At 33.2% G+C, this 496464-nt stretch overlaps 50 protein-coding genes, 2 long non-coding RNA genes and 1 pseudogene across 129 annotated transcripts; 27 read left to right on the top strand and 26 right to left on the bottom strand.

The window, feature by feature from the left end:
• The first annotated feature begins 19458 nt into the window (after positions 1 to 19458).
• LOC145933501 (testis-expressed protein 10 homolog) lies at positions 19459 to 22017 on the top strand. Its single transcript, XM_083033237.1, has 5 exons — positions 19459 to 19735; positions 19886 to 21059; positions 21126 to 21357; positions 21486 to 21640; positions 21721 to 22017. The coding sequence occupies exons 1-5, from the start codon at positions 19532 to 19534 to the stop codon at positions 21822 to 21824; spliced, it is 1869 nt and encodes a 622-aa protein (XP_082889363.1). The 5' UTR covers positions 19459 to 19531; the 3' UTR covers positions 21825 to 22017.
• Positions 21687 to 33640, bottom strand: LOC145933500 (polyamine-transporting ATPase 13A3). Of its 3 annotated transcripts, none has more exons than XM_083033234.1 (18): positions 33013 to 33640; positions 30005 to 30124; positions 28841 to 28917; positions 28606 to 28773; positions 28275 to 28345; positions 26988 to 27248; positions 26614 to 26851; positions 26310 to 26514; positions 26094 to 26205; positions 25824 to 26013; positions 25466 to 25666; positions 25025 to 25210; positions 24550 to 24933; positions 24290 to 24431; positions 24014 to 24174; positions 23703 to 23928; positions 23505 to 23586; positions 21687 to 23419 (listed from the first exon to the last, which is right to left on the bottom strand). In XM_083033234.1, exons 2-18 carry the CDS (start codon positions 30018 to 30020, stop codon positions 22381 to 22383), a joined length of 3759 nt encoding a protein of 1252 aa, XP_082889360.1. In that variant the 5' UTR covers positions 30021 to 30124; positions 33013 to 33640; the 3' UTR covers positions 21687 to 22380. The 3 variants fall into 3 exon arrangements, with proteins under 3 accessions (XP_082889360.1, XP_082889361.1, XP_082889362.1); XM_083033235.1 differs by having other exon boundaries at positions 26614 to 26818; XM_083033236.1 differs by lacking the exons at positions 28841 to 28917; positions 33013 to 33640.
• A 2283-nt stretch (positions 33641 to 35923) lies between these two features.
• Positions 35924 to 38966, bottom strand: LOC145934361 (uncharacterized). Of its 2 annotated transcripts, XM_083034721.1 has the most exons (3): positions 38699 to 38966; positions 38337 to 38495; positions 35924 to 38246 (listed from the first exon to the last, which is right to left on the bottom strand). In XM_083034721.1, exons 1-3 carry the CDS (start codon positions 38726 to 38728, stop codon positions 36747 to 36749), a joined length of 1689 nt encoding a protein of 562 aa, XP_082890847.1. In that variant the 5' UTR covers positions 38729 to 38966; the 3' UTR covers positions 35924 to 36746. The 2 variants fall into 2 exon arrangements, with proteins under 2 accessions (XP_082890847.1, XP_082890846.1); XM_083034720.1 differs by having other exon boundaries at positions 36180 to 38495; positions 38699 to 38962.
• A 2980-nt stretch (positions 38967 to 41946) lies between these two features.
• On the top strand, positions 41947 to 49670 carry Gdh (glutamate dehydrogenase, mitochondrial). The gene is made up of 8 exons (XM_083034722.1): positions 41947 to 42671; positions 45283 to 45483; positions 46738 to 46971; positions 47743 to 47900; positions 48009 to 48164; positions 48597 to 48807; positions 48907 to 49061; positions 49157 to 49670. Exons 1-8 carry the CDS (start codon positions 42224 to 42226, stop codon positions 49271 to 49273), a joined length of 1680 nt encoding a protein of 559 aa, XP_082890848.1. The 5' UTR covers positions 41947 to 42223; the 3' UTR covers positions 49274 to 49670.
• An 809-nt stretch (positions 49671 to 50479) lies between these two features.
• On the top strand, positions 50480 to 64557 carry LOC145934364 (band 7 protein AGAP004871). Of its 2 annotated transcripts, XM_083034724.1 has the most exons (10): positions 50480 to 51134; positions 51822 to 51954; positions 57983 to 58101; positions 59054 to 59126; positions 59438 to 59520; positions 60122 to 60325; positions 60759 to 60814; positions 61455 to 61533; positions 61614 to 61715; positions 61877 to 64557. In XM_083034724.1, exons 2-10 carry the CDS (start codon positions 51861 to 51863, stop codon positions 61976 to 61978), a joined length of 912 nt encoding a protein of 303 aa, XP_082890850.1. In that variant the 5' UTR covers positions 50480 to 51134; positions 51822 to 51860; the 3' UTR covers positions 61979 to 64557. The 2 variants fall into 2 exon arrangements, with proteins under 2 accessions (XP_082890850.1, XP_082890851.1); XM_083034725.1 differs by lacking the exons at positions 50480 to 51134; positions 51822 to 51954 and adding an exon at positions 53083 to 54985.
• Positions 64558 to 65773: 1216 nt separating this feature from the next.
• LOC145934363 (uncharacterized) lies at positions 65774 to 68676 on the bottom strand. Its single transcript, XM_083034723.1, has 7 exons — positions 68448 to 68676; positions 68201 to 68353; positions 67944 to 68079; positions 67624 to 67751; positions 67232 to 67522; positions 66298 to 66555; positions 65774 to 65954 (listed from the first exon to the last, which is right to left on the bottom strand). The coding sequence occupies exons 1-7, from the start codon at positions 68674 to 68676 to the stop codon at positions 65833 to 65835; spliced, it is 1317 nt and encodes a 438-aa protein (XP_082890849.1). The 3' UTR covers positions 65774 to 65832.
• Positions 68677 to 71674: 2998 nt separating this feature from the next.
• Deaf1 (deformed epidermal autoregulatory factor 1) lies at positions 71675 to 76034 on the top strand. The gene is made up of 4 exons (XM_083034719.1): positions 71675 to 72144; positions 72748 to 73239; positions 73324 to 73785; positions 74866 to 76034. Exons 1-4 carry the CDS (start codon positions 71878 to 71880, stop codon positions 75064 to 75066), a joined length of 1422 nt encoding a protein of 473 aa, XP_082890845.1. The 5' UTR covers positions 71675 to 71877; the 3' UTR covers positions 75067 to 76034.
• Positions 76035 to 76864: 830 nt separating this feature from the next.
• Positions 76865 to 79439, bottom strand: Wcd (U3 small nucleolar RNA-associated protein 18 homolog wicked). Its single transcript, XM_083034718.1, has 7 exons — positions 78978 to 79439; positions 78677 to 78904; positions 78313 to 78481; positions 78061 to 78246; positions 77769 to 77960; positions 77517 to 77685; positions 76865 to 77410 (listed from the first exon to the last, which is right to left on the bottom strand). Exons 1-7 carry the CDS (start codon positions 79247 to 79249, stop codon positions 76947 to 76949), a joined length of 1680 nt encoding a protein of 559 aa, XP_082890844.1. The 5' UTR covers positions 79250 to 79439; the 3' UTR covers positions 76865 to 76946.
• A 666-nt stretch (positions 79440 to 80105) lies between these two features.
• LOC145933478 (uncharacterized) lies at positions 80106 to 87977 on the top strand. Of its 2 annotated transcripts, none has more exons than XM_083033198.1 (3): positions 80106 to 81024; positions 83788 to 84900; positions 86348 to 87977. In XM_083033198.1, exons 2-3 carry the CDS (start codon positions 84688 to 84690, stop codon positions 86426 to 86428), a joined length of 294 nt encoding a protein of 97 aa, XP_082889324.1. In that variant the 5' UTR covers positions 80106 to 81024; positions 83788 to 84687; the 3' UTR covers positions 86429 to 87977. The 2 variants fall into 2 exon arrangements, with proteins under 2 accessions (XP_082889324.1, XP_082889325.1); XM_083033199.1 differs by having other exon boundaries at positions 80113 to 81024; positions 83788 to 84870.
• On the bottom strand, positions 80252 to 90871 carry LOC145933476 (sperm-associated antigen 6). Its single transcript, XM_083033196.1, has 10 exons — positions 90240 to 90871; positions 89703 to 89965; positions 89286 to 89496; positions 89028 to 89206; positions 88780 to 88953; positions 88568 to 88720; positions 88332 to 88481; positions 88083 to 88241; positions 81903 to 82048; positions 80252 to 80396 (listed from the first exon to the last, which is right to left on the bottom strand). The coding sequence occupies exons 1-10, from the start codon at positions 90262 to 90264 to the stop codon at positions 80252 to 80254; spliced, it is 1605 nt and encodes a 534-aa protein (XP_082889322.1). The 5' UTR covers positions 90265 to 90871.
• Positions 90872 to 91014: 143 nt separating this feature from the next.
• Pldn (biogenesis of lysosomal organelles complex 1 subunit pallidin) lies at positions 91015 to 92707 on the bottom strand. The gene is made up of 5 exons (XM_083033197.1): positions 92435 to 92707; positions 91727 to 91834; positions 91563 to 91650; positions 91376 to 91462; positions 91015 to 91278 (listed from the first exon to the last, which is right to left on the bottom strand). The coding sequence occupies exons 1-5, from the start codon at positions 92497 to 92499 to the stop codon at positions 91162 to 91164; spliced, it is 465 nt and encodes a 154-aa protein (XP_082889323.1). The 5' UTR covers positions 92500 to 92707; the 3' UTR covers positions 91015 to 91161.
• A 1332-nt stretch (positions 92708 to 94039) lies between these two features.
• LOC145933958 (insulin-degrading enzyme-like) lies at positions 94040 to 106285 on the bottom strand. Of its 3 annotated transcripts, XM_083034044.1 has the most exons (13): positions 105923 to 106285; positions 103829 to 104311; positions 102726 to 102943; positions 102233 to 102493; positions 101033 to 101446; positions 100206 to 100318; positions 99979 to 100123; positions 99284 to 99394; positions 99083 to 99215; positions 98380 to 98604; positions 96904 to 97199; positions 95363 to 95572; positions 94041 to 94394 (listed from the first exon to the last, which is right to left on the bottom strand). In XM_083034044.1, exons 1-13 carry the CDS (start codon positions 106086 to 106088, stop codon positions 94344 to 94346), a joined length of 2826 nt encoding a protein of 941 aa, XP_082890170.1. In that variant the 5' UTR covers positions 106089 to 106285; the 3' UTR covers positions 94041 to 94343. The 3 variants fall into 3 exon arrangements, with proteins under 3 accessions (XP_082890172.1, XP_082890170.1, XP_082890171.1); XM_083034046.1 differs by lacking the exon at positions 102726 to 102943 and having other exon boundaries at positions 94040 to 94394; positions 102233 to 102264; XM_083034045.1 differs by lacking the exon at positions 101033 to 101446.
• A 5116-nt stretch (positions 106286 to 111401) lies between these two features.
• Liprin-alpha (PTPRF interacting protein alpha) lies at positions 111402 to 147059 on the bottom strand. 19 transcript variants are annotated; one of them, XM_083035095.1, is made up of 23 exons: positions 146422 to 147059; positions 144467 to 144802; positions 130703 to 130804; positions 130353 to 130517; positions 129632 to 129706; positions 129249 to 129344; positions 128252 to 128449; positions 126310 to 126597; positions 126066 to 126209; positions 124839 to 124998; positions 124135 to 124493; positions 123804 to 124046; positions 123090 to 123284; positions 122906 to 122998; positions 122274 to 122434; positions 121793 to 121840; positions 120042 to 120297; positions 119587 to 119732; positions 118853 to 119083; positions 118462 to 118725; positions 118100 to 118256; positions 117893 to 118009; positions 111402 to 117783 (listed from the first exon to the last, which is right to left on the bottom strand). In XM_083035095.1, the coding sequence occupies exons 2-23, from the start codon at positions 144713 to 144715 to the stop codon at positions 117694 to 117696; spliced, it is 3837 nt and encodes a 1278-aa protein (XP_082891221.1). In that variant the 5' UTR covers positions 144716 to 144802; positions 146422 to 147059; the 3' UTR covers positions 111402 to 117693. The 19 variants fall into 19 exon arrangements, with proteins under 19 accessions (XP_082891221.1, XP_082891223.1, XP_082891222.1 ...); XM_083035097.1 differs by having other exon boundaries at positions 146514 to 147059; XM_083035096.1 differs by having other exon boundaries at positions 144467 to 146255; positions 146825 to 147059.
• Positions 120306 to 121786, bottom strand: LOC145934565 (uncharacterized). Its single transcript, XR_014425059.1, has 3 exons — positions 121668 to 121786; positions 121268 to 121484; positions 120306 to 120967 (listed from the first exon to the last, which is right to left on the bottom strand). It is a non-coding gene; the product is annotated as an uncharacterized LOC145934565 (long non-coding RNA).
• Positions 147060 to 147881: 822 nt separating the features above from the next.
• On the bottom strand, positions 147882 to 152537 carry Arp1 (Actin-related protein 1). 2 transcript variants are annotated; one of them, XM_083033911.1, is made up of 8 exons: positions 152440 to 152537; positions 152020 to 152285; positions 151606 to 151670; positions 150852 to 151178; positions 150247 to 150556; positions 149969 to 150142; positions 149810 to 149872; positions 147882 to 149691 (listed from the first exon to the last, which is right to left on the bottom strand). In XM_083033911.1, exons 2-8 carry the CDS (start codon positions 152065 to 152067, stop codon positions 149548 to 149550), a joined length of 1131 nt encoding a protein of 376 aa, XP_082890037.1. In that variant the 5' UTR covers positions 152068 to 152285; positions 152440 to 152537; the 3' UTR covers positions 147882 to 149547. The 2 variants fall into 2 exon arrangements, with proteins under 2 accessions (XP_082890037.1, XP_082890038.1); XM_083033912.1 differs by lacking the exon at positions 152440 to 152537 and having other exon boundaries at positions 152020 to 152286.
• A 1017-nt stretch (positions 152538 to 153554) lies between these two features.
• Gcs1 (mannosyl-oligosaccharide glucosidase) lies at positions 153555 to 158494 on the bottom strand. The gene is made up of 5 exons (XM_083033916.1): positions 158221 to 158494; positions 157840 to 157940; positions 157065 to 157275; positions 156266 to 156456; positions 153555 to 156188 (listed from the first exon to the last, which is right to left on the bottom strand). Exons 3-5 carry the CDS (start codon positions 157263 to 157265, stop codon positions 154133 to 154135), a joined length of 2448 nt encoding a protein of 815 aa, XP_082890042.1. The 5' UTR covers positions 157266 to 157275; positions 157840 to 157940; positions 158221 to 158494; the 3' UTR covers positions 153555 to 154132.
• Positions 158495 to 162503: 4009 nt separating this feature from the next.
• Secs (Sec synthetase) lies at positions 162504 to 167537 on the bottom strand. 4 transcript variants are annotated; one of them, XM_083033909.1, is made up of 6 exons: positions 167404 to 167537; positions 166043 to 166228; positions 165668 to 165941; positions 164961 to 165336; positions 164227 to 164723; positions 162504 to 163983 (listed from the first exon to the last, which is right to left on the bottom strand). In XM_083033909.1, the coding sequence occupies exons 2-6, from the start codon at positions 166154 to 166156 to the stop codon at positions 163718 to 163720; spliced, it is 1527 nt and encodes a 508-aa protein (XP_082890035.1). In that variant the 5' UTR covers positions 166157 to 166228; positions 167404 to 167537; the 3' UTR covers positions 162504 to 163717. The 4 variants fall into 4 exon arrangements, with proteins under 4 accessions (XP_082890035.1, XP_082890034.1, XP_082890032.1 ...); XM_083033908.1 differs by having other exon boundaries at positions 166043 to 166356; positions 167404 to 167521; XM_083033906.1 differs by lacking the exon at positions 167404 to 167537 and adding an exon at positions 166773 to 167109 and having other exon boundaries at positions 166043 to 166356.
• Positions 167538 to 168179: 642 nt separating this feature from the next.
• Nt5b (5' nucleotidase B) lies at positions 168180 to 185465 on the top strand. Of its 9 annotated transcripts, none has more exons than XM_083033897.1 (10): positions 168180 to 168398; positions 170873 to 170988; positions 181743 to 181816; positions 181897 to 182110; positions 182201 to 182624; positions 183189 to 183345; positions 183449 to 183689; positions 183791 to 184028; positions 184117 to 184236; positions 184362 to 185465. In XM_083033897.1, the coding sequence occupies exons 1-10, from the start codon at positions 168180 to 168182 to the stop codon at positions 184524 to 184526; spliced, it is 1968 nt and encodes a 655-aa protein (XP_082890023.1). In that variant the 3' UTR covers positions 184527 to 185465. The 9 variants fall into 9 exon arrangements, with proteins under 9 accessions (XP_082890023.1, XP_082890022.1, XP_082890028.1 ...); XM_083033896.1 differs by having other exon boundaries at positions 184359 to 185465; XM_083033902.1 differs by having other exon boundaries at positions 168214 to 168354; positions 184359 to 185465.
• Positions 185466 to 185476: 11 nt separating this feature from the next.
• LOC145933890 (protein FRA10AC1 homolog) lies at positions 185477 to 188390 on the bottom strand. Its single transcript, XM_083033915.1, has 4 exons — positions 188092 to 188390; positions 186328 to 186496; positions 186047 to 186206; positions 185477 to 185963 (listed from the first exon to the last, which is right to left on the bottom strand). Exons 1-4 carry the CDS (start codon positions 188196 to 188198, stop codon positions 185659 to 185661), a joined length of 741 nt encoding a protein of 246 aa, XP_082890041.1. The 5' UTR covers positions 188199 to 188390; the 3' UTR covers positions 185477 to 185658.
• A 57-nt stretch (positions 188391 to 188447) lies between these two features.
• LOC145933889 (bridging integrator 3 homolog) lies at positions 188448 to 190042 on the top strand. Of its 2 annotated transcripts, XM_083033913.1 has the most exons (4): positions 188448 to 188687; positions 188829 to 188936; positions 189156 to 189330; positions 189401 to 190042. In XM_083033913.1, exons 1-4 carry the CDS (start codon positions 188680 to 188682, stop codon positions 189908 to 189910), a joined length of 801 nt encoding a protein of 266 aa, XP_082890039.1. In that variant the 5' UTR covers positions 188448 to 188679; the 3' UTR covers positions 189911 to 190042. The 2 variants fall into 2 exon arrangements, with proteins under 2 accessions (XP_082890039.1, XP_082890040.1); XM_083033914.1 differs by lacking the exon at positions 188448 to 188687 and having other exon boundaries at positions 188908 to 189025; positions 189401 to 189912.
• On the bottom strand, positions 189995 to 194720 carry LOC145933884 (activating signal cointegrator 1 complex subunit 2). Its single transcript, XM_083033895.1, has 14 exons — positions 194475 to 194720; positions 194258 to 194335; positions 193931 to 194091; positions 193468 to 193852; positions 192987 to 193204; positions 192588 to 192773; positions 192351 to 192506; positions 192109 to 192202; positions 191866 to 192039; positions 191636 to 191758; positions 191425 to 191546; positions 190894 to 191092; positions 190635 to 190806; positions 189995 to 190338 (listed from the first exon to the last, which is right to left on the bottom strand). Exons 1-14 carry the CDS (start codon positions 194487 to 194489, stop codon positions 190199 to 190201), a joined length of 2223 nt encoding a protein of 740 aa, XP_082890021.1. The 5' UTR covers positions 194490 to 194720; the 3' UTR covers positions 189995 to 190198.
• Positions 194721 to 194993: 273 nt separating this feature from the next.
• O-fut2 (O-fucosyltransferase 2) lies at positions 194994 to 196506 on the top strand. Of its 2 annotated transcripts, XM_083032905.1 has the most exons (6): positions 194994 to 195182; positions 195289 to 195425; positions 195504 to 195629; positions 195717 to 195984; positions 196060 to 196252; positions 196337 to 196506. In XM_083032905.1, the coding sequence occupies exons 1-6, from the start codon at positions 195037 to 195039 to the stop codon at positions 196379 to 196381; spliced, it is 915 nt and encodes a 304-aa protein (XP_082889031.1). In that variant the 5' UTR covers positions 194994 to 195036; the 3' UTR covers positions 196382 to 196506. The 2 variants fall into 2 exon arrangements, with proteins under 2 accessions (XP_082889031.1, XP_082889032.1); XM_083032906.1 differs by lacking the exon at positions 196337 to 196506 and having other exon boundaries at positions 194995 to 195182; positions 195717 to 195817; positions 196060 to 196224.
• Positions 196507 to 197096: 590 nt separating this feature from the next.
• LOC145933317 (uncharacterized) lies at positions 197097 to 223297 on the top strand. 2 transcript variants are annotated; one of them, XM_083032902.1, is made up of 12 exons: positions 197097 to 197792; positions 198656 to 198841; positions 199114 to 199234; positions 201105 to 201403; positions 202783 to 203560; positions 216534 to 218155; positions 218433 to 218941; positions 220933 to 221048; positions 221364 to 221501; positions 221934 to 222135; positions 222301 to 222519; positions 222701 to 223297. In XM_083032902.1, the coding sequence occupies exons 5-12, from the start codon at positions 203444 to 203446 to the stop codon at positions 222787 to 222789; spliced, it is 3012 nt and encodes a 1003-aa protein (XP_082889028.1). In that variant the 5' UTR covers positions 197097 to 197792; positions 198656 to 198841; positions 199114 to 199234; positions 201105 to 201403; positions 202783 to 203443; the 3' UTR covers positions 222790 to 223297. The 2 variants fall into 2 exon arrangements, with proteins under 2 accessions (XP_082889028.1, XP_082889029.1); XM_083032903.1 differs by having other exon boundaries at positions 197097 to 198841; positions 221364 to 221495.
• Positions 223099 to 226555, bottom strand: Vps52 (vacuolar protein sorting 52). Its single transcript, XM_083032904.1, has 9 exons — positions 226140 to 226555; positions 225743 to 225918; positions 225274 to 225658; positions 225015 to 225197; positions 224801 to 224926; positions 224531 to 224715; positions 224359 to 224443; positions 224051 to 224254; positions 223099 to 223972 (listed from the first exon to the last, which is right to left on the bottom strand). Exons 1-9 carry the CDS (start codon positions 226368 to 226370, stop codon positions 223547 to 223549), a joined length of 2001 nt encoding a protein of 666 aa, XP_082889030.1. The 5' UTR covers positions 226371 to 226555; the 3' UTR covers positions 223099 to 223546.
• A 903-nt stretch (positions 226556 to 227458) lies between these two features.
• Positions 227459 to 231708, top strand: LOC145933814 (DIS3-like exonuclease 2). The gene is made up of 8 exons (XM_083033811.1): positions 227459 to 228241; positions 228444 to 229120; positions 229282 to 229540; positions 229651 to 230186; positions 230325 to 230616; positions 230737 to 230930; positions 231006 to 231285; positions 231356 to 231708. The coding sequence occupies exons 1-8, from the start codon at positions 227762 to 227764 to the stop codon at positions 231446 to 231448; spliced, it is 2811 nt and encodes a 936-aa protein (XP_082889937.1). The 5' UTR covers positions 227459 to 227761; the 3' UTR covers positions 231449 to 231708.
• Positions 231709 to 233079: 1371 nt separating this feature from the next.
• On the bottom strand, positions 233080 to 237740 carry March6 (membrane-associated ring finger (C3HC4) 6). 3 transcript variants are annotated; one of them, XM_083032855.1, is made up of 8 exons: positions 237607 to 237721; positions 237316 to 237523; positions 236503 to 236951; positions 236081 to 236405; positions 235592 to 235965; positions 234859 to 235515; positions 234288 to 234741; positions 233080 to 234117 (listed from the first exon to the last, which is right to left on the bottom strand). In XM_083032855.1, the coding sequence occupies exons 3-8, from the start codon at positions 236887 to 236889 to the stop codon at positions 233375 to 233377; spliced, it is 2940 nt and encodes a 979-aa protein (XP_082888981.1). In that variant the 5' UTR covers positions 236890 to 236951; positions 237316 to 237523; positions 237607 to 237721; the 3' UTR covers positions 233080 to 233374. The 3 variants fall into 3 exon arrangements, with proteins under 3 accessions (XP_082888981.1, XP_082888978.1, XP_082888979.1); XM_083032852.1 differs by having other exon boundaries at positions 237421 to 237523; XM_083032853.1 differs by lacking the exon at positions 237316 to 237523 and having other exon boundaries at positions 237607 to 237740.
• Positions 237741 to 237862: 122 nt separating this feature from the next.
• On the top strand, positions 237863 to 242464 carry Top3alpha (topoisomerase 3-alpha). Of its 2 annotated transcripts, XM_083032850.1 has the most exons (11): positions 237863 to 238265; positions 238401 to 238747; positions 238812 to 238930; positions 239024 to 239370; positions 239437 to 239725; positions 239818 to 240313; positions 240422 to 240764; positions 240847 to 241423; positions 241511 to 241748; positions 241926 to 242182; positions 242326 to 242464. In XM_083032850.1, the coding sequence occupies exons 1-11, from the start codon at positions 238047 to 238049 to the stop codon at positions 242355 to 242357; spliced, it is 3264 nt and encodes a 1087-aa protein (XP_082888976.1). In that variant the 5' UTR covers positions 237863 to 238046; the 3' UTR covers positions 242358 to 242464. The 2 variants fall into 2 exon arrangements, with proteins under 2 accessions (XP_082888976.1, XP_082888977.1); XM_083032851.1 differs by lacking the exon at positions 242326 to 242464 and having other exon boundaries at positions 241901 to 242025.
• Positions 242465 to 242593: 129 nt separating this feature from the next.
• Positions 242594 to 244050, bottom strand: Cby (beta catenin antagonist chibby). Its single transcript, XM_083032857.1, has 3 exons — positions 243118 to 244050; positions 242886 to 243001; positions 242594 to 242715 (listed from the first exon to the last, which is right to left on the bottom strand). The coding sequence occupies exons 1-3, from the start codon at positions 243317 to 243319 to the stop codon at positions 242623 to 242625; spliced, it is 411 nt and encodes a 136-aa protein (XP_082888983.1). The 5' UTR covers positions 243320 to 244050; the 3' UTR covers positions 242594 to 242622.
• A 158-nt stretch (positions 244051 to 244208) lies between these two features.
• T48 (FU domain-containing protein T48) lies at positions 244209 to 272140 on the top strand. The gene is made up of 5 exons (XM_083032856.1): positions 244209 to 245015; positions 268868 to 269195; positions 269280 to 269432; positions 269750 to 269894; positions 270199 to 272140. Exons 1-5 carry the CDS (start codon positions 244922 to 244924, stop codon positions 270865 to 270867), a joined length of 1389 nt encoding a protein of 462 aa, XP_082888982.1. The 5' UTR covers positions 244209 to 244921; the 3' UTR covers positions 270868 to 272140.
• A 1430-nt stretch (positions 272141 to 273570) lies between these two features.
• LOC145934057 (uncharacterized) lies at positions 273571 to 288875 on the top strand. Of its 9 annotated transcripts, none has more exons than XM_083034269.1 (11): positions 273571 to 273789; positions 275374 to 275481; positions 276347 to 276757; positions 277301 to 277794; positions 277864 to 278005; positions 278094 to 278426; positions 278517 to 278761; positions 278999 to 279264; positions 283380 to 283601; positions 285432 to 285817; positions 286283 to 288875. In XM_083034269.1, exons 2-11 carry the CDS (start codon positions 275431 to 275433, stop codon positions 286757 to 286759), a joined length of 3027 nt encoding a protein of 1008 aa, XP_082890395.1. In that variant the 5' UTR covers positions 273571 to 273789; positions 275374 to 275430; the 3' UTR covers positions 286760 to 288875. The 9 variants fall into 9 exon arrangements, with proteins under 9 accessions (XP_082890395.1, XP_082890398.1, XP_082890399.1 ...); XM_083034272.1 differs by having other exon boundaries at positions 273571 to 274057; positions 283380 to 283517; XM_083034273.1 differs by having other exon boundaries at positions 273571 to 274057; positions 285600 to 285817.
• An 802-nt stretch (positions 288876 to 289677) lies between these two features.
• Positions 289678 to 305512, bottom strand: LOC145934060 (chitobiosyldiphosphodolichol beta-mannosyltransferase). Of its 3 annotated transcripts, none has more exons than XM_083034277.1 (15): positions 305172 to 305512; positions 304268 to 304567; positions 303786 to 304128; positions 303390 to 303586; positions 303130 to 303303; positions 302899 to 303013; positions 302634 to 302815; positions 294085 to 294126; positions 293134 to 293257; positions 292267 to 292317; positions 292116 to 292190; positions 291872 to 292026; positions 291341 to 291447; positions 290964 to 291192; positions 289678 to 290703 (listed from the first exon to the last, which is right to left on the bottom strand). In XM_083034277.1, exons 1-15 carry the CDS (start codon positions 305233 to 305235, stop codon positions 290549 to 290551), a joined length of 2313 nt encoding a protein of 770 aa, XP_082890403.1. In that variant the 5' UTR covers positions 305236 to 305512; the 3' UTR covers positions 289678 to 290548. The 3 variants fall into 3 exon arrangements, with proteins under 3 accessions (XP_082890403.1, XP_082890406.1, XP_082890404.1); XM_083034280.1 differs by lacking the exon at positions 305172 to 305512 and adding an exon at positions 304983 to 305128; XM_083034278.1 differs by lacking the exon at positions 294085 to 294126 and having other exon boundaries at positions 305172 to 305365.
• Positions 300553 to 301409, top strand: Hoip (NHP2-like protein 1 hoip). The gene is made up of 2 exons (XM_083034283.1): positions 300553 to 300778; positions 300872 to 301409. Exon 2 carries the CDS (start codon positions 300937 to 300939, stop codon positions 301315 to 301317), a length of 381 nt encoding a protein of 126 aa, XP_082890409.1. The 5' UTR covers positions 300553 to 300778; positions 300872 to 300936; the 3' UTR covers positions 301318 to 301409.
• Positions 305513 to 307211: 1699 nt separating the features above from the next.
• LOC145934063 (protein claret segregational-like) lies at positions 307212 to 310684 on the bottom strand (annotated as a pseudogene). The gene is made up of 4 exons (XR_014424983.1): positions 309244 to 310684; positions 308805 to 309138; positions 308026 to 308301; positions 307212 to 307888 (listed from the first exon to the last, which is right to left on the bottom strand). The product of XR_014424983.1 is annotated as a protein claret segregational-like (transcript).
• A 185-nt stretch (positions 310685 to 310869) lies between these two features.
• Positions 310870 to 312039, top strand: LOC145934061 (COA8 family protein CG14806, mitochondrial-like). 2 transcript variants are annotated; one of them, XM_083034281.1, is made up of 3 exons: positions 310870 to 311102; positions 311493 to 311690; positions 311768 to 312039. In XM_083034281.1, exons 1-3 carry the CDS (start codon positions 311022 to 311024, stop codon positions 311966 to 311968), a joined length of 480 nt encoding a protein of 159 aa, XP_082890407.1. In that variant the 5' UTR covers positions 310870 to 311021; the 3' UTR covers positions 311969 to 312039. The 2 variants fall into 2 exon arrangements, with proteins under 2 accessions (XP_082890407.1, XP_082890408.1); XM_083034282.1 differs by having other exon boundaries at positions 310870 to 311090; positions 311768 to 312033.
• A 1136-nt stretch (positions 312040 to 313175) lies between these two features.
• Positions 313176 to 316976, bottom strand: LOC145933895 (protein claret segregational-like). Of its 2 annotated transcripts, none has more exons than XM_083033922.1 (5): positions 316555 to 316976; positions 315068 to 316098; positions 314666 to 314963; positions 313877 to 314151; positions 313176 to 313741 (listed from the first exon to the last, which is right to left on the bottom strand). In XM_083033922.1, the coding sequence occupies exons 2-5, from the start codon at positions 316096 to 316098 to the stop codon at positions 313321 to 313323; spliced, it is 2025 nt and encodes a 674-aa protein (XP_082890048.1). In that variant the 5' UTR covers positions 316555 to 316976; the 3' UTR covers positions 313176 to 313320. The 2 variants fall into 2 exon arrangements, with proteins under 2 accessions (XP_082890048.1, XP_082890049.1); XM_083033923.1 differs by having other exon boundaries at positions 316641 to 316975.
• A 586-nt stretch (positions 316977 to 317562) lies between these two features.
• Positions 317563 to 322590, top strand: Elg1 (enhanced level of genomic instability 1). Of its 2 annotated transcripts, XM_083034141.1 has the most exons (8): positions 317564 to 317832; positions 317913 to 318313; positions 318398 to 318674; positions 318756 to 318939; positions 319139 to 319452; positions 319676 to 320852; positions 321106 to 321520; positions 321859 to 322590. In XM_083034141.1, the coding sequence occupies exons 2-8, from the start codon at positions 317990 to 317992 to the stop codon at positions 322588 to 322590; spliced, it is 3423 nt and encodes a 1140-aa protein (XP_082890267.1). In that variant the 5' UTR covers positions 317564 to 317832; positions 317913 to 317989. The 2 variants fall into 2 exon arrangements, with proteins under 2 accessions (XP_082890265.1, XP_082890267.1); XM_083034139.1 differs by having other exon boundaries at positions 317563 to 317832; positions 318398 to 318939.
• A 657-nt stretch (positions 322591 to 323247) lies between these two features.
• Eif3l (eukaryotic translation initiation factor 3 subunit L) lies at positions 323248 to 325408 on the bottom strand. Its single transcript, XM_083034144.1, has 3 exons — positions 325285 to 325408; positions 323736 to 325187; positions 323248 to 323414 (listed from the first exon to the last, which is right to left on the bottom strand). The coding sequence occupies exons 1-3, from the start codon at positions 325303 to 325305 to the stop codon at positions 323280 to 323282; spliced, it is 1608 nt and encodes a 535-aa protein (XP_082890270.1). The 5' UTR covers positions 325306 to 325408; the 3' UTR covers positions 323248 to 323279.
• Positions 325409 to 325591: 183 nt separating this feature from the next.
• Positions 325592 to 327579, top strand: LOC145934009 (developmentally-regulated GTP-binding protein 2). The gene is made up of 5 exons (XM_083034145.1): positions 325592 to 325761; positions 325940 to 326247; positions 326330 to 326760; positions 326867 to 327068; positions 327210 to 327579. The coding sequence occupies exons 1-5, from the start codon at positions 325698 to 325700 to the stop codon at positions 327294 to 327296; spliced, it is 1092 nt and encodes a 363-aa protein (XP_082890271.1). The 5' UTR covers positions 325592 to 325697; the 3' UTR covers positions 327297 to 327579.
• A 5485-nt stretch (positions 327580 to 333064) lies between these two features.
• Positions 333065 to 346991, top strand: LOC145934006 (uncharacterized). The gene is made up of 7 exons (XM_083034142.1): positions 333065 to 333217; positions 335905 to 336224; positions 337384 to 337881; positions 343605 to 343891; positions 344148 to 344372; positions 344489 to 344782; positions 345476 to 346991. The coding sequence occupies exons 2-7, from the start codon at positions 335909 to 335911 to the stop codon at positions 345620 to 345622; spliced, it is 1767 nt and encodes a 588-aa protein (XP_082890268.1). The 5' UTR covers positions 333065 to 333217; positions 335905 to 335908; the 3' UTR covers positions 345623 to 346991.
• A 2302-nt stretch (positions 346992 to 349293) lies between these two features.
• LOC145934010 (methylglutaconyl-CoA hydratase, mitochondrial) lies at positions 349294 to 352311 on the top strand. The gene is made up of 3 exons (XM_083034146.1): positions 349294 to 349771; positions 350014 to 350798; positions 351308 to 352311. Exons 2-3 carry the CDS (start codon positions 350047 to 350049, stop codon positions 351465 to 351467), a joined length of 912 nt encoding a protein of 303 aa, XP_082890272.1. The 5' UTR covers positions 349294 to 349771; positions 350014 to 350046; the 3' UTR covers positions 351468 to 352311.
• Positions 351600 to 357069, bottom strand: Pmm2 (phosphomannomutase). Of its 5 annotated transcripts, XM_083034152.1 has the most exons (6): positions 354335 to 354363; positions 354167 to 354234; positions 353622 to 353713; positions 353250 to 353444; positions 352856 to 353123; positions 351600 to 352605 (listed from the first exon to the last, which is right to left on the bottom strand). In XM_083034152.1, exons 3-6 carry the CDS (start codon positions 353679 to 353681, stop codon positions 352340 to 352342), a joined length of 789 nt encoding a protein of 262 aa, XP_082890278.1. In that variant the 5' UTR covers positions 353682 to 353713; positions 354167 to 354234; positions 354335 to 354363; the 3' UTR covers positions 351600 to 352339. The 5 variants fall into 5 exon arrangements, with proteins under 5 accessions (XP_082890278.1, XP_082890273.1, XP_082890277.1 ...); XM_083034147.1 differs by lacking the exons at positions 354167 to 354234; positions 354335 to 354363 and adding an exon at positions 356950 to 357069; XM_083034151.1 differs by lacking the exon at positions 354167 to 354234 and having other exon boundaries at positions 354335 to 354468.
• On the top strand, positions 354598 to 357921 carry Sgsh (N-sulfoglucosamine sulfohydrolase). Its single transcript, XM_083034143.1, has 10 exons — positions 354598 to 354763; positions 355252 to 355381; positions 355452 to 355588; positions 355664 to 355817; positions 356053 to 356291; positions 356439 to 356558; positions 356825 to 357028; positions 357123 to 357292; positions 357398 to 357544; positions 357619 to 357921. Exons 1-10 carry the CDS (start codon positions 354598 to 354600, stop codon positions 357766 to 357768), a joined length of 1617 nt encoding a protein of 538 aa, XP_082890269.1. The 3' UTR covers positions 357769 to 357921.
• A 1586-nt stretch (positions 357922 to 359507) lies between these two features.
• On the top strand, positions 359508 to 367941 carry Wdr81 (WD repeat domain 81). The gene is made up of 22 exons (XM_083033201.1): positions 359508 to 360248; positions 360320 to 360479; positions 360586 to 360841; positions 360933 to 361095; positions 361220 to 361618; positions 361706 to 361906; positions 361986 to 362131; positions 362210 to 362397; positions 362475 to 363070; positions 363167 to 363591; positions 363684 to 363980; positions 364077 to 364234; positions 364319 to 365035; positions 365110 to 365285; positions 365399 to 365685; positions 365783 to 365909; positions 365995 to 366169; positions 366241 to 366659; positions 366746 to 367039; positions 367134 to 367283; positions 367359 to 367465; positions 367557 to 367941. The coding sequence occupies exons 1-22, from the start codon at positions 360033 to 360035 to the stop codon at positions 367786 to 367788; spliced, it is 5889 nt and encodes a 1962-aa protein (XP_082889327.1). The 5' UTR covers positions 359508 to 360032; the 3' UTR covers positions 367789 to 367941.
• Positions 362375 to 371156, bottom strand: Rint1 (RAD50 interactor 1). The gene is made up of 15 exons (XM_083033202.1): positions 370907 to 371156; positions 370598 to 370836; positions 370338 to 370511; positions 370113 to 370247; positions 369777 to 370038; positions 369463 to 369688; positions 369214 to 369379; positions 368985 to 369150; positions 368687 to 368907; positions 368436 to 368601; positions 368221 to 368354; positions 367911 to 368142; positions 367532 to 367826; positions 366817 to 366964; positions 362375 to 362892 (listed from the first exon to the last, which is right to left on the bottom strand). The coding sequence occupies exons 1-12, from the start codon at positions 371030 to 371032 to the stop codon at positions 367959 to 367961; spliced, it is 2199 nt and encodes a 732-aa protein (XP_082889328.1). The 5' UTR covers positions 371033 to 371156; the 3' UTR covers positions 362375 to 362892; positions 366817 to 366964; positions 367532 to 367826; positions 367911 to 367958.
• Positions 371157 to 371948: 792 nt separating this feature from the next.
• LOC145933720 (uncharacterized) lies at positions 371949 to 374373 on the top strand. Its single transcript, XR_014424919.1, has 3 exons — positions 371949 to 372087; positions 372617 to 372715; positions 374239 to 374373. It is a non-coding gene; the product is annotated as an uncharacterized LOC145933720 (long non-coding RNA).
• A 6-nt stretch (positions 374374 to 374379) lies between these two features.
• LOC145933718 (forkhead box protein J1-A) lies at positions 374380 to 380057 on the bottom strand. Of its 3 annotated transcripts, none has more exons than XM_083033695.1 (4): positions 379558 to 380057; positions 375365 to 375690; positions 375016 to 375194; positions 374380 to 374871 (listed from the first exon to the last, which is right to left on the bottom strand). In XM_083033695.1, exons 2-4 carry the CDS (start codon positions 375630 to 375632, stop codon positions 374392 to 374394), a joined length of 927 nt encoding a protein of 308 aa, XP_082889821.1. In that variant the 5' UTR covers positions 375633 to 375690; positions 379558 to 380057; the 3' UTR covers positions 374380 to 374391. The 3 variants fall into 3 exon arrangements, with proteins under 3 accessions (XP_082889821.1, XP_082889824.1, XP_082889823.1); XM_083033698.1 differs by having other exon boundaries at positions 375365 to 375681; XM_083033697.1 differs by lacking the exon at positions 379558 to 380057 and adding an exon at positions 376435 to 376765.
• Positions 375751 to 379404, top strand: LOC145933719 (uncharacterized). Of its 2 annotated transcripts, none has more exons than XM_083033700.1 (6): positions 375751 to 375891; positions 375984 to 376089; positions 376176 to 376282; positions 377154 to 377374; positions 377899 to 377987; positions 378146 to 379404. In XM_083033700.1, exons 1-4 carry the CDS (start codon positions 375846 to 375848, stop codon positions 377210 to 377212), a joined length of 318 nt encoding a protein of 105 aa, XP_082889826.1. In that variant the 5' UTR covers positions 375751 to 375845; the 3' UTR covers positions 377213 to 377374; positions 377899 to 377987; positions 378146 to 379404. The 2 variants fall into 2 exon arrangements, with proteins under 2 accessions (XP_082889826.1, XP_082889825.1); XM_083033699.1 differs by having other exon boundaries at positions 376164 to 376282; positions 378146 to 379401.
• A 534-nt stretch (positions 380058 to 380591) lies between the features above and the next one.
• Positions 380592 to 383805, bottom strand: LOC145933709 (dual specificity mitogen-activated protein kinase kinase 4). Of its 2 annotated transcripts, none has more exons than XM_083033686.1 (9): positions 383445 to 383805; positions 383197 to 383295; positions 382960 to 383089; positions 382780 to 382875; positions 382519 to 382696; positions 382314 to 382433; positions 381936 to 382235; positions 381606 to 381832; positions 380592 to 381519 (listed from the first exon to the last, which is right to left on the bottom strand). In XM_083033686.1, exons 1-9 carry the CDS (start codon positions 383485 to 383487, stop codon positions 381354 to 381356), a joined length of 1359 nt encoding a protein of 452 aa, XP_082889812.1. In that variant the 5' UTR covers positions 383488 to 383805; the 3' UTR covers positions 380592 to 381353. The 2 variants fall into 2 exon arrangements, with proteins under 2 accessions (XP_082889812.1, XP_082889813.1); XM_083033687.1 differs by having other exon boundaries at positions 383221 to 383295.
• Positions 383806 to 384645: 840 nt separating this feature from the next.
• Mrps7 (mitochondrial ribosomal protein S7) lies at positions 384646 to 385915 on the top strand. The gene is made up of 5 exons (XM_083035092.1): positions 384646 to 384848; positions 384928 to 385113; positions 385194 to 385428; positions 385504 to 385641; positions 385729 to 385915. Exons 1-5 carry the CDS (start codon positions 384787 to 384789, stop codon positions 385807 to 385809), a joined length of 702 nt encoding a protein of 233 aa, XP_082891218.1. The 5' UTR covers positions 384646 to 384786; the 3' UTR covers positions 385810 to 385915.
• Positions 385860 to 387175, bottom strand: LOC145934562 (transmembrane protein 186-like). The gene is made up of 2 exons (XM_083035093.1): positions 386296 to 387175; positions 385860 to 386220 (listed from the first exon to the last, which is right to left on the bottom strand). The coding sequence occupies exons 1-2, from the start codon at positions 386606 to 386608 to the stop codon at positions 385916 to 385918; spliced, it is 618 nt and encodes a 205-aa protein (XP_082891219.1). The 5' UTR covers positions 386609 to 387175; the 3' UTR covers positions 385860 to 385915.
• Positions 387176 to 387371: 196 nt separating this feature from the next.
• On the top strand, positions 387372 to 412051 carry Fra (neogenin protein frazzled). Of its 8 annotated transcripts, none has more exons than XM_083035089.1 (27): positions 387372 to 387801; positions 400449 to 400614; positions 400709 to 400848; positions 400999 to 401166; positions 401268 to 401390; positions 401486 to 401651; positions 401735 to 401862; positions 401965 to 402124; positions 402253 to 402368; positions 402867 to 403041; positions 403128 to 403275; positions 403347 to 403475; positions 403560 to 403766; positions 403894 to 404203; positions 404298 to 404456; positions 404547 to 404752; positions 404876 to 405031; positions 405120 to 405282; positions 405362 to 405556; positions 405817 to 405855; positions 406072 to 406201; positions 406305 to 406537; positions 406854 to 406958; positions 407173 to 407384; positions 407477 to 407684; positions 407764 to 407903; positions 408027 to 412051. In XM_083035089.1, exons 1-27 carry the CDS (start codon positions 387735 to 387737, stop codon positions 408123 to 408125), a joined length of 4248 nt encoding a protein of 1415 aa, XP_082891215.1. In that variant the 5' UTR covers positions 387372 to 387734; the 3' UTR covers positions 408126 to 412051. The 8 variants fall into 8 exon arrangements, with proteins under 8 accessions (XP_082891215.1, XP_082891211.1, XP_082891209.1 ...); XM_083035085.1 differs by having other exon boundaries at positions 402627 to 403041; positions 407179 to 407384; XM_083035083.1 differs by having other exon boundaries at positions 402627 to 403041.
• A 727-nt stretch (positions 412052 to 412778) lies between these two features.
• Raptor (regulatory associated protein of MTOR complex 1) lies at positions 412779 to 421544 on the top strand. Of its 4 annotated transcripts, none has more exons than XM_083033238.1 (23): positions 412779 to 413285; positions 413399 to 413501; positions 414161 to 414402; positions 414480 to 414635; positions 414706 to 414881; positions 414966 to 415025; positions 415106 to 415206; positions 415287 to 415420; positions 415595 to 415978; positions 416073 to 416147; positions 416244 to 416501; positions 416766 to 416909; positions 416988 to 417246; positions 417361 to 417402; positions 417629 to 417774; positions 417856 to 417953; positions 418043 to 418154; positions 418580 to 418734; positions 418843 to 419013; positions 419114 to 419358; positions 419449 to 419613; positions 419759 to 420041; positions 420185 to 421544. In XM_083033238.1, the coding sequence occupies exons 1-23, from the start codon at positions 413070 to 413072 to the stop codon at positions 420372 to 420374; spliced, it is 3915 nt and encodes a 1304-aa protein (XP_082889364.1). In that variant the 5' UTR covers positions 412779 to 413069; the 3' UTR covers positions 420375 to 421544. The 4 variants fall into 4 exon arrangements, with proteins under 4 accessions (XP_082889364.1, XP_082889366.1, XP_082889365.1 ...); XM_083033239.1 differs by having other exon boundaries at positions 412780 to 413285; positions 414480 to 414626; XM_083033240.1 differs by lacking the exon at positions 417361 to 417402.
• Positions 421545 to 426278: 4734 nt separating this feature from the next.
• Wun (wunen) lies at positions 426279 to 456903 on the top strand. Of its 3 annotated transcripts, none has more exons than XM_083032964.1 (8): positions 426279 to 426785; positions 439131 to 439282; positions 444996 to 445097; positions 445394 to 445596; positions 450468 to 450525; positions 451191 to 451367; positions 452049 to 452159; positions 456720 to 456903. In XM_083032964.1, the coding sequence occupies exons 2-8, from the start codon at positions 439148 to 439150 to the stop codon at positions 456813 to 456815; spliced, it is 882 nt and encodes a 293-aa protein (XP_082889090.1). In that variant the 5' UTR covers positions 426279 to 426785; positions 439131 to 439147; the 3' UTR covers positions 456816 to 456903. The 3 variants fall into 3 exon arrangements, with proteins under 3 accessions (XP_082889090.1, XP_082889088.1, XP_082889089.1); XM_083032962.1 differs by having other exon boundaries at positions 426280 to 426781; positions 456720 to 456883; XM_083032963.1 differs by lacking the exon at positions 456720 to 456903 and adding an exon at positions 452249 to 455415 and having other exon boundaries at positions 426282 to 426781.
• The last annotated feature ends 39561 nt before the right edge of the window (positions 456904 to 496464 follow it).

Below are 496464 nucleotides of genomic sequence, written 5' to 3'. Positions count from 1 at the left end.
AACCTAACCTAACCTAACCTAACCTAACCTAACCTAACCTAACCTAACCTAACCTAACCTAACCTAACCTAACCTAACCTAACCTAACCTAACCTAACCTAACCTAACCTAACCTAACCTAACCTAACCTAACCTAACCTAACCTAACCTAACCTAACCTAACCTAACCTAACCTAACCTAACCTAACCTAACCTAACCTAACCTAACCTAACCTAACCTAACCTAACCTAACCTAACCTAACCTAACCTAACCTAACCTAACCTAACCTAACCTAACCTAACCTAACCTAACCTAACCTAACCTAACCTAACCTAACCTAACCTAACCTAACCTAACCTAACCTAACCTAACCTAACCTAACCTAACCTAACCTAACCTAACCTAACCTAACCTAACCTAACCTAACCTAACCTAACCTAACCTAACCTAACCTAACCTAACCTAACCTAACCTAACCTAACCTAACCTAACCTAACCTAACCTAACCTAACCTAACCTAACCTAACCTAACCTAACCTAACCTAACCTAACCTAACCTAACCTAACCTAACCTAACCTAACCTAACCTAACCTAACCTAACCTAACCTAACCTAACCTAACCTAACCTAACCTAACCTAACCTAACCTAACCTAACCTAACCTAACCTAACCTAACCTAACCTAACCTAACCTAACCTAACCTAACCTAACCTAACCTAACCTAACCTAACCTAACCTAACCTAACCTAACCTAACCTAACCTAACCTAACCTAACCTAACCTAACCTAACCTAACCTAACCTAACCTAACCTAACCTAACCTAACCTAACCTAACCTAACCTAACCTAACCTAACCTAACCTAACCTAACCTAACCTAACCTAACCTAACCTAACCTAACCTAACCTAACCTAACCTAACCTAACCTAACCTAACCTAACCTAACCTAACCTAACCTAACCTAACCTAACCTAACCTAACCTAACCTAACCTAACCTAACCTAACCTAACCTAACCTAACCTAACCTAACCTAACCTAACCTAACCTAACCTAACCTAACCTAACCTAACCTAACCTAACCTAACCTAACCTAACCTAACCTAACCTAACCTAACCTAACCTAACCTAACCTAACCTAACCTAACCTAACCTAACCTAACCTAACCTAACCTAACCTAACCTAACCTAACCTAACCTAACCTAACCTAACCTAACCTAACCTAACCTAACCTAACCTAACCTAACCTAACCTAACCTAACCTAACCTAACCTAACCTAACCTAACCTAACCTAACCTAACCTAACCTAACCTAACCTAACCTAACCTAACCTAACCTAACCTAACCTAACCTAACCTAACCTAACCTAACCTAACCTAACCTAACCTAACCTAACCTAACCTAACCTAACCTAACCTAACCTAACCTAACCTAACCTAACCTAACCTAACCTAACCTAACCTAACCTAACCTAACCTAACCTAACCTAACCTAACCTAACCTAACCTAACCTAACCTAACCTAACCTAACCTAACCTAACCTAACCTAACCTAACCTAACCTAACCTAACCTAACCTAACCTAACCTAACCTAACCTAACCTAACCTAACCTAACCTAACCTAACCTAACCTAACCTAACCTAACCTAACCTAACCTAACCTAACCTAACCTAACCTAACCTAACCTAACCTAACCTAACCTAACCTAACCTAACCTAACCTAACCTAACCTAACCTAACCTAACCTAACCTAACCTAACCTAACCTAACCTAACCTAACCTAACCTAACCTAACCTAACCTAACCTAACCTAACCTAACCTAACCTAACCTAACCTAACCTAACCTAACCTAACCTAACCTAACCTAACCTAACCTAACCTAACCTAACCTAACCTAACCTAACCTAACCTAACCTAACCTAACCTAACCTAACCTAACCTAACCTAACCTAACCTAACCTAACCTAACCTAACCTAACCTAACCTAACCTAACCTAACCTAACCTAACCTAACCTAACCTAACCTAACCTAACCTAACCTAACCTAACCTAACCTAACCTAACCTAACCTAACCTAACCTAACCTAACCTAACCTAACCTAACCTAACCTAACCTAACCTAACCTAACCTAACCTAACCTAACCTAACCTAACCTAACCTAACCTAACCTAACCTAACCTAACCTAACCTAACCTAACCTAACCTAACCTAACCTAACCTAACCTAACCTAACCTAACCTAACCTAACCTAACCTAACCTAACCTAACCTAACCTAACCTAACCTAACCTAACCTAACCTAACCTAACCTAACCTAACCTAACCTAACCTAACCTAACCTAACCTAACCTAACCTAACCTAACCTAACCTAACCTAACCTAACCTAACCTAACCTAACCTAACCTAACCTAACCTAACCTAACCTAACCTAACCTAACCTAACCTAACCTAACCTAACCTAACCTAACCTAACCTAACCTAACCTAACCTAACCTAACCTAACCTAACCTAACCTAACCTAACCTAACCTAACCTAACCTAACCTAACCTAACCTAACCTAACCTAACCTAACCTAACCTAACCTAACCTAACCTAACCTAACCTAACCTAACCTAACCTAACCTAACCTAACCTAACCTGAACCTAACCTAACCTAACCTAACCTAACCTAACCTAACCTAACCTAACCTAACCTAACCTAACCTAACCTAACCTAACCTAACCTAACCTAACCTAACCTAACCTAACCTAACCTAACCTAACCTAACCTAACCTAACCTAACCTAACCTAACCTAACCTAACCTAACCTAACCTAACCTAACCTAACCTAACCTAACCTAACCTAACCTAACCTAACCTAACCTAACCTAACCTAACCTAACCTAACCTAACCTAACCTAACCTAACCTAACCTAACCTAACCTAACCTAACCTAACCTAACCTAACCTAACCTAACCTAACCTAACCTAACCTAACCTAACCTAACCTAACCTAACCTAACCTAACCTAACCTAACCTAACCTAACCTAACCTAACCTAACCTAACCTAACCTAACCTAACCTAACCTAACCTAACCTAACCTAACCTAACCTAACCTAACCTAACCTAACCTAACCTAACCTAACCTAACCTAACCTAACCTAACCTAACCTAACCTAACCTAACCTAACCTAACCTAACCTAACCTAACCTAACCTAACCTAACCTAACCTAACCTAACCTAACCTAACCTAACCTAACCTAACCTAACCTAACCTAACCTAACCTAACCTAACCTAACCTAACCTAACCTAACCTAACCTAACCTAACCTAACCTAACCTAACCTAACCTAACCTAACCTAACCTAACCTAACCTAACCTAACCTAACCTAACCTAACCTAACCTAACCTAACCTAACCTAACCTAACCTAACCTAACCTAACCTAACCTAACCTAACCTAACCTAACCTAACCTAACCTAACCTAACCTAACCTAACCTAACCTAACCTAACCTAACCTAACCTAACCTAACCTAACCTAACCTAACCTAACCTAACCTAACCTAACCTAACCTAACCTAACCTAACCTAACCTAACCTAACCTAACCTAACCTAACCTAACCTAACCTAACCTAACCTAACCTAACCTAACCTAACCTAACCTAACCTAACCTAACCTAACCTAACCTAACCTAACCTAACCTAACCTAACCTAACCTAACCTAACCTAACCTAACCTAACCTAACCTAACCTAACCTAACCTAACCTAACCTAACCTAACCTAACCTAACCTAACCTAACCTAACCTAACCTAACCTAACCTAACCTAACCTAACCTAACCTAACCTAACCTAACCTAACCTAACCTAACCTAACCTAACCTAACCTAACCTAACCTAACCTAACCTAACCTAACCTAACCTAACCTAACCTAACCTAACCTAACCTAACCTAACCTAACCTAACCTAACCTAACCTAACCTAACCTAACCTAACCTAACCTAACCTAACCTAACCTAACCTAACCTAACCTAACCTAACCTAACCTAACCTAACCTAACCTAACCTAACCTAACCTAACCTAACCTAACCTAACCTAACCTAACCTAACCTAACCTAACCTAACCTAACCTAACCTAACCTAACCTAACCTAACCTAACCTAACCTAACCTAACCTAACCTAACCTAACCTAACCTAACCTAACCTAACCTAACCTAACCTAACCTAACCTAACCTAACCTAACCTAACCTAACCTAACCTAACCTAACCTAACCTAACCTAACCTAACCTAACCTAACCTAACCTAACCTAACCTAACCTAACCTAACCTAACCTAACCTAACCTAACCTAACCTAACCTAACCTAACCTAACCTAACCTAACCTAACCTAACCTAACCTAACCTAACCTAACCTAACCTAACCTAACCTAACCTAACCTAACCTAACCTAACCTAACCTAACCTAACCTAACCTAACCTAACCTAACCTAACCTAACCTAACCTAACCTAACCTAACCTAACCTAACCTAACCTAACCTAACCTAACCTAACCTAACCTAACCTAACCTAACCTAACCTAACCTAACCTAACCTAACCTAACCTAACCTAACCTAACCTAACCTAACCTAACCTAACCTAACCTAACCTAACCTAACCTAACCTAACCTAACCTAACCTAACCTAACCTAACCTAACCTAACCTAACCTAACCTAACCTAACCTAACCTAACCTAACCTAACCTAACCTAACCTAACCTAACCTAACCTAACCTAACCTAACCTAACCTAACCTAACCTAACCTAACCTAACCTAACCTAACCTAACCTAACCTAACCTAACCTAACCTAACCTAACCTAACCTAACCTAACCTAACCTAACCTAACCTAACCTAACCTAACCTAACCTAACCTAACCTAACCTAACCTAACCTAACCTAACCTAACCTAACCTAACCTAACCTAACCTAACCTAACCTAACCTAACCTAACCTAACCTAACCTAACCTAACCTAACCTAACCTAACCTAACCTAACCTAACCTAACCTAACCTAACCTAACCTAACCTAACCTAACCTAACCTAACCTAACCTAACCTAACCTAACCTAACCTAACCTAACCTAACCTAACCTAACCTAACCTAACCTAACCTAACCTAACCTAACCTAACCTAACCTAACCTAACCTAACCTAACCTAACCTAACCTAACCTAACCTAACCTAACCTAACCTAACCTAACCTAACCTAACCTAACCTAACCTAACCTAACCTAACCTAACCTAACCTAACCTAACCTAACCTAACCTAACCTAACCTAACCTAACCTAACCTAACCTAACCTAACCTAACCTAACCTAACCTAACCTAACCTAACCTAACCTAACCTAACCTAACCTAACCTAACCTAACCTAACCTAACCTAACCTAACCTAACCTAACCTAACCTAACCTAACCTAACCTAACCTAACCTAACCTAACCTAACCTAACCTAACCTAACCTAACCTAACCTAACCTAACCTAACCTAACCTAACCTAACCTAACCTAACCTAACCTAACCTAACCTAACCTAACCTAACCTAACCTAACCTAACCTAACCTAACCTAACCTAACCTAACCTAACCTAACCTAACCTAACCTAACCTAACCTAACCTAACCTAACCTAACCTAACCTAACCTAACCTAACCTAACCTAACCTAACCTAACCTAACCTAACCTAACCTAACCTAACCTAACCTAACCTAACCTAACCTAACCTAACCTAACCTAACCTAACCTAACCTAACCTAACCTAACCTAACCTAACCTAACCTAACCTAACCTAACCTAACCTAACCTAACCTAACCTAACCTAACCTAACCTAACCTAACCTAACCTAACCTAACCTAACCTAACCTAACCTAACCTAACCTAACCTAACCTAACCTAACCTAACCTAACCTAACCTAACCTAACCTAACCTAACCTAACCTAACCTAACCTAACCTAACCTAACCTAACCTAACCTAACCTAACCTAACCTAACCTAACCTAACCTAACCTAACCTAACCTAACCTAACCTAACCTAACCTAACCTAACCTAACCTAACCTAACCTAACCTAACCTAACCTAACCTAACCTAACCTAACCTAACCTAACCTAACCTAACCTAACCTAACCTAACCTAACCTAACCTAACCTAACCTAACCTAACCTAACCTAACCTAACCTAACCTAACCTAACCTAACCTAACCTAACCTAACCTAACCTAACCTAACCTAACCTAACCTAACCTAACCTAACCTAACCTAACCTAACCTAACCTAACCTAACCTAACCTAACCTAACCTAACCTAACCTAACCTAACCTAACCTAACCTAACCTAACCTAACCTAACCTAACCTAACCTAACCTAACCTAACCTAACCTAACCTAACCTAACCTAACCTAACCTAACCTAACCTAACCTAACCTAACCTAACCTAACCTAACCTAACCTAACCTAACCTAACCTAACCTAACCTAACCTAACCTAACCTAACCTAACCTAACCTAACCTAACCTAACCTAACCTAACCTAACCTAACCTAACCTAACCTAACCTAACCTAACCTAACCTAACCTAACCTAACCTAACCTAACCTAACCTAACCTAACCTAACCTAACCTAACCTAACCTAACCTAACCTAACCTAACCTAACCTAACCTAACCTAACCTAACCTAACCTAACCTAACCTAACCTAACCTAACCTAACCTAACCTAACCTAACCTAACCTAACCTAACCTAACCTAACCTAACCTAACCTAACCTAACCTAACCTAACCTAACCTAACCTAACCTAACCTAACCTAACCTAACCTAACCTAACCTAACCTAACCTAACCTAACCTAACCTAACCTAACCTAACCTAACCTAACCTAACCTAACCTAACCTAACCTAACCTAACCTAACCTAACCTAACCTAACCTAACCTAACCTAACCTAACCTAACCTAACCTAACCTAACCTAACCTAACCTAACCTAACCTAACCTAACCTAACCTAACCTAACCTAACCTAACCTAACCTAACCTAACCTAACCTAACCTAACCTAACCTAACCTAACCTAACCTAACCTAACCTAACCTAACCTAACCTAACCTAACCTAACCTAACCTAACCTAACCTAACCTAACCTAACCTAACCTAACCTAACCTAACCTAACCTAACCTAACCTAACCTAACCTAACCTAACCTAACCTAACCTAACCTAACCTAACCTAACCTAACCTAACCTAACCTAACCTAACCTAACCTAACCTAACCTAACCTAACCTAACCTAACCTAACCTAACCTAACCTAACCTAACCTAACCTAACCTAACCTAACCTAACCTAACCTAACCTAACCTAACCTAACCTAACCTAACCTAACCTAACCTAACCTAACCTAACCTAACCTAACCTAACCTAACCTAACCTAACCTAACCTAACCTAACCTAACCTAACCTAACCTAACCTAACCTAACCTAACCTAACCTAACCTAACCTAACCTAACCTAACCTAACCTAACCTAACCTAACCTAACCTAACCTAACCTAACCTAACCTAACCTAACCTAACCTAACCTAACCTAACCTAACCTAACCTAACCTAACCTAACCTAACCTAACCTAACCTAACCTAACCTAACCTAACCTAACCTAACCTAACCTAACCTAACCTAACCTAACCTAACCTAACCTAACCTAACCTAACCTAACCTAACCTAACCTAACCTAACCTAACCTAACCTAACCTAACCTAACCTAACCTAACCTAACCTAACCTAACCTAACCTAACCTAACCTAACCTAACCTAACCTAACCTAACCTAACCTAACCTAACCTAACCTAACCTAACCTAACCTAACCTAACCTAACCTAACCTAACCTAACCTAACCTAACCTAACCTAACCTAACCTAACCTAACCTAACCTAACCTAACCTAACCTAACCTAACCTAACCTAACCTAACCTAACCTAACCTAACCTAACCTAACCTAACCTAACCTAACCTAACCTAACCTAACCTAACCTAACCTAACCTAACCTAACCTAACCTAACCTAACCTAACCTAACCTAACCTAACCTAACCTAACCTAACCTAACCTAACCTAACCTAACCTAACCTAACCTAACCTAACCTAACCTAACCTAACCTAACCTAACCTAACCTAACCTAACCTAACCTAACCTAACCTAACCTAACCTAACCTAACCTAACCTAACCTAACCTAACCTAACCTAACCTAACCTAACCTAACCTAACCTAACCTAACCTAACCTAACCTAACCTAACCTAACCTAACCTAACCTAACCTAACCTAACCTAACCTAACCTAACCTAACCTAACCTAACCTAACCTAACCTAACCTAACCTAACCTAACCTAACCTAACCTAACCTAACCTAACCTAACCTAACCTAACCTAACCTAACCTAACCTAACCTAACCTAACCTAACCTAACCTAACCTAACCTAACCTAACCTAACCTAACCTAACCTAACCTAACCTAACCTAACCTAACCTAACCTAACCTAACCTAACCTAACCTAACCTAACCTAACCTAACCTAACCTAACCTAACCTAACCTAACCTAACCTAACCTAACCTAACCTAACCTAACCTAACCTAACCTAACCTAACCTAACCTAACCTAACCTAACCTAACCTAACCTAACCTAACCTAACCTAACCTAACCTAACCTAACCTAACCTAACCTAACCTAACCTAACCTAACCTAACCTAACCTAACCTAACCTAACCTAACCTAACCTAACCTAACCTAACCTAACCTAACCTAACCTAACCTAACCTAACCTAACCTAACCTAACCTAACCTAACCTAACCTAACCTAACCTAACCTAACCTAACCTAACCTAACCTAACCTAACCTAACCTAACCTAACCTAACCTAACCTAACCTAACCTAACCTAACCTAACCTAACCTAACCTAACCTAACCTAACCTAACCTAACCTAACCTAACCTAACCTAACCTAACCTAACCTAACCTAACCTAACCTAACCTAACCTAACCTAACCTAACCTAACCTAACCTAACCTAACCTAACCTAACCTAACCTAACCTAACCTAACCTAACCTAACCTAACCTAACCTAACCTAACCTAACCTAACCTAACCTAACCTAACCTAACCTAACCTAACCTAACCTAACCTAACCTAACCTAACCTAACCTAACCTAACCTAACCTAACCTAACCTAACCTAACCTAACCTAACCTAACCTAACCTAACCTAACCTAACCTAACCTAACCTAACCTAACCTAACCTAACCTAACCTAACCTAACCTAACCTAACCTAACCTAACCTAACCTAACCTAACCTAACCTAACCTAACCTAACCTAACCTAACCTAACCTAACCTAACCTAACCTAACCTAACCTAACCTAACCTAACCTAACCTAACCTAACCTAACCTAACCTAACCTAACCTAACCTAACCTAACCTAACCTAACCTAACCTAACCTAACCTAACCTAACCTAACCTAACCTAACCTAACCTAACCTAACCTAACCTAACCTAACCTAACCTAACCTAACCTAACCTAACCTAACCTAACCTAACCTAACCTAACCTAACCTAACCTAACCTAACCTAACCTAACCTAACCTAACCTAACCTAACCTAACCTAACCTAACCTAACCTAACCTAACCTAACCTAACCTAACCTAACCTAACCTAACCTAACCTAACCTAACCTAACCTAACCTAACCTAACCTAACCTAACCTAACCTAACCTAACCTAACCTAACCTAACCTAACCTAACCTAACCTAACCTAACCTAACCTAACCTAACCTAACCTAACCTAACCTAACCTAACCTAACCTAACCTAACCTAACCTAACCTAACCTAACCTAACCTAACCTAACCTAACCTAACCTAACCTAACCTAACCTAACCTAACCTAACCTAACCTAACCTAACCTAACCTAACCTAACCTAACCTAACCTAACCTAACCTAACCTAACCTAACCTAACCTAACCTAACCTAACCTAACCTAACCTAACCTAACCTAACCTAACCTAACCTAACCTAACCTAACCTAACCTAACCTAACCTAACCTAACCTAACCTAACCTAACCTAACCTAACCTAACCTAACCTAACCTAACCTAACCTAACCTAACCTAACCTAACCTAACCTAACCTAACCTAACCTAACCTAACCTAACCTAACCTAACCTAACCTAACCTAACCTAACCTAACCTAACCTAACCTAACCTAACCTAACCTAACCTAACCTAACCTAACCTAACCTAACCTAACCTAACCTAACCTAACCTAACCTAACCTAACCTAACCTAACCTAACCTAACCTAACCTAACCTAACCTAACCTAACCTAACCTAACCTAACCTAACCTAACCTAACCTAACCTAACCTAACCTAACCTAACCTAACCTAACCTAACCTAACCTAACCTAACCTAACCTAACCTAACCTAACCTAACCTAACCTAACCTAACCTAACCTAACCTAACCTAACCTAACCTAACCTAACCTAACCTAACCTAACCTAACCTAACCTAACCTAACCTAACCTAACCTAACCTAACCTAACCTAACCTAACCTAACCTAACCTAACCTAACCTAACCTAACCTAACCTAACCTAACCTAACCTAACCTAACCTAACCTAACCTAACCTAACCTAACCTAACCTAACCTAACCTAACCTAACCTAACCTAACCTAACCTAACCTAACCTAACCTAACCTAACCTAACCTAACCTAACCTAACCTAACCTAACCTAACCTAACCTAACCTAACCTAACCTAACCTAACCTAACCTAACCTAACCTAACCTAACCTAACCTAACCTAACCTGACACATTACCGACGGCCGATAAGTGACCGCCCGTAAGGTCGACACAAAACCTTACCGACTTACCGACCGAGCACAGTCGGTAAGGTTACCGATACTCAGGGTTACCATCAATGGTACTTACCATTGATTAGGATAAGAAGAATAGATTTAGTTTATTATTTAATCTTCATTTTTATTATTAATATTAATTGCGATAGAATAAGCGTTTGTTAAACTGTTAGCGGTAAGCGCGAACAATATAATATAATATTTAGGTTTAAGACGCTTATGCGCAATTATAGGAGGCGCTGGCGTAAGGAGCTCGCCATCTTGCAGAGTTGGGGCTCGCGCCTATAAAAGGAGAGCCGTGAGATGGACCGGGGCTCATTGCTCTCGCGACCACCGCCGTGTACTTATGAGTCAGTCGTGCAATTTTGACAAGAAATAATTTTATTTTTATTTGTACGCAATTTTTATTTTGTTTTGGAAGTGACCGGAGTGTTATATATTTTATATTCTTTTAAATAAATATTTTATATTTATAATATTAAAAAAAAAAAAAAAAAAAAAAAACGAGTGCCCGTTCATTTATCCATCAACGAAATCCTGTGCGTGGAGACGTCTTTGTTGAATCCTGGACAGATCCTGATGCATAGACGGGAAGCTGCCATATCCTGGTTATTCCTGAAATAATAATTAATCCGATTAATTATTAACAACGCGTGTGACGCGAGTGTTGCGTCATTTCGTATGACGAACAAAGGTGACGGTTGGATGACGTCATCTTGTGCCTTTGTCTCTCACAAAGGAAGCTATGCAGTACAGCGAGCAGTGAAGCGGTAAAGGTGCTCATCTGCAGAAGGGGTTCTCATCCTGGGGATCCATAAATCTTGTCGGGAGACAAGGTAAACCAATTAGCAGTGGTGACCATCTGGAACAGGGGTTCTCATCCTGGGGATCCAGTGGTCCTGTCTGTGGACCAGATAGACAACGCAGCAGCGGTACTCATCTGGTGAAGGGGTTCTCATTCTGGGGATCCAGAGATCTTGTCCGTAGTATAGAGAAACGGACTGGCGACCGTGTTAAAGGTAGGAAAACTGCCTAGATCACATAACTCCCGAACTCTCAAGACCCATCGTCCGGTCACAACCTGACCTGACCTGACCTGATCAAAAAAAAAAAAAAAAAAAAAAAAATTGGATCTCATATTAGGGAGGGGTCTTTTGACGTCCTGTTAGTCCCTTAGGCAGACGCCCCCGGGGAGCAATCTTGTCGAAAGCCTCAGTGACTAAGTAGGCGGTGTGATCGTGGTAGAAGTTGCTTTGGTCGTTGTCGTTCCGGTCTTCGTCGGTCGTCGTTGCTGCCGCCGCCGCTGCCGAGGAACGACTGAAGCTGCCGCGCGATCTTTGCTTGTATTCATAGGCCCCCCCATCGGCTAAATTATCGGTGGGGACTGTGACGTAGCGACCCGTCGTCTCCTCAGGTTTCGGATAATAAGTAGTGAGGTGGGTTTGGAGTCGTTTTGTCGTCGCCGCTGCTGCTGCCGAAGAATGATTGTGGCTGCCGCGCGACCTTGCCTCGTATATATAACCTTCATCTATTAGCTGAAGTATCGGCCGCCGGAGAGGAAAAGTGGTGGTGGAGAGGGCTGTGACGTAGCGACCCATCTCATGTTACGGAGACCACCGAGTGTCTAGGGAGAGTGGTGGGGTTGTGGTGGTTGTTGTCGTCGTTGTCATTCTGGTTGTCGTTGTCGCCGTTGCCGCCGCAACCGAGGAACGACTGAGACTACCGCACGACCTTGCCTCGTATGTATATATAACTCCTACCTATCGGCTAACGTATCAGGCTGCTGGAGAGGGAAAGTGGTGGGGGCTGTTACATAGCGATCCGTCGTCTCCTCGAGTCTCTGAGACCACCGAGTGTCGGGGGTTAGTGGGGTAGTAGTAGAGGTTGTCGTCGTCTTAGTTCTGGTTGTTCTTGTCGCCGCTGCCGAGGTACGACTGCAACTGCCGCGCGACCTTCGCTTGTGTATATAACCCCCATCCTCACTTCGCGGATGCGTTAGCGCACTATCTCTTCTCTCTCTTTTTCTCTCTTTCTTTCTCTCTGTATTTTGCTCGGGATCGGTGAGTAGTCATAGACGTGTATTTTGACATCTTTGCTTTGTTTGTCGATTTTCTGCCGCTTTCTGGCCCTGTGGGGCCATTATTTCTTTTCCAGTATTACGGTGTCAAGTGCTATTTTTTCTTGACGATTTATTTAAGGAGGTTTCTTCTGCCTCTGTGGTCAGCGAGTGTTTCTTGCTGGACATTTTGGCTATTTTTTCGATGTTGGATTTTGAATGTTTATCCGACTTAATCCGTATTCGACCCAATTTGTTTTCAACTGAGAGATGGATGCCGGCGTAGGAGCCGGTGGGTCTGAGGACAACTGCGAAGGATCGAGGGGGCTCACGAGGCAGTCGAACAGCGCGGCTAATTTGAATGCAGGTATGCTAGAGAGATCCTTTGAGGTGTTAAATGCGTCTAGGATGAATGCGCTTAGGGCTACTGTAGACAGACACAGTGACACGATATCCAGACTACTTTTGTCCAGTAAGGAAACACTGGAAAAGAGAACGACGATCGAGGCCGCTTTCGAACATCCAGGGACACTTTCATGGAAGCGTCAACGGTCTTGATAAACGTGTTAGATGAAATATCGACATCTGTAAATTTCTCGGCGGCGGATGTGAGGAACGTTGTTGCTGAGGTGCTGGGTGACCTTGATAGAAGGCATGGAGCAGAGGTAGAAAAAGTTGCCTGTTGCAAGGATGCTGTAGGCGGGAATTCGCATAAAGCTTGCGAATCTTATGCATCTGTCGCCAGCTCTTCCCTGAGAGAGGAAGTGCGTGTGTCGCGGGGCCCTACGGTGGAGCTGCCCGGGACTACAAGCTTTTTGGAGGTGCCTGAGGAAAGAGTGAAGGATAAATACGCCTCATCTCAGGTTACCAGGGAGACTCTGTGTAGGGTTTTTAGAACGGCAGACTGTAGTTTGCGAATCAAAAAATTGACCAATGCCCGGGATAGCGGTGTCAGGATTGAGGCTTCTCTCCTAACATTGAGAAATTCAAAGCGCACCCTGGGCTCGATGGGGCTGGTCTCAAAGTATGTGAGAACGCAAAATTGAATCCCAGACTTATTGTGCATGGCATTCCGGCTGAAATGTCAGCTGATGAGATAAGTAATGAGTTAGTGGCCCAAAATCTTAACACTGCTTATGCGAAGGATTTGAAGGTCGTGTATATATTTATGCTTAAGCAGAACAAGCAAACTACCAGCTGCGTTATTGAGATTACTCTCGCTGTGCGCAAGACCTTATTCTAGTGTGGAAGAATCTACCTACGTTATGCTGAATGTTCTTTTGCAGATCATATAAGAATAGTTCAATGCTATAAATGCCTATCATTCGGACATTTCGCTGGAACTTGTAACGCGGAGCCTTCGTGCGCGCACTGCGATGAGAAACATGAGACGAGGGATTGTAAGAATAGAGGTCAACCATCTAAATGTCACAACTGTGAACGTTATCATGGGTCTCAAGGTGATAGTCGACATTCTGCTATGAACGCTGTGAAGTGCCCTATACTGCGCAGAAGGATCGAAGATAGGATAACGTACATCAACTATGACTGTTAAGATTAATAATTTGGAGGACATCAAGATCTGTTATGTTAATTGCCAGTCTCTCTACGCGCATTTTGATGAATTTCGGCACCGTTTTGCTTATTCTGACTTTCATATTATTTGTATGTCTGAGAGGTGGTTTCGGCCTGGCATCTCCGATGCTATGATTAGGCTTCCTGGATATTCTCTTCATAGGTGCGATAGGGAGGGCAAGAATGGTGGTGGAGTGGGATTTTATCTTTCTGATCGTCTTTGTGCCTCTACTCTTCGCAGTTGTGCAGGGTCGCTTGTTGTTAGACCGGAATATATTATTTCTGAAATATATTTTAATAACACAGTTAAGTTACTGTTGGCTGTAGTCTATCGACCTCCTAACGCTGGTTATATAAACGAATTTTTCCAATCATTCCTGGAGTTGCAGGTTGGCTATGGGCATTCAATAATATTTGGAGATTTTAATGCGGATATTAATATAACTACATTTGATAGTCAGCAGCTGAATACTTTTGTCACCGCATCGGACTTGCATCTCGTACCTTTAGATCTACTCATCACCTAAAGGGCTCTAGTACGCTTTTGGATCTGTGTATCGTTGACGACATGGCCAAGCTTAAAGACTATGGACAATACGAAGCAGCATTTTTATCAGCACATGATCTTATATTTATAAGATATGGAATTAAGATACAACACCGATGTGTGAGACATGTTCTCTGCAGAGACTGGAGTGCATTTAATACTGCCTCATTTCAGTCGGATGTCGAGAGAATTGATTGGACAGACCTTTTGAACTCAAGTAACATCGACGTGAAGATTGATGTATTCAATGCCAAACTTCTAGAGGTTTTCGACGTGCATATACCGTTAAAAATACGACATTTTAAGAACTTGCCGGCACCATGGCTAACGGAGGACATAAGGATGGCTATGCGAAATAGAGACCTGGCTAGAAGAGCTTGGCTAAAAAATAAATGTGATACTCATAACAATCGATATAAGGCCCTGCGTAATAATGCTCAGAATCTTGTTCGCTCTGCAGAGTGTTTATTACACTAATATTTTTAATCGGACGAGCAATGCTAAAGACGTTTGGAGCGGGTTACGACAGCTCGGACTCATTAAGACCAATGACAGTCGAGTGCGACTTACGCACTCAATCGAAGAGTTGAATGAGTTTTTTGTGCTTGAAACGTCCTTCTGGAAGCTGTAATCCTCCGGATACCCTTGAGGATGTGCTATCGGGACCTTTCAGTGATGAAGACTCACTGGAAATACGTTACGCCTTTTACAATCGCAAAAGCAGTAGCCAGGATCAAGTCTAATGCGGTTGGCATGGACGCGATGTCTCTGAGGATGTTGAAGATGTCAATACAATCTTTGATGCCTATTATTGAACACCTTTTTAATTTCTCTCTGATGAATGGAGCCTTTCCGAGGCAGTGGAAATCGGCGCTTATTTGTCCGATTCCCAAGGTTAAAAATCCAACATCTCTGCAACACTATAGACCTATTTCCATCCTTCCCACATTATCGAAGGCAATGGAGAGAGTGGCTAGTGAACAGATTCGCATGTACATGGAGGATGCAGACCTTTACGATCCTTACCAGTCTGCTTATAGAAACTATTACTCTACGTAAACAAGTCTTATAAGAATGATGGATGAAGTGAGACAGGCTGCTGATTGCAGGATGGTAACCGTTTCGGTTTTCTTCGACTTTTCTAAGGCGTTTGACAGAGTGGATCATCTCTTACTGATCAAGAAACTGAGAAAACTAAACTTCACAGACAGCACAGTGCGGTGGGTATACTCATATTTAATAGAACGGACGCAAGCTGTCAAGGATGGAGTTGAGAACACGCTTTCATCGTTATTACCAGTCAGCACTGGAGTACCACAAGGTTCAGTTTTTGGACCCCTACTGTTTATGCTGTACCTATCTGATTTCGGTCTTGTGCTTTAGCATTGTAAATACAACTTTTATGCCGATGATCTCCTTGTCTACATACATGGTAAACCCAGAGACTTGAATGTAATCATCTGGATTTTATTCCATCAGCGTTATTAATTACCGGCTGCGCAAACATTTTCGTGCTCTATTGCCGTATATATTATATAATATGTAAAATCAGGTTATAAGTTGAATAAAAATTATATCCAGTTTCCTGAGTAAATTAAAAAAATTTTTTTTTTAATAATTAATTTTTTAAATTAATTTTCTCATTTCTCATATAAATTTTGCTGACATCTCCACTGAATTTATTAATTTCAGTTTTAAGAAAAACATCTTCAACAAAATTGTGCATAATAATATACCATAAAAATTATTTAAAATTAATGTTGAGACCATATTATTATTAAAATAAATTTTTAACGATTTATCAACTCTTTTTTAATTACATTACGCGCATAAATGTGCGTTTACGCAATCGAATTTATCGCACATTTAAACGCATCCTACACGGCAATCTAGTTTATGGAGTGATATCCAAGCCAGTAGTTAGCCGATGCATTAGGCAGGATAAGTGTCATAATGCAGCGCGGATAACTGAAACCCGACGTGGCGGCCCGGTCCGTTCTCTCTCCTGATGAAAAAAGTCGTTACATCACATACGTGCGTACGTACCTGCGTACCTGTCCGACCTGACTGCCTGCCTGCCTGTATGACACACGCAGCGCGCGCGTTTGCGCTCTCCGCGTGCGTCGTGATAAATTATACCGTTTATTACAGAGCGATATCAGCCTATCCACTATTCCCGCTTGGTAAACCTGTGTATGTACACGCTGAACGCTATCGATGTATCGTGCGAATTTATGGTAGCGCCGATACCACGGTTACGGTAACCTACTTGCGGAAGCGTAACATCTACTAGCGGTTTCCTCCTCGTTTTTCGCGTATGATTTTACCGTGCTCGATGATATCCGAATAATAATCTCTCCAAAAAAGTCTCTAAAAATAGATTTGTTGAAGAAATTCGAAAAGATCTCCTTTCTGCACATTTTATTTTATAATGCATCTTTTTCACGAGATAAAATTAAATTGTCATCGCGAAAGATGTCAATGATAATATTATACAATGTCGGTAGAAATGATTTAATATCCCCTTGTCGAGCAGCCTCTACCGTTTTTAGCTGCAAGGATTAGAAGATAATACAAGAGTTAGAACACACACACACACATACACATACAACCTTCGTAACAATAATGTGGAAATAAGGGCATGGGATCGCCGCTTGCTCACTTGCACTTACGAGCATGACGGAATCGCGTAAGGCACAGTGGCAATGTGCTAGTACAACGCGACTGGAATGTCACGTACGTGAGGCTGCGCGGAGCTTTCTTACCGGGATTCGCGTTGCCTGCTTATTCCCACGGGAAAACCACTTTCGTGCGAGATCTGTGAGAAAAAGCGAGAAAGAGAAAGAGAAAAAGAGACGAGAGTCGGCTCGCGTGCATGTATCGCAAATGGCTTTCGCGCCAGGTTATTCCCGCTTATCGTGCACAAATATCGCGGGCTCCCAATGATAAATTTATTCTTATCCGGGAAGCGTGCTCGGCCGCTCGAACAATGTTATTGGCCGATTTGCCGCCCGACTCGCGGGATAAATTGTTGTTTCCGATATAGGATGCTTGTGGCCCTGACCCCGGCGCGGCGGTGCGATATGCATTATTTTCAGACCGTGGGACATTATTTCACGTTGTTAATGTTTCATTCGCTTTGTCCTGTGTACGTTTGTCGCGTAAACGCAGATATTTAAACATTTTATATATAATTGCTCTGAAATCGAACCCGACTCACAATCAGTAACGTGATAACCACGGACTTAAGTGTACGTACTACGAGTCGGGTTCAATTCCCGTCACTCGCACTTTTTTTTTATTATTTATGCAAATTAGAATATTTATTCATCTAAAACAAAATTAATTCAACAATTTTTTTTAATATACACTTTCAAAAAACAATTTTTTTAATGTACTCAAAAAACTGGATATAATTTTTATTCAACTTATAATCTGATTCTACACATTATATTTAATACAAAATGAAACAAATAATAAAACGCTTTATTGAAAGTGCAAATTAAAAAATTGTTGAATTAAATTTGTTTTACATGAATAAATATTCTAATTTGCATAAATAATAAAAAAAAATGCGAGTGACGGGAATCGAACCCGACTCACAATCAGTAACGTGATAACCACGGACTTAAGTGTACGTACTACGAGTGGGGTTCAATTCCCGTCACTCGCACTTTTTTTTTATTATTTATGCAAATTAGAATATTTATTCATCTAAAACAAAATTAATTCAATAATTTTTTTTAATATACACTTTCAAAAAACAATTTTTTTAATGTACTCAACAAACTGGATATAATTTTTATTCAACTTATAATCTGATCTTACACCTTATATTTAATATATTTAATTTTTTATATATTGCCCAAAGTTTAACGTCATAAAATTTTGTCCTCGAATTACGTGGAACGCTACGGCGAGAGGCGAAATCTCGTGCCTGCCGCCGCACGAGTCCACGAGACGCTCATCGTTGGTGAGACAAAGCTAGAGCGATGGATTGTTGGTCCTTGTCTGACTCATCTGGTTCTCAACTCGGTTCTTATCCGAATAGTTTGGATATGAACCATATCACGGATTCGAACCATATTCTATATTTTTTACCGAGCGTTACGACGTAGTTCACGTCTACTTTCTCAGGGGGCGCATCAGTACACGCGTCCATTGAATCGCGGTGGCCGCTCTCAGGTTTCTCTCTGTATATAATAAGAAAAGTCACCGGGACGTGACACACCCTAACATTTTCATTGGTCTGCCAGCCAATAGGGGCTATTTAGGGGATTTCTAGGGGGAAATGAAATAAGCCTAGGGAGAGGTCACACAGACCACCTGGCAACACTGTATCGCTATCGCCTAGCATTGTGCAAGGGCCTTTAACCTCAGTAGTTCGTAATGTGTTTATAATACGATACATATTCATCGCGTGTCAGATCATCATGGCTAAAAATCATAAGCGTTCGAAACGTTTGAAATCGGAAAAGGCGAAAATAAAATTAAAGATTAAGAAATCTATCAATCAGTTACCAAAAGGCTTAAATGTTACAGATACGTCATTTAAAATAAAGAAAATTTTAATACGCGAACAATTACAACATCGAGATGAAACAGAAGTTCTCAGCACTCGCAAGCTCAATATTAAAGTACGTATCGAATATAATATCTACCTCTAGTATTATAGTATTATGAATTAGACATATGTGACATTATATTAATCTAATCTGTTTAACTAGCCAAGTTTGTCACTTGTATCGGATCGATAAACTAGATTATTTAATTTAATTTGTTTTCAGGATCTTTTAACGCGTCTTCGACATCACAATTCGACAATGAGAGAAGAAACTTTGAAACAACTGAAAGACATCTTGATACGATACCCTCTAAAGACTCTACACTCGCAATTAAGTTCTTTATTACGCGGTGTTGCAGCTTTGTCTCTTGATAAAGAAAAAGATATACGAAGAGATTCGTTACACGCGTTGAATTTAATTCTTGGTCCTATCTCAAACGAGCAGTTGACACCCTATCGTGAAACTTTGATCTCTTACTTGAGCTGTGCTATGACGCATATTGATTTGCGTATAAAAGAGGACTCTTTACTTTTCTTGGATGTACTCGTGGAAAATTGTGGCGGTATATTAGCAAAGGACAGTCGTAAGATTTTACCCAATTTTTTGGGCATGATATGTAAATTACACAGTGAAATTAAACCCGGCAGACGATTAACGACGAATTTAAATTCTAAAAGTACTAGTATTAAATGGAGATCCAAGGTTTTGAAACGTATAGCTAATGTGTTTACCTCTATAGTAAGCTATGAAAAGCTTTGTACAAGTATGCACTCGAGATCCCATTTGACAATGATTATAGAAACAAAGAGATATACCAAATACGTTCCCATTTACAGCGGTAACTCGACTCTGATTTGCAAAATTAATCTCGACAAAGACCTAAGCTCGGAAAAGAGTTACGCGGAAGAAAACTTGACCGTAGAAGAATTCATGAAATATGTAGATCTATTGATGCCGTTGATATTTGACATATGGCTCGAAGTATATCCGGAGGAAAAAAATGAAAATTTTATAGAGACTGTAATTTCCAGCGAAGCGGCCGCATTATTAAAAAATATCGTTGAAATTCTAGACTCTATAATCGAGTACATGGATATGTTGGATCGCGATGACTACGACGCCGAATATATCAAGTATCGGTTCAAAGATAGGTTTCATAATGTGTATATGAAGAATTTTCTATCGAGATTCCCATACGGTATAACGAAACAACTCGCTAATGAATCCAGGAGACGTCAAGAAGATTTTTCTAAAATGGCATTTATGGAAAAATGTTTAGAGCATAACTTGGCGCTTTCTCGGATTCATATATGGTTTACATCTTTAAATAGCTACGATAAGCAGCTTTCCAAGTCTACTAAAGACTATTGTATATCCATTATAAAGTATTTAAATGGTAAATGAATCATGTGCGTAACTATCATCTTCCCTGTACGAAATTTTTAATATTCTTCTTTCGCAGATGTCATTGAAAATTGGTGCGACTCATCCGCGTTACTGCAATTGACCAAGCTTTTAAGGACTTTATTTTTGAAAGCGAGCTCAGTTTGGTACGCAAACTCTATTAATTTAAGCCATACCTTGCGATTGATCGTAGAAACGTCTTCTCGCCTACCTAAACAAGAACTGCAATCGCAATTATCTCTGATTATTGGTGATATTATATTGGAATGCGATTTAAATGAACTGCACAGGTAATCGATTTAAATGGAAAATATAATTCAGTCTCTGTAAAACACCTTTTCCGTTATTATTTTTTTAACGTTGCATATAATTAACTTGGTTCCACACATTGTCATGTTTTATTTATTTTCTTTAATAGAGAGGAGATATTCAAAAATTTTGTTACAACCTTGCCCGATTTACTCCTGCGACCGAGCATAGACGATGTAACGATTCGAATGATCGGTCGGATAGTTTTACGTTTTAAGGAATGGATACGGAAAGAATTAATAGCGAGACACGAGGCTATTATCGGTGAGAAATTATACAAAAGTGAACAAGAATAAATTATGTCGTCGCATTATAATTAATGTATTTACAATTTATTCTTTCAGAAAATGCCAAGAAAATTGACATTATTGGTTCGCACAATGATAAGGAGTCCAGACTTATAATCTATAATCTATTTTACTTTATGGATTCGCAAATTTACTATTAAATAATATAATACTATTAAAACACTCGATTAATCTGTTAAAGTACGAGAGAAATATTTTTTTTAAACAAATTTTAATAAATCTAACAATAAATAAGAATGTATTGTATGTGGATGTAACATTGTCCTGTGTATCATCTATGCGTGTACTTACTTTGTACTTTGTATAATAAAATAATCACATGTGTAAACATTATGTACAAACGGCTTAAATCTATCATGGTGAATAAAATGAGTGAAACATGAATGAAGACATGAATGAAAAGAAGAATATAATGTTTTTTTCGACATTGGCGACTTTTCGAAAATATAAAGATATGTAAAAATGTATTAAATTTTTTTTTTCCAAAAGCATCAGATTATTATTAACGAGTCTTCTCGCGTTAATACTACACGCGATACATGTTATACAATACATGTATATTTTTATGCGCAAACACCCTTTCGTAAAGTATGCGACGTATATTCCAATATCCGTACATGTACATGTACATTATTACGCTATAATACTGAGTTTTAATGATAGATTTAGAAAAGTTTTTTCTCGAAAATAGACACGTCATGTATATGATATTTGATCATTTACGAAGCCAAGATTTTCGAAACCATTTTTCTTACTGATATTTCTGCGTGGTAACTTGATCGAGTTCGAATCATCATTTGCCATTCGATTAATAGTCGGACAATGACTATTATTATGTGTAATATTCGTAATGTTCCGTACGTCATCTTCCTTATGTAGGGTAGTTAATATTGAAAGTTGTTTACCGAATTTAGGCCAATTTTCGCAATTTTTTAATTCATATTCTATTTTTAGATATCGTTTTTTCGATTTATTTGGTTTGTACATTCTTCTTTTCAAAGTATTCTCGATTATGCGTTCTATTATAATGCTTTCGACGAAGAAACAGATGAGAAAATTGATTATAGCGAGCGCTAGGATAATGAGTCTCCAGTCGTAAACAGGCGGTAAAATTAATTGTAACGCATTCACTATCCAATCTGCCGGATAAACCGTAATGTACGCACATGTGAGCGTTAATAAAAGGATGGAAAACATGAATGCGCTATTGGTATATATCGGGCGTCTATATGGTTTTCCGCGTGAAAATATAATCGCCATCGTAATGTATTGAAATATAGAAATACAGTAAACTGAATAGTTTTCGTAACACGTGTATCTAGTGTTGCTAGTAGGTACAAACGGCGTAAACCACGAAAACTGTCGAACAACGTGATACGCTATCATTTGGAAAACTATCATCACGGACATGTGTACTGTTAGAGATAAAAGAGGAGTTAAACCTATCAAACTCGTTATCGGCCTTGTCTTGGATAATTTCTTTTTATACGCGTGAGTCATGCCAAAGAAGAAGGCAAAGTTAACGATTAAACAAATATCGATAAATAAAAATTGTAAATCCGTCAAGTTTGAGTCTATCGAGTATAGTATTATGACGGATAGAAATTCCGTAAGAGAATATGCGACCATAAATTTAAAAATTCCAAACGACGTGATCAAGGCGGCGCGCCCTTCTCGTATTATCATTGGGACGCAGCTTATATCGAATACTCTGGAGGTGAAGGGACTAGCCACGCTGCAAGTGCGAATAACAAGAATAAAAGATGAAACGTTTATTAAAGATGAATATCGCGTAACGAGCGCGCATATATATGACTCACCTGGATTCTGCTTCGGAAAGCGATATACCGACATGCGCGGTCCTTAATGCTCCACAATCATTGGCACCATCTCCGCACATGGCTATATAAACATATATGTATATAATATACACTAGTGTTTGAGGCTTTATATCGCGTCCAAGTTATCGTTATAAAAAATATCCGTTTTTTTCAATATTCTCTTGATCGCTTACATACCTACGTAGTAACCGAGTCGCATAAGCTCCATAATTAATTGTTGCTTCTGATCGCTGTTCATTCTAGCGAATATCGTACCGCGTACGCAAATGCGATCTACGAGATCGGGATAATGTTCCCTCAATACTTGCCACGTTTGGCCCGTTAAGGCGAATCTGTAATTACAATTATTGGTTGTACCGCGTTCTACGTCTTGGTTCGTTGGTGTCGCCGACACTTGCGAGTTCTGCGAAAAATGATTGACATTCTCATTAATCGTTGACATTTCGTGGCAGGATCGCGATCTAATTCAACAAGTTCGACAAATTTACCAATGTCGAAGATCGAGACTGAACATTGAAGAATATCTCTGGACGATCCTTATTCTCTCCCTGCTCTGTCGATGAAGCTACAACTACATCTACAACGTGTTCTTCGATCGAAAGTATTCCACACTCTTTTGCGACACTTGACGCGGTCTGGATATTATCTCCTAGAAATCAAAAATGAATACTGTCGAGTCGAATTTGCGAATACATGATATTACACGCATATATTTAGTAACGCGTGAAAGGAAAATTTATGAAATATATATTATTTGATCAAACCCGTAATCATCACTACGCGTATATTGGCTTCTCTTAATTCCTTAATCACCGATGCCGTCGGTTGCTTCGGTCGGTTTTCTAGAACGATCAGTCCCAAGAACTCCAAGTCTCGCTCGACCACTTGTCGAGATAATTTCAATACCTGGAACATTCGTATATGCGCGTAATCTTCGAGAGATATCCCATGCGATGAGAGAGAGAGATGAATTATGCTCGCGCGAATGTACGTTGATATATACGGGGATATATATATAGTTTACCTCTGCACTATTTTCAGAGATTGTTCGACAACCCATAGCTATTACGCGATAACCCTGTCTCGTGTATCGTTCCAAAACGAAGGAAATGTCGTTCGGTATAGTTTCCGTTTTGCTTAAATTGATTATCATTTCGGGAGAGCCTTTCGTGTAAGCTCTAAAATTATCCGATCCTAATACACGTACGATCACGGACATTCGTTGTAAAGAACTCGAGAATTGATATTCTTGTATTATACCGATTTCTGAGATTTCTTCGTTTATATCATGTGTAAAATTATTCTCCGCGGGCAGCATTACGACCACCGAAGGTGCTATCGCATCGTACTTGTTGTTCATGTCCATGCAATTCGATTCTTTTAATATCCATCTAGTACTTTCAAACATCTGTAACGCGTAACAATATATCATTTTACATTAAGATATCAAATAATTACGGAACAATTATATATATATAGTAATGCAACGGATATTTTACCTTTACATCCAAAGGATCTCCGCAAAGTTTTCCATCGATAAGTGATAAACTATGACAAACCAGCATTCCTTTGAAAAGAGAATGATCTCTAAGCTTGGATATATCCGTCTCGGCCTCACCCAAGACGCCGTTTGTACATGGTACAACGCCCCACATATCCAATCCATCTTCGGTCAATGTTCCCGTCTTAATTAAAATAAAAGAACAGAAAAAAAACAGAGAAAATAAATGTTATTATTAATATATATATACGATGATAGACTTGCAGATTTGCACAGCTGATTTTTATCGTATCGATTAATTTTATTTTTTTTAATTAAATATCATCGGTATAAGATTAAACATTTTTTAATAATAGCCTGCATGTCCATGTATTTACATGTTTTTTGTTTGTGTGTGTGTGTGTGTGCGCGTACACACATATCTATCTTTCTCTCTCACCTTATCAAAACATACGCAGTTTATGCTGCCGGAAACATTTATGACTTTATTATTGATACAATAGATTTGCGCACGTTTCAATCTAGCTTGAGCATAAAGCTTTCCTACGGTCATCGCGGCTGGTAATGCTGGTGGTATCACTATCGTGATAATATCTAGCGCCTTCATTGTTACATCGCTAGCTGTAATTCCTCGCGAAACCTAGATTATTTATCATACATGTAATATATTAGCATTATCGAAACTTGTTAGCCTCAAGTTAATTACTTTAGATGAAAATGTGTATATAACTATATAAAAAAAAATAATAAAATTGTGGCTTAAACATGCGATTCAAAATAATATAAGAACACATTACTTTTGTCACTACGGTATATATAACAGCCAAAGTTGCGATGAATGCCAAAATACCAATAAATTTATATGAATCTTTATCAAATTTGAAATCTGCCGGAGGTGGATATAATATAGCGGCTATTAAACCACCTCTGTTAGTTAGAAAACCAGTTCTGATCACTCTTGCGAGAACCGGTTGGTTTCCGTGATATCTGCGGATCATTTATTAATTATCATACATTCAATATTTATTATTAATTATATTTATTATTAAGAATAAAAAAAAGTATACTTGGTTTGTATTATAGTGGTACCACTATATAATGTATGATGCGTAAACTCGCTAGCATCGTACAATACGTGACGTGATGGTAATGATGTTTTTCTTACTGGTATAGACTCGCCTATAAAGTTGTTAAAAATGAATAAATTTCTATATACACGAAAAAGAAAGAATTCATTAAAAGAAGCTTTGAAAAAAAAGATATATATTTGATCGCGATCATACCCGTTAGCATGGATTCGTTTAGTATGCACTGCCCCGTTAATAAGACCGCGTCGCATACGAGAGTCGCTTCGTGCTTCGGTAATTCTATAACATCACCGGGCACTAGATCCTTGCTAGAAATATTCTCAAAAATACCAGTATTTCGAAGTACGCGTACGTGTACACTCTCCGAAGATGCAACGGTACCCCGTAAATTCAGTTGATTCTAAAAAAGTTAACAATAATCGTATAATTTTGTTATACATGATTATGATGTAATGTTATACATGATTTTTTTTTATTTTCTCACATGATATATACATACCTTTCGCGTTTGAATTATAGTGCTTGTTATGCCAAATAGTGACATTAATATTATAGCGATAGTATAATATAGATAATCTTCCGCGAGCCATAATGCCACGGTAAATACTTGAAAAATGTAAAATGGATTTAAAACTTCCAACAGTAATAATACACCGATACTCTGGAGTTGTACAACAATGTTGTTATTTCCGTATACAATACGTCTGTAATAATATAAGAGACGGAACATTCTTGAACTGGAAAAAAAGCTCCCTTTTCAATTATTAAATAAATGTACATTAATATAAATACTAGATAAATGTAAATTTAGCGTTATATACATACGCATATATCTAGAGAGAACATTTAGGATTGATTTGAAAAAAAAATTACCCAAGCGATTGCTCTTCCTTGGACAGGGCATTACTACACGAGAGATGAAATTCGGAACACAATGCACCATTATCGAGTCCTACGAGTCTCGAAAATGCATGTTTTGTAACGTCCCAGATATAACATTTTTTTTTGCACCAGAAAGCCTTGTATTCATAAACCTCGCAACGCGTACCGTTTTCTAAATTAATTTTCAATTTCTTGTCCTTGATTTTCTCTACGAGATCTTGATCGATAATAGTAGCCGCAAAACTTTGCGCACTGAAAATATAACAATAGAATTAGCGAATCTTAAAATTTTATTCTGAATTAAAATAAAGAAATGGTTGATTTAATAAAAAAATCGGAAAACATGTCTGATTAACCGCGCAAAGAACGCGAAAATGCATAAAATAAAACTCGTATATTTTTATCTTTATATATAAAGAAATTTATCAAATTTTAATCAATTGTATTATCTCTATAGATGATATACATGTATATATATATGTGTATATATTGTGTGTGTGTGTGTATTTTGCGTTTAAAATTTTGGTAATCATATTTATACATCATACAGAGTGCGCGATTCATTGATGCGCGCACGGCGATACTTGGAAGGGCGAATGTGAAACACACATTAAAATATATATATGAGTACAAAATATTATTTCAATGTTGATCGTAACATCAGAGTTATATGGAAGATTAAAGAAATGTTTACACAAAGTATCATCCGTCTTACATGTTTCAATATACGCTAATGCACTGCGCTTAATGTTGAGTTTCTCACTCTCTGAAAAATACTTTACAGACACATATTAGACATTATATTATTCGAGTAATTTATTTCGAATCTCCATTTCGTATCTTCTTGTATCATTTCGTAATTTTTCTTGCAAGTCGAAAACATTATTAATTTGTGTAGCAAATACGATAAATTTTAAATAACCCCAAAAATCCTCCCAAACGAACTTGAAGAAATCATCGCGGTGGTTATGAATCAAACTATCAATCTAGGAAAAATGGTTTAAAGATGTCCGAATTGCGACCAAGGATTATAATTGGCCATTTTCTTTAATCTTTTAATTCATAAAGTCTAGTATATATATATATATATATATATATATATATATATATTCAAATAACTTTATATTTTTACTTGTTTTGCATGTGTGTGTATGTACATTTTCCTTCTTGATGAAGCAAGCCGCGCGCGCGTGTATCAACGACCCCGTGTACTATAATATTATATACGCATACATTATATACTATTCCTTTTCAATACATATCACACATTGATCTTACCTTAGATCTCTAGTGGAAATTTTCTGGACATCTCGTACCAAGTATGACTTGTATTCTCCTTGATAATCATCCTACACATTCATTATTGTTATTATTCTTATCCCCCCCCCCCCCTATCTCGCTCTCTCTCTCTCTTTCTCTACTACTACTACTACTAGTACTACACGACTAGTGTGTGTTACTAGTACTCTACTCTCTATTACACCTACTATTATTATTATTAATAAAATTTTATTTTTTATTTGTTTAATGATAATGATAATTAGAATGATAATTTTCTAGTTACCGTGTATTGTAACATATGACAACAAATAACAAACAAAAAACTTACTATTGCGAGTATTTTCGTTGCGCGATTTAAAGTACATCTTCGATGAGTCGCGTACAAATGCAGGCGAGGATACCAGTGAAATAATAATCTGATCCATCCGATAGACAATACATACAAAACGTATGTTACAATGGTTCTCGGCAAACTCTTCTCGAATCCGTAAATATGCTAAAATATGCCATATAATAAAATTAACACGAGAATAAAAATGCATATAAAAGTTTATCGTATATACCATATGTTCATTTTGATTAGCGTGAATCATCTGCCATAAGACATCCGATTTTGTCTTGTCTCGTGTTGCGTTTACTTCTAAAAAAGAAATAAAATAATAATAATATCCATGAAATATATACCGACGACTTTTGAAATAGAAATAGAAAATCTCTATATCGCACAATATGATATATGCGCGGTACGCGACTTATCATTGTTTCATTTATTGTAAATATAATAGATCGATAAATTTTAATACTATAGATTAGCAATGCGCTATATTTCAAAGTATCTAGTACTTTGAGAGTATTATAAATGCGTTATAACACGGTAATAAAATAGAATAAAGTATAATCAAATGGAGGGAGAGAGACTGACATATATGTACATACAATATATGAAACGAAACTAGAAAAATAGAATCTAATATAAAAAGTAGAGACCCTCTAATAAAAAAGAGTCTGGCCACGACGAGGATTAACGGTCATTAACGCATCAAATCCGCCATTTATGCATAAAATCACACGAGAGAGAAAGCAATATAAGCTTACTGTCTCACTCGATTAACGCATGCGCACAATTCCTTGTTTTTTCAGCGAAGTTATTTCAGCGAAATAGATTTAGTAGAGTTGTTGCAAATAGCTGAGCTGAGCAAATGCAATCATGAAATAATAATAAATTTATACAATTAAACATTAATTAACACTAGAAAAAGGCTTTGATGATTTTCGCGATCCCAAGACCAGCTGTGTCGAGTAGACGAAAACACACGAATGCCCTCCGAAAGTTGCCGAAGAATGCATAAATGGCGGACCAATCACAAAGCGCGGGACCGGATGGCCAGACTCTTGTTAGAGGGTCTCTAATAAAAAGTAAAGAATGTACTTTACGCCGTTAAAAATTTTGCCGATAAAAATATTTGCCATTGCAGAAATACACACATGTCGTAAATAAAAATATATGTGTAACTGCGCGTCATATTCATAAGCGGTAATATATAAAAATATCATTGCCTGTCAATGTGCTTCATGTATATTGCTCATAAATTTATCGTCTTTTATTATCTCGAAGGAATTTTTCCCGCACATGTTAACAAAAGACACTTCAAAACCGCAAATACGTCACTCTCAAAATTAGACGAAAGAGAAAAACACTAAAAATATTAAGCAAAATTACTACTTACCATTAGCATCGATCATAACTTGGAGCTTGTTTAATTCAATTATGCCCTAGTGGTTTTGACAGTTTCTTTTAATACAATCCGCTGATTTATTCAACTCAGGATTTGTGCCAATAATTGTACCTGCGAAATGTCGCTTATTATTTACGCACTATATAACGTTATTTACACCCCAGCTTTTATATATACATTTTGTTAAATCTTATGCGCAAGTTTTTCATCAAATCTGTTGCGTAACAAATTCTGTGTGACACAATATCTATATTATATCTATTTTATACATGCACACACGCGCGCGCGCACACACACACCAACGCGCACGCACACGCGCACACACACACACACACACACACACATATATATATATATATATAAAATCTAGAGCATATAAATGCGTCAATTTATCACTTCTAATCTATCCTTTCGTAAAGCCAATCATACGCAATTACGTTCTACCTCAATTTTCGCAACAGTTCGCACAAGCCATGTATTATTATGCTAAGTTCAATCGTATTAAAGACTGGAATTAGTGGTACTTTGTGTGCAGACTGGTAAAGAAAATTGATACATGTATAATATATACAAAATGTCCCTACTTTCCTATATACGTTTCCTTTCACTTGTGCATTCTTTTAATGCAATTCTCGACTTGAAATTGAGAATGTTATCGATATAATAATAAATTTAATAAAGTATTAAATTTGTTGTTATCAAGTTGCTAAAGTCGTAAATAATTTATATTACTATTCGAATAAAGTTTTTTTTGTTAAAAAAAATTAACTCGAGTGAACAGAAAAGCGGACAAAAGAGAGTGCAATTGACGCATACATAGAATACAATCTAGTGCATTATAATAATGATGTCCGATTTATATTTAACGACTAAATTTTTTTATATACTACTTGACGAGCATACTTTTTCATAATTAATAAAAGAGCATGCCTTTATACACAATCAATTGTATAATTCAAATATTTGCTCATACTTGCTACAAAAAACTGATAAATCGCGTATCATCCAATTTTCATTAATACAATTAATGCCTCTTCTTGTAAATTCAATTAATGCTCCCCCTCCCCCCCCCCACTATAAACAAGATTAATGAAATTTTTCTACCATACACACATACTGTATACATACATGTAAAAAAAATATATATATATATACGTGTATACATGTATACACTCGGTCAAAAAAAAGCGTTACACTTGCAAAGTAGTAAAAAATTGTTCAAGTTTAAGAATTTATAACTCTGCTAATAATTATGATATCGAGGTGTTTAGAAAATTTCAGTGCCGATTACATGTGGAATGATATCAGTTTTGCAATGACAAATGACAGTGAGTGAGAACCTGCAAAATTGATAAATAGAGAAGGTCCACTTGACTGAATCGCACAGCGTAAATCGGTTGACGTAGCTCAATGGGATAAAAAACACGTGAAAATTCAAACTTTTCTCTTTAAAATGCGCTTTAGCGGAACTCGGTACGATAATTTTTTGCCGAGTTATCTCAATTTGAAAAAAATCGGTTTTTGAAAGACAAAATATGTGTGTGTGATTTAAAATGTGTGTATCTGCTATTTTTATCAATTCAAACCGTTGCAATTCAAGAATGTTGCATTGAATGCGGCATGTTCGGAAGCGATGTAAATCGGCTGCCACGGGCATCTTGCGCCGCAAACCAAGTCCGAATAGGATATTCGCGGGGTTTTCGCGCCGCGGTATGAGTTCGGTACTGCTTCCTCGCGGAAATCGCGGAGGGTATCCATGAGGATTTCCCCGCGTAAAAAAAAAAAAAAAGAAAAACACACAGATGTGATTTTAAACAATGTGACTTTTTTCCTTGTTTTTTGTTCTTTTCTTATCTTGTCTTTTTTTCTTCTATTCGGACTTTGTTTGCGCGAGATGCGCGCGCGCGCGTTGTGTGTGTGTGTGTTCATAAATAGCATTATTTATGTTAATGTTATTACACACACACACACACACGTATTATTAAACTTGTAGTATCGCGAAAGAATAACTTACACGCATATTGCAATCAGTTTTCGTGATAATGCATCGTATTATTAGATATATTAAACATATATATGTCAAATGCGCGGGTAATTTTACATATTTTTATAATATTTAATATTTTAATAATATAATATTTTTAATAAATATACATTCAAGAAAATATCTAAATAAGACAAGATAAATAAAAATTAATTAAATTAAATTTAGACAAATATATAGCGAATACAATGAATCAACAATTCATTTAAATAAATTGTCATATATTCGTATGCGTCGCGATATACGTGTGTGCATCTTGACAAACCCATTATACAAATACATCTATTTAAGTAGAGGTTTTATCGGATTATCCGAATACTTCTGTCATGTGAAAGAGAGACTGTGAAAAACCGAAGGAATTCTTAATGGCTTGAGTAACCTGTTGTTAGAAAAATGCACGCGGTTGTTACAAGAACGCGATACGCGACGGCTATTGTCGAGAATAACGCGCGCGCGAGACAGTTTTACAGTCGTGGCATATATATTTAGTCATATATAGTATCGAGTCTTGTTAAATATTTTCTTGAATATGTAAACGTTTTGCTGATAAAGTATGTTAAATATTTTCTTGAATATGTAAATGTTTTGCCGATAAAGTATAAAATATTAATATATATGTTTAATTAACTTGATAATAATATATTGACGCATAAATTTCACTCTTTTGTTTACTAGATAATAATATATCATCTATCTACAAACATTTGTTTCGAATATCGTGATGCAAAAACAACATGCTCGGAACACACTTTTCGTAATATGAAATAATTTTCCGTGTTCTTTTGTCCTTTTATCATCTAACTGTCTTACTCACAATAATATAATAAAATTTTACATTACTATAATTATATATTATTACCAAAGCAACAATAATAATAACTATATATATATATATATATATATATATATATATATATATATAATAACAATAACAAGAATATGGAGAGATACGTACAAATGTGATGCTTCAAGTATCATATATAGATGAGTCTCTTTGATGCTTTTTCCTTTCCTGCTTGCGGTGACGACAAAAAGTATTAGATGATTCACGCACGGATAAAGAGTCGGCAATTTCGGGAAACGCGCACGCGCACTTTTATTTGCGAAATATATATGTTGATGACTAATTCAAATCGATTCGCCAAATGTTCACGATGCAAAAAATTTTTTTAATTCCATATGATATCCGTTTATATATGTGTTGTTAATAAGGAATTAAAAACATTAGCTAAACCGCTATATACATATATATTTATTAAGTACTCGCGCGCGCGCGTTCTTTGTCAAATGTGCAGGCAAGGCCGATAGTACGCGCGTACAGCACAGATTTACAGAACGATTTATCTGTCGTTGAAATTGCTTGAAATTTGAGCAATCAATGAATGGAATTGCAAGGCGGAAGCAACGAGAGCGCTTCGTTATCGCGTTTGCAGCACAAGGTCAACGATGATGAGTGAACTTTGGCTGTGTCGGTCGATGGCTGCGCGATGACATTCGTTTAGTGTTTGTAAACTTTACAACGAGTGACGTATCGTATATTCTAGTATTCTAGTAAGTAAGCAACTTTACAAGTGACCCGTTAATAATTTTTTAATAGATAATTTTTTCTTCGCTGGTATATCACACTTGTCTCTCTCGTATGAAGCGCACACCAAACTGCACTGTCACATTTTACGTCGACCGACAAAGTGGAGCTATGCGCGCACGGCATGTTTTGCTGACGTTGTTAGCTCGAATCTCCCGCCCCGCTCTCTCATCTGTGTCTCATTGATAAAATGTAACCACTCACCCCTTTTTTCTTCCTCTTTTAACTTTCGCCAAACTTTCGCAACAAATGTTTAATAATGAAATATTCTGACGATCCCGCGCGATAATGGAATTACAATAGGATAATCGCGAAATCCGCAGTAATAGCAAATGAGCTGCTAAACGAGATAGCTATATATAGTCTAATAACCCGCTGTTAATTTTAAACTTTTTTTTTATCGAGGCATGACAACGCGATGGCATTATCGTTTAAATAGTACAATATAGTTTAAAAGTTGATCTAGTTTAATATTTCCATGATATTTTCTACATCAATTGCTCAATATATTTTCAGAATCAATTTCTTTGAAATATATATAACAATGTAACGATAAATGTAATTTGTGTGTGTGTGTGTGTTAAAAAAGTCAATATCCGATAAATCTTTCCCACTCTTTGAATATCATTTTGAGAATATCCAAAAATGACAAAATATATACATGCGTATATAACACTGTGACGTTGATGTATATGCACATATTGCGAAAGAAAAATGGAAATAAATAATATATATGAGATCAGAAGATAATCCGCCTCTTCGATGCGCGTGAGCGAAAACAAGTTATTGTTTCACTGATCTTATAATCTCGTAAAGTATGATCTCTTATCCTACATATTTTGCCATTATTGACAATCTTAATCCATTCATTCGTACATTTTCTCGATACAACAAACTCGTGTATTTTGGTGTTTCATTTAATATTTTTCTCTTTCTATTGAAATAAATACTCTGTTTATATAATGATATGCGCGATGTTATATACTCTGTCATTGAAAATGTAGCGATATAATATAATGCGTGACAATCCTCATTGATTCGTGTACTTGTAATAAAGTTACGAGTTTCTTGGATTAAAAACTTATATCTTTTTTTCTAGTTACTTTTTATGTGCAACTTTTAATAATTTCCTTGTGTCTGATGAGTTCGCAGTATTATATAAAAAGAAAAATAGCTCTGCGCACATAAAGACGCGAGATCGCGATTAACATGTGCATCAATGTGTATCCATATTAGATCGACCTTGTGATGATCAAGTAATTAATAACTCTAGACACATATAAATTATTATATGTATCCGAGTTATAAAATAGTAAAATAGAAATAATTAAAAAACATAAACTCGCGCGACGAGAGAAGTCATACAGTTTTCCAAATGGAAGAAAAAAATACAAACGCTCGTCTCATTTTTTATTTAATTCACTTTTGCTTAATCACAGACAAAATAATTAGTCTAGTTGCAAGCATTTTTTAAAAAATTTACGATACCATTGTTGGAATTTTATAATGGGTGCAACAACATATTCTATAAAAGTGTCCACATCATTAATCATTACACAGTTACAAAAACAAAATTGCGCGCGCGTTTTATACTTGAGCAAAAAATTTATGCACCAACTATATAAAGTAAATATATATATTAATATAATAGATATTTGTATATTTCTTAATTTATATAAAGTTATTGCAAAAGTCAAAGTTCATTGTATGAAAGATAAGAATAAAATCGTATTTTTACGATCTTATCTTTCATGTGTGTGAGTTCGTAAAATGCGTTATTCCATTAGTCGCAAATCCAGCGATAACGTTCTGTACAATTCAATTGCTATCGCAACACGTGATAAAAGAAATATAAATGATGCATGTATTAATATTATTTAACACAATAATTGCATGAAACAATTACAATATCGTTACGAGACAAATGTACATGTATAGAGTATATACATATATATAAATATATAAAAGTATAAAGTAATCTCCTTGTACAATACATGTATATATATCTTGTCTATATACACAAGTGCATTATATATATATATACATATACACGTGTTTTATTTATTGTCTTACTGCGTACATTATTTTAATTGAATCGCATATTCCAGAACAAACTTGATTATTGCTAATTTTTGCTATACAACATATTGTTAATTAAATAATGTTTTATAAATCTCCAAGTAATAAGAGATATCAGATAAATATATACAATATATATATGACTTTAAAAAAAAATAATTTTACCCGCTATAAATTCTAAAATTTTTTAAAGTATATATATAAAAATGTCTACATATATATTCACAAAATGTACAATATCGTGTGTGTCTCTTGTATATATATAACAGTGTCAAATATTATATATTAGGGATAATTTACGTTCTTTTACCATGTGTTTAACTATATATAATAATCAAATCATACGGAGCGTATTTTGTCGTCCTTATCCACTTTTTGTGACACAACTAATAATATATAATATAATGTTTTATGTGACAGTTAAAGAAGAGAAAGATAAGATTATAAATGATTATTCACACATTTTTGTTTTTTCTGCGATAACTTGAAGTATATAATCGTATATTATACAGTGCACAATGTCTCTTGTATGTACAATGTTATAAAATTATACTACATGGCGTTAATATCCTTTTTATTACCATGTGTAACCGCGCGATTAAATTGTATGGAACATTATCGTAAATTATATGACACGATGACAAGTGAAATAATATGTGATATGAATGTCAAGTGCGAGAGCAGATGAGATTATAAATATGATTTTACAAATCTAGCTTTTTACCTATACAATAATTTTAATTTAGGAATAAAAAAAATATATCGTATATATTTTCTTATTACCCAGAGTATATATTCTATTTTACTAACAATAATGGAGTCAAATAAATTATTTTGCATTATATATCTATAGTAACGCATCGCGCGTAAATTTATTTTTCATACAATCTAGTTACATTAATGTTGCATCTATCTAAATCTAATCGCACTCTACTTATTTATTGTATCTATATATCTAATCGCAATTATAATGATGTGATGTCGATCGATTATAGTGATGTCGATGTATTTACATGGAAATACTTTTAGCATTTTTTCTTCAACATTGCCGTATTAAAAACATTATCCGCATCCAATTGTGACATGATCTCGTCGTCTGAATCGTATTCGTTAACATCGGTAAAGTAACTTATCAGAGTATTCGAATTATCAAAGTTACGCTTTATCACTGGCAATGTAGATTTTACATTTACATTCGAATCATTATGCGCTTCGTGCGATAACTCATCGTAAAATGAAAGACAATTTTCACGCGAGTCTTGTGCATTAGAAATTTTTACATCCGCGACGCATTTCTGTAAAGTTTGCGACGAGTATTCCTCTCCCATCTTATTTTGAGAATTTATCGTCGATTCTTTTCTCGTACCATCCAAATAATTCACATTCCGTGATGATAATTCGCATTGTTGGATCATGTTATTGCGCAAAGTACTCTCGGAACTAGGACAGTTCTGTTCTTCCGAAATTAAAAATTCGCAGTCGCTAGTCGAAAACATATTATTCGTATCTAAATTATTCATACTTATCGAATAGTTGGGACTTGAAAATATCATATCTTTACGATTTTCATGATCCTGTTTAAAAATTTGTTTACAACTTTGATACATTCCGCTCGATTGATGATGTAATATCGGATCGTTTATCGATACAGGTTCGCGATCCTTGATTGATTTATCATTGATAGAAAAATTTATTCGCAATGTTACCTTATCACAATTTTCATACGTCCCTGGCATAGAATGATAATCTCTATCGAATTCGATATCGGGTAAAATATCATCCATATGAGACGTACTTACGATCCGACCTTTATCAGAATATACGGCTAGTATGTTTACTGGAGATATTAGAATATGATATTGATTCGCTAGTACACATGTTGTAGTTTTTAACAATCCTACATGTTGTAAAAAAATAACCACATTTGGCTCCAACACGCCGGGATATTTTTTTACAATGTCGCGATGAACGGTACCCTCTATACTACCCGTTGAATCTTTCAATATAATATATGGATCGTCTCGACTATGATCTATACGATCCAATACGCCTGCTATAAATTTTACTTTCATACTAGGGCAATAACTAGTATTTGCCTTCTTTTTAATCATAGAAATTCTATATTCCTCTAAAAATTTATCCGATACATCGTCGAGTAAAAATTTCCAAGCTTTTTCTCCAAACAAGTTTTTTTCGTCCTGTGACTTAATCTCAATACGTTTGATCGCTGTTTTATCATTCAACTCTCTTACTCTATCTAAATATGATACGACAGAAATATTATCGTTTTTAACATGTGGTATTAAGCCAGCTGGCCCAGGGAATATTCTAACCAACCTTACTTCTTTATCATCATCAAGTTTTACTTTATTTCCAGTCTTAATATGGTTCTTTTCTTTAGACTTCTTATAATGTAATGTATCAGTTTTACATGATTGAAAACATTGCGCTTCTCCTTGTATATCGTTTAATGGTTTGCTTATCTCTTTGGCAAGATTAAATCTTGGTTGACGACAAGTATCATCCTGAAAGATTCCTAATAAAAGATCTCCTCGTGATACATTGCTCTCATTGTTACGAGACAAATTGCTGTCCTTCTCCGTTGCAACATTTACATTTGAATGAAGAGTATTATCCTTGGACAAGAATAGAACCTTGGAGTTGTTGTTCACTTTACGTCGTTTCACAGATGATGCTGCTTCTTCTTCTTCTTGTTCGCCTAGACATCGAGAATGGGATTGTATTGTTTTCTCATCGATATCGTCAAAAGCATCCTAGAATTGTATATAAATTATATCCACATGTATATCTCTAGTATATATATTGTGTAACTTCAGAATCAATCGTGTACAAATAATATCGAGATACTCTATTAAATGTCTATTAAATGTCTGTTGATAAAATTACAATGTACAAAAAAAATTAGATAAATTATTCGAATAAATTCTAATAAATATAATGTAAATAAATGACTCACTTCAAAAGTCCAATCGTCACTTTCAAACATAATTACAAAGAAATTCCACTAGCTAGCATCTAGCGCAATAAACATATTCCACGTGATAAACGGTTGCCTTTTAGCTTTTATTTTCTTCTTTTCACTTGTTTAATGGCCTCTACCCTGATCAAAGATCTTCTTATCTTGCCGGTCGTAGCAGGCCATAGTTGCCTTTATAATATATCTATTCCCTGCTCTTAAGCCCCTCGCACAATGCCAGGCAACAGGCACAGGCAATAGGAACAGGAAATAGAAAATATCCACCAATAAAAGCAGGGAATAATATCTATTCCCTGCTCTTATTGGTGGATATTTTTTATTTCCTGGGGCCCTATTCTTGAAATAGTTGCGTATACGTAAGTTGCACATTGCGAATAATCGCACCTGAAAATCCCTAGAACGTTATTCTTGACGGTCGCAACTGAAACGTATACGCAATTTTTCATTCGCAATGCAACGAATGGGTCATACCATACTTTTCAAGAGAAACGTATACGTTTTTAGAGTTCGTTGTCGCTCATGGCGTGATATATGGTTTATAAAAAAAATATATATAGTATATAAATAAACATAAGAAATAAAAGAAATATAAGAAATTTAACGAATTTATAAGATAAAGATATAATAAAAGGCTCTGCCCACAATAAAGAAAATATTAAGAATAAAAATAAATATTAAATATACTAAAGAATAAAAATTAGGAATAGATATTAAATATATGTAACGCACAATGAAAAATATCAAAACATAATAAAGTATAAATATTAGAAATTGTGTCATTCAGTCATAACATAACAACCAAAAATATTTATATTTTTATAAATTTGCAAATTTAAACAATATATAGATTTAGAAATTATTAACCAAATATAATCTTAACCAAGTAAAAAAATCTGTAATCCCAGAGCAACATTTTTATTATTATGTTTAGTTGTTTAATTAATGGGAATTATATTTATATTAAAGATAAAAATATATAAACTTTTGGAGAAATAGATGCTAGTGGATCTCATTAATTTACAAAGAGATAGTTCTAGATAATTTTTAAATATTTTTGTGAAAGAGCTTAGAAATGATGCAGATTTCTTTTTTCGCTATACTAAAATGACATCAGAAATATATTATAATAATCTTTCTAATTCTTGGTTCTGTTGTACATACCATAGGAGGAATAAAGCTGCGTCAGTTTGATTGAAATATCTTTGATACCTTTATTTGACAAAACTTTTATTCAAAATAATTTCAATGGTTTTTTCTTTGGTATTTTTTTTAAATTTGGAATATAGAATTAAATTTATATAAATTAGATAAAGCTAACTTAGAATAATAATAAGATTAGCTATTTGAATATTCACGCGCATATCTGTTAATTTGCAATACTATTTATCTGTAATGAAATAATATTTGTACAAATAAGTAATAAATTTGAAAGTAATTAATCTATATAAATAATTTTAAAAAACAGTAAAAACGTTTGATTCAATTTTTTAATTAAATTAAGTTATTTAGTTATTTAGTTAATTTATAAAAAGTGTTCATTATATTTAATTACAATTTCATTAATTTTTTTATTTTTATGTGCAGTCATATTATTAAACAATCAATTTTTAGTTACAAATTTTTTACATCAAGGTTTCCATTAATTTTGCAGATTAGAAAATTATAAAAAGATATTATTATGTATATGTGTTGTTATTCTAAATAATAAATTTTTTATATTTATAGAAATATATTTTCTAAAAATAAATAAAACATTGATATAAAATTTCATTGATACACTGAGAGAATTTTCTCTCGGAATTTACCCTGAAAATCGTGGTAGGTAATCGTGAGACAATATTGTATGGAAAGAATTTTGAGAATTTCGTTGATTAATATTGATCACAATAAAAATAATATCTATATCACGATAAAATATCAAACATGTTTGATTAATTTTACTAAACTGCATAGTAAAATTAATCAAACATATTTTATATATTTTGTTGTATAATAGATATTATTATTTTCATTGTGATAAATATTAATCAAAGAAATTCTCATAAATCTTGTCATACTATATTGTTCCACGATTACCATGATTTTCAGGGTAAATTCTAAGAGAAAATTTTCTGTGTATATAATTTCATAGTAAAACTTGAAATGCAAATCTTTCTGCAATTTATTTGTATAAGATTTTATCTTCTTAAGATATTATATATGTATATATAAATAATATATACATTAAATACATCAATACATACACTGATATACACGCGATATGTAACACATGTTGATATTTGCCCAATGTTTTTCGAAAATACAGTGCAATACAAAACGTATACGTTTCCAATTTATTACAAAAAATATTACAAAAAAGTGTTCAAGAATCTACAAAAAAGTTTTCAAGAATCTACTTTGTTCAAGAATTACAAAAAAGTGTTCAAGAATCTACTTTCAGAAGCGTATACGTATTTTGATCGTACGAGACATGCGCATACGCAATATTGCGAACGAAGTCAAGAATAGGGCCCCTGTTCCTATTGCCTGTTGCCTGGCATTATGCGAGGGGCTTTATTGGTGGATATTTTTTATTTCCTGTATTGCTTACGGCCTTACGATTACGACTAAAATTTTTGTACGTCAATGGCCTTACGGATTCAACCAATCGCGTTGCTTGATTCGGCAACGTGATTGGTTGAATCCTTAAATTTACGGTTACGGAAAAAGTTTACGGCCTCTATAATCCAGTCTTTAGGCCGGGTCTACAATAGATGTAGTAAGCCCTAAGCCTTAAGAAATTGATCAATCGCAGTCAAGTATGAGGAGAAAACTCGACTGTGATTGGTCAATTTCTTAACGCTGGGTCCACAATAGGTGATTTAAGCCCTAAGCCTTAAGAAATTGATCAATCGCAGTCAAGTATGAGGAGAAAACTCGACTGTGATTGGTCAATTTCTTAAGGCTTACGACTTAAATCACCTATTGTGGACCCAGCGTAAGGCTTAGGGCTTAAATCACCTATTGTGGACCCAGCGTTAAGCCTAGTCTACAATAGAGTCGTAAGGTCGTAAACGTAAGAAATTGACCAATCACAGTCGATTATTCTCCTCGAATTCAACTGTGATTGGTCAATTTCTTACGTTTACGACCTTACGACTCTATTGTAGACTAGCCCTTAGGGCTTAAATCACCTATTGTGGACCCAGCGTAAGCGAGCTGGCCAGATCCCAGCTCTTAAAGCTTACGACTTAAAACTTTCGACCGATATAATTCCTTTTTTAGGGCTTAGAGCTGGAAGGCGAAAAGCTTACTACACATATTGTAGACCCGGCCTTAACGGTCGCTAGGAAGATCACGTCCAGGCATCACGCTCAGTCGGTCGACGCAGGTCGACGGGTCGTGATTGGCGGTGAAGGGAGAGGAAGATCGCGATCGGGTTTTTAACGTCACGTCAAATCAAATCAGGTCGGTTGATTCTTGTTTGTAGCTATCGCGTCGTGCTCGTAATCGTATCGCGCAAAAATGTTTCACGTACGTAGTCTTACGCGATCATCGATTATCGCTCTGAAGCAAGCGTCGGGCAATGCAGACGTCGTGCAAAACATGTTGGCGCGCGCCGCACTGGCTGTCGTTCAAACAGCAGCCCGTCGCGGATATGCCGATCACCAAGTACCAGACCGTCTCAAGGACGTACCTGAAGCACCAAACCCTAGGTTCTTCGATATGGTGGAATACTTTTTTCATCGCGCCTGCCAAATCATCGAAGACAAATTGGTGGAAGACATTGGCAAACGATCACGTGTAACCATCGAGGAGCGCAAGAAGAAAGTCAAGGGTATCTTGATGCTCATGGAGCCGTGTGATCATATCCTCGAAACCACGTTTCCGCTCAGACGTGACTCCGGTGACTACGAGATGATTACCGGCTATCGTGCCCAGCATTCGACCCATCGAATACCCTGCAAAGGAGGTATGCGCAGAAAGAGACGCGAATATTTCTCACTCTCTTTCTCTGTTTCCCCCCCCCCTCTCTCTCTCTCCCCCCCCTTTTATCAATTTTCGAATCGTGATTTTTTTCCATTTTTCTCCGTTTTGAGGCAAAAATATGCCGAACTCGTATTTCGCGATTTGAATTTTTTCCTAGGTGACCTTTTACTACATAATGTTTGTCCGCCTTTAAAATAGAATACAAAATTTCTTCTTTAAAAAGAGGTATAAAAAGGTATTTAAAAAATAATATACACACACACACACATTTTTTTTTACATTTCTATTTTTTTCTATCCTTTTTGAGTATGAGATTTATCGTAGATAATTAATAAATTAATAAGCACACACACAATATTTGTAAATTTATATAATATAATATAATATAGGGGCATAATATTTCTCACTTGTCCAAAATATATACATGTATATTTGAAATATTTGAAATAATAATGATGTGGAACAGAGTGGAAATCGTGGAAAGAAATAGCTCTCGCACGCGGATCGACTTGCGCTTTTTTCTCGTGCATGTTTTGTATATACGCATACTGTAACTCGAATCCACTCTAAGCAAACAAATAATGATCATAAACCGCGAATATAATATTATTAAATATCAATCGAGAAAAATATTTAAATAATAATAACATTTAAAACTTGTTACCGTTTATATTATTTGTATATATCAGTGCTCATTTTTGCTTGATCTGAATTCTCTTCAGCTACATATAAATTACGAAATGCCTTCAGCCAATATATGTGTGTGATGATAAATTCGCACATTTCTACACGAGACGATGCATATTTTGTGAAATATGTTGAATATTTATGCGATTCATCAAAAAGCTACCGCTATCGCGTACAAAAGTGTAATATTCAAGATTTATTAAGAGACTTATTGATGAAAAAAAATAACTATTTTCATTAACTTTTATCCACTTATTCCTCCCATTGTTTATTTTTAATACTTATTGTTTTTCAAATAACAATGTGAAAATAATTACATTGACGTTTATTTACGTATTTATATATAGTTATTGTCTCAAGTGATTTATTTATTGGTGCGCGTAACTCTTATGACAATTTTATGGTTTCGCTGCTAACGACTTCAACCTTGCGAGATCCAACAAAGCTTGAATATTCTGTACATGTGATAAAAATTTTTGCAAATATTTACGGGCGCGTCTACAACTTATTATTATGTCATAACGGTCTCCGCAGTAGTAACAAAGCATATATTTTTTGCATCTCACTTGTATAGATTTTTTACAATAATTACAATAAAAATCATACATTTTTTTCTGCTACTTTTATATTTTATACTTTGCATTTTTATAAAATGTAATATCATTCGTGTCATTTTTCATTCCAAACAAATATAGTTTTTGAGGTAAAAATATTTAAAACTGGCCAATTATAGATTACGATTAAACGGAAGCGCCTGATGTGTGGTCGCTATATACTAACATACTATCGACGCGCGACTCACATCAGACACATCAGGCGTCCGCGTATAATCGTAATCTATATAATTGGCCACTTTTAAACATGTTTACCTCAAAAACTACTGTTTGGAATGAAAAAAATGGCAAATACTTTTTTAATTTATTTTTTCAAAAATTTTTTTGCTATGGTATTTTGATTCGCGAATTTCGGGACATCCGCGTATTGTCAGCTAATTTTTTCCCAAGTATTCGAGTACTATAGATATCTTAATTGTTTAAGCGCGAGATGATATGTAGGCGCGCTTTTAATTTATCAGCAACGTAACATGAGACCCGTGGGCTATTTTTCTTTTTCCATTTTTTTCTTCGTAAGACAAAGAGCTATATAATATACGCAATTGTCAGCTAATTTTTTCCCAAGTATTCGAGTACTTACAGAACAAATATTATGCGATCGCGAAAATGTTTGCGAGGCATGAACTATATATAATGTTTACTTGATTTTTTATAGCTTTTTAATTATACATGTATACATGTACACACGCAAAATATTCAGTGGAATAGATGAAGAAATACATACATGTATGTTACACACACACACACGCGCGCTTTCTCTTATACTTTCTTATATTTTTCCATCCTTGTATTAGCCAAATCTCACTATTGACGCAATATGATGAGTCTGTGTAAATATGCTAATATATTTTAATAATATATAGATACAATTATACATGTAGAAATTAAGAAACTTATTTCAAAAAACATATAATTATCGATTACAGCAGTCATAAAGAGGATATAATTAAAAAAAATAAATAAATAAATAAAACTCGACAGTGATATTGAATTAAAAAGAAAATAATTATTTTCTGATATTGTGTGTCATTTGAATATCTGATTTCTATAATGATTGATTTCGTTATGTATATAATAAATTTTACATATTCAAAAACATTCCACAAAGTTTTAAAGTTCCAAATATTGATAATTAGTTTCTTTCTATTTATTTATCTATTTATTTATTCTTCTATTTCTTATTATTTATACATACATGTAAATGTACATACATGTATACTTTCTTTTCTTATTTGCTCTACATATCTATTTTTTGTATACAAAGAGAGATTAATAATTTAAATACATTTCTAGGTATTCGCTTCTCGATGGACGTTTCGCGGGATGAAGTGAAGGCTCTGTCAGCTCTAATGACATTCAAGTGTGCATGCGTTGACGTACCTTTTGGCGGTGCTAAAGCCGGCATTAAGATAAATCCTAAAATTTATTCGGAACACGAATTGGAGAAAATAACCAGGAGATTTACATTGGAATTAGCAAAGAAGGGATTTATCGGTAAGCTCGTATTACGCTAAAAAAAATAATGGAGAAACATCTTTTCCGCGAGTATAGATATGACTAGAGACAAGGACGAATCTCCGACGTTACATCATCGTAAACTTGTTGTGTGATGAAGCGATGTGAACGGAGAGGCGTGACGTTTGCGCGATAATTTTAGATGCCATTGCGAGTAGACGCGAAAATCTGTTAGATTCTTCTTTGTCTCTCGTAATATATTTATTGCCGCACAAAATTCACTATCATGTTACGTCATAGCAGAAACACATTGCAAAAACAGAGGACTGTTATGCAGCCCGATTAATTGTCACAAAGATTTATTAGCTTATAACAAGCTGATATAATAAGCACAAATTTTTAAACGCCTTTTACTTTCTCTAGAGTTTTTTTACTTACACAAAATGAAAATAAGATCTTGTATAGAAAAAACTGTAGTAAGTAAAACGTGTTTAAAAATTTGTGCTTATTATATCGGCTTGTTATAAGCTAATAAATCTTTGTGACAATTAATCGGGCTGCACAACAGTCCTCTGTTTTTGCAATGTGTTTCTGCTATGACGTAACATAATAGTGAATTTTGTGCGGCAATAAATATATTACGAGAGACAGAGAAATCTTTTACTTACACAAAATGAAAATAGGATCCTATAGAAAAAAAACATGTACAAATAATTATAAAAGAATAAGACATGTTAAGAATTTACAACATAAATAGACTAGCTTCGAATATATATGTACGAGACAGAGAGAGGGGGGGGTGTATAATTAATATTATATAAATTAATTTTATCTTACTTTTCAATGAAAAAACTCACACGCTCGCTTCACTCGCGTTCTCGCTGTTGTATTGTAATATTGAAATATCTACATTAATTAATGAAATATGTGAGACATTTTGATACAAAAATTGATACAAATTAACAATGATGAAATTTTAACATTTGATACATTACATAATACATTACAAAAAATATTAGATTAAAATAAAAATAAAATTTAATTATTTTTTTATTAAAGTAATAAAAGTTAAAATTTTATGTGATATTTCACTAAAGTTTTATTATTTAAATATATTTTATTATTAAATTTAAATATTAAAAACAAAATAGCGATGTACATATTAATAACGTCATATCGATGAACCATTTTATCAATTTCTCTCTCTCTCTCTCTCTCTCTCTCTCTCTCTCTCTCTCTCTCTCTCTCTCTCTCTCTCTCTCTCTTGTCTTAAATAATATTATATTTTTGAAGGACCTGGTGTTGACGTACCCGCACCTGACATGGGAACTGGCGAGCGGGAAATGTCGTGGATAGCAGATACTTATGCAAAAACTATCGGTCATCTCGACATCAACGCTCACGCTTGCGTCACTGGCAAACCTATTAACCAGGGTGGCATTCACGGCCGCATTTCCGCGACAGGTCGTGGAGTGTTTCATGGATTGGAGAATTTTATCAACGAGGCTAATTATATGAGCATGATTGGTACGTTTGCGCGCGAATTGTTACTTTTATTTATAATTTAATTCATGTATTTAATCACGTACAATACGTAATCGATTATTATCGGATACGATTTCAATAAATTATTGGGAGCGATTAAAAAGATTAATTGCAAAGTTTTTAATTTAGAGAGAATACAATGAAAATTTACACTAGTTTACAAAAAAATTTGTTCATTATTTTACCAGATAAGGTATTTCTTATAGATTTTTGGATGCTGAAAACGATGCCGCGCGAGCCAATTTTCATCAGCACGCCATGTTATAAAAAATCAAGTTGTAATTACTATTCATAAGGGGACGCGGGTGTCCTATATAAGAAGTAGTTCCTAGCTTTAATTTTTCATAACATGACTAAAAAGTAAGATATCGAAATAAAAAGAAATGTATTTTATAGAGGATGAACAATATATTCGTGACATTCTGATCAGAATTTCTAGATAACGTTAATCTTTTTCACAAAAAAAAATCTCAAATATCGCAAAAAAAGCTATTTTTGCATATTAAACTTTGAATTATTTCGGAAATTTGACGTGCTGGTGAAAATTGGCCTGGCGGCATCGTTTTCAGCATCCAAAAATCTATAAAAAAACACATCTTGTCTGGTTTAAAATATATTTTGGCTGTAAAGTATAGTTATCTTTCTGCTACGCAGTAAGCTCTCTGTGTAATATCATCTTATGGCATTTCAATATCCAACAGCTTTATTAGAGAGAATATGTATATAAATAAAGAAATATAATAATTTTCGCAGGTACTACACCTGGCTGGGGAGGCAAAACGTTTATTCTCCAAGGTTTTGGTAACGTAGGTTTGCATTCGATGCGTTACTTACACCGCGCGGGTGCGACTTGCATAGGCGTGATTGAACACGATGGATCCATTTATAATCCTGAAGGTATAAATCCAAAGGTAAATGGCAAGACGCACTTATCTGTGATTATCTGAATTTTTACCATGAATTATACGTCGGAAAGATTTGTCTAGTTTATGGATAGTTACGCTTTCTATACGTTTCAGGAATTAGAAGAGTATCGCATAGAAAACGGTACCATCGTTGGCTTTGTCGGAGCCAAGCCATACGAAGGCGAAAATCTTATGTACGAACCGTGTGACATATTTATACCCGCTGCCATAGAGAAAGTTATTACCAAAGAGAACGCCGGACGTATCCAGGTAAAGCAATTTAACATTGCACGAAATACGTTTTACGTTTTATATTAGATATACATATTTGAAAGAAATTACATTTTGTGCGTATATATGTGTGTGTGTGTGTGTGTGTACACACGCGCGCGCGCGCGCGCACACACGCACACACACACACACACACATATACACATGCATGTACTTATATCGAATTAAAGTTTAGTCAATCAAATTACAATTCATTAAAATTGTATGCTCGACTTTATTTTTAAAATTCTTTTCTTTAAAATGTATACCTTTTTTCTACAAACTCAGAAATTTTTTGATGAGAAATAGTCATGTACCACATTTCCCATTAATTTTGATAAATTAAGACAGAAATACAATTTTAGAGCTTAAAACAGTCAAATTTTTAAGCACACTTGAGACGCTAATTAAATCTAAATTGCACTTTTTTAGGCAAAGATAATCGCAGAAGCTGCCAATGGACCGACCACTCCTGCCGCAGATAAGATTCTAATCGATAGAAATATTCTTGTAATCCCGGATTTATATATTAATGCCGGTGGTGTCACAGTCTCATTCTTCGAGTGGTTAAAGAACTTGAACCACGTATCGTACGGCCGTCTTACCTTCAAATATGAGAGGGAGTCCAATTATCATCTCTTAGGTACAGTCGACAAATTAATACTATTAAATTTAACAAAAAATTTGAGCGAGAATTGAAAGTGCAAGCGCGATATCTCTAAAAATTTATTCTTGTCCGTAGAATCGGTACAGGAGTCTCTGGAACGTAGGTTTGGTCGTGTCGGCGGCCGTATTCCCGTCACGCCATCCGAAGCTTTCCAGAAACGTATATCGGGTGCTTCCGAAAAAGACATTGTCCATTCTGGTCTGGATTATACAATGGAAAGATCCGCTAGGGTAATTAATTAGACTAATCAATGTAGCAAGTTTACATTTTGCGTAACGTGAGCCAAGTCTCATTGTTGTTTTATGAATATACATTTTTTGTATAGGCCATTATGAAGACTGCCATGAAATTCAATCTTGGACTCGATTTGAGGACAGCCGCATATGCCAATTCGATTGAAAAGATATTTACTACTTACTCAGAGGCCGGTATCGCTTTCTAAATATTGTTAGTCGCAACATTGCACACAGTGAATATTGTAATAATGATAAAAACAAAGTCAGTTTTTACCGTATGGCTTACCACATGTCTATAGACGCATCTGTGACCGTATATGCGGTCACTAGTGACTCGATATATCGTCCAAGAAATATTCGTAGATATATAATGGTTGAACGATTATGTCGAATCGCGAGTAGTATCCAAACTCGCAATGGAAACGTATCTCGCGTATAGCAGTGTTATTTATCACGTTTCGCATTGTAATAACTTGCCTCCATTATACATATATATATGTATATATAAATATATACATAGAGAGAGAGAGAGAGAGAGAGAGAGAGAGAGAGAGAGAGAGAGAGAGAGAGAGAGAGAGAGAGAGAGAGAGAGAGAGAGAGAGATTCACTTCAACCGACTAACCGGCGATTAAAAAATCGTTAAAATACCACCATGTAAAGCATTCGAGAAGAAATTGACATTGATTATTCTTTTTGCAAAATAGATCACAAATAAATAAAATCAGTGCATTTCTATATTTCACTTTTTATGCATATAAACTTGATAAATACGAGATATAGTGTGTTTTAAAGCTGTCTTATATATTGAGTCAGATATATAAGTATCTATAATTCACTTTTTTTTTTTCTCGAACATGCGAATTTTAACGATATTACTGCGCTCTGTTATCAGCGTGTTATCGCACACGCACTGACAAGAAGGAAAATATTTATAATTTTATCATTTACAAGACAAAGACTTTGATGACTTTCATCGAAGCTTAGAAAGCGATATGACACACACACACACACGTGTATCTATAACCAGATATATGATGCAAACGTGCGCGATATACTTGTTATACACACGCAAGATTTTATTAATAAAAGCACTCAATTTTGAAATTGAGCTTTTAATCATGCAGAATATGTCGTTTGTGATGTTATCTGATATGTCGAGTACGTTTAATAAAAGTGCCATCGCAACAATACACACTGCAATTGTCATCGCGCGATAATACTGAAATCGCAAAAATAAATTTATAGATTATAATTAATCTAGTCTTATATTGATTTGAATTCCATTGGCTATTAACCTTTTTCACGTGTATCCTTGACTCGCCTTTTTTTAATAGCAGATATAAGAAAAGTGAGTGTTCCTGTACTACCCTTTGCGCGCGCGCAAGTGTTTCTCTTCTCACATATATTATTCACGCGATAAAGAATCGCGCATAAAATACACGTAACGTATGTATATTTTATCTTGTAGTACAATTTGCTTTCATAAAGGCAATGAAATGTGTAAAATAAACTTTAATTTCGAAAAATTGAGAGGTTTTGTATATACACATGAGCACACACATGTATCTGCGCGCGCGCGGATGTGTGTGTGTACAATATATTATAAGAGAGAGATTGAAAAAATCATGTCCCAAGTTTCAAATTTGTATTTCAATAAAACAAAATGCGTTCGCACAATGATCGAATAATTGTAAAAAACAAAAAGGGGGATTGTGCGCAATCGAATGAAATTTATCATCGTTCCAATTTTCAATCTATATTGGGAAAATTTCATGAAATGCGGAGGAATGCAAGATATAACTCGCGAGCGCGAATATAAGGTGTGCGCGCCGTATACTTATATATGACAATGAGAACTGTATGTTCGCGGCCGCGGCTCGTGGGGCGGTCCAATAAGTTGCCTCGGCCCCTCGTGCCGCGTGCACTAGTACACTCGCCAGGGGCGGCGCCCGCGGTCCGTTCTCTATATAAAGCGTCGCGACGCCGCGACGACGATTTCACTCCCGTCCTGTCTACTCTGCTCATCCTCTGTCAGCACGCGTTACGCGTCGTCGGCAGCGAAACAAGGTGACGAAAATAAAACTCGCACTCTTTTTCACACCCCGCAAAGTTACACCTACGATTTCGAATTTTTTGCCAATTTGTTATCGATCGTTATCTGATGATCTAAAAAAGTCTAATTATTCCGGTTGCCGGTACAGTTATCAAAATTATTTTCGTGGTGATGGTGAATCTGTAACAACATTGCATTGCGTGTGCGAGTGCGTATGCCGACGACAAATCGAAGCAATCCAAAATATCAAATCCAATTAACGCGTTTAATTGATATGTGACTGACTTGAGAAGCGTGATGATTAAATCGTGTATCTGAATTTGCGGTAGAATAGAGTGCAATCGCACGTTCAATCATTATTGATGCGTTCTATATTGTTCAAATGTTGCTTTGTTTGTGCGTAGTGCGGTGCGCGCATTGAGCGCATTGCAATAATCGAACGGTTGACATAAACAGAGATGAAAGTTTCACAGCCCATTAAGACAGAATTTTTTAACCGCGCATTGCAGTAACTATGATGCAAATCTTTGCAAATGCTGTACATGTTATATAATATTATTAAATTCCAATGATATTACAGTAACGAATAAAGTTTAATACAAATATATTACAATACAAAAATTATTCATTATATATATATGCGTATATGTATATGCGTTGTCTTTTACAAAAAAAGAGTACTTGGACTGTTTATTTATTAGGTGGCGAGGTTCGAATCCCGCGTTACTCCCACCGATGATATGTCCATACCTATGGCAACCATGAGCAATGGCAATGAATCAACAATGCAGATTAATAGTCGACCTGATGACATCCGAAAACGAATCATTGGATGTGAGTTCTTCATGCGATGACGATAAGCAAAACTTTGAAACATATAATGAGAGAATTTGTATATGATGGAGAAACTTGTCTCATGTTTTAATGTTTCCATTGGATTTCTACTTTATATTTTCTATAATCATTGATTAAATAAGAAAAGAAAAACGTGAAAAATAAATAATGTGCGCGTCTAATTTTTTGCTTTTGTTTCATCTCTTGTTTTGATTTTGTTTGTATAGCAGCACAAATCATATACTTTTCAATTCAATTTATTTCATCTTATTGCTCTCTATCTTTATTTTTTTATATTTACTTTATTTCATTTTATCTTAATGTTATTTTAAGAAATATAATTAATAAACGTGTTCTCATCATCGTAACCGTCACAAACGGAAGTTTTATATACGCGTATATCTCCTTGTTCTCGAACCTCAAGTTCGAGAAATAAATTATTTCAAGAGTGTAAAGAAGGTCAAATACTTGCGCATACGTAGCCAAACTTCATCATCATGAATCGTGCAATAGTTTGTCAGTATAATTATATATATCGTACGGCTTATTAAAAAGACACTTGTGAAAAGAATCAGAGCTGATTATCTTAAAAGTGTATCATGTATAAATCTAACTTTAAAATATGTAAGAATTTTAACAACGAAATGCCGATCTTCTGACGAGCTTAAATCTTTCTTTGCTCTGCGCGTTGATGTTCGACGAATAAATGCAATATTGCGCGTTCGCATATTCGCCCGATAGATCTAATCTGACGATAAAAATTATATATTTTCGCGCAAAATGCATACTATCAAAAATAGGTTATTAAAATATCATAAGATAAGATATTTATTAATTCCGTTCATGTCTTTCTATATACTTTATCCACGTTTTAGTACGAGACGTTTTACATTATATAATTTCTCTGATTTAGCAATATTGATTACGCAATAAGTCGCACCTCATATCTTGTCGCGCGTATCTTCGCTATATAGTATATCAATAGTAAAACTTTGGTCAATATATCAATAGTAAAACATTGTAAATGAAATAATCAATTACGCGGACGATTTAAGCCCGCGTATATCTATATAAACTGTGCATTGAAAATTGAAATTAAAGATTGAAGATATCAAAATTTGAATTGGAAGAAAAAAATTGTATCTCCTTTTTTGTTTCAATTAATCAATCCAATTAATAATCAAATATTTCAATCTAATTAATAAAATTTAATCTTCAATCTTTATTGCGTAGTCTGATACTAAAGCTTTACGCAGCTCCAAGTAGAAAAAATCTAGAAAAGAATATCGTATTATATAGACAGTCGATTTTGACGAGCCACACGTCCCCGTCGTGTTCTTTGTGACCTGATCATATAATCATATATGTCATATGATATACGATATACGATATACGTTCATATTCAATATGCGTGCACAAAGTGCCTATACAAACTCTCGTCTTAATAATATAATATTTTTCACTACAAATCTTTTCTTAGTCGATTTGAAATACATTTTTTCTTTATAAAAATACCGAAAATACGTGTAAATACAATTTACAGTCAACTCTATCGAAAATATAATAAAAGATTACTAATGAGCCAAGTTTTAGAAAAGAAGAAGCAAAATTACACTCTCTCCAATTGATTTTAAACAGCTTTTACTCGAATGTATATATTCGTATAATTTAAAGTTTATTTGCAGAGATACTTGCGATATAGTATATTTGTAAATTGATGAAAATTTCCATATGTATGATATGACTTTTCCCAATATTTTTACTTAGAAAAAGTGAAGCTTAAAATAAAGCAAAGGAAATGACTCGCTAGGTCTGGGACACCCTATACACATTATACGCAGAGACACACGTGAACTTGGAACACATTAGCATTCACCTTGTACGCTTTCTATAGACTCATCGCTATAAACGCTATAAACACATCGTCAAATGAAATATCCAAGAACAGAGAGACCGAAATCGCCTAGAGACTATAATATTCGATTAGTCTCGATTCTAACAATAACGAACAACGTCGCACATTTACCTAGTTTTTTTTAAAACAATGTACGACGCCATCACCGTCGAATAGTTCCTCTGATAGCTGTTCTGATAAAGCCTTTTGTTGTTTTTACTTTCACGCAATTGATCGGACGGTGATAAGCATCACGAAAGCGACGTAAATATCCATTCTGACGACAACGAAGTGTAGCATATGCACGATAGTTTTATATAATAATATATATATAGGCGTGCTTTATGGTAAAATTGGATATGCATTTAGTACAGATTATAAATTTTTCAAGAAATTTGAAAATATTACAAAAAATTTTCTTTTTTACAACACGTTACTCGATATGTTACTGAAATAAAATGCTATCTATATTTTTAATATAGAATGAGAAAATGCTATATTTTGCAAAAAATTCTGTACACACACATTATTCTCTTCTTGTGTGTGTGCTGGCGGAAGGAACACGCGGATTGGTTATGACCTGAACGATTCTCAAATATGTCGTCTCATCCTTTTGCGAGTAAATAAGGTGAACGAAGGGATAAATACACAGAGATATATAGGAGGAAAAACGGTAATTAAAGCGACGAAAGAAGGGTTACATATGGGAGTACGGATAAGGAGAATGAGGGATGAAAGAGCGGCGGAGGGTGAAAAAAGGGCAACAGCCAACAACCAAGGGCGGCGCAACGCGCACCTCGCGCATGCTGCTTCGACGAGGGCAAAAGACAGGGATGAACGAAAGAGAGGTTACTGGGCTGAGAGGGACAGAGAAGAGAGAGAGAGAGAGAGAGAGAGAGGTGGCAACTTGTGTGTGGCAACATTTAGTCGCGATAAATCGTGTGAAAGGCGAATAACGTGCTCCGACCATTTATTTTATCCCATTTTGATTCTTGAACGCAAAACAACTATTATCTTTGTGAAAAAGAGAAAGAGAAAGAGAGAAAGAGAGAGAAAGCCATTTCGGTGGTTCTGCAAAGTGACAGAACGCGAGAATCGAGATTAAGATCTGGGATTATTTCGAGATGACGGATGCTGGTAAGCAATTACATCGAGATGATTGACGGATGATTAGGATGGAAAAAGCTATTGATTTAATGGAACGGCTTATACGCAAAAGCTCAGACATCTTATTTGCCGATTGCATGCTCATCTATCCATTGTCTACATCTGTAAAATGTTGGATATAATGTATAAATTCTTTTTTTTTCCATAAAATATAAAGCTATTATTCCAAGTTGTATTAGGTGTAATTTCTTTGAGAAATTAGAAAATACAATTTAAACTTTGCATCTCTCTCAAAGAATTAAAATGAATCTTATTTTCGCATGTATCTATGATATTGAAATATAAACTCACAGAGAGATTGTATCGATTTTATTTCCTGATATAAATATTTCTTGTTTAAGCTGGAAACTATGGAAGATTAATTAAGATTAATTTATAAATTTCGTTTATAAATGTTTATTTAAAATTAATATATATATTGCGACTAGACTAAAATATCTTCGACTAAAGCTCCGTCTCTGTAAGATTAACATTTTTTCGAATGTAGGTTGTGTGCATGTATGACGTATATGTATATTGATCGGCGCGTAAAGCAGCCGAAGGCATTGCGGAATCAATGGCGATTGTACGTACACGCTTACCCCCAATATATACACACATACACACACGCACACATATATTTATTGTTAGTTATTAAAAAAGGCAATTATCTTCATTATTTACTAATATTAGGAAAAATCTCTTCTATATTTCTTTAAACTTTACAGAGATATTCACACATATCTTTGTTTCAAAAGTTATTATTCATTCAAAATTAAAATCAATTTCTGTTTTTTTTTACGTGCAACATGTCATACAAAAATGTCCTATGCAATTTGAAAATTATACTCGTGTATTCTAGATTTATTTATTATAGTGTCAAAGAGAAAATATATAAGTAATAAAAAAAAACCACTCTTTACCGCTATAGATATACCTCGACACTTTTAATACGATTTACAATAAGAAAGTGCATACACTTTTTTTATGTATGTGCACGCTCTTATAAATTTATATATTCCGATACAGCATTCAGATTTATATATTTAAAAATTAATGCTAAATGGTATTATGTTGTATAACATTTATCCTATGATAATATCGATTTTATTATTAACTCGCACACACGCACACATACACACACACACACACACACACACAGCAGAGAGGGTTTGGAGTCATTAAATGGAAAAAATGTATGGGTAACTTCCATATGTAATAACTCCGCGAAAAAAAATCATACGAACTTTGCTTTTTTTTTAAATTTGTAGTAAAAAGTCCACATTTTACGATAGTTATGATAAGATTTGCGAAAAAAATTTATTTTACCCCGTGGAGTGCGTCAAAGTACGCAATTTTTTAGAGACAAAACACGTCCTTACTTTTGAAGCAGTAGCGTACGGGGGAGGAGGATAAATTAAAAATCTGACGAATGGTTTTTAAAGTAGAGACTTCAAGCTTGACAGTGAAAAAAAAATTTTTCAAACCCGATCATTTTTAGCGGAGTTATGCTTATTTGAAATTATGCGAAATTTTGACTTAAAATACATATGCGTTAATTTTGTTGACGAGTGTATATATGTTACACAAATATCAGATAAACAAAATTGTATACACACACATATACACACACACACATATTCTATATATATTGTATATATGTGTGTATATATATATATATATATATATATATATATAGAATATGCGCGCGCGCGCGTGTGTATACAATATTTGTTCATCTGATATTCGTGTAACATATACATATAATAAAATCGATATTATCATAGCATAAATGTTGTGTGTGTGTGTGTAGAAGGCTAATCTCTATTGAATAGCTAAATAAACGTTAATGTTAAATGATGTATTTCTCTTGTCTCTATAGCGACACAAGTATAATATGACAATATCATTATACATACTTGTATTCACTTGCACAAAGTAATTTCGCGTATGCTGCGTAATTATAGACGTTATCCAAGAGTACTATATATGCAAATAAATCATATAATTCTTTTTCTGGTAGTAATATTTTTCGAGAATTGCATTTTTTAATTTTCTAAAAAGACATTACGAAATATGCAATCATATAAAATATATATATATTATATTGTTAAAATATTATACATCTTTTTTGTTGTTTTTACTTCCGGAACGGAACTGCATATTTAAAAACTCTAAGTAAATATTTTATATAATTAAAATTGGATTTTATAATTTCCTAATTCTTCACTAAGAATATATTCCTAATTCTTCACTAAAGAATATATTCCTAATTCTTATTAATATAAATTTTAATTACTATATATTAAATATTAATCAAATTATTTTGATTGCTTCTCATTTTGCAATAATGCCACTCTCTCTCTGCTAGATTTTTATCATTAATCATAAAGAGAAAGCATGCATGAAATAGTATAAAGAGTCAAACTCTGATAGCACGCAAATACTCAAATTATATAAAAGTAAAAGTTGTGTCAGAGGCTGAAGGATGTATTCACTATATATGCGCTATATAGTGTATATGTATATACTTCAAAAACTAGAGATTATTATAATGTCGTCGGTCACACAAACAATTACGACAGTTAATAGCAACGTAAAAGCAACGGTATGTGTAATTGTGTCGACGCATTGCTAATTATCTGATCACAACTTTTTAGAACACATGTTTGATACTATTCGCCGTTCAATACTATTAAACTCTTGTTCAATTATATTAACAAACTGCTATAAACTATAGGAAAACTAGGCCATTAAAGTCATTGATTTTAATACGAGACTTTAATTTGCCAAACTCTTTTTTCCCTAATTAATCTTTATATTTTAATTTTCTCTTCTATTATAAATCTATTTCACACAAATATATCGATTCAACACATGATCTGTAAAAGAAACAAATTTAAAATCTTCAAAATCATTTATTTTATTTGCGTATTAATTAAACTTTTTGAACATTAATGAATCATGTGTTATTATTATACGTTGCAGCGGATGATAGTGCACATCAGGGAGCAAACGACGCAACGACATGCGGTAACATTATCATTATATTATCATGGATTGTCGTAATTTTGACGATGCCGTTCTCCCTCTTTGTCTGCTTTAAGGTAAGATATTCTTAGGGAAATATTTATCTGTTTACTAAAATAAAAAATATTATTCTGATGTAACTATATAATCAGTGCCGTAACTAAGTCGCGCACCGCGCGGCGGGTGCAAGCTTCAGGAGGACGAAGTCAAGGTGATAAAATAAGTTTGAAAAAAAATTAAAAAATTTTTTAAAAATTTTGGGAAAAGTTTGTGAAAAAAATATATTTATTTACAGCAAAATAAACGTCGTTTTTACTTTCAAGAAGTTCAATTTCTTTATAGGTATTTGCGGGAGGGGGAGAGAGGGCGCAAAATGTTGAGCTTGCATTGGGCACAACGCGCAGGCTAGTTACAGCACTGACTATAATTATACATGTATATATAACAATATCCATGATATACATGCACATATTTATTCTCTCCCTGCGATCTTATTATTAGATTACGCAAAAGCCATTGAGTGCGATATGCATCAGTGTGTATTATTAGCTATCGCATACATGCGCTTTCATTAACAGGTTATATATACTATATTGATCATCCTTTTATATCATCTATGGCTTTTATTACTAATTTTGCAATAAAATCAAGCAAAAAATTAATTTATTACGACTCGCAGTATCCGAATCAAAATTTTTTTCCTACTTTTAATCTCAATTTTTAATCCAACATCTATTTGAGGTACAATATGTAAAAGTTCAATTCCTATATATAAATTAAATTTTTATCGAAATCTTTTAAAATCTTTAAAATAAACAAAGAAAAAAGTAAGATTGAATATAGAAGCAAAATTTCACCTCGGATAGCCATCTCGAAATGATTAATCTCTCGTCATAATTTTTATCAAGTTTTTATCAATATTATCAATTTATATTTGATAATATCTATTTTATATTTTATTTATTTATTTAAAAAATCCTCATTTTAATGTCTCGGAAAAAATGTATCCGCCCTTTGGGTGATTTGCAGGTCGTGCAAGAATACGAGAGAGCTGTTATATTTCGATTGGGGCGTCTTTTATCGGGCGGTGCCAAAGGCCCCGGTAAGATATTAAAAGAAAAACTATAAACATATTAATCCATTTAGTTTCACAAAACGGATATAATCTGTTTAATTAATTGCTACAACATGTGTGATTGCGCGGTTGTATGTATAAGAAACTTATATAATTGTATAATTTTTTAACACAATGTTTGATTGTAAAATTTATTAACTTATATATAAGGTTAAATAATTTGATTACACACAAATATATTATACAAAATGCAATTTTTTTTTTCTTCTTATATTCCACACAATACTTAAACTGTCAATTATTAAACAAAGCCTCATATTGTGCGCTTATGTTTCTAGGAATCTTCTTTATTCTGCCATGCGTGGACAATTACGCGCGCGTTGACTTACGAACGCGAACGTACGATGTACCTCCACAAGAGGTAAAATCGAATTTACATATTGAACATACGTATTAAATATACATATATAATAGTGATAGCAGAGAGAGGAGCTGACAAATTATTTTTGAATTTTCAAATCTCTGTTGCAAATTATATACACAGTGTATTATGCATGATAAAATTGCTAATTGTGTCGAAAATCATAATTTTCTTACTTTGATTCTTTCATCATAATTTAATATTATTATTATCTAATATTATTATCTACTAAATGGCCTCCTTTAATCGCACAACTCTAAGCATATCATTATTGTTAAGCCCTCTAATTGTGATTATTACTTCAATCATTGAGATCATTTAAACTTAAAAATGCATAAATATGTTATTAATTTTTCAATATTCGAAGTTAATTTTCTCATAAATTCGTGTAGAAAAATTGTATTCTACATTTTCTTTTTTGCATAAAAATTATCTTCTTTTCAGTTGTTTTCCGACCTATTTTTCCTCATCTGTATTATATCCTTATGGATATAATGTAAAGAAATTCTGAATATATTACATATAATTAGCATATATCAATAACTTCATTTTTTCATCTATCTATATTATATTCACACCCCATATACTCTATATATTATAGGTCTTGACGAAAGACAGTGTTACGGTCTCCGTCGACGCAGTGGTTTACTATCGCGTTAATAACGCGACCATTTCGATTGCGAACGTGGAGAACGCGCATCACAGCACGAGACTATTGGCCCAAACGACCTTGAGGAATACTATGGGGACACGACCGCTTCATGAAATATTGAGCGAACGTGAAACAATCTCCGGAAATATGCAGGTATATACAAGAGTAGAGAACCTTACCCAGTATTATTAGACCAATCAAAATATCCAAAAGAATTAATATATTTAAAAAATAGTACATGTACATACATGGTTGAATTTTTTTATTTATTCTTTAAATAAAGATATTTAATACACAAAGTTTTTCAAATTAAATGATAAATTAACGATAAATTTTTTTTTATTATTGCGCCTATAAAATTTTTAATCATTCACCGCGATGCTCATTCTATTATAGATACACAATTAAAGCACGACTCACGATCATAGTTCTGTGTGCGTGGCTCGAAACCTATATTAAAATAAATCAAGCTCTTTAAACCTATATTAAAATAAATTAAGCTCAATATAATACGTCGATAGAATTTGTCAAGTACTTTAAGAAAAAAATGTTAATGACATTATTTTAACAATTATAAATATATTAGATTTCCTTAGACGAAGCTACTGACACATGGGGAATAAAGGTCGAACGAGTCGAAATGTAAGTAATGTAAAACACAAATCACTCTTATACTGCGTAATGTCACGCAATCACTTTTACTGTATATAATGATAACTGAAAATAATAATAATTAATTGCATATTTTAAAAAAGATTTATTATCCTATATAATGATGATGATAATAATAATAATAATTATCGTAAATTTTATAAAAGATTCTACAATAAACAAGAAAATATATATATACTATATATATGTATTTCCTCAGTGAGAAAATGTCGAGGTACCAATAATTTTCAAGCTTAAAAAATTGAAAATAAAGGGTTTCTCGCAAACTAAACTTTGTAGAGTTAAAATATTAACAAAATTTATTAACAAAATTACATTTAATTTAGGTAGAGTTTACTTGAATAAAATTTTAATTTAAGACTTTGTTACAAAGATACATGATGGGAAAAATTGGGAACATGTAAGAAATATGATGACCTCCCTCGACATTTTTCTTGAAGAAAAATCGTCTCTATATAAATTGGCCAGAGAATGCGGTGTGCTCCATATATGCTTTTTTCAGTTACATCCTGTGTATGTGTGTGTGTGTGTGTGTGTGTGTGTGTATCTATATATAGATGTACATACATGTGTAGATAAATTGAAATTTTTGCATTATATTTATATGTAGCAAAGACGTGCGTCTACCTGTTCAACTACAGCGAGCCATGGCGGCGGAAGCCGAAGCTGCACGTGAAGCACGCGCTAAAGTAAGCCATACGTTAACAACAAACTTTTATCATTTTGTTTGTATCGTTAAATATTTATAATTTCATAATTATATTTTTAGGTAATTGCCGCGGAAGGTGAACAAAAGGCTAGCAGGGCTTTGAGAGAGGCGTCGGAAGTCATCGGCGATTCTCCGGCTGCTTTGCAGCTCCGTTATTTGCAGGTGAGAAGAATAATATTATTATCATTAATTTGATATCATTATTAATTTATTATTATCGATTAGATAACGCGTGTGTTATCGCAATAATCTATTATCGCATTGCCCCGTCAACTGCGTCCTTGTATTTTTTCAAATTCTTTGCACTTTTCTTTTAATTTTAGACATTAAACACGATATCGGCGGAGAAGAATTCTACCATTGTGTTCCCGCTACCGATTGATATGCTGACTTATTTCATGAAAAAAGCTTCGCCGAAGGAATAATCGCGCATGAAAATGTTGCGTTTGTGGGACATATAATAACAGAAAAAAAAGAATGACAATTTTCTTCAAACTCTTTGAAAAGTAAGGAGTTTTGTTTGACGATGTATCCGCGTATAGTATTTGACAAGCTTGATGCATATCATATCTCAACGATGATGAAGAGTTGCCAATATTTGACCAATCTGACAATTTTAAATTAAACGGGCTGTAATCGTTAAATGATATATTATATGCACACGGATAATTGTGTAAGTGTTGTATAATTTTGTCGCGCAAGATTCTTCAATTCGAAGAATCATATACATATACAGATACAGTACAGACTGTTTAAAACATATTTTTGGAAAATCTTATATTTTACACACATTTACATGCTGAAAGTATGTAAACGTATGTTTATAACACATAGAATTTAATTGAATCGACATCGACATCGATATTTATGCGTATCTCCCAATTATTTGACACAACAATAATTTCACTTGCGTCAAATATATATATTTGTAATCAACACTCAACACTGAAAAAATATACAATGATTAGACATATACAATTAATAATCCGTTCACAGATTTTGCACTGCCACTAACATCAAATTGTACAAATTTTAATATATTTTTACAAACTGCAATCAATTTTACGGTATAATAAATTTTGATCGATCGATTTTACTATAAACAAAATTTATTTCGCACAATAATTAGTCGATAAATATAAGAAGCGATTATTTCTATCTTATTATCTAAAATCTAAAAGACAGATAAATACCCTCTACGACAACATTCAACTCTGCTTATCGAAACTGATTAACAATCAATAATTCGTTAAATTTTACCTATATTGCACTAAACCATGTTTTGTCAAGTGACAGATTCAATTCATATTTCATGATAATTTAGAGATAATAAATTTTACAATCACTAGGAATATCTATACTTTAAAGTTTAAAGGCCTGTGCGATATTTATTTGGTCCAACATCGGCAACTCTTGCTAGCTAGATATTTATACGTACATTTATATTGTTTATTCGATTATACATATTCATTAATATTTATCCTTTGATGACTTATCTTATTTTAAAAAATTGAATTATATATAAATAATCAAATTACATATGATCTCGGAGAGAATACAGTATTATTGATAAAATATGAAATATTAAAAGTGGATAAGAGCGAGTGCGGGCGCATATGAGCCGTTCGCTCGAAGAACGACTTAAGTCGACTTAAGTCGTTTTTTAAAATTCGCTTGCCACTGTGTTACTATTCATCTAAACAATAAATCTGTTCAGTTTCGCTAATTTCCTAACTATTTTAAGGTCTTAAAATAATATTTTGTATTGCGCGGTTTCAACGGCGCACCGCGCCACCGCAACGCGCCAATAGTGCGCTGTCGATGTCATTGCGCGTTAAATTCACAGTTAATCGCTCAGATTTCTGTATATAATGTATATGAGCCGTTTGCTCGAAAAACGACTCAAGTTGACTTAAGATTTTGCACAAAAAATTGAATTAAAGATTCAACTGTGTGATTCGAATTATTAAACATTATGTTTTTCAGCTTTTATATTTTTTTAATATATAGAGGTATACTATTTAATAATAATTTATTACCATAAAAACAAATTTTAAAGTAATATAATTGTTTTCACCATTGATTACATTAAAATCATATATAAAATTTTAAGTTGTTTTTCTGATGATCGACTACAACAACATGTAAAACATCTTTGATGTCCGAAATAAAAATATTATTAATATACAAAAGCTGGTTTTTAGCATCAATTTCAATTTCACATAAAATAAAACATTAATTAATTTAAAAGAAAACTTAGTATCTCGGTGGACGAAAATTTATTTTATTCTATATTACATTAATCTACAACTGTAGTTTTCTTTTAAATTAATTATAATGTTTTATTTTATGTGTAATTGAAATTGATGCCAAAAAGCAACTTTTATATATTAATAATAGTTTTTTCGGACGTCAAAGATGTTTTACATGTTGTTGTAGTCGATCGTCAGAAAAACGACTTAAGTCATATTTTATGTAATCCATGGTAGAAACAATTATATTGCCTTAAAATTTGTTTTTATGGTAATAAATCATTACTATATAGTATACTTCTATGTTCAAAAATATAAAAGTTAAGGTACATAATATTTAATAACTCGAACCACACAGTTGAATCTTTAATTCAATTTTTTGTGCAAAAACTTAAGTCGACTTAAGTCGTTCTTAGAGCGAACGACTCATATATATATTTGTTAAAAGCGTACATGATAATGTCGCATCATCATCGGGTCAAGCATACATATATACATATATGCATCAATGTTACTAGCATTTTTGTATATTTGGCTGCGACTGTTTTATAAAATCACTTATAAAATATTTCATTTATTTATTTATTTATTCTATGTTGTAAATATTTTTCCATGTTTGCGTGGCCAATGTAAGAGGGATCAAATTTTTCACATTTTATGGTAGCTGTTTAAAGCTTTAAAAGCAAAATTATTGAATGTATTGAATTATATTGAATGAAACAATATATGAAAATTATCGTGATGTTTCAAAAGACTTATAACGAAAATTTATTGTAACTGTGATGGCCGTTAGATAATATGTATAATATAAGGTCAGTTTATTTATTTACTTGACTGACGTTTTTAACTAAAGTGAGTTGAGGTAGTCGTCTCACTTCCGTATTTTAATTTAAATGCAAAAAAATCACATCTGTCTAATTAGAATAGAAAACAATTTGACCAATATAATATGTAAAATAATAATAAATAACTGATTGAATATAATGAATACCGATGCACAATGAAGTGATATAATTCATGAATTTAACGTTGTCTCTACTAAAACTTACAACTATATGTAGTCATTTACGATATATTGAGAGAGCACAAATATTAGAAAATTTCGAAAAATTATTCAAAGAATTAATTGCAAAATTTTATTTTGTTTTAAGAATATATGTATAATATTTATATATACATATATCTTCTTCTCCTCTCAATAATATATATAAATTATTAAAAAATTTTTTAGATATATACACACACACACACACACAAATGCATGTATACCAGCCATATATAATATACGCGCACACGCACGGATATTTATGTGTGTATTTTCATTTTATCATTTTTAAGTATTATTAGAGTTTGATATTTTATAAGAAAGGGATGGAAAAAGCTACCTCTGCTTTTGTTAAATGTATGTTAAATATACATCTATAATTTAAGCGTTGGCTCAAGTTCCTCTATAATGAGTCTACCAACTTGCAGACGTTAATAATTCAAAGTTTGTGAATATTATAAATGTTGTAATCATAGTATTTTACTCGCTATTACTCTCTGTACACACTAAACCAAAAAGTTACATGATAACGGAATATAATATTAACAATAATTTTTACGGCGATAATCATTACCGTTCCGTTTGTATTGTTCTTAACATTCTCATCTCAATCATTGTATTTTTTTATTATATGAATTTTATAAATACAATATAGATATAGATATATGTTAAAAATTTAAAAAGATATATATTTCTCTTCTAGAGGATATTATATATTTAATCTAAAAGAATGTGCACAATATGATAAATTTAACACAACGTTTATGCGTTGAAAAAAGATATGTTTGTATTGAAAAATATATTTCTTTTAATTTCTATACGACGACAACCCTTATTTATTAGCTATCAAATACATTTTTTCGAGCTAATTCTTCACATGTTGAAAAATACATACATGGTTAAAAAAAAATGTGTGTCAAAAATTTCAAAATAATAAAAATCGATATTCCGCAAACTTATGTATTTAATTTTACTGACAACCTTATTTTAATTTTGTTGTGCAAGGTTGTTGCACATAATTAAGACAGAAACCTTTATTTCCAACATCGCTTGGTGCCTCGGTACTATCCGTGTGAAAAATTAATCGGAACGGCTTCACGGTACCTAAAGGAGTAATTGAAAAATCTGTATAAAAAATTGCGTGTATGTGTGATAAAAAGATAAATTTATATTGATTTAAATATTAAAAATAATTCGCAAAATATTGGAAGAATAACTTAAAAAATTCTTATTATCTTTAATCTATCTTGAAAGTATATAAGTATATATATAGTTTATATTATACGAAATATGAAAGTCACACGATTTGTGTTTTAAGTTTTAAGAAAAATGTATAATATTCAACACACGCACGCGCGTACATTCACATATAGCAGGACTCTATATATACTCATATATATACATATGCTAGAACAATAATACATCAGGAATTTGATCAGAAACTCACTGATAACAGATGATGCGTTCAAATTCTGAGTTTCCGAATTAAAGGTACCGCCACATAATCGATCAACGCATATCAGTGGCGTCGTGGGCATCCGGCTCAAATTGATGGCGCACGGTATCGATAACCAATCGGTCAAACAAGATGCTCCTGTCATTGATGCTATTTGCGTGTTCTGCGTGTTTCCCGTAAGCGTAAATGCGTTGTTACGCATTATTTGACCCGCTACTCCTGCCGTGATAGCAGGCATCATCCCTTGAGCTGTAAACAATAAATCACATATATATAGACATTATCGCAATGTTGAAGAGATATATAAATTATAAATAAAATTATTAAAAATTTTTTTAGTTTAAATTATATGTTATATATTATAGTTTAATTATTATTATTATATAATATATAAAATATATATATAATTATTATATATTATATATTATTGCATATATTGTATTTTTCTTTCTTTACATGTATATAGGATGTCCGATTACTGATGATGAGTGACCACCGCCGCTTAAGGATAGATTCCTGGGATCATTTGGAGACGATTTTTCCTTAGCGAAAATGTCGAGGGAGGCCATCATTTTTTGCATGTTCCCAATTTTTGCAATCATGCGTATCTTTGTAACTAAGCCTTAAATAAAAATTCTATTAAAGTAAACTCTACTTGAAATTAAATGAGGAATGTGATTTTTGTTAATATTTTATTTCCACAAGCCTTTTAGTTTGCGAAAAACCCTTTATTTTCAATCGCTTATAACTCGAAAAATATTATTGGTGTCTCGACATTTTCGCTGAGGAAAAATCGTCTCCATATATGATCCCAGGAATCTACCCGTAAGTGTTATTGGTCATTCATCAGTAATCGGACACCCTGTATGTATTATATTATATGTATATTATTAAATATGTACATATGTGCGTTTCTCTTTCATACCATCGTCAATACACGCCATATATTGAATTCCGCAAAAGTTTCTCTCCATTCTTATGCATATACTGTAATCTTGATTTGATAACTGCAATCCGGTCGTCGGATCGTAATTAAAAGATTTTATTTGACCGGAAACCCCAGTGAAATATTGGAGACAGCCTTCCTCGGCTCGATATATCGTACTGCATCGTATCTGCGAGATACGAACCTTCCACGATCGTGAAAATGAGCTGCCACTCGTGACAAAAATCAAAGTTACCGGATTAGTTTGTCCAACGCCTGTATCTACGTACACTATAAAGAGTAATCAGCTTGTATGGAGAATTAAATCGAAAATTGGATAACAATATTGATGAAAGAAAAAGAGTAAATGATACTCTTTTTTTTCAACTTACTGTGGTTTCCGTTATTGTTACCGCATATCGTTGGTACCGGATTACCACCAGAAACGATAAATTGATCATAAGTGCAGACATTATTCGTCGTTTCCGGACCCCTGATATTAAATTGTTCAAAATCTAATCTACATAATGAAAAATAAGATCGAGTAAGAGGCCAACCTTCCTCTAAAAAAACTTTTATACCAAAAGTATATATATATGTGTTTGTGTATTTCATTTTATTAAGTAATTATAAATTCTTTAAAAAAACTTTTTGATAAAAAATCATCATTAATATACATATGTACATATTCTTATATATAAAAAGACCATACCGATATTGACATACATCTGGATGTGATTTTACTAGCGTCACTTGACAGGATTCCATACTGTCAAAAGTGGACGGATAATTTGGATTGACAAAGTATGTATTGTTGTCGGAAGTCATGCCGCCGCAAGACACCGTGACTGTCAAAAGTACAGAATGTTAGAAATAAATTGAGACATGTTTCTCTTTTTTTATATTATAACGTAAAAGAGAGAGAGAGAGAGAGAGAGAGAGGGCGAATTTATTAGACAGATTTATTACCTATGCAACACACCCCATAACCATTGGCACAGACACCGCTGGAGATACCACCGCGCTGTACGCATTCTGCCGCTGCGACGCACGTGCCGTTCTCCCCATCTAATCCACCGCAGATGCTATTGTCGAACTTCACCAATGTGAACAGCGAAAACACTATACACGTGCGCAATATAATCGCATAATATATTTTTCCTTTATTTTATATAGTCGAGAGTATATTTATACTCGCAATATTTATATCACTTACGTCTTTTCTCTCTGGCGATATGAGTCCGATTATTGTTTTGAAATTTCGGCGATTCCCACTTGCGTTTCGCCGTTTCTTGAATCGAAATGGCAGCACCATTATCATTTTTCTGCCATAATCGTCTTCTATTCGCAATCCTATGTCTGCTGCGATTATTCCAAGCATTGACGCAAATGTTAAATATAATGCAACATATCAAAAGCGCAATGAACGATCGGTTTCTGATCATCTTAAGAATCATAACGCGTCGCGTTGAATATTGAAAATTATATATTGAAATGAAAGAGTGTTAAAAAATTTAAACACACCGCTATATATCGTTATAAATATAGACTCTATCGCTTTTTTGTTAAACTTTTCTTGTATAGACTTCTTTTTTGTAATATAATGTATAAAAATAATACAACAATTTTCAAAGGCAGACGTTTATAGTTTCTTGGACAGACCGTGTCAACTATCTCCTGCGTAGATTCAAGGTGTCAAGTCTAATATACCCAGAAACACTGTTTACACGGTCTGCATACCATGCAGCAAATTATAGCGACTGATAATGAGTTAAACTTAGATGTCCATGCGTACATATAAGAGTTTCAAATAGAAAGTCGAGAAATTTAATTGATGCCCCGAATAACGAGCATTGTATTTGTCTTCTGAATCGAGATAAGTGCTTTACTTTCTCGTCGCCTCAAATCACGTAATTACAATCACCATTGTTGAATAAGAGATGCGTTAAAGTGTGAGCGTATGAGAAAGTTGTTTATATATTATTTCGTCACTATATATACAAATAATTAATTATGAGATAAGATAATTGTTTGTATATAATATATATATATATATATATATATATATATATATATATGTACATATACATATAAGTTTAATGGAAATAATTTAAATTTAATAAGTTGTTTTCGTTGACAATTATATATATATAAAGAAGAGAAACAAGATAGCAAAAGATTTTCGGAAAGTCCAACATAAAAATCTTCAAACCAAATTTTTTATCGCAATTTTCTGTGAACGATAAAGAAATATAATAATAATTAATTGATTAAAAAATTAAAACTAAAGACGTATAATAATTTATTAAATTCATTTTATATACATACCTACATATACATACATATACATGTGTGTATACATACATTCACTAGCGGATCCTGACTTCGATAATGGGGGGAGGGGGGTTTGCAAAATTATTTTATTTAATATTTTTGGTTTCATGATTAGATTTATTTATTCCAGGATCGCAACGACGTCGATAGCTCTTTAATGTTTGTTTTTCTTTACTTATATTTTTTAAACAAATTCGGCAAAACTGTTTCTTTTAATTTCCAAGGGAGGGGTTTTAACCCCTCCCCCCCCTGGATCCGCTAGTGCATACATTTGTATAGTAATTTTAGAATCACGTTTAGTTGACTCGTAAATTAGTGATTAAATAAACTTCTTCTAAGAAAATTTGACAAGACATTTAATTAAATTTTAAATAAATATTTTATTTTACAAGAAAATTTTTTTAATTAGTTATTGGTATATTTCGAGATTGTGTTTTTGCGAAATAGAGAGATAAATAGCTCCAAAGGCTTGTCTCGATGCTTCTGTAAGACTGATTTCTTGAATTTGAGCATATAGGTTTATAATAGATGACAATTTTTCATTTACAAGAAATCTATGATATTGGATCGACACAAAGTCAAAATATCATATCGTATCAAAAGTATATGTCTCTTGAAGAGGGAATATCTTGCATTAAAATTGTGTTGTATTGAGTTTTATAGAAATCGTTTCAATTATATAAATTGAACAATTTAAATCACGAAATTTTCTTGGCATTTGCAGAATCAAAATTTAAAAAAGTCTTATATGTTAAAAAATATTTATCATTGTTTACCTGTATACGCATGTATACAAAAATGAATACAAAAACAAAATACACTCACTCAAAAAAAAGCGGTACACTTAAAATTTGGGAAAAAATTATCAAATTTTAAATGACAATAACTTTGTAAATAATAAAGATAGAAAGGTTTATAAAAAACGAAAATGAAGCTTGGAATCTCTACTTTAAGAATCTATTCATTTTAATGTTGCAAGATAAATTTATTGAAAATGGCGGATGACAAAACAAGAGCATGCAAAATTGAAAAATAATGGTCCGAGTTCGCCACGGCACATGGCGTGAGTCAAATGTCGTAACTTATTAATGGGATAAAAAGCATATGATAGTATATACAGAGTCTCCTCTTTAAAATGCTTTTTTAATCATCTCGATACGATGATTTTTCGCTGAGATATTCACATTTGAATAAAAAGGCAACTTTTTACTTTAAATGCGAATAATGCGAAAAATCATCGTATCGAGATGATTAAAAAAGCATTTTAAAGAGGATGAGGCTCTCACACGACACTCACGCACGCGCGCGCGCGCGCACACATATACACTCACTAACATACATACGCACACAACCACGAGGACGATTTGGAGTCTTAAAATACCGCGGTGCTGGCGATGAACCACGGAATTCTTATTCTTGCAATTCGGCGTTGTTAAAAATTCAAAATTGAATATCCTAGCACAACTAGCAGGATTTTACAAAAAGCATTTTAAAGGTTCGGATTTCCACTTTTCGAAATTTTATATCGCAATTATGTGCAACAATTTTTTTCAAAATAGCAGATGACAAAACGAGAGCATGCAAAATTGGAAAATAATGGTCCGAGTTTGCCACGGCACATGGCGTGAGTCAAATAGTACGAGATGATTAAAAAAGCATTTTAAAGAGGATGAGACTCTGTATACTATCATATGCTTTTTATCCCATTAAGTTACGACGATTTGACTCACACGCCATGTGCCGTGGCGAACTCGGATTATTATTTTTCAATTTTGCATGCTCTCGTTTTGTCATCCGCCACATTTTCAATAAATTTATCTCGCAACATTAAAATAAATAGATTCTTAAAGTAGAGATTCCAAGCTTCATTTTTGTTTTTTATAAACCTTTCTATCTTTATTATTTACGAAGTTATTGTCATTTGAAATATATATATATATATATATATATACAATGTACAAATATCACATACATACATACAATGTATATGTATATTAAGTAGGAAGGAAAATTCGTTACAGAGAATTTGATCATCTTTTTTCATCTAGATTGGATAAATTAGACACCGTGAGGCGCTGCGACGAGCGTGCGCCGACGCTATTGCGCGAACGATTGCCAACGAATTTGCGAGCTGCGGCTTGCGAGCGGTAGACAAATATCATCGGTGGGCTGTGGTGGGCTCCGTCGGAACTATCGGAACTCGGAACGATCATAGGGAACGACGGACGACGGCGGCGAAGAGGCGAAGAGGAGGCGAGGAGACGAAGGCGCGGCGCGGCGCGACGAGGCGAGACGAGGCGAGAACAGCCGAAATGGAGGAGAGCCAAACATCGGAAAGTGTCGCCGTGCTACCGGACATGTCCGAACCATTGACGAGCGAGACCGAGGAGGCGACCACGCTGACGAGTGAACACGAGGCACATCCCGTCGCGGTCACGGCGAGTGTTACTTCGGTGCCAGGCGTACCGGGCGTTCCCGGAGTTGGTGTACCGGTTTCTCTACCCGTAGGCTCCATCATTGGCGTAGCGAACTCGGCCCATGGCGCGACCTTCAACGTCATCACCTCGGATCAGCTACAGGTAATGCCTGTAAAATCCGGATAAACGTGTCATAATAGGAACGCATGGAGGCAGTTTTACGAATTACGATTTTATGCGAACGGAAGGAACGCGATCGAGATGATGATATTATTTCTTCCATGTATTATTTTATTTACGATGACGGCGGTAATGTGACGCGTACAAGTGCGCCTGTCCAACGCGCGGTGACAATCCGCGAGGACACGTGCGCTGTGTTTCGTCAACGACGCTCACATTTCAGCTTTCGTTCAATTTATTGCGAATTTTATCTTGTTTTTCTTCTGTTTGTTCCATTAAGGATTAAACCGCGAGGCACGGCTCTAAGATATGTAATTCCCAGTCCACATAAATCTCATATATTGTTATAAACATAAAATCGGTTTGCGCGCAAATAATACTCTTATTGTTAATTCCTTATGTTTATTTATAAATGTGTAGTATGCCTTTGATAATCATACAGCATATACATTTATTAATTTTATTCTATTGTTAACATTAATCGAGTTTCTCTACAAAAAGAAAAGAAAATATATATATATGATTTGTATCTAGATACAATAATATAAATAAATATAATATATGAATTACATTTATTATTTGCAGCTGCCAGGTTCAGGACAATTCAAACCGATGCTATGTGTCGATAATGGATTCATTTGTGACTCGCGTACCGATAAAGACTCGGATCCTCTACGTTGGAATGGTGAGCTGAAGGCAACCCACATAGTAATTCAAAATAGTACGGATGAAACAGAATCGGAACAAATACATGTTTCCGCGCCTAATTCTCAGCCAATATACAGTTGGTCTGAATCCGCAAATTTAGCAGTTTTACCTGTCAGATGTAAGAATACAAATGCAGAATTGCATAAGAGTAGATTCGGGTCTGGTGGCAGGGGTCGTTGTATCAAGGTCGGTTCAGAGTGGTATACGCCTAGCGAATTCGAGGCTCTCTGCGGAAGAGCATCTAGCAAAGATTGGAAACGAAGTATTCGATTTGGTGGAAGAAGTTTGCAGACGCTCATCGACGAGCAGATCTTAAAACCACATGCCACTTCTTGTACTTGCGCAGCGTGTTGCGATGACGACAGTGCAGTAAGTAAATCGTTTGTGTTCTAAGAGATATTCTGTTTGAAATAAATTCAAGTTTTAATTACATAACAATGTCAATCTATTTAGACGGGACCAGTGCGACTGTTTACTCCATACAAGCGCCGAAGGAGAGCCAGGGATCCATCTGACGGAGACGCTCCCTCGCGTAAACACAAAATTGAAAATTCGCGAGATGGCAGCAATAACGACGAAAGTGGCGACGAGATCGTCGTGCCTGACAAAGAGGTCTGGCCGCAGTTTGTTTCCACGGATGGGTTGGTCGTACAACAATCCCAGGAACAAGACTCTGTCGTGCAAAATGTACATCAAACGGAGAATGGTCAAGGCGATGACATGTTTAAGAAATTGGATGAATTGTCAAACAAAATGATTAAATTAGCTTACGAATTTAGACGTACTTTGGAAGAAGCAAAAGAGCTAAACAGGCAACAGAGAAGAGAGCAGGCGCTAGTTGCACAACTCGGAGGACGGACGGACGTTATCGAAACTGTTGGCCTACAACCAGCGTCCGACACACATAATAAAAAGGTAAAAAGAATACCAATGCGTGTAGGAAAAGATTTGTTGTTTATTTTATATTTTATAAGAGAAATTCCACTATAAGTGTACTTAAATGTTATTAAAAATTCCACTCTTTCTCTCTCTCTGTAATATTAAATCCTTTTAACTTTCAACTTTTGAATATAGCGATTACAGACCTTTACTTCACATATTCTCAACACTCATAATTATAGTTAGCAAATCCTCTCATTTGATATCTCTTTGTATAATGCTATCTGTCTCACATTGGCTGAATTATCTATATTTTGTATCACTATTTTTATATAATTGATATTATTCAAATATCATACAAATAAACAGAAAGGAGTAACAATTTAGTTAGTGTTTTGAAAATTACTAATACTGCAGCTACAGAAGAATATATACTATATTACTTATATTAAAATTTGAAATAAACTTTTTTTATTTTTTTTACTAAAGGTTAGATAATTTACGATTCGCGACAAGACAGAATTTTATTTATAATGTTATATATGTGTATGCTGATATACAGGCGTATGATTTTTTGAAATTGGCCTTTTTCGAACTTTGATTCTAAATAACTTCTGAACGGGTCAACGTATCAACCTCCGGTTTGCGCCAAAAATTTTCTTTTTTTATGCCCTTTTAAACGATATACTACAATATGGGTGGTTCCATTTAAAATTGTTAAGTTGGGATTTTTCTGGGACATTCTCTTGGGGGGACAACCATCGAAACCCCCTTAAAAGACTAGTCTCTCGAAATAATCAAACATGTATTACGTCGTTTTTCATAATTTTGAATCGTTTCCAAAATAAAAGGGATGGACGGCGGGTGGTCTGATACACCCTGTATATTTTGATATGTATATACTTTATATGTTTAAATGTTTCCTGTATTACACGATGCATAAAATTTATTAATGAAATTCTGTCTTGAATTTTGTTACAAAGTATAAATTATCTAAAGAGATCTTTTTAAAAAGAAAAAATACATTCTACAGAGCATAATAAAATAAACACATTAGACTATATCATTAATAATAATAATAATAATAATAATAACAATAATAATAATGAATTTTAGTGTGCCAATTGCAATCGAGAAGCATTCGCAGAATGTTCCCTATGCAGGCGCACGCCTTACTGTTCTACATTTTGTCAACGTAAGGATTGGGCAAGTCATCAAATGGAATGTGTGAGAGGTGCAGCCGAAACAGTGATGCTCATAGTAGAGAGTAGCAGCGGCGATACGAGCACTCTTCCAACGGCCACTACGGACCAATAGCTAGTGTTCCTTACACCGATTCACCAAAGGAATATAGAAAATGAAGAATCTGATGTGGAAACGTTCCAGCTCAAAGAAGGAAAGACTTGAAGCGTGCAAGTTGCGCAAAAACACAAAAAGAATGTACATAAATGTGCGCATGGTAGAAAATATTATGTGTATATTTATATTGCATAAATATTATATATATAAGTGTGTGCGCGCGCGCGCGTGTGTGTGTGTAAATTGTTCTGTTAGCTCTTAAACACTTAATAACACATTCCTCAAGTTGAAATCGATTTTTCTATAAGAATAAAAAAAAGTCATCATTTTTGCAATTTATATATCTTCAATATTATGTATCCTTATAACTAAATCTTAAATTCAAAGTCTGTAAAAAGTAAATTGAAAATTAGTTAAAGAGAATATGATTTTATTTTATTTTTGATCTCTGAAACATTACTCGTATAAAAAGTTCTTTATTTTTAATAATTGTTATTTACTAAAAAAATTATTGAAATGCTTTCACATTTTCAAAAAAGAAATATTTTATTCGAAATTGATTAAAGAATGTGCTGTTAAAATCTAATACAATAGTGACAAAATATCCTTTGTGCGTGTGTATATTTTTATGTATTTCTAGATTACTAAGTTCGCGACAATTCAATGTTCTTAAAAAAAGTTACATGAAAATAGTATAGTGTAATAATAAAATAGAGCATATCTTAGCAGCGCTAAATCACACTGTGGCATAAAGAAATGCGCATCATGTGTATATTTTACTTTATATAAATAATATTCGTTTTTAGATTAATTATCTCTGTATACAATCTTACAATTAGATGAATTCTCATTGAACGTACACAGGCGATAAACGACCAAAGGCGACAACTATATAAAGCAAATATATAATGTAAAAATTACATTTTTCAAATACGTTCTTGAATATATTATTCATTGTATATATATATATATATATATATATATATATATATATATGTATATATATACATATATATATATATATGTATATGTATATATATACATATATATACATATAATATACTTGAACTTATTTTATTTATATATACAATTTCTACATAATCCTTTATTAATATTTAGTACACAAATATTAGATATTTTTCAAGAATTTCAAGAATATCAACTATTTATACATATTATATATACATATACACAGTATAATACGTATAATATTATGATTCGGATAAGATCTATCGTACAAAAATGGATTCATCATTCATACCTTATTCGATTATGCGCATACATATACACATATTGTATGAGATTTATTTTTATTAAATGAAAAAAAGGAAATTTAATTTAATGTAATTATTATATTTCATATATTAGAAAATTTTCGTAATACTATATCTAGTTCTTAAGGGGGCAGGTGATATTTTAGAATTGAAAAATCTCTTTTTTTTATGTAACCAAAATTATGATTTTTGTGGGATATATTATGTAATAATTTCTTAAAATAGCAAGTTTTATACAACTTGAAGAAAATATATAATCACACTTTACTTTTAGTAAAGGTAAAATTTAAAAAAATTCAATTTTTCTTTATTATAAATGTGTATAAATGTAAAATAACAGACTAAACTAATATGATAACTGTCTAAATATAAACATAATTGTGCTTTTTTTTCATGTAGAAATTAAAATATTTATGTGGTTGAGCACACATAAATTGTAATATAGTATTCTAATATTATCTGTCACTCTCTCTCTATCTGTCATGTAATAATAAACTAATCAATGAGGGTTAAACATGCAGTTAAAATATATCTATGGAAAATAATTATAATAGACTATATATTTTTCGCTATATATATTTTACAAAACGTTAAAAATTTGATTACACATGTAGATTTGTAAAATCAATAATTTCCGTAATGTCTTAATCTATACAGCAAAGCAGAACCTGTTCTATTAGAAATACTGAGATAACCACTTCCAGGGGAAAAATTAATCATTTGCGGCATACCTATGTTAGTTTGAAACGTCGGAAAGTTCGAAAATACGGTAAAAGAGGGTATATGCAACATTTTAAATGCATTATACTTTTCGACCGATGCCGCGCTCAATATTTCAGATGTGGGATTAAATTTCAAACTTGTTACACTAGTTACAAGATTCATTACTATTTTTAAAGGCATGGGATTTCGGTGCTGTAGTACAGTTTTTGTGTCGTAAAGATTAACCACACCTTGAGCGCTACCTGTAGCTATAAACTGACCATTTGGGGATACGGCGAGCGACGCGCAAGATATGCATCCGTCGTCTGTGGCACGATTAATACATGTACGTGTATTTAAATCCCACATATACATTTCGCTACCATCTGCATTTCAATTAGATTAAGAATTATTAAAAACAGAATTTAAAAAATTTTTTTAAATCCTATTAGAAGGTAAAAATTAAAATAAAAATCGTAAAACTTTACTTACTGCCGTGCGTGATGAGTGTTTTATTATCTGGAGTAAACGTTAGTGCCCTACATTTCGAGTTCATCTTGAGCGTACTGATAAGTTCTTTAGTAGAATTATGTAATAAATATATTTCATCCGATCTTCCACACAATGCTATTAAATTGCCATCGGGAGATACTTCGTAAAGCTAGAAATATCACAAAGTTTATAATTTCATTCAAGTTGTAGAAACTTATTTCTAATATATGTAAAGCTATTAATTCAACAAACCTTCATATTCGTAATTCCATGTGGTAAAGGTAATTTATATGTTTTACCACTCATTAAATCATAAGTATAACAATATGGATAATGTTGGGAACCAAGCAAGATTTCCATTCCATTTTTCATGAATGTTGCTTTGCTAATCGGGTATTTTTTAAATTGCATGCTATGCAATTTACCATTTGTATGACCATCTACCTATAGAGTACAAACGATTTATGCAGCAATAAAAATTGATAATAAATGTTGTTTTAATTTAATTAAATAAATCAAGTAATATTTATTTAAACACACATACCTGAAATAGTGACAAGATACCTGATGTACCCGCAACCAAAGCTACAGTGGACAATGGGTGAAAATCTACACTCGTAATAATAGGACCTTCTGTATGAGTACTCTTATTCAAAGTCTTGAGTGCTTTGATGTCAATAATATTTTTTGGCAGATTCTTTATCTTTGGCATCTCCAAATGGCAACTATGCTAAAAATAAAAAAAAATAAAATTCGATCTATAGGACTAAAAAAGAAAATTCTAAAATGTTAATACCTTCAAGATATCATTATCCAAGTCAACAGCTTTATTTTTTTTCTCAAATTCGGCCCATTTTGGAGTGCCCACAAACAGTTTGTATCTATTCTCCAAGTATGTTGTATACAATTTTTCTGATCTTTTGACTGGCAATTTGCGATTCTGTACATTTAAGGCTTCATTCACACTGTTATAGAATATATAAAATATCAGTGTATATGTGCGTGTGTATACTGATTTAAATATTATATATATAGCATATAAAGCATAGGTACACAAACAAAATAAACGCGCGCGCGCACGGACACACACATACATTTTATATATAAATTAAAACCAAATAAATAAGATTAAACAAAAATATATCTTTTTTTACACATACGTATAATTGTAATCATCATCGTCTATCCATACTGCTGTCTTTTCTTTCAGCTTCGCATTTTCCCCTTTATTTAAAACTAAGATATCTTCATCTGAATTATTTTCATCATCTTTTATTACTTTTTGATTTTCAGTATCAACGGGTTCATTAATTATTTTTATAACAGATTGATCATCCAATAAATTATTTATGACATCACTTGGCTCACCAAAAACTATTTTTTCTAATCTGCAAATTAAATGTTCATTTTACATTTAAGAAAAAATCTGTTGCCTTATTTTCATTATATATTATGCCTCACCTAGCTTCTTCATTAGCGTCGTATTCATTTTTCCGTTTCTTTCTCAAAGGAACCGAGAATTTTTTATTATATAATACTTTCGGCCGTACATGTTTTCTAAATTTGTATTCGTTGCTGTTTACCTTACGCTTCCTTTTTTCCGCAAAATCCTTTTTCCGCATAATCTTTTCATTGCTAATTGCCTTACGCTTAAAATCTATTTCTTGCGTATTTTTTTCGTTGCTGTTTGCCTTATGCTTAAAATCTTTTTTTTGCATAGTCTTTTTATTCATTAGAAAATTTATTCGATATATAGGATAAAGTATAATGAATACTATAATATAATAAACACGATTTTATTCAATATATCGTGGATATATCTTCGATACACATAATCTGACACGATTCTTCCTCACGCGGTCTTCTGGCTGCTGGAGTCTGGAGTGCCTACACGGTACACGGTGCCATTTCTCTCTCAGTGACATAGAAAGAGAGGGAATGCACTCGGGTGACGCGTTTCCGAACGCAGCCCAGGATGAAAATGAAGGGCTCCGATTGGTTGAATCTCTTAAGCCTAGTGTCCACGATATTAAAACTTGGTCCGAGTTCTCGAACTGAGGGCGCAGGGTTGCGTTCGGAAACGTCACCGAGTGGATTCCCTCTCTTTCTATATCACTGAGAGAGAAATGATATAGAAAGAGAGGGAATCCACTCGGTGACGTTTCCGAACGCAACCCAGGGTGAAAGCCCATGGATTGAGGATGAAAAGCCATGTAGCGGAATAGCAGAACGCGTAAGGGCTAGTCTACAATAGAGTCGTAAGGTCGTAAACGTAAGAAATTGACCAATCACAGTTGAATTCGAGGAGAATAATCGACTGTGATTGGTCAATTTCTTACGTTTACGACCTTACGACTCTATTGTAGACTAGGCTTAACAGTGGGTCCACAATAGGTGATTTAAGCCCTAAGCCTTAAGAAATTGATCAATCGCAGTCAAGTATGAGGAGAAAACTCGACTGTGATTGGTCAATTTCTTAAGGCTTAGGGCTTAAATCACCTATTGTGGACCCAGCGTAACGAGAGCGGAACCAACTTGTGTCTAATAGCACGGTGTGCAATTGCAACGTGTGCAATTGTACTGTGCGCAAATGAAGGCTTCTCTTTAAAATTTATTACAATTATATGTATATATATATATGAGAAAAGTGACAAAAATTTTTAGATTGTGTATATTAACGAATACATTTCGTTATACAAACAGAACATATTGATAAAAACATTAATAATTTAGAATCATCCCTCATCGTTGTAAAGTGACGCAGGCAAACTCGAATCCGTGTGTTCAGACGATGATCTATGATCAAATACGAAAAGACATTTTGGTTGGTACTGCTCCACAGCTTCCAAAAGGCTATCTGGATAACCCGGCGAATAATATCTAAAATAATTTTCCATGAATTTAATAAAGGACAGCAACTAGATATAAGAGGAAATATATTTATAATGCTATATATTTAGTGCTTGGGGCCAGTTTCACCATCTCCGGTTAATTAATCAGCCGATTAAGTTAACGGCAAGATGGTGAAGACGCACCCGTTGTTAACTGCGCGTAGCTTGGCGCGAGATACGAATGTATTTCTTGATAAATGAATATCCCTCTCTCTGCGCGCACAATGTGCGTGCGCGCGAGTGCCTGGTTTGTGTGTGTGCGTGTGTGTGGTGTGGAGCATACGCGCGCGCAATAAATATTTGTAAAAAAATTATTAATTAAATGCATCAGTGTACAAAAATAATGTATCCAGACTTAATATTATTGATCCACTAAAACGTTTCACGTTTATGTACTGTTACGTATTTCGAATGCGATCAGCTGTAACAACATGGCGGGCATGCCGTCTATTGCCTATTGCTCGAGCGATTTAAATTAAGATTACAAGGTTCCAGAAACGGAGTCACGCAGTTATATATATTCTCTAGCAGCATAAACAAGAGTAGCATAAATTGGCTGGATTTTTAATAGAGATGTAATAGAAAATCTGTCTCCTCAAGTATACATCTCATCATGTGTAAGTAACTTATTCGCGTCAAAAAGGGTTATGCGTATGAGCAACTAGTGTTTTGAGTGAATTAATCTGTTTTCTAACACTCATCTACACAATCTAATCTATATCTTTCTGCTTTTTCGAAGGAATTGTATTTGTGATTGTACATAAACAAAAATGATTTTATAGTTCTTATATATACTTCTGCAAATTATTGTATAGTGCATAAAAAAAAGTTTATTATAAAATAATTGATGATTTGGCTGTTAGGTTTTTGTGAGGAAAAGATTATTGAATATTGAAATTATTGAATGGAAATTGTGGAAAAAATATTTGTTAGTGTGATTTATAGATTTAATGAATGAGAATCGATGATAATTATGATATTGAGACGATTTTGAGATATAATAGATGATATAGAGAGAGTAATATGTATGTTTGATAGAATTGTTTAAGGTGAATAATTTTTTAAATTTTATATTACACACAGATAATATATACAGGGTGTCCCAGAATGATGGGGACTAAATTCGTGTGCAGATTCCTGGGATCATTTGGAGACGATTTTTCCTCAGCGAAAATGACGAGGGAGGTCATTATTTTTTGCATGTTTCCAATTTTTGCCATCATGTATCTTTGTAACTAAGCCTTAAATTAAAATTCTATTAAAGTAAACTCTACCTAAAATTAACTGAAGAATGTGAATTTATTATTATTTTATTTCCACAAGGCTTAGTTTGCGAAAAACCCTTTATTTTCAATCGCTTATAACTCGAAAATTATTGGTGTCTCGACATTTTTGCTGAGGAAAAATCGTCTCCAAATGATCCCAGGAATCTGCACACAAATTTAGTCCCCATCATTCTGGGACACCCTGTATATATAAATAAAAAGGAAATAACCTGACAATTTCTTCTGGAAAACAGCAATTGATAATTGTTATATATTCTGAAAGTGCGGTGCCAGGTTCAGCTTGAATCTCTTGTACTTTTTTCAAGCCACCAGATGTTACAAATAGTCTTCTTGCTTTCGCATCATTTGGTAAAATCTGTACAAAAAAAATATAACATTATGTATAACTAAACAAGCAATAATACATATACAAATGTGAATTATTTAGTAGAAATATAAAGGCATTATTTAATCTGTATAATAAAAAATTGATTTTAACAAAATAAATTAATATTTTCGAAATTATATTATGGGATGGAATGGCTTTATACTGCAAAAATATGCTTGAGGTGTCGAAAATATTATTGTAGCAATCACATAAGGCTAAAGTTTCTAAAATTAGACTAAATTTGCACAATTTTGTTTGTGAATGCATATACTTATATTCATAGAACCTATGTTGCCTTTTCTTATGTAGCAATCAGTGATGTGTATTTTTCAAATAAATCTTGGCAAGGGTAGAGAAATATGACATATCTATAGTTAAAAGGTACATTCGGAAGAAAAGAAAATTTATATATTTCTTATATCTTAATTTAACACTTTTATTTAGTTCTTTATTTCATTTATTTATCGCGCGCAACTATATACATTTATTTTTGCGTGTGTGTGTGTGTGTGTGTATAAACTTGTTATTCAATGTGCTTGCGACATTAATTTTGACTTATCATTTAAAGAATTGCTTGTTTCTATTGCTTTGTATTACTTTGTATACAATTTTTGTATTATACGCAACATTCGCATATCAGCCTCGTTCCCCCCCATTAATCATGAAAATGATAATTACAAAATAATAACAAACCTCCTTCCTACATACATATCATTGTACACGTATAATTACACATATTATTTTGTTGTATCACTGTATATACAACATTTCATATGCGCCATTTAATTTTTATTTATTTTTAATCGAGATATTGAAAGCCAATATTTGCGATGATGTAAAGTTATAGTGTTGAATTTGCTTGTTATTGCTCCAAATTTTTGAATTATACTATAACAACACATACAATAATTCACAGAATCATATTGTAAAACAAAAATAATTGAACCAAAAATACTCTGTACTATTAATTATAAATTAATATTATAAGATAAAAATGTAGATAGACCTCCTTTTTTGTTAGACCATTGATAGTATCGTTTCTAAAATCTAGCTCACCATATGCTTTAATTATGCGGAAATGTTGATGTTTTACAAAGTACTATAAAATAACATTAGATTCATTTTTATAAAAACTTATATAAAAACATTAATTAATAGTTTAATGAATTTTGAGTTTTATTTTATTAATTATTTTATGTTATTGTGTTTCAAGTTTCTTCCCTTCCTCGCATTCACAAAATATAACGAGTTTAATTTGCGTCTTTGAAAAGTAAAAAGGAAAATTAAGAAAGGGAGGGAAAATATATGATAAAAAAAACAAAAGATATACAATATTTCTGACATTAGTGTTTTTAATTTTGAATTAGTGCTATACGAAACTTTATTAATTTATTCTCTCTATTGCTGGCATGGGCATTTAGTAAACAACATTTACATATCGTTATTAATAGCACCAATTTTAACGTAATATTTATATCACAGAGAGCTCATTATATACATATATATACTGCACAGTTTTATATATAATGTATGAATAATTTATGTTCATACTAACAATAAATGTGTGCGTGCGTGTGTATATATGTATATATATACACTTATTGTTAGTGTTTCGCGCAATATCTTAAAAATGCCATATATTAAGTTTACGTGTAATCTGGATAATTTTATTTAAATTTACATTATCGTTCATCTATTTTAATTTCCTCATTTTCATCTGTTTACAGCGTCTTATTGCAGTTTTACTTTGTGAATCATCAGTAAAGCTACGTCATTGACATGTAGTGGAAGATACTGCAACGTGTATTTTCAACCATTGCATCATATTCGATGGCGAAAATATCAAAATCATTTACAATCAGTTTTACTCTCATCAACCTGCAGAGTAAGGACGACTATTGATCAAGCTTTGAAGTTCTGCAAGAAAACGAGCAATCAATTCGTGCTTTTTATTACGGCACATATTTGACGAAAATGCATTTGGACTGAAACATAAAAGCATTTGGAGCGAATGTGCGTTCAAAAAATTGAAAATTGTGCTTTTACGTTGTAAAAACATGAAGAAACAGATTCTTTTATGGAAAATTAATACGCTTTAAATTTAATCAACAATGATTCAATAGATGGAGATTAAAAAAAAGTTACAATTTTTTAGAAAGAATGTGGTGTAGTGTAATTTGTTATAATACCGTATAGTTGTAAGCATCGCATAATCGCAAGCGCTCGGTACATAGTCTTGATAAAGAAACAAGATAGCTGTCTTAAATAATTTTCGAGATATCGTGACAACTTGAATGACAAAACAAGGACATTTTACTATTATTCTCTCTTACGCGTATCGCGTGTATATGTGTATTCGTGCATACATTGGCATATCTATAAAATCTCTTCTGCGAAGTCTCCTAATCAGTTTTTTCATCATCACGCGACAGAGACTGGCTGCTTTAAAAGATGAGTTTATTAGAATTTGCTCCATTATAAATTTTGTTTAAAAAGTATCTGGAAAACTCAATTTACGTTTCAAACAAATTGTGAAGTTTGTTAATTGTATATTTGTGTGAATAGTATATTGAAAGAAGCAAGTGTAATAAAATAATAAAAGAAAGAAATAGGAAGTAGCCGTCGAAATGATAAATAATCAGCATTGTGTGATTCTCAATACTGGCGAGACCAATAGTTATCATCAACCGGTCTCGGCTAAGCCTTCTGTTGTTTCTGTATCAAGTATTGATTCTGACGTCAGCGATAGAAGGGATGTACGCGAGGAATTGTATGCCGGGATCTTTAGGAGGCATAGAAAAACTATACTGGTATTAGGCAGTTTTCTCAAGATGTTAAGAGTAAATAGAAACATGAACAATTATGCTAGTATTAAACCCAATGATGAAACAGATGAATAAGCTAATATATAATTGCATTATTTAACACAAATGCATTAATTGTTTTTTGAATTATTAATTTAAATAAAAAAAGAGTTTTTTTATCTCTATACATTTCTTTTTCTTTTACACACACACACATACACACACAAATGCAATTAGATATTTTTTTTTAATTCGCAGGAAACTCCTGCAACATGAAAAAAATTTTGTAAATAAGTAGATTTTTTTCAAATATTTACAATCGAATTTCTTAAGATATTAATTAAATAATTATCGATATTGAAATACCGTATTTTAGACCGTAAAAAATATAAATTTTATACATATATATATATATATATATATATATATATATTATTTTGCTGCAAATATTTATTATTTATTCTTCTCAATCATTTTATAAATAATTATCTAATAAATAAGATAAAATAAAATTCGTCTTCAATACATTTATTCAAGTATTTAATATTTTTCTATATTTAACGATTGACTAACTTCACAATTTTTTTCAATAAATTTTTTTTTAAAGTTTCACGACATTCAATTTAGCTATTTGTGTTTTTTTGTTTTTTTTTCCAATTTATATGTACAAATTTTTCTTACGAATTTTTAAGTAAGAAACGTTTTCCTTTTTTTATGTCACTGATAATAAATAATAAATGATAAATAACAAGATCAATTGAAGAAAACTGCCAGTGAAAAGATTTATATACAAATAGAGGAGAAATTCTTTTATACATTTATGAACATTCTGTCTGACTTTCTTGCATTTTACAAAAATGCAGAAGAAATTGAGAAAAGCGATTTATCTCTGCAGACAAATTTGCCTATCGAAAAATTAATTACTATTATAGATATACTTTTTTGTAAAAAGCGTCATTGGTTTTAATAATAATTTTATGTAACAACTAATATGTACATATTATAATACAGGGTCCAATAATTCACGAACCACCTCTCGTAAGCACATGTAGAGAATATTAAATTGAATAGAAAAATCCTCTACCATTTTGCGATTTTCGCAATAGTTAATGAGACATTCATTTTTAAAAATCGGCTAATTCACGTGCACGGTGAGAAAAGACAGCCCAATGTTTCGCGATTACTAGGTACGTGACAATTATGTAATGCGCTTAGCAACTGTAACACTGGTCTGTCTTTTCTCGGCGCGTGCTTGTAGGTGCGTGAATTGGTCTTTTTAAAATTAATTTCTCATTAACTCTGCTCTATATCCTCTACATGCGTACGAGAGGTGGTTCACGAATTATCGGACAACCTATGTATATGTATACTTTTATATATATAAAATTTTATATATATAATTTTTCGACATATTCTGTAACTTATGCTCACTTTTAGCAATTATCAATGAAACAATGTTAAACAATCTTTTTTTGTTTTGCAGAAATATTTGGACAGATTGTACGCTTCGAGCCGAGTATACGCTTTAATTGCTTTAAGATTTGAGACGCAAAAATATTGGTAAAATTGTTTTTCTTCTGAATTTTACTATGCATATTATATATTTGCATTTTGAAATTTACTTATTTCAATGTATGTCGTCTCATGTCTCAAAAATGTTAAAATGCAATGTTTAAATCTTTGTATGATATTTTAAAAAATGACACTAAACTTTTCACGCTTTTATAATATATCAAATCTTTTTATACAATTAAAAAAAAATTTTTATCAAGAACGATGTATCAAACTTTAATGCCGATATTATCTAAATTGACCCATCAAATCGGTCAATATCTTAATGTATACTGCAATTATCGTCTGTGTTATTATTAACGAGCTTAATATTACACACATACACACAAAGTATATAAGAGCATATATAACAGTATAAGATTTGTATAATAGTTATAGATTAATGCGAATATCAAATCAATGCCTTATTACTTGATACTTTGACATCTTTTATCGATTAATCAAGTAATTATATATATTAACATTAAATTATTACTAATTTAATCGCTCTTAGTCATCGTGTATACCTTTTTGTATGATTCGCATCTTTATACTATCACACATACAAATACTGCCATTAGAAAATAAAACTACGCGATATGGTAGACGCGAATTAGTGAGCAATTCGAAAAACAATGCGTTTAATAATTTCCTAAAGGATACGTAACCGACATTTTTAAAAAAATGAATATCAAATAAACTAAATATGTGTCTCTGTATTTAACCGAATCACTCGTCGTCGTAAGACTGAAAAATGTACTCTTTTGAAACATTAAATGTGTGCCATGCTATATAAGAGGAAAAGAAAGAGAGAAAAAAAAAAGAGAAAGAATTTTTTTGTATTTATCGATATCTGGATTACTGATCTAACATTGAGTGTATGCAATGATACAAAGTATATCAATGCACATTTTCTAACATATTGCAATTATATTCTATCTAGATAACACATACGGTCCGGGCAAAAAGATTTATCTTACCTTCAAAATAATTAGACGAGCAATATAAAGTGATTATTGATTGATTTACGATTCGATCAAAGGATTTGTAGAATATACAAGTTATATTTGCGTGATATTGTGCTATTATTAAGTATTGTTCGTATTGTTACGTATGTATTGCGAGATAACGTTTAGAGATTCATATGAAACTTTAATAAAGATACTTGGAAGCTGTATTTTATGCTATAATAGTTTCTACGAAATTTAAAAAAGAAACATTGACATGCATTTTAAACAGCGCACGAGGACGAAAATTTGTTTACAGTTTGTTCATCTGATTGCTTGCGCATATATTTAAGTAGTGTATATGGACATATGCAATTATGAAATAGGATTTTTATTGAGGAACGATGTAGAAGAAGAAGCGACAGATACTTTGTTTATTCGATTGTCAAGATTCTACATGATTTTTTAACAAGCAATTATATTCTAAATGCATTATTATGTTGGGTGAAAAAAGTTTGTATTTTCACTTTGTAATTGTATAACGTGTATTATTAGAACGTATATATTACACGAGAAATCACGTGTATGTGAAACACATAATAATAAAGTATTTATATTATGTTTAATAAATCTTTGATTTTTGTAATCATTCCTTTAATTATATTATCGTCATCAAATATATTTACCATTAGATTACTTTCAATTAAATTACAGTCTTACCTTGCTGAATTGTCCCAGGACATACTTCAAGATATTAAGAGGTACGTCATGTAATAAAGATTCGAGAGCTTCGATGTACATGCATTTTTGTAGAACTTGTTTTAATGCTGTATTACATTTTGCTCTGAGATCTTCGGAACTTTTCGGATTGCTATACAGCTGTTAAGATTTAAGTAAGAGAAGTTTAATACATCAGCCAATTTTAACAAAACTAATTCTGGCAGAGAGTAATTTGACATTCTCAAATACCTTCAATAAATTAGATAGTATATTCGCGGCTGCAACTGCTTTTGCATGTTCGGGTGCATGCTTGCCGATTTGTCCGATCGCCCATACGGTCACCGCAAGAATATGATCTTCTGTTTCTTCTTGCAAAACAATTGCCAATTGTACGATACCCTGCGATACAAAGTTATTATTCTAGAGTATATCATGTTAGAGAGATATGTGAGAACCGAATGTTATTATTTTTCATTAATCGATACTTTGGATCCTATTACAGCTAGAGCCAACTGATCAGAATGACCAGCAATGTATCCAAGTGCCATGATCGCTGGTAATCTAGTCATCGATTTTGAGGTGTTAATTAATTCGATAAGTGCAGCAATACCTCCAATGTTTGCTGCAAGTTGCGCCAACTGAAAGAGAGTAAAATAAAAAATAATTTTGCATTAAAAAGCTACCAACTGCTGCTTACTTCCAACGTGTGTTTGCAGATTTCTCTGGTTAAAATTGCCGCAACTCTACCGACATTTTCATCCGGATGTGCCATGTGCACTAAAACATCAGGAAAGATTTCTGCCTCGATCACAGCCTCTGCTAATTCTACAGAGTGTTTGGCTATACTGCTCAATGCCAACAACACTTGACGCTGCAGATAGATATTACAAATATTTAAATGTAATATTTTAGAGATTGTTTAATGTATATATGGTATCAAATCACCTTTGCTTTAGCATCGGGATTAGTCAAGGTTTTCGCGAGGAAGACGATTGCACCTGCATCCACAACCGCTTGTGCGAGTTCGGTACCGTGTTTACTTATGTCGCTAATAGCCGACGCGCTGATTTGTTTAATATACAATTCGGGTTCTTGCAAACATAATACAAGAAGCGACACCGCACCTGACAAAAAAATCGAATATAGCGAAATATTAATAATTTTCTTCATGTTTTTAGAAAACATTAGCCGAAATGATTTTACCAGCATCTACTGCTGTTTGAGCCAAACTCTTGTTGTGTCTCGCGATATATCCTAATGCCCAAGCAGCAGCTTCCTTCACTCCGGGATCAAAATCTTCCAAACATTCAATTATAGTCTCCAAACCATCATTTTGCACTATTATTAATGCCAACTCTGGTGAATGTTTTGCTATCGCTCGCAAGACAAAGAGTGCTGCTTTCTTGTAAAATTTCTGTGCAACACACATAATATATACTTTTTTCTCATGTTTATATTTTTTTATAATATATAAATAAAAAATTCTGAAATTACTGAAAAATTCTAATATACATGTATGTATATTTAGAATAAAAAATTATAACTATAAAATGTTAAAAGTTTATTTTTTTGTGCTCTCTATCACGATTAAAATGCTTACATTTAATAAGAAGCTCATACATTTTGTTTGTCTATGTTCTCCAGCAATTGTGATAATATATCTCTTCTAACAACAGCGTGTGCTAGTCTGGAATTATGATTCGCTAGCTTGCCAAGAGCGAATGCTGCCATATGTTGAATAGATGGTACAGCATCCAATAATAAAGGACGCAATAGATCTATCACACCCGCCGCTTCTAAGCAATCGATATTATTAGGTTTCGAGGATAAATCCGCTATAGATTGTACAAAGAGTAATCGCGCCTTTTGATATTGATCAAACACTACAAATGTAAAAAAATAAGAAATTACACATATTTTAATAATAATATATCTGAGCAAATCAATTTATATATATATTACTAGCATATACTATATATATATATATATATATATATATATATATATATATATACATAAATCGTGCAAGTACTGTATAAATTGTACATTAATGCAAATTTCTAATTTCTGTCACAAGATGAGAAACAGTTTTTCTCTCTGGCTGATGTATTTGCGTTTATATCATAATAACATAAAGATAAAATAAATATTATCTACCTTGTAAAATCGAGCGTGCCGTCATATTTTAATCATCGGAAAATCTCAGACATTGTATTAAACAATCATTATCGCTAGTTTATTTGTGACACTCTATGTCGCAACATAAGAAGAATTTTTGACAGATCTTGAAGTCGTCATCTGTTTGAAAATGAAAATCTCACACTTTTAAAGCCGATATCAGACTATGCATTAAAAATTGAAGAATCAAAAATTTAATTTTGACCAATCAGAATAAAGAAAAATATTTTATATGTCTACGGCTAAAGTACTAATAGACGATCACCACAGCCATCAGTAGTTCGACAAATGCCGTCGTGCACGCTTTTTTGATATGTCAAAATACCAAGTCGACGCAGCTATCGGTAGGCCGCATATACAAAATTACAAATCGACCGTTCTCAGTCACACGAGTTACGAAATATTATTAATTTTATTATAATCGTACAATATATTTGTAACAAATAAATATCGATTAAAATGTATGAAACATATATAATATATATATATATATATATATATATATATACACACACACACGCACAATATATAAAATAACAGACACAAATTTAATGCAATTTGCTCACATGACTCATTGTCAGTTTGTCAAGCTGCTCTTTTAAGAACAGATTTAAGAAAGAGGGGGGAAAAGAGATATTGAAAAAATTTTTTTTTTTTTTTCAAAAGACTACTTTCTAAGCTGGCAACTGCTTGACTTATTTTTAGTGATAGATTCGAAAGTATCTTTTATACTTGTGAGCAAAGACTCTGACAATTTTGACATGTGTTTTATTAAAAACAATAGCTATCTGCTTATCAATTAATAATTAATACATAGCATTTTTTATCTTTCTCTATATTTCTTTTATAAAAACGATTTATATAAATTATTAATTTACCCTGCCTTAACATCTACACACTCTTAATTGGTTTTAGATCTACCAATCAATTCCTGTTCTCTGCGCAATTCTTGCTCACGTTGTTGTTCCTTATTTAATGCTTCCTTTTGTTTGATTTGTTGTAAACGTAACGCGCGTTTCTATAATAAAATTTCTTTTTTTAGTACAAACATCTGCACGCATGCGTACGCATACACACATTTGATAAGCATTCTTCAGGAAGGAGTTTTAATTCACCTTTAATTTATAAGTTCTTTCGTGAATATTAATCATTTCCTTTCTTATCAATGCTAATTTTCCTTGATAAACTTTGATAGCTGCAAACTGTAAAATAAATATGTGTATGTATGTGTATATTACTTGGCTTATGCTATTGTGAAATAGAAATGTTAATATTCAAAGTATACATTGCTATAAGTCATACCATATCATTTAAATCTATATCTTCAAATATCTCATGTATCTTTTTGTTTTCAAGTTGCATTTGAGCGAGCAAAGCTTCTTGCTTACTTCTACAAGAAAAGACATAATCAAAGCAAAATCTTAACTTTCTTATTAATGATTTCATCATATTAATGACATGCTTACGTGAGTTCAAAAAGTTCTTTCCTAACTTGTTCCAATGGAGGCTGACAAATATTCAAGAGACCTTCGGCCAACTTTTCTACCGCTTTTGAAAAATCTATTGTATCCTCGCTATTAATAAATGAATAATACTATTAAATTAATGAACTATCATTAAAATTATTTGTAATATTTTTTTCTTATGCATTATACTGTCCAATATGGACACGTATTATATACACATATAATTAATATACGAATATAATGTATCAACAATAATGTTATTCTAATTGTGTCTTAAATATTCATAAAATAGAAAAGAAAATTACATAGATATTAATGTCATATTTTTATAACTCATTTACCTATATTTTACAAGTTATAAATCTTCTCTTGTGTCATAAATTAAAACCTGTTATAAACTCTAAGAAACTTTAAGAAAATCAAATTTGAATTGTAATATATATAAACAACTTATTTTATATTTAAACAAGGAATGGAATAGTTTTGCAGACAATTCATTATTGTTTCGTTTCAAATAAGAATCACTCAAGTTGTTAGACTCAACGCAAAAGTTTGAAAATAAATTCAATAAACATTTGCGCTCACACGCACGCACGCACGCACGCACGCACGCACACACGCACGCACACACACACACACACACAAGTATATTAAAATGTTTAAAATATTTCTAAACGATCTGATGTAAATAAGTTATCAAGAGGTTACCTCGCTTCTTTCTCGATTCTCAATTGAATTTCGGCCGATTCAGCTTCTCCCATGTCGCTCATCATTTTTGTTGTCGCTAATTTTCATTTCACTCGTTATTATATGCCTCAAACATGATTGTGCACACAAACATCAGTTCAGAAAGAAAAGAATGTAAAATTCTAACATCTATGGCCCCAGTATTCATATTCTTTCATTTCTATCCTCAGAATAGAAATTAGAAATGAAGGACTCTGTCTCTGATTGAATTCCTTAGGCCGTGTCCACAATAAGTGAATCGAGTATTCTCCTCATATTTGACTGTGACCATGAAGAATAGAGATAAGGAGGCCGAACTAGCATTGAGGAATTATCGAAATGTGCGACCAAATGTCGAGCCTAATTGTAGTTTATTAATGCTCCGCAAGGTTGCGCTTTTGCCTCACGGGACTCACACGTACACGGTGGACTTTTGTGTTAGTCATTCTCTATCCTTCTTGCTCTACATCCTGCAATCTCTCCTCTTTCTCAAACTAACGAGCATCTTGTGATTGCAATGCCATCTATAAATACCTATAGGTACTACTATCGGGCCTCGGTTTTGGTCGCACATCCCAAACACATAGAGTACGTTTACACGGCACCCTTACTCTGGGTCCACAATAGGTGATTTAAGCCCTAAGCCTTAAGAAATTGACCAATCACAGTCGAGTTTTCTCCTCATACTTGACTGCGATAGATTAATTTCTTAAGGCTGAAGCCTAGTCTACAATAGAGTCGTAAGGTCGTAAACGTAAGAAATTGACCAATCACAGTCGATTATTCTCCTCGAATTCAACTGTGATTGGTCAATTTCTTACGTTTACAACCTTACGACTCTATTGTAGACTAGCCCTTAGGGCTTAAATCACCTATTGTGGACCCAGCGTAAAGCTCTGCAAAAGTCTGTGCTCCGGCCCGTATACCTTCACCATCACATGACTATGCGCGTACGCTGCATACGTTAAGCTATCTAATTGTAAGTTGTAAATTTTATATAAATGCGATTATTATTTCTAATAATAAATTAATTGATTTCACATATTATTAATATAATAGTATATCCTATAATCAAAAGTAATTTGCAAACATATCCTCAATAATTATAAGTCATTTTTAAAAATATTTAAAAAGCTATATATTTTAATATTAAATTTTTATATTCGTCTTATATATAATATATGATATTGTTTAGTTAGCAAGATGAACACAATCAAAAAGTCGCGCATTAGTTAGAATATTATTCATTTTTAAAACATATATATATTTTTATTTAATTTTTATTTTTATTTTAAGAGATACACACACACAATTTTTTTGAGATTAACGCCTCAGAAAATATTTAAACACTATATAAAATGATAATATAAAATCTCTGGTAAAAAAATAGAGCAATTATGTTAAATTGTATAATTAATATAAGTTAATTTTAATTGATCAAATTTCGAGAAACGTATAATATATAATTTAACTCTTACGATATAAAAACATCTTTCAGTATATTATAATATAACTCGCATAATTATTTTATTTCGCATTATTAATAATTTATATACGTATATAATATTCAACAAGCTGATAAAAATAAATAAAAATTAAGATATGTATTAATTAAATTCAAGAAATTATAAAATAATATGTAAGTTTTTGTTATTCTTCCCCTTTTAATTTTCTTTCTCTTTCGATTTAATAATTGTTACATAAATATATATTAGAGCACCTTTTCTTCCATAGTCCTAATATCAAAAATATAATTTTCCTTTGAAATAATATCTCCTTTGAATTGACATAACATCATTGATTTTCTCTCTGATAATGTCCTTTTGTGATTTTCTCTTACGGATTTCTCTATGTAATTTTGGTGGAATATGTATTTTAGCCATTTAATTATTTATATGGATTCATCAAATATTATGTTATTGTTAGTTGAGTCTAAAAGTGTCTAAAAATTAAACATAAAATCATGTAAACATTATACTTGAAACAATTAAAACACATATTAACATGCAGTAAAATGTTCCAGTTAGGAGAAAAATATTATTACGAAAAAGGCGTTAAAATTTTTTAATAAGAAATAACAATCTTCATCCGTGCGTGTTGAATCTTTTTCATATTTGTTTTCTAGTTCTCATATATTAAAATTCTTAAAAATATAGTTATATATTTTTTGAAAATTATATTAGAGTAAATAAGAAAAGATAATAATTGCAATTTATAACTTAAAAGTGTGTATAGATTTATTATAATTATTTTTTAATGAATAAAAATAGATATTCTCTGCCATAACTTTAAACTAATAAAATTTTATATTAGATTACAGACATACCGATTTATAATCTGTGATACAATCGAAAAATGAATGATTCTCTCTCTCTCTCTCTCTCTCTCTCTCTCTCTCTCTCTCTCTCTCTCTCTCTCTCTCTCTTCGTATAAAAATGCTAAATTTTTTTATTCAAAGAATCTTTACTCTAACAATAAGTTTTTTAATATCAAATATATTTGTTATTTTTTCAGATAGAATGTGTTGTATTTTAAATTAGATGTGTTGTACTTTATATATTCATATTCTAACACTCAGTATCGATACATTTAGTATTATAATGTTGTGTTTAAAAAAGTTTCGTTTAAAGAATCAAAGTGAGTTAATAGAAGAGAAATATACAGATTAATATATTATATTATTTTTCAAAATCTTTCATTTTTTTAATGCTAAACTACTTAATGTAAAAAAATTAATATAAAACTAAACTATGCTAAACTTAATTTAAAAAAAAAAACTATATAAAAAAATGTTGATTGTATTTTTTTACTTACTTTCCCATAAAAAGAGCAAGATAGAAAGAGAAGAATCATTATTTTTTCGATAATATAACAGTTCGTAATACATAAGAAAAGTTATATAACAATTACCTCGAAAAATATACATAAATCATTCTTCGTAATTTGATGTAAATATTTTACTTGATCATTTCGATCGAAGTTATACTGTTGATTCGAAATCTCAGCCCAAAAAGCAGTAGATACATCATACAACGTTTTCGGTTTTTCTTCGCGATATGAATCAGCAAATAATTTTTTGCTCTCTTGAAACTTTTCTTCAGACATTTTATTTATGTATTCCTGAAATGTTATTTTAAAATATATAGATGTAATTTTATAATTTTATAAATTATACTTTTGTAAAAACATATAATTTGTTTTGTTATTTTTGTTAGTATTCTATATACATATCGTAAATTTTTTAGATCGTATTTCTTCACATTGAATAATTTTAAATAATACTATACTATAAAAAATAGGGAACACTTTCCATATCTTAAAAATTATGTTATTTTCAAACTACTGAAACTTGGCTAAAAATCAAGGTAGACTAAAAATTAAGTAAGCATTTTAAAGCTTGAATAAGTTTCAACTTCAACACGGAGTTGATGGTTTTAAAAGATTTTTTTATTTTTCGGTTCTCTGCTTTAAGAAATAACACATTATTGTTTTGTTTCTTAAAATTACGCATCTTTGATGACACTCTTTGCAACTCGATAAAAAAATTTCTCTCGCAAAATTCTACTCATGTTCCATAAATTACAACATTTTACCCACAAAGTGCTATTTTAAAATTTTTTTACAATTTTTTTTTTACCCAGTTACAGATTTTGAGAAACTGAAGTTAAAAAAGTTTTTTTAAACCACCGATAGCGGATTAAAGTTATAACTGCAAGCTTTAAAATACTTTCTTAATTTTTTGTCTTTGATAATTTTTCGCTGGAGTTTCAACAGTTTGAAAATAGCAGAATTTTTAGAGTATGAAAAGGGCTTCCTATTTTTTTCTGAATATATACGTGTGTGTGTGTTATTTTTTCAGATAGAATGTACTGTATTTTATATATATATATATATATATATATATATATAGGTCATTTCACGTAAAATCGGCCAAAATTGTATTGAAGTCCTTTATATATTGAATAAAATTATTTGTAAAATATAATTTCATTACTTTCCTAAATAAAATGTTGTATTTCTATTTATAATATATTTCAATAGTAGATATTGGAAAAAAATTGATCAAATCACGCATTTATCAAATATAGCATATTATTATCATTCAAAATGATTCAATATATATATGTAATAATATATATAATAATTCAATATATATATATATATATATATATACATATATATATAATTTCAGTTTTTTTATATTATATTATATAGATACACATTCGATAATTTAGTGTGTCGCAACATTAAATATTACCCAAAGTTAGAAATAACATAAAATTAATATTAAGTTCGAAATGCTCATGTTAAAACTTTATTGAAAACAAAATCTTGTGTGAAAGAAATCTGATATACATTTCCGATTTAATTCTTCAGACTGCCATTTTTATATCATAATATTAGATCATCACAATATAATGTAAAATTAATGATAATAATGCAATATTTACCTTCATATTATTATTCATGAAGTTAACAATTTTCTTAATCACTTGATTTTGATCCTGTTTTAAACTTTCAATTAGGATTTTCAAACCTTGTATTTTATTTTCTCTGTGTACACCAGTATATACTTTATCGCTCAATTCATTCTCAATTATTAAATCACTAAGAGGTTTATCAATTATTTGTTTTATGAGATTTAAGAGCACATACGATTGTGTCCTCGATCGCTCATTAATTTGATAAAAGAACTGTGCAAACCTCTTAGAAAATTTATTTTTTACAACACACCTAGGAAAATCACCTAAAATGAATATAAATTTAGACTGCATCAGATAAACAATATATTGATTCATTAATATCACACATTTTATTTCTGTGAACACAAAAGTTGCATTATATATAAACAAAATTATAATAACATGTAGGGAGGAACAGAGGAAGGAAAGAAAAGAGAAAGAGAGAGAAAAAATAAATATTTAAATAAAAATATAAAAATAAACATTAATATATACATATTTCAAAGTATAAATTTTGAAAAGTTAAGAGATAAATTATACATATACACACACACACACACTTTTATATATATTATATATATATATACATATGTGTGTGGGTGTATATATATATGTATATACATATAAGTAAATAAGTATCATAAGTAAGCATTTAACTCATAAGAATTGCTCAAAATAGCCGCCATTTGATTAAAGACAGCCTTTAACACGACGAAGTAAGGATTGTGGAACCATTTAAAAAAGGTTCCCGGACGATTTCGTAATGTCACAAGCATTAATTATGCATTGTTATCTTTTCGTTATCAGTAGATTACGAATAATACATACCAGATCTTTTATGTCCCCATAGATAAAAATCTGGCTGTCTTCAATCAAATGGCGGCCATTTTGGGCATTTCTTATTTATATGAGTTAACCCAGCGAGAAATGATTGGTCGAATCGACGTCAATTCAACATCAATTCGACCAAATTAACGTTGATTCGACGTCGAATCGACATCGATTCGACCACCATTTCTCACTGGGAAGTGCTTACTTATGATTATTTATTTTGATAATGACGTTAACATAAACTTTGTTTTAATTACTATAACTTTGCAACCACTCATTTTATTTATATTAATTCAATTCTATACATAAAACTTTTTTCCGGGGTTTCATCTACTATATGCAATGTTTGCTATAGTAAATAAAACAATGAGAAACAGAAAAAACAAAGTCATATATTCTGTAAAAAAATTTTCGCTCTATATGTATAAGCTCTGTCCTCTGTAGCTTTTTAGCTCTTTCTTTTTTTTGCTCTTCACTCTTCCTTTTTTGCTCTACAGTGCTACATAGTTTAGCATTAACATATAGAGATACAACGTTATAGAGCATTCTTTTACAGAATAGACCCATAAATATTTATCGGGAATTGACATTAATTTTTCAATTACAGTTATAAATTAATTGTATATTGCTTACCGTTGCTTTCATCACATTTTATATTATGTCGCGCACCACTTTCGAAATCATGGTACATTTCTAAGTGTGTTATCGTCAATGGGATGACATGTGACAACTTGTTCTCAATAAGATGAGCTACATCTAAAGCTTCTGCTCTAGTTATATTACCATATATTAAGCATTCCACATATATCGAATTGAATAAATCTGATATGAACTGTTGAACTCTTTTAAAAGTAATAGCTGTGTAACATTATCGTAGAGAAACTTTTAGTCACGCGTATATACACACACACGCGCACACGCGTGCGCACCCCCCCCCCCACATATACATATACACACACAGAGACGTGATTATGTATGCATATGTATATGTATGTATGTCTGCATGCGTATAAAATATATATAACACGTATACATATATATAGTATAAATGAGCCATCCAAAGCCGGGAGGCAAGGATTAAATTATAATAAATAAATAATATAGTATAAATGCACGTGCATTTTATAAACTTGAAAAAAAAGTATAATTATTCTTATTTTATTTTAATAGCTTTTATCATAATAATCTAGATATTTAATTATTTATACATAAACGATAATCGCACATGTTTAAAAAGAAACATTTTAAAAGAAAAGATTTCTTTTATGAGAAAACAGACACAGACATCTTTTACTAATAATATGTTAACATAATACTATTTTTTACACATGCTTACCTTTTATTGGTATCAATATTTCATCTCGAGACAATGAATAATTGTTTAGCAGCATTGAAAGATAGTAGTTTGCTTGTTTTAATGGCTCTTCGTGTTCGAGCTGTTTAAGCTGCATAGCACAAGACTGTACATGCTGCAAAAATTATTCTAAATAAGTAATATTGCAATTCAATGAAAAGCTTTATATCTCATTGTACATACATTTTGTCTATCAATTTCGAAATTCTCCGGACTTAATTGAAAGTTTATCATTCGGTCGAGAATTTTTTTCAACAATATATATTGCTTGTCGTCAAATCCTCGTATATCAAGCTAAGAAAACAATTAATCTTAACACATATCTTAAACACACACATACACACAAGTATATACGTATATATGTATATATATATTGTATATATATGTATTATACATATATGTACAATTAATTTTAAATAAATAATTTATTATTTATAAATTTATACAATATGTTGTTGAAAAAATTATATGTATTGTATATATATTTCAGATTAAAATATAAATATTATCTTATACAAAGACAGAATTGATCAAACTTGAAAATAACAAATGACGAACGAGGAAATTATTTTGCTCGCATATGAATTAACTTATGATGAGAATATATAAAATTAAAAAATCCGCATATCGAGTTAAATAAGATGCCATTTTTATTACAGCAGTAATATTTCAATAATGAACAGAATTACTAGCTTATTCTCTGTATTTATTCCATTTTACGTATGCACACGAATGCGCTCGTGTTCGCATAGATGTATGTGCGTTATTAATAATCGAAGCATCTGATTCGTTTGACCAACTTTGTCCTATATATCTTAAAACTTGAAATTATTATTGTATGTTATTATTATGGTTGTTTCTATTATTAATTTACTCACTTGTATTCCATAGAGAGTAGCGTTAAGTTTCCAATACAAGCCAACTGAAGCAGCAGGATATAAATACTCACTGAGAGAATTATTAATAAGCCGTATAAATAGATGCGTTAAATTAGCATTGAAAGAATTCGCATAAGCGAATGGACTGAAAATATAATTTTGACGTTAAACATTTACCGTACTAATTTCAAGAATAGAATTTATTCAAAATATTGTTGTCTGCATACGAGATAAAATGAAATTTTATGTTGGCCCTTGGTTCGTTGAACTCATCATCTTTCTTATGCCAAAGTCTTACGAATTGTGTGTTCCATATAACGGTAGGACCCCCTTTTTCTGCCTGTAAAATATAATATATATGGATAATATCTTGCATCTCTCAAAAATTTGAATAATTCTTAATGAAAATTATATGTGATATATCATGATACAATTTATTTATTTAAAACTAATGTCTATAGAAATAAGATTAAAAGATATGACATCCTATTCCTTTAATAGAAATAATTAAAAGTAATCTAAGTTATTGGAATATACGCACACACGCATTTCATTCTTCAGTAATTTATCGATTGAACCTTATTTGAAAATAACAAACAGAAATAATTATAATATTATTTTTGATTTTATTATTTTTCCAATTCTTGAAATTGATTTTTTTTTAAACTAAGACTCGTATAAAAAAAATTATTTTATATTTTGTATTTATTTTTGCACAAAAAACTACTTTTAAAGTCTCTTTCGAATTACAACATTGACAATATCCTGTACAGATTAACCCGTAAACACTATAAGCAATAAGCTATTATTATTCTAATCTATATCTTCTATACATATATCCAACTGTTATTGAATATTAAAAATTATATATATATAAAGAACAACATGTATTTTAATTTATTTTAATGTTTTTATATTTATATATGTATATGCCGACATACTCTCATAACAATATTGCGATAATCACAGATTTTGTTTAAATTTTATAATGAAAATTTCATATTATACTAATGCTTAATGGTTAATATTACGAAAATTTGGCATCTCTAATTACATTATCTTCATTATCTTCATTATCTTCGCATAGTTTTATGTTAAACTTTGTTGGTATAAATTCATTGTAAGCAGGTAAATTCAATATCGCACATGGATTATTCCACCAATTAGCACATGTTTTCACCGATACCATCTCTTTCTTGTATCTATAACGATACCAAGGTTCCAACTCCTCTGTAAAATTTTTATACTTTTCCGCAATTATACAAATCCTCATACGTAGCGGCGATAAGAAATTGTTTATTACGCTTTTAATAATCCGCCCGGAATTGACGATGGGAATATATTCTAGACACAGAATATCCTTCATATTCGTTGTATGTTGCAACTTTTGCGAAATAATGCTCACATCTTTAAAAGAGGGTTTCTTCTTGTCAAAACGAAATTTTAATTCCACGATTTCTTTATATTCCTAAAAATTAGATATCCTATATGTATATTATACGTGCACCGTATATACATTATATATAACATTAAAAATATCGCCATCGGATTATTACAACTGACAATCCTTATGATAAACAAAACGAATAGAAGGTGGAACGAGTTTTTTCTTGATTGCTAATAGTTTTGCTAATATTTATATTCACTAAAATAATTTTGAAACTTGATTGCGCCTGATGTTTGATTGCGTATTATTTGTTTACATATCTATATTAATAAATGAGACACACGCATATACACATACACATACACCCTCATTTGTCATATATTGTACAATTTCAATATTTCTTTACATGTGATCTATGTCGCGATATATATTTTTTTAATGCATAGCGAATGTACTAATAATGCAGTATATGTAATAATAATACTTATTGCGTTAGAAATCGCTCGAATTGCGACTTATTATATTATTATTAAAAAACCATATATTCTAAGCATGTCTTTATATATGTATATTCATATATCCTAAACATGTAAGTTTAAATATGTATAGTTGAACGCATATGCACACATACATACTTACTTATTTAATACTTTTTAAAACCTAAAAGTTTATTTTCTCACAAAAATATGCAAATTATGAAAAAATGTGCATCTACCTTTATTTTACGTTTACTCATTTTATTTCCAAGAAATCATCTCATTGACTATGTTAGTAAAAAGATGTGTATACACACACACACACACACACTATATATATCATAATGTTATAATAGATTTCAGCAATAAGATTACACATTTCATTACTTACATTATATATCCTCCTGAGCCCGCTGCCGTCGTCTTCCTTAAACATTTTGACATATTGAATAAACAATGTCATGATATCATCGATATGCTCAAGACCTTCGTCAGTTAAATCAACAGTAATGTTGAAAAAGCTGAAGCATTTGGAAGTGGGAAGGCTTTCAGCCTCGATGGAATAACCCCAACCTTTAGTCTTTAAAACTGACAGTAATGATCCTTTGCCGTCATATTTGAACAAATAGGCGAGAAAATGCTGTAGCGCAGTCTACATTAAAACAAGTCAGTATTATTAAGACAAAATGACAAAAATCTCGAACGAAATTATCGTGGTACAAAATTATATATACAATATCACAATAATTAAAATTAAATTAGATTCAATTAAATATTATATTTAATTGTCACGTATTGTGTACATTAATTTGTGCGTGCGTGCGTGTGTGTGTGTGTGTGTGTGATATTCGTATAAAAAAATATCAAAGCTAAAATTGTCTTACTGTATATCGATAATAATTAAATGTCTCTGTAGGAAATATAACATATAATCTTGTACACGGAGTATCTTTGTTATATGGAGCACACGATATTTTGTACACAGACGTAAATTGAGGTGCACGCCAACGTTGCATTTTCATACAAGGAATATCTGTAGCATTTTGTTCTTTTACTTCATAGAAGAATTTTCTTACCCAATTTTCAAGTTCATTTAAGCTTTCTAAATAAAAAATTCATTCGTTAACATTAACAAAATAAACATATTATATTAAACATATAGCCAACGCACCCAATACATAAAAAATACTTAAAATAAAATAAAATAGTATTTTTGTCTGAATGGGGAATTTTCTACACTATTGTGTTTTAAAAGAAGTTATAAACGGTAAACATAAAAGATTGATAGATAGACTTGAGTTTTAAAATAATGCAAACAGTGACAATAAATAGTGACAATAAAGTATTTAACGTATTTTAACAAATTTGTAACTTGAGCATTATTTAGAAAGCCATTTGGTTAAAAAAAATTAAAGATTTATGGTAAATAATAATCTTGGACATTTACACTAAGGAAAAACGTCGGTTTTAAATTCGCAGTGCTAGACAAAATACACCTATATATATATATATATATATATATATATATGAAAGATAACACAATTCGCACATGTAACAACATTAAACACAAATTAAAACAGAAAAGCCTCTTTACAAATTATTTAAAACCTTCTTCAACGAATTATTATTAGAGAGAGCTGATATTCTCTTTTCTGAAGTAAATGATATATGTATAATAAAATGATATACAATTGTAATAAAATCATCTCATTAATAAATACGAAATAAAATATGAAATAAAAAAATATAATTACAAATAGTCATATATATGTATATATATATATATATATATATATATATATATATATATATATATATATATATATTTCTCTTGTTTAAACACTTTTATACGAAAATTAATTTTATTCAAAACATTTTATTTCAAACAATTAATTCAGAAATCCATAGATGAAAAATTAGAAAGTATTTAAGAAATATACATACTATATTTATTAATTATAAGTAAATTATATTATATGGATCATACCTTTACTAAGGACGCACAGTGACATAGCATGAGCGTAATAATAATTGTTATAGAACTTTTCCAGATTATTGAATACTGTATCATGATTTTGTTGGGTTGTAAAATTGTGGCCGCGTTTCGAAATCGGATGATCGCAGTTTATGATCCATTTAAACAATTGATTCAATACCTCTATATCATTTTTTTCATTAGGTATATTTTCTTTGCACATGATCTCTATTTCTGATTTCATCACTGCTTCTTTAAAGTTATACGGTTTTGTGAAAAAGTCAGCAAACATCTTTAAAGTATCTTTGAACTTGGTCACAGATATATTAAAATAATAGTTGCTATAGTCTTCATTCGTTTCACACTCGATCGTGCCGCCATTCTGTTTTATGTAATCCTTAAAGTTTCTCTGTCGATCGTTTTGGTCCGTTATATATAAGACACGTTGCAATAATTGCGCCAATCCTGACATATTCTTCGGATCAGCAGTGGAGCCTGCAGTAACATACTACATTATTACTATACTTGAATAACTATATGTATAATTAATGCAAATAACTTGATTATAAAACATATTGTATTAATCAATCGAATATAACATTAGCAATTTTATAGCTACATATATAATAAATATTATTTAAATATATTAGAAAGAAAGAGAGAAATAAAATAGTCTCTTGATTTCACACACACACACACACACAGACATTGTACATATATACTTTCAGTAAACAAAAAGCGATAGACAATTTTTTTATATAGTCTAATTTTGAAATCATCCCCCCGATACATATTCCACATACATACATTATATTTATTCAAATATGATATTTGTACAATGAGCGCGCGCGAGTTTCTTATAGAAAAAGAAAGAGAGAGAGAGAGAGAGAGAGAGAGAGAGAGAGAGAGAGAGAGAGAGAGAGAGAGAATATAATAAAAAGACAAATATTTGCAATTATTTGCAAACAGTGAGAATTTTCCAACTAAACACTTTCTGCCTGCTGTTCTGTCTAATGTTCTTAATATCTTCATTTATGATGTAATTATTTCTGTATTATGTACCTATTTTTTCTGAATCGTTTTTCATAAAAAAAAAATAATTTTTTTACATACATACGCTAACTTTGCAAATAATTATTGTAGTCACTTTGTGCAAATTAGACATGGTATTTTAGATATACATAGATTTCCTATGTACAATAGTCTCAAAAGATCATTGCCAAAATATTTATAGAATGTGTAATTTAAAAAACATTCAATTTCTTTGGAACATCTTGTATATTTGTCCTTAGCAAAGCCTTTAGTAGCATATTTTATATTGGGAATGGAGCAAGGTCATATGTCATATGTGTCTACGAATGTACCCTTCTTAAGAAAGATGTAAACACTTTTTATCCACAAAACTTGTTAAGAATATCTAAGCAGAAATTTAATCGAGAAATGAATACTCTTTTTTAATTGCATAAATCTCTCTCTCTCTTTCTGCGTCTCTCCCCACCTCGCTAATTTGTATAAAAGTGTGTCAAAGTAAAAAGTAATAAAAATTTGTAAATATTAAATATATATATATATATATATATACAAAATATATATATATATATGTAATACATATATAATACATTGCATTTTGCTTTTATTAATGCAGGAATATTTTTGCTTATATTCCTGCATTTATTAATGCAGGATAATAAAAAAAGAGTTTTCGACATATTTTACCAATCCATATTATCGAACACTAATAATAATAGTGTGGCATATAAAATATTAACTAATTTATTTTTTTGTTTTCCAAAATGTATAATTTCTCGCTCTCTTTTTACAATTTTATGATTAAATTCAATATGACCGCAATGAAAAACATTGGCCGCGTTCAGCAGAAAAAGCAGCTTTGCAACTGTTGTAAAATTCGTGAATCTGATTGGTGTATTCTCTTAGGCTCTTCAGCTAAGATGAAAAGAATACACCAATCAGATTCACGAATTTTACAACAGTTGAAAGCTGCTTTTTCTGCTGAACGCGACCATTAAAAAGAGTCACCGCATCTTAGCCAAGTTTTCAAAATTGCCCTGCGCGATATAAAATAATAAAATATAAAAAAATAATTACCAATATCAACATTCAACGCAGCGGCGCCCTTCTTAGTCGTTGGATCGCTTATTAAAAGCACCTTTATTTGATTAGACAGTATTAATCCCCTGTATGAACTATCGTCATTTTCCGATTTTATTATATAATCGTATCGCTCTCTCACAGATATACTACTACTCCCCATGGTCGTTATACTCGTACTGTGCTGCGAATTCGCAAATTCAGAGATCTTACTTCAAAAACAAGTTATAAAGAACACAAGGGCTCTAAAGTCAAGGTCTCGTCAACCTATCATGTTTATTTACATATATACGATTGTAAGTGACTAATATGGTATACGTGCTAGACGCCAAATAAGTATCTCGAATTTAAGAAACTCTCAATAGTCCATTCTAGTCCGATAATTTATATATACCTAGAATTGTTTAGCGTATACATATATAAGCGAAAAAAATGTAATAAAATTAAATTTAAAGTGATTTTAAATAACATTTTATTGATTTAAACAACATATATTTAATAACAATATATGTGGGTGTGTATATGTTAAATGCGCATACAAAAGAACAGAAATATTATTCTATTATATTTCGCCATTGCACGATATAATTAATAAATAATTTGATAAATCAAAAATGAAGAAAGAAAAAGCTATATAAAGAAATATTATATATGTACACATAGAATGGAATGTTATAAGATAATGATTTAAAAATCTATTTATCTATCTAAACACTATTAATTATCATACATATTATTGTTGTTTAATAATATGTATGTACATATAATGATTTAATTAAGATTTTTTTATTAAATATACTAATTTCTTTCATGGACCGTTTTTTCTTCGCTATTAAATTTTGAAAAAGCGCACACTGTCTATTTCGTTGGTTTATCCTTGTCATAAATTCTACTTCTTCGCAAAGATAATTCTTACACAATCTCGAAATATAATTGAGTCTTCGTATTATATATTTTACTCTTAATCACACCTCTCCTCTTCTTCGCTGCTTTTCTATTATTCTGCATTCGCCGCGTAATCACTCATGCGTCATGTAAAAATGTCATTGCATATGCACAATTATTTTAAATTATATAATAATAATGCATACACACAAAATTATTTTTGCCCTATACGTATTCGTGATTACATGATAAATATGTAAAACTAGAGTTTGTGAAAATAAATGGGATGACAGAATGAAAAGCAACGGTAGAAAGAAAGTGGTTGTAAAAATAGATAATATGGAGAGAGAGAGAGAGAGAGAGAGAGAGAGAGAGAGACTTTATTTTTTAAAATATTTATTCATTCCAAATTTGTAGATTAAAATTGAAAATGTTCGCTGTTATACTTTACAATTTGTAATGTTATTGTTTTATTACAGATACATTACATATAAATATTGCTATGTGATGTGTTACGCTTCGATTTCCTCTCTCTCCTCCCCTCTCTCAAAAAAAAAAAAAAAAACATTTCAACATTGCTCCTATAACAAATGTTGAAGTATAATATTGTGCAAATTTATTATAATATTGAGATCTTGCAGCAAAATATATTTCTGCATGTCTCTGCAACTTTTCTGTGTAGATTAAGAGAAACATTTCTAAAAGATTCTCGTTTTGTTACTATACATATACATGAGCATGTTAAAGCAAACTTGTTTGTTGTGTTTGAAAATCGTTAGATCGAAAACTAATATTGAACGAGCAAATGAAAGGGCTCTTCGCGTCTATGATGTATTATAAATAAGGGTCTCACAATCAGTTATTGTCAGGACTGGATCTTTCAAGAGAAAAATGTGACCCAAAATATCAGAGTTATCTTTCTTCCCAATTAAAAGGAAGAAAATGACATCGAAACATTATTATAGACTGACCATCGCAGACACCAAGCGCAAATCTAATTGAAAATATCGGGGGATTAATGAAGATAAAACTGCGTAAAAAAAAAAGTGTACACGAGTAAAACAATTATCTCGATAGATTCTTTCGAAATAGCTATCTTTACCTCGAGAATATGCTTTAAATTTGGTGTAAAACCTCGAAAATATCAGGCAATAATTAATAATAACGGTAATTCGGCGAATTAACAACACAAAAGTGTCGTAGTACTGATTGAGTACTACACATATATAATTTTTTGGTTCATTTTTTATAATAAAATAGTTTAAAAGTTGTGCCAAACACACTCTTATTAGACAGACTGCTTAAAATGCACGAATAATAAATCAATCAAATTCCTCGATAACACATAATCTCTGTATATGCTTTTTTCCGCAACTATCCGTTCGCTCCGTGAAGAAATATTTGAAATATTTATTTAAGTAAAAACAAGATATATATAATCAGATGATATTTTTTGAATATTTTCCCTTTCCATCACACGTATTAGAAATCCAAAAAGGACCTCGTATATACAATATTTGTACAAACAATAAAAATTCTTTCCCTGCTTTAATATAGATTTGTATCGCTTATTTACATCACATCTCTCTCTCTCTCTAGCTTATGAAAATATAAGCAAACATATATAGATGAGTTGATAATTCACCTCTATTACACTATCAACAAGAAAACATCAATTTTATTGACACCAAACAGTTGTTCGAATTATATTTAACGAAAAGTATAGATTCCTCCATAAAATAACCATATAAAATATAATCAATTGACTTGTTGTAATCCAAAAAAAAAAAAACGAACAAAAACGACAAGAAACTTTTTTACCATATAGATATAAGAAGAGATATATAGTATATGCTTATAATTAATTATATGTATTTTGAGGTGGACATCACGACAAGAGAGAGAGAAAGAGAGAGGCGAGATTTCAAGTATTTTCTTGTCCACTTTCCTCTTTACGATAATACATATCTTATCTATAAAAAATTATCTAATTTATTAACTAATTAGATTAATTAGCTAAGAAGAAAAATAGATGATCCGATATATATTCTCTCTCTCTTAAGATATTTGGGATAAAGGTACATATTTAGGTACCGCTATATAGTCCATGCTGAGTTTTCCATCCATATTTATAGTTTGTTTTCATTCATCCCAGAGAATTATTTTTATGCGGTCAAGATAGCGAATATGTAACTTTAATCAAAATTTTCTTTGTTTCTATCTCTAGGGGATCCCTAATTGTTTCCCAGTATTTTGATGCTCATAAACGATGTTTTTATCCATTCGTTTAAAATATAGGCTGACGAAATGCAAGTAGAAGAATGCGAAAAAGTTAAGATATAAATGGATTGAAATGTAAATAAAAAAATAATAAAAAGTGGTAGTATAAAAACAAAAAAAGAATGTGGAGATACAACATGACTGATTTGGATTTCTATAGGAGAAAATTTTTTAGGAATTATTTTTGACATATGTGGAAATCTCTATACATGATATTGATTTGATATAATATATACATTTATAGATCACTGTGTTTATGACAATAAATAAATATATATATATATATATATATATATATAAAATTAATGACAAAATTTGTATTATACGATAATCAACTCAATATGATAAATAATCAACTCGTTCGCTCACGAAGCAGTTTGATGGATAAATTACAATTCACCGAATCATTCAATAATAGTTATTATTATTATTATTATTGTTGTTATTTTATAATTATTATTATTATTAATCCTCTTATACAATATATTTATAAGTCATAGCTCAATTAACATAATTTTTGCTCTTTCCTCTTAAAGGAGCGTTATATTACATTTTCTGCGGCTTTTGTCTCTCTCTTCATTTTCTTTGTTATTACCCTATTAAAGTATACACTTGGCATATAAAAATTACAAGGACAATTTATAGTGATAAGTAATAGTTTTTCATGTAATAATAATAAGATAACGGTAGTTTTTTTTTTTTTTTCTAGTAATAGTAGTAGTTTCATAGCAATAATCGTAAAGTTAGTAGCAACTATAGTGGTAGTGATAATATATAATGTTACTGATACTCATTAATCAGATAACTAGGAATTGTTTCGTTAACTACCATTCCGCACGTATACTTGCATAAAGCCCAATGTTAAATTCCCCTTGTTCTTCCTCTTTTCTTGCCCCGTCTTCCCACTCCCCCTCCCTCCACCCTCTTTCTCAATCACTCTACAATCGCGCAATTTTCTTTTGTATAGATATCGTCGCGTATATCATCATTTTCGCCTTTTTTGTATTTTTGATGAATATGTGTCACTTTTTTCGTAGAAATGACATTAATTGCTAGTAGAATCCTCGATCGTTGTCGCGCATATATTAATACGCATTTAGTAATACTGCTTTGTTTTCGCAATAAATAATATATGATAATAAATCTGATTCACTTTTCCACTTTCGCTTCGTACACAAATTCTCTATTGTTAACATCACAACTAGGAAGTGCCCCGTTTCCCACACATAATGTTATCTTACATTTATATCGTAGGAAACATTTGGTAAATATATGAAATTAATGATGTGTTTTGAGAATAATGACATCTTAACTAAAATGAATAGAGAACTATTCATGCAATGCTGCACAGTGCACTTGTACATTCTTTAGAAATACTCTATTACAAGTTTCATTTATATACATATACATACACGCACACATACACGTATACGCACACACACATACACGACATATATATATATATATATATATATATATATAATATACATATGTGTGTGTATATACACAATCTTTATGTATATATATATTAAACAGATATACATTTAGGATTATTAACATATAATGTTTTAGATTACTTATTTAATTATTCATCAAAATAAATTTTATTTGTGTAAATTATTTTTTAAAAATAAATTAGTATAGTAAACTATTTAAAAAAACGAGATACTAAATTATTATTATTATAAAATTTAGAATAGCTCCATTTCTTTCATAGTATTAAATATCTTTCATATCTATTTGTAAAATTCGTATAAAATTCTTATTGTTGATCAAGTGTTCCTCAACCTATAGCATTTGTGTGACTTTATTTATCAATACACTTGTAGAGGAAGATATAACAAATTTATTAATTATGCACAATGTGTTATTCTGTTCATTTAATACTTCATGAGAAGTATTATATAGTATATGCTCTCCCCCCTCTTCTGTAATATATATATGTATATATATGTATATTACGGCTAATTATACATTACTTCTATATTTAGGAGATGTTACTTCTTGTGTTTGCAGCGTCCAATTAAAGTTTTGTCTGCTGGTACTATTACCTGTGATACACAAGTAATATATATTATTACATGACAAATGAACGTCTTTTAGTACTGACGGTTTAGGCATTTATTGAGGAACATTAATTATGAAATAAAAATTTATACACCACGTCCGCATTGCCGTTCCTTACCCAAAATAATGAAAATGCAATAGAAGAAGTATAATATATGTAGAATTATACATAGTTTCATAATCAATGTCCCTCGTACTTAAATTCTTCCTCATTTCTATCTGCATTAAAATGAGCCTAACGGTGTATCTATACAATTTTTATTTCTTAATTAGAATTTCAATTATAAGTCCACTTGAGACTAACAAATTCATTATCTTCTTAGTTGATTTAGGGCAAAACGCTTGTGTCGAAATTAGTACGATCGCTGAGCGACTTGTATTTAATGCCCGATGATTCAATGAAAAATTATATTACACATTTTTTCACTTACATATTAGAAGAGTGTCAATCGCACTGTAAATTGTGCAAAAAAGTCGATAAATCTATTTAATGTAATGTATGTATATGTACGTATTTTATATAACTCATACACATATATACATATACATACACCTACGCGCACACGCGCGCACGCACATATATATATGGTCATATTGTAACAAAAACGTGCATTTATGTATACATATTGGTTATTTGTCTTTTTTCAGATGTTTATAATCATATTGTTGTCATAAAAAAAGAGGATTTTATGAAATTTCCAAATTTGTGACTAATAAGCTAGCTCGATACAATAATAAATTTTTTTATTATCAAATAAAGTTATTTATTCGAAAACAAAGATGCGTATTGCAACATTTATAATAATTGATTTAATAAACTATTCTTTAAAATTAGTATACAGCGTAGCATTCACCGCAATGGACCTAGACTGTCTGAAATATTACAAGAAATTGTTAATAAATAATTCATATATATACACATACACGCGCGCGCGCGTGCGCGCACACACACACCTATGTATATGTGTGTGTGTGTGTGTGTATATATGTATATATATATATATATATATATATGTATATATGTACACACATCATATCCATATACACATATGCGCGTACATACGCATATTTATATATATATACATTTATTATATAATAGCATAGTAGTAACGCTCAAATATATATGTCGTACAAAAATTCAAATAACGTCAAAATCTTTTTTTCTCCAGCTCGGCCGAATTTTTCATCAAATAATCGATATCATGCTTGATTAATGTTATTTATGTTTTTACATTATCGTAAAAAGATAGTTTCACCAAACAATTGTTGGATTGAAAACTATAATAAAAGACTCGATAAAACTGCTTGTTTTGTGATTGTGTGCGCGCGTGTATGTGTGTGTGTGTGGGGGGGGGGTGTATGTGTAAAGAGAATAGGTTTTTTTTATAATATTATATTTTTAAGAGTGCACAAAGATGACGTGATTATGTTCGATATCGAACTCGAACTTTTCACGCGAACACATCTTCTACTATTGCTGAAGACAATATGTGAATCAATATGCAACTGTAACAAAAAAATCGACATGTGTGAATAATTGCAACGTATAAAATTGAAACCAAGTCGAGTGTAGTATAAAAATCAAAATCTATGCACATGACGAAACGTTACATCACTGTCTATTCATACTGTGTTTCCTATATATACGCACCATGACTAACGTTAACTGACAATCATCCATCGTCACCCATCGTTTTTGCTATTTCAGTTTAATCTAATTTTGAGTAAAATTTCTTTTAATATTACACATAAAATGTTAAATGCGAAATAAAATTTAAACAAATTGGCAATTATTGCAATGATCTTGATCAAAGAAGAAAGGAAGAAACGAAAGAGATTGCCGAAAATATCGTAAAGACAAAATAAATACTTGCAAGATTTAAAAAAGTCTCATTATTTAAAGGTCGCATGAATCGATTGAGCAATATAAACAAAATTAATTATTAAATATTTATATTAATTAATTATTAATATAAATTAATCCGTTGTAGAACGCCAACAAGAAATTAGGCTTTGAAGATGACGATGATGGGTGGCGCGATGCATATTATACGGAACGACAGCAAACGAAATGGACCGTCAAGATATTCTCTCGCCGAGAATATGTGACGTCGCGTATCTCGGCGACGATCCATTTCGATGTATATTATTTCATTTTAAAGTCCATATAAGAATATTTGATATTACGTTGATTGTAACTTTACATATAGTGTACATAGACCTTTTGATGAGAACAAGACGCAAAGTTGGATCAACATTTTCACGGGAAAAATATACATTCACAAGCGGGATCATTCGCAAATATTCTTATTTCTGTGCTTTTTACTTCAATTCTATCTGATACCGATCAATTGTCAAAAAAGCCGAACTTTGCGATACTTTTTTCATATCATTATGTATACATTTTACATTTAGATACATATAGAAGGCGTCGCGCGAAGCTAATACATATTATATAATCCATGACGTGCATATACGCGATTACTTTTTTTTTTTCTTTTGGAAGGTCCTTCTGGAATGTCTATAGACACTATTAGCTATCACACATTAAAAGTAATGCTCAATCACTTTATACACTTAAACTGCAGACTCTTCCGAAGGGGAGAGACGGCCATGTTCTGTAAAACGCAGACAAACATTTTCATACACGTCCATATTTATGTATACAAAATAATATATATATATATATATATATATATTTACACACACACAATAATTTTCCTATTAGTTTCCATTATTATAACAGAGAAAACAGAAATTAGAATTCTCGAAAGATAGAAATATACAATATATTTCGCGATATTTCGTACGACGTTATCGATACTACTTTGTGAAAAAATGAAAATTTATTACGTGCAAAAGTAATATCACATCCATGTTGAAAGTAATTATACTATTGTACAGTAAAGTAAACAAATAAATATATATATGTACTTTTTATTCTTGTTGTGTCAAAATTCCTGTTGTACTCGCGCGTAAATTAGTCGAGTCATTCGCATAATATATACATAAATTGCAATTTGTAGCGTATTAAGTACGGGACATGCAAAATCAACGCTTTATGCGTCTGTGAAAACAAAAAAAAACACATCATACTTCGATATCGAGGTAGCATTCAAATTGCTTTGGATTAACGCAACAGTACGTCTGATTATTGAAAAGTGTGCCTTGTGATTGATTGGTGATACAAGTATGCGAGAAAAAACCACATATATCGATAACGCAATATCTACATATTATTCGAAGCGCCGAAGAAGCGCGTGTAATCAATGACGAATCGATGCGCGCGCGCATGAATTATATACTTTATACTTGATAAAGTCTTTGGTAGAAATTATTTGGTACGTTTACGCCCGTTCGGAAGATCGTGCAGAGCCATGGAGCCTACGATGAATAGAACAGCTTGCAAGAAGAGTATATGTTCATGGAAAACAAACAATCAACAACAATGATTGCTCAAGTATCAACAACATTAACAACACCTGCATTTATAACTTATCGTCCTTATTATGATCGTCTTTTTTTTTCTCTCTTTTTATCTCTTCGATCAGTTCATTATTACAATAACCATCAATGTCTCAGTCTTTCGCCGCATCTTTAGCTTTATATGATATTTGTAAAAGTGGCAATAATAATGATTACCATCACGCGCGATCATTGTCTTCAGCAACATCATTTCTATATGTAGTATACTTAATTGTCGCTATGGTCAATTCCCCCTCCGTGCGATCGTACAGTTTCCTCACTGCACAATTATAGTACATTTTGCATTGTCCCGCTACCGACCGTGTCTCTATTAACAATGAGCTATATACTTATATCTAAAAGGAGATAATATATAAAAGTATTTGCACGCGCGTACTTCGTAAGTGAAGCAATTTTTTTTTCCGACGCAATGTAATGTAGCATTAATAATATCCATGATAATGTGGATGTGGATAATCGCCCGCTGAAAATATTATATCCGATGATTATTGTAAACATTATGCATAAAATTGGTCGGTAGCCCCATTTACGAAATGTAATTGAATCGTCTAATCTTATATAACACATTTACTAACACACATTGTACAACCATTTGCAAATATCTTATATAGTATAAAATGTCCATTCTTATAATCCTTTTGGTAAATAGCACATTAATCGCGCCTATCTCTCTTTCTCTCTTCTTGCATATAACTTTGCAATATATCACGCGCTAATATACATTGCCTAGAGGCATTTCATCAAATTCATCAAAATAATGGAGAAAACTGATTACTATGGAGCTCTGTTCGTGAAAAGTAATAATCTGTAATTTCTATGCGCACAGAGCTTACCTATCCTATAGATACGGAAACATAGGACGCAGTCTCCTCGATGTACGGGATATATACAAAATATTTCACATTTAGCACAAGCGTTCCCGTAATACAAGCGGGAAGGAAACGATCCGACATGAAAATTTAAGCGAAATTTAAGCGAAAATTTTTTTTTCACCTAATATAAAATTTTAAATAATCCTTTTTATATATATATATATATATATATATATATATATATAATATTGTTTTTCTATTGTATATAATAGATAGATTTAATTTTGGCAATTGCACAAATGCAATATAACAATTGTATTATTTTTTTTAATCAAGTGTGTTTTCTTTGTATTAATCGATTAATATCATTATTTTGTACATAAAAGTATTAAAGTCATTTGAAAAAAATCTTCTACATGATATCTCGTATATATGTCAAAATATATCGGAATATAAAAAATATAATATATCCCGTAAACTATTTGTGATTTTTCAATATATGATCTTATATCTTAATATTTTTATATGTAAATTGACTAGAAAAATCGATTTACATAAAATAAATTAAGAATGTGTAAAAAAATATTTCTTATTTTCAATGATAGAAAAATATTGTAATGTTGAAAAAAATTGTTGTGTAACCATAAAATGCGCGCTTTTGAAACAAATATCCTTTTCTTCTTCCCAAACATATTTTCCTACGATTAAAAACTAAAGAAATATTTAGACATTTTATCAAATAATGAGTAGGACGCATCCTTTCTCAATTAAAAATAATTTAAGTTACTGAAAAAATTATACATAAAACACATTAAGCTAGTCTTAATATATATTTCTATAAATAAAATCTTACATTTGTTGCTTTTATACTCGTAGACTTCTAGTGGGTTCTAATAGCCCATAACAAAATTCATTCGATCATATTTAAATTTAATCTTTTAAGGCTCCTGGGTGCTCACCGCGGCCATATTGGATTGTGACGTCAGAGGCGAGAAAGCACACGCTGAAAATTCTTAGATGCCATTTTTTAATGAAAAGATATTTCGATTAAACAGCACTTCAGATGGCTTTAGCACACTCTTAAAAACCCCCGAAAACTTTTCCCTTTATAATCAATCAACATCTGTAAAATGATCGAGATATCAGACTTTGACATGCGGAATGACTGCGCATGTGCAAAGACCAGACGGACTGGGCTTCATAATATTACATTTTACAGCTGTTGATTGATTATAAAGGGGAAAGGATAGTTTTCGGGGTTTTTTAAGAATGTGCTAAAGCCATCTGAAGTGCTGTTTCATCGAAATATTTTTTTATTTCGAAATGGCATCTAAGAAATTTTAGCGTGTGTTTTCTCGCCTCTGACGTCACGATTTCGACTCGGTCGGCAAGGAGCCAGGAGCCTTAATAAAAAAAAAATAATAAATAAAATAAAGTTTTATTTAAAAATAAAAAAAAATTACTTCGTGTTATAATTTTTTTAAAATCTCACCTTCCCGATCATATTACACGACATCTTGCAACGATTTCTTCAAAAGTAACGATATATCCTAGAACTTTCGATTTTCCACTATATCTTTGTGCGCGATATAAAGCTAACTTACACTGCTTCAAGTATTTATCGAATGTTACAAGTACACGCTGTCATACAAACACCCCCGCGATATAATAATCGTATAACAAATATATTCTATTACGCGACGTTGTAATACTGAGAGACTATGGATTACCAATTTTACAAACAAACCAAGCTAACTCAGGAAGAATTATTGTCATAATCGTTTGCAACTGATATTTCGAGTTTTCAAAGGAAGAGTGCTCTATTCTTACAATGTCTTTCTAATAATATATAATAACATCAATCCCCAATGACTGCCTGCTACATTTCGATATCTATATGAAAAATTGTTCGGAATAACTATCTTTTCTTCTTTTCAAGTATCAAGAGGTATGCGACATATATATAAATTGATGCATGTGCGACATAAAAATGAATAAAATGCATCCTAGTCTCGAATGTATCGTGTAAGCTTATCTCTTAACAGTTTTATGTCAAAACACACCTCGGTATTACCAAAAAATGTCACATTTGTCACATATGTGAAGATATTCCTAGCATGATACTTAAAGCTTTTACAATTTTTACAATACACCTGCGCATTAGATAATAACGATAGCTGGGGTTTTGGACTAGACGTGATGCGGTTGAATATGAGATAGTCGACTCGACGAACTGGATCAGGATTTCATGCTACTACTCTCGTCCAGTCGTCTCTCTGTCGCTACTGCCAATAGATTTGAAAATTCCATTTCTAGTAATTGTCTTGCCTGTAGAGATAAAATAGCGCGTTTGAGTTTTTACAAAACCTATTGCTTTAGTATAGGAGCAATAATATAGAGGATAAAATTTCGTAAGCATTACATATTGCGTATTTACCTGCGTATTTTGTGTGGGAATTTGTAAAGCTAACGCAAAACTATTTGCATCGAAACTTTCATCTAGAGCTACAAGTGCGCCATGCACGCCCGATTCCAAGAGATGATTCCCATATTCCTATAAAAATTAATTGAATATAAATTTTTCTTCGCAAAAATGTGTTGCATCATCGTGTGCAACAAAAGTATCAGAGGATGTCAAACCAACCTTCAAACCAATCGATTGTACCCATCTTATAACACGATCGTTACTCCATACGAGTACATCTATATTGGCACTTTCTGCCACTCGTCTTCTTTCTTCTAATTGCTGCCTATCGTAATTTAATCGTTTTAAACAGGAAATACCATACTGCAAACTTGTTCTGCAATGTATATTATAATAATATTATAATTGTGATGATAATAAATAAAAAGAGCAGTAGTAATAGCAATTATAAATAAACAACAACATTAATATTAATAGCATTAATATTAATATATATTAATAATATAAATTTGTCTCTTTAAGATGATTTGTGACTCTTGGATTTGTAATCGTTTTATTCAAACATTACTCTTTCTGCGTACCTGTGGAAGCTGTCAACCATTCTCAGTTGACCACGAAGATCTTTCTTTGTAAGATGATCGAGCATTCTAGCATCAACAAGGCACTCCATAAAAGTGGATCGGTATTGGGGCAATCCGAGACTCGGTAACCAAACATTACCTATCCACTCGTGATTCATATCACCAAATGCTAATGTTGTGCGAGAGGTTTTTGGCGCTGACGGACTCGTAAGCGACACCATCTCTTGAATGGCTAATCTCAGTTTTAATCGATGCAAGGGGTTGCTGTTACAAAAATATAGATATGTAATCATAATAGTTTTATCGCATTAAAGTAATCTCAAACTTGTTAAACGCGATCGTTTTTTTTTTCTTTTTTCTTTTTTTTATGCAAGCGTGAATTTCTTCATACCTTATTCCAATCTCTCGTTGAATCTCTGTATCGCTAAGAGCACTCATGATAGCACCGCTTTTGACGTTTGCTCGACAAGCAGCAACATACCATGTCGGCATGCCCACCCATAGCTCCAACCACGCGACTACCGTTGGTCCATTCCATAGGGCAAAAGGTGTTCCTGCTTTCATCGCTTCCGCCAAGAGCTCATGCCGCGAAGAATCCAACATACTACCAAACATACTCGGACTAAAATAAATATGCATACCAAAAATTGTAATACATATTATTATTTTCACGAGCCCGATATTGTTTTATACATATATAGTGCAACAAGATTAGATTTTAAAATATGCATACTGCGGTATTTGGATGACAATTGCCGGCTATATAACGCAAGAAAAATCATTTTAATAAAAAAGTTTTACTAGATACATATATTATACATGTATAACTCTCGGGCGCAGAAAATATTAATTTCTCCTTTGCACTTGCAATAATTTGAAACCCACTGACAAATTAGACAACTAAATCTGCTGAGAGCAGATATGAGTACAAAAGATAATATTTAACAAGTACTAATCTTTGCTGTAAAAGTAAAACAAAAGAACAAAGAGATACGTACATAAATTATTAATTAAATTAATTAAATAAATTACATTATAATTTCCTTCTTAAATCTCTAATTTAATAATTCGTATTTGTTTAAAGAATTAAAATAGCAGAGAGTGTTGTAATTTTGATGTAAATACCTCTTCTTTTTTCTACGATCAAAATCACTCTTGCTTCCAAGTGTACCGGCTACAGATACGCTGTCTCCATAGTCAGGATCGGCTGGCGTGCTCGCACCTCCCATACCTGGCACATCTCCAGGCATCGGTGTATCTTTTCCTTTAATCTAACAATAACAACGAATGGTTGTTTCAGTTAGATATAGGTTTTATCATTGACATTTAATACTCACGATGCATTTCATATAAGAAACACGTATTTCACATTTTAATTTATTTATAATTTTATGTGCTTGAATTGAAAAAAATAGCCATATAGTGTAAAATTAGCTACATATATACTAATGTGTTTACTATATATTGTTTCAAGATGCGTCTCAGAATTCTCGAGAAGAAGGTTCATATTTGCAGATTTTTCTATATTCAAAGTCATATTATTATTATTAGAAATATAAGTGGGAAAACAAATGTCTTACCTTCTCCTTTTTACTGAAAAATCTACCAAGACTGCTCTTAATGCCTTTCTTTTTTTGAGCAGCCGCGACCGCGGCCGCCGTAGCTGGACTCATGGTCGATTGCATGTGCAAATGCGACGTCGACAATTGTCCGATAGGCAGTCCGACGCTGGAGAAGTTGTTCTTGTGCAAACTGTCCTGGCTGCTGTGGCGTGAGGACAATGGGGAAGGGGGAGTTCCAGAATTCAGTGCGCCGTTGTTATGCTGTCCATGCCTGCTGCATGGAGCGCTAATCTAATTTCTATTTCTACTCTAATCGATGCTACTAATATACATTCTAGCCCACGCGAAAATATTATTTATTTATTTCTTTTTTTTCTATATATTTATATATTACTATTATATCATTATTGTTTTAGCGTTATAATCTCCTACAGAATATAACATTTTGTGTGTAAATGGTTTGCTTGTAAATGATGTTGTCATAAATAATTTCAAGATATATTTTGTAATGCTTCATGTTTCTCATCTTTACCATATTTATGCTTTACTGCTTTCGCGTTATAATGAATAAGAAAAAAAAGATTATGTAAATTTTTTTCTGGTTGTATACTACACTTTCTGCAGTGCTCGAAGGAAGAAACTTACAGATTCGAGTGAATTGTGATGCAATTATATGCAAAATAACGGTGACATATATATTAGCATATATTATATATAGTAAATACGAAAAAAAATGTATTAGCCAAATATTATCCAAATAATAAAATTAATATAAGCACATCTAATAAATTATGAAAAATATATAAAAGAGAAGAAAGGGAGAATACTCTACATAATATTTTTAATTTACAAAATAATAAATTCAATAATACTCGTGTGCAAACAATAATAAGAACAAGTATAATACCTACTCATTGTCAGTATTATACCTTAGACATAAAAATCTGGAAATATTGCCGATTACCTACTATATAAAATAGAAATAGAATTATCATGTAAATCGGTAAAGTGACTACAAAGATATTTATAGAAAGAAGTTAACAATATAATAAAATGTCATAATTGTTGCATATTGGAATCTAAAAATTTTATAAACAAGAACGCCATTTAAAAAATTAAATTATATCGCCGCGCGTGTTAATTAAATTGTATTAAATTTTACATCTCGCCTTGCACATTTTATGCAATATTCAATATATCTGTATCTTTGTAATCTCTGTTTTTGTTTTTATACATAAAACAACCTTGTATACGAAACTGACTGGCGCATTTCACGCATCAAATCCAATTCTCTCGATTCCGTAAGTAACTTGGTTTGTCTGAGATTGCGATGTTTATCATAAACTGGGCAGGCTTGAATGTACGATGAACGGAAGGAGAAGCTATCGATCCCTTTCGGGATTTCGTATTTTTCAGATCTATCGGGCGCTTTATCCGTACCACTGTGCTCGTGAATCGTTACTGCGGGCATGTAAATGACACACTATGCACACACTATATACAATAAATATAAATACATATATATATATATATATATATATATATATATATATATATATCTGAAATATATATATACATACATATATCTGAATAAACTATAAATTTTAAGTAGTAATGTAGTGGTTAAAATAATAAACATGTTACCATCAATATGACCCGATTTGATTTCAAAGTTGTTCATTTCATGCCCATCAGACCTATTGAAATCTGTCGTGCACAGTGGCGTATAATAATGTGGTTTGCATGCAATATTAATATCTTTAATTAACCTGAGCGTGGGGAAACCACTGCTTGGAAATCCGCTTTGTCCAGTACGTCTGATAGCATAAACAATGAAAAGTAGGAATAATTTAAGAGATCAAAATTGGTATAAAAATTCTGGCGTTTCATGCAAACAATGTATAAGTAAGATAAAGATAGAGATTAATAATTAAGGTTTCCCCACATTGAATCACTGTGCGATATCTTCTGTGTAATGTATTTTCGCACCTCTATTATTATAGAATATTTTAAATGCAACTTTTCAAAATGTCGAGAAAGAGAGAGAGAGAAAGAGAGAGAGAGAGAGAGAGAGAGAGAGAGAGAGAGAGAGAGAGAGAGAGAGAGAGAGAGAGAGAGAGAGAGAGAGAGAGAGAGAGAGCCAGATATATAATTTACACTATAAATATGTGTGAACATTGTACAAAAGCATATACAATTAACATAGTCATTGATTAGAAAATCGAAAACTTGGCAAAATAGGAAATATACCTTCTAAGTTCTTCCTGACTGTGAGCCAACGCTTGAACGACTCGTTCCAATCTCAGTGATCTGGCTGTTAGAGGAGAAGCTGCATCGCTACCACCACTTCCCGCACCGCCGGTGCTGTCTCTTTCACTAACCGAGTGTAATTCTTCTCCTGACAATTGCAACTGTCACAGACAAGAAATATTATTCGCTCTCTGTATGTATGTATAATATTATATATCTCATATTTGTGTATGTGTGTGTATGAAATATTTTTCGTATAAAAAATACTTCGCAGTATTTTGCTATCATTATTGATTGCGCACGCACATGCATACACATACATACAAAGCTTATTACCTCTAGGTCTATTATCTATTGTCATCATTTATAGGATGTGTGGTATAAAAAGTTTGTCATTTTTTTATGAAATTATGCGTTTTTTTTTTTAAGTTGGTTATTTTTCTAAATAACGTGGGAAAAATTTTTTTCAGATGGAGAAAATATTTCGAAACCAATTTTGACTACATGTCTCAATTATAATAAAAATTACTTTAAAATTATGTGTAAATGTTTCGTGCTTTTAACTTTATTCAATAAATGCGTTAAATATTTTGCTTCAGGTTAATAATAATAAGAGTGAATTATTGGCAAACCTGGCTAGCAGGAAGAGACTCTGACAATTGACCCGGACTAACTAAAGAAGCAGCATATTGATGTAAATGCGCTGGAGACATTGACGCGGGTGCCTGAAAGAGAAAGTATAGGGATCAGAATTTGCTTGCTGTAATTAAACTATTGTAATTAACATGTAATAATAATCATAATTAGCAATATTACGTGATTACTAACGGTGTGGTACTTGTGCAAATAATCTCTGTTTGGACTATGATGCGACTTTGGAGTGGATCGACCACTCAGTGGCGGCGAGGCTCGTTCGAGGCTTCGCCCTCTCGCTAACAGATTCATATGTTCGAGGCTGCCGACGCGAGATTCCAATTCTTCTGCACGTGCTTCCGTACTTTGTTTTTCTTCCTATAAAATTAAACTAAATTCGAAATGCGTACAAAATCACCGAATAAACGATAAAACATATAGTAAAGTAAATATATAACAGATCTAGATAATCAACTTCTCGTCTGGAATAAGAGTCAATTTTTCCACAATAAAAATAAGCAATTATTTTTCGCGAACGTACTTTTAAAAAATTAGATATATTTATAAAGCTTCATTAAATGTAACTAATTTTTAAATTACTAAACTGTTGACATAAATTTTTTGTTAAAATTAAATGTTAAAAAGTAACGTTTTACTATGCACTTACAGCTTTACAGTTCGGTTATAAAAAAAAAAAAAATTATTCAATTTTTAATTGCTTAAAACTTAAAACCTAACCTAACCATGTTATAGTGTCCTTTAATTTTTTTAATTGTTATTAATAAAAAGTTAGTACTATACTATATACGTATGTGACACACACATTCTATTCTAATCGTTTAATGTTCAGAATTTAGTTTGCGCAAAATATATTCGTGTATCAAGATATTCCTTTACCTGAATCAATCTGATTTCCTTGTTAATAGCATCCAATTGTTCTTGCAGCATCAATGCCAATGTTTGAGCATCTGTATGTCCAGTAGGGCTAATTACGTCAGCCGCGCAACTGAAAATACTTTCGTTATCTCCGTCACCTTCCGCGTCGCTCGAAACATCAAAGGCTTGTTGAACGTTGGCAAGCACATGCGCTTGTTGCAGTTTTTCCCATTCCTGTTCCGCCAAAGTCCGTGCCACATAATTCTAAAGATCATCAATTTATGTTATACACATTTATTTTTAGATATGTATACAATAAATAATTTTTTATATTTTAATGTAAGAGCAATACCTTTGATGAATCTTCTTCGATAGATCGTTTACCTCCTCTTCTAGGCAATGAATGCGTATCAAAACTGCTATGACTCGCGCTTCTTGAGAAAGAACCTGGATCTACAGCATTTGGAGATAAACTTCTCGTCAACGCGTCCGTTTGCTGAATATTAAATGCAATTTCCTGTTGGAGCATTTGTCTTTTAACATTGTCGATTTCTAAGCGCGCTTTTCCTAATTCCTTAATAATGTCAGTCTTTTCATTTTGCAGATCCTCCGCCAGTTTCCTTGTCTTTTCGAGTTCTTGAGTAAGCGCATTTTTCTCTTCCAACGCATGCATCCTTTCTTGCAAATGCACTTGCAATCTTTCATTAGATTCTAAACAGAAATTTAAAAAATTCTTAGAGCATTTTATATAAAATTCTTTACATATGTATGTATAATATAGTATAATATAATATATGTGTGATATTATATATTTTAATTTTTAAACATGTAATTAAATAGTTATTGAGCGTATTATAGAGGTAAATAAATAGGATGACATATTTTTAAATATATCTTTCTTGCTTTTAAACATAAGGGAATGTTATTTCCACAAAAAAAGTACGATTCAAAGAGATTACTACAAGTAATAGAGAAAAAATATAAAGCAGCATACACGCAAGTATAAATAATTGTAGGAAAGTCTGATGTATAAAAGAAATATCGTGGAAAAATTACCAGATAAAAGTTTATCGACAGTTGTGCTAAGACGCGTATTATGCTCCTCATTCATCTTAAGCCGTTGATTAACGCGCATTACTTCTGCATTTTTCTCTTCCAATTGTGCCTCCAGCCTTTGGATTCTATCCTCTGCACTACCATGCCTTTCCTGAGCCTGCTTAAATGTTTTACATAATTAAAATTATCAATTATATAAATCAATTGATTTGTAATGCTATATCGACTTTTCTCTGTTTATATTGATAATGAGATGTTTGATAATGATATATCTATCTTTATCACAAGCTGATATTAACAAAATTATTTCTTCATCTCTTTAATAAATTTGAACATAATGTTAATATATGTATATGTATATATTATATTAATGAGAATATGTGACGATGCATCAAAATGTAATTCAAGACAATTAATAATATAATATAATATATTAATTTATAAATTTCTCTATATAGTTTTATCCTGATATTCAATATTCCCATATGAGACATTCTATAATGAAAACACAGCAAGAAAATAAAGAGCGCGTTATATCCAGATGAGCAAGAAGAAAGAAAAGAGAATGAAGATACACACATACATACATACAAACGCGCACGCACTCACTCACGCATATATAAATATCATATAAACATTCAAGAATGACACACTATAAATTATGATGTTTGAAACATATCCGTCACTTGCAAAAGTAATAGATTTTGTACAGACCAAGTTGATTTCCACTATTCACACATGCTGCATTGTATCTCAGTTTGCAAATCATATAAAATAGAATGTGTAATTAATTTTCAAAAATAAAGGAATTATATAACTGAATTTTCTTTTTTAACGCAAATAAATTGAATTTGCTCTAACTTTAGCTTTTGTATTTATATATCCAACACAAATTGTGTATTTCAGTGTAAATTATTGCAAAAACACACTGCGATACATAAAAATATTCAACCTGTATTATGTATATATATTGAGAATGCTATTATTATATATATCATACATAGAGTATAATAATATAAAACACACATGGAGCAGCAAATTATTGTTTTTCGAGTATCTGAAATCAACTCAAATATAATCAGAGCACTTTGCAATAAGGATGCGTATTAAGAAAGCTCTCTAGACACAAATCGTATCTCAGAAACGTTAAAGTGCAGAGGAATAAAAAAAGGGGGGGGGGGGGAGGAAAGTTAACGAGATGTGACGTGATATGATTCCCCTGCGTACCTGGTTGGGCCTCCTCACCTGCGTCAGAGCCTCCATCCTCTGTTTTAATTGCTCTTCCATTTCTGGTAATTTAGCATATTGAGCTAATTTCTGTTCCGCGAGTTCTAGTTTTTCCTGTATAGCAGCGATTCTCTCTTCTTGGAGCTTGAATAATATATATTACATTCAATTAATCACAAGATTATATGATAGACATACAATTATAATAAAGATACACAACTAAAGTAAAGATTAATTAAACTACCTTTAGTTGAGCTTTCTTATGCTGCAACTCCTGTTCCAGCTTTTCATTAAGGTCATGAAGACTAGTAGACTCCCGTTGAGCATTGAGATATCGTTTTTCTAGAGTCGCTATTCGCTCCTCTTGATCCTCTTTTTGCGCTGCATTTTCCCGCAGATCTCTTTGCAATTTAAGACCTGCCTCCTGTGCCTTTAGGAGATCCTTCTGTGTTTTTGATAGCGTTTCCTCCAATTCGGTAACACGTCCACTTAGTTCCGCTACTCGTCGTTGCCAATTACTTAATTCCGAATTCTACAATGATATTTGCAATTTACTTTACATCGACCAATTGTTGAAACAACTGTTCAAGCAGCTCGTGTAAAGATCGAGAAGTATGTAATTCAAGAGGTATGTAAAACTCTTTGTCGTAATCAAATCTTACGACAATTATCCTACATGACGCTATAAGATTAATTCAGGAAGATTGTCATATGCGTATATTCATAGGTGTATATACGTGTATCCATCGTTTTTAATATTTGTTTTGCATTTCTCACATTAAAGAAACAACAAAGCTTTTTACACGAGAAATATTGACCCAAGTAAAATCCATATTTAATCACTAATCATGCAATTACAAAACAATATTTAACATGAATATTTATTACTCTCATTCCATAGCATGCTATAGGTACCATTAAAAGTATTATAATATAGTAACAGATATCACACGAAAGATTTTTCATACGTTATAATATCAACGACTGGGAGTTTAATGTTGAATTAAATTATACATTTAACTCTCGATCTGTTTTGGCACCGCTAAATGAGGTTTAATGTATAAAGGTGTCTGAAAAAACTGTTAGACATCTTTTTGATTCTTTTCTTTTCAGCGAAAAAACATTTTCAAATTATAAGCGATTGAAAAAGAAGAATTTTTCAAATAAATAATAAAATCATACACTTTTTGTTTCCAAAAGAGAAATTTACTTTATTATAATTACTTAATTATAATTTTAAATTTATCGTTAGTATTTTCTTAATGAGAAATTTTTTGACCAATTTGGAGCCAGTTTTTATATCGGTACAAATGTCGAAATTTTTATCAATTTCTGCAACTCTCACGATAAATTTAAAATTATAAATCTATAATTAAAGTAAATTTTTTTTCTCTTTAAAAGTAACAAAAAGGGTATAGTATTGTTATACATTTAAAAAATATTTCTTTTTCAATCACTTATAATTTGAAAATGTATTGATATCGATGTTTTTGAGACACATTTTCGCTGAAAAGAAAAAAATCTTTAAAGAAACTTTAAAGAAATTAGCTGAAAAAAATCTGTCATTTAAAACATATCCGTGATCCTTTTAAGACACTATATGTAAATAATGCGTATATATAATCGTGTTTAATTAATAATTTAACAAAAAATAATTTTATGCGCCACAAATAATTTCATTTCTTACAAATCTCGAAGACTAAAATCTACACCGTGTACTTTATTTAAAAAGAAATTTTCTCATGCATTCTATAACAAAGTAAACATGTAATGAGATGTGTATGTATAAGTGCTTTTTTAAATTGTTTTTAAAACGGAAAATATCTTACGAAATACAATATAATACAAGCTATCTAAAAATATCTATATAATACAAATATGCGCTTATTATATAATTATATTGAGATAGCCCACAATGAATATCGCCTAATACTTTTCTTATCCGACTTACACGTTTATACTTAATATTGTTCATAAAGTGAATAATTCATGCAAAATCGAAAAAAATTGAAAATAATATCCATTTTGTGTGTGTGTTTAAAAAAACTAGGAATGTGTTGCGGTGATAAGACTATGGAAATTAATCGTGATCCACTTGCATACAGAGATAGAGATTGACTACCTGATATTTTGTATTAACAATTGAATTTTTTAACCGTTTATTGCCGTATAGTACTAATTCGTACCTGCTTGTCGAGAGTAGCTTGTAAGTCTATTACTCGTACTGCTGCATCCTGCTCGGCAAGATCGAGACTTCCATTGCTCAGCCTACTGCCGACTTCGGCGGACTTCTCTGTACCTGGTTTTTGTACCGGTTGTTGTTGTTGTTGTTGCTGCGATTGGTGTTGCTGATGCTGCTGGCTCGTTGTCTGCTGAGTCTCATTCTGCCCGATCACAACACTACATTCAGAATGCCTCGCTCGCATTGCCTGTCCTGCATCGCCGCACACTTCCCAAAAAACTACGTATACACAACTACGCGATTGTACGACTAGCATGCACGACACTACGATAGACACAGTCTTATGAATGCAGCGAGTCGATGAGTGAAAAATAAAAAAAAAATGACTCACTATCATTTATCATCTGAGACAGAAGTGCACTTAAAAAAAAATGTTATTTTGAAGAATAAATATACGTAAACGTATGAATGATCATGGTCATTTTATGTGTAATTTTATGTGACCTTAATATGTATTTTTCCATGATATGAAACATGAAAGATGATGAAATGAAATGATGAGATGATATAATTTTAAAATTACGACGTAATAATAAAATTACGGCGACAAAAAGTCATCGATATTAAATATTAGTAATAAATAATATGAAAAGAGTTAATTGTTTACCAATAACCTGATTTTTTTCGACTCACATCTCTTATTCAAACTAGTAGCTTTCGATATAGACTTTGACAATAAGTAAAAACAAAATAAAATTCTAAATATCAACAAATAGGAAAAGGAATGAGAAAGAGAAAGGCATATGCTAAACGTGAGAAGCATGCAAAGTGAGAAAAAGTTCCACAAATGCATTTCACGACTCTCAAACCAATTTTAAACATTTCCATTTATCCATGATCGGTGCGAGATATGAAAGCGACGTGTGTTTATATGTGAATATTTGTGATTTCTTGTGCACACATGTTTGATTAAAATCGCATTGACAATTTGCTTTTGATACCTTATTCTGTTGCTGACCTTCGTCCGCCTGTCCGTTCTCTTTTGGTCTATCTTCTATAGCTTTTGATGGATGCCCGCTTACTTTATACTGCTGGAGCTGCAACCACACGATCACATTAGGTGCCGATAGCAGTCGCAGTGTCGTGGCATTTTATATTTTGCTTCTTTCTTTCTCTCTCTCTCTCTCTTTCTTTCTCTCTCATGCACACCCACACGCACACACATTTTCTTAGCGAAAGTTTCATTGAGATTTTAAAATCGTATAGGTGTGTATCAAAAAGAAACATTTTGATACACATCTATACGATTTTAAAATCTCAATAAAACTTTCGCTAAGAAAATGTACGTCTTCAATCTTTTAAATTAGTCAAATGCGAAACTCACTTCCTCTTTGGTATGGGCTAGCTCTTCCTCGAGACTCGTATTTCTTTCGAGGGCCACGCGCAAACGTTCACGTACCTGAAAGTTTAGCAGAAACATTAACCCTTCACCTACAGATGCCGTTTAGCAAGCACATATATATTTTCGCTAGAAATAACTGAAATTTTAAGCAAATAATGATAAGGCATTTCACTGTTGATTTAAAACATTGTTTGGCGTTATACCGAAGAGAAGAACTCGATGCATACGATGCAACGACAGAAGATATTTGACATGTGTGTTTAAACGGTACGATGATATGACGCAACATCATCGCACATGCGTGCATTGCTTCATTATCATCTCGGTATTGCTTAAACGCGTGGCAAGTTTATTTTTTTTGCCACTCTTTTATTTACCGATCACAAGATGAAAATAATAAAACAGATATAAATAGATATAGTATACATGTCATAATTGTGTGGTGCGTTTCTATTTTATTTGCCTGTGTAATTTTATCAAACTTTTTTGTGCATACTGCACGAGACCAACAGATTAATCTCAATCGTTATGTTCAATTATCTTAGTCTTTTGTTTAAAATCTATATCTAATATCTATTTTCCTTAAGACATAAAAAAGAAACAATTATAAATCAATTATTGTTGATTTGTAATAAATATCAGATAACACAAGTAGCAGATAAAACAAATAGCAATATACCAGAAATAGAATGGTATGTATTACCTTTTCATCCAAAGCCTTGTGATGCTCGAAAAGGCTTTTCAAAGCTTTGAGTACCTCTACCTCCGACGACACACCAGATTGTGCGGCGGCTTGACGTTTCACAACTGTCATCCTGAGCGACCGTTCGTGTCGTGATACTAAACACTCCAGATGTTCAAGCAAGAGCTGCAAGTTACGATAAATTACGTTACATTAATTGAGTCACGTCACGTAATGATGGTTTTATGATCCTAATTTATATTTATTGTTATATTTATTCATTATGCTTTAACTTATTGTGCTTTCAAAATTTTTCAACATTTATTCAGGTCATAAAGAATTAAAAAAATTAGCAAAATTTGGCTACACACGCGTGTGTTGTTTCGTTCTGCCTTTAATTCGGAAATCTCCTCTTCTTTTTCCAAGATATTCTCACGTGCCGCTGCCAATTCTTTTGTCAGCTGCGAGAATTCCTGTACAGAAATGAAACGTCACATATTAATATTATAACAAGTAAACGAAAAATAATAATAGCACAGGACTTTTTAATTGCGTGAAAATTTTTACCACTTTTATTTATCAACATTAATTCTTTCAATATTAAAGTCCATTCGATTCTTGATAAAGAACAAGTCAGTAAATATAAAAAAAAAAAAAAGATTTTGAGTTAATTTTTTCTTTGCAAAAATATGTCGAAGCATTCATTATAGTTTTCGAAAATAAATCTATTTAGCGTCTAAAATTAGACGCTTTAGATTAAACAAATGGATAATACAATTTCATATTTATCAATTTAAAGTAGATTTTACTTTAACGCACACAAAACTCTATAATTAGAATATAATAATTAACAAAATATGTATAAATAATGTTAATACATAATGTTGAGAGAATTGAAAAGTTGCGCTAAACAATAATTTCCTTCGATATTTTTTCGTTAAGAAAAAATTGACTCAAATATAAGTAAAAAAAAGCCACAGTTTAAAAGAAACAAAGTAGCATCCTGTAAACGCCCTGAAAAGAAAAAGTTTCGAAAAATCACTTGCAGTAATATACAATAAATGGTGTAATTTCTTCGGATCGATATTAATCGAGAATTAAACCGAGCCTATTCCACAAGATATTAAATATGTTTGTGTCTCGAAAAAATTCAGTCTATAACATTCTGGAGCAACGATAATAGAACGAATATTTATATTCAGATTAAGATTTCTTCCGTTTCACTTTCGTAGCTTTCGTAGTCGATATTGGAATGGTTTAAACAATTTGTACCAAACGATTAACCATATTGCAACTCAAATATTTGGCATTTTGATCCAGCTTCTCTCTCCGAGATGTCAAATATTTGATTCTCAAATCGATATTGTGTAATCTTTAAATATCTTAATTTTCTGCTCTTTGCATTTATATGTTTTTCTTTCTGTGCAATCACTAATTATTCAATAATACAGCAATATTCGCAAATGTACTGCGTTTACAATCTCTTTAAACATTCTTATCTTAGGTCATCGGTTAAAAAATATGTGTGTGCACTATATGTATATTGATACGTAATAAAATTGTTAATATATCGATTAGCAACTCATTAAAAACCTATAGTATACAATATATAAACACTATAGCAATTTATCAGCTAATATACCTACATGTGTATTATCTTATACTAATCGTTATGTAATGTATCATAGTATCAAAGAAGTAAAGATTGAGAGAAAAAGATGAAGATAACGATTGCAAATGTCGAGGAAAATGAGAATAATGCGCGTCAAATACAAACTTAATACGCGTGAAAGCCAAACTTATATTATTGCACATTATAAATAAATGCATCGAGCATAATTAGCCTTGCGAATATTGTCGATTCGAGAAAAAAGCCAATTCGAGATAAAATAAGCACGACTCGAATGAACTTTTAATGGTAATAAATACGTCGTAATCTGACATATACGAGAAGACACTATTTAGATTAATGGATTACGTGAGAAAAAACCATGAAAAATAATTTATTACATATTTTTTCATGATATAAACTTGATAAAATATTAAATATTGACTAGAAAATTTTCTGAATAAAGAAAAACGTAATAATACACAGAAAGAGAAAGTCTTTCTTTTTTTAAACACCGAATAAAATCAGGATCCATTTGCAAACAAGTTCTTCAACGTAAAGTTTTTCAAATGATAAATTTGCTTTAGTTGTAGAAAGCTAGCGATAAAGATATACTCTCAAACGGTCTTACAATTTATTAGAACCGCATGACAAATAAGTGTATGCGCAAGTAATATATATGTATATATAATTGTATATACATTATGCAGACAATCCATGGATAGTAACTGTGCGAACATGTTTTCAAACAGTAATATAATATTATATTATTAGTGTTATATTATATTATATAATATTATTATATACACACTAATAATATAATATTATATTAAAATTGACTTATACTATATCGACAATTGACTATAATAAAAACGGTTTTTATATATTATCCGTGTAATTAAATATTAATTATATCGCTCCTCATAATTAATATTATTGCAAGGAATATCTTAATGCGTTTATAAATATACATACATATATATATATATATATATATATATAATTAAAAAAGCATTAATTAATCGACCTATAGATATATAGACAGTTTGCGAGGCTATAAATATCTATGCGCTATTTAAGCAACAGGTTATCAGTGCCTTATATTCAAAAGTAAAATATAAAGATATTCTTATTCATACTAAATATTTACATATGGAAATAAGTTTCTGTTAACTTGGCTAAAATGTTGGAAATTGTCAAAATCTTTGATATACTTTGAGAGAAATATTTGCGAGAATTCGATATCTATGCAATATGAATAACTATTTCGTTACATAAAATCGTTTAATTTATCTCAATAATCCATCTCGACTATCAACAAATAAAAAGAGAGTAAATATTAAAGAGTAAATATTTAAGTATGATAGTAACAGATAATTAAAATTGCAAAAAGTAAGTTTTTTTTATAAAATATCAATGTATTATAATAATTATGTAATTTTTAAATTTTTTGTCTTTCCAAAAACAAAATTTCATGCTTTAAAAAGAACTTACTGTAATTACTTTTCATTTATTGTTGCACGTGCAAAATTTTCCCTTTCCTATATAATCTTTCTATCAAAATAATTTTGTATAAACTTTTTCTTGCATCTCGAAATGCGAGAATATATGTAATAGCAGAAAAAAGAAACATTCAATTATAGAGGGAATAAGTTTCGATTGTAAAAAATTATAGTACGTATAGGGCAAAAATTTTAAATAGAACGATAGAATGCAAGGAATCACATCGCATGACGATAAACCGATAGTAGGTATTCTATTTCGGTGCTAATCGTGTTCCAACACATGTTTGCCATAATTGGCAAACCTAACCATAGGAATTATAGTTGGACAGTGAACGTGTGTTTCCCACACAACCGCACACGCGTGTATTGCGGATTAGAAACTATGCAGCGGTCGTTATATGCATAATTCCACATTTCTGTTATTCGAGTGCGTGCAAAAACACTCAGAAAATGCACTCGTGATGCGATGTATAAAAAAAACAATGATAAAATTAAAATTTTCGAAGATATATACATAAAAAGGCAGATGCGAACTCTACATTGCCAATATATACGCCAATTGAATATGTATCGATCACATCGTGTATATAAATTTCATATGGCTATTTACAATTATACATCGCCAATGATGTCGTTCAACAACATTCGCTATAATGGCGGTTTTTTAAAAAAAACATCAAAAAAAATGACGAAATACTATCCAAACAATTGGGGGGATATGTAACGCAGCATTCGTCACTTCACTAGGAATTTCCCTGCATACATCTGTGAATATTTATTTATTTATATAAAAGAAATTAAAGAATATTTATTTATTTATATGTATATATCAGAAAATTAAAGAAGATTTGAAAAAAGATTCCAACCAAATGTGTGAAAATAATGCATTTTTGCGATTGAAGCGATAAACTGACTTTTTTAATTCTACTTTATTTTAGATCTGTGCTTCGATTTAAAGATACCATAATCCATCATTTTTCTCTTTGATCACTTTTTTCATGTTTATTATTTAATAAATACTGCGCACAAGGAATAATTACAGCAATATCTGCGATTGTTATCTTTTTTCTCGCTGTCCATTTTTACCAGCATTGATGCGTATTTGCTAAATATTGATCGATATTTATATCACTAACATTGAGCATATTGTGTGCGAATATTATTCGTCAACATCTGTTCACGTATATCGTTATATTAGTTCTATTATAAATGATTATTTAAATGAAAAGTGACGTAAAGACTCATAATCGAGAGAAGGAAAATGTACATTTCATATTTTATTAGCGATTGAATCGTTGCTACATGCCAGCTTCATTTATACTTGCGTGAATTTAAATTATACACGCGTATTTAAACAATAAAAAGTCAAAGTTCAAAGAAAAAGAAATATATAGATGATACAGTTTATACATTTAAATTTCCACTAAATTTATTTCAGAGAAGAATTCCTTATTGAATCCTTACGAGTGAAGATTGTAAAATATTTGTAAAGAATGAATTATTAAATATATGATCAAAGTCGCACCTTCTTTCAAAACATAAAATTATTAAATACGATAGATAATATTGTACAAACACTGCTGAGAAACGTTCTAAAATGTCAAAATTATTCAATTTTCATATATCCCTATATATATATATATATATATATATATATATATATATATATAAAAGAAATACATTTTAAAACAAAATTATTGCATTTTATATGACAATTACATAATCGTATGTATATGTCGCTGGTTAAACGATGCTCCGAATTAAAATGAGGAGAAAACAATATTGGCACGTAATTCAATTCCTCGATAACAAATATTAAATATTTATTATAGTTACTTATTTTATACAGACGCGCGAGAGAGAGATGTAGCAGCGCGACGAAAAAGATGCATAGATAGTATGTACGCATTACAGTATGCTTTTGGCAACATCATTACCGTTGATTGCCGTTGTATCGACACTATATGGTTCTTTAATCAAATGGCATTCAGCCAAGAGAAAGTGTCTGCCTACACGTTCCTTCGATCGTTTCGATGACAGATCACACGTTTCGTGTCGCGTTTTACATTACGCGATTATAAAAATAGAGTATAAATCAATTTTGCAATTCTTACCGCAGAATTAAATAATTTGCACAAAAAATCCTTAATAGAGTCATCAAGTAATAATGGGGTGTGTTTGATACATTTTAAATATTGTATTAATTTCTTATAACAAATATATGTGTCTCCCATCAAGAGACATTTGAATATAACTATATTTTTTATGATTTGGTTATTCTATTGCAAGCGTGCATCTATGTTGATGCTGGTCAAATAACTTTCATGTCTGATATATGAGTACATGAAACGTTTGTATAATTTTTCACACATTAATTCTATCGTATATGTAAACACTGTGACGAATGTAATACACAAAAATATGTACAAATGTGCATACATTATAACTGCACATTACGAGCGATCTTATCATCTTATATGGCAATTGCATTATAATACGATAATGAAAATCTTTATATTCCTTTTAACATAAGACTGGTTTCATCATATAAGACTTGACGCGAATTATCGCGTTGCAACCGAAGCGAGGCGTTATTGACTCGCAAGATGCGAGTGAAAGAACCAAAGCCACGTTTCTGCAAGTATAGTAATATACACCAGATGGAGAGTTAACAAGGTTTGGCATTGTGGCCACGTGTAAACACACTCGGTGATAGGGGGTATTTCCCCTTCGTCAAAGACTTAAATTCGATGCAAATTCAAATTTTGCATGGACATATTTGCAGATATGTTCCTTTTCGTGAATTTTATATTTGATTCTATTAACGCTTGTTATACCAGGTGTCCCATTTTAAAGGACCCACTCAAATATCTCATTGTCAGAAACACTGCGTTAAATCGAAAAATGTTTCCTACAAAAGTTGTAGGGTTTCGAGGGGGACATAACATAGTAATATTCATTTGACCTTGGGCGGCGTCTCCAAGGTTAGTGAAGGTTAACCTTAAGTGAATTTTGAAGAAAAAAATGCTTCAGATAAAAGTTGTTCAAATTAATTAGTAGAAAAAGATGTTATAATAAAAAATATGGGTTTCCATTTAAAAAATGTATTCTCACCTTCACTTGGAGACGCCGCCCAAGGTCATATGAATATTACTATGTTATGTCCCCCTCGAAACCCTACAACTTTTGTAGGAAACATTTTTTTATTTAACGCAGTGTTTCTGAGATATTTGAGTGGGTCCTTTAAAATGGGACACCCGGTATAGTTGACTAAAATAATTGTCGATATATAGTCAATTTTAAATTTTAATACCTAATATACATCTAACATCTAATGTTTCAGTCCAATGTTGATACATGTTCGCGATCGTTATACGCAAATTGTTTACAAATTGTACGTAATATTTTTCCCGTCCACACTTATTCATGCGTCTTCAATAAAACTTTGGACTGTTCGATTCGAGCAAACACATGTCTCTATATCACTGGCCTTCTATACAACTAAAGTAAACATGTCTCATTTGTTGAAAGAAAAGGAACAAATTTTATATGAGAGGATACGCCCTAGCTGATTTACAAACTTTTATCCAACCGTTTTCCATTTCAAAAATGCAAAAATTTTTTCACAATTAAAATTGGCGGACATGCAAAAAAAGCACTTTTCGCGTACATTAATTGGCAACGCGTACGTAAATGTATAAGAAATGTATACTATTCCCAACTCCCCGATCGCTAGTAGTGTGTAAAAGGCGAAGTTCATTCATGCGCTGGTGAACGAATAGGTGGGGTGGGTATTGATCGACTAAGCGCGTACACCCGGTACATTGCACTCGCACTCGCTTGTGCTCGTGTGCTCGGTGTTCGGTGCTCGTTGTGTCTCACAAATTTTTGTCCCTTCACCTACAACCAATATAAATTCTTCCATTTCGTGCCTCTCTCTCTCTCTCTCTCTCTCTCTCTCTCTCTCTCTCTCTCTCTCTCTCTCTCTCTCTCTCTCTCTCTTTTCTCTTCTGACATAACTCGATACATTTTACTTATATATACGTACGATGTGAAGATATTATGCGATCTGGCTATCGATTATTATTGTTATCATTATTAATTCAGCTTCTTACTAGCTAAAACACGTTTTAATATTTTTTTACATGTATATGAAAAACAAATTTTTCTCAATCCTCTTTTTAAAGAAGCCTAAACAATAATATATTTTATTTGAAACAAAACTCGATAGAAAATAAAAACTTTTGTACCACCTTGATTAACTGTTAAGCGAAATAGAGCAAAAACTAAAACTTGTTTATCAATTTTTGCGTTTGATATTCTGGCGTAAAGTCAAGTTTTTAATTTTTCTTTCATATAAAAAAATACCGTCAAAAGTATCATAATCAGCTGAATCATGAAGCACGGAGTCATACATTTTTCAAAATGAGAAAATCTAATTTATATACATATACTATTCCGCACTCAACAATTCAGAATTACGCCCTTTCTTGGAAAATTTCCACTCTACATTAAAAATTTCAATTATCCCATCGCACATATTTCTCAAACTTCTCTTATTTCTCTTATTTCTCACTTCTTTTATTATTTCTTCAGCATATAAATGTCGGTCAATTCTCTTAAAATGAAATTTATTCGCGACATTTCGATCAACAAACCGTCTTCTTATGAAAACAAGAGAATAAGAATATGTAAAATGTTTAAGAAGATATATAGCTTGCTTTTAAACATTTAAACAATTTAAATTGCAAAATGTTGTTTTGCATCTATTCAAAACTGATAGAAATCGTAGAAATTTAAAATCGATATTACATATGTACACACACCACACACGCACGTAGGCATGCACGAACATTTGTGCGCGCATATACTTAAAATATTTGAAGATAATTAATTTTCAACTATTTTTCGCGACTTTCAGCGACAGCAATAAGAAAGAATATCCAAGGATTGCACGTGATTATTGATCGTGTCCGAGAATGCTGCTCGCGTGCGAAAGCTTCCGCTCTTTCGTCACCGAAAGTATAAAAAGACAAAAATTGTGTTGTGAACACGGAAAGAGAGCAAAAAACGTGTCGGAAATTATGTGGCACAACGCACAATCTTCATGTATTATATAATATTATATTCAATAAATTATACTAATTACTAAAGTATTATACGCCTGAATATATACTTGAAAATAATGTTAATAAAATTGTTAAGTAAAGTGAGAGAGAGAGAGAGAGAGAGAGAGAGAGCTTATAAAACGCATATACAATATATTTTCAAATAAAAAATGTCTAAAAACATGATATATTATATTATATTAATAAACATGTATAATAAATCAATTGAAAAGTAAAAAAAATATATAAAAAAAACTTTTAATGCTGCTACATTCATTATAGCAGTTTAAACGTTGTCATAACAGCATATTATTTTCATCAAATTGACGCAATTTTCTAATATCATTTTTGGTAAAATAAAATTTAAGCAACAAGATATACAACATTAAAAACAACACTTCTTTATACAACTTTTTTACAACATAATGTATGGACTTGACATCTCTTTATCATTTTTTGAAACTTAACTTTTTAACAATTATATCGCTCTTTTGTAAATAAAATTTAATTACGTTTAATTACAATAAAATTGTATATATATACTATTTGAGTTATTGTTAGAAGATTGGTGATTCAAATTAAATAGTTAGTTTTAATCTATAAAGAAATTCTCTCTCTCTCTCTCAATGATTACAGAAATTTTATATTTAAAAACAATAATAAATGGTAGTTTCTTAAATAATTTGTCACGATTAGAGCAATAATATGTTGAATGATCCAAATGACGTTTAGCTTAACACAAATCCTATGGTTAAAATTGTGTGTCTTCTATTAAACAAAGATACTCGTTAAAGTGAAAAAATCATATATAAAAAAAATTTTTCACAAGTGTCACGGGATACATGAAACGTTCCGCTCTCGATTCGACATAGAAAGATATCAACTAACATACGAACACGTCTTACGCAAATTGTATGTTAGTACAAGCCGGTATAAGCGCAAACTTTGCAAACAATATGTATGTATGATTCGCGCATAACACCGATTAGAAAATATTTTCCACTTTTCCAGAGAAAAGTAATCTATATCCGTTAAGTATTCAAAACTTGATCCAACATATTTTTTACATATATGTATACACGTTTACTAATAAAAATAATTAAATGTCAAATTATGTTATCGATGAAAAACAAAACATAAATTTTACTTATTCCTTTACTTTACAATAAAAGCCTACAACATTAATTTTTCAGAATAATTTTGAAAAATAATGTTTTAAACCATTTAAAGTTTAAAGCATGTTTTTTTCAATCATTAGATTTATGGTGTATATTTTTTCTTAATGGAAAAAATCAAGGAAAATCATTATGTAATATTTTAAATTTTATTTATAAATAATAATACGTAATTAAAGCTTTAAATTAAAATTCTATTAAAATAATGTCAATTTATATAAAATTGTGATTCAAGAATCTAATTTTATTATCTATTTTCTTCCTTGAAGTTCGCTAAAAGCTTTATATATTCTTAATCATTAATAATCCCGAAAATTATAAGTATATCTCAAAAAGTTTTGTCGAAAAAAGCAGTTTCAAAGAATCTATGAATAAAAAAAAGTATCATCGAAAGTCTTGAGATATATGTATTTAATCTTATTTTCTTTCTATTATTCTTCTTTAACGAATATCAAAGTTTATATATATCGTGTATATATGTATATGCATCTAACGCTAATAACATATTAACGCAATAGATGGGCACGATAAGATTTTCATAAAAATCATTATAAATTATTAAGATACGCGTCTTTTTCTTTTTTTAATCTCATTCTTTCTTCAGTTAGTTTGTTTAGTCTTCCTTATTCTTTACCTAATTATCAGGTTCTAAACTCTTCAGTATCGATATGCTAAGTAAGTAGAGACGTGCTAACTGCTCGAATCCTTTAAACTCGTTTCTGTTTCAACGGATGAGCAACAGGTCTATGAAAAGATCAATACGATCTGCAGTATTATATATGTGTTATGTATGTATATGTCTTATATATACATATTTTGAACATATATCTTGTGTTGTTTATGACATTTACAGAAAACCGTATAATCGATGCTAATCAGTCTCATTCAAGTGTGATGTGACATACATATATGTATGTATATCTATTGACATGGTAGAATATCTTTATACAAAAACACATTCACGCTTTAATTACGTAATTTGTGTAATTATATAATGTTTTCCTAACTGACATCGATTTCCTCGTTGAAACTACATGCTTCAAGTATCTAACTAACAATAAGATATAAAAGTTAAGAATTGAAGATATCACCTTGATTCCTACAGTGCAAACCCGCTCGCTATCCCACGCTAAAGGTTCAATTTCATTTAATCATCCTAATTCATATTAAGGGCTTAAATTAATTTAATCTAATACAAAAATTATCAGCTCAAAAGACATGTATAAATAATATGAATCGTTTAAACTGATATTAAAAAATATTTTACGCTATCATAATATATCTATTTTATGTATGTTTGATATGCATATTAATAATTTCTTTTTAGATAAATTTTCAAAAATATTTTGCAATACCTATACTTATATACTCTATAATTACACACACACATTTATGTCACATTTTATATACTTACAATTTAATTTATATCATTGACACAAAATTTATATATATATATATTTATATAAATTAAATTATAAATATATTAATGTCATAATATATATTTTTGAAGGAAATCCATTCATATACATAGTTTTGTAATAATGGTTTCGAACAAAAACAAAATACGTTTCATTAAATGAAAATGTGATGCGTGTCACTTGAAATTAAAATCGAATTTCGTTCTGACCTTCCGCATTATTCAGACACCCGTTATGTATTATCCTGGTACGTAAAAGCTAATCGTTCACCGAATGGATCGATATAATTTGCTTTCTGTTCTTCTTCTGATGGGGATGTATCGATACCAGACACGCATGTGCACGCATAAATGATATAATCTACGCAAGGACGTTTAAAGATATTATTTATAGTTTCTCTTTTTTTTTTTTTAAATAAAATATTAGATATTTTAGAACCACGAAATTAATATCATACTCAAAGACATATTATATTGAATATTACAAAATATTATAAATTAATTAAAGTAAATAAATTATATTGATGCAAAATTATCTAATGTATGTAAAATCGTATCTTTAAATAACTTTGCCCTAAATTAAAATTCTATTAAAAGTCTATTTAAAAGTGTTGGAAAAATGTAATTTTATCAATTAGTTGTCACAAAGTTAAATTCGCAAATTTTGCTCTTTAATTTATTAAATTCGGTAACTATTAAGGCCTATATTTATCGTTAAAAAAAAATTGATTCAAAGTTTATCAAAGAATATATCGTTAAAATTAAAATTGCAATGGTATGACAAGTTGTATGCCTAAATATATGATACATTATACCTATACATTAGTTTGCTTTAAATTATTTGTATTTGTATCTCACATTTGACACTTAAATGTATATAAAAATTATTTTTTTCTCTTTTTTAGAATGTCATAGATTTTTAAGTATTTATACATAAAAATGCTTATATAGATAAAATATAAATACAGATACATATAAACGTATGTAGATTTTGCTTATATATAGTATAAAATCTATACAGGTAAAGTAAAATATATGTATATTATAGATTAATTGATCGATCTATGTATATATAAACGCGTACCCTAATTATGATGAGAGTTTGAGATATTTCAATAATTAAGTACCTAGGAACATATTAATCCTGCCAATGGAATTTTATTAGTCATCATTAATTAATAAAAATTTATGGGTACAATAAAATTTGAGCAATATTACCAAATAATAGATATAGCCCAAAATAATTTTTTAATGTCACCTCACTAACAAATTCGTTATCTCTGAAAACATCCGTGTTTTTCTCAATTATATACATATATGTAATGTTAAATTGAAAGAGGCTGCGATAAAATCTCCCGTTACTTCTATTCAATCATTTTCACATTTACTACATCAAAAACGTGTGTATAAAATACTAAGAAATAAAATGTCGTGGAAAAAAATGAGAGAAAAATGTTATATTCTCGGAAGAGCACTCTCTATATTCGGGATAATGCTATACGATGCGTCTATGAGATTTTGCAACTGCCGTTTCCTCTGGGCTACGAGGTATACATATATGTATATAAAAAACATGTCGCCATCGAGGAACTTCCTAGACGACAAAAGATTTGCATCATTGAGTGAAAAAAGACACGATAAAAAATTGGTGAATATACATATACGCATGTCGTATATATTTCTTTGCGTATAAATAGCTTCGCACAAACGTTTTCTTTGCAAAAAACATCTCGCTTTTTATCAATTATAAATATTTGTATAGTATACTTGCCGCTCTACTACAGTTATACACTTATTATATTTAAATGAATCTCTCTACTCGCGAAGAATTATTTTCGGATTAGAACCAATATATTAGAATAATTTTTTAAAAAATGTAAAAGTCTAGGAAAAATTTTCGTGAGTAATTAAATATAAAGTGATCAACATCCAATTTCGTTTAGACATTCAAAATTGGGAGTTAATTTCTCCTTGATATTAATTTTGTTGTATGCCCCCCACCGCGTGCATTATCCATTATATATCGATATCTATTGCAATGATATGTATTTCTTATACATACATATCCAATCCGCCAAAGATGAATGATTCCTTTTGTTTACGAACATGAAACAGTTGAATGAATCATGCGACGCAAAAGAAAAAATATATTTCTCAAGTATTACAGAAAAAAGAATCGTTGAATGCACGGATACAATTAAAAAAAAAATACATTTTAAAATATACGTACATATATACATATATATATATATACACATGCGTGCACGTATACGTATATTCTGTTAAATTAAAGTTAATAAAATTCAATGAAAAATAATGCGTGTTTTGTCACCAATTTATTTGCACCTCTCAAACTTGGTTGGAGAAAATTAATAAACTTTCGATCATATATCATCAAAAAAAGTGTAACTTTTTTTTTTATTACGATACTATTAGGCCTATCGGCGAAATGATTCGGTAAAAACAATCCGAGACATCTCGGCTGTTTCTTTGATGGGAGAGAGAGAAAAGAGGAGAGAGAGTGAATAATAATTCCTTCTCTCAAAAAAAGCTAAATTAAAATGGGAGTAATGGCAGATGTATGTATGTTTGTTGTATGAGGAGAGACAGGAGCACGAGCGAGCGTTTAAACGGTAAAGTAAAACGCACTAAACAAAGAGTTAATTACGGTGTTAGTAACGTGCATATCTCACGGAAAGTTGGACAACTGCAAAGATAACGCGCGAGCAAGTATATAGTTTGCGTTAAATCACTTGTACAACACGTTATAATCGTTACGTAAATGTTTACGGAACGGTTGCCAGTCCACGATCGCTCGCGTTTTAATAAACGCAATTAAAAGCAGTCTCCGGAAGATCTTACGAATATTGCACCGTCAAAGTGTCCGATTCGTCTGGAATTTCATTACGATCCGTCCAATTAATCTACGAGCAATTCACAAATGAAATTCCGCGACGATAATCGGAGTTATTGATAAATAGTTAACCGTGCTTGAGTAACATGCTATATCAATAAGTAAAACAAGTTATAGATCTTTATCCGCGGTATTCGATATGTTTGAAAAGACGCGCCAAGAATCGCTTCTTTTGTTTACGTTTAGATTTAGGGTACGTTCCGTTTCACGCATATGCGCGCATTTACCTATAGTACACGTTACGTTTACTATAGAAAATGCGCGCAAATGTGTGAAGCGGAACGCACCTATATAATCGTCACTATCTCGTATTTACGCGAGCGTTACGCCGAGTCATTACGCGGCCGTGTTCGATTTGATAAAGAGTAAAGAGTTAAAGAGATAAAAAATTGTAGGAATTTTTTTACCTGAGGAATATTCGCGTTAAGCTGTCGATTCAGGGCGTCCCGTTCCTTCTCAACCTCCGCCAGCCGCGCCTCCATCTCCTGCAGCCGTTCCTGATGCTCGCGCATCGACTCCATCATCTTATCACGCTCGTCCAGCATTTGCACCATCAACTGCTCAAAGTTTCCGTCCTCGCCGGAGAATTGCGAGCTCCGCTGGCTCATGCTGTCCTCCGCGATCGTTGGCATCACATCGCACATCATGTTCCACATTTTGCGCCGTTGTCACAGCGTGGCCGTTATTCTCGTCAAAATTATTATATTTTTTTTTCCTTGTTACTCACGCACCCGCATCCGGATCTACGAGAGAATCACCGGTGAATCGCACATATATACACGCACACGTGCGCGAGCGCGCGCGCACGTGCTGTCAAACGGCACACGAGACCGCGCGCACACAAATCGAATACACACACGCACGCGCGCGCAGGAGAGACAGATACAGAGGGTATAGGCGAGGAAGCGGAAACCGGCAGGGTGCACTCCTGCGCGCGCTTCTCTGGACCCGATATTCCCGATCGCGCTTATCTCGTCCTCTCGCGCTTTTCTCCCTCTTTCTCCTCGACCCTTTCCGCCCCTTCTTCGCACTCCTTTTCTCTCTTTCTCTCTCTCTTTCTCTCGCCTTCTCTAGCCGACCGATTCCTCACTTCACTCGGTCATTTTGCTCGTCTTGCGCTTCTCTCCGCGTGAACCATTTCCTCGACTTCGATGACAGCTACACGTCGCGACTCCCAAGTTGTTCGCGCATTTACTTTGCCGATTATGCGAGTGACGGAGACTCGCATACCTCCTCTTTACCGCATATACATTATTTGTATGTATATTTGCCTCGACTCGATCGCGTATACGACATTAGATCTCGCGACTTTAGTCACGCAGGAGAGAGAGAGAGAGAGAGAGAGAGGGAGAGAGAGAGAGAGAGAGAGAGAGAGAGAGAGAGAGAGAGAGAGAGAGAGAGAGAGAGAGAGAGAGAAATGAGCTCGCGCGCGCAATCAGTCAAATCCAAAGGCCGCCGTTTATCTTATCGGCCCCTTCCTTCCTTCCTTATTAGATGTCCAGCTATTTGGAAGAGTTGTACAGGTGCTCTTTCAGAAAATATCCTTCTCCTTCCTCCGGGGGGTTTCAGTGACACAATAATATCCTGTGATCGAGTATGTGGAAACTTGTATCTCTGTACCAGATTCAGCAAAATCGATCCATTTCTTCATTTGAATTTAGCAAGTCCTCAATTCGCATTTAGCAGCATGATAAATAGATTGACAGCGCAATTGACACATTTTGATCGCGAATCGCCGTCTTTTCTTATCTCTCAAAAAGATTCGGTCACCTGGGAATAACTTCTTCCTTTTTACGTCCGCATTCTTATCCTTGTTCTTACTCTCGTGAACGAATCTCGAAGGCGCAATCTTGCTCTCGCGATCGATTATTCGTTCTCGAAGAAATCTCTGTCGTTTCACAAAATACTCAACTATGAATCTCTGTCCAATCTTGTTTCGATTTCCAAATTTATTCTTTTAAAATGGATCTTATTTGTCTTTTGAAGCGCACAGAAGAGCATTCTTCAGTCTTCTTCTCTCTTTTACACAGTATTTCTGTCACTCTCTACCTCTTCTTCTGCTTGATTGATATTTTGCTATTTGATTTGCTCCGTTTTGACAAAGCACTTCGTTCTTCACTACGTGTAGATAAGTAATAGTGGTAGAGTAAGCTAATGAGACGATGATGGTAGTAGTATCACAGTAGTGGAATAATACTAAAAAGAGCAATAGTAATACTGAATGCACCCCGGGCAATTTCACGAAACACTCGCGACGAGAGAGAGAGAGAGAGAGAGAGAGAGAGAGAGAGAGAGGAGAAGGGGGAAGAGAGAGAAAGAAAGAGAACGACGGTCGTCTTCTATCTCAGCACATCTCGCTCACAATCAGTATCGCAATTTTCGATCGGGCTTTCGGGACTCCCACGAAGCGTGATTATCGCCCGGAAGAAAGCCGGCGCCACCTCGTCCTCGCACCTTCAGATCTTTCGGCAAACGTCGATCTCTATGCTCCGATTTTCACTCCTAGCTCTTTTTTCGTTTTTTAATCGCCGAGCTTCGCAAAGCTCGTCTCCGTCCTCTGTCTCCTTCGCGAAAATATACACGACAAGAGAGATTCGCGGAAGAGGGGACCGAGAATCTCTTCGCTGTGTACCCGGGAAGAGATCTCGTGACACATTTGATTATCTGTATTCCAAGCGGTAAGAGAGAGGAACGAGAGAATGAGAAAAGAGAGAATGAGAGAGAAAGAGACCGGACGCGAAATCGCGGCGCCTATTTGTACGTACGATTCGTACGAGGAGCACTGCGCTGGCGAGCGGCGCCGAAACTCCAAATTCAGCCCGCGGCGACGATGACGACGCGGCTGGGCATCATCCCGACGGCGTGTTATCTCGCACGCGACGCCGAAACACCGACACACCTATTCTCCGGGATTCGTTTCTACCGCCCAGCCTCGTCTACGCTACACCATTCCCGATACCCGCGGCCATCTTGCGCCATGACGTCAGTCGCCGTCACCGAAGGCGCGCCCGACTCCGCCCGAACGGCGCCGCCGCCGCCGCCGCCAAAGATCGCGTTTTCGCGACCAATAATCTAAAGGCTGGTTTATAAAGGCCGTAAACTTTTTCCGTAATCGTAAATTTAAGGATTCAACCAATCACGTTGCCGAATCAAGCAACGCGATTGGTTGAATCCTTAAATTTACAGTCACGGAAAAAGTTTACGGCCTCTATAAACCAGCCTTAATAGAACGCGCGTCAAGATCGACGAATCATCGAAAGTTGTCGCACCTTGTGGACTAACCATGACAAAAAAAAAACAATACTATTATTAAAACATTTTCTATAGAGGAATAAAAATAATGAAATAAGCGCTGTACAAATCTCGAACTTGATTGATCTATTCTTAAAATAATTCATTTGTTTTGAGTTTGTCAAACATATATCGATTGGCCATCAGATAGAGAATTTCTAAGTTTCCAAAAATTTCCTGCAATAGTAGCCAATCAATATGCTCGGATAACTCGCGTACAAATTGAACATAAAATGCTAAATTGCGTATTCCAAAATTCAATTTTGTATTTTTTTTATATTCTAATATCACTCTTTTATATAATATATTGTATAATATATTGTAATATATTATATAATGGTAGAATATATTAAATATTAATTTATAGTTTTAACAAAGATATAAAATCAGCACGATTACGATCGGCTCATTTAATGATTATTTTACGTGTATTTTGTAAACCGTACAATTATTTATTATTTAAATAAAAATACATTTGTTAAATAATTAAAAATGGTACAAATGCTTATTACATTAATTTTAATATAGATATATTGCACAAATCTTCTTTAATAAAATATTGAAACATTTTCTAAACATTGCATTTTTTTACACTGTAGCATTTCGTATTTTATTTTTTGTTATATACGATATATTATAATGTAATAATTGTCAACAAGTTTTTTGATGCTTGTGATATTCCTTTTCTGAGAATAGAGAATAGTACAGATACATACATTATACATCATACATAACAAATAATTATATGATTAAATCTGATTTAATTGCATATTGCTACTTATTATTTTCCAATATAATAATCTTGCTTTCTTGTGCAATAATGAAAATGTTAATAAATTTTCTGACAAGTTGTCTACTACCTATTCTTTTTTTCTTATCACAGCTAAAATACATTATATAAATAAAGAGTATCCTAAATGTTCCTTCAGCATTTAATACATTTCAAAAATCAATAGTTTATATGTGATACAAAATACGTTGGAAACAATTACTTAATGTAAAATGTAAAACTACAAATCTCAATGTGACAATACAGTTGTAAAAATCTATATTTTACCCATATGCACATTTATAAAGACTATATAGATTTATTTTAGGAAAAGCATACATATTTACAAATGCTTTGCATAAATGTTGCTGCACATGAAAATTACAGAATATTTTGTTTCTTTATATTAAATCGATGAAATGTAGCACTTTTTTTAAATAAGAATTGTACAAGACAACATACAATATGACAGTACTGAACACAGCTAAATATAAAAAATGTTAATTATTTTTAAATAAAAAATTTAAGATTTTACGTTTGACCTTAATTCATTTGATTCCAAAAGATATTATTTACATTTCTATAAATGATATTAATATGCTTGTTTTTATGTTTTTTTGCATTGTGTCTTGCAGTCTGCAGAAATATCCAATGTATATCTAATTATATATCAAAATCACCATGTATATATTTGCTATCAAAATAAAGTTATATTGACATTACAAACTGCTTTCATATTATAACTGGCCTTAAAAGTTCCCATTTTCTCATTGCAGCTATTAAATTATGTCAGAGTCAATAAATTCTACAAATTTTTATTCTTGCAAAATATGTAAAAGAAATTTTTTTTATACCACTACTCAAACTTGATATAAATTGGCAAAATATTTTTTATTATTCTGCATTAAAAATGCATAGAATTCATTTACATGCGTGTTATATTTCCAAGAAAAATAAACTTTATGACAATTAATCAAGTTTTATAGCTATTATTTGTACAAATGTACAAATAAAAAAATACTTTACTAATGTATATTAAACACAATGTATGTCACACACAAAGTGATATACCAAAAAAAACTAATTTAAAAAAAAATTATTTCTACGTATTTTGCAAGAGAAAAATTCATAATCTCTGACTTCATAATTCAATATGACATTGATTCATAAGGTATAACTCAAATAACAACAATAAAGACTCCATCAGAAGTCTTAAAAATATGTTTAGGAATGCAGAAATAATAATCTCTTGAAATATGGTAGAAAGTATATGAACGCGCGCGTGCGATTATCTAAATAAATAATTAAGAATATGTTTGCCGGCGATATATTTTGTTATTGTGCCGAGTGTGCCATTATTTCGTATTGTGATATAATAAACGTATTCGCGATATATAACACTCTCTCGAGAGGTTCTCTAAATTAAATTCAAAATGTCTTACGGTGAATAGCCCGTATACCATCTTCATCAAATTCTCTTTTACTCACCCACATTTTTTTGAAAGTGTCTAAAGAAGCCAAAATGGAACCACCAATCCAAGTACTATACAATCGTTCTTGAGGTGCAGATATCTGTTGTATCAGAAATATATATCACACATCTATATAATACTATAAATGTACTCTGAATTTTACATTTATTTGAAATTTATCTTATTTTCACTCTTTATTTTACTTTTTGTTTCCTTACCCTTATTTTAATATCCTTTGGTGACATCCTACGAATCTCTGACAATAATCTGTCACCAAAACCCTAAGATGTGAAAAAATTTTGTTATATTATTATAAGAAAGTCTCTTTGCAAAATATACATACAATAAAATTGAGAATATGAAATTTTTTTGCTTACACGAAATAATGTTGATCCTCCCGATAGTACAATATTTTGGAATAAAACTTTCCTCAAATCCAAATCGGACTTCTGAATGGAGTATGTTAATACTTCATGAAGGCCTTCACACTCTTCCCCTATCAGATCTGGTCTAAACAACACTTCAGGAGCTCTAAATCGTGCCGGACCAATCTATATTAAATATGATTTTACAGGTGAGAATACTTGCATTTAAAGTAATATCATATATTTTATTCCGTATAATTAAATGGTAGCTTTTTGACCGATATTATTACCTCCAAGTGACTGCCATCAGGTAATACATATTGAAACTTCTCTGTTTCTATTGTTTCTTCCTTTTGAGGATTGCTAGCAAGGTAGCACGCTCGCTCTTTAATTATTCTGACAATTTCAAATTCCGCTGTAGTCTTGAAATTAATACCTTCCTTGCGTAAAAGTAATCTAAGATGCCTTGTAACATCACGTCCTGCTATATCAACTCGCATTATACTATGAGGCATTGCGAAACCTTCATAAATAGGTACAGCGTGTGTAACACCATCGCCAGCATCTAAAACTACTCCCGTGGTTCTTCCTGTTGCATATCTGTATTGATAAATAATAAAAGATATGATATAAACTCTCTCTTGTTATATTTGCTAAAAATCTTAAAATTAACTTAAAAGAGAATCAATACTAATAAATTAATACCAGTAAATCAATACTAGTAAATAAGAGTAAAAATACTAGTAAAAAAAGATCATAACTATTGTATAATAAAAAAAAAAAAAAAAAAAATCTTTTGATTGTCAGAAATATAATTGTGTAATTACAAGATTATATAATTTAAAAGAAATTACTTATAAACTATTTGTTCTACTCATTGTAAAAGGTTACTTACAAACTAAGTACAGCTTGCATAGAAACAAATAAAGCTGGAACATTAAACGTTTCAAAAAATATTTCAGCTGCCTTCTCACGATTCTTCCTTGGATTTAAAGGTGCTTCCGTAAGTAAGACAGGATGCTCCTCGCTGAATGTAGCTAATTGATCTTTACTATAAACATAGGACCAAATACGTTCCATATCATTCCAATCTGTGACTATGCCATGTTCCATTGGATATCGAAGGGATAAAAGGCCACGATGCTCCTCCGCTATTGGACCCACAAACAGATCTCCCTCTAAAGCACCAGCCATAACACGTACGTGTTTTGGCCTTCCAATACTAAGGAAAGAAATTATGCGTTAAATTTACTCTAATCGATAATATTTATATGCCAATATTATTCAATGCATAAATTAAAAGTAATAAGATACAGTTTATTCTAAAATTCTTTTACAGATGACAAGTTATTTTAATAATGTTGAATATCAGAGTTAAAAGTTTTAATTTATTATTCAATGAAGCATATCATTTTCTACACAAACTGGAAATGTATTATGGCCATAGTCCTTAAATTGTGATTAATTAAAATGTTTAAACTATCGTTTTTTGCTACAAAAACATTGTGTTCTTATAATAGAAACATGTATTTAATAGATACATGTTATTAGAGAGAATAACTTATCTGGCTATCTCTCAGTCAATCGAAAATAAGAGGCACTGTCCTAAATGTTAATTAATATATTCTTGTGTTCTCTTTGATATTTACTAATTTGGAAATCTGCATTTTGGTATCTGGTCACCCGCAAACCCCGCCTTGATCACACCAGATCCCTGAACAGAATAAAAACAGGAGCGTATATAACAGTAACACTTTCAATTCTAAACTGGGAAAAGTTTGCGTGTATGACTCGTTGATGTCATTATCGATTCAACTGTTGATGATATCGATAATAATTTTCAACAGCAATTTCGTTTGCAAAACCAAAATGTAATATAAATGCAAACAATAATAGAAACAGCGAAAAATGTCGCATTCTTTTAAACGAAAATTACGATATTTTTATCAATGTGTCGAACAACGTTGCTCAATAAAATTTGACACATCGCTTTTTCTCTCTCTTTCTCTCTCACTGTCTTTCGCTGGCATGGATACGAGAAAAATTGAACGGCAGACACTTACGTTATCGATAACCACCGGCTGATTGACAATTACGTCGTATGGCTCCATGGTAATACGAAACGGAAACGTTCACGCGACTTTATTTCAATCGAAAAGTCACGATCGTAATCTTACGAGCATATACTTGTCCACTGATCGAGGCAAGGGCAAGCTGGGTTAGCTGGGCAATAGTGGGCAAGGCGTCTGCAGACGTCTGAAGGGAGTCATCAGCGATCCCGCGAAGTGAGTATCGTTCGAGAGAAGTTCGTCGCGAGCAGGAGTACCAACTACAAAATACAATTTCATAAGATTATGCATTTAGGTTAGAGTAGGTTAGGATTAGTTGTTCGGTATTACATTTAGATTAGATATATCGCGAAATTTCTATGTTGTACATATACAATGAATTCTATACGTAAAATCGGTTCGTTTTTTGCTTACTTTTGAAATTTTGTAGAAAGTGCACGCAAAATGTACTAAAATGAGCAGATCTAATATTGAAAGGGAACGAGTTTTATGTCGATGGCTATAATCATAAAAAATATTGTATAGCAAGAATAGATAGCTCGTATTACATCTCCGCTGTAAATGGAAAAAAAAAATATCCGCCAGATGAAAAGAATAATTTTAGCCGGTATTGCTATCCTTTTCTAATAGACGTACATTTGTCCCTTTACTTTCCTTTTAAAAATAAGAGAGATACATACATATATATATATATATATATATATATATATATATATATATATATATATAAAGAGAGAGAGAGAGAGAAAGACAGACGGACTTGACACACCAACACATAACCTGCTAAATATCGATATTTTTTTGGTTGTTATCAGATATAAAATACAGAGACAAAGTATATTAGTTGCCGATATTGGCAAGGGAAAGTTTAGAGATAGACACAAACGGAATGCAATTTTGTTCAAAGAAGATAATATATTGGCAGCTAATGCTCTGCCTATTTTATCCAAACATAACCTGTATCTATAGTCAATATAGGGCATGTTCCGATATACACTGCCAGTACTGAAAAGCTATAGTTTACGTTACGTATATTATATATTTTCAGTACTGGCACAGTAATATCGGAACATGGGGATAATTGACTATAAAATATAATTGACAGATTGACATCGGTTAATTAATTCCGTCATGCGACTATATTCAAAACGTATATAAGCCAATAAACTTTATAATGTAAAAAGAATCATCGTTTTTTATTATTTCAATCAAAGTGTATAAATAGCAATACTTTATTGTATTTATTATTGTGTTTACATAGAGACCATAATTTCATTTCAAAAATGATTTTAAAGAAATGATTGCTAAATTAGCGAGAGAATATGTGCGCAATCATAAAAATTATTATTTTTGTTTAATTGTTAGTATTTATTATTAATTCTAGCTATATTACAATGTTTTTATATTTTACCGATTGCAAATTTACACACATGTATTTATATAGTATATTATCAAAACAAAAACTGATTCAAATTGTGTGCGAAAGAGTTTCATCAAAAATACATTTCTTTTCAATGTCAATACATAATATTCTCTATTCAGCTACAATGTAGTACTAGAAGAAAACTAATATTATCCATTATTATTTTTAAGTTATCTACTCTATTTAGAGAAAAATACTTTGATTTCTTTTGGGATACAATATGTCAAGAGAGGAAAGAGTGAGGCTGCAAGACGAGGAAAAAGGGGGAAGAAGAAAAAAGGAAAAAAATATAATACATTAGATATACATTATTGTACATTATCTTTTCAAATTATATAAATGCTCTGTGTGCATCTCGCCATAGTTTTACATACTTTTCTTTCAAATAAAATAGTAATATTCTCAATATAACACAATATAAAAGATAACAATATTTTTAATTAAATAATGAAAAATAATATATATTTATAATTGTATAATTGTTATCCTTTTTTGTCTAGCATTATATATAGATATTTATATATAGTGCTCAATAGATTTTAGTATATATAATAATTTTAAGCAAACATTTCACAGCATATCTTTTGATTCCACTTTCGGTAAAAAAGTTTCTAATGATAAGATTAAAATATATACATATATGTATATACATTCATACACTTGCGCACGCGCGTTGAAAAATGACTAATATATTTCTGCCATAAGCAATATAACCAAAGAAGTCCAGCCAGTAAAAGGGTGACTTCCTTTGCCTTCCCCATTGACGCTATCATACTGTTCCCACAAGTATCCGGTTTTCTTATATTGCTTAATAATATTTTGTATCAAATTTTTCCTCAATTCTTCATATATCTTTCTCGCGTTTTCTTGATGTAGACCCTTGACGTTAGAATAATGATACGCGGCTCGTACTGTCAAATAATTGAGATTTATCCAGATAGGACCGCGCCAATAAGGCGCGTCATATTCCATATTATATTTCATATACAGCGGTGATGTTTTCGCGAGCGAGCGCAATCCGTATTTAGTCCACAATAAATCGGGATCCCGTAAATCTTGCAATATCTTCCCCAATTGTGGCGAATCGGGCTCGATGATCTGCAGAATGAAAGGGAATAGCGACACATATCCAAAGGTCGTATCGACGTATTTTAAAGACGGATCCTCCAATACGACGCGTATCATTTCCGCAGATTGGGTATGAGATCGCTGTTTGTGAGATGGTGTTACGGATTTCCGTAAGACTACTTTATCGGTATGCAAACCGTAATCGGAATACACTTGTGCATTCGGTGACCAATGCAATTGATTCAACAAGTTGTTATCGGATAGGTACTGGAATGTCTTTTGATATTTTTTGGCAGGATAATTTAACGTTTCGGCGATTCTAGCCATAACCCGAGCGGCGAACGCGATCCAGCAACGCAAATCGACGTGACGCTCGGCGATATTCGGATGAGAAGCCCTGGGATAATCGTCCAGACCGGATGTGAGCGTTTTGGGATTCAATTCCTTGTTAGTCGTTCCGTCTCTGCCTCGCCATCTGTATGTACCGGGTAGATCGCCGACTTGCGTGACATTGAACCACGAGAACCACGTCTGTAATCGTGGATATAATTTGTTAAGCAACTTAAAATTATATTTCAATAATTCCTCTTCTTTATGTTGAAGTATAAAGTCCAATGTTAAGAAGAATGTGGGCGGATTAGCGTTTGTATTGATCTGTGTAACAAATTCTTGGGGCACTTTAGCCAGAGCTTCCTGGCCCAAAATCATCTCTCTTGGGATCCAACCCTCGACATTCATCAGATCGAACCAATGGCTTATAATGTCCAACTCTATCTCTGTGTCCCAGATCGAGATGAGTAAACCGTGAAAACCTTCGTCCCATAGAAAACCACGAGGGAAAAAACTTCTACTGGGTACAGCGGTGTACAAAGGTGCTTTCCAATAAGGCACAGGTTCCTCGGTATATATACTTTGCACTTGTGAAGTTCCATAGAAATAACCTACCGAACCTAGGAGATTTGAGAATGCCATCTTTGCAAATGTTATTTCGTCGTTTGTGTATCCCTTGGACTTTAATCCGAAAACACTCTCAAATTTTTTCGAGAATAGTTGCCTCTGCTTCTCGAGAGCCTCGTCGTAATTCTTACCCGTTAGTTTGTCTATTTTATTACTGAAACTGCCAGATTCGTAACTAACTTCAATCTCGAAAGGAGCTCTTCCCGTCACTTGAGTGACTATGAAATTTGGATCCTCTTTCTTGCCGTCAGGCAACAAAAGCAGCTGTTCACCAGCTAAAACTACATGTTTCTCCATAGATCCCTTTTCAGTTGCAATGCGAAGATTTTGCAAAACAGTTTCTTTTAATACATTTAGACCAGATGCGACTGTTGCTAGAAAGGAATGTTCTTCTACAGTACCATTTATTAAATTCAGATTTATAACGAAGGATCCTAATCCTTGCGTGTTTCCCTCTATTCCTGTCAAGCGATTGTAATCTCCTAGATTAGCCTTTATCCAACCTTTCGTACTTTCCTCAATAGCGGTATAAAATAACAGCGATACTTCTTCCCCTTTATCGTGTTCCTTCTCTGGTGATACCGCAATTCTTGCAGTCCAGTCACCACCGTGATATCCGCCAGGTCTCTTGACGAATGTCGTTCTTATAACTACAGAATTATCTACTATTTCTTGAACACCAAACGTTCGTCCGTCATGCTCCAGCCACGCATATCTGACATTTAAATTTTGATTAGCCATATCGACAAAGTCTTTATCCGATTGAAATTAAGGAGATTCTGCTTACAGTACCTGTTTAATTTATCACCTTGCTCGCACCAATGTCTAAATCCATTTCCATCGTACCGTAAAAAACGTGGAAAATACCACATCAAACCAGTCACCAAAGAATGCGGATCTCTTGTTTTTAAACCGAAATATACACCCGGTCTGTAAGTACCCCAATATCTATCCGGAATATCCAAGCCAGATGCGGTAACTAGCTAATTTTCAAACAATATTCGAGTTGATATTATAAGTCTACGAACATTTGATCACATATATGCAGAATATATATGTATATATTTCAGCATGTTATAAATCAATATCTCTAAAACTAAAATAACAAATAGAAATTTAATCATTACATTTTTGGTGTAAAAAAACAATCTCCTTTTTTCATACTGTACATTGTCAAACTTTAATTAACGCACGAGCACTTGATAAATAATTCTTTAATCATCATCATTTTGCAGACAAATTTTGAAAAATTATTCCAGCAAAAATTATTTCGTTTATATGATAGTTGAGATTATGTGTGCAATCCATACTTGTTTTCATTTAAATTTCAAAAAAATAATTTTTACATGCATCTTTGCACTAGTTTAATTTCAACAAATTTCCATACATGTGATAAAAAGGCTTTTTATATATTAATAAAGAAATAAAATTAAATTAATAAAAAAATTAAAATGTAAGATGCAAAAATCAAAATGTAATGTAACAAACAAGTCTCTATCTCTTATATTTTTAAAGATATTAGCCTATAACATAATTAATTTTACATTATCATGCATAATTATAATTGTATTATTTGATACAAGTTACATGCCTTTTCTACATCATATGGAGTATTCACTCTTGTTTCAAGATATCCTTTGAATCCAAACCAAGCTGCAATGGCAATACATATAGCAGCGATTATAGAATTCATCGATAATGATAAACTTTTACTCGTTTTGTTAGCGGAGCTTGCATTCACAAGTTTAGCTTTTATCTTTGTGTGTTTTTCTTGCATTTTGCTTCTTGCCATTTTAATTGTACTGGAATAAAAAAATTATTGTTATATACTACATTTTATACACACATACATGCATCTTTATTACAAGTCACATGTAGAGAGCAATACATATATGTAAAGCAATAAAAAAAAAGATTAAAACATATTTAGAGACATATAGTACATTGAATAAAATATAAATACATATATACATATCAATACATATATAGAGAGTAAACTAAACTGTAGCACAATAAAATGACTTAAAATTTGAGCCAATTTTTTTTTTATTTATTTTTTGTGAGCGCTGTGTATATGCTTTCTCTAACTCCTTTTAAACTTCCTATTTTAATTGTCTTATATAGCTATATTAAAAAGTAATAAAGTTGCCATTAGAAAAAATAATTAATAATTTTTTTCTTTCATTGTAATTTTCAACAAAATATTCTTAACATATGCATAATATATTTTATTAAAATTAGAGAAAACAAATCTATATATTTCACAACGTATATCTCTGTACAGATACTCAAAATTATTCTCATTGAATGCTCTACATTCTACATAATTATATAGTCAAAAAAATGTGTTGTATTTTTTTACTTACATTTTTACATACACAACGAATTCTCATCGATTATATCACGATTTATTAGACATTAGACTGTAAGACTCTGTAAATCTCTATCCATCTCTCGTCTAATTCACCTAGTATTATCAAATAATTTTGTTAACTTCCATACATATATATGTATATTAATGTTTTAACGCTACATAATATGTTACTTTAATAATAAATTTTAAAAAATTAAATAACGACACAAAATTTACATCAAACTAACGCGAAGTAATCTAATGAATGATAACAAATTTCATCACAAATAATTTCACGATTATAATGAGTCGTAAAGAAATCTTGCGTTAGTAAAATAAAAAATACGAGACACGATTTTCTACGTCTAAAAAATTTATTGAAATTATACCGTACTTTTTCGGACATATAATACATATGTCACGTATGTGAATTTAGGTTATCCCTCGTCTTACTGCTTTTCACGTTACTCTTAAAAATTCTACTCTAAGTTAAAACAATAAATATAATTATTTAATAGTATATATATATCACAGCCGAGCGAATGTCACTGTAAAGTACAAAATAAAGTGAATATTTTTTAATTCTTTCATGTCTCTACCATCGTTATACCACCGATATATGTATATATGTACCACATGGCACATATACATATCGCGCCTCGAGACTCGAGATGTCGAGAAAGACTATTGTTGTATGTGCATCAGCGTTCCCAGGTCCCGAGAGGGCGCTTATCGTATGCGTGGCGCCAAATTATCGTATTTGAACGCAAAATTATCGTATATTTAAAAATATTAATAAAATAATCATTTATATATTATTTCTTATATTAGAGATAATCGCAAATAAGTTCGTTATCAATATTAGACGCTGGAAAAAAATCTTTATTCTTAAAAATTTTAATTTATTTATATTTTATTTATTCTTTAAATTCATACACATACATATATATGTGTGTGTGAATATGAAATGTTTGCTATTTCGGAAATAACTTCCGCCGCGCGAAAAAAGTTGAATTCAACTTTCGATTGGCCACCACGTCGCTTCTTGCCGCGCAGCAAGCTTTACCGCGTCCTGTGTACAGGAGCCATATGTCAATTTGTGTTGTCAGCTGAAAAATTCTATAATTTTCTCAAATTATCGTAAATTTACGTACGATACCAAAGTGCTATCGTACATCGTACAATGGCTAAAATTATTGTGCATATACGATAATTATCGTACGGATCCTAACACTGATGTGCATACATATTGTAAAGTAAAATATATATATACTTTAGATGGCTAGAATTTATTATATACACGTTAATATAAACGAAAAAAATAGCGAAAAAATTTGGTAGGAAACATATTAAAAATATTAAAAAGATAATGTTAATAATAAAATAAAGTTTTCAAATAATGATAAATGTAAACATATATATGTTATTATTAATAGAAAGCTTTTTAAATCCATAAAATATATGTTACTTAACAGTTTTTATATTTATTTATCCAATAGAATTGTATATATTATACAAATAAAGCGTTAACTATTACACGGTAATCACATATTTAGGGAAGAGTTCGTACGTTATGCTGCTTACATATTCTATTGTTTGATTAATATTCAGCGCGCGTATCACGTACCGTCTCTCATCTTTAAATTGTCAAATAAAAAATGTCAGAATGAAATTTCTAAAAGCATAAAAAATTCAAGAGATTTTACCTTTCAATCAATTTCGTTATTCATTTTGTTCATTTTTCCATAGCTAGTTCTGTACATCTTTTTTCTTTTTTTTCCGCTTATTACTTTCTACATAAATATTTGAATGCCAAACATTGTCTTATAAATAATAAACTATATATCTGTGATCTCTTTCTTTCTCTCTCTCTTTCTCTCAAAAAGATACTATTATTGTATATGATAGCATATATGCAATATATAGGTAGATAGGCAATATATACCAATGCCTATATATATGGTGTGCTTATATATATGTATAGCTTAATTATATTGTATTATATAGTATGTGTCTGTGAAACTTTTGACATATTTTAAATGAGTCATGAAAAATCTTGTTGTTAAAACAACCGCGTATATACAATGTCAGCAAAAAGTGTACTTTTTAAATGTATTATATTAAAAACCCAAATGTTTCTTTCTCAAAACACATAGCTGTGTGTGTTAATCTCTTGATTGCATATATGTGTGTATGTATGTGTATAATTATTTATTTATTTATTCTTTATTCAATAAGCCTTAGTTACGCTGCGCACACACAATACATACCAACGTGCTAATTGTAAATTAATTATATATATCATAAGAATCGGTGTTGGCATATATTTTTATATTATCCCTTACATAAATACATTATTCTTACGAAAACATGTATATATAGGTGCGCTTTGAATCAACACATTCGCTGTCTATTTGTTAGAATATATTATTTATCGTTATAAAAGACAACAATTATAGTGAAAATGTCCAAGTGTCAAACGCGAACATAGGAAGGAAAATTATATCCGCATGTCGTTGTTCGGGTTAAAGGCTTAATGATGTATATAAAAATAAGCTGTTCATTGTCATCACAAAACCAAACTGTGGAAAAATGGAAGTGAATCAAATATGATAGATTTCTTTATTTACATAGGAATATTACGAGTACGAGTTATAAGATCATATGTTTGTTTCTAGAGAATATCTACTATCATTACATATATGCATATGTATATATACATGTATAGATATGTACATGCATATAGGATGATTTGTTTATTGTTCTTCAAGAAAATCCAATATCTTGATATATAAAATAAGGAGTTTTTTTTAATGTAAATTATATTAATTAATTAATAATTTCTGTAACAGAGCGCTCGAATGCATCAAGATGTGATGCTCTTTATGATTTAAAGATTGCTCTATATTCATGTATATTATATATATGTTTATATACATATTCTTCTTTATTAAATAATATAACGTCAATGTACATATTTCCTATTATAGCATTATATATCCGATCATCTTATAACAGTAATCTTGCAATTTCTTTTACTACATCTTAGATTTCTTTTGTATATATAATATTCATTCTTGTGAGATAAAAACGATAATTGAAAAGAAATATTTAATTTAACTTAAAGCTGGAATATGCAACATATTGGATGATATTTCACATATAGATTCTTTGATGGATTTTGACGTATCAAAATGTTTTAAAAAATATCAAACACAATCCATGGATAAAGGAGATAGCTAGATAAGAATATAGAACACTCTGTAAATTGTAATATCAACAAATTAAAAAAAAGAAAAGTATACTTGCATATATGCTAAAAGTGTTTTTTTTTTTAAAGGGACATAGTAACTAATAATTTAGGAATATGAAATATAATAATCTATAATTATTAATAGGATAATGTATCGAATAATGATAATTATTACTAGGAGCTTGTCTCACAAAATCTCGATTAACATTTGTCATCCTAATAAGCTATCACAACTAAGCATTTAATTAAATGCTAATCTGTGTGTGTATCACTGCTTCTTCTTGCTCATTATAATATATTCCGAAAATTTTGACAATTTAGAATCGTGCACTATTATCGATATATCATAAATCAGAGATACTCTAATAATTTTATACAATTAAACATAAAATATAATCTACAAAAATTTTAATCATATAATACACAATCAATATATATCTCTAATCTAACAAAAGAAAGAAAGTGTGTGTTAGGCACATAAATTATATATGTTAGATAAAATTTTAACAATATTAATGTGATATTGATAGAGGGATTATGTGTATGCGTGTATATAAAATCCCACTATCAATTTCTTTTTTCTTTTTCTTCATCTCTTCATTAAATATTCATAAATACACACAACTTTGATATATAATTTTCTAAATTACATGAAACTTTAAATAAACTATCTTTTATATGCAATAAATTGTGCAAATATGAATTATCTGTTTTGTATAAATATGTGTGTGTAAATTAGTTGGGGTGTATTAATGTTCATCAATTTGTTTGCAAATTGTGCTAAATATTTCAAACAATATTTATATTCACATAACATACTACTAGCTCAGATATAATCTATTTATTATACAACAATACAATTAAAAATAACACTATCTGCATTGAAAACAAAACAGTAATACAATATTATGTCCCAACTTTTTATCTTTTTAGAGAATAAACCAACATACAATGTCTATATAGAAGATACAGTTTTTCTGTAAGTCCAATGCAACATTTTCGTATATCATGTTGCGTCATTGTGTGTACTATGCATCTCTAAATTTTGCCATTCTCTCTTCCCCCTCCCCCCCCCCCCATATAATAGTGTATTATTTCCATAAACATTTCACTACAGCTTTCCTTTTCACAGATAATGTTTTTTTTTACTAATGTCATAAACACAAATATACTCCAACGTTTAAATAAGAAGGAAAAGAAAGATTGATTTTATATGCAAAGTTTCTGCATTTAAACATAATAAATTATAAATGATACAAAAATTATAATACTTAATTAATAAAAAATCAATTCCATTAAGCATGTACCAGTAAAAAAATTGTTTTGAAAAATCAAAACGATCTAATATTACGACAAATATAAATGATTAGTGAATAATTAATCTTGCTAAATGTATCGATAAAATTGCAAGTTTTATAGTTGCTCCTTAAAAAAAAAAAAAAATATGAAGCAGGCAAGAATACAATTTATTTTAGTTAATACATGTTATTTCTCTCTCTCTCTCTCTCTCTCTCTCTCTCTCTCTCTCTCTCTCTCTCTCTCTCTCTCTCTCTCTCTCTCTCTCTCTCTCCCTCTCTCTCTCTCCCTCTCTCTCTCTCGCTCTCTCTCCCTCTCTCTCTCTCTCTCTCTCTCTTTATCTCATGTCTTTATATCGTCTTTATATTAAACTATATTAAAAAGTGTAAGAAGGTGAAAAGAAAATTAAATATAAGAATTTCAGCATTCCCTATATTCTCATTTGTGTCATCTTTTAATAAATAAATAGCATATATATCTCAACAAAGAACACATTTAACTTTATTAAATCGGCGGCCAGCGCTATCACTTAAATCTCTTGTGAAATAGAGCCATAAGAATCCTAATATGCTTCGTATGCTTTCTCTTTTTTTATTTTTTATTTTTCCCAAGTACCTTGATGATCTCTTTAATATTTGAAATGACTCACCCTTTTCTGGTATATGGTTTAAATTGACAATATCTCAACGCAAATGGTCAGGCAAATCAGCACATTTGTATCTAGCATGTGTCTGTGAAAATGGATATAAATCACTGTGTTTTCATCATATATAATCATTTAACTTGGTAATTAATTATTGTTTCATTACCATGTGGGAAAAGAATCTTCACATGTTTAAATCTCTTAAGAAATGTGTTTGTATTATAATTTGTAAATTTCAAAAATTCCTTCAGATTTTTAAGCCTAGTCTACAATGGCAGTAAGCAGTATAGAGTAAGCAGTAAGCAGTAAGCAGTATGAAATGGGAATTGCCCATTTCGTTACTCCCGGTCTTTACATCCACTAAAAACAGTATACTCTCTATTCCTACAGCCTTGTTATTGCCATTGTATACTGTTTTTAGTGGATGTAAAGACCGGGAGTAACGAAATGGGCAATTCCCATTTCATACTGCTTACTGCTTACTCTATACTGCTTACTGCCATTGTAGACTAGGCTTTAGTGTTGTTTCAGATTTTATATTTTTGTCAATATATGAACACACACACGTGATCGATATACAAACGAATGATTGTGCCAATTTCTCAGAAACATGCTATAGATACCAATTTGTAAGTGATAAACTACTTACAAATTGAGATTAATATGCTGATTAGACTGGCCAGTTGCGTTGATTACGGTTCATTTTCTCAAACTATCTTTACTACTTGCACGGCTGGTTGAGGCTGTGCTAGACTCTCCTGGTCCACCCGTGCCAGCCGCGTCTCCATTGATGCTGGAACCGGCGAGTGAGGCGGTGGGCGTTACTGGCGCTGAACGCCTCCTTACTTTTGTTAAAGCTTTATCCAATCTTTGTATAAATGCATCCACATCGGATCTCTTCATACCTAATGCTGCTGCAGCAGTTAGATATGGAACTCTGTAATTGCTGTTGTGTGCGCCCCAGCCTGTGTTAACAATTGAACGAGTACATATTATGAAATTGAAATTATCTTCGACGAATATAAAATGCACAAGGTAAATTTAAAATAGATATCATTATTTATGTGTGATATTTTTCCTTATTTATATGTATAAATATATAATATATAATATAATTGTATGTGTGTATCTGTATATGAAAAAATTATATATTATATATCTTAATAACTTTAAAATATTTAAAAAATATAATATCAAATTTTATATACCTTCAAATTTATGCGAAACAATATGCTTAGAATCTGTTGTCGTTATTGCTCTAGTACCACTAACATTACGCAGAAATAGCATTGATCCTAGCATAGTAACTTGCTTGTTGTCATGCTGATGACTTAGACATTGAAGAGTCATAGCCATGGATATCGGATTGCCCTTAGTATCCAACAGCCTTTCTCCATGCCTCGTTGCTAATTTTCCCAATTCCTCTTTCAGATAAGAATACATTTCCTTACGTTGAGCAATCAATTGTTTGTACCCTGCCATTCCAAGACTCAGCAGTGTTATCATTACGTCCATAACGGAACTCGCACTCGCGCGTCCCGGATACATTTTCGATATGCGATCCAAGAGATTCTTATCGAAGGAGCCTATGATAGCACCACCCACTGGAACTAGAAAGTTCTTGTCCGTACTTTGAACAAAGGCATCTACGCGACCCTTTCTTGATGCTTCTTGAATGAGATGCATGCATCTTGTACTCTGCAAGCTTTTAGGAGTATAGTGCAATATATTTGGTAAAATAATTTTTAATCGAAATATTCTGTTTAATATCTTGAAACTAAAATAATCAATGGCAGTCTGTCCGAATAAAAAATATGTTATAGTTTCGAGTAAAAATATTTCGAATTAAAAAATGAGAGACATTTGGTTGCTTTAGTAATAGTATCAAGATATCAATCTACAAGAATACAGATTTTAAAAAATCATACATCTTTTTACTTACCCGTATGCATTATTTACCAAATGCGGTATATTATATTGACTGCAGAGGGCTGCGATAGCATCCACAGAGTCGCACGCTCTCGGCGCAAAGCAACTGGTTGTTGTAAGTACACAAGCGACACTTTCGCCTAATGCCGACATTTGAGCCTCGAGTCTTTGCATGTCGGTTTTCAATTCGTCTCCTATTATTTGCATTTCAATAACGATAGGTTCTAAGCCAGCTGTGATTATAGATTTAAAGCTAGATTTTTGATCAATTCTAGGCCATAAAACATATTTCGCTCGTGGTCTGTCTTGTTTAAGCGTTAGCATACATAAAACTAGGCTCATTCCTGTAGCCATTGGGGATAGAAAGCAACCTGCTATGCTCTTCACTCCTGTAATCAAGACATATTTTTGTTATAGATATGTAAAATTTACTTAATATTAAATTAATAAAGAAATTTGTCTTTTCTTTTTCAAATATAGCTCTTAATGATAAAATTAATAAAACAGAACAAAAAAAGAGAGAAACAAAAATTATAAATAAATAGCTCCAAAAAAAAAAAGCAATTACAAGTCTATAATAAAAGCCAAACAAACTTTTTCATCCAAATTAAAGTTTATAACACTTTAAATTGTAGAAATATTATATATTCCTATAAAGTTATTAAACATTGTTTGAAATATCCTCTACGTTAAACATACATTTTTATATATTTTGCTTACCCATATATCGTATAACTTCAAGCACTAAAGAATTTGTTAATTTATACATTAAACTGCTACCAGCAGCTTTGGGTTGTACTTCTTCTAGATCACCGGATCTACCTATGCCATGTCCCATACGAAAGTGTCGTCTCGCGACAATGTTTGATACAATTCTTGCTTCGCGTTCACCAACGCTACAATTTGAGGGGAAATTATTGCTATCCATTTGCGATAGATCCGATAGAAACGCTTCTATCGTCGCATCATCCCATCCTTCTTCTGGCCATTTTCGCTGTTGGATAAAAAGTTAGATTATGTCATGAAAGAAAGTTGTGTTATTTTTGTTTTATATATATATGCACAAAAAAGAGATTTGTTGTTATTGTAACTTACATGTTCGATAAAATGCCGTATAAGGTTTTCGCGAGATTTTTTAGCGTTTAAACCTTGTTGTACATAAGTCGAAGGTATGAGCCTCTCCGCCAAACTAAATGCTTGATTATTCATTTTCTTGAAGAATTCTTTCAATTATTTAGTCCTCCACAAATTGATGTTTGGATGTTTTAGTACACCATCGCTCTTGGATTAGTAGATAATGATGGATTACAGTAGTGTTCTTTGTATTAGTTTTCTCTGATTCTCTATTGTTTACTTTACACTCTTTGTTTATCACTTCTCCTCTTGCGCATTACTTCACATTTACACGACTATAAGTAAAATGATAAGATGACGAGAAGCAAAAAGATTTACATTAGGTATATACCTACATGGTCACGCAATTGTGAAGAAGCACAAGAGGGGAAAGCAGTGCGAATAGAAAAGTGATAAGCGACAGAAAATCAGAGAATTATAGATACAAAAGATTTGACTATAGAATGTTTATATAAATAATAATAAAAAATTGATTCTTATTCGTTATATCTGATTAGATGTTTTCTAACAATTTTAAAACATTACAAAATTAAACATTTGATACGAGATACAAATTTTACACACATTGATAATAAGCAGTTTATTTCAGTTGTTTAATTCAGCAAAAATAACATATTTTTTGGAAAAATAAAATCTAGCGTGTCAACAAAGTGGATGATAGTGGGATTTTTTAAAAGAAATGTATACTTACGAATATATAACTGTGCAAAATTGATATGTAAGGAAAAATGGAGGGTGACACGCGTATGAGTGTAAAAGTTCACGAAATAAAAAGACAAATTTGTTGCGTGAAGAACAAAATTTATTAATACGTCTCAAGTGAACTCAAAGATACAAAACGGATTGTATTCTCGATATAACGTCTCGCGAAAACAAAAGTATACAGAACAGAATCAAACTGAACATTGTCAAGTACAATACAACAAACACGTAGTGCATGTATGTAATACTAACGAGAATAAAATAACAGCCAATATAATATATATAAAATGAATAATTCGCGATATCAGGATGAAAACGGGCGCGCAAGCCAGGTAGGTCGGTGGATAAAAGCCGTGACACTTTGACGTATCGTTCAACCGTATCGCAAGAGCGAAATTGATATCAGTCGTCGCGGTCGTCGAAGAATAAAAAGCCCGATGGAGGAACGATAAAACGTCTCTCGGACACGATCGCGACGAGTGTGTGCCGATGACCGAGAGCGAAACGCGCGAGAAAATCGGTAGGCGACTTGTAAGTGACAGTGTCGAACGGTCGTTGCGGCTTAAAGGTTATGTCGACGTGCCAAGTTCATTGGATTGTCGTCGCCGAAAATTCCATACCCGTCGTCGTCGCTCGAGAGACGCAGTGGACGAGGCGACACACGCGCGCGCGCGCGCGCGATACCCGGAACTGCTCACTGTTGACGCGAATGCACTCGCTGGAGAAACAGCCCCGAATATATCACCGCGGATACATGTTCACTTCAGCTCACCCGCGAGACCTCTCGGCAACCTATCGGTGACTCCGAGCCGAGCCGAGCCGAGCGGCGCGAATCAAAAAGTGGGTTGGGTCTCACCGCGACGCGACGCGACGCGACGCGACACGATGCGATGCGACACGACACGACACGATAGACGCGAACGTCGCATACCTCCGATTCCTCTCGGCAGCGCGACGACGCGCGTTGTCGCGCTCGCTTCTCGCTTCTCGCTCGCCAAAATCTACTCCGTCCGGTCCGTCGAGCCTGGATTAACATACGTACATAAATAAGGGGAGAGATTATGCACGCGTCGGAGTCTCTCCCCCCTCTCTCACACGCGGAAACGATCTATCGCGATGACGCTCAACTGGAAGCGGACGGCAGGCGATGGGGTCGTCGGAGCCAACGACAGGGGAAGAGGGAAGTACGCATATTCGCAATTCGCATACGTACATACATACTTTGCTTTGATTTGTAGGTTACGTCGCATCTCTCTCCCCGCAAGAGGTCACGACTAAATCGGATTAATTTTACGCAATAACCGATGACCGAGCGAGACGTAATTGTCGAACGGCGACAAACGGTGGCGCGGGTAAGTCCGCCGCCGAATGTCCCTCGACGAGTACGAGGACTACGATGAGGATGAGGAACGCGTTCGCGTGCTGGAGGCTCGCGAGAATCGCAAAGCACAGGCTTTTACCTCCTTCTCCTCCTACTCCTACCATTCCGTGGATTTCGTCGTCGTTCGGCCGACAACGGACCGACGGGTCAGCGCTACGGATGACCTCGTCCGCCGACGACGATCTTACAGGTCAGGGTGCCTCGCGTGTTATTCGTGCCTCGACTATCCGACAGGTGCATATTATTATTACATATATATATTATATTGTATATTACGACTGTATGATATGTATCGCGCTTTGTCAACTTTACATCTTTTATCCCATTTGTGTCGCACGCGTTCCTTCTTCGCTCGCCACAAGCTTCGAGTCTTCGAATTCGAGCTTCGATTCCAAGCGATTCGATCCCTTCTTTTCTCTCTAACCTCTTTTTTTTCTACCCGCTTTCATGTGGTCGCACAATTGCCAAATTTTCTAAATTATTTTTAGAAACGAATTTGCATTCGTATGTATGTGTATTTTTTTATTTTTTTGAAAAGAATACATATGTATATAAAAGAAGTAATTTTTTGATCGATTTTTTTTACAATATTAATTGAAATTCGTGACGGAGATATTCGATCGATGATACTATAATTATATATACGAGAATACGTGAGATAAATGATAAATACCGTCGATCAATTTTTATAAATAATTTTCTAGTTGATATATTTGCTTGTCGAGCCACCATATTTTCTTCATCCATATTTAATTATATTATTAAGCGGGGAGCACACACAGAAACTTGCATAAGCGTATGCATAAGAAATTTGATTGGTCCATAAACGTATGCATAAGAAAATAAACCAATCAAATTTCTTATGCATACGCTTATGCGCCTATGCAAGTTGTGTGCTCCCCGCTTTAAGCCCATTGCACGTACAAAAATTTGAGTCGTAATCGTAAAGCCGTAAGCAAATCGTCCAATCATAGAGAAGAATTATCATAACGTAATAAGAATGCTTGACTGTGATTGGACGATTTGCTTACAGCCTTACTATTACGACTAAAATTTTTGTACGTGCAATGGCCTTGTAAAGGACAGTCTACAATGGCAGTAAGCATTATGAAATGGGAATTGCCCATTTCGTTACTCCCGGTCTTTACATCCATTAAAAACAGTATACTCTCTATTCCTACAGCCTTGTTATTGCCATTGTATACTGTTTTTAGTGGATGTAAAGACCGGGAGTAACGAAATGGGAATACTGCTTACTGCCATTGTAGACTAGGCTTTACAGTTATGTTATGTATATATGTATACGTGTGGAATGTATCGATTGGCAACACTTTGATCGGTATTTCTGACTAGGAGTATGTTCCATTTGACGCTGGAAAAGTTTCGAATCGATAAACTAATCGAGACGAAAGATTTCTTTGCTCCGATTAGCCAATCAAACGTCTCGAAATTTTTCGCAGCACGCATTCCTGATGCGCATTTACGAACAGACTGTGATCGCGAAGTTAGCTATATACATACATAATATACTTCACAAATTATCAATTCTATTCTTATCTTCACGATATTATCACAATTAGTTTTATCCAATCGTAAAAATCACGTTTTTTTCCCATCCGAATTCGAGCTGTCGTAGATAGGGTTTTTCTTTGATCTACTATTTTGGATTGGCACACCTGCGGCCGAATATATCCTAGTTCGGTGAATTGATCGCAGTACGCAGTGAATCTGCATCGCGCGAGGCGAGGTAACTGTGAGCCGTGAGGGTGCAACGATCTGTCAAATTTTCAGATGATAGATCGCAGTGTCGGTCAAACGGTTTTCGGAGTCATCAATTTTTATGACGTTCATCTTAAAAGTGTGCGATAATATAGACACTTGGCGGAAAGGTAATATACTTGAGAATGGAAGTTGTTAGATTTCATTTCTATACTATACATCATGTTGACGATTATTACACCATATGAGCACAAACGAATTGTTACCTCTTCCTTTCACACGTAAAATAACAATAAGTTAACAATAAGACGATCGAAGAACGGTTTAATATTTGTGCTTGTACAATGCGATAACGCCACGAAAATGATAACGCCACACGGGCGGTAACGCGCTGTGTGTAATATCTGCATTAATTATGAATTACAAAAGATGTGTAGATATATATATATATATGTATTTTTATTCTCATTTTATTATTAATTGCGTGGATATGCGAGAATAATTTTTATATTTATTCCAAACCGGAAAAATACATTGACATTGTTGAATACATAAGTCTCGTTTTTTTTTGCTTTATCATTTTTACGAGAAAAATTTGTGCAAAAGCATTGTTTGTATATCAATGTCATAAAAATTTACATTCTACATATATGACAATGCAGTATTCAAAACAGACGCGTCAGGTTTATTGACAGAAATAGCGTATAATAAAATCATTATGCAGATAACGTGGCAGATTTCTCATTAATAATTTTAATACATAATCTGCATTCTGCATCTGTGAACCAATCAACTATAATGAACAAATTTTTTATGTTATCGTCATTTATTATTTGGAGAGTTTCGTTAATGTTAAATTATTTATGATAAATCTTTTATTAATTCCTTCTTTTTCCAAAAATAGTATTATAAGTATTATAAGTGTTATATAACAAAAAATTTATTGAATGATTATATATAAATTGGATGTAAACTCTTTTTTTTTACAGCTAATTATGGAGCTCGAAAATTGTAATGCGCACGGAGATCAAAACACGAGGCCTAATACACCACAACAGGAAAATGATAGTGGTAGCAAAAAATGGTACCGGCAAGCCAGTCAAAGGTTAGTGTATGTGCATGTGTGTTTTTTCACATTCTATATATGTGTAATATATTATAATCTTTACCTTATTTATGTCGAAAAGTGGACAATGTTGGGACAAAAGTATCGAGATATTCATTTTAAATATTTAAAATCTATATACATACATATTGAAGAAAATAAATATCTAGAGATATAATAATATACATATATACATATATTTATAATTTATATATATCATGACTCGCGCAGGGCCGAGTTGTGCCTGTCAATTTTTAATAACGTTTAATGTGCGTAAAAAACTTTTACATAAGATTAAAAATTAATTGATGACAGAAAGACAGTAAAGACGCAGTAATCGGTCAAGAGAATAGTTTTAAATTTTCTTACTATATTTAATTTATGAGATGCGTTCGATTAAGGAATGCTTTAGACGTGACAGCATATACATATATATATATATATATATGTATGTATATGTTGAATATATTTTTCATAGATTTTTTTATATGCGACCGTGTATTGTTGGACAGAATATATTTGCAACGCTTAAATCGATTACGAATTTATTTGAAGTAAGAACTTTGTTTCCGAATAATGAAATATTTTTCAAAAATATCCATATTCGTAAATTATAAATATAATTGTTTATGTTCACTCATACTTTATATGTATATACACCTTATATATTGTATACATATATCTTCTCCAAGCTCACACACAACACATATATAATCACAAATATACGTAGAATCTTTCATATACATTTATGAATGCTAATTATATATTTTAAAAAATTAAAATACATATTTTAAATACCGAGGTTAAAGCAGAGATTCAAAAGCTTTATATTTGCTCGATTAAAATTTATTATGAATTAATGCTTATTTAAACGTAATATCGTCAATACAATTTTAAATTATTTTCGGTCAAAGTTCGATTAATAGTCGAGAAGATGCCAGAGAAGAGTAGATTATATTAACTATGATAAGCAAACTTCTAAAATATACATATGCGCATTAATATTCATTCGTTCCAAGATTTGCGATAGCCTCAAAAAGCATACCAAGCCCACGCATTTTCAAAAGTGAAAATTTATATATGTATCGTACGAAAATAACTCGGTTAAACGATACACTTCGACCGCGATATATTTCGGGATTGTAAAAATATATTTGGCGCATCGCCTCTTACTCTCTACCCTAATATCTCCACGCAGTAAAATATAGATTTTATACACAAACATAATTGTAAGAAAGATGAAAATCTCAGCTGAAACTACACTCAAGTAAATATTTATTTGGAGGAAAAGCATAGAAAAAAATACACTTTTTAACTAATTAAAAAACTAGACATAAATAATTTCTTAAAGGCAACCTTTTTTATATCGAACCTTGAAACAAAATTTATTTCTGTACTGTGTAATTCAAATTCTCTGTTAAAAAATAATAAAATAATTATTTGATAAAAAAAAATGGTAAAAAATAATCAAATAATTGTTTGATAAAAAAATTGTAAAATTTATGGTAAAATTATGAAAATTAATAAAAGATTAATAAATTTCGAAATAACCCTTGTATAATTGAAAATAACGCAGAGGATACAAAGGCACAAGATTTTATACATTCTAGAATACACATTTGAACGCTTATGTCCATAGCCAATTTAGAAATATTTCTTTTTATTAGTTTTTCAAGGCCAAAGATAGCAAAACGCGTCTCTGTAAACGTTTATTACAGGAAACCTATTTTTGACTAGAGGAAACCTATTGTTGATTTCACTCTCGCTATAATCTCTCCTGATCTGAAAAAGACTGTCTCGACTTGGTGTTTCTGTATTAAAATCGTGGGGGTGTCACGTGAGTCGTTATTATCCTTCTTTCCTCATCGTTATTGTATACGCAAATGACCCCTGCGGCTGATCTGATGCGTTCTTATCGCTTTGCTGTGTCAGGCAGAGAAATAGATAGATAGAGAGAGAGAGAGAGAGAGAAAATAAGAGAAAGATTCGACGGCGCGGCTAAAGTTGTTGTTTCGTTCCGTCATTACAACATTGCCACTTGTACGGATCGGAGTATTTAAGAAAAGTACGGGATCAGCGATTGATTTTCGCGACACATTTCACTTGTTTGAAATTTCGGAAATCAGCGATTTGCACCGTCACTAATTCGCTATGAGTCGTCAAAACATTGGCGTGATCATCACGCCAGCGGACATCATCGCTCTAGGTAATTATCTTCTTTTTCGAATGCTGTTATATATGTAATATATGTAAGTCGCATTTTTTTTTTTTTTTTGCTAGGCATCTTTTGAGTTTTAGATTAAATGGCACGATGATTTAGAATGGCCACATTAATAATTTTAATTCGCTAATTACACTTGCTTTTTATACATTTTTGTTTAATACATCTTCGTAAATTTTTAATTAATATTAGAAAGTGATAAGCGAGATAAAATATTGCGGCAGAGAAAGAGTCGCGCATGATTCGGTGATAAATTTTTATTTTCTCTCGTGCGGTATAAAGAAATAAAAGACGAGATAGTCAAAAATATTTTTTACTTTTTTTAAAATTTATTAAATAGCAACTGTGTCTAATAACTGGTTAAAAAAATTCTGTTTCGATAAAATCCTATTTAAATGGCTAGCTACTGATCAAAGAGTATATGTAGATTATTTTATTGTAAGTTTACGTACGTAGTTTTATTTTTTATATACTAAAGTTGTTAAAAAAAGCATTTTCTGGTTAGAAAATAGCCAGAAACTAATCAGGCCAAACAGATTTCAATAAATGATAACTAGTTTATGCCTAGTCAAAACTCGGAATATTCTGCTTGTTATTTTCTAGCTAATAGACTTATATGTGTGTCTCGGCTATATATTTTAGCGTTAATTAAATTTTGAATCTACGATTGGTTATTTCTCTCTCGAGAGTCATAATTATATATCTTTATCTATAATATTAATTTTGCATAAAAGATTTGTCGCGCGCAAGTGAAATATAATTTAAACATTTAAAGCGATATATGGTACAACTACGAAGACGTTTGCGCATTAATCATTACACGACGATATTTTCCGATCGAGTTTGTGTTGGAATGCAACCTTACGTGTCCGATCGGAAAATACCAACGTATCCGATTGTAATGCACAATCGAGAGAATCTCAATCAGAAAACTGTTGTTGACGTCAACAGAAATTTTTCCATCTAAAGGCAGAGGTTTGTCAACTCTTAAAAAAAATTCCATATATCCGTAATGTCGTTAAAAATTATGACAAATCAATTGTCTAATTGTGTATAGATACGTAGATCTGACATATAGATATAGAAAGAAAAGAAGAATAAATTTAATGATGAAATATTATTGCTAATCTGTCTTTTACAATTAACTAAAGTCGCGATGCAATCGGACTTTGAGGTTGCGTTGGAAAACACAACACGCTATATATGCGATATAAAGAACGCTTAAAGAGATAAGCCGCGTGTAGAGAGATATCTTGCTAATTATCGATATACAAAATTATTATTTTTATTTCAATCGCGCTTCTTCGAAAGCGAATTGAAAAGTTCATTACAATGGGATAATAGTCCATAATCTGTAAAATTTATTTTGGATCCAAAAAAATAAGTATGAGATACACATAGTTTATTTATCTCTCTAACGCGAATCTTTCGCTTCATTGCAATTATAAAATTTAATTTTAAGTAATTGCATTCTAATAAGTAGACTTCAACTTCAAAGACTTACATTCTTTTTTCCATCAAAGATATAGTATTTTTATTATTACATCAGGATCTAGATTATAAAGAGGTATGCATTGACATTTTATGAATGGTGGGTTTACTTAATTATATTGCGAACTTTTTAATAAATAACGAAGACGACTCTCGAATTTTACGGTGTAGGAGCGAGAGTACGATTCCCGGATGACCCGAACGTATTTCCCGAGGAATCGATTCACCGTACCATGCTCGGCCTTAACGTAGGACTGACGAGGAACGATCGTAGCGATCAAGATCTGGATAGCTACAACGAGGGCATTTATGGCGCCCGCACTGATAAACGCGAATTGGGCCACAGGTAAATCTAGGATTCTCCATTAAGTGAGACAGAAGCGGATCAACTTCCGTGGTGTCTGTTTTATTAATATGTGACAAAGCAGCCTCGAGAGAATCGGGACATATTAGACGCGTAAGACCGGTGTTCACCTCGTGCAAACCTTTCGCCTTATTCCAATTATAGAATTTGGCCCCGGGTCAGTAATGTAGAGTTTTAAACCTAATTTTAACCCATTTTACTTCGCATTCCGCCCAAGATACCGTTACGTCTCATATTGTTGGACGTTACGCAGTACGATAGTGATACAATTTACCTTCTATATGCTATTGAAATCATTCAGCTTGAGCATAACTTACTCACAAAAATAATGACTTTTCGTTTTAATTATATCTCCATATATGCCGGTATGTTTCTCACGGAAGTTTTCTAAAATCTTGTCTCGCGAAGATATAAGATCTTAGTTTATATCGATGCATTTCTCGCAACCATATAGAATTAAAATTTCCTCGCACGAGGAAAGATAAGTTGCGACATTAATTTTTGCATAAAAAATATAGGTTTTTACATATTCCGAGAATACATCTCTCGGCAATGCACGCATATTTCAATAATCTTCAGTTCTTGTGTAATGTAGAAACTGACAATGAGATATATATATACATATATCTCGAGACTGATTATTGCTTCGAATTTGACATTCAAACTATTACTATAAAAATCAAACTTTACAAACTTTACTTTTATTATTGACATGTCCACGATTCAGCTATAGCAATGAAAGATTCTGTGATCTATAACTTAAAAAGGAATTTAATTTTAAAGTTAATTTTTAAAAAAAAGTTATTCGTTTTTACTCATACACACACACACACACACACATACATACATATATATTATATACTTTGTTTTGATAGTTTTTATGCAAGAAAGTTTTTTATATCTAATTCTTTATAAGATATATTCTTTATAAGTCCTTTGAAAATCGAACAAGTGAAAGATGTAAAATAAATGTTTTCAATTGACTATATACTTTTTAGAGATATAGTGATACCGGAAATGAGTCAAAATCACATTTAGAGAGAATAGATTAATCGCCATAAATTCGGGCATTCAATAGTATTATTAGATAATGAAGGGATGTCTTCTTACATGACGACAATACTTGACAATCTTTCGTATAATTTCATATTGCGTCACCGGCAGTTATTTCATTGCGTGTAATCATTTTCGACGTTGCTTTTATAATTCTCATGATTATCACCGTCATTTATTGGATGTTTAAAGAAATATATTTTTATAAACAAAAAAGTAATATATTAGTTCATCTCTCTCTCTCTCATGTCTCTGACAAAGTATTATATTAAAATTAAATTAGTAATAAAATTAATTTATTACTTAAAAAATTAAGAAAAGAAATAAACATTTACACACATGTACACTAAATACACTAATGTATACTTATTGTTAGAATTAACAAAATTAGCACTTTTTGATGAATTTATATATTTTAATTTGTATTTATGTATGATGTAACGAGGAAATTGACGACACTGTACGTAATGATTGGCTTTTAAAAAAATTATCTATAACGGTATTTCTCATTTTGTATTGCGTGTTTATCGTAATCCGCTGGGCCAAGAACTGTCAAGACGCGTTTATGAGAATTGCGCAAACAAATTTCTTTCGGTAAGTAGATAACGACAACTGACGTTGTAATGTAACCAAACAACCGTATTGCCTCATAAGAATGCGTCGCTATAATAAAGTAATATGTTTCTCTTATTGAAAGATTTTCTCTGCAGAACAATTAACATAGGTATATATATAAAACAATATTATATTAACAATCCCTGAGATTAAGAGATTGAGAATTCTATAATTGCGCAACTCTTATCAGACATATATTTTAAAAAAGGAAAAAATAATAGATATGTGCAGGCTGCTTCTAACAATTAGATCAGTTTATATTAATTCTCAGCAGATACATCTTTAAATTTAAATCATTTTCTTGTCTTTTTTTCAATTTTATAATCATTTTTTTATTTTATAATATATATATATATATATATAATCCTCTCCCTCCGTCTTCCTCTCTTTCTTTTTTTTATATGATATCATAAATTTGAGGAAGTTTAATCCCTCTTTTGCGGATTTTTGAAACATTATTACATATTAAACATTATTTTAAACATTATTACATTTTTTTTAAAGAAATTTGTTTTTCGAAAATTTTGATCATTATTGCTAAAGAAATATTTTTCTTAAAATATTAATGTACGTGCGGTCATTCGTTTGTCATAACTGTCTTTATCCATCACTAAATCGTCAACTTACCAACGCCTCGAGACTTATATGCAATGGGCACAACTTGTTTCGAGTTACTGACAGACATTTGTAGAGCAACATTGAAATCGCATATTAAATGCATGCATAATTCATTCATCCTTCCCATCGTACAACAAATTATTAATATTACTCTGTATACATTTTTATCACGTTTCAATTGATATTGTTTGAATAATGCTCAACTTAAATCTTTTCTTTTTTTTTTTTTTTTAAATTTGATTAAATGATATTCATTGAATATTTCGAGTTTAAAATTATATATTTGTGTTGATTATCAAATAAAGACATAAATTGCTCGAAAATTATTATCAAAATACGACGATACGGAGTAAACCGCGCTGTGTGACACTGAATAAATGATCAGTGAAAGTATACGATATACACTGTAACTTTCGTTTCAATATGAATGCAAAGTATCTGCTCTTGTGCAAAGTATCTGACCGATTTAACTAAAAATCTATATTATCGGAATGTGAGATAAAAGAAAGTCGTGCTAAGAACAATTAAATAAGTACTTCAATGAGAGATTACGCGAAATTGATCAACGGAATATACCTGTCTCTCGATATCTCTGCACATAGATATATAGATAGATGGATATGTGATACAAGATTGAATTGGCATCGATATCAGCTGCAATATACAAGAAATTGAAATGTAGTTCTGTGTTAAAAGAAATTTTAATGGCTTTATAAAAACATAACTTTAAGAAAAAAAATTAATTCTTCGTGTCCATTCTTCGAAATTATGTACATATATGAATTGCGTTATCGTTGCGTGTTTATATTTTTTTTATATCTTGAAAAATCCGAGAGATATTTTGTTATGTTGCATGATGACACTCATTTCTCATTACATGCTGTTGACATTTTATAATGTTACTTGTATATATTCTCGCCGTTAAGTACACAAGATATTCTATATATAATACTAAAGACTTTGTCGCCGTATTTAGCATTAAACACAACTATTTATTTCAAGTTTTTCCAAGATAACGCACTACGCGTATATATTATATATTCTTAATCTACATAATTACTTAACTATATACGATTAAATACATACGATAAGGAATATAAATAAACATAGATTTCTTGCGTGATATATATTTAGCCGCGTGCTGTCAATAAAATCAAATACGTATAATTTTTTATCGCGTACTCGCTTTATTCAAATTATTGTTGAACGAGTTAATCATTGGACTTTAAGTTTGTTCGATATATAAGTTGTACGTAAAATCGAAATCGACGATTTCAGCAAATCTAATATTAGACTGGGCCAACTTCTCACACGTGTACCAAGCACAAGGTGATATTGACTCACTTGGATAGATTTGCGTGAGTTGTTTTCGTATGTTATCGCTCCCTGCAAGATTCGCAAAATACCGTCTACATTGATAAAAGAACAAAGCCAAATCTCTTCTTTTATTATATACATATATCTCTCATTACTCATTATATACTCAGGTATCGGAGGAAAAAAAAGAAAGGGAAAACGCAGATAAAGAGACACGTGGCATCGATGCGCACCAAAACAATTATCGCTGCATATTATAATTAATATTTAATTTTAATTATTAGAATGTAATAAATCGATAAAAATTTTGAAGATTTGTAAAGATTACTTGATTTATTAATTAATTTATTTATTACTGATTGTTATTTACAAAGTAAAGAAGGAGAGGGAATTAAAATAATAAAAAATCTTTCAAAACTTTATGATAATAAAAGATTAAAAAATTAAATAAAATAAGGAGAGGACTTGTCTATATAATGAATATAAAATAATATTCAAAAAATAGGCTGTCGTCCTACTATTAATAAAATAAAAATATTTATAAAAATTCAAAATATTGTGATTTATAGGATAAAATATATATATAATAATAAGAATAAACTAAAATTAACGTTAATTAAGGGTAAAACATATAAGATAATAGTGGAGGATTTATTGTAACACATAGGCACACGATTCGTCGTAATTATGAGGTGAAGTACATTCCATGTACGTATACAGTCAAACACAGACACACACATACACATATTTCGTTCTAATCTAGCCCTCGGTAAAACTTGTACAACACTCGTGCACGCGATCGCACGTTAAATTTGGGGGAGGTTTGTGTCCGGAAGACGATGAATTAGCTCCCGTCGTTGCGTATTAATCGACTCCGACGACTCGCCACGAACCAGTTGACGTGTGGTCATTGAGCGGGCAACATCATCGTCGTTTTTCCGACAAAGCAGCGCCTTTCACACACGCACGCTGTCATTCTCTTCGATGTGTGCAACTTTTACCGTACTGTCATTGATATCGTGATAATTCGATCCGGATTGAAAGCATTCGTTAACCGAGTGTGAGTGTGTCATTTAAAAAGATTCGGAGAATGATCTACGTAACACATACCGAGAAAGTTTATCGTGAAAAAAAATTCCCTCGTGTGCATATACATCCTTCTTTTAACGTGCATACGCGTTTCTTTTACGTGCATAATGTAATTTTATCAGCTAGCTAGTGTCGTACGATGTTTTCTTTCCTTCGGTAGTTTTATCAACTTTTCGTTATATTATATTTCTCGTATATGTTGTTAAATTTTTATTTATTTATTTATTTTTTTTTTATTTTAAGTTTCTTTTGAATGTTTTAATTTCACATTGTACGATTGATTTCTTTAGTGATTTTTTTTATTGTATATGCATCACTGTGTTATGGCTGGATAACAAGAATGCAAAATCGATCATAAGGGTACCGATGATTAGTTGATATTTCGCGAAAAAATGTGGCTGAAGAATATGGGCGATGATGCCTCGCCAACTGTGAATTTTGTGAATCCGCGACATTGCGTGCAAAATGAGTAAGTTGTCCGTTTCATCATTTTTATTTATTAAAAATAGCAATTTCAAAGAAAAATAATTAACAAAAAAAAAAGATTCAACTATTATAAAATCAAGAAAAAAATTGACTAATATAAGTCGCTCCAGCGATTTCTCTCTCTCTCTCTCTCTCCGTTTCAATGCCTTTTGAAATAGATATATTTATATATATATATATATATTTGTGAATTAATAATTAATTAATTAATAATTTAAAACAAGAATCGAAACACAATTTTATTGTAATTATTGCATTATATAGGCTTTTTAACAATCACATTATATTCGCATAAATTGCACTTTCACTATTACGTCCGGCCTTGTGTTGACCTTATGATTTTCTATTATTAAAATTTTCAAGTATTCTACTCGTAAAGATTAAAGGTAAAAGAGAAATTCGAGGAATTGTAAACAATTATTTATAATCCGAATTATGAGACATGGAGAAATAAACTGTTCGTGTAGAATCGTATACACATTTGTGATCATAATGTTAATGTTATAAAAATATCGTCGCCAAGTTGATCTGTGCTTGAAGATTCTGATATATTTCAAAGTTGGATTGAGAAAGTGTGCATCGATAAAATGCATAACTTCCAAATTCCTCGAACAAGATAAGCAGCAAATTTTTGTCACACCTTACACGTTTCAAGATAATTAATTCAACAGGATTATACATTGAGAACACACGATTACTATATATAGTTTTACATGTGCATGAATTTTCAAAGCAGAATTCTTTGCGGAGGATAGATGACTGATTTCTTTAAGGGAAGTTTAGTTCAATACACACACTAGGCTAAACAAAAGTTATGCTGGACTTTCTCTCCTAATTACACGGACAATGAAATATTAGATAAAAAATTCAAAGATCATAAGATTAAATTAAAATTAACAAGTTTAAAATAAGTCCTTTGCGATCGTGATTTAAAGAGACTCATTTTATTACTTATTACTTATTATGTTACAAGGAAATTGAATTGAATTGTCAGAGTTGAATTGAATCGATAAAGAGAGAAAGAAGGAGAGAGAGAGAAAGAGAGAGTAAAAGAAAGATTAACCTTGGAGTATATGATGCTCTTTGGTACATAATAATTAATTTATTAAAGATTACAAATTTATTTTTGGAAGAAAAAAAGAGAAATTATTTATTACTCGATTATCAATATGTCGTTAATATATTTACACGACTTGTCAAATTTAATATATATAATCTTTCGTTTTAAATAGTATCGTAAGAAAATAAATGCTTCATACAAGCAGAGAAGCAATAGGCAAAGAACCGATTCCGATATTACCAAGGTTATCGTTTTTATATCAGCAGAAATATTTTGAGGAAATCGTGCTTCGCTCTGTCGCAACAATCGTCGCCAATGGATCCCGCCAAACTTTCTTCATTACATATTACATTAATCACGCACTCTTTAAATTATAATCAACGTAAATCGTAATTAATTTGTAACGTTTTTTTCAATCGGTAAATTTTGTTTGTTTGCAGAATCTTTGTCAACCGGAGTCTACACTTGGAGAACATTAAGTTTTATGGCTTTGACATGGATTACACATTAGCAGGTAATTATTTCTCGATAAATGTATCTTTTTTAAAAAATTAAAAAATTAAAATAAAAACTACGTTGTGCTGAACATTTTAGAGTATAAATCACCGCAGTACGAGCAATTGGGTTTTAATCTGCTTAAGGATCGTCTAGTGTCTTTGGGATATCCGCAGGAAATCAAGGCATTCGAATATGACCCTAGTTTTCCCGTTCGTGGATTATGGTTCGATACCTTATATGGGAATCTCTTGAAAGTAGATGCTTACGGAAACATCTTAGTTTGTGTTCATGGTTTCGAGTTCTTAAAACAGTAAGAGATAAAAATATTATATTTCTCTCTTTTTTTGTACAATTTGTGTTTTTTTATTCCTCACTTTCTGCTTGATTTGTTCTATTTTAGCTCTCAGGTCTATGAACTTTATCCAAACAAATTCCTACAATTAGATGAGTCTAGAGTTTATGTGCTCAATACGTTGTTCAATCTACCGGAAACCTATTTGCTAGCATGTCTAATAGACTTTTTCACAAACTCGCCGCAATTTACTCGAGAAAAAACTGGAGTGAAAGAAGGTGAGCTCACCATGAGCTTCAAAAGCATATTTCAGGATGTCAGAAGCGCGGTAGATTGGATCCACCTTCACGGTAATCTGAAAACGAAGACAATCGAGAATTTGGACGAGTATGCAAAGAAAGACGAGAGATTGCCCATGTTCCTTACGAGAATCCGAGAGAGCGGAGCGAAAGTATTTTTATTAACGAACAGTGATTATGTTTTCACGGACAAAATTATGACTTATTTGTTCGATTTTCCACACGGTGCAAGGGTATGTTTTCTCATTATATTTTATTACATTTTTTTAAATTGATTGTTTCATACGATTTAATGAAGTATGTATGGTTAAAAATTAATACTTTAAAGGATAATATAATAACGTTCCTAGAGCGACAAAGTTTATTTTATGACAGAAATGCGCGATACTACATGTGACTATACAAATATGCGAGTCAATCTTGACTTTTTAAAACTGTAATAAAAATGAATTTTTATCGCACCATTTATTTTTAAATTCTTATATCGTTGGTCCATTATATATATATCCATTGATACTTTATTTTTCTGTTATTAATAATATTTACAATGTCATTTTAGTGTTAAATAAATTTACATCCGCTAATAAAACTTTGAATCTTTATATCTTTATAGTTATATTGTATAACAACAACAAACTATTTTAAATAAGATCTCTGCATACGTTCATATAAAATCTCTTTTTATTATAAAAGAAATCTTTCCAACACAAACACTTTTTTTCATTCTTTTTCTTTTATGATGAAACATCCTATATATTACTCATAAAGTGCATTTTTGACATTTTCTCTCATTTTAGCCCGACGAACCGCATAGAAATTGGAACACATATTTTGATACAATTGTAGTAGATGCCAGAAAGCCATTGTTCTTCGGAGAAGGGACAATTTTGCGGCAAGTGAACACGAGGACGGGCGCTTTAAAACTTGGTACACATAAAGGACCACTTCACACAGGTAATGCATCGAACACTTCGATAAACGTAATTTAGAAAACTTTATTTGTGGCTATAAATAAAAATTTTATTATGTGATCACGTTTTGATTTTACTTAAAATAGGTGAAGTATATTCGGGAGGCTCTTGCGACGTGTTTACAGAATTAATTGGTGCAAAAGGAAAGGACGTGTTATATGTCGGTGATCATATATTTGGTGATATTTTAAAAAGTAAAAAAATAAGAGGCTGGAGAACATTTTTAATAGTCCCTGAATTGGTTCAAGAGTTACACGTTTGGACCGACAAATGTCAATTGTTTGCCGAATTACAAAATCTAGACGTTATGCTCGGAGAAATGTACAAGTGAGTGGCACGATTGATTATAAATCATTATCATTTATCAGAATAAGAAGAAATATAAACTTGTATGTGTTTTTATCGACGTCATATATTACTTTGTTCAGAAATTTAGACAGTAGTACAAAGGAAAAGCCAGATATCTCCAAGTTACGCGCATCTATAAGAGACGTCACGCACAAAATGGACTTGGCTTATGGCATGATGGGTTCCTTGTTTCGCAGTGGAAGTCGACAAACGTTTTTCAGCAGTCAAGTCGTAAGATATGCTGATTTGTACGCAGCGACTTTCTTGAATCTGATTTATTATCCCTTTTCGTATATGTTCAGAGCACCTGCTATGCTGGTAAGTTATAAACTTGGATGTACGATTTTTATCTCAAGATATACATATATGAAACAATTATAAATTTTATGTGTTATTATACTTTTAGATGCCGCATGAAAGTACAGTAGCACATGAACAGAGATTTGTCATGGAAACGCCAATGATCAGTCGTTCTAGAACGTTTAAATTGGCAGATGAAGAAGAAGAACATAATCGACCTTCTTCTGTAAGTAGGAGAATATCTCATTATCATGTGATAAATAGCCGATATTAATTGATCAGTGCAGGATTGTGTCTTAATAATGTATTTTCGAAATGTAATCTGTTGTATATTTTTGTGTGTTTAAGAAGAATTCGTATATGGATCATTTCAATAGTCAAATTCCACATGCAAGACCAGAAACGCCGCGTAATGTCACACATACGCACGATGAGGATTGCAGCGATGAAGATAGCGATTCACAGAAACAAGCCAATCAATTGAAAACATGTACAAGAAATGCAAATTGCAACTAAAGTAATGTTTTATTTCAGTTACGCAAGATGCTACTTTTCTCATCTCGAGTAACTGAAATCGACTGAAAAACGAATTGCATATAAAACGTAATATATAGCATATTAAGTAAGATATATCTTGTGTTTTAAAAATTATATAACATATGATGCTTTATGCTGTGTTAATAATATTTAGTTCTGAAAGTACATAAAAGTACACACGAAAATCTATATTTTTTAAACAACATGTTAACACAAAAATGAGATTTGATTGTATATATATATATATATATATATATATATATATATATATATATATATATACATAGAGAGATTATGTAAAAAAATAATTTCTTAATAAATTTAATACTTTTGTAGTTGTGAGGCGCACTCACATGACAGTTAGCGCACAAATGCTCATATTATGAAACATTCACATATTGAACTACACGATATATATTAGACTTTGTTAGTATTGTATATGCTGTATAATAACTTTACATTTTATTATAAAGACTAACGAGTATTATATTAAAAGAAATGTTAATATAGTAAGAAACATTGATGATATTAAATTGATTCTAAAATTAATTATACTAGCCCGTTCTTTTTATATGTAATATAAGCTTTTGAAGCTACACATGTGAGAAAGATGAAATGAAACGCGAGATGTAGCAAATCCCAAAGTAAACTGTGCAATTTAGGCTAGTATGTACAGAATGAAAATATACGATCATATTCTTTAAATTAATTAATTTTTAAATGATTAATTATATAATTATTCAAGAAATATTAGCTGTAATTAATTCTTCATAACAAATACCAATTATTAGACTATTGTATTACAAAATATTAGATAGGCCTTATGCTGAAAAAGGCTAAGAGAATATTCTATTTCTCTTTGTATACAATGTAAACTGTTATAGGATGTATAATAATGAAAAAAATGAAAAAATCAAATGTATGTGTATGTGTGTATCCTTCATATAAAATATTTTATTATAACAATTTTACAATTAATGATAATATATTTGCTATTATTACTGACAGCTATACGTACACCCAAAAAGTGGCGAATCTAATAAGATTATTTTCCTCGACGATATTTTTCATTTACAATAAAATCACATTATAATTAAAACATTGATTATATTCACATGAGTAAATCTTCCAAATACTCTTCAAATTCTTTTTCTCTCGTCTTTTCTATGTCTTGTGTTGGTTTTTCTTTCCAAATATTTGATTCGTCTGTATCAGTGTTTACGATATTACTTTGTGCCTCAGCTGGGCTAGAATCTGTCTCTGCTTTATTATGCTCCGATTCTCGATTACTAGATGTAACAGACATATTACTACTACTTTCCAGATTTGTACCCAAACGTTTCAAAGATTTTTTCCTTTTCACCTCACGCTTTTGCGATCGATAATTAAGTTTTATCGAACATTCTGGACAAAGCCCTTAATGTAAAAAAAAAAACAAAGCATTATGTTATACAAGTAATCCTTTATAACGTATAAATTTTTTAAAATTAATAACGTACTTAATTTTACTAAAGCGTTCTTTTTTTCACCATGTTCTATGTAACCAAAATTAAGCTCCCAAGAACGCAAATCTTCCTTGTTATTGCACGATTTACTACCGCATTCAAATTGTCCTTTCCCAGCTATTACTTCCTTCTCAGTTCTCCATCTCAGAGCAACCTAAATATTGCACAAATTGTATTGCCATATAATAATGGAAATAACTTTTAATCTAATCAAAATGCATACTTATATGCGCAAGATAATAAAGTAAAATATGAAGTAGGGATGTGTCTCATACCTTATTATCTTTATAATATATGAGATTGCATATGCAATATTCCTTGAATAATTTATCGTAATATTTTTTAGCTAATTTTGCACCCCATGTGTCTGGAATATCCTTTTCCTGGTCCCAGAGAAACTTGTGATTCTCTCTGATGACATCATAGTCAGTTTTGTCCCGGTACCTCAAAACAGGTCGAAACTTCAAGAGCTGCTTGTTACAAAGTTTGTGCAGTTACAACTTTTACTTAGTAATAAATCTGTCGCAAGGAAATGTCGTATATATTTATCAAAGCTGTGCAGTTAAGAAATTACAAGTTTGTGTAATGTATGTGTAGATGTATTACAATAATCCTTCTTGTCCAAAGTAATACATAGCAGATGATTATTTGGCAATAATATACTTTTATGCATTTACAACAAAAGGCGAGACTATTGCTAGCATGCTGATGTAATGGCTAACTTGAATACTAACAAGAATAATTTGTCAATGCGTATAGAAGTCAATGAAAATAGCCCAAGTACTTAGCTAATTAGCACTTAATTCAAATACAATGAATAAAGCAAGTAAAAACAGAATTAAGTGAAATTATGAACAACATAAAAAGCTGCAGCAGTTTGGAATGAAAAGATATAAAGAAAGATAGAAAAGGTAGGGGACTGGAATTTTTATAATAAAATATGAAAAGAAATTTTGATACAGTGTAACAAAATGGAAAAGTGAGCTGACAATTGGAAACAAGTAGAAGAATTGAAATAAAAGTCAACATTAATAGCAAGCAAAAAAATTTCAAAAGCTTAAAAAAATATCAGAATGAATGAACATTATAAACAATACAAAAAAGATAAGGTAGAATTCAAACAATTCAACATGATGCAAATAAAGGAATAACATTGATGGAATTTCCTGGCTTTATAGCAACAGCGGAAGCATAAATTCTCAATATGCTATTATTTATATGCTAATATCCTGTTAAATAAATATTGAGACAAAGAACATTTGTAAACAACATTTGTGTAATTGAACAAGGACAAGGATAAAAGATAGAACAAAGGATTGAACAAAAAGTTTTTGAGGAATAAGATATGATATTCAAATAATATTCTAAAACGATTACGAGCAAAAATTTAACTAAAAAAATTTAACATGGTTTGAAAGATCAGCAAAGATCAATATATATATCACGAATTTTAATAAATGACGAAAGTCAATCAATAAAGATGTAAAAGAAAATATTAAAGAATTCAAGTGATATAGAAAGGCCATTAATTAACAAGAATAATTATTTTAGGTACAAGCCATCGAAAGTAGACCAACGAAGTGTACAAAGAGTTATGTTTGATCAAATTGCATTAGTGCGCTCTAAACATACTTTATTAATCATACTAACAAAAAGATACAAGAGAAATAATGTAATACAAAAAGAAATAATGTCCAACATTTAAATAAACTCTATCAAGTATGCATAATAATATGAACGTTATCTAACATAATTGCATAGTGGAACATAATAAATGCTAAATAAACGTGGATTTATTTGTCATTCTCGCATTAGTATGAAATAAACTGGCAAAGATTGGCCAGACATTTTTAGGAATGTTCTTTTCAATATATTCAATCTTCGAATCGGAAAAGGATGAGAAACAAGCATAATTATATAAAAATACTTTTAAAAATCGAAATTAAGCAGAACAAAGATCTAATGTGTGTAAGTGGCAAAATATGTTTCTCTAATAATATAAAGCTTCTAAATTATATAAAATGAAAGATTTAACTTACGTGTCCCGCTTCAATAACGACGTAGATTTTCCGTAAAATGTCAAATAATCGTTAATGAGTTTCTTGTGTCTGTCATAAGCTGACAAATGTGCGTAAGCCGGAAACATCTTCGTAATTAAATTTTATATTTTCTACGCAATCTTTCAATTCTTTTCGAATTGTATACTAACTGTGGTGCGAAATTCTAATTTCGATGATGCCACTGCCACTGTGATCACCATCACCACTGATCCAAGGTGCGTTCCGTTTCACCGTTTCACACAATGCGCGCATTTTCTATAGTAAACGTAACGTGTACTATAGGTAAATGCGCGCATATGCGTGAAACGGAACGTACCCCTAATCAGCTGATCCAGCTGATGTTCCGAGAACGCTATCGCGCAGGCGCGAATAGGAGAGAGAAACTACGTACATACAAATATATTAAATGTCGTAAAATGACGTAAAATATGACAATTTAAATATACGGATGAAAATTAACGATAACAACAATAACGTTTTCTATAAATTTGTTTTTATTCAGCTTCACAATCATTATTATGTGACATGAGCAATTATTATGATAACATTTGTTAATTGGCGTTGAATATGACGTGGTGAGTAAACTAATAAATTTGTTAAATAATTTTAACGTTTTTTATACGTATATATATATATATATATATATATATATATATATATATATATATGTAAGGTTGCAAGCTTATACGAGACAATTTTATTATTTACGCCAACAGGAATCCTTTAAAGAAAAACTATCTAACCCAGAGACCAACTTTTGCACCACCACTTTTATCCCAAACGGAAGATCAAGAATTAGATCTCGTTGTTCAAAGACTCATCTAGTATGTATTTTTAATAAAAATTGGTATAATTGTATAGAACAATTATTTGCATTTGCACAGCACGAACTACTTTCTATGACAATTTGCAAGTACGATGCAATTAATTTCTCTTTTCATTAATGACTGTTTGTATATTGTATTTAGCATGTGTGTGTGTGGGAGTATTTAAAAAAAAAAAATTTTTTTAAGTAATATAATGTATTTGTGTTCTGTTTCAAGTATTGAAAGCACAATAAGAAAACTAACTAAGGAGATGAAAAAGTATATAGGAGCTTTGATAAATTTGGATAGAGCAGACCAACGATTAAGCATGAATCTCATCAGTTGTGGATTAGCGCAGAATAACGATGAATATAGAAAAATAGTGGAGGAATACTTTTCTGTTGCTGCACAAGTAAGTTAACATAAATTAATATTAATAATCTTGAGAGAATATAGCTCACACTATATTTTTCAATCATCAGGTGGGAAAAAACGTTCAAGAAATGACTAGTTTGTGCCATAAGACTTTCATAGAACCTCTGAAAAAGTTTAGAAATGAATTTGTTACTATTGCTGCGGCGTTAACAAAGCGCGAAGATCTAATAACTACATGGAAATACTTGTATAATCGTGTGAAGAAACTGCAAGAGAAGAAAGATAGAACTGCAAGTCATATTGCAAAATTGGAGAGAGAACGCAGAGCAGAAGAAGCAGCCTCTAAAGAATTGAAGACTGTACATGCTCAATTACTTACAGAATTACCAACGTTTCTCGAAAAAAGATTAGAATACATTAATCCGAGCATTCATGCTGTGATTATGATACAATTAAATTATTATGGGCATACAACGCAATTGTACACCCAATTGATGCCTGCTCGATATTCTTCCGAATTTGCATTGAGCTCAACAGTAACCGACGAGGAATATCAGCAAGTTGTAAACACCGAATTAAATAGGTTGAGGGCATTAGCTATAGTGAAGGACCATTAAATAAACGCAACACTTTTCTCCAGAAATATTTCTTATACCATACAACTTTAAATATATGTATATATTTAAGATATTAAGAGAAGATTATTTTAAAATAAAAATATATATTTATTTGTTAAAGTTCTTTGTTAAGAATAATAATACCAAATAGACAAATGAGGATGGTGAGCATTGTTGAAAGAATGTTTTTTTATTTTGTGGAATGATGTGTTAAATAATTGTATAAATATTGTGCTTGGCAGTATGTACATTGTAGACTTTTCACGTTTACGGAAAATATGCCGTTTTCTAAGATGGAATCATTCCTTGTCTTTTTTTTATTTGAGAACCCATGCGGCGATTGTGATTACTCTGTGTAGCTTTGTATACATTTTTCTTATGTCTATTAGTCAGAACATCTTTATTTTGCCCTTGGCCTTTGGATTTACCTTAAATAAAAAATTGGAGATGTAAGTGTACGCTCAATAATACTTTGTAAAACTAAATTAATACTACACTTTTGTGAAATACCATTTCAAAATGCTAAGTCAATATTTTATTTAATATATACAAATAACAAATTTTCTATAAGCAGCATGATTTTTTTATACTAATTAAGAATAAAGGTAGTTTTTTATTTTGTTTATTATAATATGTTTTAATAGCTTCTTTACGAAATTATAAATATATAAATAAAATAGATTTATTTAAAAAAAAAAGATATATAAATCAATTTGCAACATACCAACTACGTCACGCGTATTTTTGCCTTCTCTCGCCGATTGTCTTTGCTGTTCGACTTTAGCACGTGATTCCGCTGGATTCTGTACAAAATGATCATTCTGTACTGGCTTCTCATCTTCATCTTCGATTTCATCTTCGGAACTAACATTATTTTTATCGCGTGCACAAAGTACCTAAATATAAAATGACTTCTTGCATAAAAAGCAAAATATATCGATAAAATTGTAGATTGAAGGCAAAAATAAAGTATTCAAACAAACCCTTGGAATAGTAAATGGTCTGGCATCTATTTCTGTAGAATCATCCGGTACGTTACCACGAATGTTATGGCTGTCATATGTATCATCATATTCATCATCGTAATTATCGACAATGCTATACTTCTCATAAATTTCCCGGGATTTCTTAATTGCAGATTTATCATTTAACATTTCATTTGCATTTTTGTACTTTTCTTTCCTGGCAGAAAAAAGATGTACGATATAACTTGTCTATTTTCAAATTATCGAGATCAAGTTCGTCTATTCTGAAATCTTTCTCCTTGACCCTCATTTTATTCTTTCAATTATCTATTTTAGTCTAACGATATATATACAAAATGAAAACATTTGAAACAGTTCTCTTATTTGGTTTCTTTTACTCATTCTCATGATCATCATTATATAATTATTTCAGTTTACAGAACAGAACAACTGTTCCAGAATAGAAGGATTATACATATTTAATAGATGTCGCATAACAATAAAACTCTTCGATATAAGTTATTTTACAAAAAGAATTTAATAACTTACTTTTTTCCCATATAAATCCTCGATGTGTCTATAACATCTTGTGTCATAACATCGAATTCATCATTATCGAAAATATTTATCCTTTGAATACCAATCGCTGCATCTACAGCAGCTGATGCTTCCTAAAGATATATAATGTAAATTAATTTTCCCTGCTTTATATATACGAAATATATTATTAATATGGCATAAAAATTATTTTATTAGTTACCATTGGATCTGGTGGTATATATGGTAATGTCTTATCTATTTCTTTCAAATTAGGTGGTAAATTATTTTCCACAACAGCATTTACCACAGATGCAACATCATTATTGTAGTATTTTAAACATAGCTGTAAGTTTTAGGACACCACATAAATTTATACAAATACTACACATAATGTATTCTTCTATTTATTAATTAAATTAATCTAATACAAATTTTATACAAAATTTTTACCTGTATGAAACCTGGACCACAATCACATAAGATTTCTCTCACTTTTGAGATGAGGGATATCAATTTGTCAGGATCTTCTGAAGTAGATTCTATATCATTGTTTATGCAATTCACATTATTGCAATGTTCTTCTCGTTGATTGCTTTGAACAGTGCTAGAGCCAGCAACAGCTACCTACACACATAGTAACACAATAGGACTTTTACACATTTTAAAATATTATTTATATGTTTAAAGACTTACATTTGTATTATTATGAGATATATTAACCACTGTTTTAGTATCTCCAATCGATGCATACAGTGATTGTAAGATATATTGACATTTTATTGCATCACTGTCAGCAAAGAATACTATGTGATGTAAAGAACACTAGGATAACAACATACATACATATCTTTCTTATATTAATTATTATGGTATTATATTATGATATTGTATTATATTAATTATGTAATATGTAATAATTTCTTTAAAAAGGATACATTTCAGGGCAGAGCGTGGAAATAGTTTCAAGATCAACATTAATTGGATAAAACTCATGATAATCGATAATGAATTCTTTTTCGGAAATAGCATTCATCAGTAAATTCAAATATTCATCTATACAATTTCTTACTTCACTTTCCATCATTGTGTTCCTGAGAAAAGATAGAAATAACATTAGTAAGTGAATATTTAATTATTCACAAATTAAGAAAACAACATTTTCTCATGCTTACATTTTTTCCTGAATATTCAATATAGATTCATAGACAATAATTCGATAAAGATTTAACATTTCCACTCTAGTTACATCGAGACGGTGCTTTAATTCCATGTACTTTGGCATATTTTCGTCATTGTATGCTAACTTGTCTAATTTTTTATATATTTCAGGTATTGTATTACCATAAAATGAAATTATTCTATTCAAACAGAAATACATAATAGTGATAATATATAATATTTGAACAAAATGTATATGTATAAATGTAGTAGAGAACTTAGTAAAAATTCTTAATTATTAGAAAGATTGATTTAATAAAATGAAGCAAAAAGATACGAGTACATTTCTAAACAAATTGAAATAAAATCTATATTCTATTAATTAAATGTAATAAAGTAAAATTTATTTATACTTGTTTATGAAGTCATCTTTGTGAAATGTGGCAATTACTGGAGGGTAACTTTTTAATAATATAGTAAGAGTTGATGATACATCTAGGATGTACAATATCAAATCTTCTAAATTATATAATGTCATCTCGATAGAATCATTTGCTCTCCCTGAAAGTGCCACTGCTTCAGTTACAGGGTCTAGACGATCTTCAAATCTCCGTTCGACATTTTCAAAAGCCTACATTGATAAGAAAATTGACTAATGTAAAAATAAATCTGTAATTTTATAATTGACAAGCTTTTATATAACTTTTGGTCAAACAATAATTACTGATCAATTTCTTTAAAAAATTTTCTAAGAATTATATCTATTTATATTTATAAAAATTATAATTCTTACATAATTACACTCAGTAATCAAAATATGACACAAAACGTTAATAGAGATTGTTCAAAAATTACTATTACTTTTCTTAAATACTATTAAGAATCATACGTTACCTTTATGAGACATGCCACAGATTTTTCAAGATCATCATTGTACATAGGTTGTAGTGTAAATATGCTATATATGATTTTCTCTATTACTTTAGTATTTTCTCTACCATACAGCTGACATAAATCAAATATAATTGGTATTGTGAATATATAATTGTCATATAATAAATTTCCAAGAAACGGACGGCTCATGTACTCTGTCGAACTTTCTTTGTTTGTAGCAAGACGTGCAAAAACCATAAGTACATTGTAACGAAGCTTTTCTAATGCTTCAAACATTCCTGGTTCATTAGGAAAATTTTCTAAGGCATAAAAAGGTGGTGCCTCTTGTAAAAAAGATACTAATGAATCCATAATTGAAACATTGTACACAATATTGGACCAAAATCTAAATGAGAAAAAAAAATACATAGCAATTGTATATGTATTAACATTATAAAAATTATATAAGTGCTGTATATCATACCGATAAAATGGAAGATCAAGTAACCAATTTAAATCTTCAATGATATAAGTCATAACTTCTATCCAATAATCTCTAGCGCCCACAATTTCCAATCCATCATCATTGTATATTTCTGGCACTTTGTAACGTAAAAAATAACGTTCATCTGCCCATTTTGCATTCTAAAGTATTTAACGTTTAACAATATATAAGAATATTTAAATATACAATAATATTTACTACACACACACACACACACATATGTATATATGTACGTTATAAAACATTCATTATAAAGTATTTATAATACAATTTTTTTACATTGCCATAGTGTCAAAATTAACATACCAATGCATTTATCACAACAATCACACCATCATTTTTAATATTTAATTGCAGTTCCTCCAAAGGCACACAATCAGGATTCTGTTTAATAAACACATTATATTATATATATATATTTTTTACGTCTTTATAGATTACGTATCTATTTCGGTTTAATTATATGAATCACTGTGTTTCCCAAAATTACATCAATAAATATATAAATACGAAAATCAATTACCTCGTAGCACTTCATAATTTTACGCGACGCATAATTTGTTAAAAAAACTTTGCTTGCTGCTGATTGTCAGTTTGATAAATGAAATCCGTTTAACAAAAGACAGATATCTAATCAAATCGACGTGATTGTCAAACGAGAGACAAATTATGCAAAGTATGTATGTTAGGTCATCATGAACTAACCTACACAAAATCAAAGTCGCTTCAGTAGCTTCGGTATAAAAAGCCGGGCAATCCCAGCGTTTATATATTTCACGAGCAATTTATACAAGAGGGATAACTGCACGTGTCAAAAAGATTAGGGGTAGAAATATAAAGATAAGAGATAGGAATATCAATTTAGGGAGCTTTCTAGTAAAAAAACACAAATGGACATATGTTACGCAATTGGCTATCGAATAGAGAATTTTGAAGTCCCCAAAATTTTCCTAATTGTGGAATCCAATCAAACGTTACTTTTCTCCAAGGAGTATGTAAAAAGAACAGACTTATTTCAAAATGATCCAATCAAAGACGCTAAAATAAAACGGTAAAAAGAACAAATTCGTGTATATAATTGGAAAATGCTTATCTTTCAAGTCCTGCATATTGTTATTTTAATTTTTGCTTTTATCGTAAATGGCAACGAGCTTGAATTTTGTGAAGTATCCGATAGATATGCCGAAAATTCGAAAAAATGTTCTGTTCGAAACAACTTTACGCAAAAACGGTTAGAATCAATATTTCTATTTCTCTAAAGAAACTGTCATTTTTATGCATTCTCAATTTTTATTAATTTTTTTATACAGAAATTTACACGATCTATTTTTTTATAGTTATATCCTTTACGACATAAATCCCCCGGAAGGTTTTAATCTGAGAAGAGATGTGTATGTTCGTCTTGCCGTTTTTCTAAAAAAATTAATTGAAAGGGACAAGGAATATCAGTGGCAACTAGTTTTACCGCCATGGGGTAATATGAGAATTATAAATAACATATAAAATTTATAATAATTATTTATAATTATGTATTTCTTTAATTTTAATTTAGGTAATTTATATCATTGGCGACGTCAGAATATAGGATTTCAAGAGTATCTCTTCTGGGATATTTTTTTTGATATAACGAGCCTGCAACAATATATACCTGTCATTGAAATGTATAAATTTATGGAAGGTATATATTTGATATATAGTTTATATTATATTTTGTACATATACACATATATATAAAATTCACTTGAGTATAATAATTTGATTTTAGAGTATTCATCTGGAAGCAAAGAAATACAACTCGATTGTGTGTATATTTTACAGAATGATGAAGAAATGTTCAAGATGGGTAGATTCGAAGATAAGAATGAAGTGAGTGAATGTATTGATGATTCTTTAAAATATTACAAATTAAAGCAGCATACATATATTGGTCCATTTTGGGGCTATCATAATATTACAACTCAGAATGTCAAATGTCTCAAGTTTCATGGTACAACATCTTATCTTTCTCAAAATCTCAAACCGACACAATACAAGTAAATATATTTTTGCATCTATTTTCTTTTATAAAAAATAAAGCACACTTTATCAGTACTCTTCTCTGTTTATAGATCTATAATGTTTGATCACATGGAGATTGCCCTGCACGATGAATACGGCTCTAAAGAATACTGGAAGGCCAGACGCAGCATGCGCTATAATTTCGAACTGTATAATATCGCGAAAAATTATAGAAAAACTTATCTAAATTCCACAGATGAGAATGATAATACAGATCGACCCGCAGATTGGACTAAAGAAAAGGTTGTTATTATATTATTATTATATTAATTGTTATTTGTTCTTTTATTAGTGATGATAAATCACTAATTATTTTAATTTTTAGAGACAGCGGAATGCAAGGGGCGGTCCATATTTAGCAGTTCATCTTAGAAGACGCGATTTTATCATAGGTCACAAGGCGTCAATACCAACAATAAATGACGCTGCTTCTCAATTACGAGAAAAAATGGATGAGCTTGGACTAACTGTGTTGTTTGTTGCAACAGATGGGGAAACACATGGTACATTTATTTTATAAGTTAAACTATTCTACAAATTCTTCAAAATTGTCAAAAGATTTTTTTTTTACACCTATACAAATTGAATATTTATTATATGGTATTTTATATAATATTTATTATACATTTATTATATATTAATTATATTGATATATGGTATTTTCAGAATTTGAAGAACTCAAGTCGTATTTACCTCAATACAAAGTCTTGAAGTTTGTACCGTCTAATTATGTGATAAATAAATTCAAAGACGGTGGAATTGCCATTATTGATCAGATAATTTGTTCATATGCCAGGTAAGAGTATTTATACATATAATTGCAATAATGGACAACTATAAATATAATTCTAAGAATAAAGGCTATTTATTTATGAATCATCTTCTATAAACGCTTGTAAGATGCACAAATTTCAAACAATTTTTTTTTTTTTGTAATTAGATATTTCATAGGGACGCCTGAATCAACATTTACATTCAGAATACAAGAAGATAGAGAGATTATTGGTTTTTTACCTGAAACTACATTCAATCAATTATGTAAGACTAACAAAAAATGTGCAACAACTGGGCAATGGAGGATTGTCTGGTAAAATATTAGCACATAATTTGAATTTTTTTGTGCATACAATAAAATTCAACAGTTTTCTGTTTTATTATATATAAATACCGATGAGGTATTGTTAAAGACTCGTGCCAATCATGAGTAAATTTTCATCACGATATATGTGGTCAAATTGTACCTTGGTTTCAATCATTTCAATACTTCGAGAATCTCATTACCATTCGTCGATAAAAATCATTTAGTTGTGTAACGTACCGCTAGACATCGCAGAGTCGAATTCAAATCACTGTTTCTTTCGATTGTTGTTGCCTAAAAAAATGAATTATTGTCCGGGAAAAATTATCGCGATTATTTCGAGGAAAGTGTTAGATATTAAAATACTGCTTACACAATCTGTGCTGTTATATAACAATGTTATATAACAATATATAACGATAAATATTGCAATTTCGGCCGTCAAAAAATCGAAGCTGTCTCTGACAATTTTTGCGTTAGCAGGTACTTAAGCCCAATCTACAATGTGCTCTTTGCGTTTTGTTTCGTGTTCTTTGCCCTCTCACGATGATGTTTCTTCTCTTTCTGTTGCCTGAGATAAAAGTGGACGAACTCTAGATTGCCGGTTAAACAGAGCACGAAGAAGCAAGAAGACAAGAGCACATTGTAGATTAGGCTTTACAATGGAAAAATCAGAACGAATGATGACCAAAACGCAGATGAATGGTAACTTTGCTTTGAATTTGTTTAACTTTACGTTCGATTTAAGAATTATATATATATTTCTATATTATATACACATTCTTTTAAGTAGATCAAAAATCAATTTTTTCTACATGCAATTATATGCAATAATTTTCTGATGATATTGATATATTAACCAAGTTACAATGAGATCTGTGCATTAAATTCTGAAGTAACTTTAAAAGCTCTGAAGTAATTTTCCTTGTTTCTAGTGAATCAGTATGGTGAAGCATAATTTCTCTGTACTGATAGACATAAAACGTAAATAATTTTTATTGTCCTTTTATTGAATATATCATTTATTACGGAAAGCAAAAAAATGACTTGACTAAACTGTTATTTTATATATTTAGATTTTGATATAAGGAAATTAGAGATGAGAGAGCTATGATGTCAGTTGATTTTTTATCTCTTTTTTTGGAATCAGTATTTTGCTAATTAAAAAATTATATCCACAACTAATATACGTATATATGTATATATGTAAAAATATATAAACAAAAATATAATCATAAAAATTATATAACAGATTTTTAACATGTTCAATCTTCTATTCGAGAAAACTAACACACATATGTCTGTTTCTACCAATGCAATTTAAATGACACCGTAATCATTGATTATAACTTGTAGAATGGCCAATATTAACATTTCAAATTTTATATTATATAAAAATATTGCGTTGAAAGAAACAAGCATTAATCACTAAATAAGAATGAGAAGGAAATTAAACTTTATTTTAAAAACAGTAAAAAAATATTTCTAGCTCTCTTGCATCTTTTCTTCTCTACTCAATATTCTCCTTCCTTGTGTGTGTGTGTCACCATATTTGGTGACCTAATTAGATAGTTGGAAAGTACAGTGTACTGCAGTTTTACAACGCGATATTATTGCGGTGCAATGCGGCCACGATGTCGGCGAACGCGTTGGCGGCAAATTATCCGAGCAATTACCTTGGCGACCAGAAAAATGTCTGCAAAGGTGATGGTGATAGTCGCAAACTCGAAGATTGAGACGTACGAAGGAAAAAGGTTCGAGCGTTACTTCTTTTTTTTTACACGATGGAATTATTATTATTTAACATATTGCCTCACGCAGATTATCTCATTAACGATCAAGATAAACTGTTATTATTATTTTCAATTTTACATATTATGCATATGTACAATTGACTGCAAAAAAATATATCTATATTTCAGATTTGACAAAATGAAAAAATTTGTTTAATGCTTTATGACTCTTTTATTATATAATGGTATCATGAAAATTATATTTATTGAAAACTTTTAATAATTTGCTACAGGATATAATGAAGTTTCAAGAATTCGCACTTATGTCGAACGGAAAAAATGCAGATAGAAAAACTACTACTTACTCCCATGAAAAAGCAAAGAGTTTCTTGTCAAAGTGGTGAAACACGCAGAGTGAGTACAAAAAATTATATATAACTTTATATTAAACGTCTTTATATTAAACGAATAATTTTTAAACAAATAATGCAAAATCTATTTTTACAAAAAACATGTAATAGATTGGATGAAATTGATAGTATCAGATAAATAAATATTGTAATTATGTATATATTATAATTTTAAATAAATTGTATATATTTAGATATTAATTTAAGGAAATTTTAGAGAGAGAGAGAGAGAGAGAGAGCTGTATACAGTGTCAATTGTTTTTTTTATAGAAAAACAAAGAATAACAATCAAATTTTTTAAAAGGATTCTTGTCGATTAATCGACCGCTTCTACACAAAAAGCCACGTATCATCAGCTCCTTTCAAAATACCAATAATAGGATGTATATCATAAATCATAATCGCCTATGCGACTTGATTACACAAAACATCTTTCTAAAATACTTATAAGTTTCCACGATAAATTTCTCAATTAAGTTTTATTTTGGGAGATTATTTGATATTTGATTATTATTCTGCGATACTTTTATAAGTTTTATATGCTCCTAAAAAGGAAAAAATTTCTCGATATATGAAAAATCGCATGATTCTCGCCTCATTAAAATCGCTTCCGCTCCCTTTCATTCGAGTGAAACGCTTTTTAACGAGGATTCGTATACGGACAGGAAAACCTCTTTCTCAAACATGATATAGTCGTACATATATCCACACAAAACTCTTCACGTAGCAGACATGGCAGATGTCTCGTTCGTGATAAGTTTACGACAACGTTATGTTATCTTACGTAATGCAACTCTCTTAATATCTTAATTGGTATTCTACAATTGAAAGGCATTATAACATCGTAATTTTGTGATATCAAATTAATCGACAAATTGCGCGAAAGTTTTTTATATAATTATTTTATTTATTTATTTATTAAAATATTTTTGTATGCTTTTTTCTTTTTTATAGCGAATTTTTTTAGCTTATTTATAATATCTAAAAAAATTCTAAAGAAATAAGAGACAAGTTAAATGGATGTATACCATTGCCAATAACATATTGACAAAATCATGTTGCACGTAGAAGTAGGCTTATATACAAAATTGAAACATTTTTTGAAATATGAGAATATTTATATGAAATCTCAAGATCGAGTTTACCAATCTAGTCGCAATTTTGAGAAACGATAAATATAGGCCTAATTATAATATTGAGAAACGATATAATGTATATATATAGCGTTACACATTTAATAGTGACATTTAATAGTTTAATAAAATGCAGTGTGATCGAGAGTAATCAACCAGTTTAGAATAATAAATCATGCAAACTTTTATGCGAAAATTCTTGCTCTCGTTTAATTATTTATGTTTTCCAGATTTCGTAATGTGCTTTGAAAATTACATATGCGACTATACTTAGTACGCGATTTAGAATGCAAATGATATAGAGAATTAGCACGATATATGGATAGATAAATAGTTTTCTTTATAATAAAGTTTTGCGAAATGGATTACTATATGTATTGTATAAGATTAAGTATTTATAAGAATATATACGTGTATTTTTTATCTCAAGACTTTATTTAAATTATAGTATTACTATCAAACTGCATATTTTGAGAATAATATTGTTTATTGAGTAAAAATTGTTATTTAAGGATATTGCATTAAAATGATGAAGTTTTTTCTTTGCTAAGATATTGATTCAATTATAATTTAAAAATGAGACTTTTTATTCAAGCTATGTCGAGTCTTCTACAAAAATGCACGTTTTATGTATCAATTATGTATCAAAATTTTATCCATTTAAATATCCATAGATTTTCGTTTTTTCCAGGAATAATTTAATTAATTTAAAAGTTGTTAAAAAATATGGTTTTGTTCAAGTTTTCAGAGAGAAAGTCGACGCGCGCGCATTCAAGGAATTTGTCACCAAGATTAGTCAATCAGGTGGTGTATCTGAAGATACTTCGATGAAGATACTTAAATACAGACGAGCTTTCCCATGTCATGAATCCTTCTACGAAGTGGGCAATCGATTCAAGACGAAACTCGTACAATCGAGAGTGGAGAAAGGAAGATTTGTTGTAAACGGGCTCGCCCGGAGCGATTCCGAGAGGATTTTAGCTGCTTAATCAGAAAGTAACGTTTCGTGATGATGACCAATGGACGCCGATCACGAGCGAGTACGTATCGCATGATCTTGATTCTCTAATAACATCGTTGCATTCATTGCGTATATCATTAGTCATCATTTCGTTGCACGAACCGGCTTCTTCCCGTTGCTCTCGAGCACGCTTCGGTTGCTTCACGCGCGCGCTCCGTCCTCTAACTAAAATTCCAAGATTTTTTTTTTACTCATAATGATAGCGCTTTCGTAAGGCTTACGCTAACACTATATATTCGTGATGATATAAGATCCAATAAGAGACGTCTCGGTATTCATTTTATATTAGTTTATCACGGTGGCACACCTGCGTGAGAAAAGAATTTAAGAAGATTATAAAGATATTTCTTACAAAGAAATTCTCTCTTCACGTGAGTAAGATCATAAAAGCATCAAGTACAATTTGTAAGTTAATCGACGTAATAATTTCGTTAAAATTTATATAATGCAAAAGCGAATGTTCAAAGAATAATGCACATTAATAAAGCAGCACATTTCTGCGAGATTGTTTTGTCGAGTTACGAATAAAATTACGTTTTAACTATGCGCAGGAAGCGTTGTACGGGGGGGAAAAAAAAACATCTTTAAAACAGTACGTCGCGCAATTGCTTGCTCTTCGGAACACTGTTTTGGATGGAATTGTATAATGAGCCAATGTCCGTTTAAGTTTTCCGCTTGATCTCGATCGACGTTAAGTAATATCGTGCAGGCGGATAAATAAATCCAAGGATTATTTTATATAATGATCTTCTTTCGATCTCTCGTTTATTTGGTAATAAAGAAATATGAAATACGGAATACGAGAGATTTTTTTTGTCGCTTCAATTATCGCCACGATTAAACAACTGCTTCTTATTGCAAATGCCTATTCTTTGATCTTCCGAAAGTTTACTGCAAGTTATTAAACTGAAGCGTGTCACTTTCTCATTTTATATATAATTTTATCCGCGGATATATTTTATGTAATGGCAAAAAATGTGCGTAAAGTACAATTGAGATATTAATTAGGATATTAATAAACACTTTCTATAGTAGTTTAATTAAAATGCAAAAATAGAACAATGTTTTTATTGTGTGAAACGATGAAAAATTAAATTAAACAGTTATTAAAAGGCTTCAAGTTATTATATAGTAATTTTCACACACGTACGAATATAAACTACGCGCGATTACATGTTTTTTCTCTTTTTATATACATAGATTATAAATGTAATATATTGTGAAAATAATCTTGTGATCAAGCTGAGTAATTATTTGTTGAATTTTAATATATACTTTGAAGCATTTCGCTCAAAGCATATGTTTAATTTAAAGATTCGTTGATTCTCTCGATTTATGTTATTGTATACGCGCAAAGAAAGATTTCTCTGTTTTTATCTCATCTAATCGATATTACAGAGCATACTTGGCCGGAGGAAAATTGACCGAGAGAAGAAGTGGGTTCCTTGTTCGTAACGTTCACCGCGTTCTACCTGGTGGCTGTCTCCCACCTGGCGGACCGCGAGAACTCTTCCCAGATCGGAGAAGTAAAACTCTCGGACGTTTTCTGATCTTCAACAGTCCCGAACTCGTTCTCGTCGACGTGCGAACTCGTTAAATCCAGCTGGCAGCTCGGCCTCTTCCTGATCTCTCTCATCTCTTCTCAAATCGGGAAGAAAGGAAGGAAGGAAGGAAGGAAGCTGCGCTGAATTCAATGCTGGTGTGTCTTGGAAGACGCGCAGAGGCGAGAATTTCTTCCGCGCCATTAGACGAGAACACGATACTGATAAGATCGAAGAAATTGAAACAAACGTTAAGACAATAAGGGGAACGTCGTCATCTTCACATCCGATCTCAGCGAGATAGTTAAAAGAAAGGTGAATCTCATTTTCATTTACGAGGATCGTAAATAACTGAGACTACTGAGAGTATCCATAAATTAAAATACAAGAGAACTCGTTAAATCTTGCTGGAGAATTCTGAGACGAAATTGGTGAAATTCGAAGAAGAATACAACAGTGCTCTTCCGTCGTAGTGTGAACGTCGAGATTGAGAGGCAGAAGGAAAACTATTTTCCGCGATGAAGCAGCGATACTTGTGCTTTCTATGGACTGCGTTGATACTGAGGGTGGACATCTTCGTAGCTGCTGAAGTCGATCCTGCAATTTTGAATGCTGATTTGCCGCATTTTCAACAGGTGAGTAAGAAAGTAATATATATTAAGATTATATACATATGTGTATCTATTCTATATATATTGTTATTAAATGGAAATTAAAATGAGGAAAACTCATTTATAATATTTTCAACTAACTTAAACTTAACCGAAAAATTGAAGGATTTATAGAACGACGATTTTCGAGAATTACTTTCATTTTCTTTAATGAACTCTATCGCTTAGCTGTAACTTTCCCTTGTGTCAAAAAACTTTCTTTAAATGGCTGGTAAAAATTTGCATAACGGAAGTAATTGAATAAAAACGACGGTAATATTCATCTCTAATCTTTCGCACACTTAATCGTGATTCGAGTTCGTATTATAATTTAAGTAGACGGATTAATATTAATATACAATATCACAGACTCTTGTATCGATTTTTATCAAGAAAGTGCAGTTCTATATTTAAAAGAAAGACAGAAAATGTCTATAAATATGAAAATATAAGGCAGTATTCTTCGCACCTTAGTCGATCATGAGACCATGAGATAACACTTCCAAAGTGGAAATTATTCGTAGCTTCACAGTACATTAATTCATGTATCACGACCCCAAATCGCTCGGTGATAAAATAAAATCGATAGTTTTCATACTTACATTTTAAAAACGCCAATTTATAGTGATCAAATCGAATAAATGCGAAAAAAATTTAAATAACGTTTAATTTATATAGGGAAGACCACGCTATGTTGAACACATTGCTTATTCTTACATTTTATTACCGTGAACTTTGCATAAAAAAGGTCATAAAATTTACACAAAAAGTCTGTTATTACTCTTGTTACTAAAATGAAATTAGAAATACATGATAATTTCGAAATTAATGCAAGTAATATAGTAGATATAAATAAAAATACTCTAAAGGTAAAAAAATAATAAAAAATTAATGGCTTCCTAGAGATGGAATTATTTTCACGAGTTATAATCATTGATTATAACACTTGTTATTGTATTACATTGTACATGTATCTACTACTTGTGTGGGATTGGGAGAAAATATTAAATAATATCTTTCGATCAGATCGGTTCAGACGTCACGTTTGATGACATCAAAGATGACATCAATCATCATCATCATCATTCTCACGCGCATTTCCGCAATGCGCGCTTTAACGTTTGATTGGATTCGCGTTTCGAAATTTCTCCGTAGATTCGCTTTAATAATTCCGCGAGCACATAGATCACTCGAATATATGCAGATTTAATGAAATCGCCGCGCCTGACGTAACCGGATCGTTGCCAGCGCGCCTATTGCATCGCGAATCCTCGGGCTATCTTTCTCGACAATCTCAGTGAAATTTCACTGAGCAAGACGGTAATCGTATATGCAAAAAAAAAAAAAAAGAATCACGCTTTGCATTAATTACGCTTTTCATTCTTCGTCTTCTCTCATAAGGACGAACGAGCGATAAATAATCATCCTCGCGTCTCACACTCGAATACTGTTACATTAATTATAGCATAAAAAATCTTACTTAACTAAATTTACTTGTATTTTATTGTAACTAAAGTTACAGTACGTAATAAGTATTGTAGTGACTTTGTGAAACTTTGTTTGTATGCGGAATATACATATCTAATTTTACTCTATTTCCATCGTTTAACACGTGCTTTTACAACAAACTCGCCTTCGGAAAAAAATATTTATATCAATTGTTTTATTAATTTAGTTATTTCTTTATCTTCTCTTAGATCAAACTGATTAATTAATATATTATAGAAACTCGAAGAGCATGGACAGGAAAACAACAGATTGCACGCATTGAAAGTAGAAACGAGCGACTGCTCACCCACTAACAGAGTGACTTTTGACCCTCTATCTGGTTTCTCTCTCTCTCATATCTCTTCTATTGCATCTTCTACGCGTCTAGTTTAATACATTCCATTTCGCATATTTTCCTCTTTCAGTGGCTTCTCATTCTAATTACTAAATTTCTCTCTGAAATTGATTTCCATTCGGATTCCATAGGGAGCCCTATACATATGTGAAACTACATATTATAGGATTCTATTTCGAAAGAAAAACTCAAGCAATTTTTAATGAACATATACTTTGAGAAAATATTCTTTAGATGATAATTGTCGATTATCAAATATGATAAATGTGAAACTTGTGTGTGTGTGTGTGTTGTAGAAAAAAAGAATTTCTTAACGTTTCAATCGTTTTTAATATATAAATTTAAAAAGTCTATTTCTCTCTCTGTTCTCTATTGCAATTTTAACAACTTTTATATCGGTGAAATGAAACAATTTTGTATAAATATTTTCTCTATATTAAATTTATTCGATAAAGGGAAGCATTCTTTCTTTCTCGAAAGGTAATTGTCGTTAATTGAGAAGGTATATCGGAAGTGGATCCAAACGGTGTGGAACGATCGGAGAACCTTTCACTCAGGCTACTGAGAAAACGTTCAAGTTTCCATGTACGGTATATGCAAAGAGTATTCCGTGCGCGTATAAGAGGAAATATGTATATATATATATATATATTCAAGTTGAAGTAGCTTCCGGTTTGTCTCCTCTTCCGAGACGCTCTCGGACGATGTACTTCGTGTACCTCACACTGCGTATAAACAACAACTTTCTAATGCGTGAACAACGAGAGAACGTTTATCTTTGTCGAACAAGAGGAATATCTCTATCTGATTAGATATACAACCGATATTTGCAATAACGTAACGTGCGCTTTGCTTGAGTAACGAGATGATTATTCTCACATAATGTTTGTGTTAGAAATTGCATATTGTATTTGTCACTATATTTCTTTCTCATTTCATAAAATAATCTTATTTTTATGTAAATTATTTTAAAATGTTTATAAAATACATATACGATAAAGATATATATTTTCATAATTAATTAAAGAATATTTAAGAAATTTATGTTGTGAAATAATAATACTATAACAAAAAGTTTATTACGAAATGTTTATATAATATAATATAATATTTTGTGATCAAAGAATAATTAAAAGTCAAAACGCGCAAATATATTCTACGTGGTTTTTTTGTAATTTACATAAGAGGAATTATAATTTTTTTTTTTTTTATTCTTTTATTTTGACTTAAATCTTCTATGGCGATATGACTACGTACATGGCACTCGACATTACATTGAGTTGTCTTTTGTGATAGCAAAATTATTGATATAAAATTACGTACGCGCATAATTAAATAACTATATAATTATAAGTGCAAATAAGTATATATATTTATTATCGTTTTGTAACAATTTTCTGGCATGCGTTCATCTTTAAAGAGATCATCTTTAAATCATAAATCGAATATAGCCCGGTAGCAAGTATGCAAAAACAATTTTTCCTCATTGTTCCTTCATTCGTTGAAATGGTGCTCCAATTGCTGCGATCTTACTATTTTTATTCCATATTTCTTTTTCTTGTTGAGGAGAACATTCAGAGCATATCGAGAATAAATACGCGTGCAGAGGTACAGAATTGCACTTGTAAATATGATTCGTGCTATGTGCGTGTAAAAGGATATGCATTTGTTAAAATACATAAAAACATCGCGTAATAAAGTAGCAAATAAAATGTTTATTAAAAAAAAAAATATATATACATATATTCACATATACGATTCAAAAGAATTATGTGTATGAGTGTATATCCGTTTCTATTGTCTTTCTGAAATGATTTCCGTTCATACGAAATATTCTCTAAATCTCCCTTTCTCTCTCTTTTAAATTTTTAATTAATGTATTAAGAAATTGCATCACATCTGTCGGTCAATGATCGATGTGGTAGGGAAATGTATCGAATCTTTCCGCAATCTTTGCTTATTCGAGGACACAAAGTGAGATCGAGGCAAATATACGGGACAATGGGTGAAGGTGAAGGATGCTACACATGATCTTTCACTTTCTCCAGAAACCTGCCTCTGAGAATAACGGAGCGAATACGGCGTGAAGACGCGAACAGAAATTCGTTATTTTGTGGGAAATAGTCGTTGAACAGATGTAATTAATTTCTCGGGCGAGAGGAAATTACGCAATCTATTATTAGCTGGAAATCTTGCGAATGTTCTTCTGCGTACGGAGTAGAATAGAGTGCGAAGCGCGTGTGTGTCGGAAAGAAATCAGTATCAGCAGCTACCTTAAGTGAAAATCCATTATTCATTTTAATGAAATTAATTATATACGACGCATTGGTTTATCGCGGAATAATCGCCGATTATATCAAACTAATTACATTTGCGCACGCTTGTTGTCCAATTAAACTATTGTCCAGACCGCGCATATTTAAAATCGCGATAACGTATAAAGCGGGATAATGCGGAAGAAAGGCTGACTTTCATCTCGCAAATATATATACGTATACATATATATGTTGAGCATTTCGAATATAAGGATTGTTCTGTGAAATACACGCGGTAAATTATAAAATTTTTTAAATATTATTTCAAACGAGAACGAAATCTCCGATGTACCTTTTTTAATCGTATATTTTGATCGTATCTATAATAATGTTTCTTTATATATTTTAGTTTCTCACACACACACACAATCGTCAATTACGTGGTATACGATCGATTGTCGAATCTATCTATATAATTACAGATAATTAGCTGCAATCGTAGAACGTGTCTCTAATTTGCGCAGCCCAAGAATCTTTCGCCTACAGCAATTATACCTACCCTCGCGTAATGTTGTAGATTATAAACGAAACGGACAAATTATCAGTTGGCTATAATGAACGATCTGCTTCACTTTACGCAAACGTTGTTTAACGAAATATCCCGCCGCCAGAGAACAGTCCACTATGATGTTTCAACACATCACACCGGACGAATCTTTTACACGCGAACCGTCTTCGCAATCTTCACGTTATAATGTCCTCCACAGCTAAATTACAAAACGCAGCGAAACAATCATTTATATTATTTATCAAATCATTTATTATTATATATATTATCTAATATATATTTTACAACAATTAAATTTACCGTTTATCTTTCTTTTTGTGTAAAGTAAACACGCTCTCAGCTACTTTGACGTTTATTAAAAATTGATCTCGCATCTTATCACTATCTTTCTCGCAACATCTCATCTCAAGGTTTATGTAGAGAGAAAGCTGCGAGGATAAAAAACGTTTTTCTTTCGTTTAAGCCCAAAATTTTTGGGTAATTAATTTCTCTTCATTTTTGGTCTCTATAGGCTTCGTCGAATAAGTTCGCTCGTAGCTCGAAATTAGTACAAGTTTGGGTTGAAATGGAAAGGGGAAATATCTTGGACGTTATTACAGCATCGTTTCACTTTCTTTCAGAAAACTCGATCTAACGACGGCGACGTGCGCTTGATCGCTATAATTGGTATATACGTGCTAATAATCGGTGATCAAACGCTATATTATAGATAGATTATGAGCGATCGAAGAGAACGTTACGAGTAACGCGCCACGTAAGGATACAATACTTAAATCGGCAGGAAAGTTATGTTTACCGATCAATCTTGCAATGAGGCACGATGAACGAATGTTAGTAAAAAGAAGGTGTAATTGTGACGTTGCATCGACTTTCCTTCATGTTTTTCGCAACATTAATTTTACTATGCTCTCTCAATCTCCTACTATTCTGCTTGAGAATTTTCACAATTAAAAAAAAGTAGAACTAAATAGAAGATATATATTTGATTGAAAATAATTATTATATTTTATTTATCTCTGAATGAGCCTTCTTGAAATTCGAATGGAAAGCGAAATTATCATATGTTTCAGTTTTTATAACGAGGTGTGTTGCGTCGTCTTGTGATTGTCCAATTAATCAATTTCTCCTCGGTGGGATATAAAGCAAAGGTCAAACTTTTTTTCCTTTCTTTTTTATCGTCACTCACTTTTACTATTCGATTCGCAGGTGTCATCATGCAAATACATGTCATCGAAAGAAGTTCTATTTCGATGGCGGTAGATATTTTGATGCGTATTTTGATTTGATATCAATTTATTTCAAATCGAATTTATTATTTATCTCGTTGATTTTAAATGTTACATAGTGCACAATTTTTGTGCAAGTATTTTATACAAGCGATATCTTTTCAGCCTCTGATAAGAATGAAATTCTATGTGTTATTTTTGTATTGCAAGATGATATTTATACATTGCAGTCAACAAAATACATAATTTACACTTTAGAAATGCACACCAAAATAAAATTAAAAATTTATCTAAACCAAGAGAGTTGTTCTAATCGAAATATTATTTTTTAAAAATCACTAAATTGTCATGTGCCAATACATACTTTAGCGAACTAATTATGCGAAATTTGTTAATCGCATATAGGAAATGTATCATAAATATATTTGATGATATTTAATGATCCGGCAGTAAAAAGAGTCACATCGATAGAGTCCGCGAAGCTTAATTTCTTATAGCGTGCAAAATTTTCCGGATAAGTGTTTCTGGTTGATTGAATAATTTCCACGCGCACTTTTTTTTTCTTCTGGTTCGTGCGCGAAACCGCCTTGGAAATCGCTTCCGATTTTCGTTCTTTCTCGCGTGGAAATACATGGCACTGAAAATATACTAGGCGGTTTCGCGAGTAATGACAGTGAAACGGAAAGTGCGAATTCCGACTGACCCCGGGGTCAAGTTTCTCTCGTCGATCTTCCTCGGCAAGAGGACACGCCGCTAATTGTTTCTGAGAGAAATTTCCATCTATTAACATTAAAGCTATTAGAATCAAGAAGAAATTAGTTAATGTAGTATAATATATGTCTAATCTCATATTGTCGAAATTTGATTGCGCGAAATTTAATGTATAGAAACTCTTCTTTAAACGCAAATGTCGCTAAATGAATAAAATGAGCTTTTTGTTTTTTTTTGCTTGGGATTAGAACCTGTGAAAAACCTATTGTAGATTTTTTGATATCAATAATTTGATCTTTCAATTACAAAAATATAATTCATTAAACTACTATATATAAAATTTATGATCCATATTGTAATTGTTCCTATAAATTATACAATAACGAAAACTTGAAAATTTACAGCAAATGCATAAAAATTAAAATGCTATTTATTTTTTATAAATTCATCTTCTATTTGCCAGATGTCATTTATTCAATTGTTTTTTCTTCACATTTCTTCTTTCTCGATATAACAGAAAAAGAAATAAATTTTTAGTTCTAAAGAAGATTTCTGCACTTTAAAATTCAATTTAACATATAACATTTTAATTATACATATATTAGTAATCGTAGCTGTAGCAATAATTATTTATTATTTGTTGGTTTCATAATTTATTAATTAAAATAATAACAACAATTTAACATTTTTCTTTTATACAAGCAGAAAATAGAAAAAAGATTTTTCTATAAAAAGACATTTGCAACATTTTAGCTAACAATAAGTAAGCGAAATAAAATGAAATAATCTGATTAAATATATTGCTTTCGTTGATAGGAGATATTACGAAATATAGTCTGCTATTTAACGTAATAGATATAATCAAGAATTCTTCTTTACGAAGAAGCGATGAAACATTTCAAACTTGCTTTTCTTTCGGCCTTTCTTTTTGCAGAAAAGTGAAGGAACGCACATAAATTGCATAAGCGACTTCGGTACTTACGATACTTCATGTCAGTTAGTGAATGCACACCTTTAATCGTGCATGCCAACAAATTATGCAACCACGAGTATAAAATGTAGTGTAGCGATTGCCAACATTATCTATCTATAATATTCTAATTTTTAATCATTTTGTGTATATGGGCACAGAATTGAGCAATGATTACAAAGAAGATACAAAAAAGTCTGATATCGGAAGTAAAACTCAGGACTCGAATGTACATGTCTCATTCTCTTTAAATCTTTTCAAAAAATAGAAAATGCTTTTTCTCTTACAAACTTTTAAGCAATATATTTTATAGGTGAATTAAATTAAATTAACTACGAAATAGTAATCATAAAAAGAACTTGTATATACGTATCGCTTACAATGAGTTACAATAACATTAAGGAAGTCGAAAAAGTTGAAAGCAGACTAGTTTATAGAACTCTACATGAATAGATATAGAAAGATATAGTTTACTAATAAATAATAAAAGCAATAAAAGTTTAATATGAAATTTAAACGGATTAGAAAGTCAAAGTTTTTAGAACCAAATTAATTTAGATCTTGAAATTAGGAAGTGCGTTTTTATCCTATAAATACAAATTTAATCATATCAATCAATTTTTATAATTTGGCGAGTGAGGAAAGCAGAAATAAATTTGCATAACGTCAAAGTGAAAAGAGAGATACAGTACATATCTCTCAAATTATCAATCTGAAATAACGTAGTGGTTTCTTGCCACTCGTTCGACTATAAACCGTTCGTATCTGCTGAGGCGATTATTGTGCGATGCACGACCATCGTTAAAGCCAAGTGCAGTCCAGTGGCTGAGAGTTTCCCACAGGTGGAAAAAAAAAAGGAGAACGTTTATTCTAGTCGCGGTTTCTCAGCTCCTTTTCTCTACGAGTGTTATAAACACTCCCGAGCTGTTCCTTGATCTTTGAATTGCCGAGAAAACCGATAATCGCTTCAAGCAAGTAAGAGGAAGGTAATGACGTTATATGCTTGGAATGAATTATATATTCCATTTCCTCTGCTATCACATACATTTCTTCCGAATATCATTATATATATTATATAATTATGATATTATGCTATTATATTATATATTATTTTATTATTATATTATTATATAATTCACAATATATTTTGAAAAGTAAACAGATTTAATGGGTATATGTAAAAGCTAAACGAGTTATTTTATATTTGATATGCAAGGATTTTTTAATTACGAAACGAGTTAAAGCGAACGGTTGCAAATAAACACAACAAAATTTTTCGTTTAATGTTAAACGATTACTATTTTAAATTACAATAATTTTCAATTTAATAAATTTATAATATGTTGTGATGTGTGTGCTTAAAAGTTAAAGATTCAGACTGATGAGTTAAATCGCAATTATCATTCAAATTGTGTTTTCTACAAGATCTATATTGATAGATTTATTAACTGTCAAAGCCTTCTGTGTTTACAGTGGAGAGAATTTTCAAAACTGTAATAGCAATAATTGTTTGCAATTACAATCTTGAAAGCTCTCGAAAGTGAGAGGATTTCTCACGTCAATTCGCATTGTGGTCAACTCGCTCTCTTTCTGGGTACGGAAATTGTTATAAATGCGATGATATTAAGTGTGTACACATATGATAGTGTGTCTATCGTGTCGTGTACCGAAATTTTTTTATATACGATTCGTGATTTCTAATATTTATTCGCAAGTGAGTGCGAAATGTATCCGTTTGTTCAAGTATTTGATATTCTCAATATATTCCATTTTACATTGCATTGTTTTATTAAATATGTATACTAAAGCATGCGGCACACGATGCCATTTTATCTGCTGGATTACTTGCGTGCGCCTGTGCACTAAACTGTCGATTGCAAAATATTACATTTATTCGTTTTTCTGCTCTTAAGTATCTTTGAAATATAAGAATTAGAAAACATCGTTCTCCACACACTCGAAGATTTATAACATATAGAAAAATATTCTCCTAAAATTATCTTTGCGGCAAAAGTAAAATTTGTTCTTTTTTTTTATACTCTTAGATTTGTTTCCAATAAGGTGTTTTCATAAATGTCATTTAGAAAAGTAGCTGGAGACTTACTTTTTGGCACTCATACTCCCGCCCTTGTACATTAAAGTATTATAAATATTTATTGAATCGAAGAGGGAACTCGACGATTTTGGATTTCCGCAAAATCCAAATCTGCGTGATAAATCGTCAAATAGGGTGCCCCGTCATTCTCACTACCGTACTAAGTTTCTCTGTAAAGATGCCGTCACTTTCTAGGCCTCAATTATCTTCCGACAGAGGCAAACTATTTCTCGAGGCGATCGCACAAATTGTCAGGTGGCTCATTTGCAACTATGACAGAGAAAGAGAAAAAGAGAGAGAGAGAGAGATTCAATTCCAGAAAAGACATTAAAAATTCTTTTGCCGCTCGAAACGCGCACGTTTCTCGGCATCATTTACGTCCTTCTCCTTTCACAATGTTTTAATATTCCGACTGTTTTGCATGCTCCGAAATACGATTCGCTGCATGCCGGATTTCAATGTTTTTTAGATCGCGTGGAAAATGGCACAAATAATAGAAAGCAATGGGAATCTGCGATTTCTTGATCGATCGTTCGGAATCAGGTGAGCGAGTGAGCGATCGCTCTCGGAGATTGCTACTTTTTTTTTATCTTCTTACAGAACCGAGATTTATCGTTTTCAGTCAGTGAGATCGAAGTGCATACACCGCGAAATGCAAAAATGGAAAGTTCAAAATAGATTGTGCATAATCGTCACATCCTTGTAACATTTCACAAATATCGCGCTAAAATAATTTTTTTGTTTTACAATGAACTTCTAAATGACATTTTCGCGATTATCGACATGATATAAAAGATTTACTACGTTATTTATCACTAACGTTAATCAGTTTGAAAGATTGAAACTGTATAGCCAAAATGTGAAAAAGATTGCAACTTGCGAAATGCAATCGTAACTAACAAATGTAAAATTATTAATATTGATTTAAATAACACAGTTTTAATAATGTACTAGTTCAATTTTAAATATCGTGACGGGATAATTTTGCCTGAGGGTATTGTGAATAGATTTAAAAAAAAAAATTTATTTGACATGTGGATTTATCAAGAATTATGTATGTAAATATAATAGAATTATTTTAATGCAAGTACCAATAATAATTGTATAACAAAAGCTTAAATATTTTGTCACGAATTATCGAATTCATATTTGATTCAAACTTTTTGTACATATGTACAAAAAATGGAATACCTATTGTTGACATGCTTTAAAATTGAAATTCATGAGAAGATTTTGCTTATATTATATATATATTTCACTCTTTTCTCACGGTATTTAAACTATTATTTTAATCGTCAATTTATTCCAGATTCTCTCTACAAATAAAAATTGAAAACTTGTTAGAAATAACGCATTTTGCTTTCGACAATTAAAGTGACAATGTGGCAACTATATATTATAGTAATGATTATCATAAAATATAGTGAATATACAATATTCAGATATTTATATAAAAACTTGTAAAGAAAATTTAACATGATTCTTATTCTTTCTGAATAAAAAAAAGATGAAATATGAATAATTTATAAACATGACAGCTACAAATTGCACATAAAAAATGCGGAATGATGCAAAATGCGGATATCAACTATGAGACTGTTATATAAAGAACCAGTATATATGTATATATACACCGAATATCCATTCGAACATGATATATGTATAAGTTGTTATGTGTGCGAAAGGCGCGAAATGGAAACTGCAGTAGGTCGCACTTTCTCGAGAAGACGCAAAGACCTGTCCCGCAACAGGTCCACAACGGCAGAAGGCACCCAAGAGAAAGGGAGATCGAACAATGCTTCTCTTAATTATGGCCATCTTAATTATTCACGTCTTTCTCGCGCACACAATAAAAGAAACAATGACTTTGAGAACGCGCTATACATAGTCTTGTACAGCAATAATAGCAGCGATAATGGAATCAATAAACAGGAATTAGCGAGCTTGTGATATATGGATCGGAGAAGTGAAATCTTTAATAAATTTCTAAATTTATTACATAGTACACACATGTATACATATGTAGGTATATATAATACAAGAGCTACAACTGACTGTTGACTTAAAAACTGTTGATATAAAATGCCGTTTATTGTTAAAATTTGAAAATTTATTAAATTGTTAATTTTACAGTATAAAGAATTAGCTTTCTTATACTATGTTCTGTACGATATTTTATACTACGCGAATACACACAAGTCAGGGATTTAAGTAATTATTATAAAAATTATTTGAGATTATTTTGTTTCTTAAAAAAATTAAGATACATGTCGTAAGATTTAAATATCAAATATCTATTAATTTAAATTGTACACTACTAGTTAGGTCACAGAATGAGAGTGAATACATACGATGTGTCAACTTTTACTAAATTACAAAGTAATCTTCTCGTCGATTTTCCACTTAGGTTGTAGCGAATGCCTGGGAATATAAATCCACATGTGCAATAATTCACAAGCTTATACGTACATTGAATCGCCGCGAATCACTAACAATAAGTATAGATACGATTTGCTTTCGCTTTTAAAAGATTTTATTTTATTATCATACGTAGCATGTTGTCTAGTAGAATATTTCAGTAAACTAAAAATACAAAAAGTAATTAATCGTGGTCATTTGTAACAAAATTAACAAGTTTTTATATTTATACTTTTTCTATTCCTCACTTTTTCTATACATATGTATATTCTTATTGAATGTATTAACGCGTGCTCGTAATGCCGAGAATTTAATTACAAAAATTTTATATTGTACGAGATGAAGCAATAACCGTAATAATGTTCTAAGCGAAACATCTTGCAACTAAATTAATCGTATCTATTTTAATTTTCAAATTTTAAAATAAAAATACGAGTACGTGTTATTACCATTAGATCTATATGTATATCTTATATATTTGTCTCTTATAAATTAGAGATTTGTCATCTATTATTTACATTAATTTAACATTATTAGTCTTTAGAAAGCTCTGCTTCTGACGATGTGATTCGTCATGCTTTTGTCGAGAATTCACCAACTAATATTTACATATAGCAAACAATGAGAAAAATTTTATTTAAAAACCTGATCGTATAAACAAGAAATTTCATTTTTTTAAACTTTAATTATATTGTATATTTATATTTTATATTCAATAAATTTTTCAATGAATTTTTACAAAAACTTACTTATAAATGATTTACTTAAAGTATAGATTGTAATTATTTCCAAAAAATTACACTCTGATGATTTACTTTCTTCTTGAGAATTAATTTTCCTTGAAAAATATATGTGTAAATTTCTATTTTTAGGGCCGCATTGCGCACGATGCGCGACCTCGTCTCTCGGTTTCTCAGCAAGCCCAGATATTGAGCGACGTGCAGCAACATCAGCAACGATATCGGCGTCCCACGCAAGATTCCAAAAATCCACGAGTAACATCCTTTTCCCCATACGAACAAATACAATCTAGCACGCCGTACGCTTCCTTGGCCAAGTACAAGGTCGATCGAACAAAGCAGCAACAGTTGCAGCAATTGCTGCAGCAACAACAACAAGTGCAACAACTTTTACAACGACAACAACAAAAGATCGCTCAGCAGTTTAGTGCTTCGAATTTAGTGAACGGTGGCGGCTCAGTTCAGACACCCCAATTCCAACAGCAATACAATAATGGCCAGTACAATCAGAACGGCTTCCAGAATCAACATCAAGACCTGTCGCAACCACTGTTTAGCGATCAGCAGACGTTGCAGCTGCAAGATTATATCGAAAAACAACGCGAATTGGAACTATTGCAGAAGCAACGACAGCAATTGCTGTACGAGCAGCAAGAAGTACGCAGGCAGCAAGAACTGCTGCGACTTGAGCAACTACAGAGGCTCACTTCCACTACGGCACCAACCACAACATCGGCTCCGATTGTCGTCACCACTACTTCCGCGCCGTTGCTACTGTCCTCGCCAAAGGCGCGACGAATCACACCGTCGGAAGCAGAGCTTTTTCTTAAAGCAATTGCTAATCATCAAAAAAAATATACAACAACAGCAATAACGAGCACGACGATCACTACTACCACACCTTCGCCGTCCGAAAGACGTATAATAAACTCCAAGAATCGTCAAGAGATACCGGAGAATCTACTCAGTCTTATTCGGGATCAAGAAAATCGATTGTCGCAGCAGGACAAACTGAAGCCGCAGATCAAAGTGATCTATCAGACCGATAAACCTAGCACTACACGACAAAATTCCGGCGGTAGAAACAGAAACTCTCAACAATCCGCGGTTTCTGAAAGGGAATTGTTGCTGAAGCAGCTCAAACTCGCTCTAGCTCAGTCCGGCGACGATGATGATGTCGTCAGAAATGTCACTACCAGAGATCTGATATTGCCGAACGGCAAGAAGATTCAAGTTATTCATGCGCCGAACGGTTTGTCCTCCATCTCGCCGTCGACCGTCGACTCTACCGTTCAAACGACGACCACCATCAAGCCACCAAAGGCAATCTTTGAGGAGCTAACAAAGGGTGGTGTGCTGCCGCCAGGCGCGGATTTCGAGATAATCCGACAGAAGAGCGATGGAAAGCTCGAGGAGATTGGCAAAACGCCGATCATTCAAAATCCAGCGAAGAAGGTTACATTTGTCGTGTTAGAGGAGCAGTCGGATGGCAGTTACAAAGTGCAGGGTATCAAGGGCAACGCCAATGACAAGGAAAGCGGCACCGATGTCGAGTCTATCGTTGAGAGGATCAAGAAAGGCGAGCTGAAGCTACCATCTAGTTCGATTGGATCGAGTACCCAGCCTTCCACGCTCGAACATTTTGAATCCAGCTTCAATCCAAATTTAGTGTCCACATCCAAAGTATCTCTTCAATCTACGGCGGCGACCTTCAGACCCACCACTCTTAGATCCACCTCAAAACACAGCGAAAGGTATAAGCATATCACACGTTGATTCGCATAAATGTGTATGCTTTTATTCTTTATCTTTTATTCTTAATTTATTTCAAAATTACGATCACGATAAAATGATTGTAACATTTCTGTTTTACACCATGTGATTCTAGAAATATAATTCACTTAGCTTTCTTTCCGCTATATGTGCGTTTGATTCGAAATAGCTTTTCTTTCACATTTTCCATCTATGTATTTTTAATCGAGTAAACAATGCTTGCGGCAGGCTTTTTAAATAAGAAAATTAAATTTTCAGCAAGTCAACAACGACGAATTATTTTCCTTACGTTACCGTATCACCAAACTCGGTGTCCACGACCGACAAATACGTGACCTCGGCATCCAGTGTTACGGGCCACGTGTACAACGCGTTAAATCCCAGTCCGACCAAGACGAGCTTGTCAGACCACGTTCCTCGTGTGACCACCAAGTATTCATCATCCACTAGAACTCAATTTATCCCGACGATGGCGCCGGTGAACGAAGTCGTGACAACAGCAACGCCGGCAACCTCTTACATCCATTTTTCTTCTAAATATCCATCGACGGAGGCATCGTCGACGTTCAGAGTATCATCTCACAGCACCTCTAGTTCGCAGAACGGGAATATCGTTTCTCAAGGAAGTGACTATCAAGGGACCACCGTATCGCCTTCGACGGAAATTCCACAGGATAGCTTAGCCGCGCTGTTAAGAAGAGAGGGTCTCTTTGCTATGGCAAAGTATCTGAGGCAATCAGGATTGGATAATGTATTGAACGAAACTGGTGAGTCCGAGTGTCAAATATACTTGTGATAATTTAGCTATAAAAATATTGTGATTTTTTTCTTATAACATATATAAAACGCGCGTGCTGGGGCGTAGGTGGCTGTTTAGAAAAAGTTTTCCTTTTATTTATAAATGAAAGTAAAAATTTCGGAGACTTTCAAACTTTCCCCCTCACAATTTGCATCGATATTAAGCGAAAGTTGACACAGGCTTGGTCTTAAGATTCTATAAAAAATTTCCAATCCGATGATATAGTCGTTTCAGTATCAATGAATAATTTAGAGAGCAAGTTCCTTGACAGACAGTAATTTGTAAACGTTAACATAACATGATTTAATGCAGGTACGTGTAATTCCATTTCAATTCGCAAAGCTTACAGTTTCTAAAGCAAGTATAGAGAACAAAATATGATAGCATTATATTTAACGATAATGCTTAATATACATATCTCGAAACAAAAATACATTAGGTAGAACTTTGTATATAAAATATTACGAGAAAGTTATATAATTTTGCAAAATAAGTTTTCTGCGCAATATTGCAAGACCGCCTCAGTCTTATTCAATAATATTGCAAGGCGGAGGGTAACTTACATCTCATCAAAGTTCCTGTTTTCAGACTCAAACGATTGTACAAATAATCCCGTTGGTAGGCCGTGTCTCTTTGCACAATCTACCGTCATTTGTATCTCGTGTTTCGCTTTAGTCGTGCAACGTTCGTTAGAAAAAATCTTCTCACGACTCACTGCCAAGATTTCGACACAGTTGCCTCTCCATCTTACGAGGAGACAAAGACGAGGCGTTCCTCGTTACGCGAAATCTCGCAAAAAAGACACGCGAGATTTAACCACTCGTTATAATTATCGGCGTCATAATTAACTTGCTCAGTTCATTGTCTCTCTTAGATTTTTTATTTCTCTTTTTTTTTATGCTGACAATTAAAACGAGATTTATTTTATAAATTATAAATATAAAAGTACACGCACATAGAAAATTATGTGTGATATAATGTGACATAAGAATTACATAATTAGTATTCCATCTATTATGTGTTCTAAGTGTAAAATTCATTTCTAACGTATCACGAAGAATGCAGTTTAAGTTAAACTTCTTTGTAACATTAACATAGTATATGTAGTTGATTATATATGTATATATGTATAATATGTTCTTTTACGCGCTCTTTCCGCAATATTTTTTATAATAGCGATTCCTCGTTAATTGTATTTTTTTTAAACTGAATTTTTTCTTAAAGTAAAAAATTGAATATAATCTTATCACTCACACACATTTATTAGTCTAGTTTCTTGATGAATACACAGTTCCATTTTCATTGATTACGAATGCAAATGTCGATCAGAAGATTGTGCAACTTCATCACGTTCTCGAATGACATGCTTTCCTTCGATGACGATTATGAATGATAGATTCATGTATAATTGCGCTCGAATAAGAGAATGTCTGGAAAATAAAAAAGTATTGGCATGGATATATTAATACTAAAAGTACCGCGTGTATGTTTGTTAATTGAGATATAGTAACGAGATTGCATCCTTTCACATTTGATCAATGTTCACATAAGATAAGATAAGATTATTAAAATATAAAATATAACGCGCGCGAGATAATATTTATCGTAATATATAAAAAAAAAGAAAATACTTTTTTTTAAAGAACACTTTGTTTTTTAAACTGACTTTTAAATTGAAATTTTTTAAAAGTAAAATTTAATTGAATATATAATCTCTCTTGTCAACTATTAATCTATTTCCTTGATTAATTAAACCTTAATTACTAAAAGATCCGTATATTTGATAGTTATTTTTTTATTATTCAAAATTGTTTAAATATGCTTCTTTCGTTTGAAGAAAAATCTTTTATAGATTAGCAAAATTTTTAATAGACCAAAGAATCTAATTTTGCTTTGTAACATTGTTTACAATACAATTGTATAATTATAATACGCTGTATCGTTTTATATTACTTGCAGGTCCATACACTATATTCATCCCTACAGACAAGGCGTTCAGGACGTTATTAGTACAGCTGGGAGGACCAGAGAAAGCTGAAGAGAAGTTCCACGATAATCCGAGACTCTTAAGTGGGGTACGCATCATTATATTATGTATACATAAGCGCATCATTAATAATGTTTCTTCCTAATGATAGATTTCACTAACTGATCTTAGCTGATTGTATCGATTGAATTTGAATTCATTACATTTTTTCGTAGATATATACACTATGACTACAACGAAAATTAAAGACTCGACTAAATTGTAAAAAGTTTAATATTAATTTAATATTATTAATCTCTCTCTTTCTATATATATTATACCTATACATAAAATAAACTAAGTTAATATTAGGAATAATAATGTTTAAACAGACATTCATATTGACGAAATTTTTTTATGACAGCTCCTCCTTCATCACGTTATACCAGGAGCTTTCAAGATGGATTCTCTGCAGGACGAGATGACCGGCGTCAGTCTTGCTGGAACGCAATTGCGAGTAAATGAATATGCGATGCAGGATCACGAGTGGAACGATGTAAAAGTAATTTTATATTTTAAAAATTTTCAATTTTTTTAATAGAAGAAGCTTTATTCGTCTTCGAAATTTTTTATTTTCTTTGTTTAATTAAATCTTATTGAATCGTTAATTTTGCGTTATCGCGTCATGTCTTTTATATTTTTCTTTTTTTCTCTATTTAATAAGAAAATGTTTGTTTGACTACAAATAATTCATAAGTTAATTATTTTATTAAGCCTCTTGATGTATTAACTTTTGTGTATTTATGCGCGATCCAGTCTATTGACCTCTGCAAATATGCTAGAAATCGCTTGATGTTGCACTATAATGTCAATCCACTTCTCACAAGATGCATCCACTTAACATACAGAAGATAATCAGATCTGACAAAGACTAATTATATATCGCACGGCTCACGTTTCACTTCATTTGTAATTTTACATTGTTTGCAAATAGGTAACGACGATAAACGGAGCACGCGTCGCGCCCAACAAACGGGACATTGAAATTCCTCAAGGTATCGCTCACGCCGTCGACAGGGTCATGTTCCCGCTTCCGGTCGGAGATTTGGTGCAGACTCTGCAAGCCGATCGTGAGAGGAGATTCACCATGTTCCTCAGAATGCTTCACATGTCAGGCTTAGAGGACACGCTCGCGGGTAAGTTAAAAAACTGACGTCAAAAGCGCGAGTCTTCTGATCTACAAATCTCTAGTACAGAGAATATGTGTCCTTCCTATATTTTTTATCTGCAAATTCGACGAGTCGTTTTGAATTCTCGCAACTGTTTTTATTGTTTAATATTTAAACTTTCTTCAATTTTAGGACCGAAGACATTCACTATCTTTGCACCGATCGATTCCGCTTTCACCGATGCGAAGAACGGCGGACCAATTTGGACCGAAGAGGACGGTGCGGAAGCGGCAAAGGCTATAATTTCACGGCATGTGATTCCTACAACTCTTTACACAGCAGGCATGAGGTATTACATTCAAAAGGACACCCTTCGTCCGCAGTCGCCAATTCATATTCACAAAAACGGTGGTACGTAATATTTACGAATGTATCATTATTTCATTTCTCTTACACAATCAGCATTGTAACAATAAACTTTGCCTAATAGACTTTCGGTTGATTCTTCGTAAAAAGTGTTATACATTGCAATGTTTATAAAAAATTAATGACATTGAATAAATGAAATTTTTCACACAATGCATTGTTTCAGGGCGAGTGCGGGTAAACGAGGCACACGTTGTAACTCATAATGTGCCAGCAACGAATGGAGTGTTGCACGCTATTGACGGAGTTCTGTAAATCTGCGGTTTATTGAACGGTGGATATGAATTGACGAATTGCATATTGAATTGCAGCGTAGATTGCAATCACGCAGGTGATATCACTTGTAATGTAACATTTATGTACAATTTCTCGAAGAACGTAAACATAAATTTTTTACACAAGTGCGATGGAGAATGCACATAGCAATTAGATGTCAGAGTGATTAGATTATCATACTTGCATAAATACATGCTCGCCCCGCGTCGCAATTGGATTCACTCACCAATAAATTGAATTTATGCCATAGGTGTCGCGAAATTTAAGGAAAAAGTAACGAGACCCCACTTTTAACATTGTATACATACTAATTTATATACATATAAGATAGGCGTACACACATTACAGAGATTCCATGTACTCGTACCATATGCATAAGAGTACGGAGAATTCATTGCTATTGTATAGAATGTAACGCGATACCATGTGTGTACTTAGCATTTTATTTGTAGCTTGTATTATTTTATAAATAAATGTACAGAATTTATTTTTTTTGCGAAAGATTATATTTACAAAGATACTCCCGATTTTCCTCCCACGAAAGAATACTTTATAATAAAACAAAAAATATATCTTTCTTTAATAAATAATTATCACTTTGAAATAGAACTATGATAGTATATATGTATAATAATAGTTAAATACACTATATACAATATTAGGAGATTCTTTTACAACAAGTAGCTTATACTTTGATCCTTTAGATTTGAATCAACTTCATTAGGCCTCAAATCGCCTAATAATTTGTCTTGTATTTTTTAATTTCCACCATTATATGATGGATATTTGTAAGTTGCGTGCGCGCATTCGGCGGCAGGATCTTGTGAAGACGATGATAATATTGCACCAATTGCGTCATCGCGCGTTGCACTAGCGCACCGCCTAGCACTAAATTGGGAAACGAGTTTAATACCTCCCGATGTAGCTCTTCTAATGCTCGTTTCCAATTGTTCGTGAAAGATTGCACCAAAGCCAGTGCTTTCCCTTCCTGCCGTTTCAAATCGTCGGCTTGGCCCTTTTCGATCAGAGCCTCCGATTCCTTCACCAACTGGATTATACCACCAAAATGAGGGCTCAAAACTTCCTCAACAAACTCGGAGGAACGTGCGTTCAATTGCTCTCGGAAGCTCTCCGCTTCCTTGGAATTGTCTCGTGTTCTCTCCTTTAAATATAATATTCTTGTTATTTTTTATACTTGTGAAGCATAAGCTCTTTTATATAAAGTAGAATATACTTATACCATTAATACTCCAAGCACCAGATCGTAATTATTGATAAGAAATATTAATTGCTGCATTCGATTTTGAAAGATAGCTGCCATTCTAAACAAGAAGAATTGTACAGCTTCTCTCAATTCTGCTAGTAACTGAGTTGCTCCTTCGCAAGGGAATCCCTCGACTACACTTACCATTGCTGCACTAAATTCTGCATACCTTCTGGTGATCTAAAAATTCACGATTGTATTAAACACTACAATACGTTTATTGCGATGCTGTATGATAGTAATCAATAGCATTATAAAAATATCTTTTGCATTTAAATACTTACATAATGTGGACCAGTTTCTTTGTTCAATTTTAATGGATCACAATCTTTTATACTCTGTATGTTTAACTGAAACACCATTTCAAACCTGAAAAATAAATATAATTTTGCAAATTGTATTATAATAGCAGGACTACTATAATTAATATTTTCGTATGTAAGCAAGTTTAAGTACCTAGGCCAAATTATGTTTGTTAGAGCCTCCCAATATTTATCCAATGCTGGTACAGCTCTTTTGTGACACATTAATTGATAACGCATTAACAAATGTAAACAAAGGAATAAAGCAATTGTGTCATAACAATCATCAACAAATAACTGCAAATTTTTCATCATAAGGCTTAATGTTTTTCCCATGACCTACCGAAGAAAAGAAATAATTTAATACTTTCATTTTTATTTTATGCAATAAATCATTATATATGCGTGCGTAACTTAATCTTACTTGATTAAAAATATCTAATGCTTGAGCATTACGGGCCTTGAAAAACTCAATCAAGAATAGATATTCTCGGCAGGAATTATCAACCAAAGCGTATTGTTCGCTTCGGAATAGTGCTTCGTAATTATACTAGAATTATAATGTCGATTTATCAGGATATTTTAAAGGGTATAAATATATGTAATCATACATTTAATATAAGATCATTGATACTTACTCGTGTCTTAGAAGCAATGTGTGGTACAATTATAGGTGCTTCCAATTGAGAGGACAAAACTTCACCCCTTGTATCTATTGAAAAAACAGTACCTTTGTGTTTTAATGTTGTTTTATGAAATATACCTCTACTTGCTGTATCTTCGATTCCCATTAAATTATCCTTAGATGCTCTTTCTTCAAACTGGCAAAAATAATTATACGTTAATGTTGGACCTTTCTTACTTTTTTTAAAAACAATATCAATATTTTCATTTTACCTGTAATTTCATCAATCTCGATGAGTATGACTTGAAATATGAATAATATATCTTGCTCATGGTATCAATGTATTCTCCACAGATTTCCTCTGCCACATTTCTTTCATTCGCCAAAACAAACTCAAAGAAAAATTTATATTTTAGCATGTTGTTTTGCGGCACCTGATAATTTGTCATCGGTTTCCTAAATTTATAAATTTGCTCTAGTAAATACGTCCTAATCTTTGCCATTGCCTTTATCTTCAGTTTTTCCAAAATATCTGTCACATCTAGACAAGACTTTGCATCTTTGAAACTTTGCTCTTTTACAAAATTAATTTTATGATTTAGGGTTTGTAGCTGGATTAGAAATTCCTTCTCAGTCACAGGACAATCCATGATACCACTGCAAAGTATTTGATACATATTAATCAAGTTTATCTGGATATAATATTTTCTCTTATAAATTGTATTGATAAATATTCCTTACGCGATCAGAGCTTCAGACACTGTCATATCCTCGATAAATTGACTGAGCGGACCACGTATTACTTGTCTATTAGATAGTTGCTGGCTCATAGCAACAGATTTACGCTGTAAATAAAGTATTTCGGAGCTGATACTTCCTAAATCTGATTGAAAGTTCATCAACATTGACTCCATTTTCTGCAATTAAAAAATAATATATTATAATAATATCTCTACAAAAATTAATCTTGAGAAAGTTTTTCCTTGTCAGCAATATCACTCTACACAAAGATAAACTATTATGACCGAAAATATGTGAACCATATTTTCCTGTGATTAACTCTTTTTTTTTTTTTTACTAAAATTACACGTCGACGTATTAATAATATTCGATCCGTGAAATGTCAAAAGCGAATAACCTCCAAGATATTGTCGCAAGCAGCAATCTGATTATGCAGACTAGCTATGTTCTCGCTCTCCTTGATATAATCTTGGATCGACTTGTTCTCGACTTCTTTGAGTTCCTTTTCGATTTGTCTGGAATACTGGCGTAGGTCGGTGCCGGTCTTGAGAACTTCTTGAACGACATCATCGCCAAGATTCTGAGGCAACTGCTCTTCGTTGTTGTCGAAAATATCTATCTCGGCCATTTTCTTAATCCTTCGATATAACTCAGACGCGCCGTAATTAAACAATTACTTTATTTATATATAAAATGTCTCGATCGCTTTCATTATTTTGCATGTTTTGCATTAACGAATTCTTGCCTGCGAATAAAGATAACCTCAAATCGTTCAACTTGTAAATATTAAACAGTCCACAAGTTTGTTCCTTTTTATAACTGAAACAAAGCATCTATAATCAATCAGGATAAAGAAATCTTTACTCATTTTGCTTTAATCGACCAATCAAATGCTTGGAAGTATTTCTGCAGACCTATCGCTGGGTCCACAATAGGTGATTTAAGCCCTAAGCCTTAAGAAATTGATCAATCGCAGTCAAGTATGAGGAGAAAACTCGACTGTGATTGGTCAATTTCTTAAGGCTTAGGGCTTAAATCACCTATTGTGGACCCAGCGTTAGGGTCATTCCACAATAGGTTGCAACTGTCCTCGTGAGAAGCCTTCATTTGCGCACAGTACAATTGCACACGTTGCAATTGCACACCGTGCAATTGCAATTGGACACGAAAATGCGCGACACATGCTCTATTCACACACACACACACACGCGCGCGAACGGGGGGTGCAAGGGGGGCCTTCCCCCCCCCTCCCGCACCATTCCACCGGTAGGGGTGCCTACCAGCACGGTGCGCAAAAGAACAGTGGGCAAAAGAACTGTGCACAAAAGAACTGTGGGCAAAAGAACTGTGTGCAACTTTATGTGTCTAATAGCACGGTGTGCAATTGTACTGTGCGCAAATGAGCCTCTCCCGTCCTCGTTGCCAGTTGACAATTGTGAATTGACCAATCAGAGCAAAGCAACTTGTCAGCTAATTGGTCAATCCGCAACTGTCAACTGGCAACGGGGGTATTTGCAACCTATTATGGAATGACCCTTATAATTATAACGCATGATTTACTAGAAATCTTAGAATTTCATTGGTCCAAACTTAGTAAATCATGCGTTATAATTATAACGCAAGCGTTAAAAAGTTACAAGAATAGAACCCGAGTAGAAAAAATGCAAGCAAAACGAACAGACTTGTCGTCGCAATTGCGATAATTGTTTAACTTTACATGAGAATGGCCAAGATGGTATCTTATTTTGACCTAACCAAAATTTTCGCCAACTATTTTTTACATGTGCATTATATATATGAATTAATTTTTTTCTCAACGTAATTTAATAGGGGTAACAAGTGACAGGTACATATGTGTACCATTTGCTTTTTAGGGAAGATTTACGTTGGATTTCACAAGGGTTTCACTTATGTTAACCTTATCACGTACATCTGTGAATTTTGCTATTTCTTTTGATTTTAATTAAATACGTTTGTAATCTTTATATCGTTGCTATCAGTTGATCGCTCCACATCATCATGCCTAAATATCTAGTGTCAAAAGCTGGCAAAATAAAGAAATATCACAGTATTACATTGTGCAAAAATAAACGAAAAAATGATGCTCCGAAAATTGTGTTAGATTCCTTAACAGACGAAACATTCGTTACCCAAAATAACGAATTAGTAGAATTTACTGCACAGTTCGCGGATAAACTCAAGGTCTCTGCTAGACTTCAGTCGATGAGATGGAAAGATACAAGATGTAATAAGATTTCAACAGGTGAAAATGAGGTACAAGCTGCATCCAATTCCTCGGAAGCTGTACAAGATAATATGGGAGATGTTACACAAGATGGAAATATATCGCAGATCTCTTTGAGTCCTAAGTCAAAAAGAAAAATTAAAAATCATCCTAGTACTATACAGCGTAAAAATATATTTGTGGAAGAAAAAGACGACGATACTTTGACGTCTGCTAACAACGGATGTAAAACTAAGAGTTTAGTTACAAATCAGGTTGGATATGTTTACAGCAAATTTTTTAATATTTTTTCTCACTACTGACAGATGTTTTATTGTTCCTATACCAATATTTTATATAATACATAACAGTTTATTATTCCTCTTCTCTTTCTTTTGCATTCTATAATAACTTTAATTATAAGATTGTATAGACCTTGAAACTTTGAAATTATGAGAATGTATACTTTTCTGCTAGGTTGATATGCCTGATGTATTGACAAAGAAATGTCGGAGGAAAAACAAGACAGAAACACATGTAACAACAATAAATGAATCAAGTACGGATAATGTATTGGAAGAACATTATCATAAGAGCAAGGAAATTATAAAAAATGGTGCTATAAAAAAAGTAAAAAATGCACAAGAAACGCCGAAAACGAAGCGATTATTTTCAGATTATATATCTGTAACAAAGATGAAGAAAATTTTGAGAAAACAAACTTTACGCAATGTACAATATGTAAAAGGAAATCTTCGTGTGAATCCTACTTCTTATAAATATGCTTACTTACGTATGGAAAAAGAAGGAGAGCGCGATTTGTTAATTTTGGGTACACATAATAGAAATCGTGCTTTTGATGGAGATTTAGTTGTAGCACATGTAAATCCTGAAAAGTATTGGCATAAATTCCCTGATGGACAAATACAAAAAACTGGTAAAGTTGTTTGTATATTAGAGAAAGTACATCCAAGGAAAGCAATTGGATACTTAAGGAAACAAGATTCCCTTGTGCTGTTTTATCCAAAAGATAGAAGAATACCATTAGTAGTTCCTGAATCAATACCATGTTCATATCATAGCCAACCTGACCTTTATAAGAATATGATGTTTCTTATTAATATTGATTCCTGGGAACAGTTATATGCATCTGGGTAAGTCTGCATTAAGTATATAAATTATCTTGTAATATATCTTGCATTAAGTATATAAGTATCTTTATTTCATTGTATGCAAATGTTTATATTGACACTTGATTATTCTTATATATATGTATTTAGTCTTATATATATGTGTGTTTATATATTATATGCAGGCGAATTCTTTCGACAGTCGGTAAAAATGGCGAAATAGATGCAGAGTTACAGGCAATATTACTTGAAAATAATATAGATATATCACCATATCGAAAAGAGCTATTGGAAGAACTTCCAGATAGTGATATTTTAACAGATGCTGATACGAAAGATAGGGAGGATTGGAGGCATGAATGTATTTTCACGATAGATCCTGCAACAGCTGTTGATATAGATGATGCCATTTCTTGTAAAGTTTTGAATAATGGAAACTATGAAGTAATTGCAAGCATATTTGATTTACATAACATATAAAAGGCATTAATTGATAAGCTGTCACTTTCACGTGCATTGCGCCTGAAATATTTATATACATTTGTTCATTTCAGGTTGGAGTGCATATATCAGATGTTACACACTATCTAGAATTTTTCTCCCCGCTAGATGTGGAAGTTTCTAAACGAGCTACCACCATTTATTTGCCACATACTGCTTACCATATGCTACCTGAAAAGCTCTGTCAAATTTGTTCTTTATCAGCTGCTAAAGATAGATTAGCTTTTTCCATAATCTGGGAAATGACATCGGATGCAGAAATTGTGAAATATCGTTTTGCAAAAACTGTAATAAGGTCCTGTTGTCAAATGTCTTATGACATGGCTCAAGCCATGATCGAAAATCCAGGAAAGACTCAATTCGAAAATTTTCCTGACATAAAAGGGAATTACACAGTGTCATCATTATCCGATATAGTGAATAATTTATTTAAATTATCCAGTCATTTGCGAAATGAACGATTTATTAATGGTGCACTCAGATTAGATCAACCAAAGTTACGAATATGTCTAGATACTACGCTTAGTCAAGAACATGGAATTCCAATACCTATAAATTATCGTCTAGAGGAAAGAAAAGATAGTAACAGGTATGGTTTTTACTTACTTTTATATATATATTTCCACCAACTTTTTAAATTCTATTTATATTGCATCATAAATGTAGAAAGAAAATGTCTCAGTTCTTAATTATCAGTTTAATTATTCGAATATGTATACTGTTTCAGCCTTATAGAAGAGTTTATGCTGTTAGCAAACATGACAGTTGCTACAAAATTATATACTGCATTTCCTAAAATGGCTTTATTACGTATTCATAAAGATCCATCGAAATACTCTCTGAATACACTTTGTGATACATTACAAAAATTTGGAATTCATTTGAATGGCGAAACAGCTAAAAGTTTACAGGCCAGCATTCGTCAATATGAAAATCCAGAAAATAATGCTACCATAGTTAACAGTTTTATGAAATACATTATGATGGTTATCATAAATCTATGTTCCAAAACTATGATGGTGAGAGTTTTTATAATATTTTTTATATTATCTATGTATTTAGCTCATAAATTTTTCTTATGTAAACAGGAAGAAAGAATATATAATCTCTAATAATTCTAAAAATGTTGAAAATTTTAGCGGGCAGAATACATATGCACATCCACAATTTCTTCATTGCAAGATTTGAAACATTATGCATTAAATGTGCCGCTTTACACGCACTTTACCTCTCCTATTCGTAGATATTCCGATTGTATAGTTCATCGTTTACTTTATACAGCAATAGAAAATAAATCTTTATCAGAGAAATGGACAGCCAAGTTGTGTTCAAAGTATGTTAATAATACAATGCAATAGTAAGAAAGAATTGCACATAATTTACTTTAACAAGTTTTAATTTGCAACAGGCTTGCAGCTAATTGCAATGTGAAGAAGTATAGTGCGAAACTAGCACAAGAACAAAGCACAGAATTATTCTTTACATATATGGTAGGTCTTGCAGGCGGTTTTGAAGCTTCAGCTATTGTATTATATGTGAAAGAAGATGGAATAAAAGTTTTACTCTGTAATACTGGCATAAAATTAAAAGTAGATCTTAAAGAAATGGAATATATTGCTGCAGTGGAGTTTTTAGTGAATCATGTACCAACTATAATTATCAATTGGAAAAAACCTTCCGTTGCACAGGTACGACTATACAATATTTAGTTCAAAATATACAATTAATGTAATTATTAATATACTGTTTAATATTTAGGTGATCAATTTATTTAGTTTGGTACATGTACGTGTAGAAAAAATTGAAGAAGGATTGCGCTTAAAAGCAACCCTTTTACCACCACTACAGTAATAGACGAAAATTTATATTTTTATACAATTGATTTTATATTGCTTACATAATATTTATATCATGGCAGAATTATTATACTGTGACGATGAATTTTCTAATAATGTATACATAAAATGAAATATCTGTGTATGTATTAGAAATGAATAAATGAATTGACGAATTTGTAGGATCACAGATTATATGTACATATAATTACTCAAAATGTAGAAAGCACAGAGCATAAATACTATTACATATAGTTAATATAAATAACTATTAAACACAGAGTATAAATTTGTGATTACAAACATTAAAAATCGCAAAATAAAGATCATCTATTAAAAACAAGCACTCCTTGTATACTTCTATCAAATATGTTTTTATTATTACTATTATAATGTGAAATATTTTCATTAAAAAATGCATATTTTGTTATTATTATTAATTTTGTCAATAATATAATTTTATATATACATATATATGCATATACAATATATATATATATATATATATATATATATATATATATATATATATGTTATATCCTTTTAATAACAAATATTATTAAATTAATTATACATATAATACAATTAATTTATTAAATTTGATATGAAAAAATTATTATCATTGGAAAATATAGATTCAATGGTAGGTACTTGTAAAGATAAAAAATATTTATGCATTTACGATCATAAAATTTTAAATAAAATATTTTATGTGATCCTTCCAATGAAATCAAAATATTTTTATACTGTTTTATATATATTTGATGTTTGCATATTGTAATAAAATGTGATATGTTTTTAGGAAACTTTATGAATTTTTATTACAGAAAATATGCAAATGAAAAGCTTATGCAATTTATATAAAAATATACTAGTATTTTATTATTCTAATTCTTTTATAAATTAATAAGATATTAGATTGCACACTGTACATCAATTTGTTATAAAATATTAGTTTATTGTAAATATGACATATTGTACATACCATATTATAGAGTATTTACATGCGATTCACATATAAATACTTTAAATTAATCTTCACACATAACAAATATAAAAAGTATTGTAACTCATATATACAAAACTTTAATTTTCACATAAATATTTAAGCTTGTAAAGAAAATATTTTTGATTCCATAAAATGTATACAAAAAAATTTTCCTATTTTAGTCTCAAATATATATATATATGTTGTGTTTGTACACAAATATATAAATTTCACACACAAGATTAAAATATTATATCCTACATTACTATTTTACATAACAATGGCTACAATATACTTTCATACATTTCTTTTCTGTTAATCCAAGCTCCAAAGAGTTCTTAAGATATTTTATTATATTCTGTACATTTACATCTCTTTGTAGCATTGTTTTATATTGTATGCTTATTCTGTAATTTCCAAACTTTCTAATATCGTTATTGTTATATATACTTTATGCTGTTTGCACGTTATCTATGTAATAACACGTGTTAACGATAGTGATAGTTATATTGTTGCCGAGAAATTACAGAATAGACATGCTACTACTTCAGAATTTTGAAACTATTTAATAAAGAATAAATTAGTGTGTTGTTTTCTCAACACACATTTATTTTAATTCTAACCATAAGTTGTTCTTAAATTTGTCCATAATAATGCGATCAAAATTGCTCATTATTTATTAATCAAGATGACAGAAATTATCATGTAAGATAATTTAAATTTGCACAATTAAAACCGCAAAGCATCAAAATGAGGAGCGATACACTTTAACAGTCTTTTTGATTTATTCAGTATCGCTTTACATCAATAAATTATAATATTAAAAATAAAATCATAACTATAATATATAAATTATTAATCAATAAGTAATAGTTGTTAAAGAATGTACACGAAGCTAATCCTATAATTCGTCTTCCACCATAATTCGTTTTCCATAAAATATTACCAATATTGTTAACTCGATCTTTGTGACTGTTGTTGCTGTGATTTGTTACGATGTTCGTAGTTCACGAGCCTTTGTCCTACAAGATACTTGTCGTTCTTAATATGCTCGTACAGCTTCTTGAATTGGCGTATCTGAAAATAGATCACTACACAGACCAGATTCACTAAAAGAAGGAAAGGATATAAACGTCTGGCAATGAGGATCTGGGTTTGTAGATTGGTCACGAAAAGTGGAACTATTCCGTAGGCCACGGCATAAGGAATCGCGAGGGCAAGGCCGAAGCAACATATAACGGGAGCTGCCAGTTCCTTGACGATAAACTTCAGATCCATTTCCCTTATTCCGTCGTTGTACGCTCGCTCGATAGCGAGACGTATTCGCCAATCGGGTCCCATCATTGTCACAGCAGTAGCTATCTTCGTGTACAGGACGCCCAAGGCCCAATCTTGCCAGATGAACAAGATGGGATTTTGCTCCAACGGAACGCGTAACGGAACCACTACTACTAACTCGAGAAGAAGACCGAATAAAAGCGGTATAACACCGACAAGCAGTACAAATGCCACCGAAGCCTTCACGCCCAAAATCGCCCAATGTTTAACTCGGTCTATGATGGCTCTGCGACCGCGAGGCAACCAGGAGAATGCCAGCGCTAAACCTCGCGCCGCGGCCCAACACACGTACGTTCCACACGCTACCGTGTATACTTCGTGTACTCTTCCAGAAAGAGTGCTTACAGTCTCACCACCGTCTATAAAAATAAAACAGAGAAAGCAAAATAAAATGTAATTAAAAATCGTGGAAAATATGTACATTTTAGCAACATTGTTTTCATATATTTGTTATAAAAAATTACTGATTGTGATATAAGAAAGGACAATAATATAAGATCAGAAATGGAACAATTTGTAAATGACTTACCAGAGCCAGTTACCGTAGGCGGTAACACAGGCGGCGACGGAGCGGGTGCCCCTACCATCCACAATGCCATGACTCTACGTCCAAGCCATACGGGTAGCGTCATAGCGACTAGACTGGCGACCACGAGGGACACGCAAACGCAGAACAAAAGTCCGACCAACCGCGCGGGGAACCATCGTGGCCTGGTGTAAGGTTGAAATCCCGTAGGTCCCTCTCGCTGTAATAATGCTTGATGCGCGGCGCCCAAGTCTGGATGTTGCGGTTCTTCGATGACCGCCAATCCCGGATCATCTGCCTGATCACGCAACAAGTACGACTGCAGATCCAGCATCCACGCTACTACGCGACACCACGCTCTCACTAGAGCCTTTAGCCATGTGCGCGTATGCGATTGTTCCAATAATGCGGGAAGGATCACTTGTAATAGAAGCAGTTCCAAAGAAAGTTCGCTGACCTATAAATTTAAAGAACCACGCATATAAACACATTTAATTTACACATATGTTCTACATAAAAATGCAACCGTTATAACGAGGCTGAAGATAAAATAATGCGACTGTATTTTTCTTACCTGAGCTTCGCTTTGTACGGTCACAGTGTAGGGTAAAAATCCTGGCCAAGCCCATCGCAGAATTTTCACGGGTAGCCACAACATGAGTAAAATTGCCGTGCCGAATATAATTGCGGATGCCACTAGTCGTCGTACATGTCGCAGTATAGGAAGATGTATCATCTCTTGTATAGGAGAAAAATCAGGATCGTTCAGATTTCGCAAGAACCAGAGAACGCCGGGTCGCAAAACTTCGCGCAGGAGAAGAATGAAGGACGCAAAGTAATATATGTAGACCATTCCCACCAGCCAATGAATAAACATAGACGTGCCGGGAGCTAGTCTGAACGAGGATTCTCGATCTCGAAGTGTGGCATCGAACATGGCCAACGAACAAATGTCCAACCACCAGCCGCAAACTAATGGAAGTATGCCGATTTCCACGACGGAGAGCAAAGACACTTTGACGATAACGTAGCAAAGCCCTAAGATTCGCTGGGAACGCTGAAAGCCTAATAGAGCGGCAAGAGTATGGAGGACCACTAGACAAACTCCGATAACGCAGTAACCACACAACGTTGTCACCAAACCTTCGAAGTGTGACGCCGCCGCGTGTTCCTGCAATCCTAATTCCGCTATCGTAGAATGACCGATATGATAGGGACAGAAAGCAAATACCTGTTAAAAAAAATTATATTAATAAATAAATAAAAGTCTTATAAAATAAATAACTAGTCTTATGAAATAAACTTACCATGATAAATAAAGTATTTAGGGATACAACCCAGAAGACATGTTCGAGAAAGACGAGAGATCCATCCAATCCTAAGAGACGTTCCCATGTTAGTTCCTCAGCAGGTCTATCCCACTCCATAGGATTCCAATTGGCCTCTTCGGCTTCACCCTGTGCTTGTCCTACCATTTGTGCTTGTACCGCATGCCCTCTCGCCCAACGTTCACCACCTGCAGCATTCACCTGTGCGCCGTCCGCATCAAGTTCGTCTCTAATTGGAAGAGGTGGTGCAGGAGGAATTGGCGCTTGTACATCTCTCATTAGATCCTCAGGTTCGCCAATTTGTGGATTATTAGCCAAGTTTTCTGCTACTTCTTGATACGCAGGACGCTGATCTATAAGCGATTCAATTTAGATAAAAATTATCATTGAACAATGTTGTAGAGACAAATACAATCATGTTGCTGTATATCTTTGTTACTTTCAAAAATACGAAAAATCATTCAATACCTTCGTTATGTAACTCTCCCTCTTGTGGAATAGGTGGATCAACAAAAGGAGGGACATTATTGTTGTTCTGAACTTCTTGTGGCATAGCACGTTGTTCTTGAGGTTGCTGTGGCTGTTGTGCGTTTGCTTGAGGCGGATTGTCAACCGGGGGTAACTGCACATTGTCTCTCTCGAGCCAGTCAGGACCACCCGCGTGTAAAATCTGTTCGCGTAACCATACTAAACCGATAAACGCAAACAAGGTGCAAGTAACTACAAAACAACCGTGAAATACGTCCGATGATATATTTTCAGCGGAGAGCATATCCATTGGTAATGACATTATCTGCAAATACAAAGTCATTAATAGTTTATAAATTTTTTTTTATCAACTTTTCTGTATTAAAAATATCAAGATCAATTTATACATATTTGTTACTTACTCGAACCAAGTCAAGCGGACCGCTGAAAAGAGCTCTGTATGTGCGACACGCAGTTAAAGGAACGATTCCTAGCCATGCAATCGCCACTAATGTGTAATGTAACCAGTACTTCACAGCAGTGACAATACTTGAAAATAAACCACCAATGACGTCTTTTAGCGGTAAACGGCGCGGCATGTCTGGACTATATATAGGTGTAAACGAGAAACGGTAGCCACAGAGTTCACAGTACTCTTTACGCGAGTAACGCATCCATTGAACCAGACATTCTTGATGTATCCATTTAATACTACCAGTGCAAATGCAAGGATGAAATAGAGGTCTATCTGCAAGGCCTTCGGATCGACAGACCCTGCAAATATCTGCACCCAACATGTCCTCCGTCATGTTTGATATTGGGAGAAAAACACGTATCACACAAGTAGAAAGTCAGAAATGACTCTTTATCGCTGAAAAGAGAACATATAAGGCATGAGTTCATATACTCTGGTATGAATGATTGAATGAATGTAATATAAAAAATATACAATTGTATGTGTGTAATATTCTATTTTGAAAGAGATTTACATAACACGAAACATAATGTTAACCCTACTTATTTATAAAACAAGATTTATAGAAGCATATTTTTAATTGAAGTCACTTGAAAAAGAGTATTAAAAAACAGATGCATGTAGATATATTTGTACATGAAAAGAAAAATAAATCTCAAAAGTCGAATTAGAGAGGAATGGTTTAACATAATGGTGTAATATAAACTTTAAATCATATCCGTGTGTAAGAGTTAAGTAATGGCACAAATTGCGTATTTACGTCTGCGATTTTAAGACGAAAATAGACAATAAGCTTAAGCGATATGACATAACAGTTGTTCAATGACACGATGAAATTTTCACGCACACATGAAATAATACGTACAATCGCTGAGCGTAATTACGCCATTAGCAATTATAAATCACATCCGATATTACGAAGCTATCGTAAACTGTTGGGTCATGTTCCGTAGAAAAAAATATATGATCTACAAAATAGAAATCGCATTATCCGACACGCGCGAAAGATCTCTTCTAATAACGCAATGCGTGATATACTCTCTATACTTACGTGTACTTGAATAAAAACACATCAAATCCAAAAATTATTATGCAAAATATCGAAAAATGTCTACTGCTAGTTCCAGTTCTTTCTAGATCGTGTTTGACACGTCTCCAAACTTGCGAAATACAAAAGTCCCTAAGAAGCATCGGCGAATACTATATTATAGTGCTAAAATGAACCAATCGGCATGCGTTTTCCGATTCACGCATGACGCGCATGAAGCGATAGAAAATAGTAGTCTAATTTTGAAGCGGAATTTTATCTCTAACCTGTCATCGCGAAAAATGAGTATTTATTTTCCTCGGGTAACATATTTATTTCGATGACATAGTTTAAGAAAATTGCTCACTGACAAATTGTTCACACGTGCTTCGAATTATTGAATATATGTTAACTAATTTATAACTTTTCAACTGAAAATTATCGACAATGTCGAAAGTTATGTTATGGCCTTATTTAAATTGCACAGTATCGTATTAAATTGTACAATATTTTCTAATCTGAGACTTAAAAGCACAGTTGATTACCTGTACAAATTTCCAAATGCTTCTTATTCGATAAGCCGGTATTGTTCAAAGTATAACATGAAAGTTCTCAATGTTGCTGAAAAGCACGATGCTGCTAAAAATATCGCTGCTTATTTGTCACGCGGTACGAGCAGAAAGGTAAACATTTACATTACACAGTATCCTCAATTATAGAATTTCGAATTATATTGTACATCACTTTTCATTAATTGTTTAATTATATTTATTCACAAATGTATGAGATGAGAAGTTAACATTTCTGTTTTTTTATAGAGGGAAGGCTTATCTGTCTATAATAAAATCTTTGAATTTAATGTACAATTATGGGGCCAAAACTGTCAAATGGTGATGACATCTGTATCCGGCCACTTATTAGGCTACGAGTTTTCAGGAGCGTATCGTAAATGGCAGGGGTGTCATCCACTAAGCTTGTTTGATGCTCCAGTATCCAAACAGTGCTCGGAAGAAAATTATATAAAGATTAAGAGAACTCTGGAGCGAGAAATACGGTCGTGTAATGCATTGATTATTTGGACAGATTGCGATAGAGAAGGAGAAAATATAGGTTTTGAGATTATACAAGTCTGTCAAGCGATCAAGCCAAATATTCGTGTATACAGGTAATTAGGAACATATTTTTTTACATATTTGTGATAATGTTATGACAAGCTTATTACATTTCAGGGCAAAATTCTCTGAAATTACAAAACAGTCTGTTGAAAGAGCTCTGTCAACTTTGGGTGAACCAAATAAGGCGATAAACGATGCCGTAGACGTAAGAAGCGAATTAGATTTAAGAATTGGTACTGATTCTGTTAACCAAAATTATATTGTTAATTGGATTTATAATGTAAGTTGTAATGTCTATTCTTGTTTTTTAATATACATGTTGATAGGTGCTGCGTTCACGAGATTTCAAACCTTAAGGTTGCAAAAAGTGTTTCCCAATACTCTCGGCGATATGCTTATCAGTTATGGAAGTTGTCAGTTTCCGACGCTTGGATTTGTAGTCGAAAGGTTTCTAGCTATCGATCAATTCAGGTCTGAGCCATACTGGAAAATAAAAGTAATGGACGATCGCGATGGAATATCGGTTGAATTCAGATGGGCCAGAGTAAGATTGTTTGAAAAGATGCCTTGCCAGATTTTTTTTGACATGTGTTTGGAACGACCGGATGCGACAGTAGAAAAAGTAACATGCAAACCAAAAAGCAAATGGAGACCTCTACCCCTGGATACTATTGTAAGTAATTGAATTATTGGAAGAGAAGTTTATTATTTTAGTTCAAAAAAACGAATCGATTTACAGGAACTAGAGAAGCAAGGCTCCCGTAAATTGCGCTTAAACGCGAAGGAGACAATGAGAATAGCAGAAAAATTGTACACCCAAGGTCTCATTAGTTATCCACGCACTGAAACTAATATATTTCCAAAAGAATTGAACCTAGCACCATTAGTAGAACAACAAGTAAATCATCAAGCATGGGGTGACTTTGCACGAGGTTTATTGGAATCTGGGATAACTCCCAGGCAAGGAAAGAAGACTGATCAAGCGCATCCTCCTATCCATCCCATAAAATATACCGACAGTTTGCAAGGTTAATTTTGTACAAGACATTTTTTTTTTCTATTCAATATTAGATCAATTACATTATTAAATATTGTATTAATTTTAATAATTTATTAACAGGAAGCGAAGCGAAAGTCTACGAATTTGTAGTTCGACATTTTCTAGCTTGTCTGTCAAAGAATGCGGAAGGTCGTGAAACCACGGTGGAAATTGATATAGCAAAAGAGAAATTTATAGCTAATGGTCTCGAAATCATAGCAAGGAATTATCTTGATGTGTACATATACGATAAATGGAACAATAAGCAGATTCACTCTTATGAGCAAAGGCAAGTTTTTAGACCGACCAGCATAGACATGGTGGAAGAGAAAACTTCACCGCCGAGCTTACTGACTGAAGCCGAATTGATCGCGCTAATGGACAAACACGGCATCGGCACAGACGCTACTCACGCCGAACACATCGAGACTATCAAATCCAGGCAATATGTAGGCTTAGATAATCAACATTTCAGGCCGGGCAAGTTGGGAATTGGTTTGGTCATGGGATACGACAATATGGGATTCCAAATGTCTAAACCGCATTTGCGTGCGGATCTAGAAAAAGATTTAAAATTGTAAGGCGATTAACAATCTTATGTGTAACTTGACAATTTTATTTTTCTTTTCTCCCATGCTCCAAGATATATATACAAAATCTACTTGACATGCAATTATTATCTTAGGATATGCGAGCGTCAGAAAGATCCGGATGAAGTGTTACGAAATCAAATTGATACATATCGCGAAGTATTCAAAGTGGCAATGGAACGCGCTAATCTGATAGATGATGCTTTAGCACGATATCTTGAAGAGAGACCTACTCAAACCGAACAAGTACAGTTTCCTTCGGCCACAAACATTACTATTTTCAAATGTCCAAAATGTGGCTCTGATATGGTTTTGAAAGAAAGAAAGCAAAACAAAGGAAAATATATTAGTTGCATGGGATATCCAACGTGTGTCAATGTCATCTGGTTCCCAGAAACTATAAAAGATGTAGAGGTTTTGAATGAAACATGCAATCAGGTAAATAAATAATCAATCTTCAGTATCTCGCATGTATGTACAGCTTATGAATAAATTAATAATATACGATTCATATTTTCAGTGCACGGAAAATATTCACAAATTGAAATTCCAATTAATTAGGAATGTGATACCTTTGTATGGTACTTCGTATACAACTTGTATAGGCTGTGATACCGCATTTAATGAAATATTAAACATAAAGCAGGATTGTATTAGGCAAACTGAAAGGACAAATACTATTAACAATGATAGGAGAAATACATCGAGCTTTACATCTACTTCAAGTACATCTCAATCGCATACATCTCAACAACAATCGATTTCTAATAATATAAGATCTGGTCAAAGTAACAATATTGCAAGTTTTGACACATCTGGAAGACGTGCACAAAACCATAATCTTAATGCTTCTCGACCAAATATGTCGAATACCGTTCGTGAAAGTACAACAGTATCAAATAATAGAGAAAACACTACTTCGTGGATTAATACACATAACTTTAACAGTTTATCAGATCAACCTGCACCCAGAAAGCCTCGCAATGTAGATAATAAAACTAGTGTATGGGGTAATATTGATAATAACGCAGAGATTATGTGCAACTGTCACGAGATAGCGATTCAGTTAACAGTAAAAAAGGAGGGCCCAAATAAAGGTAAGTGATAGTCATTCTCTATAGCGCTATATGTAAATCTTTGTCGCGTAAATCGTTTTAAATAACAAATAATTCTTGTAATTCCAGGACGTTTGTTTTACAAATGCGCTAAACCGCAAGGTAGCGGCTGCAATTTTTTCTTGTGGGCATCTGACAGCGCCGAATCGCGAGATAACACAGAGAATGAACATTCGAGTCGAGTATCTAATCTAAATAGAAATGATGTTAATGCTGGTCATGTTTCTCGCATTACCTCGAACGATGATTGGGGAAGTTCATCGATGAACGATACGATTATGTGTCAGTGTAATGAACCTGCTCGAAAGTAAGTAAACTCCCCCCGACCGGAAAAATTCTATCAACTAGATTCAATTGATATCAATAATTAATAAAATGTGTTTAACAAGTTGAGATCTGGATTAATCTGGATCAATGATATTTTAATAATAATATTTTAGACTCTTTACTCTGCTAAAGATATTAATTTTCGCATGTTATTTAGACTAACCGTTCAAAAAGACGGCCCTAATAAGGGACGACAATTTTACGGATGTCCAAAAGGTATGAACTCCACTTGTAACTTTTTCAAATGGGCAGACGAGAATGACATCGATAATCGTGGAAATACAGATTGGAACAATTCCACCGTAAATAGGGAAGGGAATCGAACTCATAACAGAATCCCTCAAAAGGGTAGTGCTCCTAAAAGGCCTAGACTTGCCGGCACCAAGAGAAAGTGCAGCAATTGCGGAATGGAAGGTAGTGTATATATAGATAACTTATTATCTTTTTATCAACTCCATTAGCTTTTGAGGGTAATATTTTTATTATAATCTCAAATATATTTATTGTTATATCCTAATTATATTGTTTTTTTGCGTGATGAATTTATCTTTTTATAGGACATACAAAAACCAGATGTCCGGAAAAATGAGCGAATTTTTTTTCAATATAATATTGTAAATGTACAGTTGTACAGCGCATATAATGTACAGTTAATAATGAGACTAAAATTGTAAAAAGTTTAAAAGTATAACAAAGCAGTGTCAAACACAGCTTTCATCTCTAAGACTTGATTTGTGTTTTCTTAAACTTAAAGTTTTTATAAATATTTGACTTTTTAAGCGAGTACTTAAATTAAATTATGTATATTTATAGTCATTGTTTATTTCCTTCAGTGTTAGTAACAATACTTAAGACTAAGCGACAACTCTCTTATTATGAGGAAAATTATTTCTTAATCTCTCTAATTCTTCTCTTTGCGAGTGAGCCTCAGCGGTTGTTTGTGTTAGCTATAAAATAATATCCAGATTGTCATTACATATTAACAATTATAATTATTAACATTTATTGTTATATATTGTTATTAGTATTTTTTGCTATAATTCTTTTCTATAAAAATTATTTCTGTTTTAGACATGTCACAGCTGTTTAATTGTCTAAAATACGTAAAAAGAGTTACCATATCTAATAGGACATCAAACTTTAGTTTTAATAAGTTATTCTCTTCCTCCAATCGTTTCACTTCTTTTTTTAATTTTTCGTTCTCTTTAAAAGTACCTCCCACTCTGCCAGATTCTAAAACAAAGTTTATTTTAAAATTTTAAAACAGTATCCATTTTTATGCACGAAAAAAACAGAACAAAAGATGAAGTTATTGTGGGATAAAATATTAATGATAAACTATTATTCACCTGGAATCCATAAGCCAGCCTCAAAAACAGCTTCCTGATCTCCAAGACGAAGGCGTATAGGGCCTACTTCAGGGCCGAGCTCCTTCTCTATTCTTTTAGGGCTTAAGTTTTTGTTTGCTAAGAAAACTGATGCCTTCCTAGTCGGTGTTTTTTTCGGAGAAAATTTATTGGAGAATAAAGGCATGACGTATCGCACTTTCATAAGTTAAATAACATAAATAGAGACTATTTGTAAGACTAGCATTAAAGAAGCAGAAAGGTTATACCTAATTGTTAACAAAAGTATAAATTTACAGAAGCTTAATCGTGAACACGACTCATTTGTATTTTTTACATTAAAAATATTTTACATTTTATAAAATATTGATAAATGACTACATCACTATATTTTAATCTACGTCGATTTTATACAGTTAAATGAACACATGAAAAGTATCATGTTTACCGTGATGTTGCCTAGACAACGCTTTTAAATTTAGGAGCATATAAAAATAATAAAAATATTCGATCGATCGAAATAATCGATATTTTGAGATCGATATTTCTTTGATTTTCTCGAACTCGTCCTTGTGTCAATGTTTTCATTTTTTATCTAATGTTACTATATTTTATTCACTATATTTTATCGGTTGGTTATTTTTACGTTTGTGGAATTTCGCACTTTCGCCGCACGAGGTCGTCTAAAATCAATTCAAAATTGGCCCGTTTTTCTTCCCGCCGAACCATCTTCCGGTTTAGGTATTTCCGAGTCTAACGATCGTGGTGATATCTTGAGTATCTCGTTTCGTATTTCTTAGTATTTAGCAAGTATTTACCATTTAAAAGCGAATCTTGCGCGCGTATCGGAATATTATTATCGTGTCTCGCGAGTGTTTTTCGTATGAGAAGTGAAAGTATCAAATGTTTGTGCGTGTAACTTTTACCACCGACGAGATGTACGTACTTAACCATCACAAGTTTCAATCGACACATTTTCACAATCTCCTCGATAGACTGGTATGTGCTTTCGCAACGTAAATGTTTAAAAATTTTTATAACATAAATATAAAATATACATATGTATGTATATGCTTTGTTTAAAAAATATGTTTCTTTTGCCTCGCGGGCATTGCATATTTGTGTGCGTGATATCACATATCGTTTAATCTTCATATTTTTCAACTCATAAGTCTCAATTACAATTAAAAAATGGCAATACACACACACACACACACGCTACAAACTCTCCTATTTTATACTTTTTTTATATTCATATGTAAATTCATTATGTTATTCTTATATTCGTTTCTATACACATACACACACATCTATACATACATATATACACATTTGTAAGTACGAGCGGAATGAGTGTGCGCAATATGCGCACGCATCGCTCTTGTCCTTGTCGGCGACCGCGACGCGTCAGCGCCGCTCGAGCGAGAGAGAGGGAGGCCTCCCCACCACAGCCCCCCCACCACTCACTTCCTGCGCGGCGCGGTGCGCGAGAGAAGAGTGGGGGGTGAGAGCGAGAGCGCCGAGCGCCGGTGCCTGTTACTTCGTTCTTCGTTCGAATGTCGACCGTAAGATGACGCCGCGCATACCGATAACCTCTACGCTCTACGGTAACCTTCCGACGCGATGAGCGCGCGACGCGCGATTCTGATTCTGCCACAGTTTGCTGTCGAACGTCGCGTGAAGTGGATGTGTTTGTTGATTGTTGTGTCGCGAAAAGTGTAACGGTGCTCGATTATGAACTCGCGCGATCTTGCATCGTGATTTCTCTCTTGTCGTCGTAACGAGGGAATTATGCCGACCCGGAGAAATGGGTAACCCGGCGACGCTACTGATACAGTTTGGTGCCGCATTCCTCTTCGCATGTCTCGCGGATTACAGCCTGGCTCAGGACGAAATACCAGGTTAGAGAAAAAAATAAATAAAAACTCGCTCTTTGGCATTTTGACATCTCGCATCGACAATGTACGCGTACGCGCGGACACACGTGGGATCGTCACCCTGTATGTACACATAACCAAAAACCAAAAGTGTTCTTTAATTATACAGAATAATGATCGATTAATATAGCGATACAATCGAATGAGTGAGAGATAACTCTACGTCTAAATAGAAAAAAAGAATAAATCGAAAATGTGTAAAGTAAAATTTCTTTCAAAATAATCAATTTTAAACTTGATTAATTAATTTTTGTCACTTTTTGTCACATTTCCGTGGAAATATAACTTTAATTATTACTGTATTGTTTAGTATTTTATGTATTTTTTCAAAATAGCTCTATCGAAAAGTATAAATAATGAAATATATACCACATATCATTTTAGAATGATATAAAATAATTAAAGTTTAGTAAAATATCGAGATTCTTTTTATTTTCTTAAATTAAATATCGTATTTTAGTTATATTTTTCTATACACACGACGATAATTGTTGGCACGAATTCATCGATTTATGGTATAGTGACATTGAAAATTATGCAAACTAAAAGAAAATGAAAAGAGTATTATTAATTTTCCAATTTTTTAAATTTGATTTTGTTGAAAGCGAAATTTTATATAAAATAAACAAAAATTTGTTTATTTTTTAACATAAGATTATATTTGCTTTTATATATTAATAGTAGATTATCCTTTATATACATTATATTACGCGACATTCTGTTGGGTTTTCGTTGCGTGTCGATTTTTTATCATGTCTTCATTGCAAGCGATTACGAAGCAACACGTACATGTACATATACGTTTGACGTAAAGGTTGCATATATATACAACACATACTCGACGCGATATTGAATAACGCGCGTTACCTTGTAACAATGCTGTGCACATAAAAGAAATTGCTGATTTTTAATTCGCGAGAATTTAGCGCACAATTACGTTAATGCGTAATTTGATTTTTCCTAAAGAATGAGATTAAATTAGAAAATTAGTTATTTATATTGAATGCCGAGCACTGTTAGCTTCATTTTTTAAATATATATTTAATGATACTTTTTTTTCCATATATATATACATATAATATAGCATAATATATATTTGTTCGATAAATTTTCTTTAAAAAATTGCGCAATATTCGTTACATAGTATTGCGCAAGGTACGAAAGGTATGTTTGGAGTAAGGTATTTCGAACGTATAAATAGCTAAAAAATTAATTAAAATTACATACATGGAGATAAAAATTGTTATGCTGCATCAACAACAAACTTTAACACTAATTTGCGGTTTACGATATATCGAATTTTTAAAATTATTCGATCTCATTTAAAATTATATAAATATTAAAAAATTGCACAATATATAGAACATGTTGATATAATATCTCGCGCACAGTATCGAGGAAAACAAGTTTTAATTAAGTCAATTTATATAATTTAATTAAATTAAATTATACTAATAACATTAAATTTAATATAATGTTTTTCACAAAAAAGTTTTTTAGCAAAAGTACTTTTTTATCAGGAAAGCTACAAAAAAATATATTTCTAAATCTTATTAATATTGTAAATTGAAATTTCGCTCAAACACACTTTATTGTATTCAAAAGTTAATTGTTTTGTTTCTTTCGTATTTTATTCTCTCACTATTAATTTAGTGTAATACATTCAAAGCGACAGCTTTATTCTCTAAAGCGTTTAAATTGCTTCGTACGGCTTAATTACGCATTCCTAAATTAAGAGACTGCGTGTCTGAAACAATTCTCTGTTGGATCTCTCTTGAAGACTATCGGTGTTTGTACGCTTTGCCGATTTCATGTCGCGTAAAACGTGATAAGAGGAATAATCATCTCCGGATCTGTTAGTTCCGTCTTGAAATTCATGATTTCTGGAATTATATTTAGCTTGCGCGCTTTTAAATTTCACGAGTATGTTGCGGTTAATCGCAAAAAAATATATAAATGTTTTTAAAAATGCAAAAAAAAAAAAAGAAAATGGAAAGCAGGAAAAGATTTCTAGTGCAAATATACTTATAAATTTGCGGAAAAATGGAGTAAGCGCAAGTGAACAAAATAATCGATTTTTAACGATAGCAATGTGTAAAATGTATGAATATTAATTAACAGTATAACAAAAATAAGTTTTATTATTAATGAAATTAATAAATTTAAATAATAGAAAAAAATTAATTTGAGAAATAAAAAAATTAAAGTATATATTTAGGTAATTTTAGTAAAACAATTGAAATTTTTTTCAATCAAATTTAATTATATATATTTAATTAATTATAATAAATTTTTATATCTTTCAAAAAATATATATATATATATATATTTAATAATATATAAATTATTAAATATAATTATTTATTACAAATAATTATTATACAATAATTTAAATACAAGATGTTTAAAATTCTGGCGTGTGTTCTCGAGATAGAAGGATATTTTTGTGCAGGACATTTTTAAAAAGTGTGTATGCTTCCGATCGATTTATCTCTGTAGTGTCCTGGCGCGTGACGGATGCCGTATCCCTTCCTTCCTAAAGGCACACGAAGCCGAAACGCGGTGGTCGGCACGGCCGCCTCGACCGCTAATTGTTGCACAATGCTCTCTCCTGCGAGTTCACAGGTGCATTGCACCAGAAATCCTCTCGCAGTGTTGCTCGCTTCTCCCGCGTTTCTGCTTGTGTCAATGGCGTAGAGGCCGTAGAGTACCACACGCTGTAGAAAGGGAATCGCGCGTCGTCTTTTATCGTAGTTACACATCTTAGGGACGTGATAACCGACTATAATTATTCAGTGAGATCTTTTAATCTACGGCTTTTAATCTGGTACTTCGTTAAACGCGCGAGTTTTCTCTTTGTTGTTTCTTTTAATACCGAGATCTTTTTAAAAAAGTTTAAAGTAAGTAAACAATATCTCGTAACGATAAAAAGCTTCAGAGGTAAAAAATGGACTAGGCGTAGAAAGCAGATGCAACAAACAACTTATCTCAAGATCTTCTTTATTTAACTTAACATTTTGATCTTTTCTTTAGACTAAACTTTCTATGCCTGGCTCTTATTAGTTTATTTCCCACCTGAATTTCTGTATTTGTATATCAGAGCCTTTTCGTTTTGTTATTAATAAAAAGCTTATATATATTAATTAAAATATAAATTTATATATAAAATCAGGAATATATGTACAGTTATAAATATGGAATTCTAATTCCAATTAAATATATATTCTATGCAGCATACATAGGTATATTTAAAAGACTTAAGAATTAGTCCTTTGAAGATTGCAATACGGTTTTTGATATAATTCTTATATATATATTGAGATACCTTTTTTCGGCTAAATTCGTAGGTACTATGAAATGTTCAATATTTGATTCGAATATCACGGATCTCGACACGTGCACGTGGTTTAAATAGGTTTAGAGGAGGGGAGGGGGGATTCTCGATTAATTTACGCCACTGGAGCCATCGAAGCGCGATTAGGTCGATGTGTCCGTCTCGTTTGTGGAAGTGAAAGGACGAGAAACGTTTTCGCGTTCGCTGGATCACGTTCTTAAACTGTGCTGCGCGACTTGGAGAACGCGTCGTCGTCGTCGTCGTCGTCGTGATGACGACCCTGACCGGTGCACGAGACTGACCACGAACGCCGCGGAATCGTATTAGGGAAGGAGCGATTTACGAAATGAATTCTCAGTCTGAATGTGCTGGGGCTGAATAGATTTAACCCTTTCGTGCACGACTCGAGGGTCGAAAATGAGTCTATACACGCGCTTCGGATAATCTTCTTACTATGTATGCGCAGTTTGTACATATTGAGTTCATTTCATTCTACATTCATTCGGAACACGTATAAATAATAATATAGTATACGCTTCACAAAACACTATACCGGTTTCATATAAAATTCTATTTTAAAGAATGTTCTCTTTGTATAAAGATTTTATTGATAACAATATAAAGAGTTTAAAGGTTTATTTATTAAGGAGCAAAAATTAATCCTTTGATATATGTATAAAACATGAACATTTATACGATTAAAAAATATCGAATAGAATAAAGATATTGTAATCTATATTAGCTAAATTCAAAGAGCAAAAGTAACGCTTATAAATACATGATATATGTATACAAATCATATAAAAAATATACACAAATATTATATATTTTACACTTTTTGTGAAATTTCAGAAAAAAAAGAAACAATCATATTGTTTTTAGCTCATTATTTTCTCAACGTCTCTTTATAAATTCACGTTAACTGTTATTATAATTTTATGAGAATTTTGTTATGCAATGACATTTTGTTATATTTTTCTGTTTGTCATAATTTGATCATAAATCATTGTATATATAAACGCAATCTACAACGCATCGTTAAATATTAGAGAGAAAGAGAAAGAGAGAGAAAAAAAAGAAAAACCTTTTTTTTGTATTTATCCTCTAATCCTTGTTATGGCTTGTTGTTGCATCAATAAATGCAAATTTTCTTTGCTGCAGTTTTCACCTTATTTTTCTTTCCAAGGCATCAATTAACATTCTATTCCGCGTATAAACACATACATATAAATCGTGCAACAGTACAATTTTATTAAAGATTGCTTCAATATTATGGTTAGAACGATAACGATGTAAATATCATGGTGCAAGTCATAATGTCGAGTCATTTCGCACCGAATAGTGAAAGTTTGATCACCCCGTCGTCTATTAAAAAGATAAACGTCTCGTCCAAGTCTCGAATAAATTGCTCAGTACATAAATGGCAAATTGAGAAATTTGTAATGGTCAAATATCTAACATCTCAGATTGTGCCTTTCGTAATAAATTTCGTCACGCTGCTTTAATTTATACACATATTGTCGCGTTGCAAATTAATGTAATACGAAATTTAATCTTTCTCTATTAATTTAAAATATATTAATGAACTAATTTCTCATTACTCTTTTTTCTCGAGAATTATATTTACAATTCGACTTATCACGTTTGAATGAATCGTCTTGGAAAGAATATTATTTTCAAATTTTTCCTCAAATTTTTCAAGAAATTCAAAAAACGTGTCTAATGAAAGATATACATGAAGCAATAAAAATCCATTTTCGACATAACATTTTTTCCTCTAAAATGAAAAATTTAATTGTATTTACGTTAAATAAATTTAAAATAAACCACGGTATAAAATTTAAAGCACACAAGATTTAAAATATAAAAGATTAAAAATAACAGATAAAACTCGATAATATATTATACATATATTTCCGTTTAAAGAGTAATGAAATGTGGAAACGCCAGTTTTGGATGAACCGCGGCGAATAACAAATTACTTGTAAAATAGGCTTTAATCGTGCGACATTTCGCCGCGGAATACGCTCCTCTCCAGTCTTCCGGTTCATTGTTACGATACCGTTCCGACTGCCACGAACGCAATTTCGCAATCCTCGACCTCTTCCTTCCTCTGGGCGCGCGCGAGATTCGCGCGCGGATATATGCTTTTCTGCATATACTATTACATTACTCTACCACCGCGAGCACCGCTCATTTTCTCCGTGTGTCGCGAAATTGCTCTCCATCTCTCCTTCTCTCTCTCTCGACCGGGGCCACCATGTCCGGGATCCGCATGCGACACGCGGACACGCGTCACCGACGTGGCGTCGTCGTCAACGGCGATGATGAGCGGCAGCATCCTGTGAGCTCGCCCAATGCGAACCGACGACGATGGCCAATGCCGCTTAACCATTATCGCGCAGATGAGAAAATTACCCCGGAGTTTTCGTAATTAACGCGATCGTACGACCGCCGCTCCTCTATCAGTTACATCGTTTCGCATGCGTTACGTGCGAAGCGAATTATTCGCGCAACGTGCTTTTATAAGGATATTTCTTGTATATGAAGAGACGATGCGCGACGAGAGGCAAATGCGTGAATTGTGCACTTCTTGGTCCTTGAAACGAAGAAGAGACCCTCGCGAGTTCATGATTACGCGATGACTTCCATCGCGCATCGTCTCTTCATTATTTTGTCTTTGAGAATAATCTTTTTTTCTGATTCGGAAAATTATTTAATTACTAATCTGAAAAAAGATTACATAATTATTATATTTCTCGAGTAAAATAATAATTATTTTTTTATTAATTAAATATTTATTGTTATTATTATATAATAAAATATTTATACGAAATATTTATCAATATCTTAAAAATCCGTATATACACATCACATGTATTTAAGTCCAATTTTTTACGTCGACATTAAACGAGATCCTCTCGTTAATCGTTTCCCAACATTTATTCTCGGAAAAGATTAATTAAGATAAAATAAGAGGTGTGCGAATCGACAAAACAGATAATATAGATAAAAATCAGTAAATAATAACATTAATATAATCTTGCCTGCAAAAATTAGACTATAGAGTTACCCTCTTTATCTCTTAATTTGTTTACGAGTCACTAGTCGAAGCAAAAACATTCTGTATAAGTGTCGGCTGGAAAGGTTAACGGAACGTTCTTGCTCGTGAGAGATCCTCTTATCTCGAACCTTACTCGATCTCCGAGAACCGTGGTAAGCGGGAATCTAGACTTTTTTGACCGGTATATACCGGTCAGGTGACGGTTCCGTGGACGGAGGCAAGGTATATATGGTGTATATACGCGATAGTCTCTCTTTCTCTCTTTCTTTCAGAAGGAAGAGCACCCATTTGATTTTCTAAAGTACCGTTTTCTTCTACGAATCTAGCGCAATCCATCTGTTTCCCTGTGCAACGCTCGGAGTCTGACGTCCGCGTTGCTGACGTTTATATTCTCTCCTCTCGCTGATAAAAATCGAATCAGCAAAGTCGACACACAGCACCGCTGTGATGTCTCTTCTCTAACGGAGATGTCTTGAAACTTTTTTTTTTATTTTACAATATGGCAGCAATTCTTAGTATATTATATACTTCTAAACAATAAGCGTGTATAGAGTGAGCCATAAAAGTTTTCACGTATTTTCCCAGAAGATAAAAAAGTGTTCATCACCAAGGAATAAAATCTAACATAAAAAATGTGAATAGGTATTTGTATTACAATTCGTAATGATGTTCGGGATAATTGGAGTGCGTGATAATTCTCATTCTCTCCAATAATCTCCTTTCGCAAGAGACATTTCAATAATTTCGATTCTTCTTTCGAACTTTACGATGTTGTGACAATGAGTTGTGGGACAACCGACAGATATTAATTGAACTCATTAAAGTTTCTGTTAAAGCAAGTCATTTTGCCCTTGTCATGATCGAATCTCGTTAATGTATACTGAAAAGAAATTTAACTTGACTAAACCTTTCAACTAAATATTATTTTGTTAATTGAACATATAGAAATATTTAAATTAAATATAACATATTAAATCTAACAAAATGTATATTTGACTTAAATGCTAATATATATTCAGTTAACAAAATAATAATTTAGTTGAAAGGTTCAGTCAAGTTAACAAATTTTTTTTTCAATGTACGAGACAAGACTTAAATTTTCAAAAATTCAAAAATTTTTACCATTTTATTTCAGATAATAATATATATTATATTATTTTATAGAACTCTATTTTAAAAGAAATTCTTAGTTCAATTTTATTTATATATTCTTCAAAATTTATTTTTCACACAACTTCGCCTAAAATAGCTCGAGTGCTTTACGTCTATAATCATAATTTATGCAATAGTTTTCTTCAGAATTTTGGGTAGTAAGGGGTTAATAAAATGCAGTCGACCGATTCTTAGCCACATTGTTCCTCGTAAAGACACACGCCAACAATTTTCCATCTTTAAATCGACTTTACGATCGTTGGACCATTCGAACGACTTTTACGATATTTTTATTGCGCGAACGATACTACATTCGCATTCAAGTATGAACAATTACGATGATTTAGATCCAAATACATTTGTTCTTGAAAATGTTTTTGAAAATCTGTACCTATACAATAAACACTTTCTTTAATGAGTACAACGAGTAACCGCTATAAATCTTTCCAGTAGCTGTACTTATCTCTAAAAATATATCCTTTCAATAGTTTTTTAAATTATCTTTTCTCATTCGAGAAGAACAATTTTTTTCTTTTGTAGTGCAAAGGTGATTTATGTTCCGTTCTTTGTGATTTTATTTTAAATATTAACTTTTTTAAAATAGGAACGAAGTAAAGTCGACCCAACTAGCCAAAATTATATTTATTTAAAAAATTAAATAACATAATAAAAATAACAGAATAAAAAATTAAATTAACTTTTTTGTATAATTTAATACTTTATTTATTAATATTTTATTGATTAACCAAATGGATTCAACATTGTGCAATGTATTACAAATATGTATATATATATTTTTCATATTTTATTATTTCTTTATTTATTTATTGAAAATTGATGATAGTCAAAGTCTCGATGAATGACAATCAAATATCACGAAACATTTTTCTCATTTTATAAGAGTTTAATTGACGAAAATTTCACACTTTTTACACGAAGCTTTATCTTTATTAAGTATGATCAATATTTTCTTCCGAATTTTCTATTCTCCCTTGCTTGATGAATAGAACAAAAATGAAACAAATTGAATTTCCAGAACAAGATAATACATTTGTTTAATTATCTGCGGTGAATAAGATGCGAAAGATTGATCTAATCGTAAGAAAACGTGATTCGTAACTTTTTCATATTATATCTTGAACCTAAGTATCAAACATATGACTTTTTAAGTATCACTATATGCGAGATGCAAATGCGTTCTTTAAACACATTCTCACATTCTCATATATGCATTTTTATGGGGAATGCGCTGTTCTTTCGTTCGCCAAATCCGTTCGAAAACAGAAAGAAAACGTACATTTCTTGGCTAAACGCGCGTTTTTTTTTACGAGCCGGAAGGTGCGTACGAGCTCCCTATCCGATCCACTTCCGCCTCGGTTCTGCTAACGCATGTAGTGTAACATCTGCATCCTTCTTGTCGTCTCCTTGCTCGACTCGTCGGTCTTTGTTGATGCTTTTTCCGCTATCTTGCACACGCGCGATTAAAGTTTTTCACTGCAATCTCTCGTAAAAAAAAAGCGCGAAACAATACGTTCTTTCATTCAGCTATTTAGTTTGTCTCGCTTATCTGACGGTTGAATGAGCAAAAAGAAATGTATTATTAATTTTTATTATTCACAATAACGTTGTGATATTAACATTACGAGGAAAGAGCTAAAACTGAGAAAAAAAATGCAATTATTATTTCATAATTTCGAGCCGAACGGAGTGGAAAGGAATGTGCGTACGATGAATATATGTATAGTAAATCTGATGTGTTATTCCGGTTTCAGTAGAAACAAACTCGGAATTGATTTGAGGTAAAAGCTGATTTTAAAGACGCATAAATACACACATATACACACGTGTCCATGACGTGACCGCATAGTTGAATTTCAGTCCCGTCTTCTCTACGACACCGCATCGTATCATTGCCTCGTGTCTCTTGCGGTTCTCGTCATTAGCTGCCGATTCCCCGCCATCACGACCCCGGAATCGTCAGCTCCGGGAATAAATCTCGTTTAACCGCACCGCGTTCGTAATCCGAAGAGTTGTTTTCGCTCTTCCCTCTTTTCGCGCGCGAGCTACTCAATCTCCTTTTACGCCGAATTGAAAGTTGCAAAATGACGATATATATTATTAATCCCCTCTTATGTTTTTCATAATTTCTTCTTCGTATTTTTAAAACAGCTCGTTCTCGGCTCAGGAAAATCCTAGCGAGCTCGGGTTTTCGGCATATGAAAATATTAGAGTGACAACAGCTTTTTTTTTCCACCTTTTTTTTCCACCTGGCGACAATTCACAACAGAACGTATTAGTTACTTTATGAGGGGATTGGCTTCGCGGAATTGTTTTTTCCGCATTACTAGTTAATATAAAAAGAAAAGACATGATTTTTTTTATTTCGACTTTAATGATATTTGACTTAAATCGAAACTTTTTCCAACGAGCGCATTGATTTTAATTGATGTTATAAAAATATTTTATAGTATAAATTTTGTGTCAATCAAGAAAGAGTTATTATATAAGAATGCAACATAAAAATAATAAATAATGATACGATAAAAAAATTTAACATCGAGAAAGCTGGGAAAGTACATTCTTTTAATTTTTAATCTTTAATATTTCCTACATTTAAATGAAATTGTAAAAATAACTTTTCATTTTGAGATTCTTAAATTTTTTTCAATCGCATATATGTATATATATTATTTTTACTCCTTTTCGGAAATTATTTGCAAATCATTGCACACGATGTACTTACGTTGCGTTGGTCGGCGTGCGCCGCATCTGCGTCCTCGAATTCGCCGATCCAACAACAACAATGGTCACCTGCGCTTCCGCGATACGATCGATAAAGCACGAGGGGTGCGAGGGTGCGTGCCACGTTCATCGCGTGAGGTCCCTCTCCGAGGGTTTCTCCTTTCCACCGATCATTAACCAATCGCCGCGCTGGTCGATACCGTTCCTTCTTTCGCGCGTATTTCGTTCGCATTCAGTGTTCGGTAACGTTTCACAGCGTGTGGTGAATAAATGTATAAAAGACACTTAATTTTTAAACAAAATACACACTCGCTGTAGAAAGTGTTGGAATATTGTATATAAAATTCCGGTTTTATATATCAATGATTTACAGATAATTTCCGAGGGGAAAAAAATAAAATATATATGCGATTGAAAAAAAAAATAAATAAATAATCTAAAAATAAAAAGTTATTTTTATAATTTTATTTAAATGTAGAAAAAAATTAAAAACTAGAAAATTATATTTTCCTAGTTTTCTCGACGAAAATTTTTTTCTTGTGCCATATATGCACATTATTCATTATTCCTATATTCATACAACTCTTTCTTGACATAACACTTATATAAATTATTTTTGTAATAACATATATATATATCCGAAATTAAAATCAAAGAGAAAAATGTTATAATTTCTGAATTTCTTTCAAAAATTGATTGCAACAATAAAAAATCAAGATTTATGATGAAAACACGTATATTTTTATCAAAGAATCTTATGTAATACTCAATCATTAGTAGGTGTTTACTTCATTAGAATAATACGCAAATAATTGCAATAATACCTGATACATATATCCAAGTATATAAAAATAAATATACAAGTACTTGAAAACGTTAACGAAAGATACTCGAATACGCATCATCTGGCGATGAATAATAACCGTATATAACGGGCCCGCGCGCGTGTTGGGCCCATCGCGATAGAGGCATCGACCAAGTGACGTAATAATCGATTCTCTCTCTTCTCCGCTCGTATATATGCCTACGTCTGTTGGGCCTCGTTCGCTCGCGCGCGGAGGAGTGAATCGCGAAGTACAGTTACTCGTTTGTAGGAACGCCGCGGACACAACTCGAGCGATAGCACAACATACGCGACGCGCGTTGACCCTTTCGGTATATCGAGTGTTTATTTATGGAGAACATGAATTGAAATGTAATATAGTGATCATAGTAAATTATCAAGATTTTTTAATAAAGATTATAGAAAGTATTTAAGAAAAATTGTTTTATCAAAATACTTTATTTATTACGTTTTACGTTTTATTTTTGCAACGAGCGAGACTATATATCTTGAAATAAAAAAAAAAGTACAATTTGTTCAAATGAGAAATGTGATACTTATGCAAATATTATATTTTTGTGTCGATTTTTTATATTTAATTTTTCTTTCAACTTTTTAATATATTATATAGCGAAAATATTTTATATTCTTAGTTTATTGTAATATAATTGTAAATAGAATACATCGTATGTACTTAAAATTCTTCTCGACATTAAAATGTTACAAATGTCTGAAGCTAAATTTGAGAGAAAATCGATTTCAGATATTCAATAATCCGGATGAATGGAATCGCATTATGTGTCATCCTTTTTATCAGTCTTGAGGACCGCTTGATCAAATTAGAGACTATTCCACGATAGGTATATGCCCACGAATGGTCTCTTTGTATTCGGAAATGACGGGCGGACCCGTTGCACTCTTTGCAGCAATTAGCCTTCTCTCATCTATTTCAATTACGCGTCGACCCACTTCTGACACTTGGCAAGAAACTTGCCGGACAATCCATAAGTCGCGCTTCAGGAACGAGTTTGAATAATATGCAAATCGCCAGACCGGATGTGTCCCCCCCCCCGATCTTCTCCCTATATAACATCGCGATAACGATCGCGAATTTAATTTGGAATTATGCATTTCGACATTGTGGCCGCACACTTTCCCGAAGCTTAATTAGTCTCGCATGCATTAGCATGCAACAAACATTTCGCGCTTCGTTGCAATAACTTTACGAAATAAAAAATATACATATATTAGAAGAGAGAAAGATGCGAGAGTATATTATTAAATGCATACTCGATTCAATGTGATGATTAGGCGCACGATATGCATGATCCGCTGGTACGAAAACGAGTACGTATTGCAAAGAAGAAGCGTTTAAAAGAGTTTCAAGTAGCCAAATCTAGTTGCACTGTCGTTCTAGATTATTAAATTGTTCAATCAGTCATCTGCACGCGCATTTTAAGAAATAATCTTCTTATTTTGAATCGATTGCAAAAATAAGCGAATAAATATCACCTGAAGGATAAATCAGATTTTTAATTTATACATTGAGTAGTTTTGAATTTATTAATCTTAGTCACCAGAACTTAATTTTATATTCATTCAATGCATTATAGGTATATAAGCGAAGATATGACAAAAATTGGTATCTTTAAATAATTTTCAAAAAAAGTAAATAAATAAATAAAAGTCATTATTACTAACAGATTACTATTTTTAATTGTACATCTATAAAATATCTTTAAAAGAAAAAAAATACAATTGATAAGTATTTACGTTTTATTAGAACAATGATTAAAAATCTTCGTTCGATTTCTTTTTATATATCGTGAAAAGATTAAAACTGATAAATGTATATCATGAAATTTTCAATGATTAATATACATATGTATATATGTATGTACGTGCTTTGCGATTCAAACGAGCATCACATCGAGCAACGTGTATGTTGCGTGTTGTAGGTAATTTTGCATTTATAATTGCTTATTACTGGCAAACTGAAATTTATTTTTCATCGAGTATTCATTACAACTGGATGCGATACCCTATGGATTCATTTTATTGTGTTTTAAGGCGCTGTCGTGAATTTTGTTTATTGCATTATAATTATGTGTACCAAAACTATCTGAAAGAAAAATATTTGTACACATAGAAATATTTTTATTTTGTCTCTCATCTTACATTTTGATGTATATATTTTCAAGAGCCTTCAAAAACAAATAAAAAAAATTCAACTTGAAGAAAAAGATATAATTTGATTTCATATAATGTTTTCTCACTAAAACATTACATATTTTCCTGTTATACATATCTCAGATGTCGAAATATTGTATTTTATAATTGCGAGACGCAATCTTTCAAATATACCGCTCGGTCCACAAAACTAAAGTTACATAAATGAGCCATAATAACCAGACGTAACAGGAATAATTAGTGTCTCGTCGGCTGTGAATTTACTCGAAGTGTTTCTTGGGAGATGCGAAACCGCGAAATTAAGTTTCGCAATTTCGTGGGTCGACTGCACGAGGCAGAGTATTCACTTGTACTTTCTCGTTTACCCATCGCTTTTGCGAATTATAGAATATTAGACATTAGTGAGATTAGAGTATCGGAAAACAAAGTTTGATGTCCAGATTAATTAATACGATTCACATTAGACCATTAGACACATTCGATAATTAAATCAATACATTCACAACTAAAACAATTTTCAATGCGTTGAAAATACACAAATTGAACGAATTTTTAGGACGAATTTAGTCGCAGATTCAGGACGTAATAACAGATCTGAAAAGTTATCTAAAAAAGATAAAAAAAGAAGATTGTGTATAAAAAAATTTATAAGCATATTGAAATCTTTCTCTGAAATATATGTAATCGTAGATAATTTGAGAAAGCGTATTTCTGACGAATTCAAAATTATTCTTTTAGCGAAAATATTTGATTATTAATCGGATATTATATTCTCTTTTTCGTATAGTTTTGTAATTTTTGATGTTACACGTATCAGAATATGATATACATATTTAATATCTAGAAAATAATGCTTTGATTTACAATTATGAAGACTATAAAAAATACTATCTAACAATAAAACTTTTTAAAGAATCTCACATTTTATTCTCAATGTCGGATGCGTAGTCTTCCGATATAAATGATTCTGCAGACGAGAAAGCTGTAAAGCTATGCCATCATAGAGATATTTTTAGCTATTATGATCTTTTAATCAGCGATATATGTAAGCACGTATGAATGGTATTGATATACGTATTGCCATGAGAATGACAATTCCGACATGTGTTTTTATAACTTATCGTTAGCAGGAGAGTCGCGAAGTCACCGTGCGCGATGGCTATGCGCGATAATCGCATTTGTTCGTGGAAAATTAATTTTGCTACGCTTTCACGCGCATCGTACGTGTGAGATTCTCTGTGATCTGAACGATGAGCGCCCGCTTCTCAGGTCGTCGCATAAAGACTTAACATTTCTAATAGACTTTCGTTATACGGCCTTCTGAAATTACCACGCGTAACATCATCTGAATGCAATCGTTTTGACATTTCGCCCAATTTCGTTAAATTCGAAAGGAAATTTAACACCCCCGTTTCTCTGGAATTTAATTACTGTGCGCAATGCATGAATTCATTAACGCTACTTGTATGACAGAAGATATATTCAAATTTTATTATAGAGACGAAATAGTAGCAAATCTGTTTTTTTTTTTTTTTTTTAATATAAGTGTAAATGAATATGTTATATTAAGTCAATATGATAGTCGATATAATAGATAATGATCCATTTTCATTAATTGTAGAAGAAAACAGTAAGTTGAAAAAGTTGCTTTACAAAAATATATATATATATCATATATTATAAAACAAAATACATTAATATTTTATTTGAAACGGATTTTAAATATATGTGTTGTTAATTGCACCGTTATTATATCAAATAAACATTTGCGATTCACGAGCGTATGTATATAATTAATTGGTTATTTTAGAAAGGAAAGAGAGAAAGAAATCTATACACGCTCGATAATTTCGCGCTTGTACTAACTAAACATGGAAAAGCAGCAGTTTGCGTGTTATATTGCACACGTATGGATGCACATGCACGTGCGGGAGGCTGGAGCATCTGTCCACCATCCGTTTGGTCTGCCAATTGTGGCTTGTTAATTTCACAGCGAGTCGTTGCCTCGCGCTAATTGAACGCCTTAACAAATTTCAAACGGGTACAAGTGCCAAAAGGACACGAGGATGCGACCCAAGAACTATATTCGTTTAACGTCTATTATGACAATATATGATCCTTTTATGCATCTCTTTTTTTATTTCGCTCTTAACTTCCTCTTATATTTCTCCATATTTAATAATCTCTCCTCTTCTATTAAGGCTCCTGGCTCCTTTCCGACCATGTCGAAATCGTGACGTCAGAGGCGAGAAAACACACGCTAAAATTTCTTAGATGCCATTTCAAAATAAAAAAATATTTCGATGAAACAGCACTTCAGATGGCTTTAGCACACTCTTAAAAACCCCCGAAAACTATCCTTTCCCCTTTATAATCAATCAACAGCTGTAAAATGTAATATTATGAAGCCCAGTTCGTCTGGTATTTGCACATGCGCAGTCATTCCGCATGTCAAAGTCTGACATCTCGATCATTTTACAGATGTTGATTGATATAAAGGGAAAAGGATAGTTTTCGGGGGTTTTTAAGAGTGTGCTAAAGCCATCTGAAGTGCTGTTTAATCGAAATATCTTTTCATTAAAAAATGGCATCTAAGAATTTTCAGCGTGTGCTTTCTCGCCTCTGACGTCACAATCCAATATGGCCGCGGTGAGCACCCAGGAGCCTTAAAGTAAATCATTTCTTCATCTCCTTTTGTATTTAATCCTCTTAATTTTTTCACAATTAATTTTTTTTAATTTTAATAAATTTTTATATATCAATACAATTAATTTTTATATATTGTCTTTTAATATATTTTTTATATATATCACTGATTTTATATATCACTGAAATTATCTTTCAATATATTTTTTTCTTAATAAATTTCTATCTTATAAATTTGATTTTATTACATTAATTTTTTTCTATCTTAAATTTATTTCAAATTATATTTATTTAAGATTAAATTTACTTATTATACATATAATATACATATACATATGTATATATGTATGTGCATGCATACGTATAGGAATCCTAATTTCAAATCAAATTAATTTCATCTTCGAGTGAATTTTTATCGTCCAATTACGTATTTATATTTAGTGAAGAAAAGTTTCGGAAGACACATTGGGTTTTTCTCTTTACCTGGATGCGCGACGCATCCTTGCTCGCTTAGAGTTACAGAGCGATATCGATATTTAACTGGTGCGTTTTACTTTTGCGATAATAGAGTCGTCGCATCCGTAAATTATCGGCCTTTCGGCGGCCTTGCAGCGGTGCTCATTGTCAGTCGGTGCCGCGAAAGTGTGTCGGCCAATCGAATATCGAGCAGGAGGTGAATGTATCTGAAAACGAGTGGACGCGATCGAAGAATGCATTTACATTTGCAGATTGTCCGTTAGATATATACGGAGAACTTGATGAAATAGCTTGAAAATATATATAAATCTGAAAAGTTTAAAAATAAAAGGGACAAGTTTTTTTTTATAAATAATCTACAACATAAGAAATTTTTTACTTTAAAGAATTTTATTGCTGCCTGCACATAAAGAGTTGACAACAGCTTAATTAAATACCAGGTATATACATTTTTGCTGAATTAAAAATTAATTTCTTTTTAATGTGGAGGCATTAAAAAAGTTTTTTGAATAATTAACGAATAAAAATAAAAAACATTTTGTAAACTGAAATTTTACGGAATCATATTCTTCAATTAATTTCATAGATTTTAATAAAATTTTAATTTTAGACTTTAACTAGAAAAATATATAACTTTAAAAATTGAAATAAATTACAGTAAATTATGATTATATTTTTAATATATATATATATATATATCTTTGGTAAAGAAAAAGGAAATATACTTTGAAAATCGATATCGAAGAAGCTATAGTTGAAAGGGATGTTTGGAACTTTGGGTGCACTCTATGAATAATTTAATTATTGTACGAGGATCATAAATTGCCTTTATACTTCTTCTATACTGTAAAACGTTATGTCGCATGTTGTAATAAAATTTTGCAATAAAATTATATTATATTCTTGGAAAGCAACATTTGATACTTCATATGTAGTTGACGCACATCTGAGATCTCTAGATAATTGACTATTTTTAATTAACACAAATTTGGTACCATATTTGAAAAGTATTGATTTGAAAAGAGATTAGCTAGCGAGTATTTTTATACAGGTTGTTTGTAAATCATCCATTCGTGTCGTATAATATATTCGTTTTGCTTGTGACAGTGAAAAATATTAAAAGATTGAATCGCTCGCGTCAGGTTACAAATATGGGATTATTAATAGTGCACGTTTATAGACAAGTGGATTTGTCTAGTTTCAAGTTTTATATAATACACTGCGTGCTTTCGTCGTAAACGAAAAATTAAAATCACATAAGCGTGTGTTTATTAGCTAACCGTGCTGAGTTAACATTTACGGCGCTGTCCAGAAAGTAAGAGAATATGAGAGAAACAAATAAGCTCGTGAAATATATATATCTGGATTTAATCGTAATTGTATAAATGTCTATCTCTGTTGTATGACAGTATGTTCTGTATGCATAACTTTAGCATGTAATTTTTAAACAGAAAAAAGTTTTGTTTAGAAAAACTTTTCTCAAATGTTTTCCTCTTTCAGCATTATCATAAAAAATTTTGAGCATAATATTTGTAAATAATTTTTAGTTTCCTGAAATTTTTTTATAAAAACAGAGTTGAACGATGCGACCTTTCAGTTTCTCAAAATTTTAATTTTTGTCCTTACATCTCTTTTTATGATTCTCACGATTCTATCTCATTTCTGTCATTTATCTTGCATTAGAGTAAGTGGTTCAGGGAAATTGCTTGAAAGTCTTAATCAACGTATGTCGTCGTCATTTGCGAGAGAAGCGACATAGGTTGAGAAACTCTGACGTAAATCACTGCTAGGTATTATAAAGTGGCTGCACCAATGGCCAGCGATAGCAACAGTGCAACCTATGTTGCACTTTAGTCGAGAGAGAAAGAGATAGAAAGAGAGAAGTTTCACCTGACTAGTAATTGTACTTCCTCATAGTCAAGTGGATGTGCCTTAATCCGACGCAGGCACGAAGCACCGCGATCACTTTGGTCCCGTCCGACCGCTGGAACGTAAATAGTTTCCAACGATCCGCGAAATATATCGCCGGAATTTGTAATAACATAGCCCTCGCTAAAGTCTTTCTCGCGGAAGCTGCAGCGTCTTCTTGTTTTCATGCATTTATCTCGAGAAGGTCTTTCAGTAGCGCTTTCCTTTCTAACTATATAAGTTTCTTATAAAAGAGAGCTAAATATATTTTAAAATTATATATCCAACACTCAACTCTTGAATGTTTCAATACATTAATATTATATTTATTATATATATATATATATATAATATAATTTTTAATGTACGTTGTATTCATTTTTTATTTCTCCATGATGATAGATGGCGAGTCAAATTTTGTACGTCTCTTTTTACGCGTACTGCAATCTGTGCTCGTTATTGAACGTTTCAAGCGCACTTTACCTTTAATGAGACTTTTTATCAGAGATTACTGCAGGCATAAAATATTTGATGTCTGCTAATACACATGCGGCAATATAGCTGCAATATAATAGGCGCGATTCTCTTCGATCTTTGTGGGTACGTGATGAGAAAAAATGCCTTGGACAAGTAACGCCAATTTTCAGCAATTTTTCATCAGTATTCAGTAATAATCAGCAATTACATAATTACAAAATAGATATCCCGGTATTATTACTTAAGGCACTCTCACGATTACTGGATAATACCGCGCTTTATTATGTAATGAGTTCATGAATAGAAAGTGCAGTATGCAGATTAGGTGCTTATCCGGTCATGTCCAGATATTTATTATTGCATGTATTTTATTTCAAAATTGCAAAAGTGCAGAGTATCCAATATGAAACACACGTAACTTTTTTATAAATCTTATCAATTGAAATCAATTTCTTTATACAAAAATATAATTTGTATTCTATATATTTTTTGGCCATTTATTATTCTCTGTTCTTTCGATTTTTGTCAACACATTTTGATTTGCAAAAACTTTTATCATTATAGTCATATCTCTTAATAATAATAATTAATTAATAAAACGTAAGTCTTTCATTTCGTTAGATCGTAAACATTATCTTAAATAATGGAAAAACATTCTAGTATTCTTATATATTAGTATCTAATATTCGAGACAAGCGAGCAACAACCCTATATAGAGGAAATTTAATCTTATATTACCAGGATAATTAATAAGCTACTATTAATGACCTCGTGAAGAATACCAACGTGGGAAGCAACTTGATATTGAGGTTTTGAGATTTTGCGGACGTTGGTAATGAAGAAGGAAGACAAAACGAGAGAAAGAAGAAGAAGGGGAAGGAATACCGTATATTTATAATAATTACTTATAATTACTCCAATATAAGAAAGAATCGAATCGTAGACTCTCGAGAGGTGGACGTAAAAAAATGTTGGAAACTATTCGGTCAGATTCGCACCTACTTGCGAGATACTTCATCCCATCTCTCCGGCTCTTTCTCTCTTTCTCTTTATCATACCTGCTGGAGTAACTGTACTCTCGTCGATATACCGAGATGCATACGGGCGCGATTGACATACGAGAGCCTAGTGTGCTTAAAAAGATTCTCGCCTCTGTGCTCAGGATTTATCATCGCGTGGCCTTGCACGAATCCGTAAGTAACTCGAATAATTCAGAGAGGACGTTTTATAGCAGTCGTTAAATTCCGCAAGCGCTTTCGTGAATCGTGCACGAGCATGACGAAAGTTTGTCTCTACTGTGGCCTGTGTGAATGTGGGTTAGTATTATAGAAAACACGAGAAAACATGAAGAGACAAAATTGAAAAGAACAAAGTTGATGAGAAATGGCACGATTTAATTCACTTAGCTTACTAGCGTAATATTTTTTTATATATTTTTAATTTTTGAAAACTATTGAATTAACTCGCAAAGACTTGAACTTTTTATCCACGCTATATGATAAATCATAACGTAGCATTGGTATATATTATTTTAATCTTGATGTACGTAATAAATTATTGTAATGTTGTATATTTTTTACATTTTTTTCTATTAATTTATATGAAACAAATTGCACGTTTTAAAAATAGGAATGATTTATGTCTCAGTTACATAGAAAGTAAGTTAAATTATGCTGCGAGATAAAGTCGGCATACATAATTACGTATATTTCGAGGTAACACGTAGGATTGCTGTAGATATTCCAGTTATTTAGTAGAAGCGTCAGCAGTAGACTACTTAAATACATTAGTTAATAACGAAAATGAGAGAGAAAGAGAGAGGAAGACAGAAAAAGACAGAGAGAGCTTGTCGGTACTCGCTGTTGTATGACTACAAACGTCCAGGTTTCTTTATTAAGATGATGTTTGTCACACATTTGCGAAATTAATAACAGTCTAATATTTTAATAAAATTTCAGATATTAAACTCTACAAGTTTGTCTGAAAAATATCAAAATAAACTATTATTAATAAAACGATATAGAAAAATAATCAGGAGAATGATGGAAAATTCTACGCGCCAATTTGATCGAGCAGACCGTATGTAGAAGCGATATATGTGTGTGTATGACTTCTCCTCGACCTTTAATTATCTAATTAAAACTCAACTCGGTGAATCTACTAAGTTACCTGATGCGCAGATGAACATCATGAAAAGTTGTTTATCAATGGAGGTCAAAAAATCACACGAGGATATGAATAACGCGATGAATTATGAAATCTGAAATTGCAATAAGAAAGTATATTAATTTTCATGATACAATATTATACGCACATGTTATATTCCTATTATTAAAGCTGTAATTTTACGTTCATCTTCCGATATGTTTACCTGTTTGTATCTCGAGTACCTAATGTAACCATTCAATTTTTTCCTCTTTGCCATATATTTCCTAGTATACTTTGAAAACTACGCTTCATTTTAGATATGCAAAACTCTCCATTAAATAATAATTAAATTATCGATAATGCGAGAGATAGAAATCAATCATTATTATCTCGAATAATAATATAGTCATTCAATATAAAATATAACTTTCGATAATATGATCGCACGAAGCATTCTTTATCGCTCTCTAAATACACTTCTCGAATAAATTGCATATATTTTGCAAGAGCTCAACTATTTGTCGTGGACTGAAAAAACCGTAGAAAGTTGAAATCTCGAAGGAGGAATCGCGCGCGTCCCATTTCCTCTGTTTTTCGCAGAAGTTTCCTAGTCGAATCGAAGGATGTCGATGGTAAAATAAATAGGCGACCCCGGGGTTCACATAGAACAACACTTGGAGAAGGGAACTCGCGCGTTGGGCCCGACCTAGTGTTCTCAACTTGGAGAATGTATGTGACCGACTGTGTCGCTTCAAAGTGCACAGAGAGAGAAAGAGAGAAAGAGCGCGTTTATAGACCCACATAATCGAGAAACTAGCAACCGCATTCCTCATACACGTACTAATGGACCAAAGGCAGCCCCTCGGATCTTTCAATTTTCTCGTGCGCGTCCGTTCAGCTCTATTGCGTGATGACCCCGCGTGATGTATATCTGATCGAGAGCAGGGAAAAAGAGATGTATCTAACTAGGAAGAAAGGCGAGAGAGAGGGAAGAAAATATATACGTTAGCAGAATGAGGGATAATTGACAGGAAAATAGATGTGAGAGGACATGTTAACAAAATATGTACATTAATAATGTTAAAAGAAAGGATGCTGTAAATATTTTTTTTCGCAAAAAAATAACGTAAATGCAATAGCGTAAGAATATTCGAAAGATAAGTCTAAGGTTTACTATGCAAACGCGCGGTGCTCGGCAAAACTTCCAGAGTATCAAGCGAGAAATGCAATAAAGAGAGCAATGTAAAATAATGTATGTAATCCTGCGACGCGAAATACCGCAGGAACGAGGTAAGCAATGTGTGAATCGAATTCTTACCGCGGTTAACGATCCGTTGCCCCGAAGCAGTGGCCCAAATGCTTGACACACATAATACGCGCGAGTATCAGTATCTAGCTGCACTCTCTAGACTCTAGATAAAGCAACTTACTTTTTACAAAAAGTCCTGGTCTCCACGTGAAATATTTCAATCTTTAGCGATCTTAGATCGCTGTATATTATTACATTAATCATGATTTCCGCAGTTGTTCGAATAATGTACAATGATATTCTTGCAAAGTTTTAATTCGAATATCAATCAATATAGACTTGTTACTTTAAGACTGAAAATTGAAGATCAACTCCAAACCGATCAAAGAATTCATAGATGAAAAAGGACTCGCTGGTCTGAGACAGCTTCTATATTTAATTTACCTTACACTTGCAGAGCATAAATGCAACATATACTTACAGAAACGTGAGAAGGTGTTACAGCGTTTGAAATAGCAAGGTCACACGTAGAAGAGATAGGAAATGACAGTGTAAAGCACACTTGCCAAACGAATAGTTGCTACACCGCTCACATTTTACCGTTTTCTGTGTCTGTGTCTTACACATGGTGTATGTACATACATATATACATATATACCAACAGCAGTAACAGACTCGCAAACGAGAATGTTAGACTCGTCGACGACCGCTACACGACACGAAACTTTTCCGTCCGGCGATGACCTATCGCGAAAGAGAGTTTCAGGTTCATTTAGGTTAAAGTTACACGAGTACAGTGACCTTTCCTTGAAGGCTACGCTCGAAAATTTTTATACTAATAAGAATCGCTTCCAGATGAAAGTTTGCTTACAAGTTACATTAAAAGTCACTATCATCAACTTACACTGCAGACTTCTGTCGGGAGCGACTCTTAGAGAATAGAACTCCCAGGTTTATAAACGTAAAGTTTCCGATCTAAGTTTGACGTTAACATCAACAAGAACTGAAAAGTTTAATAAAAGCAGACTCATGTCTGCCATTTTTTATTTTTAATCTTCAAATTTCAGCCTTTCAAAAATGCGATACAACTTTTGCAATACCTATTCTTTGCAAAATATTGATATTTTTTTAAACTTTCTCTATTTTTAAATTATATTTTTTTCATTTTACTCAAATATATATTTTACAATAAATTTCCTTAAGTGGATTCGACGCACACGGAATTTCAATTACGTGTTTGAATTTCTGAAAGGATGAAGTTGCTTTTAATTATTATGTTAGAACTTTGCGCGATCCTTTAGGAAGATTACAACTTTCATAATTTCTCTCATAACTATTTTATTTCTATCTTAAATCGACAATAAAAAATAACTGCAATGTATACAATATAATATATTATAAGAAAACTCTATAATGATATAAAAATGTTTCTTTCAATTTTCTTAAAAAAGTTTTAATTGTAAAACAATAATAATATTGAGATATGGCACGCTTGTGCGGGTATCTAAGGATTAAGATGCAAATGTTTGAAAATATTAACTCTATAGAGTTTGACGCGGATAATAAATTAAAATTGTGAATTTTTAACAATGTTTGAATTTTTCAGTCGCGACAGAATGCGTCGAGTCCGAGACAGGATGCAGGAGATGCAGGGACGGAACTTGCGCCAGATGCGCCGTGCTACTACATCAAGGTACCTGCGTGCATACCTGCCCACCGGGTTTCGTCGCCGACTGGTCCACCCGAGACGAGTATATGGGCCGCATCTGTCGGGAGACTGGCTACATGTTTGGCCTCACCGGTAGTCAGGTTGCGATTTTAGTAGGGGTGGTTTCCGGCGCGACCATCTGCATCTTCATCATCGTCTGCGGCGCGATAGTCGTGCACCGGCGTAAGAAGAAGGCGGCCAAACTGGCGCAGCAGTTCGAAGACAGGTTCATCTTCATTTTACTATGCTCGTCCGGTGTCATTCGCGCCGCAGAGATTCACGCTTAAATACTTTTATTTGCACATTTCAGCGCGGAGAGAAGAGAATTTCTGAAACATCTGGCGACACTCCGTGGAGAGGCTCATACCTTCCTCGCGATGCTCAACGACACTAGAAGACAAGTCAGGGAGTTGTACTATTCGGGAAATAACGGAGACGGTGCCGTTGGAATCCAAGCGTACAGGTATAAAAACGGGAAAGCAGTCCAAATACTTCATCAACATTTTTTAAATAAAATATTCGAGAGAGACTAAACATGTTTTCTGAAAAGCTCTGACGTTACTGACTATAAAATATATATTGAAGTATATATTATTATAAATATATTGAATTAATTTAATAAAATACGAATTATATATTTTAAAAAAAGTATATTTAAAAAATTTTTTTCAACCAAAAATTATTTTTATTTAATATTTTTTAATAAAAAAATTGCATACACATGCGCGCGTGATATGTTCTTGTGTGCATTCTTATTGATCTATTATTGACTTATTACAGACCAGTGTTACGTGACCTGGCGAGGATACTGGTCCTCGTGAATAGAAGAGACGACGAGATTCCACTTCCGCCCGACGATTGGCAACGACTGTTTTCATGGGCAGAACGGCTGTTGAAAAGATACAAGAGGCACAGTTCCCCAGAAGTAAGATCCTTATTTTCGCACGAATATTTCTATACGTCGAATAAAAACGACAAACGAGTGCTATCGATGTTATCTTACACTTTCAATTCTTTTTCACGCCAGTCCCTAAAGCACTTCGGTGAGTCACATATATACCCAGCTGTACGCAAAAAGCATACATTAGGCGATAATTACTCATGTAAAGTCTCCTTCCCTTTAAACAGCGATCCGAGCGAGTAAATTGTTTTCTTTTACATGCACAAGCAATATCCGCGAATATATTTCCGTTTCGTACATTTACATTTTTTTTTCTAACAACTTTAAGGTGGCTCAGCTCGTGACATTTCTCCAGCAGCCGACGAGCAACCCCGTGCAAATAACATCGTCGCTATCGGCGCAACCAGTCACGGCGTCATCGCAACCACCGTCTCGTCAACCCATATATGAACCTAGAAGCACTCACAGCAATCTCACAACATTCCAAGCGAATGTGCCGCTCGCGACGTTTCAAGCGAGTGACAAGTCGAGTATTAGTCCAGCGAGCTCGAGCCTCGGTTATGCGAAGGACAGCAGTCCGCTCGGCTCGAGTCTAGGGCAGAACAGCGCTTATAACGGCGAGAAGCTCAGTCCGAATGGCTCGACGATCGGCCAGATGACGCCCCTGGTCTACGGGAGCAATCAGAAGCGCGGAGGAACGAGGATGACGAGTGACTCGCACCTTCAAGAACTCCAGACAATTTCCGCGTTCAGTCGCAGCTATAACGGCGACACGTTGTCTTCGGAGACTAACAACGTTCGTGCATTGCGCGACGAGCGCGAGACGAACGACGGCCTAGACCGCGACCTAAATCCCCAATGGAAGTTTCAGGGCAGTCCTGTGGAAGCGGCCAATTACACCATCCTAACGGATTGGTCGCCTACTCGCGACTATCTCATCGATGACTTTACGATTCTTGGCTTTCGGCCGCAGGACGAGATCACCACGGAATTGTAATATCGACTGATAACATATCCCTAAACATAAGACTTAAAAAAAGAGAGATTAAGGTTGCTTGCGCGTATCGCCAAAGTATTTTAGACAATTGGTCTTGTTAACAATGTTTTTCGATAATTTTGATGTTTCATATTTGTCAATGTTTTATTCGAGTTTTAATCATAGCAACACGATAGCCTCTGATTATTTAAAGTATGTGGAATTTGTCGCAAGCAATATTTCTTAACAATTTAACACTTTGATTGCGAGAGGTCTATTTATTTATGTTAAAACATAATTATATATACGAATAAGGCACTGGGAAAAATATTTATAATAAATTAATATTGATTAGCGTTAAAATACTGACAAACATTGCCAAAAATATAAAATATATTCACTTAATTAATCAGGCAAAAATTAATCAATTGTCATTATTCAATGTAAAAATTAATCAATAGGATGTATATAAAATCGAATTCTTTATTGTCTTTTTTTAGGACGATCTAGCGCGAAATGTTAAAACATCAATGATACATTTTGAACAAATTTTGTTCAATTTTTATGAAACTGTATCTATATCCTAAACATTGTGTCATTTTGTGAACAACGCCTTGGATTTAAACATATCCGCGTACAATGTGTGCAATAGAAAAAAATCACAATGATACCAAAAAATTGTGAAACTCTTATATATATATCTTATATTAAATATTGATCTTTATTTAACTCCTTTGCATTGTACATGTCTAATAACGATCATTGTATATTATATCGTATACTAGTCAACTTTCTGTTTCTTCACATCGCAAGTATCAAAGCGCACCTTTATGACTTTTATGTTTATTTTTGTTTGTATCTCGCCTAATATATACTTATTTAACTCTAATTTGTTTTTGGGACAATTTTATAATTATGCAAATATTTGTATACGTAATTATCAATGAAGTTTCATCGAGAGTGAAACTGATTACTGCATTTGCAGAAATACATGCTATACAATACTCACATTATATATACTGAATTTCAAGACAGTTATATTCCTCGCGCGTTATCATGGCAATGTAAACTTAATAGCAAAGTGGAGAAAAAAATGAATTTTACACAGCCGCAATTTTATTTATAAGAACGCATACATAAGTATGCATACACCACGGATACATTTGAGTATCATTCATAAATATATATATATATATACATATATGGTCAAACTGGCCACTTGTACAAATTGATTGTAAATATTGATTACATTATTTTAGTAATAAATATAGGAAGGTATCAAGTATATTTATGTGTATGTCTATATATATACATATATATATAAAATATATATTTCTGTAAATCAAATTTTTCTCAGTTTTACTACCTTCTTGTGCTTTTTTCTTCCTTTTAAGAAAATATATTTTTCAACGATTATTTATGCATGGTGTGTGTGTTGATGAGTGATGTTAGGAATCGAAATATAAATGCATTATATATTGATATTAGTGGAATTTTACAAATAATGTATTGATTTTCTGTAATTTACTATTTTCAGATTATTGCAAAGTTCATGTTAAATCACTTATTTTTTCATATCATGCATTATATTTAATAAGTTAAAAAATTTAAAGAAAAATATATAGGATGCAAAATAGTATAAAATAAACGTATGTCATTAATCTACAGAATTATATATATATAGTAATATAATTTATAGCAATAATTGTTCAAAACAAGCATTTTATCATCCTTGTGTTTCTAAAACAAATTTGATATAAAATTTATATCTAATGAATAAAATTACCGTGTAAAAGTACCGTGTACAAAATATGTAATTTCTGCCGTAAAGGTGCCTTTTCATGCTGACGCTCAACGCTCATTTTTAGCGGCAAAAGACGTCACGTGACCAAAATTGACGAATTGGTATCTTTATTTTTGGTCACGTGACGTCTTTTGACGCTAAAAATGAGCGTCGAGCGTCAGCATGAAAAGGCACCTTTACAGTCATTCAGTTATAAACTCGACCAGGGTGAATTATACATTTTCTTCTCTCTCTCATTTTTCAAGCATTGTATCAAACTCGCGCGTTTCTCCGAATTGTCAAAATACGCGATATCACCACACGATAACCATAGACATATAAAATATATAGACGAGCAATATCTGTCAATATGGGTACACAGAAGTTAAAAGCGGATGCACAAACTTTTGCATAACGTGTAACGAATCAACCAATCAGAGTTCTTCATTTCTGTCCTGGGGATAAAAAAGAAGAACTTTGATTGGTTGTTTCCTTTAGATGTTATGTCTATAATCTGCGCTCACGCCTTTACGTTTGGTCACAAGACAGAAGAAACAAAAAATTTATTTGTTCCGATTGATCAATCAAATTGTGCCATGTTAAGTAGCGTGACTATTAAAATAGGCTTTTGTTTCCAAGTAATGGGACTACGCGGGTTCGTAATCGGGCGGTTTTCCCGCCAGCGGAAGTGGGCGAAACGCGCGCGCGATCGATGGCTGCGCGCGCAGCTTCAACGATAGCGAGAAGAGCTAATCGATGCATTTACCTAAACGAATGCGAAGGACTGGAGCGATATTTCGGCGCGAGACAGGGCGAATAATTAATTTTTCGCTATCGCCGGGTCGTTGGGCTCGAAAAAATCGGGGGAGAAGGTGATGTCGCGAACGTCGACTCGGCGGCGCCCCGCGCGCGCGTAAGTTCCTGCGGGGTGGGCGAGGGGCCGCCATGACAGTCGTCGCATTTTCTGTTAACTGCGAGCACGTAGCGGCTCCGCGGCCGACGTTGTCGTGAAAATCCCGCGTGACTCGGCGTCCGTCGCGATCGAAAACGGCCGTCCCGCATTGCGACTCGGTCGGGCTGCCCGTTGCAGCTGTCGAGGAGACGGTGGACGAGCGCGCGTGGCCATTATCGGCGATTTGTTTGTGGGCGTTCATGGCGAGGTGAGACGACGGGAGGCGGCCAAAGGAGCACGGCGCGGCGGTGTCGAAAGAGAGAGAGAGAGAGAGAGAAAGAGAGGGAGAGGAGATATCCCCCCCCTCCACCCCGCGCGCTCACCGTGTCGCGACGAGTGACGAGCGCGCGCCGCGCGTCTCCCCCGTTGCGTCTGTCCGTATATGTGTGTGTGTGGCAAAGGAGGCGAGGAGGAGGCGGCCTCGGAGCCGAGACGGAGAACGAGATGCGAGAACCGCCGACGGCACCGCGCACCACGTGAGTTTCAACTGGTTTTTTCCTATTATTCCTCCCTCGAGCCGCGAAAAGTCCGAGTAGAGTCGCGTTGCGTCGCGGCGCGCGGCTCCGCGCCGCACCGCGCGTCCATATCCCCCTCGCCCCGAATCCGCGTAGCACGTCCATCTTGTCGAGCCCCTTGTCCCCTTGTCTCTTGTCTCGTTGCTCTCGCCTCTCGCCGCGAACGAAGGAGCGAGCGAGCGAGCGAACGAACCAGAGCGACGATGACGGTACTGAGAGACGATGCCCGACGACGGGTGTCCGCCGAGGATACCCGGGCGTCCGTCGTAGTCCTCGACGACGACGACGACGCTGTTGCTACTCGTTGGATACGCGCTGTTGGCTGTTCTCGGCTGGTCGCGCCATTAAGAGATCCCGTTCGTTTCAAGTTTCGCGCTTTCTATATTTTTTTCTTTTTTTTTTTTTTTATACATCTGCTCCATTGCTCGCTTTCTCTTTCGACCAACTATATAATAATTTCAAATATACACATATATGTATATATATATATATATATATATATATTTCGCTTGATTTTAATCGCGACCGAAAGGGACGACGGACCTTTGTCGCGTCGCGTCCATATCGCGAGGATGACTCACCCTTTCCCGGAAAGCCCGCCGAGAAAAAGAGGCCCGCGAGGTTAATATATAATAATCGTATATCGAGGTATATATCCGCGAGATTTTTTTTCTCGCTCGTCATCGCGTATCGTCATCAGTTTCGTCACGAACGAGAGCGCTCCCCCCCCCCCTCTCTCTCTCTCTCTTTCTCGCGACCTTCGCTCGCTCGCTCGCTCGCTCACTCGCTAGCCTGACGCGATTGTTTATGCGTACGCGATTACGCACACGACTTGTGCTCTCCGTCGCTTTCGTGGCACGGCAGACTTTTCGAGGTTAAGCGAACGATAGCACATTTCGCTGATTCCCGATCGGTCCTTGATCGCGACTGCGTAGAATTCCGTCCGCGAAACTTTGCTCCTTCGGACACTCGAGTGATGAAAACCGCAAATGGGGAAAGATTCGAGATAACGTAATGTACGGTATTGATACGCGTCGCGAATCGATATTGTACGATAAAAGAATTCGTCAACGGATTCAATATGTCGCGCGTTACGTTATTCAATTAGCGCGTGTACGACTGTACGATAGTGTTCGATTGTTTTCTTTACTTACATCTCGAATAATATTCTTACGCGAATGCTTACGCACTAATTTGTCACAACCCATTTATCGATGGGTCAGCATCTTTTGACATATAACTGTGCAAAGATTAATTTTACATAATGCATTTTACAGGATGAAAAATGAAGTTTGTCAGACACGTTTAATTAATATCCTTCAGTGAGAACGAAGATGAATAGTGAGCAGCATGCATTGCCAGCGACTACGCAGGCACAACAAGAGGTGAGGTACTTTCCGATTGAAACAGGCTATACACCAAACTACAAATGCGCAAATGACGATTACACAGATGCACTGTGCTGATGTTAGATAGTAATATTTAAGACATTTGTATAATGAGCCTCGTTTTAATTCATGGATTGTGTCACTTTCAGTCTGCTTTAACAAATTGTGCCTTACGTCTGAGAAATTAGATTTATAATTTGAGAATTTTCAATGATTTAAATATAGCTTCACGTGATATGTATCGTTTAATAGTAATTGATTCAGCGTGCAACGTTTAATTTATATATTTATATTCTACAATTATTTTACTTATATCAAGTTTTGTTGTTATATATTTTTACTTTGCATTTTTATATCACTTAGATTGTGATTTGTAGTTTTCGTAGGTTAGAAATGCTTGTAGCATATTGTATACAACATACAAGATGGCTTATGCTTGGATTTCTCTACTCTTGTAACTCTAACACTTTGCTTATCTCCATAGTATATATAATATCTTTATGTATCAAGGTTTCTAACAGGTTGCATATATATTATATACTTAGGCAAGCTTGAAAACAGAGTATCCATTCATGATCGGTTTGTATGGTGCTTGACAGATGTATGATAGAGCGTTTTCTTCTCAATGTACACGCACAGTACATGTATACGGTACAATGTACAACACAGAAACACCGACTACTATGTCTTGGATAGTATAAATACTCTCTTATAACGGATAATCTTCGATATATATCCGTGGAATCATTCGATGCACATGAAAAGTATGAAAAGTGGCGCATTTGTCGATTGGTCTTCAGCCTGGTGCATGCCGCTGCATGCCCTATCAATGTTGTACAAATGTCTGAATGTATATCGGTAGGATATAAATGCGGGTCAAAGTGGTCGTCCATCATACCCAGGTGGTTTGGCTACTGCGACCGCGAGTCTTGGCAATGTAGGGAGTACCCCCCATTCATCCGCGGACCTGCGTGTAGGTACTGCCGTAGCGTTAGCCTCCTCGGTAGCTAAGTATTGGGTCCTCAATCTTCACGGATTGCTTCCTGGAACGCTACCTCAGGTCTCGGTCTATCATTCCCACCACAACTCCTCGCATAGGAGTGGTGGCGGTGGGGAGGCGTCATCCTCCAAAGAGTCAGCCTCTTCACTGAATCAGGAAATGGCGTTGACTTCCAGCTCGCATCATCAACAACAATCTACAGCCGCGCATCATCATCATCAGCCATCGGTTAGCAGCAGCAGCCACCACAGTTCTCTGCAATCGAATCCGCAGGTTTGTTATTGTGTAGTAGCACGTGTTTTGTGTTGACACAACTTCAAAATTTGGATGCGGCTTACTCGGATTCGAGCAGCAATTACATAGATTTATGCTTTTGCAGCAGTCTTTTACGCGCACTCTTTTACGGAAATGCGTGTGAGTAGGCGGCATATGTAGCAATGACAGCCGCAAACAACGAAATTTAACAAAAATTATATTTCATAAATGCTTAAATATTTTGGAACTTGTGTTTAATATTTGAATCACAGCTGTAATTTTGCAAAGAATTTTATCTTGTGTTTCGCCACTCTGTGTATAAAAACTATTCTCTAAATATCAGTCATCACTCTTGTTATGCTGCACAATCTTGTGTATGCACAGATTAGATTCGTCAACTATTTGATACATTTTTACAATCATCGGAAATTGCTCGAATATCAATGAAAGCTCGTACAATCCTGTAAATAAGCTATTCGTTTAAAGCTTTTGTTTCTTTATTAATGGCAAAAATATATTTAATAATAATAATACATTTTGCTTGTATTTTGTTTTTGCTAGATTCCTGTATCTCTTCCCGGCCTTAATTTAGACGGCGCGCATATACCGACGAGCGTTAGTCACCTGCAGGCTGCGCACGCACAAATGCAACAACAAATGCAGGCACAAGCACAGCAGCAGCTGCACCAGCAGCAGCAACAGCAGCAAGCACAGGCGTCGCAGCAGCAACAATCCCATCATCAGATGCCAAATCATCAGAACGCCCAGAACAACGGACCGACAGGACACAACCAAAGCGCTCAGCGAGACGACAACAAAGTCAAGGACGAGGGCGGTAGCTGCACCACCGAGCGCTGCAGCGACAATCAGGTTCACTGTCAAGTTCAATGCGATCTGCAATTACAACCACCGCAAGATCTTCAACAGAGCTTGATGCAGCAGCAGTCGCAGATCGGGGTCAACATCAGCGGGAATTCCACTACCGAAGGAGGAAGTCAGAACAATTCTGAGAAACCCGAGAAAGAAAAGGAATTGCGGCAGCTGAATATGACTCAGTATGTACACAAAGATACTTTATTTTTAATCGTTAATGTTGAGATAGATAACAATGTTGTTGTTTGCAGATTCCAAGTCCCTGACTTGAAGCCAGGAGGACACATGATGGATGTGAGAACGGCGGACGGATCGGTTGTGAAAATCAGCGCGGGAAACGAGCAGGATTTGGCGAAAACTCTCGGCGTCGAAATGGTACAAAATATGTACAAGGTGCGAAATGCAACGTGTAAACAGTCACATCTAAAAGTTGTACATTGAAAGTTTGCAAGTCAATCAATTATTTTCTTTTACTCGATAGGTGAACGTTGAAGATATTAACCAACTCCTAGCTTATCACGAAGTCTTTGGGAAGCTACAAAGCGAAATTGCGGCTGGAACGACTCTAGTGGGTAATACTGTTCCTACGCAGACAGTTACCACGATACAGAATGGTACTCCAATCGTACAACAGGTACCACTAAACAAATTTGACATAAAATCGAGTGACGGCGAGGCGACTCCTGGTCCAAGCGCGTCACCCGTGTCGGTTGGCAGTCACGCTTGCGAGATATGCGGAAAGATCTTTCAATTTCGTTATCAGCTCATCGTGCATCGCAGATATCATACCGAAAGGAAACCATTTACGTGTCAGGTACAGCGCGGTGAATCTTTTACGCATGTAGTAGCGATTTATTCAAAATGGTTTATAAGTCAATATAATAAACTCGATTGACAATTTCAGGTATGCGGTAAAGCGTTCTCGAACGCAAATGATTTGACACGTCACGGCAAGTGTCATTTGGGTGGCTCCATGTTCACTTGCACAGTTTGCTTTCACGTTTTTGCGAATGCACCTTCGCTAGAACGTCATATGAAGAGACACGCCACTGACAAACCTTACAATTGTACAGTCTGTGGTAAGAGTTTTGCGCGCAAAGAGCATTTGGACAACCATACGAGATGTCACACCGGCGAGACACCATACAGGTAAGTCACGTATAATCTTTTAGAAATCAAAGGATAATTAAAACTGGTGGATAAATATAAAATGGCAAACATTGTGTTTAATAAAATTTTTGGATAATTATATATATTATTAAACGATTACAAATTTTTTATTAAAAATTGTTTTTTATTTTCAAAAATTTTAATTATTTGATGTTACAAGAATAGCATCAACAGAATAAGAATAAGAAGGAAACTATTGACATGATTGTGTTGCAGATGCCAATATTGTTCGAAGACATTTACCCGAAAAGAACACATGGTAAATCACGTTCGCAAACACACTGGTGAAACTCCGCATCGATGTGATATTTGCAAGAAGAGCTTTACTCGCAAAGAACACTTTATGAACCATGTTATGTGGCATACAGGAGAAACCCCTCATCATTGCCAAGCCTGCGGCAAGAAGTATACACGTAAAGAGCATCTTGCTAATCACATGCGCTCGCACACGAATGACACGCCGTTCCGTTGTGAAATATGCGGTGAGTGATGCAATTCTATTTTTTATATCTTTCTGCGTGAAATTTCAAAAAAACGCAAGTGACAACTTTTGTTTGGAAAATAATTCTCAGGATGAGAAAAGAGACTATATTTTTAAAATCTATATCGAAGCTAAACGATTACGGTTTAATGGGACGATTCCAGAGACTTACTTTAAATTCACATACAATTGCTTTTTTTTTATATAAATTTTTCGCGTGCTCAATTTTTGTAAATAGAAGAGAAATTTAGCAAATATCTAAAGGTAAACAAGCCAATATATAAAGCCACATAGCATAGATGTCTGTACGATGATACACTCAAATCTCATTTGTGTTGAAAATGACGAAATGACATATATCCTTTATTTTCTTAATCTTATGCAATCGAAATATAAGTGTCATTTATAATCATCATATTTGTATTTTAGTTGAAGAGAAGCCGAGTAAAAATTGTTTCGTCATTTTCAATACTATTGGCAAATGTATCATTGCATGATTCTCTATGTTTATTAGCTCGTATTGGCCTGTTTTTGCTTTTAGTTGTTTAAATTTGTCAATCACTTTAATTTTCATTTTTCATAAGAGTAAGATATTCGCCTATGACAGCGATTTATAACATAAAATTGGTTAAATTATTCTTTGACAAATTATATAGAGTATATAGTAATATAAAGAGTATATAGTAATAATCGGTCATTATCGGTCATTATCGGTATACTCGTATAAAATATTAAATATTTTATTAAATAATTTTATCACAAGGGCGGGGAAAGATTCAAAAAATGCAAATTTAACGAAATTTGAAGCGTTTAATAAGGTAAGTAAGATATTTAATTGTACATGATTCATTTACATACAATTTTTACTTACTTATCAGTGAGATCTATACTCTTAAATTAACCCTAGAAATTAATACTAAAAAATAGAAATTAGTTTCAATTTTATTAAAACTTTTGAAAGTTGTGTTTCTCAATATACATATAAAAGTCTTAATGATATTTATTTATCTACATTTTTGCTAATTGTAAAATATTAATATTAAATTTTAAAATTAGCAATTATAAATTTTGATGTTATAAAATTTGTTTTAATGCATTGAAAATTATATAAAAAAAATAGTACTATATGATTAAATACTTCATTAAGATAAAAAATACATTTAATTTAAAATCTAACTTGATTTTTAAAAATTACATTTATAATTTTTAAAAACTAATTTAGTTTTGATATAATAAATATATTTCTTAGTATGCTTTTTATGCAGTTTTATGCGCTTTTTAATGCATTTTACGTTGATAATATTTTATTTGCGTTAATATGAGAATTGATACAGTGTGTACATTTTTCAGAGAACGCATTGTAAGCTTTAAAGTATTTATATGTAGAGCTATCTTTTATTGCCGCATATATTTTTTGCCAATTTACTCTAAACTGAATGCTTGAATCTTTTCTTTAATATTAAGTAAGAAAAAGATAATTCCGTTTACAGAGAGATACAGAATGTAGACAAATATATTTACAGTCTAAAAGAAGGCGAATAAATAATTAAATTTTTATATTTATATATTTATGATTCAATATTAATTTTATTCATTTTATGAACTTGTAAAAGAATAAATTTATCTTTATTGAAAGTTTGTCTTTATAATTGGTGCAAAGATATGAGAAAAAAAACAACTAAAATCTAATATTATGTTGAAAAAGTCTAATGTAACTTTAAATATATATTTAAACACAAGTTATCTATTCCCATTTAAGAAAAATTCGAAAAACTTTTTATTTTGAAAAATTGGGAACACTTTTATGGAATTTTATTGGAAATTGTAAAATTTTGTTAAAAATTTATTTTTTGATAATGTTGCATGTATATATTCAACAATTCGTAATATGGCGAGCATATGTAAATTTGCGAGTTTTCAATGCAATCTTTGTTTAAGTCTTTATCAATCTTGATAATAAAAGAATATTATACAATTAAATAATATAGTTATGAAAACTTTTCGATTCTTTTCAGTGTGTTTTTCAAATTAATATTCAAAATTGAAGTGGTTTTTTATTTTTTCTTTGTGATTTGTATGACTAAAGAACGTAAAAGAATACATAAATATACTCGTTTCAAAGTTGCATTTAAAAAATCTTTAATTTAACTTGAAATTTTGAATAAAAATATCTAAAGAATCAAGAGATTCGTAGACATAAATCTTTATTTATGAAAACAACCATTTCAATAGGAATTATAAATAAAGATGAGCTGAACGCTTTCGATAAAGACTCTAGAATTGTCGGGAGGATTCTGCATCTCTGAAACGTGAGCGAATTTCGGAGATTATAAACCGAGAGTGTAAAATGGAAGAAAAAAAAAAAAGGTCGACGCTGTCGCGTAGGCGCGCGAGATCGATGGGATTTGACACGAGTATCTGTCTCTCGGGGGGTCTTCGTGCGCGAAATTGACGCGACGCGGAGTTACGTCGAACGCGCTGTACGCAAGTCGCGGCCGGTTTATATACATGGCGCGGTGAAATAAAATTCGCGAGAATTGATCGCGCATCGCGAGTAGCCGCCGCCCGCCCCTCTCCTCCCCTCCCTCCGTCCGTCCGTCCACCCTCGCCCCTACCGGTTCGCGGGACGCGGGTCGCGCGCATTCCTTCGCGGAGGCGAGGGGGGCCGCCCCTCTAACCTTAGAGAATTGTGCGATCGTGTCGGTGCGCTTGCCCTCCCCCATTCGACAACGACGACGGGGAACCTCTTTCTTCCTTCTTCAGTCCTCGAAAATCGCGCGAGCCTGCAGCCGCCGGCCGGCTTCTCTCTATAAGGGGGCCCTTTATTTCTCACCCAACATTTGGCCGTGAACTGTGATGGCATGACTTGCTATTTCGTAAATTTAAGCGGTTCGTATAACGTTCTTTCGCCTTAGCCCTCTGCTAGCTCGCTATGCTTGCTTATTATATACGCGTCGTCTTCTAGGTCCTTGATATATTCACGTTTTGCCATTTTATCGGCGATACGTCGAAATTAATTCCGCGACGTAGACTGCTTTCTTCGCGCTTGCTTTTGATCAGGGTCCGAGGATGCTGATCTTTGCTGTGGAAGGCCTCGGACTCTTCGAGTCCAGTGGAATAATCTTAATTTTATCGCGTCATTAACAATGCCATCTTGTTTTAATACTCGCGGGGTGGTTTCGTCATCAGCAATTTAATCATAGCTGCTGCAAATGCCCGTTAAATCGTCGGCGCTGCAGCGAAATTCATCGATTTCGTTTGCACGTCGCTCGAGAGATTATAAAATGGATTCGATATTTCGCTACAAAATGCACTCTCGAAATTGAGATTTTGTTGCAAATCGTCAGCTACGTGTTAATAAGCGAAATTAGACGGCACGATAATTATATTTTCGGTAATATTTGCGTTACGCGATCGCGAAAAGTACGAATAAATGTAAAAGTCGCGTCTGCCACACAAAGTGGGAAAATTCGAAATTTTGTATTTTTACTCGAAGGGTTGCAAGCATGCGCGTCAATCTATACATGTCACGTGACACGTGTATATATACAAGCGCGCGTTGACTTCATCTAATGTAATTTTTGGAAATGGAAAATGGAAATGTAATACAAATTCTATCAATTTTTTTTGCAGCTTCATATTAAAAAAAAAACTTCTATATATGTATATTTAATAAGAAAATTATGCAAAATTTGGAAAATTTTTGCCGAGTTAATTACTATTGACAAATTGGAATTAGATCAACGCTTGATAAGCGGTTGATAGTCTTTTTCCATACGTCACTTGTAATTTTATACTTGTGATTATAATTTAATCAATTTAAAAAATTGAAAGGTGTGGCTTTTTAATGCTTATGTATTCGTAAAAAGGAGGAAGACGTCTCGCAATGTTAATTTTCGCATAAACTATATATAATGACCACTAACGATTCGATAATGACACGATCATGATTCTATAAATGTCTAATATCTGTATTTGAAATCGTCCCATCGGTTTATATTTTATATATACCCACGTTTATCATACGCATTTATCTATCTTATATGACAATTGCAATCTAATGAAATGTGCCTGTTTTCGGGTTTTTCTTTCTGTTTCTCCGCTGCCGCTATACAGGTAAGTCGTTTACGAGGAAGGAGCACTTCACGAACCACATAATGTGGCACACGGGCGAGACGCCGCACCGCTGCGACTTCTGCTCGAAGACATTCACGCGAAAGGAGCATCTCCTGAACCACGTTCGCCAGCACACGGGTGAGTCTCCACACCGATGCGGCTTCTGCTCCAAATCGTTCACCAGAAAGGAACACCTTGTTAACCACATCCGCCAACACACAGGTGAGAGCGGTTGGCAGATGTTCACTTCACGGGCAACCGATATAATCGTTATCTCTATTAAGAGTAGTTGTATTATCGTGATCTATTTTATGTACATATATATTGAAAGAGAAGAAGAGAGAAATCATCTTTTTTTTTTTCTTTTTTTTTCTCCTTTTTTTTTTAGAGTTAAGAGATCGATTAGAGACTGCGAGAGTCACCTCGTGCGTTGCGTCACGTTCAAGTGATGCGATCGAACACGAGTCGGGGCGCTCGCCTCTCCATACGCTTCCGGTTTCACACATCTGGCTTACATACGGGGCTATTTCACTTCTACTGGCTTTACATATACAGATGCTTTACAGATTGACAGATAGAGAATTGATTTTTCTTTAACGTAAATATTTCTGCATGTTAATGATCACTACGTAATAATAACATGAGAATTCTGGAACATGAAAACGTTACGTTGCAACTCTATTTCAAATTGAACAAAGAATAAGATTTTATTTATTTGACTTTTTAAAATTAATATCGCGATAAACTTTTTATTTTCAATCGATCATAATTCAGATTATATTTGCATATTTCAATATCAAAGTCTGTCTTTATTTAAGAGACTCTAGCACTTAATGATTGATCCGCTAGAATTGAAACACCCTGTATATGTGTGTGTGACGCATTTAGCTGATCAGACATTTGCATGAGATTTGATTTAGACGGGGTCATCCTAAAGTTTCATCACAAGTTCACTCTCATTCAGTCGCTCTCATCGTATGTCTCTTAATGTTTACACCATCGCGCATCTAACTCGATCTGATCATCGCAAAAAAATAAAATTAAAAAATCTCCCATCATCATTGAATTCCCAAGAACATTTGCTGCTGTTCTGCCTAATACACCGCTCTCATACCATACCATACCTTTTATTAACAGCGTTCCACACAAAAATTCCTCGAATTTATAAGTGTTGTCGTTTGCATCCTCTAATACAATTGTCAGTCAAATTTTGTATTTCACATATCGGAGACTTGTAAATAATTATATTGCTCCTATAACTTCATCTTGTCATTAATGGCACAAGTCTCAGTTTTAGTTTCAACGCTGATACAGAGTAGTGTGATAGATTAGATACGAGATTCTCGAGAAAGAAATCAATATTTACTTGCTTCATAATCGTGAAATAGAAAGTTTCATGCTTAAAGTAATAGTAGTGTACTAGTATTTCAGTATCTGCTATATACAAAGTTAAAAAAAAATATATATGTATATATATACATGTATATATGTATGTATACTTATATATATATAATTTCAAAATACTATAGTCTATTGCTGTACAAGCTGACTTTCCTTTGATGTAACGTACGGATACGGCAATATCGAATAATATGTCTGTAGCGCAGGATTTTTCACGCATGCGGACGATATTCTCCGAATGACGCTAAATAATCAACAATAATTTTTTGTAATATTAGACAAAAATCCTAAAAAATTAAATTAATTTAGTATCTGTTGATACTAACTATTAAAGACTGTTAATAACGTATTGCACCCTGTAAAAAGAGATTGGAGCCAACTGACACAATTCTTCTGTATAGAATTTCCTACATGTTTTAATTCGACGTCAGCTTTAATACAAAGTACGTATTTTAAATACGCAAACTTAATTTTTGGATAGAAAGAAAAAGTACATCGGGATTTATTCCATTCGATATTATGCCTTCTCTATGCGTTGCGTCAGGCAAAACTCGCCTTGTGCAGGATAACTCCACTGAGTTCTGAATGACGAAGACGTTTCCTATTTTTTTTATCTCAAACGTTGCGAATTCGCTTGTAAAATATGTACAGGGGAGACGCCCTTCCGCTGTTCATACTGTCCGAAAGCATTTACGCGGAAGGATCACCTGGTGAACCACGTCAGGCAGCACACGGGTGAGTCACCGCACAAGTGCCAGTATTGCACCAAATCCTTCACGCGGAAGGAACATTTGACCAATCACGTGCGTCAACATACAGGCGAATCGCCACACCGATGCCACTTCTGCTCCAAGTCATTTACTCGTAAGGAGCATTTGACGAATCATGTGCGCATCCACACTGGCGAATCTCCACATAGGTGTGAGTTCTGCCAGAGGACGTTCACTAGGAAAGAACATCTAAATAATCATCTCCGTCAACATACCGGAGATTCTTCACACTGTTGCAACGTGTGCTCCAAACCATTCACAAGAAAGGTACGTCGACCTCGTGTCATCTTTACGTCGATATAATTTTTATGTGTCGAAATATTTAATTAAAAAGTAAATTCAAAATATTGGCAATTTCTCAAACGATTAAATAATTCTATTTTGTAATACTTGTTGGAAACGTAAAATATGACTCCAATTTCTCTATATAACATTTAAATAACGAAATTTCAATTAATCCTTTAGCTACGAAATGTGAAAAATATTTACTCCTTGTATTAATCCATTCTTTATCAATTGGTACAAGAAAATAATATATTGTGCAAAAATACATCATTATAAATGATAAATTAATAAAAAATTTTATTTGAGAATTTAAATAAACTCTTGTATCTATTTTTTATACTTCTTTTAATTTTAACATATATGCAGAGCTAAAGATTTAATCGGATCTCTATTTACATAGCAATATGAGCGATATTCTTATCTACATCTTCTAATTTTCCATTGCAGGAGCATCTCGTGAATCATATGCGTTGCCATACCGGTGAACGTCCATTTGTGTGCACAGAATGTGGCAAGAGTTTCCCGCTGAAGGGCAATCTTCTCTTCCATATGCGCTCCCACAACAAGGGCAGCAACGCCGAGAGGCCGTTCCGCTGCGATCTGTGTCCCAAAGATTTCATGTGCAAAGGACACTTGGTCTCGCACCGGCGCTCGCACTCGGACGAGCGGCCGCATAGTTGCCCGGACTGCGGCAAGACCTTCGTCGAGAAGGGCAATATGCTGCGACACTTGCGCAAACACGCGGCCGAAGGACCGCCGACACAGGTTAGCACACCGTCGGTGATACCGCAAACCGGCGTTCTGCCGATACCGGCGGCTGCGGCAGTCCTGGTCGGACACCCGTTGGCCCCACCTGCGCCTCCCGTCGTCCCGCAACACACGGTAGTCGTGCCGACACCGCCCGGCGTACTAGCGTCGTATTAGATCGGGAATCCGGATGAAGAAAGAAGAGAAATCCTAAAAATGATTCAAGAAGCTCGGAAAATTCTTTCGAGGCTGGAATAAGACAAAAGAAACAAGAAGAGTAGGGAGAAATAGAAAAAAAGAAAAATTCTGAAAAAAGGCGTCTGATATATGCTGTGTGTATACTTAATATATTACGATTGTGTCGAAGAAGTGTGAAGATTGTGCGCCGCCGTTTGTTGTTTCTTCAAGGAAACTCTTGGATTGCAGTGGTGAGGTTATTAATATACACCATAATATTTGAATCATCGTGTGTTTCGCGTGCTGCGGGCTGCGCGATCCATCTGCGATTCTGCAACAGCTTATAATGCCAACTTCATTTCGGTAAAATTCGCAGTGAACTTTATTCGGGACGATACAAAGCGATTGTTCGCGATATGCGCATGAAACATATATTGGAACATTAATGATTGCTCGACTTGCGACAATGCAGGCGGCGTATTATCCAAAGTTTTTGGTTTTGCTTCATTTATATGCTTATATACTTGATAAGTATATGTCGATTGTGTGGTAACGAACGTGTAGGCGATGTGTGTGTTCGTTTCAAATTTGTGCAAAAGAAACATCAAAGTGTCGGAACTTTGCGACTATGTGATGTAATAGTTAAGCATGTAATAGTTCTACTTCGTTAACATTGTACTTTATTAATCTTCCGTAATTTTAACAAAAAGGCACTAAATATATAATGTCGACGGCGATTGGATTATTATGTTCGTATGTTATTTTCATATGAGAAGAGTATATGTATATCCGTATGAATTCGCCAGTAGTGAAGTTTTCAAGAATCTTTTGATGACACGTATAGTGTCGGATAAAATACATTCGCGAATAACGAATAACGACTTTGAGAGAATATATTGTATATAAATATATATGTATATAGGATATAATATACTATATTATATATGCTAATATATTAATATTAATATATTAATATTAATATTAATATATAATATTAATATATAATATTAATATATTAATATTAGCATATATAATATATTTTTCTATAGATATCTGCATATATAATATATACTAATACTACACACACACATACTAATATATATTACTAATATTTTCCTGTGACATATGTATGTTGGTAAATCGTTATTTGCCAATACATTTTACCCAACACTGCAAACAGATAATTTTTTAAACGTGAATCAAAAAAGTACAGTAAAGTTTAATTTCGATAATTGTAATGGCATTGATTATGATTGCACATTAATTACTAACTTTGTATTATTTTTTGTCTATGAAAGTTTACTATTAAGGCTGATGATTGCACGATTTTATTGGATTCGGAATGGTGTTTTAAATTAATTAAAGTGGGTCCGATTTGCAAACAGATATGATACTTTTATGTAAAAAAGATCGTCGATAAAAAAACTAACTGAATTTGACAAATTATTTTTAGTATTAATCACAAATGTATATAGTAATTTTGTTTTCTAATTTTCTAACACTAATGAAACAATTTTATATTAACTCTTTATAAATATGTGATTATTTCATATATTCTGTATTTCTATAATTCTGATATTTAATATCTTGGATGTAGTGGATCTCTGTCCAAAATATCGTGAAATCGTAATATTTGAGGATAAAATAGCCAAAGGATTGAGCTCCGATAAAAAAAATTATCTTTTATATATCGATATGAATGATATTATAAAAATCCGTGTGTGCGTTCAATCGTTTGACTTATGCGTAACTCGCTATAATTTTTAGTCTTAATTATTACGATCGAGTGCAATATAATTCAATCGCACATGTTGTTTAGGGAAACAAAAATTCAACTGCGAACAAACGGACACCACTGACACCCAGTCTTGAATATATAAACAGACCAACGACAAATCGATGAATAAATTGAATTCGTGTTATTAAGATATTCACTTTTTTTTTTTTTTTTTATTTTTAGTTTCGTTACTAAATCTAATTAATTAACAATTAATGATTCTTTTTATGTCGTCTATCACAAGAAAGGAGAGACACTATCACTATAGCGATCATCCTGTAAGGCCATGTATTTCGTATTTACCGTTAAGATAAAAGTAAAAAAAAAAGAGATAAATAAGAGCGTGACTGCGTGGCGTATCTGTGATCGCGCACGTATATAATACCGAGCGTTGTGTAGAACTTTAGTTCGAACATGAAAGCGATTTAAGAAAAAAGATAAAATTGCAGCCAATTTTGGTCGTCGCGCCGTCGCGTTTGCATTAAATATATAATTATGTATAATATTAGTACATAGTAAAACTATATCAAATAGGCATTATATAAAGAGGACGACAAATTTATTAATGCGCGTTTGTACGTCACATGCGATCCGCGTGCGACGAAAGTTGTTCGCAACTTGGTAGAAATCTAGATATAAATATATATATAAATATATATATAATGAATATATATATTAAGTATATTGAAACAGTTAGTTATCTCAGTACTATTTAAAGTAACGAAACAGTGAAAACTTGAATGTATTGCAGGGTCATCTTATACCGTGAAATATCGTGGGGAATTTACCTACATTATGCGTAGATCTTTGTTATATTGGCCTAGTTTACATCGAGCACTTGATACGCGTATCAAGTAGTGAATTTGAGCTGATCAGCCAATAACTGAACCAATGTACTAGTTGTTTACTATTTGATACGCGTATCAAGTGCTCGATGTAAACTAGGCCATTCTCGGGAGAAAATAAAAAAAAAGGGAGGTATAGACGAGGGCGATAGATAAGCATAGAGAAAGATAAAGAACACGCAAGCCATCGTGAACTTATACGTGAGATATGGACAAATATATATGTATAATATATATATTGCTCATAATGCTTATATACATTATGTATATATACTGTGTAACATATGTATGTGAGGTAATCGCCGGAGAAAAAAACGACCAGACTCGTCCTTTTCCTTAAAGGAAGGGACTTCTTCCGACAAAGAAACACACACAGATGTAAAGAGAGAATGAAAGAAAAAGAAAAAAAAGGCGGTTCCTCTGCAAATGACCTTTGCATCTTTGCGCAACACATTGCTAAGAATATGTAACAAGGAATAAATAGAAATAATGTTTATATGAATTATTATGATTATTAATAATGATACTATCATACGTTACGAGGGTAAAAAACTAAGAGTTGATTCATGCTTTTAAGAGATTTAGTTTCGTGCTTGTTTAAAAATAAAGATGAAGGTTAATGGCAAGTCAAATCCGTGTGCGTTCCGAGCGTTGTGAGTCGAAGCGAATTGTAACGATGGTGTTTGGACACCATTTTCATCGTTGTCGTTTATCGATAATACGTTACGTTGAATCTAGAATCGTGCACTAATGTACTAAACATCTAATGCGCTTCGACTCAGAGCGAAAAAAAAGTGGTGAGGGAAAAAAAATATGATTCAAAATATGATTATTTACTTTAGATAGAACGAAAATATGTATAGAATTTTATTATGCACCATTGTAATATTATGTATCCCAGTTGTGACACAATATACACTGGTGTTATGTTAAATGTGGAAATTACGCGTATCAATCTTTTGTTTGTGTGCTCCCCAGTGCCGTCATACTACTAACGAACTCGTATATTTGTTAATTAGTTAAAAATGATTAACAAATCTTTTCATTTTCTGTCTATCATGCGCAGATGAGAACTTGACGAATGTATTTACAAAATTACATTTATACATGATCAAAAAAAGCGACGTATGTTTTTTCTATCTAAAAAAATAAAACTTACTCTAAGTTTTACACATTGTTGTCTATAAAACGGTCACTTTTTTTAAACATATAACACTGCTCATAAGTAGAATTTTCCAGGGCTGTGTAAGTAACGGGATAATTGTAGATCAGACTTTGTTTCGCCTCTTGTTCCGTCGCAAATGCATGCGAATTTTTACGAGCTGTACAAAGAAAATCAATTTTATTTCGAATACAAAACTTTCAGTTGCAACTACAGTTTATTACTGGGAAAAATATACTCATATAATATTTAAAAAAATATGCATCTGAATATGTATCGAGATATATAAATTTAGTAAATATATCATGCAACAAACTTTTATGTATATAACATTTCTACGGTCTTGAAACTTTGGAAACTTTCCAGTGTAATGCGAGACACTTGAACGATTTACTTTATTTGTTCGATATTGTTGCTTACCTTCGTTGACGAAGAAATTGGCGAAATATTGAGCCGCTAAAGTGGCATTACGTCCGTGAGGAATATTTTTTCCAGTCACCCATTCGTAGAGATTCTTTTCTGGATGGAATTGTATTCCATAAAATGGAAAGTGCTTATGTTCCAGCGTTGAGATAAATTCTAAACCTCCTTTATCGCGATTCAATGATAACACGTGAAACTCGTCGGTTAAATTAACACGACGTAAATCCTGAAATAGAGAACAGTGTGTGTATATATATAATTTAATATTGCAATATTATTAATTCCTCGTGTAACACACTAATATTTTAACGTCCTTTGTTATAATTCTCTTAAATTTGCATTTGCTCAACTAATAATTTCTTGAAAAAAAATACCTCCATCGTAACGCAAAATTGATGATAATTGGCCGTGACATTTTCCTCATCCAAAATCTGCACAACATCCAACGGAGCTTGTCTAAATAAATTGGCTTTCCTAAAATCTGAAAAGTTTTTTTTGAAAAATAAATTCTAACAAAGGAACCAGAGTATGATCTTAAAGTTTATAACATCACTGAGAAATGAAATATTTTTCACAATATTTTTAAAAAGTATGTATCTTAAAATGATGATTTTTTTTTTTACAAGAATTAACAATTGCTCTAAAGAAATAACTTGTATTTTCTTATAAATATATTTTGAAAAATTGTATCAATTAAGTTATATGTGATAAATTAAAATTATATCGAAATCGGCCTAGTAACTTTCATATAATATATTAAATATGCAGTGTTTATTAAATGTAATCTAGAAATAATTTATGATGTATTTTGGAACGACAAAAAAATAATTGGGAAGATAAAAATAAAAAAAATATAAAACGAATACTGAATAATAGCAAATATGGTTTAGAAAAGAAATAGTTACCACTCGTGAATTCTAGTGGAAGAGGCTGATTTTTACTAGAACAATTTGTCCTGTGTTCGACGCAATTCGCGGCGACATACGTTAACAGTTCGAAGCCAAGGCAGATACCAAGTATGGGAAAATACTCGCCTCTCTCGTTGATTTTCTTCGCGGTCCTATTAACGAAAAGGTATTGATGAAATATATATATATATGTAAGTAAAATTTAAATTTGTTAATACATTTTTTATTGTTTTATAGTGACCTGTAAATCTCGGCGCCTGCATCGGCATATCCTTCCTTCTGAAAGAAATATGTTGCACCTCCTGGCCAGAGAACTCTATAAAAATAACGAGCATTATGATGAGTATACCTAGTGAAATGTTTTAAACAATACGTAACTGTTCTACACATACCCGTTGACTTTATTCAAGATATCCTCGTAATACGAATCATTCCCGCCAATCCTACATAAAATTACGCATTATAATCCGTAGATTAATAAACCTGATAATATCTATTCGTATATCTATGCATAATATATAGACACTTAAACCTTATCCGTTATTGTTATATACCTATATGTTCAATTTCTTACAAGTGAATAATTTATTTTCGATCCAAGCTCATCAAATAATTAAAAATAGCAGCTGTAAACGTAAGTGCTAAAAGCACGTAATAGTCCAAAGTTTTAGCGTCATTTTTCAAGCATATTTTTAGCGAAAATATCGAGGAAAATCAATACATTTGTCACATTTTTAACACGTATAAACATCTTTGTCATATATATCTCAAGTTACAATCTTGTTTAAGTAAAATTTAAAATTAAAAGAAGAATATAGTTTTATTATATCTATCTGTAATTCTCTAAAATTTTTAAGTAAATTTTAAAATAAAAATTTAACTTATAAAAGATGCGTTTATCTTCAATCGCTTGCAATAACAATTGTTCTTCGATTTTTCATAAAAAAAAATGATATTAAATTGAGTCAGTTGTACATAAGAGGATTTACAATACTTTGTAATTTTTCTTTTATGTTTCTTCTATAATATTCTGACAATATAAAATGTTTGTTTAATGATCTATAAGATTAAGAAAATATCCTCATAAGAAGCCCTCAATAGGAAGTTTATATATTGGAATTTTCGCAATTAATTAATATCCTATTCTAAAATAGAATTCTACTATTAAAAATTTAATTTTAGCTCGAATTACACATGACGGAGGCATTTAACAAGTCGAAGAGGACAAAAATCGTACAGATTCAAATTCTCATGATTACCAAATTGGAACGGGTCGAGCACCAGCACCTTCGACGAACTTTACATACGATGCAGCGATGTAACTGTGATACTGATTAGGATATTTCTTGTTTAAATTATAATCTATTTCCTGCGTCAGAATACCTTGAAAAGAAACAAATGCACAGTGTTATTTACATTCGAAATCTTTAAGACACACACAGACTGATTCAAAAGAATCGTCAAAATTTGATTTTTGAAAAAAATTGTAGCGTATATATATATATATATATATATATATATATATATATATATATATATATAATAATTTTGCGCACGCGAATAAACTTAATTTAATTCAAAAAATTAATAATTGAAATCTAATATATATATATATATATATATATATATATATATATATATATATATCATTGTGTGTTATTACAGAGAGATTATATAAAGTTTTTTATATGTATGGATGAGATATAAAACAAAAATATATATTTTATATTTTCAATCATTTTATTCTGTCCACGTACAAATATATTGTCTATAGGTGTATATATTTAACGTCGACTATGATGAAATGATTTTAAATTTTTAAATAATGCCAATTGAAAGAAGTGTCGCATTTTGAATAATTATATTATATGTATAATTTTATAATTTTCTGATATTTTTTAAAACAATTTTTCATACAATATATTTCTCTTTCGTTCAAATTCGTAATTTTGCAAATAAAAAAAAGAAAACTCGATATATGTATATATATATATATATATATATATATATATATATATATTTGGTATCGCTCCATGTGTGTGTGTTGTGTGTGTGTTGTGTGTGTGTGTGTGTTTGCTGCGTGGTGTGTGAATCCTAACCTTTCTTTTTCGTGTGTACTTTGTAATTAAGTAATTAAGTAAGATATATACAGCAATCTATCAATTATACGACATTTATCGCAGTATCACGATTTCTTCGAGGAAACTTACCGATAACTGGCCGATCATTTAACTCTCCTTCAGTCTTCACGACTGCAAAGGTAAACAAAGTCACCCACAGAATATTCATTATGAAAAGTAATAAAAGTATCGCTGTTAATACAATGGACAAGAAAGTTATTATATACATGTGTTCTCTCACTACTTCGATTAAATAACAAATTCTTATGTTGGCTATATTAATTGTAATCGTTATCGTTATCGATTAAATCTCATCGCTAAAAAATATTCACTGCGTTGGAAAGAATTATCAAAGAATCTCGCTGTTGGCATATATCTAGTGATTTTGAAACACTACTGAGCTCTGAGGAGCTCGAAACGCTCATCTTGGAAGGAGGGTTTATTGCTTTCATTAAAAAATGCACTCTAAATATATATATCTATATCCTCTACTGATTACTATAATTATATAATCATCATCGTTTGTTGTACAATCGTAAATTAAAATTATCGCGTCAAATCATAATGACATTCCTTTTGCCTCAATGAGAAATAAAAATGCAATGATTTTTAACGCAATTGTGTACTGATATATACCGGGTGTCCCATTTTAAAGGACCCACTCAAATATCTCAGAAACACTGCGTTAAATAAAAAAATGTTTCCTACAAAAGTTGTAGGGTTTCAAGGGGGACATAACAGTAATATTCATATGACCTTGGGCGGCGTCTCCAAGCTCAAGTGAAGGTGAGAATAAATTTTTTTAATGGAAACCCATATTTTTTATTATAACATCTTTTTCTACTAATTAATTTGAACAACTTTTATCTGAAGCATTTTTTTATTTTCTTCAAAATTCATTCTCACCTTCACTTAAGGTTAACCTTCACTAACCTTGGAGACGCCGCCCAAGGTCAAATGAATATTACTATGTTATGTCCCCCTCGAAACCCTACAACTTTTGTAGGAAACATTTTTCGATTTAACGCAGTGTTTCTGACAATGAGATATTTGAGTGAGTCCTTTAAAATGGGACACCTGGTATATATGTATACGCATCAGTTATTTCTGGTTGTTAAATGTCCGAATATTTAAAGTATCTGTATATAATTACAGATATTATTCGGGTATTTAAATATGTTTATTTCGATATAATTAGACGCAATTAACAATTGAAAAATCTCTACATATAAAACTATACTTTCTACAGATAAATTAGATCGAGATTTTCGATTGATCGATTCTCCTTGTCATTCCGTGTGTATACAATAATAATGATTATAAGATAAGATCCAATGAGATAATTTAAGAAATGCGTATTGTATGATATGCACGCATATATATATATATATATATATATATATATATATATACACACACATATGCGTATACAGAAGATGTTTCATAACTCGTGTTTGCTAATTACAGAATGCTTTAAAAAAAAAATAAAAAAATATATAGGTATATTATCTCTTTCGGCTTGTGAAAGATAAAAAATGCTCAAGGTTCGCGTTATCAGGCATGGTATATATACATTTCACAGTAGCACCGATGAGATACTAGTACCTAGTTGGTGACAGTATAGTCATGCAAAGTGCTATCGAATATCGCTTCATTTTCAAATATGTCTGTATGAATAAAGCGCGAACTTTGATTAATGTGATCGATTGGCCAACTCTTTTCAAGCGCGCTTTCCATTAAAAAATTATTATAGCTTTGATATTAAGTTTTCATTTCCAAATTAAACTTTAATAGAAAAAAATTTTAAAGAGTGATTGTCCAACGCGCGCGTATAGTGATCATTAAAAAGAATATGATATATTTATAAGATTTATAAAGACCATAAAAATTCCTTTCAAGATGCATTTAGAATGTTCAAAATCATTAAACGTTGAAAAATTCTTGACAAATCTTTTCTACATATATAATAGATTCTTTAATTTCATTAAATACATATCTTATATGTAGAAAGTTGTGATATGATATACATACATATATATAAATTTGTAACATATTAGTATTTCTTGATCTTGTTCTTTGATTGAAGAGATAAAATGTTGTATATACAGATTATAATTATTAAAACAGAATATATTCATGGGACAAAAAATATAATAAAAAATATAAGAAAATAAAGATATAATAAAAAAGTTTAACATTAATATATATATATATGAGTCATTTAAATCTCTTTGATTAAATAATGGTTAATTTAAACAAATAATTAAATAACTATTGAAAAAATATGTATGCTTGCTGTATTATTGTTATATCCATCACATAAGTAAAAATATTTTTAATTATAGAATGCTTTTACATAATCATCTAATTGTGAATAATTATTTTATGTGTGATATATTCTATATAGTATAATAATTTTTAAAAAATGTTAGATTTTGTGTTTTAAGATATTGATTGGTAAAAAAATAAATAGGAATAGTTAATGTACGTAGCTTAATTTTACTTGTGTATATATGTGATGATCGATGCAGAAATCTAATTTATTATTGCGATCGCGTATATCACACTGATGAACGTTAATCAATAATGATTCTGCTTATTATATGATCACAATAAACATGATAATGGAAAGCAATTAACAATAATGTTAAAGTACACCTGCTATCAGTACACATTTCCAATGCTTCACATTTTATCACACAATAAAAGTTTTGTATCAAATTCAAAATATTTTTCATTAGATATACATAAAAGTGTATGTCCGAAGAACATTTGAAAACCAAAGAGGAAACTATTATATGAAAAAAATGTGGCAGTATTATTTTTCTCACCATGTTTCTGATATATCATTTCGTATCGTTTTTTGATATATTTATATTTAAGACGAGTAGTCTATTTTTCACTTCTAATTCACGCAGTAGTTAATAGACACTTTTGCATTATTGGCTTTTCCTTGAATGCTGTTAGCAAGAATTAAGCGTATCTTTTTAAAGACTTCAGCGCTTAAGTCGTATCTTTTTAAAGACTTCAGCGCTTGCGCTGTGTTCATTTTTTAAAGACAATAATGATCTCATTGAATTAAATTAGGTGCATATATCTGATGCATTAACGGTACATAAGAATACGCAACAATCTATACAATAACACAAAGTTGCATCTAAAAGACAATATACTTTACGGAGTCAATAAGTCACTTATTTTGAAGGTACTAAAAAAAGAATAATTATTGTGATAATTATTTATTCTCTTGTAACGAAATTATATTAAAATATGTATATATATATACATCACAAAGAAGAAATTTTTTTTATTTCTGTAATATTAATCGCCGTCTAAAAATTGATTTATTATTTTTTACTTAAAAAAATAAATTACATATATATTTATTAAACACAATAAAAATAAGAATTTTAGTGTAATAACAAAATATTTGGCAGTTATAATGCTAATTTCTGACTTTAAAGATAAAAAAACTGCTATTTATTAAAATACAAAAAGCAAAAGTTTGTTGCCTATTTTCTGCACCTGGTTCTTATATTAGCTCATTTTTCTTATCTGAATTTTTATATTTATATATATCAGAGTAATTTCGTTTTATTATCTCTTTAGTGAATTCAAAAAATATAAATTCTTTTGTCGATTGTTTAATTTCTTTCTTTCTTTCGTTCTGTTGATCATATGAAGTTTCGCAATTATCAGTGATTATCTGAACAATCTATATAGCTGTCATCGATATTAATTTTATAACCGATATGTTATGTGTATAAGAGTTTATCATTTTTTATACAATAATTATATACTCTAGGAATTTGAAATTTTACAGCAAAATGAATGAAAATCTCGGAAGAAAATTTGCATATTTAAAAAAAAATCATCTACGATTATTCTCAACAGTAATCAATTATTAATGTGGTCCGATAAACATGATTTAAATTTCCCTGTACCTATAACAATAAGTAATTTTCTAATATTATCTATACACAATTAATTATAATTTATATAAATTTATAATCAAATAAATATATTAGTTATTATACATATACATAATGTAAAACCAAATAACAAAAATGATATATATATATATATATATTATATATAATAATATAAACGATAATAATCTATTATAATGTGATTTTTTAATACTTAATAATTTAAACAGATATATATATATCGCATTTTTTTCACTAACTTTTTCATTTGTTATATTTATAGTGAGGAACTGTGTAAAACGAGCAATCTTATATAATCCACCTTGCGAAACCGCAGAAAACAATAATGTTCTTCTTCGCGAAAATAATATTTCGCATAATAGACAGATCGTGCCTGTCAATCTGCGTCTTACATCTTGCGCATCGTTAAATTTGACAGAACTACACGCATTTGAAAAGACCGACCAAAAATTTGTAAGCAATCTCAGCACTCTGAAAAACGAAATAAAAACTGACGAAGAAGTACTTTCGCAAGATATTTGTCAAAATGCGCTTAACAAATGGTCTCTGCCAGGATACGATGATGGAAAGAATTCAGTGTCATCTTTGCAATTGACAGAAAAAGAGGATTCGTCTATTGCAGCCGCGAAAATTCTTCAAAGATACTTTGCAATTTGCGATACAATTCTTTCCGATGACACTCAGCATCTAATTGGTTATGAAAGAGACGTTGAATCATCCAAAGAGCGAGATCACGTAAATGACATTATTGAAACACGAGAGAGAGTCTCATTGAGCGAAGATTCAATTTCACTTGGACATAAATTGACATTAATTGTTCCTCGATGTAATTGTACTACAAGTAAACTTTATTCGCGTCATTTTCGAAGTAATGCTAAATGATTCTGAAATAAATATTAAATAAAGTATAATTATATGAATATATATTATATAGTTTGGATTATATAATTAATTTTATAAGAAAGTGTTATTTTTTTAAATTAGATTGGTATCGAGAGCAGATATATATATATAAAGTAATTTTCTTTCATATGATTTATTAAATGATAAAATTAAGTTATCACAGTTATCAAATGATTGTAAAATCTATAATTATATTTAATTAAAGATAAAGCTATAAAGGCGGCAATATAGATTTATTTCTTCCTAATATAATATCTTATTAATTATTATTAATTGAAAGTCGAAATATTTTTATATTGAAATTTTATTCTCGAATCCCCAAAGATAGTGAACAGTCCGAGAAAGTCGCGAAAAGCATTCGAAGATCTGAAGAATCAAATGAGAATAAGTCAGAATACGTAATGATTTCAACGAGTGTCACAGACAATTCTTGGAATTCTCTGTTAAATGATGCGAATGACAATAATAAAACGCCGGAGAAATACGCTATTCATATCTTAAGGTACAGCAGGTTATATATTCTTATTTACTCTCTCTCTCTCTCTCCTTAGCAAATTCTCCTAAGATAAATTAAGAGAATGTTTTTCTTGTGCAAATTTTTCTTATAAGAATAAAGTACTATTCTGGATCTCTCTTATTATCTATCATATTGTAAAATATAGAAAACAAGGCAAAGAACAATTCGTTTTTTCATATCCTGATAAAAACACGTATCAACAAACAAGCGTGTGTTCTTTTTGCGATACAACTGCAAAGAAACAAACACAGGTAACTATATATTATGTAACTATATCTATAAAAAATTACAAAAATTTGTTCGCAATTTAAATCTCGAAATTTTACTTTTGTGATAAACTCTCAATAAAATGGATTTGATTTAAAAAATTAATTATTTTCATCTCGATTATAGCTTTTCCAATTATAGAAATCGTTCATGTGCGTATATATGTGAAAGAATATATATACTATAAAAAATTTATTTAATAAACAATTAATAATAAAATACACAATATATAAAATTAGCAATAAATTATACGCATATTTAATTTTATATATATGATATCTATGTAAAAAATATATATATGAGCAACAAATATTATTTATATTAGATAAAAATTTTTAGCTCATTCTTTAAAAAACCGTTTTAGAGAAAGAGAGAAACTGTTAATTAAACGATTACCTTAATTATAATTATAGAAACTTATAATTTCTTTTTTTTTAATCGAGATATTGAATGTTGTATTGTATCATATATATGATTTAAGAGTATATTTATATATTTTCGCCAAATACAACATATATAGGCCGGTATTCATAGTCGGTTCTTATATTTAAGACTGTCTTAAGTACAATCTTAAGATGTGATTAACCAATCACAGAGCCGTATTTGCATCTTAAGACATTACTTAAGACGGTCTTGAAATGAGAACGGACTATGAATAGACCGCCATTCCACGCGTCGTAATGCGCATGCGTAAATGAAAGTCTTTGGACAACCTTGATTCGTTATTTTGGACCATAGACGTACAAAACTTGTAGATGTAGTTTTGAACATGTAAAAGCTAACAATAGGAATTTGTTCTACAAACTTGTCCAACATATTGATTGGTTGATATTGCAAGAAACCCCAAGAATTCTCTATTCGACAGTCAATCGATACATTCGACATATGTAATGCTATCTATGATATTATTTTATATTATGACCCCCCTAAGTTGTACTGGTTGTACATACATGTTACATGTTGACCGAATGTGAATCGTCTAACCAATTTGGAAACCAAGTTTGTGAAACGTTTCCCTAATATTTTTTATTCCTCTTCCGCGAAGTTAAAAAGTTGAGCCTATTCCTTAATACAATATATATTACTGACCGGTCCCCTAGAAAACAAGAAGAAGAAAGAAACTTTATGCACTCCGGAAAAATTTGAGGTTGGTTTTCTCACGTGGATATACCGCGCAATTACACGCAGGTTGTTTTACACGTTTATAAATATAATCACAAGTTTTCTATTATTTTTTCAGGCTATATATTGAGCTAATCAAGCCGTTTTTAAAACTTGTTACATCAAAGTTCGAACAACTTCGAGATGGATGAAATATCACCAAAAGCATATCCACTGGCTGATTCTGTATTAACAACAAAGTTATTAACTTTGATCCAGCAAGCTATGAATTATAAACAATTGAAGAAAGGAGCAAACGAAGCGACCAAATCTTTAAATCGTGGACTATCGGCATTTATAGTAATGGCCGCGGATGCCCAACCATTGGAGATTCTGTTACATCTGCCACTACTGTGCGAAGATAAAAATGTACCTTATGTATTCGTTAGAAGCAAACAAGCGCTAGGACGAGCCTGTGGAGTTTCCAGGCCGGTAGTAGCTTGCTCTATAATGACCAATGAGGGCTCGCAATTAAAAGATCAAATCGAACTGATACAAAGGGAAATCGAGCGACTTTTGATTTAAATCCACGTTTAAACTATATTATTTTTATAAATTAATAATTACTTTATGTATGTAAAATATGTTCTAATAAAAATTAGCATTAACAATATCGATTTCTATTGCTGCTGTTTTGTATAAATAAAAAATAAATTTCATTATGCTCTTTTAAAAAAGATCAATTGCATATTTCATTTGTCAAGACTTTTGTACACAATACTTAAGATATTAATAAAAGACACAAAGCAAATTTGTTTTTTTATAATAATTTGCAAAAATTAAATTGTGCAAAGTTTCAAGAATAATCCAATAATTTGTTTTAAAAAGTATATTGCATTAATTTATAACTTATTTAGCTTGAATGTTAATATACTATAACTATTAGTTTATTATATATGCTAAAGTGTTTATATTTTGTGATTCTTTGCATGGCTTCAATCTAAGGAATGTAATCGTGTTGGTCTCACTGCAATGGAGCAATTAGCTAACGAGTTACTAATCCTGATTCGACAAATGTATCATGCGGAAAGAAGTATGCTGTTCATTGGATTGATCGACGTGATAAGTTCGATGGAACAAAACCTAGCGGAATTTGTAATACTCGCCAAAGATGCAACACATTTATTGGCCCCGTTAGATTTTCTTACACGTTTGGCAAAGTTAGCAGAAGCAAAAAGAATTCCACACATTTATATATGTAAGAAAAAACAGCTTGGTCAAGCATATTGCGTATCTACTGACATTAGTGCTATTTCAATAAGAATTGGACCTTCCTACTTCTCAGAAGAAATTAAAAAGATCAAATATACAATAATGAGTACAAAAGCTTCAAAAAAATCGGCATAATATTAAAATATTTTTGGTCCTTCTAATTAAAACTATTGTAAAACATTTTTATATGAGATAATACATATATATACATATATATATATATGTATATATTGAAAAAATTTATACATAATATAGATATTAAATATTAATAAAGTATTAATAAAATAAAATATGTATATTCTTGGTATACTAATATAATTTTGTATGTTCTTGAAAAAAACTAAACATATTAAGCACACAATACAAACATAAGTATTTTTAAAACAAAGTATTGCATAACTTTGTAATGTTATTAGCTTTTTTGATTGTGGAGAGTTTTATGTCTCTATGTAAAATAATAATAAAATATTAATAAAATACTCTTGCATGGGTATGCATACAAACACATAATACAAAAATTACAAAAAAATTTTATATAATATATACAAAAACACAAATACAAAAAATTATGTTAGAACAAAAGTCGGGTTACAACTGAAAACAAGGTAGAACATTAAATTTCCAGTTACCGTGCCAATCATTAGGGTGCGGGAGCTGAGATGTAAACATGTTCTCTTGAAACTTTTCACACAACTGTCGTTGAGCCTCATTATTAGGAAAATCTTGAAACCACATTTTCAATTGTTGAGCCAGCTCGTTCTCGTTTGCAAACACCAAACTGTTCTCGTTGTGTCTCACCAACTCTGATAAGCTAAACAATAAGATGAATTTTTAGTAAGAAAGTCTATTTAACAATAACAATGTTACATTAAATCATATTAATTCTCAATGTACCAATTAAAATCGTATGCGCAAACTGGCAAGCGGCAGCCAAACATATCAACAATTTTCATTGGTAAATCTAGTCCACTTGATGAAGTATGAAGGCATACTCCTAAGTCTGCACTAGCTGTTTCAAAGATAAACGATTATATCATAAAAATGTCTTTTATAAAAGAATGTTAATGTTTTATATAAAAAAAAATTTATTAATTAGTTACAACATGCAAATGCTTGATATAATACCTAATATTTTTGGATAATCCTCATGTTCAAGCCATAGTGTTCTTATTTGGACATGTTTCCAATTTTTCAAATTAATAATAGCCATATAAAAGCCTTTTAATGGTCCTTTTCCTGTTATTACACAGATTAAATCTGGTAAGTTCAACTCACTATTTTCACACGCATTTTCGTATTCTATAAAAAATAATAGGAATATTATTTTCATGGTCTACACTTGTATGAAAGATCATTAATAAAGCAAATGCATATAGGTGCACTACCTTGCAATGCATTTAAAAGGATTGAGAAATCTTCATCTTCGGTCCAACTAGTACTAGATACAATGAAGCCAGATCTTCTGGGTGAACAAGGTACATATACATTATACTTTTCAGCTAACTTTTGCAGAAATTCATTCTTTTCTGTCAAAGTTATGGGATGGAATTCATCTGCTGGCTTATCATATAAGACCTTAGCCCTAGAATAAAAAAATCTTAGTATTAAATATAGCCATTGGCTTTTAAAGATATTTAGATATATATAGAGAGGTACAAAGTTTTCAAAATAGATTTCATGCAAGTCCTAGATATAAATATACATGTTACATGAACTATATAAGATCAGAGATTTTGAAATAACTATTTTCTATAGAGATTTGATAAATATAATTTACTAACTGGATATCCCATGTTTTTTCTAAATCTTCCTTCATAGCCTTGGTGACACAAAAATTATTCTTTGCTCCGCGACCAAATATTTTCTCAATATTTTTTGCCAATTTAACCAGAGTATGATTATTTCCTAGGCTTAATGCCATAAGGGAATGTGCATAATTATGCCAGTCTATTATGAATTGTGTTTTCGTTACAACGCAATAAAACCAACATATTGGCATTGTTGGTATCGCAGGTGGATTCTGCATTATTAAGGAACCTGATATGCGTTTTCTAACTAATAAACATAAAATATCGACGGTCTGCCATATCACTTTTACTATATAACACAGAAGACGTGGCAATGCTAAAAGAATGAAAATTATGATTCTTTCTATGTCAATAAAATTTAATATAAACAAGTTTTATAGCAAAAATGGAATTAAATTATATTAAAATAAAATATTAAAATACATATTAAAATACAAAGAAAAAAAATAGAGTACCATTTTGCATTTCAGGAGGCGGTCGCAGATAATGAATCTGTATTCGCGTATTCTCGCTAATCTCTTTCATTGGCGACGAACCCGGGTAACCTACGATATCCACGGTGAAGCCTTCCTTGGCGAAGGAGATTGCGTGATATTGCATTCGCGGGCTTCTGCCGATGTCACCGAGCACAAATACGCAAACTTTTTTCTGGTTGGCTTTCAATCTTCTCAGATAAGAAAGAATCAGCAAAGGTATAACGAAGAATATCGATATAACGTATATGAACATTTCGAATGAAAAGCTGGAATGAAAAGCTGGAATGAAAAAATTCGTTGTAGGTTGTAGGTTGTTGAAAAATCTTGAATCCTTTTGAAAGTCTATAGCTCGCAAGTCAGTTTCTTTCTATAATCGACTGTTCATATTTTTAAATTGCCCTTATTTCTGCAGCTCCGGGAACTTAGCCGGTCAACTTCGACTTTTTTAATTTTTTTTTTTTTTAATCGTTTGTTGGTCGTTTGTTGGTGATTGTTGGCCTAATTACAACGTTTGTTGGTTTTTAATTTTCTTTTAAATTAAAAAAGAAAAATTAGTGTTAAGTTAGTCGGAAAAATCTCATTTTTAATAAAAAAAAACGGTCTAATCGATGCGTAATCGTCTGCTGATGATTGTTGGTCTAATTTTAGAGTTTGTTGGTTTATTATTAGTCTTAAAAACGAAAAATTATCTCACATTGAAACCGCATCTGCAGTAATCGAATATGATTGATTTATTGCTTACGACTTAAGACTTATTTCTATAAATGTAAGGCTAACATCTATAAAACTGGCTATGAATACGGGCCTTAACATACAAATACACATTATAGCAATTGTTAAACATAAAATTATTTGTTTATAGACACTATAATCAGAGAGAAACCTGAGAGCGGCCACCGCAGTTCGGTAGACGCGTGTACTGATGCGCCCCCTGAGAAAGTGGACATGAACTACGTCGTTACGCTCGGTAAAAAACGTAGAAATGGTTCGAATCCGTGATATGGTTCATATCCGTACTACTCGGATAAGAACCGAGTTGAGAACTAAACAGATGAGTCAGACAAGGACCAACAATCCATCGCTCTGGCTTTGTCTCACCAACGATGAGCGTCTCGTAGACTCGTGCGGCGGCAAGCACGAGATTTCGCCTTTCGCGCGTAGCATTCCACGTAATTCGAGAAGGACAAAATTTTATGACGTTAAACTTTGGGCAATATATAAAAAAATAAATATATTAAATATAAGATGTAAAATCAGATTATAAGTTAAATAAAAATTATATCCAGTTTCCTGAGTACATTAAAAAAATTGTTTTCTGAAAGTGCATATTAAAAAAAATTGTTGAATTAATTTTCTAATTAATTCCTGAAAATATTCTAATTTGCATAAATAATAAAAAAAAAGTGCGAGTAACGGGAATCGAACCCGACTCACAATCAGTAACGTGATAACCACAGACTTAAGTCACCGACTAGGTATTAGTATCCGACTAGGTAATAGTATCTCGTCGGTGCTAGTGCCCAACACCTTTACTTCCTTTCACTCCTCTCACACCGCTCTCTCTCTCGCACTCTCTCACTCTCCTTTCTCCTCTCTCTATAACTCACTAAAAACTGCAACAGGCTTCTGCCTTACACACACTATCTCACCGGAAACGGAAGTCGATAATGTGTCAGTACATAAGACAATATATTTAGACAGTGTGACTATATAGACGCGATTTTTTAGAATCCTATAATATGCATGCCTTACTCGGTGTTTGCGTTATAAATTTATTTTAATTAATTATTTCAAAGATATATAGGTATATGCATTACGCTCTCTAAGAGTATTATATTTGACATCCTTTTTTTTTTAATACTCAAACTTTCTATTGTTTGATAGATGGAATCCCGCTTACCAAGACCAAAATTTACATTAACAAAAACGATTTCTACGATGGATGTAAATATAAATACTAAAGCAGCAATGATAAAATGATTTAAGAGAAAAACAATAATCCATCATCATTATCGATGTCAATATTGACTGTAAAATCGGAAATAGCGCCAGCAAGCTCTCTCTCTACAAAGTTTACGAAAGAAAATAAACCATCAGTTTCTCTAGTTCATTCAAAAACAATATCCACAATCACACTACCGAATATAAAGGCTGTGAAACGAGTAGCCACGACTGTGATACATGCAGAACTACCAAAAAAACAATTTGTTAAACCTTCTGTTACTAGCAAAGCAATAGCAAACAAACCAAGTGCTAAAACATTGACTAATAATACAGCAAACAAAGTGAACAAAGTAATACAGAATAATACGGATAAGAAACCAAAAACATGGGATCTGCTAGGTCGTTTGGCAGAATCGAATAAATTATTAATTGCGCAGCCAAAAAATAAAGACATAGAATCAAAGTAGTGTACTGCAAGAATTGGTAAATACTTTAAAAGCTAGCGAGACTACATGCAGAACTAAAGCGGAAAAATTTGAAGATTCAAAGAATACTTTAACTAATGAACTTCAGACTTTACAAGCAGAATTATTAATGCTGCAAAAGCAGCGAAAAGATTTGACAAAACGTTTAAAAGAGTCAGAAGAATTGTGTACAAGCATTACTTGCTCATTGAACAAATTTCAAGAGAAATGTAAGACACAAGAGGTAATGATTTCAGAACACACTACACAATTGACAACTTTGAAAGCTGACTTGGAATTGAAAAAGAAGCAACTTGAGCATCTGAGTACTGTGAAGAAACAATTACAAGTATTGACTTATAACATGGACAAAGAGTGTAGAATACTACACAATATTATACAAGAATTGAAAGGCAACATCAGAGTTTTCTGTAGAGTACGTCCGAGAACTCTAAAGGAAGTCGAACAGATGAAAGCGTAAGTAAACTTTTAGAAATGTATTTTGCTTTGTAGTTAAATATATCTCTAACTTGATCCACAGATGTGAATAAAATTATTGTCTGCGTTAACAATTGTTTACAGGTTGTGTAGTATAAACTATACAGACAAATGCACTATTGAAGTAGGCAAACTGGATGGATCAGATGCAGTAAGCTGTAGTGGGAAACCAAGAGGAATAAAGCAAGAATATTCAAATGTAAATTCTTGCTTTATTCCTCTTGGTTTCCCACTACAGCTGAGTAAGTTTCCTCCCAATGCATCGCAAAAAGATGTTTTTGAAGAGTTATCTCTTTTAGTACAATCAGCTCTCGAAGGATATAATGTTTGCTAAATATATCACCGTTAGACGAATGGTACAACTTATAACATTCGTCTAACGGTGATATATTTAGTAACATCAAAGTTTTCGAATTGCCTCCCAAAGAAGGCATAAGCAAATGAGTCAATTTGGAATTTCTGTAAGGAATATGTTCCTGTTTCTTCAAAAGTGCTAAAATAACATTACCAAGATTTGCTAAGGATTTATTAATATTTTTCGTTTCTGTAGTCCTGGCAGCTTCTTCATTCTTCAAACGTTCAGATCCAGCTAAGTCAACTAAATTCAAATTTCCTATCGATACCTCCTCTTTTGTACGCCAATGTATGTGTGCCAATCAATTGTATTCTTGTTACTAAATGTGATCTGGACGATCTAAAAAATAAATTATACATAAATGTTACATTTCTTAATATTATATTATAATCTGAGAGAAGCTAAAAACGCTGTTTCGTGCTTTGTATTTTGTAGCTTTTTGCTGCAACTTAAACTACAATACGAATATAACTTACCGCTCATTTGATTGAGTAGCAGCAACAGCTCGATTACATTGTGCGATTCGAAGACATTCATGCAATTCCTCCGGGCTGTGTATTTCTTGTATCTGAAGATTGCTGACATATAAATCCGAACTTTTGCTATCAACCATTCGTATTTCATGCGATTTTGGCTCGGAATCAAGAAGATCAATGATATGTTCATTGTAAATTTCCAGGAAACTTGCTTCTATTCGATATTCCCAACCAAGAAGTTCGAACTGTTTCATTTCTTTGAATATGTGACGCACCTAAAATTATATATAAGTTTAATTCTCGTAGAAAAACAATTAGTTGCACACAAATTTAGATTGTATTTATAAAAAAAATATTTTATAATTTTTGAATCTTTCTTTCTTTGAGAAAAAAAACCTATCTTTAAAACACACAACTGCAATGTAAATTTGTATAAAAATAAAAAAAGGATCTAATAAATCATGTAAAAAAAAAAAGAAGAAAAACAGGATAATCTAACAATAAGCCAGAAAACTTTATATCATATATGTATTCAATATCCATTTCTGTAATGTTTTTTTGTGTATGATATGAATGATTTTCTTAACAGTTACTGAATATGATCTGAAAAGAAACCAAAAGTTGAATTAAATAATTTTTTTTAAAGATAATTATTCACGCTGTTTTCTACGTCTGGTTCTCATCAGCCTGTTTTCCTTCATGGTTTTTGTAATGTATAAATTAGGATATCTAATAATTTCTAATAATATTCACTATAAGTATATAAAAATATACATATTGTTCTAGGTATCATGCCTTCAGTCTGCAATTCACATTTTCCTTCCATAGTATGTCTTGCCTGAACCAGTCTGACCATAAGCAAATATGCAAACATTATATCCTTCGAGAGCTGATTGTACTAAAAGAGATAACTCTTCAAAAACATCTTTTTGCGATGCATTGGGAGGAAACTTACTCAGCTGTAGTGGGAAACCAAGAGGAATAAAGCAAGAATATTCAAATGTAAATTCTTGCTTTATTCCTCTTGGTTTCCCACTACAGCTTACTGCATCTGATCCATCCAGTTTGCCTACTTCAATAGTGCATTCGTCTGTATAGTTTATACTACACAACCTGTAAACAATTGATAACGCAGACAATAATTTTATTCACATCTGTGGATCAAGTTAGAGATATATTTAACTACAAAGCAAAATACATTTCTAAAAGTTTACTTACGCTTTCATCTGTTCGACTTCTTTAGAGTTCTCGGACGTACTCTACAGAATACTCTGATGTTGCCTTTCAATTCTTGTATAATATTGTGTAGTATTCTACATTCTTTGTCCATGTTATAAGTCAATACTTGTAATTGTTTCTTCACAGTACTCAGATGCTCAAGTTGCTTCTTTTTCAATTCCAAGTCAGCTTTCAAAGTTGTCAATTGTGTAGTGTGTTCTGAAATCATTACCTCTTGTGTCTTACATTTCTCTTGAAATTTGTTCAATGTGCAAGTAATGCTTGTACACAATTCTTCTGACTCTTTTAAACGTTTTGTCAAATCTTTTCGCTGCTTTTGCAGCATTGATAATTCTACTTGTAAAGTCTGAAGTTCATTAGTTAAAGTATTCTTTGAATCTTCAAATTTTTCCACTTTAGTTCTGCATGTAGTCTCGCTAGCTTTGAAAGTATTTACTAATTCTTGCAGTACACTATACTTTGATTCTATGTCTTTATTTTTTGGCTGCGCAATTAATAATTTATTCGATTCTGCCAAACGACCTCGCAGATCCCATTTTTTTGGTTTCTTATCCGTATTATTCTGTATTACTTTGTTCACTTTGTTTGCTGTATTATTAGTCAATGTTTTAGCACTTGGTTTGTTTGCTATTGCTTTGCTAGTAACAGAAGGTTTAACAAATTGTTTTTTTGGTAGTTCTGCATGTATCACAATAGTGGCTACTCGTTTCACAGCCTTTATATTCGGTAGTGTGATTGTGGATATTGTTTTTGAATGAACTAGAGAAACTGATGGTTTATTTTCTTTCGTAAACTTTGTAGAGAGAGAGCTTGCTGGCGCCATTTCCGATTTTACAGTCAATATTGACATCGATGATGATGATGGATTATTGTGTTCCTCTTAAATCATTTTATCATTGCTGCTTTAGTATTTATATTTACATCCATCGTAGAAATCTTTTTTGTTAATGTAAATTTTGGTCTTGGTAAGCGAGATTCCATCTATCAAACAATAGAAAGTTTGAGTATTAAAAAAAAAGGATGTCAAATATATACTCTTAGAGAGCGTAATGCATATATTTTTACCTATATATCTTTGAAATAATTAATTAAAATAAATTTATAACGCAAACACCGAGTAAGGCATGCATATTATAGGATTCTAAAAAATCGTTTCTATATAGTCACACTGTCCAAATATATTGTCTTATATACTGACACATTATCTATGGTTCATATTGTACACATGCATTCAAATGAAATATACATCATGCAAAGAGTAAAAGCTATATTTTAGAAAAAATTCAATCGAATTGCAACAATACTGCTGCGATTTTATTCTATCTGTTGAACACAATTGTCATATTAAAAATTAAGTACCATGTGTATTTCACAAAATATATATATACGAAGAGAATAATGTTTAATGTAGTAACTAATTAAAAAAAAGAAACAAAACAAACCTCGTATAGCTCACATTAACACAATATCACTCCTTCACCTATTGTGAAACGGCCTTACGCTGGGTCCACAATAGGTGATTTAAGCCCTAAGCCTTAAGAAATTGACCAATCACAGTCGAGTTTTCTCCTCATACTTGACTGCGATTGATCAATTTCTAATAAGGCTTAGGGCTTAAATCACCTATTGTGGACCCAGCGTTACGGAAAGTGTGTGCTATTGCCTTAATCACGTGACAAAACATGGTTCCATCCATGGCGATGAAATAACCTTTTTTCGGAGAGATATGATCAACTGTGATAAAATTCTGTAAAAAAATGCTTGTATCGCAATGTTGCAACTATCGCCTCAAATATTTTGCGGAATTATGCCGATTATTTAATACGGTAAATAATACGGTAAATATTTCTTCATGAATCTCGATGAAATTTTACGTATCTATTTTTATGTATTATTGGGCTGTAAACGTTTAATTTTTCATTTCTGTGATTTCGACAAAATTCCAAATGTAGTCTCTATATGTAAAATAAAGTTTGAAAAATTTATATCACAAGTATAATTTTTATTCATGATATTGCTTATTCGATTTTTATGACAAGTTTCTTAATCAAAACATGTCACTTAATAGGTCATTATTGTAATAGATTATTATTAAATTTCACGAGTATAATGAAATAATGAAAAACGATTAATCGAGAATGATAACTATGTTAATTATCATTTTACTCTGTTCATGAAAATAAAAGTAAGGTCTGTATCCTATATATTTATCTGGATATCTTTGTTAGAAAACAGATAAAGTGAACAACAGTCAACAAATTCACAATCTAATTGGTCCTCCTGATCCAGTTTCAAACCTGAGACCTGTTTTATTTGCTCGCTCTGCAAAAGAAACTTACTTTGGAAAGAAATATATAGATCTCAGGGAAGAGACTCAGCAATGGCATCAGGAATTCTGGATCAAACATAATACTAATTTCATCAAGGTACAAATTCTACAATTTTTTTATAATTATATATTAGGCTTAATATATATTAGACTTAATATTAAATGAAATTTCAGGAACGTAAACAATTTCAAGAATTATTGAGAATACAAGGGAAGAAAGAATTAACTGCAGATGACATGTCAGTATTTTATAAACAATTTTTAGATAAAAATTGGCAGTCTCATTTCAGTTACAACCTAGCGTGGTATAAAAGAAATATTAAAATTTTGTTTTATGGAATAGCAGCAAAAATATCTAAGCTTAAAATTAAATAAATTTTTATAATTAATTAAATGATACTTGTACATAACTAAACATTTATAAATTATATGTTGAAACTTTTTGAATAAACAATTATCAATGAAATTTGTTACAATTTTTCTCTTTCTTTTTTTTTATCTATATTTAGTCTTTAATTTATATTAGTGAATTATATAAAAATTGTCTTGTATAAAGCAAGCATATAACAAGATACTAGATAGTTTTATGACAATTATTAGTAGAATATGAATTAGAAGCTTAGATCATTACCAAATAATAGTCCTACTTCTAAAGTAAATAATTCATGACTGATTAAATCAGAATTCCATTAATGATGCTAAATGTACAATTTAACTCAAGAAAGATTATTATAAAATATGAAAATTAAAAGATAATTATTGAAATATTAGCAAGATCTCTGTGAAATTCAGAATTTCAAACAAAGTTTTGATGCCAATATCAATATCGATATGTTTCATATTTTTGATCACATACATACATGTCTAAATTAAACTAAATATTATTATATCTATTAGTGTATCTCACAATTCTTTGAATAAACAATCATCAAATAAATTTGTTACAATCTTTTTCTTTTTTTTTTATCTATATTATATAATCGATATTTAGTCTATAGTTTACAAAAGATTGTCTTACATAAAGCAAATATATAACAAGATACTAGATAGTCTTATGACAATTATTAGAATATGAATTAGAAACTCAGATCATTACCAAATGAAATGATAGTCCTAAAGTAAATAAACGACTGATTAAATCAGAATTCGATTAATGACGCTAAGCGTACAATTTAACTCAAGAATGGAAAATTATTATAAAATATAAAAATTAAAAGATAATTGTTGAAATATTAGCAAGATCTCTATAAAATTCAGAATTTCAAACAAAATGTTTTGATGAAAACATAATTTAAGGAAATATATGTATTCTTATGCAAGAAATTAGTGTAGCAAAATGACAATAAAAAGTCATCTTTTATACACTAATAATGGTATAATAATATGAATTGAATGAAGATCAATCAATATTAATATTGATATGTTTCATATTTTTGATCACATACATACATGTATTTAAATTAAACTAAAAATATTATTATATCTATTAATATATCTCTCTTCATTCAATTCATATTATTATACCATTATTAGTGTATAAAAGATGACTTTTTATTGTCATTTTGCTACACTAATTTCTTGCATAAGAATACATATATTTCCTTAAATTATTTTACATTAATCATAATTATCATAAGAAAGAAATGTCAATCATATATAAAAAGTTATGAATTGAAAATAAAAAGTGCAATCAAACTATTTTTTAATCAAAACTAACATTTTTAAATTCAGTTCGTATTATGTAAAAGCATGCGGCTTCGTTTAATATTTCCAGTTTTGCAATTATTAACATTGCTAGCAAATCTCAATGAATTTAATGTCTCGTTATAACACTCGTCTAATGGTGATATATTTAGTAACATCAAAGTTTTCGAATTGCCTCCCAAAGAAGGCATAAGCAAATGAGTCAATTTGGAATTTCTGTAAGGAATATGTTCCTGTTTCTTCAAAAGTGCTAAAATAACATTACCAAGATTTGCTAAGGATTTATTAATATTTTTCGTTTCTGTAGTCCTGGCAGCTTCTTCATTCTTCAAACGTTCAGATCCAGCTAAGTCAACTAAATTCAAATTTCCTATCGATATCTCCTCTTTTGTACTATGTGTGCCAATCAATTGTATTCTTGTTATTGAATGTGATCTGGACGATCTAAAAAATAAATTACACAAATGTTACATTTCTTAATATTATATTATAATCTGAGAGGAGCTAAAAACGCTGTTTCGTGCTTTGTATTTTGTAGCTTTTTGCTGCAACTTGAACTACAATACGAATATAACTTACCGCTCATTTGATTGAGTAGCAGCAACAGCTCGATTACATTGTGCGATTCGAAGACATTCATGCAATTCCTCCGGGCTGTGTATTTCTTGTATCTGAAGATTGCTGACATATAAATCCGAACTTTTGCTATCAACCATTCGTATTTCATGCGATTTTGGCTCGGAATCAAGAAGATCAATGATATGTTCATTGTAAATTTCCAGGAAACTTGCTTCTATTCGATATTCCCAACCAAGAAGTTCGAACTGTTTCATTTCTTTGAATATGTGACGCACCTAAAATTATATATAAGTTTAATTCTCGTAGAAAAACAATTAGTTGCACACAAATTTAGATTGTATTTATAAAAAAAATATTTTATAATTTTTGAATCTTTCTTTCTTTGAGAAAAAAAACCTATCTTTAAAACACACAACTGCAATGTAAATTTGTATAAAAATAAAAAAAGGATCTAATAAATAATGTAAAAAAAAAAAAGAAGAAAAACAGGATAATCTAACAATAAGCCAGAAAACTTTATATCATATATGTATTCAATATCCATTTCTGTAATGTTTTTTTGTGTATGATATGAATGATTTTCTTAACAGTTACTGAATATGATCTGAAAAGAAACCAAAAGTTGAATTAAATAATTTTTTTTAAAGATAATTATTCGCGCTGTTTTATACGTCTGGTTCTCATCAGCCTGTTTTCCTTCTCGATTTTTGTAAAGTTGTATGTATAAATTAGGATATGATCTATTAATTTCTAATAATATTCACTATAAGTATATAAAAATATACATACTGTTCTAGGTATCATGCCTTCAGTCTCCAATTCACATTCTCCTTCCATAGTATATGTCTTGCCAGAACCAGTCTGACCATAAGCAAATACGCAAACATTATATCCTTCGAGAGCTGATTGTACTAAAAGAGATAACTCTTCAAAAACATCTTTTTGTGATGCATTGGGAGGAAACACTTTATCAAATGTAAATTCTTGCTTTATTCCTCGTAGTTTCCCATTATAGCTTACTGCATCTGATCCATCCAGTTTGCCTATCTCAACAGTGCATTCGTCTGTATAGTTTATGCTACACAACCTGTAAACAATTAATAACGCAGACAATAACTTTATTCACATCTGTGGATCAAGTTAGAAATATATTAACTACAAAGCAAAATACATTTTTAAAAGTTTACTTACGCTTTTATCTGTTCGACTTCCTTTGGAGTTCTCGGACGTACTCTACAGAATACTCTGATGTTGCCTTTCAATTCTTGTATAGTATTGTGTAGTATTCTACATTCTTTGTCCATGTTATAAGTCAATGCTTGTAATTGTTCCTTCACAGTACTCAGATGCTCAATTTGCTTATTTTTTAATTCCAAGTCAGTTTTCAAAGTTGTCAATTGTGTAGTGTGTTCTGAAATCATTACCTCTTGTGTCTCACATTTCTCTTGAAATTCGTTCAATGTGCAAGTAATGCTTGTACACAATTCTTCTGACTCTTTTAAACGTTTTGTCAAATCTTCCCGCTGCTTTTGCAGCATTGATAATTCTTTTTGCAGCGTTGATAATTCTGCTTGTAAAGTCTGAAGTTCATTAGTTAAAGTATTGTTTGAATCTTCAAGTTTTTCCGCTTTAGTTCTGTATGTAGTCTCGCTAGCTTTTAAAGTATTTACCAATTCTTGCAGTACACTATACTTTGATTCTATGTCTTTACTTTTTTGCTGCGCAACTGATAATTTATCATTCGATTCTGCCAAACGACCTTTCAGATCCCATTTTTTTGGTTTGTTATCCGTATTATTCTGCATTACTTTGTTCACTTTGTTTGCTGTATTATTAGTCAATGTTTTAGCACTTGGTTTGTTTGCTATTGCTTTGCTAGTAACAGAAGGTTTAACAAATTGTTTTTTTGGTAGTTCCGCATGTGTCACAGTAGTAGCTACTCGTTTTACAGCCTTTATATTGTTCGGTCGTGTGATTGTGGATATTGTTTTTGAACGAACTAGAGAAACTGATGGTTTATTCTCTTTCGTAGACTTTGTAAAGAGAGAGCTTGCTGGCACTATTTCTGATTTTACAGTCAATGTTGACATCGATGATGATGATGGATTATTGTTTTCCTCTTTAATCATTTTATCATTGTTGCTTTTAGTATTTATATTTACATCCATCGTAGAAATCGTTTTTTTTAATGTAAACTTTGGTCTTGGTAAGCGAGATTCCATCTATCAAACAATAGAAATAGTTTGAGTATTAAAAAAAAAAGAATGTCAAATATATACTCTTAGCGTAATGCATATACCTATATTTTTACCTATATATCTTTGAAATAATTAATTAAAATAAATTTATAACGCAAACACCGAGTAAGGCATGCATATTATAGGATTCTAAAAAATTGTTTTTATCTAACAGCACACATATCCGAAAGACGTTCAAGGGGCATCCAGAGGATGTTGGATGTCCTCTGGCATTAAATATACATCATGCAAAGAGTAAAAGCTATATTTTAGAAAAAATTCAATCGAGTTGCAACAATACTGCTGCGATTTTATTCTATCTGTTGAACAATTGTCATATTAAAAATTAAGTACCATGTGTATTTCACAAAATATATATATACGAAGAGAATAATATTTAATGTAGTAACTCTAATTAAAAAAAAAAGAAACAAAACAAACCTCGTATAGCTCACAATAACACAATATCCTTCACAATCGCAGCAACTCAAAAACAATCCTACTGTTTACCATACGCAAATTATTACCTAATGTGTGCGCGACATGTCGTGTTTTATTTTCGCACGAGTCGACGATGCCGTTTTCTCGTAAAAGGAGAATAAAATTCTCGCAAAAAGAATCGTTGCACGGAGAACAGAGACTCGCGGATAATAGAAACGTACAACGCTTCGACCCTCGTAAAATCTCGGTGCAAAGACGGTTAAACAGCATCTGCCTTGTTTGAACTTGAATTTAACCGTGTATGAAAAATCACGACCTATCAGAGAAACCGAAGAGTCGTTCATTTATCACTCGACGAATCGTAAATCGGATACAGAAGACCGACCAATAAATGTCTTAGGGACGGGTGTTGCCAGACTTTTAAGGCGATCTTTCATTTATCCAACGTTTCGACTGATGGATAGAGAATTTTCAGACGAATGGTTTTTCGCTCATGCGCGATAAATTTATGAAGTATTTTATCTGAAAAAAAAAATATATTTTAAAAATTAATAAAGAAGGTCCAAGGTCAAGTGAAGGTGAGAATTTGAAGGTGAGAAGGTGAATTTTGAAGAAAATAAAAAAATGCTTCAGATAAAAGTTGTTCAAATTAATTAGTAGAAAAAAATGTTATAATAAAAAATATGGGTTTCCATTTACAAAATTTATTCTCACCTTCACTTGACCTTGGAGACGCCGCCCAAGGTCATATGAATATTACTATGTTATGTCCCCCTCGAAACCCTACAACTTTTGTAGGAAACATTTTTTGATTTAACGCAGTGTTTCTGAGATATTTGAGTGGGTCCTTTAAAATGGGACACCCGGTATGTAAATTTTGTGCAATGCAAATGCATTCCCCTATTCTGAACAGCTGTTGTCGTGCGTTCGAAAATTCACCGGAATGGAGCATCGTTTGATTGACCAATCGGAGCAAAGAAATTTATTCGAAAAGAGTACATACCGCAGTTTACACGCGGTTGGAAATCGCACATATGGTGGTCACATATGCTCGTATGTAAGCACGCATATATTTTGTGCTCCAGCGAAAAGGCGGGAAGCAGCGAGGACGTCGCGAAGTCGCGAACCTGTTGGCTTGTGAGATACGAGAATATGAGCGACGTTGAAATATATTTCGTGAGAGAACACAACTAGTTTTCCCATCAATTTAGTCGAATCTTTGATAAATTTAATTAACGCTATTAATACACAAGTTAATAGTTGATATACACGATTAATGTATGTGTTAATATACATATGTTAGCACATCTATTAGAGGTTTTATCGTTATTTCTATCATGTTTTTCGACTTCTTCTAGGGTAATAAAAAGAAGGAAAAGTGGTTAAAAAATTATACCGCGTCCTTGATCGGACGAGAAGCATTATATCTGGAAACATGAAGGATATCAAACAGTATTTTGTCAACGGCACAAGGATCGTCGACGAGAGGGTCGCTGCAGATGTTGACAACGCCGTAGAACGTAGAACAAAGGAGAAACAATCGTTGGAGACAATCGCGACAAGTAAACGCGAACGTGTCAAGATTCGAATATCGCGCACCTCCTCCAAGGAGAGAACGTGCAACATAATCGACAACAAAAACGATCTGGTTGACAAAACGCCCAGTCCGTTCAATGGCAAGGTAAACAACAACGAGAGAACTGTGCACAAGGAGACACCAAAGTCCTGTCTAACTAAATCGAAGCGGAACCTCAAGAAGGTAAAGAATTTTAAATTCAATAAGAGAGCTATGGGTGCTCTAATGATTTCTTCGACATCTAATTGAATTATTTTTATTTTTCAGGATTCTAAACTCATCCCAGAAATAAATGGAAATCAAGCTGAAGAAGCAAAATTTGGGCAAAATAAAAAGGAGTTTAGTGAAGAAATTCTTGTACATTCAAACAACTCTTTCGTTGACAGTATGAAGAACATTAATGCGGAGGCTGGAAATGCATCAAATACAGAGCTCTGTAATGAAATCGGTTCTCAGCGAGAGGAATCAAACGCATTTCAAGTTTTGATGAATCGCAGTAAACCAATACAGTATAAGTCACTGTCGCAGCAATCTACAGAAAATGGTGAGTGTGAAGAGAAATTAGATGTGAAAGAGTTGAAATCTAGATATAAAGAAAAACTGATTGCCTTGGCGGATAAAAAAGGTTATTCGAAAAGAAAGATCGCTGAGATGGAAGAAGGTGAAAGAATAGAAAAAAATATAGAAAATCGTATGAGATATTTCAAAAGTGATACTACAGGTGACATCACGCATAAAAAAGATGACAGTACTGGATTATCTATTAAAAATAACAAGCAACACTCTGGAAATTTGCTAGACTATTTCAGGTAATTTATACTTTTTGTACAAAATTAATATTACAGTTTTCTATATTACTATTAAATTATTATTGAATATAGTAAAATTATTATAAAGTTTATACAAGTAAATCCAAAGATCTTGTAGGATTGTATAGAAATTTTAAAATTGCATAGAAATTTTAAGATTGTTTAAGCAGAATAATTATTATACATTTTTATCGTGCAGTAAATCACCCTTGGGATCGACAAATAAAGACGAGAAATGTGCGTCTACTTTTACCGTAAAAGCGGACGTACATCGAACTGATAATTCTACGGATATTGAACCTGTAATGAAGTCGATATCAAACAAGATATATTCTAGCAAAAAATGTTCAAAGTCGGAGTTGAATCTTTCTACAGTGGATGATATTCACATTATAGCAACTGAAAATTTATATTTGCCACAAACAGCCAAACAAGATAAGCAAAAGCGGGAGAAGCCTCGTTGGTCTTTACGTATAAAACTAAATTCTTCTGAAAACAATGATTCTTTAAATGGTAACGTAATGAAAGTGTGTACATAGCAAAAAATGAAAATTTGTAGATTTATATACAGAATGTCATACATATGATGTAAAATAGACGTAGAGTCTCCCAATACTTATTGGTCGATGGCAATGATTATTATTTCACACTTTGATCGCTGATTTTGATACTTTTTAAAATGAATTTAATGAGTTTTTAAAATTTCTATAAAATTAATCATAATTTTACATTACAGATACTGACGAAGAAATATTTTCACCGAAAAGCAAATCAAAGTTTAATTCCTCGAATAAATCTCGAAATTTTATAAATATGGAAGATAGTAGAGCCTACTCGAAAGATTACAATGGGCATATTAAAACGAAAACGCGAAATAAGGAGAAGAAAGAATCAATCGAGAAGCAAAAAGAGGACAATGTGCAAAACACTGCGAAAGACGCTGTCGTTATCGATAACAATAAAGATGCTGATACACAGCTAAAAGAATCGGACGAGATTGTTGAAGTGGAACAAAAATTTGACACGAGTGAAACGGTCATAACAGTGATTGATGATACCGAATGTGAATCTATCAATGAAAATATCCTGAAGAGAAAGTCGAACGAAAAACTGGCGCCATTGTTCACTAAACGACGTAAAACAAATCCGATTGTCACAGCGGCTAGACGTTCGTTCTTGCAATCTGACATCGACATGGAGAATAAAAACACAGATCGTAAGACAAACAGCAACAATAATATGTCTTTATTACCGTTTCCCGCAATCAGTCACGTGACACAATTGGGAGATACATCGGATTCGATCAAAATGGAGATCAAATTTAAATTTTCGCCAAAAGTCGAGAAAAAATATTTGCCTTCGATAGACGTTAATAATTATAAATGTATTAGAGAGAGTAATTATAGCATAGCATCAAAAGCGATTAAAGTTAACGAACCTGCAAAAGAAGACTTTGATCAAGCGTTATCCGAGATCGAGAAACTTTGTCCGGACGCGAGGAAAATATGGAAGACTATATTGACGATCAAGGGCGATTCGGAGAAGAGATCGCCGCCGCGAACGAAAGGCAGAAAGATGAGAACGCTCGAGCGAAAGAAGATGTCAACGGAGAACGTTAAAAACGAAGAAGATCTGTCGCACGATTGCACATGGATATGCAAATATAAACCGATGAGCACGGAAGAGATAGTAGGAAACGAGGAAGCCGCGGGAAAACTGAAAGACTGGCTAAGCAGCTGGAGAGTATCTTTGACAAAAGAGGACGATAGCAGCAGCAGCGACGAGTTCTATTCGTCAGACTGTAGTTCCTCGTGCAACAAGCATGAAAATAATCAAATAGCTGTATTGTTAGGTCCACATGGCAGTGGGAAGACTGCGAGCGTTTACGCGGTAGCGGAAGAACTGGGTTACAGGTTGGTAGTTGTAGAGAGCTAGAACGTAAAAATATGTTTTAAATAATAATCCTTTGCGAATATTAGAATATAATTTAAATTGAAATAATAAATATATAAACATTAAAGATATAATTAAAAATAATAATAAATAAAATGTTTAAATATTTGTTTCTTTGTAATTAATATCGTGATAATATATAAGATATTTTTTTCATAAATTCTAGCTTTGCATTATTTAAGACGAATTAAATAATACATCTTGTTCTCGCAGTGTACTTGAAGTAAATGCATCCTCCAGACGAACGGGAAAGAAAATTTTAAAGGAATTGGAAGAAGCCACCAAGTCGCACAGAATCAAAAAGAACGAGCATAAATCTCCGTTTGAACGAGCCGCAAATAAAAGTGATGCTCCGAAGATATCGCAAAATTCTTTAATTCTTCTAGAAGATATCGATCTCATTTTCGAAGAAGATGAAGGATTCATTTCCGCCGCAAATCAATTAGCGTCAAACACTAAACGACCGATCGTCATGACGTGTAGAGACACGTGTCCTCACTTGAGCAAAATGGCACCGCAGCAAAACAAAATTTACTTTCAGAAAGTAAACGGTAGCAGGACATCTACTTTGCTGGATTTAATTTCGCTAGCAGAAACTAATCGTAGGCTTCCATACAATTGTCTGACGGTAAGCTATCTTTCTTTAAATTATGAGAAATTTGTATCTATCGAAACGTATGTTGGCTAAAACACTTTGGTATTTTGTATAAGAATTTTGAAAAATTAAAAACTGCAGATGCTTTGATGCAGAAAGAGATCTGCGAGTACCACAAAGATTATAAATTGTCATTCAAATTCAAATAAGTGTATTTTAAAATTGCTCAAGTGTTGTTATATCCGATTGTACTCTTCGACGCGTTAAAATAAATTTAAATATATAATTAATATATATTTAATAATTTAAGCAATTTTAAAATATATATAATAAATTTAAATATAATTAAAATATATTATTCCATTTTTTAGAAACTACTACAAGCGGGCGATTTACGGCAGGCACTTCTCCAGTCGCAATATCTACTGCAATCTGGTCCAGCAGTATTATCCGAACAATCTACTACCATTAAGCCGTCACTTTGGCAGAGCATGCAACGCCATTTGTACAAGCCTGCGATTAAACTAACGAATAGGCACAGGACAAAGAAGGGTACAAACACCAAAAAGTCCAACGATACCTCGTGTATATTGAATAATTTAACGGAGGAGCTAGACAGTTTATCTCTAGTGTCATCTTTAATCGACATCGAGGACACAGTGTTAAATATATCGGAAGAGAGGACGCAACCCAATTTATCTTTAGCCGAAAACATATCGTTTTATTCCGCTTCGCGCGATCTCAGTACGGATATAGCAACTTTTATTAGCGACCGAATACTCTGCAACGACTCGTACGCAAATGAACGGGCGCAAGATAATATTATTCTGAGGAAACGATTGAATCAAGGAGTGGATCTAGCGCTGTCGCACGTCACATTTGCATGTTTAGATCGACGAATCATGGCGTTAGATTATCTCCCGATTGTGCGAACGATATGTCGCGCGGAAGAGTCTCGCTCTGCTGTTAATTACAAGCGAAGCAATCGTTTTTTCCATTATCTGCATAGCCTAAATGTGCCGACAACGTCGATGAAACCGAATATTTTAGCCGCCGCGTGTAGAATGTTGCAAGAAAAAGAGAATAAAACTGTATCTGCATGAGTAGTTACTAGCGATTGATGCCTTTAAAAAAACATACATTCTATTTATTTACAATGAATGTGATGCATATATCTTTGAAATTTATATCATGATGAATTAAATAATTTTATAGCACAATATTTATATCTATAGAGTTATGATATAATATAGAAATTTTAATGCATATATATTGTTGTTAATGTAATATAGTATATGTAATATTGTAAACATAATTTTAGTGCCTTCTTTCTCTTTTGTAATTAAATTTATTACTATATTTCGGCGAGCTAAACAAATATATTAGCATATGTAAAAATTGGAAAAATTAGAATTTTATCTATAATAATTTACATAGAAAGTGTGAAGAACGCGTACTGCATGTTCGCAATAGTTGATTTTTTACGGATGTATTGTCCTCTATTTTTACTACATATATTTAGAGTTATAAATGCGCGACTAATTTTATAAACGCACTATCTAATTTTTTTTCTAATATAAAGAATAATATACTGTACTGCAATATATATTGTCAAAAACGCGGATTATATGCACTTTCTTATAATTGTAATATTTCCCCCCATGATGAATGTTTGAATAGAAGAATAAATATTTATTTTTTAAATATGTATTTCCCCTTTTTTTTCGCAAACGTATATTATGAAAATGTTTAATAATTGTATTTAGTAATTATATTGTATAATATTACACACTTAAATCTTTATATGATGCAGTTTACGATTTAATTCTTCAAATTTTAGTATTTTGCGAATGAAAAAGTCTCCATAACGGTGCGCTACCTTTGTATCTGCGATGTGAATCATATCGTGATCGATATAGAAATCCAACTAAAAAAGAAAAATATTCATAGTAACGTATATATTTAGTATCTATTAATGTGTATGTTTATATGCGTGTATATAAATATGCGTGTTCTCCAGAAACTCTTGAGTAGCAGAAATGCAGAGTAATTTAAATATGAACAAAAACTGTGTCTGACATTTTTGTGACAAAAAAAATTGATACCAAATATATACAAAAGAAATTATAACTTATTTTTAAAAATTAATATATTAGGAAAATGATTTATTATCTTTCATTAAAGAAATCAATAAGATCTATTATATATGTTCAGCAGTATATAAATGGTATAATACAACAATAATCACCTCAGATCCGGATTGAAATTTTCCGTCTAGTCCCGATGTGCCTTTTGTCCAAACAATATTCTTCATTTTATGCTTGAAACACAACAAATGAATTGTCAAAGAGTTGACTTCCTTGTCCAGGTCCCAACCTTCTACATCAGACCTAGTATTGTTGCCCATGAATGTGGCTAATTTGCTCAATGGTAAAGTCGTGTAGAGTTTCAAGTACGAACGGATGGTCGGCAACATTTTCTGCTGCACCACTTCGTCCATAAAGACTTGGGTCTGATGCTTGATGGCCTCACGGACGTAATCTTCGTTGGGATTGTCCGGATTCGGCGGTGTTAAAGACAGGAATTTAGGACACGCGAAAACGAAACAATTCTCGAATTCGGTGAGGTCGCCGTATTGCATCTTATACATCTTCTCGTGATAGTTCTTGTCCCGCAGAGCCTGCTGCAAGCCTTCGTCTATGCATTGCGGATGTAAGACTAGACAGATGGCGAGTAGATGATACATTTGCTCGGTCTGCTTATTGATCTGATCATTCTGATAGCTTCGCGTGGCGAATAGCTGCTTTGTACGTTGGATGTACAATAGGATACCGGAGAATGTTCTAATCGCATCCGCGTATCGACGCATCATCATGTACGCAAAGCCTACGTAATAGGCCGTCGAGATCTGACAGCCGGGTACATGGGAGTACGCGCTCTTCTTATAAAGCTCCACATTCTCCAAGACTTTGATGGCCTGGTAATAATCTCCCAAGAGAGAATGCAATCTTAGGAGACCAACGAGCGAGAAGTAGCCCAGCATCTTGTACAGAGAATGCCTGCCGAAGGCGCCGGCTACGGAATCTGGATCACCGCCGCTCGCATAGACCTCCAGTTGGCTCTTGATCTTGGACTTGTCGACCAGATAATGCAGGACGTTTAATACACACAAGACATCCCAGATCTTGTTGTGCGCGTTCAGATTCTCGATCTCCTCAGGCGTTTTACTGGATAGATTGGCGCGATATTGAGCAAACGATTGAAACTGGTAAACAAACTCGTCGATGAGCTCCCAGAGCCACTGATCGGGCAGTTCCAGCTGCACCGGAGTGTCGGGATGCAGAATATAATTGAAGAGATCGCAGTAATTGTAAAAGGAGTTGAGACGCTGCTCCAGCGTGGGACCCTGCATGCGCGCGTAAATGTGACGATAATAAAGCTCCTTGTACAGGGTAAGGAAGACTGGATCATTGTCGACGATATGAGCGATCGCCGATGCGTCCGGCCACGGCGACTTGTCGAACAGCTGTTCCGAGATCTTGGGGAACGAGTTCTCGTACAGATTCTGTATCTCGAAGATCATGCCTTCGTTGATGCAGTTGCGCAAGAATACGAGAAAGTTGCGCACCACTTCGGGTACTTGCCGATAACTCTGCCGATCGAACTGATCGTGCGTGTCCGGCTGTCCGTATTCATCGTACTGCGAAAGACACGACGTGTGTATTAGAAAACAATTTTTTTTTAATCACAAGTAAATATATATAGAGTTTATATTATGCAATAGCAAATTTCGATACCTCGTTGTAGTCTTCGTACATCGTGTCGCGTTAAAACGGTGACTTGGAAAGAACGTAACCTCTCTCTTTCCCGAGAGGTGCGGCACAAACACGAGTCGGTTTTACCTAGAGTCATGGAGAATGAAGACTAGAGACAGGAACATCAATCTCGAAATACAATGTTCGATAACCAATAGAAAACTCGCGCATTTCTAGATCCTAAAATTTTGCTAGTTAAAATCACTAGAAGACTAGTTGTTGCGTCAAATAAATACTAGTTGATGCTCCCATCTCTAGTCTTCATTCTTCATGGTCTTTGGTGCTCAGTGGTTGGTAGGATTGGCAGTCACTCTGTGATCGCACGCGCTGGACAAAGTTGCTTGGCATTTTGATTCCTACCTATAATAAATGTAATAAATTGTCACGCATCAACGATGGGGATACTGGAAAAGATCTCGGAAATCGAGAAGGAAATTGCACGAACGCAGAAAAATAAAGGTAAATTGAATTGATACTTGTGTGACGTGTTTGATGACTTAACCTATACATATCGTACCTATCTTGTGTTATTCCCTGATATTAGAGCTCTAATATGTCACTTGAAAAAAAAATATAAAAAAAACAATATCTCCTCCAAATGTGTATTCTAATATATATTTATAAAATTCAATTACAGCTACCGAATACCATTTGGGTTTGCTGAAGGCGAAACTTGCCAAGTATAGATCCCAGCTCTTGGAACCATCGAAAAAGTCGGAAAAGGGCGAAGGTTTCGATGTGCTAAAGTCGGGAGATGCCAGAGTCGCGCTAATCGGTTTCCCATCTGTCGGCAAATCCACTCTACTCAGTACCTTAACTGCCACCGAGTCGGAGGCTGCGTCCTATGAATTCACTACCCTGACATGTATTCCAGGTGTTATTGAATACAAAGGTGCCAATATACAATTGCTGGATCTGCCTGGTATAATAGAAGGAGCAGCACAGGTGAACAATTTATACAGATGGAAATTGGTTTCTGCAATATCGTTACTTTTACACCATTGAATGACCTCTTGCATTATTCTAGGGAAAAGGACGAGGTAGACAGGTTATAGCCGTTGCTAGAACAGCTGACTTGGTCCTTATGATGTTGGATGCAACCAAACAGGACGTTCAACGACAACTTTTGGAAAAAGAATTGGAATCGGTCGGGATAAGACTCAATAAGAAGAAACCGAATATATACTTCAAGGTGAAAAAAGGCGGCGGATTAGCCTTCAATTCGACATGTCCTCTGACAAAAGTAGACGAGAAACTAGTCCAAATGATTCTTCACGAATATAAAATCTTTAATGCTGAAGTTCTATTTCGCGAAGATTGCAGTGCGGACGAGTTGATCGATGTCATCAACGCGAACCGAGTGTACTTGCCCTGCCTTTATGTATATAATAAAATTGATCAAATATCGATAGAGGAAGTTGATCGGATCGCCCGGCAATCTAATAGTGTTGTAGTTAGGTAATAAAAATTATATTTTGACATTTTTTACAAATCTATATTCATATTCGCAACATACACTTCTCCCAAAATTTTTTTTGCATCTAATTGTAATTTTTTTCTACAGTTGTAATATGAAGTTGAACCTAGACTTCCTGCTGGAAATATTATGGGAATATCTGTCCTTGATAAGGGTGTACACAAAAAAGCCTGGCCAACCACCCGACTTTGACGATGGTCTAATATTGAGAAGAGGCGTAACGGTGGAGCACGTATGTCACGCAATTCATCGTACACTTGCTCAACAATTCAAATATGCCCTTGTGTGGGTAAGTTGCAAGATATTCAAAATTATTGCGCATATTGATATGAATTTATTAAAGATTACGTTTACTCAATACGTTTGTGAATGTAAGCGATCTAATTTTCATAAATACTTATGGCACATATGAATTATGTTCCTTTTATAGGGTACAAGTACCAAATACTCGCCTCAGCGAGTAGGAGTGCAGCATGTGATGCATGATGAGGATGTCGTGCAAATAATGAAAAAATAAATTTTAATGAAACTTGTAAAATTATTGATGAACAAGTTATATCGATAAAACAATCATATATATATATATATGATTGTTATATGATATATATAAAACGCGAGAAAATTACTACTATCGACAAATTATAAAATTTAATGATACAATCTTAGAATGAATGTGCGTTTATATAGAGGTTACATATTTCAAGAAGCTTATGCTCCTCTGCAAATATTGTTCCAATAAAATTCGCAAAAACAAAAATTTATGTTATTTAATTATAAAGGAAAGAAAAAAAATATAAATTTATTTATATTATACATATATAAAATTATATAAAAATACCGACGTATTTTGAAGAAATGAAAAAATTATAAATTTAAATAAAAATATATAAAATGACGAATTATAAAGACTTTTCAAAAGATCTATTTAAACGCTTATATCAAATAAGATTAAAATTGTAAATTATTTATAGTCTATTTTTGAAAAACAAGATAGATTAGATAGTTGAATCTTTATATTTTCATTCTAAAATATATTCATAAACACAGGATGTCACTGACTTTTTTCGAAAGAGAAAGATAAGCTCACACTTGTTTTATTTTGGAAAAAAAAGACAAATTCTTTCGCGCGTAATATCTCCCAAAGATACACGATTCGATCATACAGTTCTTTAATAATTTGTACATAATATATTATATAATAATCGGTACATTATATATATTGCATAACAGTTTAAAAATTGCGAAAATCGAACGGTGCATGTTTATTTTATTTTTCCAATTGGAGGAATTTGGGGACACAACGGACATTCGTGCGATTCTCCTCATCCTTAGGCGTAATTCGATGAATAATGAATGAGAATAATCGTGCCCGCGGCACGACGATTGTGAATCTCAACGCATTGTACCGTCGCTTTGTCCTTGTTGAATTTTAGAACGTCCTTCTCTCTTTCTCTCTCGTCGTTCTCTCTTACCGCGCGTTTCGCTTCTCCTTCTCATGGGCGTGCGTATACGAAAATGCGTTCGCCATACACACGCATACGCACAAACACTCGCGCGAGACACACACATCCTGATTACTAATTCATGTAGCCGCGGACTACTTCTCTTCGCCTCGTTGTGACACCAAATCCCATATTCCAGCCAGAATGGAGAGTCGGTGAGTCCGAGAGCTCGGTGATCCATGAGTGAACGATTAAGCGAGCGAGATTCACACCGGATCTTGCTTACCGGGCTGTCGAGCTACTCTGCTCTCTACATGTGGGAAACATTTCTCAATGACAAATTTTATGTGAGAATACGGATGTGCTTTGTTGTGCTTCCGTTTTGGCAAAAATTTTTGTATTTTAATATATCGCGAGTCTTATTATTAACGTTTTCATTTGACGAAAATTTTACAAAAATTAAACTTCTTTTTTATAGTAAATATTTTTCAACGCTTTATCGGTTCTACTTTACTATTTTTTCTTTATAATTGTTAAAATTTATTTTAATAATATTGAAAATTTTAATTTATAGTTTGGAAATCATTTCTTTCTTCCCTATATCGTTCCTTTCATATATTCTTCAAAATATTTTAAAGGAAGACTGAAAGTTTTAGAAAATCCGTGTTAATTACATTTAAAGACATGCTACACATGTTAAAAAATACAAAGAATTTACTTTTAATATTTCCGGATACTTTTTATTAAACACTCAAAATACTTTGCCGGATAGGCTTGCTTTATTTTATAATGCTATAAATTCCATATTTATTATGACTTTTGAATAGTATTGAATTAGGTGATGCAAATTAATTTGATGCAAAGAACGAGAAAGCCGGATCCTTTTTCAGCACAATCTTTATCTCTTAAATTTCGAAAGTGCACCGTTATATTTTTAGGCCAATTATTTATTAGAGAGTTTTTGTTTCCGATATCGGTTTTTGACGATAGATGCTTTATACATGTATAAATACACATGCATGTATTGAACTCGTCGTCGTTCTCAATTAAAAATATTTGCTATTAAAAGTTTATTGAAAATATAAATTTATAAGAAATGTTTTCGAATAAATATTAGAGATTACTTTAATTTTTCCGATATAAAATAATCTGTCCTCTAGGAATTTATCGATCGTCTGGTCAAACTGTCGAAAATTTTATCAAGATATTTCCAAGTGGCTATGGAAGAGCATCAAGACATCCGGATAAAGATGTTGAGAGAACAATAATGCTCCACTACTCCACCATAACAATACACCTGCAAATCGCTCGTTGTTCGGTATATAGTTTTTATTATCTTGTAAAAATACGATAATGATTCCTCATCTATCCCCTGTTCATTCCTGATCTCGCCTTCCTTTTTTCCCGAATGTAAGATCGCCGTTTTTACACAATTGAGGAGATCCAGGCAAAATCGTAGGAGGTGCTTAAAACACCCATTGAAGATTTCCAGAGATGCGTAAGAATCACGGATGAAAACGCTGGGATAGCTGTAGCCATGCTCGAGGAAATTACTTCGATATAAACTAGGAGCTAAGGTAAGCAATTCCTTTTTTATAGGCAAATTCCTCGAACTTTTGAATAGTACCTCGTTATAGTATACGTAAGAAAAATAATGCGGAGAAAGAATATATACATTGTCGATTGTTTTCTTGAGATAGTCTCAACCATCAGGAATAAATGATGTATAAATAGCTAAGGTAATTGTAGTTGCAACGAGAGAGAATCCTGAAATTGATCCGCGATGCAATTGTAACTAATCGATGTGGCGATGCTGTCGCGATTAATCTGAGTTAATCGGGCTCTATTATTGTTCGTTCCGTAGATGCATGTCACTATGAAGTAGAAAAGCACCTTATCATCGTCTAATTTATAGATCATTTATCATTTTATCAGACAGTATTTTAAATATTTTCGACAAATAAAAGGTAAAAAATTTATTTGACAAGAATCAAAAATAAAATAAATATAATAACTTTGCATCTTTATTTATTTATTATTAATAATTTTGTATGGTAATAAAACAAGTCTTGGTAGTAGAAAGAAATATAATGTATCTGCAAAACACATGTGTTAAATCGGCTCGCAACAAATTTGCTTGCGACAAATTTGTCCCAATCGGTGAAATTCGTCGTCTATGATTGTCGACACCTTCTAGGACACACAGTGCCACTTTTTCTCCCACCTTTATCTCTTTTCTCTCAACTTTCTGTCTCACTTTTCGCAGAAACTTTCAAAAAATTAGCCGTATAGCTTTTGGTATCATCGCGACTGTATTATTGAAACTTTCCTGATCGTCAGGCTAAATATATAACGCAATAACATATAACGATAATGTAATGTACATATCACATAAGTTGGAAAAATGATGATCTGTGTATCGAATCTACGAAGATCATCAAGAGTAGTTTCGAAGCGTGAAATCGTTCGAGAAAACGGGAATGTATCGGACAAAAATTGAACGCCGCCGCTTCGGGCATTAGACAGGATGGCTGCTGAGCGCGGTATATGATCGATCCATCTCGGTCTCGGTAGTTACTACTATGCCATCCGCAGAAGAAGGAAGTCGCCCGGTATTTACAGTTAGACGATCGGCTGATGACGATCGGGCACGTTGCTTTCGCTCCTCGTTCTTGAGAGGCAAATGCTTCATTTTTGTCATTCTCGTTTTAACCCTTAACATTGGAGTACCGATTGTCAAATCTTGATAGTATGGCTAAAGTTGCATTATTAGCCTGCAATTTAAAAAAACATATTTTAATTCGATGTTGTAGGGGCTGATTTCTTGAATAAAAATTTATTCGCTAGATTTGTGAAGAAAGTTTATGAAAAAGAAATGCAAATAATCCAAGAAAAGCTATAGACAGTTGGATATTGTATGCCAAACTTTATTGTATTAGAATTAAATGTCCTAATTTAAAATATCCACATACATACTATCTTTTCAAAATTTTAATTATATATTCTCTATTATAATACAATTTTAATTTCTATATATATATAAATTATAATAATTAAATCTTTGTAATCAAGCTCTCCAGGACACACCTAAATGTTTAATTTATATCTCAGATAAAAAAATGAATTGTATAAACTTGCGCATTTAAGAATTCAGCTGCGAATGAAGCAAGAGAACATCACAAGCCCACTCTCGCTCTCTGCTCCATATTGTCGGTCCATATGCTCGACAGAATAAATTCATCAATTGCGAAGTTTCTATTTCGAGCACTATACGAGTAACAGTACTAGTAATAACAGTAATAATAATAATAATAATACTCGAGGTAAACGATCGCGTAATAGTTTAGTAATATAACTAGTAGTATGTACTAATACTATGATTAAAATTAATCACAAAAAATAGTCGATCAATTTACGAAATAGCATTAAGAGGAATTTCAATTTTTCTTTTATTGTAAAACTTGATTCTTTTATCGCATTTTCTTGAAAATTAAAAATTTGAAAAATGCTCTTAAAATATGTTCTTAGCTAAGGACTTACAGTTATACTACTTTATAGAAAGAGACGGGCAGAAAATGAGCATACGCCGGTTTCTTGCCGGTTTTTCTTTAGAGTACTACTAGAACTAGCACTACTAGTCTCGTACTTCCGGATTATCGAGAAAATATCGAGGACCCGATCGCAAGAAAGCATTCTCATTCCGCGCGACACACAATACAATAGAGTTGAATTATGTGACATAATCATTTTATATACATGTATATTTATTAATCATTCGCATTACGAGCAGCGCCAATCATCCATATGCGTGGTAATTGATGCTAATTAGCTATCTCGAGATCATACGAGCTATCCCGGCAGAGAAGCCCCGATCCGGGTAATACATTATTTATCGCGAAAGTAGTACATGAAACGAACAGCGTCATCAAACGAGATATTGAACGTTTCGCCAGAAGGAGCGAGAGTGACAATGATCTCTGCTAATGCGTATTTGATTAATCTCAGATCTGCAGATAGGCAATACTCCTTCTCATAATGTGCTTTCGAGCAATTTATCTATCGTATAATCTCACTTTGTGAATAATGTTCAATGTCAAGAACTATATAGATGAAAATGACTTGAAGAATGGACAGTTTTTTTAAGATTTAAATTCTTAAACATTTTTTTTATGAATATCTTTTTTTATCGCAACAAATATAATAGTTTATACAACTTAATTCAAAACATTACGGTGATGTCAATTTTATATGGGAGAATATTTAGGATTTTAAAAAATGTACAAAATAATGAAACTCTTATGTATGTGTGTATGTATGAAGAGAGATAAAAGTGTTGACGGGAAAAATGGAATCGAATGAAAAAAAGCTGGACATTAGAAGAATGTGACATATTTCTACTAGCTGAAGAAAGAATCTATACCGTTGTATTTCTACAATAAATAAGGAAATAAGGAAATAGCATACCATACGAGAAATTGTCCGCTAATAGTCTTATTAGCGGGTGTGAAATGTGTATGTACAATGGACGCACGCGTGTCTCAAGAAAGGGAGAAAACGCTTGGTCGAGCCACGTGGAGAATAGGAGGTAGATAGGTAGGTAGGTAGATAGGTAGGTAGGTAGGTAGGTAGGTAGGTAGGTAGGTAGGTAGGTAGGTAGGTAGGTAGGTAGGTAGGTAGGTAGGTAGGTAGGTAGGTAGGTAGGTAGAGTATGACGCGAATGAACGCAGGAAGAGCACGACGACGACGTGCAAGAAGGAGGACGACGAAAGAGTACGAAAGGAGGTGGAGGTGCGGGTCGGTATAAAAGGGTCGCGTCGAGACCGCCTCGTCTGTTTTAACACTCTCACCGAGCCGCTCGGTGGATCGATCCGGGTGGAAGAAACCGGGACGTTGTACATACATATACACGCGTGTCATTGTCGATCGTCGATCGTCTACCTCGAGAGGACGTAGAAAAGGAGAGTACAAAGAGAGAGAGAAAGAAAAAGACAGAGAGGTGAGTCTCCGAAGGATATCCGGATATTCAGCGAAGTGGAGAACAAAGTGCCCAACCATCCCCGTCGTACCGGAAATCTTCGTTCTGGTAACCGGACTTACGAACGACCTTGACCGACTCCGCGTTACCTTCCCTCCCCTGGTCCCCTCTTCCTTCGCCCCCTTTCTTCCCGTTCTGTCCGGTTGAATCGAAGGAACGATCTCTTCCTGATGAGGGTTGAGTGATACCATGTGTGCAACGCTAAGTATATACAGTGGGGTAGCTTCGTGTGAAGATATACTCGCGTCTGAAGGACTCGCTGTGTGAATTTTGTTCCCCGTCGTGTCGTCGCGACGTCCTTCTTCATTCCGATTTGTCGCGAACTCGTTACTTCCGGGTACCGATGCCGTTGCTTCTTGGATCGCGAGATCGTACCGAGTTAGTGTGAAAGCACAACATAAGTATAGTTCCAGATTTTTACCTTTTGAACGCGCGAAAGGTAACGGAACCATTTTTTACAGGGAACAAACTTGTTTATATATAAATATCTTTTCGATAAGAGATCATAAAGCGAAAAGGTGTTTTAATATTATTAATTTTAATATTATTATCATTTAATTATCAGTTAGTGTTACTTTTGCTGAGAAAAATAAATTGCTATTTCATTTGTCTTTTCTCTCGTATTGATTTCATGTATAAATTTTGATGTATTAATTTGTTTTCAAGATAGTTTCATGTTTCTCAAGTTAATAATCACATTAATTTTAGAAATTATTTTAATCAAGTCTTCTGTTTAATTTTATTACATTAAAATTTTAAAAGTTTAGCAAACTCAAATTGTTCGGATAAATATTCGGAAATATAAAAATTTTATGGTTTTATTGCTCATTTATATGGAAAGTGTTTTCTAAAATTCCCATTTGACTCGGATTTGACTTTTCATCGACATCCTCGTCAACATCTTTCGTAAACTTAATAAAAGAAAATTTATTATTCTTGATAAATAAAGTAAGTTTTGAGAAAAATGTGTGCTGGAATTTCGAATGTAAGGTCAATGAGAATCATTTGTGTACATAATCAAGGATTCTTACGGTACAATGAAGTTGCCTGAGATCATCTTACGTGAGAAGCATTCGTGAATAATTTGTCGATCGCGATAACGGAAACTCGCAAACATTATTGCACTTAATATATGTGTTAATATGATAAAACTATCTCTCTCGCATCTTTTAATAAATAAAAAAAATTTGAACAAAAAATTGAATAAGTTCGCAATTTCTAATTTCTTCTTTTCCTATATAAAATACAAAGATAATAATTATTCGAAGCAAATCTTGCAAATTATGTAGATCCTGTAAATTACGAGGATTTCCATATTTTCTATAGAGTACAGTGATATAAAAATGCGGTAAAGATAAAAAAATGCTAAAGAAAACAAAATATCAATTGTTGCTGGTGTTTAGAAATTGAAAATTGAGTTTGAGTAAGAATACTTTGTTGAGAGATACAAATTTAAATTATAATTAAATTAACATCAATCTTGTCAAGAACAAAAGCTCGCGTAAAAAAAATTATTCCACAATTAGTTTGTACATAAGAGAGAAAACAAATTTAATTCGCGTACGCATTTTATTACTGTCACGTAGTGCGTGTATAGGAAAACTGGAGAATTGATATCATGGGTAGAACTCTCACAAAGTGGATGATCTCTTATTACCGACTTTCTGTAACGAATCTCAGTCATATCGTAAAAGGATTTACATTAATTTTCGATCGACATCATTTTTTTTAACGTCATTATATCGATTTCTCGTGCAAATCCGACATTTGAGTAAAATATTTGTATCTTGTTTCAGCTTTCTCCTCGTAGAAATTCGATCGTTAAACGGTCAGAGAGACGATATTCGAGGATATTCATCAAGTAGAGTATATCGTCGTACTTGTAACGCGATTCTCCTTGAAATAAAACGCCTAGTTTATTGCCGCGCGACTCGTAAATTTCATTTCGCGATCGTGCTCCGAAAGCCGAAAGCGTACGCACGGGAATGCGAACGCTGTACAAGTACAAGTAGCTCTAGATCGTCGGTCGATCACCGGTCACGACATAGAACGGAACAAAAAGTGTCTCCCGAGAAAAAGGCGCGATTCCTTACGGTTAACTCGTAGTCTGCTATTTACTGTATCGCGTGTTTGTCGTGTCCCGACGCGAATAAGGCCCTAACTGCGTGAATATGTAAATTATATACACTTACGGATCGTCTCATTAACACCCTCCCCCTTCCCTCTGTCATTTTATCGATGATGATGGATTATACGCGAAACATCCCAAGTCAATCGTGTTTCCCTTGATTCTTAGAGATATCTCGATCAATTATATTTATTACATCTATTTAATAAATGAAAGGATTATTACGAACAGGATTTATTATAATCTAATACCGTTACTTAAAAAAAAAGTTTGCTAATTAATATTTAATACAAAAAGAGAATTGAATTTCCTAACGCAATTACAAACATTTATTTTTGAATTTGTGACAAGTGTTCCAAAATCCCTGACTTTGTAAAAGCGTCCAATTTGCATTTTAAATTGTTGATTCTTGAGAGGCAGGATTTTTTCTTCTTAAGATTGCGATGCGATACAAGTACTTCATCTTGTCATATATGATACAATTATATTATAATTGTTTGTTTATTCTATTATTGCACAGAGCCATGAGACTAGCGGCAGTGCTGACGTTGCTGTGCTGTCTGGCGATAGGGTCACTCGCCTCACCGGTACCAGAGATCACTGACAGCAAAGTGTCGACTCAGAACCTCGTTGCAACCGGCAGGCAAGCCGTTCCAGCTGCCCCAGCTGCCCCAGTTGACGATGACGATGACGACGATGACGATGACGACGACGACGTCGATCTAGATATCACCGGCGACGACGATGACGATGACGATGACGACGACGACGACGACGACGACGATGACGACGACGACGATGGCGATTACTTGGAGCGTTTCATCGAAGATATACTTGGAGGTGAGAGGAATCTAACTTTTGACCTCTTGCGTGGAGTGATTTTTCTCTTATCGAGAATTTTCACGAGAAACGAAGAGAATGATGCGTGACGAGTCAGAAAAAAAAAGAATTAGTGCATAAATTTGCTTCTTATAATTGTTATACATTTATTAATAGCTTTTAACTCGAGCCTCTTCTATTGAACGACGAATTATTTGTAAACTGTAACACGTTCCACTGAGTACTCTGACAATGAATCGATTTCCTCGCTCTCTTCGATTTGTGTCTCGTGCGTTGCATCAAGTTCTTTTCTGTCGAATCCAACAATAGAGAATCTTGCAAACTGACACACACCGTTATGCAAACACGAACACTTCATGTGTTACCTGAGAATCTCTCTTTCCATTTCTTTCTCTCTCGTTCTCTTCTCCTCTCTCATATACCCCTCTCTCATAACGGTATAGGGTATACTTTGACTCGTCCAAATTAACATAAATCGACAGCGATCTTGGTTCGGAAAAAAAATTTCTACGCGCTACTTCTTCACATTGACCTGAATACCGAAGGATAATCCGAGGCTGCCTCTTCCGAGGAAACGCTGTTAAATTTATAAATCCATAAACTTGTAGGAGGATGTGTTGTATGTACATACATGTTGTAACCGGTGTGCCTTGCAATGTATACGGGTTATAATATTTTAGCGACATTGTACTGTATTTATATCGCTTGATTTTGAATTCAGAACGCACTCGGCAGTGTTGATGCAGTCGTGTTTACGCGATTGGAACCAGTTTTAATAGATAAACCAGTTCAAATAGAGATACACATATTTGAAGCAGAAGTAGCTTCGAGTCGTCTGTCGAGTCGCTTCAGTTCATTTCTTCATGATATTCCCTCTTGTGTTCTATTCATTTTCTTTCTTTATGCTCGTTTCTTCTATGATTTTCGCATATCTTTATTACTGTTGAATTTCTATAATTTCCATCAAAATCAATCTGCGCGAAGAAGAATCTCAATTATAAAATTGAGATTTATTTTTAATTCCGTCGAAAAAAATGTTTGGGCTAATTTACTTATAATTAGAGGAAAATTTCACTTCGGTAACATAATAATCAATTATATTATGTCGCGTTAACGATAACATTGCTAAAAAAACGTATCGTCCATCATTAAATTACAGGAGAGGACGATGATGACGACGACGACGACGAACCCGCTTCGTCAGCCGGAGTTGCCCCAGTTGCACTAGCTCCAGCAGCCCCCGTCAATACACCCCAAGTACCGCTCGCCGTGGCGGCTGATTTGAGCCAAGAGGCTGCCGAGGATGCCGCGGCAGCGGGTGAGGCGGCTGGCGACGATTCCGGCAGCTACGAGGACGAGGAAGGCGAGGCCGAGGGCCAAGCCGCGTCCAACGTGCACGAGTCCACCCTCGAAGCTGCCGAATCCATCTCGAATCCGGTGTCGGTGAACGCCATCGCGGTCCCAGCCGCGCCTGCTGCTCCGACCTCGAGCGAGGAGGACGACGACGACGACGACGACGATGACGACGACGACGTGGATCTGGATATCACGGAGGACGACGACGACGACGATGATAGCGACGAGGACGACGATGACGATGATGACGACGACGACGAAGTGGATGAGATCGCAGATATCGCCGGCGCTAGGCACGCACGTGAGTTTAAGGGCAAGAAGGCCAAGAAATATAACGTCAAGCACGCCCGCAAATCGCGCAAATCGCCCGCGCGATCGTCCCACTCTTCCTCTTCTTCTTCTTCTTCTTCCTCTTCCGCGTTTAACCGTGTTTAAATTTGACAATGAGTCGACTTACAATAGCGCGAGTGCAACGTTATTCCCCGACCTTGTGCGTTCTCTTCATCGACGATGATGACGACGAAGAGAAACGTCGTCGTTTCCCTCTCGCACGAAGGTCTCTTCTCGCGAGGAGAGGCGTTGCACACCGATGATTATTGATTCCGTCGAGCGTCTGAGATTTCGGAATTGTCGATTTCGCGAAATCTAATTGAAGAGCCGCGACTACGCCCGATCGCGACGTTCATTCGTGGAGCGAAATTTTTATTTTACCTCCATATTTTGTTTTTTTTTTATTTTAAAAAATTGAAACTCTATAAATATAGCGAGATTTGTCGAAAGAAAATTGTGTGTAAGTAAAATAAAAGTCGGATATTCTTATAATTTATGAAAGAGTATGCTTATAAAGATATCAAGCTTGCCATTCTCAAATTATTTCTTACGTATATATGTATATAATTAGACTTGAGAATATATATATTCTTATATATATCTCGTGTAGTGATAAAATAATCATCAACACATATCAATTTTTTAGAGATTATTACAAGTTCTAAATTAGTTTAAGTCGACCGTTGAGAAAGTTATCATTTACTCAACATTTATAAAATTGAAGTAATTTTCCATTAAGTTAATTTTATTAGTGGATATATATTTATATTAATTTATTCATGCTTAATTTATTCATAATTTATGCGTATAATTCTTCGATGACCATACAGCTGGGAGTAAAATCTCGCTATGAATTTTTTCCACTATATCGATATGATAATTTCTCGATCGGGCGATAGAATCGGGCCTTCTTTTCGAGAAATTACTCGATGACGGAAAATAAACCGCGCTAATAAAGTCCCGCAAGCAGAGAAGCTGATTTTCTGCTACTTTATACAATTTCGCGCGATCAATTATTTTACCTTAATTTATCTAGTGTTAATTATTTATATATTTGTATTTATTAACGGCAATACCTCTATTTAAAGTCGCATCGCACCATAGACTGACGCATCTGCTCTCTTTTTGTAGGTTTTTATTCCTTTTTTTCTAGCTTATATCTATCTTGTCTGTCTTGTCTTGTAGAGTTCTCTTGGCGGGGCTTGCGCTATTCCCATCACAAAACTCTATAAACGTGTAGTGCACGGAGAGTATACAAATAGTTAGATTTCCCCTAACATACTTTGATATTTTAGTCCGTATCATCGATTTTTCTGATCAATTCAAAATAATAGCAGTCGTGCCACGATCGTCGAAAGCTTCATAAGAATGATAAATATGTACCGGGCTGCGCAAATGTTCCAAAAACGTAAATATGTCTGATTACACTTCTTAAACACATTTTAAAGCATCAACCATCTATCAATTTTCTTTTAAAAGCATCTAAAAAACCTTGCAATTTTTTTAGATGTTCTTCAAGAATTTTGTAGGAATTTTTTTAAATTTGTTAGATGTTCTGCAAGAATTCTTTAGACATCTGAAAACATGCTCAATTTTTTAAATATCCTTCAGATATTTAAAATGCATCCTAATTTTTCAAATGTTTTTTAGATGGCTTTTAGACATTTCTAGAAACTATTCAAAAGCTCCAATTCTTTGGACGTCTCGCGTTGCTTGGTATAACATTGAAATGCTTTGGCTTGGTGATTTCACGTCACGTATTCCTCCCTTTTTCCGCGATCTTATTTACTGTTAATATCGGACGAGTGATCGCTCAGAAATAAGTAAAAAGCAAAGATAAAGAAAAGGATGCGTGTGCATGAGAGAGAGAAAAAAAGAACTCGAAATCAAAAGATATTATTTAGTTTCATTTATAGGGTCAAGCGACACCGAAATCGCCTACGTCGGAAACCATCGGACAAGAGACTAATTCTGTTTCTGTCTTCTTGAATTAGCAATAGGACGGTTCATTTGGCAGTGATGATGACATCTTAAATCTTTCATGTATAATTCATTATTCTTTTTTTTTTTATAAATATACAGCTAGTGAATGCATGATAAAAATACACGTATGATATAATTTTAAAAAATTAATTCGCCAAACTCTTAATTTCTCTATTTCATAAAATTTCTACTTATTAAAAAGTTGTCCATCACTTGCCAAATTAAACGTAATCGATGACGGTGTCGATTGTTCTCTGCGAGCGCGCGCGGCCGAATCGAGAGAGTTTTCTTACGACATTTCTAGACTTGTACAGAGACATTGTCCGTTCTGGATTGTGCAAAATATAAATAATTTATTATTTTTACAAAATATATTCTGTGTACCGTCTATTTATTTCATTCACCATTGGATCCAGTCGCATCGAAAGTGTCAGCGTGTTTGTATGTCCAGATACACTTGTGTGATACGCGTAATCCAGGAGGATAAGTTCTCTCTGTTTTTCTTTCCTTTAATACTTTAATTTTGAAGCGAAATCGCGCGAATTTTTCTTTCAAAGCTGGAAATTGAGATGAATTTGGTTCGATTGATTATCGATGCCGCGGAAATATTTCGACGATTAAGCGAGCGAATAAAATATAGAGATTGTTTTCGCGGCATCGAAATCTCTTCTTCGTGACGTGACGTGACGTGCACGTGACCCGTCTGATTATTTCAATGCATTCGATAGAGAGCATACAAGAGTGCTTCTTTTTGTCCCAACTTCGACCCTACTTGCTTTTTTTCGCTTCAGCTGTATCGCCTATTATTTAGTAATTTAGTAAATAATCGCGTGTTTTGGTGGATGGTCTCGAAGGACGATCGACTGCAACAACGTGTACCTGGACAGTAACACGTGTACCTGGACAGTTATCCTTCCGTTTGCCCTTTATCCATATTTCTAAATCCCAAAAGAGACATGAAATTTGTACAGTTAACTAATAGTTGACAAGAGAATTATAAAATTAGTAGATGATAAGTAGATACTCTAAACAAAAAAAGAAAAGTTTGATAGTGTTCATATTTATCATAAATATCTTTTTTTTTTATTAAAACGCTATTTTTTCTGTAGATATTCTTTCTATTATTCGTAGTTTGATCTGTCTATGGATTCTATTTTAAATAGCTTGGCTTTATTTGATCTTATATTATTTTCATATAACTGTAATAAGATTACTAAAGATACAAGTCTATAATAGTTCAACTGTCATTCATTTATACTTTAGACATATCTAAAGTTAGACGTCATTCAAATAGCTTAAAAATCGATGAAGGAAATATTGAAAAAAGATGTATCGTTTAGAGATTTCTAAAAGAAATAATATCTGAAAAATTTTAATGTCGATTTCAATCGTTGATTCACGGGTAAAGCTTGAGACGAAGAAGTGGCGAGATCAAGTGGGCCCCTAAGGGACACTTTATTAAGGACTTTGATAACCGATCAAACGAGTCGCCGCCATCAGCTTACAAAAACGGGAATTTTTAATCACGCGTCCAATTAACTTTCTACATGAGAGCGCCGGGTTAAATCCAACAAAGGTGCGACCGCGTTAAAATTTTTTCCCGGCTTTCACCGGTAGTAGCTGATCGAAAAAGAAACGAGGCCACCGACCCAGAGAACGCGCTAAGCGATATATACTGAAGAGCCTCCTCCTCGACCCTGACCCACAGCTCATAAGTTATGAAGTTGATGTCCTTCAGTTTCCGTCACGCCTAAACCGTGATTTAATATATCGTCGCTATTAATGTTTCTGTTGCGTGTATACACTTGTATCTTCGATGACTGACCCGGTTCAGTCCTCAAAAGTGAGATACCTATCGAGAACGGAAATCTGTTCATCTCCCAAGTAAAATTAATAACATGTTGAGTAATCTATTCTTAAAGTATTTCATTTTAATATAAAGTATGATGTCTTATTGGATAATTGTTGTAGATACTTAAAGTTTGAGTTAATAATTTCTATTTCGGACAGTTAATTAAAAATAGTAAAATTGTTACTCGAATGTATCATTAATTCGATTTTGTGAAAAACGTGGAAAACGTGTGCACGATATTATTGAAAAGAGTCGGAAAAAATTAAAGATCTAAATAAATCTGTGCTTGCATGCAAGAAATATTAACTTATTCGATAGATATAACAAAACGATGAATATAGTAAATATAATTCTATTTTCAGAATGTTTTTTTTTGTGGTTCCATACAATTCATATATTTTATAATAAGTATTTTTTTTTATTGTATCTCATCAAGTATATCCGTTTGATTTGATCAGATATTTAATTAAAGCTTTAATGAATACATTTAAAAAATTTGAAGAGATAAAACATGGAGACTGGAAGTGCATGTGCGAGACATTTGATCGCTTTACGTTATTTCCGTTTTAACAAATCTGCTTCTTGCGGACCGTTTCGGTCAGTCGCGTTGGACGAACGTTTCTTTGTAAAATGCACGCGAAAGACTTAAGAGTACAAATAGTAGACTGGTATCGTGCACGCGCATTATCAAGAGACCGATCAGGCCCCGATGGGCATTCAACGTCTTCGTGCCATGCCAGAACCAGAAGTAGACGGCCTTGTCCGTGGCATAAAATTTTCATGCGCTGCGTTCGAAAGAAAGTGTGCTTACATGCTGCAGGTGCAACGACCGGCAGGGGGAGAGTTTTTAGGTGAACATCTCCACACGAGAGATTGTGAATGCGCGCGTGCGGCTAGATGGGTCTGTAGGTAGGTGAATAGCGAGTAAGGAGGTCGTGACCCAGATCGGGGACCAGTTTGGCCGCGCCGAAGGATTCCGATATACCGTTATCATTGTCGCTGCTTTAAGTAGGCTCCTCCTCGATCGGCAACCATCAACTTCCTTCCATGGTAGCCGATGGCAGTACGGGGGAGGGGGGGAGAGGAATGCGTTTCCCTTCATTAAAGCTTAGACAGAGAAAGAGAAATAGTCACGGAAGGCGGCATGTCCCACCCTGGTCGATGACCCGGACGAAACGAAATAACTTCACGAAAAGGGCTTTCAAGGTCGTATTCCCAAAGAGCTGCTATCTCTTTCTCTTTATCTTACAATTAATATTGTCTTCAATCGAAAATTTTCGATAAATTGTGAGTCGATCGGACGATTTCATGACTTTGAAGATTCTTTCACTTGTAAGCTGATGGCTTTCGGGGAAAAATAAAAATTGCCAAGCGAAAATATAGGGCGATGATAAAATTATACAAATTTTAGTGTGATGTATACGTGTATAAAATTAATTTAAGATTAATTGTAACATTTATAAAATAATTAAAATTGTATAATACACAGAATTTACATAGCTCTCTGTTACTGCCACCGAAAAAAGCTGGTGCAAAAATTTTGACTGGAATCTGAAATACTTACATTAATTATTTTAAATTGTCATACTATCATATCAGTTGATAGTTGATGTAGACAGTGTAAACTAATGGTTCAACGACTAATAGATATTTTTCTTTTAAGATAAAAATACTCGGCCAAATCACTCATTTTTGCTAAAAGAAACTTTGTCTCTAGGAATTATATTGTTTACGCGAAACGATTAATATTTCAGAATATTAAATGTTAAAAATAGCACTTCTGTATATATTTTTTTCGCGAATGTCCAGGAAAATAGAAACTACAAGATACTGACGCAATTCTCTTATGATCAATTTAGGTGGCGTGGAATCCGAACCAAGCGCTCACGTGCCGGCGATTTACGTGGCAAAATACAATCGTTTCGTCGACCAAATTCTCGGCAAGATCAACAACATTTTGCGCGCCAATTACGAGCCAGTGACTGTGAAGCTATCGAGTTCAAATTCGGGCTCCAAGTCAAACAAGAACAAGAACAAGGGCAAAAGGAAAAATAACAAGAAGAATGGTACCAAGAAGAGCGCTTCAAGGCCGATCGACGCGTCCGCCATCACTGAGAAAAGCGTTAATGAAAACAACAACGTCGAGGTATCGTCTCCACGATCACTCTCTTCCCAACAACTTGAATAATTTTAATTGCTAAAACAAGAGACCAATGTTGAATATTAAAAAAACTAGAGCAGAATGTCAATTTTTTTGGAATAATAATTCTAAAACAGAAGTTAATTCGAGAAGGAATATGTGATATATTCGTCGATAACTTCATCATGAGAGTTAAACGGGAATTCAAGAATATCTTATTTAAACACATCTTCAATAAATATGTATATGTTTGCGTTTGCAGAAAGTAATGCAGACTACTGAACCCGCCGTAACGGAAACAGCAGCCGTGACGGAAAAGGAAACGATCGCGTCTCTCGCGCTGGAATCTTCTACCGAAGCCAACGTAAGATCCAGACGTACGTCAGCTAGCAGCAATAATGCTAGCAAGACTCGCAAACGAACGAAGAACAAGACGAAGAATAAGAAAGGAACCACAGCGACTACAGGAAGCAGCAACAAGAACAAAGTAATTAAAAAAATCTATAGATACTCGCGGATGTTTCAGACGAAATTTTCATTATCGGAATCTGTATCTAAATTCGAACGGGGTTTCTAACGTGAATCTAACGCGATCGTTTTCAGACCAAGACCAAGAGCAGCAGACCGAAAGCGAGAGCCACTCTGTACGGATTGGCGTCCCTGCAGAGAACGGGCGACGTGTCGGTGAACATGATGAGCGATCACACGACCATCAAGACTAGGTTCAGCCTGGGACCGCTCGTGCTGAAAGTCGAGAAGGAGTTCGGTCGAGCCGCGAAGAAGGAGCTGAGGAGCGCGACCGCCACCACGGCCGAGATGTCCGGCAAGCTGAGTCTGCGCGTGTTACACGGCGGCGCGGCCACGCTGCACTCTATTCGGGTTTTGCAACCTAAACAGGTACGTGTCGATCGGGATAGCGGGGAATAGAAGACAGAAAAATGCGCGAAACAGTTATAGCGACGCGAGAATCTTTGCGGAATTCCGATGAATAAGCAAATAGAGATGAACGAATTTCTTTCTATCAGAATTCCTTTCTATGATTGTTAATTTTAACGGTGTCGTTATTTTTTATGCAGAATTGCTATTTTTTTGTATTAGGTTACATTCCCTGATAAACTCCATGTATAGTGTCGTTCAAAAAATTGTACAAGATGTTAATAAGAAACTTGAAATATTTGGTACATTGATTGTTAACGTCTTGATAAAATCATCCTAATGAAAATATATAAATACTACTTTCCTTAATATTTTTAGTTTATCGCTATAAAAAGAATAATTGTTCAAATATTTTATACACATATACACACACGTATGTGACCTAAGAAGAGAACTTTAGTTTCTTAGAAATTTGGTTTTATCAAACCCTGGATATTATGTACATGTCACACAGTCAATATATTATAAATAAAATTGAAAATATTTATCATATTTAAATTCAATTCACGTAAATCAGCTTGAAATATAAAAAAATCAACATAATATATGTATTATTACAAAGTATTGAAAGTATAGTAGCACCTAGCGGCTATCTTTTCTGTATATTTCATGAAAAAAAGGCTGTATTTAATATTAAATTAAATGTTTCTTCAGGTTCGAGTGGAAAGCCAGGACGATCACGATAGAACGCGGGAATTCGTATGGAAGAGATCGTCGCATATCGCACATTTGGTGTCGCAGAAACTTTCTTCGGCCACCAGGTCGATGCTTCGACCACCGCCTGGCGCGCCTGCCGCTTAAAAGCTACATCTACTCTTTGGTCCAACTGAAACTGCCAATATTCGCCATGTATCACGAAGATCGAACGCAACGTGCGATACGCACGATTGCTGCCTACGTTAATTTTTAATGGTACACACACCGTTGATTATCGAATCGCGAAAATTACTACGTCGTTTGACTTTGACGAATGTATAATACAACTAAATTCGCATTGAACGACGCGCCTCTTCCCTCGCTCGCGAAATAACGCGAAACGAGAAGCAACGTATACGAGAGAAAGTAACGATGAAGAAGTATACGTAAGAGGTGTCCCACTTCCACACTGTTATTTTCAAATAATTGATTAACAATAAATAATAATAATTTATTAATAATTAAAATAATTTGTCTGGTCAATCCGAGAGGTGATTTTTTCTCGCAAAAGAAGCACTTAAGGCTCCTGGCTCCTTTCCGACCATGTCGAAATCGTGACGTCAGAGGCGAGAAAACACACGCTAAAATTTCTTAGATGCCATTTCGAAATAAAAAAATATTTCGATGAAACAGCACTTTAGATGGCTTTAGCACACTCTTAAAAAACGCCGAAAACTATCCTTTCCCCTTTATAATCAATCAACAGCTGTAAAATGTAATATTATGAAACCCAGTCCGTCTGGTCTTTGCACATGCGCAGTCATTCCGCATGTCAAAATCTGATATCTCGATCATTTTACAGCTGTTGATTGATTATAAAGGGAAAAGGATAGTTTTCGGGGGTTTTTAAGAGTGTGCTAAAGCCATCTGAAGTGCTGTTTAATCGAAATATCTTTTCATTAGAAAATGGCATCTAAGAATTTTCAGCGTGTGCTTTCTCGCCTCTGACGTCACAATCCAATATGGCCGCGGTGAGCACCCAGGAGCCTTAAAATTTTTCAAGCAAATAAAATAAAGTTTCTCGCTTTAGACTTAAATTCCAGCAAGTGTAAACTAGATGATAAATGTATATTTTCTGATCCATTTCAAATGAGCTTTATTTCAGTGGAGTCTTAATTTGAGGCTGAAGGATGCTTAAATATACAATAGAAGAGGGGCACCTTATATATACATATATTATATGGGTTTCATGTTGGACCAATTTCGGGCGATTGTACTTTATTTATTATTTATTATTTATTTATTTGTCGTATAGCTTGTAATTTGCCTTCAGAAAGTCTGATATATGTACTAGGAATGTGGTTAAATATTGAAATATGTAGGCGCAAGCCATTATATGAATTAGGTCGTTTTGTGTTTGGACAAATGCAAACTGAAACCACCTCTGTTGCCAGAATCTTAGAATACAGAATATATATACGAATAATGTGCTATATTTATTATTTTATTCTTCAATGCCCACATTCTCTATTTATTAAAAGAAATTTAAATTATGTAACTTTAAAAAATAATACAATATAAAAATATTAATAATATAATCTCTATTTCATTAGCAAATTTTTAAATAATGTGCATTTGAATATTTGGTAACTTTAATTAATAAAATCATTATTCTAAAGATTTGTACTCTCAGAACAATTCTCTTTTGTTTTGTAGGGTATATTTATATTTATACTTTTGTTACAAAAGAGTTTTCAAATCTTTTGTGAATTTTTCGATTTGCGCCAGGTTTTCAGAAATAGCTTTATATAAAATTCGAACACGTTATAATTTATTTACACATATTATATATTAATGAGCTCTAAAATGTATCTAATTGTTTAATTATGCCCACGCAAAACGAGCTTCAAAATTACAGAAGTATATTGTTTGAAACATTTAGTTAGCACATAATCGATTAAGGAATCGTGTTTTGCAGCAAAATCTATCCAAAGTGCATTCATTTCCATTTCCATTTCCTGTTTTTTCAATCCGCTAGACAGAAATTAACGAATTGCTCAAAATACGAAAAAAATATATTCGAACCTAAGCGTGAAAGAAATAATTTTATCAGCCTAAATATTGAAAAAATCATTATATTTTAATTATTTATATTTTAACTGCCATTCATAATTGCTTATTGTTGCTTGCTTATTCGAAATGAAAATCTTCTTGTGAGGATATCTGCTTCGATAAACAGTCGTCATCTCGGTACTCTTAATCAACACGGAAGTTACTTAATCGTCAGGATGAATAATTATTTAATTGTTCGTAGAAAAATGATCGCGTTTGGCATCTTTTAATTTTTTAATATATTTGTCGCATTTAGGGAGATAATAAAGTCAAAGTCTATTGTTCGCTTTGAGTCTCGCCAGGTGAATAATAACAAGGTCACTGTGTATAAGCAGTATGCAAAATTTGACGTCTATACTTACAGCGTGCTATTGTTTACAATAGCAGTCGCTTTATTGCGCAACGCGTCGAATTGTGTTTCGAAAAACATTGCAGCTCGTACGATCTGTCGCGCGTTTTAATAATTAGCCATTATAATTTCACTCGCTTAGAAATATCACATGGTATGTCAGAGTAAAATTATTATTATGTATTTAAAAATTTTTCCATCATTAATAGAATTAATTGTTGCATACACAAGACGAATATATTACGAATTGAGCGAAAGATCGTGTGTCTAAAGTGCATCTATACATTTCCAAAGCGCAATTCATTAATCGGTTATCGATTATGTTAAATATTTTGAATAGCAATTTTTAGAGTGGCTCGTTATATGCATAAATAAATTATAATGCGTTATTGTAATGTGCGTGTACACACGCATATGTATAAATTCTGTACGATTTATATTTGCTTTAAATATATATATATATATATATATATATATACGTAACATATATGTACTTCAGATAAGATATGCACTTTGTAAAAATTAGATAATTTTAACATTAAACATGTTTATCGAATATTGTCACATTTATCGTGCTTTCTATTGACAATATATAATACACACATGATGCAATATATGACACTAATGGAAGGTTTTCTTTACTTTCATTACGAGGAAGATAATTGTACTTCGTCGAATCTTATTATATAACAAAATTATATTAGACATTGAAAATATATTACAATGCGATACATATTATATATTGTGTGTGATATGTGATATATATTCTTTATGAAAATTGTATTTATGTGTATTATATGTTTAAAATAGACAAAATTTTTCACTTTAATTAAAACAATTAGAATAAATTTTTATAAATTATATATATGCAGAGAACTCTTAATTGATACGTTTTTTTTATTTATTATATTGAGTCATGTATATCTGCTAGCAAAAAAAAAAGAGATCTAAAAAAGCACGATAAGATTATCTTATTCTCTTGTTAGAACAGCGCTTTGTCGTCGCTGCCAAGAATAAACACGGATTTACATACAAATGTTTTCCGGAATACATTATACGGCTATACGTTTTGTGGCTTTATTTGTTTAATCATTATGCGCGATTTATCTGCAGTAAAAATCTGTAATTCGTGATGCGACCTCTCTGCGTAGTCATCATCCGCAAGGTATCATCATCTCTGGATAATCACTTTGTCACTGAGAATGTTTCTGCTAATCTTCTATTCTTTGACGCTCCTTTTTTATTGCGATATTTTTCTGCAAAAAACTACTTTTATATAATTTAAGAGGAAGAAAACACGCACGCACACACTCGCGCTCACACACATGGTTAGAGGTTAGAGAGAAAGGGGGCAGAGCATTAATGCGCGCTCAACGCGCATGCGCGGATTGCGCGCGCATTCTGTTTTTCACGCTTCGTGCACTGACACGTGCGCACGTTCACGTTGTTCGCTTTCGCGGCGAGCAAATAGTCGTCTGCGCGACGTTGACGCGACGGTATTTAGCGGGAGAGGAGGTTCCTCGCTCCGCTTTCGCGACGAACTTTCTTCGGCTATCCCTACCACTTCCGTCTTCGTCTCCGTTGTCACATCGCGTCGATGTTGTAACGTTGTGTTGCAGTAACCGGGGGTGCATAAAGTCCAAAGAGCCTGCAGTACAATATTCTTCGCGTTCGCGAAAATAAAATACTTGAAAAAATTTCGCGCATTACACGTATGCGCAACATACTCGGCCGCTGGATGCTCCCGCTGCATCGTAATCCCGAAATAGGATCAAGGATAACGACGTCGTAGATTTTTTTTCACGACGTGGTGCGGCGAGAGTCGAGAAACCGGTCTCTTCTTGTGTTTATGAGTAAGTCCTCTTGGAAAATTGTCATATATTTGTACTCTCTTAAATGATATAAAATATAATTAGAATTATATATATATATATATATATATATATATATATATATGTATATATAAATATGCGAAATTTAATATATACATATAAAATTTAAGTGTTGAGTGTAGAGAAAGAAAGAAATAATAATGAAAACAAATATTTCAAATATGTTTATCAAGTACCTTATGAAGAATAAAATTTTTTTTTAGTTTCCATTTTAAAAGAAACACTATTCCTGCGCAATGGTTTCGTTGATAGCGAGCGTCAGAGTTACCAGCACTCTTCATCATCTTTGCGCTTGTGCTGCAAGGACGTTGGCTACAAGCGCGATGCCAAGTCCCGCCAAGGACGAGGCGAGAGAAGTGATTGTTAATTATTTGGATGGGAAGGACAATGGCATCGCTGTATTAGGGCTGAACAGACCGACCGCTCGTAATTCCTTCGGACAGGTCTTGGTTGAACAGTTGACCAAGATGTTGGACACCATCAAGCAGAACGACAAACTGAGGGTGCTAATCATACGCAGCTTAGTCCCGAAAGTATTCTGCGCCGGGGCCGATCTGCGAGAGAGATTGAAAATGGACACGTCCGAGGTGCCGAAATTCGTATCCTCCCTCAGAGATCTCATCACCGAGGTGGAGAACTTACCAACTCCGGTGATATCTGCCATCGATGGTGTCGCGCTGGGTGGAGGACTGGAACTCGCGTTGGCAACCGACATCAGAGTCGCTTCTACGGAGGCCACGATGGGTCTCGTGGAAACGAAATTGGCCATAATGCCCGGTGCCGGTGGAACGCAGAGACTTCCAAGGATAATCGGAGTGGCCAAGGCTAAGGAGTTGATTTATACGGCACGGATTTTAAACGGCGAGGAGGCATGCATGATCGGTCTCGTGAACGAGACGGTTCCGCAAAATAAGACTGGTGACGCCGCTTACCAAATGGCACTCTCTATCGCGAGAGAAATTTTGTCCAAAGGTCCTATTAGCATTAGGTAAGCTGTCAATGCCAAAATAATCTAAAACATATAATTTTGCTCAAAATTATACAAGAGAAAATATTTAGTATTGTAAAAACCAGAAAAGAGCGCGTATATATATAAATCGTAACAAAGATACGAGAATAAATAGAAAAAAAATGATTAAAAGTAGAAAAGAAATTACAAAAGAACCCGAGAATAATAAAATAATTCAATAGTACAAAAAGTGGAAAAATAAAAATAGAAAAAAAAAACTATAGAGGACGAAATTATTTTTTGTAATAATAACACAGTTTCTTTATTCGTAAAAAACAAGCATTTAAATGCAGCTCAGAATCCAACTGATGTGATCGCAAATGTGTATTACATAATACACATCACACCACATGCTTATCTTCTGAATGCGAGTAATATATTTTTTTTATCCAACACTCGAGTTCTATACTTACAACTTTCATAATTACTCTCTGATAAAATATTTATATATATAGAAATGATCTTAATCATCATGTATTATCGTTTAGATGGGCAAAAGTGGCTATATCCAAGGGCACGGAAGTGTCTCTGAAAGACGGTCTGGAGCTCGAGAAGCAGTGCTACAGTAAGATCGTGAATACGCAAGACAGACTCGAAGGACTTGCCGCTTTCGCGGCGAAACGTGAACCTGTTTATCAAGGAAAATAAAAAAAATCACATTATCCGTAACAAACGCTTAATTTTACATATGAAGGGAATGAATTTTATACGAGCTTTTTTTACAATATATATGTATAAACATTTTCCTAAAAATGACTATATTGATATATTTTGTGATACTTATATTTTTTTGTTTTATCCGAACCGCATTAATGTTAAAATTAAAAATTGCAATCGAAACTTACGCAACAAACTATTTAAGAAATAAAGAGGTAATGTTAAAAGTTTTTTATGCACAACAGATGCGGATGCAGCATTAAACTTGCATAATGCCTTGTACATTTGCATATGCTAATGAAATAAATGTGCCTTTCATACGTCAGTAACGGAAACATTCTACGCCGATGTAGAATATCGTAATGTTTTTTGTTAACATTGTTATTGTTTAATATAGGTTTAATATATACAATATATAATATATGTACTTGTAAGTTAGAAAAACGAGTTTGCAATTATATTATATTGCATAAATGCATTAGGATGTGTGTGATGGTGTATGTATGTGTGAGACTTGCGCGCGTAAATTCTGTCTCCCGGAAACGTAAACATTTTTTAAATTTAATTATTTTATGATTTTTGTATTCGAAGGATAAGAAAACCTCATAAAAGAACATGTAGAAATATATTTTTGTGCACGGAAACATAGAATTTTTAAAATATCGAAACTTAATTTAAAAATATGTAACAATTAAATATTTTATACTTTTATCAGGAATGTTGCAATAAAAAGTTGAAAAAAAGGAGAAACGAATTTACGAATATATATTATATTATATTGAATCTTTTACTTTGTTATTATATTATATATTGAAAATATAAATTTTTATCTTGATCTAGAAAACTTGTTATTCTTATACTTATCAGACACATTGTAATGGAACACTAAGCTGCTCTTTTTCTCTATTCTCTTTTACGAGTGCCATAAGGACGTTCAATTGATTCACTGTATCTTTGGGACAAGTTACGCGATGTCCTATCGTCAAATCGCTTTCGTAAATCTCGTGATCGTTACCACCCTCGGCCGTTTTGTCACCGAAGAAATGTATTTCGTCATATCCCTGGATATGACGCAAGCAATATGTTTTATCCCAACCGATAGGAAAAACATCGAAAGAGATTTGTCCTCCTTAAGAAAAAAATTAATATTCGTTTGCTAGAGTATTTATACGTAATACCACACTAATTTTAGCCGTTATTATATGATATTTTTGAAGTTTGTGAAAAATATTTGTACCTAACGAAAATAATTAGCGAGAACAATTGAAATTATCGTAATTGAAATAATTTAATAAATGTAGTATTTAAATTAATTGCTAATAATTATTAATTAAATTAAATTAGCTATATATATCATTGATTTTATATAAATCACTTACCAATACTGTAGGTCAGAGCCAAATCAGGAAACTCCTTCTTAAGGGCTTGTATAAATTTTTCACGGATATGATGTTCACAATCGTATTCATAAAACTGTTCGCGTTCTTTCTTGCTGCAATTTCGTCCTGTTGGCGAAATATTCATCATCCCTGTACGAAATTCCACAAATGTTCCACGCTTAAATGGCAAGTTCAATTCGGATATGTACCGCAAAACAAAATTTATGAAATCCTGCAAAGCATCCTCTCCCAGTACATCCTGGATTGACTGAAATAAAAAAAAATATATATTATATATATATATATGTACGTATGTGCGCGCGTGTATGTGAATAAAATATACATAATTAATTTATAATTATGCTTCAATAATATAATCACCTTGATTACTTACTTGCGATGGCAGAGCTTTGCCACCCTTGAATGCGATAAGTCCGTTTTCCGCAAAGATATATTTGTACTTTTCAAACAGATTTTCACTACCTAATTGTTCTTGAATTTTGTTTAAATCGGATCCACCAACTATTGCGATGTCAAATTCTTTTTTCACAGTTTCCAGAAGAAACTTTTCAACGCTCGAACTGATTGGCTATGGAAAGCAAACATAAATTTTATTAGAAAAGTAAAAGGGGGGTAAGAATGAAAAATAATGTTAATTATAATAATATCTAAAAGAGTAGAAAGATACTTATGTTGAAAAAATAGTTAAAAAATATTTTAATAATAATTAAATATATACATGATTTTTACAATATTTAAAATATACCTGTCGTGGTTCGGTGAGTGTACCATCAACATCAAATAGGCATATAATTTTTTTTGACATGATGCAATATTTTATTTAAACACCCAAGGTTCCTGAAACACATATTGTCACTTTATTCACAAACAAAAACATTCATTTCCACGTGGCCAAATTACATAGATTACATACGTAATGAAATAAGCGCGAGTAAACTTTTAAAATTATACTAACTAATTTTAGACAAAAGTTTCTTTTTTTTATTAGAAACGATGTCACTTCGATATGAAGAAAAAGATTATCAGAAAACAGGATTTCACAAGTCACATGTCGACTCTGATTAGTAGGAGATAGATTAACAATCCCCCTCCCGCTAATTTTTTAAAGGAATCTATAGTGATAAACTTCGCTATTCGTCGTTTCAACCTTAAATATCAATGTTTCATTGAATCGTAGATAAGATTACATTTTTACTGTAATTGAACGAATACGTGTTTGTAATGATAATCATTTAAGTTTGAAAAATACGAGAACGTATCGCCGAAACAAATAACGAGTGTCCGTCTAACCTATTTTAACATGCAATGACATTTTATTCATGTAAAGGGAATCATTTTTTCGAGCCAGTTTGGGACTGCTGAAAATTTTTAATATACTTTAGTCTGTATAATTAACGATGTTAACTACGAAATTTTAAATAAAATAAAGGAAAAACAATAAAAAAAAGATACGCGTACATGCACGTTTACGTGGCTGATTCGATGTATCACACATTAATGTGACACAGGTACATACATATGCATGTGTGTACCAATCGAATAACAAGAAAATGTCAAAAAGAGCCAATATAAAATACCAATATTTTATTATATCTTCGCTTTCGACTGGTTCTCCATAGATAATTAATCGATCTCATTTGTTATTTATTTATTTAATTTCAGGAAAGCAAAACATTTTTGATCGGTAACATTGGCAGCAATTACACGTGTATCATTCATATATGTCATTCACATATATATATCATACACATGTCAACAAGTACTACGAAATGTCACGGAACATCTGTTTAAACAAATCATTGTGTTTTTTGTGCATTATCTTATTGGCATTACACAATACGCGTGGAGATGCTGACTCAGCTCCAAAAAATGTGTTGTTGTTATTGGGTAACTTGACATTTACTTTTTATTAGTTTTATAAAAAAAAAAAAAAAAAAAAAAAAAAAATGACAAATATATAAGAATTTAAATATTAAAATTATATATTTAAAAATATAAAAAGAAGAATATTGTCAACAATAGAAACTATAAATCTTTTTCTAGTTTCCTCTAGTAGTATGAGAAATTATATAGACTTTTATACAATTAATTTTGAAGTTAGATTTACTTTAATTAATTTATAATTTGTGTCAAAATAAAATTCTATCTATATAAAAAACATTTGAAAAATTAGGATCACACACACACACACACACACACACACGATATATATTAGGCATATAGCACATATCAAATAATATATATATGTATAAATACATAATACATAAAAATGTGAAATTGTCTCAAATTTTGTCAAAAATTATTTATATACATATATATATAAATCTAAGATTTCATTTATTGTTTGAAATAATTGTCTACTTTTCAATTCACAGCTGATGATGCAGGATTTGAAATGCGATCCTACTTGAATAAAATCTGTCAGACTCCTAATTTGGATAAGTTAGCCAAAGAGAGTCTATTATTCAATAATGCATACACATCAGTTAGTAGCTGTTCACCAAGGTATATTTACAGTTAAAAATTAAATCTAATTATTATGAGCATATCAATCTCTTGAATTTTCAATTTATAGTCGCTCTGCAATATTAACTGGATTACCAAGTCATCAGAATGGAATGTATGGTCTTCATCATGGAATTCATCACTTTAATTCTTTTGATGATGTTCAAAGTTTGCCAAAAATATTGAAGAGAAACAATATACGAACAGGTAAAACAATAATAATGAATAATAAATATACATTAAATATATTATTGTGTCGTGTTGCTTTTTTTCTCTGTGCAGGAATCATTGGCAAAAAGCATGTAGGCCCGAGTGACGTTTATCCATTTGATTTTGCATATACAGAAGAGAATAATTCTATTCTTCAAGTAGGACGTAATATTACTTATATAAAGCTGTTAGTCCGTGAATTTCTTTCAGTTCAGAATAAAACACAGTAAGTGATAGTATTCCACATATAGCCCATATTCTTACTTTTATAAAATAATATGATACGATACATCTTTTAATACGTCTTTTTTATATATGTCATTATGTATAAAATATATAATTTAATATACTTTTTACGCTATTGCATATTATCAAAAAAAATCTTATGTGTGTGTGTATAAAGATCTTTGTTACAAGTTATTTTGCAAAATATTTTTTTATCTATATTAAAATTTTTGCAGACCCTTCTTTTTATATGTTGCTTTTCATGATCCACATCGTTGTGGTCATACTCATCCAGAGTATGGCAATTTTTGCGAGAAATTTGGTAATGGTGATGTTGGAATGGGTACAATTCCTGATTGGAATCCAATATATTATCAATGGGAGCAAGTTAAAGTACCCTATTATGTTCAAAATACCGAAGCTGCTAGGAGAGATATTGCTGCCCAGTATACAACAATATCTCGTTTGGACAACGGTATTCTTAGCATATTAAACATAAATTTAAATACAAGAACTCAAATACATACATTTGCAGTATATATTATAAGCAAGTTATATTTATAGATGAAGATTAAAAGGAAATTTATTAAATTAAATTTAAAAAGAATCTAACTTTTTTTAGGTGTTGGCCTAGTTCTTGAAGAATTGAAAAATGCAGGATTCAAAGATAACACATTGATAATTTATACGTCCGATAATGGCGTACCTTTCCCAAATGGTCGCACGAATTTATATGATCCAGGTTTGTAAATTTATTCAATTATATTTTAGGAGGCACGGAAAGGGTGAGAACGAAGTAGCAAGTGTTGATACTATTATAATAAATGTTTAAATGTAAATCTCAGTTATATTCAGCAGTGATTTTTTGTTATTCACGTCTTTTGTTCTAAACATCTTGTTTCATAAAATCGTACAAGTAAAAAAAATAGAAATAATATTTAAAGATTTAAAATAGTCAGACGCGAATTAACTAAAGCTACAATACATGCAAGAATAAAAATTTTAAAGGTATGGCTGAACCCATGATAATTTCATCACCGATTCATGACCACAGAAAGAATAGCGTGACATACAGTATGACTTCCTTGCTGGATATAGTACCGACAATATTAGATTGGTTCAATGTAACTTACATGGATTACTCGTCAAACTCCAATGAAGTGTCTTCTCCACACCTTACTGGCAAGTCGCTTCTGCCATTACTTCTTGAAGGTATGGATATATGTATGCATATATTGAATGCAATACACATAGTCCTGTGAAAAAAAAAAATTATATTGTAAAATAATGAATATCTCGTTTACAGAACCTATAGAAAATAATACAGCGATCTTTGCTAGTCAAACGCACCATGAAGTTACCATGTACTATCCCATGCGTACAATTAGGACCAAACGCTACAAACTTATACATAACGTCAACTACAGAATGCCATTTCCTATCGATCAGGACTTTTACGTATCTCCGACTTTCCAGGTAATCTGAAAAAGAGAAGAGGTTATTATCTCTTTAACTAGAGCATATAAGTTGTTGTAATATGAGTAATATTAAGTCATTTATATCAGTGTATTATATATACAGGACATTCTAAATAGAACAAGGACTCATCAATCTCTACCATGGTATAAAACGTTAAAAAAATATTATCAAAGACCAGAGTGGGAATTGTACGATTTAAAACATGATCCAGAAGAACTAAACAATATAGCTTCAAAATCGACTGCAAAGGTAGTGTAATTACAATTAAATTACAAAGTTCTTTTTAATAATAGACATAGTTAACACATATGTTCCACTTTTAGAGCATATTCATTGAACTTCAAGAAAGATTGTATAATTGGCTGAAAATAACAAAAGATCCATGGCTATGTGCACCAAATGGTGTTTTGGAGAATGCTGGACCTTACAAACATAATGCTCAATGTATGCCATTGTACAATTTCGACAACTGAAATTTGTTTTTAATATTTATCAATAATCGTTACACGTTTCTCCTTTTCTTTTTTTACAATTTTGCACCATAATGTATATTTTACGAATAGTAACAAATACTCAAAGAAAATTACAAAGAAAATAAAACATTCAATATAATCTCATAATTATTTAAATAAGAAATAATAAGAATGTAATAATTAAAATTAATAAGAATGTTGTAATTTAATATACAATGTAATATATAAACTTTTGCAATAGTTTGCAATATTCATTTAATTTTGTGTAATTGAAATAATTAATGTAAGAAAAGAAAATAAATTTTTATAATTTTTATAATTTAAAATATAAATTATATAATTATATTTATTAATATATTTCAATATAAATATTTTTTACCTCAAATTATTTACAATGATAAAATTCTCGACATTGAGATATTCTTTGATTCTCTGTCTCGATACTTGGAAAGCATCTCATTTAATTGACGAACATAAGTCGATGATTTGTTTATAGATTTTACCACTGTCTTCAATTCTGTTGCTATTTCGTTCATCTAGAAATATACGATCAAGTGTATCCCTCATTTTCAAAATTATATATTATCAAGTAAAGAATTTTATGAATGATATATCATTTATAATAAAATTCAAGATAGAATTTTATTTATAATTTCATGTATCATGTAATATATGTTAATATTCATACAAATACATAGAAAACTTACATATTGTTTGTAGTTCAAGTATCTGTTATATTTTTGATTATTAGTGTAGATTTGCTTCATTTGAATCATAAATAAAAGACACAAAGCGAGGCCTCCCAACACGACGAGAGAATTCGAGTTCTGGAGTCCGCGTAAAACAAGCATCACACTTTTTCAAGGGTTAAGTTAAAACAACCAATCGATAAATAATATCGTTACATAATATTAAACTAGACATAAATTACAGAAATTATTCAAACGGAATATTCTCTCGTAAAATGGTAACATAATAGTCTCAATTATTCTAATTACTTGCACTTCCACATTTATGTTTTCACAAACGGACCGTTTGCAAGTTTGTAAACGTTCGCATTTTCTAATAATTATCGGTGTGTTCCGAAAATCAGCGCAAAAAGTACAGTGTATGTACGCTTTGATATCCAATGGGCTACTGCAAAACAGTAACTGGTTAACTTCACTTCGCTCACCGGTATATACAAAGTGCAACTAACGCATTTGATATACAACTGACAATGAGATTAAATTAAATTAACGCTTAAACTGACGCTACAAATATTTGATCGATATATCGGGATGGAGAAATCCTTATCTCTTTCGCTCTGATCAATCAAATGATTCAAATGATAGAAATGATTGAAAAATTCACGTGCCATAACAGTAGGAAGGAGGAATAAAAACACGGCCCACAGACGTAATAAAATACGTAGATGGAACATCAGCCACCGACATGCGCGCGCGTTCGACTTTAACCTTCAAGTGGCGCTGCGTCACGTGGTCGCGTGGCGGTCGGAATTCGGCGGCGCGGAGTGGGGGTGAGTGGTGGGGGGTGCGCCGTGCGCCGCGCGCGCATCCCCCCACCACTCACCCCCACTCCGCGCCGCCGAATTCCGACCGCCGCGCGACCACGTGACGCAGCGCCACTTGAAGGTTAAAGTCGAACGCGCGCGCATATCGACACGCGCTCTCTCTCTCTCTCTCGCCGTAAGCTAATCGACGAATCACAGTCGAGCATTCTCTAAAGTCCCTAGAACATATGGAGGCTAATCGCGGAATTTTCCAGCGCAACTTTGCGTAGAGAGTTTCCCTTCGTTGTCTTCTTCATCTTTATGGCGTATCGTAAGGGTGCATTTTCACTTGACGCTGTGACGCTGGATTTCAGCGTCAAGCATCAATAAAAACAAATTGACGTTAGCGTCTGTTGACGCTGGCGTGAAAACAGCCTAGCGTCCAAGTTACAATTATGACAAGCGTCTCGTTCTTCGTTCTCTGAAAGCTGAACAAATCAAGCTTTTTCTTCTTGACGCTAGCGTCACAAATCAGATCACGTGATCAGTTAGACGCTAGCGACAAATTGATAGTGAAATCGCACCCTAACTTTGTTTTCAAAGATCAGCTGGCTTTGACATTTATGACGTTAACAAGAATTTAAAAACAGTATGAGAATATGTATCATGCCTCTTGTTACTTTACATCAACAAAACGAAAATGAGAGAAAAGATTGATTGAGTGTTTGTTTATATGATAATATAAAGTATTTGAATAAATATATAAAACGAAATGGATATAATAAAGGAATATCTACTGGTACCAGCAAAGTATATGATACTGACAGATGGAAGAATTTGCCTGACGGTTCACAGAAACTGGCTTTCTCGCTTTCTCACAGTCGGCCAATTTACGTTTATCTATCACGATCGACTATCCAGCGATGAAATCGCCGCGCAACCCTCTCTCGACGAATTGGGTTGCGACTGGCTGAGAATATATGCCAAAGTATCTATCTTTTAGACATTTCATGCAAAGCGTATGATGAGATATAAACTTATATTTTATTACTATTACAGGTTTATGTAAAGCAATACAAGAATGCGATTCCTTTGCCGAGAGGGAGACCTACTACTAGCACGAAACACCAAGCGGAATTAATGTTTTCACAATTGTTACATTACGTAGCTGAGACTAATTATCGAAACCTATGGAAAGAAACGTACAAGAAATATTATAGTATGCGCTTCAATAGACAATATTTTCTACCTCTAATTTTTAGTTTTCTTGTCAGATGTCAAGTGTTTTTCTTATTGTACTTAAAATCTTGTAAAATATTTTGTAGATCCTTGGAATTTTGTCGAACAAAAAGAGCAGTCTAATATCACAGCTAATGCAAATGATGTTACCATTATGCATGAAGTATTAAACAGGATGTATAGCTGTACTTTGGTACAAGTGCAACATGGTGTGGTTCTATCAGTATCAAATGGCGCATTATCCGAAACACATTGCAATCTCGTACCGATTCACTTTGTCATAGAAACACCGTCCGCTTTTATAATTTTTTATGAACAATCCGCGAATTTCTCTCTTCGCGAGTGAGTAGCTGTTTCATTTGTGATTGTATTTTGACATGTAAAAACGGTTTTCCAAATATTCTTTTATTATATTTATGAATATCAATTTCAGATGTGTAATGTATAGTCCTGCTGCTCTTAATACAAGTCATGGGAAATCATTGTTTGTAGTTTATCAACTATTAAGATTATCCAGAGACTTACACGATCGTGGTCTTGCATTGGGAGAAATTACACTCAGTGACATATTGGTCACAGATAATTTTACTATTAAGGTATATTTTGTGCCTATTATTATATATCTATTTATGTACAACAAAGATGTTAATATTTAAATATGAGATAAGACCAGAGAAAAGAAAATATTCTGAAATTATAAGTTGATTTTGTTCTCTCTAGGTACTGCCAAAGTTAAGTGATAATATTTATCTAAAACCTGAAAACGAGTGTCCTACTACCTCTCAAGACAGTAAAGAGAAAAATCCCAGTAACAATACTTATAGTAAAAAAGATAGCGTATCTCATTCGAATAACAGTGACTTTGGTTTAAATGAAAGTATTGAGAAATTGTGCGAGATGTGGGTGTATAATTGCATTAGCAATTTTGATTATTTAACTGCGCTCAATAATTTGGCTGGTAGAAGATATGGCGATCCTAGCTGTCATCATGTTATGCCTTGGGTAACGGATTTTACATCGAGAAACGGCGGCAACTGGAGAGATTTAACAAAGTCGAAATTTCGATTAAATAAAGGAGATAGACAATTAGATCTCACGTTTGACTCGCAATCAACTGAAGTATGTATAAGTAATGCGTACGAAAATTTTATTTCATACATATATTCACGTGTTTTGTTGAATAATTAATTAATTCTTGTACAACAGGTTGGACATCACGTTTCTGATGTTTTGTCAGAGATCACATATTATATATATCTTTCACGTCGGTATAATAAGTCTGTGCTTTGTAAACATGTACGACCTTTATGGGTACCTGGAGAATATCCAGCTTCGATTCAGAGATTACACGATTGGAGTCCTGATGAATGTATACCACAGTTCTTCACCGATCCCAGTGTTTTTAAGGTAAAATATTATTATTAAATAAAGATAAAATATCCTTCTCAGATTCGATGTTTTAAAAGTGTATGCGTTTTATTCACAGTCCATCCACGAAGATTTGCCAGATTTGGAAATTCCAGCATGGGCAACTTCTCCGGAGGATTTTATCGAAAAGCATAGAGAAGCTTTAGAAAGCTTTTACGTTTCAGAAAGATTACATCACTGGATAGACTTGACTTTTGGTTATAAGTACTTAATCTTGTTCAATTATGAATTATGAATTATTTTATACAAATTTTTGATACTCATATCTCTTTCATGCGACAGATTGTCTGGTTTCGCTGCCGTAAAATCGAAAAACGTTTGTCTACAGTTAGTCGATAATCATACCGATTTGACTAATTCCGGAGTTGTACAACTTTTCACGCAACCACATCCACAAAAAATCATCCCATCTCCTTATTGGGGTAAAGTACCACCGCGTCTTAGATCGACATTCTCGACCAATAAAGCTAGTAAGTTTTTTTTTTTTTTGCGAAAATTTCGAGAATACACATTCTTACAATTTTCTCAAACTATTGTACGATTACAGAAAGTGATCAATCTACAAATAGAATCAGTGATGACGAGGGCCACAGTTCTGGTATCGAGGAAGAAGAATCACCCGCTACGGCAACAAACGCAGCGAGGTCATCGCCTCTCGTATTGAGTCGCTTGTTAAGCCGTTCTAGAGGTTCTTTGCTTTCGGAGGATAACGTTAAATCGGATAAATCCGTTAATCAACCTATTATTCTGCCGAAGGATTTTAATCCCGTCGCGGCGATCGTGCAAGTAGAAACTATGCATGCTTTCATGAATAAGATCAATCATCAAGTCTACAAACCTGCAGTGGGATCGCACGATCTTTCCACGAATTATAAACAGATTGTGGCCAGTGGTCGTATCAAGGAGCAACAGATACTCGGTTGTCTGATGGTGGAGATATTTCTAGCCGGCAAGTTTCGCGCGACCTGGAACATTGAAAGGATGTCGTTCACGCAAAGATTCGCGATGTGTCTAAACATTTTGAAGACATCGGCGGATAATTTACCGAAATGTATAAAAAATATCGTGTCTCTATTACTTCAAATTGACATTATGCCAAAGAGTTATAATATAGGTAACGTAGAGACGAATGACATTTCAATGGTAATTTTAAATCTTCGCATTATATATTTTATTAAAATAGACGCACATCAGTGCATCAAAATTGATATTATACGTGGCATTTTGTTTTATATCTAGGTGAACGATGATATTCCTTTTCGTTATCCAACAATAACACACATGGGCCTTCCGCCACCATCCGCGCATCAGTTTCTTCAACCAATATTATCCGGCAGTCTGTTCCCATTCTCCAAATACTGTCAATACTTGTATAATATTGTGGAAATGTTGCAAGAATATAATGGCCTGATACGAGAATTAAATTCTATCGTGAGGATCGAGGATGATATAGATTTTGCGATTAAAACAAAGACAAAGTATCTGTGTAAAATTAGCGAATGTAAAGTGAAAGCGATTGCTAGAGAACTCGAACGATTGTTGCCTCACGCCGGTAGTGTGAGAGAAGCCACCTTACAATTGATAGTTCCTCATATAGTGCAAATTATGGAAGAACCTTACAGCGCGGTATTGTCAGTGTGGCATCTTTTTGATCCTATCGCAAAGTAAACGTGTTTTTTATTATAAAAGAAATGTTTTTCCAACAAAAATATTTTCTTATTAAATTCTTTTTATTTTTCTCATCCCTCTGTCGCAGAACTTTGGGACCGAAGGACACAGCTGATACATTTCTCTCGCCCATCACAAAATTATACGAGAACGGTTCCATCATGGATATCGCATTATACGACGATATACTATCCGCGGGAACGCTCGCAAAATTTCGAACTACACGGCTGTATCACAGAACGTTTCTGCTCAAGCTGATAGTCAGATTAGGGCTACGCAGATTTCTGGACAATTTTGTAAATCCTCTGGTGGAAGCGGTAGGAGGATACAAAGATTACATACAGGGATCCCTCGGTACATGCACACATAGAACTGGAAATTTAAAGTAAGAAAAAAAAGAAATATATATTTTAATATTATACCTCATAATTGTCTTTGATGGCTTCTACATAATTTCTCTTATTTGCAAATTTCTATGAAGGAGCTGCGACTTAAGTGGACCTTGCAGCGACGGGGAAGGAATTTTATCTCCCTTAGATGAAGATTCATTCGCGGATACTGAACATAATGTTGCTTCATCTTTCGGACCAACGAGCAACGATCACGTATGTAATGTAACGATGGATAATGATGTCGAAGGTGATTCGAATGAACAGTTAATGATTTAATAAATATATTTTTAAAAAATATCATCTACTAAAAACTTGAATTAACGTATTACAGAAGTATTTACTATGGAACCAGAGGATAATACGTGGATTTCATTAAATAACACTATGCCATATGATATCGACTTACACATAGATCTCAATTTGAATGCCAGCGAGGACTCGAATGATGATAAGGAAAGCAAAAATTCGCCGAGCGGCTCCGTGAAATCGCCAACGATTCCAATACCGAAACAATCAAGCATAGGCGGACCTAAATCAGTAACCGAATTTAATAGTATTGGCTGCAACGTCGGTAGTAAAACCTCCAGCGAAGATTTCACTTACGTTAGCACGTACGGCGCAAATATCCAATCCGGTAGTAATCTCTCCGAGAATATATCCGGGTTGGTAGAAGCCAAGGAAGACATTTGTGTTACGCTTTCCAACGATCTCGAGAACAAACACGACGTTACCGAATCGGACGATGATTCCCTGCATCATCAATTGGACATTTATCGAAGATCCACTCCGAACGAATGTACAATTTCCGAGATGAGCGCCGAGTCCGTGATTTGGCTGTCCCACAGACTCGGACCGGTGCTCACGGCGCGGCACTTGTCGCGAAACCTTCTGCGAATGTTGACGTTATGTTATGCCGGGAAGGAAAATCTAACGTCGGTCGATGACAATAATCTCATGTATTTGGAGGGTGGCGTTACGTGGAAGAAATCGCTGTTGGCCGGTGACCGAAATGCCGTTAAAGTCCTAGAATGTCTCACAGCTATCGCAGGTACGTACAAAAGTATCCAAGGATATTTGGATTCCACGAGTAATAACCGATAATTTACCCATCTTTTTTGCCAGGATTATACGGAGAACAAATTATACTGTTGCAATATTTCGCTCACGTGGTTGAATTGTTGGCGCTGTGCAAGAGAAAGTTGACGCAAAATTTGGAAGGTGGCTTAATTTCTTGTCTGGCTCTATTGAATCACATTACGGCGTATCTCAGTGACTCTACGGTGATGGATGTGCTTCACGTAATATCTATGATGCAATTAATTACACCTAGTAGAAATCAATATTAACTATTGATTAATCATATAAAAAAAAAAGTGCAATGGCTCTCATTTATCTATATTTTGGGAATTAGGAACCGATTGTTAAATCCATCCTGCATCCTACAGTACGCATACTGTCGACCGCGAGATTTACATTTCCAAACGGAGTGCTCGCGCGTCTCGCCCTGGCCGAAAAATGTCTGGAAGCGATGCTCGCTCTTAGCTTGCGTCTCGGTAGCGTAATTACGAAGAATCATTTGGCAGTGCCGATTCAGCGTTTCTTTCTGGCTTTCGACAAAGCCTTTAGTGAGAATTCGAGCGCCGAGGGTCCATCGGATAATCTCGGACAAAAGAATGCAACTTACGAACCCCGTGCACGGTAATCAAATGCAGATATATAAAAGTGTTGCCGATTGTACCTTTCTTATATAACACATAATATGCACAAAATATTATATTATTTTTAATGCGCATAGGACGAAGACTACAAATGAAGGTGGATTGCAACCTATCTATGGAAACAAACTTAATGCAGATGTTGCGGATTCGTATTCTCCTCCGGTATTGGAAAATAGCGACGTGCCAGATTTACAAAGGAATAGAGTGAGAACCGAATAGATTTTTAAATTCTTTTTTTAGATGTAAATGCAAGAGAATATATACTACTAAACTTTACATTTGCATACAGGCATTTGAAGAATTACGAGCCGTGTTCACCGCTGAGTTTGCTCATAAAGCGTACATGCTCTTTTATAGATGCGTCGACAGTGAGATAATGGAGCAGATACTTAAAAATCACGACCGTATAAAAGAACTGTGTCACAATTACGAGCAGGGAATAAAGACGATCTTTCCGAATACCGGTATGTTCCTTCTATCTGTAAAAACAGGATTGTTATGTGATATGTCCTAATCTCTTATCTTATTGTTAAAGATAACGCAGACAGATATAATACATCCGCGACTTCCGTGGATGTGACAGAAAATGTGGAATTAGTCGATAAAGACGTTTGCAGTTTCGGAAATATATCTGTGATAGGGAATAGATTCGAAATACAGAAAGACGACGCTAGATCTCAATCGACGGCGACGGAAGCGAATGTCACTGCCGGTCGCGAGACAACCTGTCCGTCATCCGCTGGCAGACAGTTGCGCGGCAATTGGTTAGCTTATTGGGAACATGAGATAGGAAGACCGGAGAAAGATGCGGCATTTAATATAAAGCAGATAAAGCTTCAGACTTTCAGCGGACATACAAATACCATAAGATGTCTATACGTGCTGGACAACGAGAACAGTTTTATGAGCGGTGGCAGAGACAAGACTGTAAAGTTATGGAGTTTAAGAAGTCAGGTAAGATGTACCGTTTAGTTTTTCAACAAGCTGTTGCGTCGCCATAATATTTACAGGGCCATTTATCTAATTCTTTATGTAATTAGGGTGATGGAAGTACAGTCTCGTCATGTCAATACACATATATTGGACATAAAAAGTCTATTCTTTCACTTACATTCCTGGAATCTTTGAGATATGCAGTGACGTGCGACGGTGGGATTCATTGTTGGGATCCTTTCATGGGGTCGCTCCTGGGATGTCCGGAAAGTAGTCGTCCCGTTTTTGTAAACACTTTAGCTTCGAGTCCCTCTCCATCAACGACTCTTCTCGTGGGAACAACAGACATTACCCTTAGAGTTATCGATTGCAGGACATTCCAATACGTTAATGAAATGAAAGTAAGTAATGAAAGATATATAATATTTTGAGGAATTGAAAAATAATCATCGCGTTATTTATATACAAAAATTAATGTAAAATACTTTAATATAGGTTTCCATGAATCCAACTGGTTTAATAAGATGTATCGCGGTTGCACCCAGCGGTAACTGGGTTGCTCTGGGTCAGACATCGGGCTTCCTGACTATACTCGATACTCGTACCGGTTTGATTATCGCGTCTTGGAAAGGACACGAATGCGAGGTGAGGATTTAACAATGCCAACAATATTGGACTCGATAAAATAATTTGTGCGATTGTTGATTTTCGATGCTACAGATACTGCAGTTGGAAGCGATAAACGAAACTACTATAGTTAGTTCTTCGTTGGATCAAACTATCGCCGTGTGGAGCGCAGTGGATGGAAAACTTAAATTTCACATGAAGTATAAGAAAAAATTTATAATATCGTTACTCTTAAAAAAAACACTAGACATATAAAATATATTTACATAAATTACTCCATCATTTTTTCAGAGGCGCAACGGAACCTGTCCATTGCATGGCGATGCATGAGCAAGAATTAGTAATAGGAACGACAGCGAATCGAATCGGCGTCTATACTGCTGTAGAAATGACCGCTTCGTTCTCCTCATCCAAATTGAGATCCGACGCTTTCAAAAGCGTTCTTACTGCCATGGCTGTCCTTCCTCTCAATCGATTGCTGTTATTAGGCGCCGACAATGGCGGAATAACGCTGTTGTGTTGAGAGTTTACAAGATATGTACAAAATATATATGCAAGTGGCTGAAACATTATTAAATATAATGTAAACAAACAGTAAAATATTGTAATTGCGCAACAATTGAACAGAATGCATGATAAACTTACTGCTATATGATAAATTCCATTTTTACAATTATATTTAAGAGTTTTTTTTTATACACAAATAATGTCTGTTCTCGTTGCTATCACTTTGAGAGCAAGTTCAGGAGACATTTTATGCACACCAACATCTGATAAAACTTCTGTCAATGTATTTTTATCGTTATTATTTAACGCTTCTTGAAGCAGTATTGCTGAGCCGATTAAAATATTTAAAAGTATACATGCTTCCTTTATCCTGGAACATTAAAATGACTGAGATCATTACACGAGTCTAATCTGTATCTGAGAAGAGTAAATAATTTTAATTACTTACAAAGGAAAATATGATTCTGGCTTGTTGATATATAAACCAAATAATGGAAATAGGTTTCTTACAATATCGTATTGTAATTGTTCAGCACCGCCGTTATTGAAACGATTGATCAAAACAACTTCCTCGAAAAGAAACTATAGAGAAGAAGAGAAATATTTAGAATTGTTCTAAGAAAAATATGAAGAAGATGGCAATTCATTTTGCATTGCATTTACTTGATCGAATTGAGCAGCTAAACTCTTCCAAGCTTGATTAAACAATGGCAAAGCAAGAGCATTGTGCAATACGTGAAGACGTGTTGTTAATTCCTGAAACATGGGACAACCACTCGATGTTATCGATAATGAAGCAACTTCCTTCGAAGACTGCATTGCAAACCACCTTAAAATAATAAAGAGTACTGTATAAGTATAATAATAAATCGAAGATAATTTTTTTGGTAATGATTTGATGAAAATTCTCGTACTTATCGGTTCTGTAAGCTCTACTCTTTGCCTTTACATCTAAAGCCACTGAGTCGCTGATCTCGATTATCAATTCTCTTTCTAATCGTTGTAAGAGAGCTACAGCCTCATCAAATACAGTGCCCTCCACTTCTCCAATGCTCTCACTAACATCGCTGCCCCTGTCAGTGGCACTTTCCACAGCTTCAAACTGCTTTTTGAAAAACTGCAGTTGTAAAAAGTGCTGCGCAAACAAAATTGTGATAAGTTTAATTATCTCTAATTTCTTTTGCATAATTATAAATAAAACTCTATACGTACAACAGTCACGCCCCATTCTTCCAAAACAGTCGCGACATAATGTAATGTGTTGAGAATATGCGGCATGAGTGATGTTAACGGATCTTCACAATTTTCGTGCAACAGTTGCAACAATCGCACTCTCCAGTCATCAATCAATTCTAATTGCAACTCGAGAAACTGCAATCTTTATAACAACAATAATAATATCGGTAATTAGTCTCTTGGAATGATTTTTTTTATAATTTACCTATGTCCAGGCTGAGGCAAATGTTTATATCTATCAGAGATCGTGGTGAGAAGTGTAAGAAAAGCGTCGGCGCATTCAGTAACCTTCATGTCATCGATATCGGCACTCGCTAGTTTTTCCCACGCTGTGCTCGAACTTAATATTGCATCCATTTTTTCGGTTGCATCTAAACGGCAACATACACGTACATATATATTTATATACATATTACACAAGCATATTACGCATACATATAGTCTTTACACTCACACTTTTTCTCCATGTTAATCCATTTTATAAAAATGTGAGCTTGAGTAAGAACGAAAACAGTGGCTGGCTGAGTTTGAGGATATAACAGAGTCTCTCTCAATTCTCTCTCAAATCCTAAAGCTTCGTCCACCAAGTGTGCAAATATACTGTCGTCGTACTGTGCTATGGGTAATTCGGAATGAAGTTTCTCAACAGCTAATTGAACTAGAGCACGCATAAATTCAGCCTATTGATAAGTAATACAATTAATTAATAACCAGAAATATAAAATCAATAGCTAATATGTCAGAACTCGATTAATTATTACATCAAACCTTTATATCCAAATGTTCAAAACCTATAGAATCTGCTACAGGTTGAATGTATTGTTGCACCCATTGAACATGATCTTTGATCCAAGTTAATATTTGCGTAAAGAACCATTCTGGCTTATCTTGACGGTTCGTCAATTTAGCTCCTGTGAAATGATAAATAAACCTTTGTCGGAGAGGGCGTATTAGAAGAGCGATGGGCAAGCTGATTGGTGCAAAGTCTGTTAATAGCACGGACGTTACTACAGGTTTTGCCATTTCTTCTCTATATACATTAAGAACAATATAAGAACAGATTTCGTAAATCTATATATCTTTAATTGTATATTATAAGGATACGGTAGTTGCAGATGAAAAAGGTATTCAGTGAGTATTTTGAATCTCGTCATTATCTCTGACAGGGATGCATTCAATGAAGCGCCATTGGTTCCACAAAGAGGCCATTTTAGTGTCTTCAATAAATCATTATACTCCCTATAAAACATTACTGGATTACATAAAAATAATGGAGTACATTATAGAGTAAAATATACACTTTAAATCTATGCAAGAAAGAAAACATACTTTGATAATTTCTCCTTGATTAGATTATGCCAAAAGTGCAGAGTTTCATGAACATAATTAACCAGGTGACGACAGACAGATGTTTGCAGCTGGCAACTGATGCTTGTCAAATTGGTATATAAATGTATCACGGTTTTATCGTCACCGGACGACAACGACGTCTCTAGTTCATCGCTACAAATATAATTATTATATAAATAATATAATTAATAGACAAGTAATAAAATATACACGTTACGCATCCCTTGACAATTTATTACCTGACATTTTCTATATACTTTATGAAATATAAATAGGATAACGATTTGTCCAGCTGACCTATTTTGTCAATAGTTTCCTGCAACTTTATATTTTTATCGTTTTCGCTAAATGCCTCTTCAATCTTCTTAGTCAGATCAGCACTGTTTTCCTGCAGTTGCTCAACTTCGCGATTGATAAGTTCTACATTTTCAACCACAGCTTTTACTTTGGAGGGAGCAGTAGTTGATGCCATTGATAACTACAAAGGACAATAGTACGTATAATATTTTTCATACTACATATTTCGTTGCAAATAAACATCGACTTACTGATTTTTCAATCTCATCCTTCTCCGTTTTGAGATATTCATGGAAATCATAAATCTCTTCAAGATTTTTCAAATTCGATCCCAATTGCGCGTTGAATTTTTCTATAATTTTCTGTTTTATATCCATTATGTGTTAAGATTTAATTCTTTACATTAAGAAATTAAAGGCCCTCTTTCGCGTTTTTTAACCTAAAATATTATACAGCTGTTTTTATTCGCGTGTCACTTTAGCAAAAGACAAAACAAGTGGTTCTGAAATTGGGCTACTGCACACAGGACGCGTTGACGCGTTACGCGCGGTGAGAAGGCGACGCGATAGCCAATCAGATTTCTGCCGCGCGTTAAAGTGAGAAGCCTTCATTTGCGCTTTTTCGAGAAAGCTGTACGCTCATTGGATATCGCGCGTTGCGTGTCGCGAAATCGCGCTGGCTGCAGAAGCCATAAAGGCTCATTCAGACAGGACGCGTCAAGCGTCAAGCAGCGAGCAGCAACCAATAAGCGAGGCAATATTTTTTACGCCATTGCTAATATTACCTCGCTTATTGGTTGTTGAATGGTTGCTGCTCGCTGCTTGACGCTTGACGCGTCCTGTCTGAATGAGCCTTAACGCGTCAACGCGTCCTGGGGCTCGATTCTTGAATTCATTCGCAAGAGAAACGTATGCGCAAATTCGGCTCTTACAGAAAAGTTGCAAGTTGATTGGCTAAAAGCCATGCGATAACCAATCAACTTGCAACTTTTCTGTAAGAGCCGAATTTGCGTATACGTTTCTCTTGCGAATGAATTCAAGAATGGAGTCCCTGTGTGCAGTAGCCCATTCGCTCTTCCAAACGCGAAAATTCCCTATATGAAAATTTCTATGCTGCCATCTTCCAGCGGAAATGAGAATGAATTACGATCATTATACCAACTGTTGCTAAAGTAATAAGTTAGATGGCACAACCGTTTTTGTTTTGACGAATGTATTTTTAGGATTATGGTTTTAGTTTGAGTATAATAATGTAAGGAAAATGGAGCATGTCTCGCAAGATTGAGATGAGACTTCTCAAGATTTATTTATCATATATATATCTCATATAGAGTTACATATTAAATTATATAGATACAAATTATGAAGACAATCACACGTTGCACTGAGCCCTTATATATCGTGGAGATAAATGAAGATATTAGAATAATAAGGTATATAGAGGAGAAAAAGAAAACAATTGTAATATTTAGTCTTACTTCAAGGCACATATCCACTCTACTCGCGTTCGTATCGCTTTTATATTTAAATAATATATATTATTGCGATCTTGGCGATTTTCGTACCCCGTGTTTTCTATCTTCTATCGCAAATATATAAATGCGTTCTTCAACTTCAATCTCGGACGGACTCTGAAGAAGGGCGTGAATTAGAGCGCAGAAATTGACACACCGATTCGATATACTATATTACGGTTAGTATTTATATCACACACCGGCAATATATATATATATATATATTATAATATCGCTCCCGACAATTGTACTCTCTAATAATATATATTATCGTGTTAATTGTACGCGTGATTAATAAAACGTGAGAGCGTGTGCGCAAAGTGTCGCTTAAAGTATCGCAAAAATTTTTTTTATAGCATCATCGATGAATCGCCAATTAATTTCGATAATTATTTTTACAGTAGATAGCAATATTTCTTTTTTTTAATGACCGCCGATATGTTTACAGCATGTTTCAAAATGGATCTTACGACTGCCGAAATTTTTCCACTTTGACCTTGGATCGGAGCAAAGAGGGATACTTCCCGGGACACTTCGCATACATACAGTATGTAGGAGAATGTAACGCACCTCTACTACACGCTTTGTCTACTACGACTCCATACAACAAAATAACACATATATCGTCGTAATCACGATATATTTATTATATAGGTATATATACTAATAATAATAATTAATAATAATTTCTAAAAATCGCGACATAAGGGGATAGTAAAATAGAGAAGCCGCGGTAGAGAGAGAGTGTATATGTATATGTTCCGCTCACCGTGTATATATATATGTACTACATCGCAAGATTCATCATCGTCGATTCGCAATTAATCGAGATTTTTGCGATCTTTATCTCTTCCGCGCGTATATTATATATATTTATATATATGTACATACATTTTCTTTTCTTTCTATTACGCGGTAAAAATATAGATCGAGGGAGCAGAAACACACACTGCGATTATTATGGTAAATGTCATTTAAACACGCGGCGATAGAAAATATCGTACGCATCGCGCGATCGATCTGGCACACACATACAACATACATATAATAATAATATATGTATGTATATATATTATGTAAATTGACGCGCTGCTAATACGAATTAATAAAGGACCATTCGCTAATTATTCAAAGGCACGATGCGTGAATCGTTTCGCCGCGAAAAGTTCAACATTATTATTCTTCAGATGAGGAGAAATATCAGTGAAGGAAATATGAAGACTAAAGATACAAAAAAAAGAGACAATGTATTATAATATAATTTAAAAAATGGAAAAGACAGCACCATGTACAAAATCGGCGCATAAGACATCTTTAAGATATTTTTAAGATGTCTTTTGGATATCATATCATATAAGACTTTTTAAAATGTCTTAAAGATTTCTTAAAGATGTCTTATGTTCCAATTTTGGACATGGTGTGTCTGGGGTGTCAAAATAAATGCTATATAATTATATATTTAAACGCGATGAATTTTTTTCATTATTGCCGCTTATATATATAAAAGTTGACGAAATTTGTATATCGGATATACGCACTGATATTCCTCATCATATCGCCGATCACGGCGAATATTTCACGGCGTAATCTAATAATACTTCAATCAATTATAATGTTTGCCGCACACTATCGGCTACACTTTCGGCAACAACAGAATATTATTCTTATATACGTTATATTATAACACGTTTTAACATGGTCGGACGGCGCGTGTTAAGACAATCTCGTTAGGCACACTGAAATTGCGCGACGTTTCATCTTTATATATGTGTATCAGCTCACTATTAAGGAAGAAAAAAAAGATATGTAATTGCTTTTATTTATTATTACTTTCTGGTATTTCTTCCTTACTTTTTCTCTCAACGCTTCGATCGTAAATTAATCGCGCTTTAATTAACGAGATTGACATCTGTTTTTAACGCACGATTAAATGAAATCGTTGCTGTTGCGTAGTCTTGAGTGTAAATGTTTAATTATAAATAATTCGTCGTTCGCGTTTTATCGCGCAATTGTAATTTGTGAAAGAGTTATCGCGAGATCCGATGGAATTAAAAATTGATATCGTTTCAGATCGATCTTCAAAACGCTATTATTCGCGTCGATCGAATGGAACGGGAAGTCGGAGGGGGAGACGTAAAGGAGGGACGAGAACATTTGTGTGTTTCGCCAATGATTCCTGAGAGGCATTTGCGAGAAAGAGAGAGAGAGTCACCTTGGCCCGGTTTAGAGGGTGTCCAAGAGATCGAGGAGCTCCAGTTGATTATTCTCGTCCCAACCTGCGATCAGCAAGCTCGTGAAATCGTCCTCGCTCAGGCTCACTTGCGTCGATTCCGGCACTTCCGACAGACTGTCCGGAATCGGGGGCGACACGCTACTAGGCGGGGTCTCGTATAGGGTGCTGGATAGACAGCTGGTGGGTGGCGAGCAGCTGTTCTGAAGAGCGTTGAGCGTCGTCGTTGCCGCCGCCGCCGCCGCCGTCGTCGTTGTCGTCGTCGCCGTCGTCGTCGTCGAGGTCGTCGCGGATGAGGATTGCCTCTTGGAGTTGCGAATTCGCTGCGAGATCGCGGAGCGGCGCCTGGACCGTTTGCCCTCCTCCATTCTTTCAAGATCCAGCTTCCAGAAACCACCCTTGCCCGGCTCGTCTTTGGAACGAGGCAGTTTGACAAAACACTTGTTCAGCGAAAGATTATGCCGAATCGAGTTCTGCTCCGGTAAAAATAGATAAGAGATTATTTAATTATATTGCTGGAGAAAAATAGTAAAGTAAAAGGTAATTTAAATAATATCTTTAATTGCAGAATTATTCGGAAGGACAAATTTTCGCGTGAAAGACGAAATTTCCTTTACCTGCCAGGCTGGATCGGCATATTTGTAAAACAGGAAATTCTCTCGAATCCATGCGTAGATGTTGGAAAGAGAGACCTTATTATTGTTGGCGCGCATCGCGAGACAAATGATGGTGGCGTAAGAAAACGGCGGCTTCGCATCCGGATCCGTGCGATACTTGTCGACATTTTCCGCGAGATCTAATGGAGACAAAGAAGAAATTGAAGGAAAATTATATAGGTATACGACTGACATTGTATCCTCTGAGAGGTTTAATAATCTTTGTACTCATATTTCAATATAATAGTAAATTCTCTCTCGCTTTTCTTTGATTCGCTTTTACGCTTTTCTAGATTATCCTAATGATTACCCAATTCGGCCTTGACCAAGGGCGACAGTTTCTTCGGGGGTTGACGGGCGACCGGCGGGGGTGATGGCGAACAAGGCGGCGTCGGCAAACCGGACGCGCTCGTGATGTCCAACGATTGCAACCAGGAGAGGCTCGTCAATTCAGCCTCGACTCCGTCGAAATCGTCCGTGCTGTCCATACTGCTGCTGTCCACTGCGGCGACGGCAACGGCGATGGGCGAGCACTCCTCCTCCGTCGATACTTCAACTTCCGCCAGGTCTATCCTCATTTTCAGGTCCGTCTCTCATCACCCGAGTATGCTCAGCGCGACGCAACACCTACGCAGACTAATTGTCATACCTTCGTATATGTATATTTTCAGAACGCGCACGATTGTTCACGTTTACAATTAAAATTATCTGGTTGAATTATTCTTTAATCGGATACTTCGTAGAAGAATGATGATGTATAGTAATTTTTTTGGGGGTGATATTTTGTCAGGATGACGCACTTTACGCATTCAACACTTTTCTCTCTTGCAAGAGGAGGTTCGTTATTATATAACTTTTATTATGATATATATAGTACATGATACGCGGTATATCGATTTCAATTGATGTTGAATCTCGATTGTACACAGTTCCTGGAATTGTTCGTGCAATACTTCAAACTCGTGTGATTCACTGGCTCACCGAAATGTCTCCTGACGTCACGACAAAGATGGCATATCACTTGGCGCGAAAAAAGTACGTTTCTCTTTTCTTTCTTTCTTAATATTATATATCAACACCTGACACACGTTTTGCGTTACAATTTACAGAAATTTTCACAGAAATTTTCACAAGAACACGTCGCTTTTTATGAGGAAAATGCACTTTTCAATGATGCGTCATCCGTCGACATTTGTTCGTGGAAAGAGAGGCGGACATCGATCCCCCGGTATGCAGAAGGAGAAGGAGAGAGAGAGAGAGAGAGAGAGAGAGAGAGAAGTTTCGACAAAAATTTCTAAAATTTACAGAAAAAAATATCAAAAATATCACGGAATGAAAATCGATTTCACAATACTTCGATTAGGTAAGATATGTACGTACATATATGTATTAAAATAAGCGACTGGTGAGACGCGTGCGTGCACACGGCACGGTCGGACGAGTTGGACTGGTGGTAGCAAGGGGTGAAACGCGCCTGTGTCTACCTGCTTACTCGCTAGCGACCTGACGGAGGTACGCGCGTGCGGTGACAGGTGCTGGGTTCCCTTTTGCACAGGTGGACCATGCACACGCGCCGCGCCGGTCGGACGACCCTCTTTCCTTTTCGTCGACCCTTTCCTAACTGAAACCAACAGGGGAGCTCACCCTTGCGATTCTGATCGTGGCGAGTAGCGTCGGCGTCGAAATATTTCCAGCCGCGAACGACGATATAACGATAAGAAATGATGTATTAATTGAATTATAGGGTACATCGATTACGCAATAATTTCTCCAAGTTGAGCCTCTCTCAGAAAGTTGAAACTTTTTTTCGATAAAAAATATTTCTTTTAACCAATTTAAACGTATAATTGTACATTATATGTACCATTTGACCTTGAAACTATGCGCGAGTTAATTATATTTTAACTCGAAAATTTATAATTTCTTTGACCAATGTAGCGATACGTAATTTATTTATTTTAATAAAAAGTTTGCCGTAGTTTTTCTCTATATTCGTATATATTTAAATAATATATAATAAGCGTTTGGCTCGAATATCTGATAAAATAAAGTTACACAATTTATCTATGCTTTTTCTGACGAAGAAATATCGATTTCAGGGGTGGTTTCCCGAAACCTGGGTGAATTATCCTACGAGAACATTTCTTTTCACCGATGAGGGCAAACGGAAGAAGGCGGTGTGTGATACGCGCGTTCATCCTGGCTGCGTCACGTAGGCGGGGGTGGACATATAGCCGGCTTGGTACAGGTGCTTCCATTGATCGAATCGGGGGGAGGCAGCGACCGCCAGTTACGATAAACCGGCATGCGAGAGAGAGGGGTAAGAGCCACGGCTATTCGACCGGGACGAGAGAATGGCGCGCGAGATTCACCCCCGGACCTCCGTGATCATTGGTCGACGTTCGTACGGAATCGTTAGAGCACGAGATTCGTCCGCTCTGAATTAACACAGACGAAGAACGGTATCGCACGCGATACGTACACGTACACACTTTTGGGCGTTCTACGGAAAATTGACCCTCCTCCGGGAAAGAAGGGATGAATGTCTTCTTAATGCGAAAAAAATATCTTGCGTGCAAAAAAGTATCTTTGTGATAAAAACAGAAATTTTAGGAGAACTAGACAACTAGAGCATTCAATTAAGATGTATGAGATAAATTTTTAACTAAGTTACTAATGAGAATAGCTAACATTATGTATCTCGCGACGAGTTCACTGCGTTGGACTTGTTTCAATAATTCATTCAATTTCATGTCTCAAGATACTTTGAAATGATTATTAGAGTCTTGAATTATTTTTCAGCGAATCGATTACACAAGATTGATGCTGTAAAATTTGTTTCAGGCAATATACACGAGAACGCAAAAGTATGAAAGGGATGTTTTGTCGGAAAAACTGCAGAAACCTCTAATTTCTGGCGATGCGATACACAAGTATGAACATCGATTTTACTGCGATACTTTTTATAATATATGTTTAAAAATTATTATTTAAGCGCTCGATATATGTATACATATATAGTGCACCGTATATTATTTCATGTGAACAATTTTGTTTTAAATTTTAAAGAGAAATTTTTTTATATACACAGAAACTGGTGCTGAAAAATAAAAGAATGCGAAAGAAACTTGGACGGACGCCATCGTCAAGGATTTTCCTACATCGTCGTGAGTGAAAGTATCTGCGCGGCCGACGATCAATAATCTCCTGGGAACATCCGTTCCCCTGTCGGCCCCACCGGGTTATCCAGCTGGCTAGCTACCCCCGTCGCGTCGGCGGTGGTGGTAGCAGCAGCAGCAGCAGTAGCAGTAGCAGCAGCAGCAGCACCCGGCCAGTATCAGCAATAACCAGCAGCACCTGCCTTCTTTCCCCGCGCGTCAGGGCGTCAGAGCGTCAGGTTGTGAGTCACTACCACGCTTTCGTTTGCGCGTTTATACCTTCGCTAAAGCGACGTATCACGTGCAACAACGTAACATTATGCGCCATGTAAAAGGACATAATGGGACCAGTAGTATACCGTACTATCTGTGTTCTCCAATCGATTTCCACATTATTACAAGATGATGTATTTTTATGACGAGCGCTTTTCGCGTTCGATTATGTCTGCAATTATATATAAATGGATATAAACCAATGAATTTTTAAAATAGACAATCCATATATATGTACTACACGTACATAGAATAAAATAGAATATATTCTATTTATTCTTTGTTGGTATTTGCACACGATGCGATTCTCTCGTACGATTTTTATTTGCTCGAATCCAAGTTTAACGCAATCGCGATTGACGATTTTACTTTGGGTATAATTATGCAATTTTAAAATAAAAAATAATGGCGTGCGATACAACAGGCACAAGTATGGACGGGGATGTCTCCTTGAGAAGTATAAAAGTTGGTCGAGTCTAGTAGCGTGTCCTCTTAGGAAATAGTAACAGGTCATCGTGGTAGCAATGATGATGTGGACGTATTTCAATGGACAATTTAAAAGAACAGAATAATATACGCGGTAGTTACGGATATAGACTCTCCGACGCGAGTCAGAAGAGAGTTCCGGGAGGGCGGAGGCGCCTCGAGGTGCATCAAATATTCAAAGGAATTGATTCCGACGAGTGCAACAGCAGCACAGTAGCAGATATAATCTACGTCGTCGCGATCGACAGCGATAATGACGTTCATGTAGAACCGTGAAATCCCTTTATGGTCGGACATTTCTTTCGATATCAAAGATGCAAAAGTAAACGCAAAGTAAAAAAAAATATCAATATCATCGCAATTAGAAAAAAAAGAGACGTTGAATCATTGAAAAATATTTTTAATATTATCTTAATTTTTTTAATCAAAATTCTCTCTCTCTTCTCTCTTAAATTTTTAAATATTGCTGTTTTTAAATTTATATTATTTTTACGTTAAAACAGTTCGTTGAAAGATTTTACTCATCGTGCTAGATTTTACGAGATACATGTACTTAAAAATAATTCAAAGATAAAATTATACTCACCCCAAAATCACCCAAATTCGTATTGAACGTACACTTATAGTATATACTTGTTAATTATATGATTGATGAAGATAGAAAATAATTGATGAGCGGCAGATGATCTTTGCATCATTACGGAGATATTAATTATATGTATATTGCTAATCAATTTTCCATAAAATATATAATACTTTAATATGGTATAATTTACGCGAGCATTTCATGTACGTTTCAAATTAGAAAATGCAATATTTGTCAGTAGCACACGCGATAATCAACAATATAATTTTAAAACACTTTTCTTAACGATTAATCCGAATTTTACAAGCGATTTTGTTTACTATATCTCTTGTGAAATTCGAGAGCGTTTTACAGCGCTAAATTAATGATTAACGCGTCGGTGGTTCTGCAAGAACTAACGACTATCACCACAAAGCACCATCGGCACCGTCAACCACCATTGCACCGCCATCTTCTTACCTGTTCAAACGGTACCATTACGACAGGTGCGCGACCGCCCCCAGGATTATCGATTATATAGCTATAATTTGTTCTTGCCAAGTTTGCTCTCGTGCAAAAACTGCGATAAGATAGTTTGGTCGACTAACATAAATATAAGAACATTTTGCAAATATTATATATATATAAATATCGTGAGAAATGTAAGAAATATCGAAAAGAAATATTTTCTTATTCCACGCAAAAATGTCGCGAGAAAAAAGATTGCAAGTAGACATCTCACGCACACATACATGCGATTCTCTTCCTAAATTGTTTCAGAGAGATTATTTAGCGGAAATGTTTTTGATTAGGCGTAAGAAGGAAACGCGATAAACGTTGGCAAAAAGTTCTCTTAACATTCGCAATATCAGGCGAAACGCACCTGGACCCGCAGCTTTTAAAACCAGTCGATGGATGAATCGCCATACGTAAGAGATAAGAGAACTCGTCGGTTACAAGTCGGTAAGAAGAATCATCAAAGCGTAAAAATTCGGCGCACGCGAGCCGGAAAGTTTAATATGTATACAAACGGGAAGAAAAAATGTGTAAAAGTGTTTCGCGCTGCGAGTGTCAATGATTTATTTCCATTACATTACAGCATTCCTAACATTTGAGATACTCGTATTTAAACCTGCCTAAGAAAAATCATCAAAAAACAGCCAAAAGCTCGGTGTATCCTTGATATTATATTGGCTACTAGGCTAATTCGCCTAGTATTATTCGCTCCTGTAACACTTAAAAAAAAATTGTGGAAATCAAGATTTAATTATACAAGGCAAGATATAATTATGCGTACATATAGGTATGTACACATACATACGCATACGTATGATCTGCTGAAAATTCATCATTCAACTAAGTCGCGTCGTTATCGAGAATTATAAGACTTTTTCCCGAGAAGGATCTTTTCGGAACGTGACATGTATTTAAAGTTGTATCGAATGAGTGAAAGAGAGAAAGATAAAAGGAGATGAAGATGACGGAACGGGAGAAAAAGACAATGTACGCGCCATCATTCAATGTTTAACGAAGCTCGTTTGCTTCGATACACACTCTTACGCGCTCTCTATCGCATGGCTGTTTCGCGTTCACAGAATTCAAGAATACAATTCTAAGAGCGAGACGACGACGTACGACGACGGAAACTAACTGTAAGATCGATTTTGCTACGTTAGAACGTCGGAAATATATCGTTGCGCGGTAATATATCGTTCATAATCAAAGAATGAGAGTCTGAAGAGGAAAACCGCGGTACTACGATGATGTGATGACATGATGCTCTGTTGTCGTCGCTCTGCCGCTTAAATTGCCAATTCTTACGGTTGATTCGTAGTGAACGGCGTCACTCCATTATTAGCCATATTGTCCAAAACTCCACTGATGTACGCCGCAACATCGATCATCGCTTCCTCCGCTCGTCTGATGAACGGATGTTCCAGCAATTTATTGTACTTGGGTCGCTGCGTCTCTTCCTTAATTAAGCTTCAACGAAAAACGAACGGTTTTAATTTTAGCAGAGTATTTTTCTCGCTTATCTCGTATGGATATCGCGTAGGAAATTATTTTACCATGTATTCACAAAGTTTACGAAATCCATAGTGAAGTGGTTTCCGTTCTCATTGGGAGAAAGTCGCGGTGGATCACCTTGCACAACTTGATACAACTGTTCAAAGACAGAGTTCCATTTCGGATATGGAAAGTATCCCGTGGCAACTTCCATCAGCGTGATACCCAACGACCATACGTCGCTCCGCACGTCGTAACCACGCGCGCGTTGCGGATCTATCCTTTCCGGCTAAATAATAAATAATTAGTGACGATATTATGAGATGAGCATGGATAATTCAACGCTCGCTACTTATATTTCAGGGTTAATTTCGATAATTGTTGAAACTTACAGCCATATACGGTCTACAACCAGCGTCCCGGGTCCTCGCGATCGAGTCCACAAGCTGACCGGATATACCAAAGTCGCACAATTTTATATTACCTCGTCGATCCAATAAAATATTACTAGGTTTCACATCCCTGTGAATTATTCTTAGCTTCTCTTTGAGGTAATTCAGTGCTTTTACAGTAGCCACTGTAATTTTGCCTAGAATACATTCTGGTATCCTCTCGTTTAATCTCTCATAAATGAACTTGTAAAACTTATCTAACGACGTGTCCATGAGTTCCATGCAAATCCAACAATCTCCCTGTGTGTAAAAGGATAAGATAAGATAATACAACTGTTTTTGTCACTTTCACGTGCGCGATATCGTTAAACTATGTACCTCTTTAAATAAAGCTCCATAAAATTGCACGATGCATGGACACTCGTTTGACTTCATCACAACTTCCAAGTCCATTAAAAGTTGCTTTTGTTCTCTCTCGTCCACGGTAGAGCGAATTCTCTGAGATATAATTTGAGTCGCTTTTAAGAACTCCAGTGCATCATTTGAATAGTATGCAATTATGGAAATTATATCATCAATTTACCTTCACAGCCATAACGGTATTGCTTATCCTATGAATCATCTTATTTACAGTTCCAAATCCTCCTCGTCCTATTTCTCCAAGGTCCTGAAGGTCCTCGCTTGTAAAATCATAAACCATGTCTGGACACAATTGTAATTTACCAGTAGATTGCATAGACTGGCACATTCGCAGTTTGTCTCTACAACAAGTACTTTATTGTAAGTTATTTCAAAAGATGTGTATCTCGCTTATTTTTTACTTATAAAATTCTATCTTCTTTACCTTGCCTTATCGGGCAGAAACTCTTGCTGCTGTATTATATTGCGAGGTCGAACTGGCAGCTTAGGTAGAGATAAAGGCAGACTCGGGCGAGAGGCTCTATTTGTCGCGAATGAAAAAGCAATCTTATTAGAAACGATGAAATAAATGCTTATAAAATTATCTCGCGTGCTAAAATCTCACATTGGTGGACATGCTGTGGCTCCCGTTGAATTCAACAATGAGGAATTTGAGGAATTTGAGGAATTTGTGGAATTGGCAAATACATTATTGCCCTGCGTTTGGAAACTAAGTTTCAGCTGTCTTCGCCTCTCTGTAACAGAAGATGACAAAAGGATGGATACAATCCGAGAAGAATCTTGTTCATCGTCATTATTTTAACATTTCAAAGATGATTGTTATAATGTTAACAACGCAAACCTCTCGCATCAGCTTCGCACGTACCCGACATCTCATTCTGGACGTCGTTGTTTGTTCGGAAATCCAGTCGCGGAAAGTTAAAGGAGGATCTGCCAGAACCTGCAATCACAGTCGGGATTCGATTAGAGAGCCAGCCAGAGGAGACTCTGCGCCTCGCGTGTCAACGCGGGACCATGGTTAGGTTAGGTTTTCCATGGTCGTTCGGCGTCGACGTCGCGTGGCGAGATTGAACGGTGATGGCGAATTACCTTGGCCGGCCTGTCCCGACGAGTTGGCCTGATTCTCCGCCATTCTGGGTCCGGCGAGGGCTGCTCTCGAGGGCAGCACGAAAAGGCGCTCTCTTCCCCTTCTAGGAGACCTTCTCGCAAGATCTCAACAACCTGGCGTTACACGGCAGTCGCACCATTTGCGCGATCTCTCGTGCGAAAGGATCCTGGATTTCCTGCTTTCCGAGTCCGATAACGCGTTGTCGAGCTACTTAACTTTCCTCCCCTTCTCGTTAATCGCCGCGAAATGTTGCCGTAAATCCGTCTGTCGCGAACATTTGGCCACTCGACACTCGACGAGCGCGACCGTGCACAAGGTATACACTACTACGACGATGTCGCCTAGTGGATGTGCAAATGTGGATACACATGAATGTTAATGGCCGATTTTCATGAAAACTTTTAGTTTTCGATTGACCAATCGGAATGAAAGGATTCTAGTTCCTTTTATTCTGACTGGCAATCGGCAAATGTTACTATACTCGACTTTAGATGTGTCTAGTGACTTGTCTTCCTTCATTTGCGTAATTGAAAAATGACAGTAAAGGCTGGATTATAGGCCGGTATTCATAGTCCGTTCTTATATTTAAGATCGTCTTAAGATCTCGTTTAACCAATCAAATGCTCGCATAGCATCTCTTGATTGGTTGAACGAGATCTTAAGACGATCTTAAATATAAGAACGGACTATGAATACCGGCCATAGAGGCCGTAAACTTTTTCCGTAGTCGTAAATTTAACGCTGGGTCCACAATAGGTGATTTAAGCCCTAAGGGCCAATTTCACCAACGTCGGTTAACTTTAACCTCCGGTTAAACTATATGTTTGTCTCTTTTTAATGAACGTATCTGAAACGAGACAAAGATATAGTTTAACCGGAGGTTAAAGTTAACCGACGTTGGTGAAATTGGCCCTTAGCCTTAAGAAATTGACCAATCACAGTCGAGTTTTCTCCTCATACTTGACTGCGATTGATCAATTTCTTAAGGCTTAGGGCTTAAATCACCTATTGTGGACCCAGCGTTAGGATTCAACCAATTGCGTTGCTTAATTCAGCAACGTGATTGGTTGAATCCTTAAATTTAGGCTGGAGTCCCATGGACTGATATTTTCCGCGTAACGCGTATCGCGTAACCAATCAGAACATTCAATTCCGCGTAAAGGAAACGCGGAACGCTCGCGATTGGTTCCGCTCTTGTTCCGCGTTCTGCTATTCCGCTGCATGGGTTCGCACCCGCAGGTTGGTCTTGTTGTAAACAATCGGTGCTGCTCCGAATAGAAATAGGAAGAGAAACATAATTGAAAACAACACGATTGAAAAAAAATGGCTAATTTACGTTTATCTGTATCGATTACAAATTTATTAAATAATTATGGATTCAAGAGGTACGATGTGAGATTTAAATAAATGTTTCACAATTTCTATCAAATGCTTTGATGAATGTACAAAACTTATTCGTTTCAGGTGCAATCTTACAAGTTTTAGAAGGGAATACAGTTACTTTCCCTCTCATTTTATTAATCCAACATTTAGGAAAGATGAACAAGAAGCTCTGTTGCAAAGCGAAGAGGCGGCAAAGGTCGCTCATCAACAGGTGAAACCAGCAAAAGTCACTGACACATGTTCAGAGTTTTACGATCCTAGAGTGTTGTAAGAAATTGCTCCAATTTATTCCGCTGCGCATCCTTTTCGTCAGCTGTCTAACATTTATTTCTCGATTATCTGCTTAGGAAATTTATAAACCATATTATGAGAGACGGAAACAAACAATTAGCAAGACTGTTGGTGACCAAAGCTTTTGAAGGAGTCAAAAGGTTACAATTACAGCGTTATCACAAGGCGAAAACAGATGAGGAGAAAGCAAACATCGAACTGGATCCATTTGTGATTTTTCATCAGGCTGTTGATAACTGTACACCTATTTTACATTTAATAGGTTGCAGGAAAGGAGGAATCACATATCAGGTAATAATTTGCACGAAATTATTTAACCATCGGATTAATGGATGCAACGATTTAAATAAATTTTTTTTTTTTCAGGTTCCTGTCCCAATTTCACCTATACAGGCGCAACATAAATCTATGAAATGGTTGGTTGAAGCTGCAAAAGAGAAAGAGGATGAAATAAGGTTTTATGATGTATTAGCTAAAGAATTGATCTCAGCTTCTATGAATCAGGTTTATAACTTTTATCGACTTGAAATATAAATTTATTTTTACATCATCTATAAGATATATATTACAATAATGGATATTGTCCATCAGGGTCGTGCAGTTAAATGCAAGGAAGAATTACACAAAAAATGCCAAGCTAATCGAGCTTATGCGCACTTCAGGTGGCTATAGGTAAAAAAAATCATAGATTCTGTTTACAAATAAAATAATTTTAAAGTTATATAATTAATGTGATTTTCTACAATATATTTACACATATACATGTGTGTAGAAATTGTTAAGTTGTTCCTAGAGTACATGTAAAGTTTTCCATGTCTACTATCCGTCCTAGTTTCATATTTATCTTCAACTTTTTCTCTTGCGAGAAAAACCTTACTTTCCTGTATAGAAAATCGGTGATACTAATTGGATTATCTGACATGGGAATAATGTCATCGATAGTAGTCTCCATGTCTATTCTCTTTCCCCAGTAGTCTGTGTAAGATAATATTATTGTTTGTTTATCCAATTTCATATATACATATCCTATGAGATTGTTGCATAAAATTCCGGAAGTATGCAGCCATGTTATTGTCCAAACGCCTGTGGACAAAGTAAAAGAACGTTTGTTTAGCCGGAATTGTTTGAAAAAAAAAAATTAATTTATTAGAAACTTGCCACTTGCTATTGCTGCAACAGCTGTCTCAAACGACACAATATCGGCCAAACAAAGTCCAGCTATCACAGGCACGGCTGCTCCGGTAAAAATAGTGATTCGATATTTTATGAGATTTATGAAACTGGCGTATTTGACATAAGGAAATATGTAGATTACTTTGTAATCGGGAAACCTTTCCGAGGTAGTTTCTATCTCTCGTTTTTTCTCATTTTTCTTCACAGCCTGACACAACCTGCTGATCTGAGGCCTAACATTACTCGAAGTGCGATATAAAGATCGCCCGCAAGGTCTCGTCAAAAGTCGAAAATACATGTGTGAGAGAGGCTATATATATTATTATGAAAAATTGCACGCAACCGGGATATCGTCGACACCAGGAAAGAGGTTATAGTAAACATGAGACGCGGATGAGATCATGCAACTCTGGAAGAGGAAAAACGAGTCTTGCCATGTAAAGAAGACTGCGCATAAGGTTTATTTCTTTTCATTAATATTTTATATTGCATTTATTGCGCTCGTAATAAAATATAAATATCGAAAGGAAAGAAAGGCGTAAATGAGAAAGGTGTCATGGAAAGTGTAGGTTAAGGGAACACGTACAGTGCAAATTCTGTCATCGTAGATATCTTTTCTTGTCATTTTTCTTTTCTCTCCTTGTCTTTACTTGCATATATAAGTACGTATGAAAAATTGTATCGATGACGCCATTTTAATTAAATTAGACGATTTGATTGCATCTTATCATATCTATCTCATTTTAGATGATATAAAAAGTGTAATTTCGATTCTGCTTCCTACACTTTTCATTTCGTTGCCTTTCTTGAAAAGAAAATTGGATAAATCCATGTGTCATTTTAAACGCAGTGAAAGTGCAACTGCGAAACAATTTGATTTTATCGACCGACTTTTTCTCTCTCTCTCTCTCTCTCTCTCGTAAAGGGGAAAGGGGAAATTTGTAGATAACTTTGCGCTCCCAACTTCAAATGATCCGCAACGCGAGAGCGCGCATGCGCATGCGCGCGCGGCATCGCTTCGGACTGGCATCACTGCCTCTTCTGGTCTAGTGTCTCCCGATCGCTCGTCCGTTAGCCATGTTTCACGGTCAGAATCAGATACGTCGCGAGATTATCGTGCGAAAATGAGTCCCGCGGGCGTGAGAGTCGACCTGTCGTGCGATCGGCTTCGACGACGGTGAAGAGGCTTTTACGGCTGGCTACGACGGACGATCGGAATACGCGCGATAGTGGCATGTGTTCGTTTCCTCGGCGGGACATCGCGCGCGCGTGCTACGGTGGCCGGTGATCGTGCTCGGAGTTTGGAGGCGGTGATCTCTCTCTCTCTCTCCCTCCGTCTCGTCTCTCTTTCTTCGGGCTGGAAGAGAGCCTTACGCTCAGCGACGCGCGTCGGAGTCTGTGCGTGACAGACCCGCTCTGACCCAATGGAGGAGCCGCGTCCTCTCGCCGTCCTGTTCCTGTTGGCTTTGTTGTTGACAGCGCTCGCACGGGGTGAGTCCCTCACGAGAGGATTTTATGTTTCTCTTTTTCTATTCTCCCTGCGATCGTCCAATAGTTGATCGCTATCATCTATCTATCTATCAACCGTCATCTCGAGATTCAAATAGATAGAATTTTGCGAATACTGCCGCATCGGTCATTGTCTGGGTATCTCATCGTTTGCGATACGAACGACCTGTCTGTCTTTCTCTCTCTCTCTCTCTCTCTCTCTTGGGTCATTTCCCAGGAAGATTTTCGCGCGAAAGCATCCCGGCGTCGCTGCTGGACCCCGATCGCGAGAACGCGAGATCGACCTGTCAACGAGCGCGCGATGCTGACACTGTGGAGACGTCAGTTGTAACAATAAATAGAATAGGATCGATAATTATTTAATTAATAATCTACGATAACACATTAGATTTTTGAAATTTTTATTACAGTTATCTCGCGCTTTATATTAAGATTAAAATTAAAACAACCGCATTTTTTCGTGAGAAAAAAGTCTGTAAAAATGGAAAGTTCAAGTTAGTTTGCCAATTATCGTATTAACCTTTTTTTTTTTAACGTAACCAACATAAGACGAAACGAAAATCGGATTGCCGAGTCCCGTCCAATTTAATCGGAATAATGAAATAAAACTAAAAATTCTATTAGCGAGATTCGACATTTTAAAATAAATATCAAATAAAGAGTACAATACACTCGACAATACAAATAATTCTTGCAAGACAGTTTCTTAAACCTTTGTTTTTACGTATAGAGTTTCGAATCCCGGCGCTTTTAATAACGTCTTAAATATTCGCATGTATATCGCATATTTATTTAAATTGCTTAGAAAATAATTCAGATTTACTGGCTACAAAATAATTCAAATTTATGCTGTAAAAATTATTCTTCTTTGTCTGCTTTTTTGTCTCTAATATTGTTATTCCACTAGAGTGACTAGAGAATCTGATTTTATTTTCGCTTCTTTTGTTGAGCATAAAAAACTGCTAGTGAACTACTTACATCGTCTGAGACACGCAAGTTTACGTTTTCTTTTGTTCCGTCTCGTAAAAGTTACATAATATTTCGCACTCGTAACGTCGAAACGTTCGAGTAATCATCGCACGTCACATGTGACACCGGTAATATAAGCAATGCCGGTATAATGTAATCACATCTCGAGAAACATCGTATTGTATATCATTGCCAGATCACATCTCGCGGAGCATTCTCGAGAATTAAATTCGGGGATATTGTTAGAAAAGCGATCTGCATCGCTTGTATATGTCTGTACATGTTTGCATGTATGTATATATGTATATATATGCTTGCCTCGACTGCACAAATTTGCATAATTTGGTCGTTTGTGTGTTACGAAGGAAGTCGAGTTGAGAGACCCTGCGCATCGGGTGACTATTATTGATGCAGGGAGAAAAAGAGGAGAAAGAGAGGGGCGGGCGACGAGAGAGAAGATTACGCCGACGAGGGGGTGACTTCTTTCGGAATGTATTTTTCATTTCGCCATGCGAATTGCGGGAGAATCGACCCGCGGAATCAATTTTTACCAAATTTTTTTGTTTACATTTTTTTAATTATCAAGTTAAATCAAGCAAGACAAAGTTAAATACTAACTTTGGATCAGAGCGCGCGAATATTACTCCATTTCTCTATATTTAAAAAATGTACTTTCTCATCTTTTATAATACGTATACGATATATGTAAATGGAAAATTTTTACTTGTCGTTTAATTGATTATAAAATCAAACTCAATTATTTATGTACACAGAGAGAAGTTTCTTCTAGAATTTACCCTGAAAATCATGGTAATCGTAGGACAATATAGACAGAATTTTATGAGAATTTTTCTTGTGATTAATATTTATCACAATAAAAAATAATAACATCTATCACAATAATATATAAAATATGTTTGATTAATTTTTAAGGCTCCTGGGTACTCACCGCGGCCATATTGGATTGTGACGTCAGAGGCGAGAAAGCACACGCTGAAAATTCTTAGATGCCATTTTTTAATGAAAAGATATTTCGATTAAACAGCACTTCAGATGGCTTAAGCACACTCTTAAAAACCTCCGAAAACTATCCTTTTCCCTTTATAATCAATCAACATCTGTAAAATGATCGAGATATCAGACTTTGACATGCGGAATGACTGCGCATGTGCAAAGACCAGACGGACTGGGCTTCATAATATTACATTTTACAGCTGTTGATTGATTATAAAGGGGAAAGGATAGTTTCCGGGGTTTTTTAAGAATGTGCTAAAGCCATCTGAAGTGCTGTTTCATCGAAATATTTTTTTATTTCGAAATGGCATCTAAGAAATTTTAGCGTGTGTTTTCTCGCCTCTGACGTCACGATTTCGACATGGTCGGCAAGGAGCCAGGAGCCTTAAGTATAGTAAAATTTACTAAAAGTATGGTAAAATTAATCAAACATTTTTAAAATTCTTTTCATACCACATTGTCCCACGATTACTATGATTTTCAGGGTAAATTCTAAGAGAAAATTTTCTCTGTGTAGTATAATTATTCGCGTGACTAATCATGATCTCGTTTATTTATCATTACTAAATATCGATAGCTAAATTAAAGGATAATTCTTATCGAGTCTTATATGTGCATATACACACGTTCTCCAATTTTATTTCATTTTACTCTATTCAATCTACTGCATAATCTCGCATTCAGAATGAGCAGGATTGCGGGGCGATTTCACGGGATTTAATTAAGACTCGATTAACAGAGTTAATTTAACTGACGCAACGCAATATCCTTCGATATATCACGCGGTCGTATACATACATATATACTATACACAGAATTTTAATAAACACAATATCCTTCTAGAGAATAATTCCTCGAACGTTTCGAGCGCAATAACGGGGTCAAATGCGGTGCCCTTCGATATATGAATTGACATTGTCGGAAAATAGACGACGAGACGAGGTTCTTCATTGTTGCGAGTTCGCGCCCGCGGTTCGGTCGTCCCGTGTTAAGGATTCATTGAGAGAAGATTTTACGGCTGCGGCGGCGACGCGACGAAGAGCAGAGCGAAACATTCCGGCTTGTATACATATATAAGGGCCGCGGGCGGTTTATCGCGCTCGTGAATCGTGGAGCAGTAAACATTTAAACATCCAAACTCTCGGCCGTTCTTCCTCCGGCGATGCCTATCTCCGCGAGGAGATGTATACCTCTCCCGTACACGGGTGTCGGACCGTCGAATCGGTTCTCTCGCTACGTAATTTTGCATTCCGCCCTCGTCTCTTGTCGTTATTTTCACTCCAAAACGCGCGCACTAACTTAAGCGGTATATTTCGCGAACCGCGAAATTTAATCTGATAAAGGACTTTTGTATGCGCGTCTTTCGCGCGCGATTGTTATATTTTCTTTATTTGATTATTTGATTATTAATTTTCCCGTTTACGTTCGCGAGATACAAATAGTTTATCAAATAGATGTGAAATAATTAATAATAAATACATTCGACTCGCGAAGATACAAATAGTCCATCGAGTAGATGTGAAATAATCGATGCAGTCTTGGTTGCAGGCCCGTTCAATACGTTTTTTTACGGCTGTGTTAAAAAATAAATATGTAAAGTAATAAAAGAAAAACAATTGCGCTTTCAGAAATGCTCGGAAATTCGCTTATTCGACAAAGTACTCGTGACAGATGGAATATGCGTTGCTCGCGCTTCGTAATTCGAAACGCGGAAAGGCACATTCCGCTTGAACGGGTGGACGCTCTTTCGAAGATATTTCCCTGCCTTCGCTTTGTTCGCTTTTCCGCACGCGTTCGGGATTGTTTCGCTCGTTCTCTTTCGATCGCGCGACGCGGTGCCGAGTATCGGTGAAAGCCGCCAATTATTCCGCTCGAAACTGCATGCATGCATGCTTGCGGTCGCACAGTGCGTTAAATGTTGAATTACGCGATACTCTTGTAATAGTAATATGCGCGTCGCCGTTCCTGGTCCCGTGTCCTCGTATTCTATTCCATTACGAGTTCTTTTATTGCATTCAGTTTCTCGCGGAATGGTATATTTTACGAGACGACACGCGCAAGACAAACCTGTAAAATTATTTGCGAAACACAGAGGGAATTTTCTTTTAAAATTATGGTAATCGTGGGACACAATATGGTATGAAAAGAATTTTAAAAATATGTTTGATTAATTTTACCATACTTTTAGTAAATTTTACTATGCTTTTAATAAAATTAATCAAACATATTTTATTGTGATAGATATTATTATTTTTTATTGTGATAAATATTAATCAGAAAAATTCTCATAAAATTCTTTCCATATCGTATTGTCCCACGATTACTATAATTTTCAGGGTAAATTCTAAGAGAAAATTTTCTCTGTGTAGTTCTTTGGTTAAATTTTTTCAAGTATTTTTGTTAAGTTTTGATATACGATTGAATTTTTTGTGTATGTTGATTTGAGAGCCATTGTTAATATTTAAAAATTAACTACTTCCTCTGCCCCATATGTCAAACTATTATTATCTTCTCTCTTCATGTGCTTTTCTGAAATATCGGAATACTATCCCTCGCATTGTTTAACGCCGTTCTGTTTCATTGGCGCTCATATGCCCAGCGTAAAGACCCTTTTCCGGTTGATCGAGTTGGTGAAATTTCCAAACAATAAGAGAGAGAGAGAGGGGTTCTCTCGGCAGACTGCTCGTTGTTCAAATAAACCTGTTATCCCCGCCGTGCGAGAACTTGTGTCCTGCCGACGTGCAGCGTACCGCAGAATAATTATGAGAACTGTACAAATAGAACATCATAAACTAAACGGTACACAATGGTGCCAATGCCTCATCCCTTTTTATGCTCGTCCTTTCGTTCGAGTCTATATACATAAAGATCCCGCACCTATACGAGGTTACGACTCTACCTGCGCGCATAAACGACTCTAGGTGTGTTTTCGAAGCGTCTTTTTCTCTAACTCTCTCTTAGCTTATTCGAAATAAATATTTCAGACGATTTTTTCGTTGAAATAAAGAAATTTTGTCGCCAACATTATTTTTTTCATTTCGAGCAAAAATGTTACGTCACGAGTTTAATCTCTTTTTCAGTCGTAGTCTACATAAACGAATTAGTCCATATATGGGACGCACGTCCACGTATAAGTACACAGAGAGAATTTTCTTTTAGAATTTACCCTGAAAATCATGGTAATCGTGGCACAATATGGTATATGGAAAGAATTTTATGAGAATTTCTCTGATTAATATTTATCACAATAAAAATAATAATATCTATTAAATATGAAATATGTTTGATTAATTTTACTAAGCAGTTTAGTAAAATTAAACATGTTTTATATTTTATTGTAATAAATATTAACCAGAGAAATTCTCATAAAATTCTTCCCATGCCATATTGTCCCACGATTACCATGATTTTCAGGGTAAATTCTAAGAAAATTCTCTTACAATCAGTGTAATAAGTAGTAAGTAAACGCGTGCGGTGCACGCGTCACGATGTCGTAACGACGACGCCCACGCATCGCCGCCCCGCTCCGGAATCTTGCGTGCGTGTATTTAAGTATTTACGCACGCGAAATCGCGCTAGCTTTAGCCCCTTGACGCGCATGCGCGGATTACTCTCGCACGAGGTATCTCTCGAAAGGTTTCGCAAATCCATCCCCGATTTGCGAAATATCACTTTCGCGGTTAATGTTACATAATTATATTACGAGTTGCATTATTATTATTATATCATATATAATATTACAATATTATTATATTAAATTTATTATATTTTATATTATATTGAGAGCTATATACATATATTGATATACATATGTGTATATATGTAATGGTCATTATATAATCTAAACTTATCGAGCAAACGGTTTATGTGGTCCGGAAGATAGTAATCGATAAAATATTTATTCTTATATTGCACACACTCTCGATCTATCGCTTTCGATAAGACTCATAAACTTTATCGCGAATTTCCTCGAAGAGAATGCGACGACTCTTTCGCGAAGAGGATGTATACCTTCGTCCTAGTAAACTATGAATCGCTCCACAGTGCTTTCGCGAAGCTCTCCCCTGGACGGAAAGTAACGCGGTAGAAGGCGACGCCGGAAATGACGGATGAGATAAGTTTCGTCGAATGCTCGTTTATCGATCGCGAGATTGGAGCGTGATTGGGGAACGTTGTCCGTCTTCCTCGGTCTGTGAAGGGGAGGTCCGCGTTGTCACAGATTAACAATTAATGGATCTTCGCGTCGTTGGAAGGCGACACCCCTTCGTCATCATCTTCGCGTATTTGTCGATATTTACGAGACACCCTGTAGACGCCTGGCTCGCGCGTACCTTGCCTTCCTTCACGGTCTGTTCGTCACATGTCGGGTACTTTTACCGCACTTTTTCAACATTCTCTCTCCTTACAGGGGGACGACGTCGTCTCGCGTACGTATTAATCCTCGTCGCGAAAAAATCTCAGAGATTTATCGTTCCGTGAAAATTCGCGAATGCGTATGCAAGGGAAAGACTCCAAAGGCGAGGGGAAACTCGAATACCTCGATATCTCTTCCCCTTTGCCGCTTTTCTCTTAATCTGTCTTATTTACATTATATAGAGGTAGAGATTATTGTATAATATAGTTTACTTCTCTTCGATATTATTTGCTTTTTTTTTACGGAGCGAGTTATCTCTTTGACAACGATATTTATAATATTTTTTGATCGTACATTTTTCTAACGTTAACGTTTATTCGTTGCGTAAGAAGGAGATAATACTATCTGCACGTTGCGAAAAAGAAAGCACGTCTATGGAAAATCTACAGAGAGACGTGAAAAGTCACGGCTGTTCTCTATCTTTCCGATATCTTGCTACCAACCGACCGTGTCAACTGCGCGCGAAGAGATGCCATTTTTTCGACGATCAAAACGGAAACAAACATTTAGAGTTGATAACGAATCTTGTCAAGTGCGAAACCATATAGATAAACGTATAGACTCGTCCGCGATAGCAGCTACCTTATATTATTTCACAGTCGCGCGTTATGAAAATTGATAAAAAATATGTTTTACATCGAATCGAATCGGATGATCGAAAAGCCAGGAGATGAAAATGATCGAGTATTGCAATAATGAGAAAAGTGACATTTTTTTCTTTGATAAAAAAGAATCCGTGTTTTTGGAGCCATTAATTTTTCACTATTAATTAATTTCTTTGTTATATAGGGTATTTTAGAAATAGGTGACCAAAGACTATTCTATTATACTCACCGTATAAGAATAAAAAAAGTCATGAACGTGGGTCCGTTTCTTTTCCAAATTATAATTATAAACTCTTTTTATGTAATACGACAGTCTTAAGGCTCCTGGGTGCTCATCGCGGCCATATTGGATTGTGACGTCAGAGGCGAGAAAGCACACGCTGAAAATTCTTAGATGCCATTTTTTAATGAAAAGATATTTCGATTAAACAGCACTTCAGATGGCTTTAGCACACTCTTAAAAATCCCCGAAAACTATCCTTTTCCCTTTATAATCAATCAACATCTGTAAAATGATCGAGATATCAGACTTTGACATGCGGAATGACTGCGCATGTGCAAAGACCAGACGGACTGGGCTTCATAATATTACATTTTACAGCTGTTGATTGATTATAAAGGGGAAAGGATAGTTTTCGGGAGTTTTTTAAGAGTGTGCTAAAGCCATCTGAAGTGCTGTTTCATCGAAATATTTTTTTATTTCGAAATGGCATCTAAGAAATTTTAGCGTGTGTTTTCTCGCCTCTGACGTCACGATTTCGACATGGTCGGAAAGGAGCCAGGAGCCTTAAGAATACTTGATTGAAACAATTGCTGGAAATAATTTCCTTCCGCATCAATGCATTGACGTTTTATGGATTGTCAAAGACGTTCAAAAATTTTCAAAGTATTTCATATTTTGTCACACGAGGCGACAAGACAATTTCGGAGTACTTGTGCAATATCAACAAAAGTATCATAAACAAGAGTCTTAAGATAACACCATAAATAAAAATCCAAGGGATTTAAATCGAGAAAGTATTGTTTACTTCCAAAATAGAAGATAAATAGAAGGACAATTCATGAGACGTCGGTGCGAGGCATATCGTCAATAAAAAATGTTTATAATTTGGAAAGGAAGTATTTTTTTTCCGGGGACCTTCCATGTTCGCGCGACTCTTTTTTATCCTTTGTGAGTAGAACATAAAATTTTCTCTTAGAATTTACTCTGAAAATCATGGTAATCGTGGGACAATATGGTATGGAAAGAATTTTAAAAATATGTTTGATTAATTCTACCATACTTTTAGTATAAATTTTACTTTTAGTAAAATTAAACATTTTATATCTTATTGTGACAGATATTAAATTTTATTATGATAAATATTAACCAGAGAAATTCTATAAAATTCTTTCCACACCATATTGTCCCACGATTACCATGATTTTCAGGATAAATTCGAAGAGAAAATTCTCTCTGTGAATATGCTCCTGAAGTTTGGCCACCTATTTCCGAAATACCCGGTATTGCGTTACATTTTGTTATATCGCGACAACTTTAAACTCGTAGTTTATGATCGCGTGGCGAATGGCGAATGGCACGAATGGCTGTTTGCCCCGAACACCCGGTGCAAAGCTGCAAAGCGCCAGTGGTCGCATGCGATAGATTTTATACTCCCGTATATATACAGTATAACGTATAACACACAGATCTGTAATAGTTTCTCCCGGTCTCTCTATTTCGGTATCCCATGCGGTAGGTTCTCGCTTGTACTCGTAAATCAAACGGTACAACGTGCCGAATGGTTTATTTTCCTTTCGAGCGTCGCGGCGCCGTATACCGCACATTTTCTTCTCTTTTCTTCCTCTCTCTCTCTCTCTCTCTCTCTCTCTTTGTCTTTTTCCTTTTCTCGTTCTGGGAAAAACCGTCAGCGTCTTGACGAAGTGCAAGTCGCAAGAAACGGCAGAGGCAGTCCGTGAACTTGGAAAGTGCGGGTCAAGTGGAGGTCGTGAGAGAGTGAAATGGAATACATATAGATTAGAGAAAATACAAAAGGATATAGAATATATATTTTAGTTTCTGGGATTAAAAGATCTTTTAAAAATATATATAGGTTAAAAAATATATAAAATGTCAATAAGATAACGATATATTGCAATCTTGAGGAATCTGGATCGGATGCGTCTTGGCCTACTTGTTGTAATCACTCGTTATATTCTTTTTATTTCTGCGTTAAAAAATTATTATATATACGTTTGAAATTTATTTCTTAAATCAATAATTAATTTAATTTATTTTGCGTACGTGTATGAGAGAGAGAGAAAGAGAGAGAGAGAGAGAGCGGCGAAATGTCAGACACAAGTGTAATAATATTAATATTTAATTGGACGAGATATTAAATTGAAAATAAAATAGATTATAAAATTGCGCTTTTAGCTAATAGAATAACGTAAATTGATAAAATTTTGTAAAAGAGAGAGAACGCAGAAGAGGAAGAAAAATTCATCTTCAGAGAGTAATGTGTCATATTGCGACTATCAAATTTATCATTGGATATTATTGCATTGGCACAGTCATCTCGTTGTCACAATTACCTCCGTTGACTTTCCATTTGGTAGCTAATGATAAATGACGAGATTTGATTAGTATTGGCAATGCAATTTCTAATTTTTAATGAGTATCGCTGTATTCCAATTCGCGAGAAATCTTATTCGCATGAAAAATTTTTCATACTAATTTTACTATAAAATAAAATGAATTATTTAAATGTAAAAAATTTTTCATGTACACATTGTTTATAATTATGTGTATGTAGATGTGTGTGTGTATAATTATTAAATTCCTCGGGTCATTTCTCTAACATTTTACAGTACTTAATCGTCTTTATGCTCGCTGAAATATGAGTGATTTACGAGTTTAGTGCTGCTGCAATAACAATCGGAGAGCAATAATTCGCGACGAAAGCGTGTCTCGATGAAACGTGCGTCAAAGATTTGATTTTTCCATTAAATTTCTTCGCCGTCACGGAATGGGAAATTGCGTTTGTAGCACGGATCGGACCGTCGATCTACCGGAGATCATCGCCTCTCCCCCTTTCCTCCCCCCCTTTTTCTTCTCTTCACGCTCGTGCTCTCGCGCGCTCGAAGGTGACAGACCACCGTGAGCGTGAAACTGTAACCCAATAACCGTCAGTGACTCTCAATCGGTTAGAACTCTCTCAGAGTGCTCCATTCGCGATGCTGCTGCGGTTTATGGGAGAATGCGCGCCAATTGGGAGCTATAATAATCCGATAACTCCCGCCATTGATCGGCTCTTGATGGAGAATCGAGTATGCGTGGCGGAATTTTCTTCATAATAGAATTGCAATTATGCACTTGTACATGCACAAAACATTTTTTCTAGACTCGATAATTGCGTGAATTATAAAAATATATAAATGTTATATTTCTACGCTCGATTAACTCAGCGTTAAATACAAAACTCCTCGCGAAATTAAATCGAAATCATCTCAATTTCCCGGAAAGTGTGTGCCCCGCTTATAGATATCTATGTTAACATGTCGATAATAATCGACGTTACACTAATCGCAGATTATTATCGATCGCTCGATCTCGTAATTACGTACCGTTATAATCGATAATTCGATTCATCATCTCCCATTCGAACGTGTTTACCGAGAGCTTTTTTCTCTCTCTCTCCCATTTTTCTTCAAATATAATAATTTGTAATCTTAAAATAAATGATCCTCGTAGATACTTATTTCTCCAGCATTTGCGTTAGATGAGAATAACGGTTTCGATATACGATTGATCGGCCAAACTTATTAGCGCCCGATAACGAAACGGGTCTGTTTAATCCGCGCAAATATTTGCGGAATCGAGACCGTCTAATCGGAAATTTTCGCGGATAAAGTGGAATTTCTCACGCTGTTCCGCGAAACGAAAAGAAGTTCTAACGCCGTTTCAAACGCTTGAACCTCGACCTTGAGTCTACTGTAAATTACAGATAAAAATGATGATGCATCTGCATTCCGTTTCTCGATGACGTCGGCACCGCTCATAGAGATATTCTCAGAACGTGGAGCACTTTATGTGGATGCGCAATACCAATTTTGTACATTTTGTACATTATCTGAAATATTAAAATACACCATGTGCGCGAGAGATCAGAACGAAATCTTAATGCAGGGCTGCATTGCTGGGGTATGAGGAAGAAAGAGAGAGAAGCTCTCTTTCTATAGGAAGCTAAGACCTAATACTTGGACGTTTTTGTAAAGACCAAAGGTTACGAGTGCCTTTCAACGTTCCGCGATTAATGCAGAATGTCGGAATAATATCTCGTATACATGTATATTGCGCGTATAGAAAAATCCACATGATAGATGGCTGCCGATAGAATTCCAGTTTGTTATGAGTCGTTTGAGAGGCGATTTAGAGAAACATGATATTATAATAAATAAAATCTTTATGCGTTCTCTCTCTTCTCTAGAGCTCCTTTCTACATTGTAATAAAAGACCAAAATTGCATTCTATCTTTTTATATTAATATTTCGGAGCAAGAGACTTTCTAAGATGTTTTTCAATTTCATTAAAATTTAAACTGTTTAATGCTTGTTATGCAAAAGTTGGTTGTAAAAAAGTTTATTGAGAAAACTTTGAAAAATTGCAATTTATCAGACCATACATGGATTTTCTGATCAATATAAAAAATTGACACATATACAATAATAGAGTTGTACTTTGTATGCAGATGTGTATTTTAAAGACAATATACATATATACATTTGCATACCAGTCGTTATTACTCAAACATGAAATGTCTTCTTTTCAGAACCATATTGCGTACTGCAGAAAAGTATTATCGAAAATATATTACCGTCGCAGCCTCCTGGAAAGAGTAAGGAATCGTCTCTCGAACGATCTCTCGCCTCGTCGCCCATAAAAATGTCCCGCAAACGAAGATCTTTTTCCTTTTTCTCATCTCTCTCTCTCTCTCTCTCTCTCTCTCTCTCTTTCTATCGCGGTCGATTCGCGCACACGACATTAAATCGTATCTCGTATCACGATAGCGCTCGATCGCGCTCAGAGGAGCCCATGGAGAAGAGAGGACAGAAACAAAAGAAAGAAGGAGAGAATTCAGGCATTTGGGCGTCTCGCCAAGCAGGCGAGCAAGCAGGCTGGGGCTGGGGTGCCCCTATATATGGGGTGGACGACCCTTTGTTCGAATCGCCTCTTTCTCTTCCTCCGCAGCCGGTTTTCTCTTCTATTCACTCGCGTCCGGCTCTTCCTCCTCCACCCCCTTTTAACATCTACACCTCCTAACTAACGTGGCATCGCGTCGTGCACGAATGGGTCACGAAACGCACTATACAATAAGGGGCCGAAATTTGATATCACGCTGCTTCTCTAACCGGTGTGTATCGGGTGTGATCGTTAAACATCCCCTTCGTAAACACGCACAGACCGGGAAGCCCCTATGGTCGCGATTCTTATCCGGAAGCGCGCGATCGCTTCTACTTGACAAATTGAATTCGGGGATTCGTGTTAGGGACAGCGGAGATTCCGTGTTGTTGACGATTCGTTTTATTGCAGAGAATATTGTGTCTTTCTTGTCGATAATTTCCCCCCTCTGTCTCTCTGTTTGCAGTCAGCGCAGGAGGTTTAGACTTCACCATCGAGCCGCAGGATGTGGTGGTGGAACAGGGTGGTCCCGCGAGGCTGGACTGCGAGGCGAGGAGCGTCTTTGGGACGCCGAGTATACTTTGGCGCACGGACGACGGTCAGCCGATCACGTTTATCGGAGACAGTTATCGGTAATAACGCGTGACATCCTATGGAGATGGATTGATGTCCCTCTCATTGTCTCTCTCGGATGTCCGAGGAAATGTCACGATTTTATCTTTGTAGATCACAGCTAGCAAACGGATCCTTGTACATAAATAGCGTATACGGTGGTAGTACAGAGTTAACCGGAAGTTATCAGTGCTTGGCTTCCATAGACAATATCGGAGCGATTGTCTCGCGGACAGCTACAATCAAACTAGCAAGTTGGTATCTTCATTTAAATTTTTTAATATATACATATCTCATCTTCTCTGAGAGTCTAGAATATATTTGTCTAGAATGTCATGCGACAGTTCTCTAGTGCAACATGATTATGTAATGAAACATGCACGTAACATTGATTTTCTTTAAAGGCCTGCCCGGCTTCGAAAGAGAACCTCAAGATACTATGGTTTATGCAGGACAAATTGCATATTTAAATTGCGCTCTACCCGCCTCCTCGAGTTTGTTAAAGATACAGTGGTTAAAGGACGAACATCCGTTAGCGCTCGATAAAAACCGAATGACAATCCTGCCGTCTGGTACGATATAGACATGTTTATGACGCTTTTATTAACATGCTTGCTAAAATAAATAAATTAAGTATACGAATATAATTTATCTCGCTGGTCTCTCTTTGCAGGCGCGTTGGAAATTGAAAATGTTCAGTATCACGACGTTGGATCGTACAGATGTAACGCTAGCGGTTACGGCCAATATAGACTGAGCAACAAAGCACAATTAGGATTATTATCTAGTGACATTGGTAAGTCTTGTTGTTATCGAGACGATAAATCGGGAATTAAATACGCTTGACGAGACATCAGATTTTTTATGGATATTTTATTTGATCGAATACAGACGAAGGATCTAGCGCCCCGGTATTCATCGCGCAACCTTTACAACAAATAGCTACCGAAGGATCCGACGTGACTCTCGAATGCGCTGCCAACGGTTATCCGAAACCCACAATCCTTTGGCTTAAAGACGGCGTCGCTCTCGATTTGACACCGTCATTTGATTCTAGGTATATTACATAACTTTGAATATCAACGATATAATAAGTCTGAATGTAATGTGTGTGTTTACGAGAGATATATTCTTTTCAAGATATCGCAAAGTCGCAGCTTCTAGTATCATGATCACAAATGTCAGAGAATCGGATCATGGCTCGTATCAATGTCGTGCGGAAAACGAGATTGAATCTTTGGATGCAGTCGCTGAATTAATTATACAAGGTACGTAATTTGCGAGGCGCATAATGTTTTAGCATGTAATCTCTTGTCGCAGATATACATATGTATATATGCAAAATTTCACGCTTAATTCACAATCTCCAGTTCCGCCAAAGTTTTTGAAAAAGCCCGAGGATAAAGTGGCGAGTGAAAATCAAGATTTAGAGTTTGAATGTGAGATCTATGGAAAACCGGAACCGAAAATCACCTGGTTGAAGAATGGCGAGCATATTACATTAAGCGCATATTGGCAAATTATCAAAGGGTGTGTATAAAACATGTATATACAATAGAATGTTTTTTAATTTTTTTTTAAGGAAAAAAGTTTTGTGAAAAAATCAGGTTTAATAATATAATAATAACAATAAAATTTTCCAATTTTTCCGTTTCCAGAAATAATTTGAGAATCAATGGGTTGCTACCTATAGATGCGGGAATTTTCCAGTGCATAGGAGTGAATTCCGCTGACAGCGTTCAAGCTTCGGCACGTCTCACAATTAACCAGCCCAGTGAGTTTTACTCATGAAATCTCTTTAAAAGGCATACTACACACACCGTTTCATTAATCGATTTATCGGTCAACAAATATTTTTTCACGCGGGATTTACGTTATTTTTGTTTCTTTATATTGATTTTCTGTACGTTTGTTTCATTCATATTTCTCTATATTTTTATTATTTGAAATTTTAATTTTCTCTTTATTTATTTTTTTCCCCTTCTCGCGTGTTCCTTGCCGATTAACTGTTCTGCGTGCTAATATTGCGCAGAGAGAGTGAATTCCCACAGAATAACGACTCCCAAGACAGTTCCTAAGAAAAAGTTGTTACAACATCGACAGTTGTATAATAAGACGTGGCAACATCCGAGTACTCTCCTAGGACACACGTTATTGTCACTCACACCGAATCCCCCGCTTTCCATAAGTCCCTCCGACGATCCCGCGGATCTACTCCCGGGCTTGGTTAAGTATCCCAACTCCCTTTACGACCCAGACTCCCGTTTTATAGATGACACGGATACTCTGGAGGCGTTTGACGGAGGTGGAATACCTTCTCCACCGAGGAACCTGAGCCTCGTTATTGTTACCGCAAGATTTATTACGCTACGCTGGCAAGAGCCGGAAAATGCCAACAGTGACATTCTCAATTATTTTATACATTACAAACAAGAAGGAGCCTTGAGGTGAGAAATAAATAAAGTGTATATGTGTGTGTGTATAATCGTGCATACAATATAAAATAAAAAATTTTTCATTGATCTGTATATAGGGAGAGAGTTGTCAACACGCAACAAAAACTGGAAGCTATGATACGTGGTTTACAGCCCAGTATGACGTATCAATTCCACGTAGTTGCGCAAAACGCTCGAGGTCTCAGTGCCCCTAGCGAAGTATTACAAGTTACAACGTTAATAGAGGTTAGCATACGACATCTTTGAATATTATTATGCTATCTCGTTTGTAACATCTTGTGCCAATGTATTCTTAGGCCAATGTTCCTGGACCTCCGATGAATCTAGAAGGTCATGCAACGAGTAGTATGAGTATTACATTATCGTGGGAGGAACCGCAAGTTATTAATGGCCGAATATCTAAATATATTATTACATTTATGGAGGTATAATTTTATTGCAAATAGAGATTTTAATTATTATTGTTTAATATAGTTGATAGCGATTCAAGCTTATCGCATTTTCTTCAGGGCGACGGTGAAGAAGTAACGCGTGAAACTACTAGTACAACGTATGAATTGGTGGATCTCGTGCCTTATACGGAATACAGTATTCGAGTTCAAGCGGTCAACGAAAATGGCCCGGGCGCGTTTAGTAAGGATATCGTAATTCGAACTCACAGCGCACAACCCACGCAACCACCGCATAACGTTACGTTAGAAGCAGCTAGTTCAACGGTACATGTCCGAATCCTTAAATCAGATAAGAGTGAATAAATATACACATGTATTTAAAGAACTTTGCCTCATCTCCCATTTAAATATATAATTAATAAATATTTAAATATTCTTTCTCTTTTTTCAGAGTATTATCGTAAGATGGGAACCTCCGCTCGAAGGACAGAACGGGATTATTACGGGTTACAGGATCCGTTATCGCAGATATCCGCACGATTCCCGATCCGGAGATCGACGGCCCCCGATTACGGTGACAACTGAGGGAAATCAACGTTTGTACGTGCTCAATGGACTCGAGAAGCACGTTGTGTATCAAGTTCGCATATGTGCCTTCAACGTCAATGGAACTGGGCCTTGGACGGAATGGACAAAGATAGAGACGTACGAGAACGATTTGGACGAGACAAAAGTACCCAATGCACCCAGTAATCTAAGAGGTATAAAGAAGAATACTGCAAAGACAGTATGCGATACGTGTAAAATGATGTTTTAATTATTAAACTTGTTATAAAAATATGCACATTATTACAGCGAATGCTATGGCGGATTCTATACTGGTATCGTGGCATCCTCCGAAAGATCAAAGCATAAAAGTGAGGAAATATAAATTGGGTTGGGGCAAGGGTTACCCTGATGTCGAGATACAAGTTCTCGATGGAAAGCAACGATCTTACGCAATCAAATCTATTGGTAAAACATTGTGATAAATTATTTCATTTTTTAAACCGATAAAAATCTTTAATTTTAACTTTACTAACTTTTTTCCTTTACAATCTTCAGAACCAACAACGGAGTACGTAATATCTTTAAGAGCAACGAATAATGTTGGCGACGGTCAACCAGCGTACGCGAATGTAAGAACTCCCGAACGTTTTGTATCCGAATCTGCAGTGCCTTTAATACCACCTGTTGGCCTTAAAGCTATCGTGCTCTCGGCTACTACCGTTGTGCTATATTGGACCGACACGACTTTATCGAAAAGTCAAGTACGTTTACGTCATACACATACACGCATATATATAATTGCATTGTTATTTTATAAAACCTCGTAAAATGACGCGCGAAAGGTCAAGCAGAAAAATATCTGTAGCGAGGACATTTATTTTTAGTACGTCACCGATAATCGGTATTACGTGGTGCGTTATACATCCTATCATCACAGTAGCAGTCCAAGATACAAATATTACAATGCCACCGATCTCAATTGTATGATTCATGACTTGAAACCCAACACGCAGTATGAATTTACGGTTAAACTTGTCAAGGTAAAAAAAAAAAAAAAAAAAAACATTACGCACAACATCTAACAGCTGATGAAAGCAAATAAATGTGCTACAGAACAATTTTCCGCAGGGTAAACGGAGTTCGCCTTGGAGTATGGTAGTTTTGAATCAAACGCAAGAAGCCGCACCTAGTACGGCACCCCGGGATTTGACTATTCAAACTGTGGAAGATCGTCCGACTTCCGTTCTATTACGATGGCAGCCTCCTAAGCAACCTAATGGACAGATCACAGGTTGGTACTGATCGTAATCCCTCTAAAATTTAAAGAATAAAATATATTTTTATTAAATTGTATCACGCACAATTTGTAGGATATCTTATAATCTATTCCACCGACAACACGAAATGGGATCGCGATTGGCTGGTCGAAGGTGTTATCGGTGACAAGATGGACGCTATTGTGAAGGGTCTGCATCCTAACACGATGTATTATTTCAAGATTCAAGCTCGGAATTCTAAGGGATATGGACCTTTCTCCACGACAGTTTCATTTAAAACGCCACAAAGTAAATAATTCGATTTTTATTCATCTATTTATTGATGTTGATCACGTTAAATTTGATTACTTTTTGTTGTATATACAGTGTAATATAGACCTCTAAAATGTTACCTATATATTAATCCAACTGTATATATGAACTGTATATATATGGACGTGTAGTATTATCTGCATATATATATTATTTTTTTATATGCTTTATGTTGCATTTTGTTGTACATTCAGTGTGTTAATTATTATGTTTACTTTTTATTTTTTATCTGGTAGGCAACGGCATGGATATCTATGATGAATTGCATGATCAAGGTAAGATATCCCTTTATATTTTATTTTTTATTCAAATTGTAGCATGTCTTTATAAGCACGTTTTTCTCTCTTGGAATTTATAATTTAACCTTATCAAATGTGTGTGAAATTAAAAAGAATTTCTCTGCACGTTTTTAATAAAATAGAAGATCATGCGTTTTTAAATTTCAAACATTGAATAAAACTAATACACTTGTTTTTTTTATTTTTTTCTAGATGGACGAAGCATTTCCAATCTGATGATTTACATCATAGCAGGTTTCTCGATTGTCATTATCACTGGTATATCTGTAGTGGTCGTAGTGTGCTGCAAACGTAATCCAAACTCGCCAGATCGAAAGAAAGGGTATGTCTTAATGATTCAGAAATTATGTATTGATATAATTAATATATATCTAATATTTATTACTAAGGTCACTAATATACCTTTTTATAATTTCTACACACAGGTATATGAAAGATTCGAATCAGAAAACGAATATCAAGCCGCCAGATTTATGGATTCATCATGACCAAATGGAGCTGAAGGCGCTTGAAAAATCATCGTTAAATGGTGAAGCGTCTACCAGCGGCGTCACCAGTAATACATTACCTAGGTCGGGCAATCTGGAATATAATCAGGATAACGTACACGGAAATTCCAGTTCATTGGATAAACGTACTTATGTGCCAAGTTATATGGGTAAGTATATATAATTTTGATAGAGAATATATTGTTATGCACTGTCACAAATCAAACATTACCAGAAAACATTTGAATCACAAAACTAACAGTTGTCTTATTTGTATAACCAAGAATAATTCCTTTATCACACATTATAAAATATTATTTCAGTGATCTTTTACTTGTGATTTAGTATTTTAGTTAGCACAATGCACTAAAAAAGAGAGAGAGAGAGAGAGAGAGAGAGAGAGAGAGAGAGAGAGAGACACTGTACATTTCATTTGCAGTTTTCCTGATTTTGTTATTTGGTTGCTTTTTACTCATTTCCTATTAGGTAACACTGACGAGAAGTGCTCGACCCTGAGCAGACAGCACAGTCGTGGAAGTCACAAATCTAAACTAATTACACTCCCTGTTGACAGTGCACCTTTGCATCAGCGTAAGTAGTAGTGGGATTGTCACTCGTAATAGTGCACAAGTATTTGCAATGATGTAACGATATGCTTTTATCATTAACGATATGCATTTTTCAGTAGCAGTTGAGCTATTCAAAGTACAATATTATTTTTTACAACAAGACAAGTGTACACAAACACATAATAATATTCATTACCATTTAAATGTTGGGTATCAAAGTTTTCGACTTATTGCAGCTGTAGCTGCGGCTACTCCGATTGTAAATACCAGCATGTCGCAGCCGACCATTCATACTTCGTGCAGCGACACGTCCTCGGTGAGGCAAAACTATCCACGAACGGTCGCGCAATACAGCTTAAATCGCGCGCACGTGACGTTGGAACCGACGCCGGAATCCAGCCCGGATTCCTGTAACATGCCTAGCTCGTACGAACCGCTACAGAGTCAAGTAAGATCTCGAATATTTGCAACGTAAGCCTCTATTTAACAATAGTATATAGCAAGGATTGTTTTTTAAATTTTCACTTTACGACTTTTTAGTTATCATATGGCACGAGCGGGCAGTCGTACAGTGGAAGCACTCAATATGCCCCCGGTCATTACGGTAACAGTAATCAACCGAGCAATACCGTTGGAATGGAGAGCAACAATAGCAAACGTCTGCAGGGCCATCCTCTCAAGAGCTTCAGTGTGCCAGCACCACCGCCACAGAGTGCCCCTTCGACACCAGCGCAACAGAAGCATGGTGGTTAGTATCTTATACATGTAATTATTAATATAACGTGCAATTAAACGTGCGTTTAACGTTATGTTTTCTATAATCGCAGTATCGCAAGTGACAGTGAGGCCGACAATGTCCGGAAGCCCGTACAAGAAACCGCAAAGTTCATCGTCGCAATTGGCGAAGAATCGTTTAGCCTCTGTGTCGAATCCGACGCACACTTCGGAAGAGGTTGAACGTTTAAAGGTAAGAAACGTCTGCTATTTTAATATACACGTTGATTCTACAATTTTCAATATTGATATTTTTACACTTATGGGACACATTTCGTGCAATTACTTAATAATTGAGTTAAATTGTTGATTACAGCCATCGTATTCTACGGAAGAATTGAATCAAGAAATGGCCAACCTAGAGGGTCTCATGAAGGATCTGAATGCCATAACAGCATCGGAATTTGAATGCTAAAACAGGTTCCTAAGCCTTGTGCCATCCTAACTGATGGATAGACTGCAACGCCACATTCTCAATGTTAGTATCTGGGAGGTAGTAAATTAATTATGACACGTTTCATTTCTGTTGCGTAATCAATTTACGCGATTATTATCAGAACATTACATGTAAACGAACGCGAAACGAACTATATACTATAGTTAATTAGCGCCGATGAACGGCGCAATTAACGCGTGACCCGAACGCTCGATTTAATACGATATTTAATTCGAACGTAACATTCGGTCATTTATATTAAATCATTCCATTCTCTAACACAATTAATGTTTCCTCTCTCCGGTACTAGCAGCGTTGTTTATCTCGAGTGTGAAACTCGAAACTTGTGTACTTGTGTACTTGCCAATATATTCCGACAGTGTGTCAGCGTTCTTTCGTATTTTTTGATAACGCGAGCACGCGAGAGTATTGTGCCGCGATCGGCCGCGAAAAAACTCGACGAGCACTTTGTGTTATAGATGTTTATGATAATCGCGTGTGAATGTATGCTATAAGACGCATATACCGACCGAAACGTAAATTATACGATTACATGATCGAGTCCAGCGTGTTTTCTACCATTGTCTATGAAAGTCGATGTAATCATGCGTGAGTAAGAAATGCGTTGCGACGTCTTTCTTCGACATTCGCGTAAAAATCCGAGGGATAGTTTAATCAGACGACACCCTTTGATTGTGCTTTCATATGCATCGATCAAAGAGCAATTGCCTAAATAAAAAAAAAAAAAAAGAAATACTACGCTTTGCAGTCTCAGCGAAAAGCTCGCGTATGTTGCTATTTCGCATTCATGTAATTCGTATATTCGTATAACTGCATTCTACGTCGATGCTAACAATTGCCATATTTACGCTTAATAAGGAGGTGGGATACGCGTAAATCGCTCGAGTAATGTACGATTTAAGATGAAAGACGGAAAATATTAATGAAAAAATATTTATTCTATTTTTGTATCTATTAAAATCCGTTTGCCACGAGCTTTATTGTATATTCTTACATTTGGAAGAATTTTTCACAAAGTCTATACATTTCTATTTTAGAATTTTTATTTTATTTAGAAAAAGGTAATTTTTATAATGTTTTTTTGCGAACAATATGTACATTTATCGGGATATTTTATGTAAAATTGCCATTCGATACCGAGCAATAATAACTCGGTTTGAGGACTGTAAAATTTCTGTAACTTGTATCTATATATTCGGATTTTTTTTATAAAGATTTACGTGTTGTACTCTGTACGTAACGTCGTTGGCAGCTCGCATTTCAAGAAGAAAGATTTCGTGCGTGTACTCTTTGTTGAATCAACCACCTAGTATTACGATCTCAATGAAAAATATTATTTTAGAGTTAATTGCGAAAATAATCGAATATGGGTATTATATGATAAACGGTTTAGTGTAACAAAGTCAATGATCGATTTTCCTTGTAGATTGGTCGCGAAAGATGTATAAGACTCATTTGTCGAATTTAGCGACACAATATTTTCGGACCAATCTATCGCTATTTCTAGAGTTTATGTTTATTTTATTGTAAACGTAGAATGTGTATAAAGTTTGCTTTATTGACGAAAATACGGTCCATTTAAGCAAAGTAAGTTTTATTCTCTCCAAGAATCGCTTTTGCGTGTTAAAGTATTATCGATAAAAAGTTGTATACACACAAATACTTTTACTGAGATACACATATACTTTGTATGAATTTGTATTTTACTTAATCCGGATACCATAATCACAGGAGAACAATTTTTAGGAAAAATTTTATAAACTTAACGCACAAATGCTCAATCTTTACTGGTATCGGAAATCGTCGAGATATACATGTATTCATATATTTATATTTCCAAACACACATTTTATATAAACTACTTACTGCCAATTCACATTAATGCATATCCGTCAAAGTACATGCATACATTTCCTTCCAATGCTAAACAACTTTAATCCAGCAAAATATGAATGAGAGACATGGTAGTATATTTCAACTCCAATTAACACGTTGACTGCCACGGTGGTTATGACTTGTCTTTCTAGTGACACCTTGGTGTTCGCTATTGATAGACGCTATCAAATTTTTTAAAATGCAACAAATGGATGCCATCGAATAAAATATAAAATAATCGAGAATAATAATTAATATCAATGAATATTAACACTAATTAATATTAATTAATAAATTTTAATATTATAATCGAAAATATTTTATTTTAACATTTTATCATTACTTATAATAAAAATTTCACTTTGGAGTACACGGTAAGCCATATAAAATTCGCTGGGCAATCAACGTGTTAATAAATATAACAATCGTCATTATATTGCGAGGTAATAACGCTTGTAGAATTTTTTGAATCGTACTCGACTGTTTTTGAAACATTTTTGTATTTTCATAACATTCGGGATATTGTACAAAGTTGTATAATTAAGGGCGTTTTACCGTATGCGAGTTAATAGTACGTAAGTAATATAAATGAAGCTTATTTTATACTTTTGCTCGTGAGAAGATACAATTAAATATCGAAGACGAATATATATATATACATTAAGTTAAAAAAACTGTAAAAGTATTATAAATGGTGTTTCAAGTCACCTAGGATCAGGTTTAAGGGCTATAATCAATTAATATGTCGGCTCTATTACTTTTAAATGTATATTTGAGTTTTGAATGTAAGAGAATAATTCTAGTGTGTATGAATTTCGATGTAGCGCAATTCTTTTCAGAAGGAAGAAACAGATGATAGTCTTTGATAGTCTTTTAACATAAATTCTGCCAAATTTATAATACAAACACTTGCAGATTGGAATTCTTCAAACAGAGTCGAAGCAATATTGTATCATATTTCAGAGTATCACTTATATCGGTGATGATACCAATATAATTTATATAAAGAGCAAATAAGTTTTTTCATTGCTGGCTTAACTCGATGAGAATATTGCAAAGATTATCAGCGCGTTTGGCAAAGAATTCTGTTCGTCAGGAGTAGAGTCTACATATTTTTATTTTTTATAAGTTAAGTACAAAAAAATATTATTTATGAACGCGCAATACGCTATTCTCAAATACGCTATGTTTCACAATATGTTATTGTTTATGCGTTGATTTTAAGCTTTGCACAAGCTTCCACAATTGCGAGAACATGTGAGCTATATCGATAAAGAGAACATCTTGTACATTAAGCATATATATACATATATATGAAAGTTGTATCTATTGCTCTGTTAAAAAAAAGCGACAGATACTTTTTGATTGAAAGACAGGCCTATGCGGAGGGCCTGTGAAAATAATTTACCACAAAAGTATAATTAGCATAGTTACGTGTATGTACATATATATATATATATATATATATATATATATATATATATATATATATACATATATACACATAAAACGCGGATATTTATCTATATAAAATAAATATTATTTATTGTTTTCTATATACGCGCTGAATTTTCTGGAGACAGACGAAATGTAAAACGTTAGAGGCTGATTTGCATTGGATCTAATAACATTGTGCTAATGCATTTCTTATTCTCATCATCAACGAATCGATCATCCGCATTTATATTAAACTAGCTAAGTAAATAAATTATATCTAGTATTAGCATTTATAAAATGGACGATGGTAATCGCGATTAGGAACGCGATCGGCTTATCGATGTACATAAATATAAAAGGAACACACATCGCCACTTTACAAGATGATCGAGTATTTATATATATTATATATAAATAGCTATTATATATATATATATTGAATATAAATCTTATATTTGTACGATATACGAGAGATATACGGAAGCCCGCCCGAGACGAAAACATTCATAACAAGTGTGTGATAATATTTGTAAAACTTGATATTCAATAAACAATTTTATGTTCTTTACAAATTTCGCGTAAAAATCTTGTATATGCGAATAAAAAAATGGATATATTCAATTGGTTTTCGGAAATATTTTTTGAAAAAGCGAATACATTAAATATGAAGGCAATGCTGGTTTATTTGATTGTGATATATTAACTCTATATCGGTTGTCTATTTAAAAAGTTTATATTATAATTAATTACAAAATATTAAAAGCATAAATTATCAAAGAATATTTTCCATGGATATTATAATCTGGAATATCTTGATATCGCGTAAGAAGAAACATTTATATATTATATATATACTTTATTAATATTAATTTATATAAATCTATCGTACTAGATTTACTTTTGAGAGAGATAGTTTCAAATTAAAATCTTAACCATAGACACATAATAGATATAGATGTATATCAAGACATCTTTATATGTCATATAATTTTTCAGGTAAATTCTAGAAAAAATTCCCTATTCGATAGCCAATGATTGTGAGAAAAGAAATCTTCCTATTGGTTATCGCACGTTCGGGTGCGGTGCGAATCCGCCACAAATATTTCGGCCGAATTCCGATTGTGGAGCTTGGCGCGGCGGCGGGGTGGGGGGATGCGCGCGCATCCCCCACCACGCCCCCTCCCCTAACCCCACTCCGCTCGACGAATTCCGACGCCCGCGCCCGCGCGACGCAGCTCCACTTGAAGGTTAAAAGTCGAACGCGCCGCGCACATCGACATGCGCTCTATTATTATATATTCTATGATTGCGCGACCTGAAATTGGCAACACTGATTCCGATCGGAACGTTAACATGGCGATTTGTGCGGTAAATTCGGCGAGTCGCGCCCCGTCGAGATGTTTTTTCATCGCGTTCGCATGGTGAGCGTTTGTTGACGCGGGCGCGAGTGCAAAGTTATCGGCCTGTGCGACGTAATCGGTGCGTTGGAGAAAGAGAGAGAGAGAGAGAGAGAGAGAGAGAGAGAGAGAGAGAGAGAGAGACACCTCGTGACATATCGCGGATGCGATAACGCGACGCGACGCGCACGCGATGTCCGTGAGCTACGCCAGGATGAAAGCCTGTCACGAAGCCCTGTCGTCGTCGTCGTCGACGACATCGTCGACCTCGACGACGCCGAACACCGCGCTCAGACGCGCCGGCGACGAGGAGGACTGGCAGATGCAGCTGGCGTTTTGTAAGCCTCGTCACAACACCACGATCGAGAGCGTCAACTGCATCAGTCAGACTTGGCGGATGAAGGAGCGGGTACGTATGCGATCTATATAGAGCGTTGCCTCTCGCCTCGACGATTCCCGCGAATGAGGCCACGTCCGATGACTGATGACACGCGCACGTGTCTGTCTTTTTTTTTCCTTTAGATGAAAACCGTGAGCGTCGCCCTTGTGCTGTGCCTGAACGTCGGCGTAGACCCTCCGGACATCGTCAAGACACAACCCTGCGCTCGCCTCGAATGCTGGATAGGTAAACTCAACACTCAACTGAGCTTTATCCCGCGTGTTTTCGTTTGACCAACTTTTCCTCATCTTCGCTCTCCGCAGTTATGTAATTCCCATTTTGAGGTTAGATTAGACATGCGCATGTATATACATACCCTTTAACACGATTCGATAATTGTGTTCTTCGATGTACGGAGCAGCAATATTTTCTGTCATTTAATATTTTTTTTCGAAATAAATAGTAAGAAAAATATAACTTGGTAAAAAAAAGGAGAAAGAATATTGTTATGTGAACATAATGATTTATTAATGATTTATTAATGATAGAGATTTATCAAATAAATTTCAAAGGGAATTTCTAATTTATATAATAATATTTCCACTTATACTAGAATATTGCAAAATGCACTGCACATACATGCAATTTATTTTCTATGCCATGTACATACTATATAATGAATTTCAAAATTTAAAAATGAAAATGCTTTTGCTGATGTATAAAAATATAATTATATAACAATATGCATATAAACATAATGTTTAATGTATAGAATTATATTTTTTAAGGCAGTTATTCAAAATAAGCGTATCACAATCTTTTTTTACGCTTTGAAGACAAATTTAGAATAAAATTTATACCTAACAAATAAGATCAAATAGATAGAGAACAAATATTTTTTTCAGATCCTCTATCGGTGAGTCCACAGAAAGCTCTCGAGACTATAGGTTCGAATTTGCAAAAACAGTACGAACGATGGCAACCAAGAGCTCGCTACAAACAAAGTTTAGATCCAACTGTCGAAGAGGTTAAAAAATTATGTACGTCCTTAAGACGAAATGCTAAAGAAGAGAGAGTTTTGTTTCATTATAATGGTCACGGTGTGCCCAAACCTACCACCAATGGTGAAATATGGGTATTTAATAGGGTTAGTACAGAGTCGCAAAAATTATGTGCTTACTGTATCTATATAATATTTATATCAATGATGATTTAATTTTACAGACATATACACAGTACATTCCTTTATCGGTGTATGACTTACAAACTTGGATGGGGGCACCTAGTATTTATGTATATGATTGTTCCAATGCAGGCATTATTGTAGAATCTTTTCAGCAATTTGCTGATCAACATGAGAAGGAATATGAGGTAAAAATAGTGCGTAAATTTTATTTAAAAAATTAAAATGTTAATCGATTAGTATAATTTTGTCGATTGATTTTTGCAGATGGAAAAACAGCAAAATCGCGTAACCGGAGTGACATGTCCTGCGGCACCATGTTATAAAAATTGCATTCAATTAGCAGCCTGTGCTGCTAATCAGATTTTACCTATGAATCCGAATTTACCTGCTGATATATTTACATCATGCCTTACTACTCCCATAAAAATTGCAATACGCTGGTAAGAACTTGAAGTATAAAAATTTGTGTATATTCAATATGATATATTCACATATATATATATTTTTTTTTCTTTTTTGTACAGGTTTGCGATGCAACCTACATCCAAATTAGTTCCCAACATATCGCTTGATCTTATTGACAAGTAAGACTATGTTACATTATTAAATGTTATATTTTCTAGCAAGAGAAGTAGTTATACAGATATCTTTGTATACATTTTAGAATTCCTGGACAATTGACAGATAGGAGAACAATGTTAGGCGAACTTAATTGGATATTTACAGCTATTACTGACACGATAGCATGGAACACTCTGCCAAGAGGTAAAAAGTTATATGTATTATATATATTTATTGATACAAAGTAAAGATGAAATAATTATAAGAATCTTATTGTCTTCTAGATCTATTTCAAAGATTATTCAGACAAGATCTACTAGTTGCTAGTCTCTTTAGAAATTTTTTACTGGCGGAGAGAATACTTCGTTCTTACGATTGCACGCCAGTCTCTTCCCCAAAATTGCCACCGACTTATCAGGTAAATTAGTAATTTATTTACTATGTTTAAAAAATAAATAATAAATGAATGTAATAAAAAAACATTTATTTATTTGTATAAAAAATTCTTTATTATAATGTACAAATATGTTTAAATTTTGAATGACTTATTCCTAAATTTGAAATAAAAAGATCGATACCTATATTTTTCTAGCATCGTATGTGGCAAGCTTGGGACATGGCGCTTGATTTGTGCTTGGCACAATTGCCAACAGTCTTGGAAAACGAAGATCGATATGTGCATTCGTCATTCTTCGAAGATCAACTTACAGCTTTCCAAGTATGGCTTAACTTGGGATCGAAAAATCGCAGTCCGCCCGAGCAGCTTCCGATCGTTCTTCAAGTACTATTGAGTCAAGTTCATAGACTGAGAGCATTAGAACTCTTAGGACGTTTTCTTGATCTTGGTTCATGGGCTGTGAATCTAGCACTTAGTGTCGGCATCTTTCCGTACGTGTTAAAATTGTTACAAAGCAATGCCAGGGAACTACGTCCTTTGCTCGTTTTTATATGGGCGAAGATTCTAGCAGTAGACAATGTGAGTCTCATATATTTTATATATTTATCTTGCATGTATTTTACACCATGATTTACAAATATATTCTAATTTCATATATGATTCTCAATTGCAGACTTGCCAAGCAGATCTTGTGCGCGACGGCGGCCATAAATATTTCTTGTCTGTGCTTCAAGATACTTCCATTCCGGTAGTTTATATATGTTTTATCTAATTTCGGCAACTGCCTAGATTGCCCAGACTAAACTTTGTCATAATGAAAGTATGTTTTTTATGATATATTCAGAGCGAGCATAGAACGTTGGCTGCGTTTGTACTAGCCAGTATTGTAAATGATTATCGACCGGGCCAAGTGGCCGCGAATCAAGGTAATCTCGTTTCGATATGCTTGGAACAACTGGGAGACACGAACTCTTTGCTACGGCAATGGCTTTGCTTGTGCTTGGCGAGGCTTTGGCATAATTTCGACAAGGCAAGATGGTGCGGCGTTAGAGATATCGCTCATGAAAAACTATTTACGTTATTAAAGGATCCCGTTCCAGAGGTAATTTTAATTATTACCAATTATATGAATAATAATAATAATTCTTAATTACATTTCTACTTCAATTCAGCTTAGATTGTTGAAAACTTTATTAAGATCACAATTTAGTATATGTATAGTGCAAGGAGAAATAATTTACATGATTTCTCATTCTTTCTAATGACTAATATGACTATGATGTAGAGTATCACAGTAGAGGCTAATGACAGTTTTTATTAAATTTATGTATTGAGTTTTGAAGAAATTTTGTAATGTTTTATACAGGTCCGAGCAGCTAGTGTGTATGCATTAGGCACGTTTATAAACAGCGTTACAACTAGGAGCGAGCACGCAAACAATATCGATCAAATTATCGCTATGATGCTTATTAATACCGTGTCTTACGATATGTGTCCGCTAGTTAGAAAAGTAAGTGCACAAACCGCGATTTAGAATCTAATTAAGCATTGGATATCGAGGGATCATTGCGAATCATCTAAATTACAGGAATTAGTAGTGGCTCTTCAATGGATGGTGCTGCATTTTGAAAACTCTATCGTGACATTGGCTATAGCCGAAGAAAATAGTCGAAAGGATCTCGTCGTAGAAACTTTGTCTCCGTTCAGTGGTATGAGGCGCATCAGTTCGCGCGACAGATTAAAGATGTTGTCGCCCAATAATACCTATGCAGTAGATACGACCGACGGCTTTGGAGCGCAGGATCGCATCAAAAGAGTATCGTCTTCGTCGTCCATTAGTAGTTTAGGTAAGCTGTCGGGTTATCGGTTTGACGAAAGGAGTCAATCAAAAGTGTCAATCGATACTTACTGACTGAACATTCGAACGAACAGTTATTTGCATTGATTCTTTCGTGTGCCAGGTAATAATTGGGAGTTCGTGAGGAAACCTTGCGAGTCACTTGGTAATAATGAATTAGAAATTTTCATTGCATGTATTTGTAATTGTCTAGTTAATCTTTTGTTTTTGTAACTTGCGCATAATTTCCACCGCCATACAATTTTAATAGACTATAACTGCTTATCGCACGAGCTTTGTATAATAGCGCGACATCTTTTTTTCTTTCTTAATTAAAATATATTTCTATGAGCAGCGACAGTTTATAAATTTTATAAAACTATTTATTGCAGGTCACGGTTCTCTTGGAAACCTACCGAGTCTCTCCTATGGTAGCGTGTACATGAAATTGTGGCATGGATTGTGCAATCTCGACAACGATCCTCATCCGGCGGTTGGCGCTATGTCTCAAAAAATTACCAATCATATTCGTAATAAGGTATATATAAATATCTAACATTGCTCAAAACTCGTTCGTACAGTTATATCGAGATTTCTTATAAAATATTAAAAATTTTAGGTAAAAGCATCTTCCGCTCCTAAAGAGGTAGTCGAAACAAAAATCTCCTCGTCATTATCTCTTCCGCCATCTCCGTCAAATCGAACCGGTTATTTAAGGTCGGTTAAGAATTACTTCAAATAAGACTAAGCAATATCTATTTTGTCTCTATTATCTTAACGGTTTTCTTTTTACGTGTTTACAATAGCAAAGGGGAGTCACCACCAACGGCCGTCAATTCTGGACCGGATTTGCTGCGTTCTCCGAGAACACACTTTATATCACACAATAGTCGTACGAGAAAACCCCTTCCTAACACAGTAAGAATTATTTCTTTTATTACCTTTATCTTTCCTAAAATTATAAGTATATAATATTTTCCTAAAAGTGTTAATAATAAGTTATATCTTTGAAAGAATAGTAAATATAAAGATATATAGATATAAATAGTAAATATAAGTATAAAGAATAGTTAAAAGAAACTATGAAATATGCTACAAATAATATGCATGCATGTAGTTGCAGTTAGTAGTTTTTTCAATAAATATTTTTTAACGCATCAATCAATTGCAACTATAAATATATATATATATATATATATATATATATATATATATATATATACAATTGAATAATCTTATATTTCCTACAATGCATCATTATTTTATTAATGCATCATTTTGGAAATTTAGTTTCTATGTATTTATACATTATATATTATATAATATGTTATATATTTATATAGATAACTGAAGAGGTGGACGAGACACCTGGAGCCAAGACTCCATTGACCACCTCCCAGTTTGTCGAATGGAGTTGTGCTCAGTTTGCTCAGCCGGTTGGTTTAGAAGACGAAATGGACGATGTAGAGAGCAGACCGTATCTGGAGCGCGAATGGCGGTAAGAAATATTTAAAATTCTTCTAATATTAATTATCAAGATTTGAAAAAGGTTTCTTTAAAGTATTATGCTTTATTCATCGAAACTCGTTATACTCGATTGTCGCAGATTTATACGCAACGCAAAGCAGAGACAGGACGCGAAAGAGGAACAATTACGCGCGCCGTTAAGCAAGATGGAATCGCAGGTGTATCACGCGAGGTGTCCCCAATCTCCTCAAGCTCTAGTTTTCCATCCATTCGAGCCGCATTTGGCTGTGGCGTTGAAAGATTGCTTTGGGTATTTAAACTTTCCTCGTGCTGTAAAGAGTACTTGATATCTGGAAAAATACTACAATAATAAAGCGTGCATGAATGACATATGTGAAAAATTCTTCCAGAGTATGGGATTATCAGAGCGGGACAAAGTTGACTTTCTGCGCAAGTCGCGGAAGCAATACGAAATCGCGCATCACGGCACTCGAGTTTATCAACTCTCACGATTTGAGTCTTCTGATGGCAGGTTCCGATGATGGTTCCGTGCAAGTTTGGAAGAATTACAACGGCACAATAAGCCGAGATCCGATTCTACTCACAGCTTGGCAGGCTCTAGCCGACGTGCAGCCCGCTACAAAGACCTCCAATGGTGCGTATTGGAAAACATAAGGCTCATTGTAAATATATCTCTTGATAGCATAGATTAGCATATGATGGTTAAAATGATGTATGTTTGCAGCGACGGCACAACTGGTCACAAAGTGGGAGCAAAAGTCTCTCACTCTAGCAGTGACGGGCGATGCTCGCATCGTGAGACTCTGGGACGCGGAGACCGAATTGAAGAAGCAAGATATTCCAACGGGCGCCGATTGTTGTACCACCTGTATAGATGTTGACGGCACAGGTTGTTTAAAAGAGTCACATTTTTACTTCCTTATATATTATTATATTTTATATTTCATATTTATATCACATATATTCGTACATTATTTATCTTTATTGTGAGTAAAGTAATAAATGTCACGTCGATTTTTAAATTCTTCTTATAGGTGCTATAATGGCGCTTGGATGCGGCGATGGATCAGTACGGCTCTTGGATCGGAGATTACCTCCTGCGGAAGCGAAAGTTATGATTTGGAGGGAACACACGGCTTGGATATTAGGTGCATTCTTGAGGCAATCCGAGGGATCTTCGCCGCAATTGTTCACCGGCTCGTCTTCGGGCGAGATAAAGATTTTCGATCTTAGAAAAAATACTTCCGTGAGCACGATTCAGATAACATCAGGCATTGTGGCATTAACAGCGCACGAAATAGCTGATGTTTTTGCTTGGTGAGCAAAAAACAAACTTATTATTATTATAATTATTAAAATATTAATATAATTATTCGGGACTTTTTATGATAGTTTATGATTTTCCGATGATAATTTGACAGAATCTCTTGTGTGAATAAAAGGACGTATTTCCGTTTTAGCGGCACCACGAATCACTGCATCAGCGTCTACAATATATCGGGTCAACATCTTAACACGATAAAATTTCACGAAGGATTCATGGGTACGCGCCTCAGTCCTGTAAGTTGTCTAAGTTTTCATCGATATCGCGTGACTATGGCGGCTGGCTTCGTGGACAGTACTTTCACATTATACGAGCCACGCAGATGACTATTAGAGACGGAACTCATGTAAGATCTTTGCAGAATTTTGTAAATTTATAGCAACATATTCTTGAGCGCGTATTGCGATATTATCGACGAAATTAGGACTTTTGCCCTCCCCTCTGTCCTCTAACCCTTCCCCCGCGTTTTCGCGAGAAGACCACAGGATGGTTTTTACAATTACAGAATAGCCTTTTTTCGTTATTTCTCCTCGTTAGAAGATAGACGATCCTTGCCTATCTGGTATTTTGGATAAAAGATAGAGAAAGAGAGGATATTTGTAGTTTTTGTGATGAAACTGAGCGAGTATGAATTAACCAAAGTTAGTTTTGAGGTGACCAAAGAACAGTCTAAAGGTACGGTTTTTTTTTCTTATTTTTTTTTTTTTTTTTACGTAAGATAGAGACTGTTGAAGGAATTTTGGTATCTTGGAAGATGCCAATGCATAATAATACCTACATTGTGATAAAAGGTTAATGCGAGTTCGTGTGTGCGAGAATGGTTGAGAAAGTAATGATTAACGCGAAAGCTTTATAATCTGCATGCTTGATGAAATAATCTCAATTATTGTGCCATGCAATTTCTGCTTCAGAATTAAACTGTATTCAGATACAGATCTGTATGTAACGGAAAAATATTTTAACTACCGAATCGATTACGACGTGGCTGTGTAAATACGTGGCTCGCATTATACGCATTTTTATAAGCTACATAGGTGACAGTCGATGGTAGAATTTACATTTTTCATCAGTGTTTCTCGATATAATTTTATCGATACAAATTTTTAAAAATATTTTCTATTATCCTCCGTTCTATGTTTCTGACCAATTAGTAGATTTATTTTGAAAAATTTTAATTGTTAGTGATGTACAAACTTTGCATAAATAAGTATAATTTCTTAAATAATAAAATTTAACAAAGGACACATCTAGATTTATATATAACATTCATCCAGATGTTATATATTTAGATTTTTAGAGTTGTGTGTTAATTTCACGTGGCAATATTAGATATATTGCGTGCAGTGCAATATTCATGGATCAATGATAAATACAGAAAACTTTCCATTAATACTTATGTGAAACTGAAGAAAAAATGCAAATTTCCATGCAATGAAGAGAGAGGGAGAGAGAGAGAGAGAGAGAGAGAGAGAGAGAGAGAGAGAGAGAGAAAGAGAGAGAAAAGTACGTGATACTTTTTTACACAAATATGTGACCTCTAGGATCTATTATTTATATAAATATATAAAAATGGTTTTTTTGAATTTATATTACGATTACAACGAAATGTCATATTGTTGGTTTAAATTCTTATTTTTCAATATGACTATTTATGAAATAATATAGTTTAATCGTGTTATATATCTGTTAAAATTAATGTAAAAAAAGATGATATTTAGGAACTACACATCGCGCCTCACACACTGCATCAAACATATTTGAGAACAAAATATTAAATATATTAATAATTACATTCGCGATTACGGTAATTATATTGCGTAAGATAATAATGACTATGAATTATACAAACAACAATTATGTAATTTATTGGCTTGTTTCATTCCGTTCACGGTTATTTGTGCATAGAGCACATAATCCGCTAATGTTTGCAAGATAGAGAGCAATTTAGATAGGGAAAATGGTGCATAATATACGAAAATATACAAATTATATTACCATTAATGAAAATAGAGCACGTTTTAATGTTACACATCTGAGAAGCGATTTTATTATTATGTATAATGATAGATATATTGTAAATAGACATAAATGCGCGCCAGATGACAAAGGAGGAGGCGCGAGAGGTGCAGATAGTTTTATCTCTTTATATTTATATGATAGTTTTGTTATTGACATACACATATTGACAATCTAGATTCTAGATACCCGGACATGCCTGGCTTCTAGAAGCCAGGCATGTCAAACATGCAATTGCATACGGCCCGTCAATAAAAGCTGCGGAGATTTTTTGAAAATCTTTTGGAAAAACAAGATTTGAAAAAATAGGTCTTTAAAAAAAATCGTATTTTATTTATTTTTTGAATATTGAAAACATATATAGCTTAATACAAAATAGTTGATGCAAAACGAGTTTGACATGCCTGGTTTAAGCGATAAAGCGATTTACAGGGATTTACAGAGATTTACAGAGATGCGTATGACAAGAATTTCGCCAAATCGCAGATTTGTATAGATAGATACAGATATAAACGCAGTGCTAGGTGTACTTAAATGTCTTTGTCGATTGTATAATTATCTCTTTCTAAAGCCAGTTGTTTCGTTTTTACATTTTGCTATTAATGAATTTAAAGCATTAATGTATTCAATTATACAATTGCTTTAACTATTATTAATGCATAATCGCTGTACCTGTCTTTGAGTCTCTTTTTCAACATTGTGCTGATAGTAAATAATTTTTATTTTATGAATTTATAACTCTCTATTACATGACGTTGCATTTGGATAAAGAAATGATTGAGAGAACAGTAGAATTTCATGTTTCATCCATGAAATTTAATTTCAACATTTTCTTTTTGTGGTATATAAAAAGTAAGCTAATGATACTGCTACGGAAAATACGTATCTTAAGGAAAAAAACTTAACGTTTCGTAGACAACGAGAAAAATTTATGTAAAAATTTCCCTATAAAAGTTTAATTTACGCAATGCTTTTAGTTGAGTTTTGAACTTTAAGCTTTTAGGGAGAAAAGCGAAACAAATATGAAATTAGAGTGGACAATTTAAATTTTGGCGCTATTAGAAATTATAAATTACACTGCAGTCAATAACTAAAACACTAAAAACATTATTTCCATTAATCTTTTACCTTGAATCGCGCTAAAAATTGCATTGTCCATTCTTATCTGATATGAATATTCTTTTTACTTTAACTTTAGTTATATTGTCCATATTTATATAAAATGTGTGCACATAAATTTGATTTAAAAAGTAGATTTATAAAATGATTTATAATTTGCACTTAAATTATTTAGATTTATTATTCAAAAATAGCATTTGTCTTTTTTTCTATAAGAAGTTATGATATTCTGTGCTCGGATAAGTCTCGTATTTATATAATCAAAGATAAAAGAGATCGAAAAAGAAAAAACGCACGAGATTATATCAAGTAAGCCTAAGATCATGAAAAATCAATTCCGATCAGAACACAATCTTGATTTGAAAAAAGAAATTATCTGTTTTATGGGACAAATTGATTCCAAGGAAGATAATTTTTAATAATCCAAGAGGAGACAATCTCAGTTTCCAGGCAGAAACTGATTTGAAAATTTCGATCGGATGATACTTCTTTCTCTCTCTTTCTCTCCCTCTTCTATTTTATAATATGTATTATATTATATATAATTCGAGATCTCGCGCCGCTATTATACCGTTAGCTAGCAATAACAATCGCCGGGGATAAGCAGACGTTTTAGAGAATAATAGGCGAACACACACGAAATATTGCGACACTTCGTGCTGTAAGCTGCATTGTACATTTGTGTAATTATGTAATCGCCTTGTGGTAAAATACAATTACGGTGTCACGTTATACGCCGATCCTGTGTAAATATTATAGACTCGTGAACAAAAATTCTTTCTTCGTCTTCAACATTCTTTTTATCGCATCCTTAACTATTATATTTTGCTATCGAGTGAACAGTTGAAACATTTATAAGGCTTCTACCATCATCCTATCATCGTTGGAGTCATATCGCGAATTATACGAATACGTAAGAAGCGAAAAATTGTAAATGTATCGGCTACTAAATTAATAGTTCTCGATTTAAATGTGTAAGCGATTATTTTTCGAGATTTCCTTCCGATTCGCTTACGCGTGGGCGCGCGTGCGAGATGGTAAACAGGTGTTAATTAGGTATGCATATGTCATTCAAGCGTGAATAAAACGTCGCCTCCGTGACACAGACGTATGCGGAATGCACCGCGGGTGGTGCACTGCTGGTTGGAGTTGAAATAACTCGATAAGAACTTTTGTTGGGCTTCTCTCTCTCGACATGAAACCGGTGTGCTGGAAAGCGATATTATCGGTATTCCGCTGTGACGGGTAGAATTGTGGTTTCACCAGCTATCTCACCGATCGTAAAACGTGACATTATTTCGTGCTGTTTCTAGTTCTTATGTTCCAGACACGCGCGGCTTGAATCTTACGTAAGACAGGTGCTTCGAAACGATTAAATTATTAGCTTTGTTAGAAATTTTAATCCTACTTCGAAATTCTTCCTTGTTTCTCTTTTTCTTTCCTGGCGTATATTCTCATTACATATGTAATTATTTAAATAAATTATTATTATTATGTACTGCTATCTGCATATAAATAATTTAAATCATATTATTATTAGAGGTACTTATACCTGCATAAATTTGCACAATTTCTTACATAATTTGTATAGCGAATGAAATTGTAATTTAAAATTTAAAATTTTGAATTTTTTAGAATGTAAACAAATTATTTATTACCTTTATACATATATGTATGTATACTGTGGAAAGAGAAAATTTCTCTGCGATTAGGTAAAAGATTTAATGATCTTCATTAAATGATTTCCTGTTTTTTTAATAATTTACATAATAACATTTAATCTTAAATTTATTTGTTTTTACTCGTTTTTGTGCATAAATTGTGAAATTTTCTAAAACTTCTATCATACATGTAAATCATGAGGAAATGTTAATTAATTTTTTTTTATAAATATTATTTCATCTTTGATAATCTTTCTTAATTCATAATGCAGAAAAAGATCGCACATCGTAATCTCAAGACTTTAATATCGAAATAAAAATTTATTATCTCCTGTTTAGGATGCTCAGTGAAAGTGCGTTATGTGTTTGGTAATTAGGGCAATCGCAAACACCATGCCACGTGTAAATCCAGACAAACGCCACACTTGTTTCATTATTGAAACGCTTCTTAATCTCACTGCATCACGATAAAATATCGAGAGCGATAAAATATACTATGCAAACTCACTCGCATCACTAATCATTTAATATTTAGACACACAATTCTTTCGTAAATTAGTCATCCTTTACTCACGTGTTGTCACGTCTTTTTTCGTAACTCAGAATTTTTCGACTTTTTTCAGAAATACGATTCTTAGGAAACGTAATTTGTAAAAATAAAAACCAAGTCGAATGGAAATATTATTTTCCAAAAATGTATATATAGGAATATTTATATGTTAGAATAAATATTATTTCTTCCTTACACATATATAATTAGAAAAATTAATGAATTTTGCGAAATTGAGAATCGCTATTTTCGATTTTGTTAATTGTCGATAATTTAACATTTCGATTTTGTTAATTGTCGATAATTTAACTATAAAAAAGAGCTAAACAAAGCAGTGTAATTAGTATTGAATAAACGATCATGTTCTATTTTGTACCAAGCACGAACACGATATCAAAATGAAGGCTGCAATTTCATTTTACAAGTCGTAATCGAATGTGATGTGAATAGTCATCACGTATTATTCGCGATTTTGCCGTCACTTATTCTGACGCATTACGAGAATGATTTGTCTCGTTTAAAAGCGAGCTCGTATACATCATTGTTATTATTACTTATGAAATAAATTCAGAGTAAATGTGAATTATATAAGAAATTAATTAATTTTTCATAGGTATATAAAGTGTCAAAATTATTTAATTATTCATCGTTATAATTAATATTTTCTATGTAATGAAATTGGTTTACACAAAAGTATCGCGTAAAGTTTGCCGAATATTATAATATTCATGCAAATCTGCTTATTTCTCAATGATCATTTCAACGATGGGGGTTGCTCCATTTTCAACTTTTCGTATGCGTCACGTGTCGTCATTCGCGAGCGCGCGCAACATCGGACCACGTGCATAACGCGCTTCTGCATCGCGCGCAGTCGCAGAATCAGTCATTGACCGAATCTCGATCGGGGTGGTCGCAACAATCGGGGTGTACTTGACGGCGAATTCGCGCCTACTAGAAAGCGCGAGAGTGCGAGTGGTGGAGAGGAAAGAAGAGTGGGGCAAGTTCGACGAGAGGGGGGAGGCGCCTCGGTCAGTTCAGTCAGTCCACTTTGAAACGTTGGAGCGGTCGGACGGTGTGGTAGAGTTGCGTTCTCGCATCGACGCGCGTAAAATGCTCGTGAAACGTCAATGACGCGTATCGTTTGCGTCATTTCGTTTCACCACATTGTTGTCGCGTCCTGCGTATGCAGCACCTGACCGCGAAGCTCGCAGTCGCGTCGTATCATCATCGATTACTCTGATTGCAATCTGTCCGAGACACCTGAACATAGCAGCGTCTAACGTTTCATCGCGACTGACGGTTGTGACAAGCGCACGCGACAACATGGATCGATCGTCCAAGTTTATTCTGCGGAAGCTCATCGTGGACTTCCTCTGCTTGTTTATCAGTGAGTAAGATATCATTTCGAAAGTTTGAATACGGCGGCGCGCGAACTGTGGGATCGTCAAAATCGTTTAAACCCTCGTTCTCTCCGGGACGATGAATTACATTACACGGGTCGAGTGGCTGTCAGATTGACAGTCAGGGCGCCGTCGCGGCTCGTTTGATATTTAACCCGCGCGGAAGAAAGAGAGAGCGCGGAGATTAACCTTTAAATTAGCAGGTGCGTTTCGTCCGCGCGAAACTCTGTGCTCTCGATACGCAACGGTGGCAGCTTCCGCCAACCTCTATGCGATATTATTTACGAGACACTCGCAAGGAGAGAAGAAAAAAGAGAAAGAGAGAGAAAAAAGTTGGATAGAAACGCAGTGGCGCGCTGCTTTCGTTTCGAAAGTACGCGGGATTTTAACCCTTAGATACTTTGGAATGTAGCGTAGCACTTAGGCTTTAATGGAGTTTGCTTCCTCAATTTACACCGCGAGGATTCTTAATGGGTTGTTCAATCTTTGCTTGCTCGATGTCGCTGAAAGATCTTGGAGTAGGAAATTTTTTAAATACCAGAAATTTTTGAATTGGAATTGTATGTTGCATTTTGTGCACCGAAAAAATCAATCTATAAAGTTCTTCTTTTCAATATTTTAACATTTAAAAGATAATGAAATTCTCAAAGTCGCTTCGTCAATTATTCGATTTGTACACAAAGTTTTGAGAGATCAACATGATATGTGTTTATGTAAATTTTCGAAAACTTATAGGCGATGTGTAAGTATAAAGAAATGAAAGAAAAGAGCCGAGAGGTTTTATGTTTAATGTATTTTAATGTAAATTTTATGTCGAATAAAATAAAGATAAATCTTCAAAAATTCTTGAATTTTCAAGATTTTTCTCTCTCTCTTCTCTCTCTCTCTCTCTCTCTCTCTCTCTCTCTCTCTCTTCGAATACTATTATAAAAATTTGACATTTGCAAAAATATTTTTATTTTTGCATTCTAATATATAATATATGTATTCTCGTTTTACTCAATACGATCAAGTTACGATCTTGTTTAGTGAAATAAAATTAGCGTGCAATATATGTCTGCACGTTTCACAACACGACGATTTATATATCTCTCTATCAGAGCCGGATCTAGATATTTTGTCACCTGAGGTAACATTAGTAATTGGCACCCCTCCACCCCCCTCTACACACACAAAATACAAGCACTATATGTTAAACAGACTTTGAATGCAATAGTACATTAGTATTATTTTCGAATTCTTTAAAAAAAAATTTTTTTTGTTTAATTTATTGGTTTTTTTTTGCGCCCCCTCACGTTTTTCGCCCGAGGCGAGTGTCTCGCTCGCCACACCCTAGATCCGACTCTGCTCTCTATATCGTATGTGGATTATTGATAATGTTAATAAGTGGAAGCCTAATCAGCCATATAGATAAGAAGAAGAAGAATGTTAATAAGTGCGAATAATAAAAGTATATAGATATAACGAAAAGGAACAAAAGATAAATCATTTTGAACGCTAATAAGAGTTAACATTAATTAGAGCAAACGCGATCTAAACGTAAATAAGCGCGATTTCACTTATTCCATTAGGGGGAATACTCCACTTTTCCGTTAGTGTTATCAATTCTCATCACAATAGCAGCAGACGGATGATTTAAGGCGCAATGTTTCGCGGAAATGTAGCACACTTCGCCAACATGTATTGTGTATTGTAAATACACAAACAGCAACGGAATCAGCGTAGCTCGATCGATTTCATTTCGCGTTACCATAGTGATACAGTTTCCACGATGCGGACAGACGATACGGCGCCTTTTATCTCGTGCCAACAGTGTATATATATATATATATATATATATATAATATATATATATATTCTTTTCTTCGCTATTGTTAAAATATATTTTATCGCGAAATTTTATCTTTGAATTGTCAACCTGATCACAATCTACATTTATACATTAATTTTTTTTCTTGAGACACCAAATAATATTCTAATATTTTTTTAAAGTCAGCCTTCTTAGTTCTGATATTTATTATAATAGCTTATTTGTAATGTAATGATGAGATAAATATTGTAAGAGATTAGAAATTTCATTTATAAAATATATTTAATTTAAATATTTATTTTACTTAAACATGGGGAGATAAATATAAGATATAAAAACACACGCTGCTATTTTAAAGAATAAATATTGCTGGAAATATTTTGCTACGACACATATGGGGAGAATATTATTATTTATAAAAAGTCTTACAGAATAATATTTAAAAATAAATAATAGAGAGGGAGAGAGAGGAGAAAAAAAACGTGAATTTATTATTTGCATTTAGCAACATATATTGACAAAATTAATCTGAATTAATTAAGACAAAAAAATTATTTTTTTTTGGTAGATTTTGCTAATTTTTTAAATCTTTTTTTTTTGAATAAAGAAGTATAAGTCAAATGATTTTGTCATGACAATCTTTCGATTTTGCGTTATGATTTTAATGAGTAGTTATTCTTTAGTAATGCTTTAATTTTTATGTCTAATTCTTATAATGCGAACGATAACATTTTGTTGGATAAGTTGGTGAATGTCATTGTCACGAGAAAATTATGCGAATCGCAAATTGTTTTGTACAAGTTTAACAAGACGTAATCAGAAAAAAATATTTTTTTAAATGTTTCCGCTTACATAATTTGCGTTTCAGAAACGTGCGTGTTAACAGCTTATTATAATATATGTATATACAATAATCTGTTTATGCGGATGCGATTATATTAGTTATTGTCCCATGAGATTCTCTCACTTATTTATTAAATCGCTATTTTTTTTTGCGTCATAGTAATCGCGTAATTATCAGTAACGTTGAGATATTCTTCAATTACATTACATTAGTCATTAAAATTGCAAAAAATCGAGGAAAATCTTTTTTTCTCAGAAATGATAAATTTTATACATTTATTTGTTTTCTTGAGACACCAAATATTCTAATATTTTTTTTAAGTCAGCCTTTTCAATCATGATATTTATTATAATAGACAATATATACAGGGTGTCCGGTAATAGTCACGCCAACCGTCGTGTGCAGATTCCTGGGATCATTTGGAGACGATTTTTCCTCAGCGAAAATGTCGAGGGAGGTCATTATTTTTTGCATGTTTTCAATTTTTGCCATCATGTATCTTTGTAACTAAGCCTTAAATTAAAATTCTATTAAAGTAAACTCTACCTAAAATTAACTGAAGAATGTGAATTTATTATTATTTTATTTCCACAAGGCTTAGTTTGCGAAAAACCCTTTATTTTCAATCGCTTATAACTCGAAAATTATTGGTGTCTCGACATTTTTGCTGAGGAAAAATCGTCTCCAAATGATCCCAGGAATATGCACACGACGGTTGGCGTGACTATTACCGGACACCCTGTATATACTGCAATTTTATATAATATATTTTGAAAAGAGAGACTAATATTCAAGTTACATTGTAAAATAAACATTATTTTTATGCATTATTACGATAATCACGCATAAGAATTCTTTTCTCTTTTTTTAAATATATATTTGTACTTAAATAATATATAAAAACAAAAAGGATCGATGTCACAAAAAATGTATAATCATGGATGTTGAAGCTTCAGGATGAGGAAGTGGCAATTAAATCGTTAATCGTTACATGATGTTGTTAATGTCATTTAAACTGCAGAGGTTGCATGAATCAAATTAGAAGGTCTAAATAAGCCACTCTCGCGATGGCGTGACGCGTTTTTATGGGGAAAAATCACGAAGGCGGTCACGAAAACCGTTCTCACGCTTACGCACGAGCAAAAATAAACGTGTGGTCTAGCACGACCGATGGTCGCGGTTTGTTCGCGATGAGAAGACCTTGGTTATAAGCAGACTGTAGTGATGTTAATAAATTCTTTTACAGCAGACAGACAGCAGACAGACAGCAGACACACAGCATATATATATATACATATATTAGCGTGCAAGAGCTGTCATGTCTGCTTAGAATCAATTTGGTCATCGTTTCGTACCGGGCACGAGGTGTTACGCGAAACGCGGCCATTTTTCGTACCCCCGGCTCTAACAATAAGTAACCCTCTTTCAAAGCTCGTTAAGAAGAGATCCCGAAAAGAAGAGGCTGTAGAAAGGCCTGCGAACTTGCGGGACTAGTTGGTCCCGCAAGTGCACGTGGAGCCTATTCAGAGGAGATAAGTGCCGATTATAAAGACAAACCCGTTGGGCCCTGATGAATATACATAAGTCTATTAAATTATATCCTCTTCCCCTCCCCCCTTCCTATTATCGCTTCTCTCCGATAGAGTATATCGTTTCAATTATCTGCCGTGTGCTCGCGCGAGGAATTAATAATCTTTTTCGGCATAATCTGTGTCTCTCTCTTTCTCTCTCTTTCTCGTTTCTCATGTGTCAAAGATTTATGGTGTTTGTATTTCGCAGCATCTCTCTTCTTATACACGAATTGCAATTTTATTGGACGGCAGATTTATGCAGACTTGTCCGCATGATATATAGCGGGTGTTATATTGAAATAAGTAAGCTCTCAAACTAAACGATAACGTCTCGTTCTCGTTGATTTTTACCTAACGATTATTTCTCGTCGTTATCATTTTTGCCGATTTGTATAATAATGGTAGAGACGATAACAATGACGGTAGCTTTTATTAAGTTTGCAAAGATAAATGATCATGAATGACAAGTCTATTATTTGACGTCGTAAATTAATACATGTGCGATGTTCTCTCGTTAAGGGTACATCAATACCGGTTAAAAAGATACGAATGATGACGTATACAATAAGACGTTACTCTGAGAATATAAACACAGTGATTTAATAAAAAAAAATATTAATTAAATATACAATAATGTAAAAAATATACAAATAATGATAAATATATGTAAAAATAATTAACAAAAAAATAAAATATTTTTTAATAGAAATAATCGAATAGTATCGCTTCAAGTATATACAATCATATTTATTATTATGTCATTATTTGATATAATTGGTAATTATTTTTATACATTGAGGTAAAATAGAAAATTAAATTATTTATTTTTATTATACGCACACACACACATTTGGTTTCTTGGGATCTCGTCGACATCGAACGTACAAAATTTATTTTACAAGCAAATTTTTTCGTATTCTTAAAAATATGCATAAGTAAATGTTTAAATCTGACAAAATTCGTTTTGTAGTAATAATATTTAAAACGACTTGGATAAAAGGATATAAAGCTGATATAAGAAATAGTGCGCGCAATTTTTTTTACATTTATAATGAAAACTAGCATAAAGATAAGCACGAAAAACGTTTTATCCAACAACGAATATTTAATATGACTAATGCATTATGTTACATTACTATTAGTGTTAATGCATTATGTTACATTACTATTAGTGTTAATGGATTATGTTACATTACCAGTGTTATAATAAATGCTTTATTTTATGACAAAAATCTTTTTTCACAAGAAACCAAATATATGTATACATACGTGAATTTTTTTAAATACTTTATATTACGTAATGGATCGATAAAGCGGGTACAAATTAAAAAAGCGAGAAAGCTAAAATATCTTTCCTCCTCGAATTTCAATTATAGCCTTTTATAATTATAATCTTTCTCTTTTTTACTTCATACATATTCTTACTATTATTTTTATAAATTAATTGAATCCAAAATTGTGACTTTTAAAAAAAATATTTCTTGTTGATATTTAAAAAGTGACTAATTTATTAAAATAGATAAATTTAACATATATAGAGAACTTGTTTTTTCAGAAAGTATTGAAATGAATAAACTAATCGATTTATTTTCGCGTATTTTATACAATATTATACAAGTTTTGTAATTTGTAGTTTTGTAATCTGCAATTTAAATTTACGGCAACTTTCAATCGAAAAAATATTCAATGATAAGAAAGAGCTTCGATTGAAGGAATTTCAATTCCATAATGTTGCTAAAATATTTCTTCCAAGGATACAACGATTTTTAGACCTCTATTACAACGTCCTAACCGCGGGCAGTTTTACATTTACATATCGGAGAAGGGGGAGAGAAAACTAGATTTATATTTCAGGGAGGAGAAGTGTTCCATGAGAACAAATATAAAAATGTTCGATCTTGTGAGAAATTTTAGGATCTCGCAAGTCAAACAAAGCATTAATGTAAATACGACGTTAAAAGAATTGTTATATCATGAAATCAGTTATATAAGTTCATTGATAAATAATGAAGGAAAACATTGTACACTGAAAAAAAGATGTGTTAACTTGACTAAGCCTTTCAACTGAATTATTATTTTGTTAATTGAACTACATATAGTATAATATTTAAGTCGAATATATGTTTTGTTAGATTTAATATGTTATATTTAATTAAAATATTTCTATATGTTCAATTAACAAAATAATATTTAGTTGAAAGGTTTAGTCAAGTTAACAAATTTTTGTTTCAGTGTACAAAAGTCATTAGACACTTTAATCACTAATTACACAGGATCTCGAATAAACAACGTTTAAAAAACATTTTAAGTGTTTTATCTTTGTCGAGAATTATAAAAAAGGAATAACGATACTTCATGAAAGGATTTAATAAAAAAATATAGATTATTGTATATTCTTAAAAATAAAAGGAAAAGCATCAGCGTGTTGCGTCATAGGCGTATCACAATGATGTACAAATTTGTAATGATGACTAAACACGAACGCCTATACTGCAAATGGGTGGCAAGGCGTGTCTAATTGTAAATCGGCATGTTTCGCCGATAGAGCGATAACGCAATCACTGTCTACGTCTGTCATCGTAAAAAAAGCGCACGTGTTGTATACGTTATCAGCAATTATGCAATATGTTACCATATATGTACATACCATATCTGACTTGGGTTCGCATTTCGGTTCGTATCTTAATTATGCGAGGATGCTCGTTGTAATTGTTAATCGGAATGCGAGAAAATATTTTTATCATTTTTTAAGGCTCCTGGGTGCTCACCGCGGCCATATTGGATTGTGACGTCAGAGGCGAGAAAGCAGACACTGAAAATTCTTAGATGCCATTTTTTAATGAAAAGATATTTCGATTAAACAGCACTTCAGATGGCTTTAGCACACTCTTAAAACCCCCCGAAAACTATCCTTTTCCCTTTATAATCAATCAACATCTGTAAAATGATCGAGATATCAGACTTTGACATGCGGAATGACAGCGCATGTGCAAACCAGACGGACTGGACTTCATAATATTACATTTTACAGCTGTTGATTGATTATAAAGGGGAAAGGATAGTTTGAGGGGTTTTTTAAGAGTGTGTTAAAGCCATCTGAAGTGCTGTTTCATCGAAATATTTTTTTATTTCGAAATGGCATCTAAGAAATTTTAGCGTGTGTTTTCTCGCCTCTGACGTCACGATTTTGACATGGTCGGAAAGGAGCCAGGAGCCTTAAGAAATGCTTTGATATTTTGTCAAGATTCTGTTTAGATTCTTGTAACGTATTTTACACATTTATCTCGTTTACGTATGAACATACCTTCGTGCGTAAGAGAATACTTTCACGATGACGCGATAAAATCATTTTTCGCATGAAAGATCGATGACGCAGATAGAGATTCTTGGATATATTAAATTTAATAAAATGCAACGCGATGCAATCTGCAAAATAAATTTAGCTCTTTTTGCGCTTTACGTATGAATTACTTGATTTATAAAAATTATGTTTACACATTCGCACACATTATTTTATATCGTATATTCTTAAAATATTTTTTTCTTTACATATTTTTCTTAAAATATGTTTCCAAATTTAAAGGCCTTTAATTATCACCGAATTAGCTTTTTCTGATCTTCAATCGTCCTTGGCTCTATTTTGTCATATCACGAATGACGTTACGCTCGGTTACGCTCGATACGCGTGATAATGATAATGTCATTCCTTTTTATTACGTAATACAAATGTACAAGGCGTAATAAGTCATAAATAAGTCTCCAGTTTCTTTTCATGCTTCGTTTCACATTTGACCCTCAGTCTCGGAGAAACCATTAGGCGGTATTGATGGATTAATGAAACGTTATTGCCGTAACCCTATTTGGCATTACCTATCGCGTTAACTTCCAAATAAAGGTATCAATTATTTCCACATGTCGAATCACTCATGGATTATATACAGAGAGAGAAGAAGAGAGCGAGAGGAATAGGACGATTGATAACCGCATCGTAAAGTTTATTATAATGTTTCCTGAAAATACCTGTTTACATCATTTCGCGATGAATATTACTATATTAGGGACGTGTGCCGTTTGTAATTTTTATACATGTAGCACTTGCAAGATATAAACACTCATGGCGTGAAAGCGTAATTATCCGTGATAGTAAAATGGCTATAAATTGTTAAGATGAATCTATATATATATATATATATACACGAGATTATTAGCCCTATAACTGTTACAAATGATTATATGAACATTTTATTTGTCTTTTAATTTAAAAGCTATCTCTTCGCACGATTTAATTACAAATCTGTGTATTTTTCTCGACAAGTTGTAATTCCGTTCTTAGATAAACATAATTTATACGGGCTCAATAAATTGTGATATATGATCAACAATTGTGTTTCAGATTTATGAAGAAGTGATAGAAACTGCAGAATAAATATTTCTTTTATTGATTGTGTAGTATTTTTTAGAAACTCTTTGTTAATAACGTTAATCATGCAATAATGTGTAATTATCTCAATACTAAAATATATTAAGAGGTGAAATATTAAAACGACCCAACTGGCTAAGATGATCTTTATTAATTCGACATAAAACAATAAAGACTACGTTTCGATCTTTGGTTCAGGTCCTTTTCAAGTCTAAAATTAAATAAATTAATGATACAAAAATATGAAAAATAACGGACGAAAATATTAATTATATAATTTTTTAGAAATTTTTTAGAAAATAGCGCAAATCTCAATTATATTTTAACAAGCATACCTTAATTAAGAACAAAAACTTTTTTCCGACATAATCACAGGTTGTTTGAATGTGTCGACTAAACGTTTCGTCGGGAATGAAAACAAACAACGCTAAACAGCTTTAATAATTTTATCATGAATAGGATTTAAACTCTCAGTGTCTTTTTGTAGGTTAATCGTGTTGTTAAGTTTTTTTATAAAAAACATTTCCGCTATCTCTCTCTTCCTAGTTTGTGTTTCACGATGTAAAATGCTAGGAGTTGTCCATTTAAAATCATGCATATATTGACTTCTATGTTTGCTTATTACGTTATGGTTACTAACATGCATTTTTATGTTGTTCACATGTTCCTTCATTCGAGTATTAAGGTGTCTTTTGGTTTGCCTTATATATTTAGCGTCACACTCATTACAATCAATCCTGTATACAATTTCAGTCATATTTGTCAAAGGTAATCTGTCCTTTCCACGTTTAATTACTGTGTCTAGTTTTTTCGGTATAGTGTAAATTACATTTAAACCTGTTTTCTTGATAATTCTTGCGATATTAAGTTTTTAATACTTAAGTTTTTAATATGCGGCATTAAGATACAAGAAGAAATATCAAATTCCTTATTTCTGTCAACACCACTCTGAACACTTCTTAAAGAACATATTCTCTTATCGATATAACGCTCTATAATTTCCGTAGGGAAACAATTATTAGATAAGATTCTTTTAACATTATATAATATATTTATATAATATATTATACCGGGTGTCCTATTTTAAAGGACCCACTCAAATATCTCAGAAATACTGCGTTAAATAAAAAAATGTTTTCTACAAAAGTTGTAGGATTTCGAGGGGGACATAACATAGTAATATTCATATGACCTTGGGCGGCGTCTCCAAGGTCAAGTGAAGGTGAGAATACATTTTTTAAATGGAAACCCATATTTTTTATTATAACATCTTTTTCTACTAATTAATTTGAACAACTTTTATCTGAAGCATTTTTTTATTTTCTTCAAAATTCATTCTCACCTTCACTTAAGGTTAACCTTCACTAACCTTGGAGACGCCGCCCAAGGTCAAATGAATATTACTATGTTATGTCCCCCTCGAAACCCTACAACTTTTGTAGGAAACATTTTTCGATTTAACGCAGTGTTTCTGACAATGAGATATTTGAGTGGGTCCTTTAAAATGGGACACCTGGTATAATAACATTATATACTAAAATATATGTTTACGTTACTTGTTTATACTTGTTTAAACGTTGTTACTGATATCATTGTCATTTGCTTTCAATGATAAACGCGATGATGCAGATATGGCAAAATACAGCAGTCGTATATATGTATATGTTTTTGAAGAATTTTTCACGAAATTGTGTAATTACATAAGTTTCGCAAAAGGAATCAGATATCTCTAAATATCTCTAGATATCTACTATAAATGTCGATACCCGCACGTATATGTTAATAGTCGCATTCTCATAATCAAAATCATTTTTTTTCTGGGAAATTATACTCTAAATTCTGGAAAATTATACCTAACCTACATATATAGATAATTTTCTTATATCTAATATGTATTTCTGTATATCTCTGCAAAAAATGCAAATCTTACACCAACGTCGATTCGGTTGAACGAAGATAAAATTGCATTATTCTTATAAAAAATTAGAAAGCAATAGATCTATCATTTAAAGTTTTGTCAGTATCGGAACTCGCATCAATACAATATATTGTAAACGAAGCGTTATTATGTGCACAAATGTGTAAGATAAGAGCTCGCGAATAATTTATTTCCTTTAAAGCGATTACAAATATCATATACATATTTGTAATAGCTTTTAAGGCATAGAAGAAACCATTTTTTCCCATTTTCAGCGATAACTTATCGTTAAGATATGTATGCAATTTTGTAATTGCAAAATATATATATATACTGTTTTACGCAGTGAATAATTCACGGTGAAATTCTAAATTTAACTGGACGTTGAGAGGAAAAGAGTACGCGGTATGAAATTAGGGTCGGCATTTTTTCCAGGTCGTAATCGCGTTTGAATTTTTCGGGAGGTGCAATTTGGCTTGCAAAACACGCGGTTGACGAGCTACATAAATAATAAAATCGATCGCGAAAACTATTACTTTAGGCGCTGTGTGTCAATTACGTTTTTTATGTACATACATCGTTTGTGTGTTGAAAGCGGTGTCACAATTATCTCAACGACCGGCTATGGGCTCCGTGATTTTCAAGTAAATAATATGGGTAAATAAATTCACAGACTGAGACAGGTTGCCCATAATTTCCCAACGATTTTATGTGAAACCGCACCGTTAATATATGCGTCGACGACAAATGCAAGTATATTTTACATATTTACGTTCTTGAAAATAAGAAAGACTATCGAGTAAAAACGCGATAATTAAGCGACGCATAATTTTCAAGTCCTAATATTCCGCAAATAACTCAAGTTATCTGTATAACGAGGCTGTTATAATAATTATAGTCTGTAAATAGACCAAAGCAATTTTAAGTAATTGCCATGCAGGGCGTATGTCACTCGTAAAAAATTAAATGCCATTATATTTTTAAGCTTGTACATTTTTAAACAATTATATGTTGCGAAAATTTATAAAAAAAAAGATCACATTATGGCAATATTTTATATTAAAATATTGACCATTTTTAAAATGCTGATAATATGAGAGATGTCTCTGTCTTTAATTAATCAAACATACCTACTAATAAGCAATAAATTAAAAAAGATAAAAATCTGTAAATGAACGTCACGAAAGAATTTGAAAAATAAAGTAAGAATGTGTAAATAGGGAAAACAACAAAGTGATTTTTCAGTACAAATTTAAACTAAAGTACTATGTCAATAGAAATATCATTTTTTATTAAAGCATAATTATTAAAATGGACAATACTCTAAATTAAAAAGTTGCCACAAATAATGATTATCTAAATAAAATCAATTTCTGAGCATTCTCTTTTAAATGAAAAATATATCTATGAAAAAGAAGAAAGAGCAATTGATCTGACAAGAGACAGACTCTGTATATACAGAAGTGTATAGTCTAATCAGAAGAGCGTTCGATGATCCGGTCAAAGATTATATAGAACGTGTATGTATATTGCAAAATTATCTAGATGTCGAAGGCATGCATGTCTCGATTGGTCAGAACATCACAACATTATCGTCTGTCGTATGACATATACGGCGGTTATATATACAAACAACATGTGCAATAAACTGCACGTCAACGCGAAGAGTTGACGAGACGATGTTTAATTCCGATTAATCGATCGTCTGTGATGTAGAACGATAAAAATTCAAACGATAATAAAATTCTTTTTCTCTGCATCTGTGTGTTTCAGTTGGTATCTCGGTGCTGATGTTTTTCCTGTTTGGTAAACCGTACAAACGCGGCTTTTTCTGCAACGATGAATCACTCTATCACCCGTATCACGAATCCACCGTTACGAACGTGATGCTGTACGTCATCGGCCTTTTCCTTCCTATATGCACGGTGAGTCAATCTTTGATTGCGATTGTGATTTACGCTGCTCAAGGGTGTCGCGATTCATGCGAAAAATCACCTGTGACGATCATCTACCATTATAGCGAAGATCTTATCTTCTTCTAGCGTTACTTGTTTGTGTTGTGTGTGACGTGTAAAAGTCTATATGTGTTGAGATATAGCAGTCATTCGACTGTACACGGAGAGAATTTTCTTTCAGAATTTATCTTGAAAATTATGGTAATATGGTATGAAAAGAATTTTATGAGAATTTCTCTCATTAATATTTATCACAATAAAAATAATAATATCTAAACTGCATAGTAAAATTAAATCAAACATTTTTATTATTTTTATATATGATAAATATCAATCAGAGAAATTCTCATAAAATTCTTTCCATACCATATTGTCCCACGATTACCATGATTTTCAGGGTAAACTCTAAGAGAAAATTCTCTTGTGTAAGTGATTTTAATCCAATGTTTCTCTCTTTAAATACGAAACATTACATTAATTCTATAAATAAATCACACTTTTACTTTAGAAAAGAAAAATTATACATATGATAGGTGAGAGATATACATATAATATATAATATTTATAATAGAAATTACATATTATATATCAGTATTAATATAATAATGTTTGGGATATAAGTTATTCGAAAAGTTAATTTGAAGAAATGTCTCTCTTATTTCGGACAAAAAATAATAGTTAATTTTTTAAATAATACATATTATTTATATTAAAAAAGGATCTTCTTTTTCTCAACGTATATAGGAATTTAAAACATGTTCGATATAATTCAGGAAGGAATGAAAGCATTAAAAATAACTAACTTTAAAATTCAAACCTGCTGCGTCGTACATTTTTTTGCACACATTTTTCTGCGACAGCGATATTTCGAGTTTGCATGTTACAAGTGATCAGTAGCAGATGCGATTCACAAGCGATTCGAGAGATTCTGTCGCGTGTCGCTTTTCAAGCTCTTTCTCACCCTTCTGAGAAAAAAGATGATGGAGGAAGTGGCGTCTAAGAATACGGAAGATAGGCGAACGATCGTTCGCCTACACATGTGAGTCGACGTAAGCGGCAAGCGAGAGGGAAGTGCACTCGTCGAGTTTTCGGTGATCGTGAGAATCGATTTACGGTATCTGGAAGTGGTGCACGTGTACACCGTCGGCTGAGAGTAGTATTTTTGCCGAGCTCTCTCGGAGAACGCAAGATAAAGAGAGAGAAAGATGGAAAGGCTATCTCTCTCTCTCTCTCTCTCTCTCTCTCTCTCTCTCTCTCTCTCTCTCGTGCGTGCATCCTCTATTTGCATCCCTGAAAACCGAGTGTAGGGAATGGAGCAAAGAGATAACCGATGATTGAAGGAGCAGAGATTGCATGTTTGTAAATTTTCTACCGCTTTGCAGAGATTAACGTGATATTTCTTATCTGCGAGAATGATCTCTTCTCATAATGTGTGTATCTTTGCCACTATTGTTTATGAGAGCGATTTCGGCACGTTTCTATGGGCAATTGGCGGCTATTTATAGATTTCGCATTTTTTTCTTTTTATTCGAATGTTTAGCAATCTGTGCCAGCCAGCTTCGACGAATACATCGAATTCTCACCGCTCTATGAATTTCCTAGTCTAATATTGGACCCTGTACTTCATCATTCCAAAATTAACTTTTACTACGAGACTACATTTAGGTTGTAGAAATGAAAGGTGTGTTTGTTTTAATTTAGTTTTGTTTTATTTTCGGATACGATCTCTTTTTCTCATCTTCTTTCGTAAGTCTAAAAATTCAATAAGTTGAATTAATTTAAATCTGTTTACATTTTACTTTACAGACAATTTTCATGTGAATTATTTCAGCACTCTAACGTCAGAGTTTTTCAATTTTAAAATGTAAATGCGATCGACTTTGAGTTTACTTTTGAAGAATTAATAAAAAAAATATTTTTGGAAAATGGTGGAAATAATTTTCAAATAATTATTTTACAAGTTTTTAAAATTATTCATATAACTGAATATATTGCAAAAAAATGTGCAGTTTTCTTTAAACTTCTTAGCTTCTTGCGCGATAAATTGTTACGCTATTTAATAAAATTTTGCAAATATTATTTTTTATATAAAAAACGCTATATCTTCTCCAAAGAATCAGTGTTGTCTCGTAGTTAATAATTGAGTAAATCTTGTGACGAGACGCGTAAAAAATTCAAATGCAATATTTACACTCATCTCAGGCGAAAGCGAAGAGCTCGACATGTGCATCGCCATAATCAAATTCACATGGGTATATGAAACGTGTCGTTTTTGGTTTTCTCCATTTTTGTCGAGATGCTTCTCATCTCGATGTCAGCCTCGAGATACTCGCCGTTCTTCAAACGTCAGGTGTCCGCTTTGCTCTTTTGCTCTCATCTCTTGACTTCGCGTCGCATAAAGTTCGAATTAACGCTGTCATCCCGGGGGTGAATAATTTCGAGCATCGTGCATAATTCAAAGCACGTAAAATTGCATGCGTATATATGCGTGCGCGAACGAATGTGTGCGTGTGTGTGTGTGTGTGTGTGAGAGAGGAGATGAATGAAAGAAAAAAAGAAAAGAGAGAGCGAGAAATAACAAACGCGTGAATTAGTCTCGTCAGAAGATGATTAGGGCACAAAGAGATTCTATTATAATATAATGGGAGAGAAAGGGGACCGTAATTCTGTCTTTTTTGTCGCGTATGTATTCTCAGAACAATAAACTATGCACGTTAATTTTTATCTAGCAGGTAGATTCAGATGAGATAAAGGAACTTAAATAAAAAATCTAATTGTTAATTCTAAATTTTTCCCGTAATTTTTAATCTCCAAGTTATAATTTGCGATTTTAAATTAGTTTTGTTAGCCAGTATGCAGTTGACAAAATAATTTTTTTTTATATTTATATATATATTTTTTAAGCTTTTCAATAAATAATTTTCCTAAATATAAAAAAAATTATTATTTATATACATACATAGTCTACGCAAGTGTGAAATATATGTATAGATGGTAAGAGATGGTAAAAGATTAAACGCGAAATTTAAGTGAGATTGGAAGAGATTATTCCATATTAATAATTCTTTGTTATCTCTTTTGCTATTTTCGATCATGAAACATTTCTGATGAACACTCACATCTTGAAACAATTATTTTTTACAATTTGACACGAAAGGAAATGTAATTGGTCTCGAAACGGCAGGTTTTCCTCTCTCTTGAATTAACATTTCTATTGTAAAAATGCTCGCTTCATTAAACGCGCGTCGTGTTGATTATCGTAAATCAAAAGCAGGTATAATTATCGGAATGAACAATAAACAGCGGTAAACCAAAAGCGTCTATCCAAGTAATGACTTATTGTTAGCCACATTACAACATCTTCCAAGACTTTCTTTCTCGTAAGGTATGTATACGGTCGTGCTTATTTAACGTAGTCTCAAAAGAGGATAAAAAAGGATTCTCTCCTTGGATTCCACTTGAATCGTCCTTCCTACTTCGTCGAGCGAGCGGGCGTTTTATTTTATGCCGGAGAGGAAATGGAAAGCGGGATTGCATCGCGCAAGAGAGAATAATATACTTCGCGCTGTTAATTTAACGCGATAAATCGCGCGAGCGCATACCGATAAATTACCGCGAACAAAGCGGAGATAAATTTCAACCCCCTTCGTCTTCGGATGGGGGGGTTGCGCGTGCGATTATCTTTACGACATTATATCTTACTTGCATCGCAATTCCAAAGAGTTCCTTCGGGGGCAAGCTTTGTCCAGCTTTGTCTATTCGTTATTCGCGCGAGAATCATTCTGCAAAGAGCGAACGAATTGAATGGATATACGTATTATTCTGAAAGAAAAATGACATTTGACAATCTCTTTGTAAAATTGATAAAAATATATACGTACGATTTTACGTTTTGAATCTCGTGTTTTTAAACCCGTCGCGTTTTAAAATTTGAATATATCATTTTTAGGATGAATAGCTCGGACATTATGTTGAAGAATCAATATTGAATGGGAACGGAGATCCGGCGTGTTTACGTAGCCATTGATCGCGCCTCCGAAGAGTAACCGGCTATTATGCACCGACTGCATAAAGCTATCTATTCGTCGGCGATCAGCTTCTCTGCGTTAAGTAGATAATTCCAGACCGTGCGATTTAATCCCTCGTGTTCGATTTAAGAAGGGTGTGAGAAGGGGAGGAGGGAGAAGAGAGAGAAAGGGAGAAGAGCCACGGTTCACAAACAAATTATAGCACTCCAAATAATAAGTAGCTTTCCTCTCACCCTATTTACTTCTCTCTGTATCTATATTTATTGATAAAAATAATCAGTTATCAAAAATGATAATTGACTATCTTTTTCTTGTATAAAAATTGAATATTTCTTTTCCAAGTTCCCGAATAAGAGACGAATAAGAGGTATATCAAATATTTTTCTCGATCAGTATTTTTAATTTTTTAATTTTTAATTTTTATATAATTTTAAACTGTTTTTCTCTATTTTTTATTTCATATTCGTCTCATTTTTTATATCTTTATTTTATTCATTTCTCTCATTGCCTCATAGATATTCCCTTACAGTTTATTAAATTTTATTAATTCTTAATAAATTTTATCATCTTGACATTTTATAATTGGTATACGAGAATATTAACTTTTTCAATTATGACAATAAGTGTGAATTATTTTTAACATTAAAATGAAATAAAAATAAAATAAAACGATCGTACGGAACGATCGATCATTCCTGTCATTTTCGACCAAGTAATGGATACTTTTTTTACGGCAGTTTATTTCCATCGTCCATTCTTCTCTTGGAAATGTCGAGATTTTATTCATCGGTATCTCTTACACTTCTCTCCTTCTACCGTGACGTTCCTCGTCGCGGTGGTTTTATACGTTTTACAGGTACAGGCGCATTCCAGTGCCTGGACGCGCGGCAATCCGAGAAGGGTTCTCCCCAGAGAGATCTCAAGCGAGCTTCTCCGTATGAGCTCCGAGGAGAAAGCCGGCTTTATTATCTACGCACACTCGCAGGGAAAACGGATTGTCCGCGTCCAACCGTACCTTTCCCCGGGGGGTTATCGGGGGTGGAAGGTCCAGGTAGAAACAGGTAGAAGGACGATCATGCGCGTTACTCGCCGTCGTATTTCATTCACGCATGCCTCGTGAACCTTGGATTTACCCTGTGTATCACCTGGCGAACCTTTATCCGGGATCTGGCCTGGTTAACCCGTTTTGATCGAGAGTATGACAGGTCGGTAGAGTCCGGATTTAAAAGAAGAGAGTTGTTGAGCTTTCTTGTTCTTTTTTGGAGAGAAAGAGAGTTGCTGCCTTTTTGATTAGCAGCTAGAGGTTTTTTACAAGTCTGTCTTGTAAGGCAGCCTCAGAGGTGAAAGATTGTATCAGGTGTATCGTACAAGCTGTTCTTAAATATATCAGATATCCAGGCAGCGTTTCTTTCACAGAGTTGGAGTCATTAAGATTGAGTGGCGATTATCAAATGCAATATACATAGATCTTTTTGTCCTTAATATTAAAAATTAAATCTGCGCGAAAGAATGCTATGGAAATGTTGTATTAGAAAATTCTTTATTATCGCAATAATGCATTTAAACAATCTAAAATTGTGCAATTTGCATTTAGTCGTTTGTAAAATCTTAAATACTGCTTTGAATCTTAAATTTCAATTTTTCCTTAATTTCAGATGGTCATAGGAGAGTACCTGTACGCGAGACATTTTTCCGGACATACGAAGGTGCTCTTCGGCTACACTATACCTCCATGGCTGTGGAACGCTTACGAAAAGGTTTATTTCGTCAATTTTTTTTTTCTTTTTGTTCAAATTGATTAAAAACGTTAGGTCCTTATTTAATCTAAGGATAAATAAAATTTCATTTTATTAAATATTATATAAAATTAATTGAAACTCATCTATACCAATTGCTATTCTTTTCAAACACTTTTATTCAACTAAACAAATATTTAGTATAAAAACGTAAAATAACAGTGTAAAGCAGTAGAAAAAAAGCAAAGTTTATGAATTTTTTATTACAATTCTCATTTTCTGATAATTAAAAATTGTTAAAAATTTTTCAATCACAGATTGGTGTGTTCGGTTTCGGCGCAGCCTGCATCGTTTTAACTACAGACTTGGCGAAATACACCGTAGGCCGGCTACGACCGCACTTCATGAAGATCTGTGTACCTGACATCGATTGCAGTCTGCCTGAAAATCAGCACAGATACATCGAGCAATTTAACTGCACCGCGACCGGGATCTCGGCCAGAATGCTAAAAGACATCAGGTAAGAATTTCTGTCGAGATGCAAGAGACATTCCTGAAATTCTTTTTCATCAGCTTGAACCTTGAACGTGATAATATATCTTGTAATCTGTTGCAACACACAAACGTGTTATCTGACTTCTGAATCGGAACGGTGTGTAATATAATAATTCGAGATGTGTCCGCGATCACCCGGCCCATGTTATACAATTGTTGTAAAGTCATAAAACAAAAATTATTGATATATTTTATTTCAGTTTTCTCAAAAATTTGCAATAAGTGTGTTATGAAATAATTATATATATAGGTATATTGACGGATAGTAAATGATATATCTATCAAGTACATGAAAAGTAATTACATATAGGTATAATTAAAAAATATATGAAATAATTATGACACTCTGATGATTTTCAATAAGAAAATAGCTGCGAATGTTCGCATATTGTATTCTCGAGAGAAAAAGAATTGTTTCCATCATGTCGAGATTTGCAAATAGCAAATAGCTTACTCGTGGCGAATCGATACGAGAGAAACAGCAGTTTGTATATCGTCAATATGCACATATCGCGCGGCTCTTCGACTTTATTCTCGGTCTCGATCGACAGATCTTTTGCAGGGCAATAGCCCCGAAATGGTCTCATGTGTTCGACAACACGAGCCCGACGTGATCTCTGCTTAGATCATCATCGCGTGACGGTAACAATTGCGCGGGCAATTACGGGCACGATTGAACCAAGTAGTGGAGGAGGAGATCTCGCTCTCTCTCCTCTCACGCGTACACATTTCGTTATTTTTACTTCATTAACGGTCCCGCACGCGTGGCGGGCCACGCGACAAGTTTATGAACGCGAGACGAAACGGTAATTTGCGGTAATCAAAAGGGAGAGAGAAAGAGCGAGACGCGTCGCTTTTAAATCGATTCGGTACGCCGACGCTTGACTTTCATTAAACGCTCATTGGATTATTATCAGTCCGTCTGTCCCGTTTACCGCTTATCAAGTTATTTATACGCGTTCCTTTTAATTATAGCAATGTTTCGATTTATTTTCTCTCTCGTAAGAGCGAGTCGGTAATTCCGGCAAGAGCTAACTTGTTAAGAAATTTGACTCTTCGAAAGGATCAAGGAATGATGCAAGTCTCTGATGAAATTGTTCATTAATGCAAATTCGTTCAAGTATAAATATGCAGAGTGTCCCAGACTATATCGTATATCGTATACAGATATGTATGTAGGTTTGTAGATGAAAAAAATGATTTCGTTAAATATTAGCACATCGTACCAAGATAAAACTATCTTTCGTCTCAAGTCATCGAGTCATCTAAAGTCACATCTAAAGAGAGAAAATGCAAAATTATCCAATTGAGAAATGAATCGAGCTTGCGACTGAGAATTTGACAGATAAAAAATTGAAACTTATCTTGTCAAAAAATTGCACACATATCCGAGATATCCTGTCAACGCGCTCTTTAATTCTAGCGAAATTCAAACTTGTCACAACGTCCTCTGAATTGATTATTTCGTACGCGGGCTTGTACGGAAAGGAAATCTTTTTTGCACGCGTCCCGGATACAACGTGTACCTACCCCGACAGCCGGTTTTAACGGATGTACGGGTGCGCACAAAAAGAGCGACGGTAACGAATGACAATGAGCAACTCCCTGATCGAGGGGAGGTAGGAGGGAAGACCTCGCTGACGCGATTCGCATGAGCGAGATTCACGCCAAATCGTGCAGTTCTTCGTCTCTTTCTCCTCGCTCTCTTGCGGCTCCAACGGGAAGGCTATTACACGCTCGAATTGTTATCCGCACCCCGCTTATTGTCGCTAACTACAATGACGATCGGATTCGATTCAAAGACTCGCACGCTGATCTCTCATCCCGCCTTGGCAACGGCCAGACCTACCTCTAACCGATCCCATATAAACACGTTTTCGCACGCGTATTCTCTCTCTGCCGAGCTGCTTACGTTTCTCCGAGGCCACGTCTTTCTTTTTCGCCTCGGGCGAATTTTTCGAACCGTCTGCCTCGGTATTGCAACTATTTGTTTTGCGCGATTATACAATTATATATAATTTTCGATGACCTTACAAAACGGCTCTCTACATGTCGGAGCTGGAAACGCGATTTCCTAGACGGAGCGCATTCGATTCGCGAGACGTAACTAACTTTAGCACTTTACGGAAACGCGACGTTAACGGAAACGAAGGCGGAGCTTCTGAAAAGCGTGTCTCGATTTACTTCTTCTTTTGTAGTGACACATGTCTGCACAGTTTTCGCCTTCAATTTATACCGTTAAACGTGAAACGTGAGCGGTTTTCAAAGACGAGAAGCCTGAAGTAAAGGGCTCTTCACGGGGTGACAGGATTGCCTAACAATAAGACACGCGTGCGAAGGATTACCTACGCGGTTTATTGTATTCGAAAATAACTCCAAGCCCACCAAACGCGAACGTCATATTTTTTAGAGTCAAGAAAACAATCGGAAATTTATGACCTGTCGATTTTACACAATCGATCCTACTCGGAAGCTGAAAGTTTGTTTCTTCGTTCTTTCTCGAACCGCGGGATACCAATCTTTTAAAGAATATTGGTTCTTAGAAGACACAGAGAGTGAGAGCCGTGGCTTTTCGACAACGTTGCTCAAGACAACGTCATTCATTCAATAGTTGCGTTATCAATCGTTTAAAATAGACATGCGATACATTTGATAAGTCGAATTATCACTCTCGATACAGTTAAGACTCTTCTTTCAATTCTTAACATCTCGGTACACGTGAACCCCCAGGGTGCGTGTTCCAATTCATCGCGTATAGGATATGCCTTAATGTCGTGCGAAAACCTAATTTCGGGCCTAACCCGAATCCGTGAGAAGGACCAAACGCATAAGCAGAAGCTGTATCGAGGGGGACCACATTTTCGCGAATCTCTTTCTCACTTTCTCTCTCTCTTTGTATTCGGTAGCCTTGCTAAAGTTCCAGAGTCCACGAAACGCCGACGTTCCATATGAGTTTACGTCACATGCATTCTTCTTTTTCGTCGTTTTCTTCCTCTTCTCTTCTTCTTTTTTGGCATCCGAGAAAGACGGAGAGAGAGAAAGAGAGAGAAAGAAAATGGTCTTGAGCGAGCGTTATCATCGTATAAGCGAATGAAAGGAAGGGGAGGCAGACGGCCTCTGTGCGTTATAATGAGGCCCCCGGTGCTCTTGCGATATGTGTACATTACGTATACAGGGTGTCCCATATAAGTAGGAGACAAATCAGTATACTCTTGTCAAAAAATAAGCATCTTTTTTCTTTGACAAAATTTCCAAAAAATGCATCGTTTTGGAGATATCTTATTTTTTAAATATATTAATATAGTGCTGTTTCTTGATTCTTCGTCTAAGAATTTTGATAATTTTCGTTTGCTAATTCTGTAATTAAGTTTAATATTTACATTTTTATAAAATGAAGAAATTTTATTTGAGTGAATAAAACAAAGTACACTTTGCTGAAATTTGTTTTATTAAGTCAACTCAAATAAAATTTCTTCAAGTGTTTGAAAAAATGTAAAGACTCAATAATTATATCAGAATTATCAAAATTTTTAAGAAATTTGTAATAAAAAAAATGAGATATCTCGAAAATGATAAATTTCCGTAAATTTTGCCAAAGGAAAGGGACGTTTATTTTTTGACAAGGAATACGGTAGCACATATTAGTCTCTGCATTTTATCTATATAGCACTTTCTGTGCATACACACGTGCTCGACCGTATCATCACGCGGGTCATTCGCAGTCTTATAGCGGGGACAGTTTTATATAGGGAGATTTAAGGAATCTAGATGATAAAGCGACGACGCCACACAGAGAATTCATTCATGTCCCCTCTGCACGCGGAGTAATAGTCCAAGGAACTGCTCCGAACGTAGAGGAAGACAGAGGGAGAGAGATGAACGAAAAGGGCGAAGCAAGACCGTCGCGGTCTTTTCATTAACCCGTCATTTATATACCAGTGTCACCGAGTGAAGAAGAGTCCTTGAGACTTACATAAGAGCCTGCGGGGATACACATACGTGCTTTTGAAAGAAAACGCGGTGGCCGCTTTCATCCGTTAATTACCCAATTTACCCTGTCGTTACATCCTCGTATTTACGTTAGCGTTGAAAGATATACGAGGCTGTCCCCCAACAAGATCTCTGCGTGATCTCAATTTAACGATTTTTTTTCTCCAATGAGAAAGTGTCGAGAGAAAAAGTCGCGGGAGAAGCCCGATCATTAGTCGTAATTTTCCATTATATTTTCGATTATATCTGAAATTAAAATTCGGCAAAAGTGAGAGGATTAAATTGACGGGAATTACGACATGGCGAAGCTGATTAAAATACAGACATAATAATTCTCAGTATACCGAACATCGAAATAACCGACAGCCCCGCAGTCGAATGGCCGGAGCTGCTGCAGGTCCTAATTAACGTAGCGTGCCCTCCGAATTTTTTTTTTTTTTCACAAACGCGTTTCTTCTAACAGTGGGACGTAGAACGGCTGAAGGGCAAGGGGTATAAGTATCGAGTCTCCCTTGCGCCCTTCTCGCATTTTTTGCTCGCACGCAATGGATCCCGCGCAGAGAATCCTGCCTCTCTTCTCGTCTTTTTCTTCTCGAATTCTCTCCATCGCTTGCAGCTACGCCGTCGCTCTTCGTCGATCGTAATCGGCACGTTACACACGCCCTGAATTTAATAGCGATAAAATTAATAGGGGACGCGAAAGGGGTAGGGGGATGCGACGATTGCGATCCGCGCGAGAGGAGAGTGCAAAGTGCGAGAAAAGATCTATCTTTTTTTTTTCTCTCTTCCCTTCTATCCCGATCTATAAGTGGGATTTATTTGACACGGCACGATCGATCGTTTCAGATTATCGTTTCCCTCCGGTCACTCGTCCTTCTCGGCCTACACCATGATCTACCTTGCGGTAAGTAGTCTTTAAGTTACACGAGCGTTCGCACCGCATCGATTTGCATACGCGGGGCCGGATCTTAATCATTCGTTCAACAGGCTCCAGATACGATGAGCGTATCGTTTCTATGTAGACGAGATCGAGAGAGAATCTACACGTCCGTGAAATTCGATTTGCATAATCTTATATACGCGAAACGCTTACAGATATCCGATTCGCGTGCACGATAAAATTGAATCGATATACGATGGTCGTACCGCGATGATTACGAAAATAGGCTAATTGTGAGTTACAAGTAAATTGGGAAAATTGGGTTAACTTTGTGTACTTTATTTTATATTCATTATCGATACATGATACTGTGAATGATTATTTATTTTCAATCGAAGAACTCTTTATTCTCTCCTCTTTCTTTATATTTTTGTACTTTTTTCTAAAAATCTTTATTTTTCCAAATTCATTCACATATCCATCATTTTTATGCCTTTATATCGATAATGAGATAGCTTTCAAAAATTTGAATCAATTTCTTTTTCAGCAAAAAGATTATATCTAATATAATATATTTCTACTATTTAATCAAATTCTTAAGATCTAAAGATAATTCGATCAATAATCATAATTTATTTTTTTGTATAAAAGTAATTATTAGAAGGCGTGAGAGACTTGGATTTTTTTAGATGTACCTTCAATTAAGGATGAGATGGAAGGGCAGCAAATTGCTTAAGCACTTTCTTCAACTTCTGTGCCTGTTAATGGCCTGGTTTACCGCTATGACACGAATTTCCAATTACAAACATCACTGGAGTGATGTTCTTGCCGGATCTACTCTTGGCACAATCATCGCTTTACTTATGGTAAACATTGCATTGTTTAACTTTCATTATGCTTTATATTGACGATGTAAAACAATTTTGAAAGATGAGAGGTTTTGACATCACTTTTTCAAAATTAAAATTCTATAATCCAATAATTAAACGAATTATAAAAAATGTTGCAACATATAATTATTATTCTACATAATTGTTAAACTACAATGAATAATTTATTATTATTATGTAGTTGCAATAACTAGAATATTAAGATATCTACGATATTTAGTAAAAATGCATTTAATCATCGAAATATCTTGGATAAAAACAGAAATAATTTTTTCTCTGTAAAAATTTATAATCGAACCATCTTATATTTTTTTATATTTTCTTATTTTTCAATTTTTCAAGTTGAAATTCTGTAAAAGTACAAGATTTATTTATGAAGATTAACTAAAGAATAAGACTATTATCTATAGATATCCTAATTTGCTTGACAAGAAATATTATTATCATGTATATCAAATATGTTTATTACTGAACATTCTTTATAATTTCACTCGTACAGTTTAAATGTTTGAAGTTTTAAATATTGAGACTTTATAATTTTAATCAAAAGATAAGATATATATAATCAGTCATAATACTGAGAAAATATCGATCAATGCACACAAATGTGTTAATTCGACGAAGCAAGGCGATCGAGATCTTTGAATGTTTTTCCAGGCATATTGTGTGGCGGATCTCTTCAAGGAGGAGAGAGAGAGGCACTGTTCTACGGAGAAGCCTCGACCTGCCGATTACGAGACGGAAACCGGCAGCATCCCCGGCATACAGGTGAATAATGGCATTGCTAATCGCAACTGTTGACGTAACGAGCTCGCTCTTCGCTTGCTGACCGCAACAAGGCCGTGATTGTCTTCTAGTTGTCTCTGGGAAGCTAAGAAGGTTTCCGGATTTTTTTCGACGAACATCAGATCAGATCTCGTCTGGATGATGTACATATGTCGGCGTAGCCTTCTCCAGCCGTGGACTCTCCTTTAGTGTGCGCGACGAATCCTAGACTCTTTCAAGAACTTTTTTAACTTCAAACAATAGTTAAATCGTCTAACATTGTTTCTTTAGGACAAAGTTTCTCGACAAATCTCGACGATCATCGTGTTTTCTTCCCTAACGTCGTTATATCGAGCCCTCGTTAATTAGCTCTGCTGATGTTGTACGAAGAAAGTGAGGAAGAAAAGAATAGAGTGCAATGTATAGCTAAAGCTTGCGAATATTTTTTTTTTATTTCGTTGAGCTTTGTTTGATTATGCGAACGTGTTATTCGACGTGGAACGCGATGTACTTTATGTGCAGCGAAGAGCGATAATTTCTCTTCTACTTTATGTCTTCGTCTCTTAGCTTATTGTAATGCCCAGAGAATAGATGTACGCTTACATTTGTTGCGACTGACTAACGAAATCGCGAATATCTCGTCGCGAAGAATCAGTCGGTATTGGTTGAAACGTAGAAGAAAATTATTTTCGTAATTAATATTTATAGAATTTTAAATATAATAATGACAAAGATGTATTTATTTCTTTACATCATAACACATATATTTATTTTTAATTGACGAATCGGTGCTCTTCAAGTCTGTTAAGTTTAGCACAATAAATCTTCTAAAAAAATTGCTTTTTTATTGTAATAAAAAATTGACAATCGAGAACACTATTTTTGTATTATATTAACATATGTTTTAATTACATTACCACTCTTTATTACTTTAGCAGTTTGTCTATACCGTGCGATAATTGAAAAGTATATACACGCGTTATATAAGTATATACAAGAGAAAGTTTCAAATACATCTAAAAGACTATTTTTTAATAACTTAAATTTCCTTATGTTTTATATATGTTGGCCTATTCTGCAGAAATATGTAGATAGTAGCAGTTAGAATCGCAGATAGTAGAATTCGCAGCCGCGCGGCGTTAAAATGCATTCGGACTATAAAATAGACTCGGAAAGAGATGATATTGATAAGAATTAAAGAGATTCAAATCAGATTTCGATCTTACTCTGCAACTGTGTTGTGATTCGATGTCGCAAACTATTCCATGACAAAGTTAACGACAGCGTGCAACTAGTGTTACTGCGACGATTTTTTACTTATAACATATTCTGAAACCATTTTGATATATCCTAAAACTTTATTATTCCCTGCGCGAAGGACAGACAAATTAAAATCGATTGAGAAAGATTTATTTCTATAAAAATAAATACATAGTTTTCATCATGAACAGGGGAACATGAATTTTATAAAAATTCTTTTTATTTTATTCTATTTCTTCCTCTTTTTCCATATTCTTAAATAAAATGGAATACAAAATTTATTTTAGAATAATAAATGTAGAATTTATATCATTTTAAATAATAGATAATTTTATTTTTTAATGAAGATAAATATAGAATTTATCAATTTATTTTTTAAATAATTTTTAAAAATTTTTGATCGCGTCTTTTTTGTGATAATTGTGAAAAGGAGAGATAGAAAAGTAAAAAGAAATTTTAGACATTCTCTGATTTCGATAATTTGTAACACCGTATAATGAATTTTCTTCTCAATCTTTTTTAATTAATCTGTTTTTTTTTTTTGCGGGAAACATTCATTTAGTTTCAATTTCAATCAATCTATCTCTAGACTATTTTTAAAACGTATTTATAGATTAGTAGAAATGCAGGCTTATACTTAGGAATCGTTGCTACAAGTCGACTTTCTATACAACTTTTTGTGGCATTGGCCGATGCGCCAATATCTGTCGAATCGTATATATACATCATTAATCCTGAAACATATATAAGTAGTGTAGATGATAATACGGTATATGGTGCTCTAGAATTTTAATTAAATGTACGATGGCGATTCGCCATAGTTTAATTGAAAGTATTTGGTAACCACCGTGTAGAGTCACGATAGAAAAAAAAACCGCATACATTCGCATATATTAATGTATATATATAAAGATTTTTATTTATTTTATAAAAAATTATATATATATATATATACACAAGTACACACATTGTTATGTATATATATTTTATATGTCCAATTTTTAATTGTCATTATCTCTTAATTCGAGCAGAACTCCGAAATTCTCGATAACGAAGGATAAATGATTCAATTGAATCGATATACGTTGTTATAATACGATTTTACTTATAACATTTATATTATAGATATTTCTTCCAGCCTTTGATTAATTATATAGTTAAGATAATTTACTATAATCTAGATAAATTTATAAGCGCTTTTTGAGAAGCCTGCAATGTACACGGTGTCTTAAAATGAATTTTAACTCTGAATTTTAACGATAGATTGAATTAATTTTTGTCAGATTGAAATATCGAAGCATTTTCACATTCTGGAATCATAATGAAGCCTTATTTAAACAAGTATTTTACTGTTTTAAAATTTGAATCTCAAGTTTAATTATTGAATGAAAAAAGAGATGAGAAATGAAAATTAAATATGAAATAGTTATTATATGTATATACAAATTAAATGTTTTTAAAGAGAAAATTAATTTTAGAATTAATTTCAGATTTAAAAGAATTTAGTAAATTTAAAGTTGAGATTTCTGGGACATCTTCTACATTTGACATATACTTTTGGTGCAAGTCTGTGGCAACAAAACGTCTGTTATTAATGAATTATGACGATTTGATTGACATATCAGTTATGTCTTTCTATTTAGATATTGTAATCGCACAGTAATGTGCGTAGTAAATTACATCTATCTGATCACTTAAAAAAAAAAGTAGCATCTGATATGAAAGATAGAAACGGGATCACGTACTACTATTACACGAGACCAAGATTGCTTTACAATTAATCTAACGACTCTTAGCGATCTGCACTTATATATATATATATATATACGTCGAATGAGAAATTGTATTACGATATATACCTGTGTAATAAGGATATTAATTACACGCGGAACATTCGTTTTGTTCTGCGTAACGTCGAGAATCACACGCGAAGCGTCGCCAATAAATGCTGTACATACATATAGGAGTAGGAATAAATTATTGAGTTACATTAATCATACGTATCTTGTGTTGTGTCCTTGATTTATATTTCACACACCACCGAAAATGACAACTGCGATCGCCATAAGATAAATCATCATGTCATTCTTCAAATCGAAAAGCGAGCGGCCAGCACTCACGATTAATGTTTAATTTGAGTCATTTAATCGATTTAATCTCTACAGCTGTTAGTCGCTGCGATAAAGTTTTGTACATACGAATTTCATCATGATTAATACAGGGTGTCCTAGACCTTTGTAGAACGGTCTTACACAATCGCTTATTATATTGCAAGTTTATAATTAACGAAAAAAAAACCAGCATTTATTTGAAATGATGAAATTATTGGAGAAATAATAAAAAATGATATATTGAAACTGAGAGATATTATAACGAATTGAATACATAAACAAATGATAATAATTGTACTTTCGAAAATTTTAATGAAATATAAAAAAATTAAGAGATTAAAAAATTTGTATGATTAATGCGTGCTTTAATATGTGAAATATTCTATTTAGTTCCTAATTTTATAATATATTGTACATATATATATATATATATATATATATATATATATATATATAATGAATATTAAGAATACAAATATATATATTATATTTGTTTTCTTCATAGAGAGAGAGAATCTTCAGCGATACTTTTTTTTACATAAAATAGATCGAAATTTCTTTAATATAATCGATTACAGGAATAACTACATATATATAGTAAGTATACGAGCTTGATAATTGGAGGCAGAGTATTCCGCAATGTGTAATGTGTATATTGCTTATGTAAAATACTTATCATATTTCGCTATCGTTTTACGATAAATTACTTTTTGCATTTTAATTTGAGCTTTTTCAGGTATATGATGGCATACATGTTTAACAATATAAGACGATATATTATGCGATTGTACATATATATGTATAGTTTTTTTCGTATGTATGAGAAAAATATGGTGTTAATTTTACTTTTCTACTTCATCTATTCATTAATTTGAGATTATTATCACTTGAGAATGAATCAAAATTTTAATAATAAAATTGTAAATATATTAAATACAATATATGTAAATTTTATATATAACAATATAAATTAAATATAATGTACAATAATTTGTATAATCATAATAATCATTTAATATGTATATATGTATATACATCTAATATATACATCAAATGTACACTCTATAATTATGTAGACTTTATACAGGAGTATTTTGTGAATATGCTAACACCAGTTTTGTATACTTTCATGTTAAAAGAATAAGTTTTTTCTTAATTCTGAGTTGACGAGATATTTTCTTATTAATTACAGGACGAATTGTGCCCGTTGCAAATGAGAATAAAATCGTATGGTGGCCTTAATACGGAGGATTCCACGAAGAAACCGCGCAGACGCGGTTCTGATTGAAATTTAATAAATTCGCTAAATATATAGTAAATACTCAATATAATAATTTTACATTTACGTTTTGTAATGTATAAGAGTTGTCTTTGAATATTCTTTTTAGTGAGAACTGAAATAGAATATGTTGAAGTAAAATTTAAACTTTGGTTTTAATTTGTAAATATATAGATGTAAATTATTAACGTATATATTAATATACATGTATTTATGTCTTATATATCTCTATTTGCATGCATATACCTGTATAAAATTTATAATTATATTTAAAAGTACTCGCAACAAACTTAAAAAAAAAAATAATTATAATAAAAACGATTGTTCCCCATTTCTAAAAAGTGCATGTTAAGTCGATTCTCGAAAGTCTCGAAGTACTGTTGCCTCTTTTCCGCAATGCTGATTGGTTCTCTGTCGATTCGCGTTGTGTGTTATATTCGTAGCATCGAAAGACTGTCATCGCGAGGGTTAACAGTTAGCAGTTTGACCAAAATAAAATAAAATTAAATAATAATGTTTTAAATAATATGTGATAATACTTTAAGCTTGATTAATATTTTTGACATTTGCGTTGTGTGTATATTCGTAGCATTGAAAGGCTGTCATCGCGAGGGTTAGCAGTTAGTAGTTTGACAGTTAGTCCAAAAAGTAAAATAAAATAATAATGTTTTAAATAATATGTTATTATACTTTAAACTTGATTAATATTTTGGCGAAAAAAAGGCAAAAAATATCGATTTCTAATATTTTAAGACGAGCCAAAAATTCATCGATTATACATTTTAATAGTACATTGATTATAGAATCGTTTGGTACCATGCAGACACCAGCGTACAAATTATTTAATACGATAAACATAAAATAAGGATGCGTCGCACAGGGTCCGCGTCAAAACAGTATGGATTTCTAATATTTTAAAACGAGCCAAAAATTCATCGATTATACATTTTAATAGTACATTGATTACAGAATTATTTGATACCAAGCAGACACCAGCGTACAAATTTTTTAATATGATATACATAAAATAAGGATGCGTCGCACAGGGTCCGCGTCAAAAAAGTATCAATTTCTAATATTTTAAGAAGAGCCAAAAATTCATCGATTATACATTTTAATAGTACATTAATAACAGAATTATTTGGTACCAAGCAGACACAAGCGTACAAATTTTTTAATATGATATACATAAGATAAGTATGCGTCGCATAGGGTCAGCGGTAAAAAAGTATCGATTTCTAATATTTTAAGACGAGCCAAAAATTCATCGATTATACATTTTAATAGTACATTGATTATAGAATCTTTTGGTACCAAGCAGACACCAGCGTACAAATTTTTTAATATGATATACATAAAATAAGGATGCGTCGCACAGGGTCCGCGTCAAAAAAGTATCAATTTCTAATATTTTAAGAAGAGCCAAAAATTCATCGATTATACATTTTAATAGTACATTAATAACAGAATTATTTGGTACCAAGCAGACACCAGCGTACAAATTTTTTAATATGATATACATAAGATAAGTATGCGTCGCATAGGGTCAGCGGTAAAAAAGTATCGATTTCTAATATTTTAAGACGAGCCAAAAATTCATCGATTATACATTTTAATAGTACATTGATTATAGAATCTTTTGGTACCAAGCAGACACCAGCGTACAAATTTTTTAATATGATATACATAAAATAAGGATGCGTCGCACAGGGTCCGCGTCAAAAAAGTATCAATTTCTAATATTTTAAGAAGAGCCAAAAATTCATCGATTATACATTTTAATAGTACATTAATAACAGAATTATTTGGTACCAAGCAGACACCAGCGTACAAATTTTTTAATATGATATACATAAGATAAGTATGCGTCGCATAGGGTCAGCGGTAAAAAAGTATCGATTTCTAATATTTTAAGACGAGCCAAAAATTCATCGATTATACATTTTAATAGTACATTGATTATAGAATCTTTTGGTACCAAGCAGACACCAGCGTACAAATTTTTTAATATGATATACATGAAATAAGGATGCGTCGCACAGGGTCCGCGTCAAAAAAGTATCAATTTCTAATATTTTAAGAAGAGCCAAAAATTCATCGATTATACATTTTAATAGTACATTAATAACAGAATTATTTGGTACCAAGCAGACACCAGCGTACAAATTTTTTAATATGATATACATAAGATAAGTATGCGTCGCATAGGGTCAGCGGTAAAAAAGTATCGATTTCTAATATTTTAAGACGAGCCGAAAATTCATCGATTATACATTTTAATAGTACATTGATTATAGAATCTTTTGGTACCAAGCAGACACCAGCGTACAAATTTTTTAATATGATATACATGAAATAAGGATGCGTCGCACAGGGTCCGCGTCAAAAAAGTATCAATTTCTAATATTTTAAGAAGAGCCAAAAATTCATCGATTATACATTTTAATAGTACATTAATAACAGAATTATTTGGTACCAAGCAGACACCAGCGTACAAATTTTTTAATATGATATACATAAAATAAGGATGCGTCGCACAGGGTCCGAGTCAAAAAAGTATCAATTTCTAATATTTTAAGAAGAGCCAAAAATTCATCGATTATACATTTTAATAGTACATTGATTATAGAATCTTTTGGTACCAAGCAGACACCAGCGTACAAATTTTTTTATATGATATACATAAAATAAGGATGCGTCGCATAGGGTCAGCGGTAAAAAAGTATCGATTTCAAATATTTTAAGACGAGCCAAAAATTCATCGATTATACATTTTAATAGTACATTGATTATAGAATCTTTTGGTACCAAGCAGACACCAGCGTACAAATTTTTTAATATGATATACATGAAATAAGGATGCGTCGCACAGGGTCCGCGTCAAAAAAGTATCAATTTCTAATATTTTAAGAAGAGCCAAAAATTCATCGATTATACATTTTAATAGTACATTAATAACAGAATTATTTGGTACCAAGCAGACACCAGCGTACAAATTTTTTAATATGATATACATAAGATAAGTATGCGTCGCATAGGGTCAGCGGTAAAAAAGTATCGATTTCTAATATTTTAAGACGAGCCGAAAATTCATCGATTATACATTTTAATAGTACATTGATTATAGAATCTTTTGGTACCAAGCAGACACCAGCGTACAAATTTTTTAATATGATATACATAAAATAAGGATGCGTCGCACAGGGTCCGCGTCAAAAAAGTATCAATTTCTAATATTTTAAGAAGAGCCAAAAATTCATCGATTATACATTTTAATAGTACATTAATAACAGAATTATTTGGTACCAAGCAGACACCAGCGTACAAATTTTTTAATATGATATACATAAGATAAGGATGCGTCGCACAGGGTCCGCGTCAAAAAAGTATCAATTTCTAATATTTTAAGAAGAGCCAAAAATTCATCGATTATACACTTTAATAGTACATTAATAACAGAATTATTTGGTACCAAGCAGACACAAGCGTACAAATTTTTTAATATGATATACATAAGATAAGTATGCGTCGCATAGGGTCAGCGGTAAAAAAGTATCGATTTCTAATATTTTAAGACGAGCCAAAAATTCATCGATTATACATTTTAATAGTACATTGATTATAGAATCTTTTGGTACCAAGCAGACACCAGCGTACAAATTTTTTAATATGATATACATAAAATAAGGATGCGTCGCACAGGGTCCGCGTCAAAAAAGTATCAATTTCTAATATTTTAAGAAGAGCCAAAAATTCATCGATTATACATTTTAATAGTACATTAATAACAGAATTATTTGGTACCAAGCAGACACCAGCGTACAAATTTTTTAATATGATATACATAAGATAAGTATGCGTCGCATAGGGTCAGCGGTAAAAAAGTATCGATTTCTAATATTTTAAGACGAGCCAAAAATTCATCGATTATACATTTTAATAGTACATTGATTATAGAATCTTTTGGTACCAAGCAGACACCAGCGTACAAATTTTTTAATATGATATACATAAAATAAGGATGCGTCGCACAGGGTCCGCGTCAAAAAAGTATCAATTTCTAATATTTTAAGAAGAGCCAAAAATTCATCGATTATACATTTTAATAGTACATTAATAACAGAATTATTTGGTACCAAGCAGACACCAGCGTACAAATTTTTTAATATGATATACATAAGATAAGTATGCGTCGCATAGGGTCAGCGGTAAAAAAGTATCGATTTCTAATATTTTAAGACGAGCCAAAAATTCATCGATTATACATTTTAATAGTACATTGATTATAGAATCTTTTGGTACCAAGCAGACACCAGCGTACAAATTTTTTAATATGATATACATGAAATAAGGATGCGTCGCACAGGGTCCGCGTCAAAAAAGTATCAATTTCTAATATTTTAAGAAGAGCCAAAAATTCATCGATTATACATTTTAATAGTACATTAATAACAGAATTATTTGGTACCAAGCAGACACCAGCGTACAAATTTTTTAATATGATATACATAAGATAAAGATGCGTCGCATAGGGTCAGCGGTAAAAAAGTATCGATTTCTAATATTTTAAGACGAGCCAAAAATTCATCGATTATACATTTTAATAGTACATTGATTATAGAATCTTTTGGTACCAAGCAGACACCAGCGTACAAATTTTTTAATATGATATACATAAAATAAGGATGCGTCGCACAGGGTCCGCGTCAAAAAAGTATCAATTTCTAATATTTTAAGAAGAGCCAAAAATTCATCGATTATACATTTTAATAGTACATTAATAACAGAATTATTTGGTACCAAGCAGACACCAGCGTACAAATTTTTTAATATGATATACATAAAATAAGGATGCGTCGCACAGGGTCCGCGTCAAAAAAGTATCAATTTCTAATATTTTAAGAAGAGCCAAAAATTCATCGATTATACATTTTAATAGTACATTAATAACAGAATTATTTGGTACCAAGCAGACACCAGCGTACAAATTTTTTAATATGATATACATAAGATAAGGATGCGTCGCACAGGGTCCGCGTCAAAAAAGTATCAATTTCTAATATTTTAAGAAGAGCCAAAAATTCATCGATTATACATTTTAATAGTACATTAATAACAGAATTATTTGGTACCAAGCAGACACAAGCGTACAAATTTTTTAATATGATATACATAAGATAAGTATGCGTCGCATAGGGTCAGCGGTAAAAAAGTATCGATTTCTAATATTTTAAGACGAGCCAAAAGTTCATCGATTATACATTTTAATAGTACATTGATTATAGAATCTTTTGGTACCAAGCAGACACCAGCGTACAAATTTTTTAATATGATATACATAAAATAAGGATGCGTCGCACAGGGTCCGCGTCAAAAAAGTATCAATTTCTAATATTTTAAGAAGAGCCAAAAATTCATCGATTATACATTTTAATAGTACATTAATAACAGAATTATTTGGTACCAAGCAGACACCAGCGTACAAATTTTTTAATATGATATACATAAGATAAGTATGCGTCGCATAGGGTCAGCGGTAAAAAAGTATCGATTTCTAATATTTCAAGACGAGCCAAAAATTCATCGATTATACATTTTAATAGTACATTCATTATAGAATCTTTTGGTACCAAGCAGACACCAGCGTACAAATTTTTTAATATGATATACATAAAATAAGGATGCGTCGCACAGGGTCCGCGTCAAAAAAGTATCAATTTCTAATATTTTAAGAAGAGCCAAAAATTCATCGATTATACATTTTAATAGTACATTAATAACAGAATTATTTGGTACCAAGCACACACAAGCGTACAAATTTTTTAATATGATATACATAAGATAAGTATGCGTCGCATAGGGTCAGCGGTAAAAAAGTATCGATTTCTAATATTTTAAGACGAGCCAAAAATTCATCGATTATACATTTTAATAGTACATTGATTATAGAATCTTTTGGTACCAAGCAGACACCAGCGTACAAATTTTTTAATATGATATACATAAAATAAGGATGCGTCGCACAGGGTCCGCGTCAAAAAAGTATCAATTTCTAATATTTTAAGAAGAGCCAAAAATTCATCGATTATACATTTTAATAGTACATTAATAACAGAATTATTTGGTACCAAGCAGACACCAGCGTACAAATTTTTTAATATGATATACATAAGATAATTATGCGTCGCATAGGGTCAGCGGTAAAAAAGTATCGATTTCTAATATTTCAAGACGAGCCAAAAATTCATCGATTATACATTTTAATAGTACATTGATTATAGAATCTTTTGGTACCAAGCAGACACCAGCGTACAAATTTTTTAATATGATATACATAAAATAAGGATGCGTCGCACAGGGTCCGCGTCAAAAAAGTATCAATTTCTAATATTTTAAGAAGAGCCAAAAATTCATCGATTATACATTTTAATAGTACATTAATAACAGAATTATTTGGTACCAAGCAGACACCAGCGTACAAATTTTTTAATATGATATACATAAAATAAGGATGCGTCGCACAGGGTCCGCGTCAAAAAAGTATAAATTTCTAATATTTTAAGAAGAGCCAAAAATTCATCGATTATACATTTTAATAGTACATTAATAACAGAATTATTTGGTACCAAGCAGACACCAGCGTACAAATTTTTTAATATGATATACATAAAATAAGGATGCGTCATACAGGGTCCGAGTCAAAATAGTATCAATTTCTAATATTTTAAGAAGAGCCAAAAATTCATCGATTATACATTTTAATAGTACATTAATAACAGAATTATTTGGTACCTAGCAGACACCAGCGTACAAATTTTTTAATATGATATACATAAGATAAGTATGCGTCGCATAGGGTCAGCGGTAAAAAAGTATCGATTTCTAATATTTTAAGACGAGCCAAAAATTCATCGATTATACATTTTAATAGTACATTGATTATAGAATCTTTTGGTACCAAGCAGACACCAGCGTACAAATGTTTTTATATGATATACATAAAATAAGGATGCGTCGCACAGGGTCCGCGTCAAAAAAGTATCAATTTCTAATATTTTAAGAAGAGCCAAAAATTCATCGATTATACATTTTAATAGTACATTAATAACAGAATTATTTGGTACCAAGCAGACACCAGCGTACAAATTTTTTAATATGATATACATAAGATAAGTATGCGTCGCATAGGGTCAGCGGTAAAAAAGTATCGATTTCTAATATTTTAAGACGAGCCAAAAATTCATCGATTATACATTTTAATAGTACATTGATTATAGAATCTTTTGGTACCAAGCAGACACCAGCGTACAAATTTTTTAATATGATATACATAAAATAATGATGCGTCACACAGGGTCCGCGTCAAAAAAGTATCAATTTCTAATATTTTAAGAAGAGCCAAAAATTCATCGATTATACATTTTAATAGTACATTAATAACAGAATTATTTGGTACCAAGCAGACACCAGCGTACAAATTTTTTAATATGATATACATAAAATAAGGATGCGTCGCACAGGGTCCGCGTCAAAAAAGTATCAATTTCTAATATTTTAAGAAGAGCCAAAAATTCATCGATTATCATTTTAATAGTAAATTAATAACAGAATTATTTGGTACCAAGCAGACACCAGCGTACTAATTTTTTAATATGATATACATAAAATAAGGATGCGTCGCACAGGGTCCGAGTCAAAAAAGTATCAATTTCTAATATTTTAAGAAGAGCCAAAAATTCATCGATTATACATTTTAATAGTACATTAATAACAGAATTATTTGGTACCTAGCAGACACCAGCGTACAAATTTTTTAATATGATATACATAAGATAAGTATGCGTCGCATAGGGTCAGCGGTAAAAAAGTATCGATTTCTAATATTTTAAGACGAGCCGAAAATTCATCCATTATACATTTTAATAGTACAATGATTATAGAATCTTTTGGTACCAAGCAGACACCAGCGTACAAATTTTTTAATATGATATACATAAAATAAGGATGCGTCGCACAGGGTCCGCGTCAAAAAAGTATCAATTTCTAATATTTTAAGAAGAGCCAAAAATTCATCGATTATACATTTTAATAGTACATTAATAACAGAATTATTTGGTACCAAGCAGACACCAGCGTACAAATTTTTTAATATGATATACATAAGATAAGGATGCGTCGCACAGGGTCCGCGTCAAAAAAGTATCAATTTCTAATATTTTAAGAAGAGCCAAAAATTCATCGATTATACATTTTAATAGTACATTAATAACAGAATTATTTGGTTCCAAGCAGACACCAGCGTACAAATTTTTTAATATGATATACATAAGATAAGTATGCGTCGCATAGGGTCAGCGGTAAAAAAGTATCGATTTCTAATATTTTAAGACGAGCCAAAAATTCATCGATTATACATTTTAATAGTACATTGATTATAGAATCTTTTGGTACCAAGCAGACACCAGCGTACAAATTTTTTAATATGATATACATAAAATAAGGATGCGTCGCACAGGGTCCGCGTCAAAAAAGTATCAATTTCTAATATTTTAAGAAGAGCCAAAAATTCATCGATTATACATTTTAATAGTACATTAATAACAGAATTATTTGGTACCAAGCAGACACCAGCGTACAAATTTTTTAATATGATATACATAAGATAAGTATGCGTCGCATAGGGTCAGCGGTAAAAAAGTATCGATTTCTAATATTTCAAGACGAGCCAAAAATTCATCGATTATACATTTTAATAGTACATTCATTATAGAATCTTTTGGTACCAAGCAGACACCAGCGTACAAATTTTTTAATATGATATACATAAAATAAGGATGCGTCGCACAGGGTCCGCGTCAAAAAAGTATCAATTTCTAATATTTTAAGAAGAGCCAAAAATTCATCGATTATACATTTTAATAGTACATTAATAACAGAATTATTTGGTACCAAGCACACACAAGCGTACAAATTTTTTAATATGATATACATAAGATAAGTATGCGTCGCATAGGGTCAGCGGTAAAAAAGTATCGATTTCTAATATTTTAAGACGAGCCAAAAATTCATCGATTATACATTTTAATAGTACATTGATTATAGAATCTTTTGGTACCAAGCAGACACCAGCGTACAAATTTTTTAATATGATATACATAAAATAAGGATGCGTCGCACAGGGTCCGCGTCAAAAAAGTATCAATTTCTAATATTTTAAGAAGAGCCAAAAATTCATCGATTATACATTTTAATAGTACATTAATAACAGAATTATTTGGTACCAAGCAGACACCAGCGTACAAATTTTTTAATATGATATACATAAGATAAGTATGCGTCGCATAGGGTCAGCGGTAAAAAAGTATCGATTTCTAATATTTCAAGACGAGCCAAAAATTCATCGATTATACATTTTAATAGTACATTGATTATAGAATCTTTTGGTACCAAGCAGACACCAGCGTACAAATTTTTTAATATGATATACATAAAATAAGGATGCGTCGCACAGGGTCCGCGTCAAAAAAGTATCAATTTCTAATATTTTAAGAAGAGCCAAAAATTCATCGATTATACATTTTAATAGTACATTAATAACAGAATTATTTGGTACCAAGCAGACACCAGCGTACAAATTTTTTAATATGATATACATAAAATAAGGATGCGTCGCACAGGGTCCGCGTCAAAAAAGTATCAATTTCTAATATTTTAAGAAGAGCCAAAAATTCATCGATTATACATTTTAATAGTACATTAATAACAGAATTATTTGGTACCAAGCAGACACCAGCGTACAAATTTTTTAATATGATATACATAAAATAAGGATGCGTCATACAGGGTCCGAGTCAAAAAAGTATCAATTTCTAATATTTTAAGAAGAGCCAAAAATTCATCGATTATACATTTTAATAGTACATTAATAACAGAATTATTTGGTACCTAGCAGACACCAGCGTACAAATTTTTTAATATGATATACATAAGATAAGTATGCGTCGCATAGGGTCAGCGGTAAAAAAGTATCGATTTCTAATATTTTAAGACGAGCCAAAAATTCATCGATTATACATTTTAATAGTACATTGATTATAGAATCTTTTGGTACCAAGCAGACACCAGCGTACAAATGTTTTTATATGATATACATAAAATAAGGATGCGTCGCACAGGGTCCGCGTCAAAAAAGTATCAATTTCTAATATTTTAAGAAGAGCCAAAAATTCATCGATTATACATTTTAATAGTACATTAATAACAGAATTATTTGGTACCAAGCAGACACCAGCGTACAAATTTTTTAATATGATATACATAAGATAAGTATGCGTCGCATAGGGTCAGCGGTAAAAAAGTATCGATTTCTAATATTTTAAGACGAGCCAAAAATTCATCGATTATACATTTTAATAGTACATTGATTATAGAATCTTTTGGTACCAAGCAGACACCAGCGTACAAATTTTTTAATATGATATACATAAAATAATGATGCGTCGCACAGGGTCCGCGTCAAAAAAGTATCAATTTCTAATATTTTAAGAAGAGCCAAAAATTCATCGATTATACATTTTAATAGTACATTAATAACAGAATTATTTGGTACCAAGCAGACACCAGCGTACAAATTTTTTAATATGATATACATAAAATAAGGATGCGTCGCACAGGGTCCGCGTCAAAAAAGTATCAATTTCTAATATTTTAAGAAGAGCCAAAAATTCATCGATTATCATTTTAATAGTAAATTAATAACAGAATTATTTGGTACCAAGCAGACACCAGCGTACTAATTTTTTAATATGATATACATAAAATAAGGATGCGTCGCACAGGGTCCGAGTCAAAAAAGTATCAATTTCTAATATTTTAAGAAGAGCCAAAAATTCATCGATTATACATTTTAATAGTACATTAATAACAGAATTATTTGGTACCTAGCAGACACCAGCGTACAAATTTTTTAATATGATATACATAAGATAAGTATGCGTCGCATAGGGTCAGCGGTAAAAAAGTATCGATTTCTAATATTTTAAGACGAGCCGAAAATTCATCCATTATACATTTTAATAGTACAATGATTATAGAATCTTTTGGTACCAAGCAGACACCAGCGTACAAATTTTTTAATATGATATACATAAAATAAGGATGCGTCGCACAGGGTCCGCGTCAAAAAAGTATCAATTTCTAATATTTTAAGAAGAGCCAAAAATTCATCGATTATACATTTTAATAGTACATTAATAACAGAATTATTTGGTACCAAGCAGACACCAGCGTACAAATTTTTTAATATGATATACATAAGATAAGGATGCGTCGCACAGGGTCCGCGTCAAAAAAGTATCAATTTCTAATATTTTAAGAAGAGCCAAAAATTCATCGATTATACATTTTAATAGTACATTAATAACAGAATTATTTGGTTCCAAGCAGACACCAGCGTACAAATTTTTTAATATGATATACATAAGATAAGTATGCGTCGCATAGGGTCAGCGGTAAAAAAGTATCGATTTCTAATATTTTAAGACGAGCCAAAAATTCATCGATTATACATTTTAATAGTACATTGATTATAGAATCTTTTGGTACCAAGCAGACACCAGCGTACAAATTTTTTAATATGATATACATAAAATAAGGATGCGTCGCACAGGGTCCGCGTCAAAAAAGTATCAATTTCTAATATTTTAAGAAGAGCCAAAAATTCATCGATTATACATTTTAATAGTACATTAATAACAGAATTATTTGGTACCAAGCAGACACCAGCGTACAAATTTTTTAATATGATATACATAAGATAAGTATGCGTCGCATAGGGTCAGCGGTAAAAAAGTATCGATTTCTAATATTTTAAGACGAGCCAAAAATTCATCGATTATACATTTTAATAGTACATTGATTATAGAATCTTTTGGTACCAAGCAGACACCAGCGTACAAATTTTTTAATATGATATACATAAAATAAGGATGCGTCGCACAGGGTCCGCGTCAAAAAAGTATCAATTTCTAATATTTTAAGAAGAGCCAAAAATTCATCGATTATACATTTTAATAGTACATTAATAACAGAATTATTTGGTACCAAGCAGACACCAGCGTACAAATTTTTTAATATGATATACATAAGATAAGGATGCGTCGCACAGGGTCCGCGTCAAAAAAGTATCAATTTCTAATATTTTAAGAAGAGCCAAAAATTCATCGATTATACATTTTAATAGTACATTAATAACAGAATTATTTGGTTCCAAGCAGACACCAGCGTACAAATTTTTTAATATGATATACATAAGATAAGTATGCGTCGCATAGGGTCAGCGGTAAAAAAGTATCGATTTCTAATATTTTAAGACGAGCCAAAAATTCATCGATTATACATTTTAATAGTACATTGATTATAGAATCTTTTGGTACCAAGCAGACACCAGCGTACAAATTTTTTAATATGATATACATAAAATAAGGATGCGTCGCACAGGGTCCGCGTCAAAAAAGTATCAATTTCTAATATTTTAAGAAGAGCCAAAAATTCATCGATTATACATTTTAATAGTACATTAATAACAGAATTATTTGGTACCAAGCAGACACCAGCGTACAAATTTTTTAATATGATATACATAAGATAAGTATGCGTCGCATAGGGTCAGCGGTAAAAAAGTATCGATTTCTAATATTTCAAGACGAGCCAAAAATTCATCGATTATACATTTTAATAGTACATTCATTATAGAATCTTTTGGTACCAAGCAGACACCAGCGTACAAATTTTTTAATATGATATACATAAAATAAGGATGCGTCGCACAGGGTCCGCGTCAAAAAAGTATCAATTTCTAATATTTTAAGAAGAGCCAAAAATTCATCGATTATACATTTTAATAGTACATTAATAACAGAATTATTTGGTACCAAGCACACACAAGCGTACAAATTTTTTAATATGATATACATAAGATAAGTATGCGTCGCATAGGGTCAGCGGTAAAAAAGTATCGATTTCTAATATTTTAAGACGAGCCAAAAATTCATCGATTATACATTTTAATAGTACATTGATTATAGAATCTTTTGGTACCAAGCAGACACCAGCGTACAAATTTTTTAATATGATATACATAAAATAAGGATGCGTCGCACAGGGTCCGCGTCAAAAAAGTATCAATTTCTAATATTTCAAGACGAGCCAAAAATTCATCGATTATACATTTTAATAGTACATTGATTATAGAATCTTTTGGTACCAAGCAGACACCAGCGTACAAATTTTTTAATATGATATACATAAAATAAGGATGCGTCGCACAGGGTCCGCGTCAAAAAAGTATCAATTTCTAATATTTTAAGAAGAGCCAAAAATTCATCGATTATACATTTTAATAGTACATTAATAACAGAATTATTTGGTACCAAGCAGACACCAGCGTACAAATTTTTTAATATGATATACATAAAATAAGGATGCGTCGCACAGGGTCCGCGTCAAAAAAGTATCAATTTCTAATATTTTAAGAAGAGCCAAAAATTCATCGATTATACATTTTAATAGTACATTAATAACAGAATTATTTGGTACCAAGCAGACACCAGCGTACAAATTTTTTAATATGATATACATAAAATAAGGATGCGTCATACAGGGTCCGAGTCAAAAAAGTATCAATTTCTAATATTTTAAGAAGAGCCAAAAATTCATCGATTATACATTTTAATAGTACATTAATAACAGAATTATTTGGTACCTAGCAGACACCAGCGTACAAATTTTTTAATATGATATACATAAGATAAGTATGCGTCGCATAGGGTCAGCGGTAAAAAAGTATCGATTTCTAATATTTTAAGACGAGCCAAAAATTCATCGATTATACATTTTAATAGTACATTGATTATAGAATCTTTTGGTACCAAGCAGACACCAGCGTACAAATGTTTTTATATGATATACATAAAATAAGGATGCGTCGCACAGGGTCCGCGTCAAAAAAGTATCAATTTCTAATATTTTAAGAAGAGCCAAAAATTCATCGATTATACATTTTAATAGTACATTAATAACAGAATTATTTGGTACCAAGCAGACACCAGCGTACAAATTTTTTAATATGATATACATAAGATAAGTATGCGTCGCATAGGGTCAGCGGTAAAAAAGTATCGATTTCTAATATTTTAAGACGAGCCAAAAATTCATCGATTATACATTTTAATAGTACATTGATTATAGAATCTTTTGGTACCAAGCAGACACCAGCGTACAAATTTTTTAATATGATATACATAAAATAATGATGCGTCGCACAGGGTCCGCGTCAAAAAAGTATCAATTTCTAATATTTTAAGAAGAGCCAAAAATTCATCGATTATACATTTTAATAGTACATTAATAACAGAATTATTTGGTACCAAGCAGACACCAGCGTACAAATTTTTTAATATGATATACATAAAATAAGGATGCGTCGCACAGGGTCCGCGTCAAAAAAGTATCAATTTCTAATATTATAAGAAGAGCCAAAAATTCATCGATTATCATTTTAATAGTAAATTAATAACAGAATTATTTGGTACCAAGCAGACACCAGCGTACTAATTTTTTAATATGATATACATAAAATAAGGATGCGTCGCACAGGGTCCGAGTCAAAAAAGTATCAATTTCTAATATTTTAAGAAGAGCCAAAAATTCATCGATTATACATTTTAATAGTACATTAATAACAGAATTATTTGGTACCTAGCAGACACCAGCGTACAAATTTTTTAATATGATATACATAAGATAAGTATGCGTCGCATAGGGTCAGCGGTAAAAAAGTATCGATTTCTAATATTTTAAGACGAGCCGAAAATTCATCCATTATACATTTTAATAGTACAATGATTATAGAATCTTTTGGTACCAAGCAGACACCAGCGTACAAATTTTTTAATATGATATACATAAAATAAGGATGCGTCGCACAGGGTCCGCGTCAAAAAAGTATCAATTTCTAATATTTTAAGAAGAGCCAAAAATTCATCGATTATACATTTTAATAGTACATTAATAACAGAATTATTTGGTACCAAGCAGACACCAGCGTACAAATTTTTTAATATGATATACATAAGATAAGGATGCGTCGCACAGGGTCCGCGTCAAAAAAGTATCAATTTCTAATATTTTAAGAAGAGCCAAAAATTCATCGATTATACATTTTAATAGTACATTAATAACAGAATTATTTGGTTCCAAGCAGACACCAGCGTACAAATTTTTTAATATGATATACATAAGATAAGTATGCGTCGCATAGGGTCAGCGGTAAAAAAGTATCGATTTCTAATATTTTAAGACGAGCCAAAAATTCATCGATTATACATTTTAATAGTACATTGATTATAGAATCTTTTGGTACCAAGCAGACACCAGCGTACAAATTTTTTAATATGATATACATAAAATAAGGATGCGTCGCACAGGGTCCGCGTCAAAAAAGTATCAATTTCTAATATTTTAAGAAGAGCCAAAAATTCATCGATTATACATTTTAATAGTACATTAATAACAGAATTATTTGGTACCAAGCAGACACCAGCGTACAAATTTTTTAATATGATATACATAAGATAAGTATGCGTCGCATAGGGTCAGCGGTAAAAAAGTATCGATTTCTAATATTTTAAGACGAGCCAAAAATTCATCGATTATACATTTTAATAGTACATTGATTATAGAATCTTTTGGTACCAAGCAGACACCAGCGTACAAATTTTTTAATATGATATACATAAAATAAGGATGCGTCGCACAGGGTCCGCGTCAAAAAAGTATCAATTTCTAATATTTTAAGAAGAGCCAAAAATTCATCGATTATACATTTTAATAGTACATTAATAACAGAATTATTTGGTACCAAGCAGACACCAGCGTACAAATTTTTTAATATGATATACATAAAATAAGGATGCGTCGCACAGGGTCCGCGTCAAAAAAGTATCAATTTCTAATATTTTAAGAAGAGCCAAAAATTCATCGATTATACATTTTAATAGTACATTAATAACAGAATTATTTGGTACCAAGCAGACACCAGCGTACAAATTTTTTAATATGATATACATAAAATAAGGATGCGTCGCACAGGGTCCGAGTCAAAAAAGTATCAATTTCTAATATTTTAAGAAGAGCCAAAAATTCATCGATTATACATTTTAATAGTACATTAATAACAGAATTATTTGGTACCTAGCAGACACCAGCGTACAAATTTTTTAATATGATATACATAAGATAAGTATGCGTCGCATAGGGTCAGCGGTAAAAAAGTATCGATTTCTAATATATTAAGACGAGCCAAAAATTCATCGATTATACATTTTAATAGTACATTGATTATAGAATCTTTTGGTACCAAGCAGACACCAGCGTACAAATTTTTTAATATGATATACATGAAATAAGGATGCGTCGCACAGGGTCCGCGTCAAAAAAGTATGAATTTCTAATATTTTAAGAAGAGCCAAAAATTCATCGATTATACATTTTAATAGTACATTAATAACAGAATTATTTGGTACCAAGCAGACACCAGCGTACAAATTTTTTAATATGATATACATAAGATAAGTATGCGTCGCATAGGGTCAGCGGTAAAAAAGTATCGATTTCTAATATTTTAAGACGAGCCGAAAATTCATCGATTATACATTTTAATAGTACATTGATTATAGAATCTTTTGGTACCAAGCAGACACCAGCGTACAAATTTTTTAATATGATATACATAAAATAAGGATGCGTCGCACAGGGTCCGCGTCAAAAAAGTATCAATTTCTAATATTTTAAGAAGAGCCAAAAATTCATCGATTATACATTTTAATAGTACATTAATAACAGAATTATTTGGTACCAAGCAGACACCAGCGTACAAATTTTTTAATATGATATACATAAAATAAGGATGCGTCGCACAGGGTCCGCGTCAAAAAAGTATCAATTTCTAATATTTTAAGAAGAGCCAAAAATTCATCGATTATACATTTTAATAGTACATTAATGACAGAATTATTTGGTACCAAGCAGACACCAGCGTACAAATTTTTTAATATGATATACATAAAATAAGGATGCGTCGCACAGGGTCCGCGTCATAAAAGTATCAATTTCTAATATTTTAAGAAGAGCCAAAAATTCATCGATTATACATTTTAATAGTACATTGATTATAGAATATTTTGGTACCATGCAGACACTAGCGTACAAATTTTTTAATACAATGAACATAAAATAAGGATGCGTCGCACAGGGTCCGCGTCAAAACAGTATGGATTTCCAATATTTTAAGACGAGCCAAAAATTCATCGATTATACATTTTAATAGTACATTGATTACAGAATTATTTGATACCAAGCAGACACCAGCGTAAAAATTTTTTAATATGATATACATAAAATAAGGATGCGTCGCACAGGGTCCGCGTCAAAAAAGTATCAATTTCTAATATTTTAAGAAGAGCCAAAAATTCATCGATTATACATTTTAATAGTACATTAATAACAGAATTATTTGGTACCAAGCAGACACCAGCGTACAAATTTTTTAATATGATATACATAAGATAAGTATGCGTCGCATAGGGTCAGCGGTAAAAAAGTATCGATTTCTAATATTTTAAGACGAGCCAAAAATTCATCGATTATACATTTTAATAGTACATTGATTATAGAATCTTTTGGTACCAAGCAGACACCAGCGTACAAATTTTTTAATATGATATACATAAAATATGGATGCGTCGCACAGGGTCCGCGTCAAAAAAGTATCAATTTCTAATATTTTAAGAAGAGCCAAAAATTCATCGATTATACATTTTAATAGTACATTAATAACAGAATTATTTGGTACCAAGCAGACACCAGCGTACAAATTTTTTAATATGATATACATAAGATAAGTATGCGTCGCATAGGGTCAGCCGTAAAAAAGTATCGATTTCTAATATTTTAAGACGAGCCAAAAATTCATCGATTATACATTTTAATAGTACATTGATTATAGAATCTTTTGGTACCAAGCAGACACCAGCGTACAAATTTTTTAATATGATATACATAAGATATGTATGCGTCGCATAGGGTCAGCGGTAAAAAAGTATCAATTTCTAATATTTTAAGACGAGCCAAAAATTCATCGATTATACATTTTAATAGTACATTGATTATAGAATCTTTTGGTACCAAGCAGACACCAGCGTACAAATTTTTTAATATGATATACATAAAATATGGATGCGTCGCACAGGGTCCGCGTCAAAAAAGTATCAATTTCTAATATTTTAAGAAGAGCCAAAAATTCATCGATTATCCATTTTAATAGTACATTAATAACAGAATTATTTGGTACCAAGCAGACACCAGCGTACAAATTTTTTAATATGATATACATAAGATAAGTATGCGTCGCATAGGGTCAGCGGTAAAAAAGTATCGATATCTAATATTTTAAGACGAGCCAAAAATTCATCGATTATACATTTTAATAGTACATTGATTATAGAATCTTTTGGTACCAAGCAGACACCAGCGTACAAATTTTTTAATATGATATACATAAAATAAGGATGCGTCGCACATGGTCCGCGTCAAAAAAGTATCAATTTCTAATATTTTAAGAAGAGCCAAAAATTCATCGATTATACATTTTAATAGTACATTAATAACAGAATTATTTGGTACCAAGCAGACACCAGCGTACAAATTTTTTAATATGATATACATAAGATAAGTATGCGTCGCATAGGGTCAGCGGTAAAAAAGTATCGATTTCTAATATTTTAAGACGAGCCAAAAATTCATCGATTATACATTTTAATAGTACATTGATTATAGAATCTTTTGGTACCAAGCAGACACCAGCGTACAAATTTTTTAATATGATATACATAAAATAAGGATGCGTCGCACAGAGTCCGCGTCAAAAAAGTATCAATTTCTAATATTTTAAGAAGAGCCAAAAATTCATCGATTATACATTTTAATAGTACATTAATAACAGAATTATTTGGTACCTAGCAGACACCAGCGTACAAATTTTTTAATATGATATACATAAGATAAGTATGCGTCGCATAGGGTCAGCGGTAAAAAAGTATCGATTTCTAATATTTTAAGACGAGCCAAAAATTCATCGATTATACATTTTAATAGTACATTGATTATAGAATCTTTTGGTACCAAGCAGACACCAGCGTACAAATTTTTTAATATGATATACATGAAATAAGGATGCGTCGCACAGGGTCCGCGTCAAAAAAGTATGAATTTCTAATATTTTAAGAAGAGCCAAAAATTCATCGATTATACATTTTAATAGTACATTAATAACAGAATTATTTGGTACCAAGCAGACACCAGCGTACAAATTTTTTAATATGATATACATAAGATAAGTATGCGTCGCATAGGGTCAGCGGTAAAAAAGTATCGATTTCTAATATTTTAAGACGAGCCGAAAATTCATCGATTATACATTTTAATAGTACATTGATTATAGAATCTTTTGGTACCAAGCAGACACCAGCGTACAAATTTTTTAATATGATATACATAAAATAAGGATGCGTCGCACAGGGTCCGCGTCAAAAAAGTATCAATTTCTAATATTTTAAGAAGAGCCAAAAATTCATCGATTATACATTTTAATAGTACATTAATAACAGAATTATTTGGTACCAAGCAGACACCAGCGTACAAATTTTTTAATATGATATACATAAAATAAGGATGCGTCGCACAGGGTCCGCGTCAAAAAAGTATCAATTTCTAATATTTTAAGAAGAGCCAAAAATTCATCGATTATACATTTTAATAGTACATTAATGACAGAATTATTTGGTACCAAGCAGACACCAGCGTACAAATTTTTTAATATGATATACATAAAATAAGGATGCGTCGCACAGGGTCCGCGTCATAAAAGTATCAATTTCTAATATTTTAAGAAGAGCCAAAAATTCATCGATTATACATTTTAATAGTACATTGATTATAGAATATTTTGGTACCATGCAGACACTAGCGTACAAATTTTTTAATACAATGAACATAAAATAAGGATGCGTCGCACAGGGTCCGCGTCAAAACAGTATGGATTTCCAATATTTTAAGACGAGCTAAAAATTCATCGATTATACATTTTAATAGTACATTGATTACAGAATTATTTGATACCAAGCAGACACCAGCGTAAAAATTTTTTAATATGATATACATAAAATAAGGATGCGTCGCACAGGGTCCGCGTCAAAAAAGTATCAATTTCTAATATTTTAAGAAGAGCCAAAAATTCATCGATTATACATTTTAATAGTACATTAATAACAGAATTATTTGGTACCAAGCAGACACCAGCGTACAAATTTTTTAATATGATATACATAAGATAAGTATGCGTCGCATAGGGTCAGCGGTAAAAAAGTATCGATTTCTAATATTTTAAGACGAGCCAAAAATTCATCGATTATACATTTTAATAGTACATTGATTATAGAATCTTTTGGTACCAAGCAGACACCAGCGTACAAATTTTTTAATATGATATACATAAAATATGGATGCGTCGCACAGGGTCCGCGTCAAAAAAGTATCAATTTCTAATATTTTAAGAAGAGCCAAAAATTCATCGATTATACATTTTAATAGTACATTAATAACAGAATTATTTGGTACCAAGCAGACACCAGCGTACAAATTTTTTAATATGATATACATAAGATAAGTATGCGTCGCATAGGGTCAGCCGTAAAAAAGTATCGATTTCTAATATTTTAAGACGAGCCAAAAATTCATCGATTATACATTTTAATAGTACATTGATTATAGAATCTTTTGGTACCAAGCAGACACCAGCGTACAAATTTTTTAATATGATATACATAAGATATGTATGCGTCGCATAGGGTCAGCGGTAAAAAAGTATCAATTTCTAATATTTTAAGACGAGCCAAAAATTCATCGATTATACATTTTAATAGTACATTGATTATAGAATCTTTTGGTACCAAGCAGACACCAGCGTACAAATTTTTTAATATGATATACATAAAATATGGATGCGTCGCACAGGGTCCGCGTCAAAAAAGTATCAATTTCTAATATTTTAAGAAGAGCCAAAAATTCATCGATTATACATTTTAATAGTACATTAATAACAGAATTATTTGGTACCAAGCAGACACCAGCGTACAAATTTTTTAATATGATATACATAAAATAAGGATGCGTCGCACAGGGTCCGCGTCAAAAAAGTATCAATTTCTAATATTTTAAGAAGAGCCAAAAATTCATCGATTATACATTTTAATAGTACATTAATAACAGAATTATTTGGTACCAAGCAGACACCAGCGTACAAATTTTTTAATATGATATACATAAAATAAGGATGCGTCATACAGGGTCCGAGTCAAAAAAGTATCAATTTCTAATATTTTAAGAAGAGCCAAAAATTCATCGATTATACATTTTAATAGTACATTAATAACAGAATTATTTGGTACCTAGCAGACACCAGCGTACAAATTTTTTAATATGATATACATAAGATAAGTATGCGTCGCATAGGGTCAGCGGTAAAAAAGTATCGATTTCTAATATTTTAAGACGAGCCAAAAATTCATCGATTATACATTTTAATAGTACATTGATTATAGAATCTTTTGGTACCAAGCAGACACCAGCGTACAAATGTTTTTATATGATATACATAAAATAAGGATGCGTCGCACAGGGTCCGCGTCAAAAAAGTATCAATTTCTAATATTTTAAGAAGAGCCAAAAATTCATCGATTATACATTTTAATAGTACATTAATAACAGAATTATTTGGTACCAAGCAGACACCAGCGTACAAATTTTTTAATATGATATACATAAGATAAGTATGCGTCGCATAGGGTCAGCGGTAAAAAAGTATCGATTTCTAATATTTTAAGACGAGCCAAAAATTCGTCGATTATACATTTTAATAGTACATTGATTATAGAATCTTTTGGTACCAAGCAGACACCAGCGTACAAATTTTTTAATATGATATACATAAAATAATGATGCGTCGCACAGGGTCCGCGTCAAAAAAGTATCAATTTCTAATATTTTAAGAAGAGCCAAAAATTCATCGATTATACATTTTAATAGTACATTAATAACAGAATTATTTGGTACCAAGCAGACACCAGCGTACAAATTTTTTAATATGATATACATAAAATAAGGATGCGTCGCACAGGGTCCGCGTCAAAAAAGTATCAATTTCTAATATTTTAAGAAGAGCCAAAAATTCATCGATTATCATTTTAATAGTAAATTAATAACAGAATTATTTGGTACCAAGCAGACACCAGCGTACTAATTTTTTAATATGATATACATAAAATAAGGATGCGTCGCACAGGGTCCGAGTCAAAAAAGTATCAATTTCTAATATTTTAAGAAGAGCCAAAAATTCATCGATTATACATTTTAATAGTACATTAATAACAGAATTATTTGGTACCTAGCAGACACCAGCGTACAAATTTTTTAATATGATATACATAAGATAAGTATGCGTCGCATAGGGTCAGCGGTAAAAAAGTATCGATTTCTAATATTTTAAGACGAGCCGAAAATTCATCCATTATACATTTTAATAGTACAATGATTATAGAATCTTTTGGTACCAAGCAGACACCAGCGTACAAATTTTTTAATATGATATACATAAAATAAGGATGCGTCGCACAGGGTCCGCGTCAAAAAAGTATCAATTTCTAATATTTTAAGAAGAGCCAAAAATTCATCGATTATACATTTTAATAGTACATTAATAACAGAATTATTTGGTACCAAGCAGACACCAGCGTACAAATTTTTTAATATGATATACATAAGATAAGGATGCGTCGCACAGGGTCCGCGTCAAAAAAGTATCAATTTCTAATATTTTAAGAAGAGCCAAAAATTCATCGATTATACATTTTAATAGTACATTAATAACAGAATTATTTGGTTCCAAGCAGACACCAGCGTACAAATTTTTTAATATGATATACATAAGATAAGTATGCGTCGCATAGGGTCAGCGGTAAAAAAGTATCGATTTCTAATATTTTAAGACGAGCCAAAAATTCATCGATTATACATTTTAATAGTACATTGATTATAGAATCTTTTGGTACCAAGCAGACACCAGCGTACAAATTTTTTAATATGATATACATAAAATAAGGATGCGTCGCACAGGGTCCGCGTCAAAAAAGTATCAATTTCTAATATTTTAAGAAGAGCCAAAAATTCATCGATTATACATTTTAATAGTACATTAATAACAGAATTATTTGGTACCAAGCAGACACCAGCGTACAAATTTTTTAATATGATATACATAAGATAAGTATGCGTCGCATAGGGTCAGCGGTAAAAAAGTATCGATTTCTAATATTTTAAGACGAGCCAAAAATTCATCGATTATACATTTTAATAGTACATTGATTATAGAATCTTTTGGTACCAAGCAGACACCAGCGTACAAATTTTTTAATATGATATACATAAAATATGGATGCGTCGCACAGGGTCCGCGTCAAAAAAGTATCAATTTCTAATATTTTAAGAAGAGCCAAAAATTCATCGATTATACATTTTAATAGTACATTAATAACAGAATTATTTGGTACCAAGCAGACACCAGCGTACAAATTTTTTAATATGATATACATAAGATAAGTATGCGTCGCATAGGGTCAGCCGTAAAAAAGTATCGATTTCTAATATTTTAAGACGAGCCAAAAATTCATCGATTATACATTTTAATAGTACATTGATTATAGAATCTTTTGGTACCAAGCAGACACCAGCGTACAAATTTTTTAATATGATATACATAAGATATGTATGCGTCGCATAGGGTCAGCGGTAAAAAAGTATCAATTTCTAATATTTTAAGACGAGCCAAAAATTCATCGATTATACATTTTAATAGTACATTGATTATAGAATCTTTTGGTACCAAGCAGACACCAGCGTACAAATTTTTTAATATGATATACATAAAATATGGATGCGTCGCACAGGGTCCGCGTCAAAAAAGTATCAATTTCTAATATTTTAAGAAGAGCCAAAAATTCATCGATTATCCATTTTAATAGTACATTAATAACAGAATTATTTGGTACCAAGCAGACACCAGCGTACAAATTTTTTAATATGATATACATAAGATAAGTATGCGTCGCATAGGGTCAGCGGTAAAAAAGTATCGATTTCTAATATTTCAAGACGAGCCAAAAATTCATCGATTATACATTTTAATAGTACATTCATTATAGAATCTTTTGGTACCAAGCAGACACCAGCGTACAAATTTTTTAATATGATATACATAAAATAAGGATGCGTCGCACAGGGTCCGCGTCAAAAAAGTATCAATTTCTAATATTTTAAGAAGAGCCAAAAATTCATCGATTATACATTTTAATAGTACATTAATAACAGAATTATTTGGTACCAAGCACACACAAGCGTACAAATTTTTTAATATGATATACATAAGATAAGTATGCGTCGCATAGGGTCAGCGGTAAAAAAGTATCGATTTCTAATATTTTAAGACGAGCCAAAAATTCATCGATTATACATTTTAATAGTACATTGATTATAGAATCTTTTGGTACCAAGCAGACACCAGCGTACAAATTTTTTAATATGATATACATAAAATAAGGATGCGTCGCACAGGGTCCGCGTCAAAAAAGTATCAATTTCTAATATTTTAAGAAGAGCCAAAAATTCATCGATTATACATTTTAATAGTACATTAATAACAGAATTATTTGGTACCAAGCAGACACCAGCGTACAAATTTTTTAATATGATATACATAAGATAAGTATGCGTCGCATAGGGTCAGCGGTAAAAAAGTATCGATTTCTAATATTTCAAGACGAGCCAAAAATTCATCGATTATACATTTTAATAGTACATTGATTATAGAATCTTTTGGTACCAAGCAGACACCAGCGTACAAATTTTTTAATATGATATACATAAAATAAGGATGCGTCGCACAGGGTCCGCGTCAAAAAAGTATCAATTTCTAATATTTTAAGAAGAGCCAAAAATTCATCGATTATACATTTTAATAGTACATTAATAACAGAATTATTTGGTACCAAGCAGACACCAGCGTACAAATTTTTTAATATGATATACATAAAATAAGGATGCGTCGCACAGGGTCCGCGTCAAAAAAGTATAAATTTCTAATATTTTAAGAAGAGCCAAAAATTCATCGATTATACATTTTAATAGTACATTAATAACAGAATTATTTGGTACCAAGCAGACACCAGCGTACAAATTTTTTAATATGATATACATAAAATAAGGATGCGTCATACAGGGTCCGAGTCAAAATAGTATCAATTTCTAATATTTTAAGAAGAGCCAAAAATTCATCGATTATACATTTTAATAGTACATTAATAACAGAATTATTTGGTACCTAGCAGACACCAGCGTACAAATTTTTTAATATGATATACATAAGATAAGTATGCGTCGCATAGGGTCAGCGGTAAAAAAGTATCGATTTCTAATATTTTAAGACGAGCCAAAAATTCATCGATTATACATTTTAATAGTACATTGATTATAGAATCTTTTGGTACCAAGCAGACACCAGCGTACAAATGTTTTTATATGATATACATAAAATAAGGATGCGTCGCACAGGGTCCGCGTCAAAAAAGTATCAATTTCTAATATTTTAAGAAGAGCCAAAAATTCATCGATTATACATTTTAATAGTACATTAATAACAGAATTATTTGGTACCAAGCAGACACCAGCGTACAAATTTTTTAATATGATATACATAAGATAAGTATGCGTCGCATAGGGTCAGCGGTAAAAAAGTATCGATTTCTAATATTTTAAGACGAGCCAAAAATTCATCGATTATACATTTTAATAGTACATTGATTATAGAATCTTTTGGTACCAAGCAGACACCAGCGTACAAATTTTTTAATATGATATACATAAAATAATGATGCGTCGCACAGGGTCCGCGTCAAAAAAGTATCAATTTCTAATATTTTAAGAAGAGCCAAAAATTCATCGATTATACATTTTAATAGTACATTAATAACAGAATTATTTGGTACCAAGCAGACACCAGCGTACAAATTTTTTAATATGATATACATAAAATAAGGATGCGTCGCACAGGATCCTCGTCAAAAAAGTATCAATTTCTAATATTTTAAGAAGAGCCAAAAATTCATCGATTATCATTTTAATAGTAAATTAATAACAGAATTATTTGGTACCAAGCAGACACCAGCGTACTAATTTTTTAATATGATATACATAAAATAAGGATGCGTCGCACAGGGTCCGAGTCAAAAAAGTATCAATTTCTAATATTTTAAGAAGAGCCAAAAATTCATCGATTATACATTTTAATAGTACATTAATAACAGAATTATTTGGTACCTAGCAGACACCAGCGTACAAATTTTTTAATATGATATACATAAGATAAGTATGCGTCGCATAGGGTCAGCGGTAAAAAAGTATCGATTTCTAATATTTTAAGACGAGCCGAAAATTCATCCATTATACATTTTAATAGTACAATGATTATAGAATCTTTTGGTACCAAGCAGACACCAGCGTACAAATTTTTTAATATGATATACATAAAATAAGGATGCGTCGCACAGGGTCCGCGTCAAAAAAGTATCAATTTCTAATATTTTAAGAAGAGCCAAAAATTCATCGATTATACATTTTAATAGTACATTAATAACAGAATTATTTGGTACCAAGCAGACACCAGCGTACAAATTTTTTAATATGATATACATAAGATAAGGATGCGTCGCACAGGGTCCGCGTCAAAAAAGTATCAATTTCTAATATTTTAAGAAGAGCCAAAAATTCATCGATTATACATTTTAATAGTACATTAATAACAGAATTATTTGGTTCCAAGCAGACACCAGCGTACAAATTTTTTAATATGATATACATAAGATAAGTATGCGTCGCATAGGGTCAGCGGTAAAAAAGTATCGATTTCTAATATTTTAAGACGAGCCAAAAATTCATCGATTATACATTTTAATAGTACATTGATTATAGAATCTTTTGGTACCAAGCAGACACCAGCGTACAAATTTTTTAATATGATATACATAAAATAAGGATGCGTCGCACAGGGTCCGCGTCAAAAAAGTATCAATTTCTAATATTTTAAGAAGAGCCAAAAATTCATCGATTATACATTTTAATAGTACATTAATAACAGAATTATTTGGTACCAAGCAGACACCAGCGTACAAATTTTTTAATATGATATACATAAGATAAGTATGCGTCGCATAGGGTCAGCGGTAAAAAAGTATCGATTTCTAATATTTCAAGACGAGCCAAAAATTCATCGATTATACATTTTAATAGTACATTCATTATAGAATCTTTTGGTACCAAGCAGACACCAGCGTACAAATTTTTTAATATGATATACATAAAATAAGGATGCGTCGCACAGGGTCCGCGTCAAAAAAGTATCAATTTCTAATATTTTAAGAAGAGCCAAAAATTCATCGATTATACATTTTAATAGTACATTAATAACAGAATTATTTGGTACCAAGCACACACAAGCGTACAAATTTTTTAATATGATATACATAAGATAAGTATGCGTCGCATAGGGTCAGCGGTAAAAAAGTATCGATTTCTAATATTTTAAGACGAGCCAAAAATTCATCGATTATACATTTTAATAGTACATTGATTATAGAATCTTTTGGTACCAAGCAGACACCAGCGTACAAATTTTTTAATATGATATACATAAAATAAGGATGCGTCGCACAGGGTCCGCGTCAAAAAAGTATCAATTTCTAATATTTTAAGAAGAGCCAAAAATTCATCGATTATACATTTTAATAGTACATTAATAACAGAATTATTTGGTACCAAGCAGACACCAGCGTACAAATTTTTTAATATGATATACATAAGATAAGTATGCGTCGCATAGGGTCAGCGGTAAAAAAGTATCGATTTCTAATATTTCAAGACGAGCCAAAAATTCATCGATTATACATTTTAATAGTACATTGATTATAGAATCTTTTGGTACCAAGCAGACACCAGCGTACAAATTTTTTAATATGATATACATAAAATAAGGATGCGTCGCACAGGGTCCGCGTCAAAAAAGTATCAATTTCTAATATTTTAAGAAGAGCCAAAAATTCATCGATTATACATTTTAATAGTACATTAATAACAGAATTATTTGGTACCAAGCAGACACCAGCGTACAAATTTTTTAATATGATATACATAAAATAAGGATGCGTCGCACAGGGTCCGCGTCAAAAAAGTATCAATTTCTAATATTTTAAGAAGAGCCAAAAATTCATCGATTATACATTTTAATAGTACATTAATAACAGAATTATTTGGTACCAAGCAGACACCAGCGTACAAATTTTTTAATATGATATACATAAAATAAGGATGCGTCATACAGGGTCCGAGTCAAAAAAGTATCAATTTCTAATATTTTAAGAAGAGCCAAAAATTCATCGATTATACATTTTAATAGTACATTAATAACAGAATTATTTGGTACCTAGCAGACACCAGCGTACAAATTTTTTAATATGATATACATAAGATAAGTATGCGTCGCATAGGGTCAGCGGTAAAAAAGTATCGATTTCTAATATTTTAAGACGAGCCAAAAATTCATCGATTATACATTTTAATAGTACATTGATTATAGAATCTTTTGGTACCAAGCAGACACCAGCGTACAAATGTTTTTATATGATATACATAAAATAAGGATGCGTCGCACAGGGTCCGCGTCAAAAAAGTATCAATTTCTAATATTTTAAGAAGAGCCAAAAATTCATCGATTATACATTTTAATAGTACATTAATAACAGAATTATTTGGTACCAAGCAGACACCAGCGTACAAATTTTTTAATATGATATACATAAGATAAGTATGCGTCGCATAGGGTCAGCGGTAAAAAAGTATCGATTTCTAATATTTTAAGACGAGCCAAAAATTCATCGATTATACATTTTAATAGTACATTGATTATAGAATCTTTTGGTACCAAGCAGACACCAGCGTACAAATTTTTTAATATGATATACATAAAATAATGATGCGTCGCACAGGGTCCGCGTCAAAAAAGTATCAATTTCTAATATTTTAAGAAGAGCCAAAAATTCATCGATTATACATTTTAATAGTACATTAATAACAGAATTATTTGGTACCAAGCAGACACCAGCGTACAAATTTTTTAATATGATATACATAAAATAAGGATGCGTCGCACAGGGTCCGCGTCAAAAAAGTATCAATTTCTAATATTTTAAGAAGAGCCAAAAATTCATCGATTATCATTTTAATAGTAAATTAATAACAGAATTATTTGGTACCAAGCAGACACCAGCGTACTAATTTTTTAATATGATATACATAAAATAAGGATGCGTCGCACAGGGTCCGAGTCAAAAAAGTATCAATTTCTAATATTTTAAGAAGAGCCAAAAATTCATCGATTATACATTTTAATAGTACATTAATAACAGAATTATTTGGTACCTAGCAGACACCAGCGTACAAATTTTTTAATATGATATACATAAGATAAGTATGCGTCGCATAGGGTCAGCGGTAAAAAAGTATCGATTTCTAATATTTTAAGACGAGCCGAAAATTCATCCATTATACATTTTAATAGTACAATGATTATAGAATCTTTTGGTACCAAGCAGACACCAGCGTACAAATTTTTTAATATGATATACATAAAATAAGGATGCGTCGCACAGGGTCCGCGTCAAAAAAGTATCAATTTCTAATATTTTAAGAAGAGCCAAAAATTCATCGATTATACATTTTAATAGTACATTAATAACAGAATTATTTGGTACCAAGCAGACACCAGCGTACAAATTTTTTAATATGATATACTTAAGATAAGGATGCGTCGCACAGGGTCCGCGTCAAAAAAGTATCAATTTCTAATATTTTAAGAAGAGCCAAAAATTCATCGATTATACATTTTAATAGTACATTAATAACAGAATTATTTGGTTCCAAGCAGACACCAGCGTACAAATTTTTTAATAAGATATACATAAGATAAGTATGCGTCGCATAGGGTCAGCGGTAAAAAAGTATCGATTTCTAATATTTTAAGACGAGCCAAAAATTCATCGATTATACATTTTAATAGTACATTGATTATAGAATCTTTTGGTACCAAGCAGACACCAGCGTACAAATTTTTTAATATGATATACATAAAATAAGGATGCGTCGCACAGGGTCCGCGTCAAAAAAGTATCAATTTCTAATATTTTAAGAAGAGCCAAAAATTCATCGATTATACATTTTAATAGTACATTAATAACAGAATTATTTGGTACCAAGCAGACACCAGCGTACAAATTTTTTAATATGATATACATAAGATAAGTATGCGTCGCATAGGGTCAGCGGTAAAAAAGTATCGATTTCTAATATTTTAAGACGAGCCAAAAATTCATCGATTATACATTTTAATAGTACATTGATTATAGAATCTTTTGGTACCAAGCAGACACCAGCGTACAAATTTTTTAATATGATATACATAAAATAAGGATGCGTCGCACAGGGTCCGCGTCAAAAAAGTATCAATTTCTAATATTTTAAGAAGAGCCAAAAATTCATCGATTATACATTTTAATAGTACATTAATAACAGAATTATTTGGTACCAAGCAGACACCAGCGTACAAATTTTTTAATATGATATACATAAGATAAGGATGCGTCGCACAGGGTCCGCGTCAAAAAAGTATCAATTTCTAATATTTTAAGAAGAGCCAAAAATTCATCGATTATACATTTTAATAGTACATTAATAACAGAATTATTTGGTTCCAAGCAGACACCAGCGTACAAATTTTTTAATATGATATACATAAGATAAGTATGCGTCGCATAGGGTCAGCGGTAAAAAAGTATCGATTTCTAATATTTTAAGACGAGCCAAAAATTCATCGATTATACATTTTAATAGTACATTGATTATAGAATCTTTTGGTACCAAGCAGACACCAGCGTACAAATTTTTTAATATGATATACATAAAATAAGGATGCGTCGCACAGGGTCCGCGTCAAAAAAGTATCAATTTCTAATATTTTAAGAAGAGCCAAAAATTCATCGATTATACATTTTAATAGTACATTAATAACAGAATTATTTGGTACCAAGCAGACACCAGCGTACAAATTTTTTAATATGATATACATAAGATAAGTATGCGTCGCATAGGGTCAGCGGTAAAAAAGTATCGATTTCTAATATTTCAAGACGAGCCAAAAATTCATCGATTATACATTTTAATAGTACATTCATTATAGAATCTTTTGGTACCAAGCAGACACCAGCGTACAAATTTTTTAATATGATATACATAAAATAAGGATGCGTCGCACAGGGTCCGCGTCAAAAAAGTATCAATTTCTAATATTTTAAGAAGAGCCAAAAATTCATCGATTATACATTTTAATAGTACATTAATAACAGAATTATTTGGTACCAAGCACACACAAGCGTACAAATTTTTTAATATGATATACATAAGATAAGTATGCGTCGCATAGGGTCAGCGGTAAAAAAGTATCGATTTCTAATATTTTAAGACGAGCCAAAAATTCATCGATTATACATTTTAATAGTACATTGATTATAGAATCTTTTGGTACCAAGCAGACACCAGCGTACAAATTTTTTAATATGATATACATAAAATAAGGATGCGTCGCACAGGGTCCGCGTCAAAAAAGTATCAATTTCTAATATTTTAAGAAGAGCCAAAAATTCATCGATTATACATTTTAATAGTACATTAATAACAGAATTATTTGGTACCAAGCAGACACCAGCGTACAAATTTTTTAATATGATATACATAAGATAAGTATGCGTCGCATAGGGTCAGCGGTAAAAAAGTATCGATTTCTAATATTTCAAGACGAGCCAAAAATTCATCGATTATACATTTTAATAGTACATTGATTATAGAATCTTTTGGTACCAAGCAGACACCAGCGTACAAATTTTTTAATATGATATACATAAAATAAGGATGCGTCGCACAGGGTCCGCGTCAAAAAAGTATCAATTTCTAATATTTTAAGAAGAGCCAAAAATTCATCGATTATACATTTTAATAGTACATTAATAACAGAATTATTTGGTACCAAGCAGACACCAGCGTACAAATTTTTTAATATGATATACATAAAATAAGGATGCGTCGCACAGGGTCCGCGTCAAAAAAGTATCAATTTCTAATATTTTAAGAAGAGCCAAAAATTCATCGATTATACATTTTAATAGTACATTAATAACAGAATTATTTGGTACCAAGCAGACACCAGCGTACAAATTTTTTAATATGATATACATAAAATAAGGATGCGTCATACAGGGTCCGAGTCAAAAAAGTATCAATTTCTAATATTTTAAGAAGAGCCAAAAATTCATCGATTATACATTTTAATAGTACATTAATAACAGAATTATTTGGTACCTAGCAGACACCAGCGTACAAATTTTTTAATATGATATACATAAGATAAGTATGCGTCGCATAGGGTCAGCGGTAAAAAAGTATCGATTTCTAATATTTTAAGACGAGCCAAAAATTCATCGATTATACATTTTAATAGTACATTGATTATAGAATCTTTTGGTACCAAGCAGACACCAGCGTACAAATGTTTTTATATGATATACATAAAATAAGGATGCGTCGCACAGGGTCCGCGTCAAAAAAGTATCAATTTCTAATATTTTAAGAAGAGCCAAAAATTCATCGATTATACATTTTAATAGTACATTAATAACAGAATTATTTGGTACCAAGCAGACACCAGCGTACAAATTTTTTAATATGATATACATAAGATAAGTATGCGTCGCATAGGGTCAGCGGTAAAAAAGTATCGATTTCTAATATTTTAAGACGAGCCAAAAATTCATCGATTATACATTTTAATAGTACATTGATTATAGAATCTTTTGGTACCAAGCAGACACCAGCGTACAAATTTTTTAATATGATATACATAAAATAATGATGCGTCGCACAGGGTCCGCGTCAAAAAAGTATCAATTTCTAATATTTTAAGAAGAGCCAAAAATTCATCGATTATACATTTTAATAGTACATTAATAACAGAATTATTTGGTACCAAGCAGACACCAGCGTACAAATTTTTTAATATGATATACATAAAATAAGGATGCGTCGCACAGGGTCCGCGTCAAAAAAGTATCAATTTCTAATATTTTAAGAAGAGCCAAAAATTCATCGATTATCATTTTAATAGTAAATTAATAACAGAATTATTTGGTACCAAGCAGACACCAGCGTACTAATTTTTTAATATGATATACATAAAATAAGGATGCGTCGCACAGGGTCCGAGTCAAAAAAGTATCAATTTCTAATATTTTAAGAAGAGCCAAAAATTCATCGATTATACATTTTAATAGTACATTAATAACAGAATTATTTGGTACCTAGCAGACACCAGCGTACAAATTTTTTAATATGATATACATAAGATAAGTATGCGTCGCATAGGGTCAGCGGTAAAAAAGTATCGATTTCTAATATTTTAAGACGAGCCGAAAATTCATCCATTATACATTTTAATAGTACAATGATTATAGAATCTTTTGGTACCAAGCAGACACCAGCGTACAAATTTTTTAATATGATATACATAAAATAAGGATGCGTCGCACAGGGTCCGCGTCAAAAAAGTATCAATTTCTAATATTTTAAGAAGAGCCAAAAATTCATCGATTATACATTTTAATAGTACATTAATAACAGAATTATTTGGTACCAAGCAGACACCAGCGTACAAATTTTTTAATATGATATACATAAGATAAGGATGCGTCGCACAGGGTCCGCGTCAAAAAAGTATCAATTTCTAATATTTTAAGAAGAGCCAAAAATTCATCGATTATACATTTTAATAGTACATTAATAACAGAATTATTTGGTTCCAAGCAGACACCAGCGTACAAATTTTTTAATATGATATACATAAGATAAGTATGCGTCGCATAGGGTCAGCGGTAAAAAAGTATCGATTTCTAATATTTTAAGACGAGCCAAAAATTCATCGATTATACATTTTAATAGTACATTGATTATAGAATCTTTTGGTACCAAGCAGACACCAGCGTACAAATTTTTTAATATGATATACATAAAATAAGGATGCGTCGCACAGGGTCCGCGTCAAAAAAGTATCAATTTCTAATATTTTAAGAAGAGCCAAAAATTCATCGATTATACATTTTAATAGTACATTAATAACAGAATTATTTGGTACCAAGCAGACACCAGCGTACAAATTTTTTAATATGATATACATAAGATAAGTATGCGTCGCATAGGGTCAGCGGTAAAAAAGTATCGATTTCTAATATTTTAAGACGAGCCAAAAATTCATCGATTATACATTTTAATAGTACATTGATTATAGAATCTTTTGGTACCAAGCAGACACCAGCGTACAAATTTTTTAATATGATATACATAAAATAAGGATGCGTCGCACAGGGTCGGCGTCAAAAAAGTATCAATTTCTAATATTTTAAGAAGAGCCAAAAATTCATCGATTATACATTTTAATAGTACATTAATAACAGAATTATTTGGTACCAAGCAGACACCAGCGTACAAATTTTTTAATATGATATACATAAAATAAGGATGCGTCGCACAGGGTCCGCGTCAAAAAAGTATCAATTTCTAATATTTTAAGAAGAGCCAAATATTCATCGATTATACATTTTAATAGTACATTAATAACAGAATTATTTGGTACCAAGCAGACACCAGCGTACAAATTTTTTAATATGATATACATAAAATAAGGATGCGTCGCACAGGGTCCGAGTCAAAAAAGTATCAATTTCTAATATTTTAAGAAGAGCCAAAAATTCATCGATTATACATTTTAATAGTACATTAATAACAGAATTATTTGGTACCTAGCAGACACCAGCGTACAAATTTTTTAATATGATATACATAAGATAAGTATGCGTCGCATAGGGTCAGCGGTAAAAAAGTATCGATTTCTAATATATTAAGACGAGCCAAAAATTCATCGATTATACATTTTAATAGTACATTGATTATAGAATCTTTTGGTACCAAGCAGACACCAGCGTACAAATTTTTTAATATGATATACATGAAATAAGGATGCGTCGCACAGGGTCCGCGTCAAAAAAGTATGAATTTCTAATATTTTAAGAAGAGCCAAAAATTCATCGATTATACATTTTAATAGTACATTAATAACAGAATTATTTGGTACCAAGCAGACACCAGCGTACAAATTTTTTAATATGATATACATAAGATAAGTATGCGTCGCATAGGGTCAGCGGTAAAAAAGTATCGATTTCTAATATTTTAAGACGAGCCGAAAATTCATCGATTATACATTTTAATAGTACATTGATTATAGAATCTTTTGGTACCAAGCAGACACCAGCGTACAAATTTTTTAATATGATATACATAAAATAAGGATGCGTCGCACAGGGTCCGCGTCAAAAAAGTATCAATTTCTAATATTTTAAGAAGAGCCAAAAATTCATCGATTATACATTTTAATAGTACATTAATGACAGAATTATTTGGTACCAAGCAGACACCAGCGTACAAATTTTTTAATATGATATACATAAAATAAGGATGCGTCGCACAGGGTCCGCGTCATAAAAGTATCCATTTCTAATATTTTAAGAAGAGCCAAAAATTCATCGATTATACATTTTAATAGTACATTGATTATAGAATATTTTGGTACCATGCAGACACTAGCGTACAAATTTTTTAATACAATGAACATAAAATAAGGATGCGTCGCACAGGGTCCGCGTCAAAACAGTATGGATTTCCAATATTTTAAGACGAGCCAAAAATTCATCGATTATACATTTTAATAGTACATTGATTACAGAATTATTTGATACCAAGCAGACACCAGCGTAAAAATTTTTTAATATGATATACATAAAATAAGGATGCGTCGCACAGGGTCCGCGTCAAAAAAGTATCAATTTCTAATATTTTAAGAAGAGCCAAAAATTCATCGATTATACATTTTAATAGTACATTAATAACAGAATTATTTGGTACCAAGCAGACACCAGCGTACAAATTTTTTAATATGATATACATAAGATAAGTATGCGTCGCATAGGGTCAGCGGTAAAAAAGTATCGATTTCTAATATTTTAAGACGAGCCAAAAATTCATCGATTATACATTTTAATAGTACATTGATTATAGAATCTTTTGGTACCAAGCAGACACCAGCGTACAAATTTTTTAATATGATATACATAAAATATGGATGCGTCGCATAGGGTCCGCGTCAAAAAAGTATCAATTTCTAATATTTTAAGAAGAGCCAAAAATTCATCGATTATACATTTTAATAGTACATTAATAACAGAATTATTTGGTACCAAGCAGACACCAGCGTACAAATTTTTTAATATGATATACATAAGATAAGTATGCGTCGCATAGGGTCAGCCGTAAAAAAGTATCGATTTCTAATATTTTAAGACGAGCCAAAAATTCATCGATTATACATTTTAATAGTACATTGATTATAGAATCTTTTGGTACCAAGCAGACACCAGCGTACAAATTTTTTAATATGATATACATAAGATATGTATGCGTCGCATAGGGTCAGCGGTAAAAAAGTATCAATTTCTAATATTTTAAGACGAGCCAAAAATTCATCGATTATACATTTTAATAGTACATTGATTATTGAATCTTTTGGTACCAAGCAGACACCAGCGTACAAATTTTTTAATATGATATACATAAAATATGGATGCGTCGCACAGGGTCCGCGTCAAAAAAGTATCAATTTCTAATATTTTAAGAAGAGCCAAAAATTCATCGATTATCCATTTTAATAGTACATTAATAACAGAATTATTTGGTACCAAGCAGACACCAGCGTACAAATTTTTTAATATGATATACATAAGATAAGTATGCGTCGCATAGGGTCAGCGGTAAAAAAGTATCGATTTCTAATATTTTAAGACGAGCCAAAAATTCATCGATTATACATTTTAATAGTACATTGATTATAGAATCTTTTGGTACCAAGCAGACACCAGCGTACAAATTTTTTAATATGATATACATAAAATAAGGATGCGTCGCACATGGTCCGCGTCAAAAAAGTATCAATTTCTAATATTTTAAGAAGAGCCAAAAATTCATCGATTATACATTTTAATAGTACATTAATAACAGAATTATTTGGTACCAAGCAGACACCAGCGTACAAATTTTTTAATATGATATACATAAGATAAGTATGCGTCGCATAGGGTCAGCGGTAAAAAAGTATCGATTTCTAATATTTTAAGACGAGCCAAAAATTCATCGATTATACATTTTAATAGTACATTGATTATAGAATCTTTTGGTACCAAGCAGACACCAGCGTACAAATTTTTTAATATGATATACATAAAATAAGGATGCGTCGCACAGGGTCCGCGTCAAAAAAGTATCAATTTCTAATATTTTAAGAAGAGCCAAAAATTCATCGATTATACATTTTAATAGTACATTAATAACAGAATTATTTGGTACCAAGCAGACACCAGCGTACAAATTTTTTAATATGATATACATAAGATAAGTATGCGTCGCATAGGGTCAGCGGTAAAAAAGTATCGATTTCTAATATTTCAAGACGAGCCAAAAATTCATCGATTATACATTTTAATAGTACATTCATTATAGAATCTTTTGGTACCAAGCAGACACCAGCGTACAAATTTTTTAATATGATATACATAAAATAAGGATGCGTCGCACAGGGTCCGCGTCAAAAAAGTATCAATTTCTAATATTTTAAGAAGAGCCAAAAATTCATCGATTATACATTTTAATAGTACATTAATAACAGAATTATTTGGTACCAAGCACACACAAGCGTACAAATTTTTTAATATGATATACATAAGATAAGTATGCGTCGCATAGGGTCAGCGGTAAAAAAGTATCGATTTCTAATATTTTAAGACGAGCCAAAAATTCATCGATTATACATTTTAATAGTACATTGATTATAGAATCTTTTGGTACCAAGCAGACACCAGCGTACAAATTTTTTAATATGATATACATAAAATAAGGATGCGTCGCACAGGGTCCGCGTCAAAAAAGTATCAATTTCTAATATTTTAAGAAGAGCCAAAAATTCATCGATTATACATTTTAATAGTACATTAATAACAGAATTATTTGGTACCAAGCAGACACCAGCGTACAAATTTTTTAATATGATATACATAAGATAAGTATGCGTCGCATAGGGTCAGCGGTAAAAAAGTATCGATTTCTAATATTTCAAGACGAGCCAAAAATTCATCGATTATACATTTTAATAGTACATTGATTATAGAATCTTTTGGTACCAAGCAGACACCAGCGTACAAATTTTTTAATATGATATACATAAAATAAGGATGCGTCGCACAGGGTCCGCGTCAAAAAAGTATCAATTTCTAATATTTTAAGAAGAGCCAAAAATTCATCGATTATACATTTTAATAGTACATTAATAACAGAATTATTTGGTACCAAGCAGACACCAGCGTACAAATTTTTTAATATGATATACATAAAATAAGGATGCGTCGCACAGGGTCCGCGTCAAAAAAGTATCAATTTCTAATATTTTAAGAAGAGCCAAAAATTCATCGATTATACATTTTAATAGTACATTAATAACAGAATTATTTGGTACCAAGCAGACACCAGCGTACAAATTTTTTAATATGATATACATAAAATAAGGATGCGTCATACAGGGTCCGAGTCAAAAAAGTATCAATTTCTAATATTTTAAGAAGAGCCAAAAATTCATCGATTATACATTTTAATAGTACATTAATAACAGAATTATTTGGTACCTAGCAGACACCAGCGTACAAATTTTTTAATATGATATACATAAGATAAGTATGCGTCGCATAGGGTCAGCGGTAAAAAAGTATCGATTTCTAATATTTTAAGACGAGCCAAAAATTCATCGATTATACATTTTAATAGTACATTGATTATAGAATCTTTTGGTACCAAGCAGACACCAGCGTACAAATGTTTTTATATGATATACATAAAATAAGGATGCGTCGCACAGGGTCCGCGTCAAAAAAGTATCAATTTCTAATATTTTAAGAAGAGCCAAAAATTCATCGATTATACATTTTAATAGTACATTAATAACAGAATTATTTGGTACCAAGCAGACACCAGCGTACAAATTTTTTAATATGATATACATAAGATAAGTATGCGTCGCATAGGGTCAGCGGTAAAAAAGTATCGATTTCTAATATTTTAAGACGAGCCAAAAATTCATCGATTATACATTTTAATAGTACATTGATTATAGAATCTTTTGGTACCAAGC

The sequence above is a fragment of the Prenolepis imparis genome, unplaced genomic scaffold (genome assembly GCF_030444845.1).
Source record: "Prenolepis imparis isolate NDT839.2.m4 unplaced genomic scaffold, iyPreImpa1.0 SCAF_3, whole genome shotgun sequence".
Lineage (NCBI taxonomy): Eukaryota > Metazoa > Arthropoda > Insecta > Hymenoptera > Formicidae > Prenolepis > Prenolepis imparis.
Note: the sequence above shows the minus strand (reverse complement) of the source record. Positions and strands in the feature narration are given on the sequence as shown.

Bases quoted from the DNA above. Each gene is read 5' to 3' on its own strand.
- LOC145933501 (XM_083033237.1), top strand. From the start codon at position 19,532: ATGGCTAAAAATCATAAGCGTTCGAAACGTTTGAAATCGGAAAAGGCG. The intron at 21,060-21,125 runs GTAAATGAATCA...CTTCTTTCGCAG, and splicing joins CATTATAAAGTATTTAAATG to ATGTCATTGAAAATTGGTGC. The intron at 21,358-21,485 runs GTAATCGATTTA...TTTCTTTAATAG, and splicing joins GATTTAAATGAACTGCACAG to AGAGGAGATATTCAAAAATT.
- LOC145933500 (XM_083033234.1), bottom strand. The intron at 26,852-26,987 runs GTAATTTTTTTT...CTTTTTTTCCAG, and splicing joins AAGGAAGAGCAATCGCTTGG to TTCAAGAATGTTCCGTCTCT. The intron at 25,211-25,465 runs GTGAGAGAGAAA...ATTTTAATTAAG, and splicing joins ACTGCGTATGTTTTGATAAG to ACGGGAACATTGACCGAAGA.
- LOC145934361 (XM_083034720.1), bottom strand. From the start codon at position 38,728: ATGTTTGAAAGTGACGATTGGACTTTTGAA. The intron at 38,496-38,698 runs GTGAGTCATTTA...ATACAATTCTAG, and splicing joins GTGACGATTGGACTTTTGAA to GATGCTTTTGACGATATCGA.
- Gdh (XM_083034722.1), top strand. From the start codon at position 42,224: ATGTTTCACGTACGTAGTCTTACGCGATCATCGATTATCGCTCTGAAG. The intron at 48,808-48,906 runs GTACAGTCGACA...TCTTGTCCGTAG, and splicing joins GTCCAATTATCATCTCTTAG to AATCGGTACAGGAGTCTCTG. The intron at 49,062-49,156 runs GTAATTAATTAG...TTTTTTGTATAG, and splicing joins CAATGGAAAGATCCGCTAGG to GCCATTATGAAGACTGCCAT.
- LOC145934364 (XM_083034724.1), top strand. From the start codon at position 51,861: ATGTCCATACCTATGGCAACCATGAGCAATGGCAATGAATCAACAATG. The intron at 59,521-60,121 runs GTAAAATCGAAT...TATATATTATAG, and splicing joins ACGATGTACCTCCACAAGAG to GTCTTGACGAAAGACAGTGT. The intron at 60,815-61,454 runs GTAAGTAATGTA...ATTTATATGTAG, and splicing joins AAGGTCGAACGAGTCGAAAT to CAAAGACGTGCGTCTACCTG.
- LOC145934363 (XM_083034723.1), bottom strand. From the start codon at position 68,676: ATGATCAGAAACCGATCGTTCATTGCGCTTTTGATATGTTGCATTATA. The intron at 67,523-67,623 runs GTAAGTTGAAAA...TACTCTTTATAG, and splicing joins TAACAATAACGGAAACCACA to TGTACGTAGATACAGGCGTT. The intron at 66,556-67,231 runs GTATGAAAGAGA...TATTGTTTACAG, and splicing joins TATGGCGTGTATTGACGATG to CTCAAGGGATGATGCCTGCT.
- Deaf1 (XM_083034719.1), top strand. From the start codon at position 71,878: ATGGAGGAGAGCCAAACATCGGAAAGTGTCGCCGTGCTACCGGACATG. The intron at 73,240-73,323 runs GTAAGTAAATCG...CAATCTATTTAG, and splicing joins GTTGCGATGACGACAGTGCA to ACGGGACCAGTGCGACTGTT. The intron at 73,786-74,865 runs GTAAAAAGAATA...AATGAATTTTAG, and splicing joins CCGACACACATAATAAAAAG to TGTGCCAATTGCAATCGAGA.
- Wcd (XM_083034718.1), bottom strand. From the start codon at position 79,249: ATGAATAAAAAGACTATGCAAAAAAAAGATTTTAAGCATAAGGCAAAC. The intron at 78,482-78,676 runs GTATGTGTAAAA...ATTCTATAACAG, and splicing joins GATGATGATTACAATTATAC to TGTGAATGAAGCCTTAAATG. The intron at 77,411-77,516 runs GTAAGTAAAGTT...ATTGAAATGCAG, and splicing joins AACACTCATCACGCACGGCA to ATGGTAGCGAAATGTATATG.
- LOC145933478 (XM_083033198.1), top strand. From the start codon at position 84,688: ATGATAAATAATCAGCATTGTGTGATTCTCAATACTGGCGAGACCAAT. The intron at 84,901-86,347 runs GTAAATAGAAAC...TTTGTTTTGCAG, and splicing joins GTTTTCTCAAGATGTTAAGA to AAATATTTGGACAGATTGTA.
- LOC145933476 (XM_083033196.1), bottom strand. From the start codon at position 90,264: ATGACGGCACGCTCGATTTTACAAG. The intron at 88,482-88,567 runs GTATCGATTAAT...TTTGTATCGCAG, and splicing joins TAGCTGTAATAGGATCCAAA to GGTATCGTACAATTGGCAAT. The intron at 82,049-88,082 runs GTAAGACTGTAA...TTTTTTGTACAG, and splicing joins TCCTGGGACAATTCAGCAAG to ATTTTACCAAATGATGCGAA.
- Pldn (XM_083033197.1), bottom strand. From the start codon at position 92,499: ATGATGAGCGACATGGGAGAAGCTGAATCGGCCGAAATTCAATTGAGA. The intron at 91,463-91,562 runs GTATGACTTATA...TTTATTTTACAG, and splicing joins ATATAGATTTAAATGATATG to TTTGCAGCTATCAAAGTTTA. The intron at 91,279-91,375 runs GTGAATTAAAAC...ATTTTATTATAG, and splicing joins AAAGAACTTATAAATTAAAG to AAACGCGCGTTACGTTTACA.
- LOC145933958 (XM_083034044.1), bottom strand. From the start codon at position 106,088: ATGGGGAGTAGTAGTATATCTGTGAGAGAGCGATACGATTATATAATA. The intron at 100,319-101,032 runs GTAATTAGAGAT...TATATTTTACAG, and splicing joins ATGAAGATAATGAAGATAAT to GCAGAAAAAGGGGGTCCTAC. The intron at 99,395-99,978 runs GTGAGTAAATTA...TTGTTTTCTTAG, and splicing joins CTACTCTCTATGGAATACAA to CTTGATATACGAGGATTTGA.
- Liprin-alpha (XM_083035095.1), bottom strand. From the start codon at position 144,715: ATGTGGAACATGATGTGCGATGTGATGCCAACGATCGCGGAGGACAGC. The intron at 126,598-128,251 runs GTACGAATTAGT...ATATCATTGTAG, and splicing joins AAGCTACTCTCGACAAGCAG to AATTCGGAATTAAGTAATTG. The intron at 124,999-126,065 runs GTACGCAGGGGA...AAAACATTTAAG, and splicing joins AGGTGAGGAGGCCCAACCAG to CAGGCTCAGGAAAGGCATGG.
- Arp1 (XM_083033911.1), bottom strand. From the start codon at position 152,067: ATGGAGCCATACGACGTAATTGTCAATCAGCCGGTGGTTATCGATAAC. The intron at 151,671-152,019 runs GTAAGTGTCTGC...TATTCTGTTCAG, and splicing joins AGCCGGTGGTTATCGATAAC to GGATCTGGTGTGATCAAGGC. The intron at 149,692-149,809 runs GTAAGGAAACAA...CTGATACAACAG, and splicing joins CAAAGGATATTAAAATAAGG to ATATCTGCACCTCAAGAACG.
- Gcs1 (XM_083033916.1), bottom strand. From the start codon at position 157,265: ATGGCAAGAAGCAAAATGCAAGAAAAACACACAAAGATAAAAGCTAAA. The intron at 156,457-157,064 runs GCATGTAACTTG...TTTGAAAATTAG, and splicing joins CTCCATATGATGTAGAAAAG to CTAGTTACCGCATCTGGCTT. The intron at 156,189-156,265 runs GTACTGTAAGCA...TTTAAATGTCAG, and splicing joins CAAGGTGATAAATTAAACAG to ATATGCGTGGCTGGAGCATG.
- Secs (XM_083033909.1), bottom strand. From the start codon at position 166,156: ATGAATAATCAAGCATTTAGTTTGGCGGAGAGGCTCATACCTTCGACT. The intron at 165,942-166,042 runs GTAAGTTACAAT...TTTATCCAACAG, and splicing joins TACGGCATTTTATCGAACAT to CGAAAATGGCCAGAAGAAGG. The intron at 163,984-164,226 runs GTATATAAAATT...TTGTTAACACAG, and splicing joins TGTTTCGCATAAATTTGAAG to GCTGGGGCGCACACAACAGC.
- Nt5b (XM_083033896.1), top strand. From the start codon at position 168,180: ATGAGGATGAGGAACGCGTTCGCGTGCTGGAGGCTCGCGAGAATCGCA. The intron at 183,346-183,448 runs GTAATGCATCGA...TACTTAAAATAG, and splicing joins TAAAGGACCACTTCACACAG to GTGAAGTATATTCGGGAGGC. The intron at 184,237-184,358 runs GTAAGTAGGAGA...TGTGTGTTTAAG, and splicing joins AACATAATCGACCTTCTTCT to AAGAATTCGTATATGGATCA.
- LOC145933890 (XM_083033915.1), bottom strand. From the start codon at position 188,198: ATGTTTCCGGCTTACGCACATTTGTCAGCTTATGACAGACACAAGAAA. The intron at 186,497-188,091 runs GTAAGTTAAATC...ACCTGTTTTGAG, and splicing joins TCGTTATTGAAGCGGGACAC to GTACCGGGACAAAACTGACT. The intron at 186,207-186,327 runs GTATGAGACACA...TGCAATATTTAG, and splicing joins TATATTATAAAGATAATAAG to GTTGCTCTGAGATGGAGAAC.
- LOC145933889 (XM_083033913.1), top strand. The intron at 188,937-189,155 runs GTATGTATTTTT...TTCTGTTTCAAG, and splicing joins GTTGTTCAAAGACTCATCTA to TATTGAAAGCACAATAAGAA. The intron at 189,331-189,400 runs GTAAGTTAACAT...TTCAATCATCAG, and splicing joins ACTTTTCTGTTGCTGCACAA to GTGGGAAAAAACGTTCAAGA.
- LOC145933884 (XM_083033895.1), bottom strand. The intron at 194,092-194,257 runs GTATGTTAATTT...TAAATACTTTAG, and splicing joins TTGTTGTGATAAATGCATTG to AATGCAAAATGGGCAGATGA. The intron at 190,339-190,634 runs GTATGTTGCAAA...TTTTTATTTAAG, and splicing joins AAATACGCGTGACGTAGTTG to GTAAATCCAAAGGCCAAGGG.
- O-fut2 (XM_083032905.1), top strand. From the start codon at position 195,037: ATGCTTATCTTTCAAGTCCTGCATATTGTTATTTTAATTTTTGCTTTT. The intron at 195,630-195,716 runs GTATATATTTGA...ATTTGATTTTAG, and splicing joins AATGTATAAATTTATGGAAG to AGTATTCATCTGGAAGCAAA. The intron at 196,253-196,336 runs GTTGTTATTATA...TAATTTTTAGAG, and splicing joins CAGATTGGACTAAAGAAAAG to ACAGCGGAATGCAAGGGGCG.
- LOC145933317 (XM_083032902.1), top strand. From the start codon at position 203,444: ATGAAGCAGCGATACTTGTGCTTTCTATGGACTGCGTTGATACTGAGG. The intron at 222,136-222,300 runs GTAAGTTAAAAA...CTTCAATTTTAG, and splicing joins CTTAGAGGACACGCTCGCGG to GACCGAAGACATTCACTATC. The intron at 222,520-222,700 runs GTACGTAATATT...GCATTGTTTCAG, and splicing joins TCATATTCACAAAAACGGTG to GGCGAGTGCGGGTAAACGAG.
- Vps52 (XM_083032904.1), bottom strand. From the start codon at position 226,370: ATGGCCGAGATAGATATTTTCGACAACAACGAAGAGCAGTTGCCTCAG. The intron at 225,919-226,139 runs GTTATTCGCTTT...TTTTAATTGCAG, and splicing joins CTTGCGACAATATCTTGGAG to AAAATGGAGTCAATGTTGAT. The intron at 225,198-225,273 runs GTAAAATGAAAA...TATTTTTGCCAG, and splicing joins CGAGATTGATGAAATTACAG to TTTGAAGAAAGAGCATCTAA.
- LOC145933814 (XM_083033811.1), top strand. From the start codon at position 227,762: ATGCCTAAATATCTAGTGTCAAAAGCTGGCAAAATAAAGAAATATCAC. The intron at 229,121-229,281 runs GTAAGTCTGCAT...TATTATATGCAG, and splicing joins GAACAGTTATATGCATCTGG to GCGAATTCTTTCGACAGTCG. The intron at 229,541-229,650 runs GTAATTGCAAGC...TGTTCATTTCAG, and splicing joins TGAATAATGGAAACTATGAA to GTTGGAGTGCATATATCAGA.
- March6 (XM_083032853.1), bottom strand. From the start codon at position 236,889: ATGACGGAGGACATGTTGGGTGCAGATATTTGCAGGGTCTGTCGATCC. The intron at 235,966-236,080 runs GTATTGAATGAT...AATCGCTTATAG, and splicing joins GGGAGAGTTACATAACGAAG to ATCAGCGTCCTGCGTATCAA. The intron at 234,118-234,287 runs GTAAGTCATTTA...TTATTTTTATAG, and splicing joins GCCTACGGTAACTGGCTCTG to ACGGTGGTGAGACTGTAAGC.
- Top3alpha (XM_083032850.1), top strand. From the start codon at position 238,047: ATGGCCTTATTTAAATTGCACAGTATCGTATTAAATTGTACAATATTT. The intron at 239,726-239,817 runs GTTAATTTTGTA...ATTTATTAACAG, and splicing joins ATATACCGACAGTTTGCAAG to GAAGCGAAGCGAAAGTCTAC. The intron at 240,314-240,421 runs GTAAGGCGATTA...TTATTATCTTAG, and splicing joins CTAGAAAAAGATTTAAAATT to GATATGCGAGCGTCAGAAAG.
- Cby (XM_083032857.1), bottom strand. From the start codon at position 243,319: ATGAAAGTGCGATACGTCATGCCTTTATTCTCCAATAAATTTTCTCCG. The intron at 243,002-243,117 runs GTGAATAATAGT...ACTTTGTTTTAG, and splicing joins GGCTGGCTTATGGATTCCAG to AATCTGGCAGAGTGGGAGGT. The intron at 242,716-242,885 runs GTAACTCTTTTT...ATTATTTTATAG, and splicing joins TTGATGTCCTATTAGATATG to CTAACACAAACAACCGCTGA.
- T48 (XM_083032856.1), top strand. From the start codon at position 244,922: ATGGGTAACCCGGCGACGCTACTGATACAGTTTGGTGCCGCATTCCTC. The intron at 245,016-268,867 runs GTTAGAGAAAAA...TGAATTTTTCAG, and splicing joins GGCTCAGGACGAAATACCAG to TCGCGACAGAATGCGTCGAG. The intron at 269,895-270,198 runs GTAAGATCCTTA...AACAACTTTAAG, and splicing joins AGAGGCACAGTTCCCCAGAA to GTGGCTCAGCTCGTGACATT.
- LOC145934057 (XM_083034269.1), top strand. From the start codon at position 275,431: ATGAATAGTGAGCAGCATGCATTGCCAGCGACTACGCAGGCACAACAA. The intron at 278,427-278,516 runs GTACAGCGCGGT...TGACAATTTCAG, and splicing joins GGAAACCATTTACGTGTCAG to GTATGCGGTAAAGCGTTCTC. The intron at 283,602-285,431 runs GTGAGAGCGGTT...AAATATGTACAG, and splicing joins CCACATCCGCCAACACACAG to GGGAGACGCCCTTCCGCTGT.
- Hoip (XM_083034283.1), top strand. From the start codon at position 300,937: ATGGATGAAATATCACCAAAAGCATATCCACTGGCTGATTCTGTATTA.
- LOC145934060 (XM_083034277.1), bottom strand. From the start codon at position 305,235: ATGTCCACTTTCTCAGGGGGCGCATCAGTACACGCGTCTACCGAACTG. The intron at 292,318-293,133 runs GTAATCATGAGA...AATTTTATGTAG, and splicing joins GCTCGACCCGTTCCAATTTG to GATTGGCGGGAATGATTCGT. The intron at 291,193-291,340 runs GTATTTTTTTTC...TCTCTATTTCAG, and splicing joins AATTTTGCGTTACGATGGAG to GATTTACGTCGTGTTAATTT.
- LOC145934061 (XM_083034281.1), top strand. From the start codon at position 311,022: ATGCTTGTATCGCAATGTTGCAACTATCGCCTCAAATATTTTGCGGAA. The intron at 311,103-311,492 runs GTAAATATTTCT...TATCTTTGTTAG, and splicing joins TTAATACGGTAAATAATACG to AAAACAGATAAAGTGAACAA. The intron at 311,691-311,767 runs GTACAAATTCTA...ATGAAATTTCAG, and splicing joins ATAATACTAATTTCATCAAG to GAACGTAAACAATTTCAAGA.
- LOC145933895 (XM_083033922.1), bottom strand. From the start codon at position 316,098: ATGGAATCTCGCTTACCAAGACCAAAGTTTACATTAAAAAAAACGATT. The intron at 314,964-315,067 runs GTAAGTAAACTT...AATTGTTTACAG, and splicing joins GAAGTCGAACAGATAAAAGC to GTTGTGTAGCATAAACTATA. The intron at 313,742-313,876 runs GTAAGTTATATT...TTTATTTTTTAG, and splicing joins GCTACTCAATCAAATGAGCG to ATCGTCCAGATCACATTCAA.
- Elg1 (XM_083034139.1), top strand. From the start codon at position 317,990: ATGAAGGATATCAAACAGTATTTTGTCAACGGCACAAGGATCGTCGAC. The intron at 318,940-319,138 runs GTAATTTATACT...TTTATCGTGCAG, and splicing joins AATTTGCTAGACTATTTCAG to TAAATCACCCTTGGGATCGA. The intron at 319,453-319,675 runs GTAACGTAATGA...TTTACATTACAG, and splicing joins AAACAATGATTCTTTAAATG to ATACTGACGAAGAAATATTT.
- Eif3l (XM_083034144.1), bottom strand. From the start codon at position 325,305: ATGTACGAAGACTACAACGAG. The intron at 325,188-325,284 runs GTATCGAAATTT...TGTCTTTCGCAG, and splicing joins TGTACGAAGACTACAACGAG to TACGATGAATACGGACAGCC. The intron at 323,415-323,735 runs GTGATTATTGTT...TTTCTTTTTTAG, and splicing joins AATTTCAATCCGGATCTGAG to TTGGATTTCTATATCGATCA.
- LOC145934009 (XM_083034145.1), top strand. From the start codon at position 325,698: ATGGGGATACTGGAAAAGATCTCGGAAATCGAGAAGGAAATTGCACGA. The intron at 326,248-326,329 runs GTGAACAATTTA...GCATTATTCTAG, and splicing joins TAATAGAAGGAGCAGCACAG to GGAAAAGGACGAGGTAGACA. The intron at 326,761-326,866 runs GTAATAAAAATT...TTTTTTCTACAG, and splicing joins TCTAATAGTGTTGTAGTTAG to TTGTAATATGAAGTTGAACC.
- LOC145934006 (XM_083034142.1), top strand. From the start codon at position 335,909: ATGAGACTAGCGGCAGTGCTGACGTTGCTGTGCTGTCTGGCGATAGGG. The intron at 336,225-337,383 runs GTGAGAGGAATC...ATTAAATTACAG, and splicing joins CATCGAAGATATACTTGGAG to GAGAGGACGATGATGACGAC. The intron at 344,373-344,488 runs GTAATTAAAAAA...GATCGTTTTCAG, and splicing joins GAAGCAGCAACAAGAACAAA to ACCAAGACCAAGAGCAGCAG.
- LOC145934010 (XM_083034146.1), top strand. From the start codon at position 350,047: ATGGTTTCGTTGATAGCGAGCGTCAGAGTTACCAGCACTCTTCATCAT. The intron at 350,799-351,307 runs GTAAGCTGTCAA...ATTATCGTTTAG, and splicing joins AAAGGTCCTATTAGCATTAG to ATGGGCAAAAGTGGCTATAT.
- Pmm2 (XM_083034147.1), bottom strand. From the start codon at position 353,681: ATGTCAAAAAAAATTATATGCCTATTTGATGTTGATGGTACACTCACC. The intron at 353,445-353,621 runs GTATATTTTAAA...TGCTTTCCATAG, and splicing joins CACTCACCGAACCACGACAG to CCAATCAGTTCGAGCGTTGA. The intron at 352,606-352,855 runs GTAAGTGATTTA...TTTTTTCTTAAG, and splicing joins GGCTCTGACCTACAGTATTG to GAGGACAAATCTCTTTCGAT.
- Sgsh (XM_083034143.1), top strand. From the start codon at position 354,598: ATGTCATTCACATATATATATCATACACATGTCAACAAGTACTACGAA. The intron at 355,818-356,052 runs GTAAGTGATAGT...AAATTTTTGCAG, and splicing joins TCAGTTCAGAATAAAACACA to ACCCTTCTTTTTATATGTTG. The intron at 357,545-357,618 runs GTAGTGTAATTA...TTCCACTTTTAG, and splicing joins CTTCAAAATCGACTGCAAAG to AGCATATTCATTGAACTTCA.
- Wdr81 (XM_083033201.1), top strand. From the start codon at position 360,033: ATGGATATAATAAAGGAATATCTACTGGTACCAGCAAAGTATATGATA. The intron at 360,249-360,319 runs GTATCTATCTTT...TTACTATTACAG, and splicing joins GGCTGAGAATATATGCCAAA to GTTTATGTAAAGCAATACAA. The intron at 366,170-366,240 runs GTATGTTCCTTC...TTATTGTTAAAG, and splicing joins GACGATCTTTCCGAATACCG to ATAACGCAGACAGATATAAT.
- Rint1 (XM_083033202.1), bottom strand. From the start codon at position 371,032: ATGGATATAAAACAGAAAATTATAGAAAAATTCAACGCGCAATTGGGA. The intron at 370,248-370,337 runs GTATGTTTTCTT...AATGTTTTATAG, and splicing joins ATCAAGGAGAAATTATCAAA to GGAGTATAATGATTTATTGA. The intron at 369,689-369,776 runs GTTTGATGTAAT...ACTTATCAATAG, and splicing joins TTGAACATTTGGATATAAAG to GCTGAATTTATGCGTGCTCT.
- LOC145933718 (XM_083033695.1), bottom strand. From the start codon at position 375,632: ATGAGGATAGACCTGGCGGAAGTTGAAGTATCGACGGAGGAGGAGTGC. The intron at 375,195-375,364 runs GTAATCATTAGG...TGTCTCCATTAG, and splicing joins CTTGGTCAAGGCCGAATTGG to ATCTCGCGGAAAATGTCGAC. The intron at 374,872-375,015 runs GTAAAGGAAATT...TTACCGGAGCAG, and splicing joins ATGCCGATCCAGCCTGGCAG to AACTCGATTCGGCATAATCT.
- LOC145933719 (XM_083033699.1), top strand. From the start codon at position 375,846: ATGACGCACTTTACGCATTCAACACTTTTCTCTCTTGCAAGAGGAG. The intron at 376,090-376,163 runs GTACGTTTCTCT...TACAATTTACAG, and splicing joins TATCACTTGGCGCGAAAAAA to AAATTTTCACAGAAATTTTC. The intron at 376,283-377,153 runs GTATGCAGAAGG...TATCGATTTCAG, and splicing joins AGGCGGACATCGATCCCCCG to GGGTGGTTTCCCGAAACCTG.
- LOC145933709 (XM_083033686.1), bottom strand. From the start codon at position 383,487: ATGGCGGAGAATCAGGCCAACTCGTCGGGACAGGCCGGCCAAG. The intron at 382,236-382,313 runs GTACATAGTTTA...TTTTACACACAG, and splicing joins ATGGAGCTTTATTTAAAGAG to GGAGATTGTTGGATTTGCAT. The intron at 381,520-381,605 runs GTAAAATAATTT...TTTTCGTTGAAG, and splicing joins GTAAACTTTGTGAATACATG to CTTAATTAAGGAAGAGACGC.
- Mrps7 (XM_083035092.1), top strand. From the start codon at position 384,787: ATGGCTAATTTACGTTTATCTGTATCGATTACAAATTTATTAAATAAT. The intron at 384,849-384,927 runs GTACGATGTGAG...TATTCGTTTCAG, and splicing joins AATAATTATGGATTCAAGAG to GTGCAATCTTACAAGTTTTA. The intron at 385,429-385,503 runs GTAATAATTTGC...TTTTTTTTTCAG, and splicing joins AAGGAGGAATCACATATCAG to GTTCCTGTCCCAATTTCACC.
- LOC145934562 (XM_083035093.1), bottom strand. From the start codon at position 386,608: ATGTATTTTCGACTTTTGACGAGACCTTGCGGGCGATCTTTATATCGC. The intron at 386,221-386,295 runs GCAAGTTTCTAA...CTTTGTCCACAG, and splicing joins TGTTGCAGCAATAGCAAGTG to GCGTTTGGACAATAACATGG.
- Fra (XM_083035083.1), top strand. From the start codon at position 387,735: ATGGAGGAGCCGCGTCCTCTCGCCGTCCTGTTCCTGTTGGCTTTGTTG. The intron at 401,652-401,734 runs GTATATTACATA...ATTCTTTTCAAG, and splicing joins ACACCGTCATTTGATTCTAG to ATATCGCAAAGTCGCAGCTT. The intron at 403,767-403,893 runs GTACATGTCCGA...CTCTTTTTTCAG, and splicing joins TAGAAGCAGCTAGTTCAACG to AGTATTATCGTAAGATGGGA.
- Raptor (XM_083033238.1), top strand. From the start codon at position 413,070: ATGTCCGTGAGCTACGCCAGGATGAAAGCCTGTCACGAAGCCCTGTCG. The intron at 418,735-418,842 runs GTAAGAAATATT...CGATTGTCGCAG, and splicing joins TATCTGGAGCGCGAATGGCG to ATTTATACGCAACGCAAAGC. The intron at 419,614-419,758 runs GTTGTTTAAAAG...TTCTTCTTATAG, and splicing joins TATAGATGTTGACGGCACAG to GTGCTATAATGGCGCTTGGA.
- Wun (XM_083032962.1), top strand. From the start codon at position 426,718: ATGGATCGATCGTCCAAGTTTATTCTGCGGAAGCTCATCGTGGACTTC. The intron at 445,098-445,393 runs GTTTATTTCGTC...TTTCAATCACAG, and splicing joins TGTGGAACGCTTACGAAAAG to ATTGGTGTGTTCGGTTTCGG. The intron at 450,526-451,190 runs GTAAGTAGTCTT...GGATTTTTTTAG, and splicing joins ACACCATGATCTACCTTGCG to ATGTACCTTCAATTAAGGAT.